The sequence below is a fragment of the Neolamprologus multifasciatus genome, chromosome 17 (genome assembly GCF_963576455.1).
Source record: "Neolamprologus multifasciatus chromosome 17, fNeoMul1.2, whole genome shotgun sequence".
NCBI classification, from domain to species: Eukaryota; Metazoa; Chordata; class Actinopteri; order Cichliformes; family Cichlidae; genus Neolamprologus; species Neolamprologus multifasciatus.
Window position 1 is genome coordinate 27,170,361 of NC_140455.1, and position 503,389 is coordinate 27,673,749.

The window sequence follows — 503,389 nt, forward strand, 5'->3', positions numbered from 1 at the left end:
AGGGAAAAAACAGGCAGCAGTAGTTAAATCTAATATAGCCTAAAGCATACTGTAAAAGACTGCTCCATACTGGTTTCTGGGTAACAACGGTTTATTTTGTCTTCATTTGCAAAGATACGCACACCAGTGTATCAATGTACAGCACCAATAAAGCAGGATCACAAAACTCTGTTGGGTTTTTTCCATCTTTTTTTTTTTTAAATCTGCCATGTGCGTCATGTCCTTCAGCATATCCACTTATGAATTTCCATGCAGATGACAGACACTTTGTGAAAAACCTCCCCAAGGGAGAGATGTTTGCTGAAACTCGACGTTGTGAGCTGACTAAATGCCCTTGAAACAGAAAGAAGTCAACACTGGTTTGTATTCACATATGGGATATTCACCTGGATTAACCCAGGTGGATTATTAAAAAAAAACAAAAAAAACATGAACGCACAATTGCTGCATTCCCTTTAAAGGAGACTGAATGTGTTGCATTAAGGCTAAAGCTTTACAAAGACCTCTGTTGAAAAGGCAGTGCATAATTGAGTGACGGCAGCAGAGCCTAAAAAAGAAGCTCGCTTTATTATCTGCCAAGGTAGCATCTTTTCATCGTGGAAGAGAAGCAGTATGCCCTCCAGAGGGTCAGGACTAATATGCTGCTCAATCTTTATTAGGAAAATAGCTTTCACTCATTCTCTGAATACCAGGGTCATGATAAAGCGTGGTTTGAATAAATGCAAGAAGCCTGATTTACTGTCCTAAATTCAGGCATATGGCACTTTCAAAAGGCATACAATGCCTTATGCTGCAGGAAGTCTTTGGCCTCCCTAAGGAATGTAATTATAAACCCTTCCAACTCTCCTGAATGTGCCTCACAAAAACAGCATCACTTTCAAAGTGTCCCTTTCTTTCTTTGTGATATGTTGTAACTTTTAAATCAAAAGGCAAAATCAATGGACATTTTTCCTTGATTGGCATAAAAGCCAGTGCTGATATAACAAAACCAGCTTTCTGCTCATCATTCAGCTCCCAAATCAATTTAACGCTGTCTTACATGTGATTCAGTGCTGGCTTCACTGAATATCGTGTGCTATCCGTGGGAAACAAAGCGCCCCTCTGAGGAAGCATCCCCCTTTGTCTCTAAAGGCATTATCTCAAGTGCAGTTACAAATACATTTGGGTATGTATACTAGACACACACACTTGCACAACTGCAATTAATCTTTTCAAGATTGCAAGTGTAGTCTGGAGGCTTGCCTCCCAAGAGAGCTCCACACTTATTAGAGAACAGAAAAGAGAATAGTTTTTTGTCATCTCAGAGGGAGATGACAAAATCTCACTACAGACATGAACGTTCACACAGCAACAAGCACTTACCCCCAATTTCACTTTTTAATCATCTTCCTCATTACCATATGCAAATAAGCAGCATGTATTAACATCTGCGGTGGCTAATGACTGGGCTGTTTAGAAAGATTGGTTTGGATTGAACTCACAGCGCTTTGCTTGCTCGGGGTTCTGTGGGACAGTCAGCTGAGTCCATGGGGAGTAGGGATGGGTACCGGTATCCGGTGCCATGATGGCACCGGTTCTGACATAAACGGTAGTAACCAGACCGAAAAGCAGCGCACATTTCGGTGCTTTATTTCGGTGCTTTTTTTTCCTGAGATGTGATACACTTTGAATTCTAGCCAATCATTTTACGTTTCCGGGGATAGTAGGCGGGTCCAGGTACGTACGTTCTTTTAGAGCAGAGCTACAGATTAAAAATGCCCAAGGCGAAGCGGTCAAAAGTCTTGCTGTACTTCACAGCAAAAGATGCAAACTCAGCAGCCTGCAACAAGTGCTTTAAGGTGATACTGTGGAAAGGAGGTAACACCTGAAATCCGATGAAACACCTGGCGACGCATAGCGTTTTTTTTTTAAAAGCCGAAAAATGCGCCGTATTTGATAGCTTGCTGCGAGACCTCACACCGAGCGCATCTACTGCAGGTGTGGTGCCTGTTATCGGACGAAGAGTTAGCAACATCCCCCAAAAAGCTGAAGAGTAGAGTCCTGGCCCCTAGCCCTGCCAGTGTAGCAGAAATGATGAGGATGATGATGGCAGCAGCAGCCGTTCTTCTCTGCGTGAGTAGCTTAATGTTGTTTCGTGTATAATTTACGTTGAGTAGGCTAACCACGTTATTACATTAATGTATGTAAGGTGAACTAGCAAACACCATCATAGCTACATGCGGCTGTCTTCTTGTTTGATGGCAGATACTCCCTTCACCCTGGCCAAAAAGGCAAAAATGACCAAATAAAAAGTGGGAAACAGTTAAACATGAAGTTTATGTTTGTTTTTTCCATTGTTAAAGCACTGCTTCCAGCCAAGAGTGATACCATATATGCCCTATAGCTGCAGAAAAGGCTACATTGTTATCTTTTTACTAAAAAAACAGCTGAACATGAGAGGTTTTTGGACCAATTTTGTGTTCTCCATTCTTTAAGCACCGGTTCGAGCACCGTTTAAGCACCGGCACCGTTTCAAAAGTACCGGTTTGGCACCGGTATCAGATAAAACCTAAACGATACCCATCCCTAATGGGGAGTATTGTTGGAAAAGATGGATTACAGTTTTTTTATAAGCATGATTATTTTCTCATACTGCTTAGAGAGATATCGCAGTGAATTACTGTGAAGTGATGGATAGAATCATATCATGCACTGTTCCTCAATAAAAGCCAGTAAGGAGTGGATCATCTTAAACAGATTTGGATAAATAAATCAATATATCCTTGGTTTTAAGCCCCATTTTCTTCTTTTTTTTCCCTTCCCCTAAAAAATGATTGATGAGTGTTGTCATATAGAGTTGTCCTTTAGTTTCTAGGTAGTGACAGTTTTGGGGGGTTCTGTTGGGTTTAGATCAGGTGACAGAACCAGTGACGAATGTCCCAGTTAGTTTTTTTTATTTTTGCTTTGAGAAACTCCTGGGTTTCTTTTGCACTATGCTTTAGGTCCACTTGCACTGTGAAGTACCCTCGATTGAGTTTCGCAGATCTGACTGACAATGAGTATACTGCTTATGACTAAGATGCCAAATTACAGTCATTTACTTGCATTCCTAAACAGATAAAATTAGTTTTAGTGGTTGAATGTCATGCTTGGTCGATGCTTCAAGTCCAGTGTGGCCCAACTTTGTGGATAAAAAGGTGAATTCAGTTCAGTGAGTTTAGAATTTTTTTGATTTACATAAGACTTATTTATAAGATATATTTGTGCTTTCCTTACACAAACACAACTAACAAATATATGAGTCATTTAAATGAGAGAAAAAGAAAAGCGAAACAACATGCCTTTTATATACTTTGTAAGCGTTGAAATGTTTATGTGTAAAATCTAATGGGCAGGGTTAAACACTGCCCATACAGATAATGCACGTGTATTTAACACATCCCGGCTTAATGCAACATAAAGTAACCTGCAGGTACTCTACTCTTTCACTGCTCTGGGAGACAGTGCTGGTTTGTTGGTGCTGTTGATCCAGACTGAAATGCATTAACTATAGCCTTTTTTCCAGGCATTTATGTGCTCCATGTGATGTGACAATTCCCAAAATGTTCACATTTTTTTTATCTTCATATTACAGAAAAATGTATGTCAGCCACTATTCAGTGCATATCTGTTTCCTAAAGTTAGCCTTCTATATGTTAAGTATCACTTTGATGTTAATTTATCAACAAGTGCCCAACTCAATTCTAAGAAACAATGTAGAGTGATTAGAGAAAAATGCTTAACATAAGTTAGCTGTTTCAACCTCAATCTAGCAGATGCCTTTTAGTCAACAGAACTTCAGTAAAAGTTCTGCAATTTTATTTAAATATGAGAGATTCATATAATAATTATTTTTTTTCACACAAAAACTATTCTTCAGATTTTCTATATGATGCATTTTAGATATGAAGTAGGGGTTTAGTGCCATTAAGCTGTAACTGCACAACAATTTACTGATCAATAAATTGACTAAACATTTTAGCATCAGTGCATTGTTGTTCATTTTGCTGCTGAGAGCATTTGATACACTTTATTTTAAATTTCTCTCCATTCATTTGGGCTGGGGTGTTTGGATGGGGTATCCGTGTATTGTGTAGCATTAAAATCCTTAAATAAAATTCAGCGCTTGAGCACCATTCAAAACATCTATTGTTGATCTACTTTGCATTTCTGCCAGATATATAAAAGCTGCTTAAGGGCTCTAAAGGTGTAGCTGCTCTTTTTGGTGAATCCACAAACTAAAATTTGCATGTCTGAGTGCAGGCAGTATAGATGAGTCTATTCAAACCAATGAAGCTTGTGTTAAGTGTCTCCCCATGCTGATCTAATCTCCAAAGTCTTCTGTGATTTATGCATTAAGACAGATTAACCTGTAACCAGAAGTTTCTGCCCACTCTGCTGTAGCCTGGTAGTTCAGGGTAAACCCTTTCTATTGGTAGCAAAACCTAATATTAAAAAAAATTCTCAGACTTAAGTGTCAGTGAGAGAGGAGTGTCTAAAGACTGGTGAGCAGTGGAGATCATAACCCTGTCGTAGTTGCACTCTGTTGAATGTCAGTGTCTGCGTTCGTTTGCTCTATTTTCCACTATTCATCAAGGGAGGTGCTCCATATTTTATTCTTAGTATTTATTCTCTGCAGGCCCCACCAATGATGTTCTTGATGTGAGAATACCAAAGGTTCATGGTTCATCCACCACACACACACACATCGATCGCAGACCACCCACCATCTATACCCCACCTGTCCTTTAATGTCTTTAGACTCGAAATTCCCCATTACATAGAAATCTGTAGTAGTTTCCCATGTACGTCATAGCCATGCATGCCTAGATCCTATGCTGCATATGGCTAAACTCCACCTACATCTTTCTTACATAAAGAAATACACTCATACTTGATTCACCCCCTGATGTGTGCTGCAGGCCTGTGAAGTGAGTCCATGCCAAGAAATCTCCTGCATCCATTGATTTCAGCGATCTATTTCTCTTTCTAGCTCATCCCCACCACAGAGTGCACCACTATTTCCCCCACAGCGTCGTGGTGACATGTAAAGACACATGTGGCGTGGCTGACGTTGTTCTAGACAGATTACCAGTCCTGAAATAGATCAACCTTTTTGTCTTTCTCTCCTCTGTTACCCCTCCATTCCAATTTCTCAATCGTATCCATCTCTATATCTGACTGCCACACTGTGTTTTCCCTATCAAATAAGATGGATTACATCAATGCTGGATGAGATTGTGTGGAATTATGGATTTGTATCAAAGGTCAGCTGTTTTATGTCTTCAAGGATTAAATGGAGTATCAAAGGTCTGTGGGGCAACACTGTGTCCGTTAAAAGCAACAGCACTGTAAATTTGACCCAGACTGTCCTGTTACATTAGATCCACAGAGACCCCACGCTTGTAGAAGCCTCTTTAACTATTTTCACACATCAGCTGAAAATGTCGAGAGAATCCAGTTGGGACATTATCTAAATTTGTTCTTTCTTACATGTAGCACACAGCAACAGATCGCTAACCGTTGGCTGTTTTGTTTTACTTCCTTTATCATTTGGTTTAGGGAAAGCATGCAGGAGGCAGGAAACAGGATAACTAATTACTATCTGTAAATTCAAAAGTACTGCTACCTGGTCTGTTGTTATATCTGTACATCACTGACTTTGTACTAGGGTACAGATCATTTAACACCCAATCAAACTGAGTAGTGCCTAAAAAAAATGTAAAAATGGCTTTATATATCTGTAACACAAAGTCTTATTTGAGATAGATTTCTATTTCTTTCTGGACTTTACTCATTATCACTGTAGCAATTTAGTGTTGCTTTTAGACAAAATTCCCAAAAATTGTGCAACAGCCTTGTCATGTGGTAGAGCAGAGGAGTATACTAGAGTATACAATGCCGGTTATATGTTAAACAAGGTTTTCTGATTCAGGCTCTCTGTGCCGTCACATAAAAAGAGATGTTTCAGACATCGTTCATGTTAATTTTCTGCAGCACAAAATGATCCCTGTGAGTGCCGCCTACTCAAATCACAAACATTATCAGATGTGTCAAATAAGACGCAAAATTAATCGTGCAGAAAACTGCTAATCTTGGAATTTGGCGTACAGAGCTTTAAAATATATATTTTAAATTGAGTTAATTATTTTAATGCTGAGCTTTCTCTCAGTGCTGCTCTTTTATTCTAATATGACATTAAAGGTTACTGTCCCATAGCTAATAAAGGAAACCTGGAAATCACTTTCGTTTGTCAGTGGATCAAAGTTAAATTAATTTCAATGATTGAACAGAAATTCTTGGTGTGTTTTTGTATTCTAGTGGCTGCACTTCTAGCAGCGAAAACAAAACTTATTATGGATTAGAGAAAAGTATTTAAAAAGCATTTAGACATTTTATGCATCAACACTGAAATGCAGGTAAATTCCAGTGAGAATGCAGTAGGTAATTTGTGCTGCTAATTTTACAGCTAAGCATCATTTGTGATTTTAGCCAGCTGCACATATAAAGAGTATTCCCTCAACAGAGAGTCTGTCTTGCTTTTAAAACAAACTCTAAATAAAGGAATTTGCAAAAACAACCAATTTTAAACCAAAACTCTGAATATAACCTGCTCCTGACTAGGTTATGTGTTCAGTATAAGTTACCATAGCAATTTATCAAGGTAAAAAAGAGAGCCACCTTTGTGGCACAAAAAATGCAAACTTCTTGTACATCGTTATGCATCAGCAGGAGAGATAAGGTTTCATGGAGGTAGCGAACAGCAAACAGTCAGCATTTTGGAGGCATTTTATGCCTGATATGACAGCGTTTCATTGTTTGACAAAGTTTTTTGGCAAAGTGTAAAGTGTCATCAAGTACGATGACGCGACTGAAAAGCTCTGTCGATGCTTTCCTTGTCAGCTTCTCCTCTCGCTAGCACACTCTTCCTCTCATTATTTTCAGTAGCACTCATTGAGAAGTTTTTATTGCCCTTATGGGAACTTAAGCAACTTAATGTATCACTTCACCTGTCAACTCCACGCTACAAGTGCTGTGTGTGTGTGTGTGTGTGTGTGTGTGTGTGTGTGTGTGTGTGTGTGTGTGTGTGTGTGTGTGTGTGTGTGTGTGTGTGTGCGTGCGTGCGTGCGTGCGTGCGTGCGTGTGTGTCTGTACTCACAATGAAAGCAGGAAAAGGAGAAAGTATTGCAACTTTAAGTGAAAGCATTACTCAGTAGTCTCTGAGCTATAATGAGACTATTGTAGATAAATTAGCTGAAAGATTCATTCTCTCTTATTCAGAGTGAGGAATGTGGCTCATTAACTTAGTAATGGTTTAGGACTACTACTCTATATGGCATATATTGACGTTTACCCAAAGCCAAGATATCGGTTTCTTGCGGGAACAGTAAAAACTTGGATGGGTGCCTTAGTAACTGTAAGTTAATTGTAAACTGAGTCTCTTGCTTGGGCTTGTTAATCAAGCTGCACAGCAGTACAAACTGCAATTAAAAGCAAAATTAATTATTTAATTTTGTGAATCATTGTTTCATGTATTCAGCAAAAACATTTTCTTTACATTTTCCATAAATTTGAAGCTGCTATACAATAATAATAATAATACATAATAAAGGAGCAAAGAGGATTTCAGGAAACAGCTATGTTGATAACAACTACTCTGTCCTTTTGAGTTTATCAAAATGTAGATATGATAGATTTACAAATATGTGTGATTGGACAAACATCTATAAAACCTTTTGGTAGCACTTTATAATATGGTCATAACTAAGGGTGTAATTGCCCTAGAATTAAAGATCATTTCAACTACTTTCTAACTATATTTATCTACAAGTGCTTCCTGGTAGATAACCTTGAATAAGGGCATAATAATACAAGCTTTCACAAAAATGGCACTGCTTAAATAATTACAGTATAATTATTTCTTTATAACTATTACTTCTTTCTTTCCTATAAAATTATTAATTGAATTATTACTCCATTATTTAGTGCAGCTACCATAGCATTCTACCAATTCAACGTGATTTTCAATTGTGGGCCACATACGTGCACTTTAATTTTACGTCAACTGAACTGGTGAAGCTCTGTCCTATCGTAAGAAGTAAATGTGTAAAATTACAGAAATCTATAATTTAATTACTTTCTTGTCTTCTTAATGGCCATTGGGGAGCTCTTTATTAGCAGGAAAAGCTGTAAATTGGCTGGATTGGAGTCTTTGCCAGGACTGATTCTGTTCCCTGGATCTTATATTTGATTTAATTCAACCCATCTCATGATGTGAAATGGGTATCCCCTTATAGCCAGCTCAAGAAGAGTAGAGAGAACATGAAAGAATATGACAGCGGATGAAAGAAGAAAGTGTTTCAATAGAGAGGCATAAAATCCTAAAAGATGGAGACCGAGCTGAAGCTGAAGTGCTCGAAGCTCTGGAACTGGGTATTGCCAGCTCTTAAACACCGCTTCCATACACCCCCACTTCGCCCAGGAAAAGTAATTACCAACACGTCAGATCTCCAGCTAGCTGCAGCTCCTGCCTTAGCTAATGTAACACCCTGTCTGTATTGCAGAACAATGTAAGAAGACGTGTCACTTCCTGACATCATACACGTGTGAAAGGAAAGCATTGCCTGTCACGCTCATTCCACCGCAGTTTTGAGAGAAATTCGTTTATTGCGTGACATTTAATTGAGTCAAAACATGTGCGCTCACCCTTTTGTTCACTGCAATTCCTGACTGACATCCAGAAAGTAGAGAGTGGAGAGATTGTCTTATGTAATGCTGAAATGGATTCGTGCAAAGCAAGTATCAGTCGCTCTGTCTCTTTCTCTCTTTTTTTCTGGCAGATGAAATGCCAAGGTAAAAGGGGTCTCTGACTCACGTTGCTGCTTTGAGGTTAAATTTACTATGTCATCAACCACGATAATGAAATGCAATTTAATCAAATAAAACTGGAGATACTCATAATGCTGCTTTGATTCACTAAATTATTTAATCTACTGCGAAGGCCACTGCGTAAATACTCTTCACAGGAAAAATGATATATCTGGAGTAAAAAAAAAAAGGCTAAACTAAAAAAAGACATGACTCTGTTTGGCTTTGCCTAAGTTATTCATACTTAATATTCTACCTTTAGCTGATGCATTAGGACAAAACAAATTTACAGCTCGGACTAATGGGAATTTTGTCATTAAACTGTCAAAAGACAAGCCTTCCCAACAAATTTAATGGTCCACAAACCACAATTTTAAAAAAGTTGCAATCTAAAAGGTTTCCAAGCAGAATCAAAACAAAATGTCGTGAAAACATCATCAAAATCTTTTTTTTTTTATATCCATTTAACCTAGAAAAATCATATTCCATTTTTCTCCTTTTATCACTCACATCACACCTGCAGTGGTTTTATGCCCCACAGTTTAGGCTTATAAGAAAAGCATCTAATGGAACTAATACGAAGTGACGTTTTGCTTTTTAACCATCTCAACATCCATCCATCCATTAGGCCATGTTTTTTTTCTTGTTTTACAATCTGTTACTCTTTTCCTCTTGTTTGGTTCCTTAGTTACTCCGACTGATAAAAGCATCCACCGTTTCAACTACTGAGCGTTATCTTTTTGCTATAAAGGAAAAGAAAAGCACCTCATGAGTTGTGGTTGTGGCTTTAATTTCCTGGGTGATTTCTTACCAGGAGGCAATCTTGGGACAGCTACTCTAAACAATGATGGCTAGAACCATCAACATTTATATTAAAATGATAGGGTAAAGTAAAAGGTTAAAAAAAAATCCTATTTATTGTTGTTTATACACTCATTGGACACTTTAGAAGGCACACCTGCTGTGGCAGATGGGCTGAGTATTTCAGAAGCTGCTGATCAACTGGGATTCTCTGGAGTTTACAGAGAATGGTTCAACAAAGAGAAAATATCCAGTGAGCGCCAGTTCTCTGGGAGGCTACAGTTCACATGGCTTACCCAATTTTGGCAATAGAAGATTAAACCATTGCCTTGCCTGATGATTTATTCTACAGCATTCAGATAGTAGGCTCAGTGTTTGGGGTAGACAGCATGAAAGCATGGATCCACCCTCCGTTGTATCAAATGTTCAGGCTAGTGTTGATGTAATAGTGTATACTTTGGGCCACTTATTACCAACTGAGCATTGCTTAAACACTACTGCCTACCTGAGTATTGCTGCTGATCCTGTCCATCTCTTTATGACCACAGTGTAAGCATCTTCTGATGGGTATTTCTGGCAGGATGACACAAGCCCAAATTGTCTCAAACGGGTTTCTTGAACATGACAGTGAGTTCACTGTACTTAAAAGGTTTCCGCAGTTTCCAGATCTCAATCCAGCAGAGCACCTTTGGGATGTGGTAGAATGGGAGATTGGGATCATAGATGTACAGCTGACAGATCTGCAACAAATGTGTGATGCCATTAATATTTGATGACATATAATCATTTTTCATATAAAAATACAGTTTGAAAATAATATTTTCCATAATTTATTCATATGCCAAGAATTTTTTTTAACTAGTTCGTAAATAGTTTTGAGAACAACAGGGAAATCCGATAGTACTTTCACCTTTACCTCTTTCATATTTTAAATTTACACAGACCAGCTTGGAAACTTTTTTTTCCCTTTCCAAATGTCATTAAAATTTCATATACAAATCTCAAAACTTCCTGCATAACATAATGTAAACATAATTGTACAGTTGATAAATTGTGAATGACATGGAAAAGGTAATTTTCCACTACAGATGCTTCATGTGTGAAAAGGTGACCATGACAAACTGTTTTGTTCCTAACCTACTGTGTACCATCTAAGTTCACAAAGGTCTGGGCCTTGTGATGAAACCTGCTGTCACTGGGAGAGTGTGGGTGGTGTCAGCTTTAAGCATATCATCTGTCAACATGCTGCAAACACACACGCATACACACACACACACACACACACACACACACGTGTACCGCTTCTCTGTACTCATTTTGGCATTCAAGGCCAGGGGATAATAGTGTCACTGTGTGTAAGGTTTGCATGCATGGGTTCGTGCGCACTCTTACCCTGCCTCCAGGCTGTATGAGTGTGTGCTTTTGTGCTCCTCTTTGTGTGAGTTGTATGCTGTTGGCAGGGAGACAGCCAGACGCATGGCACATGGCAAGTGTGTAAGCAAGTCCCAGAAACACCTGAGCCCCAGTATTTGTGTATGTGTGTTTGTGTGTTTGTGTGTATGTGTGCGTGTAGGTGGGTTCCCATGTTGAGAGGTGATCGCCTCACCACAGCACCTGTCACTGAGTGTTGATGGCGAATGCTGCTATTCTTACTAGCATCACTCTAATTGGTCATTAGTGCCCAGTCAGTATTGGAAATCCTTTTGGAAGTAGGAACTCTTTAGAAATCTGCCTGTTTGCAGGTTTTGCTGGCACATTGTCCATTTATTTCTTTAAGCTTCAGATCTGCATTTCTCACAATTCTTTGCAGCATCAACTAACTTTCTCAGCTATTGCTTATCCTGTTGGAAATAGTTTCCAACACACTGTACCTGTATTGTTTTGAATGAGCTATGAACGGATCCATTTGTGGCGTAAAAGTCAGCGCTTAACAAAGATGGAGATGATAGATAGCATTCTCTCACACAGTCAGGTTTTGCCTACAGTGACAGGCTGTTGTCATTCTTAATAGCATTCCTCACATGCCAGTGAATCATGAATGTCTATAGAATGCAAATAGCATCTAGAAACCAGACAAATCTTGAAAAGTATTGTGTGTCAGGAAGGTATGTCATCTGGAAAGACTATAGGACAGCGATATAGAGTGGTAAGACTCACTCCATTCCCTTTCTTAGAAGGCAGACACTCAATACTCGGGCATTAGATTACACTTGGCCTTTATCTTGATCTCAACAACAAACTTGTATTTTTTCTGGTTCTTAAAAGACTACGGTTTGTTTAAATTCTTATGCAGTACATTTAACATTGAGCAAATCGAAAAAAGGGACAAAAAAAACCCATTTTCTCACCTGGCTAATTATTCTGCCCTGAAGCACTAGAACTTTTTCCCAAAAATTTTATAACAGAATTTATCCAAAAGCTATTCATACCCTTAACCCATAGTCACCTGTGATCCCCTGTAATCACCCATGCTAATTCCATGACTGTATGTGCACAGTAATAGTTCATCGTACGTTTGTGGTGCTGATGACTTCTTGGTTTAAAGGAGTTCTCTGTTGTAGTGACGTCACAATACCAGAAATTTAGTAGTTGGTACCAATGTCAGTAGAATTACACAGTTCTCAATTCCCAAGTAAATATCAAAAGAAGACGAGTTCCCTGTGTACTTAAATATAAAACCTCTTTTAAAAAAAAAAAAAAAAAACCCTGATGCGGTAGCTGATCTTTTATTTACAGTCTTGACAGACTGAAATTTTGGGAAGGTTGCCAAATTGCATGTAAATGTTACATTGTTACATTGGCAAAAGTATTTAATGTTAGCAATTGCAAACATTTTAACTTATTGAACTGTGTTGATCTCACAATGGCGATGGCAGCTATCTCAAACAAAATATATACAAAATATATTTTCTACATGTAGTTTTTGGTGTGACATTTGTAGTTTTTCTTCCCCTGCACTACCTACAATACCTACAAAATAAAGAAAAAAAGTAAAATCAATCATTTTCAGAATTTTGGTATCAGGAGGTATTTTGGTTCTAGTGGCATCCTTACTTCCTTTTCACCAAGTACTTGTACACAAGAGATGGTCTGATTATTAGGAAGTGCTCTTTAATACAAAGTTAAAGACCTTACAATATACAGTGGCTTGCAAAAGTATTCGGCCCCCTTGAACTTTCCCACATTTTGTCACATTACAGCCACAAACATGAATCCATTTTATTGGAATTCCACGTGAAAGACCAATACAAAGTGGTGTACACATGAGAAGTGGAACGAAAATCATACATGATTCCAAACATTTTTTACAAATAAATAACTGCAAAGTGGAGTGTGCGTAATTATTCAGCCCCCTTTGGTCTGAGTGCAGTCAGTTGCCCATAGACATTGCCTGATGAGTGTTAAAGACTAAATACAGTGCACCTGTGTGTAATCTAATGTCAGTACAAATACAGCTGCTCTGTGACGGCCTCAGAGGTTGTCTAAGAGAACATTGGGAGCAACAACACCATGAAGTCCAAAGGATACAGCAGACAGGTCAGGGATAAAGCTATTGAGAAATTTAAAGCAGGCTCTGGCTACAAAAAGATTTCCCAAGCCTTGAACATCCCACGGAGCACTGTTCAAGCAATCATTCAGAAATGAAAGGAGTATGGCACAACTGTAAACCTACCAAGACAAGGCAGTCCACCTAAACAATTACTTTTTTGTTTACTTTGTGTACTGGTGTTTTGCCCCTAGTGTGTCAATGCCTTGTTTTATATCTGCATAATATACATTCTGTATACTCCCTAGAGCAATTTTCTGTAAGCAAAGTATAGTAAGATAACAAACAGTAACAAAAGCTAATAAATATTTATACTGACTCTAAGTCTGTGATAGAAAATATGAAATCTGATATTTTTCTGAGGTGCCTTATTTAATGCCAAACCTCATGGATATTCACATCACATTTGATGTTATCATAGTAATTCTAGCTCCTTCCTATGCATGACTGACATGATCACTTTACACATTTATGAATAATTAGAGCACTGATGTTAAAATGATTGTCTTTAAAGACTATTAAAGCTTAACAGTTATTTCTGGGCATTAAAACTAAGAAAAGTCAGATCAGTTATATATAACATTGAAACATGCTGAAGTGTCATCTTTGCTGTGGTATAACGGGCAGCTTGCTGCATGTGGCTGTGCATAAACCAATTCTGAAATCTAAGAATAGCCCTTAAAACCCTCCTCTGCTAAACCGGAAGCTTCTATATTTAACTCATCTAAGTCTGGTTACCATGACAAATGAGGGACATGCATTTCATATTGCATTACAAGGGCACTGTTATAGATTCCTATCTGCCCTGAAATTGGTTGAAGATCAGATAAATAGATCGCAGACAGGGAAAGGTCATCAATATCTTCAAGCAATAATGATGCTATAAAAGATGGGTCATTAGTCATTTTCAGATATTTGCTGTAGATCCAGTATCCGATGGGATTTAACTGCATCACGACTGCTGATGTATTTTTGCTCTTCTTGTTGTCCACTGTAACTCTGTTTCTGTTCTTTATTTATATATATATATGAGAGAGAGAGGGAGAAAGTGAGACTGCTTTAAAACAATATTTAAAACATATTTAGGTCAGCTTATTCACAGCTAAAGATCTGCCTCAGGCAACAAGACACATTGCAGTCACGATTTGCGTGAGTTTCTGTGTTAATGTGAGCGTGTCATATTATTTCTAGTGTTTTGAAGGCTATAAATAATCTCCTAATATCCCCCCATCCCTCCTACCTTCAGGCTAGAGAATCAATGCACATCCAGCCAAATGTTGTTGTTTTTTTTATTATTGTTATTTTGGCAGCTGCGTTCTTAATGTCTGTTCTGAATCTTAGGGGACTTGTGCAAGACAATCTCTCTCTGTATCTATTCATCAGCACAGTGTGTTTTAAGTGTACAACAGAGGTGGAGAATGCATTTAAATTTAACTATGACGTGAGGTGCAGAAATATGTCTGTGAAGGTTCTCAGATGCAGAAATAGTTTTTCATTCTTCCACTGACTAGTTTTTGGTGAACCCATGCTCGCTGTACCATTTGCTTCTGCTTTTCTGACACATAGTGGTACCTGGTCTTGCCTTCTGTTGCTGTACCTCTTTCGCTTCAAAGTTCATTATAAGTGCATTTAGAGATGCTTTTCTGCATACGTTGGAAGATACAGCTACAAAGGAAAGGGTGCTTTGGAAGTGCTATGTTTTAACTGCTCTCTGTTTGGCTCTTTTTCTACAAGATTAAGTCAAAGCTGAAAGAAAATAAGTGGCTTAACTTAACTTATAATAGTGGAATTTAATATAATTCATTTTTGTTGCAGATTTGGATCGCTCTCTTTCATTGTTCTTTGAGCAATTACAGATAACGCTCTCGAAATTCTGGAGGTTGTATGAGCTGTGCATTTAAATTCCAGTAGATTGGCAATTTTTGTAATCCTTAAACCAGCTGATCTAATACTAACAACTATAACATGTTCAAGGCCACTTATATCACATTTTTTCACTCTCCTGTTACGAAATTCATCAATTTTCTACATGACTGGCTCATTAAACATTTTCTTTAATGAGCAATTAAACAGGTATTCATAATGAAGTGGCTGATGAATGTTTTATGATGATGAACTAACAATAGTATTAATAATGTAATATTAATAAATATTATGATGTTTTTTATTTTTGTTTTCATTTTTCATTTTAGGACAATAAAGTTCAATAGATGTAATCTAATAAGATACTGCAAAATTATATTTAAGTATGTTATTTGAGTGACTACATTTTCCTAAGGGTACTTAGGCTTTTACTCTTTTTTGTTACAACTGATTAGATGTGGATAAAAGAAATGATTATTTATTATTTTCCAAGATATTTTTAAAGGTAAGACATGTGACATACAGTGCTTGAAAAATGTATTAGACCACAAAGCAATATAAAGTCTCCACAGATTCTCTAAATTAACAGTATTTGTATTTTTTTTACATTTACATGATGGTTAATCCACCAGTATGTGCAAAGGTTTTAATCAAAATTATATTTTGATTCCAAATTACAGATATTTATTTGCTTTCCTGAACGGAAACATTTGCGGTTTGAAATAAATAACAACAGATTTATTTATTTTTAATTTTAAACAAATATTTGCTTTCTTGTTTTTATGATAGGTGATCTAATAAATGTTGTAAAGCACTGTAGTCTTACATAAGAATTTAAGGAGATCGTTAGGTCATTAGGTTTAAGGTAGCCAGAGAAGAAATTTAATTAGCAGCCATACTGCAAACCCTAAACAATACTAGCACTAAGGCCTGACAACAACTCACACTGGGTTGACAGTGACAAATAGCCAAGAGGTCCTTTAGTACAGATCTTTATTTCAGATATATGTCACTGGATATCACTTATTGGCAGCGCAAACCCGAGCTGTCAGCCAGTTACCAAGAGAAGAGTGAGCACTAGGAATCAATCGATTCAAAGAGCAAACTAACAGCACGGCGCATTACAATAACTTAAAATTATAACTACTATTAAGTGGATTTAGAAATATCAATGATCCGTTTTAATTTTTCACTTTTGTTTTTGTATTTATTTTTGGTGGAGAGGCTTATGCATACAGCATGCAGAAACAACCACAAAGTCAGAGGAATATCTGAACAGTTTTCCAAAGCAGTTTGGATCCGAATCAGGATTTAATAGGTTCCTCATTTGCCCATGCTGCACGGTCTTCTCCAAGTTTCATAAAAAACTGGCTTGGTAAACGATTAGCCAGCCAAGGCACCACTTCCTGTGCAACACACATTTGTTAAGGCTTTAAAAATAGAAAACTATTAGCCGTCTGTCAGCCTCTGTCAGCATCTCTTTGTCAATCTGAAACTGTCAGTGTGGCTTGACCGTTATGTGTGTGTCACTATCACAGCTGCATCTGCACCGCATCCTGAATTCTAAACTTAAGTTCCATAAGAGCCTCTAATTCAGTTTTTAAGCTATTATGTAAACAGAAAGTTCACGATTTGTCAAATATTTCTACCTAATAGTCAGGAGTGGTTTTTGTGGTGGTTGCACAGCTGTCATTTTCCTGTGTGACAGTATCAGTGAAAACACGGGCTGTGTTCCCCGCAGGCATATGATAATATAAAACTGGCTTGATGTTTTACCACACTAACATCTGCATGCATCTGCTGACGTGGAGTGACTTTAGAACAAACTTGTAGCCGTGTTGGATGCAAAAATTTGTATTTTAATAGTGTATTGCATCTGATGTCATTTATACCATGATTTTCTCAGATAAGACCAGATGACATTTACTCGCTTGAATCTCTCTCTGGAAAAATCTTTAACGTCCTTGAGTTTTGTGCAAGTCTCCAAAACGATCCCGATAAGATTAGAAGTGCTCCATCTTTCTCTGATTCAGCTCCAACCAAGGGAGATAAAGAGCAGCGCTTCAGATCATCAGGCTGTCAGATAGACGCTATAGTGAAGAACGAATTCAAGACAACTCCTGGTGTGCAGGAGGGATGATAAAAACATCACTGCAGGGGAGAAACAGTGGGTGGTACTGGTGTGTGTGTGTGTGTGTGTGTGTGTGTGTGTGTGTGTGTGTGTGTGTGCAGGTGAGGTGAATAACTAGGATGACAGTAATGTGAGTATATTAAATTGGTCACTTTGATATGTTAGTGTAAAAATGCAAAAATAATATTGGATCAAAGAGACACATTTGACTGTGAGATTACGTCTTATCTTTTTGCTTTGTTGTGCACAGTTTGCGGTAATTTTGAATACCAGTGTTATGTAAATGAGTGTATAAGATGAGTACATTGTTCATTTAGTATTATATTTCATGTATTTTGGAGACAAAGTAATTGAGAGAAATCAAATTATGTTAGCTCAACACAAAGGATTATATTGCTGGGTCATATCTCAAGCGGGTGCCCAGTAATCCGTAACAGATTACATTTTAAAAGGAGCCTGCACCACGCGTGGATGGACGTGTGGTGGAGATTGGAAACAGTTTTGGAAATGAGAGGGCTGTCAGTAGAGCTGCAGGAGAAGATGATAAAAATTGGTTCTGACCGTGCTCAGTTCTCACATCTACCTCCCACCCAGCGTCTGCATCTACTTGACCATTATGAGTGTACAGGTAGGACGCAGCGGGAACAGCACAGAGTGAGCAATGGGGGAGCAACCGGAGTGTTAGAAAGAAAAATCATGAGTCAGAAGAAGATAGGGAAGGATATATGCAATGCACAGACCTGTTTGCAGACATTTAGTGATGGTTTTCATATTAATTTAATCTTCGTTTACATTTGTTGAATCATATTTTGTCCTTTCCCTTACGAGGCTGAGCAGCTGTCAAACGATTAATTTGATTTGTGATGAAAATCAGTTATTAACATTACCAGTTATTTTTTTCAATTAGCCGCAATTAAGGTGGCTAAATATTGCCTAAATGTGGCTAAAACATCACAATTATCCAAATTACTTGTTGTTTTAGGTTTTATATTATGTATTGTAAATATCAGTTAACTGGCTGCCAAAATTTGAGCTTAAAGGGGACCCATTATGCTCATTTCCCACTCGATATTTGTATTCCTGATCTCTGCAAGAGTGGCTTTGCATGATTCATAGTTCTCTGAATCACACAATGCTTATTTATTGTATTCTCAGCCTTTGTGTAGTCCCTCAGGTAATCCACAATATGTTTAACTCCTGTATTTGTAAGAATGCCCATCCTTGATCCCAAATGTCTTCTGATAGGTTGCCCCTCCCAAACAGAATGTTTGAACATAGCTAGAGTTATGTGATTACCATATTAGGACATGAACTCTCAGTGACATCATACAAAGCCAAGAGTAGAAAAAGCTCTCCGTCATCTAAGCCTTTGACTCACGGGGATTACTTGTAACTATGGAGACCATATTTTCTGAAAGTTAGGCCGTATTTATTGGCAAAGTTAAACTGAATATATGCAGTGCTGTGCAAAGTCTTGAGCCACCCCTCATTTCTCTATATCTTGATAGGAAAGTGGGATATTGGTGTAGTAATCTATGGAAATCACTTCAATTAACCTATCGTGTCCAAATAGACACCTTTATTGTTTACATTGTTCATGTGATTTCTTTAGGACATCTTCAGAAATAGTTCTCCAGGTTTCCTGAAGGACCTTTAGAGCTCTTCTTTGAATACTGGCTGCATTTTGTTTCTTCTTCTCTGTCGATATGATCCCACACTGCTTCAGTAATGTTAAAGTCCAGGATCTGGGAAGGCCAGTCCATTACTGATGTTCCATTGTGTTTTTTTCTATCCAGGTATGCTTTTATCTCTTTAGCAGTATGGTACTGCATGGTGGAGCAAAATATACCTAAGCCTTTTCTCACTGTTTCCCCTTCTGAAGAATGGCTTCTCGACAGCCATCCTTCCACTGAATATTTCTGATAAGGCTTCAGTGAACAGTAGATGGATCAACTGAAGGGATCAGCTGCGTCTCTCATGTCCTGTGTCAGGTCTTTGCTCATTTCTTTTGTATTTCTTAAGGACTTGACTTTCACATACTATTTATCTGCTGTAGATAGTTTTTTTTAGGCCTGTCAATTCTTCTGTTGTTCCCTAGTTTTCCAGTTTTTTCAATTTCTTTTTAAATGGCAGTTGTCATCTTTTATAGTTTTCACACATTCAACAAAAAAGTGGGATCAATATTTGTTTGTTTTTTTGTTGCAAAAGTCTGCTAGTAACAAAGTGCCTAAAGATACAATTTAAAATTGGTTCTCTACTAAGTTGTCTGTTATGTATAGACACAACACTGGTTCCTCCCTTGAGCTAGGGCCCTTTTTTATGCTTAAATGGTTAATAGGTCAGTGTTAAATACTTTAACAAACAAAAAAAACATTAAAATGACAAGAAAGTGTGGCTCCTTGGGATCAAAATATAATTAATTAATTAATTAATTAGACTTTTGCACAGTACTGCAGTAAAAGCCTCATACATCTATTTACAAGTTAATGCAAAGAAATACAATATATAAATATTTTCTACCACCCTTGCAGTAAGCAGAAACAGACACATTTGTCTGAAACTCTCCAATTCTTTCTGCAGATTTTAGTAACTTCCCCAATCCAGCATTGCACCAAGCGGAGGAGAACAAAAGCAGACCCTACTGAATTACTTATTATTTACCACTGTGATTATTTCTCATGCTTACAGTTGAATTGTATACAATCGGGGCTTTCGGGGAAGTTGCAGTGTTTTGTCCATCAGCTTTCTTTGAGCGAGGTATAAGGACTTTTACGTCAACCATGTTTTTTTTCAAGGGCACCATGGCATTAAACATAATGGAACTAACACAAACAGTGTTGTATCAACTTATTACAGTCTGTAACAATGAAAAGACTCTGTGGAGATCATGAAAATGAGGCCACACTACCTCCCAGCTTGACACTACACACAACAATAGAAGCAAATTAAGCGTATACATGTGTTTATGCATATCCTCCAGCTATAAGCAGTGCGTGAGACAGCACACAGAAGAAACTGTAATGTTGTTTTTCAGACTTTTGTTACAGCAAGACATTTTGTTAGCAACATTTCACCATTAATTTCAGCGGGCACGCACAGTTCTCAAATGCTGCTATGTGTAAAGTAAAGCTTGTCTGAATGGATCTGTGGGTTTGCTCATGCATATATGCCCTTGTGTTGTGTTTGTGTGGTTCACTCTCATGATGTTAATGCAAGTTTGCAAAGATAGTGGGCTGTGTGTGACTTAATATGGTTTTCACATTTGATTACAGTCACATCACACTGCGTCTTTGGGGATAATACTTTGCACTCTCTGTGACACGCACACACGCTCACACATGTGCAAACATGCAGATGTAGTGTAAGTTCATTAAGCGATATAGTTCAATATAGTGTACTCATGCAGTAAGACAAAGTATAATGAAACATGGGAACTCTTATTAGTAAAAAGCAGGTACATAAGAAAATAAAGTTAGAAACAAAATGGGAAACAAATGAGCAAAAAGGGTATGAATCTCTCTTGATTGCAAACATCTGGTAACTGTCTGAAGTCTTTTTTTGACCTTTTATCTTCAGCTTCTCGGTTGATAGTGGAGGGATTCTGGGCATGTAGGCAGTGTGGTTTCTGACAGATAGAAGCATCTAATCTTTCTGTGTTTTAGACAACAGAGAGAGTTGTAACTGACAGGTGCTGCAAGAGTTTCAAAGGCTCCTGATGCTGCTGTTTGTCTGTGCATCTTTGCTATGATGATTTATGCATCAATGAAATATTTTACAGTTTGAATTCTTGTGACATGCTCGTCTTTGTTGATTTTAGATTGTTTCAAAAGCATGTGAAACAAGTGATCGATGGTGTCTCGTTTTATTTTGGCACCACTATTTTGTGGTGGAGGATTCTTCATTCTTACTTAACAAAATGTTTTTTTTATGAGATATAATATTAAAGACTCCCATTGTTATAATTAACATTTAATATAACAGATACACATATTTTCTGTCAATATTAAGTAATATATTGTATGTGTGTGATACCAATAAATACAAATGGTATAAATGGTGTGAATATAACAAATAAATAAATACTGTGACCAGCTTCTTCATTAAAGACAGCCTACTAAGGTTCAAACTCAGCATCAGCATAAGGAACAAATGTGTTTCAAGTGAAGAACAGAAAACTGAGGCACCAAAATTCAAAATTAGTTTAGATTTTTGATGCATTCAGATCACACAGTCAGAATTTGACAGGAAAGCATGGAACCCTTCTGTCTTGTCTGCTGATACAAGACAGAATGGTATAATGGGTGAAGGATGCTTTCTTGGCCGGTCACCCAAACGTTCCCTCCTGAGTATTATTGCTGACCATGTCAATTTCCTTTATGACCAGCAGGATATCACACCGTGTGACAAAGCTCAGATCATCTAAAATTGGTTTCTTGAACATGACAATGAGTTATGTTCATACTGTACAGTCAGCTTAATACAACAATCATTCCTCATTTGAATGCAAACTCCAAATGCAAACAGATTTACCTCTGTTACTCCTACTCACATTTAGAAAACATTTTTTGTGTATACTAAGTGCTTTTTCTTAAGAGCACAGCCTTTGGAAACAATAAACAAGAAAAGTTACATCAGCTCCAACATGGAATTAATACTGACTGGTGAATAATGCTTTTTTAAGATACTTATGGCTGTTGAAGTTGCCATCTATGGCATGCATTTTTTTGGGATAAATTAATTTTTAACTCTTCGCTCATTCTGTCTTACTTTGCAGTTGGTTATATGGGGTATTAGCTGAAGAAGATGAGCAAAAGCTAGACAAAAGATGTTACTCTAAAATTTCTCTAAGATGGGGTTCGTTCATACAACCATGCATGTGTTTGAGTGTGAGACTGTGTGTGGTTGACAGCTGTATTGGCCTGATTGAGCTCACACTTGACAGAACATCAATCAGATAAACCTCGTTCGAGGGTTGATGAGAAAAAGAAATGTAGGTTTTTGGGGGTTTTTTGCTTGTGGAGGTTATACAAACAGAGATGTACGAGCATATTCACATGCCCCGGTGGTGGTGTATAATAATAATAATAATAATCATATGTGCAAACATTTTGTGCACATGTAGATAGGGATGGGTATCGTTTAGGTTTTATCCGATACCGGTGCCAAACCGGTACTTTTGAAACTGTGCCGGTGTTTAAACGGTGCTCAAACTGGTGCTTAAAGAATGGAGAACACAAAATTGGTCCAAAAACCTCTCATGTTCAGCTGTTTGTTTGTTTTTTTAAAAAGATAACAATGTTAGCCTTTTCTGCAGCTATGGGGCATATATGGTATCACTCTTGGCTGGAAGCAGTGCTTAAACAATGGAAAAAACACAAACTTTGTCCAAAAACCTCTCATGTTCAGCTGTTTTCCACTTTTTCTTTGATCATTTTAGCCTTTTTAGCCAGGGTGAAGGGAGCATCTGCAATCAAACAAGAAAACAGCCGCATGTAACTACGACAGTGTTTGCTAGTTCACCTTACATGCATTAATGTTATAACGTGGTTAGCCTACTCAATGTAAATTATACACGAACAACATTAAGCTACTCACACAGAGAAGAACGGCTGCTGCTGCCATCATCATCCGTCATCATTTCTGCTACACTGGCAGGGCCAGGACTCTCCTCTTCGGGTTTTTGGGGGATGTTGCTAACTCCGGGTCCGATAACAGGCACCACACCCGTAGTCGATGCGCTCGGTGTGAGGTCTCGCAGCAAGCTATCAATTACGGCGCATTTTTCGGCTTTTAAAAAAAACGCTATGCGTCGCCAGGTGTTTCATCGGATTTGAGGTGTTACTTCCTTTGACAGTATCACAGTATCACCTTAAAGCACTTGTTGCAGGCTGCTGAGTTTGCATATTTTGCTGTGAAGTACAGCCAGACTTTGACCGCTTCGCCTTGGGCATTTTTAATCTGTAGCTCTGCTCTAAAAGAATGTACGTACCTGGACCCGCCTACTATCCTCGGAAACGTAAAATGATTGGCTAGAATTCAAAGTGTATCACATCTCAGGAAAAAAAAAGCACCAAAATAAAGCACCGAAATGTGCGCTGCTTTTCGGTCTGGTTACTACCGTTTATGTCAGAACCGGTGTCACAATGGCACCGGATACCGGTACCCATCCCTACATGTAGATTATTTTGCATATTGCACATCTCTCTGGCTCCATGCATATCAGATGTGCCGCATTCTTCGTGTTGCATCGCGTGCATGGTCAGTTGAGCAAGAAGAATCCCATTTTGCGTCATCCTTCGAGCCATCAAGGACACCTGTCACAGCATTTTAGAGCATCTTTATGCTGTCCTCAGTCAAGAAAATGGAAATGCTGCACAGCTGTAATTGAATTTTCATGATAATGTATTGTCACCCCTGATAGATCACGAAGAACCTGAACATTACTGACAGTGAGTTAAGTGAAATTCATTACAATGCTGATCAGTAAGTTGCACAGCAAGAGTTGAGATAGCACTTGAAGTCAAGAGGTCATTTGTTTCCCTGATTTGCATGTTGGGTTCTAATTTTAAACACAGTGGTTTCCAAAACCTGATATTGAATCAAATCTAGATGATTAATAGTGAGAGTTTAAGAGAATAATGAAGGAGTAGAGATAGTAGAGTGTCCGTAAATAATAAACAGGCTGCAGTTCATTACAAAAGTGCTCATTAGGATTTAGAGGGCACTTAAGCATACTCATAATCAGGGGTGAGTGTAACGAACCAGTTCCAGTTGAGAGCAGGTCCCAAATTGTCCAATCAGTTGGAATCATCACCCTCCAATTGTGAATGAATTCCTTTTAATGTTGGCATTGTAAAACGCTGATGTCAGACTCACGTCAGCGTGGCGTCTGAACACCAAACACAAGCCTTTTTCTACTCTCTTTGTACACTGTGTTCAGACACGGGGATTATAAAACACTTTCACTGACAGAATCTGTGCAGCCCTACTTTTCTGCCACATAAAAAATAGTTAATCACAATTTTGTAAGTGAACTCATAGAGGACTAAGCTTTATAAGCAGAGTTGGTAATGGCATTTATATTAATGTAATCTTGTGAAAAATCCATCCCTAATCGTTATACAAGATGATTTTTAATGCAACTAAGTATGTATGAATGATCGTTTAACATTTTCTTTTGACTTCTAATGCATAATAATCAAATATTCAAAGTAACCTCGGGTCACTGATACACAATTGTCATGGAATAATATATTGGAAATGTTTCAGCTAATCTTTAAATGGCAGCCAGTTAATCAGTCCAAAAGTAACTCAAATTCAGAGTTTTAGGGAAAAATGTTATACATCTTTGATTATTAGTTTTATTGCTGATTGATTGCAAAGCCTTAGGAGAATTTTGATTGCATACAGTTAGAGTTGGGTCAGTGTGATGGTGTGTGGTTGTCTGTCATGTGATGTCCATGGCAGATATCACAACTCATCGTATTCAGCTAACCATCTCAGGTCTACGTCATAATTACTGACAACCTCACCTCTAACCCAAGTTCTCCCAAGTCTTGGAATTCAGGGTACAAAGAAAAGGCAATTTTGTATATATTCATTCTGTTTTGTTGTTCTATTTAAATGTAAATGGTCTGTATTTGTATAGCTCTTTACTTGGTCCTAAGGACCCCAAAGCGCTTTACACTATACACAATCATCCATCCATTCACACACTGGTGATGCCAAGCTACAGTGTAGCCACAGCCGCCCTGGGGCGCACTGACAGAGGCGAGGCTGCCGGACACTGGCGCCACCCTCTGACCACCACCAGTAGGCAACGGGTGAAGTATACAACAACCGAAACTGTCGGAGCTGGGGCTCGAACCGGCAACCTTCCGATTACAAGACGAACGCCCAACTCTTGAGCCACGATCGCCCACTGTGTACTTTAAGAAGTTTGCATCACGGTAAAAACTTACATAATTTGAGTGTAATTATTATTTATTATTCTATGTATGTGGCTTTAGTACACGTGAAACATTCTTCTTCATAATTCAGTAAATTTGTTTCAATGTTTTGGAATAAATACAAGTGAAAGAAGTTTTTGATCACAAATTTATTTTCTTTTCCAAAAAGAAAATGCTTCAAATTGTTATGTATTCAAACAATTATAACTTGATATTGAAATATAAATAAGACAGTCATAATAAAATTAATCAACTATATTCAAAAAGTATACCATGCTAACATGTTTTTGTCAGTCTGAAAGTGGCACTATGTGGCATTATTATCACTTTGACCTTCAGATCAATCTGTTGACCTTAAAGGAGAGGTCAGAGGTCAAATATGTCTACACACTGACAATACCACCACACTTATTGGAATCACAGTTTCCAAGATGTAAAGGTTTTTGTTCATTTTCAACCAATTTCAGACAAATTTTAATGGATTCTCAGCATGACCCCACTCTACACCTCAGCAAGGTTTTAGCAGAATTCATTCAAAACTTAATAATAAACTTTCTGACACACAACAAAAAATTCCATTACAGTTTTTTCCAGCTAAGTTACTTTTCAATTTTCAAATTACAGGTTTGAGTAGGATTATCATCTATGTTGACTTGGACTTTGGAGGGTTATGAAAATGGATGGACTATAGCCATGACTGCTATTAAAAAGCTCCGTCACATTTGGTGGATAAAAAAGTCATAGATCATCATAGAAATATTTTTAAATTGCAGTCTTGCTCATAACTATTTGAAAGCACTTGGTAGCCGGAGAAAGTTCAAACACATTCAGAATGTACTACTTGGAACGTCTATAAAATTAGGTCTTTTTTTTCTCTGCCTTATTGTTCGTGCTCTCCTATAATAAGTCCATGTGAGATGACGCCAGTGTTAACACTAGGACCTAACTCACTCACCCTGGCTTCTCGTCCTCTGTAACATAAAGTAATTACATCTCTTTCCACTACACTGCCGGTCCCTTGAACACACCACACCCTCATCTCCAGGCTCCAAATGTCAGCCTCATCAGCTCAATTATCCACCGTCTTAAACAACATCCTTACATAACCTATTCTGTTCTCTGTCTGAGAGCCTCGAGATGGCAAACTACCACTGCTGTTGCAGCACTCAAATTGTTGTTTGTATGTTTTCTCACCTGCAAGCTGAGCCATTTTAATTGACTGTATTATATTAATTACCTACATTTTACTCATATATAATACTTCTAGTGCATCTTGAAGAATCTTTAGATTCTTGCTATAAAGCAAATCTGTAGCCTGTTTGCTTTATGTTTGCTTAAGTTGCTGTCTCCCTGTCAGTCCAAAGGTCGTAACTGAGTTGAGTAACTGAGTCATTGCTGTGAATACATAATTGGCTTATTTGTGAACTTCCTTATATAGATCCATCATGGTCCTGTCACTCATCCATTTTCATTCACATTTCCACCCCACTCAACTTATTTCCATTTCTCCAGTGAGCATAGGATTTTATTTATGGATCAGCATTTATGGAGAAAAAATTCACTTTGATAAGGCAACGCTTCACCGCAGAAGACTTATGATCTATTTTTGTGCAATAGCACATGGGACTCACGTGCATGGTAATATTACGCCCTTGATGTGTGCCCTTTGTCTCGCAGAGGGAGAAAAAGCCGCACATGCATACATAATGGTGGGGGGACTATTTTGAGATTACTTTTTTTTTTTTCGTTTGACTGTGCGAGTCATTTGCCTGCTGGTGCAAAATAGATGTGAATCATTCACTATGGCGGCTCTCCAGCATCCATTCACTCCCTTTGTGTGCCATTCTTCTGTCATGATTTACTGTCACTCTGACGTTTTGCCTCATTTGCTTTCTGTTCTCATGTCCTAATTTTACCCTTTCATCTCTGTCAAATGTTGCCCTTTTTCTCCGTACTCCGGCATCAAAAACACAAACATATCTGTGCCATAGACTGGTCCAATAATTCCCAGGGAAATGTTCTGTTGTAGTGGAGATTAAAAACAAAACTTATTGGTAGCACTTTAAATTGTTCTCAGTTGAAATAGCTGACAAAGTATGTTTATACAAAAACTAAACAGAATGGATTACAGTTTGAAAGTGGTCAAATAAACATGAGAGTCGGTAAAGAGAGTTAAAACCAAGAAAATTTGATAAATATTAAAATAGTTATCCTATAGTTAAGAATACAGGTTTGAGACCATGGCTGTTGAATGGTAAGCAATAAGACTAACTAATAAGCTAGTAATCAAAGTGTAGTTTCAAATGAGTTTAAGTGAACATACTTGTTCATGACCAGTGATGAGGGGGGCTTTGAGCCTCTGACATGCCTTTGTGGTTTTGTCCCATTTAGTCTATAAGATGTTCTTGGGGTATATAGCTTTGTGCATAGTTTGCTAAGCTAACCTCCTGACCATGCTGAGTTTCTCCTTGTTGTGATGGTATTGTCAGTCACAGTCATATCACTGAGACTTAGCAAGAGATTAGAGACAGGAATTTAGGGTAGTCATGTCACAGGAAAGGGTCTGGGTAATGGTTTGTCACTGCAGTGTTTTTAGAACTTCTTGTCATCCCCTTTCTGTAATCTTTCAAAATTATTTATATTTATTTAGACTTTATTGCTGGACTCCCATAAAAGACCTCAGAGCAGCTGGGAACCACTGGCAACCTCCAGTCGCTGTTGAAAAATATGTATTCCCCAAACGATTGGAGAGTGGTTGCTGGCTGGTGCCACTTGCTAACATAGTTTCACTACTCCATGGCCAATAGCAAGTGTTTGAAGACTTCCATGCAGACTGTGGGCAACCTCGGAAACATGCTAGTGCGTTACAAGGACATTTTCAGTGTAGCACTGTATACTGCTTTGTGACAAATTTCACCTAGTGACTCCCAGCAGTCTATATAAAACAATAGCCAGTACACATTTTCACATTTTTTCCTAGCAATAAGAGGTTGCTAGGGATTCATCAGCTATCTTTGTGCCTGTGTTTTCATGTCTGTGTTGTTAAAGTTTTGTAAGGCAACTGGTGGGTAAGTGGCTTCTAGAGGTTGTTGGCAGTCACTGGGCAAGAGTGAGAGTGCCGCTCCAAAAACCTTCTTGTGATTGCTTTGTTCAGTACTAGATTGTTGCACTTAAAGATTGTATGGAAGACACCAACATCTTTAAAAGTTTGCTAACAAACCACCAGGCACTGTATACATATCTGCAACCAATTTCACCTTGCAACTGACGGCAACCTCCAATAACCACTCCCCAACCAGTCAGAGAACACATATGCATGGTCGCCAACTGGTCTCCATGTCTGTTAGGATCAATAGCAGACTTTTGGTTGCATTCTAAATAGAAAGCCACAGCTAGAAACTATTTTCGTTTGTACAAAGTCACATATGTACTTAATGACTGGATCAAAACATACTGGGTATAATGCACAGAGGACAAAGGTTGAGCAATAAATAGCTCACAGAATGTTTTCACAAATCTGTACCTTTGACATATTATTAAAGCTGATAATAAAAGGTCTCATGTCATATGGCAGTAACCATGTGGGAGTTTCAGCATAAAAAGACAGAAAATATAAATTGAGACTGTCTTGCTTGTGTCTGCTATCCTGTTTTTCTCTTACTCGTGGCTTCCAGTTATTCCTAAACTGTTGCATCTTGTCTGCCGGCTACTGTAGTATGACTTTTACCCTGAGCATCTTCGGCTATGACACTTCACATCCTCTGTAGTATATTGTTAATGAAATCGGTTAGGTTAAGGAGCTTTAGCTAATCACTGCATTTTTCTAGGCTTTATTCCCCTCTCTGACTTCCTGAATCCCTCTCTCCTTCACTTTCACTCTGATTCTCTTTACTCAGTTTATTGCCCATTTCGACTAAATCCATACAGCGCTCTGTGCTATTGTAGATAACACAGCCTTGGCTTGGAGTTTTGGGGATCTGTCATTGCGGCATTACCGACTACAGAACGTGCAACCATGACATGAGCCTTGACACCTACTGTAGGCCTATTTAATGTGGAGTGTGAGGTACAGTCATTTCTTGTGGGGCAAATATATTATACGGGTTGTTAGCTGAATTTGGCTAAAGGCACATAATAGCTTGGGTTCATTACCGTAGTCAGGCTTTGAGTAGACTCATATCAACACTGTCCACTCTCATCACCACTATTTACTCTGCAGAATTGGTGTGTGTTTAAGCCTTTTGAACATAGTAAATAAAAGAAGCGGCAGACATCATCAAGTTTTTCTGCATTTCCATGACTTAACACCCATGGGGAGTTTGTTTTCATCATAGTTTTGTTTTATTTATGAGCAGCTGGCATACGCTTTTGAGGTTTTAATTTCTCTTATAATTCTCAAATGGTGCATCATACTGCATCAATCCCCTGAATTTGTAGAACTTCCATATTAAGAACTATTTGTTTTCTTTTTATTTCTTAGCTTCTAGGTGAGGGACTAAAATCTGGGGAGGCTGAGGTTCTGAGCAAGCTGTAAGGTGCTGCCAGCTAGAATCTTTTACCTTTATCAGACTCCAGATAGCATCTGAGATAATCTTAAAAGACAGAAGGAGGGAAGGAGAGTGAGTGAGTGAGTGGGAGGGATGAAGTGAGGACTTTGAGAGAAGAATAAGGAAAGAAAAGAAGTAGTATACAGTTAGTTGTTTCCTCCAAAGGTGATGAAAAGTTTATTTATAAAGCGACTTCCTAGATAAGAGGTCATGAAGTGCTTGACAATAAAGCATAAAGGGTTAAATAGGTAGTTGGTACAAAGTCAGTGAATAGCCTATAGTGTGTGGTGAAAGCCTCTTTATACAGCCTGTCCATGACGTTGAAATGTTGTGTTTCCTGTTTCAAACCCTCACACCACTATCTTTATTTTCGTCCACTCTTGGCCTTTCAGCCTGGCTGTCTGTCTGTCTGTGTCTCGTGTGTCTCTCCCTTACTGCCTCATCTGTCTCTGTGCTGGACTGATAAGAAGGTGCCCGCCCTGTCTCGGAGGAGAAACCATGGAAACGTACCAGCCGCATGTTGACATCAACGCATGTTAAATATAACCGCCTCCCATGCCACACACAACTAGTTGTTCTGCCGTTGATCCTCGCCTGGCTATAAATACATGGTTTCCTTCCCATAATTGCAGCTCCAACAGGCTTGTTTGGATGGAGGGAGGAATAGGAAATGCCATAGAGAGAAAGAAAGAGTGTGCCGTCTTCTCTCTGTGGTTGTGTGTCTGTCCAATTTGTGTGTGTCTGAGTGTATGTTTATATCCTCATTTGACTCTTTCTCATTACAACACAATCAAGGAGATCGGTAGAGATTGCTGAAGTCTGACAGAATCCCATTTACGACAAACAGTCTCCAAAATTACATTCAATAAAACAGTCAAGAATATGCACACTGACTAATATACATTTTTTTGTGTGTTATAAGCTAAGTTTAAAAAAATGTATTTAGTGAAAACTCGGGTTGCTGCATTGGTTTTGTCCTACTTACTTTAAACAACTTGTATACATGCAGATTTCCTGCTTTGGAAAATGTCAGGGCTCTGTGTGCAGGCAGATGGAGAGGAAGATCCAAATGCGAGACTCGGACACTGAATACAACTCAAAACCTTTATTGCTGGTATGAAGACAAAACATGAAGTGAACACTGAATACTGAGAACAGAAACACACAGGCATAATCTGATGGTACGACGCGACACTGAGCACAGGAAAACACAGGGCTAATATACACAGGGTGGTAATCAGGGAATGGGCAACAAACAAAAAACAAGGAGCACAAGAGTCCACAGGAAAACAGATCAAAACCAAACTAGAGCGCAACCGGAGTCCATGAAAAGTTCAGGGGGTCCATCCGGAGGTCAACAGCACAAGGGCCAAAACAGTTCAGGGGACCGACCGTGCGGACAGCAGCGGCGGCGACACAGATGAAGCAAATCTGGGGGCCGGCCACACGGAATGCAGTGGCGGTGACAAAGTAGGTCTGGAGGCCGACCACGAAGCCAGTGGTGGTGACGAACTCTCTCCGGGGGCCGGCCTCGACGGCCATAACGCCCAACTAGAGGCCTGGAAAGCGGCCGGCAGAGGCGTGGTGGAACAGGCCGAGCTGGATCCGATGACGGTGTGGCAACCGCAGGACCAGACGAGGCAGGACCAGACGTGAATGTAGCCGACGTGGATGAAGCCACAGAGGCTGGACCAGGCGTGGATGAAGACACAAAGGCTGGACTTGACGGCAGCGTGGCAGCTGTGGAACCTGACGGCAGCATGGCGGCTGCGGAACCTGACGGCGACAATGCAGATCCTGCAGGCGGCGATGCTGCAGGCGGCGATGCTGCAGGCGGCGATGTGGATGCTGTAGGCGGTGATGCTGTAGGCGGTGATGCTGCAGGCGGCGATGTGGATGCTGCAGGTGGTAATGCTGCAGGCGACGATGTGTGAAGATGGTGTTAAACCTGTGGTTTCTCTTGATTTATTTTACAAAACTGAATTTTTATTTAACAATGCAATAATAAAACAATATTAGTTTTTTCACAGATATTGCAAACTGCCTATGGTACTGTGTGATATTTTTAACTCTTACAGAATTTTGAAAATTCTAAAACTAATTAATTGTCCGTTTAGTTTAAATTTGATTTGTTTTTCTACTAAAATACTTGAAAGTTATGCAAAACTTAAAATTACATACAATGAAATTATTTCTTCTTTCCTGTAATAACCTAAATTATTGCTGTATTTTTTTATGAGTGTGTGTTTTGGTATTGGCTCCATGTTATGGATGGGTGGTACCAGTGGATGTTAACCCCATAACAATTTTTTATGGAGTTTTTAGACTTCTACAAGCAATAAATTGCAAAAAAAAAAAATTATTTTTTGTGTTATCCAAAAAATCTCATAGATGCAAATTAATATTTAAAGGTTCAATAAATGCTTCATTTTCAAAGAATTACAATTTTCTGGTAATTATTTCATGATTTAGCTTCGTTAAATCTATGGCATAGATATGTTGTAACTGCAAACCTTTCTGAAAACGTATGATGTGCCTTCCGCTGTAACCTAGAGTACATCTCCAGAAATGTAAGTACTCATCATGTTGTTGCAGCTCACAAAAAAAAGTTGGGTCTTTCAGTACTGTTTCTTCTGCAATCATTTATTTTAATCAAGATACACAGTCGACTAGTGTTTTGCCTGCAAAATTCCAGAGCAACAGAAGTAAACCCTGCAGAGGTATAAATTCTGGCAATAGTGTCAGGCACTTGCATACGTCACATTGAAGGCTCTACACAGATTGAGCAGAAAAGTATAAATTAACTTTGACCTGTAAGTCAGACTGTTGTAGGTTTTTATGTCAAATGAGACCACGTTGTCAACTATTTTCCTACTGTTGATCATAAATGTGTTCTTTGTCACACAGTCCAGTTACACTGTGTAAGTGCATATTTTAAAAAGACTGTAATAATTGACATGAAGTACATTTTCCTAAAGCATGAAACAGTAAACCAAAAAGCAACTTTAAAGTGTAGCTCTGAGTGCAGCATTTGTCTTGAGTCTGTCTTCCTGTCTTTATGTAACTGTCACTGGTGTGCATGGGAGATGTTTTCAAGCACACAGCATTGCATGTTGTGACTCAGTCTCTTAGCAGCCACCTCATCTTCACAACCCCGCAGGTCCCCAGAGGCTGGTGCAGGACCGACCAATCAGCGAGAGATGCCACAATGACCAAAAGGCCGGTGCTGTGCTGTCGCCAGCAGAGAAATGGTTTCAGTCTAGGAAATGGACGTGTGTGTGTGTGTGTGTGTGTGTGTGTGTGTGTGTGTGTGTGTGTGTGTGTGTGTGTGTGTGTCTGTGTGTGTGTGTGTGCACTGTATGTGAATTTAATAGTCTCTGAGTATGAAGTGAGAGAGGAGCTACCTCACTAGGCTCTCTGTGTGTGACAGTAAATGTGCCTGTGCATGTGTCCTTTTCTATCCTATTGTCTCCTAATGCAGTTTAATCTCCCTTAAACCCAGATGATTTATTCTCCCTACCTTGACACTCACGTGCATAAAGCACTGGCAAACATTAATAACAGTAAGTTTTGTAAAATCTGAGATCACAATTATTTAATATGATTACAAATTAAGTTTGGAGATGTCATGCATTTTGTGAACTTTAAAAAAGGAGAGCCTTCTCTTTGCACCAGTGGAATTCCTTGAACTTGAAATAACAACAGCTTGCCCATATGTTTCTCTGCCTCTTTGCCAGCTGGAGTTAATTTCTACCAACTTTAAACTTATTTTATAGTTTCAGTCACCCACATGGTTACATGTCTTGAAGTTCACATTACCATAAAACTATATATTTAAAACCACTAAACCTAAAATGAAGCTAAGGGCCTAAAGCACAGAAACCAAAGAAAATGCTCTTTTCAGGCAAGTCCAAAGTTCAACAAAAGACAGAGGGTGTTTCCAGGGTTTCAAAAATACCAGCCCAAATAATACAGTTTAGTTAATTTCATTGGAGTTGCAAAAATGGCACAGTGTAACCCCAGAATAAGTGCAATGCAGCAAGGAATAAGCAACTCCCACTGTGTTTTTGCTGTGCCAAGAACTAGCTAAAGAACAAAGTTTGACACTGAGATACTGTGAGACAGGCTCTGCTTCTGCTGAGTCTGACTTTTTGCCTCTTGTCACCACCATTTTTAAAAGAAGTGGGAACATGTAGATTTGGAGGGAACCAGAGTCCACAGTAAGGTATGAAATGAATGTGGGCTAAACATTCATGTAAAGAAAAAAAGAGAAAATTAAAGGCAGATTATCATTAAATATTGTGGAAATTAAAAGCAGCAGCAATAAAGCAAATGTTCACTGAAGGAAGCAGGCCACACGCTGGCAAAACTAAATATGTGGCTTATGGCTAAAATGGAACCAAGAGAGCAAAATGTTGGATGGCAGCCACATTAAATTAAGGATTGGGCAATGTTCCACATCTGCTCCATCTCATGAGCTGTCCCTTCCTTTGAGCGCAAGCACTTGGCGACAGTGGAAAGCAAAAACTCAATTTTAACAGGAAGAAATCGTTGGTCGGAACCCCAAGTAAGTAGTATGAGCGTGAAGGGCTCTATTGGGAAAACATGATACTATGAGGTCTTTAAGATGTGGTTATTTAAGATCTTGTGATTGAATTTGACAGGCAGTCACTGAAGAGAGGCTACTGTGGAAGAAACACGATCTGTCTTTCTAGTCCCTGTCAGTTCTCTGCAGCATTGTAACATAAATAAAACAGGTGATAGATGTTCTTCAGATGCAAGAATCATCTTGCACAATCATAAAAGCATACCCAACATCAGACCAGGGGACTGAACTTCATCTTTGCTCAAAGACAGCTATTAACTTTTGCTTTCATTTCCTGTTTTCTTTCACTTTCATTTTCTACTTGATTTAGTTAACGCCCAAAACTGCTTAGTTAGGTTATGTTTGGGAAATGATCATGATTTGGTTTAAAACTAGGTTTTTACAACCTACTTTTTCCATGGTGAGATACCGGTGTCAAATTCACCTCCTAATGGCTCGGTCACACTAACTTAAAAATAGGACAGAAACCTCTTTGTGAAATAATAAGTGCTTGGCTGGGGATTTTATTGATTGTATTGATGATGTTGATTGTATTTTCATTCAGCAACTGTTGCTGCTGCCAGCAGTTGTGGCAACCAACTAATTGCCCTTTGCTGGATGATTAGGCTGGATGTTAAGACCTTTTACCGTTTCTCAGATCTAATAAGAGATGAGCCACGGTTGGGGCTCGTCTTCAGTCTCTTTCCATCCTACCTCTCTCCACAACTCTGAATGGAAGTTGTTAATGTGATTTTCTTTTTATTTAGACAGCAACAGATTTGCAATGTTTTTCGTATTTATCACAGTTAATCTCAGTATTATCACAAACACATTGCGTGCAACTGCCAACTTGACCTCATTCAATTGCAAACTGATAGCAGACCAACACTGTCTTTCTGTCTTGATGTACCAAATTCAATTTGAATAGCAACTGACTGTCTTTAAAGCAGCAATTTCAGAGGCAACAAGTTTGGAGGTTCATCGCACACAGTCACAGCTATTTTGTCTATTTCATGGTTACCAACCACTGTTTTCCCACAGACTCAACTTAAGGTGAGACACACAAATTTTACTTTTCACTTCAAAATACACCCATGGGTCTCAATAATAGCTTGCACCATTTTAGTCACCAGGCTTCAATCAGTATGTTCATTGCAAGTCATTCAGTTATTGAAATACTATGGCAAAGTTGTTAGTGATATGGCAGACATCCTTTGGCAATACTAAGAAGAGCTCTAAAAATTGCTACACTCCCATGTCATTATCATTTACCAGCTACCAAACATTGTAATACCTCCTTTTGATATACTGACATGAACCTTTTCATATAAAGCTTGTGGACATGGCATCCAGCCATCCTAAAATGTCACCGTGCCAATTCCAGAAAACAGTGATTTACCAAGTCCATGTGAGCAGACATTGATGACACTTGGTCTTTTGTCCGCGTGTGCTTCTTTGTCTTTCTTTTATCGACAACGTCATTTAAAAAAACATAGCAATTATGCATCTGGCATCCAGGTATTGGATTGTACTTTACAGAAAAATCCTGCCCCACAACAGAATCTAGGAGGCTGCCACCTACAATTGCACTTTGTACTTCATGGAATCATTAACAGGTCTATCATGCTTTCGATTGATTTCTGCTGACTGTGTTTTTCACTTTCTAAACACAGAAATGTGAAGGTCTGCACATCCTCAAGTCTAACTATTGTGACACTGAGAGATAAGGAACTTCAGATCCTTAATGTAGGTCAGAAAAGGAGTGTAAGGGGCAATGCTTTATCTCCTGTTAAACCTTTAGCTCCTGGAATCCCTGTTTATTATATATATACCCCCATCACTTAAGTCTGTTTGGTTTTAGGTGACTTGGGTGGTGCTTTTTTTTAGCAATCTTGATCTGCTTGCGTGAGGTATTAAGCATAAGGAGACGGATGTTAGCGTCTCTGCTGTAGGAATGCACACAATTACTTTTTCTGAACATGACACATCATTAGATTTCAGGTCTCATTAAGGAAACACAACACATCCTTGTGGTCGTTAGTAATTTTTTAATTTGATTCAGAATTTATTGTTAAGTCTCTAAAGGATTCTCAATTCAATTAAAGGTCGAAAAAGAATCTATGTTTAGCTCCTACGTCATTGACCTGGACTAAGTAGTTCAAAAAGGTTGTTTTTAAAGTATTTCCTAAAACAAAGTTACCTGCAGTAAACATGACAATTATGATCTGTGGAGAAAGACCTTTTTGTCCAACAGCACTGCAACCAGGGATGGACATCTTTAGACTGACAGTACTGAGTGATTTCTTTATCACACCCAAGTTTGCTCAAGTTTTGTAATGCCTCAGTCACAAATACTGGTGGGAGACTAGTTGGCAACAAGGAGTGGGCAATACAGCCTCCAAATTATGTTATATTGATGATACAAAAACTATAATGTAATAACATTTCAGTGATTGCAGCTTGCAGGCAGCAACGTTTAGTAATGCAAACAAAATGAAGTGCATTTTTCATCCTTTTTTTTCCAATGAGCAGCTGTCATTGACAACTTTCTACAGAATTCGAACTGTGAATCTGCTTTTTACAAGGTGCCAGCAGCATTATTATGCAATAATAGCGTCACAGCAACCCTAATGTAAGCAAATCTAAATAACTCTTTAACATTATTATAAATAAAATGACTTGTAAGTCTTTCGTACCCTGTTGTCACCAATACTGTCACCTGATAAAGCTGAAACCGAAAAATATTTTAGCTAGTTGCTTCAGTTCTTCCACCATGCCCTTTACTACCACGTACCTGTCATATAGAGTGAAACTAACAAGTGCTCCAGCGATATTCAGTTGTTTACTTTTGGGTCGCACATCATGAACTCCTCGTATCTCCTCCTCGTCTGCCTTCATAGCTTGGCTGAACTTGACAGTGTGTTTTTGCTTCACTTGGTTGTTGTTTCCACCTTTAGCAAAAACTATTTTCTTGTTTATTTTGCAAGTATTGTGCCTGCTAGTGTTGAATTAGCTTCATTATTCAGTACTAAATCACCATAGTGGGCTGACATGTTGCTCTCTGACATGTCTCATTGTTGTGCACACAAGGGAATGTCACTATTTCATAATTATGACATGACAGGTGAAAATTCATAAATTCAGGTATTATCATGGACAAAATCTGGAATATCAAAAGTTGTGCCTTAACCTGAAGCCAAGACATTTTAAAAGGAGGTCTCCCTTTTAAAAGTTTCTTTACCACTTAGCAAGTACTTGGCAAGCCTTTGCAGAGAAGTTGGAATATGAGAAAGAAACTACAAGCAAGTGGTGCCAGTCTGATAATGACCGAATCACAAGGAGGTTTTAAGTGCAGCAACGTATAACTTATTTGTCATGAACTTCACCTAGCAACTCTCCAGCAATGGCTTGTCAACCCTTCTGGGAATAAACATTTTTCTTAGCAACCACTGTTTGCTAAGTAGTCACCAACAGTGTTGGGACTAACGCGTTATTAAGTAACGCGTTACAGTAACTACGTTATTATTGTGGTAACGAGCACGGTAACTAGTTATTATGCCAAAATCAGGAACGCGTTAGTCGTTACTGGGATTTAGATAGGGTCGTTACTCGTTACTTCGTGTGGTGGCTATCGCGGAGCTTCCACCACAGATTCTGTAACATTGGCAAGTGGTGGAGGCCAGCAGGTGGATGAGGGAAAGGGGATGCAGAAGGAAAAGAGACCCGAGGCGGCCGCCAGTCCAAGTGTGAACTGAACTTCAGGTAAGAAGTTGTGACCTGCAGTCTATCTGGGTCAGATATAAACCAAGTTTAGGTGGAGTTTATTTTCGTTATTCTGACTTTTTCCATACTGCGTACTAGCTAGCATGACGGAGTTTCTATACAGCTGGGTGGGTGCTATGAAGTTAATGATGTTGAACTTTATTTTGTTTGTTGCCAACCGTCCCGTCTGGTATTCAGAGAAAATATTACGCGTTTCTTATTGAGGCGAAAAGGAACAGTTTGTCCCGTAATTCAGCTACAATGAAAAAGGCACAAAGCTGGAGTTATTCTGTCTTTACGCTGCACAGCTGCCTCTTCTTCTTTCATTCTCCCCCCTCCCTCTCCCGTTTCTACTTCAATCATGAAAACTGATCAATGATCAGCTGATCGGCTCTCTTGTTTGTTTATCGCCCACTTTGCGCCAGAAAGAGGAAACCAGCCGATGTCACGCTAAACAACAGCAGCACTTTTAAGCTTGATCAGCTGTTGTTAGAATTGATTTAATATTAATTTCTAGTATCAGCTGATGTTTGTTGGAGCCACAGCTGCAAAAAAGCTGCTGGTCATGATATCGGTTTGGTTATCTGGTGAGAGGGAAACATGAAGATGAAACCAGGAGATGTCCTTACTGAATCATCAGAGCTGAACAGGTGATGGAGAAACAGGTTTACCTTTTAGGTGACATAAATGAGTTGAAGGGAAGTTATGAACTGTTTCTGAGAGACAGATAACCCCAGGATCCTTTTTAGGTAGTTGACAGCTGGTAACTGTGCAGGTGCGGATCTAGCAAAGTTTTGCCAGGGGGGCCAGGTAGGGCATTAACAGGGAGAGGTGGGCACAAAGAAATACTTTTCTTTCTTATTCTCATTTAAAATGTCTAGCTTTTAAAAAATAATTATCTCAATCTTACAACAAACGATTGATGGATATATACCATCAAAACAGTGAACATCACTGTCACAACAGCGTTTGTTTTCATTCAAAGGCTTTATGATTTTTCCTATAATGGTGGGCCAGTCTCTAGTCAAAATGCCCGGGCCGATTTTTTGTCCCCGTCCAGCCCTGTATGCAGCTCATCTGCAGTCTGGTGTTACCTACATCTTCCTATTCAGAAGGCAGAATTTCCGAGTTACAGTACAGTAAGTTGAGTACAATCAAAGCATCACGACTGCAGTTTTTGTGTTGGATGTAAAAGGCGCACATGACGCTGTGACGTAGGCTAGAATCATGGCAGCAGTCAATGACGGTCCAGGCGTGGGATTTCTCTCGTGGAAACATGCACATTATCTTTTCCTTTCTATTGGTAGGTGGCACAGTGCACTTGTGGCAAGTAAGCAAGCTAGAAGACTGGCAAAGTTATGGAAGCAACACATTAACAAGAGAATTCTGAGTAAAACCAAAGTTACTTTCCCTAGTAACTAGTTACTTTGAAAGTAACGAGTAACTTGAAGTAACTGAGTTACTTTTGATAGAAGTAACTAGTAATGTAGCTAAGTTACTATTTTAAAGTAACTTACCCAACACTGGTCACCAATAATCTCTAGACCTATGTAACTGGTCCTAAAGTGTATAATGTGCAATATTCACTCTCATTTTATTGTGCTCATCTCTATAAATTGTCACATTTGTCTTTCAGAGTCAATAAATCAGCAGTTTGGTCAAATAAATTCAGAGAATCTATTTACGTCTTTGAACTAAAAACTCTTTTTTTTTTTTTTTAATTATTCTGAAACTATCTTCAGGTGACTCTAAATTTCATCAAGCTGGCTCTAGATACAGGAGTCTGTGCGCATTACATTCTGTAGGCCTATGCAATCTTATCCTATAGCCTGGGAGATAATTGCCTGTGGCACTGACAACAGCAAGAAATTACCTACCCAGCTTTCACTTGAGCTGTTATGGGCTGTGAATTGGATAGGGGAAATTGCCTTCTGGGGGACTCTCCTATACTATCTAAATCATTCTTTTTAGATTATATGTTGGTTCCTAATGATCGCATGAATAAATATAAGGCACGCTTACCTTTGTGTGCATTGTGTATATTAATTCTCTGTGCTGTTTCTGTGATCCTGTGTGTAGATATTTATAGTGACTCGAATTTGCATATTTATGCATTTTGGCAAGCTTCCATTTAGCAAGCACCACACAGAAATGTATTTGCACAATAGTGGAAAAGCTAAAGCGTGTCTGCATCTGTGGGCACCGAGCTGTGTTAAAGGACCCGTGACCTCCACAGCCATTCGCACCTCTGGCCACTTGCACCCCAAAGATTCCTTCTTTCTATTTACTGCCATCTTCTTTGAAGTATTAACATGAGTCCTGCTGAAGTACTGCAACCTGGCTGTTATTTTTTTTACTGAGGAATAACATTGCTCACAGCGTGACCCAGTTTGAGCTTCTGTCCTCCTCTTGCATGACTTCAAAAATGCAGGCCGGTGGTTATTAAGAGTTTAGGAGTACTGATGAGGACAGGGGGGTGGGAGGGTTGAGCTTGTGCTGGATTTGTGAGATGAAGCGGATGAAGAGGCATTTATTTTAACCCATATAGCATATCTTAGAAGAATGTGTTTCATTTTAACCACTAGTGGCAGTATCATACTGTTTCTTACTATATTTCCCAAGGGTCCATCATTTTTTAATGTTTTTTTAGTTTTCATAATTTTCACATAACACAAACTGTGCTCTGGCAAGGTGGCAGTTTTATTAGAAAAAAACACAAGGCTGTTAAATTCATATCATATCAAAATAGATGCAACCTTTTGGGTAGACCAATAGGTAATGAGTGAAACTTTTTTTCCTCATATTTATGTACATATGTGTGCATGTGCATAAAAGCTGTATAGTTTCAATGTGACCAACAAAGTCATTCGAATGGGGTGTTAATACAAGCTTATTATATGCTTTCTCTTTCTCCCTCTGTCTTTGCCCTCTTCCCTTCGCTAACTCTTAGAATATACATAGAAAAAAATCCCACCATAAATACCTACAAATATTTCCTTCTTTTTAGTAGCCAGAAAGTAAAATAGTGAGAAATATTGATGTAGTGCACTGCAAAGCCAACTAAGTGCTACAATTGATAGTTTAACAGCTATCACATCCATTTATCAACATACTTGTAACAAAGAATGGAATCAGTCTGTATGCATACGTGGCTAAAACTGTGGAAGTAACAAGTTGGAGATTTTGGCTGCACCCACAAGGTTGAAAGTGTTACACAACTTGGCCATGTGATGCCTTTTTCTTTTTACAGCAGTGTTGGGGTCACCCACACAAGTTCAAAATATCCACCGGCTGGTGAATGACGGCATGAGAGGAATGAGATATGAGAGGCTGGTGGAGTTACAACTAAAAGACATTTATTGCTAGGGCTTCCCCTTGGGTCACGCTTGCAGCAAGCCTTACATGCAGTGTAATTTCTCCTTCTTACCTTCTTCTCTTCTCCTTTTAGTTTTTTTCCCATCACATGGTCATTAGATGGTCTTCACCTCTTCTGCATGGGGTTTTTCCCCAGCTTCTGATCACGAAAAGTAAGACGGGGGATTTCCCAGGATGTGCCTCACAAGTAGGGAGACTCAGAGTGACGCTGACATTTATGAAGTCCAGTAGCATAAGCCAGCTCATTATGTGTTTGTTCTTATTTTCTTAAATCCCATGTGATGTTCTATTTATTGTTTAAAGGATGTTTTTAGCCTCTTAAAATAAAAACGGACCACTTAAGTGAACCAGACCAGTAAAATTCCCCTTTATGTTAGTGTAAAGAAGTTTATTTGCACATTTAATGCTTGAGATATGTTAATATAATAAAAAGAAGTGCAGTTATATCAGCATGTTGTTTTTGTACATGATAGAAACCCGTCAGCTTAACTGTGAGAAATAAATGTGTAACATTACACAAAAAGTTCTGGTAGCTTGTTGCCCAGACTGGCCTGTAATTATAAAACTCAAAGCTTTTTATTTATTTATTTTATTTATTGCCTATTTTAAAACATCACCCAGGAATTTCTATAATAGATTTAAAAAAAACAAAAAAACAGAAACCTTTCTGTTAAGCATCAGCAGCGCAGACCTGTGGAGAATAGTCCTAAAATTAAAAGTTAAAATTGAGCAATGATAGCGTCCAACAGCAAGGGAGTGAAATCTCTAGCACTCTGTTGCTGTAATGATTTTGCATAGTTATTTTCTGGTTAATTTTCCACAAGAAAAATCTCTTGCATTTTTTCCCTGGGAAAAATCATAAATGGCCTTCGTTTTGTATTGTAGACAATTGAAAATGTGCTGCTGAAAACTGTTGTTGGCTAAATTACATAATGACTTTTGCTCAGTTGCAAAGGGCATGTTTATATTTTCCACTGAGCGACAGTGGAGGGCAGAAATGCTATGCGCTCTTCCTCTCACTGAAGGGATTTTCTTTGTGGTTGCTGCAGCTGCTACTTTTCTGACTGACTGACCACTCTCGTCTTTACACCCCTCCATGTCCCCAAGGTCACATGATTCTCTTAAGATCCGACCTTTGACCTCCATTAACCTGTCATCTCAGGTTGCTATGGCGACACTTGTCCTCAGGACCAACGTGGCATCTTGGCGGTTTATTTTTAACCGCACGGCTGCAGCCAGCTTACTGGGCTGAAATGGGGGCTAAAGTCAAGCTGCTGGGGGAGGTTCTGGGAACATTTAGGGGCTTCCAGAGTGGGGCTTCCCAGCTGTAGTGATATTACGCTAAGGGTGTCCTAGCAGGAATTTGAGTCATCCATCCACATGAGCTGTTAATACAACATTATGTCAGCCAACATTAAATACTACTGGAACCTGGAAAGTCCTTCAGCAAGTAGGCCGAACAACTGGAGATGGGGGATTTCAGATAGCTAAAAATGCTCCCGGTGTCCAGTTGGTTTAGCTTGTGGATGTGGTTCCATTTCTTTTTTTAAAGCAGGTGTTAATATTAAGGCTACAGTGTTACCGGATCCGTCTGCTGCAGGACTGCAGGGGCAAAACCTGAATTTGGATTGTGGAGAGTGTGTATATGTTTGTGAGTGCCTGTTTGCAGAAGTTTATGCGTTGTTTTCATTGAGTGCTCTTAGTTCAGAGTAAGTAAATAGTTTCTGTGCGTCATGGGTTTCCAGAATACACGCTTTTTGGGAACCAATGTGACATCATTAGCTCAGATATTATTCTCCAGCGTGTTAGTCTGATATTTATTATATCCTTAGTGTGAGAAAGTGCCTTTTCCAGTGGAAACTTTGAGTTTTTTTGTTTATCGGTTCCTATCTCTTGTGGCCAAGACTGAAAAAGGAAGTGAAACATTGCTATCTTGTCTTGTTTGTGTCCTTGACAGCTGTTGTGTACATGATTCATCAACACCTGCATTCGTGACATTTATTTCAAGTAATATTTGTACTGTTATACCACTAGACCCCAACCTTTCCTTTGATTTTATGGGACCCCTAACTTCCAAATGTACTTCCTCCATTAAGAGCCTCGGTGTTACTTTTGACAGTGCTTTTAAATTTGATAAACAAATCAGCTCCATAGTCAAGGGATATTTTTATCATCTACGGATTTTAGCTAAAGTCAAGTCCTACCTGTGCAGGAACGATCTAGAAAGGGTGGTCCATGCTTTTATTACATCACGGCTGGACTACTGTAACTCCCTTTATGCTGGTTTAGATCGTTCCTGTCTGCATCGCCTCCAACTGGTGCAGAACGCTGCTGCTCGCATGCTGACCGGTTCCAAAAAGAGAGACCACATCACTCCGGTCCTCTGCTCTCTCCACTGGCTCCCAGTTGCTTTTAGGATTGATTTTAAAATTTTACTGCTGGTTTTTAAGGTTCTTAACGGTACTGCACCTCCCTACCTGGCAGAGCTTCTTAGCATTTACCGCCCCAGGAGATCTTTGAGGTCAGCAGACCTGATGCTTTTAGATGTTCCCAGGTACAGATTAAAGACTAGGGGAGAGAGGGCTTTTGCTGTGGCTGCACCCAGACTGTGGAACAGTTTACCTCCTCACATCAGATTCTCCACAAGCCTAGGAACTTTTAAAACTGCTCTTAAAACTCACCTCTTCTCATTGGCCTTTAGCAAGGTTTAACTTACTGTATTAACTTATTGTTTTATCAGTGAGGTGTTTTATGTACTTGTGTTTTATTGTATTTTATATTTGTATTTTATTGTACAGCACTTTGGTCAGCCTTGGTTGTTTTTAAATGTGCTTTATAAATAAACTTGACTTGACTTGAAACTTGACTAGATGGTAAAGTAGGATTTGGAAATATTTTGGTCAACCATAGGTTGTGTCTTGATAAGATGTCAGATGAGTTTGGCTTTCCATGCAGCAGCTAGAAAACATAAGGCATCTGAGGGTAAAAAACAGTCCAAGTTCATGTCCAAGTAAATCATTTTCCATTGCCTTATATATGCTTGTCATTTTCTCATCATTTTCTCATCAGTTTAACCTTTGCCTTTGAGGTTTCACTTCAGCTGTTAAAGTTGAACTTCTTTCCATTTTTCACTTCTGGATTTTACATTTTCCTGTTGCCCTTTCAGTGCTCTAAGTTGACAATTCAGAACTGACTGTCATGTAATCCAAAACAGTGGCAAGGTGGGATAAAATCTGCATGTAATAAACAAAAATAACACTTGATTTTAGTTGAACTGTCCCCTTTGAGGCCTTCTGCTTAAAATCTCTGCTTTTGCTATGAATAGCTCACTCCACAGTAGTAACTTTGTGACCACTTGCACTGGAGCATTCGTGATCTTCCACAAATAGTACAATCTTGTAAAGACAGCAAACATATCGTCTGTCAAACTGACCAATCTTCACCAACATTGGAGATGACATGCCATGAATCCTGGTTGCCCACAAAAACAGCCAAGCAATGACACATTCAAGAACATCTGGACTTTCTTATATTTCCTGTTTGTCATCTGAACTTTACTGTCTGCAAATATCTCTAAAAGCTGTGCCAGAAAAATGTAGCTTTTTAAAAGTTTCTGAAATAAGCAACACAAACCTCTTAATTATGAGGGGGGGGGGGGGGGAATATATGTGCAATCTGGCCAGGCGGCTAGCGAAATTTGCCCCCTTATTGAGCCTGGCAACTTTACTGTGATTAGACTGTGGCCATAAACTACTATTCTGCTCACATGTTGCTTTCAGAACTTGTACATTAGGCAGATTTAATAAAGAATTCCCCAAATTTAATATAAAACAAATGCAGATCACAGAATACCTCAGTTTATTGTGCAGTTTGTTCTTAAAATAACATCTCATTAGCCTGGCGGATCCACTAATGGAGTCAAGAGATGCCTGTGTTACATCACATCAGTGAACTTGAAACAGACGTCCAGGAGGTCACTGTGACACCTTAATCATGCTAGCAGCCTTACAGAGGATTGGCTTGTAGAGCTCATGGAAACTTCTGGTGTCTGACTTTTCCCCACATTGTCATGGAGCACGGACTAGGACTGCCTAAGACCTGCCGGACTGACACGTCACTGCACTCTCCTAAAGGCAAACAGTTTAACTTGCAGACATCGTCTCTCGTTTGTTCTTGACTCATCTTTAATCTCTTATTCAGCACATATCCATAAGTCATGACCTGTCACTAGTAATGTTTAAAACAACAATGTGAAGAGTGAATCGGAGAGAGACTGGTAGTTTTATTCTGCTGATGCAGAGATATTTGGAGCATTCCTTCTGTGCCGAAGGGATGCTATAGCATACTTTTTTGTTTGTTAGAGGATCAGACTTATGTTGTAATCAAAGATGCTCTAACCAAAAAAACAACAAAAAAAAAAAAAAAAAAAAAGAAAGCCAAGAATTTCTCATTGTTACATCCCGAGGTGGATTTTCAGACTCTCTGTTTAGTGCCAAAGCTAAAGTGTTCTGATTCGCGAGTAATCTCCCCCTGCTTTCTCACCTAATGGTCTGTTCCATGCCTACTGATGATGACTACCGTGATGTCAGAGCAAAGAGCTCAAAGCGGCTTTGGTGGGGGGCAGAGGGGGCGGTGGGGGGTGGGCATGGGGAAGCTAGAGGTTAAAGAGGTAAAACAGAAAACAATCCGCTACATGAAGAAAGATGAAGACAGTCATATGTAGACGGCCACATTAACATACGTGAGCACAGGCAGTGAAGCATGTGCACTTATCCATCACACTCTGTAGTCACTTCTTCAAAATAGCCTACTGCACAGAGGGATTAAGACACACTCACGCTAGATGCCAGCAGGAAATCGTCAGACATTTGTCCTTGTGCACTGGGGCTACTGCCCTCGCATTGGCTGAATAAATATTCACGGAGGGATTGCAGAGATTTGGGTAAACAACTGAGGTGCTTGACTATTGGATGGAATGGTGTTTTACTCCCATCATATTAACTATTTTCCTATTGGTCAAAAAATTCATGTTTGGAGGGATTTAAAGAAGCTTTAGCTACTGGATGAAATGATTTGAGTGCTCCACTCCCCCATGCAGTATTAGCACAAGTCTTCTTCAGGAACATGTTGACCATTGACATTAAATGAGGTCTTTACTTTCATGGAAAGAGCTGAAACAATTTCCTGTTACAGATGCCCAAATAAGTGGTTCATCTGAACTTTGCGTGTCTTTGCGGCCTGATCTGCAGCACGAAGAAGTTTTCTGAAAGGCAGAAAAATCTGTCGACACAAACTCAACAATGGGGATCACTGAATTCAAAAGAGGCGTCAGTGTCTGATTATTGCTGGCATGTGAGCATCCAGAGAAATTGTTCAGCGCACAACAATGTGAGGCACCAACATTGTTCTCGTGTATATTCATATCCCAGATGATTTCTTGCTTTGGAGTGGCATCAATAGGCAAATGCACGCTTTACAATTGGCTGGAGTGGAGTTAGAGTTGTGTTTATTAGCGTAAACAAGCTGTGCTCCAGAGATAACACTGAGGCCATTCACCCCACCCTGGCATTTAGCTGATAATAATACCAGCCTGCACTCACACACCAACACACACAGGCATCATTCAACTCCTCTGTTCCTTGTTTTCCTCGATGCATCGCTGCACAAACCAGCGAGGTATACACGACTCAAAACAGAAACAATACAAATGCCCTGCAGCCTCCCCACAACAGGATTGTCACAGCTCTAGGGTCGCCCTTGGCTGTCATTCTCATTCACACACAGTGGGTTTTCACAATGGTGTCCAGCCTTATGCCCAGACTGTGCTTGTGACCCGCCCCAAGTAATGACCTCATCTGACAGCACAGCTGCCAATAGGCAGCAGACTGCTTATGAAACAAGGCCATTCTATCCCTAAAATTCAGGGGTTGTGCAACTGGAGTGGGAGCACAGTGTGCCCGTGCGTGAGTGTAAGTTTGTATGTGGTAGAAATTTTGTGATTATGCAACAAGGTTGATATTATAGCTGCAAAAAAAAATTCTGGCGAATTTTGAGCCACATTGTGCTTCAGAAGGACGGCGTGTTGTGCCCACACATGCACGCACATGCATCTGCGCACACAGACACACAGTCTAATACCACAGTTATGAATAATAGATACAGAAGTGATGTGTCAAAGTCCTTGGAGTGGCCTGGAACCAGAGAGCAGATTAAATGTGCACCAACCCTGACCTCAGCCAGACCGTGTTACACACCCACACACGATCAGGCACACACAATCCCACGCACGCAGTCTGCTATCATGACAGCACTCTCCCTCTGACCAATGAGATATGCAGCAGTTACCACAGCTCAGGCGGGCGGCGTCATGACAGAATATGAATTTGAGTCACTTTTACGCTTCACTCAAGTTACGTTCATTCACGCAGGAGCTGAGCTGGTGCAGGTGGTTCATTAGTGAGGGGTCGTCTGTTTGCTAGCTGCTGTACGAACTAGTATAAGCTTTATTTATTTATCACAAATCTGTAGCGGTTCTTTTATTTATGATTGCACTGCCTTCATTCCATTTTTTCACCTTTACTAAATTAAATTAGAAGCAAATCCTAAAACATCTATGCTGTAGTGTACTGGATGATTAATAGAGACCAAAATAAATCTGCAACGCTTGATGTACTTGTTAAGCCAGCTGGTTCAGGTTTCTTGTACAGACAAGTGCTATTATAGAGGGAAAGATGAAGAGGGCATAAAGACAAGCAAAGTTTCTTATGTTTGATTTGTAGAGTAAAAAAAAAAGCTGTCCCTTGTCACAGCAGTTAGCTTCACATGTTTGCTTTGGCTGGGTTTTATGTTGGATGCCCTTCCTGACCCAACTCAAAGGGGGGTTTGTGTCCCCTGTGTCCCCCTTGAACCACCAACCTTCTAGCTTACCAATCCAATGGATAACCCACTAAACTAATTAGTCACCTATTTGTGGAGTAAATATTGCATTTTTTTTTTCCAGATCATTCTTGTAATTGTTTCAAGAGGTAGACAGGTAAATGTAGTCAGTAGAAGAATGTTGTGCATATGTATTTTTGACATTGAGAAACTGCAGGTTTGCTCTTTATTTTTGTGGCTTCCTAATATTCCCATATTAGCTGAGAATAAAATGATACAAATCCTCTTTAGGTACACCTGAAGATCAGGCTTCTCTTATGAGCCGGTTGCACCAGGAGGAGCTCGTGTTCTTCAGGTTTCTTTTGCTTCTCACCTTGTCACCTGAGAACAAACATGACCTCCTTGTTGATAATAGCACTCTTGAACACGTTCTGTTTTCCAGTGCCTCCAAACTTCTCCTCCTCCTTCAAAGAGACCATGAAAAATTAAGTAAGCTTTGCGTCATCATTTGTACAGGTAACAATGTTGGCATGTCAAGCCAAGGTATCTGATCCTTTCTTCCAATGACACGATGGAATATGTTGGGCAGTGTTAGCTTTCACCAGGTAAAGCTGCAATATTGATGAACAGGGTGAGGCGTTCTTTCCACTGCCTCAACTCCAAGTGGCTCCTCCTCTCGTTGCCACGTCGCGTTCATTTGATACATTAAAGTGCTGGCGCCGTTGGGTGGATGGATGGTCGGGCGAACTGGGCGAAGTGGAGTGGAGAAGGGAAGGGAGGAGAAGAGCGCGGCATGCTGCACATTTTCCATCTGTCATGAAAGTGGAGCAGCTCATTACCACAGAGTGCTCTCTACTGAGCTGACCTGAAAAGACAAGAAGTGTGTGCGTAGGTGCGGGTTCGAGAAAATTCACATATAGTATTAATGTGGTACCTTTTCGAACCCAGTGTGCTCATACTCCTGGCAACTCCACGTGGAAGTGTGTAGAACAAACGCTAATGTGTGTGGCACTGTAAATTTAATCATATGTCCTCATTTGCAAGAATAAGAGCAATCATTCTACTGAAGCAGCGCAATCCCAGTACATTCCTGCAAGCATCATCCACTAACAAATGAAAGCATCAAAGTGATACAATTTTTTATGATTGAGGAGACATTTTCTTCTATTCCATCTGTCCATTACTCCACTTAGATAAATCATCACCCTTAAAAGGATGTACGTGGATCATCCACAGCGTTAAAATACACCTTGCAAATAATGCGTTGGTAGCTTTCTTGCCACCAAAACAGCTCTGACCTGGCAGGACATGAGCATGGGAGCTCTGGAGGTGTCCTGTGATTACTGGCACAAGGACATTGGCAACAGAGCGCTTTGGGTCCTGTGGGTGGTGTGTCGTGGTATAGGCCTAGCTGGCTTGTTCCAACATGTTCCACCTATGCTCCATTTGATTGTGATCTGAGGAGTTTGAGCTGTTTTGCAGTGTGCTGAACTGCCATCAGGAAGTGTTACCATGGGATGGTGGTGTGTACTTGGCCTGCAGCACTGTTTAAGTGTGTTATGTGTCAAACCAATATTAACCTTAATGCAAGAATTCCTAGCAGGACATTGCATCAGTTCAGCCTGTGGTTTTAATGTTGTGTGATTGGTTTTAACTTATAAAAAGATTATTTGCAGCTTTTTTTCTCACTCAAAGCCTAGCTGCAGATTAGAGATGAGGGACTGTGGTCCTTTCACAAGGAAATCCAGCTAGTACACCTTGTGACGAACATAAACAATCTCCCTTGAGCTTTCTCTGTATGCTTGATCCCCAGGGTTTAATGTCCCAGCTGAGAATTCAGCATGTCAATTTGTGAATGTGCTTGAGGGCACTGCAGAAGCAGTGGGTCTGATATAGGATGGCAGGCAGAAAGAGAGAATGGGAAGAGAGGGAGAATGAAGGCACAGCAGGGAGAGAACAGAAAGATAAATCTGGAGGGACCTTGCAGATTGGTAATAAAGCTTCTGCGACCAGATGTCTATCTGAATAAAAAAGCTATTTGCAGTTGTTGTTTGTTTTTGTTTGTTTTTTTCTCTTTTCACTTAATTCAACCAACAACCACACTGAAAGGCAAAAAGAGCTTTCTCAGACAGAAATGCTCCTGAGCTTTTGGGACTGACTCTAAAAACATGTCCTTACAGTAGTAGAATCCAAGGTTCTGACAAACCTCGGTGAACAATTTGCAGCTCACTGTGAATCCTTCAGCAGGCTTTACCACTTGTGCCTCAACTGGAATTAACCTCCCTTCCTCGCTCGACCATGATGATTGATTTCAAGGTCTGGCTGCAAACCTGTCCAAACTGTAGCTGGCGAAAGATTCTGCTCTCAATAGCCATTTCATAATTTGTGTTCCCTTCAGTCTGACAGAAAGGATACCATAGAGGGCATAATTGATTACCTGCTCTGTCCTTGTCATGTCTACAGCCTTGGAGCTTCACGGTGCTGGATGTTGTGTTGCGTTTCCAGCTGTAGTGTATGGCTGCCAGGGTTAATCACAAAACAGGGCATAACTTGTTTGACGTGCCAAGCTTGATCCTAAAATGGAAACAGTTCAGGGCAGCAGTTTAAACATTAATGTGAAGATCATTAGCAAAGATGCTGATGTGATGAATATTAACTCAGGATTGGACATTGCTATGTACTGTTTGTTGGCAAATGTCCTAAAAAAGCAAGCACATCTATCATTTAAGCAGCATAATAAGGCCTCTTGCACCTCGGGGCAAAGGTAGTTGATGTGACATTGTTATACAAGAGCAATACAAATGGATGAATGGATAACAAATTAATTAATTTACAGTTAGCAGTTTAATATGAATTTGTTTAATAAATTTAATCATTACCACAATAGCTTTACTAAACAGTATTTTGAAGTGTGGGGTGGATTAAAGAGAAATGATGTATGGGAATACAGATTAAAACCATCCAACAAGAAGCAATGAACTCGAACTCCAACTTGTGAACATATTAAATATATTATATTAATCGCAAAAAAATGCTGCTCCTAATGTTTCCTTGCAGTTGCTTTGATTGCCAGCAGAGTCCCACGGCTGTTTGCTCGGCAGTTGTCAGTTTGTCTGCAAACACTGCCAACTATTCAACAAGCTGCAGTAAAACTTGAAAATATGAAATGCAAAATGGAAACTGAAGGCATTTCGGAAGGCAAAGCCTTTAATTTGAAGGCAAGTATTCCCTGCTTTTCTGGTTTTCACACACTTTTCACAGTTTCACTCATGCTCAGCAAGTGTTTGTTAAAACATTGGCATTTAACATTCAAACTATGGTCAACTACAGCAAGATGCTAATAGCCAAAGCAATTGTAAAGAGGTTTTTTTTCCAACCAGTCAGGGAATACATATCTTTCCCCTCATGACCACTGGTTGCCAGATGGTTGTAGGCCAGTTTGTAGGCTGCGTGACTGGGACCTTATTCAGTTGACCCTACAATGTCACTGTGTCAAACATCCCAACAGCTTTACATGATGAGGTTGGAAGTCACGTGTCTGCAAAAACTCAATAAGAAGAATCACTTGTTTCTAGTGTGACGTTCAAATAATCGTTGGAGGAAACCAATTATGACGTTTTTTAGGCCATAGCAGGATTTTTCCATAATGCCAATGAAAAACTTTGTGCTGTCAATAGTGGTGTGAGGTCAAAAAACACTAGAACAATATATATATTGTTCTGAAAACCATTAATTTGAAATTGTTAATTTGAACAGCCTTCCGTGTTGATTTAGTTTTCAGTAGGTGACAACTTCTGTGTTACACTTCAGGCAAATCTTTTAGCAGAAAGAGAACTCGGAAAGAGACGCATCCATATTTTAGTTCCTCATGCCCAAAAGACAGGAGCCCTCAACGAGCAGACTCACTACAGCATTTCCTGGTTTCTCAGTTGGTTTCCTAAACAATACAGCTTCTTTTTATTGCTCAACAATGCCAAAGTAAAGAATTCCTGGGCCTCAGCCAAAAGAGAAATAGGGCTCCACTATCTCTAATCCTCTTTACCCATTTTCCACTTATTCAATTAGTTCCTTTCTTTGTAATAAACAGGTCATTATGTTTCCAAATTGCACCATCAGGTTTTAATCAAAGGACTGCTAAATTGCCAACTAAGCATGATGCTGTTCCAACTTGTCTGTGGATATACAGCTTGAAAGACCAAAGGTTGCAGTGCAGTGACTGTGGCTTTGATCAAAGTTTCTTTAGCTTTAGGTAGAGCAAGGCTGGCCTTTGCTAACATGTTTTTCTTGTCTGTGCTGAAGATTTCTATATATAATATATATGTGTGTATGTATATGTATTTTTTATTATTATTATTTTATTTTTTTTACTTTTAGTTAAATATATATTAAATGCAGCTTCTGTAAACCTCACAATCTCATTTCAAATAGTAGTCTGTTTGAGCATGTCTGCTTCTGAAAGTTAACTGCACCTCTCAAATCTTTAGTTATGGGTGAAAAATCTATCTGGAGGTGGTTTATTGAAGATAGCCGGTATGAGTCTTTTGAACTTTGAGCATACTGGGGGGGATGGGATGCAAGTCCAGCTCTAAGCCTAAGAGAGCTAAATAACCTTGTTGTGCTAATACAGTGTGCCGATAAGCCTTTAAAAGCTCAAACATTAATCTTCATAACTTACGAAGCATTAAAAATCTACAATAAGCAAAAGATTTGTCTGCTGCAGCAAGTAAGTGTTAGTTAAGTTTTAATCACTGAGTGGATGTGCTGGAGTCTGCAAAAGGTTAAACCCAATCAGTATGGAAATAATTCTATGTTGAATTGACTAGACAGCCACAGTATGTCCTAGGCTGACCTAGTTAACCATGTGCATAATATCCCTCTGCTCCAATTGCTGTTGACTCATAGCAGGATGACGGTGTCTCCTGTATGTGAGGCCAGCGAGAAGCTGTGACTGAACACCATGAAGCTATTTAACATCTTAAACCTCATTTAACTTTGGAGGAGAGACAAGTTTCATGAAAGTGAAAAGCTATTTTTTGGGATGCTTTACTTTGAAACTTACCTAAGAACTTTGATGTTAAACATAGGAATGTAACATTTTTGCTTTGGATTAAAAATGCAGTGCTGGCTGTTAAGGTTTCTCATGTGACATTATTTGCACATGGTTCACGAGTTGTCCGCCACATTGGAGACCAGTCCACAACCATCTGGAAACCACCAGTTGCTAGGGAAACGTGTGTATTACCTGACTGATTCTTTGACATTGCTAGCTGTCGATGGGTGAAATCGGTTGCAAAGAAGGTGCTGCACCAAAGGCCTCCCAGTGACTGCTTTGGTTGCTAGCAGATTTTCACAATTGCCTGTAGTTTTTTACGTTAGCTTACAAATAGTTGTTAATTACTAGCCAAGTGGTAATGCAACTTGAAAAAGTGTAATGCAAACCAGAAATGAAGAATCTTCACCTTCATCTTAAAAGCTGTGACTCAATCCTGCAGCCAACATGTTTCAGAATTCAAATTCTTGCTTTCCATTTCTGTTGCATTTTTCACAGTTTCATTATAATTAGGTGTTTGCAGACAGGTCTGTAACTTCAAACGCTGACCCAACAATATGATAGCAATCAATCAGTCACAAAGAGGCATTTCCCAACTATATTTTTCCTTGGCAACATTTTTCCTTAGCGACATGTGGTTGCAAGTGGGTTTCTGACTGGTCTGTAGGTCTGTGTGACTGGGACTTCATCATTTCCCAGTCAGTGCCATCAACCTCCAGCAACCACTCACAACCAGTTGGGGAATACTATTTTTTTCCTTATGACCGGTGGTTGCCAGATGGTCATGGACTAGTTTCTAGAACTGTATGACTGGGGCCTTGCCTTGCAGCACCAAACACAAAGCGGCCAATGGTAGTTAGTTTACATTTACTAACGCACTGATAAAATTCTCCCTAATCATGGCTTTAAACTGAAAGTTGAAAATCACCTAAATTAGTACATATAGGTTCATGTCCTCAGAGTAACAGGAAAAAGATGTTTCAGGGCATTCTGTTGAAATGTTTTCAAGCCACAGATGTCTTGAGGCACTGAAGGAAAAGCCAGTGTGGATTCATCTGTGTAGTAGTCTGTGTTGCAGGTGTTAAGCTATTTCACTGGATAACTGTTTGACACTAAAAGGATCCAAAATGTCATATGCATCAGAGCAATAATTTTTGGTGAAATCTTTCATAGTGACTAAGTGACTAAGAATGCACAGACTTTTGTACCAGTTCTTTCCTCAATTCAGACATTTCAGTCTGGATGAAATTTTTAAAGTCACTGACCATCAGACAACTTAAACAGATAAAGAGATTTAAAAAGCTGCTTTCTGTTTGGGTGATTCAGATCTGGTATGTCCAGCATTGTCCCTGAGGATAGGGTTAGGCACGCATGTGTGTTGGTTGGTGCAGTAACTGAGTGTGTGTGGATGTAGTGGTGATATTATAAGAGGAAGGCAGATTAAACTTTGCTGTCTTACCCTTCTCGTTCTCTTGACTGCACATGAACTCCTTTGCTCACTGGTTACTTCTCTGGCTGAAAATGAGCTCATGAACTCCAACTGAGTCTCTCAACTCTATCTCTGTCTCTCTCTCTCACACACACACACGCATGAAAACACACACTTGTTCCCCAGTCGAATCTCCTCTTCCCTTCCTAATTGCCCCGAGGGGCTTACTGGACCTTGGCATTCCTCTCACTCTACACTTTAAGTTTAGCTGCTCGCCTGTGTCAGGGCATGACAGGCTCACCACCCCGTATGTCCAGACAGCGACACCGCTTCATGGCAACACATTAACACTTTTGCTGCTCCTACAAGCACAGCACAATGAGCCATGGCACTGAGACAGGTAATGATGCAAGCCTTCTTGCGGTCGTTCCAGCCACAGCTTGTTTTGATATAATTTTCCATGTTAGTATTTTTCGTTAGGTATTTAACTCAAAATAAAATTTGGTTCTAATTTTAAGGAAAAGTGTATGAGGCAGTATTGCTCTAGCAACAGTTCACTGAGTTTAATATATTTACAGTTTCTCTGACTCTACCCAAATATCACAGCTCTAAAGTCTCATTATAAAAAATAATGTGCTGTTTTCTTGTGCAGCATGCATCATTAAAATTATTAAAATGTTTTACTCCAATTTAAAATAGCTAATCCTGACAGGTCACAACTGCCACTTGAAAGGCTTCTCTCAATCACTCCTAGGTACAAACATCCTTCTTCATTGTTAGATTATAAATAACTGGCTTCTCAATTACAGCGATGATCGTTTCTTTGTCACAGGGGTTGAAAGTAGTTGTCATATGTCCTGCCTCTCTTTGTGGGATTAGTTGGTAAGAAATGGCATTAATGAGCATAGCAATGTTAAAAACTAGTTTGAACTGTTTTCAACTAAAAGTAAGTGCAGAATTTGTGGAGGAAATAGAAGCTGCTGGTGGAAAAATTGCTGTGGACACGCAGCCTTGCTCAGGGTGCTTCAGTTTCTTGGCAGTACTTAGGCGTGGATAACGGACTTTAGACAAATGATCGACTGAGACTACACCCACTGGTTTGTGGACTACTGTTTTGAAACCAAGTGTTTGACATTTTGCCCATCTTGATTTTATTCTTTAAATAGGACAAGAACATGTTTACACACTAGTGTAGTGTGTCAAGTTCATCCATGCTGCGCTATGAGATTAAATGGCATCCAAATTTCTTTACTTCCAGGAGAAATTGAACTCTCTCACTCTTGGTACAACTGAAATCTGAGCTAAAGTGTTCAAAACTTTATGTCCCCATTAGAGTACAGAGGATGTAGGAAACTAAAAGTGTCGAGGTCGAAAAAAGAGGCAATACTGGCAATAAAGTATAGATTTCTATCTGCTGTCTCCATCTAAAAGAAACAACGACAAAACCTAGATGTTGGTCACTAATCATAAAGAGTACGTTAGAAATGCTAAATAATCAAAACACCTTCCTCTCCACAGAGCAGAGGAAAGCGCACAAACTGTAAAGCAAAAGCTTTCAGTCCCTGGAGCTCTTCTGCACTTAAGTACTCCTGGCCTACTCAAGGCAGGACAGAGAGAGACACACCCACTGGGGCAAAAATCACAGCATGGCTTGCAAAGTCCAACTTTAAGTCCCTTATACAATTTGAAAAGCATAGTTTTACAAAATCATCCACAAAAAGTCAAAATTAGCTATAGCAACCATGTATTAGACTGTAAACATATTTATTTTTCCTCGAAAATTAAACATTTTAACACTATTATGGGGATTGACTTAATTATGGAGACAGCCTCAAGTGGCCATTGGAGGAACAACAATTTTTGGTGCCTGTGAACGTGACAAACAGCAGTGGATGAAAACTGAGGTTGCAGATCTATGCCTGTCAGTATCTTACATGGACTTTTGCACATAAACTGTTAAGTGGTCTGTATACCAAATGCAAGACCACCCTTCCAATAAAAAATCCAGTGTACAGGATATAGCATAAAAGTGGAGTTAAATTAAAACAGGAGCTCACTGTTAACAACACAGAATCACATGAAGGTGCCCTGTGTTAGACTGCAAAACATATTTTTGATCATGAGCAATGTAATTCCCAAGAAATGTTTTAAAGCCTTAGTTTGGCTCAAAAGGTAGACTGGTTGTCCATCATTTAGGGGGTGACACACAGTCAGACAGTTTAACAAAGTGTCGCTTGGCAAGACGCTGAACTCAAAATTGACCCCAATGGCACCATGTGTGTGTGTGAAAGATAGAAAGTGTTTAAAAGCATAGACTAAAGCATAGCATGTGAATGGATGAATAAGGATTTGAGTGCTAGAGTAGAAAAGTTAAATAAGTACCGGTCCAAAGGTAGAAAACTTCAACAACGAACATCTTTCATGATTTCATTTTACCATTTTCTAATGGATTATGTGGAAAATTCCCCAGAATGCCTTTTTGCAGCAGAGTAATGAGCATATGTCTAATGTCATTTGCTTTCGGCTCCTTTATTTACTTTGACATTTTTTCCACAATATAAATTTGGAGTAATAAGGTTCATTATGTGGAGTGTGAATGATGTGGTGCCAATTGAGCGGTGATATTCGTGATAGTTTGAGATATAGTTGAAAGAAAAGGTTTCAAATTAGTTAATTTAAAAAAAATAGTTTGGCTTTGGTGTTAAAATATGGAGGTGTTATAAGATTAAAAATGTTGATTGGCTTGCCTTTGATCACAAATGTGAAGAATTATTTAGTTTTGATTACTGCCTCACTTGTTTAAATCAAGTCCAGATTAAACGCGGTGCGTTATTAATAGTCTTAGTCTGTGTGTATGCGTGTCTTCTTGCTTTATGTACTGTGGTATTAAAAAAAGATGACATCATGCTCTGATGCTCATGAATCTCATGATGCATTGAAAACTGTTAGAAGCTTGTAGAGCATTGCACTGAGTCTGTGTGTGTTTGTGAAAGAGAGAGAGGGGAGGGTCTAATCTTGCTGTGTCTGATGGTGTAGGATCTTTCTGTGTGTGTGTGTGAGTGAGTGTGTTTGTGTGTGTGTGTGTGTGTGGGGGGGGGGGTTGCACTTTTTCTGCCAGTCTGGAGCATTCCATACCATGACTGAGTGTAATACTCACAGATGCATGTCCGCATCTGTGTGCGACTCCCACAAATGCCTCTATCAAACCCTCTGCAGTCCACTATTATCCCATTCCCTGGCTTGCTGCACAGCTTAGCCAACAAGTCCGCTTGTGTTTGTGTTTGTGGGTATGTTCCTGTCAGTGTCTCTTTTTTTTTTTTTATATGAGTGCTTCTCACATGTTGCTCACCCCACCTTTTCTTTCATCACCTTCCTTTTTGTTTTGTTCCACTTTTCTCACCTCCCTGCGTCTTCTCCCCTTTTCCTCCTCTTCCTCTCCTACAGTGTCTGCTTTCTTTAATAACAAGGCACATGAAGTAGAAAGTGACCTTGCAGGCAAAGTGATGGTTTGTCAAGCTAAGAGAAGAGAGACAGCATGATAGCAGTGTTAAATTGATTCACTCCTCAATGAAAATTGGTCTAATCTCACAGGATTTAGTTGAGGGAAAGAAAGTGTGAAAGAAATAACATAATTGTGATTAAATGCTGTTATTTATGTTGCAGTGCAAAAGAAAAGCAGTTTGGGCCATTTGAAGGCCAGTAAATGTGTTTTTTGTGGTCCTGTTTTTTATATTTGGCAACATGATTGTTGCTCTCAGGTGATGATTCATGTGAAAATGAAAAGCAAACTCAAAAAAACATGAACCATCTGAGAAGCAGAACCCTTCAGCCACATCATCATTTCTAAAAGCTCCTTGGTTGAGTGGATGATTGTGTGCACGTCAGTGGGGTGATAAGGCTAGTTACTGTAACACTTGCAAGTACACATTTGTTAAATAAATGTGTCAAAAATTTTCCCTTGAGGCTGCGGTTGTAAATATATCACAGTGCATTTGAGTTGGTGTAGCTAGCATAGGGCCAAATAGTGTGTGATCAAGGTGTGTAGACAGTAAAGTGAAATCAGTAAACCTTCAATCTTCATCACAAAGATGGGTTTTTGTTTCTAAATCAATCAAACTTTAAATCTGATTCCAACTCTAACGTGGACCAAACGGGAGAAAGAAAAAGAACATGAAGCAATTGAACTTGTTTTTCTGCATTTTGAGCCTCAACTCATTCATTTAAGTCCTTTTCTTGGTGGTACCAGAGTAACAGGTTGGGTTCATAATGGGAGGAGGTTCAGGTTTTATTTTTTATTTTTGTAGTTTTTTGTTTTTTTACAAAGCTACTAAAAAATCTAGGTTTAATAGCTAATTATGCCTTGTAACACAACTCTGAAAGGTGGATGCATGTAATAGGAGAGGATCCAGGTGAAAATGAACTTAGCCCAAAGTGTCAATGAAAGTAAAGTTAGTTGGTGTCATGGGGGCAATAAAAAAAACTCTGCTAGGCATGTGGAATTTCCAGCTTCGGGCCCGTTCTTACATGAAACTGAAAAGTATAAGGTTTCTAACAGAAAGAAGGGCATTCTTAAAGTGACAGGGAAAACAATGCAGGAAGGCAGTGATGGCAGGGCAGGGCTCGACAGTGCAGGCATTTCACTTATTTAACTGATTGAAGAGTTAAAATCAATTAGCAGCTTGTGTGAATAAAATCAGTTGTAAGTTTCAATCCAGTCATCCTCGATTTTTCTGGACAAAAATGCTGATAACACACATGACAGTAAACTTAGACGCAGTGAAAGATTTTCCCAGACATGACCAACGCTCTGTGCTTAAGGCCCCAGTTACACAGGCCTGGAGACCAGAAAGCAACTCTCTTAAGATGTTAGATTGTTAGGAAAAGACAGTATTCCCTAACTGGTTAGTGAGTGGTTGCTGACAGTTACTAAGCAAAGCTAAGAGGGTCCTCCATTTGCTGACAAATTGCCACAAAGTTTGCGTTCAAGATGCTGACTTATCTGCAAATGTTTGCTAACTAACCACTGAGCAGGATTAGTTGAAACTTGGAAATAGTGTAACACAAACCAGAGATAGAGAACGCTTCCTTTCAAAGTAAATGCTGTGCTAACACGTTTTGAAAGTGGTGCAGCTATTCGCAACTGGTGAACAGTCTCTCTTTTTGGTTTATGTCACACTTTTCTCAGTTTCACTATGGTTTAGAAAGTAGTTTATGAGTGTGTATGTGGACAACCATAACTAGCATGGCTAGCATGGCTAGATTGTTTGCTAGCAACCAAACAATTGCAAGGATGTATTAGAGTGCAGCACCCTATACCTTTTTGTGGCCAGTTTCACCCAGCAAGAGCAGGCAACCTCCAGCAACCACTCACCAGCTGGCCAGGGAATACACATTTTTCACTAGCAAATGGTGGTTTTACTGGTGTCTATCCCTGTTTATCTGGGGCCTCCTCAAACCATCTGTTCAAAAAGCTTACACAAGAAGAAAACTGATCTGTTCACCTGCACCCCATTCTAGTTTGTTTCACAGAGCAACAGCGCACTATAATTAAGAACAAACCAAAGCTTTCTGTGTGCACATTTACTGCTGACATAGTTTGCTCTTCAAATTTGGCAACTTGTTGTAAACTTTTCTGCAGGCTGATGGCAGCTACACCTGCAGAATACAGGGTGCACATAATACACACTGTATCTCAATGCTTTTGTTACTAATTGTTGCAAATGCAATTTAATCCTATGAAAAATATATGTCTGCAAATATTATGCTTTATAGATTAAAAACGAGTATATAATGTATTTCAAATTTGACTTTTTTGCCAATTAAAAATTAAAATGGGCTAATAAAACCAGCACAGTTAGCCACCATACATGTTAGACACAGAGCTCTAAACTTGCCAATTTCCCATTGACTGAAGTTGATATTGACATTGATGTTGATGTTGAGATAACCACTCACTTTCTGAAGAAATCATAGCAATTACTGCACTGGCAAAAACTGAAAACAATAAATACTGAGCAACTACAGAGCAATATCTTTATGAGTGTAGGTCATGCACACAGTGCGTAATTATCTCTAAAATTCTTCAAGACCTTGCAATTCTTATGATCTCTAGTCTCATGCATTTAGAGAATGATAGGGGGTATTTTGGGCTTCATGCTCATCAGTATGTCTCATACTGAATGTAAATACAGTCTTCGATGTTGATGGAAAAATCAAGGTTGCTCACTGATTTATTTTGGAAAATTCCTGAGAGGAAAATGTGTGGGGATTTTTTTTTTTATTTCTTTTTCCTAAACTAAAGAATTTAGTTGGATTTTAAGTATTTTTCCTTCCCAAGATGTGCTTTGTTGTAAATAACTTACACATCTGGTCAGTGGTTTTGCTGCCTCGTGGCAAGCCTTGATGCAGTCTGTGTGGGTGAGTGAAAAAGAGACAGAGGGCCTGTTTAAAAAAAAATATTTAAAAAAGATCTGAGATTAAATAAAAAGGGAAAGGGGAAATTGGGTAAATATGCAGAGCCTAACTAACAAGAATAAGTGTAAACAAATTTGTATGCATGATAGGGAGGCTGAGATGGGGAGGCAGATGGAGGAAGAGAGAGAGTGAGAGGCAAAAAGAGGAGCGAATTCACTGACATCATTGGAGTTGGTTTGTGTCAGCATGCATGTGTTGAAAGTAGATGTGAGTGTACTGGAGCGTGCGCTGGGCAGGAGGGGAGGGCTCAGAGCAAAGTAGTGACGTATTGTAATCTGGAATACCGAGAAGCCCAGCTGTGCAGAATCTGGGCATAGCGAGGGCTTATGTTACGTCATACAAACCCACGCACACACATGCAGAAAAGCACACAAATGCACACGTAGCCTGTCGTGAGTCCTGAAGGAACACAACTGTTACTTGGGAGAAAGGTCAGGAGGGTTAATGCACGTGTGTGTGTACATGCTGTGTGAGCAGTTTCTTGTCCCTGCATTAATGTTTTTACTACCTGATATTAGTAAATATTGAGGTTTTGCTTCTGAACCATCCCCTACCTTCAGTGAGCCCTTCTTCTTCTCCTACTACTTTTTCTTCTTCTTCGTCTTCTCCTTTTTCTTCTCTGCTGATATGCACCCAGGGGAAGGACTCAGTGATGCCAGGTGAAGATGCACAGCCTTGTCCTAGCAGCAATTTGCCCAGGGTTGAAATGACTCTCTCCTGGACTGGAATACAGTATGTTTCTAATGCACCTCAACCCAAATGACTGATGCTACAGTCTCTCCAAAGAGCTGGAAGATGCCTATTTCTAGCTCTATGACCATATTTGGCACTGACCTCAGGAAAAGGAAATAATGCTACCCATGTCACCCTCCCTTCTTTGCTGGTTATTTTTGACCATCCCCCTTACAGCTCCCTTAACCCTCAAGCTCTTTTGTACTCCTTTTGATAAACATCAAATGGCCTTTTTAAAAGAAAAAAAAACTCCTTACAAAATGACTTTTATGGTCCGAAGAGTCCAAGCAGGAGAGACTTCTGAGATGAGTGCAGTCATGTACATTAATGTATCCCCAGTGGTTAACCCTTTAGGCTGGTTCGTGCCTCGATAGTTTATTTTTACTCACATGTTACATCAGGGGCATGTTTCTCCTTGGGGTTCTAAGAAAATAAAGTCTTGCATAATTATTTGCATGCACTGCATATTGAGCACAAGTCTATTTATAGAACACATTTATATTTCCTGACGCGCATTATGTGTCACCCTGATTTATTTGTACTGTCTCAATACTCCTGGTGTCATTTATAAGGACTGACAATAGGAGAATAGTTTGATCATTTACAAAGAGGCCTTGTGATAGATGTTTTTGAAAATATTCAGGGTCATTTTTCTTTCTTGCATTAAATGATGGGCACATGGCTGTCGTTTCTCACATATCATTAACAAGTTTCAGATAAAAGCAATCCTGATTCTGGTCACGGTATCAGCGACTCTGGTGATGGCCCCAGCTTTGGGATACTTTGCAATTTAAATTAGTACAACAGAGGACCTGTTGACCTGTTGAGGTGTACTTACTGCAAATTGATTTTCAGTTTGAAACTACGGTAATGGTTGCCAAAGATGGGTCTGCAGTGGTAGCTGAACTCCCAGCTGACTTTTTAGCAGAGGACACAGGGCACTCTCAGACTCGGTAGTGAGCTGCATGTCATACAATAGTCCCCAGAGACCACAAAATATTACTATAGTTATGTGCAAGAGGCATAAAAAGATGTTTTGCATTGTATTCATAGACAGATAGATAGAATGGATATGCCAAATTACACACGAACTGGACTGAAAGACAGTGGCAAACAAAATTTTTAATTTTTGTTGCAAATTGTTGTCAAAGAGGAGGTCAACAACATAATTTTTTAACATGGCACTGAAGAAAAATTAAAAGCACACAATCAGTCATGGATTGGCCTCCTCTGAGCTTGGACCTCAACATTACTGAAGCCAGTGGAGGATCATCTTGGCAGAGAATAGAGCAAAAGGCAGCCAGCATCCACAACTGAGTATCGAATGTCCAAGAAGCCTGGAGAACTAATCCTGAAGTCTTCTTAAAGAAATTACAACAAAGCTTGCCTAAGAGAGTTCAGGCTGTGTTGAAGAACAAAGTTGGTCATGCTTTCAAGCATGTTAGAATTGCAAGAACTGTTTCCCCTTGTATACTCTATTTTCCTGTTTGCATATCTTTTAACAGATAACTGCACCTATTTCCTATTTTCCTTGAAAAATATAAGGAAACAAGGAGTGGCTCAAGACTTTTGTATAGTACTGTATCAAAACAGATACTTGCTGGCAAAGAAATTTTTATAAAGGCTTTTTTTTTAGTAAAATGTTAACCATAATCACCAGCTTATAATCATAAACTGTTATATCATGCATTTATCAGGATTCTTCCACTTGGCACTACAAATGTTTGTACAAGTAATATAGCAGTTTCAGTTTGAATCAAAGTAGTGGGTCAGCAGACAGGCAATAATGTCACAGTATCAGTGTGTTAACTGAGCAGTTAAGTCATCTAGTGGCTGAGTCTCCACTTTAATGTAATCTTTTCTACATTCTCAGTGAATCCATTTGTGTTTCACGGCCAAATGCAAAGCTATAACCTAATGAGACCATTAAACTACACAGCACACTGTCTGCCTGATTCCGCCCCGAGATCCTGAAATTGTACCAGTTTTGGAACTTTGCAAGTTTGTAAGTGAACAGAAACAGGCAGGATGAATAGTGGAGAGTAGGTGAACTCATTACTCTGTTGAAGAACACTAGTGCATTAGTGGTTGCACGTTATAATAGAGGGTCTTCAAACATTCAATTTCTCCCCAAGAAGAACAACTTTGCCCCCAGGAGCTAGCTGTACTAAAAGGTTGTGCTTGTGTGTTTGCATGTGCTGCCCTTTGATTTGATCTCCTCAGCCTTATCCGCCTATCGCCATGGTTGTTGGTCCCAGCGTGTTTTTGTCCTGGGTCTCTCCTCAGGTTTTCAGTGGAAAATAGCATCCGAAGTTGATAGTCTTTTCTCAATTGACGCCCTTAATACCACAGTGACTGGTTCATTCCTGTGCAGTATCAACACTTCCTGTCATTCGCGGGAAGTCTGTATGTGACTGAAACAGATGGACGCTGGAGAACTATTGACATAGACAGAGACAGTAGGATCGTTAATGCTTTGCCCAGGGGAACGAGACCTCTCTCCGGGTCTCTTAAGCGCCTGTTCTATTTTACCCTCATCAAAATTGTCTTGTCAGTGCTAGCTGTCTGAGAGACAGGCTCCATCAAAATAAGAGTTGTATTGAGATATGTCAAAGTCACAGCAGGAGATGTCTGTCAGAGCTACAGAGTTCTCATAGGCCAACGTCACAGGTAATCACACTCACTGTCCTTGTCAAGCATAGGGGGATCTTAATAATAATAATGGATTGCGTTTATATAGCGCTTTTCAAGGCACCCAAAGCGCTTTACAATGCCATTATTCATTCACTCTCACATTCACACACTGGTGGAGGCAAGCTACGGTTGTAGCCACAGCTGCCCTGGGGCAGACTGACAGAAGTGAGGCTGCCATATCGCGCCACCGGCCCCTCTGGCCAACACCAGTAAGCGGGAGGGTAAAGTGTCTTGCCCAAGGACACAACGACCAGGACAGAGAGCCCAGGGATCGAACCGGCGACCTTCAGGTTACAGATATGCTTCCCAACCTCCTGAGCCACGGTCGCCCAGCGCCCACGGTCTTAGTGGTTTATCTTTAGAAAATACAATCGACCAGGATTCACTCATATGGGATCATAAGGAAGACAAAAAAGTTTCCATGCAAATCCTCCTCCATCTCAGTACGAGAGCAGCAGCGGCTGCCGACGGAGGTTTATAACTTGCCATAAGGACACCATGTTTGAACCCACAGTGCTCACGCTTGACTATGTTTGTGCTCGCGGGCTAGCTGTGTGCTCACATACCATAATTAGCGTAATGAGTTATTTATAGCCAGCTGTGGAATTAGCTGTGGAATTGCCAGGCAGCCGCAGGGCTGATTAAGCCACTTGCCAATCAATTATTTATGGCTTCCTGGAGAAGAGTAGCTTGTCCTCTTTTGTGTGCAGCACCATGGCAACACAACAGGAAGCAGAAATCCTGTGGAGAGGAAGTAGACCCTATGACAGAATCAGCTGTGGCACCCCTGTCTGCACCATGGTTCTCTCTCTTTCTCTCTTATATTCACACTCACTCCTCTAATATAAACCATACTTTTATGAGGAGCCGTCTATGAACTCCCTCGACTCAATAAAAGGTGTTTATGCTCTCCATTTGAGGGAAAATAAATAAACTGGACGGATGAAAGTAGATTATTCCCAACTGTTGAAATGAAGGACCAGACTGAATGTGCCATAGGAACTGTGCCTTTCATCCAGTCATTGCATGAGCAGGTACACAGTACATGAGGTCCTCAGGGTCATTTTCTCTTTTTTAAACTTCCTAATTGTAGGGGGAAAAGCTCCAGAAGTTTTGTTTTTTAAGTCATAAAAGGTTTTCTGCTTTGCTCCAACGTACAGCAATATGACCACCATAACATAACTTTTTGCAAAAATACAATAGCATCTGTCACTATTTCCTACAACAAAACTGTTGCAAAATCCTTTCTGTGAGTAAGCATGAATCACTGTCTTGACAATCAGCAGCTAAAGATGGACTGTTTTAAATTTCAAAATGTGAAGTCAAGCCCAGCTGCAAAATTTACCAGCAAAATTTTTTTTTAGGATTGGTAAATATGCACTTTAATATCCTTTTTTCCTGTGTGTTCCTGCATGTTTCTCACCTTCCTACCACACAAACTTGCACTGCATCCCACATATAAAGGCAGATGCATTAAGTAAAAAAACAAAACAAAGATAAACAGTCCAATTAAAGTCTGCGCAGCCTGTTCTCTTTCACCTAATAAAGTAACCGGACGAATCTACCCTCAGCATGTCAGACAGAGGGCAGAGTGACGCTTTGAGGCGAATTTCAATCAGTCTGTCTCACTCCTACACAGCAAGTTGGCTTCTGGCTGTGTGGGAGGCCCACAGGACATAGCCATGGGCTGCATCTACACAGATCTGCCACCCAAATTGAATCTAAAATCCTCTGCAGTTTTTCCTTATCCACTTTTTTTTCTCCTCTGTTTGTGTAAATCGGGTCCCTGCAGAGACTGCTATGCTTGAACTTTTCAAACTAAATCAGTAAAAGTTCCAATAAGCAAACAACAAAAACTGCATAACTGAAATCCAACTTGTGAGGCCTTTTTTAGAATCAACAAGAGAGAAAATTGACCTACCAAATGAAATGGTGAAAGTACAATAGGTGACAATTAAAGCAGTAAATGCATTACTGCTCTTAAAGGAGAACAGAAAATTAGTAGACAGTTTTTTTTTCATTTAAAAGTTAAATGAAAAAACTTTTAAATGAAATTGGGTTTTCAATTGAAAATTGAGCAAACAAGCATCTGAACATTTTTGCAATGTCTTGCAGCTTTCTCACATTTATATATTTCAAAGGTACACTTGGGCACCGCTTACATGTTTGCATTTCAGGCTTAAAAGCTATTACCTCTCACAAAATGTGGGTATTACTTGAAGTTAAAGGTGGAGTAAAGTTAGCTGTTCCAAGCACCAATCAAATCCCATTATGCAGATATGCAGGAAGATGCAGATGTAGCCTAACGCTGAAATGAAAAGTGGTCATTGCAGTAGGTAATCAACCAAATTTTCCTTGAAAAACTTCACACTACCTGCTAGTAACCAAAGCAATCATAAATAGATTTTTGGTGCAGCTCATTCTGTGTGATCAATTTCACCTAGCAACAGCCAACAACCTCCAGCAATCACTCACTATCCAGTCAGGGAATACACAATTTTCCCTAGCAACTGGAAGTTGTGATGGGACCACTGACTGGTCTCTAGGTATGTGTGGCTAAGGCTTTAGTCATGGCTAGCTAATTTCATGCTAACTGCTTACTGAGGCTCCTTTAGCTTGCCTTGTGTGTTTGGAAAAATATGGTTGGCTGTTGTCAATATGACAATATCTTTGGCAAAAATGCCCCTCAATCATCAAGCAACCATTTTTGGATTCTGTTAGAGCTGCAGTTTAAAATAATACAGAGCCCTGGTACAGGCTCTTAGTTCATACACTGTCTGAAAGCCATCTTACCCCCCTGCTCACACTCAGAGCTGGGCACCAAAGATGACCATATTAAGTGCATCCCTTCTCAGTGATATCATACAGATCAAACGAGTGTCTGAAATACTGCAGTGAGTGCAGTCTGAAGCCTGAATGTTTCCCTGACAGGGATTACTTCCATATACACTGACCTCATTATTTAAACTTTGACCATATTTAAAATGAGTATCTACCACTGTGGAAGAGTAAGTATGACAGAAAATATGAGGCACATAATCATCTTTATATATGCGTACAAATGATAGCTGGTCATTTTACTGGGGGTTATATGTTGGTCTATGTGTAAAACATAATACCAAAACACATAACAAAGATGACCCGAATGCCTCCTCCCTCCCTCATTCCACAGAAACAAATTTTCAGTGTTAAACACATTGCTATCGCAAACTCCCGTGTGTATTTTTTATCACTTCCTCCCTCCTTTTCTCACTTTCTTTCACACATTTCTCTTCTCTAAGCACTATATTCCTCACCTCAGTTCTTCTGGAAGGACATCTGTTTGCCCACGGAGTCATCAATCCCAGCATGCCTGGCTGTTGCCCAACCTTGGCTATGTGTGTTTGGTTTTTTTTGTTTTGTTTTCTACCTGCTGTCTGCTCTTTTGCCGAACAGTCATCACTTTCTCATTTTACAGCATTTATCGAGAGGATGTGCAAGTAGATGGAGTTGATGCAAAGACAAACATGCATTTCGAGCGCGATGACACACAACCGCATTCAAATACAGATATAGCATATTGTTCGCATCGACTCACTAAGCTTTCAGTCTTTTCCTGAGGACTCCACATATATGCACACAAATCAAGGATTTCATGAATAGGAAATGCATATTCAACAATACTTTGAAAGCTTTGAAAGACCTCTGTGTGTGTATGCAGACATATACCTAAACAGAGGAGTGTTATCTACAAGGACAAATGAATGAGTAATGTTTGCTGTTGCAGGAAGCTGAGGTGATAGTTTGTTTTTGCCTCACGTGGTGTGAACATGCAGGCAGTGTACTGGCACAGACATTGAGTGCAGAACAAACGAAATGCCTTTTTTTGAGTTATTTTTATGGAATATAGTTTACAGTTACATTTTTTTTCATTGCTGTTAACCACTTTTCAGTGTCAACTTTCTGGAAAAATCTCAGAGAATGCAGGATATTATTATTATTATAGTTTTGGTATGTGCTCTCTCGAGAAACAGCTGCACCCAAGAGGCTATTCCAATTAGCTTACAAACCCATAGCAGGCCTGCACCTGTTAGTGTGGTCGATCGCTTTGCAGGCACTCTGCCTAGTTCTTTTTAAACACAGCAGCTTTTATTTTCACGTTTTTGTGTTGAGAAAATTTTGAGGACAAGTTTATCATCCCACCATGAAGCATGGAGCCACGAAGTCAAAGATTTGCTCAGGTCTACGCCATGACCTAAATGATTACTGTTTTCCCTTTGGATGTCCAGCTCATATTTTGATTCATTTTTTTCTCCCTCTCTTTTTATTGTTATTTAGTTGCATTATGTCCCGTCACCCTTCCTGTGTGCACATTTTTGGAAAATTTCCCTCTGCAGTATGCATACACACACACGGACACACTCATGCACTGCTTGGCCTTCACCCCTTACATCATGTTTCCATTGCTCAATGAAAGATGACCTGTGCCATATGCAGCCATTGGGTTTATTTGTCATTCAAAGACAAACCTTCGCTCCAATCCCTTATTTCCATCTGTTCCTTCCTGCTTCTCTTTTCATTGTGATAGGTCATATTTAACAGTGAGATTTAGAGGGGGGGGGGGGGGCATAAATTGGCTTGTCGTCCAGGTTGACATCTTAAAAGGTCTGAACCCCTAAGATGTTTGGTTTACTCTTACATACGTTAAAGAAATGCGTCAGGCTCACACAATTGAGAAACAGCAACCAGTAAATGTTTAGCATTCCTCTTCATATTTCCACATCTCATTTCTGTGAATCAGCAATTTTAAAACCATGTTAATTTCATTTTTATGCAATGTTTATTATATTAACAAGGACTTTATTCAAATCGTATTTGCTTCTTTTCCCCTCCCATCTGAGCAGAAATGTGCCTTGCGGGGCTCCACAGGCTGTTTCTGTCAATTTACTCTCAGTTAATTAGTAATCAATAGCCACCCAAACAGCTGTAAAAAGAAGCGCACACTCTTATATGCACACATTCACATAAACACATGTTCCCCCTGCTCATTCTGTCCAATTAAATCCATCATAAAGATTCCAAGGCAAGTGTATAATAGGAGCACAATATTTCAGCAGTCATTACCCAAACCGAGTTGGCCTGGTTCTCATTACCTGGAGTCCTCGCAGGAACTGCCAGCTCCGCACGTGTGCATACACACAGACATAAGCACACAAATGCGAATAAATATGCTCCTGACTGGCTTCTCGCTAATTTGAGACCTGGCTAAAATGTTTTTGAGTGGAAAATGCTCTGTGTCAGCATGGCAGCTTGTAAAATGTCCTCTAGATTACTGTATCAGCAGCTCGCAGACGTGCACAGAGGGCAGTTGCAGAAATGTATTACATGCTATCTGTTCTGTTTATTCCAGCAATCATACTGTGATTGCATTTGTTTGTGTGTTTACGTATGTTTGTGGGGGTTTTCTTTTACCCTGAGGCTCTGTAAACCTGTTGGCTGTCACACTGATGCACACAAATATGTATTTACCTATGCTACATTACAGAGAAGATACGAAATATTGACTTATTCACCGCTGGAGCTCATGGACAGCACAAACTGATGTGGACACTGTTCATATATACACACACTACCACTCACATGTACTATATATAGGTATATGCAACAGCAGCAAACCCTCACACATCTTGTAATGCATTTGAGGTGGAATGTGAATGGGCCTGTTCATTGCCTTGGAAACGGCAGGCTAGCCGGTGGGGGTGGCAGCTCCACAGAGTAATGATGTTATCTCCCAAATGGGTTCATTTCAGGACAGACCCCCACACACCTACTGTACATACACATTGAAACGCACATGTCCGCCTGTCTCCTGCATTTTACTTTAACAGATGGCTGAATTCTTCCTGCGCTACAAGCAGCATGTTGTAAGTGACAGGGTGTAGATGCAGTGAATAAGGTTAGGGAATCTCACTAATCTGATCCAAAGGCATACGGTACTTATAGTACTTTTTCGTAATTCAGGTGGCAGCAGCAGCTCTCCTGCAAAGTCTTGTTCTGTACAGAAGAAAAATGAACGTGTTTTAATTTCTTTAAACAAGGTGTGAAATAAATGCCTCCAAAACACACAATATATGTGGGTTTTGTGTTTTGATATTTGGTCATGGGCTGCAAATTTACTTTAAGTTTAGGTCACTCTGAAAATTAACTAACACTCAGAAAATCTATGTTACTTTGTGGAGATACAATACATGCCATTTAGGTCAGAAGGTTTGTGTGTAAATTGCATTTAGTGAAAATGGATACTTTAGTAAGTATACTTTGCAAGTACCAGGTTGGATCTCCTTTTGCCTTCAGAACTGTTTTGGCACAGATTCAACTTATTCCCCAGATGTTTTGGTCCATATCGACATGACAGACACTCACACAGTAGATTTATTAGCCACACATACGTGGTGAAAACTACCATTCCACCATATCCCAAAGGAGCTCCACTGGACTGAGATCTGTTAACTGTGGAGACTGTGGGGAACAGTGAACTCATTGTCATGTTAGAGAAACCGTTTTGAGATGATTTGAGCTTTGTGACGTGGTGCATTATCCCACTGGAAGCAGCCAGAGCAGAACATTGTGGTCATAAAGGGGTCAGGGATCAACATGGCCAACAACGAAATTCACATCCAAGGTGTACCAAGAAAATATCAGAGAACATTACACTACTAACAGCTCGAACCACTCACACAAGGCAGGTTGCGTTCATGCGTTCATGTTGTTTACACAACATTCTCACCCAAACATCCAATGTCCCAGCAGAAATTGAGATCAACTTTGCTGCTGATTTGGTGAGCCTGCTTAAATTGTAGCCTTAGTTTCTTGTTCTTAGCTGACAGGAGTGGCGCCAAGTTTGGTCTCCTGCTGCTGTTTCAAGGTTCGGTGTGTTGTGCGTTCAGAAATGCTCTTCTTCATACCTTGGTTATAACAAGTTGTCATTTGCTCAGAGACAATCTGAGCATTCTCTGACCTCTAGCATCAAAAAGGCATTTTATCTCAGAGAGCTGCCGCTCACTGGGGATTTTCTCTTTTTTGGACCATGTAATCCCCAGAGATGGTTGTGTGAGTAAACCCCAGTAGATCAGCAGTTTCTGAAATACCCAGACCAGCCCATCTGGTACTAACCACCATGCCACATTCAAAGTGACTTAAATCACCTTTCTAATGCTTGGTTTGAACTTGTGACTGTACATGTTTAAAATACATTGAGTTTTGAAAAAATAAAACTAAAATCTATGGATTAATACATGTAAACACTAACGATGGCTGTTATCCTGCCCCTGCTACCAAACACCAGAAACTGTGACTGAAATCAACAGCAGAAGCAGGAACAGTGTTTGATTGGCTGATTTCTTGCCCATATAACTTAATCATCTGATTGGTAATTCTACACATTGGAGCCTTTGCAAAGATTACGTCTAGAAAGATTTTAATATGCTTGATGTAGAGATCTATTGATCAATTAGGCAGCTGAAAGACTCTTTTACAAAGTATTGAATCAAGCAGGGTAAATCATTTAATTTGCAACTCTTCTTTTCGATTATTTGCTTATTTGTACTTCAGTTTACAATCACTGATGTCACTGGATGCCTCTATACATATATCTGCATACATCTGCAATACGCTGAATTTGCACTGTCAGACAATATCTTAAAAATGTGTTGTAAAATCTCTCAACTCGGGTCAAAAAAATCTTTTTGTTTCTCTGGACATCTTTTCTTGTCCAGACAGCCTGTGTAAGTGGAACCTTGTTTACGCTCTACAACCCATGTTATTATCCATGGTGCTCCTCTACCTCCACTGTCTGCCAGTGGGCTCTCCATTCTTCTCCCCCCCCCCCCCCTCCCCATCCTGCAGCTGCCTCTCTGTTCCATTCTCCACTACACTCCCCCCACCCATTCTGCAGCTGCACCCCACTTCTCATATCTCATTTCAAGACAGCAGAGGCTCACATATGTGCTTGTTGTGCTTATATGCACATCATATTTGATCCACTTAATTTGGAATGTAAACTGGTGTTTATTTGCTTCTCTTAGGGGTATTCATTTTGGATTACACTGCAGCAAAATTATCCCCACACCAGCCCTTATTTCTTTTATTTCACATTGCTACAATCCCTTTTTCTCTAAGTGGCCATTCTTCCAGTCACAGTGGTCGAGTTACACTAAATGGTCCCTGCTTCAGCAAGATTGCTCTAAGACCATTTTGTATTCATGTTCCTTCTCTTCCTTTATTTGTCCTTCCCTTTCTCATAGTAGTATTAAACTATTTGTTTTTGAAGACAGCAAGTTAGTGTATGTTAAGTTTCAGAGAATTGCCTCAACAGTATGTATTTTTACAGTGCTATATTGCAAATTTCACCGTGTTCAGAGTATGAATTCTATTGACTTTCCCATAAAAGCTTGATATTCGTGGTATGAGGAAGAAGTTAAGATGAACAGTCCCTCTGAAATTTGTTACATACCTTTGTGTGGACCTGAGGAGGAACTGTAAAAACTGTGGTGTCACTGTGATGTTTCATAAGCCTCACTACTTTGGTGTATGCAAAGTTTGCATTGTCGTTGTTACTTTTAATTTAAAACTATAAACTGTATATAAAAATGGAGGCAGCTTCCAGGTCTGAAAAATGAAGCCAATGCAGAAATGCTTTAATCCAGCATTCTTCCAAATGGCAAGCAGGGGCAATCTCTAAGACTACAAAAAGAAGCCCGATTGTATAGCTCCATGACATTAAATAACACTTTCTGATGCTTTCAGTGTCTTGTCTCAGATTTTGTTGAATTTAGCACGGTATGCATTTTATAAATTATGGTCTCTTGAAGCAGGGTCTGTTTTAAAGTTGGCATACAACTTTAAGACATAACCCGTGTTGTGTAATTTACGTGTGACCATGTAGTTCCTCATATCTGTTATCTGATTTAAAAACTCTAAGATGGCAACGGCAATGAAACTCAGCTACGTCCATCTTTTATATACAAGCTATGGTCAAAACCTGCAGACTGTAATTGAAGCTTATTAAGATTGCCTATGGCTGAATTTCTGCAGGTTTCAGAAGGCTATAATTTACAGACCTTTTCAAGACTGTTATGAATGCAGTTTGTTTCATACCTGTGTATGCAAAAGAGGTAGAAGTAGAATTAGATTGCCAGTATGTCTTTATTACTTATAAAGTTACTTATAAATCAACTTTTATTTGGCAGTTCTTTAATTTTATCTTACCCATATAAGATTATAGTAACATCAACAGAAACAACTTGAAATAAATAATCACTGGACAGCAGTTAGAATTTTAATTTAATTTAATTAATTCCTTTTGTTGTTTTATTGCAGTGTGAGCAAAAAAGATATGGTAAATGGCCTGTATTTGTATAGCGCTTTACTAGTCCATAAGGACCCCAAAGCGCTTTACACAACCAGTCATCCACCCATTCACACACTGGTGATGACAAGCTACATTGTAGCCACAGTCACCCTGGGGCGCACTGACAGAGGCGAGGCTGCCAGACACTGGTGCCACCGGGCCCTCTGACCACCACCAGTAGGCAACGGTGTCTTGCCCAAGGACACAACGACCGAGACTGTCCAAGCCGGGACTCGAACTGGCAACCTTCTGATTACAAGGCGAACTCCCAGCTCTTGAGCCACGATCACCCTGTTTCTCAAAAACATTTGTTACGTGAAACTGAGTTTAATGCGAGTGCCGAAGTTGCACGTAACATATTTTAGGATGCTTTTTTAAAATTCACATACTAATCGAAATGTGTCTTTTTAAGGTAGCAAAAGTGAATGTGTTCAGACAGAAATGGCGCACACTGGGGCACCCTGGGGTGCACCCTGGGTCAGTGCGCCCTAGGGTGGCTGTGGTTACAATGTAGCTTGCCATCACCAGTGTGTGAATGTGTGTGAATGGGTGAATGACTGGACGTGTAAAGCGCTTTGGGGTCCTTAGGGACTAGTAAAGCGCTATACAAATACAGGCCATTTACCATTTACCATGAGTGCATTTTACTTTTAGCATTTATTTAGGCCATTTGTCAAATTAGTGTCAAAATGACATATAAAGCAAAACTTTTTCTTGATGCTTGCAGGCAGCAGCATTTATAAGTGCAAATAAATTAAGAGAAGTGAGCTACTGTTCTTGATGGCACATTTCCTGATTTCAAGTGTGAATCTATTGCCACAAGGTGCCAGTAGCAGCAGCAACAGCATTATAATGGAATAATAATGACACATTCAAATATCCAATGACACAATGGTGATGGCAACCTTATTTATTTAGTACAATACATGTAAACTCAACATGCTTAGCACAAAAGATAAAATAACTGCTTCAGACTTTATTTTAACAATAACTAAATTAAACTAATATTTTAACTCTACAGGAGCTGCACAGTTTTTTATTGGGTTGAGCTTTATAACCAGCCTACTTATGGCCGGCTTATCTGCTGTCTAACCGCATCAACAATTTGGTGTTCTTGTCATATGGAGTGCAGCTAATGAATAAAACCAGCAAGTGCTCCTTCAATGCTTGTTGTTGTTGTTGTTGTTTGTTTGTTTGTTTGTTTGTTTGTTTACTTCTGGTTCACACAACATATAGGTCACACACCTCCTTCGTAGCTTGGTTGGGCTCAGCGGTATGTTTACCTGATGTGGTGAAACAACTTTGCTGCTTTCACCTTTAGTGGGGGGTTTTGCCTATTTTGCAAACATTGTTGGAGATTGGTGAAATATTTGATGATGAATTATTATTATCATTATTATTATTGTTGTTGTTATTGTTGTTGTTTTTAGGTACTGAATGATTATCTGAAGCTGTGACACATGGCTCTTGCTCTCAGATATACCTGGGCTTGAACATAAACACTTGGCATTGCTATAGCAATGATATTACACTTTCATATTATGTAAAAATTTGTACTGACATTACCACAGACAACGTGACTGGGCGATGGCCCAGCCTGTATGTGCGTTTGTGTTCATCTCATTCTTTGATCTTGGGACTCAGGACTCCTTTTTTCTTCTTACCACTCTTTGTTTTATAAGTAGAGGGAAAGCTCTGATTTTCAAGTCACCTAAAACAAACTATAAGTCCATTTCAGGTCTTGATCCAACTAACTTACCGCATAAGCTTCCCTACATTTACTTCATATTATCGATTCCATTTAGTGCTTAAAAGTGTGCACTGTAAGTCTTCATGTGTATGGATGGACATTTACCCCCACGCACAGCTCAAATGTATGTGGAGTATTCCAAGTCCACCAGCTTTTGCTTGTGGTAACTGCTTCTGCTAATTATACATGTTGACAGTTATTAATATCTTCAATGTCCTCTGTGTGTGTGTGTGTTTGTGTGTGCATGTCTGTGTTTGTGTGTGTGTGTGTGTGTGTGTGTGTGTGTGTGTGTGTGTGTGTGTGTGTGTGTGTGTGTGTGTTGGAATGATAATGTTAATGAGCCTCGAGCATGTGTCTCTTAGTTATTTATAAAGTGTTTTGTGCTCAAGGGTACGCACAGCTCCCTCGCTCTCCTGTTACATTCATGCCGCAGTGAGGACGCATCATACACTCCTGTTGCTTTCCAGGGCTGTCCTGCAGCTGTCAGAAGACCTGTTTCTTAATGTACAGTATAAACAATGCATCTGTTGTTTTCTCAAAAAGAGCTTTTTTTTTTATTATTTTAAATTTCTTTTAAGTGTCTGTGTAAGAGTCAGAGTTGCTGAGTTGCGGTGCTGTGAGTGAGTGAGTGAGTGAGTGATGCTACCTTTGATTTTATCACAAGGGTCACATCCTCTCTACATGTGCGCTTCTTCCTGTTGTGTTGCCATAGCGACACTGCATACAATAAAAGGCTACTTTCCTCCTTGAAGCCATACGCTCTGTTTGTCTTCTTCCTTCTCACCACACAAAAACAAACAAACAGAGACACACATGCACACCCAGCTCCACATAAACACGCTCACACACACACACACACTTGGAAGGACTAAATGGCATAAACACACACATTTGCTTCTTCTCAGTTATAAATGCTCATGTACACCAAAACAGCAATGCAAATGACATTATTACAACACAAGAGAGCATCCAGTTACCATTTTATATGATGAGTTAAGCCAGACTGGCATGCCAGTTAACTTACTAGAAAATAGGTCACTATATTGAGATATTCACCAATCACATCACTGTGGATTACCAGATGCAGCCAGGGCCCATCAGGACATTAGATATTGAAAATTAACCGGAGGATTTGGTAACAATAAAACATTTCTCCTGATGCGTCTGTCCAGGCCTGACACTGCTGCAATGCTTCATGCAGGATGGTACGACTGCATGAACGCCGCTGTAGTTTTTTGGGGATTTTTTCGGTCGGTTTGAAGACAGAAAACGTGAGACTTTTGGGAGCTAGAATTCACAGGCAATCTGTTTCGCTCGTTTGTCGAAACTTTCAGTCTTGTGGTGAACGTGAGAGATGGCACAAACGAGATCAAGCGTTTCACACAGAAAAAATTAATTCATTGCCGTGCTTCAAATTGTCACTCATCCCGCCACGTTAACACGGAGAGACAACCACTTAAAATCCCAGATTTTCTCTCAATGTGAGGGGGCCTTAATACCTCCAAATATTTGCCCAAGCAGAGGCTTTAAAAGTGTCCAGGGGAGCAAAGATGAGCTATACCCACACATACCTCTTTTATTTGAAATATTTATACTGTACTCCACTGCTACTCTGTCAAATCCATGTACATGGGGGAGGGTGAGTCTTTAAACTGGCTGCACTGAGGTGGCTGTGCAGGGAGCAGTTAAGCTCAGGGATGTTAAGCTGTCCCTTACTACCGAAATGAAATGATCTGTAGAGGAAAGCAGCAGCATGTCCATGGATTTGAGTGCATGTGTTCAGCAGAGTGGGGCTGCATGCTCATTCACAGCAATGAATGCTGTAGTATTTTTTTTTTTTTTCGAGAGATTTAGATTTAAACAAAATAGGTTCATTAGTTCCCAAACATAATGTCTCATCCATGTCTGCTCACGAGTGAGCTGGTATTAATCCAAGGGTGCCACCGCCAGCGGGTGTCTTGGCCTATGGTGACACATCAGTCACTGTCAGCAGTTAAACTTCTAATCAGAGGGACCTTGCCTGTGTCACGTTCAGCCGAATTGATGGGAGGATATTTCAACCAGCAGCATAATCAGAATGAAGATATCAAAAATCTCTCCTAGTAAAGCATTTATTTTTCAGGGTCAAACTCCACCAGAATAGTTTGAAATATGTGATGATATTTTCAACCAAGCTGATTAGGATGCAGTATTAATGATACTAATAGAGGGGGTAAACAGAATTGTTTTCACACAGTAACAAAAGGAATAAAGATTTTAGCTTTTCAAATAAGACTTAGCTGATTGTTCTTTGTTTTGTTTTGCTTTTTTGTTTTTTTCATGTATAATGAGAAACTCAATTATATCTAGAAATACTAGAAAATCAAAGACATCATCAGTAGTAATACCAAAAATTTTATGTAAATGTTATTTTCTCAGTGCTTACCCTGATATGGGGCATAATTTGTAATGTAAGGAGATATTTTTGGATCTTTGCATGTGTGTTTTGTTATGATGCTATGTTTTGCAGTGTACTGTCAAAGTGTAAAGATTTATGACGGCAGGAAGAATAGGTGATGCAGCTGCTGTAGCTAATTGGAATCCCAATAAACTAAACTAAACCAAACCCATGTGCTCATAAGCAAAGCAGTCAGAAAATAAAAAGATCAGTTATATTTGCTGTAGCTCTCGAGTGCAGTCATAGTGACGATGCAAGACATAAAAGAGTGCAGCACCTGATCCTCGTACTGCTTTCACTTTTACTTGTTTGTGCCACTCTTTCTGGAAAGCATTTAGCATGCCATGCAATAACCGCACATCTCAGTAACTGAATGCAACCACAATATTGTCACACGAACTACAAACAAAAGATGCCTTAGTCAAGTCAGGGATTGAGTCAGAAGGTGTCTCAGTAGGAGAAATTTACATAAGTTGCAAACTGTATGATGCATTCAGGTACCTGCACACTTTGAAGTAATAAACATTTTGTTATGATTCAGTGGAAAACACTAATGAAATGCTCCACAAGGGATATCTGTTGGAGCGTGGACAATCAATGTCATTCCAGACATGGAAAATGGATTCACAGCAATCATTTTACCAACATGATCTTCCATGTTTTTGCACAGTCGTTGCTTCCAGTTATTTTTTTCATATTACAGTTTATGGTTTGTTGACCTTCCTTTAACTTTCTGTGCATCCCATGTGTACAAGAACCACATACAGCAAATAAGCAGTCATGCACGTTTAAATGCAGAAAGCAAGCAGCACTTTATAATAGTCATACCATAGCACACTGGTTTATGGGGTACCAGCTGAATTCTATGAAATGGTTACTTTATATGATTTCTGTTTTGATTGCAATTATATGAAAAAGTAAAGCAGTGGGAGACGGAAATCAGGGTCAATCATGTGTCTTGGTTTGTTGCATATTAATGCCAACTCTACCAAATGCCCTTTATTTTGCACTTAATGATACATGCTGATAATTGAGGTGCCTGCAGTGTATATTTGTCAATGAAGTAATCAGCCCTCTATTGTTACATTTGTGCATATATCTGACTTGATTTGAGAAGCGTGGCGACGCCTAGGCTACACACAAATCATGTGCACTTAGAAAAGCATGTCTACCCACATTTGCAAAACATGTGGAGCATTGTACATTCGCTTGTATGCTTTGTTTATGTTGCCGAGCAAATGAAGCGGCAGTGAAGCTTTTAGTTTGGATAAGTGTCAGTTACATGCTGAGATGTCGCAGTCCTCCTCCAGCTTCCTCAGCTGAACATCACAGGCTTCTGTGAATGACTGTCCCATTGTTGTGGATTGTTTTTTTTATCTACCGAGCCATGAATGTATCTGCTTGTTCACATCTCACTCTCATTTTTACTGATACTCGTGCTCACGCTGTAATGACACCTACCCCCACCCCCCCTCCCGTCCTGACTCATGATTCATATGCTCTCACGGTACTGTGCTGCTAGTGACTGATTGATTTTCTGGCAGATTTGTGCCCACACACCCACAGCCTAAAGCTTTGCTATGTAATCACACAAAGTATGTTGGAAATCCTTTTTACTTTCACACCTAAAGGTTCATCAGCTCTTGGCCCACTCACCAATGACATTACCTCCGCTTTTGTGCTCCTGGAGAAATCAATCGTCCGCCACTTAGAAGTGAGGGGACTTTAATTAAATAAATGGAGCACCTCATTGCTGGAGTTTGGGGAGGGGGGGCTGACAAGAGGAGAATGGTGACAGGGGGTAGAGCATGGAGGTCCAAACAATCTGTCGTTTTAACAGCCCACCCTCAGTGAAGCCACAACTTAGTCACCCTCTGAAACACGCTGACTCCTGCCTGCATGCATACGCACACTCTCTTTCTCACAGTCCATCAGATGTGTGACTAAGCATGCCATTGTCAGTGTGACTGAGGATGAGCTTCACTAGTTCACCAGTCCTTCCACCACCCACCCTCCTACATACACACACGCACATACACACATAAAGGCACACACACAGACAGAGCCATCCCTGTTTCCCATCTGTCACCCTCCACTCAGCAGACAACAGTGTCGCCTGTCAAAAGTGCTGGTCATTGATTGCTACTGTAAGGTGGGATGGGCTTTGTAGTATTGAATTTCGAATGACTCCGGTAAGCTATGATGCTGGTGTGGGCAGTGGCAGCTGTTTGGGTACAGTGCTCCTTTTGAAGGGCCCAGCTACCTGAAAGATCCCATCATAGATAGTAAATAGTTAGCCGTGCTGGATCAAAGGCTCATTTATCCCACCTAATTCAAAGTTTGCACCAGCTTAAATGTAAACGATAGCACATCGATGTTAGCACTTTAATATCTGGGGGTTTAAGTGATGTGTTAATATAATAAAACAATAGCAGTTAATATATTCATACTTGTTGTGCAATAATGTATATCACAAGTTTTAAAATGCTAAAGTGCCTACTTGTTTCAAAGCCCACACCTCCTACAATATATTCTCTCTGTTAAAAGTTTTAAATTCGTTAGGGCTAAACTAAAAGTTGAATCTGAAACTGAGGAAACTTGTCTTATGTCATAGAATAATAATAAAGTAAATAATTTTATTGAGCAAGTAATAAAAAGTAATAAAAAACAGAGCCTTATATCATGGATCTCTGAACCACTAATATAGATTTATTTAAGTGTCTCATGTTTGTTTTCAATGGGTCCGTGTCTGGGTGAGCATCGTGTTCCATGTTTTCTGAGAAAGGCTTGCTGGCTGACAACGGGAGATGGAGGAGGCGGAGGAGGAAAACGAGGCTAAGGCCGAATCAAGTCTCCATGTCCCACTGCTTCCTCAGGTTACTCACCAGCCTCATCCATTATTTCTGGCCCTGATCCATTATGGATGAGCAGGTACAATGCCACATGGCTCCGGAACCGATGCTCCCATTGCCCTCCCCTTCCACCACTAACACCACCGCCGCTGCCGTCCTGCCAGAAACCTCCACCGCCAGCGAGCTTTTCTGTCATCTCTCTGGGCTATGACCTACATAAATGGGGAGCAGGGACAACGTCTTGGGGAGGCAGAGAAATAACAGAAAGGAAGTGTGGAGGATTAAAGTGAATCAGAGCAGTGATTCAATAGGAAGTAGATAAGAAAAGAAGGGGGAAAGTATGGGGGAATGAAAATGATGATGATGATCATTTAAAACCCTCAAAACAAGACTTTGCATTTATTTTATCTTACTTGGTGTTCCTGTCACTTGACTCCATTTATCATCAGCTCACAACAGTTTATAGCTTAAGCACACAGTCTATCTATAATGATAGCAATTAGCATCTGCTAAAACTGGCACTGTGCCTGGTTGCAGCACATCCAAGCACAGAGTTCCAGATAATAGCGCTAATGATGACTTGCAGCCTCTAACCCAAGTCGCCACCACGACTCCTCGCTGTCCTTCTTTCCCTTTTATAGCAAGAACTTCCTCGATTCTGCTGCTCTGGGGAATGTATTTAAGTCACTGCTCCCCTGCATTTGACAGTCAAGAGACACTTGTTTGACACTGGGAGGTAAACTGGAAAGAACCCATGTTTTGTTACAGCCTGGAGCACATCACTGTCTTGGCTAATGTTTGCCAACTGGACCTTGAAAACAGCTAGATGTGTTTATTAAAGGAGAGTGTACAGGTCTATAATACATTTAACAGAATGTATTTCACCAACGGTGGCAAAAATTTGCTAAAAGTTAAGAGGTTCATTGTTATTCAATTAAGTTTGTAAACTTGCAAATGAGTCTGACAAACACACGGGGCTTTGAGAAAGTGTTTTATGATTATATTTTAGCTTGAGGTTAACCAAGCTGTTTTAGTTTATGGGAAAAGTATCTGGAGCCAGCCTCAATATTGTTATGCAACGGCAACCAGTAACTTCTTATTCGCAGTTTTTATCCCTGCAAGTGCATGTAGTGCTCATTAACAACCATGTGTCCTGCCAAAGTGTCCTTGAGCAAGATCATGTAAGTCACTGAGGACAACCTTGTCAGAGAGATGCCTGAAATATGAATGTAATATATCCCATCCCAGTTCTGGCTCCCGCTGACAACTCTTCCCAATCTTCCCTCTTTATTTTAGGGCGAGGATAGCTCCAGTATAAGCTCAGAGTTGCCATTACTTATTTGGACCCTGTTCTCATGGAGAATCTGACTCTTCTGGGTGTTTTTGTAACTGGGCTATTGGAGCTAAAAGTAGGGTAGCCCTTAACTAGGTTATATAGTACTCCAACTAGGCTTCGTGTTGTCTGGCTACTCTAATGAGGCTATAAAGTACATTTCTGTAAAGTTATTTAAACTACCAACATGTCACACTTGGGTTTTAAAGACTTAAAAGTATAATATTATGGGAAATATTTCATTTCTACCAGAAAAGGTTTAAGAACTTGATAAGACTGCATGAACATGAGACTGTTTTCTTAACCCTTTGTGTCTCGTGAAGCTGTTTTTGTAAACCTCTGCACTTTTATTGAGGATGATTTTATAAAAACATAATATAAAATTAAAAAGATATGTCAAATAAGTTAGTGAAATAATACTCTCGAGTGCTTAAGTGCAGTTTAGTTGTGGCATGTAAGGTTATCACAACAGAAGAGGAGTAGGGCAACTGAAAAAAGAGTTGCAAAAAGAGTTGCTAAGTCAAACTCTTTTCCTCCTGTAGATACACCGAAGTGTAGGACATTCATGGAAAGAGTACCAACCTCTTATCTAATATCCAGCAAGAAAGCAAATAAACAGATTTCCAGAGATGTTAAACTAGCTCGCTAAGCTTAGGAAGTGTTTGCACATTTTTGTGAAAGAAGATAATGGAGTGCACCAACATGAAGTGGTTAGCACATATCATACTGATTCTAGCATGATTTAGACTGATATGAGTCTGTGCCTGAAAAGAGAGTTTATCCCAAAAAAAAAAGAAGAGTCGATGGAAAATCATCTTCAGCCTTTCCAAATATCACACCTTTTATTAATTGTAGTTTTTCACCCATTTTTTTTCCTTCAACACTGAATGTGTGTGAGTGGGCCAGTCATCTGCCACAGCAGTATTACTCAGTTCAGCTCACAGGACACTTTCCCGAGTACAAGAAACAAAGGCCAGTCTGTTTCTATGGTTTCTCACATACTGGAGATCTGAGTGGAATTTTACATAGTCAAGGCTATAATAGATAGACTGCACCCACTGACATTGAACAAATACCAATAAGCAGTATGATGATAGAGAGTTCAACTTCAATGCTCCGAGACTAAATGTCAGCCATTCCGCAGATAACAATTTTAGTTATGGCTTGTGTCATTGTGCTGCTCATTAGTGAAATGAAGTGTAACCGTTTTATCACCAGTAGGATGGAAAAAAGAGCCTTCCGAGAACATGCTTTGATGCTGGAATACCTCCTCCCCAAACAATGTGTACATGCGCACGTACACTCTCTCATCCTCCTGTAGGTCAAAACAGGAAGCCTGCCAAAAGAGCTTTGACAAACATATGCTCCTTTCTCCAAGCTTTTGATACATCATGCTAGGGATGGGTGTTTTTCTATAGAGAGAGCACTGGAAAACTCCAACAATGCCCTTCACATGACAAACTAACACAGAGGAAAGTTTCCATTAACCACTGTACAGCTGTTTAAAGTTAAGAGAGGAGAGTGGGCTTAAGACTGAGTGAGTAACTCTGAGTGAGTTACTGAATATGTGTTAACGGTAATTATGGAATTGAAAAGTATGCATGAAAGAACCCTTTACACCAAACAGATCACCATTTAAAGGTGACAGTCATCTGAGCCTAAATAAAGCAAAAAAAAAAAAAAAAGAATTGCTAAGTCTTAAAGAAATAAAACCACAGCCTTGCTGAACTTGTCACTGTGTTCAGTAACTTCATTTTAGGGCACATTGCATTATTTTAAAACCTAAATAGACTCCTCAAATTGAAGTGATGCATGTCACACCATCATCATGCACCATTTCTGTGGGACTGTTTGATGAGTAATCCTTTCCTAAACCACAAAGCTGAAGCCTTAAAATCTTATACATACTGTTTTATTAGTCATGCTACTGATGATGCTCCAGGAGACGGGCAGAGCTGCTTGTAACTCTAAACATTATTTAAAAAACAGTGTAAAGCAATTTCTCCGCCCGATCATGTTGCCTTGCCATTGCAGTTGGTAATTTGTCATTTTAACCATAAAAGTAAACACAGTTCTTATTTGTTTATTTCTGCCTCAGACTTCCTGAAGTTCCAACTCCCTGGTCTCAGTCCGAAATGGAGAATTTAAGTTATAAATGGCTCTGATCTGTCTTTCAGTCACAGCAAAGTGACTGAGTTTTCCCCAGACAGATCGAGGGCAATTGGAACAGTGGATGGAGGGGGTAGGCACACACACACACACTTACACAGACACAGGTCATTACATTTACCACTAAGCATCTCCATAAGCCCAAGCAGGCATATCTGACATATCCATCTGCTATGGTAGGATCATGCTGGATCTGCCTTTCCCTCTCTCTGTCTCTCTAAATCAGGGGTAAGGGGTTTGCCAGTTGTAACGATGATGGGGATATGACATGTAATCATGGGGTTGGTCACAGTTTGGTAACGAAGCAGGGTTGTGATTTTACCCCCATTTGCATCTCTTCTGGAGCAACAGGTCATATTTGCTCCGGTTTTGTGCAACAAAATGAAAAAAGTGGACACTCCTAAAACTCCTGTAACAATGACTGGTTCTTTATGGATTGTGTATGTTGTTGTCTTTATATTTCTGATGTTGCCTGTTTTTCTGGCCATCTCTATTTATTTAAATCACAATTTTTTTAAAGCAATGATTCCCTTTTGCGTTGCTTTGCGTGTTCTCAATTGGGCAAAATGTAACTTTAACTCAAGATAAAGTAAATGCCAATTTTGTGTTCTTAACAGTTGTTGATACTCAATCTCACAGACACATTTCAAACGATATAAAAAAATATTTCGCCACAGTGAAACCACAAAGTCTGGGGTAGGAAAATGTCATTTAAATTCCACTCACATTCACAAATGCAGCTTTGATGATATTCTGTTGTTTGACTCACTTCATGTGCTTATTTGTTATTTAAGGTTCATAGTTTTATTTTGTGTGCCCATTAGAATTGGTTTTCTTCCTGTCTTGTTTAAATAAGTTGATGCTGTAGGAACTCTTTTCACTTTTCATACTCCATTTTAGCTTGCGTCTCTTGAAGTGCCCTGATCAGTGTAATCATGAAAAGAACTTTGGTTATGTACTATAAACTCACAAAAACACATCAAATACGATACGCTTGGCTTTAAAGGGCTATGCAGTGCATAAGAGCTTCATGCAGTGGCGCTACCACTTCTGAAATTACTTTAATTCATTGCACTACAGCTTAATGTATTTGTAGTGTAAAGTGCTTCTTTTTTACGTAGGGATCTATTCATTATTTGTTTTAGGGTGTGCCAAGCTGACTGCTTTACATAAACACCACAGCTCATAAGCTATAGATGTTTGCAGACTTATGCGTCACAGTTTGATAAAAAGCCAGGGTCCATGTGCAGGTCCTTGGGGAATCATAGATAGGGCAGGCTTGTCCATAAAAACAGCAGGATAGTTTTAGACAGAATCTATGCAAGCAAAAGAATAGTTGTATTTGAATAGCTGTTAAAATATATATATAAAGAGAGATATATAGATATATATCTATATATATATCACGCATGCATGTCGCAAAAGTTGCTAGTTTGAGAAAACTAACCCAGGAGCGGGCTTTGATTTTTCTAATAGAGACCAATGTAAGAGCTGCTAAATATGACACTGCACCGTTCTAGAAACTAGCGCCATGTATTGATTTTTATAGTTTTCTTCACAATCTCTAAAAATAGAGTCACTTCACTGGCCTGACTTTTTTTTAAATTAATGAAACTAGATGAAAAATGATCATTAGTGATCTCAAGGACTGGCACCAATCGTTTCATTTTATGTCACATCCTGCCAGGTTACCTGTTTGCCCCTGCCTTTAATGATTTTGCTAAGCCAATGAGCTGCTAACCTCCTTCACAAAAGTGAGTCGTATCGAAGTTGTCCAATTCTTTTTGGCAAAAGGTTTTGTAAGCCTATTAACAATAAGTCAAACTGTTGCTTAAAAATTATGAAAAATTCACTCGAGTCCTTGGAAAGTGTTTTATATTATATAATAAACAATTATTCTGCATTATTGAACAGATGTGACCTGTTTCATTGTCAATAAAGCCACCTGTAGTCTGTCTCACTTTGCCTACTGCTTCCCTTTGAAACCATTTAACTCCCTCTGTCTCAGACACACATACTGTATGTGTACTGTTTCTCTTTCCTTTGAAAGTCAAAGCTATAGCCTAACCTAGGACAAGGTGTGCATTTGTGTGTCCATCTTGAGTTTGTGTGCACAAATGCCGTAGGATTCCTTTGCACCAAGAAATTTAGGACTTAGTCTATAACCCTCCCTGTCCTGGTCCTTGTGCCTTTCCCAGAGGAAAAGCCCCCATGTGAAAGGGAAGAAATAGGGTGTAAAGGGCACCAAGTTCCCATTGGATCTCCTCCTCTGTGCACCATCTGTGCCCAGTCAGTGCCACTCTGATTTGGACATTGCAAAAATCTGTGTGTCATCTTAAGGAAACAAGCTCTTTCAACGTGCCCCTCTCTTGCTCTCTGCACATTCTGTGGGTTAAACAAAAAATCTGATGTGGCCCTGTAATTAAGTTGCCATTAATTGTTTTGCTGGGTCCCTGGTGGCACTGCTCAGACTTTAGGGGAAGAGAAAAGCAGATTTGCTGATGAGCTCCACGCCTAGCTGAACAACTGAGCGCAGTAAAAACAATTCTTAATTACCGCCTGTTGCCACTAATTTACCCAAAGTCACCTCTGCCAGCATGTTAACTAGCCCTTGCTCTCTAGCTGTGCTTAAATACTCAAGTTTGTTCCCTTTTTTGTTTAATTTGTTTCTTATTTTGAGACTGAAACGCACGCAGCCAGTGTTTAATTCTGCAATATTTTTGTCCTGTATGTTTTGTTTTCCACTTTTGTTCCAGTGTTTTCCATGAGCACTGGAAAAGTCTAAATGTGGGCTCTCAGGTAGTTTGTGTGCCTTGGCGGTAATTGAATAAACACTATTTATATGCCCTGCATTTTATGACATGTAAAATGTTCACTAGCCTGAATGAAACACGCTTTCTAGCTTGACCACTAGCTGGGCCAAATGTAAATACAGAAGATATCAACAGAAATCAGAGCATGGAAAGCATACTCCCCCTCCCGCCCCCTCCCGCAACCACACCAACACACCCTTCTATGGCTCGCCATCACACGTTCAAGTTTATATGGTGATGGCATACTATAACCATACACAGACTCTTCCACTCACACAACCTAATTTTGCACTGGGTGGGTCGCTGTCCTTACAAAGTCTGGCCTCAATGGGCACTTGAGGTGAATTATTGTTTGCGAGTGGAAACTTGGCCAGATAATCTCAGTGCTGCTGGCTCAGGGCTGAGTAAGACCACTGTCTCCTTCCCTACGCACACACGGGGCACACACAGCTTTTGTTTTACCATCTCTATTTCCAGTTCACACTTATTTGCTGACTCTTCGCCTTTTACAATAACTCCTTGTCTATGTACTTTTGCTCCATCTTTCTCTTCCTTTTCTATGACCTCTGCTTCTCCTCCTGCTCTCTCTCTCTCTCCACTACCCTTTTTCCCAGAAAACTCTGGCCTTTATCCCACAGGCCATTCACCTCGCTGTGGCCGTCCTTGCCAGTGCCGTGCAGTAAATTCCTGGGGTAGCTGGAAACACAAACATGCACAAACCTAAGGCAAGCAGCTCAATCAAGACAGACCCCTTCATAGCACCACTTCACCACCACCACCTCTCCTTTCTCAGTTTTCCTTCGCACAAGGGGTCTTTGTCAGTAAGACTGCTCCACAAAGTCTCTCTTGAGATCTTCTCTTCAGCATTTGTCTGCAGCATAGGTATAATTCATGTGTCTGTGTCTCGGCTGTTTTGCCAGTCAGCAGAGTTTGATGTTAATCTTATAATTGGGGTCCCTTTAGCAGACATTAACCAATGTTTGGACTCAGGATTTCAGGAAAAATGTGATTACAGTGATTATGGCAGACTAATGATGTGTTAGATAAGAAAGGTTTGTTATTACCCGGTGCAACAGCCATCCCTAATATCAACTTTGTCTGATTAATATAGCTCTTGTCCTTTTTTAATAATGGGTCTAAGCAGTCAGTTACAGTCCAACCTTATAACACTAAAACCAACTTTATTTGACATATTAACATCACATAAAGTGAGATTTATGTATAAATGCTTAGAAAGTGGACTTCTGATTAATTTGCAATTGGAAAATTCTTACACGTCAACATCCATGATCAACAGTCTTTCTCTCAAGTATGGAACACTGTTTTTCCTCTTCCTCTTCAAAAGGAGGAAGTCACTCCCCACACCTCTATGTCTAACGCTTTGCCAATGTGCTGAGCCAGTGGAAAATGAGATGTCCGCTGAAGAAACAAAGTGGTGTAGATAGATCGGCTGACCAAAGGAAGCAATATTCATACAGCATGTCCTGACTGATGGGGACCCGGCTATGTAAGTCTGCTAATGAGACATCTTCATGTTCACATTTTCCACTTGCCTCGCCTCAAGAGGCACATGATCTGCTGGTGCAACACAGGCATTTCCACCGCAGTCATGTGTTTATTTAGAAAAGTGTTTAGGAATTAACTGATAATCTTTCTGTGGCTTCTGTTTTCCATTCCCTTTGGCTTTTTTCTTTGTGCAAATGTCTTAATCAGTTCTGAGCCGCGTGTTGTCTGAAAATGTGATAAGCTGCAGAGTCGGCAACAACGTTCCTCGCACAACAGCAGACACATTCATACAGTGCCGGTTGCTAGACGCTTTTCAAACCGAACCTGCAATTATTTGTCAAGCTATGTTGTCTCATGGTGTGTAGAACAGTACCCCAGTAATTAAAGCTCTATGTTGGGATGAACGAATAATCACGCTTACCAAAGCTGTGTTGCTTAACTTTTTTGCCTCCCCTGACTATCCGCCTCAATGCGACCATGTGTTTACCTTTAACCTAAATTATTAAATGAGGTTCTGTTTTGAGGATTTTTGCAATACATGCAAAAGTTACCCTGAAGGCAACGTCCCCTTTTTGAGTGCATTTTGGCATGCTTCATCATTAATGCTTACTCAGACAGCATGAACAAGGCATTAGCATGCACAAAGGCTAATGACACTTGACATTTACTGTAGTTCACAAGATGCTCCAGAGCATATGGCAAATTTCCATCAAGAAACTGAGTCAACAGAGAGATTCAGACAACAGCTGTGGGGGAAATGATTGGTCTCCTCAATTTGAAAACTCAACATGGCTCTCAGAGAGTCCCGCTATTTGCATAGATGCAATTTCCTCGAGAATTAAAAACCAGGAGGATTTCTGCAATGGTTTGGTTTCTGGCGTTCGTAGACACACACGTGGTCATTTCCACTCGATTTTCAGGGATAAACAATTCACTTTTGCCATTAACAACCTGCATCTAGATTGTTTCCCATACAACTAAAAGGCCCTTGGTGCGAGTCTTCATCATATTGCTCACTTCTGCGGTCCATAAGTGTTTAAATGGATTGAAAGATTAAGTGGTTTCAAGTGAACAAGCACGGAGTGATGGTACGAGGCAGAATTCCAATTTATTTTCTGTCAGTTTTAGAAAAGACATTGCAAACATGATTCACAGCCTAGAAAGAAAATGTTATCATGGAAAAAGCTTTGTTTTTTACTGACATTTTGTAATAAATTCTAATGGTTTACAGTTAAAATATGCATGCATGCTTTATGTTCCATTATTCCCAAAGGGTTGCCGCAGCATGTAAGCTCCGTGTGTTTTATTTGGCTTTTTTTTTTATGCCGGATGCCCTTCCAAAAGGATTTGTGTTTCCTCCCAGCATCAAACCTGAGATCTTTCTTGTGAAGTGAATATGTAAACCACTACACTCTATGTGCTCTGCTTATACACATTAAGGTTAACAGTGAAATGAAAGGTTCACAGTTGATTAGCACAAAAACAGGAAGCAGGAAGTAAAGAGCTGTCCCCTCTAAAGATTCTTTCATGCATTTTTGTACAAACTGAACAATATCTTAATTTATGACCTTTCAGATTCATTTGCTACCCCTGAAATGAGCCAGACTGAACAACATGAATAAAGATATCCCGCTAAATCTTCAACTTTCCTCCAGAGCAGGCCAGCTGATCTACAGTCCTCATTTATTTTTGATATAGATTGTAAAGATCCATTATGAATTAATATTTGCATTCCTACCATTACCTAAAGTGTGTCCTCTGGTTCAGATAAAGAAGAAGGTGCTGATGCACAGACTGATGGACTGAAAAAGAGAGAAAGAGATGCCCTTGGGGGTCAGTGAATGACCTAACATCTGCTCTGGGTTGGCCAACACAAAGCACTGCAGGCTGCCACTTAGGAAGCCACCAAAACCACTGACAGTGAACTGCAAAAATGGCAGATGTAAAAATAGATCTTGTCACTTCTTTGGCACTATAAGGTTTAAAGGCCTGTGGAGCAAAGTCTGTGTGCCAAAGCTTGTTCACATGAGGCCTGTGTTACTACTGGGCGTACAGGGGAAAAAACATCAGCATCTAAACACTGCTGCAGCTGCAGCTACAGCTCTAAAGTTTTAGAGCAGAAACCTGACAGCTCACAATGTGCGAAGGGAGTGTGGGAGCACATGTGAAGCACAGCCATCATTTAACAGCTTCTACGAACAACATTTTTTGGGTTTTTTTTTTTTTTTTGCCTATCTATGCATTTTGACTGATTGTTCCTCATTCTGCTTTAGACTGAGCCATTAAAGTCAAATCACAAAGACATAAGGCCAAATGATTGCACAAGTCATCTTACATAAATCAAGTTAGGTTTTTTTTTCCCCGGCTTCTTCTCTTCCTCTTTCTTTCCAAATCTCTTTTCTCCGCTTGACGTCTGTCTGACTCGGAAATTCTGAAATGATATTTTCCAACTTTTAATTTGCACACAAGCCTAAACACGTTGGACCTTTCTGAAGAGGCAGCTGCTACCGTGCACTCAAGGCACTCATGTTAATGATAAATCCCATTATGTCCAGACAGCAAGTGTATTACACTGAGTTTTGACCCTGGCCATGGTTATTTTCTGTTTATGATCTACCACAACTAGTCTTTCTTTTTTTTTTTTCTATTTTTTTAAGTATGGTATGCTTGTCAAATTGCAGTTTCTCTACCTGACTTGGTTTGTGCAAAGTTCAGATGGATTTTTGCAATAACCACCTTGTCTGAATTCTGGATCACAGACTTTGTAATTCCAATTAACACCTTGCACTCTATGTTACATTAAAAAAAACATATTAGGCAATTACAGGGGACTTGTGCTGCAATATATTGCAGTACCAAAACGCTGTTAAATTTCTGTCACATCGGTTTAATGGCTCACATTGCTGTTTGCATTTCATTGACAGCTGCCCCAAGTAATAAGGAGGCTGATTGTGCAGAGTGTGTGACTCCCCGAGAGTACTGAAGGAATCGCAAAGAATACACGCATTGAATCTGGTGAAGAGAGAAAAAACGCACTACGTCATGGAAAGAATAACGTCAGGTTTGATTAGGCGTCGAGGGGAAGAACCTCGTGCAGCCTAGGTGGGGTTGAGTCGCCCGGACAGCAAAACCGATGCATTTTCGTTGCCTACTGTCTGCAGGCTGCATCATATGATGGGGGGGACTGTTGAATAATCCTGTTATTATAAAGCTACACGGGAGCAAAGAAGGAGTACTAGGGGATCATGACGTAACCGTTTCCATAGGCGACTGATATGCTGGCTAAGCCAATGGGAATCCACACCAGCGGTCCATACCCATCCTCCTTTTGACGTGCATCACATGTCCCTGGCGGTGTTGTGACAGAAATGAAAAAGGCGAGGCGAAATGGTTCACCGTGGTGTACTTCCGCCATCGTCGAGTTCCACTTTTACAACGTTATCTTTTGGCCGGTTGTCTCTCACGATATCCCCGATATCGCGTCAGCTTGATTTTAGCATTTTTAAATCATAGAGATGCAACAATACCGCTGTGAGACACGCACCTTTCATCGTGTTGCATTAAAAAACAAATAGGTGGTCTTGGTCTGCATCTGTTCTGTAATTAAACAGAGAGAGATTATTGTCTCAGCAGTCAGCCACGTGAGTTGCGGCAACATCATCCCGCTTTTCCACCGCACGCATGTGTCATATGATTTCCGGTCAAAGTGACATGGGTTTTCATGAGCTCGCGGGAGATAGGAACTATCTTGGCAGTGTGAGGTTTGCAGGCTTTGGTTGTGGTTGTGACAGCGCAGTGGGCGGGATTATACCTCAGATCAGGGGAGAGAGTCTAGTCTTTGGTGAGACTGAGGGGGAGTTAAAGAGAGAAAGGGAGCTGGGGTGCTCTTCAGAGGACGGAGTAAGTATTATTTTACTTATATTTTTCTCTATTAGCGCGGCAAAATGCCACACAATAGTTGATCTTTATAAGTGATTTTGGATGTTGCATGTAACCCCATAACCGGTTAAAGTCTTCTTTTTTTGCACTGATCAACGAGGGCCAACCACTGTGGGTAGCTTGCCTTGGGTAGTTAGCGGTATACCAAGCTAATGTTAGCTATCTTGGAGGGATACTGACATGGGGCGGTTCGTTTTCCAACACAGGTAGCTAATCAGCCCGGGATGCTGCCAGATTTCATTCGCTTGTGCTTAGTTTGCTTGGGACTTCTGCATGGCTCATGGCTAAGTTTTTAGACTTGTCAGTCTGTTGGAAGTATCTTTTGTGAATTTCCCCTCTTTGCAGTCAGCATAAGCTAACGCATTAGTGCTAGTTGGCTAACCGTGTACGCTAGTCAGGACCGCTGTTATTTTTTTTAATAACATATCTGTTGGGCTGCACATTGACGTTTCGACTTGGGTGCTCCTCGCGGGGTCCCGCTGTTAAATAACACTTCAACTATGGACCTTCATATCTTTAACAGAAAGTTGCCTGCATTGCATGTTACGTGGTGATATGTCATTCAGCTTGTCTAACGCCTCGCAGTTCCCGTTTTATGTGCAGATACATAACGTTAGTGGAGTAATACTACTAAATGGCCTGGAACTATATTCCGCGAGCGCTGGGAGTCCACGCGCTGCGGTTGCTCAACACACTCAACACGGGCAACTCGGGGAACCCATAAAACCGCGTTAGTCATTTCTGCTCTCTGTCACCACAGTAAGCGTGTTTTGAATCTTCGTTTATTGACTAACATCATTTTCAGGGGCTGTCATTTGCTGGTGTCGCATTCTGTTGTCCAACACTTTAATTTGTACCGTATTCTGAAGACAATAATTTGACCGCAACTAGTAGGTTTTAATCTCAAGTCCCAATCTCCTAACCTCCTCGAAACAATTACTTGCTCAAATGGGTTTCTCGTATGGCTGTTTACCACTCTTAAATGTCCTGGTATGGCAAAACTGTCAGGTTATTTCCGAACTAAGGGGGGAAAACTGCCACTTGTCGTCCGTAACGCTACTGAAAGAACAACGGTTATTTCATACTTACACGGCAATAGAAACTCACACACTGACTGCAGCTCGTCTCTTTAAATTACCTTCCACTTGCCCGTAATGTATCTCGTATTTCTTAGGGCTTCCAGGTACTGCAAGATGATTACGTACGTTAACGTTACACTCTTAATCTTGATTGACGACGTAATATAGATTGGTGCACTCAGACATTACCTGCAGTATCTAGGTCGATGTGGAGTGCAGCCACAGAGCACCTTTTGGTGTCTAGTTGAAGGGATCACTCCTTATCCAATTAAATAGCACCCAGCATGCTGCAGCGCCAGCAGTGTCTTTCAGTGTTTGTATAATGACTTGTGATTCTACATTCTATTATTGTAGTTGTATGAAAAGACGCTGAACATAAAACTCGGTGACACAGAGCGTGCTAGTCATCTGTAGTAGTCATCTGTACTCTGGTCTTGTTAAATAATATAATGACAGATAAGCAATTACACGGATTTTATAATCACAATATCTTGGTGCACAATATTGTATTAGCTGCAATGACAGTTGCTGTGATTCAGTTTGGAGATATTTTTGAATTTTCTAGCTAATACTGCGTTAGAAGTCTATTTTTTCCAGGTTTAGCAGTGAGTAATGCTTCATTGTAGCTGCTTAGCGCAGCATATAGAAATTGAGTTTGTTTAATGATTCACTTAGATCATCAGTAACACAATCTGTTGCCTTGTCTGAGCCCTTTGAACTCAGACTGTTGCTGTCACTCAAGAATGACAAAAATATCTTTTCTTATTCTTTGCTGTGCCACCCTTTTTTTTTTTCTAATGGCTGATTATAGACATTACCCCTCTCCTTGAGTGACTAATATGAGTCAGTAGTTATTTGAATACTTTTTTAAATTCTTTCGAAAAATTGTTATATTTCAGAGGGAAGATCACCTGACCTTTGTGGCTCATTAGTTCCTTTGTAGAAAATCAACCTTTCAAGACTACACCTCTACGTCCTTTTCAGCGGTGCATGTTTTTTCTTTCTTTCTGTGCTGAAGAATGTTGTTCGCACCAATCTTACATGCTCCTTGCTGCCGAGATAACTGCTTATTTTCGAGTACTCACAAAGCTATAGCCACTGTGAAGTAATGCCGCATATCTGGTATACTTTCTTCCAGGCAGTTGTCGCCTGCCAAATCTGTTCCTAACTCATCATGGATGAGTTCCTCTTACAGCTGCTGGTTCACATGTTCACTTATTTCATTGTCATGCTCTGCACTGCAGACAACTATAAGCCCAACATTAAGACAAATTACTAACATTTGTCCTTAGTGTACTCTGTAATTCTTCTAGTTTAATGTTTATAATTGCTAGTTTAAAGCATTATTTCACTGAGGTGACCACTGCAGGTCATTAATCTAAGGTGGCGTTAAGCCTCATGTAAACCAGCATGGAACGCTAAATATAGTGTGGTTTTGAACTACGAAGTGTCATGTATTCATGGTAACATTTACCAATGATGGCATTTTACTTATCTTTCTTACTGTGTGTGGATTGTAAGGTCAAGATTATTTCAAGCAGGGGTTTTAGGTTACAGGGTCTTTTAGTCATTCATTACTACTTGTTCATTTAAATCTTGTTTAACTTGGCACGAGAAACAAATTACACGGGTGTGATTACCAGTTATATGCTTCAGTTTTTAGTTTCAGGAGATCAAATGTACTATAATTGAAGATTGGCAAAAGTTATTATATACTGGGATTGTGCCTAATTAAAATAATTGCAAAGCACATGCTACAAAATAGCCCTTAAGACTGTCAGAAGGTCTAAATATGCTACCAGTCAGTCTGACGGACATTTATGTTAGTTTTGGCATCTCTGCAACATGGTGGGCTCCATGGTTTGATGTGGCAATGATTAAAGGGACATTTTTAAAGTGGGCTAGATGATTTAACTGTATTATTATTATTTGTTCATTTTAACTTCAGCATCATTGAGCTTATATAATAGAAGCATACTTCCAGACCTCAACTTCTCTCATCGTAAAGCATTGCTGGTTGTCTTGGATGTTATCACTTGTGGCATACAGTATACAGTCCTGCTCTGGTGTAATCTTCTCTACACATTCAAACTGCCATTGTAGCGTGCTCTGAAAATCTTGCAACAATAGTACAGTGGAGGAGGGCAAATAATATCATACGATGGAGCCAATGAGAGAGCAATTCCTGCCTAATCAAGTCAGAGCAGTGTATTTGTGGGAAACAATCTCTCCCTGAAATACTACTCTAATTTTTATTTGAATCAAATGCAGTCATGTGGATCATGAAATCATTTGTCTGTTCCTTAAAGCTTCAAAACTTTCTTTCTAGTATACAAGCATGACATGTGTTAAACCATAGCAATGCATTCTGTACCACAGTTTTGTTTTTTTTGTGAAATATATAATGCACAAGTCAACAATTGTGCATCCTAAAGCTGAAATGATGGCAACAGCAATTTCAGACTGCAGCAGATAATGATGGGGCAGCAGGACCCCAGGCCACCGATCTGGTCTGTGGTATTGCACATAAGCAAGAACACAGAAAGCCTCTGATCTTCAAAGTGCCTCAATGAAAGACGCCTCATTTTGGAACATTTTCAATCCTATGCACACAAAATGCTATGCAAAAGCTCAATAAAACCATACCTCCTGGTGTGCATTTACATCTTTGACAGGAGGAAATTAGTAGAAAGGAGTAAAATTTTTATATTCATGTATAGTATTTCTTTGGCCAGTACTATGAAAGAAAAGGGGCATGTTTGATTTGATGATAACAAATTCTGTAGGTAAATGTTGAAATTTTAATTCTGAATTTGTCCAAAAAAAAACTATTTATTTATTTTTAACAGTGGGGGGTGGAGGGTAAGAATACAACTTTAACAACAGGACAGTCTTCCAGCACTCAAAAATACCCATGTGCTCAGTTTCTCAGTTTTACTTATTTAAATGCCCAGCTTTCCTCTCATTTCTGTATGTAGCAACAATTATTTTTGACATGCTCTATAAATGTTAATATAAACAGTTTTGAGAAACCGGTCAGTCTTCATGTGCCTAGATGGCCACTATGTACTAAATTTTATAACTTGTCTGTTCTGTTGTTATGTAAGAGGTTAAAAACCGGTCTATAAGAATGTGTTTCACCTGCATTGCTTTTGTAAGACAGCGTCAAACTATTTGTTGGTAAATTTAAGATATTACTGCTTATGCTTTTCAAATTCGTACTGCTTGTTGTATAGCAAATTCTTTTTGTTGGCACAAAGGTTCAAAAAGAAAAGTACAACCTGTTCCTTAAAAGGTTTGAAAAGTAAATGCTAAATTTTTAATTGCTTAAAAAGTGGTCGAAAGTCTCAACACTAATCAGATCTGTTGCAAACAGGTTGGTAAAATGATTGGGTATAAGAACAGAGAGGCTTTTAGAAGTAACACAGACAGGCGTTAGCATCCTTGTAAAATTGCATTGGCAAATAGTTATAATGATAACTTAAATTTAATTAATTAATTAATTTAAAATTAATATGTTTCAACATTCACTTGCAAAAAAGAAATAAGATTTCATCATTTATGAAGCATAATACTATAAAACACTGAATGGTGGTCAAATTTGTGCCCTCAGGCAGTAGTGCCTTATAATTGTACACAGGTCAGGGAAATTCACAACTAGGAATGAATCCACAAATGTTTAATTGAAACTTTACCAGTTGGGGGTTAAAAAAAATGTGTATAGCCAACGTGTAATGGACTAAGACAAAACAGAAATGTATGCTGTGGTATGATAAATGAAAATGTAAAATTATTTTTGGAAGTATTGGCATTTTTACCCTTCAGAATAAAGAAGAGGGGACAGACTGGCTTGTTATCAGTACAAAGTTTTACATACTGCACCAGAATTTTGTTTTGTTTTTTTTGGAAACCATGTTGTTCCAAAAAACAATTTACATCTGTTTACCTACAAGACAGAACACACAAAGAAAAAAAATGTACGAAGACTATATTTAATAATATTAGAGCACAGATAAACGTTTTTAAAATAACGCGGTAGTCTTAAAGTGTCCATAAATTGATCTATACATATAATATGATAGACAGTGAAATACATATATAAAATTTTATTCCTATTTATCCAGCAGCCTTAGTTCTTGGAGGGAAAGATGATGGTTTACTTTCATTTCAAATGCTGTTACGTGTCCTTCCATACATGCAGTAAAAGGAGCTGGAGAGGAAAAGCGTGTTGACGGTGACACCACTGACTGTGCATTCTCATGAACTGGCAGCCTGACAGTGTTTGAGAGCTACGTAGAGGTTCCAGTTGGTGGGATGAAGTAGCACTCTCAGCTGCAAGCCACGCAGCACAAGGATGGCTGGGTGTCTCTGCTTTGTACCCTCCACATTTACATGGCCTGACCCAGTTCGGCAATGGCTAGCAGTGGGGGGAGGGGACAGTCCTAGGGGAAGCTAAAAATATCACCTCTCGCATTAGGCAGCTCCATTGCAGAGGGATCCCTAGAATTGCTATCCTTGACTTGCATCAAGTTGTTGGCACATAAAGGTATTCAAATTGCCAGAGGGTTTCCTTAACATGGAAACAAAGACATAAGTATATTTATGACACATCCATCACTATTGTCCTGTCTACTTGTTCCCAATTGCTGCAATCTTCTTTGTAGAGGATTCATTGTGTTGTAGTTTTGAATAGCCTTGTGATGTGCATGTCTGTAATTCTTGGGTTAAACCAGCACACATCCACCCTGAGTTATCGGTCTGCTACTGAGGTTTGGAAAGGGTTAACTCTGGCCTCTGTCATTCAGCCATACCATGCCAGCTGTTGGCTTGGAGATCCAATCACAATCATTTTCCACTGTTGTAACATGTGAGCTGCACTGCAACCCGAAACTGACCCAGGGCAGCAAATGTTGGGACTTCTTTCATCTTGGCATTGTTGCTGCATGTTGGGTTAGGGGGTGTGAATGTTATAGTAAGACATGGGGTGGGAGGTGCAGTGAATTACACTGAAAATTATAGGCTTGTCTTGAATAGCCCATATGGTGCTCGAAGTAAGTTAACGTCCTGCCACTTGATGCAAGTACTTTTGAGGCCATTAACAAATTTAGAAAGTCACATGCTTTCTTTAGGGTACAAGATGGTCTACTCTGAAATTCACCTGTGTCAGGTTGGTGGGATTTGTGGACTTGCTCTGGTACGAAGAATTCCAAAACTATCCTGTATCCAGCTGCATTTACTACATAGGAAATAATTTCATCCCTGCAATAAAACAACAACAAATGACTTGCTTCTTGCTCTTGGCTAGTATTGTTCAGAGGTGAAGGAAACTAACAGGTGGAAATGCTGCTTTTCTAACATTTCTACTGATCTCCATTAGTACCACATACAGAAAGGGAGTGAATCAGTTTGTTGTGAAGTTTTATTTTATTAATGGTCTGTAAAAAGAGCCATCAGTGTTTAGACGACAGTGGAAACAGACAGCCAGCAGCCATAAGGAACCCAGTTTCTTGACAGAAATTCCTGGGATTAAAATATGTGCGTCATTTGCTTGGAATGGCTATTGCTGAAATACAATGTCACCTTTTTTAATATATAAATTGATATATTGTTTGACAACACTATAAAGTCTTGCACTTTGAGTTTGAGGTGTGTGTTCATGTCTGTGTATTTTGCCAGAGTACATTGTGATTATAAAATCAGGATACTCAAGAATAAAAATGAAATGAAAATGAAAATGCCACATCAGGAACGAAGAACCTAAATCTCTGGACAGCACAAATCATGCAAAGGTGCATTTCCTTCTCACAATAGGGATTTCCACAATGTCTCCCACCTCGGCAGCACACCCGGCCTGGCAATTATACCGTGTAATAAATAATAAATTTGGTCCCGTTTTCCATGGCAGATGGCTTCAAATAGAGTCGACATGTGACAGAATAGTTTCCAAGAATCTCAATGGGATAAGCTTCAAGTATCCATTTGTGCACTGAGCAATAATAAAGGCTACATTTAGCCAGTTTAGAGTTCAAACACTTTCTTGAGTTTGACATTCATTTGGAGTTCCTGTTTGCTGTAAAGACAAATGAAAAGTTTCCTTTCAAATGTGATTTGTGTTACTGTTTGAAATGTAGAAAGTGAGAAAAAGCAAGTAAAGTATCCCCAGTGTTATTTCCAGACATGGCTTAATGTTCCCGTGTACCCCCACTGGTACCTTTCCTAATGGATCAGATGGCTGGGTCCAGATTCCTTGTGCAATGCAAGATTAGTTTGACATGGCTTTTAGTATAGTAGTGATTTCATATAGAAACTGGGCCCATCTTGTTAAATCTCAGCCATAAATCCAGTTTTGTTCCTTCTGAAATGAAGAAATCAATGAAATCAAACCTTTCCTAAAACAGATGTACACTTGCTATGCTTCAGCCTCTGTAGTTTTATTAGGAGGTTGCTTTCTCATCCAAGCTTCTCCAAGACATATTCGTATCAACCTGGTCGACGTGAATGAGCCACATTGTGTTAGTCTGATTAACACTGAATGGACAGCAGCCTCTCATTAGAATGGACTCTCCCATGTAGAGCACCATGGAGGTCCCTCATGCGACAGATAGTCTTAATTAGATTAAACAAAAGGCTTTTCCTAGGGCAATCAGTCAGTTGGCCCTTGTACACTACGGCACCCCAGGAGTCACACAGCAGGGAAGCCAGGGGCTGTAATTTGTTTTTTGTTTGTTTTTTAATTTAATTGTGAGAGACTTTATGTTGAAATGGCAAGGGGACCGATGTAGTCTAGAATAAATGGGGGTGTTTAGTCGAAAAGATTTGACTGTAATGTTGTATTAGAAGCTCTTCGTCAGGCAGACTGAACTTGAAGTCTAAAGTAATTTAAATTATACTTCTTTTAGTGTAGTAGTCATATTCAAGGGTAGCAGGTTCAGGTTCAAGTTACTTTATTTATACCCGTAGGTTGATTTGGTCTGCAGTAGTGAGTCATCCATCCTTGCACGCACATATTCAATACAAACAGAGACAACAGATAAGCGTGATACAAAACACTAAAGAAATTAATAAAAACATATTAATAATGAATTCACCTGGCATAGGATTGTAAAGCCATGGATTTGTTCATCTAAGTGAAAGCTGCTGCAGTGAAGCAGTTTTTAAACTGTGTTGTTCAACAGTTTGGGGCTAGAAACCTTTCTCTCAAACAGTGGCTCATAAGTTAGTTTGTCAGGTGGTCTGGCAATTTGTTTGAAAGAGTTTCTGTTCTTTACAGATAAATGTCTTAGACCTGACACCAAGGACAAGAAGAAAATGAATTCAGTGAGAATATGATTAAATGAAATCATTATGGTTGTATCATTGTGGAGTTTAGGTTTTTGCACACTGCTTCAGTTTGCTTCAAAGTTTCGCTTTGAATCAATAATTGTTCTGAGATATTTCTATGATTAAGCACATTCCCTCACTCATAATGGACGTGATCTCTTGTGTATGAGTGCACTTTCTAAAATCGGTAATCATATATTTTGTTTTAGTTACATTTAATTGAATACTCATTATACCTTTTAACAAAATCATCATGTACTGGGCCGTAGCTGATCCCATTATCCTGGAGCTGACTAACAATAACAGAGTTATTCACATAGTTTAAAATGGTCCTGTTTTCATACCTGCTCTAACAAACATTTGTGTGCAGGGTAAATAATGAGCGCAAGAGTGTGCATCCCTGTGGGTAGCCAGTTGAGGAGCAGACTTGATTGGATTTGATCCCATTTCTCCAGACTTTTTGAATCGTGTTAGTTAAAAAGTCAAGAATCCAGCCCAGAAGACTTGTTATTCAGGTCAAATTGTTCTCTTCTGATTAAAATATGAGGATTGGGCTGAAAGCTGAAAACTAGCACAAGGAAGTGTTTAACATGCAGGTTGAACAAGGTTATTGTGGCATATACTGCTCCTATCTGTGGCCTGTAAGCAAACTGCATGGGGTCAAGGACATGCCCATTTTAACTTAAAATATCTATTTTCATGTGGGTTTGTTTGTTTTAAGATTTTCATTATTAATTAAATGTCTGGGAAAAGTAGATTTAGAAAACAGGACTAAAACATCATACATTAGGTCCATGCTGTGCCTGTAAAAACCTATTTTTAAAAAAAGATTTATCAGGTCCATGAGACTTCTTACTCATATGGATCAGAAGGCCTGTTTCACATCCCTCTCATCATGTTAAAGTGCTGTTTATGTTCAGGCTTACAACACAGTAGCAGGATTTCTGGTATTGCAAGCAAGATCTTATTATGTATTCACTTTGTCCTCATGTGTGATTCTATGAGCCCAGGAATTCTTCCTTAAATGTTCACTTGGACTCAAGTATAGACGGATTAGAATGTGATGATCAAAGGCTGTGTTGATTTTGATAAAATATTGAAGTAATCCCATTTTGTTTACAACAGGTCTCTGTTAAATCTTAATTTTACAAATTTGGCTGGAATGACTTTAAAGACAAGGGGCTTTATGCTCCTATCCCAAGAAGTGAAAAGTGTTACCTGATTTTTGTGCACCTATTTATTACAGCAGGGTGTAAGAGTTTGTACTGTTTTGCTATCCTTTAGGGTCAGGTTATTTTCTCTCATCTGTCCCTGGTTTTAGAGTCTGTGTGTATGTGTTCACTGTGTCCTCTGCTCTCTGTAAAGAAGTTAAGATAACATTACTGAAGTCAAACGTAACCCGATAATTTACTGTAAGTGCAGTAAAAGCTTGCCAACAAGCGTTTCTGTATAAAATGACAGAGGAGAATGGGCTGACTACGCAGAGCATACCTTCAAGTGCAAAGCAATAAACTTAAGGTAAACACCTGGTTTAATTGCACTAATCTTTTTTTGCTCCACCTTGAAGCTATGGTCATTATAGAGAGATCTTCTGACGTGCTGGCTTCAAGATTTGATATGCACTTTGTAGTGTCTTTTCAACAACATTTGTATTTGACACAGTGACTTTATGTCGTATCAGGGTCTGCTCTTTATTTATTAATACAGATAAGGTAGAAGACCAACAACAAAGCCTATTATTATTTATTATAATTTAAAAAATTGCCTTTCACAATCTGTACAGCAGGCAACATCCTTATTTATCAGATGAGGAACAGTTTATATTAATAGGAAAAACAGAAACATGAATTTGAATTGTAAAAAGCAGGTAGAAAATGGTCTTGTGGTTTATTGTGCTTGTCCATGAGGTCTGTTAGTTGGTTGAACTGTCATGCTCTGGCTTTAACATTGTTTAACATGGTTATTATTTTGTTATTGTTTGAATATGTTCTGTTTTTAAACACTTTATGCATCATTCAAGTCCAACTCATGCAAGAGGCAAGAAAAATGTGTAAAAGTGTTGTTGAAGCTCTGTTAACAGTAGATAACAATACATAATGCTCAAGAAGCTTGAACCAAGAAAAAGAGTGTTCATTACTAGTCAAGAGTTTTATCTTGATGGCAAAATTATTTTATTGCAACTTAAGTACAACTAATTAGAATTCCTTGCCAATTGATTAGAGGCAGTTCTGCTAATAATGCAGCTACTTGTCTCAGCTGCCTCCAGCTTGGTAGGTTATATACTGAAAATGAAATGTTTTCCTGGCCAGATATTAATTAGCATAAGCGCTATGTCAGTAAATGAATTTTAACCCCCCTCTTCATGTAATGGCCCATTTTGGTGTGAATATTGACAAATTTCTTTTTGTGTGTTTGCTCTTCTCTTCCAGATCTGGATGCATGGTGATCTCTGGCTCTGTGGGTGATCCTCAGTCACCATGAAAGAATAGGAACTCAGCTCTCCCAGGGAAATGGCTTGTTTCATAATATCCCTTCTACCTGGCATATGACTCCAGCTGCCTGTGAAGGGCCTGTTGGCTGTTTATGGGAACTGTCACTGTGTTCACACTCTTGAGGATTTAAGAATTTCCAGGACAGCCCTTTTTTTTGGGTCTTTTTTAAACCCCTGCTGTCAAGTCAAAGCAGCAACACTTTGCAATAGACTGGGGAGGCAGTAAGAAGATGGCGAACAACTCGTACAGTGGGGTGAAGAACTCCATAGTGGAGGCCAACCATGATGGAGAGTTTGGCTGCACACTAAAAGAACTACGTGGGTTAATGGAACTGAGGAGCGCTGAGGCAGTAACCAAAATTGCGGAATATTATGGGGATATTCAAGGACTCTGCAACCGGTTAAAAACATCACCAATAGATGGTATAGTAACACTTTTACTCAACATGATTTGAGTTTGATCATTTACAGCATGACAGTTTTAGTTTTGGGAATGACAATGTGGTGCACACATAGTTTAGGAGGTGTGTCATCCACATTATTGATTGCCTTGACATGACTTCCTTGGAAGCTTTCACAAACCAGACAGGTGGCCAGGCAGACTGGCTCTGACCTGGGCCAGTCCTGCTCTATTTCAAGGCCTGTGGATATGTCCCACACACCCTCCTTTTCTCCCTTTTCACTTCTCTGACTATGTGTGTAGGTTTCAGACAGACCAGCTGTTTGCTTGGGCACAGTACCAGTCTGCAGGCAGGTAAATGTCCCACATGTGGAGGACAAAACAGGACTCTGTAAGGCTCGGTAGTAAAGCAGTGAATTTCTCTTTTGTGACTGTCTTCTTCAATATTAAATTCATAAGATATTAATTAGAAGAATTGGGGAAAAAATTCCATTTAGGGTATAGTGAAACCCAAGTAGGTTGCTTTTGATGGCGCCTATCTTTTCTTTCTTTTTTTCCCCCTGCTACTTCTGTCTGTTTCCCTTTATAGACAGTCTGCCTAATCACCAGTATGACCTTGACTGAACTCTTTATTTGTGGGGATTTTCAGTTTGATCCCAGATTAAAATGGCACCACATATTCACTGTAACAGTCCTTTGTATGCAGTCACTCGGTGCAAGGTAAAAGTCTCCTGAGCTTCAGTAAACCAAAAGAATGGTAAATACAAGCGTTTACAAAACTGCAAAGCAACTGTTATTTGAGCAAGTACCATTAACTTACTTTAATCCTTAAACTTTCTTTTTTTTTTTCTTTTGGATAATACTGCGCATGCCATTTGTGCATGGTGCAGTTTGTCTAACTTCCTTTAGATTTACTAAAAGCAATGGGCCATTGTCTAAACTATAATGAAAAATTGCTGAATAGGAATTTAGCTGCTGAGGGAGCACAAGTTGTCTAAACATGCATGTGGCTGTGTAATGTTGGTGAATATGGAGTCCTGTCATATTTTCAGCATGAGTGACATTGGTTGTTGTGTAAATTGTCCTCCCCCTCTGCTCAGCTGAGTGTATGCTGTAAAAAAGAGAGAATGTGGTTAGTTGAGGCCCCTTAGCTTTGCATTTTTCCTTATAAATCACAAAGAAGTCCTATCACTATATTGATTTGTATATTAATAAATGAACAGATAAGTTAGCTGAATATTAGGGACATGTTTACATTATTAAGCCTTCATTTCAGATCCTTTTTTTTTTCTTTTGTTTTGCCTTCATTGGTGTCTAGCATATCAACGGTCTTGTTTTTAAAATGCTTTTAAGATTTTCAGACTGAAAGCAAGTTACTTGTTTTCAGTCTGAAAACGATTGGGCTAAAGTGGCAGGGTTTTTTTTGGTTTTTAGTTATTTATTTTTTTAAACAAGACTGTACTGATGAGCTTGACTACATCCACATTCCACTTGGTATACACCCACTGTTTCAATCAGCACATTTGTCCCTGGCTTGGGAAATTGAGCCATCATTTAAGATTACAGGATCCTGACAATTGAAAAGGGATTTCTAATTAGTTGGGTGGGCATTATTTGAACCTCTGAAGCCAATCCTCTGCTAATCCTCCACTTCCCAAGCTCTTTTCATCCAAAGAAGTTTGAGTAAATGTAGCTGTTAGGAATGTGCACTAATGTCTTGCTCTGCTTTAACTAGTTTGCATAATCTAAGACTTTAAAGCCAGCTCCATTTGCATGAGGATAAATGTAATTTATCGTGGCAGTACGACTGCTATTTTTCATGTCTGTACATAAGTCTTAATAGACCACCAGAGAGCTCCCTATTCAGTTGGATTTCAATTCACAGATTCAGATTGATTTTGATAATTAACATGCCAGTGCTGTGAGTTTAAAAAGATGTAATTATGCTTTCTCAATTGTGACAGTGAGAACTGCCAAAAGCTTATTCAGACAATGCACGAAAAATGTTTTTTGACAAATTTTAACCCTTAACCCATTTGTCACCGTACTGTAGTGTACCGTACCGTACCGTACCGTACTGAAAAAAGAGGTGGAGGCATTTAAGCTAGAAAGGGTTGATGTCTTTTTAGATGGCAAGTGTTTTAGTGTGTGTGCTAAAATATTTTCTTACTGAGAGAGTTGAAGGGAGCGATCTCACTAATACACGTAGCTGTCTGACCTGGTTTCACTTGTACATCATGCTTTACTTCCTCCCGTTTCATTTTTGCTTCTGTTTCTTTTCCCCCCACACTGATAGCATAATTAGATATCATAGTCAGCAATAACGTTTCAAAGGAAACTCTGTCTTGTATATGCTTTAAAATATACTAAATGCTCACAGCAGCCCTTCAGCTTGTGAAAATGGTGCTATTGTTCTCTTTGGTATTTGTGGGGACTTAGTCAAGCCTAAAAAAACCATATAGTGATGTCATCTTCGCTTAGAGATGGAAGTTATTACAGTTGGGGCAAGAAGGTGTTGAGCTGCAGTAATGGGTGTAGGTGATATCATGCCACAGTATATAACAGTTGCTAAAACCACAGCATTTTTTTTCTTCTCCAAACCAAGTAGCTTATTTTCTTTGCATATTGAGACTCATCAAATTGTCATGGCCACTTTAAATCAGTATTATTGGCAGTAATCCTCACAGTTATCCCTTGTTCATTGCTATTTTCACATTGTCTGATACTTGGGTCCCAGGGTATGCATGCAGTTGATCTAATTTATAAAATCTGACAGCCTATTTGTATCTGTCATTTTGAACAGGAAACCCCCTTATTCAGTGTCAAGGTTCGGACTGTTAAGTCGTAGTCTTTCTCTTTGTAATTCAGGAAGCCTGCATATCTTGTCTTCCTGTCTAAATTCAAAGTGATATGCTGAAGCGTTTTGCCTGGGAGTGGTTATAACAGCTCTCAGGCTTGGTTTGGTTCAGTTCAGCGAGAAATTAGGAAGTGTGCTGATACACATGTAGTCATTTCTGGCTTGAAAACTGATACATGAGCACAATTATTTTCCTGTTTTGCTTTAGTTTGCTTTAGTTACTAAAGGTGTGCAGAGGAGTTCTGTTTCATTTCAACCCAATTCTGTAAAACTATGGAGATATTGATTTTCTAGTTAGACACTGTGCCTTTTGTTATTTGTAGTCTCAAAATTTCCTGAGTGATGTGATGATGGTACTTTGATCAACATGTAATACCACAGATTTCTATTTTTTTAGGACAGAAATTGGTTGATGATATCCCTTGATAGTCTCAATGCTCAGTTTATTAATCAAGGCTGTCTTAGAGCAGATAAATTCTTACATGCAGCAACACCTAAAATCCTCTCATGATTTTCTCTGAAAAGGCTTTTGGAAGAAATTGTTAAAATGATAGTTATGAGGGCGTTTATAAACAACCTTATTTTAGTGTTTTTTATAAGAGAAAGAGGCGTGTAAAATTACAAGAAGTGGAAATAGGTTTTTGTCTGTTGAAGAGTGTGAAGTGGACTTTAGATTCACACAAAAGATTATCTCTGCAAATTTACACTGTACCTGGAATTGGTGTTACTTGCTGTCACAGAGAACTGCGGTCCTGGAGACACCTGCTGTTGCAAGAGCTGCCATAAAGATGGTAGTTTAACAGATGTTTAGCTCTTTCTGTTACTAGATTGCATCCGTGTAATGGTAGAGGGCATGCAGTCAAGAATTTGAGATTAAAGTTTGAAGATTGATGAGGTTTAGTCTGTCAGCATATAGTATAGCTGAAATGCACTCCTTTTCTTTATTGCCCCCGTAAGCCCCATGGCTAAAAGTAGGCCTTCGGTCAACAAGCTCTATCTACAGGAAGTAAAACTCACAAGGTTTCCTGAGATTAATCTAATTTGGAGAAAAAGGCAGGACCTTTATGTCCAGATCACTCTGGTTCTCTCACCCGCTCATCTTTCCACGGCGTGCGACAGCTGGCTGTCAGCTCTGGCTGCTTGTTGCTGTCCCTATGGCTCCTGAGGCACACAAACTTGCTGCCGCCTGGGGCTCCCTTGCACCCGTAGACATCCCAAAGTAGAATCTCAACTATCTTGATTAGTCCTCTTGTTTCATTTGCAAACTACCTGTCACCGTCAACTAAACTCTAAAGTGATCTTACCATAGTAGGTTATATTAACTATTATACAGTACTCTCGATTACTTTTCTCATCCTTGAGAATGCATAAAACTGCTAATTAATTTGACAAGGTGGTTACCTGCTCAACTAGTCAGGAATGTCAACCACCAACTAATCATCATGATGAAGCACGTTAAATGTGGACGGGGCTTAACTTAAGCAGAGGTGATGGAAATCCCATAATCCAGTTATCCTAATTGGACTCAGATGTGCTTCATATTATATTAACGTAAATAGGTTGATGGTTAACCTTTTAGCAACATAAAGAATCTTTTTATACATTTTACTCACAGTAAAACAGTTCACCAGGTTTGATTCACCTCCTTAGCAAATTAATCTACAAAAGGTTGTACAGGAAACAATCACAAGTCCTCTTTTCTTGATTGTGTGCATAAAAACCTTTCTCAGGCTTAGTTTGTTGAGTCAATGATGCTTAGTTGTGGTTCCCATCTCATTTAATTGTGACAGATCCAGGGTAAATGTTTACCTTGACCTCTTACTGATGACTGAAAATGACAGTAGTCAGATGGGTCAGCTTGCACAAGCATCCAAATTAAATGGTTAATGATTAGCTGCTTGACACACTGGGGCTAAAATGATGCAAGAGGCCAAGGCCAACCTATTTTCTGTTTGTGAATCAAATGGAGAGATGACACCTTGATCGGCTTCTGTCACTTGTATTTATTGCTATAATACAAAGGGAAAATTTGGTGTAAAGTTGAGTGGGGTATTAGCTGTCAGCGTGTTTTAATTAGAGGCACAGAGAATTAAAGGAGATGGTGAGAGACAGCCACGGAGCAGCAACATTCAGCTTTGCTGGATAAACCCAGTCACTATTTTTTTAATGTGTTGTCTTGCTGGTGAGTCATTCTTCTCACCTCTTTTAGAAAAGTATGTGTTAGGTTGTAATGTCAATGAACCGTTTAACTAGTAATACAGGATTATTTTCTTCTTTACACAAGTTTTTATTGACCTGCTTGGTGAGTAGGAATAAGAAAGGAAAAAAAATGGCAAGACCCTCTTTTAATTAACTCCCATCTGAAGTCAATGGAAACAATTTTGAATTTTATGAAGCAGTTCACTGAAGTCATCATTTTTTATTGTAGTTATTTATTTAAGTAATTTATTCAGAAGTAAAGTTTAGCCCAACCATTATCCTACTATATTCACTGATTATAATGAATTGGCAAGGATAAAACACAAGTCAACTGTAAATGTATTTAATTGAAGCCTTTTTTTTAGAAATGTTTTTAGAGCCCAATTATATCATCAGTTAGCAAACTGACACACACAAAACAAATATCAAGGTTTATATTTTAACAGGAAAAAGCATTTACTTTGGGATTTGGTGTTAACGTTAACTCCGTTTTCTGATATTTTATATGCTACTTTATTGACATTAGATCTATTCTAGATTATTGGTGAAATCTAGAATTGGTGGGACTAAAATAACTTAATGGAAAATGAAATCAACATGATGTATCACTTTTATATCATGATACATATCTGTTATTTAAAACGTCTTCATTTAAATAAGGTGTTTATTCCCTGATTAGAGTACATTTCCTAGAAGCAGAATTTAAGGTCTTTCAGTCAGGTCTTTGTACCTGCATGATGGATGTGAGTAAAACACTCACAACATCACTTGCAATGAATCCAAAGTATTTCCAAACTCTTCCAGAGAAGAGTCTACAGAGATTAAATTCTAATTTAACAGACATTTGGTTATGAAATGACCACAAATGACACGTCCATTGATTGTTCTTTCACCCAGGGCCCAACAAGGGCCTGGAGTTTGCACTGCTCTCCAGGTATTCAGGTTCCTTTCGTGGTCCAAAGACATGTATGGAGTTAGGTTAATTGGTAGGTGTGAATGTAAGTGTAAAAAGTTGTCTTTCTGTCTGTGTTCGCCCTGCAACAGACTGCCACTTGCCCAGTGTGTACTCTGCCCCTCACCTTATGAGAGCTGGGTTAGGCTCCAGCTGCCTTACACCCCCGAATTGGATAAGCAAAACAAAATAGGGAGGGGGTAAAATCTAAATGGAGAATTCCAGAAACACATGAGTGTATAGAACATTATTGTTGAAACAGTAGTTAGTCTCGGTGTTCACACACAAAAAAGTGTTGGCCTGACAATGACGTTCTAAACACAATAAGTGTTGCTGGAGTTTTGACCTCTCCAATATTAATAAAAAAGAAAGCCTCATCAGAATCAGCAGTTTGAACTGTCTGTGCCTACAGCATGAGATGGATTGTCTAGCTATCAGAAGAACAATGCATCTTATTGTCTGTGCTCTTGTCACTGTGCTCAGTTTCCAAGGCGGTGTCGTGGTTTTTATTATGCCTCTGGTCTGCTTGTCTGTTTTTCCGTCGTTTCCTCTTTCTCTCCATGCACTGGCCCTGCTGATCCTTTTCCCTGTTAATACGCTGATACTGCCAGCACAGCTTCCGTTTAGCCATCAGAATCTCCACTCTTTAATAGTCTCGGTCCTTTACACCCTCACCCCCGACCACCCCCATCTGCCTGTCAGTAGCAGTTTCACACAGTCACTCCTCCCCAGCCCTCAGTCCTGCTCCATCTCTTTCCCGTAAACACACACACACTCTCTCTCCATCCAGTCTGCACCCTCACCCACACACAGCTAGCATGAATAGAACTGAAAAACTGTCATGCATCATCAAATGTGCGAAGGCCCTTTTGAATATTTGACTCTGCCTTGAATGTTGAGGCATTTGAATGGGTTGCTACAGAAAGCTCCTTCTCTGTACACATGGATGACTGGGTCTCAGGCCAGCCAGACGTGTAATGTATCAGAGAGATGACTCCATAACGTGACAGTAGTGTGTGAGTATAGGCACCTGTGAGTCCATAACTGATTCAACCCCTAGTCAGTTGGTCATTGTGTTGAAAACAGCAGTTTTGGGGGATTAGATTTGACCATAGTTTTCACATTCCCTGGCGTGTCTGAAAGAGGTGAAAATGTTTGACATACCCACAGAATGTGTGTCATTGTTTGCAGGCATTGTGTCCTCCACAGTGTCCTGTCAGAAATGCTGAATCCTTTTGGAAATTATGCTTTTGGAGGCCTGCTGATGAGAGCACAGCTCGCTGACTCTTACTTCAGTGAGACACGCTCCCCCCCTGTGAACTGCAGCAACTCACCCATCTGTGCTCCAATTTTGTGACACATAATTAAGGCCTTCTCTTTCTTTTCTTTTTTTCTGATGTGAATAAATATTTCTTGTTTTGTGTGAAATTCCCTGATGGGTTTAAAACTAACATTTTATGAATTAACTGCAGTTTTTTCTTTTTGTATCTGTCTTTGCCTACCTAGGTCTAAGCGGACAGCCTGCAGATATTGAGAAGCGGAAAACAGTGTTTGGGGAAAATCTTATACCTCCCAAAAAGCCCAAAACGTTCTTACAGTTAGTGTGGGAGGCACTACAGGATGTCACGCTGATTATCCTTGAAGTGGCAGCCATAGTTTCACTAGGCCTTTCTTTTTATAAACCTCCAGATGCAGAGAGGGAAAGTAAGAAACCATTCATTACATTTGTTTTATCTTCTTTTTCTAGATATTACTTATGTTTGAAGTCTTAATTATGTCTCTTGTTAAATATATTTAGTGATACTTGCAGTGACATGTAATGATGTGATGGCATTTATTTTTCTCAGAGCCATGCTTTGTATGTTAATGTTTTTTCCCCATCCTCCTTCAGACTGTGGAAAAGCTGCTGGTGGTGGTGGGGATGAAAATGAGGCAGAGGCCGGGTGGATCGAGGGTGCCGCCATTCTTCTGTCAGTTATCTGTGTGGTGCTGGTAACAGCATTCAATGACTGGAGTAAAGAAAAGCAATTTAGAGGCCTCCAGAGCCGCATTGAGCAGGAACAGAAATTTACTGTTGTCCGTGGAGGACAAGTTATTCAAATTCCTGTGGCGGAGATTGTGGTTGGGGACATTGCACAAGTAAAATATGGTAAGAGCTCAGTTAAACATAAGCCTTTATTTGATGGTTAAAAAAGTCAATCTGTTAAGAATGTCGAGATATTGTGGAACCTATGTTTTATTAAGATGTTTATTATATGGGCCATTAAGAAAACAGTACTGCACATTAGGTCATCCTTGGTTCAAGGTTTTAGTTTTAGTGCATCACAGATTAAGACGAAGATTTCTCTTCAAGTTTAACTTTCCTGGTCGTGGGAGGAACGCAACAGCCAGCTCACTAATGATTTAAATCCATAAACCAGTAAAAAGAACATTACTGACATAACCACTAACCTCTGAAGAGACGAGCACTAAAGTGTTTCACATGACTCACTTAGTCATAGAATCTTTGAGAGCCTGTGATTAAGGCATAAATTTAAACTGTTACTAAGATGTTGTTTCTCCAAATTAAAGGCTTGTTTGGCTTTGTAATGTTTCAGGTGACCTCTTGCCTGCTGACGGAGTCTTCATCCAAGGCAATGATCTGAAGATCGATGAAAGCTCACTCACAGGGGAGTCTGACCACGTCAAGAAAACACTAGAAAAAGATCCAATGCTGTTATCAGGTAACATGAACCTAAAACCTTCTCCTTTTACTGGTTCATACTGGGAAGGACCGAATTTTCAGAGGTTTTATAGATTATGTTGTCCAATATATTGAACTGCTTTTAAAAGAAATTTTCTGGAATACTCATTGCACTGAATAAATGATCCAAAATTTTATTGAAATCATTAAGAACAGGTGATCATCTGGATCTTCATAAATAAACTGTTATAATCCACAAATTGAAAATAATTGACCATCAGATATTTGTTAGTATTCAGCTCAGCATGAAACTTGTGTTCTGTTAAAAACATGTTTGAAACTGAATTGGCTCCTGATCTTGCCTCTCAGTGCAGGAAGTTATCAGCCATTTAACATTTCCAGCAATTTTTTTTTTCTCTGTCCATCCTATGTCCCCAACGCCCTTTTTAAATACAGTTCATGGCTTTGTCACGAAAAACGTGTGTAGGGAGAAACACTTTTGTTTAGTTCATCTGGCTCTCTCCTGGCACACCTCCAAGGCACAGGAGTCATGTGTGTTTGTGTTTTTATGCGCTGCCTCGCTACTGCTCTTTGATTTCCCTTAGCACGGCCCGTATCCCTTCTCACGAATGAAAGAAAAGCATCTTCTAATTAACACAGGAACCTTTAAATGCTTTCCACTCCTCTGCTGTCAAAGCCTCGTGGGTCTCGCTCCTTTACTCCGGCTTTAGCTTGTCGTGTTTTTTTTTTTTTAATATATATATTTGATGTTTCTGTGAGGTTTTTTTTTTTTTTTTTAATTTAAATCGTGTCTTGAGAGGAATGAAGAGCCAGAGATGCAACACTGTTACAGCCTCTCAGAATTCCATTATTTCACACAGACTAACAATTGGTTTTTGATTAAAGGCTGTTGATTAAAGGTTTGCAGTGTATCTGCAGTAGTGACTTATTCTTTCTGTACTTTCAAGTGCACTATTCATTTGTATTTATTGCCTGCAATTGAAAACCTGCATTTAGTTTCTTGTGTGTATATCATCATACTGCTTGAAAGCCTGGCTAAGCCACCTTCTCAACAAAGGAATCTAGCACAAAATTTTCACTGAACCAAAATGAAACATTCAAAGGAACAAATAAGGATCGGCAGGGACAAAGCTGCCACCAGTGTCTAAACAGAAACCTGAAAGAAGTCATAGGGAAACAGTGAAAGAAAGAGCAGGGCATTTATCCTAGGTACTGTTTCCTGATGTCCTTTACTGACACTTTGTTTTCCTTCTTCTGTTCAAAGGCACCCATGTAATGGAAGGCTCAGGGAAAATGTTGGTCACTGCTGTGGGTGTCAACTCTCAAACTGGAATTATCTTCACTTTACTCGGAGGCGGGGAAGAGGATGATGACGAGGAAGAGGAAAAGAAAAAGGAGAAGGAAGAGAAGAAGAAACAGAAAAAAAGTTAGTATGCTCCTCTGCTTGTTGCCCTAATAAACTCAGCACAAGCACATGCACACAGACACACAAAGAGCATTGTCTTTACCATTAGTTTTATAATCTGCAGAAAAATGTAGTTATAGCAGGGTTTGTATGAATGCAAAAAGCACTGATTTGACCTTTGTTTATATAAAACAACTTTTAGAAGTTGTCAGAGGGTCACAGTAGATGACTTATTTTCTGCCAACCAAATCGGCTATTTGTAGCTCATCTTATGTATGATGGTAGAGTTCTCCTCATTTAAATCAGTAATTTGAAGAATGATTGGTCTAATTACTGTATAAAGAGACATTTATCAGTATTTTCTTATACGATTAATTAGTTTATTTAATCCTTAAAAAAAAGTCTGGATTTTCACTGTGCCTATTATGTCCCTAACTCTGTGTTGCATTCTTCCACAGATAAGAAGCAGGATGGTTCTGTAGAAAATCGAAAGAAAGGTGAGTAACTTGCCCACACACAGACTGACGTGCTTAACCACATGTAATTGCCTTACAACTTAGTGCCTACATTTAGGTATTAGCCTTTAGCTTCATCAGTGGGTCCCTCCCCATTTAACAGTCCCGAGGGTAGGTTACAGCCCAGTCTGTTAATAATTGGCCACCATAATTTCATGCAAGTAATGAGGAATTACATATTTTTGCATGGCCCTATGTCACCATATACTTAGTACGGGCTGTTCTTGGCTCTCCATTGTACTGTCTGGTCCTCCTGTCTGTCTCTCTCTCTTCTTTTCTCGTCCTTCCCTGGCACATTGCGCTTCGAGCAGCAGGTGCTACTGAATCCAGTTATAGCGATTAGTGATGAGGAGATTAAAGCCATGCAACAATTCTGGGGCCAGAACATCTGCTTTCCCACCCATCTCTCTCTGACTCTCCCTCAGGCCCCCCTCAATTTGATTTCTATTGATGTCCCAGACTGAACTATTCAGAGTCAAGCTCTGAGACTTGCACTGGTGCAATTTCAGACCGATAACAATGATAATGAGACTCTTTAGTGGTAACTCAGCCAGCGAGCCAGCCTTGTTCTGCTGGGACACTATGATCAGTAGTGCTTGGGTCTGTGACCACAACCCTGGCGCTGGTCCCTTGTGCACAGATTCCCTCTGCCTGCCAGGAATCAGCAGTAATCCTTTAGACTGAGATTACACCGACCATGTAAGTGCAGAGCAAGCCACAGTCCACAGCAGCTGCAGTAGCCCAGTGCTCTTGCTTCCTGCTGCATGCATTCGCACACAATACCGTGCTATTGTCCATACCATTGTACCATAAATGGAGCCTTTAGTATCCCCAAATTGGACAAGGGCTCCCCATGCTTTAAAAGAATTGTGTACTTTGTTTAAGACTTCAAAATGTTAAGAGAATATTTCAGTTATCCTGCAGGAACTGCCATAGCGTCAGTGCCCAGGAAAGCTAATGATTTTATCATGGTGTGTGACATGACAGAGACCAGCCCCTGCTGGCCTGCCAGCTGCCTCTTCTCCTCCTTTTGGCATTAGAGGCTTTGTGTGTCCAAGGTTACCTAGTTAGATGTGGGTTTGGTATTCCCATTAGTTCTGCAGGAACAGAAAGTGGTCCTGAGGGAGATTGGGAAGAGAGGTTTATGGGAATTTACCTGCAGAAGGAGGAAGAGTAGGAGATGCCTCAAATAGATCTGTCACTAGCTAGGTAACCTGTTCTTTAAACCTCTTGGCGGTAGTATGGTAATTAATTCAAAATCTTTCAACTAACTTCTGTGCCGTCAGCTCACAAACATAATTACAGTGACATTTCCACAGTTCCTGGGATAACAGGGAAGCAACAAAGCATGCTATAATTTTGAGTGATTTTATTTAATCAGAAAACTTGTGATACAGTGCTCTACATATTCTAAATATTCTCATCATACAGCAATTTTTGTGATCCCGTTTCAGTCGACTTGCTCTGACTTGTTACCTGTAAAGTCAGATAAACAGATATTTTTAGGGGCGGAGGAAATCTAGTCCAGGCCTGTTGTTGAGCTAGATTATATGCTATAGACACGAAATATAAAAACTGTTCTCGAGTTTTCTAATATTACCAGAGGGATGAATACGTTTATTTGACCTGTATCAACCTTATTCACCCACAGCTGTAGAATACAGTTTTTATTTCTGGTCTTGCAAATTGGAAGCAAATATTCAAATGTAGGCTTGACGTGGCACCTGATCGTGAATGAATACTCTGTGTTCATAACTGACAAATCATAACTGACAAATCAGCATACTTTCATTTCAGTCGTTGCTTTTTCCATAAATCCTAGAGTCTTTCTTAAATGAATTTAACACAGTATTCCTTTATATAATTGTTTAAAACACTCGGCACCTGTAATGGCCAGTGCAGATTTGGAATAGCCAGGCCTTTTTTAACAACCTTGTCTTGTTTTCTCTGCTGCAGCTAAAGCCCAGGATGGTGCTGCAATGGAAATGCAGCCTCTGAACAGTGACGAAGGAGCAGATGCAGAGGAGAAGAAGAAAGCCAACCTGCCAAAGAAAGAGAAGTCTGTTCTCCAGGGAAAACTGACCAAACTAGCAGTACAGATTGGAAAAGCAGGTGAGTCAGTCAAAATCACTCGTTTCTGGCACAGCTGAGTGCTGTAGATTGTAAAACATTTTATGTGCTTGTACTCTCGTGCCCTTGTGTTCACTCCAACTTTTTTTTGGTTGTATGTCTCCAACTATATTGTATAATCACAATTACACCCACTATAAGCAATATACCGCTAAATGTGTCCTGATAGTAATATAACTTAACATCTTTCTTTTCTCTCATGTTTTGCCTCTAGGTCTGGTTATGTCAGCCATCACTGTTATTATCCTGGTGGTGCTGTTTGTAGTGGATACCTTCTGGATCCAGAATCTATCCTGGGTTAAGCAGTGCACACCTGTTTACATTCAATTTTTTGTGAAGTTCTTCATCATTGGTGTCACTGTTCTTGTGGTCGCTGTTCCCGAAGGCCTGCCACTTGCTGTAACAATCTCCTTAGCGTATTCTGTTAAGGTGAGACTCCTAGCCAAGTGACCTGTGCACGAACTAACCACCTTACACTTTAGCCTATTAAAACTAGAAGATCAAGCCGCTAAGATCTGGTTAACAACTTGAGGAAAGGGGATCATTACTTGGCTTTAGGGTATTATTTAGCCAACATAGGGCTTTAGTTAATCAAGGAGTTAGTCATTCAGTTGTAAAATCTCACCACATTTATTTCATGAAACAAAAATAAAATGTTTTCATTATAGAAAATATAGCTTTCAGTGTTGTCAGACTTTCTTCTTTTTTTTTATCTTCCTACAGAAAATGATGAAGGATAACAATCTGGTGCGTCACTTGGATGCCTGTGAGACTATGGGAAATGCTACTGCCATCTGTTCTGACAAGACTGGTACACTCACCATGAACCGCATGACTGTGGTGCAGGCCTACATCGCTGAAAAGCACTACAAGAAGGTCCCTGAACCAGAGAACGTCCCCTCCTCCACTTTAGACATCCTGATTCTGGGCATTGCAGTCAACTGCGCCTACACTACTAAAATCATGGTATGCTTGTAAAAAGCAGCGTACCTCTAAAATTGACTGTGTAGCACATTAACTTTGTCTTCACATTTTTCTTTTTTTTTTTTTCTTTTAGCCTCCAGAGAAAGAAGGGGGTCTGCCACGACAGGTGGGTAACAAGACCGAATGTGCCTTGCTCGGCTTTTCTACTGAGTTAAAACGCGACTACCAGGCTATCCGCAACGAGATTCCTGAAGAGAAACTCTACAAGGTCTACACCTTCAACTCAGTTCGCAAGTCTATGAGCACTGTGTTAAAGATGGCTGACGGCAGCTACCGTATGTTCAGCAAAGGAGCCTCAGAAATTCTCCTAAAAAAGTAAGAGACATTTTTCATTTTTCATGTTCGTTCACATGTTCTGCTTTTGTATGATTTGTTTTGTTGTTTTTTTGGCTGGGGAATTGTATGGTTTAATATTATCCTCTTAGATAATAATTCCTCTATGATTTCTTTACCGAAGAAGCATGAAATCATGGATGTCTGATCAGCTAAATGAAAGGTTGTTCCATAGCTCTTTTTTTTGTACTCATTCGGCTGGCCAGACTTTGCTGTAAATGATATGTGTAATGGCTTAAGCAGCTAAGAAGTTCAAGTGCATCCCACCCAAGCCCCTTACGTTGTGACTTAAAAACAGGCACTGAGAAAATGAGCCGGTAACAGCTCTGTAAGCCTCTTAACCAAGCAGGCTTCTTTTTAACCCACAGAGGGCTTAGTGTGACTTCTTTCTGCTGCAGCTCACCATTCAAATGCTTTGTCTTCTTCTCTTCTCTTACCCCTTTATCAAATCTAAATGACATTTTTTTACATTTATGCGTCTGTACCTATCTCCGTCTTTATCCATGTTTCTTAACTCCAAGCCATTAATGGATTTCGTCTTTGGATGTTTCGCCCTCCTACGCGTTCTTTTTCTTTCTTTTCCTTTACATTTATGATTTAATGTGTTGTCTTTACACATTTCAGGTGCTATAAAATCTTGACAGCTAATGGTGAGCCAAAGGTGTTCCGCCCACGGGACAGAGATGACTTGGTTAAGAAAGTGATCGAGCCCATGGCCTCGGAGGGCTTGAGAACAATCTGCCTTGGATACAGAGATTTTCCTGCTTCTGATGGGGAGCCTGACTGGGACAATGAAAATGATATCCTCACTGGACTAACCTGCGTCTGTGTGGTTGGCATTGAAGATCCTGTTAGACCAGAGGTTAGTGGCTACACTAATGTCAGCTTTCTTACTAGCAATCAAACAAGTGAAACTGTTTGTACATGAACTCACTGTCTACAAAGGTAGAGTATTTATCTGCACTTCATTTGAAGGTCCGTCTTTTGGCTTTGAGTCAGAACCCATTGCTTGATGCGGCACATTGAACAACTTCACTAGTTGCAAGGTTGCGCTCAAAAAGAAGTATTTAGAATGATTGTTGTCCAAACATGTATGAAGGAGAAACTGCCACACTGCTGGTACTGGCAGATTGCTGGAATTGGTGACACTATGATGTGTCTATCATTAAGAAACCATAATTAGATCAAACATTAGAATACGTCAATTCTAGTTGGCTGACAGTTTTATGGAAACTGCTGTTTGCAGAGTGCACTCAATTTGTGGACCAACCATTTTAACTAAACTCAGCCACATCAATGACTCCATTTCAGGTGGTTTGGAAGCAACACAAAATAAATGATGGGTGAATGTAAACAGTAAAAACAATAGACCTAATTTAGCGGTCTATACTAGCTGAGGTCAATCTAGTTTCCAAAAATAAAGTGATTAAAGCTGTTGGTTTAAGTTTTTTGAGCATTTAACAAGCACATGTAGAAGAGCTTTATTTGTCAGTTGTCAGCTTTATTCATCTACTGGACTGTTGGGCACACTCACTTTTTAAGCAAAGCAAAAAAATATATTTCTATATAGGGAGCGCTTACTCCAGGAGGACCTATTTGTTATATCAATTTTATAATTTCCGTATCTGTATGTACACAAGGGTTTTCTAGGATCTGAGTGAAATAAATGTTTGTCATCAGGGTGTACCTGAGACTCGGTGCAGATGTCAGAGTACTCTCTAGTTTGCATGCAAACGTATCCAGGCAACTTCTACACCTCAAAGGCGCCATCTGTACATTGCATCCTACAAGTAGACAAGAAAGCACAACTATGCTTCTGTGGTGTTTGCAGCTGTTTGTGGGCGTTGGTGAGGGAGTATAATCCTTGCCTGAAAAAGTTAGGTCATTTGCTTGCTAGATGCTTCACTGTCGCTCATTTAGTTGGCTTTCTGCCATTTTATGTACTGGACAGGTGTGCTGGGATGAGCTTTGGAAATAATGGGCCCCTTTGTAAAAAAAAAAAATGAACCAGTGTTTGTTTGTTTTGTTTTTTTTAGTGCTTAAAATCCCAGATATATATAAAATTTAGTTGAACACTTAGATTGATAATCCCTAATGATATTTCTTTTTCCTGTGCTTTTTGTGCTTCCCTTCAGGTTCCAGATGCTATCAGGAAATGCCAGCGTGCTGGCATCACCGTGCGGATGGTGACTGGGGACAATATCAACACAGCTCGAGCCATCGCCACCAAGTGTGGCATCCTACAGCCTGGAGATGACTTCCTCTGCCTGGAGGGAAAAGAGTTCAATCGCAGGATACGCAATGAAAAGGGAGAGGTGGGCCACAGCAAAATAGTGTACCTCAGAGACTGTTGCAGATGTGCTGTTTGGATTCTATTAGGGTTTTGTCTCATGTTTCTAGATTGAACAAGAACGCATTGACAAGATCTGGCCCAAACTTCGAGTATTGGCTCGCTCTTCCCCCACAGACAAACACACCTTAGTCAAAGGTAGTTATGTTTCTCTGGTATGGGTAAAAATGGAAAAAGTGAACTAATATGTTTGTTTGTTTTCTTCTTTTGCTGCTAGCCTTTTCTTTTCTTTTTAGGCTGTAACGGTTTTATTTTAAATTTTGACATTTTTCTGTTCTAGGTATTATTGATAGCACAGTGGCAGAACAGAGACAAGTAGTAGCAGTGACAGGAGATGGTACGAATGATGGTCCTGCCTTGAAAAAAGCAGATGTTGGTTTCGCCATGGTAAGTTACTTGTGTATAATTTCTTAAATAAGGTTTAATCATAAATATAAATTGGGTCATTCTTAACATCAACATCTTGCTCAGTATCCCATGGTAACTCTGGCAGTCAACTAGAAAGAAGTCAGAATTTAGGCCACTTAATCATCTTGTTAAATATCTGATGGATAGATGGAACAGATTCTTAATGATCATCTTGTTGTCTCCAGGGCATTGCTGGGACAGATGTTGCTAAGGAGGCATCTGACATCATTCTGACTGATGACAACTTTTCCAGCATCGTTAAAGCTGTCATGTGGGGTCGAAACGTCTATGACAGCATCTCCAAGTTCCTTCAGTTTCAGCTAACGGTCAATGTGGTGGCTGTCATTGTAGCATTTACAGGAGCGTGCATCACACAGGTTAGCACCTAGATATTGTAGGGTTATTTTGTTTTTGATTTTTTTTCTTTATTGTGTGTCTGAAGAGTTATTTTACTGTTATGCTCTGAATACAAATTAACTTGGTACCACGGGCAACACATTGAAAGAGCTGAAGCAGAGGGAATGAAGATCCAGCAATAAACTGAGGAGAAATAAAGGCTTTTATGTATAACGTTTGGAAATTTGGAAATTTGTCCTTGTGAAAATGTATCCAAGAGCAGCTTACCTGGCTCTCATGTCTTTGTTCATTACAAAAAAGATTTGTTTGTTTCCTACCTGCCATCAATCTTACACCTCATAACAAAATATGTACTCCTCAGTGCAGTCACTGCTCCAGCTCATAAACGTGTAATTTGGTTCGTGGGGATCGAAATGTGTTTAATAGATGATCTGAATTTCCATAACCTAATTTGGCGACTCGCTCTCTTGCACTAGGACTCTCCATTGAAAGCTGTACAGATGTTGTGGGTCAACTTGATCATGGACACTTTTGCTTCACTAGCTCTGGCCACAGAGCCCCCTACAGAAGCCCTGCTGCTAAGGAAGCCATACGGCCGCAACAAACCTCTAATCTCCCGCACCATGATGAAGAACATCCTGGGTCATGGAGTTTATCAGCTAGTTATCATTTTTACATTGCTCTTTGCTGGTAAGGGTTTTGTGTCTGAAGATGTTCTCTGTACCCTGGACTGTTATCCAAGATTTTCTTTTTCTTGACTGGGATATATTTTTTCCCCCCTCTGTAGGAGAGAAATTGTTGGACATTGACAGTGGCAGGAATGCACCCCTCCATGCCCCACCCTCAGAACACTACACCATTGTCTTCAATACCTTTGTAATGATGCAGCTTTTCAATGAGATCAATGCCCGTAAGATCCACGGTGAAAGGAATGTCTTTGAAGGCATCTTCAACAACCCAATCTTCTGTAGTATTGTCTTGGGTACCTTTATTATTCAGGTACAGTAGACTAAGACTTATCTGAAGCATCAGTCTGCACAGGTGAAATCTGAGGTTTTACGCTTTAAGTCTCCCTCTCTTGCTCCTTTTTATTTTATGTTTTTTCATAGATTGTTATTGTGCAGTTTGGAGGGAAGCCATTCAGCTGCGTGGCTCTGACGATTGACCAGTGGCTGTGGTGTACTTTCTTAGGCTTCGGCTCTCTTCTGTGGGGACAGGTATGAAAGTACAGCTGAGCTTTACCTTTTGTTGGCGAGGTACAGAAATGCGGTGTTACACTGCCCCCATGTGTCAGCTCTAATCTAGTGGGTACAGGGTGTTGTCAGAGACGTGTAAGAGTACATTATGTCCCGCTGCTGTGAAGAGATTAGTAATTAGTAGTTGATTGATTGATTGGGGGGGGGGGGGGGTAGCTACCACAAACACATGTGGTCATCAAAGTTATTCAATTTTATTATTTTAATTTGACCTTTTATACTTGAGTTGAAAAATATAGTTGTTGTTTTTTTTTTGTTTTTTTTCTAAGGATTGAAGGGTGAGATCGCTCACTGCAGTTTATAGTAATGACTGAAGGTTCATAATGAATGTTTAATGTTGTCCTGTTTCACATCTATCCTGATCAGCACTTATATTAATATCACTTTTGCCAGCTGGCGTCACCAGCTTTACATAAATGGAACTACACCAAGTCCTATAAAAGCACATAGCTGAGAGTTGAGGAACTGAATTGAACAAGTACCAAGATTGTTGGTTCCAAAGCAGCGATTGCTCTGTTCTTTTCCTTAAAGGCCGGTCGGTCCCCTAAATAGACGCTGACAACACGTGTTCACACACCTGTTGGTGCATAGAGTTCAGCAGTCTTCAATTCTAGGCTGTGTGACACAGTCGACTGGGATCTTTTGGCAAATCGGTAGATTCTTAATGCACCCTCAGTATCTTAAAAGCTGAAGACTCAGAGAATTACATATTTTTGAAAATACACATTTAGGAGAAACCCTTAGTGTTACCAGGCTTTACAGTTAATATGGGAAACATTACCGTAAGCTTGTTTTGGCTGCTGTCTTTTTAATAAGGAGTTGCCATACTGGATGGATCCATTTTTACACCAGATGGGTTTGTGTCTCCTCCCAGTGTTTTGTATATTAGCCAAACAGTGTGGAACCCTCATACCGGATTGTATTCCCACAGACCAGAGCAATGGTTAATGTCCAGAGCAATGTCGGGGGTTTTGTTTTTTGTTTTGTTTTGTTGTTGTTGTTTGGTTTGGTTTTTTGGTTTTTTGGGGGGGGGGTTGTCTGATAACTTCTAATTATGACATTGTGTGATTTAAAATCACCAGACTTGTGTCTGACTCATCTGCATTCCACTTAGTGACTCTAAGTGGAACTCTGTCTTCTTGTTAAATTGACTGAACAGCATCTGCATGTGATCACGTGCAAGGATCCTCCTGTTCATCAGCAGTGGGAGGGGCTTGGAGCCCAAGAGCAAACCGCATGTTATTGAACTGGCCATCAAATTTCCATGGTCACTGTCTGCTTAATGTCGGTGATGAACTTAATCATGGCTTGTTCTGCCGTGATAAACTGCACGGGGGACTAAAACTTCATCAGGAGTCACGGTTGCTCACTTGTATCCTCATTGTCTTCCAGGTTATCTCTTCAATACCCACCAGCCGCTTAAAATTCTTGAAAACAGCAGGCCATGGCACCCAAAAAGAGGAGATCCCAGATGAAGAGTTGGAGGAGCTGGAGGACATGGATGAGATTGACCATGCTGAACGGGAGCTTCGTCGAGGCCAGATCCTGTGGTTCCGAGGCCTCAATCGCATCCAAACTCAGGTGACAAGTCTCCGCAGTTTCACGTGCAGCACTCACCACCACACCCCAACACCAAGGGAATCAAAAGCCATAAACCCTTTAACTCTCTACTGCTCTTCCAGCTTAAAATCTATTTTGTTCTTTCTTTTGGCATTCCTAAAGAATGGCTTGTGCCCTAAAAAAAAAAGCCTTTCTCTAATTTTTCTGTTCTGCTTCTGAGCTAAAGCAGGGTCCTATGCCTATGTTTTTGTTTTTTATTTGACTCAGTCTGACTCTATCTGCTAAAACTAGTTTGAAGGTACTGATGAGAAGCAAGTGAATTGGATTGGATGGGCAGCACGATAGAACAGCTGAATGTTCAAAGAGTATTGGCATGGCTATAGCTGGAAGTATGGAAGGAATCTGCAGAGAAAAGAGTGAAAGTGAGGTCAGATTTTTGGAGTAAGAGCTCCCTCCGATCAGTGCCTTTAAACCCTTTTTCCTCTCTTTTAATTATAATGTCTAAATCCAATTTCAAAGTGCCATTTTTTTTCTTATGGTTACTGGTGCCTTTTCTTTATTTCTCTCTCTTTTCTCTCTCTCCTCTGGCTGTGTTGTGTTTTTATTTCCTCTGGGCTTTTTCTCCTGTCACGCTGTCTGATTCTTTGCAGATGGATGTAGTGAGTGCGTTCCAGAGTGGAACTTCCTTTCAGGGGGCTCTAAGGCGGCAGGCCTCCAACTCCAGCCAACAACAGCACGATGTAACCAATGTTTCTAGCCCTACACATGTAGCCTTTTCTACTACTACCACTTCTGCCACTGCCGCCAACACCGCTTCTGCCACTGTGGGGTGTGAGTGCGTGTTCTCCTCTAGTGCATGAGACTTTTATTTCTTCTTCTAACATCTTCCTTCTCCACTCTTCTTCTCACCTAACGTTGACACTTTTACTCTCTCATGCTTCTCCTAATGTTCTCCCCTGTATTCTTTAAAAAAGACCTCAAAACCACATCTTCCATATTGCTTTGATAACACTGCTCTATATATATGTACCTTGTAACCAGGTCGCTTCTACTGTCAAGGTGTTATCTCTGTGTCATCATGTTTTCTGTTCTGCTTCTGCTTTGGTCTCAGAAATGAACAAGGTTTACTGTTATTTCGGGGGGGTGATGTGTATTTACTATGATTTAAAAAAAAAAAAACAAGTTATATTCTGGGTTGACAGTCTCCAGGTTTGTCTGCAGCTGCCTCAGTCTGCCTTGTGCCTCTGTAGCACTCATGGGTCTTTGTCGCAGCTCTCTAGTCCCTAGCTAGGTAAATGTTTTGAGTATATGCCCATGATCACGGTCTAAAAGAGTAGACACGAACTGAATGTCAGTGGTGAAAATAAGACCTTGGCTTTTCCAGAACAAGAAATGGTTTGCCGCAATAGCATCAAGTGGTAATAAGCTGTAATTTACTGGTGTCTTTGGATGCACTACCTTTTAACATCACGCTATTCATCCGCTCACATAGGAAGGTCACTGTGCCGAGACTGGATTTGGTCATTTGATGGTGGTGTTTCCAAACTCCTTCCTTTCGACCCTGTGCCTGCTGACAGTGACACTTTGTTTTTCTCTTTCAGAGTTTAAAGACAGACCACCTGATGAGCAGTGAATTTTAAATGTTTTACAGATGTCACAAAAAGAGTAAAATGAAATAAATGACTGTGCTCTTGAATGTAAACTTGTGGGATTTTTCTCAGGCACATCAACAGCAGAGCCGATGTTGTTTTTGCCTCTGCAATATTGACAAATCATACAGTGCTGCAGCAACATTTAGTTCTATTTTAGGTGCGACTTCTTCAGATCTCTGGACCTGACACTTATGGGTGCTTGTGGGCATGGATTCTTCATTATTAACCTAATATTTTCCTTTCAGGTTTCCTTAAAATATTTGGACAATTTTCTGTGTGTGAAAGCTTGTTTGTTGGCAAAATGTGTCCAAAGGGCAGGTTGCTGCCAAAATGACCTAAAAACAATGAATACCACTGACTCCCCACGTATTCTTCTTTAGATTCTGTGAAATGTGTCATGGGCTATACTCAAAGGTTTACTACCATTGAACACAAGGTAGCACCGCGCTCTGCATGGGTTCAAAGTCTCTGGTCTCGTTTGTGAGTTTTCTCTCTTTGTGCTGTTTTTGACATGTATACCAGCTTGTAGACATGCTTGGCTGCTGCAGCTTTCTTTCTTTTCGTTTTTTTTTTAAACTCCACAAGCATAAGCTATAACTGACCACCCCTCTTTTTGTCTTTCTGTCTCTCTCCTCTTTCTGCCTCTCATTCTCAGCCTTTACTTTGTCTCACTCTCTCTTTTTGTCTCTCTTCCACTCCTTTCTTTTCTCACTCTCTTTGTCTCCATCCGTCCTTTTCTCCAGCTGTCCTTACTTTTTGATCAGCATGTCCAACAACAGTAATTTCTTGTGTCCAGCTTCTATCCCTTATTTTCTCTTTTGGTGTGTTCTTGTAGAAAGAACACCATTCCCCTCATTTCATTTATTTATTTATTTTGGTTCCCTTTTGCATTTTAATTAATCAGACACAGGCCTCTACCAAGTGTTTTGTGAAATACTAATACAAAAAAACACATTGCATCAAGTTTGACACTGGTTTGTACTCTCCCTGAGATATTGACCGATTTCCTGAAGTTGCTTTTTAATTCCTCTTAAGACTAGCTTCAGGTTTTGTCTCCAACAGATTTAGGTTTTCTGTCTCTCAGAAAGTCTTTAATATTCAACCAGCATTCGATTTGCACACTTCGCACATTTGATCAGTCCAGTCCATCAGATTGCAATTGAAAGCTTTTTATGGAACAGTGATGGCTTGAAGCGTTATATTTTCATTCTCTCTTTCTGTACCAAATAGGGCATAAAGATTAAATCACTGTGCAATTGCGAAATAAAATGCAGTACTTCATATGGCAGCTTGGAGGCTGGCTCAAAAAGCAAGTGAATGCACATAGTTTATGAACAATCCCCAATTTTAGGGAAGAAATAAACATGATAATAAGCTGGTACAAAGACCAGATTAGATTTGAACTGTTCTCCCTGTCACAGTAACTGTACGAGGCTGTTTACCATTGTAAGGCTGGTTTGAGTGGGCTTTATGCATTACCCAGACAAGTTATTGGCTTGGCTGACACCAAAATCTGCATTTGTGCAGTTAGCTCAAAGTCTTTCTGTGAGTGGAATTTATTAGCACCAATTAACAGGCATCTGATCTGTGCAATGCATCCACACAGTCTGTAGATGGTGCTGATGTAGCTGGGTTGTTTAGCTTATACCGTGCCACTTCACCCACTCCTCCTTTCCTTACTTCTGACTTCAGAAAACAAGATTTGATCCCAAACAAAGCTCCAAAATGCAGCTCCCATCAAGTGCATACAACTGTCCAAATTCATTAGCTTAATTCCATTGTACCTGTTACTATGGTACAGCTACTATGGTCAATAAGTGTGTGTGTATAAAGTGCATACAGAAGTACATGCAGTATTTACACAATACTTGTTGCTGGAAGTGGGAAATGTATTCCCTGGGTTCCCTTATCTTTCCTCCTTTGTGCAGAGCTGCACATATGGGACTCAAGGGTTCTGAGTCACCAGGCAATTAGCATTGTAGCAGGAGGATAGTAGAGTGCAACATTAAACACAGGCACCCACACAGGCCACAGCAGCCACCGGATATAACAACTTTCCTGATGGAAACTCTGAAACAGTACTCCTTATGTACAGTCTGTGCAAACATCTGTCTTTGGGATTTAAAGCAATATCTCTGGAACGCTTCAAATTAAAATGCCTGCAGTACCAATAATAACAGGTGTAAGTTCTGGAGCGGTGAGTTGTATAGCTTACAGCATTGCTGTTTACATGTCACTGTCCCTCCTGGGCTTCTAGAGGATGAACAGCAATCCAAATGACGCTTGGATACACTACACCACCTGGAAGGTTTTCCTATAAACTGTCATTAATCTGCACTTTTGCAGCAATTCACAGCTGCTTACATTAAAAACCCCACTTTTCTTGCAGCGTAGAAAGTTGAGACCATTATTTACATTTTCTCGTGTACTGAATTGGCGATATTAATCTTTAGTGTTCACTTAGTAAGAGTTTTATTTATTATACATTTTCATTTTTAGTCTTTGGGTATTTTTATATTCACTGAGAGACAGAAATGAAAGAATATTGGCTGCTCCTGTTTATACATTAAAATACAACTAGAACCGTAGATGATGGTTGGAGACAACTATTCATTACCAGATTAGTATAAAACTTTACTACTAGAAATAACAGCACACCTGCACGTTTCTCTGGGAGTCCCCCCCCCCTCCTCCCCTCACAGATTTCTGGTTTTGAAGCACCTAAAAACTCACCTATTCTGGCCCAGTAAAACCTAAATCCGTGGTTTTTATCTGTGGTGTTTTCCAGGTTTTAAAATAGAACGGCGCACTCTTATCACTACCGAATGTGACTAAATACACCTTTCCTGCTCCCTGTCCCTTCTCCTTCCCTCCAGATCCGAGTGGTGAAGGCATTCCGCAGCTCCATCTCCCTCTATGAGGGGTTGGAGAAGCCAGAGTCGCGATCATCCATCCACAACTTTATGACCCACCCCGAATTTCGGATAGAGGACTCTGAGCCCCATATCCCCCTCATAGATGACACAGACGCGGAGGACGATGCTCCCACCAAGCGCAATTCGGCCAGCCCGCGCAACGCTACCCCCACACCGCCCTCACCCACACCTTCGCCTGCCACCACCATTGCCCCCACCACGCCAGTCTCTCCCTCCCCGAACCAGAACAATAACGCTGTGGAGAGCAGTAACCACCTCCTCCCCGAGGGCCCCAAGTCAGGAACCCCCTCAGCCCCAGGGAGCCCACTACACAGCCTGGAGACCTCGCTTTGATCTGACCCAGCTCCACACGTCACCACCTCTTTTCTACCCGCCACCAAGGAGCTCAACTCAGACAAATCAAACGGACACTAGGAGCGTCGAGACGAAGGGCTAGACAGAGAGCGGCGTCTTGTGTGAGCTTGGCTTGGGTTGGACTTAAAGAACAGCAAACATTCAGAGGAATGTACGGCTTGGTGTGGATTCTTTGGTCTTCTTTTATTTTTGGTTATTATTATCCCACTGCAACACAAGGACTCTGTCTTCACCCCTCCCTCCTTGGTAACACTTGTTTTTCTCGGTAACAAGGGGTGACTATAAACTAAGATTGAAAGTGACCTGTTTTTATTATTATATTATATTTTAATTGAGAAAGGGAGGTGCTCCTCCTGGCTTGAAGATCGTCTGTAAGAATTATGAACGAACCTTTAGCTTCTCTTTTATCTGAATGGTGTTGTATATTTATCTCTTTGGCCCTTGCTCATTTTGAAACTTATTTCTGCTCCATCGGCTGTTAATATTTTGAGTTATTTATGTTTTTGGAGGGAAAAAAAGCAGGTCTGTTTACAAAGTTTGTAGATACTTTTTTTCTGTTTGTAGGCAAAGAGCTTCCTGATGTATGATGCAGAAAACTGGGACAGATTAAGAAACGAATGAGAGGATTATTTCAGATACTGCTGTATTTTCAGGAAAAAAAGGGGTGTTTCTATTGAAACTTAACTATTTTTGCCTGCAAGTTTTATTTGTTATATATTTGTAGATAAATATAGAACCTTCTAGCCAAACCGATAAACACTAAGGCTTGTATAGAAAAAAGAGGTCCATCTGACGAGGTGTTTTCACAGGAGACGGGACGGGAAAGATAATTAAGGCCTCTAGTCCACTAACATCGCTATAAATATTTAACTTCTTCCATTTCTTCGCTAGTTTTCATGTGCACAAAACCTTCTGGAGTTCTGGATTCTCTTTTTCAGTCATTATGTTGTGTTCAGGAATTTCCACATGTTGAAAGGTTCAGTTATTTAAAGGGAGTTTGAAAATAATCCCAGGCCCTTATTTATCTTGCCGAAAGCTGGGAGGAGGAAACAAAGTCTTACCTCAGAGTCAGAAACAAGGTCCTTTATGAAGCCGCTTAAGCGTAAAGTAGGAGTTCTTCTTTTCGATTTGGAACCATAAAATGAAAATCTCTTCTTTTAGCTGGTATGTTGCACTCAAAAGCATAGATTAATTTGACGAAGGGCTTGTGGGTGCGTTAACGCTGAAACATGTTCTGCCAAAAGCACTAAAATGACTTTAATCAACTTTTTTTTTTCTCATTTTCTTTTATGACCGCTGCAGTTCAAACTAGCGCTGTATTATCTACTGAACGAGTGTGTCTATTTCTCAGTAAGACCTTCACATAGGCTAAACGTGTGCCTTGGCTTCAGTAATAATTTAGACAATCTTGGTCCCATCATTTATCGCCTTCAGGAGACTCCTTATGGGGGGAGAGGAAAAAAAAGACCTCCACAGCTAAAAGCAGGACCAAAGTCATCCTCCATCTAACATGTGGGGACAGCAGAGACTGATTTCCTCCCTCTGGATGCTTGATAAATACGGACACTGGTCTTTTTCTTTCTTTTTTTTTTTTTTTTTTTTTTTTTTCCCTAAATGGTGCATTTTATTTATATTTTTGAATTTTCTCAGCCCCCCTCCCCGCCAATGTAGAATACTGACATTTGTTTACTCAGGCATAGAAAAAGTATTTAATTTAAATGAGAGGGGAAAACCCCTTTTTGCTTCAGAGCTTGTGTATTTAGCAAAAACATCTTCATCTTTGGTCAAAAACAAAGTGAACCATTTTTCATATTTTATTCTCTTTACACTTTAGATAAATATTAATTTTATTCCTCTGACTATTTCTGGTTTGTTGGCATTTTAAAAAATTTTAATCCACCAACAACCACCACCCTATTCAGAAGACTCCTTTAAACCATTATTAATAACAAACGTTGCTGCATTTGGTTTGTTTGTAAAACTATTTTTGACACCTGATGTACTGGAAGCGCTAAAGAATTCGACATTTGTGCATTTTTCAAGAATAAAAGCCGAGGCATACACTGGTATCTATCTGCACAGGGTACTTATTTCATAACGTTCCTTTGGGGGAAAAGAATTTTGATACAAATCGTAATAAAATTGTACCTTTGTATTTTTATGGCAATGCTGATGATACCTTTCATCGTACCTAACAAATTTTGGATGATTTGACACCAATCGTGTTCTATGGGGAACGGGGGTTTTGGCCACTTAAAATGTTTTGGGATTTTTTTTATTTATTTACTTTTTTTGTTCTGGAAGATTCATCTCAGGGTGCAAATGATGTGAAAGAGAACAGGCCTCTCTTTAGTTTGCATTTTAGAACACGCTTAAATGTTTGGGATGGTGCTTGCCAACCACACACACGGGATAAACTCGGGCAGCGGGCTGCAGATTTTTCCTGCAGCCGTCTGGCCGGCTTCACCTGAAGGGCCGCGGACAGGGAAGTGGAAGGTGGAAATGTAAAGTCATAAATGGTTTGTTTTCCTTGTTTTACAGACGACAAAATAGCAGCTAGGATCGAGAGTGAGAAATTGGAAAAAAGCGAGAGGAATCCATGTGAGGAGTTTGTTCTGTAGCTTCTTCCTGTAATGGGAATGAATGTTTTTTTCCATCTGTTTTATGGATTATTATTTTTTTATCTTTTAACATTTGGAAATAAAAGTACTTCATGTCTGTTTTATCTTGAGCATTTTAAATGGATATCGTGATTGGATTTACATTTGAAACTTGTCGAGTAATGTGTATGGTTTTTAAAAATAAAAAATGTATTTAGCCTAACTGCAGGGCCATGTTTGTCATTTATCATGCAGTGTTTCGCCGTTTTGCAGTTCTCAAATGTGGACTGCGCTGTATTGAAAATAATCATCCCTACAGGAATTGAAGGAAAACACTTTGTAGAAGGTCTGTTTTTCATCTAGTTGATTTTTCTCATAATAAGACTGTATTTTTTTTATTCCTGCACCATTGCCAAATGTCAGAGTGGCCAATGCATTAAACACACTCAGCGCCTCACCAGTTATGTCTTCCTAGTACTGACTGGGACCACCTTTTTTCCTATAGAGCTGCCTACTTCATGGCAGGAAATTTCCTCAGAGATTTCCTCCATATTGACGTGACAGCATCTCAAAGTTGCTGCACATCAATGACTCCAATCTCTTCTTCCAGCACATCCCAAAGGTGCTCTGCTACACTGAGATGTGGTGATTGTTGAGGCCATGTCAGTACAGTGTACTCATTTTCATGTTCAAGAAACCAGGTTGAGATTATTTTAAGCTTTGTGACACGGTGTGTTATCCTGTTCCAATCAGCCATCAGAAGATGGGAACATTGTGGTCATAAAGGGATAGACATGCCCGGCAACACTACTCAGGTAAGGTGTTTAAGGTGCCCTTAAATGATGCTCAGTTGATACTAAAGAGGCGAGGAGTTTGCCAATAAAACGTCCACGGCAGCATTACATCACAACCACCACAAGCCTGAACTGGCAAGGCAGGGTGGATCCATGCTTTCATGTTTATGCCAAGATCATTCAAAGCTTTTCCGGTGTGATCATCTGCTGCTGTAGCCCATCTACTTCAAGGTTCAACATGTTGGGCATTCAGAGATGCTCTTCTGCATACTTTGGTTTAACAAGTAATTATTTGACTTGCTGTTGCCTTCCTATCAGCTAGTGAATTGCCACTCACTGGATATTTTCTCTTTTTCACATCAATCTGTAAATCCTACAAGGTTGTTTTAATGAGCAACTGAACAGCTGTACCTAACAAAGTGACCATTGAATGTTTTGCCTTGGCCACCATTGTCTTAATAAACATATTTTGTTGCTTTGTTTTGTTTTTGGACAGATTTTCAGACTACAAGTGTTCATAATTGAAAAGTCACTCTGGCTTAACTTGGTAAGAGCTGTGTCTCTTATTTTGAGTGTTTTCTTCAAATAACTGTGTTTGTGGACAATGACAATAACGGGCTGTGATGAGTGGAATTTTTCGCAACAGTTGGAGACTATATTATTTAAATTAATTGCGGTAATCGAGTCCTGTTTGACAGTTGGTTTGTTTATCTGGCAAATTCAGAGATGAAGGGAGTACTGTGAGCAGTGTACAATGGCAGCTTTGTGAAAAAATGTTTGGAGACAGCTCTCTCTGCTCCAACAATGCCAGGCATGACCTTTCTTTGCTGAAGTAAAGAACTAAAGAGTATGGTTTAGTTATATATATATATATATATATACATATATATATATATATACATATATATATACATACATATACATACACACACATACATACACACACACACATACACTGGGGCAAAAAAGTATTTAGTCAGCCACCGATTGTGCAAGTTCCCCCACTTAAAATGATGACAGAGGTCAGTAATTTGCACCAGAGGTACACTTCAACTGTGAGAGACAGAATGTGAAAAAAAAAAATCCATGAATTCACATGGTAGGATTTGTAAAGAATTTATTCGTAAATCAGGGTGGAAAATAAGTATTTGGTCAATAACAAAAATACAACCAATACTTTGTAACATAACCTTTGTTGGCAATAACAGAGGTCAAACGTTTACTATAGGTCTTTACCAGGTTTGCACACACAGTAGCTGGTATTTTGGCCCATTCCTCCATGCAGATCTTCTCAAGAGCAGTGATGTTTTGGGGCTGTCGCCGAGCAACACGGACTTTCAACTCCCGCCACAGATTTTCTATGGGGTTGAGGTCTGGAGACTGGCTAGGCCACTCCAGGACTTTCAAATGCTTCTTACGGAGCCACTCCTTTGTTGCCCGGGCGGTGTGTTTTGGATCATTGTCATGTTGGAAGACCCAGCCTCGTTTCATCTTCAAAGTTCTCACTGATGGAAGGAGGTTTTGGCTCAAAATCTCACGATACTTGGCCCCATTCATTCTGTCCTTAACACGGATCAGTCGTCCTGTCCCCTTGGCAGAAAAACAGCCCCATAGCATGATGTTTCCACCCCCATGCTTCACAGTAGGTATGGTGTTCTTGGGATGCAACTCAGTATTCTTCTTCCTCCAAACACGACGAGTTGAGTTTATACCAAAAAGTTCTACTTTGGTTTCATCTGACCACATGACATTCTCCCAATCCTCTGCTGTATCATCCATGTGCTCTCTGGCAAACTTCAGACGGGCCTGGACATGCACTGGCTTCAGCAGCGGAACACGTCTGGCACTGCGGGATTTGATTCCCTGCCGTTGCAGTGTGTTACTGATGGTGACCTTTGTTACTTTGGTCCCAGCTCTCTGCAGGTCATTCACCAGGTCCCCCCGTGTGGTTCTGGGATCTTTGCTCACCGTTCTCATGATCATTTTGACCCCACGGGATGAGATCTTGCGTGGAGCCCCAGATCGAGGGAGATTATCAGTGGTCTTGTATGTCTTCCATTTTCTGATGATTGCTCCCACTGTTGATTTTTTCACACCAAGCTGCTTGCCTATTGTAGATTCACTCTTCCCAGTCTGGTGCAGGTCTACAATTCTTTTCCTGGTGTCCTTCGAAAGCGCTTTGGTCTTGGCCATGGCGGAGTTTGGAGTCTGACTGGTTGAGGCTGTGGACAGGTGTCTTTTATACAGATGATGAGGTCAAACAGGTGCCATTCATACAGGTAACGAGTGGGGGACAGAAAAGCTTCTTACAGAAGACGTTACAGGTCTGTGAGAGCCAGGGATTTTCCTTGTTTGAGGTGACCAAATACTTATTTTCCACCCTGATTTACGAATAAATTCTTTACAAATCCTACCATGTGAATTCATGGATTTTTTTTTCACATTCTGTCTCTCACAGTTGAAGTGTACCTCTGGTGCAAATTACTGACCTCTGTCATCATTTTAAGTGGGGGAACTTGCACAATCGGTGGCTGACTAAATACTTTTTTGCCCCACTGTATATATATCCATATATATATATATATATATCCATATATATATATATATATATATATATATCCATATATTATTATATTATATCTATATATATATATATATATATATATATATATATATATATATATATATATATATATATATATATATATATATATATATCCATATATATATATACATATATATATATATATATATATCCATATCTCCATATCTCCAGGGACTGCAAATAGAGATGAGCTAATAGTTAAATCTGGTACAGTGCATCTTGCTGTTAGGAAAGAAAACACGGTCCTCTGAAATGGAAAATATAAAAACTATGGGTGCCCGAAGAGGTTTTTGTCTTCCCCTCTCCTTTTAAACAACTACTTTTACTTTTGCCAATGAATGACTGACTGATAGAATGATTGTAAATCAATACTGATTTTTAGGAGATGCGTTTCTCTTAAAAAAGGTTTAACAGATGTACCAAAGGGACCCTTTCATGCATATATCCACATCCAGAACGCAGAACATTACATGCACTTAAAAAATGTTTGACATACATACATTTTATATGTAAAATATTATATTAAAATACAATATGCCGAAGCAAATATTTCAATATGATAAAAACACATAAAGAAGGAGAAGTGAAAAATAAAATTATTAATAGATTAAAATACCTAAATATGTCAAAAGAAAACGTTTTTTATTTAAAAATTAAATAAAAACAACAATGATAATAATAACAACAAGATTATTATTTTATTATTATTATCATTATTATTATGGGATTAACTAAATCCTCAATGTAATAATAAAATAATTTCACTTTCTTTTATATATAAAATCAATGTAAAAGACAAAAAGAAAACAGTCTTGCCGGATCAAATGTCACATTTTTAAGATGTTTTTCAGTCAATGAATGTAGTCAGAAACGATAAACTGCTGTTGCACATCCAGACCAGCAGGTGGCACTGTGCTTCTCTCCCGCAGTCTATTGTCAGCCCATCAAAGATCGTGTATAATAACGCCTAAGATGATGATGGCTTACTTAAGTGTTGACTGACAACAACCACAACCAACTAAGCTACTCGCTTCAGTCTCTTTCCTCGTGTACGTAGCGGCAAAGTAAGACCTCAGTATATTTATTTTAATCTTTGAAAAGTGTCGCCTTATTCCGCTCGGCAGGAATTTCCTCCGCAGTAATGGATCCCAAACACGGGGCGAAGGTCTGCTGAAGACGGGTCACAGTGTTTATGTGAGTACAGCAACCTGCAGCAGCGTCGGTCTCGTAGAAGTAAACAGAGCACAGGATCAGTCTGGTGGAAGGTTGGAGTTGTAATGACTTATCGATCATTTGTAGATAACTCACAGCGGGTTTGTCTCCTTTAATGAGTTGCACAGTGATAGATTACTGTTGCAGTGCAGGCAGAAGGACGACATGGCCTTTCCTCCCCCCCTTGCATCTGCGATATGACCTGTGTGAACTTGTGCATCGATGCGAATCTTGCAGGTTTCTTATCTAACGTGTCCATCTCTCACAGGCAGGAATGCGACTCCCCCCAGGGCTGAGTTCAAGATGAGAGAGTGGTGGATTCATGTGGGTTTGATCTGCATCCCTCTGGTGGCCGTGTACCTGCACATCCCGCCCCCTCAGCTGTCCCCTGCGCTGCAGAAGTGGCACGGTGCTGGGAAGGTCTTCCACTTCAGAGGCTGGAAAATCTTCTACAGAGGTAACACGTCAGTCTTAGTGCTACCAGAACATGCCAGTCAAGCACAAATATGTCTTTGATCTGTGGTCTCTTCTCAGACTCTCTCGGTGCTTTGGGAAGCTCAGATGTCATCATCCTACTCCATGGCTTCCCCACTTCCAGCTATGACTGGAGCAAGGTGCCCATCTCTCCGCACATGCCCAGTGGATAAACAAATGGAGAACTGTAAGGGTGTGTTTGGGACCCCCACCTATCCTTTCTTTTTCCCCCTCCTCTCATACAGATCTGGGATCCGCTCACACAACGATTCCATCGTGTGATTGCGCTGGACTTCCTCGGTTTTGGCTTCAGTGATAAACCGGTGGGTGAAAGCTAGACACAGGAAATCCATCATTATACATCGACTGATTAAAACGTGTCTAACATGTGTTTTTACTGTGCTGTAATGTACCAGCGGCCCCATAAGTACTCCATCTTCGAGCAGGCCAGTGTGGTTGAAGCCCTGGTGGCCCACTTGGGTCTGAGCAACCAGCGAGTGAACCTGCTGTCCCACGACTATGGAGACACCGTGGCCCTGGAGCTGCTGTACAGGTTGGTGGTGTTTTCACGCAGGCTGCCAAAACAGTGTAAACTGATAAACTGGTAACCTGCTGTGGTTTTTCCTCTGTCCTTCTTCCAAACTAGGAGTGACCAAAATCGCACAGGTCGTCTGACTTTAAACAGCCTGTGTCTTTCCAATGGAGGTACAGTGCACTCTGTTATCCTCAGCTTTAGTATAAACAGAAGCTGCAGCTCAGATTTTCTGTTTGTTTTACATAACATTTAAACTGAATATGTTAAGCTTTTTACAAAATCTATCCATTCAATGCTCTTTGTTTATCTGAAGTCGGGTCACGGTGGCAGCAGACTCCTGAACCATACTTTCCGGTTACTTCTGGAGGATTTCGAGGTGTTCCAAGACCAGATGACATATATATATATATATATATATATATATATATAATCTTCTAGGTTTCCCCCGGTGTCCTCACAGTCTGTGTGAGTGTCTGTGCCTGGAAAACCTCCAAAGGGAGGTTGCCAGGAGGCATCCATACCAGATGCCCAAACTCACCTCACCTCAAACTGTCTGCAGAGGAAACTAAGCTATTTGTATTCGCGACCTTACTCTTTTGGTCATTGCTCAGATCAGAAGCCTTGGATGATCTAAGATAGACGGTCCAACACCCACTGAAAACTTGATTTTGTGCCAAGGATGTGGACACAGCCCTCACTTTGGTTATACAAGGACCTGATGGCCCGTAGCAGTGGTGCAGTACACCACACAGCTGCCCACAGAGAACCTGGTCCTTACATAATTGACACTGGTGTCTTGTCTTGGTCCCTTTTTCATTGGTGACAGGAGCCTGGTTGTTGCAGTGGCCACAAATCCTCTGCAGGGAGCTTTTAGGTAGACCAGCCAAGTTGTTCTCCCTTGGTCTTCCAGTCCTGAGCAGCATTTATGAGGGGAGCTTCCACCCTTACAGATTGTTTTGCTAGACACTGTCTTGGGTGGTTACGAGGGCAGACGAAAGCGAGAGCATTGCTGCCAGAATGATCGCCAGTTGATGTAGCTCCTGATATTTGAGCGTTAATAACGCACGTCATTCCAGATGTTGTTCTGATGTGAAAGTCACAAGCGCTGCTGACACTTTTCTTCCTGACAGGATTGTTCCCAGAAACGCACCACCCACGGCTGCTGCAGATGGTGAGTCACGATTGTTTGCTTCATCCTGCTTTTTCCAGCCCATGTTACTAAATAAGCTGAGGAGGATGGAGTGAAATTTAAGGGGAGCTGTCCGAGTGGTAAACTTATCCTAGAGACATTTCTGTCCTTGTTTCTGTCCTCCAAAAGCTTCTGAAGGACTCGAGTTTTCTGGCTCCGATTCTGACGCGCCTCACTAACTTTGTGATCTTTCAAAAAGGGTAAGAGAGCCTGAGCCCTTTAGCACCAGAGTTACAGCAGGAGCCCTGCATTAGGACATTACATAATTGGATAATGGACTTTGATTTGTTTCCTCACTGGCAGGATAGGAGAGGTGTTCGGCCCATACACACAGCCCACGGACGCTGAGTTTTGGGACATGTGGACGGGGTTACGCTACAATGATGGCAACTTAGTTTTGGACAGGTGCGTGTGCCTGTTTGGTCTTTTGGCCTTTGTAACCTGCTCGCTCACTTCTAACTTTGCCACTCTGTCTCCGCAGTATTCTGCAATACATCAACCAGAGACTGAAACACAGAGAGCGCTGGGTGGGAGTGCTCACTTCCACGTATGTCCCACGTAAGTTCACTGTTGCGTCACACATCCCAATGTGTTCGTGTGTTAATAAATCAGAGGGCAGCTTTTGCATGGGCCAAACAATTTCTTAAGGTGTCAGCAGCCTCAGGCAGAGAGCTGCTGATGCTAAGCTGCTTAGTCCATCTGTGATTGGAAGCTCAGTGCGTGTGTGTGGCATAGAGCTCATGAGAAATGCAACATCTTGGGAGAAATGACTCCAGCATATGCCTTTTAATTTAATCTCACTTGTCCTGTACCGCTCCTCCATTTCTCAGTGTTCCTCTTTCCATTTTTTCCCCCTCGCTCACCGTCTTCCTTGTGTGTTTCAGTGCACATGATCTACGGACCTCTGGACCCCGTCAACCCCCACCCCCAGTTCATCCGTCTTTACCAGTGAGTGCCCCTTCATCTGTTTCTTTAACCCCCACACCAGACAATCCAGATTATCCATAATGCCCCTAAACTGGGGTAGCATTAAATGTGCTGAGTTTCCAAACTGCTTTGACAGATAAAAAGCAGAGCACCTAACAGGTGATCCATCCGGGAATCTAGACTTCTTTAAGTTACTTGAAGACGTTTCACCTCTCATCCGAGAGGCTTCTTCAGTTCTACGATTGTTGACTACGATGACCTGGATGACTGAGAACCTTCACAGACAACCGGGAATCTCATTTACCTCAGTGCACCTTTGCAGTTTGGACTGCGAAAATTTGCAGGACATTATGTTAAAGAAGGAAGAAAACCATGCGCTGGTGACAGCTTCGGTTGCCTTGAAGGCTGAGGACTCTATGATGGCTCTATTAATGTTTTAGTTTCTCCCCCAAAGGTTAGAAAAATGTGCTAGATTTATTCCCTCATCAGAGCTGAGGCTCAGTCACAAATGACTAGCTTTAAAGCTCTGTCTTTGTGTCCTTTGTGGCATGTTTTATTGAAACAGTCCATGTTTTTTCATTTTCTCAGGAAGCTGGTCCAGAGGTCAACAGTCACAATTTTGGACGAGCACATCAGTCACTACCCTCAGCTGGAAGATCCCACTGGCTTCTTAAATGCATATTTCAATTTTATTCACTCTTTCTGAAAGGAACCCAAATGCAACTGATTGTAGAACTATCGGATTATGTGTCGTACCAAATTGAAAGACGCACACGTGGTGCAAAGAGCGATCGTGATGATTGTACCCAGATGAAATGCTGCATCGGCCTTGCGATTTAAGCAAAGCTAATTTACCAGCACCAATCCCTGAAATGTTCATTACTACCATGGAAAATGGGAAATGCAGGCTAAAAATGATTGTATTTAAATAGGTGGAGGTGACTGAGGGAGCACGGTAATGTCAAGTAATTTGAACTGGTGTTGGGGTGTGTCATCATTGAGTTTATTTGCAGGACACTCTTGATTCCTTCCAGTTTGTGTTGTCTGTCCTGCTATCAGCTGTGATGAATTTTTATATAATTTTCTATTTCTCTCGATGTCAGCAAGTAAATGTCAATTTTTCTTCAAATAAAACTAGTTTTCTAAAAAAAAATATCTTGATTACCAACTGGAATAAATTAAGCAGCCAGAACTTGGACAGTCATGATTTATTGTAGATTTGACAGATAACAAAACGTGAGGACCAGCAGAATATATAAAGAAACAGCGAGAGAACACTTTTTAGTTTATACACTAGAAGTAATAAAACATTCATGAAATAGAATTTCAGATCCGTGAAGAACTAAGTGACGTTTCAGGTGGTTGAACAGGGATGAAAGGTCTTCTTGTCGCGTTGGCACAAAGCTGTATGACGACCATTTTAACCCACCGAAGCCAAGATGACATCGACGACGTTCTCGTCTCCGCTACGAACCGTCACCTGCATGGTGACGCCGTCAGCCAGCGCAAGCCGAGCTCGAACCAGCACGTCGTGACCGCCGCGAAACACACCTTAGAGTGAGAGTGGGAAAGTTTTTACTCACAACATATACACATATTTACAGTATTTCTGTGAAGGTTCTCAGTCATCGTAGTGTAAGGAGCTTGGAAAGAAAAGCGTCTGGACTTCTTTGAGTTGCTTGAAGATGTTTCACTTCTCATCCAAGAAGCTTCTTCAGTTCTAAGGGTCAAATAGTGGAGAGTCCCAGATTTAAACCCAGTGGGAGTTTCCCCCCAAAGAGGGACAAAGGACCCCCTGATGATCCTCGACCTAATCACATGAGCCAAGGTGTGAAAGCGGGTGTGGGTCACATTCAGCCAGGGTTTCGGTTGAGCTCATTGTGAAACCAGGCCCCACCCTATCATGTGATTTCCTGAGGTCAGATGGCCCAGGATGCGAGTGGACGTTAAGGCATCTGGGAGGGAACTCAAAACTGGATTATAGATGGTGAAGAAGCTTCTCGGATGAGAGGTGAAACGTCTTCAAGCAACTCAAAGAAATTTACAGTATTAATATTTTATAGATCAAGTTGAAGTTAAACTTGCATACAGTTATCAATATCCTGATATCAGACACTCACCAGCAAGGAAGAGGACGTGTGAGTTCTTATTTTCAGGAACTTTGTCGGAGCGCTCACATGGCTGCATTCCCAGGAAGTTGATAATGTTACCCACCGCCTCTGCACACAAAAACACAAAGAAAAGTTTCACGACAGTGGTTTAGGTCAGTTTATCCTATACATGTTAACTAAATAAAGGTTATATTACAAAATTAACTTCTAATTGTCCGTACCATCTAGAGTTCGTACAGATGCCAGGGCAAAAGTTTCTTCCTTCTCAAATTCGTCTCCTACTTCTTCCCACGCTGCTCCGAAATTTGGTTTCAGAACCTTCTGGATGTGGTCTGCAACCGTTACCTCTAGATCCTCCAACTAAAGAAAGTCGCCCAAAACAAAGGAAGAGGTTTAGTTTGATGCTAAAACATGTTAACCGCCAACACTACCCGTCCGCCTTCTCGCACACACCTATGGTATCAATTTCAAAACCCTCGTTCACGATTTTCAGAAAACCTGACCCCTTGACCTTGAGATCGAGGTCACTGAGATTTAAACTTGTCCAAGATTTTTAGTAGATACACCTGTGGTATCGATTTGAAGCTGCCTCATTTTTGCGTTCATGCATTCACAAACTTAGATGTCCACGTCAGGCAGCAGGATAATAAAAATACTCCTGCCTTTTTACAGCTGAAGGACAAATATAAATAAAGTCACACATTTTCTATTACGTACCACATATTCATCATCATAACCGTCATCGTCAGGCTCTCCTGTGTTGGGGTCGCAGTCCCTCACCAGGTACTTCATAGTGCAGCTGAACGTACAAGACACTGCGAACAGACAGGAAGCATAAATCACCCAAACTTGGCATTTAAGCAGCTTAAACACTTCTGGTGATGTCTGAATGTTCGTACCAGCTGTGGGGTCATCATCGGGAAGCCGGATCAAAGTGTAACAAGAACCAGGCTGACTGTATGGGAGGCTTGGGGCAGGGACACAGTGTACGACCTCATAGGCCTCCGAGGGCTCCATCTGCACCACCACCTAGAAGACAGAATCAAACATATTCACACGTTTTATATGCTGATGTGTTTAAAAATATTATTAAACTTCAGGTAATTGTGAAACAAAACTGCGGTACCTTCTGCAGCAGCTGGTCGTTTAGAGTGTTCGTGCAGTCGAACTGGAACACCATGTGTCCGGCGAACGTGTGTTTGATGCAGCGCACCACGTATTCAGTCTCAGCCTCCGTCAGCTGCACCGGCTCCGAAGACTTGAACAGCGGGCCGAGACCCTGGAATTCTGGGATGGCCGCAAGTTGTTCTGGCAACGATGTAAACAAAAACTGATGTAAGACGAAGCAGGGATTTTATCAGCTACATCGAAATGACCACAAAGGTGAACGCACATCTCCGATCATCGCAAAACAACAGATGCTGTTCATTTACCCTGATAAATGTCCTGGCGTGATGGGGCCAACTTTTCTGGAAGCTTGCTTGTAGCGACTGGGGCGATTTCTGAGCGGACAAATAAAATTGTTCTTAAAGATCTGATTCCTGAACATGACAGTTTCTCGGTTACTACAAAAAAAAAAAAATCCCTGTGGTCGTACCTGTTTTCTGCTCTGTGATTGGAGCAGTGGCCAGAGGGACTGTCTTCATATCAAAAGGTTTCTCTGAGGGCTCCAAGGTGTACTGGTGGAGGGACTTCTCCAAACCAGGAATGGAAACAGAAAGTCCTGAAACACACATACAAGGAGACTCAGCACATCACCTGCTGAGTGCTTGACAAACAAACTGGCTTGACGGCTCTTTTATTTTGAAAACCAACTGCAATTTACCATTGAAGATGTAGGCAGCATTCAGAGCCTTCTGCTTCTGCTGGAGCACGTTCATGTAGAAAGTAGCTCTGTCGCGCACCTCATCATCACTGTCCATCATACACCTGTGCAAACAGAGCTGTGTTAAAAATTATACCGCACTGACACACAAAGAGTTTATCCACTGTGTACTTTCAAAAGTGCACACACATACACTCAACAAACAAAACCAATGAATACCTCTGCAAAAGAACCAGGACACTTGGCAGCAGATCATCATTCTGAGCTCCAAATTTAGCCAAAGCGCTGACAGCAGCTAAAAGTGGAGCATGACACAAACAAATGTTTTATCTCGTTAGTAAATAGCCTAAAAAAATTGGAAGAAAATTAACTAAAGCTGCCAAAATAAAAAGTATCAGCCTCTGCCTATGGATGTTACAGATCTAAGGTCAAACTTCTGGGGTGCATGCTCTCCTACTCGTCTCACCTGCACGGACAGCCTCGCTCTCCAGCACCACTCGGTTGAAAATAAAGCGAATGTACTTGGAGGGCTGCGGGGTGCGTGGACCCTCTTTGCCCAGCAGGTGCAGGATCTTTGTGGCAAGCACAGTGTGCTCGCAGTCCTCGATAAACTCGCACAGATGGGCCAAGCCCGTCTCTTTGCTCTCAGGGTTCTCCTCGATGATGCTGATGATGCAGTCCACGATGGCCCGCTTGTACTCAAATCCACCCTGCAGAGAGAGAAGAGGTTTACAAAAAAATATTATTACAGTGATTCATTGTGGTGTGCAGATTCTGTATCTGTTATAAAAAAAAAAAAACATTTTCTATACAGCATGTCACAAGAAAACTCAAAAAGTCAAATGCCAAATGTAGACAATACTCGGTTATACAACTTACATCATCTCTGAGCATGTTGGACAAGAAGTTCATCATGACGCTGTGCTTCCTGGGATACTTCTGACAGAGAGCACTGATGGCCTGCACCACAACCACCTGAAATAAAAACACACATTTAGGACATCAGAAAATAGAACAAAGGTAATGGGATTTGTTTTTAAGTAGGAGCAAAGCACACAAACTCATTTTAAAAATTGATCTTTTTTCCCTCAAAAGAAGCTAATATCCGATTGTAATACAACAAAGACACTTTTCATCTACAACCTGCATGTTTTCATGGCTGGTTTCCATAATATTGCGATTTTTTGTGTGGCAATATTATATCGATACAGGGACACCAAATATCGATGTGTTATTTTAGAAAACGCAAATACAAATTCAGTACTATGATAAAATCAACTGCTTATTTACTCCACCAGATGGTGCTGTTCAGGTTTTTTCTAGTGACCTTCAGCGTGGAGGAAGAAGTTGATAAAGATGGCGATATTGGAAAAAGAAATCAACAAAGCACAGTGAAAATTTAACCCAAAGGTATGAGCTTATTTCGGATTTTCTAACCAGGACAAGACAAAGGGCACTGATGGCATTTAAAAGCACCGGACAGCAATAAAGTTTTCTGGAACTGCTACAAACACGAGGGGTCGTCTCATCTGCCACCATCCTGCGACAACGTTAGCAAGGAATGGCAAAGCTAGCAGAAACAATATATCCCAATATAACTTATATATACTCAGCATATTGCAGTTGTTTAAAATTGCAATAATATTGTATAGTGATTAAGCCATTGAGAAAATATTGTAGAAGTTTATGTTCACAGTTCTATGAGCACAGTGGCTCCTTCCACCAGCTAACTGTAAGAAAGTTGTCTTTAAGGATGTGGCGCTAAAGAAGAAAAAACAACAACTATGGAGTCAGAAATATGCAAAACAACTAGCTTTAAGGATAATCTCCCCACTGTCCACCATGCTACATGTATGGACTAGTACTTATATAGTACCTCCCTACTCAGTTCTTACTACTGCAAGTCTCATTTACTCCAACACACACTGATACAGCACTTTCATCTATCCCTAAGGGGGTTCAGTGTCTTTCCCAAGGACATTTCTATATGCAGACTGGAGGAGTCAGGAATTGCTCCGCAGACATTCTGATTGGTAGACAACCTGCTCTACCTCATGCACCACAGCTGCTCTGACCCACATGCATTAAGACTTACTGCTTAATCAAATTAAAGTACTTAAAACAAAAGCGCCTGACCTTGAACTCATCTGAGATCTCTGAGACAAAAGAGGAGATCTGCTTCATGAGCCGATCCACGCTGCTCTCACTGCCAGTCTTCAGAAGAGTGGTGATGGCTAGCGTGGCAATGCTGCGGTTAGAATCGGTGATCAGGTTCTCAAGGTCCAGGTTGCACGCAGTCACTGCTGATGGATGCTTCATGGCCACCTAGTGGACACAAAGGAAATATTAATGTTGTTATACTACATCCAGAGTTATGTTTTCACTTGTAATAGGTCATTTTTATGTTGCTATGATTAAACGACTCATGGCTGTTTATGCATCAGTGTTTGGTACTTAAACCTTAAAAAACAAGCCATATTTTGGAGGAAGGGAGTGTGCAGCTGTACCTTATTGAGGGTCCTGACAGCAGCGTATCTTAGTGCAGCTTTAGGAGAGCTGCAGAAGAGCTGCAACACTGCAGGAAGACATACATTTAAAATGAGATTGATGCAGTAAGACAAAAATTGCTCATTTATGAATAATATGTGAGTAAACTAGTAACCTGACACAGCAGGGGCCAGCTCCCTGGCAGTGCAGTTGGGCATATGGACAATAGCAGAAGCAGCCTCATACACCACCATCTCATTCTTGTTCCTCAGGCAGCTCTCGATGAAGTCAAACAAGGGGCTGTCATGACTGTAAACACGAGGATAAAACCCATGTCAACATGACATCAAGACTGAAATTTAGTATGCCCACATATCTTTTGTGTATCAAGCTACTGCTGGTCTACTCACCCTCCCTCTGTCTCGTCCAGCAGTTTACTTGCAATCCGGATGAGCATGCAGTAGGCAAAGGGAGACTTGAGACCAGACTTGGTGAACTTGTTGAGCATCTTGGTCACAGCGAGGCGGTCATTCTTCCTGAGGTGATACAACAGGCCCAGGGCGTGGTACTAGAGAACAGGACACAAATAAGCAGCCACTTTAAACTAATTTCTATTCAGGAATAATATTCATTATTCTCAATATTAACCAAATGAAGCAAACTGCACTAGAAAGCATTAATTCTGTAGTTTTTCTTCTGTTCCTACCCACCTGGACCATGATGTTGTCACTGGAAGCAGCCTCCTGGGCTTCATTCACCCAGCGCTTCACCACATCATAGCTCATCTTCACCATGTGCTGAAGAATTGAAGTGGAAAGAACATTATAGTCCACCATGAAGGAAGTGAATAACAAACCTTTAATTGTGTAGAAATGTCAGAAAAATCTCAAAAGAGATTTTTTCTGAGAATAACACTGAAAGAAAAAAAAATGAGCCCAATTCATACCAGCGAGGAGACCAAAGCTGAACTGGACACACTGGGAACCTTGTCAACAATAGCCTGCTTCATGTATCTCTCAATAGCCTGCAGCATGGTCGTCTGTGGGGAAGACAGCATTAAAAGATGCTTCAGTTTCTTACCTTAAAAACATGACATTGATAAGAAAAGACAAAAGCAATTTCCTCTTCTGAACAGAAATTAAGCAGCACTCACATCTGTAATCCTGCAGAGAGCTCTAATGGCAGGTCCTCTGTATACATCCTCCTTCCCAGTCATGTCTTTGGTCAAGCTATAAAATACCAGACAAGAAATAAATAAAGACACTAGAATGCCAAAAGAAAAAGTACACTATTGCAAAAATCATAATTTTCTTTGCAAACAACTTTAAGATATTGTTCTCATCAGACTTTATACCATCAAATATTCCATTTTGCTAGTAAAATTGTTAAGAGGTGCACTGCTCGTACAACTATAAAACTGGTGTGCAAATACTTTTTGCTTATTTTTACTCTTCTGTTTTATTTGAGAAATAAGAAATCAGTATGTACATAAATGTATACATAAAAGTCATTTAATGAACAAACCTGCTAGTGACAATGATGACATCCTCAGAAATGTTGGCCATCTCTTTGATAGTTAGATAGCACATCCTCCTCAAAGTTTGCTAGAAGAGAAATAGCATAAACCTGAATTAATTAAAAAAGAAATGCTTAGCCAGTTAATTAGAGATCAAATGAATAGGGGGACCTCTTACATCATTGGACTGAAAGAGCCTGGTCATTGCAAAGAAAGCCTCAGTGGCCTCTGTGGTCCCAAAATGCTCTCCCTGTGTGAACAAAGATATGAGAATGAGAGAAGATGATGTCATGAACTCAAAGCCATACAGACAGCATAGTTTGTTTACCTTTTTTTTTTTTTTTTTTTTTTTTACCTGGTTGAGGAGATAGATAATCTTGGTGAGAATGTGGAGGCATCGTCTTGGATTAATGGGAGTCTCATTGAAGATGCGAGCCTGTAAACAAAAAACACACTTTTTATTTCAGTACACCGAATATTCTTTTCTTTGGTCCGTTTTTTTCTTTGTTTATTGTGAGCAAAGAACACGTTTTCAACAGCACTGATCTTAGGCTTTACCTCCTGCAAGACCGCACTCTTCTCCAGGTGCTGGAAAGGGTTTGAGCCACTTCCTAATGAGTTGAAATAGTTGTGTTAGAAAAATAATCCATTAAAACTTTACTGAACCTTATTCAAAGCAAACACATATATGAAGCGGGTAGAGAAGAAATGGGCAATGAGAAACCAATAAGAGAATCAATCCTGCTTTATATTAATTTGATCTTCTTATTAGCGTATGTTAGCTTCTGGATATCTGCAAATATCCAAACAGTCTTCCTTAACGTCAACAGAAACTGGTACAACTTCCACTCATATAAGTTGGACTTGGGAGAGAAATGACAACATCCAGCTGACGATGCTAATACGGTCGGCTAACGCTGAACTAAAGAAAACCGATGTTTTAGTAGCTGTGGATTTAAATGCAACGTCAACTCAGTTTTTGACACTCTCTTTAAACCATTATCTTAATCATACGTTTGTTTGCAAACCACATTTATCGCTCAATCACCCTGACAGATAGCGTAGGTTTACCCAGCTAGTGAGCTAACAGGCTAGCACCGCTTTAGCTTCCACAACATAAAGTCCAATCAAGACTATTCAAAGTTAACAACCGTTTACAATTATAATTCTGCAGTCTTACCAGACTCCTCGTCTTTCTTATCAAATTTTTTAATCATTTTGAAAGCGCGAAGCTGACGGATGAGGCCAAAAGCAGCTCTCAATCTCGCAACAGATGAGAAGCTACTTCCACGTAGCCGAAGTGAAAACTGATGTCCGGTGGCAACGTCCACGTCGACGGAAACTACGTCGGAATATTTCCGCGTAATGAGCGGCAGGGGGCGCTTCTGACACATCTTGACGGTTACTCGAATTAAAAAGTCCCACGAAAACAATAATCCATGCATAATAATCCTTGTCCCAACCAAATTGCATTTAATGTATAATAATAATAAAAAAAAAGGTTTAAACAACTTGACACAACTTGTAGACCAAAGGTCCTTTTTCAGTCCTTTTTCACATTTTGTGTTTTCACAGTCTTTTCTAAGTAGATTGAGTGAATTACTCTAACCAATGCAACCCTATAGCTATATTACCTAAAGAAAAGAAATTAATTTCAAAATTGCAGTCCCCTATTTACACAACTACATCTACCATGAACTTTCACAAGGGTTTGATCTCCTGCCTTCGTAATACTTTGATTATTATATAAATAGTGTATTTGGGCAAAGATTTGAAAAATAAATATAGTACTAATATTACAAAAAAAAACAAACAACAAAAATAAATACATTTATTAAAAAATGTGACTATTGAAACGTCAGGCAAGGTAGTTTTCAAAAGTTGCTTGAATTGATATATATTAAGTATGAAGGTGACTAATTTATTCAACAGTATCTTTAGCTACTAGAGTATTGGTAACAGGGCTGAACCAGCTACAGTACAGAACAACTAAAATATGTCATGAAAAGTTTACCTTTGTTGCCTGAGGTTCTTGGGTGGTATCTTACGTTTCCTATGCACGGTCAGTTATATTTTGTGCTGTTTATTGGCATCTGGACAGCCGTTATAACTGCTGCAGAGCATCATGCATACCACACTGTTCCACAGTACACCAGGATGCTTCTATAGTGGAGCAATAGAAGGTCACCACCACTTTCTAATCTACACAGTTCTTCTTCAACGAGCTCGAGAAATGAAAGCGCCACTGACTCTCCTTAACTGTAGTGTTGACAGACCAATAGGGGTCGCCACGGAAGATCATGTACCTTTCCTTCTCCATGTTCACCTTTACTACATCTTCTTCTCTGCGGTTTCCGTGGCATCACTACTTGTACACTTTGCATCTTCACTGTCACACCTGTCTCCTTCTCCTTCATGCACGTAGCCTGTTTTTTTGTTTTTTTCTTTCTTTAGGCTACCGACCGTCACAAACTAGAATGTAGCTTTCATAAATGACCACAAGAGGGCGACATTATTCTTTGTAAAGAATGCTTTTCTGAGGCAGGTGAATTCAAAATCCAGATATGCCGATTTCTTGTTTGTTTTCTGACACACGTATTGCCCAGCCACATTATTATTATCCATCACTGCTTATTGCAATCTCCCAACTTCAAAATCCTGTCTATTTATAAATAGAAGACATAAAAGAATAGAAAGGTAGGGTGCCCTCTTGTGGTAAAGGCAAGCAATAGCAACACTAATTAAAGTTTATACCTTGAAAGTCTGTCCCTTAAGCATATGTTTGCACTGTAATGTATTACTTGCTGACAATATGAAGTGAGACATGAATATATCTATGATGAGACAAATTTGGGTGATACAGTGTTTTCATGAAGGTGTGTGAGTCGGGCTTTAACTTTGTGAACAATGAAGTAATGAAAAGATATATAATATAAATATATAAATATATAATGAATCTCAGTGATATAGTTATATCATATAAAGAGGCAAATGTATGTCGTTACACCTGCTTTATTTGAGGAAAAATAATCCTTTATTTTGAGTATAAAAATAAGAGACATCTGATGAACACATACATTCCCATGCAATTGCATTTTACTGTATTTCATGACCTTGCAGATGATTTGTACAGTATTTTTTTTTCTCAGTGTTGTTTTTCGGCCACATTCAAAGTTCAAAACTTGAATCTGAATTCATACTTTTTTTTTTTAAACACAAAGCTTCTTAAATAAATAAATAAATGAAGAATGAAAAAGAAAAAGAAACACATATCCTGGAATAAAAAAAACATTTCTCAGGACATCAAATTATTATTAGATTATGCAACAGTGCTGCATTTTTTTTATATTTATTTATTTATTGCTGTAAGCAAAACCAGCTGCTTTGCTCATCGCGTCCAGTTATTTGAATTTATTGAGTCTGGGCAAAACAATCACATTAAACATTAATTTAACCGAAAAACCGAGGACGTGTTTTAGTCATTTTGTTTGTCTGCTATAACAAAGTACTTGAGAAAGTTTGTAATTTAATATAGGTGGATTATTCGCACGTACAATAAATGCATAAATAAACACATTTAATGAACTAAAAGAAATCAATCAATTACTTTTAAAAGAAGGCAGCAACAGCTAATTTATCCGCTCATATCTTCTGTAACATCTAACCTTGGTTTTAAAACATTTTTCAGTAGTTATCTACTTTTTCATAAGTTCCCTTTCCTACGAATATATATATATATATATATATATATATATATATATATATATATATATATATATATATATATATATATATATATATAGTAAACGTGATTTGCTGTTGGAAATGGTCTCAGTGATTTGATGTGGAGAAAAGAAGGCGTGAGATTATTTCCTTTTACAGGCGAACAGCTGAATTTAAAGCCTGTGTATTATTAAACACGGCATCGTTCCCCCGGAGAAACAAATGGATGTTTACTTGGATGATAAGAGATGCTAATTTATTAGACTTTGAGAGGCCAACACTGGTCATGGCTGTCTGTTAAATGAAAGTTGTCCATGTTTCATTTCCTCCGTCCAATTTGCGCCAGCAGACGCGCGTTCTCCGCCGCCTTGGCTCGCAGGTTTTTGGCCTTGGCCACATCAAAGAGCACGTTCATGATGTTGGTCGGGACGTCCAGGGACAGGGTCAGTCTGCTCCTCCGGTCCCCTTTGTTGCTGTTGCGGAGCATCTGGCCCCTGAGCTTGGTCCGACTCAAGAAGCGGTAGTTTGCGGGACTTGAAGTCCTTTTTTCCCGACTGGATTCAGCAGAGGAGAAAGAGGACGACGAGGAGGATGAGGAGGAGAGATACTCCGCGGACTGCATGAGGGACCCCCAGCCGTCCACAGTGGAGTAACCAGGCTCAGTTTGGTCATTCCGGACCCCGAGCGCCAGCTGGTCGTCGCATAGGAGGTCGGGGCGCGTCTGGTAGAGACGGAGGCACAGGCTGGAGGTCGGTGTGCACAGGACCGAGAACAGCAGCAGGGTCTTTAGGGACGACAGCATGCTGTGTCCTCTGGGACCAAAACAGGTGAAGAAAGCCAGAGAACATGAAGTTTTTCTCGCATCTAATCTTCAGCAACACATCTCAGTGAATTTCATTTTCACTGAGATGCAAAAATAAACCTTACTAATATGCCCATTCTGCATATTAATAGTAAATATTAACAAGTACCCTAACAAATCTTGTTAAAATCTACTCTAAGAGTACTGGATTTAGTTTAAAGTTCGATGGTTTTAATGTGAAGTTTAGCGGATAAAACTAAAAACAATATTTAATAAAGGTCACAAACGTGTGAGCAATAATGTTCGCGCAACTTACCACTCGTATCCTTTAGTTATAATAATATTTGTATTAAATATAGTTGGAGAGGTTAAGCAGCACTTATCCCCTCAAAGAAAGCGCAAAGAAGGCGAAATCCTCAAGTGAAGTTATTATGAGAAATCCCGATGAACCAACACTGTGTGCGGAGGTCAACAGTGCGCACAGTCTGACCAGCAGCGTCTCCTGCTCGTCCATTCCCACTGTATTCTTTTAGTAGAGCCATCAAAACGCAGCCCTACGCCAGCAACAACGTCATCCCGTTGACATTTTGGTTCGCAGTGAGCCATCCCATTGGCTGTGAAGCAATGAGGTAGATGAATGAAGAAAAAAAAAAGAAGAAAGTTGTGGCCTCCTGTTGGTGGACCGAAGGCGTCACGACTATTGAAACTTTTTTTTCTGCCTCGCATCAGACTTTTAAAAAAGTGTTTCATGTGCAGCTGCTCCACGATAGCCTGTAAGAGTCCCAACATCTTTAAGCCATTCAGTGGTATTTGCGTGAAACTGACAGGTTTCCGGTTGATCAGCACCACGGACAGCTCCCATTGACACGTTTGTTCTCAGCTGAGCGGATTTGACGCTTATCTCAGGCGCACGTAGCAGGATATGTTTGGGTTTTGGATCAATAGTTAAATGAAATTGTCTCACACTATAATATTAGGCATGTCTTCAGAGGTTTCCCACTTACCGCTGTTAAAGCTGCACAAAGAGCGGATCCATTTATGATTTAAAGTAATTAAAAAGTAATGGTTGTAGTGATGAAAGGATGTTAAGGTAAAACAGAGAGGATAACAAAATAAATCAGACCAAATTGGGTAGAGGATGGCGATAGAAAGAACGAGGAGCCAGCACAGGTACAGAAAATCAGACATCTAAACCTGCAGGCGTAAAAACCATAGGTGGGGCTGTCACACCGTGAGCTGAAAGAGGACTGGAAAAGTTGGATTTTCTTTGAGATGCTCTGCAGCCCGGGTCCAGAGAGAAAGTGACATAGAAGGTGATTGATCTGGTTATATTCAACTACTAATGCCATTAGTTAAAGCGTATTAAGCCTTATTATATAAAGGTAGAAAGTGCGCACATTACATGCGCTGTTTTAGACAATATCTTTCTATAATGAATATATCATTGTATGTTCATTATAGCGAAATGTAAACCTGTAGATTATAGAACAGGTCATAAATATAAATCTTCACTTTATCAAAGCAAATTCAAAGTCCTTCAAATACAATATTGTCTCTTTAGCTCATTTTATATATTCATTTCAACAAGACTAAGAACTGAATGAAGAATAAAGGTGCAGAGTTTAAAAGTTTCCCTGCTCTTTCAGATGTCTCCATCGACATCAGTTTCACATCTATTAATAAAGAGATGAGCATTTGTTCCATTTGAAGTTTTAATAAGTTGAGTGACACCACATATAAAAACTTCTGTGCATGATTCACAAATGTTTCTTCAAAAGAGACGAGAGATATCTGAGATTTTCTAGAGAGCACTGTGTTTTAATTACCGTTGAGTGTACACATGACACGCAGCAGAGTTGATGTTTATTACAATGTCAGAATGAAAAAGAGCATACAGGGGGAGACAGCATCAAAGGGTGCTGGGTCAGGGTCTAATGAGCAACTTCATTCACCTTCATTAATATGAATGTAAGTCTTCACAGCTGGAGTAATTGCGTTTCGTGACACACGAGGCAAAGAGATGTCCTCCCACTCCAGCTTCCTCCGCAAGTGATCTCTGAAATGGAATTACATGCCCCCTTCAACATCAAGGGGGACAAAAATCCTACATTTATTACATTGACGCTGGTTTGTGTTGCTCTGCTTAGGAGTGAAGGCCTATTGACCACAAAGCACTTTCTTGCTACTGTTTATACTTATAGGTTAAAGATTGAAAAGATTAAAAAACAGCTAAGTTGTCACTGAGCTCACAAGGCCTAAGAAAACCTTAAGTAGTGAGGCTGTCCTGCATCTGCATGTGTCTTTGCAAAGCAAGTTGTTTATTTTTCTCATCTCTATTTGTCCCTTTATAACTGGATTGGTTCTAAAAGTGTAAATGTCGACATAAGAGTTTAGCAAAATCTACAAGAAAAAAATTAAATATGAAATTAAGCTTATGCTTAAGTTTTAATATTGCAAAAGAACCAAAACGGGACAGGCACAAAAAAAAGAAAAAAAAGAAAGTTTTAATATTTCTTTTGCCTTGTGCTTAAATTAAACACTTTTAATTTTATAATGAGATTTCTTTATGTCTAAAAATGTCATGTAGACATATCAAGCATCTTTGCGTGTGGGTGTACATCAGAGTACAAAATCGTGACTAATATGAAGGAAGCCTCTTGGGGCTTGTCTCCTCTGTCAACTTGAAAAACACTATTTTTACAAACCAACCTGAAAAACAGATTAGAGATATGAAAGAACCGAGGAGCAACAACCTGGCAACTTGAGAGCCTAAAATGTGTCGTGCATTTTCATCTGTCACACTGCCAGAAGAGAAAAAAACAACAACCAAAAAACTTCAATGCGTGCTGCCCCCTCATCAACACCCACACAGGAATCCCCAGCTACTGCTGAGTCGGTCTGATGGAGAGTCCTCTAAAACAGCCCCTGCGTGAGCTCCCACACTGGGCCCCTGTTGGACCCTCATCTGGCTCCCAGCCTGACCCATAACACCCCCTGCCAAAGAAACATATGTAGTGGTGGAGGAGTCAGCAGGCAGTCAGCTATCAGCTTCTCATTTCTGCACCACACAGGATGTAGGACGATTGACAAAACATAAGAAAGGTGACAGTTATATAAAGAGATACGCTACAGTGAGCTGGAAAATGAAAGAAGCTGGCATGAAAAAGACAAATCGTGAGGTGGATTTAAGATTTTTTTTTTTCAGTAATGTTTATTTTTGGCACGTTTACATTCAAAATCTTTGTCAATGTCAGTCTATTTTAGTAACACAGCTGCAAGAAAACATACTTACATGTGCAGATGTTATGTGAAATTAAGAAAAAAATCATTCACATTTAGACTACATCACATCCCATTATCCATATATAACAAATTGAAAAACATCTGTTAAAATATATAAATAAGAGCAATGCAAAATGCAAAAACAATAACATTTTACACAGTTATGTACAAAATTACTTGTTTGGGGGTTGCTGGCTCAGTCTCCAAGGTTCTGCGGGTGTGGAGGTGTACATTTTTTTATAGCATCTATAGTATCCGCACATTCATATTGTATAACCAAAAATCTCTTCAAAGCAGGATTTCTTTTCAGTCACTGGATTAACTGTTTAAAGGATTATTCCCTGCACGATCTGATTGGTCCCCCCACAACTCGACTCTCCGTCTCACACCATTCCTCGCACTCATGTCTGGAGGAGAATCTGTTTTGGTTGCCACCACAGCCCCCGTAAACAAACGGTCTGCATTCCCCCGATCGGGCGTGGAAGTACCAGACCAGAGAATAGTCTGAACAGGCTCCTTCTGACATCGGCTCCAAGCAGCGGTCTGTTAATGAAAGAACAGGTAGATAAGGAAAAGCGTAAAGCTGTCCTTCAAACTGACAGGCTGTGGAGTCACTCTACTTCAGGGGTGGGGGAACTCCAGGCCTCATTGGCCGGTGTCCTGCAGGTTTTAGATATCACCCAGGGTCAGCGGATCTGAATCAAGTGTCTAGTTCATTACCAGACCTCTGGAGAACTTCAAGACATGTTGAGAAGATACTTTAACTTTTACTTGGATCGAAGACACATCTAAAACCTGCAAGACACCAGCAATCGAGGCCTGGAGTTTCCTCACCCCTGCTCTATTTTCATAAGTGTTAGATTCTCAACAAAGTGCAGAGAATATGATTTGTTGAGTGTATACTCACTTTAACTACAGTTATGGTCAGAAGTTCACACACACATTTGAATTTAGTTTGGATTTTTCTGTCATCCAGGAAGGGATCAAAGTATACATGCAGGATCAAATATATACATATACTCGCTTAAATCTTTAAATAAGTGATAAGTTCTACAATGTCTTAACTTGACAAAGCCAAGGCCAGTTAAATTCTCTGTTGTCATCACGATTGACTACAACTGGTAGTTTTCCCTGCTTAAAAAAGGATTTGTTTGACACTACTGATTGGACTGATCAATACTAACAATGGGCAAGTCCAAGGAACTCAATGAAGATCTAATAAGGAGAATCTCTTGGAGCCATTTGTAAACAACTGCAGATTCCAAGATTGCCTCAAACATCCATCTTTTATATCCGGTCTTTAAGTCTGACGTCATTAGCCGTGTCTGTGCCCAAACTCTGCTGCAGGTCCATAAGTCAAACAATCACTGCGGCCTCGCTGAGAGCTGAAAAACTGTCTAAATTCTTTCATCTGTAATAAAATTATCAGCGTTCTGCTCTACCAGGTGTAACAATTAAGTTTAACATCCATGCATCCATGAAAACAGAATTTATGACATTTAACGGAGTTAGACGTTAGCAGGGAGTTAGCTCGCTAGTTTCCATCTAAATATAATATAGCCTGTACTGACTGAGGGATTTCTGAAACAAATTAAGATGTGCAGCTCTGCTATCACTTCCAACATAAATGAAGACAGAAAACTAAACAGCAGTGATGTTTTTAGGGTTACTGAAGTTTGGCTAGCCGGTATATAATGATGTGCTACATGATCGCTAGCGACACAGCTATGTTAGCATAATATAAACAGTGAAGATGGAGGAGGAACTCTAACTTTTTTCCACTCAATAAAAGTTAACATGAGGATTCTCGATGGTCAGAGACAAATGCAATCAGATGGCAGGATGCTGTAAACGGACCAAACTTCAGTCAGGAGAACAACTGAGATCATCCATCCACAATACGAGGTTAGTCATTAATATACTGCTGCATGGGCTGGGCTGTAGTTAAATGTAAGGTTTTAAAAACTGAGCTTTAAAATGAATAGCGGTAATAAAAACCGAGAGAGGCCGATAGTGATCACTGACTGTTTTTAGGGGCTTTTTGAGATTAAATAGAACAAGATACAAAGTATTAAAACATGTTAAATACACAACAGCCTTGTTAAAGGCAGGGTAGTTTGGGCCCAGAAGCAAGATTCATCATGTCATCACTTAAAGACCGGACACAGTTTATTTAGCTACTAGTGCTGACAATAAAGGACAGTGTAACTGATAATGATTACTATTTCTTTTTAAATTTATTGTTATAACTGATTATTAGTGCAAATTGTAGCCATATTAATCATACAGTGTCTGTTGCGACAACCCTAGCTGTAACTTAAACTTTATTTTCCTTTTGTAAGTGGAAGAAAAACCAATCCAACCCCTGGGAAATAAAACAGATAAAAAGGTATTCTGAAATGACTGAAAACTTGTTGTGGAAGCTAATATTTCTCCCAGGTTCTCCCAGGTCTATGTGATAAGCTAGACTACCTATCTATCATATTAAAAACCTTAACTGACTCTAACTCTCAGGAGGTGAAAACATTCGAAAAGCTCGAGTGTCTTTACTATGAAAAGGGTGTTGAGTGACATCAAATTTATAATTTTGTTTTGATACACAAAGCAAATAAAGGGAACAAGAGAGGAGGGAAATAGACACAAACAACATCAGTTTTCTTGGTAACTCACTTGCTGTGTCTCTTCCATATACCCTTCTCTTCTTCCTTTGTCCCCACTCCACAGTCCCTCCATCATGAGTATCTGAAGCCAGAAACAAAAGCAATTACTGATACACAATAAAGAACCACCTTCACTGGACATTACGAGTGCCAGTGACATTTTAGCTCATCCAGCAAATTAGTGAGAAACAGTTCTGGACCTTCCAATCATCAACTTTCTGTTTTTCGTGCCAACTATAAAGTACAAACTTTTGAGGGAATTCATATCCTGCTATCATAAAAGCTAAGCGATAAAAGGGGAAATCCAAAAGTATCATTAAAAAATTATTGATAGAGATGGAACGAACTTTGAAGCGCTTCAGCTGTTTGTTCTACAAGGCCTGCTGTATTGCTTTCCCTTCATCTGGATTTATCAAACAACATCGGTAATGTAGGGTTTTACTATATTCAGAAAGTGAACAATAAACACTCAGTTCTGAGAGAGATGCTTACATAAAGAAATTCTTCATCACAACAAATGATTTTTGCACGTGGATTTCATAAAAAGGAGGCTTTTAAAGAAATCAAGCACAAGCTAAACCCCCTGATTATAAATACACATGAAATTTAAATCACAAGTAAACTCAATAATACCAAAAGCTTAACATGTTAGGAGGAGGAGGTTACAGAGGAAGCTGCAGAAGGTGGCAAACAGTTTGAGCACAAGTATTATGTCAACTATAAAGTCTACTCACCCATTTCACCTGCTGCCTCTGACCTTGAGGTCAAGGTCACTGAGATTCGAGCTCATATAAGAATTTTAGTAGATACACCTATGGTATCAATTAGAAGCTCCTACGTTGCCCCATTCTACAATTATCGCATTCACAAACTTAGGTGTCCATGCTGCCTGCCCACAGGGTGACGACAATATCCCATCAGTCTTTAGCGACTGAGAGGTAAAAACAGTCGACCACTAGACTAATATGTGATGTCACAGTGACTAAGTAAAATAAATCTTCTACATACAGTTAACACTTACAACATATATTTGCAGGTGGCTAAAACACTGATTTTGTACAAATTACCCACATTTTTCTTTGTTGCCACAGTGAAGCATCTGCCTCCATTTCACCCTATCCCGAACAACTTTTTGTGTGACACCAATCTTCTGCATGTTCTCCTTCACTACACTCCATGAACCTCCTCTATGGACTTCCTCTGTTCCTCTTTCTTCAGTATCCTTTGTCTGGTATGTGCTCTATCCCTCCTCTGCGCATGTCCAAAACCATCTCAGCCTTGCCTCTCTAACTTTGTCTTCGAACTGCTCAGCCTGAGCTGTCCCTCTGATGTACCCATCTCTAATCTTGTCCATCCTGGTCCCTCCCTAAAAAATCTTAACATCTTCAACTCTGTCACCTCCAGCTTACAGCAGGTCTCACTACCGTCTTGTAAACCTTCCCTTTCAGTCTTGCTGCCACAAATCACCCCTGCCACTCGTCTCCACCCACTCCACTTTGTCTGCACTTTCTTCTTCACCTCTCTTGTGCACTTCTACTGAGTTTGGATGGCTGACCCCAGTTATTTTAAACTCACCAATCTTCACTATCACTTCACTGTTATATCTGTCTTCCTCTCATTCACACACATGTATTCTGTCTCGCTTCAAGTGACGTTCATCACTCTTCTCTTAAGAGCATACCTCCACCTCTCCAGGCTCTCTTCCACCTGCTCCCCACTCTCATTACAGATCACAATGTCGTCATTGAACATCATAGTCCACGGAGACTCCTGCCTGACCTCATCTGTTAAGCTTTCCATCACCGCTGCAAACAAGAAGTGGCTCAGAGCCGATCCCTGATGTAATCCCATCCCCACCTTGAACCCATCTGTCATTCCAACTGCACACCTCGCCACTGTCTTGCTGTCCTTACACGTTTTCACTCCTTGCGCATCCTCTCATGAAAACAATCTGGTTTTAACACAAAAAAATCCACTACCCACTCTCCTAGACATCTGCATACATCCACAGGTATGAAGTCGAAAGTTTTAAATGTTTGTACTACAAAAGGAATAAAATATTTAACCCACATGTGAAGAAAATCCTTCATTCTTGGGTTTTTGTTTTTTTTTTTTACAAAAAGATGCTTCATTCCTTGTGAAGAATTTTATCCATTGAGTGCTCACAATCTAGCATTTCACGACAGCTAAGAAGAGCTATTCACGTGAGGTTTATAAGTTTATGTAAGTATCCGCTAGAGGAATATTGTCCATCTTAATTATTTGTTGTAAAACATCAGATTTCGTGCAACAAAACAAGTGAAGATAAACACCATATTTATTTAGGTGTGAATGCTGAGCCGTACTTGTACAATCATTATTTGGGGAACAAATGAGTACTATATTTAATGATTTAAATGAATAAATAAACCAGTTGACATTGACGCAGGGCAATGACAGCTTTGTGCTTTGATCAGCTGTCTGGTTTATGTACCTGAAGCAAGAATAACAATAATTTGGGATGCAGAAAGCTATTTCTGCCCGTGGCTGTATTAGCTAATAAGCATCACGGCATGTAAGATTGCTGGTACAAGCTGACCTTTGGTTTAACTTTGTGGCTTCCCTGTAATAGCACTCTATTTAATAATTACTACATTTTGGTTTCCTTTTCTGTCCATTGCTTAGCCTTTTTTGGGAGAGCACTCACAGTGGTGAGACTGACAAGAAAAAATGGAAAAAGTAAGCTGGTATGACATCACAACACAGATTTCTAGATGTGTCTGAACTGAGTATGCTGCAGTTCTGGGATATCTGCATCACTTGTAGATGTCCTAAAAGTTAAAAAAAAAAAAGAAAAAAAAAGGCACAGACCTGGCACATAAAGAAATATTACCTAATCACATCACCTTTAATCAGACATGTTCAGCATATTCAGTGGTGCTTTTACCTTAATGTTTAACTAAAGAATGGATACAGTATCAGAGACATGTAGGCAGGCTTGTTTTCTTTGTCCTTGTCAGGACACAGCACATTTTAATTGCCTGCATCACAGCTGCTACACATAAGGTTGATATATGCAGCTATTTAGCCAGACACTTGGTCACACGCTATCTAAGGCATCTGTGTGTTTGGCCAGAGGCGCTGACCCTGCAAACAGCTACTTGTGTTTCTTACCAGTCTGGTTTTGTGGGTGCCCTTCTCCCATGTTGTCTGCCATGTTTTCTTCCATACTTTGTTCATGCAGGTCATGGGTGATAGATTTCACAACGTCTTTTTGGTCATTTTCATTCTTAGTCACTGCAGTTGTTGCATCTGGGTCAACAGATTTTACCATGAACTTGTATTCCAATCCTGCAGTGATAAAAACAGCATGACTTTTTTTTTTTGCTAGGAATATGGAAATGGCTAATACCTCTTTGGGAATCATCTTGTTGGGGCAGAAATGCTTTTATCTTTTTTATGTTTGGATAATTCACAGTTCACTGTGAAGTAGCTGACTTACAAAAATAATTTCTTTCAAAATGGTCCTGTACAAGGACTGAACTGAAAATGAGTGATGAAGCAGCAAATGGACAGCCTGGAGAACTATCGCTCACAAGGACTTTGAAACAATTACAAGCAAGTCTGGCTCCTTGGAAGCAAAGTATAAAGACATGAGGGCTGGCACAAGGTTTTTGCACAGTACTGTATATATTTGTCATGCATCAAATTTAAGTAATTAAATTAGCCATAATACCATAGTTTAACTAGAATTCTAGGTATTTAAAATATTTTCTTTCATTCTTTTATTTCCTTCAGCTCACTTTATTTATTAGTTTATACTTTATTTCCCTGTAAAGTGTTCCTATGAATATGTGGGAGTGCTATTGTTTAATAAAGACAAACAGCAGGAAACAAGAAAACAAACACATAAAAAACCCACACTATCTATTCACAGATTATACTCGGAACACTTCATAAATCAATAGACTGTTCCTTTTCTGTTATCGCATACAAAAATTAAATAATATTTAAGCAAATGAGACTATATTTTTACATCAACCACTTGTGGGTAATTAGCATGTCTGAGAGGCAAACCTGTGTTACCGTTACTAGTAGGCAGCAGGAAAATCCAATCCTTGTCAAGGATGCAAAATGTAGTCTAGACATTATACAATAAATTCAGTTAAATTGAGTTTAATTTAAGATCATCTCAAATTGTGGTTTGAGTCACAGAGCTTTCATTCTATCTTTCCATATACACGTGTGGCATGCCAAAATGTCTTCAGTGAAAAAGGTGTGTTGCAGACAATCAGCCTCCAAATATCGTGAATGTGCCGTGGAATCTGGGTGAGGCGTTCTACTTAATGGCTGTCTTGTGTTTGTGAATGGCTCTGCTGTTGCTGGCACCATGATGCGTGTTCCTCTGAGAGAACATAACAGATGGCTGAACACACACGGGTGCCATGCTGCTGCCACAGGAGCTCTACAACAAACAATCACGCGTTCGCAATATGCAGGCCTATCTAGAGGCACACGTTTATTCACTCATGGATGAAGTACAAGTGCACGTACTGTAGGAGGTTGAAAATGTACAAACGAATAACACGTGCGCACAAGCACACTCTTACCGCACTTTTCTACCACCTCCTGGTTGACTAGCTCCTTCACTTCTTCAGCCTTGAAACAAAGAAATGCAAGAATGTGAATAATTTAAATGACAAGTCAGTTTTTAGCCTCTTGTCACGTGTGAGTGTGCAAGCGTGCTAAGACGTACTGAGAGTCCAGGCTCTCCTTTCTCCCCTTTTGCTCCTTCAATACCAACTTTACCCTAAAAGGAAAAGATATTTACATATTATATTTATATTGGATGACAGATTCAGACAGTTTACTGACATTTGCACTGAAAAGTGATGAGACACAACAACATATTTGGACCCGCACTTCTCTCAAGATAACATGTACACAATATTCAGTTAAGGAGAAGGCAGCCATGCAGGTAATTTCACTTATTTTGGCTTATTACACCTTTTAGATCTAACAAGGACTAAAAGTCATGTGAAAAGGAAAGTTTTCACAGCAAGTGTGACCACTATTAAAAGGTTTTTAGTGGTGTGCCAGACTGAAAGCATTCAGGTGTGTGTTAACACAATGTCCACTTACAGAAGTGAACATCGCAGCAATCATGTGTTTTATTTTGGTGAACACATGAAATACAAAAATACAGATCTGGAGACTACAAGGCTGAGAACTGAAAACATCTGTGAGAGAGAATATAGTGCCCTTAAATATGAGGTCACAAGCCAATTTTTAAAATCAAATCAAAATACTTAAATCTCTTGATTGTTCTATTGCTGTGTATTTTGCATGTGTTAAAAAACCCAGTTTGCACAGGGCTCTAGTTCTTTAAATGGAAAGAAAAAGTGACATTTACTGTCAATGCTAAACCATTTATTTGAGCTTGTGCACAGAATACATGAGAGTTCAAACACCGGAACAAGAGTGTTTTAACTGTGACCATTTTAAAAAAAAAGTAGAGGTATGATTAGGCAAAAAGGTCTGTTACTACTGGTGATTTTTGAAGTCTGAAATCTGCATGTTGCAGTTTGCTAACACAGCTAATGTTATTCAGCTAATTTGGTGTGTCATTAATTGCTCTATGTAATGGTATCATGGTATTTGCAAAGGACTACATAGACACAATGACCTCAAAATGAAGGTTAGTAAGATAGCCCAGATATTAGTGCCTTTGGGACAGAGATTTTAAAAGAACACTGTTGGGCAGGATGTGTTTATTTAGCTACTGAGTATGACTATCAAAAGTCTCTTGCAGACAGACCTGCAATACTTTTAATGCTGTGCAAAATAAAGGCGCAACAGATCTAAACTAAAACTAAATAATTAGCCACACTTTTACATGATCAATGTATCAAAAAACAATGTGCAACATCAAAGGGATTACTCATTAGTGACAAACAGACAACTCTTCAATCCACCACATCTAAACAGAGCCTTGAGCATCTTTTAATCTCTAATGTGGGCTGGATCTGTTTTGGAGACCAAACAAGAAAATATCTTAAAGAAGAGATAATATTTTCTTGGTGACCAGAAAAATATCTTCAGGCAGCCAATAATGTGTGTAATGCATTTTAAATAATTTCATTTAAATTAAACATTTCTAATGACTCTTTCACACTAGAGTAAAAATACAAAGACAAACTGTAACCAACTACAAGTAGTTGCAGCAACCAATCACAAGGTGATTGCACACGTTGAGGGAGGTAACCTGTCTCCAAACAATCCCAGTCTGACTTGCATTAACTCAATCATTCTCAAACAGATTGTTGAAGGGTTGCAAATACAGTCCTGATCAGAAGTTTAAGACCACTTGAAAAATGACAAAAAAACAAATCACATTTTGCATGGTTGGATCTTAACAAGGTTCCAAGTAGAGCTTCAACATGCAACAAGAAGAAACGGGAGTGAGATAAAACATTTTTTTGAGCATGCAATTCATCAAAAACAATGCTTAAACTGAAACAGGCTGTTTTACAGCTGGTCAAAAGTTTAGGACCACACCTCCAAAAACAACCTGTAAACCCCCCCCAAAAAAACAGAAATCAAAACATGAACTCAGTAATGAGTAGTTCCACCATTATTGTTGATCACTTCAAAAATTTGTTGTGGCATGCTTGATGCAAGTGTTTCCATGAGGTGAGTGGAAACTGCAAGCAGTGAAGACGGCCGCACGAGGGGCATCTACTCGATGGAGCTGGTGTCCATTCATCTTGTCATCCATCCCCAAAGGTTCTTATTTGGGTTTAGATCAGGGGAACACGCAGGATGGTCCAAAAGAGTGATGTTATTCTCCTGGAAGAAGTCCCTTGTCCTGCAGGCATTGTGTACTGTAGTGTTGTCCTGTTGAAAAACCCAGTCGTTACCACGCAGATGAGGGCCCTCAGTCATGACGGATGCTCTCTGCAACATCTGGACATAGCCAGCAACTATAGTGTTTGATGCCCCTGCACCTCCTGACACCCCATTGTTCCACTGAAGGAAAAAGCACCTCAGACCATTATGGCGCCCCCCTCCACTGTGGCGTGTAGACAATATCTCAGGTGGGATCTGCTTGTCACGCCAGTATCATCAATGTTAAATTCTTTCTCATTAGAGAATAAAACTTTCTTCCCCCTTTCAGTGTCCCATGTTTGGTGCTCTCTTGCAAAGTCCAAAGGATCATTTCTGTTGCGTTCAAGGAGACGAGGCCTTTCAAGACATTTTTTTGTTTTTGAAGCCCTTTAGTTTCAGATGCCGTCTGATGGTTATGGGGCTGTAGTCAGCACCAGTAATGGCCTTAATTTGGTTCGAGGATTGTCCAGTGTCTTGACGGACAGCCAGTTAGATTCTCCAGCTCATTGCTGGTGAAATTATTTTCAGGTTTTCCACTTTACTTTTTTGTTCCATAACCCCCAGGATCATTTAAGAAATTTCAAATGACTGTCTTACTGCGTCCCACCTCAGCAGTGATGGTGCGCTGTGAGAGACCCTGCTTATGCAGTTCAACAACCCGACCACATTCAAAAAGGAAATGCCATCAGAACGTCATGACTGTGTGACTATCTGACAAAAAATGACAATGAATCCACATTTTTGCACAGATTTGGCCTTTTAAAGGCATGTGGTCCTAAACTTTTGATCAGCTGTAAAACAGCCGGTTTCAGTTTAAGCGTTGCTTGCAATAAATTGCATGCCCAAAAAATATTTTGTCTCACTCCCATTTCTTCTTGTTAAGATCCAACCATGCAAAATATGATTTTTTTTTGCCATTTTTCAAGTGGTCTTAAACTCCTGATCGGGACTGTATCTATCATGTAATTTAAAAACATAAGCAGATTGACAGTCTGCATCGGTGAATGCAACTTTTCAGCGATTTTGCTGAGTGCCTATGTCATTTTGCTGTTAAATTACCGTACTGCAACAGCTATGTCACTATTTGCGGAGGAATTTCTGTTTCAGATCTGAGGTTTTTATTCGACTCTGAATGGAAGAAGTAAATGTGAATTTCTGTTTAATGTGAATTTCTGTGGATGTAGACAGCAACAGATTTGCAACAGATGGCAACAGATTTGCCATTTTCCCCAATTTATCACACTTAATCGGCATATTATCAGAAACAGATGCTTGACGCATTCAACTGCAAACTGATAGCAGACCGACTCTGTCTTATTGCTGTTTAATTGCCATCTTTATGCACCGAAATCTCTTTGAGGACAACAACCATCGCAGACCTCGTCCCCGTCTTCTAAGCAACCTGTTTTCCTTAATAGTACTTCAGCATTGTGTTTTATTTTTGCCTCCCAAGTTTAGCCAAAAGTACTAAACACAGATTCTGGCAGGAGAAACACACGGACCCTGTACCACCAGTCCGCACAAGCAGCAATGTGGATGGTGTACTTTTAAATGAATATTTATGTTGTTTATTATAAATATAAAGCAAATTATATACTTTAGCTCTGTGAAAGTTACAGGAAATAGTATAGATGAAAGGATGTTTCTGAATTACAAGTGTGCTCGAAGAAAGCTGTGTAGAGATGTGAGTGCTGTGTGTCTCACATTTTCTCCTCTGTGTCCTGGTGTCCCTGGTGCTCCACTCTGACACTTCTTTGATCTGCCTCTTTTACCGCTCTCCCCCTGTTTGACCAAAAAATGCAAGTGCACACATGGAAAATATATATTTTTAAATACAACACCTCTAAATCATCAACAACAAGAAAATATGTCCATAGCAGCACACCTCATCACTCACTTCTAAACAATATGAAAGATGGACCAATTAGGCACATCCTTGGAATATCCTCATTAGAGGTTTCCAGCCACTCTCTGTCAACACTGAGAGTCCAGTAATTGTAGCTGAAAGGAGCTAATTGAGTAAGATATTACTTGAAAGCTGCAGACAGAAATAGACCTCTCAGTGTGTGTGTGTGTGTGTGTGTGTGTTTTAATTGAGGACATGTCTCTGCTGTATCCACTGCTGGTGCCACTCTCTTACAAAGACACGGTGATGACTGTAATCAATTCAGCTCCTGCTCATTGTGTTCTGTCACATATTTAGTCTTCTCTTGTTGGGCTTTAAAGTCCAAAAATGTATTTGTGAGTAAGTGATATAAGCTATGTACCCACAGGTGCCCGTTCTTTCCCATAAATGGACTACCAATTTAGCGAACCTGCTAAATTAAAAAAAAACGTATACATTATAAGACTCTGATAGGGCATATACTTATAGAAATATGTTTCCCTCAACTGCATACTTCATTGCGTATTTGTGTCTTTATGTCTGGAGCCTCTAATTTAGCCCCATGGCTTTTTAGTGCTGCCAAGACAAGTTTTTGTTACGTGACTATATTGTGACTGCATCATTTAGTTAAAGACTGTAGCATTCATGTTCAGTTTTTACAAATGGGGTATGTAAAAACATACCATACCATTTAAGTAGTGATCAACTACTCCACTAATGCGTGCCAGTCTTTAAATAAAAAGTTAATATCTGTTGATAAGTTCTAACGTTTGGCCCCAATATTGTGTGATGACAGCTTGTAGAGGGCATCTCATGAATATCACATTTCTTAAAGACAAAAGTGACGATTCTGTATGACGGTACTGATGACACACGTAACTTGTGAATAGGTGCTTGGAAAAATAAAGACAGCGCTAGACTGCTTTTAATTTGTTATCATGAGATAATGAAGTCGTGATCAGGGGAACAGCAGGTATCTTGGAGATAATTAGACTGTGTTATTAATAATGAGCCTGTGTTTCATCAGCAAGTAGAAGTACCTAAAGAGCTGGGCATACTGTACCTTAGGCCCTTTGTCTCCTTGAGGCCCTGGCGGTCCCGGTGGTCCCATATCACCGTCCCTTCCTGGACTTCCTGCTGACCCCTTGAAACCTGGGAAACCCGGGAAACCTGCTGCACCCTGAATTCATTAAAAGAAAAAAATTTGATCACAGTGGCTAAACCACTGTAAAGCTACATCATTATATAAATATAAACAGATTTCACAATCTTTTAATAGGATATAAAAATAAACTCTAGGATAAAAAAATCACAGGTCATATGGCTTTGAATTGACAAACCTTTTCCCCTTTTACTCCAGGATCACCATCAACACCATTGATCCCCCCTTCTCCCTTGTCTCCCTAAAATTTCACAAAATGAGAAACAGTAACTGATTTGTGTGTGTGTGTGTGTGTGTGTGTGCTTGGGAAATTAGTAGGGAAAATAAAGGCACACTTAAACGCTTACCTTGCGTCCCATGACCCCATTCAGTCCAGGTATGCCCGGGGTGCCAGGTAACCCCATATCTCCCTGTTTTGCAGGGACATATATGGAGTATGCATAGAAAGTTTTTCACATAGCACCGCTACATAACCTAACACAGCTCGCTAATCTAATGAGAATCAAATTAAGGGATAACCTTTTCTCCATTCAGGCCAAGGTTCCCAGTGCGCCCAGGAAAACCTCTGAAACCCTGTAAAAGCATGAAACACATCACTTAATTCATTAAAACACAGATACACAAGCAGGTGACAAATTAGGAAAAAGTAATCAATGTGAAAATGGAAATTCTTCACCTTGTCCCCTTTCTCCCCTTTTTCTCCTGGTAAGCCACGTTCTCCTGGATCACCCTATGGAAAAAATAAAAGAATGACAAACTAAATTACCTGTATTTGAATGTTTAGAAATCAAAGGTGCTGTCAGTAGTTATAAACTGCTCATTAGAGTACCTGATTACCCTGTTGTCCTTGGAGTCCATTGTCTCCTTTATCCCCTTTGGCTCCATCCAGCCCATCAGCCCCATTGCGACCCTTGAATCAAATTAAATTGTTATTATCTCACTTGATCACATCTTAAATTAATACTGAATTTTAGCTTTAAATGCCGTAGACGTCAGTACCATCACTCCATTGACTCCAGGATCTCCTGAATCTCCCTGCAGACAATCATGACAATTTCACACACAGAGCTGCCAGAAATGAGTGTTTGAACTAATGTTGATGCCTAACTTACTTACTTTTTGTCCTACCGGGCCCCGTGCTCCAAATCTTCCCATTGCACCTTTTATACCCGCATTACCTTTTACACCCTTTTAAAAACAGTTAATTAGTTAGATTTTAGATGTTTTTAAGCAAGACATGATTGGTACTACACTGTGTAACCTGCAAACTTTTCCAAACTCTAAACAACTTTGTATCTGAATTCATTACCTTGACCCCAGGAGGACCGTCCTCGCCTTTTTCTCCTTTATCCCCGTCAAAACCAGGTGAACCTCGCTCACCCTGAAACAAAATGCCCGCACATTTCTTCATTGCTAATTTATTAAGCTTTTTTGTGTAATTTCACACACATTTTTTAAGCTTACAGCTTATATTTTCAGCTCTTTTTATTGTGTATGTGTTAGATGGCTTGAGTTGTTTCAATATATTTTGTACTGAAACTCATTTTAGTGGAATGAGAAATAGAAAAAAAGTCAGTGGGATCTCACTGGCTGTCCTTTGGAACCCTTATAGCCACGAGGTCCTTGGATTTGAAGCACACTGCCCTGTAGAAAGGAATTCAGTTGTACACTCAGTATGAAACTAATGTAAATACAGCTCATTCAAAAATAAAGAACACCCTATTTCAGTTTCAGCCTTCAGCACAAAAACATCATATTCATGTCAAGCACGGTGGTGGTGGGGTAAGGATTTGGGATTGTTTTGCAGTTACAGGACCTAGGTACCTTGCAGTCATTGAGTCAACCATGAACTCTGTTGTATACCAAATAGAGATAGACTAGAAATAGGCTAGATTCAACTGATAGGCCATCTGTCCAACAGCTACCCAGTTGGCCAAAACTGGGTCATACACCAGGCCAATGATCCCAAGCACAGCAGCAAATCTACAACAGAAGTGCTGAAAAAGAAAAGAATCAAGGTGTTGCAATGGCTCAGTAAAAGTCCAGACCTCAACATGACTCAAATGCTTTGCCAGCACATTAATAGAGCTGTTCTTCAAGAAATATAGTTGGTTTTTCACATACTATTTTTGCAGTCTGGCTTAGTATGTGTTAATATATGTTAAATAAATAATGGTACAGTGTAACATTTCAAGTGTTGCTGTTCATCTGAAATTGTATTTACATAATATTAATTAATTATTTTTATAATGTCCTTTCTAAGTTTCTTTGGCTGCTCTTTTATTCACAGGGAATGCTGCAGGAGATGGCTCTGTGTATTATGATTTGGCACATTTTTACACCCAATGGGCTTCCCGATGCAGCCCCCATGGGATTTATGTTTCCTCCTGGTCCTGTACTGGGGATCTTTTGCATTGTTTAACAAATGTGTAAACCACTACAGTATGGAGCCACACACATAAAGCCTATCTATGTATACATAAAACCTTGGAACTGAAAGACGGTGTACTTTAATTTTAATATGACAGTATATCCACAGATACAGTAAATACAAAGCTGTAAAGTCAGAAGAGGTTACTCTCACAAGGATTAAGGATTAAGTTCCAACAACAGCTGTATTTTAAAGAACAACTTTATTCTTTGATTATTTGTTTGTGGAATTTGATTTTTAAAAAAATCTATATTATTACTGGAACTTTAACCTTTGTATAAAGCTGTAAATCTTACATATGTCTTGTTTGATACACATTTTTTCAATGTGTTTAACCACAGAGCAAGACAAACTCATTATACCCTTTCTCCTTTGACTCCAGGTGATCCACGATCTCCCTAAAAGAAAACAAAACGTGATTTTTAAATCCACTTTCAAACAGGATGATTTCAATTTCAATTTCAATACAAGAAAAATGCACACACATTGTAGTAGTTCTAGTATAAAATATGTTGAACGCTAGTTCTGCACAACATGATGAGATTTTAATGGTTTTTGACATGACCGTCATAGATAATAAAATCATCCAGCAAAACCTTAGTTACGACACTGTCTGAGAAGACAAACAAATATGAATGCAGGCTGACCAACAAGTGACACCACTTTTAACACAGCCTGTACCCACTGATACTTAAAAACAAACGGGAAATTACAATTGCAACATAAATGTGCCTGTAATAGAGCAGAATATTTACATCTTAATGTCAGTGAGTCATGTCCAAGTAAAAATAAATCGCAAGCAGCTGTTTATTGATGTTCGGGCACCTGAGAATTATAGCAGCTTCATGCTTCATGCACTCGTTTAACAGAAATCCTCAAGGTAAAGAGAAAAACATCCAGTCACTCATTTCACTGCTTTGGTTGCACAGATAAAAGCAGCAAGTACTTATGCAAATATATATGCTCGCTATCTTGTTCCATTACAACATGCTTATGTCGCAGATAAACTGAGTCCATCTATCCTCTCTGCAGTCAACAGTGATGGATGCATGAATGGAAACATTGTCCTAATATGCACACTGTGTGTCTCTTGCTGTAATTATACATTGTTAACAGTGTTAGTGCCGATAAGAAACAAAGATGCACATCAACTTAAATCATACTTTTTGACTCTACTGTGTCACATAGTTTTGAGGCGCTTCAAGCAACATGACAGCAATTTCAGTTCACTGAGTTTCAGAGCCTGGTAAGCTGGGCGCAGCATAGCCTGAGTGCCGTTTGCATGAAGTGCAACAGAGTTTTCAGTTTGCACTTGGTGCTATAGTCCTTTAAATATAAAATATATGTAATTTTCTATATTAAAGTCTCATTAGCTTTAATCTAAGACGTCTAATAAAAAAAAAAATCAGAAAATTGATTTAAAAAAGACGAAGACAAGAAACGTCATTGATTCATCAGTCATGGCAACAGCTCACCTTTTCACCTTTGCTCCCACCCAGTCCTTTAGGACCCTGTTTTTATAAGAAGAGTGAAAGATAGTGTATTTTTTCTCCTATGTCACTAAGGGTTTTATATAAAACTTCATGCTCAATTGTGTCGTTTTGAAAAGTCGCTTACTATGGGCCCAGGAGCTCCTTTAACACCTGGAGAGCCCTTGTCACCCTGAAAAGAAACATTTTCCTGTATAAGCAAACATGACAAAGCTGATTTTTTGTGTGATATTATAAAAAGATTAAAAACTACAGTTCCTATCTGGTCTAAACATCACCAACAACATAGTCACCAAATGTCAAATATGTAAAAAGGAACTTACCCTTTTACCTGGGAGGCCAACTACGCCTCTCTCACCAGGTTCACCTGGTATACTGTCACCCTGGTAAAATGAAGAAGGGAAAATGATCATTTCCGAAGTGGCAAAAACTCCATAATTGTAGTATGAGGCAAAATAGATTTATGTTAAAATAACAATAACACCATCCTTTAAGATTGACTTACACATTGTGCATAATATTAGTACTTACCTTTTCTCCTTTTTCTCCAGGTATGCCAGGAATACCCTATGAGGGGGTACCAAAAGAAATTGGACTCATTTTCAGCCAGCAATAAAACAGAGAGAAACAAAAGTATAAAATGGAAAACAAAATTGTAACAAGCAGTGATTTTTAGTGTGATTTCGTAGAAGGTTGGCATAGAAATAAACAACCTAAAAGACAGAAATGATATGTTAAGTTTTCTATACATGAGGTCCTGGTGGTCCTCGAGGTCCAGGAGATCCTGGGGAGCCATTCTTCCCTCTTTTACCTCGGCTGCCCTAATATCAACACAAACATCATACCTCATCATTATTATTTAAGCAGTGAGGTAATACTTATAACCTCCTCTGTCTATGCCTCTTCTTATTAATTCATTCTCACAAAGATTCTCTCGAATCTTTGTGAGAATGAATCTTCTCTCGAAGATTATTTCATTTGTTAGATCATTTCATTTAGTATATTGTATTGGCATTCAAAAGAGTTTAAGGGTCATTGTAAGATAATGTATGGTGACATACCTCTCTACCTGCCTCTCCTTGGTCCCCTGGAAGACCCCTAAGACCTGTGGGGCCCTGGATGCTTGGATTGCCAGGGATTCCCTGAATGCCCTGAGCACCTGGAGGACCTGGCTCGCCGGGCTCACCCTGAGGCAACACCATGGCAGAAAATAAGGATACAGGAAAAAAAGAAAAAAAAAATTCAATGTTTGAAGATGAGCACATCATCAGAGGTCACTTGTCTCTTGTAATGTTGTTATTCAGCTTTTCTATTACTTTTGAATAATTGCTTTGAAGTAAGGTCCTTATTGCCTTTATCAAATTAAAAGGTCAAACATAATTTTGAATGAGTCACTGAGTCAATTAAATAATCCAAATTAAAAGTGTGACGTGAATCAAAGTCATTTAAAGTGAATGCTATGGAAGTTTGTGGGGGCTATTTAATTTACTAGGACATGTGTGTGTGTGTGTGTGTGTGTGTGTGTATATATATATATATATATATATATATATATATATATATATATATATATATGGAGAGAGAGAGCTCTTAAATGTATTTTACAGCCCACCATTATAATGTCTATGCTAACCTAAATTAAAACTATTGGGGCAATTGCTAAATCCACTTGTTATGTTTTTGTAATGCTTAAGCCACCATTATGCACAAGCTCTTTAATCAAAATGATATTTTGAATGCCAAAATATAATTATTGTTGTTGTCCAATTTTCAAATGTACTGTTTTACAAAGAAAACCATGAAAAATAGTAAAGAACATCATTATTTTTCTGATTAAGATGACAAATTGCAGTTCATTAGTTGCATTTCTAAACAGAAAAATCATTTAGTGCTTGAATGTCCAGCATGCCAGCTCAAATTTGGATATTAAAACATTTCATTTCATTCATTAAAACAATTCATTTTGAAATTCTTTACTTCAGTTTAAACTGGTAAAATGCTCACTGAAAGGGAATGAGTTCACATTAAAGTATTTCATGATGCTAGATGTGGTCTCTTAGACACATAAGACACGATATAATCTAGCGGATTCAAAGACAGATCGCACAAGAGTTTCATCCAAAGCAAGTCCGTATTAAAACCTGGAAACTATTTGGAACTCAACGAAAAAAGGGACAAGTACATAAAAACAATGGCATCAAGAATGCAAGCTGTTATCAAGACCAATGGAGGCCATACAAAATATTCGTTTTTTAAGTTATGTTTAAAAAGAACTTTGTTTTTTGTCTAATAAATAACGATATAATAATCTAATAATGTAATAACATTTTTTTAAATAAATTTCTAAAATATTAGTATTTTTATGTTTTTATGACAGGTGGTCAAATGTATTAAGACTTTTAGCGGCGTACAGACCAGTAACCATCAGTAACCACCCCCCCACCCCCCTCCCTGTATCTGCATTACAGCTATCAGCTAATGCAGTTTATGATATTAAAAGGTTAAAAGGCTAGTTGATTAAACACTTATATTATTTATTATGTTAGCACACTTGAAACAGTTCTGACAGTCAGTCTAATAAAATTAAAATCAGTCTTTAAAGTCCCCATAAGGGATGAGCGGAGAAATAGAAATTTCACCTTTTGTCCAGGAGGACCAGCCTGACCCTCTGGCCCTCTGTGACCGATGCCCGGCTCCCCCTAAAAATAACAAAACAGATGAACACATCTGCGCAGTCACCATCATTAAAATTTAAAAAGCACAGTTAAATCTTTATATATTTACCTTCTGTCCCTTTTCACCAATTTCGCCCTGAAGAGTGCATAGAAATGAGTTAGAATAATGCAGTGCACCGTGACACATCCTTTTCATGTGCCAAAATAAACTAACTCGGAGGAATTTGAGATTAAAAAAAAAAAAAAAAACAGGACTTGTCAGCATGTTTAACAAGGGGAATTATTAATGTCTGCTTTAATCTACTGTCTCAAAGTCATACAGAAATAGAGCAGGAGGGACATCAAAGCCCTGGACTCAAGGAGGACAGGAGAGAAGCTCTCCCTGAGCTCTGATGTCATTTACAGATGCAGTGTTGGGAGGAGGGGGAGCATCCATGATATTTTTATGAACTGGTGGAACATTTCATGTGGGGACATGTGTCATTCTTGCTTTGTGATCTTAAGATGATAATAAAAATAATGCTTGAAATCAGTGGGAAAGTAATAGAGACTCGGTCATTTCAGCATAGATATCTTTTATTTTAAAGGGTTGGTTCAAGGTTGATGTTGCTTTTTTGGGCAATATTTATCACTAGGATGGAAGAATATCAGTCACACACAGCTAACAAAGGCATAAACTAGCTAGCAACTGTGGCAACAGTGATGGATCAATGACTCTTAACAGCTAAATAATACTAATTTTTTCTTGCAAGGTTTGAGCCACCTGTTGCAAATTTTGATGGCTTTCCCCCCTTTTTAATCAATAAAGTTTTATCATAACATTCAAAATCTTGTCACCTTTTGTCCTGGTTTTCCATTTTCACCTGGCTGTCCCTGTTGCACAAAAAAGATAGTCAGTTATCATCATCATGTCTATAAACAGCTAATTTGTAAAACAGTCATTGAGCATTTCAAGAAAAGTGTAACATGTTTACATTTTACTCTTTTGCCCTTACCTTCAGTAAATAATACCCCGGGGGATATGGGTACGGCAGTCCAGCTTCTTCATCGTAATTTCCCTCTCTCCTCCTCTCCATCTCCTCCCTCATCCTCTCCCATTCCTCCCTCTGCCGCTCCAGTTCTCTTTCGCTTTCTATTTTTTCCCTCTCCTGCTCGGCCTCCCTCTCTTTCTCCAGTTCCTGTCTTTCTCTCTCCATCTCCAGCCGATCCCTCTCTCTCTCCATCTCCAAGTCCTCCTTTTCTTCTTCCTTCTCTTGATCTACACCTTCCTCTGTCTCCCAGTCATTGTCTCCACTTCTCTCCTCCTCCTCATAGACTGGATCAGGGACTGGTTTTAAATCAGGAATTAACTCTTTCTCTTTTTCCATTCCCCAATCTTCCACTTCTGCTTTTGTCTCTTCCTCTCCTCCACCTATTGTTTCTGTGGGAACCTCTGTCTCTGTATCGATATATCTCCATCTCTCTCGTGCTTCTTGTCTCTCACTCCGGCTGTGTGTCTGAAGGCCTGGATTTTCTTTTTCATCCTTCTAAAAACACAAATCAGTGTATTTGTAAGTCATCTATCCATCTGGATTTGGATAAACACTTGACCTCTACTGTTGAAAACAGACTTACGCTCCAGATTTTGTAACCCTGAGCTCCAGAGGAGATGTGCTGTAATTTAAATGAGTACAAAGCAAAACTTTTTTTAGATGCAAATTGATTTTAATTTTTTAAAACATGGCACTATCAGATGAAAATTAGTACTTGCTGTGTCTTCTTAAACCGATTTCGTCCTCCTGGGGCACCTGGCATGAACGCCTAAAACATACAGATTTTACCTCACGATTTAAAAAAATATATATCATTCATTAGTCTTCTACAAAAACAGGTGATGCTTACCATGGAGTCAGGCCAAAATGTTCCTCTTTTCACCCTGATTTCAGGTTGAGGCACTTCCATCTCCCACAGAGCCTTCATAAGCAAATTTAGCAAATCATTTATGATGATTGATGTTTATATACTTTGTAAGTGCTGAGCCACCTCTAATTTCTTTATATTGTTTGAGGAAAATGGGAAACAAACATGTGCAGGCATACACAAAAACACAGCATCTGACATTGTGTTTTCAGTTTGTACAATTCTTAAAAAGGTGAAAGTCCATTTGCTATTACCATCTTTATTTTTTAACACAGCCAGAAATTGTCCAGGCTTCTGGAAGAGCATTCAAAGGTCTTTGAATATTTACTGTCTTCAACAGGTCTGGGCTCTGGGAAGGACAATCGTGACTGTTTGCCAATCAGAAACTTTCCTTCTGATGTTATTGCATAGTGGATCAAAATCGGACAAGGTCACCAGTGGCTGAAATGCAACCCTCAATCCACCATGTTTTACAGATGGCTGTAGATATTCACTGCTGTACTGCTTTCCTGACCTCCTCCACAGATAATGATGATTACTTACCAAAAATTCTAAAGTTTGTTTCATCTCTTAATCAGACCTGTTGTCACTGGTTTTCAGTCCAGTTCTTTGCCATCCTCTCTTAAGAATGGCTTCTTGCTGATGAGGTTTCAGGTGTCAGTGGGGGTATAGCTCAGTGGTAGAGCATTTGACTGCAAATCAAGAGGTCCCCAGTTCAAATCTGGGTGCCCCCTTCAGATATACTCACTGCTTTCTTTGTTATTCTGAACTACTTATTTACTTCCACAAAACCAATTCTTTAATTATACTAGTATTCTGTTGCTGCTTTTCTGTATTTATTATGTTGATGTCTCTTTTTTTCCCTTTGTGCAATATTTTGGCAGATCTGTAATTTCCATAGCCCTTCCACCCTTACTTATTATTTATTGCATTCTAGTGTACATAGTAGGACAGCACGGTGGTTAGCACCGTGGCCTCACAGCAAGAAGGTCCTGAATTCAATTTCTCCATCGGTCTGGGGTCTTTCTGTGTAGAGTTTGCAAGTTCTCCCCCGATCCTCTGACTTCCTCCCACAATCCAAAGACATGCATTTAGTGGGATTAGGTTAATTAAAAACTCTAAATTCCCATAGGTGTGAATGTGAGGGCAAATGGTTGTCTGTTTCTATGCGTTAGCTCTGCGACAGTGTGGCAACCTGTCCAGGGTGCCCTAAGACAGCTGGGATAGGCTCTCGCGACCCTGAAAAAAGGATAAGCAGATGGATGGATAGTGTTCCTGTATATTATCTTATATATCTGTATATTGTCTTTTACTTTCACACCTTGTGGTCTTGTTACATAATTTCATTGTGCAAGCAACTGTACAATGACAATGAAAAGTTTAACAGATGGATCAACTGAACGACCAGGTGTCTTTGCTGGATTTTTCCTGATTCTTAAGGACACGACTTTCAGATACAGACATCTACTGCATGTGTGTGTGTGTGTGTGTGTGTGCGTGTGTGTGTTTGTGTGTTTCTTGTCCGGTTTCTCAGATTCTTTCAGAACACCCTGCACTGCAAAGATATGCAGGTTTTTAACTAATACCTCTTCAGGAATTATCATTTTATGTATATTCAAATTTTGTCAAATTCAAGATACAACACTGGTTCACCTCTTGAGTTAGGTGCTATTTTATGCTTGAATAATTAACAGTTCAGCGTGAAGTAGCTTAACAAACAAATTTTAAAAAATGCATATTAAGGTATAAGACTACACTAAAAATGAGTGAAAAAGCAGTCAATGTCCAAAGAAAACCTTTACAAGAAACTTCAGAAAGCCATGAGAACTATTGCTCAAGAGGACTTTTAAAAATGAGAAGAAAGTCTGGCTCCTTGGAAGCAAAATATAAAGAAATCAGGGTGGCTCAAGACTTTTGTGGAGTACTGTACGATGAGAAAAAAGGAGGAAGACACAGAGTTGTTTAGAAAGTCACTTTTACTTAAGCACACATGCACAGAGAGGTTAAACACAGACAATATAATTATAAAGATAAATTTCACCAGCGTAACAAGTGTTTGATCTGGCTACATATGTGTTTATAATAAAACTAGATTCTAAATATTATCTATGGTATTCACAGGGTATGGTAAAGTAAGAAACCATTAGTATTTCCATGTTTTAATAAATAAAATGTCTGTATTTCCTGAAGTATGTATGCAAATTGTTGTCATGTTTAAGAAAACTTACTTCTATTTTATTTACTGAAAATTACTTGTCATAAATAAATTAGGAGTTTCTAGCAGGGTAAGTAAAGCTACACTAGTTTTTACACTGACCAAGCTTAAAAAAACACAACCTATATATGAGGACAGTTTTCAGGTGCCTAATTTTCTATAAGCCACAACAAGAGAAAAACACTCTGGTATGGTATACGGTATTTTTTGGTGAATGACATTGTCTCTGTGTGGAAAGAAGTCCCCCCTCATGAAACGACGTTGTTCAGGGTTCATCACCAGAGAAAACGGTTCACAGTTTATTCGCACTCTCCGTGTAGTGCTTTCTTATGAATGATTAAGACTCTATAGTCTCAGTCTCTCGGGAATTAAGAGATTTCCTGTTTAAAAAAACGAGAGAGAGAAAGTATTAAAAGTAACTCTCTGGATTTTTTTTCTCAGTAAATCATTCATGAACAGCTGGACTAGACTGCATTTTCTGCTCATTTACATTCAGACAAGCTTTAGAGAAATCATGCTAAAAGCATGCCGCTCATGCTTTGGTCATGTTTGGTCATGTATTCACATCAGCCTTAAACAAACACTTGCATTATTTTGCACTGGTGAAATTTTCATTAAAAGCAGAAGAAAGAAAGGGGTCTTGAAAATGATGAAAGTGCTGCTTAAGTGCTGTTTATTTATTGACAACTGCAGTTAAGCCCATTCGCTGTTTTATTCAAGCACTTGCAGATCAATTTCAGGACCCTTGTGCATAAGTGCAAATAAAGTTTTCCAAGGCATGCAAAGATCTTTAAGACGGAAGCCTGTAGAACTTAAAATGAAAACTCCACCTGATCTGGTTCTTCTGTTGCCGAAGGAAGTGTAGACTGAAAAGACACATCAGAATTTTAAAGTTAAAATGTCACTTGGAAAGTCAAGCAAAATACAAAGAAAGAAAAAGTAAACAATGTCCTATTTCTCATGAGCACCGAGCTGCCCAGGAATACCTTCTCTATATCATCAGAGGGCCGAGAGGGTGACTCTGTGGTTGGCAAGATAACCTAGGAGGGACAAATAAGTACACAAGTCTGAATGTAAAAAAAACCCAAACAGCATATTGGTAACTTTTACAACATTTTTTAAAAAAGTGACTTTTTTTGTCATTACTCTGAATGTTTGCACTAATCTGCCATTAAAATATGAAGCTAGCAGGTTTCAATGTTTTGTATTATTATAGGTAAAAGTATTGAAAGTTGCTCTGTGATGTCAGTTTCTGTTTATTGAAAGAAGATTGGATAGCTACTGTTAAACTTAATGCTAAAAATTGGGACTTTTTTCACACTATCACACATCCAGAGTACACTCAGAATATATTAACACTTTAATATGCAAACTGCAGAGGAGCTGAACACAAGCCCTTTTATCAGAAGAGCCTCAGTCATCCCTAAAATGTCCATGCAACATGCGGCTCAGGCTCTTTTGCCTATAATGACTGAACTACCTGGGTTTATTGTTTGTCCAGGGCATTCTTATATCATGTGAGCACCAGTTATCTGGACTTTAGGCTTTTTTCACTATCATACGACATCAGTGGATAATGATAGTGTGGAGGGTTTGGTATGTTGGATCAGTTGTAGGAGGGAGAGGTGGGGCAGGATGGTTGAGGATAGCAACACCAACTAGGTGGAGAAGAACACCTGGTCTGCTGATCCTTCTTTCTCCCATATAGTAGGTGCAAAGGTGGAGAAATGTTGAAGAATGTGCAAGGTGAAGCACAGCAGGTAGCTGTGCACTGACTGTATGCTGGCAGTCAGTGGGTGATTTCTTCTCTTTCTGCTTTATAATAAAGAACTGCGTGTCCGTACAATTAAAAAGCTTCCCTTTGTAATTTCATTCTTAGTGGAACCTGGCAGAGGTCCCTGGCTTGTTTTTCTTAGTTTTGTGAATGAATAAAAATGATCAAAAGATAAATACCGAAGATAGCACAACATTTGTTTCACCTGTGCATCCGTTTCTCTGTCTGAGAAGACTGTTATAGGTTGAGTTAAGGTCTCGACCTGGGCAGGACTGGGTGTGAGCAATTGTTCCTTACAAATCAAAAGCAACACAAATGTATTATTGTTCAGGTAAAACAGAAATGTTTATTACTTATAGTTAGCTATTGGGCTACAAATGATCACCTTATCATCCACTGGATGAGGAAATTCATCTGTTTGGACTTCAAGCTGCGCATGTTAAAGAAATTGAACACATGTCACATTAAAAATGAATCATAACATTTGTACCCAGTCCAGCTGAAACAGATGAGAGAATATTTACCTGTCTGTTTTCCCCGAAGTCCCGAGGGATTAAGGGGTCAATTGTGGTAAGTTCTTCCTATTTGAAAAAAATAAATTAAAAAAATCTCGTCATAACTTTTAAACACTCAAGCCCACGGTAGATGATGTGGAGAGCGGATGAAGTGGGCTGTAATGACAAACTAATTTATTCTTAATAATTAAGATTAGGTAGTGGGTATGTCATTAATCAGATCTCTGCAGCATTTGTGTGGGCGCAGATATAATTCAGTCTCCAGAGATACTGCTACGAAGAAAAAAAAGAAAAAAGAAACGCAGGTGACTGGATGATGAGTTTGGCAGGGCTGTTAACAAGAAGGCGCTCACAATTCTCTAAATGAGGAACAACACCACGTCATCAACATCACATTAAAATTAAGCTTCCAACGGTGCATCAATTACTGATTTATTATTGCAGCTGCCTACCTCGTATTCATAACTGTAATCCTCGCTGTTATAAAACTCGTCTTCTTCGTCTTGCCTGGCCTCTTCACTTGTCTTAGGATAAAAAGGAAATAGCAATTATTACAGGAAGGAATTGTTGCACAGCAGTACTTGTCACGTGTGAATAACTGGGATAACTGGAAGACATCAACGAGCAAGCAAATGTAATCTGTTAATATTACAGTGAGAAGCAGATGGACATTAGGATCAATGCATGCTTTTAGTTAAATGAGGCATATTGTGGGTGCAAAACGTGGTTCGTTCAGTGTGTTTATATTTCACAATGTTTTAATTTAGGATTATGTTTCATTAAATCTTTTTTTTATAAAGTTATGTTTGTATTTTGCAAGGTCAGACAGCCATGTTAGTTGGTGCATTTTAATTTAGTTGGGGCTGAACTGAAGTAACGTTTCCGGGTTCATTCTGATCTGTTGTTCAAGGACATTTACCAAGCGTTGTCTCTGCCTCCTATGTCGTCCTTTATTTCCTTTGCCCTGGTTAAGAAGTTCACAATCAGAGAGAGAAAAGATGAAGGTTCCCATACTTCAGGAAATGAGTAATTAATGTTTATCAAAAATGAATAAAAATCCCATTAAATTAGGATGATTAAAAACCATTAAGTCTAGTTTTACCAAACAGTTTAGAGCTGTTTATTGTATTTATAGGACCATACCTGATGTTTTACATGTTTCAGCCCATCTGATTTATGTGTATATCCCTTTAAACACTGAACCATGAGATAATTACTAGAAAACTCAAAATTTGTGTTTTTTAACCTTGTGACAATTTTTTATAAAATTTAATGAAATAGTAATTTGCAAATATGAGTTTTAATTTGAATCATATTTGCTAGATCTGGCATTTTAAAATATGATACACTACGCATGTGATTTAAATATATATAGACACATATACACTGCCTCCCCTCCAAAACATGGATTAAACTAAGGCTCATATGATGAATGGCAAGAGTTTATTTAACCCTAACTGATGCTGTGAGTAGCTTGTCAAAGCAGAAGACATGAGGATTTCCCATAGTCGGGGAAAAGACCTGGGTTGAGAAAGAAAACAACTAAGGAGACTGGTGAAACTTTTAAAAATAACTTAACTAACACATTATTAAAGGATAGTGGTGTGCCATCATCTTCGAGGACGTAATGCGATCAGTGAGAGAATTGGAGATCGATTGGTGAAATCAAATCATAGTCAAAGTAAGAACATTTCCTTTTGACCTTGGGTTGCTTCACTTGGTCAGATCATGGTTGACCACCATTATGTGCCGAAAGAATGAACTTATCCCAGGGATATTCTAAAACTGAGGTCCAGATCACCAGGCCGAGGACTATTTTGCACTGGGCTCCAAAGAAAGAATAAATTTGTTTAAAAATGTATTTCTGTTTGGAGTTTGCATGTTCTCCCTGTGTTTGCGTGGGTTCTCTCCGGTACTCTGGCTTCCTCCCCCCCTTCGTGACCCTGAAAGTTATAAGCGGCAGAGAATGAATGGATGGATGGATGGATGGATGGATGGATAGAGTTTCGGGTATTTTATTTTTCCAAAAAATGACACTTTCAGCCAAACCTTACTCTTGCACTTAACTCTTTTTCCATGCATCACAAAGTCTGAAAACCCAGTAACCCAAAAACAAATATCACTGGAGAACCTCTTTGAACAGGAAGAAAGAGCCAAAGATGAGTCACCAGAGGGATCTCAGAATGCCAAACAAAAGAAAGAAAGACTATTAAGAATCATACTTAAATTAATTCATTGCGAGATTCACACCCTCCACATTCGCTTGGTATAATATACAGTGACTGGCTAGCTAATGAAGTCTCACAGTCCACAGAAAAATTGTCCAGCGTTAAACTGGTCGATGGTACAAAAACGATTGGGAACCGCTGTTCTAAGATATCAGTGTCAGGAATCATCGGGCTCAGATTGTTAAAGAGCGGCTCAGCGCACATGAGACATTATTTTACACATGAACTGACCACCACAGAGTCAAGAACTTAACCCCACTGAGAATTTCTGGGATGTGCTGGGGAAGACTGAATCCAAGATCTTAGAGAAAAATAAATGCAACGCTGAACGACAACACATAACGCTGCATAAGCTTATCGAAACAATATCTTGGCAATGCTGTCATCAAAGATAAACGTGGATCCAACAAAATATTAGACTTTGCAACTTTATTTTGGCTGGGCAGTATATACTAACCACTAGTGACAAATATATTTTAAGGGATTCTTCAAACTATAATCAATGCATATTCAAAGAACACATTATCAGTTGATAACAGAGACACAAATATCAGCTTTCAGGTATTTTTGTGGCACCCTAGACGTGACTCACATTAACTTCTTTCATGCCTTTAACTTTGTTACCATAACTTAGTGCAGCCCTTAAAATTAAAGAATAAAACTCACATCATTCTCACTAAAATGTAAATGTTAAAGTATTTTCCATATTTAGATTTCCTGTTTCACTGGTGCTACAAGTGCACTTCCCCAAATCTACATTACTGTGCAGTAATATCACAACTGAGAATCCAAATCACTTAAAATTAGCATAAACATCAAAACAGAAGCATCCATTTAGAAAAAGCTGATGTGTATGCTAAGTAGAAGAGATAAGCTAAAACATCAAACACCTGTATGGTCCTTTGGTAATATGCATTCATTGTAAACTGATGGAGAAGTATCCCATTTTCCATCCTCTATCTAAAACCCAACCCTCAATAAGACAGTTATGGTAGCTTTACTTTCCCACGTTCCCTGTTCTTCTTCTTTTGTCCTGAATTCTTCTTCAGTAAGTCCTCCTGAGTGAGGAGAACAGTCTCCATTACAGATTGAGGTAACCCTGAAAACATCTGACAGACAAATCTTAACTTTAAATGCAATCTGAATATAAATAACACCAATATTTCGTAATGTAGGATTGTTTAGATTTTTAAAGTATGACATGTACATCATTAGAGTTTACAAAGCATTTTATGAAATATTATGTGAATGTTAGATATATATTAATTACTTTTATGACTTTTTTAGGAATTATTATGAAGCTTATTTGCATTTTATTTCTTTAAATAAAGGGTCTTTCTTCCATCTAAAAGTGCCTAAATATGAAATGTGACAGCCTTACCTCATTGGTCATTGTATAATTGGAAGTAGAATTGACTACAGTCAGATTAACTTTGAAGGAAGTTTCAGTACTGTCTACTGTCTCCTTTAAATTGGTCTCAATCGTGTCATGCTCCGGTTCTCCATTCAGCGTGTTGACGGTCCATAAAGTTGGATCCTCTGCAGTTTCATTTAAAGGGTCCTTCAGTGAGAGAAGTAAAAAAAAAATACATACTAGTGACAACTGGTGATAAACTATATTAAACACAGTTTCATTTCTCCAGGATCATGGTGAAAACATTTAAAGCCACACAAGCTCAAATAAAATGCAAATGCACAAAGTATGAGATGGCTGAAAAACTCAAGATTACACAGAACCTTAAACAATAAATATCAAGGACTGTTAGTAGAACAATAAATATTCAGAACATGAGCTGTACATTGTTTGATGAAGCATGGACTCGCCACACTGACATGATAACAACACATATTGTAGGCTACAGTGAGATGATTTGAGCTTTTGTTGCATGATGTGCTATCTTTCTTGAATCAGCCATCAGAAGATGGGTACATTTTAGTCATAAAGGGTCAGTAGCAATGTTGAGGTAGGCTGTGCATTTAAACAATGCTAAGTTGGTACTAAGGGCCTTAAAGTGTCCCTACAAGATATTCCCCCACACCATAACCCCTCCACCAACCTGAAGACACAGGATGGATCCATGCTTTTACGCAGTTTACATCAAATTTTGACCCTATCATCCGAATGTCAAAGTAGAAACATCACAGGAAAGACTCAGGCAGTGTTTTTCAAACCTCCACTTCTCCAATTGTGGTGAGTCCATGAGAATTGTAGCCTACAGTTTCCGATACTTAGCTGACAGGAGTAGTACCTGTTTCGATGTGCATTCAGAGATGCTAGTCTGCATACTTTGGTTGAAACAAGTGGTTATTTGAGTTACTGTTGCCTTCCTATCAACTCAAAGCGTGACCATTCTCCTTGGATCTCTGGCATCGACAAGCCATTTTTCATTCACAGACGTGCTGCTCGCTAGATATTTTCCTCTTTTTTTTTTGACCCTTCTCTGTAAGTCGATGGTTGTGTGGGAAATTCCCAGCAGATTATCAGTTTCTGAAATACTCAGACCAGCCCGTCTGGCATCAACAGCCATAACGCATTCAAAATCAAGCTCATGTTGAATTCAGTAGATCATCTTGAACATGCAGTGTTTCGTTGCCATACGATTGGCTGATTAGATATTTGCGTTAACGAGAAGTCGAACAGGTGTACCCACTAAAATATGTGGTAGGTTAATAGGTTCATTATTGTTCCTAAGCATTCTCTTAAGACTAGGCTGAGGTTACGTACAACCAAGAAAGATTCAGGAGGCTGGCCGTCTACATCAGTGTCCTTCATAGTGTCTGCTTTTGACAGAGGTCTGCTGGTGACGTCAAATTTCTCCAAACTCTATCGAGAAAATATAAAATGCATAGCAGTAGTAGTCGTTTTGAAAAGTTTGAGGTATTGGAAACAAGAAATGTAAACATACAGTATACAGTCTAAAAATAACATCAGACACTTCTTTGAGTCTACGTACTGTGTAGTCAGTGATGACGTTGGGGTTGTGCCTTTCTGTGTTTTCTTTTGTTTTCTTAGAGTTGCTGAGCACATGAAGCAGCTCCTCTATGCCATCCTGCAGCAACCTGTCAATCAAAGCCTTCAGCAAAGGAAGCTGAAAAAAGCTTTTATTTAGACAGCTGAACTCTACTTTTATTACACTATTGCATATTTATACAATGTGATGCAAAGAGCTCACCTTTATACCGTAGGCTTCAAACATTGTCTCAATGTCCTAAAGTCGAGTGAAAATACGTTGTTCAGATACTTAATAATGTAAAATGAGAACATGAATGCCACAGAAGAAATTATTATATCCTTTATTCAACCTTCATCTCAAGAGATTGTCCTGGAGCTCCAGCGTCACCCTGCAGAAACATGAAAATAAATGCAGTCGGCATAATGTAATTTCCATTCCCATGTTTCTGATGTATAACTCAAATGAGCATTACCTTTTCTCCTTTCAGGCCTCTTTCTCCTTTATCGCCCTGCAAAACAAGACAAATCAGCAACCAAGGCTATATTTCAGGGTTTTTTTTTAAGAACTCAGCCTCAATATAAGCACCATTACCACCTTACCTTCAATCCTGGAGAACCCTAAACACACAGAAACAGAGGAGCAGGACATTTGAACATGCATCTGCAATGCATGACATCAAGCTCACCATATCTGTTCTCATTGTAGCCCACAATAAAAATAAGCACTGTAGTCATCACTGCATGATGACTTAGATTTCATGCAGGCGACAAGTGAATTATGCCATGCAACAGCAGAGATGATGTGCCATTTTTTAGAAAGCTATACATATGCAGAAACATGTGCACAAGCATCAAACTCACAGTAGGTCCTGGAGGACCCATTGGCATTGGGAATGCTTGTCGGATTTCATCAATGGTAGCACCCTGAGAATGGATAAATGGATAGTAAGTCAAACTGTGTGATGTTTTTCTGAATCAACACCCAGCATAAATGAGGAATTAGTTAAATCAATGGTGATTACAGGTGTAGTCATAAACAAGTCACCAAAAATGAAGTCATTTTGCATCATGTTTACCTCAGGAGTGACAAGCACCTGCCTCCCAGGCAAACCTGGAAGCCCTGGTTCACCCTTACTACCATCTTTACCCTGCAAGAAACAGACAGCATCATCCAGTTACAGCCTCAACTTCATCACTAAATTGTGTTTTCCTTCATAAATGTGAATACACTTACATCAGCACCCGCATCTCCCTTGTCCCCCTGAAATGAAGAGTGAAGTTAACACAAGTAAATGGAGAATAAAAGCTTCATAAATGTTTTGATTGCTGCAGCAAATCTAAGAACCTTCTTCCCGTCATCTCCTTTGAGTCCTCTTTCTCCCTGTGAAAAAAAAAGTAATTTAATCTAAAAAGAGCTAGAAAACAGCAAACAAATGTGCAAATTGGATAAAACAGTAATCCAGGTGATATCTAATAGCAAAGTGGTATAATTGTCAAATGTTTCTCACATCTTTTCCTGGCAGGCCCCTCTTCCCATCAATGCCAGGTCTCCCCTGTAGAGAAGAGGAAATGAAAAAGGAGATTGATCATTATCGTGGATAAACATGTAGCTCCTGCTAATTACACACCTGACGCAAGGATATATTTTGTTATATTGCCTTGAATGACTAAAGACTGTCACCATTAAAAGTGTATAAAAAATGGATGATAATGGTTTTGCTGGAGTGAAACTCACAGGGGTCCCCGGTAAGCCAGGCATCCCAGCAATCCCAACCCGGCCTTGATCTCCTTTTTCTCCTTTCTGTTTACAAGCATAGAAAAAAAAAGTCTCCTTTTGCAAATATCAGCAAATTAAAATGACAAATGTTATTACAAACTGGACAAATTATCACTGAGGCAGTAAAACACACCACAGCAATGCAAAATAGCTGCTGACATGCTAAAAGCTTAGGTGTCTATAAGCACACATAAAGTTGATATACGGAACATAAAGACTGAAAATCATGACTGCATCTTAGCTTTTCTTTTCATTATTCTTTTTTGTTAAGTGAGATAATACACTGTAACTCAGTGATAACTTTTTTTTATGCTAATATTAATAGGGCAGTAAACCATATACGGTAATGACAAGAATTTAAGTTCCATAAAAATTCATCCACTCACCGGACCAGGCTCTCCTTTCTGTCCCTGGTCACCCTACGGTTACCATAAGACACCTTGTGAGCAAACTCTTACATGCATACCCTATATGTACAAATATACTGGGCCACTTACACCTTACGCCTACGCCTGCTGCATCGCCATGGAAACTCATGCCATGAAGCTCCTGGCGCACAGTTTTTGTGCTGTTCATGCCACAGGAGGTTTGCAGTTTAGTAGTTATTGAATCAGCTAAGTATTGGTGACCTTTAGGCACTATGCGCCTTGGCACTCCATGACCCCTGCTCTGTAACTTTACATGGTCTACGTGATGTTTGCAATGATACTATTTAAAGAAATTTCCAAAACTGCCCTGCAGCAATAATGAGACCCTGCTACAGGAAAACACCAAGTTTTGTAAAGGCATATGGCATGGCTTGGTGGCAGTGGGAATGAAAAGATCTCATTTCAGAGATGAAGATCTGTGGCCCAATACTTTTTGTCAATATAGTGCACGCAATGCCATTTACATGGAAATTTTCAAAATATTTGAATGAGCAATTTCAATAAAACAATTTAATACTGTGCATTTTTATAACCTTCATTCCTGGTTTTCCTGGTAAGCCATCTAATCCATCTCTTCCAGAATCACCCTGCAAGGCAAACAGTTACATTAAACACATCTTTGTAATTAAAAAAAAAACAAAAAACAGACCACAGTAAGTGCAATTTCGAATTATGCACATGCATACCAGAGACTGTCCTGGTAATCCAGGTTTCCCCTCTGGACCCTGGACAGACACATTATGATGTTTCAAGACATTCAAGAACAATATATTACTTTTGATTTAAAAAAAAGAAATAGATAAGAATAGCGTAAATGAATTTAGGATCACTTCCTGTGTGGATGCCCCTTTAAACAGATTAACCAAGTTAGATTAATGATCAGTTTTGTGTCCTGAAAGGTAAAAGTTAATGGACTTAATTTGTGGCTGTCCATAAATTAATGGCTGCTTAGTACTTTTAAAAAATAATAATAAACAAACAGAATTAACGGTCATTAGCATGAATACTGCCCTCTTCCTGGTTTCTTCTTTTTTGCATATCTGCCACACTTTCATGTTTCAGATCATCAAACAATATTAGACAAAAATAAGTAAATAGTAAAGAGTAAATACATAATGCAGTTATTAAACGATGATTAAAAACAGATCCAAAAAGTTATCCAAACTAACCTGGCCCTATGTCAAAAAGTTGTTTCCTCTAAAACCAATGAAGAAATGTTGGTTATGCCAACATTAGAAGCAAGAACTGTGATCAAGAGTTTGACGTAACTGGCAATGAATGTTTCACATCGCTGTGAAGGAAAGTTTGGTCCACTCTTCTTTCCACAGTTGTTTTAATTCAGTTAGATTTTAGGATTTTCAAACAGGAAAGGCACAATGCATTTCAAGGATAATGGCAAAGTGTTCTGATTATTCCCAGATTTTGACTTGGCCACTGCAAAACCTCGTGTTTGAGCTTCAGGGTGTGAACTGATGGTTGGACATTCTCCTTTAGGGTTTTCTGGTCTCAGAATTCACGGCTCCATCAGTTACAGCAAGGCGTCCAGGTCCTTAAGTAGCAAAACAGCTGTTAACCATCACTACCACCATCATTTTTGTTGTTGGTGTGTTTGTCGGTTGGTTGTTTTTAACGAACGGCTGTGTTGCTTTAAGGTGAGATTTTACAACAGATGTAAAAGTACTCAAACCTTCCAAAAGGTTCTGCTTTAGTCTCATCGGGTAATATTTACAATTATATTTAAATTTTACAAAAATGTAATATCTCACATTTTTGGCAAACGTGAGACGAGACTTTGTCCTCTTTTTGGTACTGAATTGTGAACTTTAACTGAGACAAGCAAAGGATGAGTTGTTGTTGATGGGCTCTTGGCTTCATTTTGAGTTTCCAGCCACTCATGTGAAGGTTCACCACTGTTACAAGTTTTCTCCATTTGTGGATAATGGTTCTCGTTGTGGTTCACTTGAGTACCAAACACTTAGAAATGGCTTTCCCGACCGATAGATGTCAGTGATCCTGTTTCTCTTCGTTTGTTGTCATGGCGTGATTTTTGAGCTCCTGGGTGTGGCTAGTGAAACTGAACTTAATGTTCAAAAAATGTGGGGGCAGTTAACCTTTTCATATAGGTTCAGATAGCTTTTTTTCCCCTTGATAAAAAGAAATCGTCTTTTAAACACAGAATTATTTTTACTCAGGTTATCTTATATTAAAATTAGTTTGATGATTTGTAACATGTTAATGTGACAAATATGCAAACATTAAGAAAACAGGAAGTTGAAAAGACTTTCTCACTGCACTGCGTATCACATCCTGTTGGTTACTTCATATGGTGAAAATACTCACTTGTGGCCCAGGCGGGCCCATTTCTCCTCGCAAACCTGGCTGACCTGGCTCTCCAGGATCGCCCTGATAAGAAGGAAAGGGCAAAAACCTTTAATTCTTCCTTAACTGAATGAATTTAAAGTTGTAATGTGCTATTCTTCAAATTACCTTAATTACTCTGGTCAGTATGTTGTCTGAACCAGTCTGATTGAATAAAATGACAGTTAAATTGTTAACAAACACAGTTTCAGTTGATTGGAAACAGACATAAGGTCTTATGGAGGAATGAGGCTTTTTACAAGCTGTGCTTTAACAAGCGCCTCTGTCAAACATGGTTGAACTGATCAAGTAATTATAGAGATTTGTTTACTTGTGTTCCCGGAGGTCCAGGCTTTCCCTTTATAACGATGACAGCACAATGAAAAGAAGACAGACAAAACACAGTTAAAATCTACAACGTCATAGTTCTAAACAAATCCAATATTTGCAAGACAAAGGAAAAATAGTTTGGTGCAATGAAGGATGGCAAACACACAAAAAACAAAGTTAATTACTCAACTTATCAAAAGGGAATGACACAGGAGGATAGCAGATTGAGAAGATATGAAACAGTGACTGACACAGAAGAATAATCAGAAGGCAGGCAGCCAGGAGAAAAAAAACAAACATGTTCACTGATGGGAGAGAGGGAGGGAGAGATGGTGGATACAAACTTACCGCCTCTCCTTTGTCACCTTTTTTGCCATCGGCACCCTTCAAAACAGAAAAGAAATCTCAGGTAACGTTAAAGTTTTGCAATTTCAGTTGAATTATTACAGTTAGTTATAGTATAGAATAAAGCTACTGATCTGTACACACATACTAAGCAGAAAGATGAGGATCCTATAAGTGGATCTACATTTAATAAAGCATAGCATTAACTCAGGAAGGCCACAAAGTCAAGCCCAGATCAGCTGGTTCAGTTCACCACCTTCTACACAGTGAAGTGTTTCAGCTGCTTCAGCAGGAGCACAGCTGCTGCATACCCCCAAGCCCCTTTGCAACCCACCTTTACCGCAGCTCTTCCTTTTAATGCTGTTTCTCACTTAATGAGTAATGTAAGACAGCTTCAAACAACAATCTTCTTTTGACCACAGTTGTGCTGACTGAAGTTTAATTATCATTGCAAAGAACTTACAGGTGGGCCAGGCTTGCCAGGGTCACCTTTTTCTCCAGTGTCACCTGGTTTTCCTGGTAATCCCAATGGACCCTGATCAACAAGTAGAAAGAAATGGAAAAATTTAGCCCTTGACTCATGTTTCACAAATAAAAGTGTCAGATTTAAAGCCCGGCCAGCATTGTAACTACACATTCGGTATACTACATACTGGTTTGTCGCATTTTCAGATTTTGTCAAAATACATTTTGAAGTTACTTTCTAAATTTTGTGGTAAGTATTGTTTTTCCTTTTTTCTTATTTGAACTATACAACTGTTGAACAAATACCCTGATTCCTCTTTCACCAGGCTCTCCAGCTGGTCCTTGTTCACCCTGCGAAAACAAATTAAATGACTCCGTGGAGGTAATATGTGACGCTGGGGATGATTATAGGGATGTTAAATCCTTTTAAAAATAACAATCTTCAAAAGCAACATGTTTAAAAGTCCAAGCGCTGGTCAACAAAACAGTCACGTAACAAACAAATAGACTTTACCTTCATTCCCGGTTCTACTTTAGCTCCAGGTGCACCCTACACACAAAGTAAACAATAAATCTAAGCAGTAGGAAATATTTAGCCAAATGTGCTAACATTCATAATATACGTGTGAACAAAAGGGAGATAAAATAATTACATTTTTTCTAGTCCATTAGTTAAATTTTTCACACTGTGAGCATTTTTCTGTCACCATTGTTTCTGAATAGACCTGTTTATCAAACTAAATCTGAACTCCACTGTACCTACCATACAAACAAAACGGCCACTCAGGATTTACTTACATCTTTACCTCTTAATCCCGGTTCTCCAGGATTGCCAGGTAATCCAATGCTCCCTTTTTCACCTTTAGAGCCATCTTTCCCCTGAGCAAAGACATGACCTCTGATTTACAATGTCAGCAAAAAAAATGTATGCTTTAAAAATAAATAATTGTTGTTGTTTTTTTAATTGCTTAATACAAATCTGTTGTAGAATTGTACAGCATATTAACGGCCAGCTCAAATTGGGTTTTGGTGTAAAAAAAAAAAAGTATTGTCTGTATTTACAAAGAGTGCAGTGGCAAGATTGCATCTAACAGGTGGGCTGACTTTTGGAAGTGATCCTGCTCCATTTCTGGGAGTTCCTTTCTCAAGTCGTAAATTATAAGTAGAAGCATATTTAAATCAGTACACAAATTGATTTGCAACACACAATTTGCTGAGAATTGCACCGATATTGAGACCATATTTAGCCCATTTTTTGTATTTGATAATGAAATTAACTGACTGTGTTTAGAAAAGGAGCACAATGTTTTTAAATCACCTGTAAAGTCACCCTATGAGTACTATTTGGGGCTTGTGCTCACACGCTGTTTTGCCCTGCTTAGTAATAAGGCGTAATTCAAATGTTATTCAAGTGGTTCAATTAAGTGTTTTAAACTTTAACTGAAGTTAACATTTAGTAAACTTCTAAAACCAAAAAGAATTTTTGGCCATAAAAAAATATTTTTTATCATGCCTTGTCTGTGTTTATGTCTACCCTTAGCTCCTATGAAGTTTTGCCTAGGCATGGATTTATCTGGCAAGATTTGCCAAACACTTGTGTTAAGCATGTGGAAAAGCCAGATGTTGCGAAGTGCTCACAAAAAAAAGATCATGGATAAACGCAACAAATCATCCATAATTTCAGGTAGACCCCTACATGACACTGAATAGCCCACCAACAAAACCTCTGTTTTCACTTGTAGCTACGTACTGTGCAAATTTCCCAAATGCAGCAGACTGCATAGAATGATTGTGTAGATTTCTTTTTCTCATCTGCCTCCTATTACTGGAAATTAGTGAAAAAGTATAGAAGAAAAACTAAAATTAAGCAAAGGTGTCAATCCAAAAATACAAAATTAATGTATGTGTTTATAGTCTATGTGTTCTTGAATACTACTGCTTGTTTTCACCTTGCATGTATTATTTTGACCCATTGTTTACAGAAAAAATAATTCATGAAAAGAACTTAATGTAACCAGTGATGACTCACCTTTTGTCCTGGTTTTCCTGATAAACCAACATTTCCCTGTAAGCAATGAAACTAATAAAACATCTAACAACAACAACACACAGCAATTTCCTGCTTTATGATTCCAGGATGGCAACAGAGTTAAAGAATCAAATGACTCACCCTTTCTCCATTTTCTCCCTTTTGCCCCTGCTGTCCTGGAATCCCAAAACCAGGACTACCCTGCACATATCAAAACAAACCATAACCGTACCATAAAATGATATTCAGTTATTCTATTTGCTCTAATCCTGCAATAATAAAATTGAAATGACCATGATGGACAATGTCTCTCCATAACAACCTTTTCTCCCTCGTCTCCTTGTTCTCCCTTTATTCCCTGAGGGCCTGTGGAACCAACTGGACCGATGTCCCCCTGAGAGAACACATGCACATACATGAGCACATGTACAACAATTTATAAGAGAAGGCGAAACCTCTCTCCACTCTAAATGGACCCTGTGGACTGTCATTAATTATGTGCCATCTAACAGAGCATTCAGTCTCCCTGAAAAAGCTAATGAGAGAAAAATTTTAATTGTGTTTGATAAGCGGGTCCAGGAGATTGAGTCTGCAAAAATACACCAATTAATTAACAATGTTTTCAATTACTCACCTCTGGCTGATTTATTTTAACCCACTTAAGATAAATACGTGCACACAGCTTAGTCTGGTTGAGAAGAAATTAAAAAAGGTGTTACAGCACCCATAGTTTCAGTAGTTTAAATCATTTTACTCAATGATAAAACCTTTACCTGGAACTAATAGTAATTTCCTTATTTTAATCTTAAATGCCTTAACTGCAGACGAGCAGCTCGTACCAACAGAAAAATTTGTTATAATTGCACTTTACACAGAGTTTGCAAAGTCTCTTTGTACGCAGCTGAAAAAGAACAAAATTAAATCATCCAGGTTTCACAGCTGACTGCAACTACCACAGCATGACTTCTATATTAGGTTCTTATCTGTTATTATCTCACAGGTTTGAAACACGTGGTTAGCAACTAGTACAGGGGTGGGCAATCTCAGTCCACGAGGGCCGGTGTCCTGCAGGTTTTAGATGTGTCCTCGAACCAACACAGCTGATTTAAATTGCTAAATTAGCTCCTCAACATGTCCTGAAGTTCTCCAGAGGCCTGGTAACGAACTAATCATGTGATTCTGGTGTGTTCACCCAAGGTGAGATCTAAAACCTGCAGGGACACTGGCCCTCGTGGACTGAGATTGCCCACCCCTGAACTAGTATGATTACTTCATTGTTTCCCATAAAAGAAAAACAACCCTGGAATAGGTGACGGGTACATCAAAAACCACAACTATTACTAACTAGTAAGCATAGATCTAATTAAAAGAAAGTTAATCTATATCACAGCCTCCCTATTGCTGATCTGTATCTGTTAAACTGACAGAGGGACAAATGAAAGTTTATAGAGGTTATGCTCACAAAAAGGGATCCTGTACCACTGTCCAGAATTTATTAGCTCAAACTCAGAATTCTAAATCTATAAAGGATTGTTAAAATCCTGCTAGCCAGCTAACCCCTGGACTGTCCAAAAATGTCTCAGGAAGGAACGAGTATTTCAAATCAAACAGACAAAAACTGTCTGATTTTACTAAAAGTAAGATGCTGAGTGTAGGTAATGAATGAACCCTCAAAATGTTGGCGTCTGCTCCTTGATGACTGTAGTTCCACCAACATGTAACTTTTTCTTTAAGTGCAATGAGACACAGGGCTCATCCAATTACCAGGCCAATGCAGGCTGAGATGGAATTATACAGGTAGCTAGCTGCACCGACTGCTGGTGACAGGCTTTTTCTCTTTTGTGTGCTCTATATCCCACAGCTTTTGATCAGGTAGGCTGAAGTTAGCATATGGTAGATGGTGAGAAAGACACCAGTTTCCCTTTTCAGATGTCAGCCAGTCAAACTGTAAAAGGAATCGCCTGGAAAGGCAGGTTAGTAACACTATGGGGGGATCTCATATGATAAAGGTATAGATTATGGATGCTGTGACTTTAAAAGCACCTTTCTTAACTTTTCCTTATTTAATTAAGAATATATAGTGCCTGATGATTGACTTGAGAACTATCCAGACCATACACTTGATGTCCTATGACAGCTGGAATATCCACTACCTATTACATTTGACATATTTGAAGTCTGTAATTAAGCTGAAAACAATGTTTTGGAAGAATGTTGATGTAGTATACACTGATTGGAAAAATCAGTGGTGAAAATAGAAACAGATCAGCAAAAGTTCTGGAAAAAGCTCACACACTGGTAACTTACCCTGGCCCCCTTTTTCCCAGCTGGACCAATTACCTGTTGTGACAGGGAAAAGACAGTTTAATAGCAAAGCCTCTATATACTAGGTTGAAATATATGAAATGGTTTTCTTACACCCTTCGCCGGGTCTCCAGCAGGTCCTCTTGGACCTTCATCTCCCTTTAATCCCATCGGTCCTGCCGGCCCCTAGAAATGTGAAGGTGAACTGTCAGTGCCACTTCCGTTGTGACCGTTAACTCCAAGCCTCTCTGATAAAAGCTGTTTATTTTTGTTCCCAACAAATCAAAACCAATTTCTTCTTTTTATCATAAAAACTAATCTTGTTGAATGACTACAAAGCGTATTACAAAACACAGGAAGATGGCCCTCATGATGACAGTTTTTCCGGTAGCAATCTCGTCCAAAAGATTATGCTGCTTCAAATTAAAAATCACTGAAGCAGAAAAAAATGACCCATTTGCAAAACATACCCACTGAGGTTTGACAATTTGGCTCGTGGATGTATGCAATCATAACCATCTCTGATAGAGTGTAATCTTCCAAACCCAGAACAAAATGACTTCCTCATTTGTTCATTCATCAATCTAAATGTCTGCTTGGAGACATTAGAAAAAGTTATTAATAGGTTTAAAGCTAAAGCTTTCAGAGCTGGTGCAAATTAAAAACACTGCATTTGTCGCTCCCTTGTTTTTTATATTTCTTTATAGCTTTTGATAAATTCTTTTAACATCTGTTCCAATTTATTTTGATCTTCTCTAATATATGCATATTCTAATATACCGATATTTGGTTAAATGTGTCTCAGCAAGTTGCAGTTTGACGGGATGCTTTAGGTAGCCATCGACAACTGATCACAAATCCCGCCAGGATAATTCTGGCTGGGGTCCTCTTGGCAGAATTTGTAGGATTCATTTCAACTGGTTGGTTTTCTGGCATTTCCTGACTAAGCATAGTCTACAAATTTTCAAAAGGGTTGAGGTCAGGACTTTGGAAAGGCTACTACAGTGTTTGTGTTTGGAGATAGTCCTTCTTTATTATTCCATTACTTGTGCAATATACCAGCACCACTGGCAACAAAACAACCCCAGAGCATGATGCTGCTACCACCATGCTTGAAAGTTGGTGCAGTGTTCTTATGTTTGAAAGTCTCATCCACACTCCTCCAAAAGTAGTAGCAGGATACTTCAGTCTTTGTCTGACAATAAAGATTTTCTCTTTTCTTTTAAACCTCTTAAAACCTTTAAACTTTTAGATCTCTGACATAAACTATATATGTGTCTGCCCAACTTAACACTTCATAGATCTTATCGAGCTCTCTTAATTGTTCCATGCTCTTACCTTAAAACAAGAGCCAATCACGCTAATGAGGTTTCAGAAAAGCCTTTCTTAGCTTTCTATAAGTTAGATTTCCGCAATTATTATGGGCCACAGTTTATATTTTTTTGTGTGTATGAAAGTGTGTCTGTTGAAATGAATGTGTCACTATGTGTCTGTATGTTGAACTGTATTTATTTATCTTTAAACTGTGACTGTGTTTTGAAAAGCATTGTATAATTAAACTTTTATTATTATTATTATTATTATCATTATTACTAATAAATCTTATGCCACATTGTATAAGATACAATCCTCACTCACTGGGGGTCCTTGTGGTCCTATTGGTCCCACCTCTCCTTGGTCTCCCTAAAGAAGAAAGAAAATGTTAACGCACACTTTTTTTTGTAAGCAGCCTTATTCTTGTCAATCTAAAATGAATCTTCACATTCACATGCACGATAATTGTAAAGCAGAAAGAATTTATATGTGAATGAACTCACCTTGTCTCCTGGCTCCCCTTTCATTCCCTTTTTCCCCTGCAGGTATAAATAAATCACTTGCTTTAAATTAATTCATCAATGATTGTTATGCAGTCTTCACTTTTATCTGTGATAAATTTGCTTCATTTTATTAGAAGGAAGTGCAATTCATTTATATGCATTTAAGTATAAAACATGCAGGGTAGTCATATGTGACTATTCAGTTGGTGATAAAGTGCACACCCGAGGTCCAATGATTCCCTGGATGCCCTGCTCTCCACGCTCACCCTTAAAAGACAAAGTGAAGAAACATGTGAACCCACAATAAAGTTTTAACAATAAGGGGGGGTTTAGATTACTTTAGGATATTAGCAAAAATCTGAGTTTAAAAATGTATATTTTGGTACCTTTGGGCCAACTGGTCCTGCTAATCCAATATCTCCCTGCATGACAAAAGTAAAACAAACACACAAATAACCCAGTCTTTAATGCAGTGCAGACTATTCTCCAAAGTCAAGCTGATGACTCAACTCTGTGTCCTTCATTTCTGCTGTAAGGTACCTTCTCTCCTTTCTCTCCATGAGGACCTTGAGCACCTTGTATGCCAACTCCCTCCTCACCCTGCAAGAAAAATTAAATATTACAAACAATAAAGTATTTTTAGTAATTATGCACTTAGGGTCTTTATAAGCACAAAAGCTGTAATTCAAAATTACCTTTTCTCCTTTCTGGCCTGGCAGTCCTGGACCCCCATCAACACCAATGGGACCAGGCAAACCTGCAATGCCCTGCAGCAGTTTGCACATGTGTCAGTTTGCGATGTGAGAGACAAAGCGGGCACAGAAACGTCTCAAATTCTGTTTTATTTTTTTCTTAACTAAGCTGCCCGAACACTATAATTTTATCAGCTATGTGCTTACATCTTTCGCCGGCTCTCCTTTGTCTCCTTTCACGCCCTGCTTCCCACGTAAGCCCTTTCAAAAATAAATGAAATATTATAAGATATGCAAACACAACAAGACATATTATATAACAAAATAACCGAGCGGTTTGAAAATAGGCTGATATACAACATTTATGAAAGTAAATTAAAAGTAGGGATTCTTTTTTTTTTTTGAGCAAATGTATAAAACGACAAGAAGACAGCCTTCATACTTACTTTTGTACCCAGCTCTCCGGGATCTCCCTGCGAAGTGCAAACAGTAGAAGTAGCTTTGTTGGACTGTGCTGTCAAAACATCTTTGTGACTCTTCATACTAAATACTCCAAGCTGTCTTGACATTATATGATGTGCAGTGACAGGCATTATAAAGCATCATGAATTAACAAAGGTGGGGTGTAATTACAATGCCCTTTTTTTTCTTTGCTTCCCTTGAATTTACGTTACCTTGACAGCTATTCCTGGTGGCCCCGGTGATCCTGGCTGACCAGGCAGACCTGGAGCTCCATTGACCCCTGGAAGACCGGGAGGTCCTGGGGGACCCTGTAACATGCAGTTAAAAGTATCTTAAAATGCCTTAAAGATTACCTTTCAAAAACGACTTGTTTAATTGGGGTTTTTTTGGGGTAATTTTTTTTTTTTTTTGCCTTCTCGAAAACTCACTGAAGAGCCTGGCTCTCCTTTTCGTCCGGGCACAAAATTTGCATCCGTACCAGCTATGACGTATCCCGGCTCTCCCTGAGAGGAAGGCAAAAAAAAGACTCTGTTCATTGTTGTTGCAGCATGCAAATCTTAAAAGTACATAAACAGCTGTCTCATAAATAGAAAGCAAAATTAAATGCATTGATTAGACTTACTCTTTCTCCTCTCTGTCCCTTTGGACCAGGGAGCCCAGGTGGACCCTACCATGAAAAGACTGTTTCAAAAATCCTTTACAGTCTCCACAGAATATAGATGGCACAATTCATCAATCTATTTTTTTTTTTTACAGATATTTTGTTCTCACCATGTCACCTGGAACACCTGTAGGGCCCTGGAAATTTAAAAAGTAATCATATTTTCAGGTTCTGATCAGATCAGTGTGACATTCTGTTCTTTATGGATATACAAGCGTGAGAAAAGGAACGTTGTTGTAGCACTATATGCAGACCTAGGATGCACTGGACCACAAATTAAACACAGCATATCAACACAAACACCTCATGCCAACTGTCAAGCACATTGGTGGAGGGGGGATAACTTTGCTCCTTAAGTAGATCAAATGTGAGGCCATCTCTCCAACAGACAAAGCTTGGCCCAAACTGTGTCATGCAAAACGACAATAATCTCAAGGAAACACGTAAATGTACAGCCGCATGGCTGAACAAGGAAATAATCAAGGTGATGCAATGGTCCTTTCGAAGTTCAGACCACAACTTGACTGAAATGCTTGGACCTCAAGAGAGCTGTGCATACACTCTATGCACAGGACTGCTTATACTGCTGTAAAATCATTCTCATATGACTTTAGGTACCCGTTGGCCAGCAGAACCCGGTGGTCCAGTTCTTCCTGGGCGACCTGGCAAACCAGGAACACCGTCAGTTCCAGGAAGTCCCTGTCAAATTAAGACATTACGGTCAGTCCTGAAAGTTAAATAACAAATTGCAGAGGCACACAGATACTACTGCACTGTTAGTGGTTTCGATACAGCATTTAAACATAACACTAATTGTATATACTGAATTCAGAGAGGACAGTACACGGGAACTAATTTAATGCAAATGGTTTAAAAGATGAGGTCTTGAACTCTTACTTTCACATACTTTTGAAGCTGAAATGCTCTACAAACATCTTAAATCATGTTTTTGTTTACATGCAACTCCTGTTGCTATAACTATTTTTGCTTTTTGTCACTAATACTGCATGTGCTAGTATAAGGTAATAAAGGGCAGATGTTGAAGACAACAAATAATAACTAAGGCATTTATGTGTAATGTGCAAAAACAACCTTATTATTATTTATGTACATATATTTATGCACATACAATTAACATATGCTGTATGTGCTGATGCTTACCCTTTCTCCTTTTTCTCCTTTTGAAGATGTGAAAGGATCAAACTCTCCAGGGCTTTGTCTGAATCTCTACAACAACATTAATGATTGTTATTTTTTAAAGGTGATGATAAGTAAAAAAGTGTATCTGAATATACAAGCCAGAAGCGGGGGCAGTGAAAAACTGAATAGAAGGGAGAATAAAGTTTAAGCGTATTATTTAAAAGGCGCTATAAAGTAAGGACAAACATACCAGACCAAGACCCAAACTTTCTCCCTGAAAGAATAAAAGATTATCAAAAAATAAAGAAATAAGTCTATGAAATGTTACAGGAAAAAATGCATCAGTTTCGTCTGAGTCAAATAACTCACCTTTTCCCCTTTTTGGCCCTGAGAAAACAGAAAATTCACATGATTAATCACTGCAGAATAACAAGGTTTAACAAGTCACGATTATAACTTTGCGGGAGAAAGAATCAAACAAACCTTCATGCACTGAGTTAGGCATGGACCCTCGGGCTTAAGCATGTCCTCTGGGTCATCAGTGGGTGTGTCTAGCTGAGCACCCTGAAAATGAAAAAAATAAAATAAAATGAATGCATTACAAACTATTCAACTGACTTTTAAGTAGACTACAGAAGCAGAGAAGGCTCACTACAAAGCTTCTTTGAATTTGCTCTTCAAGATTAATTTGAATTCTTATTATGCAACACAAGGTTGTATAACAAATTTGAGATGTAGTCTGTTTGTGCTACCAAAAATTCTGAATGAATTATTCACTATTTGAGTCATAAAAGTAAAGCTACTGTTTGCAGTGAAGGGGGGGGGGGGATCTCAGAGCTTCACACGTGTAGTCTTGTGGCCTGAAGAAAGAAACTTCAAAGTTAATTGGTTAAGCAGCAGAGGCACCACATGTAGTACCAGTTGCAGAATTTTCCAGTTAGGACACTTTTTTATGCTCGTCGCTATAAGTGACTTGGAAAGTTCTATCTGTGATATTGATTCAGAGAAATCTGAAACTGTTTATCTGCTGCACCTAAAAAACCAAAAAAAACCAAAAAAAAAACAGGTGTGTCTGTCTTTGCCTCCTTTCTTCTAAAATCAAAAATCACCTGCTTATTTTTTTCCTTACAATGTGCAGTTGATTGTTCTCTGGCTACCACACTGCAAGATTGCTAATGTCCTCCGGATATGAACAAGAAAAATACATGTACATCCACACCAAAAGAGGGGCAGGTGCTGGCCCGACAACAAGCAAACAACAAAAGGAAAAAATCAATTGCTTGAACACTGCAGAGCTCCGTTTTTTCCTACTGATTACACCAGGAAATCTATGACGTTTCTACCACACCTGCTCATTTTTAGACAAAAAGTTTCATTATTGAATGTGAAGCTCAAATCAGCAGCATTCATAGAGGCTTTATTTATTATCAAGGTGTGTGAAGACGGGGGACAGTGGAGCCAGCTGCTGAGGATCTATGTGGACAGGTCTATTGTCTTTTATGAAAAAACAGCCTCTCAAAACACATCATCAGAAATGAGTCTGCAGTCACGTCTGACATTAAGTAAAGAATGGTGACGTTTTCTCGCCTGCAGAGCCTTCGTGTGCAAATTTAAAATTAACTGGATGCACCTCTGTGTAATACATGGTCATTAGACACAAATAATCAGCTCCACAGGTGTTTTAGAAGATCCACCTACACATGCAAGTATGTTCACTTTACAGGCACAGTATAAAAGCTGTCCCAATACAACAAAATCTTCTACAACGCATACGTGTATGTATCGCTTATGAACAAAGATTTCCTTCATTTACAGTCATTTATTTGTTTTAGTTCCTTACAGACAGACAAGCAATACCTTTGCCTTATTTTTTTTACCTCACCTCATCTTGTAGTTTGAACTCTGTGACGAGTTCGTCACTACAGAGGCTTCTGATAAATTCTCTCTCCACGGAGGGAAAATCATCAAAAGTTGGTGAATAGAAGATGTTTTTGTAGCTGGTGGGAGCTGCAATTTTATTCAGTTCTTCACGATCTGCATTCGAAACTCCAACTGCCAGGACGCTGACCCCTATAGAGACACAATCATAAGATGATAACTGAATATTTTAGTTTAAACATTTAATGAGTGAAAAATCCGTTCACGTGTTTTGAACAGTTTATATTATAACTCACCCAAGGCACGGGCAATTCTGGAGGGCGGCACCACATTGTCTTGGGCCTTGCCATCTGTAAACAAAACCAGAACATGGGGTACATCCTGCCTCATCCCATGAGCCTCCTGGAACAGTTCTTGCAGAACATAGCTGATGCCTTTTCCTGAAGAACAAAAGCAACAAAAACAACAAAAAAAAAAGTTTTAAGAGGAAGTAATATGACTTTTGGTTAAATTCTGGTAGATTATTTTTGCTAGTTTTCCAGCACTGTAATGAGATTCTTCAGCCATGTTATTATTTGTGGTCTTGGACCATATGAATTCTTGTATCATCTCACTGATTCAACAACTTTTCTTTCTTTCTTTTTTTTTACACAAAATTCAATTTGCCCATGCACAATAAAAGATCATCTCATATGACACTAACTATGTCAGCAGTCAGTGTGCAGGCTTTTGGTAACAGAACTGTGTGACACCTGTTAAAAAGGCTACGGTTTTCAATACAGGAAATAGTAAAAGAGGCTCCTGGCCTACTGAAGACAGCTGGCAAACTGAGACAAAGCATGGTGCACATCTGTGTGAGTATCACCAACCGGTTTTGGTGTTGCCCCCTCCATAACGCAGCGCTCTGAGAGCCCTGAGCACAGAGTTTCTGTCTTTGAAGTCATTAAGGCGGAATTCAATGCGAGGCTCATCGCTGTAATGAACCACAGCTATCTGAAAGAAGATTGAGAGAGTGAGAAAATGCACATCATCATAACAGCAATATAAAGGATTTTTAGATCACAGCTGACGGTGATGAAACTTCATTCTTCAAAACGAAGATCATAAGAACTATATATTTGCTTGTGCTTGCCTCCTTGGCTGACAACAATAATGGCATTATGCCATGCGTCTCCTTTCTGCCAATGTTTGAGTCTGATTCAGCCCATTTGTTGGAGAAGAGCACATTATGTTACTGCTAATGGTCTAAGCCTGCACATGAGACTCACCTTCCGGGCAGCTATTATGACTCAAAAACTGCAATCGAGTCCAATTTGTAATTGTCTAAACAGACTCACAGCCAAAGTGATAAAATTAAACACCTGAAAGTTATATCTTCAGCACAGTACAAAGAAAAGTTTTTACTGAGCAACTAACCTGCGTGCCCTGTGAACCAATTACGGGGAAGTATGTAGCCACTCGAAATATGAAGTCTTTCATCTTCCTAAAGTTGTCAGTGCCAATGCTCGATGACTCATCCACCAAGAACACTATATCCGCTTTGGTCTTACCGCACACTGGACAGAAACAGGACAGAAAACAGTTCTAACTAAAAAAATACGCTACATATTATTTAGCACGAGGGAAAAAATATAAGAGAATCTCTAAAATACCTGGTTGTGGTGGTGTTTTTTTCTCTGTCACTCTACTCAGTGTGGTTAATCGAAAGGACGTGACTGCTCCTGCCTTGCCCTCAGTGACACTTGGCTGAACGTGGGGCTTCTTGGTTGTTAAGGACTCAGATGGAAGCACAACATCAGGGTGCCAGGTGGTCCTCATGGGTGATTGAGCAGTGGTTGTGTTGATGATAGAGGCAGTCTGGGAGTCCCCAGTGATAGGTGGGGAATGGGGGGGCACTGTAGGTGGCACAGGCTGGACTGTTAACGCTGGGCGAGCTGGTCCCACTGTGATACACAGAACCATAACAAATAAATCAAACGCTTGAAGTCTCTGGAGTCAAACAGAGTCTTTGCTGGAACAACAAATGGGATTGCAAAGGAAGCAATAAAACACTGCTGCAGCATTCTTCAGTTTGGGTTTTCAGCTTGTACCAATCTTAGGAAAAAGCTACTGTAGGTGTTCAGTGAATATCAACAAACAGAACAGCTGACAATAGAAAGCTAAGAAAGATGTATTTATTCATGGGTAGTCAGACAAATAGGTTCACCATTTTAAAGCATTCATGAAGTTTAGAATAAGATGGCCATATGAGAGATGTAGTGCTAAAAAGCTTAACACTTAGCTAAGATAGAATTTCTTTTCTTCAGGAAGCTAATTTGAGCTTTGTCAATTTTATGCTTACAAAAATAAAAATACACACACAGTATAGTGTGATGTGACTGTAGGTATTATAGCCTGATCAGTGGATGTATTAAAGTAAACAGAAGGATCTGAAGTGTACGTCTGTCATTCAGTCAAACAACTTGGAGAGAGTCTTACATATTCTCTGATACATGGTGCTTATAGGCCCCTCCACCTCTCCATACAAAGGTCTGATGGTGAAAAGATATGTTCTGCCATACAAGAGATCACTGATCTTATAGTAGGTGAATCCAGGGCCAAGGAATTCTGTTTTTGTGTCGAACACTGAAAAAAACATACAAAGAAAACATGGTGTTGCAAAGTGATCACTTGTGACAGTACGGTTTCAAGAAATAAGAAATAGGAAAATAAATCTTTATACTAAAATGGATTTGAGTGTATAAAAAGGAAAGCAAACAGTATTTTTTAATAACCTGTAAAATAATGTGTCAAATCTACAAGTAACAATGATATATCTGAACATCTGGTGACAAATTACATGTACGGAGACTCTGTAAATTATGACAATATTACTTTAGGAATTTTGTTAATAAGATTTTTCACCTTATTAACAAAAGGGTGCTTATGTTGCCACTTTATTCACAAAAGACATATCATGGTTAAAACACTTTGAAATTATACCTGGCATGCTGGGATACTTGTGTTTTATTCATGCAAATATTGCCTTTTCAGACCAAGACCTGCTAAATAAAAGACTGTTTATGGCAAGTCTCTGTATGCAGTGTAATATAATTTACATAATATGTAATTCATCTCTGGAGCCTAAAAGAAAGTTGCATGAATTATAAGAAGGTGCTTTATCAAGTTGTGGTTGCTTACTGACCTGAGATGTGCCTCCAGGAGAGGCGATATCCTGAGGCACCAGCTACGCGTGTCCAGTTCAGAACAGTACTGTTGTCTGTTGTATTCAAAGCAACAAATCCTTCTACTTTGGGAAGATCCACTGAAACACACAAAATAGCTCTGATGAATAATGACATAAAGAAACAAGTGACATTAGGTGGATTTATTAAATCATACGTCCTAATGAATATAAACTTTAACATTCCCAGTATTAGGCGCATATATGTACATAAAAGGGTTTTTTTGCATCCACCACCTTAGATTTTAAATTAGGCCATCAATATGTGATTGAAGTGCAAACTTTCAGCTTTGACTCAAGAGGTTTGACAAAAGTTTTGAATGAATTGTTCCTGAAATACAACCATTTTTAAACATAGTGATTTTAAGAGGCTCAAAGTAATTGGAGAAGTGTTTCATAGCCTCTGATAAAAGATTTTGAGTTGACTCAAAGTGTTTAACTTGCATTTTGGTAGCTGCTCATTGGAACTTTCAATACGAGGTCCATAGAAGTGGTGATGCAAGTGAAGGACGATGTGTCTACTTGAGAGATAGCAAAAGGTTTAGTGGCCAAATCAGTAATCTGCACTGACGGACTCAGTAACACCATAAGGCCACACAGAACACAACTAATATGGATGAACGCAAGCTTCTTCTTTTGTTTTTGCTCAAACTGCAATCTTTTCAGTTATGAAATACAAAACTGAATTTGGGAAGGGCCATAAATAATGAGCAACTGAAGGTGTCTGTAGTAAAGGCAAGAGGAAGCAAAGCATTTGGTGATATCTATGGAGCATAGGCTTCAGGCATTGACTGCAAAGAATTTTTAGAAGTACTGAAAAACAAACCTTACATTTAAGTTGATGTTGTCCAATTACTTTTAAATCTACTAAATTCTAAGCCACCGTAGTGGCATTTACACATAATCTGTTTAAGGAAACTGGTGAAACATATATTACTGTACATTTCCCTGAAACTCAGACTGTTCCCTACTACCAGGGCCAGGCAGGACTCACAGGTACGTGCTGTGACCAGGACAGCGCTTCCTTCCCTGCTGCCCACCATGGAGGACACCTGGATCTTGTAAGCTGAGCTCTCTCGCAGGTTGCGGATGGTGTAGGAAGCAAAATCAGCCGATACCACGTGGGACTTCTCATCACCCCCTGGTGCACAGAATAATTAAATCCAGCATGAAAGTGTCAAACAACCATGTTTGCAGTCATTTACGGATGAAACTGTTATACAATGAGCCACAAGAGTCTAAACTGAGGAGTGGTAACTCATTATGCTGCTATATGCTGTAATTGGAAAATACTGCAAAAATCCAAGACATGCTTAATATTTTCATCGACCTAAGTGAAAATGTTTTTTCTCAGCTTCTCTGATCCAGAGATGTAAATGCAGTTGTAATTCTACTGTATATTATGTCTACTTGTTCATAGCCTGAGGCGTTAGAATACACATTTGGGTGGTTTATTTATGTGGTTTCTTACCAAGAAATGGGATCCAAGAGATTTTGTATCCAGAAGCCCCTGGTGCTTTTTTCCAAGATAGTGTGAAGGAATTTACTCCAATGTCCTCAACCTTCACCTCCCTTACTGGCTGGATTGGATCTGACTCTGACACTGCAGCTAAGCATAACATAACATGACCACAGGAGATGTTAATCCAGGTTTTATACCATAAAGCTGTGACAATTTTTTTTTCACATCACAATGCATCAAGGACCCAGAAATCATAAAATATGCGATTAAAATATCTGAAAAAATTGCTGATGTGACTTTACTTACCCCTCCCTATCATTTTACACTGTAATAAACTTAGCACTTGAAGCTCAGAGTAACACTCTGACAGTGACAGTGATAGAATGATAGCAGCCCTGCTGACTTGGACTCAGTGACACATACTACAAGTGACAGCAGCAGGAACTGTGGTTAAAACGGGAAGACCAAAGTACATGACATGTCAGTCAAACACCGACACTTACAAGGGTTTATGTAGCACAGATTGGGGAACTTTGCCGTACCCTTCCCATTTAATTACGATGGGGGCACAGCTGCACAGAGCCATTTTAGATCTAAAGATGGCTCATGATAAATTCAAAGTCACTGAGACGTCACATATGTTTTGTACCTGTGAGCTGAGATAAGGAGATTTCTGGTCCCTCTGAGTTGCCATACACTGCACAGATGGTGACTGTGTAGGTAGACTGTGGATTCAGGTCTTTGAGACGATGGAAGAGGATGCTACGATCCAGGTACTGGACTTGGGGTTTGCTATTATCTGCAAGCATCAGACAAAAAACAAAAAAACAACACAAATTATCTATCTATCTATCTGTTGTAAAGATAATGTATGGTAAATAGAGAGTCTTTAATTGGGCTGGCATGCTGGCATGCTTTAAGATGGTGTAATGGGAAGGAATAGGTATAAATATATTACCTGTTTTCCAAGAGAGTTTGTACTCGGTGGCTCCAACGATGGGACTCCACGCCACATCTATAGTGGTGCTTGTGTAGGATGTCACCTTGAAGTTCGACACATAACCCAAAGGAGCTGAAAAAATGAAAGAAAAAACATCAAGGGCTGATCTTATAAATACCCTGTTTCATGTAAAAAAGATGAATCACAAATCTTTGGCGTTTTTGATTTCCTCATCGTGACTTTTTTTCTTAAAGCCCATTTTGAAAGTTGCAGAAAGTCTGCTGATCACTAAACGCACTGCTCATTTCAGTGTCAGGACACCAATTCATTGGGTGTGGTTACACATGTAACAGAGATCAGTGACGATGTGTGTGGTCATAGTTAATACAAACAAAAAGGTCTGTTTAGTATGTAGTGTTACCCCCAAAATTAGTTGTGCATTGCACACTGAATTCAATTCTCTCCTCATGAACCATTTACATATCAAAATTTCTTATCAAGGTTTCAAGGTTTGTTTGCATTCATGTTTATAAGGTTTAATGTTTAGTTTTTAATATTTTTCATCCCCGGCGTTGTTGGCTTGATAGTGAAAGCTTGATATAAGTGCTCCTGGATATCAGTGGAATGATGTGACATCATTATTCGGACTGAGTGTTACATCACCTGTGTGCATGCACCCACAACAGACAAAACAGAGAACAAATAATGGGAACAGCTCCACAGCTCTACTGCTTAGAGACTGTGCAAGCTGGCATATCTGAGTACTTTCAGTAATACAGAGAAGTTTGAAAAACTATTTAGCTTTCTAGTTTCAGTCATGAAAAAAAACCCTTTTAGACTTTAAGAGAAGTGACAGAAGTAGGAACTGTGGTTGAAATGGAGTCATTCCTATGCCCCAGGGGTCCTATGTTCCTGAGCTCTAAAAAGCACATAATAGGAAGCTGGAAAAATGCATATTTTCCAGCTAACTAAGCACCTAATGTGACTTATGACTTATGGGCTATTGTGGGTACGCGTCAAAAAGGTCTATAGAGTGTTACCCAGTGTTTTTGTATGTGTGTGTCTGCAATAGAATAGTAAAGCAATATTGAACTGAGGGAACATAGCACCATAAGAACATAGATATACTCCTGTTACCATGGCCACATGCCAATTAAACAAAACCAGATCTCTTTCTCTCGCCATTATACTTACTGAATGACTGAGATGACACTGCACAGAGGAACAAGACAACTAGAGGTCAGATTTCATTGATAACAGCCAGTAAGTACCCAGGGAAGCTGCTCCAGTAAGTGTGGAACACAATTTTTAAAAAATAATATTTATTACATCTTTACTTCCTTCTAATAAACACTAAAGCTACACCCAAAGGTTTTCTGGAAAAAAAAGTCTACTGAAAAAGATGAAAAAATGGCTTATTCTTACATTTGAATATGATGTCTGGTGAACAAAGTTACTTACAAGTTCTGAAGGTGGCAGCGATGCCAGGTCCAACCGCAGCGCCAAACAGCACGTAAAGCGTCAGGACATACTCCGTATCATGGGCTACATTTTTCAGCTGGTACTGTGTAGTGCTGGTGTTCAGAGCCAATTGCCTGGGACGATCCCGACCAACAAACTCTAGAAATAATATTAACATTACAGTTAGTCTGTTATTCCTCAGTGACTTCAAACTTTCACTTCGTATCAGAGGCAAATATCCTCCTTGTTTCCCTGTATTTCATCGCAAGCTACTGTCATGTTGCTATGGTTAAAGTGTCCATTGAGAAAATAACCGAGTTGAAAATATCTGCAAAAAACAAGGGTAAACAGCGACAGACAATAGTGACTGAATAAATCACCTGGGGTGGGTCTCCATGCCAATCTGTATCCTGTAGCCCCCGGGACACTGTTCCATGAGACGACTGCAGTACTTGTGCTCACAGCAGATACTTTCAGAGTCTGTACTGAACTACTTTCCACTGACAGAAAGAGAGATAGTGAAAGACAAAGAGGACTGTTATGCATCTTATCTACTGCTTTGGTGCAATTTTATTTTGCAAATGTTTAATTACATGTCTTGATTTTCGCAGTGGTGATAGGCCCCTCAATGTCTCCAAAGATGGGGTTGATGGTGATGGTGTACTCAGAGCCTGTGTGGAGGCCCTGTATCATGTAGAAGTTAAAATTGTCCCCGAGGTTTATGTTTTCTATGTGGCCTTCTACAAGATATAGAGTGACATTTAAGCAAAGAGATGTATTAAATTAAATATTTAGCATTTTAGCTGTTTCGCTAGAAAGGTACTTAACCACGATACCTGTAGATGCCCATGTCAAACGGTATCCTGTAGCACCTTTAACTGATGCCCATCTTGCTTGAACGGTGTCTGTGGTGGCATTTTGGACCAGAAACTGATGAACTGGCACCAACTTCACTATTAAGCACATCCCACACACACATGCAAAGGTAAATTTAGGTAAATTATACACAATGACATGACAGAGTAGAGAATGGTCTGCTTGCTAATATTTTTTACTAAAACAATACCACCCTGCTGTGGAAATATTGTGGTACTGCACTTTAATATTTGCTCTTAGGTGTTGTTTGAAGACGCATTTAAAGCAGTTAATAAACTGCTTCCAGTGTGCCAGAGCGTGCTCTCTGGCTTTCCTGTTTATGTAAATGAACATAATGATGGGGTTTTGAGCCAAGCTAATAAACTTACATGTCTTCCCCACTACTGAAACCGGTTTACTTGGTCCTTCGGGGTACACAGCATAAATACTGACAGTGTACTTCTTATCCTCCTCCAGACTGTCAATCACATGAGAGGAAATGTCTCTGGGAAGCAGCTGCTCATAAATGAATCCTGGTCTGTTGGCTGGAGAACAATCATAAATGCACAAGAAATAATCCTTTAGAAAAAAAACTCTTTATTAGAACCCATTACAGCTTTCTTTCAACAAACCCCTCTGGAAACAAAGTTAACATCTAGCGTGCTTAAATTAATTGACTACATGTTTTTCCACTGGTGTGCCGTAAAATAAATAAAAACAAATGGACTTATGTCAGCATACATCTCGGGATGAAGATCTTGAATCCATTTAGCTTCCCTTGAGGGGGTGTCCAGCCGAGGCGCAGGGAGAACAGGCCCTCCTCAATAACACGGAAGTTTGAAACTTCGGGCAAAGGCACTGAAAGACAGACACCTGTTGCTCAGGGAAAGATGACAGCATACAATTAAAAATAGAGACACTAGGTGCACGAGCAGACACTCACTTGTCTTTACTTTGATTGTCGCTGAGTCTCCTATGAGGCCTGGGTACATGGCATAGACAGTGAGGGAATAGTCGGTTTTAGGACTCAGCTCTGTCACCATGGCTGTGCTCACATCTGCCTTCAGATCCATCTGTTACATACACAGACAGCAGAGCAAAAGGATCTGAGTGTGTGTATGTTTGAGTGTGTATGTTGTGTTTCCCAGAGACATAAAGTGGAAGACAGAATGATGTTTAGAAGAAGATGACTGATTAAGAGGAAGAATGATCAAGTCAGAGCATAAGATAAACATACCTGGAGGCTCTGCAATGGAACAGAGACATTTTTGGAAAGTACGCTTACATAAATATCCTGCTGTTTTGCCTTTATTGCTTCAATTTCATTTATATATCTAACTCTAAAAACCACTGACATCTTTACAGTTTGTTTAGACTTTTGTCCACGATAATTAAATTAGGTTTTATGTTGCGCTTTATAACATAATGCAGAATCTAGGCAGAAACAAAGAAGCACTGATATCATTGAGATGACTGCTCATGTTGATTGCATTTGTAAATGTTTCACCAAGTTTGGAGTGCTACACAATGACTGCAGGAGAGATAAATCTCACTGAAATGAGTCCACTACTTAGACTGATCACAGGGGTGAGTTGCTGTTGTCAGCTGTTTTAACTTTTAATATGAGAAGTTCATGTAATCGATGTGTTTTAAAGAGGAATTCCATGGAGAGTAAGGTGATTAATCAGCAGTAAAAAAAACCCTGAGATGTCCAACTAATTCATGAATTAAATGCTTTACTGTCTATGAAAGTCAGTATGATGACATATTGCATGCTCTAGCTCAACAATAATACAACAGTGACCTTATCTATGGACAATTCCTCACCTGTCTCTGAGGCACAGGAAGGAGTTGTCCCTCCATGCTCAGGGGAGTGACCAGGAGGCGATATCCGGTGACATCACCCGTAGCCTGGCTCCACGTCAGTCTAAGAGAACTGTGGGCCAGTTCGCTAACCTGAAGGTCTCTGGGACCCACCACACGTTCCTCGCCTACGATTAAAAGTAAGTGTAGAAAGAGTGATGAGACAGACGGGATGAGGAGCGGAACATGGAGCAGAAAATATGCAAGTTGATGTAAAATATGTCTACAAGATAGATTATGTTAGCAAAGAAGCTGCAGAGTACAGTGAAATAAAAGAATGTTATTATTCATTTTTATTACACCTTTCAAGTGCGAGAGTGTAATACAATTCGTCAATATGAAAATGCAAACAGCTGTCAGTGAGAAGGCAGCTTTTTCAGCATATTACGAAGAACTTACTAGGCTGGGAAGTTTTCACAGGGCGTGGGGGTTCAGAGGCAGTGAGGCACACTCTGCGGGACAGTTTGGGGAGGATGGCGTCCATGGTAGAGAAATCAGTGACCGGCAATAGATGCTCGGCATGTGGCTCCGACACAACCCTCCTAAGCTCTGCCTCATCAACCCCCGTGAGGCCTGGTTTTCAGTATAAACAAGAAGATAATGAAATAAAGTGTGGGACACATTATAAACAGCAATAGTACTCGTTATATTCTTATGTTTGCCACAATATATGTTTCATAACCAATTCAAGATGATCAACAAAAAAAATGTGCACATATGACAAATTTTTTTAAAGGTATTTATTTGCAAATTTTTGATTATGTGGAAGTTTACTCGATTGATGCACACTGTGTGGATATTAAATGGTTTTGTTCATATTTTTTCTTATCTCCACCAGGGGGAGGTGTTGCATTTTGACTGATTCAATATGAAAAGCTCCGATATGTGCCCATATACACATATATTTTACATATAAATAACCACAGTCATTTAATTTCTGGAACAAATCTCAGTTTGCGCAAGTGGGCCCTAAATGCCAAGGCATGAAATATTTAAGCTTTCCTAATGCACAAAATAAAACCACTGGGAGATTTTTGCATTTTGCAACTCTGAATAAGTTGTCTACAGTATGAAATTTGCACATAAACAACATGAATATGCATGTTGATTTCTTACGAGGTCTAAGGCTGCATAGAGCAGGGAGGCGCTGACATAATTAAATTTATGCTTTCCAGGCTGCTCTAGCTCTACAGGTAATATTGGCTTTGCATTAGTGGTCAAGATTCATGTCGAGCTGCCACGCGGTGGTGATGAACGAGAGGAGCAGGTTTCGGTGTCAGTGGTGCAGCCGGGGGTGGGTGGGTTGGGAAGGCACAGAATTGCCTAATGAAAAATGACTGCGATTAGCACACCATTGGCTAATGAGCAGTAATTATTGCATCGCTGCAGGCTGTGAGGAGTAAGTTGTGGGCTTGTGTGCTTATGCCTGTGAGTAGGGGGAAAAGGGCAAGGTACTGTATGTGCAAGTAAACTTGGTGGTAAGCGGTAGTGTGCATTCATAAGGAGGGAGAAAGATGATGCAACACTATCAGAAAGTGTGCCTTTACATACAAAGCACAGAAGCTGGATCGATCAGTTATCCTTACACACACACACCTGTGTATACATACAGAAGCATGAGCGTGCTCAGATACTCAGAAACAAGACTCCTACACACAAATACCCACACCGAATCCAATGAATTCAAATGTACAGGACATGAATTTCTAACTGCAAACACTGCAGATAAGCGGGCAGAGCTTGGATAAAATCTGAAGGGCTGCTGCAGTGGGGATGTTGAAAGAATTCACAATAGCAACTTCCACACTCACCTACTGCAAAGACAGTAATTCCATTGTCTGCTACTGCTCTGACTGCAGCATTGACCTGGTCGTCCGACTGTCCATTTGTGATCAAAACAGCAATCTGCACAGGACAGAAAATGGCATATGTAAAGAAAAGACAATAATGTGAAGATCTGCTAATTCTTGATAAATGAATGCATAATATAAAGCTAGTAAAATGTATTCTATTTAAACACATACGGGTCATTTTCAGCTGCTCTCTTTCAACCTCTGTTTTCAACTATTGTTGGCATCACTGGAGGCTTAAATCAAGCCTACAAACAACATTTGTTTGTGTTAAAAGAGCATCCATGCAAACAGTACCATTCTCATGAAAGCCTCCAAAGCCTTTTGATGCAGTTTAGCACATAATTGAAAACATAATTAAATAAATCAGACCCAAACTCAAAGTGGAATTCAAGGATGCTGGCTTGCAGCTGAGTCTAATAATTTCCCCATTAAGGAAAATTCTCTCAGTTCACTCAAAGTTCACCCCTCAGTCAGTGAGGAAGGGAGGTGGAGAGCATCCACAGGAGAATGTAGTTGCTGCTTTGCATGCTGTACAATTCAATATATCAGCCTAATCCTCAATTCTCCACCTTCCCATATCCAGTGTGCTGTAGCAAGATGATTCACACATGCACACAGAGATAGAGAAATGATTAGAATGCTAACCAGCTGTGTTATACTGTGACTACACTACAGTATTAGACTGTCAGGGAAATGTGTCTGATAGAAAAGGAGAGTTGTGGGAAAGAAAGTGTATCTGGATATTTGACAAGGAATTTCTGAGACAAGTTGGTGAATGTGGCATTTTTGTTAGGATCCAAGAAATGCACCAAGCCCAATTTAACACTTGTTTTTTTAAGGTCATTGGCATAAACCAAGTTGAGTCACTGTGGATGACCATCTGTTGGATGTTTAGCAGTCACGCCTTATCTCCATCTGATAATCGATGAAAATCTGTGGTGGAAAATGTATTTTCTTTATCTTTTATTTTTCCTCCAAAGCACCAGAGAAAGCAAAATAAATCCTGTTCCCTGTTGCACCTTTCAAATATTATCAATTTGTATTCTCAGCATATAACACAATGGTTTAATCAGATTCACAGCAGTATGAGAATGGTAAACCTGTTTATTTGTTTTTTCCACATGTCCTGTGGAGTGGAAATATAGATTCCTGACTAGTCATTTCCTTTCACACAGGGCCGAAACAGACAGTACATGCATGTTTTTGCAGCATGGGTAGTAATCTCAAATCAATAATTTCCCCCAAAGCTTGTGAAACAGCATGTTGTCAAAAATTACCAAGATTTAAATTTTTCTTTTTCAGTGTATAACAATCCACCTTGCTGTGTAAAGCAGCGTACCTTCGGGGCAGAATCCCGCCTGATGACGGGGCTGAAAACAGAGTCGACCAGAAACTGGAGTGCCATGCCAGTCCTCCTGGATCCACCCTCATAGGGAAGGTCTTTGATGGCTCTGAGTACCTCCTCAAGGGAACTGTAGTCTGTCAAAGCAATCCGCATCCTGCATGGACATAGAAGCACAAAACTGGATCAGATAGAAACATTTTTCCACATTAGACCACAGAACTTTGACATAAATGCAAAGGACCAAGACTCCTGTAATTGAGTTGATTGTTTTAAAATCCACCTTCCAACTTCCACAGATGCTCAATAGAATTGAGATTTGGGGAATTTGGAGGCCAAGTCAATACCTCAAACTCATTGTTGTGCTCCCCAAACCATTCCTGAGCTACTTTTTTCTGCTGAAAGAGGCCACAGTCACTAGGGAAAACCGTTTCCATAAAAGGGTGTTCACAATCTGCAACAAACCACGTGATGTAAAAGGAAATGTGATTTGTTAGACCGGGACACCTATGGCTCAGTTTCTAATTCTCATGAGCCCATTGATGGTGCTTTCGCCACTGGAGAGGTTTCAAGCATGGACATGCAGCCACCACGAAGGATTGTGTATTCTGTCACCTTTCCATCAGAACCAGCAATAACTCCTTCAGCTAGTAGCTCATCTGTTGGATCAGACAACACAGGCTAGCCTTCGCTCCCCTGGTGCATCAGTGATCCTGTTGCTGGTTCACTAGTGTTCCTTCCCCAGACCACCTTTGATAGATACCAACCACTACAGACTAAAAATAGCCCAGAAAAGCTGCAGACAATCCAGTTGACTAGCCACCAACATCTGTTTCTTGACAAACTTGCTCAAATCCTTACCCTTGCCCATTTCTCCTGCTTGTAACAAATCAAATACATCAACTTTCGAGGACAAAAGGTTCATGTGCTCCCTAGTATATCCCACTAGATACTGGAGCCATAATGTAGAGATGATCAGTGTTATTTACGTCTCCTGTCAGTGGTCATAGAAAGTGATCATGCAGAAAAGACAGCTGAATCTAATTTATGCCAAGCTGCCACAAAGGTTCATGCGATGTACCAAGCTCAGGACTGACTTCTACCTTGGAACATCCCCAAAGACAGTGACTCCAAAACGGACCCCATCAGCTCCGACCACATTGTCCTGAAAGGTGGAGATGATGGCTGAGATGAAGTCTTTGACTCTGGAAAAGTCTTTATGACCCACGCTCCAGGACTCATCCACCAGAAACACTATGTCGGCCTGAACCACTGTCCTGCATGCTGAGGAAAGAAGAAAAGATTAATTAATATGTGTAAATGGTAGCATATACATGAAGCATGGAAAGACACAATAAGATATATTTTAAGAAGATTCGAGAATTAAAAAGAAATGCACTAATACTAATATCTAGCTATTATTCCATTACCTCGTCAGTAACTTCAAAAAAGGTGAAACTTCTATATATCTATATACTCTCTATATCCTTTTTTGTATTTTTATGGCTCGTGGATTGTGATGGTGAATTGCTAGAGTTAGAGAGATAAGATAAGATAAAACTTTATTAATCCCTCGGGTGGGTTCCTCTGGGAAATTCTGTTCTCCAAATTCTGTTGGAGTTCTCCAAATTCTAATTCTACATAAATACCCAACAGTTCCTGAAAGCTATGCTGCCTACAGATTGGTAGAAACTGTCATCAACCACTTAAATGGCAATTTACACCGCGGTTTACTGACACATATCGTTTGGTTACCAGGGTAACATCGGTTCTCTGAAAACCGACTGAGAAAACCAAGTGAGGTTTTAAAGAGAACTCACTTTTTTTAATTTACTTAACTAATATTGCCCTCATTTGAGCTCATTAACTAAATGTTTTAATCTATTATCTATCACTATCAGTGCTACTTTAATAACTTTTAGTATTATAAATTGCCCAAGACATATTTGAATATTTTATCCTTTACTTAAAAATGCAATCTATCATTTTCAGCTAATGAATTTGTAGTGTTTGCTGTATTTTTTAATTTGTTTTTTATTTATTTATTTATTTATTTTTTGCTGGTTTCAAGACTTGAATAAGACATTTTATCAAATTGTAATTTCTAGTGTTTTTTTTCTCCATTACATTTATCTTTAAGGGTTTCCCTCTGAAACCTCAAAAACACTAATTTAGCCTCCTGCTACTTTAGACATCTTTAATTCCTACACTGACCACCAGATAGCAGTCTTGTTCCACCTTGCTGAGGGGATTCCTTTCATTTGCTTCTGTCATGCAGCCAGAGCCTCACACAAATCCTTATGAATTTTTAATGAGACACAAGTGAGCCAAAGAGACTATCAATATTCTGAGCACTCCAGCAATAAAACTTTAGTACAGCGATGAGAAACGCTTAGAATAATAAGGTAAACACACCCAAAATCAGGGTCAGTACCCTTGCCCAAGCAAACAAACGCATTTAAAATAAGAATCTGCTGGGTTTGATGGGATTTAGATGCTTTTTTGAGTGAACCGGTGCACTGAATACGCAAGTGCACCAACACATATTCACATGCACAATCTGCTGTGTCTGCAAACACCTTGTAAGTCAATATTCTGGTATTGCATATGCAATAAACCAAAGTGACAACAGCATTGATTAGGCTAGTGAATAGAAGATAGGCGCAACTGATTGTTCTGTAAGTGATAAGCGATTCTCTGCTGTCTTCTATTTCATTATCAAGCTTTCTCTCCTCTATTATCTCACCCTTCGTCCTTTGGCTGCAATCCCAGGATTCACTGGGAGTGACATATGTCTTCAGCCCATAGCGGCCTAACATTATGTTCCTCCTCACACACCTATACATTTCTGGCTATACACCAAGGAAACAAAATATCACCGGGAATAGCATTTTGGAGGCCTCTCAAGCGCTATTATCTTTGGAAGCTGTAGTATCATATATTCAGCAACAGCAGATCTATTAGCGATGACTTATACTCATTGATGCACTTTCAAGAGATAAACAATGTTCATACTTTCCGAGTTGTGCCTCAAAAAACAACTACCTACCCTATAATAAACATGTGGCTTTTCCATTTACTGGATGCATTTCACACTTGAAGGATTTTAGTAAACGCACATAAAATGTTGTGAAGACTGAGCGAAGAAGCAGCTGGAGGTTGGTGTCTGTCAGACAGACACAGACTGGGATGGAAAACAAGATCAATTATCCAGAAGTTCGTCTGTCTAGGCTGGCAGGTGAGATCGACATGCCCAGGATGAGGACACAAAACACGCTGAGGGATTAGGAATGGTTTTCTTGAAGGTTATCTATGTTGATATCTCAAAGGTTGCATACACCTTGGTGTTGGACCACCACTGATTTCCACATTAGATGTAGCCCAGTGGCTTGAGCATATGCTGCAGAAAATTCTGCCAAGAAAGAAAAAGCCTCAGAAATATTGATGCATTACTCCAATCACCTCTGACAAGATTAAGACATGAGATCATAAAATGTAACCCATCAGAGAGCACACATCAATAAAAATGCAATTAACAATAACATGTATTGTGCTACAAAATAATCGTTAAGAACATAGGTGAGAACAGGAAGTAGTTGCTCAATAAAGCCTATTATAAGCCTAAGGGCCCTTTGCTTTCTAGGGCTATCAGTCATTGTGGCAGCACGGCAGTATTTTTGTCTTGGTCTCCACCAACTACTGAGATTAAAATAGGATTTTTTATATTACATTTTCCCAATGAGCCAGTTGCAAATTTTTTAGTGCATGCTGTTTGGTGTTGGGCAGGTATGCACAGTGAGTTTGTCATAGCTTATTTAATGAGAACAGCTGCTTACTGCTGCAGAAAAGACAGCTGGCAAAAGTGGCTGAAACTGCTTCTCTCAGTAAGTTTGTGGGATGTAAATCACTGAGTTAAAAGAGGCTACAAAGCTCTAATGATGCTGAAAAGTTGGGTTAAAGTTATCTGATTGTTTCTCACAATGAGCAGCTTCCATACATTATTGCTTATTTGTTGCTTGTATGAGATGAGATTATTTAATGACAATTATACAAACCTATTTCTGTAAACCTATTTCCTGTGTTTTATGAAACACAGGACCTTAAGAACAATGTTGGGTTAACAATTAAAACTATAATTAATCAACAGTTGGAGCACCTGCATAGGAAGCACAGCTTTTAATGTATTCTTGGGCTATTTATAACCTTCCATAATTCTGCCCAACAACTTTACCAATCACCTTCTGCCAATCACAATCCAAGTGGAGGAAATCTAACTTTTGATTGGCTCGTTGACCTTTTGGTGACATCCAATAGCACCTGAGACTGGAGTACTGTATCTAGGGGGATGGGTTTGACAGCGTAGCTGACAGAGTGCTGTACTGTACATGAGGGCAGCAGATGTTTAAATTCCCTGACTAGACACAGTCTGGAGAGAAACTGTAGCTGGGCTAGTGTCTGCCCCATGTACCAATCCAGGTGTGGAGATTTAATGATGGAGCACTCGCACAGACTCTATTCATTGAGCACCTGCCCTTTCCTTGGCCTGATCATCCAACCTGTCTAATTTATAGATTTGTGCACCAAGCTAACAATCGGACACGTGGCTGTGACTCAGAATAATATGTACCTAACTCTTTTTTAACAAACAGAAAGGAGAAAAATGACTGCAAACATGAGTCACTGAGTTAAATAAATCAATCAAGTAACTGAGGGGGTGGAAAAAGTAAGGAGGAAAGTTGATGTGCTATAGGAGAAGGGATATTTCACGCAAATTAATAAATTCTGTAAGCATGCGGTACACAGGTTTATAAATATCACGACTTACCTTCAGCTTGCGCTGCAACACTTTGATGAGTCAGATAAAGGGACAGTAGAAAGATGCACACAGAAGAGTGACCCATACTCTTCCTCGTCTTCCTCCTTCAGTCACCTTCTCCTCCTCCCCAGTTCCTCTCTTCACAAATGCAGTTCCTAAATTGCACTTCACAGTCATCAATTCCACCTTTTCTTTTCTCCTATCTGAAAAATATGCAAAAGAACAACAAGAAGAAAAAAGTAATTACAGGCCCTCAAAGATAAAAACATAATCAGCTTTTTTTTTTCATTTGTGAAGGAGTTGGAACTCTTCTGCAGAAGTCAAGCTTTTGGTGTTTGCTAAGAGTATTTTTTTTTAATTACAGTAATACACAAAGAAGAGTTTAACAGCGTAGTTCTGCTGTACTCAAGAGACTTGTAGACATGTAACAATGACTGACTGGCATACTAATCAAATAAATAGGTCCAGGTTAGAAACTTTCATGACATATTATACATGAACTCGGATGTCTTCTTATACACTTCCATGTCCTTAACAAGTGCATAATGTGTTTGATAATTATTATATGTCCAGGTGCAGGCATGAGCCTCCCTGTAAACACTTTTATAACAAACACCAAGGAAATTAAAGCATCAAAGGGCTTTTATACTGTCCAATAAGGACCCTTTGATTTAAAGCACTTAGCATTTAATGTTATTATGTTGATAATCTACTGTAGCTGTCTTACAAAGCAGATCCTCCTTTGAACTCAACATACAGGTTGGCGTGAATGTGTAAAACTGTTTATGACATACTGTTTAGTGATGAAAAAAAGTCCTCTATTCAAAGGTATAAAAGTTACAAGAACCTTGAGGATACAACTCAGCAATAAATCATTTGATCACAGCCACAACAGAGACAGGATAAGTCATAAATGGAGTGCACTGTACATTTCTAATCATAACTACCTCTTTAAGGTGTTTGATGGCTTTATGGCTTAAGCTAACATGCCATTACAGTGGCTTTGACATAGTGTGCTGGATAAGTCATATTTGCAGTTAAAATGCAAACATTAGAGTCCTGTTTTTATGGCATATATTCTTAATAATTTCATCAGCAAGTGTGGGCATCTTTATGAAATAAGATGTTTTGGCAGTTTGCTGCTCTGGAGGACTCAGATCTGTATTATTGCAATGCCACAAACTTCCCAGGAGTGGAAGTCGTAGCACATTTACCCCAAGGCCAACGGAAAATAACATTCTCAGAAAAAATGCAAAAAACAAAGAGGCTTTGTTAGCATGTTAAATGTTAAAGTTCACAATCCACAGGACCATGTTGACCACAAACACCTTATATTAACTGTGAAGCACGGTGGTGGAGGAGCGATGATTTGGGCTTGTCACGGAGTTGACCATGACCTCCTCTCTATACCAAAGTATTCTAGAGTCAAATCCAACAGCTAAAAATTGACGACAGTGATCTCAATCACAGCAGAAATCTATAACAGAATGGCTGAAAAACAAAGATAATCAAGGTGTTGCAATACCCCTGAAAAAGTCCAAACCTCAACATGGCTGAAATACTGTGGCAAGAGAGCTGTGCATAAACGAATGCCCACAAACCTCGATTAACTGAAGCAACATTGTAAATAATAGTGGACGAAAATTCCTCCACAACAATATGATAGATTTAAAACGTTGTATAGACAACAATTACATTTGTACAAAAGCTGGTTCTACAAGCTACTGAATCATAGTTTTTCACAGGAGCCTATGCAGTCCTGTGAAAACGGGTTTTTTTCACGTGACAGCAGATAGTGAGAAGAAAGATAAATAAATATGGACTGTAGCTACGATGTTAAGATAGAAAATTACCAGAGTTTGGTTTTGGGTGTGTGAAAGGCAAAGTGGGTGGAGATGGCCAGTATTTCTAACAGGCACATTTAGATGGATAAGTCTCACCAGTGAAAACACAAGCATTCTTCACAAGAATCTAGATAGAGGGAGAATAATAGTTTTTGCTATGAGAGTAAACAGAGGCCCAGTAATGATCTGGAATAGAGAAAATCCTTCTCTTATCTTTTTGAGTGCAAAAACCACAAGTCTGATTTCCATTTGTATGCTAGCTGATTTATAGGAATATTATCTCTCACAGTGGTGTACACCTGGTTATTTCAGAAATGCTCCTTTCTGTCTCAGTTAGCTGGAGGGATGTGCCTGTGTCTGTATTATAGGCTGTTTAAGGCAAGTAGGAGAGTACTCTGAAAATATTACTGGAGCTTCTTTACTCTGCCCTTGGTTTTCACTACTTGTGATCGTGGCTCAAAGAGTTGGCAGTTCGTCTTGTAACCGGAAGGTTGCCGGTTCGAGCCCCGGATCGGACAGTCTTGGTCGTTGTGTCTTTGGGGAAGACACTTCACCTACCACCTACTGGTGTTGGCCGATGGCGTGATATGGCAGCCTCGCTTCTGTCAGTCTGCCCCAGGGCAGCTGTGGCTGCAACTGTAGCTTGCCTCCACCATTGTGTGAATGAATAGTGGAATTGTAAAGCACTTTGAGGGCCCCGAAAAGCGCTATATAAATGCAATCCATTATTATTATTACATAGAAATTGATTATGCTTTGGGTCAGAATAAATGACTAATGCATTTAAAAACTTCCAGGTACTCCCAATGTTATGAGAATAAGGCAACCTTTTGTAAATATCCCCTCATATTTAATATAAAATTAACAATATATGGATGAGTTTATTCATTAACAACTAACTATTGTACTTGGTTCACCTCTCTAATCTCAACACGATGCATGTATAATTCTGCCAGGAGTGGAACAACCCCAGAAAACATGTTTCATATAGGCCAATTTCATTATTGGACACAGGATGCAATTATTCTGTTTATTTAGCACATAAATAGGAACATATCCTGCCCCAAATAAAAGCTTTATTAAGAATAGCGTCTCCTTTATTAATGTCTGCCATCTTTGCATCATGCATCAAACTCATGTATTCTTAGTTTGATAAGATTAACATAAACATATCAAAAATTCAAAAGCTACTTTTTCCTAGCATTTTGCCTAAAGCTGTCGAACTACTTATAACGCATCTTTTGTTACACTAATGCTTGTTGAGTAAATAGACTCTAAAAGATAAATACACTAGGAAAATCTACACATTTCTTTCAGTGTGCAACCCCCAAATATTCTTATCATTATGTCCTCATAGATATAGTAAGAACAGAAAGCCTCGAATGACAAAGATCCTGGAGAGAAATGGGGAGTTAAAGGGCTTGGTAATATTTGCCACTGTTAATGGGCGGCCAACATGATTTTGTCTTGCCTTTTATTACCACCATTAGCTCCAGCACGGCAGTCCACAACGGTCATTCTTTGGTCATTCTCAGACTTAATCAATAGACAGCTTGCTTGTGTGCCCCGCTCTGAGAACATGGGTTAAGTTCAAGAAGACCTTTGACTGCAAAGATTTCTTTCTCCTGAGTCCCGATGCTTCCACAGACCTCTTCATCTCTCCCCAACAAGCTCAGCTTTTCAAGACGGACAAGGAAAACAGATCAGATGTTCAACTAATAATTGCTTTATGTTTTTCAATTAGCTAACAAAGAAAAAAAACATATTTCTTTCAGCAACAGGCCAAACACTATGTGCAGACATGCCCAAATTAAAACAGTCTGAAAACATAACTCAGGGCATGCATTATCTACCATCCATCCCCAACTCTCACGCCTACTGCAGTTTCAAATAATTGAAAAAGTTTACAGGAACAAAGTCAAATTGGTCAGCATCTACACAGATACCACCTCAACTTGTGACAAAAGAATATGGACAACCTACTTTATTAAAGGGTTAAATGTAAGACCAGCATCAGAATGTAAGAAGACTAAATCTAGCATTTAATTCTATGCTGGATAAAAGCTTTAAAATGCATGGACTAACACAGAGAACATTGTTTGTGTTATATGTTACATTAGGTTTGTATCCATACACTCTTTATAGTGGATTGTGCACGTACGTCCGTGTCCGTGAGTATTGCATGGGCATGTGCAAGTTCATAAGCATAACATCAAAGAGAGACCTGCCTTCACTCAACTTCTACACATGAAATGGAAACAGAACACATTTCTTTTACCTTTAAACGTTTACAATCCATCCATCAAGCTAATTCATAAACTTTAATGCTTACCCCATGAGAGCATATTTCACTAATAAAATGTATATAATGATAACATAAAAAATAAACCAATCAATATGAAACAATCTGAATTCCAGAAAATTCCTCAGTGTGATTTGACCATCTGGTCTGACTAAGCCAGAATGGCTGAAGGCTGAATAGTTTACAACCTCTGCAGATGGAAGTGAGAGCTGGCAGGCTTGAATTGTAATATAACACAGCCAAAAAACTACACTCTCCCGCTGGCTGCCCCCTCACATACCAATGCAGATCTGAGATCTGTCTCTGCACGTATCTTCTTATTACTGAAGTGAAGGGAGGACAAACTCACACTGTGTTGTGATGAATGGCAGCCGGTGCAGTGCACCATTATTGAGTGTTCATCATTCATCATCATCATCAACCTCCGGACTTCTAAATAGGTTTGCATCTCTATTTGGAAAAGGTGTGAAAAAGCAGAATGTGAAAGTCTTGTGACAGCTTCGCAATGGTGAAATTCTTTTGTAAGCCTTTTCTTTTCAGTGTATACAGAAGTTTCTAGAAGAAAATATGGAAATATATTCAGAAATGTGCCAACATCTACTTAAACATTCAATCAAATTTTATGAGAATGAAATTAAAGTATTATGTGCTCCTCCAAATATTGTAAGGGCCACCCTAGCAGCTCTGAAATGATTTGAGATAAACATCCTCACACTGATCATGCTAACCGGTGTTGATCAGGTGTGCAGTTTTAAACATTTAGTAAGACTTATTTTTTGAAGACATTAGGTTTTAAGTCAAATTTAATTAGTTGTTGAGATATTTCAACCTAAACCAGTATTGGACCAAAAAATGATTAATGACTACCATAATTTTTCATGCCCAATATCACAGCTTTCAATAACAGTACTACAGGATACAGTGCAGAGCAAAAGTCTTAGGCCATGTTTCATTTCTTTATATTTTGCTATGAAAATGGGAAATGGGTTCAGGGATTAAAACATTTGCACATATACATACACAGCCTGAACTCTCTTCAGGAATATTTCAAAGCTCCTCTTTGGATGCTGGCTGACTTTGACTCCATTCTCTGTTAAGATGATCCCAAACTGTTTACATGACTCAGTCATGGATCGGCCTCCCCATTAGATGTTTTTCTGTGCAGTTATGCTTTTACTGCACTGGCAGTGTGTTTGAGATCTTTGTCGTGCTGTAAATGAATAGCTGAATAGAGATGGTACTGCATGGTGGATCAAAATCTGATGGCACTTTTCTGCATTCATAATTCCACACATTTTGACAAGATCCTAGCACCACTGGCTATAATGCAACCCAAACCATGACAGAGCCTCCACCGTGTTTTCACTGTTGTACCTCTCTTCCTCCTGACATAGTGACACCAAATTGAACCATGAATTTCAAATTTGGATTGATCACTCTATAAGATCTGCTGCCACAGATTTAAAGTCAAGTTATTGTGGCTTTTCTCTCTGTTTCCCTTCTTAAAGCCACTGTTCCACAAAGAACATTTCTGATGAGGCTCCAGCAAACATTCGAAGGATCAACTGTGAAGTTTTTGCTGGATTTTTTTCCTTTTTCTTAAAGACATTAATTTCAGACTCTCTTCATCTCCTGTGGATTTTTAGACCTTCCACTTCTTCTTTTGTGCCCCACTAACCAGTTTTCTCAAACTTTTTAAGGAGAGACTGCACACCTTGCAACGACACAACAAGTTTTCAACTAATAGCAATTTGGGAATCACCTTGTTGGTGCAAAAATACTAATTTGTGCTCGTCAAACTGTGTTATGACTGGAATTTTTCATAGATCCAAATGAAAGTATTTCTCGTATTTCTCCAATCAAAAGCTCAGCTTAGCTATCAAAAACAGTTGCAGTGGATGCATGGGTATGCACGCTGGGATTACAAACACCTTGCTACCTTCAAGAAGAAAAAAAATGTGCTTTTTCTGTCAGAGGCCTTTAGTTTATCACTGCAGCGAGAGGATTAAATAATGTTTCCAAATGAAGTTTACTGTCCCTGGCCCTTCTACCCCCTCTGTGTTCCCTATCTCTATTTCTCACCCACATCCACTCACACATCACATGCCTGCAAGTCTAACTGCATGTCAGCTATTTCTACATAATGGCATTTTCCACCTCACCACTTCACAGGATGGATTATCCTTGTAGGTGGGAAACTGGTGACAGTGAAATGGCACACACACACACACACATACATACGCGTAAGGAAGCACACACAGACACACAGAGACACAGCTCAGAACTACATTGTATGATAACAGATGTCTTTGGTGCAACACATCATTTCTATAGCTAATACACACACTCACAAAACCGCAGACTCTCATGCACAGCTCAAAAGCTGCAGTATGGCTACTGTCTTAATATCTCTTTGCATTTGCACTCAGCCAACACAGACATGTCTACGCATGGAGGGAAATCAACAAGCATTCATTTGACATAGTTTCATCTCCTGACAATGTTCTTGCAAACAACCTGGTATGCTCTTATTATTCATGGCACACAAGAGTTTACATGACTGTAAAATGCATTACATCTTCTTTTGTGCTCCTTTTCAACCCGAATGTGTAAAATCTGCAGAAAAACACAGCAGTCATCCAAAAACAGACAACAGAGCATGCAGGACTTTGGCACTGCATGGGGATGTCTGTACATATAGGTGAATGCTCTTTGACAGAGCTTGATGTCCATTCACAGCAAATAATGTATCTGATGAGCACTGATATCAGACAAGTTAAGCTATTAAAGAAAACTTTTACTGTAAAAAGCAGCAATAATGGCTCAGTATAAAAAGTCCAGACACTTACGGTGCAACAAGGGTATCTGGGCAGTTAAGAATTCAAAAGCACCCTGTAAAGCACCATATTAAAAGGCAGTTAAGCTAATAGCTTTTCAATGGGCCCATGCATTTTCACTTACCAATGCACACAAGTTATTATCTTCCAAATCCAGGTGATTTTCTTTTGAGGGTAAAAAGAGGAAAAACACCCCCTAAAAATACATTTAAAAAGCTGCATCCGAGTCAGGCAAAAACAATTCTGGATTTTATGTTGTATCCTTGTAGAGGCAGTTATTAGAGACTAAATCGGCATGGTGTGTATCTATATGTGTGTATCTGAGTGACAGAGGGGGTAGACGTGTAAGAGTGAATGAATGAAGCAGGTTTTCTTTCCTGGGCTTTGCTCAGGCACAGAAAAGTTTGGGAAGAGGGGTGGGGCTGACGGTGCAGCAACCTGTTGGCTCAGAGGGAGAGAGCGACACGGAGGTAAAGGCATAGATGCATACTGAGAGAGAGGTGGTGGTTTCTGTGGAGCTTTGGCCCTGTTGCATTGTTACTTTTCTAACAGTGCGTGTGTGTAGTAAAGAGGCCTCAAGGTGACAGAATAACTGGCAAAGAAAAACGGTGTTAAGTACTTTGAGGTTAACTCTGCAATAACCCACAATCATACTGCAAGTTGAATCTTCCCTCAGTCAGGACTGTAAAAATCAATCAAAAACTGTCTTTATGCCAACAGAACAACTTCTGCATGTCAGTAAAAATAATATTCAGGATTTGACACCAAGTGCTGTGTCTCACATCTATTACTGTGTGTTTCATTTGGCAGCATTTCAGTTTCCCAGAATAAAATATTGATTTGCAAACCATCCAAAGTGTCAACAAAAATCTACCCTGACTTTGCACAATGTTCTATTCATCCTATTATTCATTATGAAACATCAAATAAACAAAACACAACATGATAAAAGTACAGAAAACAGCTAGGGTTAGGTTGTCGAACCATGAGTTCTTGCTCCAAGCTACGTATACTCACACACAGACCCATCATCAGAGGCTATCGAGGTTATTGCTTGTAGAGCATGCAACTCCTCGAAACAGAAGGGGGGTGAAAAGAGAATAAATCTATCATGTTTTACTTCCCCCCCATCTGGTGTGCGAGTCGATGTGTGTGTGTTTCTGTGTATGCTAAGGGGCAACGGGTCATCTTTATGGACCCCAGGAATGGGGTTACCAATTTCACAGGTTTTAGCCAGCTGGCAGTCTTGACATGCTGTAACTCAACACAAATACTGTACTCTTAAGGCGGAGCTCATTCAGATAACAGTCATGAGAGGTGGTACAATGCATCCATGTAATTTTACTATTAGAAACCGTTCATTACCGCCTGACACAAAGATGCAAAATTATAGTGGCGGCTGAAGTAATTTCTATCTTTTTACATCTATAAAGAGTATATTCATCACCACCCCAAGATTTCCAAATAAATACTTTCGGAATTTGTGTAGAAATAGTGCAAACATGCAAACAATGACTCATCCCATGCAGCTGCAAGATCAGAAAAGTCTCGGGCTGAAACTTTAAGAAAACACAGAAGAACCAAATAACTGCAGTTCCTTATTTAGCCACTTGAGGCTCCATACTGTGAGTGAGTCTATCTCACTAAACTCCAGTGTTAAAATGGCCAACGTTAGGGCAACAATATACATGTTTACTGAAGACCACTTCCATTTCTCCACAGTAAAAACTGTGAGTTAAATATCACCTTTTAAAACATATTAAGGCTTAAATGCTTATTTGGATTCTTTGTTTTGGATGACATTTGGATGCTGTTGTCTTGGTTGGTGTTCAGCTGTAATAAGCAACTCTAAAGAGTCAACTGCTCGTGTTTCTATAGAAAGTGTATTTTCTTTTTCAGTTTGTTTTTTGCTAGCCGATATCACAGTTACTATGTAGATGCCCCTTGCTTTACAGCTAAGCTTACGGCTAGCAGAAGTATTAGCTATGGTGTCATGGTCTCTTCTTTTTATGACAATCTGTAAACATCTGGGAACTGAGAAGACAAGTTGAGGAGACGAGGAGTTCTATATCAGACAAGACAAGTCCCATTCTTACCGACGCTCAACACTCCTCTGGGTTCTTTGTTATGATTTTTATTTCATGATGCACAGAATATTTTCAGTTGGTTTAAGGTCATCACCGCAGAGAGGCTAGTTCAGAACTTAGACTCTTTTATTACAAAGCGACACAGTACAACTTAGCACTAACTTGCTGAAATACGCAAACCTTCCCTGAAATCAAGGGAAGCGTTTATTCCTCTAAAGCCCGGATATAACTTTCAGCAATGATGGTATTTTTCCAGCTCCACCAGCACTAATGCACCCCCATACCATCAGAGACGCAGGCTTTTTGAACTGAGTGCTGATAACACACCAGATGGTGTATGTTCTCTTTAGTATGGAGGATACCGTGATGTTTTCCAAATTAAATAACAAAATTTTGATTCATCTGACCATGGTTTTGCTCAATCCATTTTAATTTAGCTTTGGCAGAAAGGAGATCGTGGTATTTCTGGATGATGTTCACATATAACTTCTTCTTTGTATGATAGAGCTTTAATCTGCATTTGTGGATGGTTGGTGAACTGAGTTCACAGGCAATGATTTCTGGAAGTGTTCTTAAACCCATGCAGTGATTTCCATGACGGAGCTACGCCTGTTTTAATGCAGTGCCGCCTGAGGGCCCAAAGATCACAGCACAGGCTTCCAATATTAATTTTGACCATGTTCATTGAGATTTTTTCCTGATTCTCAGAAACATTTGATGAAATAATGTACTGTAAATGGCGAGATATTCAAAGTCTTTGCAATTTTAGGTTGAGGAAATTGTTCCACGATTTGTAGACGCAGCTTTTTGCACATTAGTAAACCTCTGCCCATCTGTACCTCTAACAAACTCTGCTTCTTTAAGATGCTCTTTTTATACCCAATAATGTTACCGACATATTGCTAATTAACCAAATTAGTTGCAAAATGTTCCACCAGCTGTTTCTCTTTAATGCAACTTACCCATGCAGCTTTTTCTTGGCTCATCGCAATTTCTGTGGCGTGTTGCTGCCATTAAATTCAAAATTAACTAATATTTCTCATGGAAGAGTAATAGTGCCTCAGTTGAAACATTTTATATGTTTTCCGTAATCTATCATAGATAAAATATGGGCTTATCAAATCATCGTATTCTGTTTTTATTTACATTTAACGCATCATCCCATTTATTTTTTTGGAATGGGGGTTGTACATTTAACAATTTAAACCAGTAGCTGCAAAGTTATACATGAGCAGAATTTCATTCTCTTCTGTAAGAAATATCTACAAAAACAAATGATAAAACCAAGAGCTAAGTGAAATTTTCCTCTCCATATATACTGGTTTCTAAATATCCGTGCATCTTTCTGACAAGTCATCATACAAATCCTTCTTTCTTGCATCTGCTTGGCATTAAACACTACTTTTCTGTATTCTTGAAGAATGCGGCACCAATATGCACCTACCATGCACAGAACAGGATTTAAACAGGGAATCAATCTTCATGAGAAATGATATTCTAGCATAGAGTAAAGGGAGTTATATTCTAGTTTTGCCTGAGGGGTGTCTGAGCTACACGTGCCCTAATGTTGACCCTGAGCACATGGCAAGGAAGTTCAGGAGAGTGCATCAATCAGGACAACTCTTGGTATGTCTCACTGGATATATCCTTGTACATCATGGATTCTGACACTGTAAAATGGGCACCAGCATAAAAACAGGCTTCTACTACTAATGTTAATATTAATTTAACTTTAGTGTTCTAGGAGAACAAATCCTAAAAGCTCGCTACATCAACAACTTACACTGTAAGCTTGCGCAAACATTAAAGACTTTACAGCCTTGATACCTTCCTTAGCACTATTGCATCATGGTTGAATGAGCCCCACTGTCTTTCATCAGCAGGTGCGATTAGAAATAAAAAGCTGTTTTCGACCTGTCGGGGGTATTCAGATAGGGAGCATTAACCAACCTTGTCTCAGCTAATCGCACTCCGTCTGCAAGTGGGCCTAAAAATCCCCCAAGTCACAAGAGGTGCTGGCATGAAAGTAAGCTTTGATTAAATTTACGCTTCAGGCTAACCGGAAAACAATCATGTACAGTGGGAGCGAAAGAATAAAAGAGAGTCAGAGGAAAGCAAAGTAAAGGAACAAAGCCATCAGGAGTTCAGAAGAAAGGCACGTAGAGTTGGGTGAGTTACAATAAGGTGTGTAGGGGAACTGCGAGGACATATGGAAATAAAAAGTGCGCACACGGGAAGTTAATTAACTTAATGTTAATATGTATGCACATGTCTCTGTAGCTCATTCCTTGGGAGCCACACTACTGACAGCCCACTACAAATATCAATCATGGGTAATCAAAACCGGGGATTTACGGCGGCCTCTTTAAAAACGGGATTAAACTCATGCTTCAATCCTTTCTTCTTTTCTCCAAATGGGAAAAAGGTGAAATTAAAAACCACGCAGACATCTTTTGTAACAGTTGTCTTTTCTACAGGCCCTATGAGCTCTGTAACTACTGCGTTAGTACCGAGGCCACTCCCAATATGTGAAATAGAAGTGAACATAATTACCTTTTAATATTCTTTTTGAAAGCGCCTTGGTCATTCACCATTCATGCCTCGTGGCAACTTTTCAAGGAGCTTCTACTTCTAATTTGATAAAATACACATTTAATGCATTTCTGAAATCTTCATTTCTCCACCTCCTTTTCTCGCTCCACCGGCTCCATCACTGAAGTTATGAGAATCAAACATCATTTTAGCCGCTGGTTGTAAGGCACCCCTTTAATTGTGCAATTTCTCACATAGCGCTTTAATTATGTTCCGCTGAGGGTTTGAGTTGAAATTCAGAACTATTGCTTTATGCAGTGTTCTGTTTAATTGGTGGGTATTTTACAGCAGCGCCATTAGCTTGAGCTCAAAATGAAGGCAAGGTGGGGTTTTTTAAATATATATATCAGAAACTGTGACCAAAACTTTGACCACCTACATTGTACTATATTTTACAATTAAACTTTCAAAATCAGGACATATCGCCTGCTGCTGCAGTGTGAAATGGGCCTCTGAGGCTTGTTTTCCCCATGCTGCTATTTCATTTGGTTCCCTGCCTCCTTTTGTGTGGCATTAATGTAATTATTGATAGGCTGACAGCATGAGACGTGTCAGACAGATTTGATGCTGGTATCAGTTTCTGTTTAATGCTGTCAGCGTTGGCACATTTGTTGGAGGTTCACACCAGGAAGATGGGCAGTCTTTCTTTGGCTGGAGGCTAATGCAATTTTGACTCACATCCATAAGCCATACAAGCTGGGCAGAGTGCCCACTGCTGCCAACTACAAAAGGTCTGCTCTGTGCCAAGCCTTTTAGCAGTACAAACATACGTACAAACACATGAATGCATGTACACACAAGCCTGAGATGCTTATACACAGAAAAGCCACAGTGTGACAAAACACAGATAAAAGCTGGCACACACACACATACATCCGTACCCTTTGTTCCTCCACATGCAGCGTTCGGCTCTTACAGATAGTTTTTGTCATGATAAACTCATTTCATAAACCGTGCGACTTCCTGCCACTGACTGAGATATGGGCTGTCATGGCAACAGAAGGAAACAGCGGTCGGAGCACGATAGCTGGTTTGTTGGGACAAGCCACAGCAGAGCAGAGAATTGAGATGCAGCAGAAGTCTGGGCTCATAGAATTAGTGGTGAGTGTGTCTCTGAAACTGGCAAAGTCTGTCAGCATGAACAGAACAAGTCGCCACACTCAGGAACGCATGCTGTCAGAGAAACGTCAATAAAGAAAGCGTGAAATGTGAGTCATACCAGAAAGATATAGTACAAGATGAGGATTTTGGACTAAAACTGCAGCTTTCCCACACTGGCCAGTGTCAAAACACTGATAAGAGAATCAACAATGGTTATGTTATCATCATATGTGTGGCCTTAATTTGTTTGTTTCTCTGTTTGCTCTGCAGTCATAGCTGACTGGGCAGAGTATGCAGTATGCAAAAGGCATTTGCACGTAAAAGGGAGCACACCAGCCACTTTATGATATGACATGCATATTTGATTGTTTTAAGCAGATGTGTTACAGATGTTTTTACTGCAGGTCTAATGCAGATGGGATTTGTCAAAATAAAAATGCCTTGATCTCAAATCAAGTAATACTGACTTGTAGTTATTAAATGGGCTGGTGCTTAAATAGCAGTTTTCTACTCTCCTTGAGCACTCAAAGCACTTTATACAACATTTTTCAGTCACCCATTTACACAAATTCATATAAGCGCATTTTTCTATTTCTAAATGCTTTTCATGGGACATTCACACACATCAAGAACATCTCAGGCTGGGGTTCAATGTCTTGCCCAAAAGTAGTTTGGCATGCACACTGGAGCAACCAGGGAGGAAACTACCAACCTTCCAACAAGTAGATGACTCCTAAACCACAGCCCTCTGAATAACCTTATAACACTTTGTATTCCTAGGCTGTTTCCCTTCCAAGTCCTAACCTGCCCCAATACCGCTTACTTTTTGAGATCAAGTGTGCTCAAGGTGGTATGACCGCAAGCCTAGAGACAAACTTTGGTCGACAAATATTGGTTTGAAGCACTTTAATGAATGTTACTTAGCAGCAGACATGCGCCAATCAACCAACCCTAGCTGCAGCCACATGCTAATATGTCATTAGCATGGAGGCACTTCACTATTAGTGAAGACACAAAGTTTAGCAAAAGATCAAAGCATTAACAAGGACAATTAGGGAGCTGATAAAAGTGTCAATGTTCTGTTATCTGGTATAAACATATTGAAAAATTATGTAAATAACTGATATTTGTTTTGTTCCATAAATCTTGTGTAGATGGTTTTGTTTGGTAAAAATTTTGTGTACTCCATCCCTATTTCAGTTAATTAGCTGTACCTCTTTCTGGTAGCAGAGCAGTTTATTTTTGTTAATGCGGGAGAAGATCCTGCAACTTACTGCAGTTTTTATGAAATTGTAAAATTCATTAATTTCCTTTCATTTTGAAAATACTTTGAGGAAAACCTGATTTTTTTGCTTTATATATGCTGTCAGTTACCATTCTTAGAAAGAAAACTAGAATATTGGCAGGTCATGCTTACTTCTGTTTTATCCGTTACTTCTAGTTTTTACTTTAATAGGTTACTGGCTCCTGCGTTTTGTCTCTAGTTTTGCTTTGTGTCTGTGGCCTTCCTTCATTATGTTCAGCTGTTCCTTGCTGACCTCTGTTTTCAATTTCCCTCATTACCTCCACGAGTATTTAAAGTCATCTCTTTCCTTTGTTCAGTTATCAGAGCGTCTGTTTAGTTTCACCTATGTTCCTTCCCTTGTGGTTTTCTCCTTTCATTCCCTGCATTCAGTCTGCATTTTGATTCTTTATATGGACTTTCCACTTACCTAATAAAAGGTGCATTTTCTTCTCAAGCAAGTCTGCCCCCAGAGTCTCCATTTTTTCCTTTAATCTGCAATCCAAACAGATCAAAATTAAATTATGTTATGACAAATGTTATTCAGCTACAGTATGCAATGCCATGACTTTATAGATAACAGAAAAGTCATGATCGCACTGTACAGTAGCAGAAGATCATGAAAACCTATGATGTCGTGGTGAATGCTTTGTATCCCAGGAAAGGGGAATGCTTTTCTGATGTTGAGAGATAGTTCATATGATTATGTGAGTTTTAGAATTGAGACAAATCCAAAAGGTCAAAGGGCAGCAGCTCTCCACACTTAACTTTTGAACCTTTTACAGACTTTTTTTGTAGTGATCGAAAGCAGAAAATGAGTGTCATTTTACACCAATAGAGAAGGCAAGACACTGAGCAACTTTTCTGAATTCATCAGGTACAGACAGAGGATATTTCTGTCTGCATGACTGAGCCTGTCACTCAGAAAAAAAAGATTTCTGCTGATTGAAATGCTGTAATCATCTCCAGTATCACAGCTTGAGAGAATTATTACAGAATCAAGCCGCCTGATGTCATGCTTTCAAACATCTCTCTTTGTTCACTTTATACTTGAGCACACACACAACATTGGACTGAACTTGTCTGAATAACATTTTAACTGTGAATATATAATAATGATGCTTTGCTTGAGGGGAAAAAATCAGTCCAAAATATGAAGATGAGAAACGATAATCACTCTGATGTCTATATGCACCTTTATTCATATTCGTGCTGAGTTATTTTTGCCTGATTTATCTGCCAGGGTGCCTGCATGTTGCACACCTTCCTCCTCATACATCCTGCTCTCACTTGGCAGGCCAAATATTTGGCTGCAAAGCACAAAAACAGAGGTTAAGCTCCAGGTGTTTCAGTGAAATGATGATGCTTGTGGGGGGAAAATGGGGGGATTTTAGCTAAATTCTCCTATTTAAACTTGATCAGCCTGATGACTAGTGAGACAGAACTGTCAGGGTCTAAGGTAGGGCAACTTTTGAAGAACACATATAACAGAAAATGACAGGACTCTTTTTTTCATTGAATATTCCACATGTGAAAAGATTGAACTGTTAAAAATGGTTGCTGTTAATACAGAAACATTGTAAAAACATACAATATTACAAGAAATTGATAAAACTAAACATGTATGATTCCATGCAACACCACTGTTTTACATACATAATATACAAAATGTCTTTTTAAACACCTAACAACCATTTACTTTCATCTTGTTTATCTTGTGGACTTTCAACAGTGAGCAAATACACATTTGGTACCCAAGCACCATATGCAACACAGTGTATGCTCATAATTAGAGCCCATACTATATTTTAACTGAACATTTTTACTTGGTATAGAATTAAAAAAAGATACCATTTGCATTATCTGCAGTCAAACTGTTTTTAAAAGATGGATGTACTTTCTAGCTCTAAAAAGTGAACTCAGTACAGAAGTACTTTAAATCTGCACTCTTGAAGCTGAAAATGCTCAGTTTCAAACTTCACAACAGGACCAACTATTAAGATATGGTGGGTGTGTCCATCTTTTATATACAGTCTTTGATTAAAGTGTGTTACTAGATTGACAAACTTAGTACTTTTTAAAAATCTGATAAGACCCCTTCATTTTTAGCTTTTCAACATAACTAACATACTTTGCGTTTAGAGAATATTTACTGATATACTGATATCAGATATATTGATATTTACTGATATACTGGTATCTGCAGTACCAATATCAGTAAATAAGATAAGATAACCTTTATTATTCCCATACGTGGGAAATTTGTTTTGCCCTAATAGCTATTAGGGCAAATCATTTGCTTGTTTTGTTTATTCCAGAGAATCGTTAGGTAAATTAGAACAGCACACCACATCACCAAACTTATCTCTATTTTTGCAGGGTACCTAAACTGCTCATCTTGATTTGAACTATCAGTTTTGGTTATGTTAATACTGTGAAGGCTGAATGCTTACCATGTACTTCCCCTGGTTATTAGCTCACAACTGAGGATCCTGTGTGTAATGTATGAATGCCCTACCTTGATCAGTCAGGCTGTGAACTCAGTGGAATGTGTCTTGTCTTGTGTTGTACAATACTGAATGTTAGCCCCGGTTACGAGATGAGACACACACACACACACACACACACCTGCAGAGACAAGTCTGCTGTATGTCTGCAGTGAGCAGGTCACTGGAGCTCTGCAGCAGTATTCAATGGAATGGAAAATGGCTGGGGGGCGGACTGCCACTATGAAAGCTACTGCTTTATGTGCATTACACAAAGTAAGTATGCACATAAAAATTCAGCAAAGTATCTTTTGCATGAAAACATGTCAGCCAACAGATATATGGTAATACGATGTGCATGTTTGGATGCCTGCAAAAACAAAATGAGGTAAAACTCATAAACTGACCGCATTTCTCTGCATCGAGCTTGATCATTAACTTATATAAACACTGACTAGCCAGAAGTAAATACATCACACATTCATTAAAACTTGAGCATATGGTAAGGTGAAGGCCTTCAAAGCAGGGACACCTGGGGCATTTCACAACAGTCACATTACCTTTGTCCTCTTAATCCACCTCTGTCTGTCCTCCCTCTGCTGTAATCGTCTTATTTGACTCCTCTCCCCCAGTGGGCCTGCCCTTTGAAATGCACCTCCTTGGTCTAATTTAATATGCATGGCACAGTTGGGGGCACGAGGACAGCAATTTGTTGGAAAGTCTATTCCTCCTCAGGATGCTATGAAGAGGAAACATTCAGCAGATCACTCGATTTCATGGGCCGTGGAAGAACAAGACAACAATGTCTGGGAAAGGAGAGGGTGGGGGAAACGAGGTATTAAAAGAAGGAGATATTGTGAACGGTAATGCAAATACCAAAGCGAGTCTAGAGAAACACTGACATGGAAAAGTAACTACTGATGAAACACAGAGAAAAGGGCTATAACAGAGGTATAAAAAGAGAATGACCAATTGAGTAAGGTAATTTCTAACATATGGCGTGTCAGGTAATACTCCCGCTATGGCAGAATGCTTCCACATTTTCCTCTCAATGGGAGACAGAAATGAAGTGATGGAGAAAACATGAACCCGTACAGTAAAAGGAGAAACAGACAGGGAATAGCATCTGGAGAACGAGAGAAAGAGATGAGACGGAGAGAAAGGACAAAAAAACAAAACAAAAACTAAGATACAGGGATGAGTCACTATGTGGGAGAGGAGATAAAGGGTTTATAAAAAGAAAACTGCTGTCATCACCCTTTGATGAGTTGACATCAAAGCAAAGGTCAAAGCATGATCAAAAGTCAAAACCCTTAAAAACCAGGGAAAGATCTGATAAGGCACACATTCACACGTTCTCCCTTTTTTTCTCTCCCCCTCACATACACAATCATAGAAAAAGACAATCAGATTATCTTATTTTACCTTTCCTGGTCAGCACAGCTGGAGCTCTGCTACCCTCAAGGCACTCATTTCCCAGTTCTCAGGTGAGGTCAGCCTACCCTGGAGGGGGCAGTATTGTTTCAGAGAGGGTGTTTGCCTAGGCATGTCCACCTTTACCTGTTGAGAGCTCCCTTCATCTCAACTAACGCCTGAGGGTGGGTGCAGCCAGATAAGCATTAGAAGGAGAAAGAGAAATATCTGCGTGTGCCCATGCAAGTTATTTTAATCCCTCTGTTAGTCTTTTTTTCATACTTTTTGCTGTGGTGGCCCGTCATACCAAATATTTGTAGAGATATCTAACAGTTGAAAGATTTAAGCAAAAAAAAAAAAAATACTGTTATCTCATTTTGCTTACTTGGTGCCTTTCACAACACTCAGAAAGTTTCCACTATGAGCGGCTGCATTTGATGGAGGAAAAATTTCAGAATTCTGAAATTTCACAATTTCAGAATTTATACACTACACAAATAGTGCACATCTAAAAATGAATGTGTCCCACACATAAAAATAGCTCTTTGCATTTAGCTTTTCATTGAACCTAGGAGTAATGGTTTAAATAAAAAGTACCACAGATATATAATGAATTCACAATGAATTGTGAAGTAAAAAAATGTCATATAGGTTTTTACAAGTCAACAAGTGCAAAAAAATAACTTAAAAGCCTCTGGAATTAAATAATGGCACCAGTACTGAAAAGATGCACTTGCCCTTTGGGATTTTTTAGGGATTTTTCATCAGGGGCTGTCTCTCCCGTCTCTAAGTGTAACCACTCACAAAACAGCAGTCCGGGGATGACGCCACACATATGGCTCCTCATTTTCATCAATGTCGAAAATCCCCCTGGACAGAACGTGAAAAGTGGACATGTCCGGGGAAAAGAGGACGGTTGGTCACCCTATTGTCTGTATCTGTAAAATGGTTTATATGTCGCTTAATGGTAACAGCAGAACTCAAGCTCCAAAAGTGTAGCACAAAATACCGAATTAATTCAGAATATTAGGTTTTTGTTTTAGTCTAGCTGTTCCCCCTCAGTTTGTATTTAATTAGCAAGGTTAAGCTAAGCTAGGCCAGACCTTCCCAAAGTGTGTGGCCCGCCCACGGGGGGGGGGGGGGGGGGGGGGGGGGGGGGGGGGCGTGGTATGAAAAGGGAAAAAACCAAAAAAAAACAAGGCTTGTTGGATGCTGCTAGCACGGGCGCCTACACACAAACGCAAAGCAGGAGATGAAGTATAGCTGAATATGTTTCCAAACCAAAGCCAAATACTACAAAATATGGTGAAGCATAATTTCCCCTTTCGTTTCACATGCACAAGTGCCAAGGTAGGTCTCCCCTGCAGAATTGGCATTTTTTGAAAAATGTATTGATAGCAATGTCGAATATACACAGGAAAAAAAACAACTACACGTAAAATAATCACACGGCGACACCTCTGCCTTTGTAAATAGAGGGACAGTAACTAGGTGTGTATATGTAAGCGTGTAAAACCTCCAGATAGAGACAAACAGACGAACATTTTTCTTGGAAAACAAAGGGAGGCCTAGCAAAAATAGTTTGGGAACCACTGAGCTAGGCTAAGTTTAGCTAACTGGCTTCTGGCTGTAGGCTTATATTTACAGCCTTGGCATTGTCAGTCTTGGCATTGTCAGTCTTTTCAGTCTTTCTTATTGGCTAGAATATGGCATAAATAAATATATTTGGCTAAGTATGTTGAATAATGTTGAATGTTGATCTACTGACAATATCTCAAAGATTAGAGAAAGAACCATTTTGAATTACAGTCAGTGGCTGCTTTGTTTGGTGCACCTTGTTGGGACCGGGCTGGACTGCTTTATTTCTGCATGGCAGAGATTCAACAAGTTGCTGGAAACATTCCTCTGAGATTTTGGTCCATACTGGCATAACAGCATCACACTTTGTGACATGGTGCATTATCCTGCAGAAAGCAGCCATCAGAAGATGGGTACACTGTACTCATTAAGGGATGGACATGGTCAGGAACAATACTCAGGTAGACTGTGGCATTTAATGATGCTCAGATAGCACTAAGGGGCCCAAAGTGTGCCAAGAAATTATTCCCCACACCATTACACCACCACAAGCAGCCTGAATCGTTGATTCAAGACAGGATGGATCCATGCTTTCATGTTGTTTTACTGGTGCTACCATCCAAATTTTGCAGCAGAAATCACAGGAAATCACCAAGCCAGGATGTCTTTTCAGATCATTCTCTGTAAAATTGTAGATAATCAAATTTCTGAAACACTCAAAGTCACTTAAATTACCTTTTGTCCCCATTAGATATATGCTTTAACAAGGTGTTGAACTAGTGTACCTAAGAAAGTCCAATGAATGTAATGCCTTGTAAATGCTTTTCTTTGTTTTTTCTAATCAAATGCATTATAAGCCATCAGTTAATGAGTTTCAAGTGGGCGTTTGCTGCGAGACACATCCTCCCACCTCTCTGTATATCTCTATACTGAAGAATAGTGAGTTCCTTACTTTGCACTCTGTATTGATTATTGCAATTACACACTATTACGGTTCTATTATCTGCCCCAACTGTCTTTAATTACACTAGAGACCAACAAGAAGAGTGAAGGCGGGAAGAGAGAGCGAGACCGTGAATGTGAGGGAGACACTTTCCAGATAGACGGATGAAGCGAGACACTGCAGCGAACTAATTAAAACAGAAACTTTTTGTTTCAGCAAGTTGACAGGGAATGAATCTGGCAGGGAATTAATCTGTCTGCAGGGAACACAGTGACGAGTTACACACACACACGCGTGAACTGATGCACGTAAGGAGGAGGAGTGCAGAGTGCCGTTGCCATAGTTACAGACTATAGCGCCACATCATGCGGCAGAGTTAATGCAGAGGTGTGTGCTTCATTTAAGCTTTCATTATATCACCACCCTGACCTATTCAAACATCCTCTACACAAGTACACACAGAGAAAGGTTGCACAGATAAATCCAAAGCCTTCCTGCTGAAACACTGCGTCTCTGCCAAATTCTTACAGTTGCCAATCTGCAGCTCTTACCCTTGAGGTGAAGCATCATTCATGCTTATGAAGTGGCAGATTACATACTAAAAGAAAATATTTGGCAAGCAAAGATAGGCACTTCAAGTCAAAGCCCACGAAAAGAAAAAGGGCTTCTTCGATTGGTTATGAATGGAGATTCCTTAAATAATTTATAGGTAAGAAAAGGTGGTTTCAATCATATGTACTCTCTCACAGTCTGTTTCTAAAACCTAAAGAGAATTATGGATTTGATCAACTGGTCTCTGAATGCTATTGACACCCTTTTCTCAACGAGAAGTCTGAGCTCGGGAGAGCCCGAGTGCCCTGGAGGGACTTTCCCTGCCGTATACACGATGGACGGGTGGAAGAAATGGCGGGTCATGTGCCTGGCGAGACTGTCGATCGAGGACGATGAAGATATCTACCTATTCGGAACCATGATAACAAGGTTCTTGCTGATCGGAGCTGGCTTGGCCCTGGCTTATCGGAGAATTAAGACAGCGGAACCGGCTGTTCAAACTAGAGATGGCACGATACCACTTTTTTATGTCCGATACCGATACCGATATCATAAATTTGGATATCTGCCGATACCGATATGAATCCGATATAGTGTGTTTTTTAATCAACAAAACGTTTTTTTAATATCTTGCTGCTTTTTGTATAAGTTTATACTCAAGTTTAAATAAATAACAACACTAAAGCTATTCTGTTATACCTGTATGTAAAAAATACACTGCGTCCAAAATATGTCATAGTTCAGCAACACTGATCAATCTAATAAAGTTAAACCTGCTCCATCCTCCCTATTCTGGTATAAAGAGTACTTAGAAGAAATTTTAAGCAACCTAAATAATAGGGTTGCAAACTCCCAGCAAAAAAAAAAAAAAATAGGGAACCACCCTCCACCTCATGATGCTTAATCGATGTAATCAAATTTAATTTGATGCAGGGGGAAAATGCACAAAAATAAATTATTTTTCAAGAATAATTAAATAGATTCAACATCTTTCTTCAACAGAATTGCAGACTGCACAGATGGTATCTTCCCAAAGGAAAAAGTACTATAGCTTACTAGGGTATATTAGACTTAACAGTTACTATATACAGTAATGGACTTCTATATATTTTACACAAGATTAAAACTTTGGGTGTAAGAGTCAGATAATTATTTATTAAAAACTAGACATTTTAAATGAGAATAAGAAAGAAAAGTATGTCTTTGTGCCCCCTTTTCCCTGTTCATGCCCTATCGGCCCCCCTGGCTAAACTTTGCTAGATCCGCCCCTGCACAATTACCAGCTGGTGTAGAAAGTAATATTAAATAAATTCTAACAACAGCTTATCAAGCTTAAACGTGCTGCTGTTGTTCAGCCGCTGGTTTCCTCTTTCTGGTGAGAAGTGGGCCAAAAACTAAGAAGAGAGACGGACTCGCGACAGAAAAGCCGATCAGCTGATCATTAAGCAGTTTCACGCTTGAAGCAGCAGGAGAGAGAGAGAGAGAAAGAGAGAGGCAGTCGCTCCAGGTATGGTTGTTAAGCTTAACGTGGGAATGCTTTACAGACATTCAGAGATGAACTTACACACTTGCTTTACTTCTCTCTGGGAAAACGTCCTCATAGATGAAATGCTGGTTTGCTAGCAAGGCTACAAATACACACAGCCGCTCTATCACGTGATGCACACTGCTGCTACGTGCTACGGTTATGAGCCGAGTTATGCCGCGTAGCAAGTTTTGTGAGGTGCTTTTTGGATATTTAATGGATCGGATTACATTTTTTATTTCTCGCCGATATCCGATCCAGTAATTTGGGTCAGTATCGGACCGATACCGATACGTAATATCGGATCGGTCCATCTCTAGTTCAAACCCCCCAAGGCTGCCCGCTGGGATTGAAACGATGGGACGAGGCGTGACTTCTCAGAAAGGGCTTATTGAAAGCAGAATGGTTAAGACCTTGGAGACGCTTACAGCTGCCGTGAATACTCGGAATAACACCTCTGAACGTATATTGGGATACATCAAGGAGAGGCCTGCTCAAAATAACACCTTTGAGCGAAAGTTGGATTACATCGTAGAACAGCTCACTGCAGCCGTGAGGTCTCAGAATCGCCTATCTGAGCAAAAGAATGACAACACCAGCAAGTTTGATACCATCATGGGGAAGCTCGCGGTTCTCCAATGGGAGATTGAGAGACCAGTGTCGGAGTGTTAAAGAAGAGCTTTGAAATTCTCATGAGTTGTTGCAAAAGAAAAATTACCATCATAATCTGGCTACTCCTTTGGCGCCAGCTGTGGGCTCAAGGCTGGAGCTGAACAAAAACTCCCTGATAACGACTGTGTTGAGTCTGTTCCTTCCCATTCCATGCAAGGCCACCTGGGTTGGCTGGAAGACTGTTTACTTAGCCTGGCAGGGCGAAAGACACTGTCTCAGCTGAACTATGGACACGCACACACATACATATGCTGATACTGATAAGCACTCACTGACGCATCACCCTCCCTACCCCGGATCCAACGCCACCTCCAACGCTTACCTCCCCTCTGATGTGGACATCGGGTCAGCTGGAGGCGCAGTCGAAAGATTGCAGCAGTCCCAGATCAGATGTACACACTGGAACACTTTCCCATGTTGCTTGTCTGTGTTTATTATGCTATGGTGTGTTGATATCTGTGCATTCCTGTATGATCCTTTTGTGTTACACATTTCGATGTTTCTTTTTCCTCGCTACCTAGCCTGACCTGTCTCCCCAATGTGATGTTTGTGTATTGTATGTACGGTCGGCAAGGTCTGTCATCTTGGTTGTGGGCAAAAGACCTGCAACTGGCAAATAAAGGCTATCTCATCTCATCATCTCATGTTCGAGGATCAGCAAGTCCATTTATAAGGTACTTCCAGGAAACACAGTCAAAACAGCAAATTCAGCACTAATCCAAAACTACAGGGACCTGTCCATCCTCACAGACCTTCCCCGAAGCAATCACTCTTTTCCTTTTTAAGGAACTGTCAACAAGGATCTACACAAAAATAATGGCTAATGTAAACATACAATTGGCAGCACCTCTATATCAGGTGTAACACAATTAGTACTTATGTTGGGAGAAAGTCCAGTAGAAAAAAAAAGAAACAAAGAAAACCAACAGCTGGTTTTGTGCTGAAAACCAAGAAAGATAGAGAATAATATTTTATTGTTGTATACACTGAATATACACCCCCTCATTTAAAAGAGATGAATTCAGTGAAAGGAGTAGGTGTGTTCCTGCTCCTTCATCACTGAACAGTGAACACTGCGAAGGTGCGTTAGTAACGGCTGCACTTGTTGTGTTTTCAGAGTATTTTTCAAGTCCATTCTAAGCCTCATAATCTGCCCTATATTTGTTTCACAAGACATTTCACAAGGAAAACCCTCAGTAAGCTGTAGCTACTGCCCTGTATCTTGTAGCAAATCTCTGTCACTATAAAGCTGGGGTATTAGCTTTGGAAATACTGTAGCAGCTCATAAGCCTCAGTGTTTGTTGTGTCCACTTGATCAGAAGGCCTGGTGTCTGTATATGACTGCAGGGCCCAGACAAGAAGTCAAAACTGGTGTACTATGGGACTATGGAAGAGTTAAGCTCTAAATCTGTATTTGACTTAGAACAACAGCAATATATTTGAACAGAATACCACCGACTGGGCCCACCGATGCAATTTTGATTGCCTTTTTAAAAATTCAAAAAAACCTCCCTTCAATTCCGAGGCGAGAATGACAGGAAAGTTCAGCCGGAGCTTTAGCCTGTGTTGGCACAGTGAAATGGAGTGTGGAAATAGCTCCGGCAACGTGAGTGGATCATTATATTTAACTGAAGCTGACTGCTGAACCTGACTGAATACATGAGCTGTCAAAAGACCATCACTTTACAGCACAAACATTTCTGAGATTTTTTTTTTTTTAATCTTCCCAAGAGTAAAAAATTAGTAGTAAAAACATAACTTTGGATTTGGATACTTAGATTTTTCTTATTTACATGTAAATCAGCTTTTACATTTTTAATAGAAATATTCAAAGTCTTTATGCAATTAAGCAATCCGCTTACTGTACCCATAATAAAGTAAACATATCATTTAATGTTTTTTCTTTGCTTTACTGGGTACAGAATTTCCATCCTGAATAGACTTACACATAAAATGAATCTAAAGATACTGCAGATTATCATCATTTATAGTACATTTATACACTGTATATAGAATTTATATTTGTAACAGCACTCATATAGTATATCAAAGCCCAGCATGGCAGCTTCAAAGGTCTTGAGCCAACCCTGATGTTTTAGGGTTTCTTGAACAATAGTTCTCCAGGCTTTCTGAAGGTCTTTCAAAGTTTTTCCTTGGGCATTGCCTGCCTTTTCATTCATTTTCTGTCCCATCCACACATCTGACCATTTTCAGAAACTTTTTTTGTTTGTTAAGCTACTTAATACTGATCCAGAAATCAAGTCAACCATAAAAAGAGGCATCTAACTGAACAGATGAACCAGTGTTACTAGCAGCCTATTGCAAAAACCTGTATATAGATAAATCTATGAGTAAAGCAAAAGATAACAGACTCTGACAGACACAAGATAGTATTTTTGGAACAAGGTGATACTCAAAGAGCTACTGGCCAAAGACTTGGCATATCTCAGCATAGTGTGCTGTGTGTCCTTAAAAACAGCATATGTACAGATTCAGAAAGTTGAGGGAAAATGAAAATTGATGGAATAATAAACAAAGAAAAGTATCATCAGAGTTTGATACATTAAGCAAAAGCTTCATTTTTCAGCATGACACTGATCTCAAGAACATTGACAATGCAATAAAAGCATACCTGGATAGAAAAAACACACAGTGGAACACTATCAGTGATGAATTGACCTCCCGAGAGCCAGGACCACAACTTCATTGAAGCAGTGTGGGATCATCTTGACAGGAAATGGAACAAAAGGCAGCCAACATCCGAAGAGCAAGAAGCCTGGAGAACGATTCCTGAAGACTACTGAAAGAAAATACAAAAAAACTGAAGACTGTGAGAAAGTGCAGGTTGTGTTGAAGAATAAAGGCGCTCATATGAAATATCATTAGAATTAAAAACTTTGTTTTTGACTTATATCATTTACTTGCACGTATGTTTTCCTACCGAAATATAAAGAAATGACAGTGGTCGAGGCTTTTGCATAGAACCATATTTCTTTTTATTAAACCTCCATAAAGTGTTATTTCTATCAAACTTGTTCAGGCAAAACACAACTTTCCAAGACTATAATGCAGTTTTAGTATGTCAGTCCCTCTGATGCCATGCTGCTTCCAATTTCCATTATTTCTCACAACATTCTTTCTGGAATTAAAATATAGATTAACTCTCTCTCCATTCATCGCTCGAGTCTTACAAATATCATAAAAAATTAATTCATAACATTGCCTATTTCAGCTTTGTGAAAATTGATAACGTGCTTCTGCATATCTATCGCCATAACCGCTCTCTCTTTCCTCCAGGCATAAATCTCAGATGCAGGTCTTTGTGTCTACCACAAAACGCGGTCACTTTTTCTGTGTACCAAGAAGTGTTTGTGTCTTGAGGAGTTCTAAAAGCATCAAAATGAAAGCGTGTGACATGTTTATCTTCCAGCAGCTGGTGAAGTGAAAGAAGACAAGTGCTTGAGGCAAGCAGTACCAGGCACATGCTACCCAATGAACCACCTCTAAAAGGAGACAGTGCATCCTTTTTAAGCTTTCTCTGGTAATACAATGTTATTTAAGGATTGCTTTGTATAGAATCATCACAGCTAAATAAACTGTATAGCACATTAAAAGGCATGTTTGGAGTAGATTTACCTTGCTGTCAGAAAAAAAGGGAAAAAAATATGTAAGGCATTCTGTCTAATGCTGTGAACAGGTAGGCACCAAACAAAGGCATACATCAAGACTGGAAGTAGCTTCCCACTCGCTCATTCTCACCTCATTTCAAACTTCACTTTAATGAGCTGCACGAGGTTCTGCATACCTTACATATCATGCACAAAGTCGAGTCTAATGTAATGTTAATGCACAGGAAGACAACATGTTAGGCCACGATTAGCTATAGTGAGGTGTCGACTGCAGAGTAAGTAGGTTAGACCTCCTGGGGCCCTAAAGACACAGTCTGGCTTCAAACTTCCAAAAGAATTATGACAGAGTTGCAACATCTGCTGCCTGAGAGGAAGACAGACAGTGATGGATAGCCAGGTGTTCTGTGTGTATGTGTGTGTGAGCGAACACACACTGCCCACACGCTGCACACATATGTATAACCCAGGAGACCAAACCTGCCTACAGTGTGTGCAAATCCACATTTACCTACAAGAAGACTGGCTGAGGGACCAGTTAAATAAGCAATGCACACATCTGTGACGAATGGCAATTTCTATTTAATACGACTCACTAATAGACACTGTGCCAAACCCACAAACATGTTGCCGCATGCAAGGCTGCGTGCAACACACAGACACTGTGAAAATATAGTAGCATGTTTATGATGGTGGACTGCTTAATATCTATCAACAACTTCCATATGAATGCATTTTCAGCCGGATAAATAATCCCATCAGAAGAGATAAAGATTAATGATATATTTATCATCCAATGACAAGAGCTCCACGCTACACAAAGATCAGTATCGAGATGCCAAATTGTACTTGATGAGATTACAGAACACTAGGAAATAAAATGTTACTATTACACTGTCAAAAATATTAATATCATATCAAGAAATGGCATTTATAGCATAGTTTGTGTATATATAAACTTTCAAAGATGAGCAAATATCTCTGTTGTGGATATATAAATGTTCACACGAGAAGACAAAAAGAACTGCTTCTTATCCAGACATCATATTTATCATGCATGAAAAACACGCTTTCCAATCCGTGAGTCTGAAGAATAATGTGTCATCAACAGTAGTAATAATAATGTCACCATGTTTATAGTAATCTGTGTCATCGCTCATGATAAACAACATATTGAGTATAAATCAATGAAGTATATCTAAATATCTAAACAGGCAGCAGCATGATTGACAGGCTAATCTAACTCAAAGTGTTTGGCTTCGACATATCCCGTCTGTGTACTGAAAAAAGCAACAAGCGTGGTTTTTACAGTGTCAGAATACAAGCTTGTATTTTAAGTTATGTACTTTCACATATTCTTCAACCTTTTCTTCTCATTTTTTAATCTAATGCTTACAAAATCTTACTCTTACAAAGATGGATTACTTCATTTAGGTGCCAGAAATCAAAATCCATTTAAAGCTATCCCTCCATGTTTGCATTTCCTTCCTCTTCCACTCCTGGTTTGGGGCTGGGTGAAGGAGATAGGCTGGGTGCTGCAGGTGTCCTGCGCCCAGTGGGGATTGGGGGCAGGATGGGCTTAACGTTGGACCCTGGGCGTCGATCAGAACATGGGGACACAGCTGCAGCTAGTTGAGCTGCTCCTGGATGAGGGTCATTAGGTGTTTGGCTGGATGGAACGTGGTCTGAAATCAATAATCAATCAACAAGTTCAGCAAGCCAACTTTATTATTTTATCATTAGATTTTCTGTTTTTCCCACAGACAGTAAACAAACCTGTTATAACTTGTCACAATTATTTCCAGCTCTATTTTTGTCTCTTTAAGCTTGCTTTCTTTTGATTGGCTTCCCCTCACCTAGCTTTCAAAACTCTTTATTCAAAACGTTAGCTACATTTAATATGAACATCTAATGAAAAAGCACATTTATGACAAAAAGCACATAAGGAAGCTTTTAATCTCTATAATGAATGATTTTACCCAAAACCATTCATTATAGAGATTAATACAGCAAAATACTAAAAGATTATATTTTATTTAAAATGTTCCTTCAGAATAATTTTCATATTAAACCACCACTTCCTTGACTTCTATAAATATAAAAAATAATTTCTTTCCATATAGAACATAAATAGATACAGACATATAAACACATCAGATAAAAAAATTACTTAGTAACCTTGAAGTGTTTCCGAAGCATGTCCCATGACTGAGACATGTAGCGGTTCTGCTAAGCCAGAGAAGGCGCCGGCTGAACTGGGCACTGACAAAGCTGAGCTGGCACGAGAATCATCCGAGCTGTTTGTCAAATGCAAAAAGGGGCAAGAAGGGAAGACAAAAACACAGAGACAGACAAGCAGTGGAAAGGAAGTTCACATAGTGGCAGGTGTAATGGGGGCAACAACACAAACATATGGTTGTTACACAGATAATAAAACAAAAAGTGAAATGACACAAATGAAACGGGTAGAAGAGCTTCAAAAGGAAAGCCAGGCAGAATGTGATGCAAACCACTGCTGCAGAGACTGACAGTATTCATCAGTAATATCAATAATGCAAAAATAAGTACTCGGGTACAGATTTTCCATTTACCTAGAAGCTATACAATGTGTATGTATACAAATGCATACGCAAGACTACACAGTCACTACAAAATAACAACATGGGAAATAAGCACACACAGGTAAAGACACATCCCTATTAAGAGCAGTGCCAACAAGGAGACAGATGTCTGGAATCCTGCATAGAATTACTGAGCGAGTGAGTAATGCCTACTGTACACTCTGGAGGCATGTATTACTCACACCGTGATGACAGAACTTGCAGATTTTCAACAAGTCTGATGAAACCTGCCTTCTGAAGACGAGGGCCCGAAGGGAACAAATTAATTTTGACAGCACAGGTTTCTATGCATGTATCTTAAATGACATCTTTTTTTTTGGACGAACTAAATTGATAGCTCCCATTTGCGTGCACATCACACATATTATGGGGTACCTGATTAAATACTTATTTGCGCAGTACACAGGTTTATTGAGTGTAAGTGTACACACAGGGGAGTTAAATAGCAGCAGAGGCAATAAAATCTGAATTTATGAGTGGGTGTATTTGTGTGTGTGTGTCTATGCGTGTGTGGGATGTGTGTTCAGATTTTTACCAGCATGGCTTAAACCTGTAAACTGAGCTGGATAAAAAAACAAAAACACAAGTAATGTCGTAAAAACAGGCTTTGGGAGTCAAGACTACCGCCGCTAAGGCCGTTTCCTGCTCCTTAATCTTTAGCTCACGGTTGTTTTTAATAAAACTGTAAGACTTCCTCTGGCTTCTCTCACGTCAAAATAAATCAATAAGCCATTTTTATGAATTTACCGATCATGCGCCGAGTGAAATCATATCTAACTTTGATCACTGTATCTGTTATTTTCATACAGTAACATCTGGCCTCACTTGTACTTACCCACTGTCCTCATGAAAAAGGTTACCAGAATCATCATTATGCACAGATGACGCCGCTGGTTGAGCAGAACTGAGGAAAACAAAAAGTAAGTAATGATTCAGTGTTTTTCTTCGCCACCATAAGTTCACACACATTACCTTGCTAAATAGTCCGCATGAATAAAATATGCAGCCAATCATTCATATCTGGCAACAGGTGTACTTTAGGACAAGTGAAGTGAGTGGAGTGCACCTCTAACAAGAACCCATCACGTTAACAAACGGTTAGATTCAAATTATTTGGGCACCTGCCACTTCACCCTCAATGTCAAACAATGACTCAAAACAAACCATCAAAGCACAGTTGGGACAAGTGGTCCAATTAAACCAATTTGGCCCAGCTCAAAGTGCCCACTTGATATTAAGTAATGGAGTGCAGTGGAGTGCATGCTGCTTGTTTGTACCTTTTGAAGAGCTGGCTGTAAACCCCTGGACTCTTCCCCACTATAGCCTCCCTCACCAGCTGCTCACGCCTCCTGATGGAAACTAGCTCCTGGAGAACGGAGATGCAAAGAGGGCACAGAAAAGTTGGTGGGTGGAGCGATTAAAAAGAAGAGCAGGAGGGGAGAAAAAAACATGTAAGAAACAAATATAATATTCACAAATTAGAATAATTTACTTCTAGACTTCATTATCAATACATTTATCATTAGACATCCTGTAACTCACAGTGGAGCTCTTCTGAGGGTGGAGCTCTTCTTGGATCTTGGTAAAATATGATCTGTAGGAGATATCAGAGGGGTCCAAAGCTTTGGCTGAGTGTGATGTGAGTGTCGATCCTGACATTGACACAGGCGACAGTGGCTTCTCTTCTGGATTATGACCTACAAGGAACAGATACTGTCTATATCTGAAGTTTTAAACAGCATGAAACAGAGCTTCCAGACATTATCTAAACCATCTCAGCCCTGCCTCTCTAAATTTGTCTCCAAACTACTCAACCTGAGCTGTCTCTCTGATATACTCATTTCCTGTCCATGTTGTAATTTATAACCCCATTTGTATTTTAGGGGACACTCCATGATTTAGCAATTATACTTTATAAACCTGAGGGAAAGTATGACAATAACAACTGAAATTAATAGCGCTGTGTGAGACCCCTCACATCTTTTAAATTCCTTATTCCTCTGATTTCTAACACAGGTTAATTTCTGGTTAATTGCTTCAGGATTATTATTTTCAGACTTTAAAAAAACTTCTTCTCAACCAATGATATTATTATCCTGCAGTTTTTCAGTAATACTTCCTGTCCAATGAAAATGAACTTAATTAACACATGCCAAACTGGTTGAGTGCTCCTTTAAATAATAAAAAAAACAAGCAAACAAACCAAAACCAAGACACAAATTAATTAACTGAACTTTACCTTTGTGTTGCTTTACAAAACTGGTGTTGTGACACTTTGGACCTGCTAATGATGATGTTAATAAACAAACACATAGACACCTGTGGAGGTGTTGTCAGGGGATGCTCTGTTGTTGTTCTCTCCCTCCTCCTGCTCTTCTAGCAACAGGTACTCCTTCACTGCCTGCCTCAGTGTCTTGTAGGCATCCTCCCAGTCATCTACTCACACACACACACAGGCACACAGATACACACACACACAAAGAAATCTGGTGCTCAACAGAGCCAACGTATCTCCCCATCAAACAGTAATAGATCAAAAGATAAGGGGACGACGACCTTAGTGTAATGAGGCGCAGGCTGGCAGTGAATAAAAGTGATGAGTGCCCGCACTCTCTGTATGTTCATCTCATTAAGAACACCCCTAACATGTCTGAATGCTTTCATGAGGGAATGATAAACACAGCTATTCTGTGGCTACGTGCCTTTAATACATGTGGTAATTGGATTGAAAGTGTAGTTTATGGATTTTAGTGGAGTGTGCTAATCCATCTAATGCTATATCAATGATAGCTGGACTGCAGTAAGCCTGGGCATTTTCAATCTTTGTGAGACACTATAATGATGAACAGAGCAATCACACCAAAGGCTATTGGTGGTGCATTGTCACAGTGTAAAGTTTTTTGTGGTATCAGAGAAGAATGATTGCTGCTTTGCTGTAACTAATGGGGATCATAACAAACTAAACTCAACTTCAAATTTTCTGTATTGAAAGGGGCTGAAAATGTAGAAACATCTAAATATTTCCTCTGGGAATCAGTTAACTGGAATCATAGCTTCAAATTGATACCCATTGAAAATTAATTGTGAATATTTGGAACACTTTGTACTGTAACAGCTAATTATTATAATACATCTGATTAACCACTGGATAATATTAAAACCCCCATAAAGCAATAAAAAAACATAGTACCACAGGGAATAACATTATCGAAGAATCCTGGACGTTGCCTGTTGGTGTTGGCGTAGAGCTCTATACGTGACACGGCTGCATCCATTTGTGCCTGGGTGTAGAGTCCACGGGCTTTAAGGTGGCCTATGTACTTTTCAGCCTGGGTGGGGATGAGCAGGATGTATTGAGGCTCAAAGTAGGTCTTTTTTAGACTGAAAACACCCTGAAAGAAAAGACAAAATGCCTGCAGATATCCTGCTTTTAACACTCTTATACATGAGCTTTCCTTTCACATACCTCCAGCTCCATATGCACGCAACAGGCCAATCCTTCTCTAGCCACATCCTCTACAGCGTCTCTGGTAAGTCCGTAACTATGCCCCCCATACTGGATGGTCTGGATAAACTTACCCTGAAAGAACATTTCCCAGTGCAAGAGAAGAGAATGAGAGAACATTTTATTGCCTCTCTATTCATCACGTTATTGCAACAGTTATGAGCTCCTAAAATGGGACACATTTGACATACATGCACAATCCCAGCATGTTCTGTCAGGGTTAACAACCTGTAGCCATTATTCCACCTGTGAACTGAACCTGACCTGACCTGGCAGGGAAAAATAAATAAATCTTTTTGTTACTTTTCACACATGAAACTGATAAACAAATTGTTCCGGCTCTAATATAAATTATATATGAGGTTACTTATTTCTATGTTTTAACTCATTTTATGACGCTTATGTTGACTAATTAAATGCATGACATTTAAAGTCACATTCACTGACTTTTTAAAATCTGCAATAAAAGCAGCAAACTGTCAAATAAACAACCACATGTGCAGCTATTAGCAGTAAACAGAATGGACTCAAAAGTTAATGTCCTCTTTACCTTTCAGCGCTGCATAGAGTATGAAATACATATATTATACCTACATTAAGCAACAACACTGTTATATAACTTATATAAGATGTACAGCACTTCTTCCAAATCAAGTCTCACTTGTCCCCTTTCCTAAATAAAGCATCTCAATACAGTAATTAAAAATATGATTACCCAAATGTGATAAATGTAAACTTGTGGACGGTACTCTTGGCCATCTTTTTTGGTCCTGTTCTACGCTTGCAGCCTTTTGGACTAGTATTTTTAGTTTCTATAGCATTGTTTATGATAGGCAACTGTATCCTGACTGTCTTATGGTGATCCTGGGCTGCTCCAGCGACTCCTTGGCACTTCCCTTTGCTGTTCAACAGGCCCTCATGTTTGGTATGGTGATTGCCAAACGTCTGATTCTGGGGGAGTGGAAATCTGCCTCCCCTCCCTGCTTCAAGAGGTGGCTCGAGGAGATGGTCTCCTGTTTATACCTGGAAGAAATTCGGTTCTCTACATCTGATTCCATGGAGAAGTTCAGGAAGATATGGGGGCCCTTTATAGACCACATTAAGAAGGACAGTTCACGCCCTGGGTCCTGACCACGTTGTTTTAACTGCTTTCATTCTGAGCTGTTGCCCATAACTGTTATTGCATAATTGTTATCGGCTCCTCCTAGCGATCTTGTGAATTTGATTTTGTGGATTGGACTCACTGGATTGTGAGTTGTTTGACATGTATACCAGTTGCTTTTTTTCCCTCTCTCTGCTGTCTTAATAAGTGCTGGCCGTGTAAAATTTTGAAACTTGCATAAATAAATACATTAAAAAAAAAAAAAGATTACTGGGGTCAATTTTGTAAGAAGGTATGACAGTAAAGCTGCAAGAAAGCACATTTGAGGACTGAAGAGAGAACTAACACAAGAGAAGTAAGAGTAAAAAAATTAAAAGAAGACAAAAACAAGCAAGAAAAGGAGGGCCAGACTTCAATAAACCACATAGCTGGCAAAAGAAGACTGGTGGGAGGAGAAGAATGGACAAATCATATAGAGGGAGGAACAGACTGAAAAGTTAACCTCTGTTCAAGAAGACAAAAGGCATCAATATCAGCATCAAAGCGCTTCCTGTGTAAATCACTACCTCACCCAGACCTCTATAAATAATCCCCCACCTCTCTTGCATAACAGGCAGCTTGACAAGAAAGACAGATGGAAAAGAAATGTGTCCCAAAACCCCAAGGACTCCACTTTTCTCTGGCTAAGAGAACTATAACTTGTGTATTTAATGAGAGCCATTTGTGGATCCCTCCTGAGGGTGTTTTAAAGTTTTGACCAGTGTCTACTCATTGATAGCTTTCCTTTGATTAGCTTTCACATTTTTGTGAGCCTAAGTTGAGTTATAGGAGATGCTGTAATAGTACATTCTGAAATAAAATTTAATTAACATGTCTATTATACGTTTTCAAAAATGTTCCATTCAACCAACATTTCCACTAAATTATTTTACACAAAAATGTCAGCCAGTTAAACTAAAATCATTCAGCCAAATCAAACTAATTAACACAACTTACTCAACTCATTAAAGCCAATGAAAGAAGTCAATTTGAATGTGACTTCAGCACTAAAGTCCAAGAAGATTTAATTATGCTGTGGGTATGATTTAAAACACTAACCACATAAAACTATTCCGAGTACACTCGAAATAGCTCAAAATAACTTCAAGTTAACTCACCGTGTGAATCATACTCTGAAACGCCTCCTCACTGACAAAATGGTAATCAAGTCCATTCTCTTCTCCGAAGTACGGCCCCCTTGTGGTGTGAGAGATTCTGCAGTGACAGATACAATTAGAGAAACAGTTGCATAGTTAAGTCAGCTAGTAAGAGGAAAATGAGCTGCGACAAAACCTCTGGCTTTTCAGTCTGTCTCAGACTGTCAAAGTGACTAAAAGTGAGAGCCAGAAATATGTCTTCTGCATGTGTGCTGTATGTTGAAACTTCAGTCACTTCAATATATCAGTGTAAAAAATGTTCTGAAGTTCAGCCAAAGCTACCCATAGCAGTCTGTATTTGACAGTTGACTCTCGATAATATACGAATAAAATATTTTGGTAGATCATATAAAGTTAAAGGACCCACTGTGTCGTCAGATGTTTAATTCGTAGTATTTTTGCAATTTCAAATGCATTACAAAACAAGCACTACTAATGGGCACTAGCTCTGAGAGCTCAGCATATGAATTATTACTATGTGTGCAGACGTTTTAAGACTGACCCATAAGCAAAGTATTCGTTGAACTCTTGACACAGTCTGTGAGTCAGCTCTCTCTTCCCACAGCCTCGAGGACCTGTGAGCACCAGCATGGGGTAGGGAGAGTCTGCACTGGGAAGTGTACTGCTTGGAGACAGACATACACACACGAAGCATTCAGGGTTTTTACTTTAATTTTACACGCCCGCTCTTAGCTTCAAAACCAGTTATCTCCCCGTTCCAAAAATGAGCACTGCTTAAGTATAAAAAGCCACAAAGCAAGAGTCACTCCTACAGTCAATATAAACGCGAGCCTCGTGGGCAGTATGGATGTGCTCCTTCTGGTAAGCACAGAGGAGAATGGCAAATTGACTGTAGCTGCAGCTTTTATTTGCTGATGATCGATTTTTTTTTTAAAGTGCTGATACTTGAATTTTTTTTTCTTTTAGAGTGTAGATAAACAGGAGCACTGCGGATAAATTGCTGCTCAAGCAAACAACTTTCTTGATATTTTATTTTACAAGATATGTATTGATTGTGGCTAATCATAATCTCTGGATTGTTCTGAAACCTTTGCTGGTAGTGCACTTCCTAAATGCTACAGGCTCTTGCTTGTATGCCAGTATTAATTGTTAATTAATAAACTTATTAATGTTACACGAACTGGTGACCATGTAGTGCTGAGGATATTAAATAAATGTCAATGTGAACCTTTCATAAAGGACCTGGGGCTGCATCAGCTGATACACTAGGTGGGTTATGTGATCCCTGGCTGCCACCACATCCATAGGAGGGTCATACATGTTTACTGACGACACCTGGGAATTAGAATTAACAATCACAGAAGCAGTTCACACAGACTTTAAAACATTAGGTGAATACATTAGGTTTGTATTATTCATTGCGGCAAAAAAAAGCTTCTGATAGATTAAACATGTATTTACAGTTTAGTGAACCAAACAGTATTATCTGTTTTGTCTGTTCACACCTTTTGTTCAACAGTGACTGCCTCTCGGTCCAGAACAGTCAGATGCTGAAGGAGGAAGATGACTGCCAGCTTGTAATCAGGTTGCTCCTACCAATTACATTCACACAAGCACATACAGTCAGCAAAATTGCCTGGCAAAACAGCTTTAGAAAAACAGGAAAGAAGACCTCTGTCATTAACAGCACATTTAAACACATTTAATAGATTATCTCATAGTTAAAATCCTGTTGTAAGTAAAGGGCATAGTTACCTGCACAGGGTTTTCCACCAAACTGAGGTCCCTCAACAGTAAAAGGTCGTGAATATGCTTGCACTCTTGAATTTCACTAACCTGTGAAAAGTTTACTCAGACAGTTCATACAGTCTATTAGTTTCCTTTTGAAATGCCTTTTTAGCCATGAAGTTAAATTCTTGATCCTATCTATGATTAAGGTATTTTCCAATTTTGTTATATCTTATTAAAATCTGTAATGATGGCTTAAAGTACTGAAATGTATTCTGGAAACAGCATTAAACAGCCTACCAATCACACATCTTATCAGACAATGAGTCTGTGACACTTCATCTTAGAATTGAATCTAAAAAGTCTATTTGATTTTGAATATGAAGCTCAAGAATTAGTAACTGCCTATGAGCATGTGGTACTAATGCTGATATATGCACATCACACGTTTAATTCTGAAGACTCTCTCAGATCAATACCAGGTTTTTCTCCAGGTTGAGGGAGCCTAGCAGATGGAGGTTCTCGAGGCCTGAAAGACTGGTGATGCGATTCTGAGATAAATCGAGAACCTGCAGGCTCTTCAGGTGCTCTAACCCTTCAATTTTCTCCAGATGGTTCCCCCTCTGCTCATAGAAAGGAAAAGAAAAAAAACATGATAGCATGAAGTTCATTCATATGCCTCTGTCCAAGTGTTCTTATTCAAATAAACTCAGTGACTGTCTCCAATAAATATTAAGGAGAGGTCATGGTTGTTCTGAAGGGTGCGTGAACTTTCTTTCCCATCAGCGCAGAGCTGAGTGGCAGGCCTGCCTCTTCTGACAGGTGAGGACTGACAGCCAAACAGCTGGCCTGGCGATAGCCCAGCACACCAGCTAACTGAAGAACAAGACCTGGGCACACCTCCCTTGTCTGGGTCCCCAGTCTGATTCTCACTCCATTCCACTGACAAAAGTTGTTATCTAGCCGTCTGGCCACACCTCTGCCTACTCTTGCCAAGCATGTTGCCTGGCAGAGGGCTGCTGTCAGCAGGGGTGGGTGACTGTGCTGCTCCCTTGAAGCTCTGGGTCACTGCTGTGATGGGCTGCGTAACAGGCTGGCTGACAATGCCATGCTGTTTTGGGAGGCAGCATGTGAGGAAGAGGGGTCAGTAAAGGGATGAGATGGATGCTGGATGGGCAGGGTCTGCTTGAGTGTGTGTGTCTGCTGAAACTGGTCCAGCCTCACTCTAAACACCAGCAGCTGGTCCCAAAGCAAATCTACAGAGAGGGGCAGGCGCAGCCAGGCCGATGGGCTGCTGACAATGAGGAAACACTGATAAAGGACACGTGGGCACACATGCAAGCAGAAAAAGAGGCAGAGAGTGAGAGAGGGAGAAAGGGCCTGCTGTTGGACCATATGGTGATTCTCGAACAAGAGGCCAAGGTTTTACTGAATATAAAAGCGAGGCCAAAAACAGAGACATAAAGAGAACACATAGGGAGAGCGAAAAGAGGAAAAAAGAAACAGGTGAAACGGAGCATACATGTGTAAAATATACACTAGCAACAATGTGTGCACGACAGCAGGTAATCTCATGCATGTAAACAGTACATGTAAGTACTGCCAAAAGAGCAAAGGAAAACACAAGAGTTCAGTTTAAAATGCATATTTATAAAATATCTACATATGAAGTTCCACCTTTTATATATAGAGAAGAACCTACAAGGCAGAGGTGTGTGAGAGGCAAACCACCCAGGCCACTGATCCTCGAGATCTTGTTATGTGCCAGGCTGAGATGGGTGAGCCTGCAACATTGCTCAAGACCACTGATCTCACTAAAGCTGTTGTCTGAGTAGAGGCATGTTAAGAATAATACACAACAGGAAAAATATGTAGTTCACAAATCTTTTTTTTATATACATCACAGAGCATGTGTCTGAGAGAGAATGTTTTGCAGTGAGGATACAGTCTAGAACCAGTTTAGTTAGCGATGCATAGGCTGACAAATCCCTCATTTTAGTCATACGGTTGTGGGAGAAGTTCACCTCCTAAAAATAGCAGCATACTGTTAATAAAAGTCAAAAAAGTTTCAGGACATCTTAGTGGAGAAATCCTTCCACTAAATCCACAGAGTATGGAAAATAATTTACTAAAGTTCACTGTCATTCAAGGGCAGTAAATGCCTTGTAAGCATATTCTAACCGACTACAGATGGGCTATGGAAATCCAGCCCTATCTTGAGGGAATAGTGCTTGAGAGTGAAGCCCAAGCCACCACTCAAATGTTGTCTTATCCTGTCAGCTCAAGGACCACCCGTGTTACCTTTAGGTTCTTGGGTGGCTGGAATTCAAAGAAGTTTGAGATTTCATTATAAGAAGCGTCCAGCACGACAAGGTAGGGCATGTGGCTCACGCAGGATAAATCTAGGAGTTGGTGAAAGTTATGAAAATTGATAAAAAACAACAAAGACAGCAAATATTTACATGCAGATAAATGTGCTTTAATCACATCATGGTATGGCATTTTATGAATGATGTCACTGTGTAACAGGAAGATAATATTGGCATAAGAAAAAAAGTCACCTTGAATTTTGTTGTGTGGCAGTTCCAGCTTTTGAAGATGGACATAACTGCACAGCACAGATATGTCGCTGAGACTGTGACTCTAGAGCAAAGAATACAAAATTAATTTAACCTAATTTTGGCTTGAAATTAAACTATGCTGCTTAATTTAAGGGAAAATTAAGGGGATGCTTGATCATTAAAGTATGCAAAGTATCACAAAGTCAGTTAAAGTTCAGTGTTTACAGTTAGGAAGCACAAACCATTGTAAATCTATTTCAGCTGCTTTGGTGCAAATGAAATTGACCACAGGTGCACTGGAGAGGCAACAACAAGGCAATCCCCAAAAAGGGAATGATTTTGCAGATGGTGGCCACAGACCATTGCTCCATCTTTATTCTTCCTGAATGATTTGTCTCTAGTTTTGCTGTTTGCCAGTGTCCTTGTCATGAGTGTTAGGATAAGACATCTGCAGTGCATTCATATTTCAAAGCTCCTCCAGGATGGAGGAAAAGATTTGCTGTGTCTCCCAGCACTTAAAGGTGTAGAAGAGAAACCCGGAGACTGGCCACTACCCAAGGAGAGCTGGACAGGGCAAAAGGAGGGCATAAACATAATATGGAGCACTGTAACAAAAAAAATAATTTCCCCCTGGGATCAATAAAGTATTCTGATTCTGATTAAACACAGCAAGAGGACCAGTTTTTGCTTCTTTGTGCAAGAAAGAAAAGAAGGTTCACTGCCAGATCCTTACAAAATTACTTCCAGCGGGCTACTCATGTGCATGTTTCTGACCAACCTGTTAGACATCACATGAGGTTCCGGCATCCTTTAGAGGGACCCATGCTTTCAGTCCACCGCCATGCAGCTCAACTGGACTTTGCCAGACAACACTGGCAGGTCCGCCACTGGCGCCTTGTTCTCCTCACAGATGAGAGCAGGTTCACACTGGGCATGTAACAGTCTAGTTGTCGCCTCTCCAGTGCACTTGTTGTCCCATTCATTTGCACCAACAGAGATGAAACTGATTCACAATGGTTTATAATTCCTAGCTGGACAGATTCATATCCCTTAAGTTTAACTAACTTGTGCTATATTGTCATGATCAAGTGTGCACTTATTTTTTAACTGTCAGCAAAAGATCATGACTCAGTGTCAAACCATTACTAAAGCCTCGGTCTTCATTAAACAGCCAGTAACATGGATGAATGAATTAAGATGTGTATCTCACGGGCAGAGAAAGGATGTAGAATGAGTGCTGGAGCCCAGTGCCAAAGCGTCCGAGTTGAAATATACTATTTGAAATCATCTCAGCTGTTAAAACACCATCCTTCTGTAAATAAGATAAATAAGTAAGTAAGGTTTAATTAAAATAGTGAACCCAGCAGGTACAGAATTACAAAGTGCCATAAAAGTAAAGATAACATCATGCATTTGACAAGAGGCTACCGAAAACAGGACCAAGTCCTGAGAGCTTAAAAGCAAAAGCGCACATATTCATGCAGCACACACACACACACACACACACACACACAAATAGACTCTGCTTAGCTCCGTTGTTGATGCAGCTACCACAAATTCAAGCATTCAACTATTTGACCTTGCTGTGCTGTTTTATTTTCCCAGACCTCTTGTACAAGGACATCTGCTTTACCTGTTGCACAGTGACAGAAACACGAGGATTTATTCAACCTGCGCAATGAACTTACCGTTTCTGCTTCGGCGCAATGACACACGCTCAGCCACATTTTTGTTATGAAAACCATAAAATTGCAATAATTGAATATAATAAGTTTCACACTATATGTTGCTTTAAAAAAAAGTTTTTACTAGTTGACCTAGCCTCCTAGCCTTACCTCCATCCCTCCGTTTTCCTTCAGCTCAGTGCAGGTGGGGGTCTCTGCTGAAGCAGCGTCATTGAGGGACCCTGGGGGGCAGGAGCTTAGCGACGCGGAAGGAAACTGTTCGCCGGTTTTTCCATTCATTATTTCATTAAAAGAAAAAACTCGACGACAGACTAACTTGTTAGCAGTCCAAGGGAAGACGTTTACAGTTTAAAAAAACTCTAGCTAGCTAGCTTTTCACATGAAAGGTCCACTGGCGTTGCTAGGCAACGCTGACAAGTTTGAAGTGAATGGCATTATGGGTCCTGTAGTTTCAACCGAGCGTTAACGTCTGCTCGTTGATACTTTTTGCGTACAAGAGAAAAAAAACAGCCTAATTTAAAGATCAAACAACCCTCCCCCCCTCAAAAAATATGAAGCTTAACAATAAAAAAAACCAAACAAACACATGTAGCAAAAAATGTGCCTCTTTGACTATTATGGTGTGTCAAGTGTGCAGCATGGATGTTAAATATAAGGCCAGAGTGCCCGCCAAAGACTGAATTCAGAGAAAATGGCCTGGGTTTTTTTTTTTTTTTTCAATGGCTTTTTTTTTTGGTAAAGTTAAAATCTTTTTTTACTGTTTAAACCCAAAGAGTCATGCTGATAGATTTCTGTCATCTGCTACTACTTATCACAAATATGACAAATAAAGAATCTTGAATCATATAGAAAAACTCAAGACAAGCTGTGCTTAAAGCCATGTCACACAACACATCACACCTGTCAGCTTAAGTAAATCCTCGTGTGTGTGTTGGATCCGTCTAGCTTGTGTGATACATGGCAGAAACATCCTCACTGCTTCAAAACAGTGACAGGCTGTCACGTGCAGAAGGTCAATGTGTGTATGAACTCCTAGCAGCTGAACATCTAAGAGTGGAAAATGCGACCTTTACAACCATGTAAAGAAAGAAACGTACACAGACAAAGACTGGAATTTGAAGAATTTATTTTTTAGTGTATGCACTGTCAAATTGTGAGTGCTTCATTTAGAATGGATACATTTCAGAGCATTTATGACACTTCAGAACCAGATCAAGAAATAGGCCTGGTAACCACTAAAGCCAGAATTCAATGCATTTCTATGCCAAACATAAAATCAGTTCTTTAAACAGAAATTTAGATCAATTGCAAAGAAAAGCAGGTGAGATATGGGTAACATTAAAGAACCTTTTTGCAAGTGTAATTCAGGGATAAAAAGAATGGACAGGAGTGGTTTTCACATATATATAAGAGCATTATTCCAGAATTCTATGGGCTATGTTTGTGCAGCATAATAGTAGTCTAACAGCATCTGTGAATGGCACGGCCCTGACATAGTGATTTAGCATTGAAATAAAGTTTTCCATGTATAACATTATAAAAGTAACTCTGAAGTGAACAGATGAATGAGCAGATTTTAGATTTTACACCAAGTGTACGTTTCAGAGTGGTAGGCGAACCACTCAGCAGCTCCGCAGTTGTTTTCCCATCGATCCCAGCCTATGTGTCATTATGATGGATTGCTCTGTGGGCTTCAGGGAGACCAGCGCTGGGCCCAGTGTATTGACAAGGCTCCCATTTCCCTCTCCCCCTCTTGTTAAGTACTTCTCCCCCAAGTTAATGAACTAAAAACAAGGAGGATTGTGGGGAAGGGAATGATTTGTGATCGTCTCTCGAGTTTATATGTTTAGCTCACTTTATAGGATTGAGCACATGCAGTTTGAATGGCAAAATAAAGATTCAGCATTGCATAGTTTTGGTTTGTACAGCCACATATGTGCCTTAGCACAAAAAATCAGAGTCATTCCACTGTGGTCTCTTTGTCCAATTTGCAAAATAATATGTTAATTGACTCACAACTTTCCACAATAGTCGCACAACTTTACTGCACGAACTATGAGGAAAAAAAAGATAACAGATTTTTAACAACCATAGCTATGATACAATCGTCAGCTAGGGAAATCATAGGGGACCAACCCAAATTGGCAGCAGGCGGAAGATGTGGCCTCATTCAGACAGTCTAATCTGGCATCTGTTATTGCAGACAGAATCAGTGGGCCCATGGGGCTGCCAGGAGAGGAGAGAAAGAGGTGTAATTGAGAGCAGCAGTTTAGATCTAATAGGAAAATGAGATGAGATGGGTACTAAGTTCGGGTGAGTGTCCAAGACAATCGCCCTTTATCTGAAGATGTAGTCATGGTGAGCAAAGCACTGTTAAGAGTCCGGGCATGTGCGCTGCATTTATTATGTGATTTAAATAGCGGAAATTGACATTATAGGCTGCTTTGTGACATAGATACATGGACCAATGGACTTGCAAGGCTTGCAGTTATGTAGGTTGTCACCTCCCTTCCCATGTAGAGTCAGTCAGTTCACATAAGCTCATATAAGTAAAAAAAATCCATATCTATTTGTCAAAACTTGACTAGAGTGTGTTTCATCATCATTAGGAAGTATGAAATGTAGATGACACACTTTCCATCAACAAATTTCCCAATCTTGTGTCTAGAGCAAACATCTTTTTGTGTTTTTTTAACCAAAATCTCAAATCTAAAACACATCACATGTATTTGTGCAACAAAAATTTGAAAGAAACAAAAACAAAAACACGCCAGAGTTCATCGCACTGAAAAATGCATTGCTGTTCCCTTTCAATGGTCATCTCCCTCTGAATGCCACGTCCTTGCTTTATCATTACACTGTGGTGATCTTCTTATCCTTGGTGGCCTGTTTAATGGCGGCTTGCTCACAGATGATTTCCTTCAGCCTCTGTAGCCGGGTGTTTTGAGTGCTCAAATCACCTACTCCTGTCTGACTGCGATGGAGTAAGGAAAGGGCATTGATGTACTCCAGCTCTGTGTAGCGGACACCCTGGTCCACCACCAGGTTCAGCAGCTCATCCGCAGTGTTGTACAGCATCTCATAGTACTGCCTGAAAGAAGAAGGGAAGGTTGTAAATCTTCAAATTAACTGGAAAGACAAAATGAGCAAAGAAAAGGATGCAAGAGAGGAAATCAGAGTGTGTAGATGTCTTCTAAGGTAACTGTTAACTCTTCTATCAGAGGTCAGTTTGCAAATGAAATGTCAATGTTTTTCCAGATCTATTTTAAATGATAAACAGTTTGGGAACTTTAACACTGAATTGAAATCCATTGTGGAAAAAAAAATTCTGGGGTTGGTGTGGAGATAATCTGTGCCAACTTTGGTGAAGATTATAAAAATGTGTCAGTCCAAAAGCATCCAGTTAGTAAAAATTGGAAAAAGGTTTAAACATTAAATTGATAAATACAGAGACACCCAGTAATGGTACAGCTGCTCTGTCTGAACTGTAGACACCTAAATTTAATGGGTATTTTCTTTACCCACGCTCCGCTTCACCACCAACTTTCATAAATATCAACCTTGCAGTTTTTTCTAATCCTGCTAGCAGACAAACAAACACTATTGAATACATAACGTCCTTGAGGACGTAATCAAGGGAAAGCAAGGGGAGAGGGAAAAAGAAAAAGCTACATGCAACAGTAACACTTTATAATCCTCTGTTATTCATTTTTCCAGGGCTAAATCAAAAAGAACAACAAGAACAAAGGGAAAACACAGAAGCCACACGTACTGCTGTTGCTGTCAGCAGCAATTTTCTTAAAAAGGGCTTCAAGGACCTCAACCTCCTGCCACTGGGAGTTGAAGGTAGAGGGAAACCATTCAACAGCTACAAACTACTGAAACTATTCTAATGAAATGCTGTTGACAGAGCCAAAAGCAGAAAGAGGCGTGCGCAGAATTAATAGCTCTTTAACCAGAACTGAATACCTCAATGGGCCATTTGAAAAGGACCATGAAGTACACAATAATAATGCAGGAGCACAAAAAGAGAGCAAGTATTGTTGAATAGAACACACATTCCCTGCTGACAAGAACAATACACATACAGATCAAAAAATACCAAACACAAACGTTTTGAGCACAGCATTTTTAAGATTTGTTTTAGGCGTTGACCTCTTGTGGGTGTGTGACCATAGACTGTATAACTCATTAGCATCAACTTACAGTACTTGGCCATTAATATGGATTTCAGTAGGAGTCTAGCTTGTCATGAACACAAAATACAGATACCTGTACAAAGAGGGCCTGGAGGTAAGCAAATGCACAGGAATCTGTGGAAGCAGGACACACAATTTTTCTTTGGTCAGGGGTAAAATGAGTCTAAGACCAAGATGCAGGAATCCTAAAGAGACAACAAATGTTACACTTTCATACGATGGTTGTAGACACAACCAGAGCAAGAGGGCACAGGTGAGCTACAGTCCTACTATTGCATGTTTACAGTAACTATAGTTACTGTAGTCTTTAGTAATGGCCAATAGTGTGCACATGGACAACTAAGATCAGGTTAGCAACTTTTATGGAGCTCTGTATGGACTGCAGAAAAAAAGCACAGGGATTTTAGTAGCAGAACATTTAGCCATGATTTATTACAGAAATAAATGAGATCAAACAAGTGAAAAATATGCTTTGTCTCTCTTTCAATTATATTAGTTTCAACACCAAGTTTTTCTTGGAGCTCCCAGTGTCACAACACAAGCAGCAACATCCTGGGTTTGTGTTGTACATTAATACACTGAATAAAAACTGACTGTTTACTACACAACATATCTCGGTCAAGGACAGGTGATGGTCAGTCAACAGCAGTGGCTTCTGCTGCTCTAAGTAAAGAGAGATAATTACAAGGCTGACATTGTAATGTCTTGCTGAAGAAAAGCATGTGAAAGGCATTGGGGGTGTTGCGACTAGGCAAACAATGTCAGAGCCACCGATGTTTGAACGTTCTTTGTGTGGCCTTGATGAAAATTAAATTAAATGTGGATGTGGTTTAAAAGGGTTAAGCTCTGTTGTGCCAGAAGAAGTTGGAAGTAAATGGATTCAGATATTTCTGATATGGCTCAGTAGAAAGACGAAAAAGATCCTTTGACTCATTTGTTTAGCTTCAGCACCCATCCCAGAACCACTCCTTTCTTGAGATGTTCATTTGCTATGCTAACGAGGCGTTAATGAGCACTTAGGGAGCTTCTGTTCCAAGGTGTTTTATGTGCTGTCATTTTAGATATTCAACAAAAGAAAAAGACCTGAAAAGAGTAATGGAAAGGTTAGAACGAAAGAGGGAGTGCTTGAAAGACGGAGGGAAAAGGAAGACGACTAAAGAAATGAATGCAGAGCAGGGGTGCATAATGTCTGTTTTTGGCCTTCCACAGCAGGCGTTGGCTTTGATCGTCAAAGCATTTGCATACTGTCTCACCCTCTATCCTGCTTAAAGTCTTTTTCATGCTTTCATCCCTAAGTTCATTTAGTAAAGAAGCTTGTCAACACTGATGAGTAACACCAGTTCACTCCTTAAATGGAGGTAAGACAGATGAAAAAAAGAAAAAGAAAAGAAAAACAGGTCTCATTTTCTTATCTATACAATATCTGAAACAAAACATTAGCTCAAGAGCAATCCCATTTCATTCTCTAGAGCCAGTGTTTAACGACGCACTTGAAGCAAATCGCCTCATTATTTGATCTAATAAGATAAACAAATATAATCATAAATATGCACATTTTTATTTGTTGAAGGGAGGCGCTTTGAACAGAAGGCTTTTCTCTTTCAAACCGCCATCCTTAAGTCCAAATGGAAAGCAGATTGGATTAACCGGACTGTTCTGAACAGAGCAGAGAAAAACAAAAATAGCAGAAATTGCACCTGACTGCTTGAAATTGTCTCTGTGTAATTTCCTAAAGAGGCAGAGACATAACCACTGCAAACGTCTGTGTAGTAAACATTTATGTTGTTAGTTTTACACACAGTTATTTGCTATGGTACATGATTCCAAAGTCACAGAGGTAAAGCTGAGTGGAGGGTGTAATTTACTCGGTAATGTGAATGTGTGTGTCTATCAGAACAGTATGTGGTGATTCTGTATAGTTTAATTAAGAGAATGTTCCAGGTAGACGTCAGTAACAAGTTCCACATGCAGTGAGAGATGAACAGCACCCCTGCTAAGTCTTTGTTGGACATTTTTCTTCAGTCTAAAAGACCATCTGTCTGATAGAACAGCAAAAGTAGCTGTGCAAATATGGAGTCTCTCCATTTAAGTAGCAGCTGACAAGAGATAATTGAAAACAATCTGATCGACGCTGTGAATACGGACTTAATTACAGCGTAATAGCAACTGCTATTCCTTTTGCAGTGATTACTCGAAAAGAGGTCCCAAAATGTGTTGACTAGTAGATGAATGCAGAATAATTAAAACATTTAGTACTAAAGACAAGGCATGCTCCCAGGCAAGGCAGGCAACTGCTTCGGGAGGCGATGGTGAGTGAGTGCTGGGGCCTCTTAGGGCTGACAAAATGTACACTCATTGCCATTACATGCATGCATGTTTAAACAAGCCTAATGATAACAAAGCAATTGAATCAATAAAATGAAGAGGGGTTGTCCTTCTGGTTGGTTAAAAAAAAAAACAAGAAAAGGGGTTTTCCGGTACGGAGGCAATGTGGGTGGACGTGTAAGGTGAGAGCTCCCAGGCTCACTAACCAAAACTCCCCAAATTTACTCGAATTATTACTCTGACAGCATTTCACACTAATGGAGGAGAAAACTGGTCATAAACATAGAGGCAAGACACCAATGAAAATGGGAAAAGTTGACGATAGCGACGAGGGTATGGATGGCCTGCAAGCTAGCATCCGCGCCATCCATGAAGAGCTAAAAGCTACCAGGTTGCACATGAAAACAGACCTGAAAATTTTCAAAGACACCTTCTCCACGGAACTTACGTGTTTCAGATTAAATTAACAAATTAAACGAAATTGCCAGAGACTTAAAGGACACGATAAGTAGAGTGGGTGGGGCAGAAGGGAGGGTGGCGGAGGTGGAGGAGTGGGCTACCGTGGCGAACGAGGTTCTGCTTCAAGCTATTCTAGCACAAGAAAATATACAAGCTAAACTGACAGACCTGGAAGCCCGATCACTAAGAAACAACATTTGTGTTTATGGAATCCCAGAAGACACAGAAGGGGATAATCTACGGGAGTCCTTGGAAACGTTTATGAAAATCGCAGTTGTCCCTAAGTGATACTGAGCTGGGAATGCAAAGATGTCATAGGGTTCTCGGCCCGAAGCCACCGCCGAATGCCAGCCCCCAGTCAATAGTGATTCACTTTCTGGAGTACAGAATTAAAGAACTAGTGCTCCGCTCTGCTTGGAAAAAGAAAGAGGTCGTTCTGAACGGAGTGAGAATCTACTTTGACCAGGACTATCCGACTGAAATTCAACGGAAAAGAAAGGCTTACGCCCCCATCAGGAAAGTCCTTAAAGAAAAAGGAATTCTCTTCCAGACCCCCGCACCAGCTAAACTCCGTGTCTTCCTCAGTGACGGCACCGTAACTTATGATAGCGCAGCGGAGGCCACGGAGGATTTGAAGAAAAGGAAGGTTCTGAGCTTCGCGACCAGACCCGATCCACGGACGCAACACAGGAAAAGCTGAAGAACCTTTCCTGGGAGACAGCGGGACGCCGGAACCGTGATGCATATCAAGATGATACTCCAGGCATTTCGACATGAACCAAGGGACACAGTTTGATCATGTCCTGAACTGAATACTTGAGAAATTCAGTTTCTTTACCGATTTGACTTTTCCTGGGTAAGGGTTGACACTTCAGCTTTACTTTGAATATAATTTAGGGTAAACGTTTAGATTTCATTTTACATCTAAATATATACTGAAAGTTATATGTCAGCCTTAGAGTACTTAGAGATTAAGACATTGTTCTGGGAGCGTACTTTCCTGGTTAGTTTGATTACTTCTTATTTTGTGGTATTTAGTTTATGCATAACCTCAGGAGACGTCACTTTACACAGGAGAGTACTTTACTGTTTTTGAGTAGAAACCACAGTTCTCTCATTTGTTCTGTTTTAGTTAAAGTTCAAGTTTCAAATTTTGACAAATGTATGTTGTGTGTGGGTGTTTTTGTTTGTTTGTTGTTGTTTTCTTGTTTTGTTTTGCTAAAATGAAAAAAGAAGGCCATCATATAATTTTTTTGGCAGGAGGCCCACCTAACGGGGCATGAAAAACTTAAGTACCCTGGATTTAAAAACATATTTTATTCATCAAATACAAAGGGACCCAATAGGGGAGTTGCAATTCTGATTTCAAATAAAATCTCTTTCCAGTTCTCTTCACAAATTGCAGATAAGGAAGGACGATATATTTTGGTAAAAGGAATCCTAGACTCTAAAGTAGTGACGCTACTTAATATTTACAGACCTCCTGGACAGAACAAATCGTTAATAAGGACCATATTTGATTTAATTGAGAAAAGAGACATCAGGTGTCCTGATATGTGGTGGAGACTGGAATGTACAATTACACCCTACCTTGGACTCCTCAAACTTATTAAAAAAGCAGAATTCGGAAAGATGCTTAATGAGGTTGGGCTGATTGATGTGTGGAGAGAACGTCATCCTTCTTCAAAGGCATATACATTTTTCTCCCACCCGCATGGTGTCTACTCAAGAATTGACTGTTTTTTTATGTGCAAATCAGAAAGACCGAGGATAATAGAATGTAACATTGGACCCAGAGACGTTTCTGATCATTCGGCAGTACACCTAAAGATACATTTGGATATTAAGCCTAGAAACGTTGTATGGAGACTGAACACTAGCCTTTTGAATGACCGAAAATGTGAAGAATTTATTAAGAAAGAAGTTAATGAATTTTTGGAGGTTAATGACAATGGTGAAGTGTCACCAAGTACCTTGTGGGATACCGCGAAAGCAGTGCTCAGAGGAAAACGAATAATGTGGTCAGCGAGGAAGAAAAGGGAAGAAGAGAGGCAACAGACTATCATGTCAAATAAGTTGAAAGAATTGGAACAAGCACATATATTTCCAAAATGGAAAGATTTGGAACTTGCTCAATTGGATATACCTCTACAGTCTTTAATGGGTGATATAAGTCTACAGAAAAAACATATGTGTAATTTGCATGAGTGCACCAAAGTAGCCTTAAATACATGGACTAAACAAAGTAAAGAATTCAATTTAGAAAGGAAAATGCGAATCCTAAGGTGGGTAGGATATGATACCGGTTTTACACCAGCACATTTGGATAGGGTGTTTAGAGAATGGACTTGGAAGGGTATTACAGCATACTGTAAAACCTCAACCAAAACAGACATGGACAGCTTCCTACAACTCAGTGAAACTTACGGGTTAAATGAAACAGACTTTTACAGATACTTACAATTGAGAGACCATTTTAATAAAAATATTAAAGTTGCAAGGGATTATTCTGAGGGGGGGCTCATTGATATGTTTGTCGACACATATAAAGGTAAAGTACATAAAAAGCTGATCTCGAAACTGTACTCATGTTTACAATCATACAGGACCCACTCCACCCAGTATGTTAAGAACAGATGGGAGAAAGAATCAGATATTACACTTACGTGTGAAGATTGGTTGAATATTTGTAAAATAAACATAACTACCTCTAGCTTCCCTCTTTGGAGGGAATTTTCCTGGAAGAACAGTATGAGTATAAAGTAGAAATCACTTCAGAATAGCAAACCTGAATCCAGTAACTGCTCGAGGCAATGTGGCAAGACTATGGCTGACCACTACCATATATTCTGGGATTGTCCAGCTATTAAATCCTATTGGGCCGAAATACTAATGAGGATTAAAATGTAATGGGTTTTGAGATTGAGTTTTGCTTTGCTACAATATATTTGGGAGATGTACCAGTTGAGATGAATACAAAAGATAAATACCTTTTTAAAATATTCCTGACAGCAAGTAAAAAAGTAATAACTAGAACTGGCTGGACCCACCAACGGTTGGAGACTGGTCAGCCATAGCAAAAGACATTTGTGAAATGGAAAAGATGACCTTTTCTCTAAAACTCTGTCAAGACAAATTTCAAAGATATTGGTCAAAATGGTTTTTGAGTATGCAAAAGGGTTGTGAATAATGTAGGGAAAGCATCTTATCCATTCCCTTCCCATCCTGTTTTCATTTAACCTGATTTTCCGGTGCTCGACTGGTCTTAATACCTTATGATGCTGAATGGACACTTGTATAGACATGCACAAAAATATGTCAAAGGGTATACGTGCATGAGTGTGCATGCGTGCACATGTAGATATGTATTATGTATGTATATGTAGATGGGTAGATGCTTGAAGGTGTGTGTGAGTATGTACATAGACGTGGGTATGGGGGTATATACAAACAAGCAAGATGCACAGTGTCTCTCCAAGTGGACTTTTTAGTAACTTCCCATAGCCCTGGGTGAACCCCTCCCTCCCTCCATTATTTTATTTTATTTTATTTTATTTTTTAAATTTTATTTGCTTATTTATCTTACTTATTTTTATTATTATTATTTTTACTTCTCTTTTGTTGTTTACCTTTTTCCCTTGCTGTGTCTGTGTAAATGTTAATGTTCCTGTTCCTAAAACTAAATAAAAATAAAGTATAAAAAATAAAATAAAAAATAAAAAAAATAAAAAACAAGAAAAAAAAGTGTGGGGGGGGGGTGGCAAGACAGTGGTGGGCAGGCCAGATAATATAATCGCAAATAACTAAGCACTGCTAGTGTAGCCTTATCTGTGGGAGTGATACACCTAATGTGCCTTCCAGTAGAACATTATTTATTTTTGATTGATGTTTAACATTAGTTAACCTGACTGAGTCAAGCCTGCACAGCCAGGAGTGACCATCAGGACACCGGCGGTTGACTTATCAGTGTAACTAGCAGGCTGAAAGAACATATAAGCTAGGCATTACAGTATTAACACTTCATAACAAGTCAGCATGGTCTTAGGCATTGGCAAGCAGTATCTATGATTTCCTACCAACAGACCACAGAACCATTTTCCAAGTTAACTTTAAAAGAGCTCAAGCCCAGACAATGTGGTCATTAATTTCTTGTCTGACATCCATGAAGATCACTGGCATTTCAAGCTGGTTTCAGCCTCATCCCCTCTGTAGAACATTTTTGGACTTTCTGAATCTGTTAACTTAATTAGCTTATCCACTCCTCAAACACTCAGCCTTTCCAGGGTGCTCTTCTTTCACTAAATCATATTACTAACTTGTTGCAAATTAATCTAATTAGCTGTTACATGTTCCTCCAGACATTTTTGTTTGTTCATTTTAGCATTTTTAAAAAGAAGAAGAAGCAAAATTCATTCCCCTGTCTTATCATTTGACATGTTGCCTTATACGATTTTCAGATAAACCTGCTTAAATACTGTGCAAGTCAATAGCTTCCCAACTTTTTGGTGAACAGTGTTTTGATGTCTGTTTTGTACCATCTAATTATCAAAACAATCCCAGTGCTAAACTGTCTGCTGGCTGTTCAGAGTGTGTGTAAAGCTTCTGGTCTCTATTCAGTGCAGATGGAAGCGGGCTGGGCTAAGCAAGAGAAAGCTTAAGGTGTGTATGTGTTTGTGTGTGTGTGTGTATCTGCACGTGTGTCTATCTACCCATGTGTCTGAGTGATGTATGTTAGTGTGTGCTGAAAACACTTTCAAACAGTTCATTACCCAAGCAGTTGGAAGGCCATTTGCCAAACAGAGTAAGGGCTGTTAATAAGATTAAAATCTCTCAGTGCCCCACCATCAAGAAAGAACCCCTAGTGAAACACACACATCATAACACTCACGCACACAAACACATTTTTTGCCTTCTCCTCTCGTCTGAAACCAGTTAATGAAACCAGCATTCTTGTTTTTTCACACAAAACCAAAGTAAATTCTCATGTTGACTGCCATTATCGTTAAAGATTTTATGGGCTCCATCCTCGACACACACATTTACTTTCACCAATTTCCACCTGCTTCCTCCAGAACTTCCATCTATAAGGGCTATAATCAGCTTTTAGTAGCTTTTGTGTGTCTGTGTGCAAGCATCAACGTCCCTCTGTAGTGTGCTCTATTAAATTTTAATTAACTTCCCCTTCCCCCTCCTCAACAACGAATATTCTTTCAATTTACGATGTGGAGATGCAGAACAGGGCAGAGAGATATGTATGTCAATGGCACAGGAGTTGTGGCGGGGGTGGGGGTGTATAGAACAAAAAGACAAAAGAGAAGGAAAAGTGAGAAAAAGAAAGGATTTGGCGCAATTAGTTTCCCCTAATTTCTAGCATGCACAATATTAAGGCCATTACAGACTGCCTCTGTCAGCACATTTGGAACAACACATTAGTTAGAAGGGGAATGATGATGAGGAGGAGGAGGAGAAATAATGGGAGAGTCTGTGGATCAACCTTTGAATAAGCTGGAATCCAAAGCTTGTTGCTGCAGTAACAAATACCTCTGACAGCAACAACGGGGCTTCTTGACTTTCTTATCCTCTTTATTGTCTTTAACAGTACTTTCACACTTAAATAGATAATGCATGTTTTGGCATTCAGGTATGGATCAGCAACTTTCTGCTCCCACCGATCCATCTGTTTAATATGCCATTAGCACCACACATGTGTTAAAGATCAGTTTTTTCCCCAACACATAAATATAATAGTGACTCAAGATCAAAGCAGCAGATCAGTGACATCAGTCATTATTTTTGTGCTTCTTCAGCTATCTTTCCCAATTCTTACGAGATGTTGGTTTAGTTCTGCAGTTTTCTAGACAAAAAAAGAATTCTTCAGGTGGTATACACTGGTGGATCCCAAACTTTTTGAAACCTCAGGAACCCGTCACAGTGATTTTGTTTTTCCTCGGTAAACTTTCAAGATGAGGCATTCAGGTGTAGGACAGCACCCTTCCCTTCTACAGGAAAAGCTGTAAGCCAAGTCGGTTTTACTTCTTTTATGTTGTTCTTTTGTAAATCTTCCCCTCACTGCTCTGACAGCAGTAATTTCTGACTGCAGTGCTTCTGGCAGACTTGTGAGCCGGAAACCATGTCATGTAAGTATCACAGCTGGCAACCATGAAGCGTCTTGCCCAGTCTTAGCTACACTAGAACTATACAGTATCTAAGTTTGCCAAGCCAAAGGGTGAAAGAAAATGGATCCTAACAAAAACAACCTGTGAATGCTTGCACTGATGCGTGTCATTTTCACATATAAATAGTGTTTTCAAAAGTGAGATGGCTTAGTGTGGATTTAATCTTAATACACTCTTCTGCCTCTTTCAGGCTCCCTCCCTTCCTGCGGTCTCCCTCCCTCCAGAGCAGTGCATTTGTCTTTCCTCTGGTAATGAGGAAAGGTCTGCAGAGACTTGAGACTGAAGCTTCATCAGCAAAGGCCGGCCTCATCATGCTGCACCGTGCACAACAAACACATACAAATAAGAGCACGCACACAGACGCGCTCTCACTGGCTTCATCAGCAAAGACGAGTGTCATCATGCTGTGAGGTGCACATATATAAACACACGCACAGGCTTCATCAGCAAAGACCAGTCTCATCAAACAGCGTCTTGCACATGCTCGTAGAAAACGGGAGAAGAAGGGTGGGGCTGGGGGAAGAGGGAAGGAAAGAGAAATACAGTCCAGCAGAGGCAGTGCAGGTGATTGGACGATAGCATATTGAAGGGAAAAAAAATATTGGGAGAACAGGAAGAGAGAGCTATAGAAAGAGACGCAAGGTGACAGGGGAAGAAAAGAAGACAGAAGCGACAGTGTGCTGAAAACAGGCCTAAGTACAAACAGTTTTATCTGTTGACACCCACTACCTCCTGACATGGCCGTCAACTGTACTTATTACCACATTCTTTGTAGATACACCAGCCTGTCACCCTGACACAAACACACCAGGGTTTAGAAACACACAAAAAACCAACAACAGTTTATTCACCAGCACACCGGTTCTAAGAGGTGCACAGTAATCGTGGTGGTACACTGCAGGAGAGGACATAGCTTCTTGTACAATACACCCTCGCACTCTAGTAATTTCCAGTAGCAGACAGGTGGGTGCGATGGTCTGAACTCGGGGGCATCTCTGCACCGAGTCTGTCATACTGGTGTTTAGCCTTGCTATGGGCTCAGAAGCTTGCAAGTTTGCTAGGGATGTTATGACAGAGCTGCCTACATGGGTCAGCGGGCAAGAGATGTTTACTTTTGCTCTGTAATAGCAGTATATTAAGACAGAATGGTAATTTTGTCCTGAATCAATCTGTGTGTTAATTTGAATGAAGTCACAGGAGTTTTCTAATGATCCTATAATAGAGAAGCTTCAAGTCCTAAACTACTGTATATGACACTGAATTCATGGTCTGTCTGATATGAAAGAGCTGAAGCCAGAACAATTCATTTCTAGTTGATTAGCTAAATGACTAATCAGCAATTTTAAAGCAAGATAGAAGAAAATTAAAGCAGGTTACAACATTAAACCTTTAATTATATTAAGCTTTAAAGGTTCTTCCAAAAAAAACCAGAGAGTAATGCCTATGTATGTTTTGCTGTCTGATTTTTAGCGCAACATGAACAGCAGAACAAGCAAATACCATGTTTCTGTCAAAATTATTCAGAAAAAAAGGTTTAAATTCTTCTTCTTTGGTTCCAACACATGCGTTTGGATATTTTTCTTTTCAATATTTTGCTGAAAGAAACATAGAAATTGTTTTTCACTGACAGCAAGAGAAATGCTAAAATACTTTTTTTTTTTGTTGATTGGTTTCGTTTCCTCTCCTAAGAAATACAGATATAAATACAATTTAAATCAGTTCCTCGTTAGGTAGGTAACAAAAATAAAGGGCTAATATTACCTTTAAGACAGATCAAATAAAACAAATTTTTAAAAAAACCCTATCAAACAAACCACATGTCATTCTTCCTGCTGTTAGTGGAGGACAGAGTGCTGCTGATCCCATCAGTGTGTAAAATTTAATAATGAAACTGCATTTTAGCTTCGTAAACGTGATTTAAATGTGATTCACAAGAAGAAGATTTGAGGTTTCTTGTTCCTGATAGTAAAACGATCATTTTCCTCTGCTATCATTCTAGTGTTGAAATCACCAGGTTAAACAACCTAGCAACCATTATTTACTTTGATATTAAATCCCAGTGAAAGGCTAATTATATTAGATCTCTATTTAAGGTTTGTAAAAATGTTGCCAGGCAAAGAGCAAAAATGTCTTCGTAGGCTGGAATGGATTGTTGCCAAGCAACACTTAAGTGTTTTTGAAAGTTTTCTAGTTGTACAACTATTGTAGCTTCTGGTCTTTTCAAAATAAAATATGCAGCAACAGCTCCGCATATTTATCTAATTTCTGTCCCTGTCAAGAGACCACAGTATAAAGACAGCAAGAGAGAAAGACAGGTAGACACACAGGACAATGAGAGGTGATCATTGGACTGGCAGGGTTGACCATGCAGTGAATACACCCACACCCATACACACCTACACACACACACACACACACACAGATGTGACATTGCAGTGACACACAGGTCTGCAGCATGTTCCCCAGAACTGTTTCCTGAGCAGATGGTCTGTGTGTGTCCACTTCTGTGCCGGTGTTTCGATATGTGTATGTGCGTGTGTTTGACCTTGACAGTCAAGTTGATATTGCTGCCAAATTCTGACTGAGAGACAAGAGGCCACTATAGGACCATACAAATACACATGGTCACACAAACACATACACACACATACATACACACGCACACATTTGACTTTTTTCACCCTGCGCAACATGAGCGATCGACATACTGTAGGCTTTCTCACTTTTTTTTATACTGTATACAAACATGGACTGAACCACAAGGTGGCACTGTTCCCCCATCCTTTTGCACAGTGAAAGAGAGAGAGCAAAAAGGCAAGTGTGCATTCTTGTGTGTGTGCATGCATGCATGTGTGTGTGTGTGTGTGTGTGTGTGTCTTCACGCCTTCTGCAGTGCTGCTCTACTGGCCTCACCTTACTTTTTAACTGACACTGGTGCCTGTTATGGCGCATTAGTCCAGGTATACCTGGTTCCTATATATAAGTACACACATGTAGATAAAATAATCAAAGCTCACACATGCATTAACAAGCATTCACACACCTAAGACCCCCCCCCCGCCCCCCCCCCAAAAAAAAAAAAAAAAAATTACATGGAAATAAGGAGAAGCATCTGCAGTTTCTCTGAAAAGCAGGCTTCCTGCTGAGATTACTTCCTTTTTAAGTTTTGCTCTTAATTCTCAGGAGGTGGTAATAAAATACTCATGAATATCCTACTTTTAACCCTCTTTATCAAACTGCTTCTTCACTGCTGACTCAGGTCAGACCATGTTTTTTCAAAATCTTTACAACAAAACTGTTAGACTTTACTAAATGCCATGTGTACATAAATGAATTAAAGACAAAGAAAAAGAAGAAAGGATTTTTCAATATAGGCCCCAGCTACTAAACGATTCACTCTGTCAATCACTAAGGTGTTTGTATTCATAAAATGTTTGTAGTACACTAAAAGTTTAAATTGACATGTTTTCACCTTATTATTTTAGAGTTGGGTGGAATTTCACTCTTAAGATATTGTCAACTCAAGCAAATGCTGTTGATTTAAAAGAAACTGAAGGCATACGATCAGCAAAAAGTGCACCTACACATCTGTAACTATGCACAGTTTTGTTATAGGAATACGTATTGCATATTTATTGCATACTCGTCTTTAAAAAAGGAAGATCTGGGTAGTTGAGAAGCATTAAAACTAGGGTTGGGTTTTAATAATCGATTTATCGATTAAAATCGATTCTGGCTTGGATAGCGTGATATCGATTTATTAAAATCCTGAATCGATTTTTTAATATTAATTTATTTTGCCCGAAACGCCAGAATCGCAGGTTAAACCTCACAAAATTTCAAGAACCACCAAACAGCTAAAACAGTAAATGAGAGCAGGTACACGGATTCTGCACAAATACGTAAACACAAAGCTCGGACCCGCCGACGGATCAGAATCAGTGAGGTGTCGCCTTTCTCACCCGACGGGACAGACACGGTCGGGGCTGAAAGACGACAGCTCGTTGATTCCGATGTTTCGGCGGGTCCACGCTCTGTGCTTACGCCCTTTATGCGGTGATTCTAAAGCTGTTAGTTTGATGTCTCTCCAAACATTATTGACCGAACCAGCAGCAAAAGAAGATCCAAACTACGCTTCACAAAAACATCGTCATGAATTCACTCTGACTTTTGCCGTTTTGCTTCCACCACACTTCATGCACAGCTCTCTCTCTCTCTGTATACTTCAAGAACAGTTTCCCGTCTAAAAATCTGTTTTCTTCATTATTCGCTTGCTTGTTACGCACAAGTCTACCGTTGTTTACAGTGCTGTCGGCCTCTGTTTTTTTCCCTTTTACTTACTTCCGAAAAGAAAGCCTCATTTCTGCTGTTCAATAGGATTCTGAACAAATGTAAACTTTTGAAAATTATGCAAAATGCAAAACGCTTAGCCGTGTCTCTAATAAAACCTCTGTAACTTCAGAGGTAGTGTTCATATGTTGATTAATGGTTTTCTTTCGTTTTTGATGTACTGCAGAATATTTTTATAAAATCCCAGGCCAGGAAAATCACCTTCAGGTTTTTCTGTGTCTTATCCTCAGCTACTTTGACACAAAGGCATCTGCTGTAATGCTTACACCTTTGATAAAGTCTTGCGAGTGTCAGCTTCCTTTTTATAGATACAAAAATATGTAAATGTACTGATCTGAATTATAATATTTCTGACTGTCTGAGGCAAAATTTCCCAGATTTAAATTGAATCGAATCGAATCGATTCGGGACCTTGTGAATCGGAATCGAATCGATTCTAGAAATCAGTGACGATACCCAGCCCTAATTAAAACATCAGTTGTGGCTTTCTGTATGCCATATATACATTACTGTAAGTTATTTCCTTCCACTCAAGATGGTCACTTCCACTAGGAGGCACAAGTTTACTTAATGCCCAGTCCATGTAAATGAGGTTATTTCAAAAAGCTGATAGGCTTAGGTATCTGTGCATAACTGATACATAACAGATGTGTGTAAGCGACTCTGTATGTGTGTGAGTCTGTGTGTCTGAATGTGTTTGCAAGACTTGGTGTGTCTTGGAGCTGGAGGCCGGCCAATTCAAAAAGCCATGAATGCGTAAACAATGCGCTCTGCAATTCCCAATCAACACCTCCACACCACCCACGCCTTGTAATCAGACAGAGTGGGAGAAAGAGAGAAAAGACAGAAAAGCCATCACTGGCATGTCTCCATAATCAAAGTTGACAGAGGGGAGAAATAACATACTAATCAATGGTCCTCCACATCCAGTACAGTTCAGGTAATTTCAGTTTACTTATTTGTTTGGTTATTTTTTGTCTTCTTCAGGGGAAACTTGGCTTGCCACTCTGGCACATTACAAACAATAGAAAAGCCCAAACTGCCAGTGCATAAACACCCAAGCACTCAAACACATGACACAAGAGAAGCTCATTAAACTTATAACATACTGTAGGATGCCCAGATGGCAGACACGGGAAAACACATTTTACTGTACAATGAGAATCAAATGCAGACAAACAGGGTTCCGAAAGTCACCTTAAAAGGAATAGTTGGTGCTGCTAAATGTACTGAAACTCAAGTTGTTTAAGCATAATCTGTTATTCATTTTATAATACACTCATTTTCTCCTTCTTCCTTTCTTCCCATCTCTCTCTTGTGTTCATCTCCACTGTAAGATATTGTCTAACCATGCTGCCCTCTTCAAGTCAGTTCCATGCTTTTCCTTTCAAAGATGCCTTTTCGACAACTTCCCTTTACTTAGTTTTTCAATTTTCTTCCCTTCAAGCCATCTTTCTTTCTCCATCTTTTCCATCACCCTTCCTCTCACATACTCTCTGCTGTCAAGGACACAGGCTTCTCAAAGAAGGGGGGAAAAATCATATGAATACAATGAATCACTCTTCTTCTTTCCTACCTCCTCCTCCCTCACTCCCTCCATCTTGTTCGCAAAGATGTCTGAGGTGCTGATTTCCCTTATGCCTGTCAGGGCAGAGCAGCGCTGGGCAACAGCAGTTAAGAGTCACAAAATTTAAATGTATGAATAAGAAAATAAAGCGCAACAACAGCGTGAACACAGATACACAGTGTGGTTGACAATCTGTTTGACCATCTGTCAGCCTCACGCACTGACATAGTTGCTTTCTGAACTTGAAAACACTGTGCGAGTCTGTGTGCGTCTGTGCAGGTGTGCTGTTAAAGCTGGACCAGTACACCGATTAATTTTAAGCAGAACTGGTTATTATGCTGACACCACTATCCATTTCTGATTTGATGGATTCATAATACAGTTCACTTAATCTTTACCATTTATTTATCTTGCAAATAGTGGTTCTTCAAACTTGAGTAGCCATGGTATAAATGCAATGTGTGTTTACTGTCCTATTATCTTTAGTCGTGTGGCATGATATCTTTTTTTACCACTAAAACAGCAAAACCTATGGGGCAAAAAGCAACTATTGGCAAGAAAATGGCATTACAGTTTACACAAACTCAATATCTGCACAAAATATCCATTTCCTCTTTGCCCTGTTAAAGGCTATCAATCTTTAAAACAGAAATGGAAATTCATAAGCTTTTATTGATACTAGACCCATTATCAAGTGTTCTTATTGGCCTGATTCTTTACTGATTTTCTCCATTGACCTGTGATCAGATTTCTTCTTTAAAAAAGCAGACTTACACAGTTTTTCACAACTGTCAATAACACAATATTACCCCAGGCTACACAGAACAGCCCAAGCCTGAAAGCCTGAACAGAAAACTGCCTACAGGTCAGTGCCTTCACCCTGATAAGAGACAGAATTCATTGCACTTTCCTCAAACTACAGTATACGATAGAGTAGAAATAAAATGTGCATTGAAAAGATTTACAGCCAGCAGTGAGAATAACTGGACTGTAGCAGGTGGCTGAGGGGTGCACTTGTTTGTAAATGCAGTAGCTGATATTTATTTTTTATTATACCTGTAAATATTAGCTATTAGCTATCTAATTAGCCTGCTGTTCTCTCTGTTACACTTGTATAGGAAACGCTCATGAGCTCTGGTAGAACTGGAAAAGATGCTAAAAACGTGCAAAAGAAGCAGGCAAACGTAACCCTTAATATTGTTTCACCTGTTGTTCAGCTGATTTTCACTTATGTGAAGAAGATTTTGTGTGAGTCATTGTTCTCCCACTGACACAGACAACGTTGCTTTCTCTGCATGCTGGAAGTGGGAAATAAACATCACGGTGTGTCTAGATTAAGAGGTAGCATGAGCAGCACCCATGCAGCTCTGCTGTTCTGTTTATGCCACACACTATGTGTTATGGTGGGTGGATTTTGATAGCTTTGCAAACAAGTGAACCAATTAAAACTGTTTTGCGATGCCCAGCTAGCAGAAATGCATGCTATCAATATAGTGCTGTATTGATAAGCTCGAAAGCATAGATTCAGATGGATTGGACAACATAAAGCTGGGATCCCTACAGTTGCTAGTTATGTCCAAGGCACTGAGTGGAAGGCTTGTTTCAGCTACTGAACTACAGAAACTGCTCCAGGGAAGCTTTCTTAGCTTAGCTTTCCTCTTCATGCCCAAAATGTGGAAAAGGACTCTAACCTGGCAAAGTCGAGGTCTGCCTCCCTGGACATGGTGATGTTGGTGAGGTTTTGCTGGAGGACAAAAATGTTCCTGCACATTTTCTTGATGCCAGACTCGCTGATCCTCTTGAAGTATTGAGCCCCATTGATCAGAATACAGGAGATCAGATGACCAAGACCTGGTAAGAGATGAGAAAAAAAGAGGCATGAAGGATATGTGATTATATCAGGAAAGAGATATACAATTCTTTTTATTTTTAAGGAAATTTAGGAATAAGAAAGAACATTTTAACAATGTTTTCAGACACTTAGGTTCTTTGAAAGTAGTTGAAGAGAGCTGTATTTTAGAGACAGTTACTTAAACGTCACCCTAGGGGGGCTGCTGACCTTCAAAAATATACTGGAACTTGTGTTGCTGCAAGGCGGCCCCCATGGCTTCCTCTATGGCTGAGATGTCCTTGTTCAGTTTGACCACCAGAGGGTCATAGTCCATGCTCTCAACATTAGCCACAATGGCATAATTGCCTTGTTTGGTCAGGGGGATCAGGTAATGGAAACAGTGCACCCTGGATTAAAACAGGGAAAGAAAAGAGAAAACAGAAAATTAAATGCTGTAGATAATTCATAGTTTTTTTTTCCTCCAATTTTTTTACCTTTTGCTGTCTGGAAATTAAAAGTTACATATTCTGCTTTGTCAAGACCATTGTGCCATCTTTGACAACTACATATTGATATGCCGAAATAAACTATGAACTATGCTGAGTGTCCAACATGAGAACGACAAGGAAAAGTGGTGAGTCAGGAAATATGTATGAACTGTATTATTCTCTGTGCTTTGGAGGTTAACATAATTAGAAGGCACTTTAGCGGCCACAGAGTGTTCTCATTCCTCAAGACCCACTAAACCTACTCTAATACTTATAATTTCTACAGAAATCATTCTGTTTATAGAGTACTCATAATATATCCACTTGTACAACTACCACTACATCACTGTTGGATACCAGTCACCTGAGCAAAGTGTTGTACAGCAGATTGTTGAATATGCTGTGCACTTCTGAGGAGTTTTAAACCTTAAATGGAGCTGCTTATATACTTAATGCCATGTCTAATAAATCTACTAAGGTAAATTGTCCTTTCAAACTACTTCATTTGTAGAAAGCACACTTATGTCTATAACACAGTTTTGTGTATATTTCCTCGCATATTTTATCTTGAGTGTTTTAGAGGCAGTAGTTAAAGGAAGACTGTTGTACCAGAATGGCAATAAAGCTCCCAGCTATAGCAGAATAACTGGGTTGAGGACCTTGCCAAAGAGTTTTTGTATTCACCTTTTCCTAGTCAGATTTTTGAGCCGTTTTTTTTAATGCATTCATAGCTAAATGCCACAAATAAACTAAAATACCAGAAATGCTCTCAAAGTTTTGATTATTGTTATGTAAAAATGTCATTTTAGAGGGATTATTAAGTGGAAATACCGATAATAAGTAAACCCACCCTTTAATCTCAACCTTATCCAAATATTTCCTGCCCATAGTATAAACATCTAATAATACTTTTAGGATTTTAATAGTTAGAGCAGGTGGATCTTGACCTATCCTTTAACAATACATTCTGTTTTTTTCAGGTTCCCTAAAGACCTATAAATTAGTATGAGATCTTTGAGGTCCACAGAAAGATAATTTCGGTCTAGACTTAAAAAGTCAATAGTTTTATAATTCCATAATCACACAGCCCAGAGCTGAAGGGTATAAAATTATATGGGTGAATTTCTCTTCCTCCCTAAGGCAAAGCCAACAACTACACAGCATTTTCAAAGCCTCCATCCGACCACCTCCTCTCTCTATTCAATCATTTCTCCCACTTAGCCCACTCTAGCTTTCTTCTTTAACCCCCACTCCTACTTTAACTTCACTCATCTCTCTTCCATCTTTTCATCCACCCCCCCACCCACCCCTTCTTCTTTCTTGCTCATGGCTTCATTTAGCTGGTACCACTATCAAGGGAAATTTGCTAGATGGGGAGAGTCAATGGAGTGTAGCATATAGCTAGACATCAGCCTCAGGGAGGGTTTTCTACTGGAATCATCAACAATATTGCATAAGCTACACAATGGTCTAGAGGGAAATAGTAGTACATGGATGGATGGAAGAAATGGGGAGGGATGATGGAGGACTATTAGAGGATGTGGGTGTGAGAAAGTATATGGTGTGGTAAATTAACTTAGATATTGACATTCAAAACACACGCTGAAGATACATTTCTGAACTCGTGCATTCAGGGCATGCGTGTGATGCCACTGGTTCTTTTAACTCATCTGATTTAATGACACGTGCTCTGAGCAATGTTGTGTGTAGGAACCAAATACACATGGCTTGAAAGTTTGGGGTAACTCATAACTCGCACTTGTATTCGTTGAATGACCTTGTACAGTAAAAGGAAATATAGCCAAGACATTGACATTTTTAGTAAAATAAACATTTTGTCCTTTAAACTTCACCTTCCTCAAAGAATTGCCCATCTGCAGCAGTCATAGCCTTGCAGACCTTTGGCATTTTGCTGAGGCATTCCAGAGAAATTTGACCCTATGTTTCCCAAAGCGTTTCTCACAAGTTGTATTAGTTTGACAGCTGCTTCTTACATACCATATAATCAAGTTGTCAACAACAATCGGGTTGTGTTCCAGTGACTGTGCAGGCCACACCATAACAGAGACCACAGCATTTGACTGTTTCCTCTTTAAGCAGTTTGGACCTGTGCTTTGGTTCAGTGTTCATTTCCTTGACCAGTAATTTTCGTCACCGAACTTTTATTTTTTGCCGAAAACAAGACGATAACTAAATAAAATGTAACTGAAAATCACGTGTACTGACAAGTTTGTCAACAAATAAAAATTTGATGAAAATTATCCTTGAGAGACGAGAGCCAATCAGAACTGAGTAAGTTCTAAATAATTTAGAAAGGTGGGACGAGTTTGGATGCATGCACATTATGCAATAAGGTTAGATGCACCTATTTGATCAGCCCTTGAGAAACGATACAACTTAGAAACAAACGAAATCGAAAACTTGCTGTCAAAGTGACTGCTTTGGTCACTGTCCTCCTGTTTGGAAACTAGCACCCCCCACCCCAAGTCTATGTTTGTTTGACAATCACAATCTTCATCTCCTTCTGGCCAGTCTCACATGGATTTGTCTTTGCAAGTTCGTCTTAAATTCGCGTCCCAAAGCCGGCATCAAGGAGCCACTTCTTTACTGTTCATGGTGAAACATGTGTCTTCTGGATACCACTTTACAAAGCTGCTTGTTGAGTAAGACCGGTAACTCTTTGTTTTCTCAAACAATACACTCTGATGTACTTTTCTTACTTGCTCAGTTGGTTCTCGCTGTGTCTGTTTTTTAACTGGTCTGTTACGAGAGTAGTATACTTCTTCTAAAATCTGGCAATTTACTACTTTGATCTTATTTTAAATGGGGGGGAAAAGCTTTTGTTTCAAAAACAAAGACATTTAAGTGACCCCAGCCTTTTCAGCGGCAGTATGATTCTGCTTCTTTGTTCAGTGACGCAAATGAATATTATGAACGTAGTGATTACAGACTTCCTGGGAAGGTGAAGGGGAAGTGCAACACGCACAGGCAGAGTGGCATTATTTGATGTGCTTCAAATAATATTCACATAAAAATATCAGGCAGATAATATGTGCAGGAGGACCTTGATGAGTTGAGGCTCATCATTGCCACATGACTCATTATGGTGGCAGCGTGCAGACTTGGAAAACAATGACTGCAGTTGTTTTGTTGCATGTCACACCGTGCCAGTGAATGATGATAGCTGAAGCAATAGAATTTCCCAGTGATATTATTTGTTTTCAAAACATTTTGTCTTCCAAAACCTATTTATGCTAAAAACTCATTACCTTAAGGTGAATACATCACCATGCTCGTATAATTCAATTTGACACAACCTGCTTTTAACTCTGCATTTAGAGTCTAATGCTTTCTGTGTATGCATTGTTTATACTTTTATGACTTGCCTAATAAAATGATCAACTATTATGGCCAATTTCTTTATATTAAATATGTATTGTAAAAATATTTGTATAAATAAAATAATTAAATATGTTTAAATATGTTATATTACTGCATAAAGGAGAGCCATAAGATCTGGACAACATAAAACATCCTTGAACGTTTATATCCCTCCAGTGAGTTGGGCAGTTTCTCCTGCATACCTGACCTCCAGATGCAGCACTAGGAGGCAACGGTCTGCAATATCTTGGAAGCCCCTGGACAGGTCGTTGAGGGTCTGGAGAATCTGCTCCCTGCTGCGTTCACTCTCTCCAACCACCTGGCTGTCTGTTGAGATCATAGAGATGTAGGAAGATGAGAATAGGCATAGAAAAACTCAATTATTGCAAACAGGAGCAGTTGAAGTGAGTAAAAGGACCATTGTAAATGGTTTCTGCATCCTGTGTTACAGCTATTTGAAAGGCTGTGTGCGTACACTCATTTAACAGGTGCATTTTAAAACATAACAAAGGCTCAATTGGGGATGAGTCAAGTATTCAGTTAATGTGATTTAATGTCAAAATTTAAAATATGTGCAAAAAAAAATTAATGTATACATTAACAAAGACACTTGTCTTGCCTTTGTTACTTCATACTTATTATATTTTGTGGAGATTACTTATAATTTATTATTTTTCAATAAGAACTATTTCTATAACTTTGAACATCACACACTAAACGTCTGCATGCTGGTCGACACACTGCACAGACAAAGGTTAAAACAGGGTTAATCAGTCAGAGATAAACAGTTTTTGAGGCTTTCAATTGTAAAATATGTTTTATTTTGCTCTTAACCAGGTATTATTGATTCACTATTATTGATTCACCCACTAATAGGGAAAACATCAAGTATGATAACCTGTTTAAAGAAGGATGATGTTAAAATAAGAACAAGAGCAAATGAGTTTACTGCACATATTGTATTGGTACTGCAATATATTGTTTTTATTTCACTTTATTGTACTGTGTTGATATTGTATTTGTATTGTTGTTGCAGTAAATTGTATTGTATTTTTACTGTGCTGTCCGTTCCCAGCACTCAAAACAAATCTGAATAAGTACTGTAAGTACTTACAGTGGGTAAATGGGTAACATATATGAGGAGAAATCATGCCATTTTAGCTTATATAGACTAGAAAATAACAACAAACTAATCTGCTCAAAAAATGAAGGGACCACTCAATCAACACATATTACAAGTCAGTTAAACTTCAGGGACATCGATCTGTCCAGTTAGGAAGCATGAACCATTGTGAATCCATCTCAGCTGCTTTGGTGCAAATCAAAGTGACAACAGGTGCACTGGAATAAGCAACAACAAGACAATCCCCAAAAAGGGAATGAATTTGCAGGTGGTGGCCACAGACCATTGCTTTCTTCGTATCCCTCCTGACCAGTTTTTCTCTAATTTTGGTTTTTGTCAGTGCCCTGTCACTGCTGGCAGCATTAGAGAGTAATTACAGCCCAGTCAGGTTGCTCATATAGTTTGTTTATTCCAGTCATGGCCCATCCATACCTAGATCTACTTTGTCTCCCAGCACAGTCTCAAGAATGTGGGTGAGATAGCAGGAGATGGGCTACATGGGTTACATAAGGACAGGTCCATATTTGGCATCAACCCCACAGCAGGACTGGTATTTGCTCCTTTGTACAAGAAGCAACCGGAGGAGCACTGCTAGAACCTTACAAAATGACCTCCAGCAGGCTACTTGTGCATTGTATAGCTAGATTAGTATTAAACTAGAGTGTAACTCTTTTTACAAAGTTTTAAGGTTTGGAATTTGCTGAAAAGTTCTTAAAAGCTAGGGAAAGGCCTGCCAGCCCGTGGTGTTTTTCTTAAACTGCCCTTGAGCTCCCAAAAATTGTCCTAAGATTGTTATTAATGTGTTGTTTTGTTATACTCTGCAGTAATAAGCATGTATTCCATTCCATATTGACATTATCAAGTTCTGTAAATAACATTAGCTCATATGGTACACACATTCGCAAACTCATTAGTTCAGCTTCACACACTTCCTGAGTCCTTCAGCATGTTCCTGTACTTTCTTCCCATTACTTGTGCTGAGGCAGCAAGAGCATGTGTCACTGCACTGCATTGTAAGCCACACAAAAGACCTGAGTGTGTGTGTGTGTGAAAGAGAGAGAACCAGAGAGCATGATGAGTGTATATAAATTCAGCTCAGCATAGATCAATGGCCATAAATTAACAAGGGGAGGAAAAGGAGAGAAATTGGCCCCGTCACTCATATGTAAGTCTATTTGGTCAATGAGGCGAGTGTGTGTGTGTGTGTGTGTGTGTGTGTGTGTCCATGAGAGGGTGTTGGTGTGTGTACAAAGAGTGACTGTTGAGCAGGAGAATGCAGGGGTCCACGATCGATGTGCCGCAGTCAAAACCAGCTCCCTAGTTATTCTTCCTGCCCTTCCGAAGGTCACACATGCATGCAAGCTGGTACACATGCATGCATACACACCGCTAAGAACAAAGAAGTAACAAGTCAAAACTATGCCTGCAATTAAGTGATGATTATTCTTTCTTCTCCTTGACCCATTTGAATTATACCACCAAAAAAGCCATGTCTACCTTAACTGTGTTCTCACTAGCCTACATATAGAACATGTAAAAACAATCCCCAACTGCAATTTCTTCCTTTCAGAAGACTGCTTAGAAATGTATGTTTCAACACAGCCTGAGCTTTCTTAGACAAGCTTTCTTGTAGTTTCTGTAAGTGTTCTTCAGGAATAATTCTCCAGGCTTGAAGTTATTGTTTGGACTTTGTTCCAGTTTTGCTCTGTTCTTTGTTTTTGCTCTGGGGAGGCCAATCCATGACCGACAGTGTTCCACTGTGTTTTGTTGCACTGGAAGTGTATTTGGCATCACCGTCATGCTGAAAATTGAAGCCACTACCAGTCAGATACTATTACATGATGGATCAAAATATGACAGTACTGTTCTGTGTTTATAATTCCATAAATTTTGACAAGATCGTCAACATCACTGGCTGAAATGCATCCCAAAAACACGACTCCACTGTGTTTTACAGATGGCTGTAGACACTCATTGTTGTACCTCTCCTGACTTCTAACGCACATACCGAAGACAATTTGAAACCAAAATCTACCATTTGGATTCATTACTCTATAAGAACTCCTGGCACTGACTTTCAGTCCAGCCCTTACCTTAGCTTTCTCTCCCTCCTTCCTTTGTTAAGAATGGCTTCTTGACAGCCACCCTTCCACTGAGACCATGGCTGATGAGGCTTCAGTGAACAGTAGATAGATCAACTGAAGGGCCAGATGCATCTCTCAGGTCCTATGTCAACTCTTTGCTGGAAATTTGCCTATTTCTTAAGAATCTTACATCACTTTAACATATTGCTAATCTGCTGTACTTTTCAAGCCTAAAACGTTTTTTGTTGTCATCCTCTCATCTTCCTAAAATTTATTAAGGACACAAGACCCATCTTGCTGGAATATATAAGTTTTTGGTTGTGCTTTTGTCTCCTCCTAGTCCTCAGTGCACATTTTGTATGCATTGTAGTTACTTTAAATATATCTCTGAGAAAATGAGAAAGCATTGCTCCAAGCAAACAGCAGTCAGGTATACGCCATGACCGTCCAATCAGAAAAGCAAACACGGTCAGGGCTCTGATGTGACATTGGTGACAGTTGCTCTTATGGCCTGTGTACCTGACATACAGAGATAACAGCTTGGAATTATGTTTCTTATTAAAGGTCTGCAAGTGATGAACGTTCTGGAAGTATGAACTAACAGTATGGTTAGTTCAGCTAAAATAATTCTGGTGTACAGCCCCTACAGGCAGTTAATAGCAATACCCTATTGGGGAAATAACGCTAGAAATGAATTATGTAGCATGGTAGACTTCTACTAAAAATGTATTTTTGTTACTTTGTTACTTTTACTTTAAACTGGCCTAAGAAACCAAAACCTGATTTCAGTAAGTGGACTACACTACACATTAATTATGCTCAACTTTGTTTGTTTAAATGGCAATCAGCATCAGTGTTACTATATGTAATGACAATAATTTAATATTTAATAATCTATAATATCGAATTGCCCCTCACCCCGCAGGGGGTGGTTGTGGGGGGGTCTTGTGGCTTAGATCTTCAGCTGAGAGATACCAATATTAATCTAGCTAAGAGTCAACAGAACAACAAACGAGATTGCTTTCAATGAAAGAAAAACAATGATTTCTCAAGAGAGTAGAGGATATTACATTAATTAATTTCACCTGATTGTGTGAAGCTGATGCTGTTCACACTCCCTGGTCAACTTTGAGATCATTAACAGATACAGAACCCACCATTAAAACACAATACTGTCTTATAAAATAAAAAAGCACAATTTTAAGACAAAAATGTTTTAAAGCTTCTGCCAAAAGACTTAAATATAGACTAATTTTCTCTGAGTGCGTCTATCTCTTTCTCTCTCTGTAGTTACAGGTGCGAGAGAGCCAAAGCCTTGCACATGCTCTGCCTGTGGGAGTATTTCCCACTAACTGTCTGTATATGTGCAGGAATTGACTCGGAGGCTTGTTTCCTCTCATGTGCATTACGCTCACTCACTCGCTCACTTTTCTGACAGCAGAAAAAAAGGCCTTACTGTGGCACACACTGCTGGAGGTCTCTCTGGGGGGTGTCTGTGAAAAACACACGACCAGAGACACACAAGCGTACGGACACGTACACAAAAATACACTCGGATTCTTGCCACCCCGAGCCTTGCGCTGCTTTGATGATGCGAGGGAGGCGTCGCAGCATGGGGGGCACCATTAGAGTCAGGAACAGACGGGCAAAGGGAGACGACTCATTTGTCCTGACTGACAACTTTCTTGCTCTATTTTTTTCTTTTTCTGGTTGCCTTTTCCTCCAACTAAATTCCTCCTATCTCTTATTTATGAGTTCTTGTGTGTGCATTATTAAATGTGAAGATATTTATTTGCATGTCATGCATCTACTTATGCGTTCATGTATAGGCATGCGTGCATGTGCTTTGTGCTTATCCAATTATTTTCAAATCTCATCTAAGGAAAACGTCTGTTGCTTGCCATCTGCAAAGGATGAGGGTGGCAGACATTAAGGGAGAAGATCAGTGATGGAATTCACACACAGACACAGAATGCATGCGCCTACATAAACGGACAGTTCATCTTAACACAACCACTTAGACTCACTGCACCCACTGCCAATAAGAGCATAATCAACACATTAAGAAGAGGAATAACAGGACATGATATTTCCTATCATATTTTTTTGTAAATCCACAGCATAGCATGGAAGAGAAAATCGAGTGAGATAAGCAAAGGACAGTATCCTGCAGGATTGGAGTGATGAATGATTCATAAATGACTCCGTAAGAAAGGAGTTATTAATTATTTTGCTGCCTCTGGTATAGGACGAACATCTGCACACTGAGATCTAAACTTCGGTCCAGAGACAGAGATAGAGAAAAGGAGGGGCAGGAGAGATATAAAATAATGATGGTATTAAAAGATTTTGATGTCTGATGACATCTAATTGTGTCAAATGCTTTTAAAATGAGAAGGAATCAAAAGTTCATGCTTTAAAGTTTTGACAGTAATAGTGAGGAGTGCTGTAATATTGACCAGAATACAATATTAAACTACTTAGCAGTTGGTTGGACTGGGAGAACAGTGGGTTTCCACTAATCAGATGGTGATTCGATCCCTGGCTCCTTCAATCCATCAAATTGTCCTTGGTCAAGATATTGAACACCAAGCAGTGAAGGGTGTGAGTATGTGTGAAATACAGGAAGCACTGTAAATGTAGCATGTGAGTGAACGGATGAATGTGGCTTATAGTTCAAAGCACTTTGAGTGGTCAATAAGAGTAGAAAGGAGTTATATAAAAATGTAGCCAATTACTGAAAAACATCACCACCATCTCCCACTTAAACTACCCCCCCAGGTCTCTGCAGTGAATAAGAATGTTTTCTCAGTCAAGTTCCCTTGTTTAATGAAGTCAAGAAAAATACTGCTAAAGGGGAAAGACCTGCACTCACCATAGTTAAGGTGAGCCACTGAGATGAGAAGGAGCCGCCTCCTATAGGGAGGCCACATGATTACTGCCTAGAAACCCTGCAGGCTAGATTAGAAAGGTCTGTATCTACACCTACCTAATGATGTCCAGACTTCCAACATTAAGACACACTTTTGTGCACAACCATATACCGCATTGCTCGAGAAGACTGACCAACATAAGATTTAACAAGGCTGTCAAATACAGTGGCTCCTTTAAGGTATTTTACTTGGGCCTAAGATACAGTGCTCAAACCAATCAGAAGACAGAGAACATCATTTAAAGAGGCTTGTCTTAAACGGAGGACGAACTGAGGGGACAAATAAGAACTATTTTTTAAAAGTCAGTCATGCTAAGCTACTCAAATTGAGTCCAAGAGCAAAAACGTGGAGCTGGAAATTAGCATAACAGGTCTACTTAATAAACCAAGTCAAGAAGAAAAAGTGGTTGGCATTGCTTCTCAGCCGTGTGTACATGTGTGTGTTGTCAGGTAAATATTGTCAGAATGGATTAGATGGCCAGTGCTGCAACCAGATGGGCGATAAGACCGTTTCTGTGGACACCTCCGCAGACAGTCTGTCAACACACATACACACATAGCCCTTATTACCGACACACACATGCCAGCTTACTTCAGACATCTTCTGACACACAGAGATATTCAAAGATGCTTAAATCTGCAAGTATGCGCACTAAATCTAATCTACATCAGGATAAATATGTTACAGGAAAGCATCATTGCCGTAGCTAACTGCAGGGACACTACTGATGTGTTAGCCAAGCTTTGTAGTAAAAGGTACAGTTTAACTCTGCATATTTTTAACCATTTTTTCATAGAGCATGCTGTCCATTTGTGTAAACAGCCTCTATTAATAAATATAGGTTGAACAGGGGCTGAGAAGTAGCTTCAGCAGTTCACTATGTAATAATATGCAAATTAGCCATGTGCCTATGTTACTGATGCTAGTTGGTCATGGGGAGGTGACTGAAGTGAGCTAGTCTCATGAGATTTCTGGTGGTAATATTCAGGTGAAGAGTGAAATATATGAACATAAATGAGTTTATTTTCATTTTATTTTTAACGAAACAAGCTCTGGACTAATACAGTCGCCCAAAATTGAGGTAATATTGTATATGGGAAGAATTGTTCCGACCTTAATGGCTATGTATGTAATCACACATCCAGTCGAATTAAGCCTCAGGAAAAGCGATGCAAGCAAACCACTGCAGAGATTACTGAGTCGTGGACAAACTCTACCAGATCCTTAGCACTTGGACAAAAAAGAAAAGGAAGAACCTTCACTCTTGCTGGGTAAGGAAGAAAGAAGGAAAGACAGAAAGAAAGAAAAGCCAAGAAGGAATGAAGCAGGAATGCAAGAAAGAGAAATGAAATAAAGAAAAAGCAAAAACAGGGAGAGGAAAATGAGTTGTTCATACCTGACTGCTTCTGTAATATAAAATCCAATTTGGAGAGGCATAGACGTGAGGCGGGGTGGGGTGGGGGATGAGATAAGGTGGGGTCTTTTTTCCCCCGCTGTACCCTTGTCCCATCTCATACAGTGCACGGCTATGTACACACACGCGTACGCGCGCACACTCACACACAATGCACCCTTACCATTGCACACGTAGTCCGTCATCGGCTCACCAAACACTAAATAATGAACAATACGGAGGCTGTCCCAGCATGATAAGTGACTGCCCTATCCTTCCCATTAGTGCCACCCGCCAGAATTAATGATAATTATGTCACGTCCCTTCCCGTACTTTTATTGAATTCTTATCTATGAATAGACGAAGGAAGCTAGCGTCAGACTGAGAGGGAAGGGAAGATACTGCACTGACAAAGTTGAGTCTAAATAAGAATATTTCTCATTTAATTACTTTATTTCTAAAAGAAAAAGATGCGATATGGAAGGGCAAAATAAGTACAAGTTCAATGAGCAATCAGAGGACTGAAGCCAGAGAGTTGTGACAATGGCTGATAAAGGTTGAAGCCCTCTCTATGCCTACAAGTAAGGTGAATAATTTACCTCAGCTCTGCCGGAAGCCCCAAGATACCACAGTGAACACAGCTTAGTTTCTCAGAAGTACTGCAACACAATAACTGGAAATGTGAAGGCTGTAAAAGGTGACAAAAGATCTAGATACTTTTAATCTTAAAATGTGGTTATTATGTTGTATAATCTCAGTCAGCATAACAGATAAATAAATCCTTAGTAACAATAAAAACAATAAAATGGATATCAAATATGCAGTTGTCTTATTTTTTTCTGGAAATTAAACAGCTTTTATACAAAGGGAATTTTTCATCTCCTCGAGACTGATAATAATATTACACCAATCAAACTCAACAAGTGCAGCTTGATGACATCTTTAATAATGTTACTACTGCTTGAGGCTGACAATGTAAAGTCTGGAGTCTGTTTATGATTTAGGGAAAAGCTTTTATGCACATTTAATGCACATTTATTGTATAAACACGTCATAGGAAACACCAGATCAATGCTGTTCAGGGCCCCTGTTTGTTGTCAAACAGCCTAACATCTTTTTTGGTGTGGATTCCACTGGATGCTAAAAACATTCCTTTGAGATATTAATCCATGCTGACATTCTTGTACTGCAAGATTTTTTGCTGCACATCAATACATCAATATGGAAGGGAATTTTGCTGGATTCTGTAATGTAATGGGGAGGCCACTGAAGTCCACTGCACTCACTGTAATGTTTCTAAAACCAGTTAGACATGGCAGACATTTGAAAGTAGTCATTAAAAGATAGTAAACTGCAGCCATCAAGACCCTGAAGCGCCACGGGAAAAAAAATCCACATATTTTTATAATGCTGCACTCAGCATGGCCTGTTGACACATGGCAAGCTGGGTCCACGGATTCAAGCTGTTGATGCCAAACTGTGAGCATCAGCACAAATCAAGATACAGACCAAGCTATGCTTTTGTGTGCGCCCTGAGCAGACTTGTTCTTGACTAACAGAACTGGAAGCCACTGTAATCGCTTTAAAGTGAGATCTGCTGTGCATTGTGAGAAGATGGCCTACCCTTTCTGTATATTTGCCTCTGACCTCTCTCTTCAACAGTACATTTCTATGTGCTAATTTCTGTCTGTTTTTTTGCACTAAGCAGCCCATTTGTCACTGTTAGTTCTTTTTCAATGTTTAAAATGTTTAATAACTAAAACTCCTGACTGGAATATGCAGGATTTCTATGATTTAGACTTCTGTTCCACTACTGCCTAAGTGGGTAATTGCATGAACAAGCAGGTGTTCAGGTATTTCTAAAGTGGGAGTACTAATGGGAGCACTAACTCGCTGACTACCATTAAATGTTGCTAACAAAAAAAGATTTGGACTTGAAGAGGAATATTATAAGATGCTAGAATTTAATGTTGGCGATTAAACATTGACATGTGACAACAGGGATTAGAAAAAAACACAACTAATGAATAGTGATTAATAAGATCTACATAAAGTCTTTGCTGGATGGAAACACACACACACACACACACACACACACACACACACACACACTCTTCATTCTTTTATCAGTGATTAATGATACAAAAGTGATGACTGAGCAGGGAATGTAGGAAATGCTTTCATGAGTCCTGATTAGGCGCCCACACTTGCAGAAGCACAACCAAAGATAATGAGTGTGTGTGTAAAGTGCTCTTTGACAACTCCAGTAGGGAAGGTAATGAGTGTGTGATAATACACTCAAACAAGAATTTAATGAGGCACAGGTATGAAGTGTTGCTACAAAAGCACAGAACGCAAAGATGAGGAAAATTCATCTATCTCTGATTGTGATCCTACTGTACATAAACCATCCAGACAATGTGTTCAATCTCTATGCATTCTGATCAATAAATACCTAATAACCCAAGGCACTGGAGGCAGCATCTTTAGGAATACAAACCAGTGTTTTAATTTAGCACCGTACTGCAATATATCAAACATCAGAGGGTGTGTAATGACAAAGATGCATGTTTAGAGTGCTTGTATAGTTATTTCTATACTAAGCCTTTACATAATCATATTTCAATTTTAGGAAAAAACTAAAGATAAATACAGAGACACTCCATGTCCTTTCATATAATATGGCTTCTTTAATTTTTTTTCAAGGTCAACATTGATCTCGAGTGCTAACAATGAAGATAAAGCTCAAATGTTTTGCCAACCTTGGAACTCATATCTTACAAGGCCCAGTATATTTGTTGTGAAGTAAATATTGTGCAGGACATCCACTTAATATATGCTCGCCCCACCCTAAAAGCCCAGATTCACTCCCTGTGGTATGTTTGGTTCCGTTCAAATTCATTTATTTATTTTATTTATATTAATTTCTTGACATATAATTACAGTTTTAGTGACTTTTTGTCAGTTCAACAAATCCACTTGTTTCTATTTTAATTATGTTAAATCTTTATCTATATCATTATCTTAGCACTGACCAAAAATCATTTGGATTCTGATATTTGCCATATATTGAACAGCCTTGGGGAGAAGGGTTCAGCATAAACGACCCAAACTGTGGTCGCCCGCCATTATGTGCTGACACACAGTGCATCGAAAAGTCAAAGCGACAATCTCTGCCAGATGTGGCGCATTGTGACTTTAACAAAATGAAAATCAAGTTAGAAGGGGGCAGGCCCGACACATCAGAGAACATCCAGTAGACACTGGATCCACACACACATGGGCCAAACAGCTGCAGGTAAGGCAAATACAAATCTGGTCCAGTTTCCAAAACTGTTTAATTACACCTCAAATATTCAGGTTTTTCTAAAAAAAGTGCTATAGTTAAAATTTGGAGCAATGAGAGCCTTTTTATCAGTTTCAAGTAAAATAAATGAAAAAAACAAAAAAACAAACTGTAGAAAGGAAACTGACAGAAAAGATCATCTTACTTTTCGTCAAATGCAACCGTTCCACAAGCAAAACTCATGTATTAAAAAAAAAAACCTGAGTTTTGCAGAAAGAGCAGCAAACAGCAACAGATGTCTGCGTTGGCGTCATCGTACTAGATGTAGGTGGAAATTTAACTGCATATGTCTCTGTTTGTGTCAAAAATATCATTGTGCTAGCTTCGTTTTATTTCATCAAAAAAAATAACACCTTCACAGATATCGACTGTCATTATGATGTGCAGGTTTTACTTTGTTTGGAAGAAATACACTTATTCGAGGAAGTTCACAACTAAGTCTGTTGTTTACTTCACATTTACACAACTTACTGGATGCGTGAGGCAGTGTGACGAAGAACGTCTTGAGGCGACAGGCAAGCCATTCCATGCTCTCGTGAAGATTGGCCAGCGCCTTGAGGTCACTGACATCACGCAGGATCTCGTTCTGTGGGATTAACTTGTCTCCGAGGTTCCCAGTCAGCACCTCTGACTCCTTAGCAAAAGCAGCCCTGAATGATGGACGGGGTGAGGGATGTAAGAGTGTATGGTTAGAATGACAGGCACATTATATTTTTGGCAAAAGAAAAACACAATTTAACCATCAATCAAGTGGCAAATACCCATTTAAAATAAAAAAAATAGCTGGTATTAAAAAAAGTCGTGAAAGCATTGATGTAGCCCAGAGGCAACTTTGTGAAAGACACTTTAATCGGTGTGCAGTGTTACATTCTTTGGAGGAATTTATCAGTGATTGGGTTCCTGGTTGGACTCAAAATGCCTGGTTTGCAGACACTGAGTGGATTTTATAAAAAGCAATAATAGAAGTAAATTTTTTAAAGTAATAAAATAATGGATTGTCGAACAGAATGGATGTGCACACGTCTCCTCTGTGTGTTAATGCGTTCAACTGAAAATAGCTCAAATTTTATAATAATCTTATGCTTATGTGCTCAGTATCTCGGGGTTCAATTATTGCTTTGACCTTTACAGTGACTCACACACAAGGGAAATAAGAAGGGCTGAAAGCTGGATGGATACAGAGATAAACACAGAAGGAGTGGAGGGGAAAACTGTGAGCAATTTTATGAGTGCGGATACTTAAAAAAAGAAGAAGTTTCCACTAGCTCAACAGTTGGTGGGAGAGAAAAACAGGTGACGGAAAACATTTAGAAAAAGATGCCAAACACAAGGCAGAGATTTACAAAGTGGCCAAAACAAACACACAGAGATGCATTTGGTGTTCAAGCACTTGTGGTTGCAGAAGCATAGGGTGAGACCTGGGAAGCTGGATAACTTAAAATCAAAACTGTACTGCTGCAAACACACGACATGTCAGCTAGCCTCCAGAGTCACCAGGATACCCGCAAGATCAAGATTCTTTGAACAACAGATGGGTAAAATAAACAAAACCCACAAGCTCATGCGTTCTCACTCGGGCACAGGCATGTGTGGCTTATTAATGAGGCTTTATTAAAGCACTGGGCTGAGAGTCGTGCAGAAGCTAATCCCCTTTCATAGTGATGAAAACATCTACGGCTCTCAAATCAAACAGCCTTATGGTCTCCCTCTTGCTATCTCAGTGCTCTCTGCGCGCGCGTGTGTGACTAAGAAAAGGGAGTGTGTGAGAGAGGAAGAGAGTGCACACAACAGATTGACTTTCTCTGGCCGCATAACCAATTTATTTATTTACTTTACTCTTCCGCTCCGATGAGCTCCAGTGTTCCCTGAAGAGGGTGCACATTCAAAGGCAATTTCGATAAGACTGACCCCCCCCCCTTCCCTGCCTCTGTCTGCTCTCCTTATATTTTCCTATTTTGTTCTTCCCTCGTTTCCTTACTTCCTCCAGATAAAGGGCGTTTAAAAGAGCAATCATGACTTCTTTTACAGGCGCATCTTAGTCAACAAGAGGGGGGTTCAAAACATATGTGAACAAAGACGCAAAAATGGGAGGGAGGGATTAAGTGCGTGATTGCTCAAGTGTGGTTGTGTACATCCACGTCTGATTCTGTCTGTGTATCTACTGTGAATGTGAGTATGTGCTATTCCACGTGTGCTTACATTATTTAATTCTGCACATACATAACGCATATGAATGAGCATGTGCACATGTGCATACTGTTACTGTGCATAATTTGTACCTGGTGAAGTCTTCTTCATCCTCTCTCTTCTGTCGGGTCTGTCTGGGCTGGGCCATATTTGCCCAGTTAGGGAGGGACTGGAGCAAACGACTGATGTCTTCATCTTTAGCCCAGGAAGCACTGATGGTCAGCTTTTCCTCACACTGGACGATGCCCCTGAGGGAAAACAGACATAATAATGCAAACTTGGGCAAAAAATAACTTGTAAAAAGGTGTTTTTAAGTTCTTGCTCCTAAGATGGAAACACATTGTTAATAATATTGGAAGAATATCAAGAAACTAGTTTCATTTTTTTTTCATCTTACCAACAGATAAAGAACTTTGCAGTTGAAAGGCATATGATGTCATACTATATTATTATTAGTTTTCAATTATAACGACAGTATAACAATACAGTGATTTGGATTTACTGCACTGAACTGTCACTGTGTGTGTATTAGCATTATTAAATAGCCGATAATGTGGACATTCAACTTTTTTAACTTTCTGAGTTAATGGTTTTTAATTTTTGGGCATATCCCTCTGCAAGCGTCTTCTTCACTAATAGTTTGTTAACTTTACCCTTATTCATCTTATAATGGCCAACATGAAGAATCATAAAATTGTGACTCATTAGTCACACAGGCTGAGGTATCAATTCAAGCGCCTGCATATTTTAATTAAAATATAGATTTTTTGGACTATAAACCGCTAAATCAATATTTTGATCCTACCTCTAGCTTTAAAAAAACTCCAGTATAATTTTTTTTTTGCTGTGCATGAGCCATACAGCAAGTACAGCTAAATAATATCTGTTTAGTGCTAACAAACAGAACACCAGCTAATCAGAGAGTTGTGAATGTGATTTACGACCATCTTTACTGACATATAAAATAAAATTACAGCAGCCGTGAATTGGCTTGAGGACAATCTGTGGCAGAGTGCCAGTATCTATTTGCTTTGTTTGCCTGTGCCTATGTTGGAGAAACTGCTTAGTTCTGCAGTTATTACTAATACCCCAAGCACTCCGGGGTATCACATTCACATCTGCAACCACACACATAAGTGGGGCTGTGGGAGACAGAGACCTGTTCAGCAACACAAACACACACACTTTATCACACGGAGGCCCCAGTGAGACTGAGGCTGACCTGTGACAGGGTCCAGATGGACTCGCAGCAGTCTGTCAGTCCTTTCTTGTGTCTCATGCCCTGCTTATCACCCCCCCCATATCCTCTAGTCCTCTCTTTTCCTAGCCAGGTGTTACATGGTACCAGAGGCCACAGATGAACAGCTTTTCACAGCACTGTGTCTGTGTGTGTGATTGTAAGAAAACGCAATAACCGAATTTCTAAAACAATGTATAAATCAAACCATAATAATTAACCTTATATTTTAGCTTCCTGCCAGCCTTCTCTGTGTTTTTTACCTGTAGGCTGTGTTGCAGATTTCTTTGTACTCTTTGAGCTTGTCGCAGACCATCTCAAGGAACTGGTTGGAGTAGGCACTCAGGTCCTGCATCAGGCTCATCAGATCCTGGATGGCCTTTTCCACCACCACTGTGCTCTAAATGGAAAGAAAAATAGTTTTAGTGTTTGTTTTTTTTAATTCTAAACATAAAATCTCTGACTTCAGCTTTAAGAAAAACCTAACGAAATTCAATAATAAACAAAAAGGGTAAAGGTAGACTAACATTTATGTAGATGTCACTTCACATCAGGTCTGTTGGAGTAGCAATGTAATTGGAGTAATCCAAATTCCCTTGCTTTGCCCTCACCTGAGGCTGGACTGACGACTAAAGCAGGGAACCTTGTCAGAAGTCTTAAGACTATTAGTGAAATGTTTGATTCTTTGTATGTAAGTGCATCAGCGTGAGTGCACATATTTTTGTGCGTGTGTGTTTTGAACTTCTGTGTTGTGTGTGCTCTCAGGCTTAAAGTGAGTGTGTGCGCATTTGTCACAGTGCACCCATCACCAGGAGCCACGGCGGGGCTGTGACAGCAGCCATTACAGATTAGCCACTCCTGCGTGACTAATAGCTGGCCCGGGAACAGCAGAGCAGCTTCATATCCCCAGACACACTCACACTTACACACATCAAGCAAACTTTTTCAAAACACACACCTTTGAGCAATTTGAGAGCTGTTAAATAAGATTACAACTCTGTATGTTCCAGTTTGCTGCTCCCAGCACTTAACCAATCCTAGCCTACATCTGTAATAATAGTGATAACTCACTATTAGTCTGGTGATAGCCTTGCTGCAGCTACTCTGAAACTACAAGAGTAGCACAGTGAAGTGCAGAATAATCCCCTATGACCATTTACAGAAAGACAATCTTAAACAAATGATTTCTATTTCCCTTCGTATCCCTTCTCTGACTATGTGAATTTCATATGAAGTTTCAAGTGAAGGTGCGAAATAGAAAACCTACATTTTTTTGCAAAAAACTAATAAAATGAAAAATGACTTGCGTTACTCAAGGTACAAACAGCTGCAAGAGTAGCATAGCACCTTGTTTTTTAGTGCTGTCTACCAAAATGTCACATACAAGCAGACAGCATATTCCAAAGTCAACACTTATTTACGATGGCCTTAAATGTAGCACTGTGTGAAAGTCTCAAGCCATCCATCTGTTCTTCATATTTTACTAGGAAAATGGAAAATAGGTGGAAGGATGCATTAAAACATTCAAACACACATGGAAATACAGAAAATAAGGCAAAAATAAATAAATCAAAATTTGATCTGACCACCTTTATTCTTCAATACTGCTCGAAATCTTTTAGGCAACCTTTGTTGTAGTTTCTTTAAGTAGTATTCAGGAATAGTTCTCCAGGCTTCTTGAAGGATATTTTAAAGCTCTTTGGATGTTTGCTGCCTTTTGTTGCATTTGTTGCAATCCCACACTGCTTGAACTGATGCCCAGGATCTGGGGAGGCCAATCCATGACTGATAGTCTTGCATTGTATGTCTTTACTTTTATATTTGGCACCATTCTCATGCTAAAACAAGTAGCCACTGCCAGTCAGAAGCCTTCCAGATGGTACTGCATGGTTAGTTTTAAGTGGCTGTCTTAAAAACAACAAACAAGAAAAACATTCCTTTGAAAATGATCGGGTAAAAAGACTTGACTGATAATGAGTGAAAAAACAGCCACTGTCCAAAGAAAACATTTACAAAGCCTCCAGAAAGCCGGGAGAACTACTGCTCAACTATTACTTGGAAGTAAGATATAAAGAAATGAGTGGTGGCTCAAGACGTTTACACAGTACTGTATGCAAATAAGCTATGGTATCAATGAGCGTCTTGGACCTCAAAGATGTAATTACCATGTACAAGTATTATATCTACTATTCTACCATTTGTAATACATTTTTTTTTTTAAAAAGGTTCCATTACATTCGAGGTCACTAACTATCTGGTATAACTAAGTGGCTGCTAGACTAAAGGGGGCAGTAGTGACTATAATTGATCATCAAAAAAAAAAAGAAGAAAGAACCCCTGATGTGATAAAATGATATTAATATTAATAGCTCTTTCTCTGTTCAGTTTCCCCTTCGCTCATTCTGTCACATGCAGACGAGCATGCACATGCACACACACAAACAGCAGCTACTCCAATGAGGGAGGTAATGATCCATAGCACTGCCCATACCCATGGAGTGCTAACCAAGGCCTCATCTCTGCCAAGGGAGCACCCTTTACTGTCCATGCCTGATTCCCTGTCAGCCTGCCAGGGTAGAAGGAATTACACAGACCCTGCAGGAGAGGAGGCTGTTAGTGTAGTTCAGGCAGCCGCTACCTTCCTTCCATTGTGTAGGCTGCTAGTACTGTAAACTGGATTATATAAGAAGATGAAAAAAGTAATTTCATCATTGCTACTTTCTCTTACAGTGACTATGTCGATAATGTTGTCCTAATAAGAATTTTTTGCCTTCTCCAGGGGTCTGGTTGTAAGGTCAGCTGTATGGTAAGGTCAGGTAAACTTAAACAAGTCAGTACTTTCATAATAATTAGTCATTTGGATTTAATTAGTTCATAAAAACAAATATTTTTTTCTGTAAAAATAGTCTGCTGCTGTAGCAAGACCTATTAATTGTTAAAAGACAAGTGCCAGTATGACTATGATAAAAATTAGACATGGATGCATGCTCATCATAAGGTTCTATATTCTCAAGTGATGATCATTTGATATAAAAGTGCAGTATTCCGGCAAATGCAACATAACAGAAAACCCCCCACAGATTAATATTAACGTCTTTGAGCATTTACAAAAAAATTGCATTAATGTAAACTCAAGGGAAAAAGTTAAACTAAGTGAGGAAAAGGTACAATTTTGGTTTAGAAATCTGATATTCTCAACAAGTTCTTATGCAGCCATAATCATAACGATATCCTGTTGCTGTTTTAAGGACAAAGAGCTGAAGAGCAGGCCAAGTCGGTGAATGGAGAAGAGCAAACAATGGATACCCGATCCATTACTCCTGCTCTAACAAATGCTCTTGCACTCAGCTCCCTTGTCTAATTTGCTCATTTAACACAGCCATTTGTCTTAGGCAGCAGCAATCATTAAAAAGTAATCAAGGGACAGATTGAGAAAGGGAGGGCTTAGACGGAGAGAGCAAGAGTGGTAGGGGAAAGCCAGTTCTGCTACATATCCTCCATCTTACTTGACTGTTACACAGGAGTAGACATGCTTCTCAATCTATGTCTATCTTACGCTCTCCCTCTGTGTAATGATTCAAGCTTAAAGGTCAACATGATGTGGTATCGAGAAAAAAAACAAACAAAAAAAACAACCCACCCATATTTCTTGTGCAATTCTACTTCCTAGTATTTTATTACCCTAAAGCTGCACATGGTTGCACTGTGTCGCTACTCGTTTTACATCATTACTAGATAAACACAGTCATCACAGAAAATTAGACTTGGGTTGTGCAAATGGATCTTGAATTTGCTGGGGTAAACTGCTGTTTGGAAATGAAGGCCACAGCTATAGTGGTTTAATGAAGGCAGAGCTAGCACTCAGATTGGCGCCTCAGCGGTAAAATCTCTCAATGCATGGTCATCACAACAGAAACCACCCTCAAAGTAGTCGTTTCCTTTAGTGGAGAGAGTAAAAAGAGCACGGCACAGGGAATGTCATTACTACAGTAAGAAAACAGGGATGCAATCACTAAACTCCCTACGCTAGCCGAATTTGTTTTACTAAACGTGTCATCAGGTTTTAAAAAAAATTTAAGGTAGAAGGAATAAGAAGATTTTATTTACTGAAGCTCACTAGGAAAATCCAATAACAGGCTGTGGCTAAATAACAGCTTCATGAGATTGCTCTACTGTGTTTTCGGAGATGACTGTGAGAAGAGAAAGCGAGAGATGAGGGCCTCAGGTTTGAATCGGAAACGGATCATGGATTTACCCCATTAAAATAGGGGGTACCCCTTGAGGTTGTGCAGAGGTCAGAGTGTTTAACCTTATGTTCTCTGACATTTCACTCATGCTCTAACCTAAAACCACTCACTCGTGTAATGCCTCTCCCATCCCATTCATGTCTGACCACGGATTGATAAAATAACACACTCTCAGCAGCGCGTGCATCCATCCAACCATACACACACCCACACACCAAATGGGACACATAGAAAGATAACCCCTGGCTGCCCCCCTTTCCCCCCAACAAAGGCTGTTCTCCTCTCCTGGGTAAAGAAGAACTGGGCATGAGTGGGACATTGTCTTGACAGATCATTCATCAACGTCACAGGAGAGTCCGTCTCTGAAGACTCCCCTGACACACACCGGATGTGTCTCATGGTTGTGCCTGCTTAACTGCAACACATGCTGCTTCTAATGTGTATGCATGTAAATGAGTGTGTAGTTTGTAATTGAGTTTGTTTAAGCTTAAAAAGTCAAGCTTAAACAGGGGCACAATGCCAGGTGTGTGAATAACGTCTTTTTTTAAATTAGTTTGTGCCACAAGCCAGTGTACCTCTAGTGCCAGTCCTAAGCCTGGATAAATGGCCAGGAAGGGCATTTGCCACAAATTTGTGGCCAAACCAAACAAGCGAATAATATAAAACAAGATTTCCATAACGAAAAGGTCAGGGCCCAGATTAACAATGGCCCCTACTGGTGTTGTTAGCCAACAGAGTGACGGTGGAAACTGTGCTGCTTTTGGCCAGAGACAAAGGAAGAGGTTTATGTATATGAGAGGACAGCATGAGAAAAGGAGAAGATATGTACAGGGGTGCTAGAGGGTTATGACAGAAGATTATGCTAGGGATAGGCTTTGATGGAGGCAAAGGATCTGCCATGGCGACCACTAAAGGGAGCAGCTTAAATCATACCAAGAACACCACCTTTGTGATTTACTGTTGCTTGTTATATATAAAAAAAATACTTTACAATGCCAACACTCAAGGACTTCAGTCATTTTGTATATACTTCCCACTTATCATATACACATAAAAACATGTGAAAAACAAAGCTGTCCCTAGACTCTGTGAAAAATTACTATACTCTGGCTGCTTTCATAGGAGGGATAAGTAGCATCCAGGTGTTGCTAATCAATTGCACTAAAGCAGCGGTCCCCAACCTTTTTTGCGCCACGGACCGGTTTATGCCCAATAATATTTTCATGGACCGGCCTTTAAGGTGTTGCGGATAAATACAACAAAATAAAACTAGTACCGGTACCGAAAAAAAGAAAATTTATTCAAAACACACGTGAAAAGACCAAGGAAAACCGAGTAAACGATAAAAACGATAACAAAATAACGCTGAAAACTGATAAAAACCCTGAAAACTATACATTTCACACCTGAACCTCAACTCTCGTGGCCCGGTACCAAACGACTCATGGACCGGTACCGGTCCGAGGCCCGGGGTTGGGGACCGCTGCACTAAAGAACAGCCAAGTGTGAGCAACCTCTATAAAAGCCAAAGTTTGGAGCATTCAGGTGTGTTGTAACACAGTCTTCCAAGTGGATGTTCCAGCAAAGTCAGGCTGTGCAATGCACAGAGAAATTGCAAAACAGAGCTACATCACAAACACTATAGGCCTCAGTTAATATGATAAATGTTTATGTTAGAAAAAGACTGAACAGGTATGACTTGTTTATTGCAGGAGAAAACTTCTTCTCTCTAAAACAGACAATGAAATGTCCTTTGGAAAGATGACACCAAAGTGTTGATGTCTGACGATGCACAGCACCACCTTTGGCGAAAACCAAACAAAGCATATGGGCTCAAATGCTTCATACAAACTGTCAAGGATGGTGGTGGGATGTTGATGATTTGGGTTTATTTTGCAGCCGGAGGACCTGGGCACCTTGCAGCCACTGAGTCGACCGTGAACTCCTCTTTGTACCAAAATATTCCAGGAGTCAAATATGAAGCCATATGTTCAACAGCTAAACCTTGGCATAAATTGGGTCATGCAACAATGATCCCAAGCACAGCAGCAAATCTTCAATAGAATGGCTGAAAAAGAAAAGAATCAAGGTGTTGCAAAGGGCCAGTCAAAGTCCAGACCGCAAACTGAAATGTTGTGGTGCGAGTTGTGCATAAATGAATGTCTGCAAACCTCAATAAAGACAGTATTTCAAAGATGAGTGGACTAAAATTCTTCCACAACAGTATGCAAGACTGATACAGTTGTACAGAAAACAATTACTTCAACTTATTGCAACTAAAGGTGGTTCTGAAAGCTGCTGAATCATGGCGTCTTTTTATGTTTTTCACACGACTGCCAAAAACTGTGAAAACTGTCTTTTTCTGACGATTATACAAACATACATGAACTCCCTCCATCAATTATAATTAAGTACAAGCAATCAGTACTCTTATGGACTGTATATACACAAAACAGAGAAACTAACTGGACTGGAAGATTTTGAGAGAACTGTAGATGTACTTGGGAGATTTTAAAAAAGGTGTAAAATGCCTTGTTTTTTATTGATGTCACAGCTTTTTCAAAAGCAAATATTCTGCAAATTCTTTATGAAGTTTTGAAAGCAGCTTTGAGATTGATTGATCTATTTCCACAACTGATTTCGCTTATTCGGCCTGAATCTTTTCATAACCTTTGAGTAAACATAATTGTGTTTACTTTTCATCTAAAACGGTGACATAACGAACACTCAGTTACTCCAGATGAAATCTTTGAAAATGGCAAAACAGATGTAGTTTTGAGTGCCATCGAATGAAATGCCAACATTGTAGAACCGTTGGTAAAATCAGCTCATCATCAAAATTATGAAAATCTAATCACATATTTATGTGAGGCTGGATATTTTTAAAATGAGAAATGGAAAATAACGGATTTAACTATGATGGCCACAGTAAGGCGTAATAAGCTACTATAAAATAAATGCTTGTACACAACCTGCGGGTGGACAAATTGAGTTATTAAAAGAATGCATCTTTTCCTCCACCACCACCACAATCATGACTTTTAATACAAACATGCATTAAGCTTCGCAAGTGTTTTAATTGAGAGATGAGGCGCAATATCACACTTGAATGATTACAGATGGGCTTCTACACTACACACACCCTATTTACGCCCACACACAAACACAAATGCGGGGTAAAATATGGAGCTTCTGCACATACTAATCCTGGGAATCACTCTGGAGTTCAAATGTGCCATTTGAATCTCCACTGTGACCCTAAACTCCATTCTAGTAATCACCCCATAATCCCCCAGTTTTTTGGTGTGTGTGTCTTGGTTCCCCCAACCACTTTCTCACATATTGGCAAATTCCATGAATTATTTATCACAACAACTTGATTTACATGTCGGTGAATGAAAGTTATATTTTATAATGCAGTTGAATGTTTTATGTTGGGGGAATGCATGTGTTTTCTGTGTAGCATTAGGTCTACATATAAAAATATAAACAATACTCACAAAACACAAAGATTTTCATTTGCAGATTCAGAGGACCTAACTTGCTTTTAAAATTTCAAGCAAAACCTTCAGGAGCCTTCAGCCTGTTTTCTTTAAAACCAGAGGGCATGTCTGTGGTTGAGCTGACATTTTAACTTCTCCTTCTGTAACTGACTCAGTCCAAAGGCAAAGATTATGTCTTGTTACACACAGAAACTCTGTGGAAGCAGTGCGTGGTGTGAACATGCACTACCTAGGGCTGTTCAAGGTGTTTTCTTGGCTTATTAGGCTCTCTCTAATACACCACACAATTCTTTTTAATAATATATAACTATTATAGTTGTGCGAAAATATATTTTAAAAAATACTACCAAAAAAAGTACAGCTATGTCACATATCGATGGCAGTGGCAGGTTGTTGGCCCAGGGCAGCTGGGTGTGAGCCTCAGGAGTACATGTGTTTGGTGTGAGATAACCAGACAAAGGTGGGTGGCAGGTATTGTTAGACCTTCAGCAGTGAGGAAGGAGGAAGAAGAGAAATAAGCCTTTGAGGTGAACAAACTCACCAGGAAGTCATAGTGTTCATTTTGTGGAAAAATAAAAAGAAACTTCTGCACTAGTTAAATATTAAAGACGGACTGAAGGTGCTACTACCAAGATGAGAACATAAGATCACACAATCTCTAGAGAGCACCATGTAGACTTAGTGATTACAACTTTGTGTCTCTTGGTCGAGGAGGACAAAAAAAAGATTGAAGGGACTAATTTTAAGCAAAGACAAAAGTGCTGCGGGTAAGAATGGTAAGGTGCTTTATTTCTCAATAATTCTTAATAGCTGTAAAACTGTCAACCGGACGCTTGGCCACAATCGCTTTCATGACAGATAATGTAGCAGAGGGTTCCAAGCAACAGTCAGGAGAAAATGTTGGGAAATGGGAAAGCATTATTTATTTCTCTGTGAAAATGCCTATTTTGGTCAAATAAAAATGGTTGTTGAGCATTTTCCCCTGACAAACTTTTTACTAATAAATGTGGGACTGTCTGATGGTTTTGCTTCTGGTGAAGATGGTTGTGTTTGTTCATCTCCCAGTGTGCTGAGGCAGTAAATGAGTGTGTGTGTGTGTACTGTCTGTTCATGTGTGTATACCAACTACCCTAATACCCCCCTTCCTGTTACCTCCCACCCCCACTTGTGCCACAATCACAGGGCACGGCTGATGCAGCTAACAGGTGTATTGTGTTGTGATTGCTGTGTCTGTTGATGGGAATGGGGAGCTGAGAGTCTCCTTGATAAAGAGAATCCCACCACCACCAGCACCACCATCTCCACTGTCTATGTGTGTGCGCAAGGGTGCGATTGGGGTTGGGGGTGAGGTGGAAAGCAGGGATCCAATCAACAAGAAGCGATCAACCCTCCACAAATAAACATTGCCTACACACATAATCGCAAATAAAAAGGTCAGTGTCATTACAGTTACTGGAGGTGGAAGCGTGTGTGCATGCACAATTAACACGTGTATGTGTCTGCATGCGTGCCTGCTTCCAACCTTCTCTCTCTCACAAAGCTACATGTAAATATGAAATCTAAAAGGTCAACATCATTAGCAGTCCATTGGCTGCTGAACACATCCGCAATACCATGAGCGCTCTGGCAGCTGATGGCGAGTGAATGAAATCAGTCTTCATCTGGCTCAAGAACAATTTATGTTTGTAGACAAACACCCAAAAAATGCAAATAGGTGCACATATGAATAACAAATGCACAGACAATTACTCCATTAACATGCAGATACAAAAGGACTAGTTAGCGGCTATTGTGCACAGACACTGGGGACCAAGCTGAATGATACTTAGCTGGAAAGAGAGGGCTGATGTGTACTGTAATTATGGCTCTGATGTGGTCTTGACTAATGAAGTAAACAAACTCAATACAAACAATTCATCTGCACTCACAGACCCACTAAGAAACACAAGCGCACCAAGTGGCCAGCCAGGTGGCTCGACATCACGGTCTTCAGGGCCAGGGAAATGTGGTCTGGTGGGTTGGTCTCATTGCAGTTGTGTGTCCCCGCATGTGCGCACTGTGTATTCTTGTATGTTAGGACGTCACAAAGTGAGTGTGTAAAGGGGACACTAGGGGGGTCTACCAAGATTAATGGAGCCAATCTCCACAGCTATCCAGCAGAGGGACCATACCCTCCCTATCCTGTTTTGTTCTTCTATTCTCTTCCCCATCTCTCCCTCCGTCTATACTCCTTTCCCTCGATCTAACTCTAATTAAATGAATCAATCAGTGGCAACACTCTGGACAGATAGCATCACATTGCTGCGGCTACCGGCGTGTATGTTTGTGTGTTGCTTTACAGTTGCTGTTTAGACCCTGCAAAAAGGAAAGAAAAACAAGAATGAAATGGGAATAACTATGGTGACAATAAATGAGTGGCTGAGAGCAACAAAGACAAGGCAAGAAAGAAAGAAACCAGAAAAACTGAAAGAATTTTTAAACAGGCAGACTCTGCTCTTGTTTTTGTTTTTGTTTTTTAAACATTAACTCTCTTCTGGAGACTTATCAGCCCAGGCTATGCTATCAAACAGACGCATGAATGGACATTAGCCTTTCCCACTGAGCTATATAAAGCCCTAGAAAGCCCTTATCTCATGCTCCTAGTGGACAATATACAGCCAGTGTCACCTCTTAATCATATCAATATGATGAATACATATACATGATATATAAAAACAGTATTTGACACCGCTGGTACCTAGTGATAGGAAAACCATTGCCCCTATCATTACAACTTATTAACCTATGCCTAGACTGAATGTCTATTGCTTATTAAAGGCTGCTTAAGCAAACATAAGCTGTGATATTCACCTTGACTCTTGTGCAGCCTTTCCACAAAGTCACTCTGTCTGTTTCTCCTGCAGAGATATCACTAACAAAAGGTCAAATAATTCATAAAACATAAATATATGTAATAACTATGAACCACTCCAAAAGTTAATGTCATGGAAATGCATTCATAAATATTCTACCCATGATATGTGAGGGAGCAATGAAAAAAAAAAGACCATGGGTAACCCCACCACATATTGTATCACAGAGGGTCAGAAGGATAGGATAGCATACATATTGTCTTGCTGTATATGTGTATATATATGAAACACAAAGATAGATCAATTATGCCTTATTGTGTATACACAGGTTTTTAAAAGTGACCAATGGCCTATGCACGCGTGCCGCTATGCTCTTACCTCCGTAACAAAATTCTGCACCATACAAAACCCCAAATGCTAATATCTTCTTCCGATTCAAACTATTGCACACATAAATGTTTGCTTCAGTGGTTGCAGAGAGCAGATGCATCTATAAAATGTGCTCCCCTATGGTTTGCTGTATGCGGCTGCAGCCAAGGTGTATAAGAGAGGGTGTTTAATGTTGTGTAGCGATGCTGGGCTATTCCCCCTCCTCTAACCATGCTGGTTGTGATGCCAGTGTGTGTCTTTCTTTCTTTCTGATAGCATCTGGCACAGAAAATACCAGGGGACTTAAAGGGGGCACATAAAGTACATATGTGTCCACCAACACCGTGGATATGTAGACACAAAGACACGTCTGATTAATCTTTAATTAACTAGTGCAAGCACAGAGACTCACAATATGATTAGATAGAAGTTCCTGACAAAGTACTTTATGCAGAACCAGTTCAAAAACTATTTTAGTATATATTCTCTGGATGAACTCTGTCAAACCCCATTATCAAAAGCTCTCATGACAACTAAGTGAATAGAAAAACTCCACACTGTGAAAGAGAGAGCGCAGTCTGTCATAACAGTGGCCATGTGGATGAAGGCCATCAAAGAAAACAGTAGGATGGCTCTCAAATTGGAGGCCAAAAACAAAATCACACACAGGTAGCAAAACATACACAACTGCTACCAAAACACACACGAAAAACTTACCGTAAACACACAAATGCCATCCTGACCCTAGAATGTGAATCACAGGAGAAGAAGAAGGGAAGGGTCTTTTATTCAGCCCAATTAAAAAAGGCAAAAAGCCCAAACAAAAGGAGTGTTTTATTGCACTCCCCACTATCAGCAGAAAGGCTCATTAGCCACAGCAGCATAATTAGCAAGATGCTGAACTCCTCGTTAAGGAGGGGCCCGAGCCGTAAACAAACCCCGCTGAACTCCAAACGCCCACGGTCTCTCTCTCTGTAATGAACTGCCACCGCTGTTCCCTCCCAGTGAGAAAACCAAGCGCGCAGACAGTAAGGCTCTGACAGAAACAAACATACACAGCAAAACACGCACTCATACGCGTACACACGAGCTGACAACTCATATCCAAGGTCTGCCGCACAAACACCCACAGCAAAAACAAACTACCTCTCTGGGACACTGTCTTCCTTGACAACTGCGTGGACAAACACACACTTACATACAAACATACATATTATAGACCGATATGCAAAAAATAAAGCGTGCATGCAAAACATACATTTTTACAATACTGGAGACACAGACAGCCATACCCACTAAACATTGAGAATCTGACAGCTGAGACAAATCTTGCCAACTGTCTGAATCTTGACTTTGGCATTGTTATAATCCTCAACCTGCCACGAGCCTGTTTTGAATTAAAAAGACTGCCAAAAATCAGCCACGTGAGCCAGTGTTTTAGCAAGTCACAATGAGTTGATTCGATAGTTTGTAAAATCGAATCAACAAAATAAAGCAAGGTAGATATCACAAGATCAGGACAATAACAAAACAACTATGTGCATATATGTGCACGGGCCCTCACTGGTGAACAGGAAATAATTACTAGGACACCTAAAGAGAAAGCTGCACTTGCACACATAGGCACAACACAAAGAAACATCTAAAAAGTGAAGCCATTTTTCTTGTCTGCTACAGCGGCCATGAAGTGTCACAGTCATGTGGTGTGTGTGTGTGTCATGGACACAGAGTGAAGACCACAAAACCCTCAGAAGGTCAGCCATTATTATCAAAAATTTGTTTTTTGCAGAAAAATGCCCATGAAAGACACATATAAGTGCTACGACATATATGTGCACGTGTGTCACACACTGTAACCACCACTTAGAAACAGCTCCAAAAAGATCAAGCACGATTTCAGCGTTAATTATGATCCTGTGAGATAGTTGGCAGGCTGATCATAATGATCTGAGAGAGAAAGTGAGGGAGAAGGGATTCTGAATCTGTCTGTCTAAAAACCTAAACCAAGAAACAGTTCACAGAAAACAGTGAGGTGAATGTACGTAAACAGCTGCATGCATCCAGACATGTGCTATTCGCATATTGTGGGTGCACACAGGTTTGTGAGGTTTTTAACACCAAAAAAGTCCAATGCACTTCAAATGCAAAACTCATAGTATCCAGATAAAGCAAAAATGCTGACAAACCTGATCAAAGCTGGTAGATAATTGCAGTAAAAAGTTTGGAAACCCTATGGAATTACCAGGCTTTTCCTCATTGAAGTGATCGTTATAAACAATCTGTTTGAACTAATAACACACAAATACTTTTCTTCTTTTAGGTATTCATGAAACATATCAAATGATTTCTTTGCAACTGTAGGTAGTCACCCTTTGCACAATCATTGTCCAGTCCATGAGTGTTCAGGTGTCCACTTTACACTGAGAAGATTGTTGATTTAACCTGATGATAATTTTTAAGGACACAATTTGTGACCTTGAGTTGTGTGAGTTGTGTTGGCAATACTCTCCACGTTCGTTTCCATTACATACATAGCATCAGTACATTTACAAGTGTTAAATGCTATTACCAAGCATTTAATTGTTGATTGGAATATGGTGAGTGTCTCTTACCTGCAGTAGGGGTCTCTGGACACCGAGAACCTTCATGGTATCAGCATTGGCAAGAATCTTCAGAGGATCAGCTGCCTTGCTAACTGCCTCGATTTCCTTATTAATCTCTGTCCGTACCTAATGGTTGATTGACAAAAGTTTGCGTCAAATAGTATGTTTACAGGCGAAATGAATGAAGATCTGTTTTCCATGCCATTCCATGGAGTGAGGTAATCAGTAATCAAGTAAATGATCAACTTCCCCCAAAACCTTGCTTCCAGAGAAGGACTTCTTCACAATCCATTTTTAAGCAATTTCGTAAAACCTACCTCTTTTCATTAGCCACAGTATGAGAGTTGATTTTTACTTGTTTTGAATTGTTTTTGGTATTAATGGTTTTGCATTTTTATTCTGTTCTTAATGTTAAGCACTTTGGTCAGTACTTGCTGTTTTAAAGTGCTTTATAAATAAAGCTGGCTTGGCTTGACTTGACAAAAGATGCAATAAATGAAAATAGCTGGGGAAAATAGATCGCAGCTTGAAAACAACATATCACGTAGGTAACTCAAAAGTGAAAAGAAAATCTAAGAGACTGAGAGACAAATGTTTTCATGAGGCAGAATTACAATTCCATTTGTGCTAAAGCAGTTTTAAACCAAACAAATAAAACACAGATTGATGCAGAATAGATTTAATTTGTGCAGGAAACTCTTCTGTTTAAAATACATGCACCTGCAAACAGGAAGAGATCTATGTTCTATCTATGGCCACATATATTTGGAAAATAACGTGTAGTTGCATTAGCACACCTTATTCTACTGAGCTAAGACCTTGCAATTCAAACGCAACAGTGGTCTCTAGTACTATGCCATTTCGTTTTGAACATGACTAGGCCCTGAAAGTCCATGCTTCAAAACATCGGGTTTGGCTCAGATTCTTCCCGTTGAGCTTCCTTTCATTCACACGAACACTGCTTGTGGTTTCCTGATGTAAGAAGCTAAAATTGCAGGTGAAGTGAGCTTTTATTCTTAAGAAATAAGGCCTTGTGGGTAACCTGTGCGTGATGCAGTTCTAGTGTTGTGAAAAGACTGCAACTTTAGCATCTGAGGAAACCACTGTGAAACAGGAATGAAAAAAAGTATAGAAATATGCCTACATTTCAATATCTAAATGGGAGAGAAATAAAGGCCCGGTGCAAACAATATTGTGAGCGTCTTGCTCCCTCCCCCTCTTCACTGCAGAGTTTTAAAGGTTATCAGCTAATGAGGAGCGAAGACACAGCAGCATTTTGAACTTTTGAATAGCCTTAAAAAAGTTAAACACACACTCTGTAAGCAAGAATTAGTCATTTAACAACAATGAACAATCCAAACTACTAGAAATGTGTAAGTTTCAAAAATATGAGCAGCTTCAGTTACATTATATTAAAAATTTCTGGGAATGTATGTTTATGTATTTACAAACTGTTAAAGTGAAACTAAAAATTAGGGCAGGAAATCAACATGTGATGTAAGATGTCAAGATATATGTGTATTGTTTACTCTATTATACATATACGATGTTATAAAAAGTTTATTACCACAGACTATCTAGCAACATCTAAGCAACTGTAAATATAAAAAATATAAAAAATTATACTTAAATATGCCTGAAATAATTACATAAAATAATAAATCTTTCTATAAATATTGTCGCTTTCCCCCCAAACCCAAAAACCTTGATTTCTCTTCAAGGTATCTTAAGAACCTTTGCAGTGATGTGTGTTTTCTTATTCCTTTTTTTTTTTTTTTTTTTTTTTTTTTTTTTTTTTTTTGCCTGTCCCATTTGGTTCTTTAGCCGTCAGAATTGTTGTCTGAAGACCAACAAGGATACCCAATGGATTTATTTTGCCAAATGGATCATCATGGCATTGCCGTATTGGTCCATTTGATCGACCTTTGTTTTTATTATTTATTTTATTTTCAGTTGTTACAGACGGGACAGACATGAGTGAGGGATAGGAAAGGGAGAAAGAAAGAGGAAGGAAAAGAAAAACAGAAGGGGAGAGGGACAGTGAGAAAGGGGGGAAGAAAAAATATCTCCGGGATCACCTGTTGAGAGAAAAAGAATAGAAAACAAGCAAAAAAAACAAAACAAAGCAATATACTATACACAACACCATCGCATTAATCTAGCTAAGTGTAAACAGCAGTAAATACTAAATATTGAATGTTGTTGTGCAGCACGCAGGACAGACAGCGCACAATGTGCTTTGAAGTAGCAGCCAAAAAAGGTGTGATTTAAGTCTACGAACAGTGAACACCCGTGTGCACACCTGTGTGGATCGGCGCGCTTGCATTCAAATGGTTTCCCCATGTAATGGTCTGCTAGAGGATGTAGAGAGCCATAGCCCTGTCCCCCAGGGCATGAAGCAGGCATGGAGGAGATCCAGGCCCCAGACATCCAGAGGCCCCAGAGTGCAAGAGCCCAAGGAGGACCACCGGAGGGGCATCCGTGCCACCTTCATGGGAAGGGCTGAGGATCCCCAGACGAGGGGTCAACCTGTAGCCACCGGGCAGAAGCTAGAGGGGGCTGCACCGGCGTGCCCGCTGGCTCCGCCGGCAGCCAGCTGTGCCCGAGTGAACCGAGCCGCAGGCACAGAGGCCGGAGGCCCGAGGGCCCCCCGCGCCCCGGAAGAGGCCTGACCGAGCAGCAGGCGCCAGGCCCCGCCAAGTAGCCACCGGGAGTGAGCTGGCACATGACCTGAGCGCCCAGCCCCGGACACCAAGAACCAACAATGCACCGACCCCTGAGGGCATCAGTCACCGGCAGGGAGTGTGGTGAGGGGAGATAGGCCTCCACACTTTGGAGGGCCTGGGAGTTCCCAGAGAGGTGGAGTCTAAGACCCGACCTGACATATAGACACAGACAAACAGGCACACACAGACACAGACATGCATTCCCACCCTCATGCACACATATACAAACACTCAGCACTCACCCAACGTAGGAATAAACGTAAATGGACATGTACACACAATCACACTCCCCAAACATACTCTATACCCCGGGTCCAGGTATCCTCGCCCCCAGAGGTGGAAACAGCACCCAGACCCAAGAGATTCTTGCCTCCATCCCTCCGGGGTGGAGGCAAGCAGACCGCCCCAGGCTCCGCAGCAGCAGGGAGGCCAATCAGACAGCCAGCATCTCTTCCCAGCCCGCCCGCCCGCCCCGATGGCTAGCAGAGAACGCGGGTGTGTTAAGACCCCATACCTCCCTCCTCCCGCTCAAGTGTAGTGTTGCTGCGTGTTGCTCTAAAGTGTATTTAAAACAAGGGAGAGCATGGTGCTGCTGCCAGAGAGCAGCAGGTGTTAGCACGGCCCCTCCCGAGAACCCTCAATGTCTACATGGATTTAAAATTGAGAGGTGGGCACCGGCGCCAGAGGTAGGTTTGAATACACAGACCGTCTACTGGACGCCGTTAACGTGCCCACCCTCAAGGCCCTATATATATATATATATATATATATATATATATATATATATATATATATATATATGTGTGTGTGTGTGTGTGTTATGAGAGTGTAAGTAATGTGGATGTCTAAGTTGTGAGATAAAATTGAGGCACAGGTGGCCAGAAGAGGACAGAGGGGGGGGGAATGTCTCCCCTGCACCCTGGTGACACACCCGCACCCCAAAGCCCTACCTGTGTGGGTGGGTGTGGTGGAGCGGGAAGAGGGAGGCAGCCGGGGATGGGGAGGAAAAGAAGGGAGGGGAGGGTGTCCCTCCCTAGGGCCAGCTCCCCCGCTGACCCCAATAGGCACCCCCGTCCTCTGGTATCCACCAAGGCAAGGGAGCCCAGGCCCATCCAGACCGGGGCCGTGTTTTCTTATTCCAACAAATCCAATTGGTCTATTGGTATTTTATGTCACTCCAAATAAAACAAAAAAGTAGTTTACTTTTTTCTTTTAAAAACAGGCAATACTGCTAAATCCACCCAATTTTAAGAACTAATGGGCAGTACGAAAAATAAATCAATTAAACTACACTAAGTCAAATTTATTTGTGTTTATTTGTATTCACAAGTTTACACTAAGTGAATGCAGTATAAAAAAATCAGTGTTCAGTGAGAGGAGATATATAAATACAGTAGCATCTATAATACATTTTTTAAAAGTCCAGCATTTACAAGACTTTGAGATTGTGTCTGTAAAAAGCAAAAAAAAAAAAAATGTTAAAGATGTAAATTTGGCTGCTAATTATCTCAAAGGCCTCCTTGTACCTAAACTACCATGCCATTGTGCTTCTTCTCACAGAGAAAACTGAGAATATGTGTTTTGTTTTGCTTTGGTCTTTCTGTCCAGAATGGTGTTGTAACCAAAGGACATGGAAATGCTGACACAGCAGATTAAGTGCATAATTGTACAAGTAGACAATACCGAAAGGAATAACAGCTAAATTTAAATTAGGTCGAGTTTTGTTTTGTTTTTTTTAAACACTACCTGGATTTTTTTTTTAGTTCATTAGTAACCACAGCAGATGTTAACTGCAGTGGAAGAAGTTACAATGAATGTGTAGCTGCGGTTTCTTAATGTGAGGGATTGATTTCTGGGGAAGCTGGTGTTTCACTAAAGCAGTGCACTGACTGCTGATATCGCACTCTGTGAGAATTCATAAAATCCATCAATTTGTCATTATACTAACCTGGTTAAGGAACAGATCATTAATGTAGTAAGTGAGGAAAGCTCGAAGCTGGCACTGCTTGGCTTGACCTGGCCCCATGTTCATCTCTATTTCCTTAATGAATCTGAAAAGAAAAGGAAAAACATACAGATTTTAAGACATCAGAAAAACACCTGTGAGTAGTGGCTCATGTTGAAGTATACAGACTTGACACCAGCAACACAATAACACTGTATCACTGGATCCAACATCAATTCAAGGAGTAAGGTCTGCCATAGAAGCAAATTTTGGAAAGCTTTAAATGCCCCCTCAAGATGCCTTTCAGTAGGGCAATAAAGCTTAAAGGCTCCAGTGGAGCTCCTTAGAGCCATTAGGGCAAACTTCAGTTAGACTAGCTAACTCTCAGCTGTGTGTTTGCAATAGTGGATGTGTACAGAGAAACACAATGGAAAGTATAAAATAAAACACCAGAGCTTTACAGAGTTATTGATATGAACCAATCACAGCTGCAGAGTGTATGCTCTCAGAATTCTTCCCAAACGCTGGTGTCTGCTTGGTCAGATAGGGTCAGACAGTTATATATGGGTTTGTAGAGGCACATACACACCTCGTTTGTCAAAGAATCACTGGTCACTGGCCTTGTCTCACGCACACACCACAGGGCAAACCATGCAAGAGTAAGTGCCTTCTCAACCGCTCAGCACATATAAATGCACAAATAAATCAAACTCCTCACAACAGAATTCTTTGACCTATAAGACAGTTAATGTATGACCTCAACTTCCAGAACAGAGAAACAGAGAGTGTGTAAAGACAAGGAAAAACGAAATGCTTTATGTGGGAAGATCTTGAAAAAGTGAAGACAGGAGATGAACATAATACAGGTCTGAGGCTGTGAAGATAACTCCAATTGGAGATTCAGCTGGACATAACCATTTGTAAAAAAAGAAGGCTACTCCATTGACTGGTAACCTGTCTCTGTGCTTTAGTAATGCGAAGTGGAAGTTAGGGCCCACAGGCTGTAGCACTGCAGACAACTAGTGACACTTAGTCTATGCTGGAATATAGATCAGCGAAGGTGGATGATTGATTACCTAAAGCTTGCATAAACACACACACACACACACACACACACACACATGCACGCACACAAAAATGCCCACAAATAAAAACAAATCCCAAAAAGCACACAATGAGCACAAGCCGTGGGATCACACTACTCAGCAACTGTACCCAATTAGTCAGCAAAAGCTGAGCCAGTGTGTTTCTGTATATGTGTGCATCCTTGTGTGTCAGAGTAGGCAAGAGAGACAGGGTGAGCAAGGAACCTAAACCTATTCTAAATCCTCCATTGATTCCCACTGAAACTCACCACAACAGAAAGTTAAGTAGGAAAAACTCTTCTGTGGCCTCATTAAAACCGTCAAGCTTGCAAAACAATGGAGCCCAGATATATATAAATATACACACACACATATACATACATACATACATACGTGTGTGTGTTTTTTTCCTGTTGTTGACAACTTCATTTTCAGAAATCGATCACAGGATAAAAGTTGCCAGGTTGAACGTGCATCGTGTTGTTCTGCGATCCATCGCACGCTGTCATTATTGTCATTGTTTCAATACAAGTGCCAAGATGATGAATCTATAAGTTGGTGTGTGAGCACAGATGGATTTTTGTAGGCAGGGGTGATAACGTTTGAGTAATGTAGCAGGGACGAGGCAGTAAAACGGCTTTGTGTATCCAGACAGCCATCTGGCACCGAGCCGCGGGCCCATTCCCCGGGATACAGAGCCCATGGGTGACGCGAGGAAGTTTAGCAAAGGTAGCTTGGCTAAAAGCACTGTTGGGGCCCACAGTGCTTATACAGCCCAAAGAGCACATGTTCAGTGAGCAAGACAACAAACATTAAACAAAATGTTTTTGAGTGGCTTCAGAGAGATCATTTGGAATATAGAGTAGTGAGCCTGGTTAAAATGTAAATGGATAAATAACACAGGGAAAAGCACAGACGAGCTGTGACTTCCAAATGGATCCTAAAAGAAAATCTCTCCCAGCTTATTATCATTACAACCACATCTTCCAAACGTCTGCCTTGCTGGTGGCATGGCATACCGTAGAGAGAATAACAACTTCTAATGATGCTGATGATGGTGATAACAAATGACAGCATAGAAGTTAAAACACACATGCAAGCCCTCACAAACATACCCATCTAAAAGCCATTAACTTGCCTAAAAACTCAGAAAGTACTCTTCTCTGCAGCGTGTAGAAGGCCATTTGTAGACACTGCGAGCAAAATCTCAAACAGAAACATGGGGAGACAGACTGTCCTCTCACTGAAGAATGACAGCTAGCTTAATGTGATCTCTCAAGGCTACATCTGAGCTTGCTTTTACACTTGTCTAACCTACCATTTTCACCTGTTATCATGAGCTTCAGCACTACACAACAGAAAATGACTTGGTCTGATAGATTCTCAACTTGTCTGGTTTGAATTCTCTCTGCATTAATGGTGGAAAAAAAGTTTTCTATTCCCCTGAACAAGTCTTGTCTCGCTATATTAAGTAGCCAAAGCATATTTCAGACACGCTTTAAAGGGCAAAGTAGTACTGTTTCATAAAAGCAGCCAACATCCTTAAGGCTCTCTTTTTTCTACAGAAATAAATGTGCATTTAGACCTGCATAGCAGTCTAACTTACCTCATGAAAAAATCATACTAGTAAAGTTACCAGTGGGCAAATACATAAAATGCTTTCTTAACTGGCTTCCAATTAACAGAAATGTTTTTTAAAAAAATTACCCATTAATAAGATGCGTTTAATGCCACCAGACTTCAGTAACACTGCCCATTTAGCTGATGATGCTGTTATAATTGGGCCCAATGTGATGTTAACAATGTCAGTTTCATTGAGAGGTGACAACAAAACACACCAGTCAACCATATGGCAGGTGTACACAGCAGAGGTGTCAGCCAAGTCGCTAAGGAGCCGCTGTGGAAGCAGTGGAGAGACACAGCAGCAATAATGCCGTGTAGATTCACCCCTGTGTGTGAAATCTTAATAACCTTAAATAATCTGCTTATCTACTTTCACTCGCACAGACACACACGCACACACACACACACACACCTTTTTTCCAGCTGCCCTAAAAATAATATGACAGTCACTGACACACCGACTGGCAAAAAACAGCCACACAGCCCAACAAAGGAAATGAATCACTGAAGGGACAACAGGATTTCAGAGTGAGTCCCTGTAACCCACAAACAACACATATAGTGCTTAATGTCACTACTCAAACGGTTTAAAGACACCATGATAACACAGTCGGATCTTCCAAAAGGATAATATCATAAAGCAATACATGTAAGGAGTTGCTGTTAACTTTATTTGCGTTCATTTTTCTCCAAGCTCTTTTACTAATGACCGGAGAGTCGGGCCACTGTCTCCAAAGTCTCCTTTAGCACATCTTGAAAATTATCAGTGGGGTTAAGGTCTGGACTCTGCAGTGGCCAATCCATGTGTGAAAATGATGTCTCATGCTCCCTGAAGCATTCTTTCACTATTGTAGCCCAATGAATCCTGACACTGTCATCTCGGACTATGCCCGGAAAGAAAAGCAATCCACTGACAGAAAAACCTGGTCATTCAGTACATTCAGTCAGCTGACTTCCTTCTTTGGCAACATAACGTTGCTGAACCTTGACTGACCAACTGAAGCCACCTCAGGTCATAACACCGCTCCCACAGGGTTGTTCAGTAGGCACCAGGCATGATAGGGCCATCACTTCATCTGCCTCTCGTTTTACCCTGATCCACACATCACTCTGGAACACGGGAAACAATTGCCCCAGAGTCCAATCATTATATACTCCCTCGCAAATTGAAGCCTTTTTTCTGATTAGTCGCACTGATAAGTGTCTTTTTTTAAAAAAAGACTATACAGTTGTTTGTTTAGTCCCATTCCCTTGAGTTCTCTTCACATTGTGTGGGTGGAAATGCTCTTTCACTATTGAATTCTACTGTTGACACATTTTGATGGGATTTCACCAAATACTTAAATAATCTCTGATCACGATCATAAAAAAGTATACCCCTGTTAAATCATTTAAGATGATGGTTCACAGCAATCCTTCTGACTGTCAATCAAATGATTTAGTATTTATCACTAGTAAAATGTACAACCAAAGTAATGTATTTTTTTTTAAAAAGGTTAAGTATTACTTGACTCCATATTGCTACATTTAGGTTGAAGCAATCTCTCCAAAACAACTATTCCTTCACCACAGGTGCAATAGGAGCAGTGACCAGGCAGACACAAAACATAAAATGAATCCAGTTTCTCTTCTAAAAGACAGAGTAGGTTCAGAGGAAGCAGATCCCACACACACATATCTTCACACAGATGCCAAGACTCCATCACTCATACCCTTCCGAAACACGGCATGCGGACAATACAAGCCCCAAACCATAAAAACATACCCAGACTTTCATTCAAAATCAGAGTGTTTGTTAAACTCTGTATTTCACTCTGGATCCAACATGGCTGCACACTTGCACATTAAGTACAGTTTCTTAGCAGCCACTGTAGATGATTGTACTTGACATCATGTAATTATCTGTCATTAGAAAACAGATGTCAGAGCCTAGGGTCTAGAGCTGGATAATTCTAGGTGCCATGCCCCATGTGTAATCATGTTAAGAAATAACATTCCTGACAGGCATAATACTGTCTAATGAGTGAATTTACTGTATCCCAATGGCTTTGTGATTATTCGGAGAAAGCTAAGGTTGGAATATTTTTTTAGATAGGTAAAACAAATGAGAAGAGACAAGGACAAAAAATGTTTTTAAAGCAGTTTTGAATTCATCTCCCACTAGAAACTAAACCTAAGGTAACAAATGCATCTTTAAATGGAAAGGGCTAGGATCCCATCATCTATCTCTATCTGCAGCAGCAGAGTAATGATGCTGAAAGAGAAATGGGATAAAGACAGAGATTTAAGAAAGACAGCAGAATAAGAGTGTGCTGAGATCGATTAGGGACTCAGCATTTTTAAATCTCCCTGAATTCCCCTCAGGCACGAACCTATCGGCTATGGTGAATTCTGATTTCACTGCCCGGAGAGGAAGGCTGGTTCTGTAAAGACCTGTCACACATCAAGGACAGGACAAACAGCACCTCTGCCAAATAAGAGAGCAGCAGGATAAGTGAGAGCAGGAGTTTGTGTCTGTGCATAACTGCAACCATGACATACTTATAAAGTGTGTCGCACTTACACACACACACGCACAGACATCTCTGGGACACTTGAAATCACTATTTTAATCTTTCTTACGACGGTACGAGCCACTTAAGGGGGATTTCAAACTCATAAAAGGATTTCAATAGATAGGAAACACTTTATTGGCTTTATCTCACAAGTAATATTAGTGTCCGTTCCAACTAATTTCCATCTTTTAATTGTTATCCAACTGCATGTTCTATATTGATTCTCTTGGATATTACACACTCCAGTACACACTACTTAATTATTTCTACAATGGTTTTACATTGATGAGGCTGCACCTGAGGATATAAAGATCTACTCAAGAGCTTTCAAAGCACATAACAGCAGCACTGAGTCAAAGAATACTTGATATTATAGACAACTCTGGATGAACAATGTTCCAAGCAAGCAAATGCCACATTCACCACAGGATGGCACTGTGTCAGCTTTATCTAGGAGCTCAGGCTTAAAGACTAAAACTAAAAGGTAGATGCTTTCTTTATAATAAACAGATTTAGAATGAGAATTAAGTTGCCAGTTGGTATGTACCGATTTTAACCCACACAAGATTTTCTGCATGGCTGGGTATGTGAGACTGGAATACAGAGGAAAGCAAAAGAAAGTGACTAATAAATAGTTTCTGTTTATTTTGTTTATTTTTTTAATTTATCTTTTTCTTAATGTGACAATACTGTGTGTGATTAAGTGTGTGAGCATGTGTTTTCATCAGTCCCTGGTGAAATGCATATGGTCTTCCCACACACCGCCCACGCCTCTTCCAGACTCCCTGCTGTTTACACCCTGTTCTTGCCCCCGTTGCTGCATCGCATACGCTGAAGGCTTTCGGTGTGTTTTTGATGTATGTGTTCGCAGTGTGTGCAGTGGCGTGTGTGTGTGTGTGCGTGCAAGAGCAGGTGTTTTTGTAAGAGAAGAAAAGAGATTTAAAAAATAAAACAACAACGGGGGGGATGCAAATGTATTATGGAAATTAGGTGAGCAAGTGTGACCACATGCTCAGAGAAGCAGGTATAAATGGGCTTCATTATCAGAACCTTAACTAGGAAGAGTGAGATTTGTAAAAATTGAAAGAGAAGTCAATCCTTTTGTAGCCCTATGCTACACAAGCTGCATGTACACCACAATGGATGAGAGAAAAAGGACTGCCACTCTGATGCATCTATTATAGTTGCTTCCCATTATTTGGTGCTTGACCCCAATAAAAAAAGAAGACCAAAAAAAGAGATTAGCGTCCTAATTTGAATGAAAAAAAACAAAACAAGTTTTCACACCAAACCTCCTTAATTAGTAACCTTGGCAACAAACTTCCACTAGGTAAAACGTTCTGTCAGGTAATCACAGTTCTTGTAGATTAACAGGATAGTTTCCTCTTTTTTTGTTTTAACTGAAGGTAGGTATACATAAAGAGAATAATAAAGCTTGTGACATAGATTCAAGAGGAATAAGTTAATGATTTGGCTCAGAATCAAATATAACCAATCAGCTGCTCTTTGACACCTTAGGGAAACATTTGCCTTCTTTGCCTCCACTTATGCGGTATAATTTGAATAAAAGACTAAATATATATTTAAATGTTTGATTGGTTTCAAAATGTGGGGTTAAAAACTACCAACAAACATACTCCAACTGTGGCTTAGTGATTAAGCCAGTGCCAGTCTTCGCATGTACAGTATATGTTTAAACTCCAATTTTGGCTTCCACCAATTATGAAAGAACGTGCAAAGCTAACTAGTTATAGTGCTTAATAATCACATTTAGTAAAAAAAATGCATTTAGGCATGTAGACATGGTCAACACAACCTAATGAAGGTTATTTAAGTGGATTTGAACCTTGCACGGTAAAATCGCCATGGTAGCGTCCACTGTTTCTATGAGTGTTTTCATGCAGTCTACAAAGCAGCCAATGAGATGAAGAAGGGGAAAAAACCTCAAAATAGAAAGGAAGACCAACAACACTAATTTTAAAGAGACTATTCCTGTATTCTGCACACTCACCTGTACTACACGGATACAGTTATATAAGGTAAACTTGGAGGGCTATAAAGGACATAAATAATGGCAAATGTAGGAGAAACACAGTGATGTTGATTTTGTGGTTATCTGTGTTTGACAGAACAGCAAGCAGGTGTGTGTCCATATATTTGCAACAGATGTTCATTCTGTCTATACACGGTTGTGCACTCTCACATACTACCTCCATTCACCTTTATGTCTCTGCATGTACTTTGTAAATGTATGCAGACACTTGTGTGTATGTGTGTGTGTGTGTTGTCACAGTGTGGTGCAGACCAATTAAAACAAGGAGATTGATGACCAGGGGCTCTGAGTAGCAGCAGCGGCTGTAGCAGTAGCAGACAGCTGCTTCCTGCAGACAACAGGAAATGAGATGGCCCTGTTTAGCTGACGGTGCCAAACAGCAAACACCACAGAGCCTCAAAGACAAATCACCACCTTACTGCTACTACAGGCCTCTTCTACCTTTTTGCTACAGCATGCTCTCTAAATATAGATGTATACCACAAGACGCTTCTTCGTGTAGGGCATGAGTGAATTTGGGTTTATGAGTAACGTGAGGTAATTAGAGTTAATTGTGCAGTCCCCTCTATAATAAGAGAAAAAGGTACTACTGTTATGGTAAATTACCATTTAGCTGATGGTAATAGCATTTTAATGTAATTAAGGTCTACTTAACAGCCACATCAATTTTTCTTTAATTTTTACATTTAGAATTAAGTAAGTGCCTTTCTAGCAAGGGCTCAAACCTGTCCACTGGTGTTTTGTTACTATTCACTACAGGGTTTTGACAAGTTTGACAAGTTTGGGTTTTGTTTTTTGTTTGGGTTTTTTTTTTTTTTTTTTTGGTAAAGGTTGTCATGTACATGCTTTTAATAGAAATGGCTGTCTCTGCTGTCTGTTTAGTGATTGACAGATTTAGAGTCTTTGGAGTCTTTAGTGCAAGTTTAACAATATAAATGTCCCCAACCACTAGTAATCATAAAAGACCTGAAACACCATCCATGCATAAAGGCTTTGTATTGCAGTCTGATTTTCCAAAGCTACCAGTGGAACACAAAACACATCTACCATTTACATTTAATGGAAGCTAACTGTTGCTTTTTTTCCCTTTGTCTGCAATCCCGTGAATGGAGGAGGGCTGTGGGAAGCAAGGGGAAGTTCAGCTGTCTCGCATGCTTCATTGAGCAATTAAGACCACTGAGAGGTAAATATCTCTGAATGTCACAATAGGAGGCTCCTAGGCCCAAATTATGCCTTTTTAACCCCCAGTGTGCAATGCCGATGAATAGGGACAGCAAGGCAGGTGATGGCACAGAGGCGTGTTCGTGTATGGCCCCATCAAATGGCTATTTTCTTAAGAACAAATACCAATTGCAATTTCAGACACACATAAACACACACTATTCTCTAGACAGATAGGCAGGTGCAGATAAACACTGTATCTGCTTTGATTGTACCCTGCTCAGTGCTTAAGTATTTTAAGAGTTCACCTCCCTCTTATAAAAACAAGACTGATTAACAAGCAGAGCTCTAAATGGACTCCCACAGGGGGAAGGGGACTGTTTTATTAAAGTAAGCTAGGAAGTAAAAAACAAAGCTGACAGAGTATAATACAGACACCGATAATTGAGTATAACAAAAAGTATAGACAGGCATTCACTTTATGGCTATCGTTATATTGGTTTTTGGAGAAATCACCATATTTAGACAAGAGGGTGGAGTGCTAAATTATGAGCTACCAGACTATTTTGTCAAATAATTCTACCAATTAAAAACCACCTGTGACTTTAACCTGTCATTTAAAGTGGGCAATAATTATGCAAGCTGAGAATATTTTTTTTTAATTATAAAATAAATAAATAAAAAATGTAAAAAAAAATAACGTGCAGCTCGTGTAAAGGCAGAAATTACCTATTGAGACCAAACTGGTTTTTACACAGGGATGTAAACTTTGTTTAGTTCTGTTGTGAAGCTGGGCGATATGCCACAGCAGTTTGTGGGGATTGACTCGCTTTAGCAGCCAGCCTTAGGTGACTATTCAAGGAACCACAGCTCTTGGCACTTACAAGCTGGTTTCATTTTCCAGCCCTGGAGTCTGCTGCTTGGCAAAAACTGAAAGACTTCAGGTTAAACTGTAAAGAGTGTTGGAACCAATCAAAGGTGGTATTCACACTGTTTGAACAGTCTTAGCAGAAAACTATCAAACAGGAAAATGCATACTATATGTTAGTACTGAGTACATGTGAAGACAGATGGAGGGAGGCTTATCTGAGCCAGTCATATCCTAATTCATACGTTCTGCCTTTGGTGAAAGTCATAGCATACCAAGCTTTAGCTCTTGCTTTTTAAGTTGTTAAGTGGTCAGAAAGCATAGAATAAAGTGGACTGAATGAGTATTATGCCCATCTTCTCTCACCTTTGCAAACGCTGGCACGCCTATACACTCGCACATCATAATCTTTTCTAATCAGAAGTGATGGCGAGGTATATACATCTGAGCCAATGAAAGACACTCATGGTTCAGTGAATGACTCAGCAAGACTGAAATGGCAACTATCCCTGCGAGAGCAAAGTGCGAAGGCACTTTTCAATTCGCCTGAAAAAGTACTAAGAAAAACACTTAACCTCCACACAACACACAAAGGGCTAGCAAGCAAGGATTGACATGAGGATTCTATTTTGGCCCAAAGAGGAGAGTGAATGAAAGCTGCCCTGAAGTGAGTAGGCAAGTTGAGGTCAAAAGGATTGCTTTGAGGAGATGGCAATGGCTTCAATATTTTTTTCAAAGATACAATTGCCACGGGTTAAGAAAGACCATTTAGTTGACTTACAAATAAAAAACTGTCTTCATCTTACATTCCCATTTCAGTACGTCACTTTATCATGTATTTCCTTCTACTGCCCAGCCAACACAGTACACTAGCACTTCGCAGTATCACAAATGCTTAGAGAGTGATGCAGTCCTTCAAAAAAATGTTGCTTGGTGAGCCACTTCACATCACATTTTCTTATGATAAAAAAACACTCAATATTTATCACCTCTTCTCCTTACTGTATGCCCTTATCTTATCTCCCACCTTTCATTTCACTCCTTTTTCTCCCCCCTACTGTCATTTCTGGCCTCGTATCCCCTGTAACACTTCAGACTCTTCCCATTCACTCATCTCTCTCTTACCCTCTCTAGCCTAATTCCCCCACCTCTCTCTATTTTTACCACTCTATTGCGGTTATCTCTCTGTGGCACTGTTTCAATACTTCCCCCTTGCCACACCTTTCCTCCATCTCTCGTCTCCCTCTCTCTCTTTTAGCCTTCAATTCCATTTAGACCTTTATGTTAGCGTAGGACTTTCCATCCTGTTGCGTCCACGTAGTAAATTGAAATGGTTCTGGCGGCTCTATAGAAGCCTGATTGAATTCAAAAAGAGAAAGTACCATAAAGAGAACTAGTGGTGAGAGGTCTGTAATACACTCAGGGCTTCCCAAGCTATGACAGTGTTGACAGGGGGAAGGGAGAGGGAAGAAGGAGGCACCAGAGGTGAAGATCAGTGGGATGGTGAGAGGTAAGAAAAAAGAAAAGAAAGGGCAAGAGGGCGGAATGACTGAAAATGTTGAGAAAAAAAAAGTCTTCAAACCAGCCTATTACCCATCATATGCAAGCCGATACACAGAAACACAAAAACCTTCATAAGCCCTTGATAGTGACACCTCACAGAAATGCCTCAATCACAGTTTGCATGGCCTGGAGGGAGTGAGGTGACAGGTCTCATATTGGAGAAGGCCAACAAAATGCAATTCCAGGAAGTCAGCTCTAGGGCTGTGTGTCTGTCATACGTACAGCTCTGATAATACTCCCACACATCACATTACACCGCCAAAATAGCCACCTCTCAGCGTACAGGGCATTCACATTCACCACACTGAAAGCAAAGTGACAGACACACACATCACACACACATGCAGCTGGTTTGTGTATATATTACTGCTAGGGAAAATATGATGTTACAGGTTAAATTATTCATTGATCCTTTCATAGCCTTTTCAAGCCTTCTTTTTGTAATGTCATGTCTTGGCCTGTGTGTTAGTGTGTGTCTACTTGAAAGGGCTCTCATGGGATAGACACAACCTCAACCTTGAGCTAGAACTGACCTTTAGCTTTGTGTGTTTCACTCTGAAAAAATGACAGGTGTGTGGGTAATATGTATGAGTTGTGAGTATTTATGCACATGGCCATATTGGTAATAGAGAATCATTCTATAAAATATCAGGATGACCCCCCAAAAGAAGAGGTGAACAAAAGAGCAGAGGTGGAAAAAAAGAAAGAAACAGTGACTTCTTGGTGGGTACATTTCACAGCAGATCAGAGTTATAAATGAACTAGGATGGCAACTAACTACAGCTGATCTAACTTATTAAATATAATGCATCCATGAAGCATATGCATTAACAAATAGAAGTAAAAAAAATGTAGGACAAACCTAAAATATTAGGATGCAGTGGGAAAAGGTGGGTTTTTAGCCTGAGGCAGAGGTTGACCAGAGACTCTGCTTCTGACTTCAGGGAGACCTCATTCCACCACTTTATGACAGAAAAAAGAAGATCCTTGATTAAGATGTACAACTGTACGTTCCTTAGAGCCCTACAGTCAAAGACTAATACGGTAGGAATACAGTTTATGAGCTGTGGAGTTACTTTAAAGTTAACTTGAATGGTCACATTGAGCTAATGAATTCAAAAATTCAAGCAACCCTAGCTAAAGAATAGCTGTAGGGCCATTTAAGCAGCTCCACATTGCTGATATCAAAAATATTGCATGGAGTTAGTTTGGGTTTAGGTCGATATAGATGCCAATACAAGATTATTTATGCACTACATCCCATACATTGGTCAATACCAAATATCTTAAAAGGTTGGCTTAAACAAGAAGGGAAACAACCACAGAAAAATTAGCTACAAAGAGAAAGGAGCATTAAAAATGATGAAATATAAATAAAAATGATCCAGATGGGAAGCACAAACACTGGCCTCAGTTTTCTTTTCTATACTTGGTTTCACTCCAGTCCTTTGTCCACTTATAGTTCTGTTTTCCACAAGAGTAGAAATTAGACATTTGTAGTTACATCATTTATTTATGGCACTGCCAAGAAGATGGAGCAGAAAGAAACAACATTCAAAGATGCCAACGTGGTTATAACCAATGCAGTGATCACACTAAACTAGAGCCTTAACTGAACTAAGCTTGTTGTGCTTATTTTGGAAAGTGGACAACGTGATCCTTAAAGGCTGACACACTAGAAACAGCATGTTACTACTGTACTTAATTGCTATGCAATTTATCTTTGGTTATAAAAAGCATGAGAAAATCGCAGCTGCACAAAGCTACTGAGGATCCTAAACTGTGTTACATCTAAGTGGTCCCTGTTTTCACCAGTTATAAGCACTTTAACAAAATGCAGACACTGACTAATCCCAATTATTTGCTGTTATGAAACACTGACAACAGCAATCTGCTAAAAAATCATATGCATTTGCTGCTTCCATGCACACCACGGAGGTATGTAAGCATCCAGTGTAGTGCCTGTAATGTAACTCCTCAACAAGACTGTCAGTGTCACTTCACATGTATGTTGTCATCTCATTTCCATCAAATGAACTGGATTCTACAGTAAAGCTGTTGGGAAAGATGTTGCAGTTTGTAGGAAATAAAAGTCAGGTTTATTCAAGGTCAGCTGCAAACTGCTTTGGGCCAAAAACCTGCAGTTACTATCTATATTTTAGATAGCACACTAAATACTGTATATCGGTATAACAAATATTTCTCTGACATGGTTGTGAAGGCCGACTCTATTTTTTCACAACATTGCTTCAGTTCACTGAGACTTCCAGATACAGCCTTCTTAAGGCCCTGCCACAGCATTTTAATCAAGTTGCAGTCTGGACCTTCACTGGACTGCACTTCCAGCACCTTGACTCTTTTCTTTTTCAGCCATTCCATCGTAGGTTTGTTGCTGTGCTTGGGATCATTGTCCTGCTTCATGACCCAATTTGGGCCCAACTTAAGCTGTCAGACAGACGGCCTCACATTTGACTTAATGACCTCAAGGCGCAAAACAAGCCGCTCAACTCACAAACAAGGTTTGTGTCATGTGACAACAGTTTCTCACTATGCTGAGCAAAGCGCAGCATTTGTCCCTTCTCGGGAGCACTTGCATGTGTCACAGCAAGGTGTGATGTACATTTGCATGACGAATAGAAATGCAGACTGACAAGCACATATAGTAGAAGTGAATACCATGAGTATAGCAGGCAGCTCATGTTGGCCCATTTGCTGCACCTAGCAGTCAGGTCAGCACATGCCGCTTCCCATGTGAAAAGCCGTTAACCTCTCCACCACCATGGTACGAGGTGCCTGCACTGATATGCTGTGTTTGGGTTTCATCAAAGATGACGCACATTATGGCTGAAGAGCTCCACTTCGATCTTGTCTATCACAAGGACCTCGTTCCAGATGTCTTTTGTTTATTCAGATGTCAACATGTTATTTTTATATGCTTACAAAGTATCAAGACTTCAGGTTTTGTAAGGAGAGCATTCTTTGACATCCAGCCTTTTGAGCCAACACTTCTCCCTTGTTGTCCAGGTGAACTCCTTTTAGTCATTTCCATATAAACCACAAGTTTCAAGACTGAAATGAGGTTTGAATGTTCATCCACAAATTGCAGCAGTTTGCTTTTCTTGGTAACCACAGGTCTCTTTCTGTTATCTTCACAAGCAATAAAGGGAATTTCAATAACTATAGAAAAAAAAAACATGAGCCCCATCTTGCTTATTTGCATTTCATGAGTGTATATGTACATTGTAGAATGTCTATTAATAGTATGAATCAGACAGGTGGTAGTGTTATCAATGTTTTCTTAGACCAACTAAACCCAATGGACTTGATTCGTCTTTTTTGCTGTGCTATCTTTCAGCTTAACGAAGGCTTTTGCCAGCATACATCCTGGAATGCTCTTATTACCTTGGTGTAGTTGCCAAGGGAGCCAGTGTGATATTCAATACTTCTGTTACCTATCCCTCCAATCTCATTTACACTTGACACCTGACATTTGCATAATGGCCTCGCTCCATCTCCTATCTAGTGAAATAAAGGGTTGAGGCAAGGTGGTTATAGTGTGTGTATGTGCTTCTATGCTCATGTTTGTTTGGTTGTGATGAGCAGATATGCCTATCAAAACTGTGCATGTGCGAATACGCGCGTGAGTGTGTGTCATAGATAGGGGTTAAATGACTTCCTTCTAAATGTAGCTCATTAAGCCTGTGGAGACCTTGGCGTGCACCATATTCGCTGATTTGGGACAACTTGCGGAAATGCTGGCAGGAACATGTACACGTGCATGCTAATCAGAAATACTGTGACCTTAATCAGTCAGAAACAGATATTTGGGTGTCAGAAAAATTTAGGATGAACGGTTCGCTTCCATCTCCAGATATCTGTTGGTGTGCTCCAGACATTTTCACTCCAGTAAGTTCTATATATGTTCATATCACTCTTTATAGCTTAATAATATTATCGTTGGGGCTCTCGGAGGTTATAGAAATTGCGAACAAACATAGAATTGAGTGAGTGTGCAGACATACGTGCTATGTAACAATTCGCTAATTCTTTCGCACAACTGTAGGGAAGCCTACCTATGAAATGGATCAAACAACTCCAGACTGGGTACCAACGTTATACATGGGGCACTCCGAAATCCGAACGTTAGGGTAAGGGTTAACAAGATACGTGAAGATATCGGGGTAGGACAGTGGCGGTAAGTCGTCTGTGTCTTTATTTCCACATTTGCGATGCACTCCATTTTTTTCAAGTACCGCTGCTTCGCCTCTGGACGCAATGGGTCTCTATACCGTCTGTTTTCTTTTGAGCTGCTTTTAAGCATGTTTGTTGTCACAGTGTGTTTGTTTTGATTTGTGGACCCGGAAAATGGCGCTGCGCTCCCACAATACATTGCAGCGTGACGTCAACTCCAAAGCCCTATAGGGGGTTCATGACCAGCCAGGGGGACACTCCCCTAGGACTTATATCTGGGACTCTCCTCCATTTGACCTTAGAACTGAAGAAGCTTCCCAGATGAGAGGTGAAACGTTTTCAAGCAACTTAAAGAAGTCCAGATGCTTTTCTTTCCAAGCTCTTTAGAATAAGATAGGAAAGCAGCTCCAAACCCAACTGCTTCTTCCACTCTGCTTCACAGTTGGGATGTAGTAATTTATTTCTTGGTGTGCATTGCCTTGTTCTGTCTGAAAAAAATAATAATAACAATTTTGAACATTCCCCAAAATGTTCAATTTTTGTCACTTGTTCACAGAATATTGCCCCAAGACAACATTCAGGTGGCCTTTTGCAAACTTTTTTGTGTGATATTTCCAGGACGCTCACTCCTTAAGAGAGTAGCAAAATTTCGTACTATTTCTCTTATTGTGGAATGAAGAACACCCAAGTCTTTAGAACTGCTGTTGTAGTTTCTTTCAGCTTTTTGTAAAATGCTTGTTTTTAAGGTCTTATAAAAGTTGTTGTGATCTGACATGGTGAGAAAGACAACTAAGTGTGTTCAGAAGACATGTTAAGTACAACTATTGAATGTTATGAATATAGCAGGACTGTGTTTGCCTGTAACTGTGACTTAGATGAATTTGCATTTTAAAGTAGTCAGTGCATCCATTTTTCTTATACAGTGGGGCAAAAAAGTATTTAGTCAGCCACCGATTGTGCTAGTTCCCCCACTTAAAATGATGACAGAGGTCAGTAATTTGCACCAGAGGTACACTTCAACTGTGAGAGACAGAATGTGAAAAAAAAATCCATGAATTCACATGGTAGGATTTGTAAAGAGTTTATTCGTAAATCAGGGTGGAAAATAAGTATTTGGTCACCTCAAACAAGGAAAATCCCTGGCTCTCACAGACCTGTAACGTCTTCTGTAAGAAGCTTTTCTGTCCCCCACTCGTTACCTGTATGAATGGCACCTGTTTGACCTCATCATCTGTATAAAAGACACCTGTCCACAGCCTCAACCAGTCAGACTCCAAACTCCGCCATGGCCAAGACCAAAGAGCTTTCGAAGGACACCAGGAAAAGAATTGTAGACCTGCACCAGACTGGGAAGAGTGAATCTACAATAGGCAAGCAGCTTGGTGTGAAAAAATCAACTGTGGGAGCAATCATCAGAAAATGGAAGACATACAAGACCACTGATAATCTCCCTCGATCTGGGGCTCCACGCAAGATCTCATCCCGTGGGGTCAAAATGATCATGAGAATGGTGAGCAAAGATCCCAGAACCACACGGGGGGACCTGGTGAATGACCTGCAGAGAGCTGGGACCAAAGTAACAAAGGTCACCATCAGTAACACACTACAACGGCAGGGAATCAAATCCCGCAGTGCCAGACGTGTTCCGCTGCTGAAGCCAGTGCATGTCCAGGCCCGTCTGAAGTTTGCCAGAGAGCACATGGATGATACAGCAGAGGATTGGGAGAATGTCATGTGGTCAGATGAAACCAAAGTAGAACTTTTTGGTATAAACTCAACTCGTCGTGTTTGGAGGAAGAAGAATACTGAGTTGCATCCCAAGAACACCATACCTACTGTGAAGCATGGGGGTGGAAACATCATGCTATGGGGCTGTTTTTCTGCCAAGGGGACAGGACGAGTGATCCGTGTTAAGGACAGAATGAATGGGGCCAAGTATCGTGAGATTTTGAGCCAAAACCTCCTTCCATCAGTGAGAACTTTGAAGATGAAACGAGGCTGGGTCTTCCAACATGACAATGATCCAAAACACACCGCCCGGGCAACAAAGGAGTGGCTCCGTAAGAAGCATTTGAAAGTCCTGGAGTGGCCCAGCCAGTCTCCAGACCTCAACCCCATAGAAAATCTGTGGCGGGAGTTGAAAGTCCGTGTTGCTCGGCGACAGCCCCAAAACATCACTGCTCTTGAGAAGATCTGCATGGAGGAATGGGCCAAAATACCAGCTACTGTGTGTGCAAACCTGGTAAAGACCTATAGTAAACGTTTGACCTCTGTTATTGCCAACAAAGGTTATGTTACAAAGTATTGAGTTGTATTTTTGTTATTGACCAAATACTTATTTTCCACCCTGATTTACGAATAAATTCTTTACAAATCCTACCATGTGAATTCATGGATTTTTTTTTCACATTTTGTCTCTCACAGTTGAAGTGTACCTCTGGTGCAAATTACTGACCTCTGTCATCATTTTAAGTGGGGGAACTAGCACAATCGGTGGCTGACTAAATACTTTTTTGCCCCACTGTAACTATTCACCACCCGCCTCCAAAAACCCATATCATGTACGAGAATTATAGATGAAGAAATTAAAATATGCAAACACAGAATATTCCTCATGATGAGACAATTCGTCTTTGCATACTTTTGCACATATTAAATAAGGAAACTGACTTTCTCATAATTTACCAATTTGTCACAAAAGCAATGCTTTATGGAGCCCTCGCCACAAAAAAAAAGATCAATATAACCCCTCCATCCCCCCAACCCTTCTACCCAGAAAGCTGGTGAGCCTGAGAAGAGTGAAATGTCTTACTTAGTAAATTGCATTTTAAACCAGAGGGGAATAAATACTACAGATAAAGACTACTCTAATGTGCTCAGATCCATTAGAAATCTCATATTCACACATAGCTGAAATCACATTACAAGACACCCTTAATGTCATTTCACAGGGTTTTTCCACCAGCATTTGCTGCCAGGGTGAGACACCAACATCAAACATAATGGATTTTTGCCTTTTTCCCTTTCCACCCCACCTCCCTTGTGTTATTCATTCCCATCTTCTCTGCTCTGTGCTATTCTGGTTCAAAAAAAGGGCTCAAACTTTTATTGTTATTGATGTAGGTTCTATTTTGGGTGGATGAATGAATGTACCCAAAATGACCACACACAGACAGAGAGGGTACTTTTACTGCTCATCAACCCTGGAGGAAAGCTTGTTCAGTGTTGTTACATCTCACCAATAAAGTGTTCCTATTCTTTGACTTTGTATGTTCCACTCACTGACAAGAAGAAGAGCTGACGGAGAGAAGTGTGTACTAAAGACAGTTTGCACAACTTTTAAAAGCATTAACATGTAAAATAATTTTCCTAGGGAAATATTTAAAGTCATCAGAGGAAATAGCACCAGTGTCTATTAAGTTCATAACCCTGGTGTCCTAATAACCTTGTGCAAGCAGAGAGGAGAAGAGAAGCAGGAAGAGGCGAGAGGAGGAGATACAAACTCAATCATTCTGCCAGTTTGACTTTTCCACTGGTTGAACACTCAATGAGCACACCATGACTCCAGTATGACTGTTTGGGAATCAAACCATCACTGAAGGGGTTTATGGACAAAAGGGGAGCGATATTCACCCTCTTTTAAAAAAATGTCTGTCTCTTACAGCTTAGGAAATGCATAATTTCATATTTCACAATTTGAAATATATTAATATTAGGATTATGATACTGAGAAGCAAAATTAGATTTATACAGTTTGCAAATCAAATACAATGAGGAGCTAATAAACTGTGTCCAACAACTGGCTAATTTTGGCCATTATGTGGATTGTCCAACTAATAAATTAAACCAAGCAAATATCTACAAGGACGACGAAAACACAAAGCCATGCAAAAACACAAACCACAGCTTTTGTTAGGCTGCAGAACTTGATTTTACTCACACAAGTACAAACATTGTCCAACACTGATTATTAGCTGTGAAAGATTGTCTCTTTGAAATGCCTGCAGTGTGTTTAGCTACTGTTGGATTAGATGCAGTACTGAGTTGAGACCATCTATCTTTGAGAATAATTAACTATCCAGAAAGATGGACCAACTTATGTAACCACCAATTAGGAAATCACAAACAATCCTTTCAGAGGGAGTTGGAGAATTTTAATGAGGTTTAATGACTTGTTGATTGGTTGCTGGGGTTTGTGTAGACTGGCACATGGGGCAGATGTGTTGGGAAGAGTTAAAAAACAAACTCCCTCCACAATCCTCCTCATTTTCATACCTTTGGTCCTCGGTGCATGCTATATCTACAGTAACAGTTGGTTTTTCTCAGTAAATGTATCTGTGTGTGATCTGTGTAGTGAGTCTAGGTATGTGTGCACATGTATGCTTATCTATAGCTCCGTTCAACAATCAACCTACCCCCCACTTCAGTACACACACACACACACACACACACACACACACACACACACACACACACACGGCTACTTCAGAAGCCTAGCCCCAGACAGGGTGAGCAGATCAATCAATTACATCTCTGCTCCAGCAATCAAACAAGGTTATTATCAGGCAGCAGCTCACCGACCTGGAAAGGCCTAGCCAATCAAAGGCTGCTGTGATGTGGGGGCTGGCACTCGCTCATGTGACAGTAACACAGAATGGCAGCTCATGTTGTCAAGGGATAGAACGATGGAAAGAGGAAAGACAGACAACTGAGGCTGAATTCAAAGAGGGGAAAAAAACTGAAGAAATAGCACAGAGAACAGGAACAAAAGTATATCTGTAAATCACCCACCTCCAGCAATCTGTCTTCACCTTGACACTACTCAGAGGACAAGAGAAGATAACAACGACTGAATACAGTTCTTTATAAACACGCTTCAATTTTTAAATCGTAGTACAGAGCTATTTTTCTCCCTTTATTTGGCTAGATTATATCCTCGAAGAAAGCAAAAAATGACAAAAAAGGAGAAAAAAGAAGACAGGAGAAAAGGCGAAAAAGAGAAGAGAGGAGGATGTGGCAGAAAGCAGCACATGTCATTGTGGCTCAGTAATTCTCCTTTTGGCAGCAGTTCCCTCTGGCATTCATTCGATGAGCATTAAGGGCATTCTGTCCTCCCACTTCTGTCCTTTCAAAGCAACAGGTCTGAAGAAGCATATTAGGCTTAATTAAATTACTGTACACTCAAAAAAAATGGAGACTTTCATTTCATTGAATTACTGTTTGCTAACACAATACACCAAAATACACACGCTGACAAACACACAAATCTCCCAAGAATACAATCTAATCTCTTTCAAAAGCAGCCAATCAGAGACAATCAGCCACTATGGGGGGAGAGAACATAGAAGGGGATGGCATGACTGTGTGAACATCTGTGTGATTATGGCCTGGTCATCTGGACAAGCTTCAAAGGCCTATCTAGGTGTGTGTCTGTGTATCCGAGTGTGTCTAAAATAAATATATAAATGTCTGGCAGAATTTCGACGTCTAATCTGACCAGGCAACAATTCCCAGATTCCGCTATTTTTCCCCACACAGGCCTAAAACCTCGGGGGCCTTCAAAGCAGACGTCTTAAGAAGTCTACTGCTGAGTGTTCAGACAAACGAGACTCCTTTAAGCTCCGGCTGACGACTGTCTGCTTCACATGAGTCTGTTGGACAGGTTGCCCTGGGAACAAAGACTGATTTCATTATGGGATGGATAAACACAATCAAAGAGTTTATCCACCTTCTATAGCCGGAGAAAAGACCCCCGCAATGATGGATCTAATCTCCTGCACAATATCTGGTGTCTGTGTGTGTTTGGTTGTACGTCTCATCCACAGTGTGAGCCTCTCCATGCATGCATGAGCTTGTAAGACACAAGGAGATTGAAAACTCTGCACCTGACTAGAAAGTGGCTGAAGTTGCACTTTCAGTAAGCGATAAAAACCAGCAGTATTATTTACAACACAGACTTTATCTGTGTGTGTGTGTGAGTGTGTGTGTGTGTGTGTGTGTGTGTGTGTGTGTGTGTGTGTGTGTGTGTGTGTGTGTGTGTGTGTGTGTGTGTTGCTCCAAGGAGGGGAGGAATCAAAGAGATAATAAAGACACAGCAGTGCTGCGGACAGTGGCAGGTAGGAGCACCTGACAAATTCATAGCAAACTGACTTGGTGATCTGGAGAAATCTTCCAGCTTTTATTTGTTTAATTTTCCCACCTATTCCCCTCCTTATATGTATATACATAATTGAGTTGTCATTTTATTTGGTTAACTGTAGTTTCATGTTTACATCATTTTTTACTATATAGGAGAACTCCATGGGGAGATTAGCTATAATGTATACAGTCTGAAATCAAGAGCAGATAAACTCATTAAGACACATTTTGACTGAGTGCTAATTAATGCAATTCAATTCTGGGATTGAGACACAGCGTCTTGATTTCAAAACTGGAACTGTCAAATTTAAAAAAACATAAACATTGAGTTAAAGTAGTACTCCTACTAGAAAAAGAAAGAAAATGTACCAATGCATAAGCAATACTTTTGTTTTAAAATAAAAAAAGCTGCTTTTTTATTGTGTATCTCTGTGCTATGGGCATGCAACCTTACTAACAGCTTGTTGCGACAGTCGAGTTAAGAGTGCCAGCTGTCTTAGCAATCTATTAAATAATGGCAAGATATAATAAGAACAATCAGAAAAACAAGACCCACAAAAGGGCATACTAATAAATTGCACCCTTACTTATATGCTTCAATGGCTATTATAAAGAAATAACTTAAAAGTCCTAATTATGCCAACAACAACCCAAACAAAGCCATGGGAATACAGAAACTCAATCCCAGATGCTGATTTTGACTCTATAAGTTAACTTGTGTTTCCTGATTCCAAACTATAAGTAACATATATTTATTTATTTATGTTCATTTGAGTGGTATAGTGCTTAGCACTGGAGCCTCACAGCAAGGTTCTCTGTTCAAATCCACCACTAGGATGGGCCCTTTCTGCGTAGAGTTCTCCCTGTGCCCATGTGGGTTCTCTCCAGGAGCTCTGGCTCAATTCCACAGTCCAAAGACATGCTTGTTAGGTTCACTGGTAAGTCTAAATTGGACATTGGTGTAAATGTGAGCCTGAATGGAAGTCTATCTCCCTGTGTTAGCCTGTGTTAAGCGACTGACTGGTGCTCTGTCCTTGATGCTTTCAACCTCCCACCCAATGACAGCTGGGATAGGGTCTAAACTCCCCCTACATTCCGTGAACTGGATAAGCAGAAGAAAACAATCACAATGCATCTGAGTGTACTCAATAGAACTTGATCATGTGTCACCTTCACAGTGAAAAAGAAAAAGTCATAAACGAATACATGTAGTGGCATGAAAAAGCCGCCTTCCTGATTTCCTAGTGTTTTGCATATTTGTCACACATAGATGTTTCAGATCATCAAACATATTTTAATATTAGACAAAGATAAACCAAATAAATACAAAATTCTTTTTTTTTTAAAAAAAAAAAAAAATTCACTGATTAAGGGAGAAAGGTTATCCAAATCTACTTGGTTCTGTGTGAAAAACTAACTGGCCCTCTTGATAAATGATGGATTAACTGTGATTAACCACATTTTTTGGAAAGCTGAGTTCAGCTTCACTAAACACTCCAAGGCCTGATTACTGGCAAACCTGCTGAATCAAGAAATATTTAAGTATAACCTGTCTGACAAGGTGAAGCAGGCTAAAAAAAAAAAAAACTAAAATTGCACAAAGAAACAAATGCCATGATCTAAAGAAACACCTGAGGAACCAAGTCACTGACAACTATCCGTCTAGAAAGGGTTAAAAAGCCATATCTAAGGCTTTGGCACTCCAGTTAACCATGGTGAGAGCCTTTATCCACAAATGCAGAAAACTTGGAACAGTGATGAAGCTTCCCAGGAGTCGACATCACATCCAGGAGATCCCAAAAGACCCCAAAACAACATCCAAAGAACTGCAAGCCTCACTTGCTTCAGGTAAGGTCAGGGTTCATGACTCCACCATAAGAAAGAGACTGGGCAAAAACGGCTGCATGGCAGAGGTCCAAGACAAAAAGCACTGACCAAAAAGAACATAAAGGCTCATCTCAGTTCTGCCAGACAACATCTTGTTGATCCTCAAGACTCTTGGGAAAATACTTTCTGGGCTGACAAGACAAAATTTCAGCTTTTTGGAAGGTTTGAGGCCCATTACATCTGGCATAAAAGTAACAAAACATTTCAGAAAAGAAACATCATAACAACAGTAAAATATGGTTGTGGTAGTGTGATGGTCTGGGGCTGTTTTGCTCCCTCAAGACCTGGAAGACCTGCTGTGGTAAATGGAACCATGAATTCTGCTGTCTACCAAAACATCCTAAAGGAAAATGTCCGGCCATCTGTTTGTGACCTCCAGCTGAAACACATTTGGGTTCTGCAGCAGAACAATGATCCAAAACACCCGAGCAAGTCCACCTCTAAATAGCTTAAGAAAAACAAATTGAAGACTTTGGACTGGCCCAGACAAAATCCCGGCCTGAATCCAAATGAGATGCATTTAGAAACTGCATTTGTGTTTTCTTGTGTTATCTTTGTCTAATACTTAAATTTCTTTGATGACCTGAAATATTTAAGTGTAACAAACATACAAAAATAGGAAATCAGAAATGGGGCAAACACTTTTTCACATCACTGACTGTATTTGTTTATGTTTTGAAGACAAGGTATGTGGCTTATTCTTTTCCGCTGTGATGATGACGACACATGAACAAGTGCTTCTGTTTTGTACACTCAGATGCATTGTGGTCCACTTGGTTAACATATCAACATAGACCTTTTGCAGGAAAACCAGCAGATGACCAACTTAGCCTTTCAGAGATAACAATGAATATTTTCTTAGATTGGGCACTCCTGAAAGCAACATGGATAACAGTGGTCTGTGCTTTTGTGACATCCAGATATCACTCTAGATGACTTCATAAGGCTGACAGAGTGAAAAAGGTGCATTTTGACAACATGCAAACACACAGACACACACCCCACAAACCATACTAAGACAGAGTTACCACAAGTTTGGTAAACATCAGCTGCGTTGACTTGACTTAATGAATTCAAGCATCAAGCAAATGTAACCAAATCTCCTTCTTAAACACTGTTTCAGTTTTGAGATATGCTCTCATAATACCCTGCCTGTCAATACCCTTGTTTCGTGCCATCTTCTCTTTTGATTTTCTCCCCATGTATCGCATATTGCCGAAGCATGACTAGTGGGTACGTGCACATACACAGCTTGAATTCAAAGCAAGCTAACATGGCACCCAGCATACATGCAGTCTGAGAGCCTTTTCAATTACTCTGCATCTCATTTATTCTTCTTCTGTCCTAAATCGTTTTATTCTCACCACTGTTTCTTTCCATTTTTCTCTTTTTGCCTCACATCTGCTTGTTTCTCTCTGTTGCTAGTTTATTTCCTCTGCTTTCTTTATCTCCATCTGTCTCTGACCTTTCCAGTATAAAATCCTCACTCCCCCTGATTCCCAGCTATGCTCTCAGTTTTTAATGGGTGTGGGTTAGAAAGCGAGCTATTTACTGAAGAAAATCCTCCTGAACGAGTGAGAAAAGATTAGAAAAGAGAGCAAGAGCTGGTAAAGCAGAGCAGCATGCGTATGTGTGAGTTAGACTTAAGACAAGACATTCATGCTGCATTTTAATAGCCTATGTACAGACACCCCTTTGAGGTTGACTACAGACAGCATTGTTGAAGGAAAATGTATTCTTCACCAGTAATTATGAAGCCACTGTTCGACTAAACGAAGGTTAGGGTCAAACTGCAAATTATTTTTGCCATTTTCAGGTCTGCTGCAGCGGGAATTGGCATGTTTGAAATAGGTCACGCAAGGGCAGCAACAAACAATCGCAAAATTATCTCAACAATGACTTTTTGATCAAACAACTCTTGCTGCTCAAATATGTTTTTATAAAGCTGTTCAATGCACTGTGTTTCATTGTCTTTAGTGGCAATGCTCTCTTTTATGGTTCCCATTAAAATGCTTAGTCAATCAACATCATCAAATCTGTCTAGATTATAAATGCCACAGTAATGGTTGTGAGTTTGAAGAGTGCCTACTGTAGCACTATACTGACAGGCTAAGCAATAATCAAGCTTGAAATAGAGATGACTAAACATTCATAACAACCTTCTACTTTTGTGGCTTCACCCATGATATCCTCTTGAAGCCTTGGTATTTAATTTGGCTTATGACCGTAGAGTCTTCTAAAGGATGATAAAGTATCTACTGGGCCATGCTGTAGAGGATTAATTCTCCAATAAACAAAATAAAAATACAAACAAATTATAAAATTATGATGATGTTTTAAGACTGGTGTGGGCTACTCATGCTTTCTTCAGTTGTTACAACCCGAACAATATATCAGTTGATATTACCCATTTGACAGTATTATTGGCCAATATGGGAAAATCTAAAGGGTAAAGATGAAATGGGGGAAACACCCTTCAACCACCTTATGAGCACTGACCTCCAGGGGGGACTCTGCAACCTCCCTGCCACAAACAGAGCAACAAGTTGATCCAAGCATAGTCGATAAGTGTGTAAACAATTAAGCCAAATCTTCTTGTAAATTAAGTCTTTAAGTCTTTAAAAAAAGACTTAATGAGGACTCTTAAATAACCACATATAACAAATGTTAGGGAAATACGTTTTGTTTATCTGTCTGAAATAAAAACAATAAATCAGTAATCATTTCTGATTTTTAAACCACTAGATATCGCTATCCCAAAAATCCAATATCTGCTGGGTTCTATTAGTGGTATTAATAATATTGAAATAATATTACACTTTCTTCAGATAATTAAAAAAAAAGCCACAGCAAAGTCTAATTTTGAGCTGCTTTCTTTCAGATTGCCAGTAAGAATGCAGAAAATCGAACTGTTAAATTTTTTTTTTCTTGAACTTAATGTTTGAATCTCACCTAAGTCACTTGAGAAAGCCCCCAAAACTTCTTCAGACATACTCCATTTCACCTCTAAATCTTGCTCTTTCTATTTGCCTTGGTCCATGTGTGCTGCTCAGGAGGGTAGTTAATGAGAGACTGAAATTAGTGCAGAATCATGGTGTGTATCGTTTTCACCACAGGCTACAGCGGTGGGAGGCAAGGCCCTTCTGTCCTTTTCCTGTCATCTCGCTCTCTATCCGCTCTACATTCCTTTCATCGCTTCTTCCATTGTCCTTTCCTTTCTGCTCCCCCCAAGCACTCTCTGTCAATCTCCAACCTTTTGACTCTTTTCTCTAGCTCGCACTTTCTCACCCAACTGAGGACACTTACAGTAGAACTCTGAACAGACATCAACAATTAAAAGTACTTTTAATGAGCTGATGTAGTGTGCTCACACAGTGAACTCTGTGTTCAACAGCAGTGGTCAATCTTGTACGCCTACCAGTATGACATTATTAGAAGAGCAGGGAGGATGATTTTAGGTTTCTTTATGTTTTGGTTCTGGAACCACAAAATAGCAAATAGCACACCAAGTAAAGGCCCATGCAGTCAAACACAAAGGCTGTAAGTCAAATTCTTAATGAGACAAACCATTTTGGAAGATAACTTAATCGTTCAGTTGAAACCCCCAAAGGTAATTCTATAGCCCCGGCTAAAAATCTATTTCGAGCTTGAGCTAGTAATGACAAAGCAGCAAAATTTAATGAAAAACTCACTTATAAAGGAAATTAGCAATGCATACGTCCATTACATTAAGCCCTTCAGCAATCAAGCTGATGTTATTGTTTCTTCAGTTCTGTCTGCTTTTCATGCTTTTGGTTATCATCATGTAAATTATGAAAAGGTTTTCTACCACAAACATGAAGGAATTGTTAAACTGTCCAGAGGACTTTGTGGAAATGTTTCTCGATTTAACTTTGATCAACTGATTTCAGAACCCATCAGCAATCGTCTGATCATTAAGCCACTAGAGACCCCAGCCACTTTTTCAGTGCTTCCAGTAGCCTAAAAGCTAGTCACTGTGTGAAAACATTTAAAAAGCTAATAAAAATTGTCATCTGACAATGTGTTTGGGCAAATGCTTTTCCTCTTTTGCTCTCCAAATGGACCATTTATCTTCACGTAACCATAGCCTGCTTAAGGCGATGGGTCAGTACAAATGGATTGCATGACAAATCATGAAAGTCTCTGCCTTTATCAGGTTTTTCAGGCACAAGTTTTAACAGTTATTTCATAATAAAATGTGTAGAATACAATATCAGGTAGATGCTCCAGAAATAACATGAATGCTCAAGTCAAATAGTCACCTCTCAGTGAAAACTTGTTTAAACAACCTTGTACATATTGAACACATTACAGGTAGTCATGCAGACTGAAACATAGCACACCATGTCGAGGCTTGTCCAAGCGTGGTCATCGTGTGCATGTTTAACAGGGAGAGATTAAGGGGTTGCTGAGGCTTTTCAAAATGCCAGCCTAGTCCGGACCAAGGGGTGTAAATACCACCCAAATGTCAGCAAGAGACCCCAGAAGTCAAACTAAATTGGCTGCTACATGTACAAACACTCCCTTATGCCCCATATTTGTGTGTGCATCTTTAATGACTTGCACTCTCCGCTCTGACATCGGGGTACATTGCCAGAGTTCCAAGGGCAGAACCAATCTTATTCATTCACTGACTATAAGCCCTTGTCCTGTTGAACTGTACAACAGACAGAGGAATATTCAAAAGAGGAGTGATGCTTTGACAGACTTAAGGTCAAACAGACCTCTTTAGCAAAAAATGCATTCAAATACTAAACCACACAAAACGTGCATACACTGTTTTGTCAGTCTTTTGCCTTGTCAAAACTAAAAATATTTTATTCAAAAAAATCTACACTTACTGGTCACCTTGTTTGGTATACCTAGTTAGTATTGAGTTGGACCCCTTATTACAGTCAGACCTGCATTCTTTGTGGCATAGATTCAACAAAGACCTGGAAATATTTATTTTGGTTCATATAGACAGGACAGCAACACAGAGCTATTAACATTTCACCACATCTCAAAGGTTCTTTAATATACTAAGATATGCTGATTGTGGAGGCCATCTAAGTACAGTCAATTCATTGTCATCTTCAAGAAACCAGTTAGGGATGAGCTGAGTTTTGTGATGTGGTGAGTTATCCAGCTGGAAGCAGCTATCAGAAGATGGCTACACCGTGGAGGACAATATTCAGGTAGACTGGTGCGCTTAAATGATGCTGAGTTGGTACTAAGGGGACCAGAGTGAGCCAAAAAAAAAATCCCCCACATCATTACACCAGCAGGAGCCTGAACTGTTGATACAAACAAGGTGGATCCATGCTTTCAAGTCGTTTCCACCAAATTCTCTCTCTACCATTATAAGTGGCAGCAGAAATGGTTCCAGTCTTTTATGATCCAATTTTGGCAAGCCCATGTGAACTGTAATCTCAGTTTCCAGTTCTCAGCTGACAGGCGTGGCACCTTGTGTGGTCTTCTTCCTGCTGTAACATACGTCCCTTCAAGCTTCTGCGCATACCTAGGTTGTAATAAGTGGTTATTTGAGTTGTTGTTACCTTCCTATCATCGTCAAGCAGTGTGGCCATTGTCCTCTCACCTCTGGCACTAACAAGGCATTTTCCCCAGAGAACAGAATATTTTCACTCTTTTATTTTTGACCCTTAAGGGGTCAAACAGTGTAAAAAAATACCCAGACCAGCTAGCCTGGCGCCAACAACGACACCATATTTAAGTAAATCAAACTTCCTACCCATTCTGATGCTCAGTTTGAACTTCAATGGGTCATCTTGAACATGCCTACATATGCAAATACATGTCGCTGCCATATATTTGTTTTTTTAGATATTTGTTTTAATTAGCAGTTGAACGGGTGTGCCCAAAAAAAGAGTTCAGCAAGTATACCTACTTGCTGGTAGAGAAAAATTGAATAAATGCAAAGCACTCAGACAGACCCAAGCATAAAACTATATCTACACATGAGGTACTACCAACCTGAGATTTTATCTATCCATCTATGGAAATAACATTAATTGAATCTTTGTCACAATAAGAGAAGAAGAACCTCACATTCTGTATATTTATATTAAAATGCTTTAGAAAGGCATACTGTACACTTTGGGGCATTATAGATAGTATATTTCTCACCAACCACATGCACACCTGGATGAGAAGTCAACCCAGACAAGTACTGTGTTATTTTGCTTTTTTTTAAAAAAACAACAACAACAGCAACAACTAATATATACCAAACTTCCCTTAAACAGGCCATGTCAACTCTGAGTTTACTCATCTTAATTTCTAATTACAAAACTCATCTTATGAAAACTTTCAAACTGTAAAATTTGTAAATTTGATGGTTCTTGGAAACTAAGATTTAAGATTTGAAAAACAAACACACAGAAACATTATAAAGTAGAGTGCTTAACTTGATTTAAGGGGTGAAAACAAAATATATCCCAACACAGAAAAACCATTTGCAATCAAACATTAAGACCCTGATGTCTCATCTCCCACGCACTGCCACTGATTTCCTGTGCTCCAAACCCCCAACTGCTTTTACCATTAAAGCTGCCACGAGTTGCATGGCTGGCTGCAGGAGGTGTAGTGATCCATCAGCGGAGTGCCAGAGCTTTGCCATTAGAAAACCATCTGCAAGCAAAAGCGCTCCATTGGCACTAGAAGTCTAGAGAGGCCAGGTTGAGGGGAGGGAGGGAGAGAAGAGAGAGCCCTGTGTTCAAGGCAGTTTGGTTTGATTGATATGAACCATTACAGACAACATGGGAGAGGTAGGCAGAGAGCTAGTCACCGTTTTATTTTTGGTCATTTGTTCAGACAAAAGCTTGGCCAGACCTAAAGTGAACAGGGACTGAAAGTCGGTGTGGGTGTGTGTATGTGTCAGAGAAAGATAAGTGTGGAAGTAAGGGACAGAGAGAGAAAATTTCAAGGCCAAAACAACAGTAAAGGGACAAAAACATACAGGAAACAACCTGGAAAGAAAAGCATTAAGGCATACATACAAACACGCACGGCCACATCTTTTTGCTCTCTCGAGTGAAAGGAGCATCAATAGCATCAATCAGTCAAGCAAGAAGTATGATAACAATGAATGAACTGCAATCTAGCTTGACCAGCTTAATGGGCTCATGTAATGTGACTGAAACTGTTAATTAGTACCACATTTTGTGGTTATAGTATAGAGCAGGAATAGGAATAGTATATAGTAATTTGGCTTCCAGCATATTTGACTAAAATATCAACATAAACATCTTGGGCTTTTTTAATAGATTCAGAAAAAAATGTTTGCTTTTTTGTATCCACTTCTTAACATGTGTCAGAAATGTGTGACGCTTTAGAAATGTACATGAAACTAAATGTAAGAACAGGAAACATCTCTGTTTAATGGATCCTAGAAGGTTATGTGTCACTGCCTGAAGGCCAATTCAATTAAACTGTTTCACTATTAGATTTACTCTACTCCAATGGGATCACAGCACAGTATAGGAAACTACCAGACATATGAAACATTACCAAAAACACAGCCCCTCAGAATAGTCAAATTTAATGGCAAATAAAAGCCAGGGTGGCAGACAATCCCAATTCCTGGATGGTATCAACAAACTGAAGGTACAAAATATTACATCATTTTTGATTTACGATATCCCACTAAACATTAACAAGGTTGAAATCAATAGATAGTCACTAAGAGGCTGTATAATCTAATTAGTTTTACATTTTACTGGTATTGAGTCATATCCAAGGGTTCATATGTCTTGAGTAGCCAGGCTATCAGTTTCTGACAGACCAGTATGACACAAGAGGGCTTTTAAACACATACATGTTGTAAAATTAATGGAATCTTGCCCAAAATATTCCAGTAAAGACAGCAGATTTTGGTGTTGGTTACCTTTATTTTTTTCTGATCCAATTAAGTTATATAGTGCTGGAAGTCACAATTTTAGTGTATGAGGATGTCTGCCACAAGCAGAGCTGTGTTGCTTTTAGCCATACTAGGAATGCACTTTTATATAATAATAAAAATTTTGCCATGCCATAAGTGCATTAGTGCCACTGCAGTACAGACACTGTAACATCAGTACACCAAAGAATCATTACCCATACACCGTGACCTGGTGTGTGTCATCAAAACCTATTTTTACTCTTTAAAGTCTCAGAGCAGATCATATGCATTATACACCCTGCTGTTTTGCATTTCTGAGTCAGTGCATTCCAGATGAACCAAAAACACATGCTGAAACCACATTCACGTGTATTTTTAGGTGGTTGTTCAATATATAGTATAGTATATAGTATATAATAGTATATAATAACCCGCTTTACCTGAGAAGAGGCTGGAAGATTACAGTGATGTTCCTCGCACCTGGCTTACACACAAACTTCATTTCTCCTCCTTCAATCAGGTTGTCATCAGCGCCACCTACAATACAAGAAACACAGCCTGTTATAGAAATAACAAAACAGGCATATGTGCGTAGTGGTTGCCAGTTTTACATATACACACACATAAAAGAGGTAGAGAATTCAAAGAGTATTTTTGCATCAAGGCAACTCACAAATCCATTTTGCTTTCCTGGAGTTCACTTAGCATTACCTAGCACTATAGAGGAGAGAGCTTCAAGATTAGAAAGGAGGTATTATATGTGCACCTTTATGAAGTCATGCGCAAAAGACACCAGACTGCTACAAAAGAAAATCACACTCTATTAACTGCACATCAGATTTCTCTGGTATGTTTGTCTGTACGTTTCAGTTTTTCTGACATTCTCTATAATTTTGTCTGTAAACTTTCATGTTTTACCCTTGAAATGTTACATGGTGCAAAAGCTGTTGGCATTTTCCAGTTTGATGTGATCACTTTTAGCACAAGGTAAAAATTGACAAAATAACTATCTTTGACTGACACAATCTTATAAACAACTTAGATATTTACTATATTCCTATAAATATTTAAGTTGGACTTAAAATATGTGAGTACAACTTATATTTGTCTCTGGTGGAACTTGAAGGTGTTTTGAGCTTAGGTTGAGCTCCTCTTCAACATTTGTTAACAGTTACTTGCAGAAAAGACTTTTTTTTTTTTTAATCTGTTGAGTAGCCATAATGCAGCCGTGATCCAAGACTGGCACACATCACCACACCTTCTACTTTACATTGCAATATTTATATTGTGCTGTATTGTATTGTATTAAATTGTATTGTATTGCTACACCTACAAAAGTGCCTGGAGATGACCACAGAGTCACTTATCATTGGGATAGTCTATTTGCAGTTAGAATAGTGCCCATAATCTACCAACTCAGGAATTCCTGCTCTAAAACTAACAGTGAACTGTAACTCTGTTATTTCAATGAAATTAGTATGTTGTTCTACCTTTTTCTATTTGTTTTTTTAAATTTAGAAATGCTTAATCACCCATTTACCTCCACTAAGGTGGTCATGTTTTTGGTTGCATTTGTGTTCGTGCATCATTCTGTCTGTAAACATGAGCACAAAAAGTTTTGAATGAATTCCAGTAAAACTTTGTCAGGGTGTAGAGTGCAGTCAAGTTGACTACACATTAAAATTTGGCTTACATCCACAAAGGTCTTCAAGGTCAACCTAAAAACCTCTTGGTCAAAAAAACTTATAACTTATATTCTTACAAGTGTGGTGTGTATTGTCAACATACAGAATTACTTAAAATATATTGTCACTTTTGACCTCTGACTTCTACTTCAAAGTCAATAGATTGATCTGAAAGTCAAAGTGATAATAATTCTATATAGAGCGGTTTCTTACTGCTATTTGTATTGACAGCATATAGGCATACAGGGGATGATATATGGGGATTCTACATTTTATGTTATTTTGGACCTCTGACCCCTTCTCCAAGGTTAAATACGGCCAAACATTCAGAAAATGTCTTATATCTATAAATCTGTGCTTACAATTCTATTGGCTTTATTTGTATTAGCAATATTTAGGACATGGCACTGTATTCTAAATATTGCATCAGCATGCAAATATTGTGTCACATTTGATCTTTAATCTCACTTTTATATTTCACATCAGCCTTTCTTAACAGGTGACCCAAAAAATAAGTCACACTTGTAAAGAAAATACAATCAAGAGAAAACAAATGGGCTGCCTTGTTTGAAGTATTTAATATAATATTATACAATAAGCTGAAGTTATTCATGTTCAGTTATTTAAAAATACCTATTATCCATTACCTACTCCTACATAATGTTTGTGTAATCAAAGTAAACATATGTTACCTTTATTTGATTTTTACTGCACTCCAAACGTACATTTAAAAAGAACAAAGAAAACAAAGTAAATATATATAAAGAAATTACTATTTCCTTATAAGTAATTAATGCCTAAAGAGTGAGCTGCCTTCGTGGAGGTGTGCACTCTCAAAGTGCTTCTTGTTCTTTCTGTAAACGGATTTACACATAGTTATATAATAGCAGAAAATTAGTGGCCAAGAAATACCAATGAGCAACTAAGATGAGAATAAACAGTCAGCAGTACAAAGAGGACAGATGTTTAAACACTCAACTCTCAAACGGAAGCGAAGGAATCTTCACAAACAAATGTCTCTTTACTCTCATTTGAAGCGTAAATGAAATAAAGCACTAATTTTACAATTTATTAAAAAGTCACCTCCACTAACCTTGTGTTTGGAATAATGACACTGAATATCTCTGTTAGCCACATGTTAGCAATATGTGAGTATGTGAGCAAACAAAGAAAATGTTTAAAACCTATGTTAACCAAAAACTGTATCTTGAGAACATCTAACCGAAAAAAAAAAACCTGCTCAAAAAGTACCACTGACTTACTGACTTCAAGGAGGGAACTGGAAGTTCAAAAATCCGAGCTAACATGCTAATTTCCCCGTGTGAGGACTCATTCATGTGGCACTCCATACACACATCAATATATCAACATGACAAGACAAATATAAATGCATCCCACATGCTCACACCCCTTCATGCCCTGTGTCACTGCGTGGGTGAGCCCCACAGCTAACAGGGTTAATCAGAAAATCATTGCCATGTAAAATCTTGGTGGAGGGGACAGGGGACTCCAGCAGATGGGGGGAAAGGGGAGATCACAGGGGAGAAGCAGAACTGAAGCTCATTACCTCCACTCATCCTGAAGTAATCAATATAATTGATAGATGAAATTGCAACTAGTTGTCAATATGGCAAACTGCAGTGCAAATGGATTGTATGTGCAAGTGTGTTTGTACAAATGTTTGCATAGGCTGATATGCTGCTTGCATTTAAATTGTGATTGGATAATTATAACAGAGGACAGCAACATGGTAGCTGTCTTCATAAAGTAATATTACAGAGATTTTTTTTAATCCAGTATATGGGGAAAATTCGCGTAGGCAATAGAACAAATAATTTTTTTCTGCGCTTCTGTGCCATGGCTGCTGCGTGGCCCCTGTTTATGTGGCCCCTCATGGTCATCTTTGGGCTCTCGTGCTCTGGGAGCCTCTGGATGTCTGGGGCCTGAATCTCCTCCATGCCTGCTTCATGCCCTGGGGGACGGGGCTATGGCTCCCCAAACCCTCTAGCAGATCATTACATGGAGAAACCTTTTGAACACAAGCGTGCTCACACACGGGTGCTCACAGACATAAACGATATCTTTCTTGGGTGCTGCCTCAAAGCACATTGTGCAGTGTTGGTCTTCCGTACTACAGAATAACATTCAATATTTAGTATTTACTGTTAGTTACAGTTATCTAGGTTATTGCTGTGGTGTCGTGTTTATTGTGTTGCTCTGTTTTTGCTTGTTTTCCTTTTTATGCTCTCTCTCAACAGGTGATCCAGCGGATTTTTTATTTTTTTTATTTATTTTTTGTGTCTTCTCTCAGTGTCCCCCTTCCTCTCTGTTTTTCTTTTCCTCCCTTTCTTTCTCTCTCCCTTTCCTATCCCCCAGTCATGTCTGTACCGTCTGTAATAACTTAAAATAAATAAATAATAATAACAAAGGTCAATGAAATGGACCAATGCGGTAAGGCCGTGATAATCCATCTGGGCATCCTTCTTGGCCTTCAGACAATAATTCTGATGGCTAAAGAACCAAACGGGACAGGCAAAAAAAACCAACAACAACAACAACAAAAAAATAATAAAGAACTTTTTTATATTCAAACCATGAAGGTGTGATGCATTAATAACTCGTGTGGGTAAACTAATACTTGGGAAACACTTACAGCACCTGTCATATTCTGGTCAGATGAAATTAGGTGTGATTTGGTGTCAAGTGCACAGAGTAAGAAAAGTTAGAACACTGGACACAAATCAAAGAAGATGGTGATCCAAGCTACTTTGATAGGATTTTGAATTAGGTGTGTGTGTGCATGAGTGTGTCCTGAAATGATTTTCAGTTCAGCACAAAGCTTCACTTTGCTGTTTTCTTCTGTTTCATTTCCATGTCGAATATGGCCTCACAAAGCTTGTGCTATAACACAAAGACACCTTCGCATAGTGTTAAAGCCTGTTCCGCATTACCTGTGCAGCCTGCCTAGCCTTGCATTCAAATGCATATCAACCCATTGTTAACCGTACGGGCCTCTATTATACATTTCTAATAGAACAAGTTTCATTTGAAAAGTATGGGAGACAACACTCTCCGCAGTTTCATTAAAATGACAAGAGAAGCTTTCATTCCATCCAAAAGTTTTAACTCAAGGGTTTCTGATCCTGATCTGTTGCCATGAAATTTGCCTGCACGGTAAGCCCACATTCGTGTTGCTAAGTGGAGACAAAGATGAGGTCCAATTCACTCAAACTCTGTCTGTCTCCATCTCTCTATCCATTCATCCGTCCTTTGGTGCCAATTCAATTAAGACTCAATTACAGGCTCCTAAACAAAGCTGCCGCCAACGCACTCTCTTGCTCATCCTCCTTGCTCCATCATATTCTCTATCTTTCTTTCTCTCCTCTCTCTTACTCACTGATCACCAATGTGGAAAAAGCTGGCTAAACTTTTGTTTCTTCGTCATCAACTTGCAAACAGTTAAGTTCCCATGAATAACATCGACATGTTGCAGACTCCTGTCTAACTGGCAGCTACACACAAACAAGCGCACAGACGCACAAATTCAGACACACACCAAATAGACTACCACGTATGTATTCCCAATGACGGTGACCAATTTAATTTCATGCTCTAAACATCTGCATCCGTGTCAGACAAAGGAGCGAGGAAGAGACCTCATTGATCCATGGGGTCTGGGACCAGCTGCCAACAGGGCATAGCACTGATGAATATTAAATAGGGGGGCATTAATATGCATGGGATTTTTCAGAGTTGTCTAGACGTGACAGGGTGGCTCCGGGTTCAGGTCAGGATGCCACCGAACTGGTGCCAGCTCTCTCCCCACATAATGTGTAAAAGTATGATTTTGTTTGTCAAGCCCTGTGTGATTGTATATGCACGCATATCTATGAGCATTTGTGTCCCTTGGTGTGCGGTCTGATCCGAGATTAGTGAGAGGAGTGCGTGTGGAGGAGGCACGGTGCTCAGTCGGATGGCAAGTGAAAACTGGAAAGGAAGAAGTGACACATTCTAATGTGGCCAAATCTGCCTGAAATCCCCCTAGAGGGTCACTGCTCCGTCTGCAACACAAACACCTAAGCAGACATGACACAAAGCTATCAATAAGGAAACCCATAAATTATAGACAGTACAAAGAGACAAATACTAATATACTGTTATGCATATACATATGGCGCAAATGTTTTAAACACACAAACACAATTGTAAGGCGTGTAGTGTCACATAGCCTCTAACAAATGGCTCAGCTGAAATTACATAGACACAATATGCTCAAATACACTCGCACAGTGACAACAATCCAGACCCCTGTGGTGTCTTACCATGCACTCTCCAGCCCACATCTAATCAAGTCAGGCAGTGACTTAGTGAAATTGCATTAGCTACACTTTCCTGGGTTTGATGAGAAACGGGTTAGATCCTGTGATGAATTCCAGCCTTGCCCAGATTTAGGCACGGAAAGAATGAACATGTGATGCCTTCCTTAACACACTTCTGTGTCCCCTGAGACCAGCACGTTTCTGTATGCATCCGCAAGTTTTCAGGAGAGGGTGAGATGAGGAAAGCTAAGACAGACAGGCCAAGGAACGGCAATAATCCCTAATTTACAAGTGGTTTCAAGCAGTTTTGTGTCCACAAGTGTAAATTTGTGTGCCTACACGGAAAAAAGGGACAGCAGCAAACAAGGTCGTTAGTCCAGGTGCTTAAAACTCTGTTGGTGGGTATCTGTATCTGCAAATTAAAACACTGGCTCCATATTTTTGGGACACATAATCCACACTTGCAAAATACAATAACAGCAAAGTTATCAACAATTCAAGTAAACATATTTTACTTTACATATTTTGATTGCCTTCTGTCACAATAATGTTCCCAATTACAAAAGGTGGATGTCCTCCTGAAGTTCAAACCAAGAATCGGTGTGAACTTCAAACTGGTCTGAGCATTTCAGACACTGCTGATCTACTGGGATTTTCCCAGACCACCATTTGTCTGAGAAGAAAATAATCAGATTTGCATCTTGGATGTGCAGCTGACAGTTCTGCTGATACCCTGTGATGCTATCATTTCAATATGGACCAAAATCTCAGATTAATCCTTCCAGCACCAAAAACTAATGCAGTACTGAAGACAAAAAGCAGGAACAGCCATTAAAAGAAAGATGTGGCTTCCAGGTTGGAAAAATTTAAGCCAATGCAGAAGTACCTTAAACCAGCATTTTGTGTGAAAGGCACCAGATGGTGATAGCTGTGGTTGCTAAGACCTTTAGTCTTAAAGAAGTCTATAAGAAAACAGCTGTCAGTCACTTTAGCACTTTCCAAACTCAGGACCTGTCAGTCAGGTGCTTTTAGGCAATGAGCATGTAGTTTGACAGTCAACCCCCCCTTCCTTTTTGGGGGGACTCTAGGTTTCCCCCCCCCCCCCCCCCCTTGTTTTGTAATGTACCTTCGACTGGCTTTCTTGTCATGTTCTGACTATTAGTTTTTTAAATTCTTATTTTGAGATGCCAGAGGAATCAGTGAGGCTAAAGTGAAATTTAAGGATTTTTTTAAGTCAGAAGGCATTACCACATATTTTGATAATTAAGATAATGGTAAATTTACCCATGTTGGTAACTTTTGCATGAAATAGATGCACAGCTTAACAGTATAAATTTAAAATGAAATCTACAAAGACTGTGCTTCTGTGCCAAACAGCCATTTACAATGCAATCCACAAATTTCAATTTGAAATACAAAATACATAAAACATACTGCCTGATGTTTTTACCTCAAAACAAAGAATCAGCTGTGGTCACAGTCAAACACATTTCAGTTTGTGTGTCTCTCACCAAATGTTCGGCTCAAGACAATCAAAGATATCTACAATTGCTCTTGATAGATTCTGATTTAAACTGGCAAAAGGGAAGCAAGATGCTGACATAATCAACTCAAACGGTCCTTTAACACACAAAATGTGGACTCACAAAACTAAAAATAATTAGCTGAATTTATTAAACTAACACTTCTGTTTAAATGTTGTTAATGCATAGAAGGTGTAACTCGACCAGTAGGATTCTTCAATATCTGCACTTTAGCACAGTGTTTATAGTAATCGCTGTTCTATAAATAAATAAAGTGAGGCAGTGCTCTTCCTTTGATTGAGGTCCCTAATCTGAACTGTTAGCCAGCACTGCATATTGCAGTCTAAATTGTGCAAATAGGAAGGAATGTACAGAATAATCCAATTTTCCCCCTTAATGGCCTCATATGTCTGTCGCTGTTATACTATGAAAATTATTTTTTGAGTGATCAATTCAGGTAATATACCCCATGTACAAATCATATATATTTAAATTTTTGTACATGCTTGCAAAGGAATCACTCTGGCAGGCATCTGCATATTCACTAAACTGAATCCTGCTATTTGAATAAGATTGGTTCTTGCTTCAATAATGTATGACTCTCTGGTCAATTCCGGGCATCCCATTCCACTCAGACTGTCTTCATGTCTGATTGCGTCTTAATGAGAGTTTTCTATTATTAAAATTAATTTGATGGGATGGTATCTCCTGCTTCACCAACCAGGCATCCAAATCCACCCTACAGCTGAGAATCAATAAATTATAGTATAAATAAATTCAGGTGTAAATTGAGCAGGATTAATTATTAAAAGTGTCACTGTGGCATACAGTGTCTCTCCTTGGTCTTGATTGTAATTAATTCACATCTGTCAGCTGAAGTAAAACAAAAATTCACTCTAGAAGGAGATGTTTACAATGTATGTTGTCTGTCTTTCAAACTTTACCAATGTCACTGATCTGCCAATTCATGGTAGTAGTGTTACAAAAACCTGGCTATGCATAGATTAAGTGAAACACTGGTTACATATTTTAGGTTTTCGTTTTCTATTCTTTTGTTAAAATGCACATCATGCATCATTCTTTGCAAAACACCATGAAACCTCCATAGGCTTTTTGAGTCTGATACTAAACCCGCATAAGTTTTTGTGGTTCAAGCACCATATTCACAACAGATACAACTATGCATGCATTCAAAATGGTTTCAAACCTACAACTACGACTTTAAGTTGGGCACAATATTTTATGGAATTGGACACTGAAATAGACTATATATATATAGAGAGAGAGTGTATAAACAAAATATACACTCTATATTTTTTTAATGAAGAAGCTGGATATTAGAATTCCACATTGGGGATAAATAAAATGTGCAGGTACATAGGTAAGTAAATGTGTAAGTAAGTGTGTACGTAAGTAGATACATACGTATGTACTGTGTTTATCTACCTGTAATATGTATCTTTTATATCTGTTCGTCTGTGCCTACAAAGCTGCCTGATATCTTCGAAGCATAGCTTTAACTAGGTGCTGGAAAATCCTCAGAGATTTTGCTCCATATTTACAGTTGCTGCAGATTTATCAGCACTATATACATGATGAGCATCATCTGTTCTACCACATCCCAAAGGCGCTCTACTGGATTGAGAGCTGGTGATTGTGGAGGCCATTCGAGTACTGTAAACTAATCGTCACGTCAAAAATCAAGTTTGGGAATATCAGAGATTTGTGACATGGCACGCTATCCTGCTGGAAGCAGTCATCAGAAGATATAGTGGTCAAAATTGTCAGGTAGGCTGTTATGTTTATGTATATTTTCAGTGACCAAGAAAATATCCTTTTCACCAATACACCACTAACAACTGTTGATATAAGGCAGAATGGGTCCATGCTTTCAGTTTTCAAATTCTGACTCTACCATCTGAATGTCGCAGTAGAAATAGAAACTCATCAGACCAGGCAACATTATTCCAATTTTCCATTGTCCAATGAGCCCATCTGAGTTTAACTTTGGTGATACAGTTTTGTGCCACTGATCACTTACAAAACAGCAGTCCTCATCTCTTGCATGACCAGATCCCATTTGGAAAAGAAAAAACTTCAGTACAACAGCAAATGTTTAGGATATACAAAAAAGGATCATTCTTTCAATTTCTTTTCCATATAGAACTAGACATGTCACATGCCCTAGTCATTAGACTGCCAAACCCAAATGGAGATGGTAAATGGAGTGCATTTATATCATGCTTTTACCCAAAGTGCTTTAGTCTATAACAGTCAATTTTATATATAACCCCAATATAACAGTTGTCTCAGAGGGTTTATACAATCTGTACACCAACAATACAAAACCATCTGCCCCAGCAAACCCTTTCAAGAAAAAATAAATGGTTGAAACAACTGAGGAGAGATTCTTCTTAGGGGTAGAAATTCATGCAATGGATGCTCTGTGAAGGATAGCAAGATACACATACATCTATGTACACATGTTTAAAGACCTAAGAGAACCAACTGTCCAGAAAAGCAAATGTCATTACATCTTTCATTCCACCCAGCAGGGAATTAGGCAGCACACTGTGTATCCTGTTCTTTACTTGAAGAATTTGTTGCACGCTGTGACAGCAAGAGCTGTGTACGTATTTACCTGTCTGTCTACAAGTGCAGCTAAGGTCCAACAAGCCCTTCTTCCATCCTTTCTTTCCATCCCTTCCTCTGTCCCTTTTTCATTTGTTCTTCTCTCCACCTTCTCCAATCAGCGAGTGTAAGATTAAAAGTAAACACAAAGGCGACAGTCAAAGCCCCAAATAACGGTAAGACCAATGCTGATTAAAATTAGCCCTAGGATAGGAAAATACACCAAGCACTTTCTCTCTGATTAAATGTCTGAACTGTGTAAACTATTACAACCTTGCTCTAGTCTCTCTGTTGTCCTCTACACCCCCTGTCATTACATTTCCTCCAGATTCCATTTTCTCACCAGATTAAATTTTTTAATTATGCATGTGCTATCCAGGCACTTTATTGGTCAAAGCAGCTCTAGTTTTAGGAGCGTTTTATCGTACCAGTTATTTAGCTTAGATGAATTTAAGACAAACACCCCCCCCCCCCCCCAAACAAAACCAAACAAAACACACATATATTTGTCTTTGCCACACAGTTTGTTTTATGCCTCCAACATGGCTCTGAGCGATAGGAGTGTGGGCACGGGACCTCTGAGGGTGTCCTGTGTTGTATAATGATAGGATGTTGGTTATTAGTTACAGTAGGTTTGTTCCTGTTTTGTACACTAAATGTAGGTACACTGAACTTGAACTGCCATCATCAAAAACTAGTTTGAGATGAGCTTAGTGACATGGCACGTTATTCTCCCGAAAGCTTGCATGTTCAGCAAAAGTACTCAGGTAGGTGAGTATATGAAGCGCAAGAGGGGCTACTGGGTATTTGGTCTAAAGTGTGCCGAGAAAATATCCACAAACCATTAAACCATCACCAAATTTCTATTTAGTTATACTGATCTTTTGTCATTTGTAGCCTCCGTTTCCTATTTTTAAATGACAAGAGCAGCACCCAGTGTTTTGTGTTGCTGGAACCCATCTGCTTTGTGTTCTTCTGCATACTTTGGCTTAAACTCAGTGGTTTTTAAAATACTCAGACGAGAGAGTTTGGCAACAAGAACCATGTCGAGGAAAAGGTCGCTTAAATCACCTTTCGTCTCCATTCTGATGCTTGGTTTGAATTCCAGCAGGTCTTCATGACCATGTCTACACGCCTAAATGCTGCTGCCATGTGATCATTATTTTAGTTTAATGGCAGTCATCACTCTCATGAAACAACTGAATGAGACATCAAAGCAGTTTTTCTGGTCCAAGCTCCCTGAATACAGGATTCAATTTGGCTGTCATTTAGTTTTTCTGTTGTGCTTTTACTGAGATTTATTCCAGCAGGTGCTGTTGGCTAGGGTTTAAATAATCTGTGATTCATATTTTGTCTAGAAGTGGAAAGCCAGAACTAAATGAACTGACACAGAGTGCAATATGCAAGATACTTGGATCAATTCTGTTTCAGCAGATACGATAAATAACTGCATGAAATGTGTTTTCCATTATCGTGCTTCTGTCCATCACTATCATAATAAGAGGCTTGGTGAGGTACACTATAGTAAAGACCCAGTATTATTGTTATAAGCCGCATTCATTTTCCACACTGGTTCTGTGCGCCACTCTAATTTCAGCAACAGAACTGTTGTAATTCAATTACTGGTCCCGCAGCAGATGAAAATCCAGCGCATATTTATGTGTGTATGTGTGTATGTTTGGGATCCAGACCAGATAAGCAGTAGAAAATGGATGTAGGGATGCGTGTATCATCAACTTCACTGATATCTATGTGCAGCCAAATTGAACATGATGAGTCCAAACACATTTAAAATAACAACTGTGAGCCGAAACATCTGCAGTAATACGTGTGCTGCAACATGCAGATCTGCTCTGTATTGTGATAAAGAACATAAATAACTTTCCACTGACATCTCTTGTTAAAAAAAGGTAGAATACATTTTAACTTGAGGAAATCCCATAATTTTACTACTAAAATAAAGTGATTAATAAAGGTCTGGCCTTGAAGAAAAAGGGTGCATATAAATTCAATCTGGTTACATGACACTGAAGCTGAATTTTTATATTAAAAGTAGCAAACAAGTAGAGTAATTAAATACCAGAAAAAGAAGGATTACTATGAATCCTAAATTGTGAGAGAGCATCAATGTGAAGAAGTAGAGGAAATTTAAAAAAAATTTTTTTAAAAAAAGTAGTAGTAGTTGGGGTATCAACAGTACCTAAGCCAATATGTTTGACATTCCAGAGTCATAATCCTGTAACATTTATTGAGTTTTTCCCAGACAAAGTTCAATTCTATCTAAGATTCCATTAATGAATATGATAAATTAGAATTGCAAGGTCAGTGGAAGTCAAGTATTGATCACTTTCCAAGATAAGTGAACAACCATTATCCTTGAATTCGGCCAACAAATGAGGACAGCAAATGACTGGAAAAAAGATTAATTGAGAAGACAAGTCAGTGATTCTACAATAAAAATTGATTTAAGGAGATTTGAAGTATGACCTGTGAAAAACCAATGAAAGCATAGTGTCATGTTCACTGGGCTCAGTGTTAGGTTACACCTTAAAAACGGATTAGTTTTCCTGAGGATCTAAACAGAAAAGAGCAATATTAGTGTACGAGTACTGTTTTGGAGAGTTAGTAACAGCCTGCTGTAAATGCCCCATCACTCTTTTGAGTGGTCCAAGTGAGACTGAAAAATAACCTTGTCCTAACCATAATATATTCCACAGAGAAAGAGTGTAACATCACACATCACTTGGCAGGACCATGCCAGTCTTACACATATATTATCTGAACACGTGGCTTACAACACCTGCCAGTCCCGCCCCTAATATCCCACCCAGCATCACCTCCACACCCATGTCTCCCGCTAGACGTTTTTCCATTTGCACCTCTTCTCTCTCTCCCCTTTGGGGTGTACAAATCAGTTTGACAAGGAACACCACTTCTATCATCCCACTCTCTTCCACCTCTATCTTTCCCCGTTTCCTTCCCGTTGTGGGAATATGATGCTATTATGCATGAACAAGAAGCCCCTAATACAACATAGGCTTTTTTATGTACTTCAGACTGAGCATTGGGTATTAAGGTTGGGCAAGAAGGAAAGCTGTTTGTAACTACAATGCTTGTGCAGGGAGACTCAAACAGACTGTTTTCTGTGCCAGACACATTGTGAACAAGTCTATTTGAATATCAAAAGGGAAATAGGGAATGTGTGAAATAGATTTGGAACTGAGTTGATTGTGAACACTTCCAAAGAGAGAGGGGGAGGTCAGAGGTTGGAGTGTTGGCAGAAGGAGTATGTGCGCACACCTACAAGGAAATTGATAAGTTTAAAGTGTGTATGTTTGGTTATGTGCACATATGGGGCAAGTATGTGGCGACAGGCTGGCTTTGTGTACGGGGGGGCTGTCACTTCAAACATGCCCCGGGGCAAGGCAATATAGTACAAAATACAATGAGCGACCACGGCACAAAGAGAAATAAAATTTGAAAAAAAAATAAGGCGTTAAATGCGTTATGGTGTGTCGCAAGACTGTAGGAGTTATTAGGATTTATTCACACTTCACCTCCCAGATGACCACTGGCATACTCTGATGCCTTCACACAACAAAGACACAATAAAAAACTAAAGGAGGAGGGTGTAAACGTGTAGAGGCTGTGAGATAAGCAGAGGAATATGAGGGAGTGGTGACACATCTATGGCTAGAAAATTGCTATTTTCATCATTTATTCATAGGAAATGTGATTGAATCTGGATGAGGTTCTTTGATTCTGAAGCAGTGGTTTGCAAAGGCTAGCAGCATACCCACACACAGTATATGCACATTTAGACAGACAACTGAGGATTTGGTGTATAAAGGTTACACAACATATAAACTCTAACTTGCAGTCTCATATACATACATGCGTTCCAATCACATACTCCAGATGTGGCTACATATGGAGATGTAATAGAGTCTTTAGATGAAGCATTGGATTAATTGAACCGTTCAAGATGAGAAAGCAAGCAATTAAGTCCTCCAGTGTGTTTGAATGTGTATGTTGGGCATGTGACCATGTGCCTGTGTAGCTGTGTGCACATGTGTAACGATAGATGCGTGTGTATACAAAACTTGGGAGACATACATTACAGAGCATATTAATTTCAAACCCATTACAGATTTCTGATTGTGGAAAAGTTACAAAACCATAACACATTAATACTGCTACTCGCAATAATGTTTACTTACATTAGAGGCTGGAACTCGTACAACAGTACAACAAACACTGTAACCTTTCAGAACAAGTGTGTGTGTGTGTGTGTGTGTTTGGCATTATTTTTACTATTTGCAATTTTTGGCCTTAATTGATAGTGACAAACAAACGAGAGAGAGAAAATGTGTGACGAAATTAAGTGAATGGCATTCGCCAAAAGATCTGACCAGTCTGTCTCGCCGTTCAAAGCAAGCTTGTCGTCTACACGCCAGCTATTCATCTATCACATCACCCCAGAGTAGTGCTGCCAACGAATACTCTAAATTTGATTATAATAAGTATATTTTTTTAAAAGCAGCACTACCAGCAGGCATCTGTGTTCTGAGCTACATAGAATGCAAAGTTGCTGCTGGGGGCAGCATGCACTCTGTGGCAAAGTCAGAACAGCTGTGTGGTGTAGGGGCAGCTCTCACTCCTTCAAGCTTAAGTTACATTGCTGCAGGTGCAGAGATAAGGGAGAGAGAGGTATTTAGGGAGAATTTTTTAGACTACTGTTATTAGGGTAAGTAAGAGGAGGAATGTTACTTCAACACCTGACGGTGAGCTACAACGAGTCATTCTATTTTCCATTTTAAAGTTTTTAGCTTTTTTATTTCTGTAAAAAGTAAAAACATTAAAACAGATAAAAGGGGGGGAAAAGGAAAGTAGCTTAAAAATATACAGTGGGGAAATAAATTATTTGATTACCTGCTGAACTGGTAATCTTTCCCACTTACAAAATAATGAACAGACTTTATTTTTTATGGTAGTTTCATTTGAATAAAGAGAGAAAGAATATCAAACAAAAATCCAGTAAAAATGCTTTACATAGCTACAAGTTAGAGATTGATTTGTACGTCACTGAGCGAAATAATCATGTTAATCTTTACAGAAACTCTCTAAATCCTTTATCTTTCTTGGTTGCACTTTGATAACTTAAATTTTCTATAGGATGAGGTCTGGACACCTGCTTTTTTCTTAGCCACTCTTTTGTTGTCTAAGCAGTTTTTTTTGCGTCATTGCCATGCTGGAAGACCCATCGACAAACTATCTTCAGTGTTCTGACTTTACTGACTCTGAGAATGGTGTTTTTTGGGCCATACTCAGCATTTCTCTTCCTCCAAACACAGTGAGTCGAGTTGATGCCAAAGAGCTCAATTTTGGTTTCATCTTACCACAGGACTTGCTCCCAGACTCGGAATCATTTAGATATAAACTGGGAAACTTCAGAGGGGCCTGTACATGTGCCTTCTTAAGCAGCAGGACAATGCAAGATTCATTCTTCTTAATCCAGTGGTTTAAGAAGATTCAATGTCCATTATGCCGTTGTGTGTTACCAATGGTATTCTTACTGACTGTGGCCCCAGAACATAAACGAGCTCCTCCTCTGTGGTTGTGGGCTGATCCACCACCTCTCTCCTGATCAGCCGATGAGACAAGATCTGGCATGGTGCTCCAAGACTGTGCATTAGCTTAACAGTTAATAAGTAATTAACTTAACAGTTGTAAATCATGGCTTCAAAAAAACCAAATCTTCACAATTCAAAAGTCTCAAGTGATAAGACCCAATGGGGGTCAATTTAAACCTGCGACACTTCAAATAACAACTAACCTAACCTGGGTAAAGAGACTGCACTTAATGCACCTGATTTTGATCAGTAGATAACAAAACTGTGGAACCTTAACTGTGCTATATCAAAATATACTCAATAAGCCATATTAAATGGCTAACTTAGAAAAAGATTGATGCAATACAGGAGCCAGATGGCTTGATAAAGAAATATATTTCACAATTAATTGCCCTGTATAATTAATGCAAGCAAGCCCAATTATTTTATGTGTAAGTATGTAAAAGGCATGTCGGTGTTAAAATGAACGAACCTACAGAAGCAGTTGTGCCTCTTATTTTGGTTTGTGGAGGCAATGCAATATTAAAATGGTTAATTTTTTAATGAATGATGGCATTTGACTCTTTGGTCACTGTTTGACAAACCTACCCAAAAGCAAGTGTCTTTTATATTAATGTGATCACATATAAAATGTCAAGGATGCCCAATAGCTCAGGGGCTTTAAGATAATGATAACAGAAACTCAAAGTATTGTTAACTTTGTTCCAGAAATTTTGTTGAGAGCTGAAATAATTTTTCAGGATACACAAGAGAAAAGTGTAAAATATAACTCCCCTCAGTAGTCGTAGTTTATTCTTCCTCTGTGTTATTTTCTTATGCCCTAAGGGAACACAATGAGCTTTCACATTATCAAAAAGCAGCTAGGATGTCCTTGAGGCCTTTCGTAAAGGCAGAACAAATGGGGCCACACAGAAGACAGTCAGGTCATCGTGCTCCAAATGGCTCCACTGAGCCAGTCCTCTTTCATATTGCACCAGAATAGTAAGACCTCACTAAATAGAGGGTTCAGTTTCAAAAGAAAAGAAAAGAAAAGAAAAATCCTACACAAACTTAAAAACCCAGCCATGAATGCTGATTTTTCTATGTCACTCCTCTGTGCTTTTAATTGTGACACTAATTGCTGGTAACAGTTCAGCCTAATTACCTATGTGTCAGAAGATTAGCTAAACTCTAAAGCTTTGAGGATAGAAGAAGACCTAATCTAACTTGATTTGTATTTTATTTTTTTTAAAAAGCTTGGTATCTTTCAGTACTGTAGGTTAACAATAATCTGCATCTAAAATTATTCTTTGGCTTTTGTATTCCACACATGCTTATAAAAATAAATACAGAAAAGTCTGAAAGTAATTAGTCTGTTGAAACAGTTAAATAAGTCTACAAAGATAAAAAAATATTTCTTTGTTTTTGCTTTGGCCCTGAAATTCTGTAGTGGTGCATCTCCAGAAAGTATCACCAGAAAGTGCAAAATTCAAAAGTATCTGAAGTTGAGAAGTTTGTGCATTACCATTTTTATGCATTTGTTAACGGTGCATAGCTGGATTTAAAATGAACAATCAAACTCTTATTTCCAAGACTCTGTTGGTGAGCGTTTCAGTTAATAACTATATTGACTTGAAGCAGACCGTTGAGGGAAAAAAAAGGAGTTTAGGAAACTCCAAGTAAAAAGACAGAAGGACACACATGACTAAGCTTTAAGTGTTGAGTAATCCCAGAGCTAGAAGAATTAATCAACTCAATCTCTCATTGCTAACTCTTTTCCTCACCTTCCTTCCCTATGGTAAGTTTAATTTGAAGAGAGAGAGAGAAAAACTCCCTTTCCACACTGTCTCAATACATATTTTTCTAATTTCTTCCTTCAGAAAGCTCTTAATGGCTTCTTCGCTAGACCCTGATGAAAACAATGACTTTTAACCTCCCTCCTCCTTCATCCATCTTTCCCCTCCCTCCATCACAGCTGACTTATTTCACTTTCTAAATGATTTCTTACTCCTTCATTCTCTTTTCAGCCATTCAGGCCTTGGCCTGGGCTTGTGGTCGGCGCTACGCATTGTGACAGGTGAAATGAAAGCCCAGAGAAATCTCATCTTCTTATAAACCCTTGAGGCATTCAGCCAGTCAAAAAAAATATTTTTCCACCTTCTTTCTGAGGCACCGACAGATGGAAGAAGAAAAAAAAAGCGCCATTATATGAAGACCATTTGGGGGTTTTCCTTCATCGACAGTTAATCAGCGCTGCTCGTTTTGTAGCAGTGGGGAGCTGGGGTAGTAGATTTTGCATATATTTACAGACAGTGCAGTATGAGGGGCATTTCTTGTCAAGAAAAGAAGTACAGCCGGCATTGTAATTTCAGCCTTAAGCTAAATATCTAGACTAGCCTAATCAATGCCGCATTATTTATACAGTTTACCCCTGATAGTTATAAGAAGTTGTGCAGACAGTGTAGAGGATCTCTTTTGCACTTTTTTTTTTAAATCAACTAGTCTTTTCAAATTACCTTTTTATTTTATCTATACTATGTCAACAAGGTATTTGGTGTGGGGAAAAAAAGGCATAGCAACAGACAGCAGCAAACAGTGCTGTCAGGCATTGCTGATTGAAACCTCAAGGTCACAGGCAGAGGAGCAGAGCCAGGCAAAGAGAGGAGGAGGAGGAGAGGAAAGACATAGAGAAGAGAGAAGTCGGGGCAGCACAACAGTTTAGACTCTCCAGGGTCTGGCTGTGTAGCTCACTCACTGTGCTATTTTGTGCGTGTGTGAAAGTGTGAGTGAGAGGTTTTCAAGGCCTCTCCCTGTAGGCGGATTCTGCAAAGTCACCCCGCTCTGTGCATCTCGTCAATCTATCGCCATTTCCCTCTTCACACTCCTGTTGTCTGCCTTTCCTTTTTCTTAAGTGCGACTTCTCGAACTGCAGCATGTCCTCCCCATCTTCACAGCACTGTAGTCACATCTCTCTGACGCTATCATTCCTCCTCTTTACCAAACTTTTTCCATCACCATCCTTCCACCGCAGACACCTCTATCTTAGCCAAACATGACCTAATACCCCTCACCCTCCTCAACCTTCTTCTATTGTGTTCCTATTCAAAGCAAGGTCCACGTCTTTATGTCTTTTTTACAGTTTTTCTTCCATAACCGCTGTCCTTCTTTTCATCCATTTAGATGACCTCTCTATGTTCATGCTGCTCTTTTATTATCACACAAGTTGAAAAAATTCTTATCCAATTCATTCCATTGCTATTCCGTCAGTACTTTTCACACCATCTGGCCATGTCATACCTTTTTATCTCTTCCTCCTGCCATCAATCCACACTTATCATATACCAAGAAATGGTTGGAAACTTAAAGGAAAATAAGAAGATTAAGTGTATTAAGGTGTGAACTTCTGACCATCACGGTGAAAAGGATTGTCTTACATGTCAGGTGTTCAATTAAGCTGAGAACTAGGACTGCTGAAGCCATAGCATATGAGTCATAGTTTTCAATTATCGTTGTTCCCTTCTATCAGTATAGAAATGGTTCATCACAGAACAAGGGTGACCAGTCAGAACAAATTTGTACCGATTCCAAGCAATCGTTTTCTCTGAGGGGACAAGTGGACCAAACCACCCCGTAAAAATGTCTACCACAGCATAACAGAGACACCCGATGTCCTCACTATAGGTTCAAGGGTTCAGGTTTTGCTTTCAGTCTGTCCCTTGTCTGTATTAGAGAATCAGCTCTCTCCCTCTCTACTTTAAACTGCTCAGTTCATCCATCCATCCCTCTCCTCACCTTGTAATTCTCCACTCTTGCTGTAGAGCTCTCGCCTCTGTTCTCTCAGGTAGGCACTCATGCTGATGGCATGGGATGATGATTCAAACCTACAAAAGGCAAAAGGTTCAACAAGGGGGAACAACATATCAGCATAATACTCAAAGGTGTGAAAATGAGACATACATGGAATTTAAATCCAGAATTTCATACATAAACACATTTTGTAAAGTTAGTAGTAACTGTTGCTGTACAGATGTACGAAAGGTAAAACTATTCTGATTTTCCTTAATAACTGGCATATAGTGTTGCAACTGTGGGTTAAGTACCCGTGAGCTAAGCTTCAATGTGCTGTAAGTGGGCAGCATCAGACCATTTTTTCTAATCTTGGCTTTGTATGATATTATTGAGAAGGGATATCCTTTAACGCTGCAATAGGGAGCCAATCAGAGGAAATACTTTTTTTAAAGGGACTTTGACCTTAAGTGAGTTAAAACAGCTTATTTCATAATAGATGAGTGCAGCAAGACCCAGTAAAAGACAAATAATAATTCTTTTGAAGAATAATAATTCTTTAGTTATAATCCAACTAGAAAAATATGAAGCTGGAAATGGGCATTGTAGATCCCCTTTAATTAGTTGAGAAATACATGACTGATTAATGGTTAGCTAAGGACCCTTCACATAAAAACATGCTAAGAGCTCGATACCGCTCCTCTGTTATCCTCAGTGCACCGCTAATAGGAAGAAACACACCGCTCTACAAGTACAGTTAAGAATAGCTGGTCTCAAAGTATAATTCAACAGATTTTAAGCTACATAGATCATTAGACTCTGGTGTTTTATTTTTTGTGTTTCACATGCTTTTCTTTCTTGCCTTTTTTTTCAAACTTGGATTAACACAAACATTAGAGAAAGTAATGTGATCCTTACTTGAAGAGCGACTGCTTGGCACGCTGTGGTTTTTTCTTTGCAAAAAAGGCAGCAAACTCACTGCCAGTGCTCGCATAGGAGTGCTGAGCTGAGGGCTCCGTAGCACTGCGGCTGTTCTTCACATCCAAGTACTCCATAAGCAGAACCTAAGCAATACAAAAAACAATGAGTGAAAACATAAAAATCTGAAGAAACAGTTTTTAAGAACTAAAAATTGTTTCTAATGCAGGGGAAATATATTTAAGTCAATCTAATCACAAGGTAAATGTAGCCAAAATGCATGGTACACAAAAACAAAGAACTGGAGGAACATTTTGCAAATAATTAGCGACAGGTCAGTAACATGATTGGGTATATAAAGAACATCTTAGAGAGGCAGAGATTCTCAGAAGTAATGAGGGCTAGAGGTTCACCAATATGCAAAAATTACAAATAGTGGTGAAGACGCTGAATATCTCATCATTTACGTTACATAACCTCATCAAAAGGTTCTGAGAATATGGAAGAAATATATGTATGCAAAGCCTAAAATCAATACTGGATCTTCAGGCCCTCAGGCGGCGCTGCACTAAAGACAGGCATGTTATGGAAATCATTGCATGGGCCATCCACAAGGTTAAAATGTTATCATGCAAAGAAGATGCCAGTAAGTTAACGCTAAACGACGTACTGCATCTATTACAGAGGCATGGCAGTATAGAGGAGTCCAGCTGCTGAATTTGCCTGTTTCTAAACTAAAAACTTTTGGTTTATCATTAATAATAAAACAAAGAAGAATCAGGAATGTTGAGCAACTTTGTCAGATAACAATAAAACACACTCCTCTCTAAAAAGTCCAGCAACTGGTCTCTGGAGTAAATATTTTAGTGTTTTCTTTTAGTTGGTCTGCAGAAATAATGCAGTAAGAATCACAACCAATTATTAACTTTTAAATATTTTCATTATTTACATTTTTTAACATTTTTTCTGCTGTACAAAAATAGCACAAGCAGTGCACAAGTTAAACATCTATTTCAAGGGGCTGTTTCTTAGTAACAGTAAAAATGAGATTTGTGATAATAAAATGTACATTTATATAACAATTATGCAAACTCATCTTAAGGAGTCTTTCTGAATAAAACTTTTTTTTTTAAATGTCACAAAGTCACCTGTATCATGTTTTAATGTAAAATGATGAAACTCCTTTTTTTGTTGTTCTTATATGTATACCATTTATATGCTTTATCTTAATACTACCTAAACTCTGATATGGTAACATGAAGTGCTTAGGCTTACTAATGACTCACAATCGTATCCTTGGAGCTTGACCCTCCTGCTCAGTTCTGTTGTCAGATTATTCATGTAGAGCTTTTTTTATATCCTAAGGTCTTTGTACAGCAGGTGTCTTTATTGATAACAGGAAAAAGAAAATAGCCTCATTGTCATGTCTAGTTTGGTTATAAAAAAATGACTTCAAAAACTTATGAGTTAGATATTAACTTTTTGGATAATTTGGGTTTTCATAGCCAGACTTACAGAAAGATCACATGCTGCTACATGCTGTCCACGTGACTTTGCTTTTGTCTTTTTTTTTTGTTTTGATTTCTTATTTAATTTTTATATAGCTTTATATGACTGTTGATCTATACACTGTTGAGATTGCACTAAATTTCACTGTACATGTTACAGTGACAATAAATATGTTTCCATTTTATATCCTATTCTAGTACTGCTGCTCAATGAAGAGCTTTAAAGCAAAGCTTTATTGCAAAAAAAATAACCAATGTAGATTTGTTTGTTGTTGTTTTTTTCCCTTTGATTTCTTGACAGTTCTTGTGGCAGCTGTGGAGAAACATCTATTTTCTAGAATACTATTATTTTTGGTTGAATAAACCCACAAACCTTTTGGTGACTCATGCGTTCATATCACATCTGATGGGAAATTGAAACTTTAGATGACTTTTTTTTGCAGATAGAGTCTGCTAAAAAAAAAAAAAAAGACTAAACAAAACAAAACAAAAAAGGGCTGGTATAAACTTTATATTTTTTTATATTTTTTGTGGCCTTCAGCATAAACATGCATCACAAATAATTATGAAGAACAGACCTCTGGACAGAAGGCAGCCAACGACATGACTGGGCACTATTGATGACTGCCGAAAAAAATTCTTGTCATCTATTTCTCTGATCTGTCTGCGTGATCCATGGTGAGATCTATCAACGTCTTATCATGCTTCATAAAAATCTTATCAATTTCTAACAATAGTCCAGAACAAGCACACTGAAACACTGGCCAGACTCAGAAAGTTCACTTCCTCTCCTTTATCATTCTATCTGCACATTCCGTCTGTTTCTTTCATTGTCTCATTTTTCAAAATCTCTTAGGGCGTCATCTCTCATTTCTCACATTTCTATTTTTTCTCTGTTGCTCTCTCTACCTCATCTTTTCCTTTCTCTCTCACCCTTCTTCATTTCTCTCTCTCTCTGTGAATACATATGTTCTAAAATAGCTTCCCATATCTAATAGCTTCATAATTTAGAAGGGCCATTTAGCCTGTGTGTGTCTAATTCTGAGACGCAGTGTGGGTCAGCCCAGAATGGGACAGGAGTAATGGCTGAGCAGATGGAGATCCATCCCAACCATAATGATGTAATTAACACTGCGGAGAGCACCCCTCCCATCAAGTACGGGAAAGCCTTCAGTCACTAAAATTCATATTAATCCAAGTGCACATCCATGGAAATATGATGTGGATCGCATCATCTCAGGTAAAATCTTGTGTTAGATTTAGTTAAATGCAGATGTTTTACTGGAAATTTTTTAAAATGCCTTTTAAGCCAAAATGGACCCAAAATGAAAAGGACCCAAAAATCTTTTATAACTTACAACATATAAATTAAACAAGACTGAAAATATGGGTTTTGGTCACAGACACTCGTGTAAATACACAAGCTAACTGTTCTCGCCAACACACTTCCCCTGATCACATACAGAGCTGGAAAACATATTACACACGCCCTCTCCAACTGGCAACAACAGAGCGACCACTTGCCACTAGCCTCATGCTGCAGCTAATCCTATCAGTGTATTAATTACTAATGATGAGCTGATGGAGCGAAACCCCGACTTGCTTGCAAGCTAACACCCAAGCAGACTTAATGAAATGCCAGCGCTGGGCTGATGAAGGGGCTCCGACCCTACTTAAATTGCATTAGCCCAGAGACAGAGTGAACTTTGGAGGCAATTAACTGGACTGTTAGGACAGAGAGAAAGATAGAGGCAGAGAGGGATGGGAGGTGGAAAGCAACACCGAACGGGAGAAGAAAAGAAGGGGAGATAACGGTGCAAAAGAGCTGTGGAAAATAGAAAGAGCAAAGGATTATAGGTGGAAGTGAAAACTGAACAGAATGCTAATCGGAAAAAGGAGATAAAGAAAATGAGGAGAAAGACCCAGAGAGAATACAAGTACTTAAGTAACTAGTTAGTATTTGCTGATTTAACACCTTTGAGTGAAGTTTACAAAGAGAGTTTGTTTTGTCATCTCTGCTTAAGAAGTCTCTGACGAAGGCACAGTCCTCTGCAAAGTATGCTACAGAGTTGTTAACTTACGAAAGTTCTTCACATCAAATGTTCAAATTATTTATTTATCCATTAGGGAGATGGCTCATTGATGAAGATTTCATTGCTCCTAACAAAGTTACTTTGTTGTAAAGCCAAACCAATGAAAATGCGTTTTAATTTGTAGCGGTGGTGACTAAATACATCTTACTCTTACTCTACAGTGTGAAAACTAATTATAAAGAAAAACAGAACCATTTAAGAGGCCGATGAATTCATCCTTGTCACTTGTCAAGAGCGTTTTAGTTTGGTTTCGAGTTATAAAATGACAAGCAAGTTATTTCTTAATGCCACGGATCTCAACTTTAGCAATCTACATATCATATAAGCAAACTACAATCAGTCATGCCATGCTGTCCAGAGTCTGTTGAACACAAACAAGGCACAACCTAGTTGCTTAGCACTGACTGTTCCAAATATAGCATTCATGCATGCAAACTTAGAGCCCAATCTCAGTGTGTGAGGATGGTACCAACATTAATCACAGGCAGCTAATAATCAATCAAATGTTGGTTGATTTGAAATGTTGCAGGTGGCAGGTAGTTTTGGCCTGTTACCTGTCTCCCACTAATACTGTAAATGCTGTAGAGGCATTTATATGGATCAACACTGTACTGAAGCATTTCATCTTATTCCAAGATAACGACCCTGCAATCTAAATTCCTCTCTGATATTTGGTGTAATACCAAAAAGTAATCCCTCCTATCAATGCAAGCAAGCACACTCAGCAAACTTGCAAAACTACTCCTAAGACCTGGATATATTGTACTTGTCTCAATCCTACGACCATGGCAATCTTATCGTCAGCTTTTCTTTCTCCCTCTTACCCTTCAGGTCAAGAACCTGAAATCCTATTAAAGCTACTATTACTGCAGGCACAGATTCTCTTACTGTCACATGCTTTTTACCAAACAGCTCATCTGTGAAGCACACAACAACGGAATACTGAAAATAAGGAACTATATTACAACCGACATTGGTGAAAGTATATTTAAAAGAGGAACAGCAATAAATAGGGATTTGGAAAAGCACAGGATGATTATACGGAGATAGAGGGACATGGAATCATAAAAAAAACAGGGAAACAAAAATGAAGGCAAATGCAGTTGCACGTGATATAAAATACAGGTCCTTCAGAGTCAGCTCAGGAATGATCAGCACTGTGACTGCAGTTGCTAAATCAAAGAGAAGGCTCAGTATTTCCATAGCAATGCAAAAACTCGTGAGACATTCATTCACTATTATTCAGAATAGCCACAAAGTCCATTTCATTTGGCAACCTACATTCCTCTATTTTCCTGATCTCTTATTAAACCAAGGTCACGCACACACACACACACACACACACACACACACACACACCAAAAACAGCATGTCTACAAATGGTCTGCTGAATTGGTAGTACTAATAGAGAAACAAGAATTCCTGGGAATATACAAAAAAATAATGTTACAAAGCTCTCTTAGCACTTTAAATACTGGCAATAGCTGGTACCACATGGAAGAAACTCGCATCTTTCAACATCTCCTTTTGTTTAAACAGCTCAGGTGAAGAATCAGCCACATAAATATTACAGCAACATCTTGCTATGAGTTTAGCTGGATCCCAATTATATTAGTCCAGTGGACTTTCACTTTGACTTCCAATTAAAGAGATGAGAGTGAGAGAGATGATGGAACACACACTTTGAATTCCATTAAAAAAAAAACTTAGATTCATGGGAAAATCCATAAAACAGAAACAGGGAGGCTTTGACTAATGGGTCTTCACAGCAAATAAGACTAAGCCTACAACTTCCTGTGACTGGAGTGTATGTTTGTGTGTGAGAGTGGGTAAACATGCCAAACACTTCTAAAGAGATGACAAAAAATAATAATAATAATAATAATAATAATAATAATGATAACAATAATTTTGCCAGCGCTTTTTAACCAAGATGTTTGGTACTTGAGTAGATTGGGTCTCATCCCAAACGAAATCAGTCCAATGTGCTGAGTGCTAAGTTAAATTAAAAAGAAGGCAACCTTAATGGAAGTCAGCCTTTGTTATTCATTTCCAGCACTCCCGTGTATTTCTTCCTAACTGAAGTGTCCTGATGTCACCTTTTATGCTTGGAGGAAGTGTATATTCATCTTCTGTTCTGTCCATTAGGGCCCTAACAGCTCAGCAATCAGTTCAATTATGGAAGCATAATTCACATTTTTGCAGGTGAGCACTAGTCATTGTGTAAACTAAGCAGTCAATTGGCTAAAATTAAAGGAATAAATATCAATTCATTCTCTCTCCTTGTTTCCACCTTCCTCCTCTTATTAAGTAATCTTAAAGCAGCTGAGAGAACAATCTCAGCACGTTGTTTCTCTTTTCAAGTCTTTATTGAAATCTCCTGTCTCCCACTAAATCCCTTGGCTAGTGTCTTGTCACAAAACATTGACTGATATCCCTTGCTGCCAGTTTGAAGTTAAAGCCCAAAGTGTCCTTGGCCGTCAAAGAAAAGGGTTCTGTATACACCCGGTATTGATTGTGTTCCAGAAACTTCAATAACCTTCACAAGTTCTGACAGAGCTTCAGCCACAACTACTCTCTCAGAGCTGAACTCTTGCTAAGCAGCAGGAGTTCCCACCTGGAGGGGCTGCATCTAGTCAATCTTTTGAAGGCTATCTTGTTGACAGAGGAAAGGGAGGTGTGTCTGAATGTTCACTGAAACCCTTTTTACTCGTCTGTGTCCTTGCTGTGTCCTCAACATTTTTTTTGAAATGTAACAAACACTTTAAGTGTATTTATGCTATAAACAATAAATGTGTTTTTTATTCTCTTTTAAGAGATATTCAGAACAGCAGTGAATACATCAAAAGGATGAAGATTAATGGACATTTTAGCTGAGCATATGCATCAGCAATGACATCGGCTGGTCTGACTGCTATCTTGAACAGGGAGCTAGATATTTTTGAATAATGGATCAAAACAAACTGATACTTAGCACATCCACAGTAAAAAGTATGGTACTCAGTTAAAGCTATGACATGAGACAGTAATACCATATAAACATACCAGCCATCCAGCAAGTAAAGGAAACCAGGCTCTTGGGCATTATCCTATACAACAAACCGCCTTGGTCTACACTCTACAATATGGCAGATATTGTATTTTATTGCATAATTTTCAAATGTCACTTATTTCTTCTTAGGATATCTCAGACTTTTCATCATCTGTTGAAAATGGATGGTTAATTGAAACTGTTCTGAATGTACTTGTGGTTCTTTACACCATGAGAATGGTAAAAACTGTAGTTTTTTATACATTAATATGAAATGGCCTTGGTGGCCCAGTGTAATTGAGATTTATGTGGCTCATGAATTAAAATGAGCCTGACTAGATTAACTGAAGAATTCCTTTCATTTTAAATATAGAGTTAAAACATACTGCTTATATGTGACTTATTGGTTATATTTTACTAAACTAACAGCAACTCTGCTACATATATTAGTATGCTATGTACGTGTACTGTACACATAAAATCTCTTGATCTTGAAGAGGTGGACAACTGTAATAACTCCATATGAGACACCCTTTATTCAAAAGATTATTCACACATGCCGGGAACATATCGTATAACCATCAACAACTAAAGACAATTATTGCTAAAACATGTCATACGTCAATGTTCAGTGATTTTTTACGTATCTGATGTGTGTGTGTGTGCGTGTGTCTATTGGGAGGGGGGTCCACAGACATGGTAGACTTCCCTCCACTCCGCAATATGTAAATATTACAGTCTTTGGAGGCCAGAACAAATGTGACACACTGATTAAAATGTTGGGTGAGAACAACATAGCGATGTCTCTGCTTCATATTTAATTAAAGGAGCTTATTGTCTTCTGGCTCCTCTCTGGCAATTCAGTTCTACTCATTTTCACTCTGTTGATGAGCTGATTTCGTACAATGCATATTTAAGCCACTTGTGTGTTCATATTTTTTTGATACAAACAAAACAAACCCCTTTTATTATTCAATAGCACAAAAAAAGATTAATTCATGAAGCAGATATGGATCAAGCTATAGGCTCTCTTCCTAACCAAAAAACCCTAAATGACCAGACAAATAATCAGAAACACAAGAGCAAAACAAAATAGTAGAAAACTCTGTAGGTAATTCATGGAAGCAAGATATCCTAAGCACTCTGAGAAGTAGGAGTATTACAGGGAGGGAGGATTTAAGAAAATATAGCATGAGGCAGGAAAAAGCAGTCGTATTAAAGTTTCCTTTTTTAATATTTCAATCTTTATTTAGAGCAACATAAAAAAAACTTCAGTCCACCCTTGTAGTAAATTCACCTTTTGTTTTAGTAGAAAATATTAATAGCTTGTGTTCCCTTGTGAAGTTTCAATAGTCTAGGAATCAGTTCTTTGGGAAGACTGATGGTGAACATCCATATTTTCAAATACAGTCTCAAACATTCTTCTGTGCAGAGAGGAAACCACTCATTAAAAGTATTATTTGCACTCTGGTCACACACCAGAAGAGACAACAGTTTCAGCAAGCAGTCACACAACCAAAAATCCTTGTAGTATGTGTAAATGGCAAGCTAATTAACAAACTTTTAGGCCTCAAACCCAACAGAAGACGAGGTCAAAGGGTGATGATGGACGCCACTAGCCAGACTGCTAAAGTATAGATTTAATAACATTCTCACTGGACAGTCTTGATTAAGAATGTACGTAAAGGTTTATGAACTGTGAGATTTTATGAACTATGCTATCCAATTACCTGGTAACATATTGCTGCTTCCATCTAGGTCACAATTCTAATGAAAATGATGGATTTTCTCCTTTGGTATATATAAAATGTTGTTTTGACTAAAGTTTTTATTCAGACATCATCATATTAAACAGTCCAGGCCTGCTTAACTATCTGATGTCGTAGTATATTTTCGATGTCAAAAGAGAAACGTAATAAATATTTATGGATATACCAAAATTCCAGTGCGTTATTTCTTTGACAAAACAGAGTGCTTTGAAGAAAAGGATAGTTTCTGGTGAAAAAAGACCGAAAAAAATTGTCATGGATAGATAGCAAGTAGGAAGGGCATTTGGTGACATGTGCTTAGAAATGTAACTTCAGTGGCGGCGTAAATAATCAATAGATATACTTGCACACATTCTACAGAGAGCCACTAGAAAAACTGCAAAGTGGCATTTAAAACACTCGTTCCAGCCTCAAAACTACCGATTACCATACAGTCTTTCATGCTTTGAATCAATACTTCCACACTGAAATAAACAACCAACAGAAGCATCTCAGGCTTTTTTGAACATGGATTAGGACCATTACATGGATCCTGACTTTAGAAATCTTGTTTACCCGCTCCCCATTCTAAGCCTACCGGGCCCCAGTCACACACTGATGAACGGAGTCTCTCTGCCAAGGCCTTGTAACTAGGTGCACCGTGCATTTCTGTCAGCTCTTGCATCTGTCTACTGGTATGTCATGTGGAAAGGTCAACCTGGTTGCTCTCAAAGAGGGGGAAAAAATAACACCCACCAAGAGGTTTCTGTGCCCATCAAACATGTGAACTGCAATAAGAGGCACAAGACAGGGTGGGATTCAAATAATTTAAGGGCAAAAGGATAAAGCATATTAGTAAAGCTAGTGGTAAAAGGTTTGGGTTTTAACAAGTCTCTCCTACTTCACTGATACCTTTGCAAATACTAAACTAACAAGATGCCTGAGTATTTCCTCACCTTTTAGTGGGGATTCTTCCTATTTGGACCCTTTAGCCTTCTGTCTTAATTTGTGTTATACAACCACTTTTCACAGTTGTGGATACTCATTAAAATGGCCAGAATCTTAAAATAATAAGGCCGGTGTATATACTAGTACTGTAATGTGTGATGTCAGTGAGAGAGGATATCCTTAATATGGGCATCTCAGGCACACAGCTGTGACTGAGAGCACATAGACCCCTCCCATCTCCTGTTTTGTTTAGGAGGGGCAGTCAATCACATCAAAGTTCTGCAGTAGTACTTTTTAGGATGACCAACTTTAAAACCTGATAAAGATTCACATTGCACAATTGTTATCAATCGATCAACAAACTACCATTCATTTACATCTAAAAATAGTTAACTATATTAATTCAAGTTGGTATCATGTCTGTGTCCCACCTACAGGGGCTCATGCCAGCAGTTTGGACCAACTCTATGGTGCGAGAACCACTAGCTTCAAGAAAGCAGGTGTGAAATAAACCAGCTTGTTTCAGCCCAGTATGTGATAAATAAGAATTATTTTGAGCTGTGAATCATTCAAAACAGTTCTAGTTGAGTTAGAGAATAAAAAATATGGAGCTAGTCAGCACACAAAATTTGAAAGTATTACTTTTAGGTGGCCTATTCTGCAGCGGAACATTAAATGGAACATTAAATAAGAGTTAGAGTATTTATGCAAAACTAAAGAGAAACAAACTCGAGTGAAATGCATAATGAGTGACTAACATAAAGCTCACAACTAAAGTCTGGCTGGTGCTGAGAAGGCTCCTGCCCCTTTGTGGGTCTTAAGGCGTGAGATAAGAACTGGCTCAGTATCTAATAAAATTTAACAGAGCCACTATGGGAGCAGTAGGAATTTAATTTCTCTCATTGCTGATATGTGACTCTCTAAGACAGAGTGAGCTAAACGAAGGGGGTGAAAGTGAGTGTGGGAGTTGCGAGAGAGAAAAAGAAAGCCTGATAATGAGATTAAGGAGGAAATTACAAAGAGCAAGAGGGGTATGCACAAGGTATTCGGAAATTGAGAGACTGTAATACAGAGGCAACAGGAATGAAGCTGAAGGAAAGAGGAAGGGAAATGGAAATGCAGGATCATAGAGAAAGACGAATGAACATGCAGGGAAATGGCAAGGGGAAGGAGGGATGGACTACAGGCCTTTTTATTGATATAATCCGTCAGGAAATAATAACACGAGTGACTGAATAAGAAAACCTCATCTCACATAATGAGTATTCTAATCAAGAGATTACATTATCTCCCATCGCAGAGCCAGGGGACAGTGGAGGCCCTGGCAACTGGGTGTTGGCAGTGGTCGAATGCAAGTGAATGGTTTAATGTCTTATATAATGATGCTGGTACAGCAGAGCAATTATAGTGCATGCCTATGCTGTTTCACACCCTAGAAACCCATACACACACCTAAACATGCCTTCATTTGTGCATCTATGCATGCCAGCTGGAAAAAGAACTAAAGTAATTGGAAGCAGAAGAGCCCTAGTGTGTGAGTTAGAAATAGATGGGTTTCCAATTTAGCATTCTGTCATTTTATTTATTTTTACACTTGTATGATCAGTAATGAAAGTAGCAGTAATATGTCCAATCAATTACCATGGCAACATTAAAGGCATCCAGGTAGACCCTTGGAGAAAGTTTCTTCCCTGTTTTTATAGATTCCACTCAAAAAAAATAATAAAAATCTGCTGTGTTCATATTTTTATATATGTATTCACACTGCATCTAAATAGATGCATGAGAACAGCCTATTAATATTAAAGAAGAAGCATCTCATCCACTCTAACAATATCAGATGCAGATAAGTACATGTGTAGTTATCTTTTGCAAAATCGGTCGGAAAAAATGTCATAAATAACAATCACCCAATCAAGGATGAAAGACAATCAAGGTGTATCGGTGTGGGTTTTTTTACCCATTGTTAGGTATAAACACAAACTGGGACACAGACGGATGCCAACTGTCACAGATTTTCCTCTGAGAGTCACTATCGGGTCAACTGAACAGCTGCTCACCCCCCCTCATCCAATCAGACAGGAGCAAGGATCAAGAACCGAGCATAACTACACGCCAATTAAAGAACCTTAAATTAATCCAAGCAATCAAGCCTCCTCTGTATTTTTCTCTAGCTACTCCTTGCTGACAGACTGAATGCCATCCATCACATTGCTGCCTGTTTCTCTACTGATTAATTTACTATAAGTGAAAGTGCTACAAGATTGCTATAAGAAGGGGGTTGGGGGGGGATAAATCTAGAGTGAACAAATCACTGTGGCACTGAATGAAAAATAAAAGCCTGAGGGTATGTTAGTGTGGGAAAAGAAAACAAACAGGTCCCATTTCTAAACAGATAAATAGCCCAATAATGGTTGTATACTTTAACTTGTAATGGTACATGTAAGCGCCACTGTAAGAGGATAATATATCTCAGAATAAATTACAACTCCATTTTAATCTACTGGCCATAAAGACATGGTAAAGTTAAACTGTTTCATATTATTCAAGTTCCTCAGACAGATGACTAAAATATTCCTAATTATTCTGTATAGCTTCATTTTATTTACATCTGTTTTTGTACACTTGACTGTCAGATATCGACTGCATTTCTTTTATCATTGCTGTTGCCAACTAACCTGCAGTACAGTCTGGATCTTAGCAGAGACATCTGCTTGCTCGTACAGCTTGATGCCCTCTTCTTGGGCCTGCACCCCGATGTGATTCAGGTGGGTAAGCACCACACTGTGAGCCTGGGCCACTGCCTTGAACTTGTCGAACAAGAGCTCAAGCAGTTCCAGCAGAAGCCTGCAGAGGGAGCCAGAGAGAGCAGAAAGGAAGAGAGAAAGAGAAGGGAAGGGGTCAAGAGAGTCGGGAGTAAATAGAGACATGGGGAGAGGATAGAAAGGAGAAAGTGAAGTACAATTACAAAAATTTCAAACGGCAGTTAAAATGGTATATTTAATTTTTTTATTAAAAAATAAATCTGCAGTATAATGTTTATTTAATAAGCATTTTACAGAGATCTTTATTGTCTATACAGGCACTAAAATAGACAACCAGCATTACTTCAACAGGGCACTTTATTTGTTAGGAAAATATATGTCTTCTGCAGTAAATCACATGACTTGAGATTTCCATGTAAGTAAAATAGAGAGCTACAGGTGTTCTAAGGCAGCTTGTCAAGGTTATAGAATTATTTCCTACCTTTGACAAACAATCCCCAAAAGTCAAAATACACAGATTGCCACCTGTGAAGACCACTCTGTCATGTTTGCTTAAACTTCACAATTAAGAAAATCCATTAAAACTACTGCGGAACAGTGAAAGGTTTGATAATCGTATGATCCAGGTTTCAAATGATCTTTCTCTAGTATGACATTAAACAATACAAGTACAAGTACAACAAGCTACTGTCAGGAATGTATGCAAACGCTTTATAACATCAAGGGTGAAAAAAAGCTCATCTAAACTGTCCAAAACAGCAGAAAAATAACATACAGCTAATAACAGATAATCTAACCATGAAAAAGGCCATTGAGACCATTTCAAATGACCAATATTCCAGGAAGCCGTTTTCATTTACAGTTTTCCATTTAACCGGGACCAAAAAAAACAAAAAAAAAACAAGTGAGCTTCCCAGCCTGGACTCAAATGAACAAGCACTCTCATTACTTCTAAATGGCTCTGGCTGAAGAAGAGAGCACAGCCAAAACCAAACTGACCTTCCACTTGATCTGAGTGCTACAGCCTGGATGGTCTCATCTACACTAATGCTTTCATCCAGACTTTGCTACATCTAGTTTCTACACAAGGGCAAAGCTTTCAAGGTAAAGAGGGAACACAGGTTACATTAGTTGAGCGTGAATGGCTTCCTAGTGCAAACAAGCTAGGAAGTAGCAGTGTTAAAGTTAAATTGAATCACTATTTGTCTAACGTTGGTCTTTCGGTACTCTCCTCTGCCATTTAATTAAGTTTTATTCAATTGAAAGCAACAGAGAGCTTTTGTTGTATTGCAATTTATTTCAGTATTTTGTAGCTTGTCCGTTTTTTGTAATGTTACCATCCTCAAGATTTTCGGTGAAGGTATAAAGGAAATAGAGAGGCAAGATGCATGTTTCAATGGGGACCATTTTGGTTGGTTGCCTGTCACTACACCCACAGTAACACAAGTAAATGTTATTAATGGAGAGAAACAGAGGAACAAATCACTATGAGCTATAACTCAGAGAGTGTAAGATGTTCGTGGCACAAAGACAGGGACCTTGAAATTCCAATGACTCTCATGTATAAACATGAAAGACTGACAACAAAACAAAAATGTAAGATAAATGATATATGATCACCAATCTCCAAAAATATAAGCATAAAAAACTACATAATCATGCATACATGCATAAAGTTGGGCACCCAAAAGTTACAGCTCTGACTTTGACACTGCTTTTTTTGTTTAATCCCCAAGCACACTCTAACCACCCCGGCCCTTACACCCACAAACACACCTAGCTACGTGTAGATGGACAAGCAAAGTGTAAACAGTCCTCCTCATTATCTCCCAGTGGAGTCCAACCTAATCCATATTGTCTGTTCTTTGAGACCACACTTCTCATTTCCTCTCCCGATCGAAGTTGACACACACGGCTGATGAAGAACCAGGAGAAATGGCAGGGAGCACACAAAGACGTAAAGTCTCCAGGACTGCATGTGTTTCATATTGGAAGGACAACAATAGTATCTAAATTAGATTACCATCAGGTTGGTGCTAAGTCACAGATAATTAAATTATCGTTAGAGGTCTAAAGAGTGTCAAAAGGCTCCTCTTGAGATATTAAATGTACCAGGTTATCTCAGTCATCCTGCTGTCATAGACAAATGGACACACAGAGCAAAAGTTGATTCACGTGGAATCAGTCTTCCTCTGGATGATGCCAAGGACCACTAAATGGGAAAAATGAGTCCAAAAAAAAGTCCATCCTATGTTCACTGTGGTTTTCCTGTTTTGCTTTGTTATATTTGTTTTCTTAGTTTGAATTAAAAATACTGTTATTAATATTCTGTGTTTTATTGGAAAAAACATCCTCACTTTAAATCAGTTTTCTTAATTGTTTATTCAGATTTCATTTAGAATCTACTATGTAATATCAGTATCAGTATTCACCTTGTTTACCACTATCATCCCATCAGCAAATAATGATGGAAGAAGCTGATGTTTATTTGTTATGCCCAGTAAATCCTGCAGTCTTTATATCTCTCATCCAGTAAGAGAAATTTGTATTATTACTTTATTTGAGACACACTGAAACGAAGACTTGAAAAATAGAAGTTTTTTGATTGTTTTTGTTGTTTTGTTTTGCTTTGTTTGTTTGGTTGGTTGGTTGGGGTTATAACAGCAAACACAATACACCAGCAGCCAGAGATAATACGTCCTCCAATCCACGAACACATGCACTGGCTATTAACTAGCAGTAATTTTAAACATAGGTAAGTATTGCAGTTAGCCCAGAAGCTCAAGAATCACTAAAACCTTAAGAAATATCATTGGATTAGGGTCATGACTTTGGTGCATGAAGACAGAAGCTATATGAAGTAGATCTAGATGCAGGAGTTGTAAAGGAAAATAAACTTTCAGTGAGGTGGTCAGTGAGGATGTGAATGAGAACATAAACCTCCAAGAGCAAGCCACACACTGCTGTTTATGCTATTAAGCTCTTAAGTGTTGCCTGCTAGTCTGCAGTACTATAAAATATAGTGTGCAATATTCAAGACCATTGTTCTCTACAAGTGGTACATTGGTTGGAGTTTCCATAGCAACAAGCATTGACTTTAAATTGAAGTGAGCATAGGGAAAACTAGGTGTGTACGCATACAAATACAAACACACACACACACACACACACACAACCTCAAAGTGTTAAATGCTCACACACGTATACTCATGAAGGCAACTTAAAACAATCAGCAAGCAGCAGAACTGGAAACAAGCTACATGGTAGCCTATTACACTGAGGTCAGACAAGATTCAGTAGGCAACAGAAGAAGTAAGGCAGACAAGGCTGGAGAGAACATCCCTGACAGAAAACAAGACGTTCCTCTTAAATGGTTCAGGATCATTGGACTGAGACCTGTGCTTCTCAAGTCTGCTCACTGTATGTGTATGTCTGCAGGAGCTGACGTGACTGCTTTTAAAATGTAGCAGCCCTCTACGGCAGGTGTGAAATTGTTTGTGTGTGTATGGGTGTGTTTAGCCATGACTTGTCTACGTTTAAAGCAGCAGAGTATCTGTTTTCATGGTCTAAAGCAGGTGTGTCTGCAGTCCTAGCCGCTACTATGTTTCACACCTGGTTGACTGTCTGACTATGAACACTATGGGACTGTATTCTAAACAAACTGACTGTTGCCTTTACTGTCAGCTCTAAGTATAACTTAAGGATCCACTCTATGCAATAACAAAAGTGAATGCTGACTATAATACAGTGAATATTAGTATAATTAATATAATGTTGGGTGCTTCCCAAAACTCTGAGAATGGTAACATTACACAAAACAGACAAGCTACAAAACCCTGAAGCTACCGCATTAACAGGAATAGCTTTTACCAATCATTAGGGAGGGTGGCCACATTTTATTCAACACCTTAAAAATTGAGGCTAGAAAAATATTATGACTACAGAAGAATAAACAATGGGATAAATGATGGGAATGCAAGTGGGAGCTTTGTTAGTCTTTTTAAGGTAAACAACAGTAGCTGCACATTGTTATTTACACTGACCATTTTGGCATATAGTTCTAATGCTACTTACCATCCCTATCAGGCAAACATTATCATTTCAAAAGGACTGCTTTCATCTTTCCACATAACAGCTTATAGTTCCCCTTTTATGCCCATCTACTGTGTGAAACTCCCTTCCCCTCTACATTTGCTATTTAACCCTTTAAAGCCTGAAATATGATCCAACTGCCAGAAAATTTGAATTTTCTGAAAATGGAGTTTATTAAATCATCTGAAATCATTACATTTTAATTTCCATATATGACTTTTAATTTCTATTGTATGTGCTAAATATGGCTTTTTTTAATTGCTTGAAAATGTATTGTGCAATTTTTGTGGGGTTTAAGGGATTAATATTAACCTTCAGCTTCATATTTTCTGATCTGTAGCAAATCTCTTTCGTCAGTTATTCTTCAGCAGTGCATTACGCCATTACTTTACCTTGGCTGGCTCTCCTGGGCCAGGTTTTCTCCCCTTTGGTAAGCATGGTCTGCTATTTGAGTGGTAGACCTCTTGACAATCTGTTTCAGCTCAGGTTCCAGCCGCTCCATTATGGCTTTAATGGTCTCTGGAAGCTTCTTCAACTTGGCCAGAGCCTAAAGAAAATGAACAATATGCCAATATTTTTACTTCAACCAAAGGACAGAACAAAACAAAACATTAAGTTTACAATTAATAGCATGCGTCATGTGTGTGCACATGAATGTACCCTGATAAGGATGCCCATGAACTCAGCACTGTTCTCCTCTGGGTCCCCCTCAGTAAGGTCTGACTGGTTTAAGTCCCGAATATCTTGCTGCAGTTCATGCACTAAAAGAGGTATACGCATACAGACACACTTGTTACCATATAGTGTACATTATTATATTTGTACAAGCACACAGATCCAATTATTTCAGTGATAGATAAATGTACAAAAATAATCAAGAACAACAAATAAATTCAGTTTTACACCACTTTGTTATCTTTTAAGAACACACAACTGCACCTAACCCCACCCTAATCCCCTTTTCATCTGACTTAGTAGCCAAATTGAGAAAGGCAGTATCGAGTGATGCTCTAATTTCCATTAGATGGGGCCTCCCAATTCCCCATCAAAGCACGTTAAGAGAGTTAATGTTTATGGTAAGTTAATGGACTTTGGGTGTATTTCCTCTTTTCAGCCATTGCAACTGTAGTTTGTGTAATAATTATGACAATTATCATCTACAAATGAGGTGCTCTAATGCTATTAGACAAAATGGCAAGCTAGGGCATTGATGGAAGCCCGTTGCTGTGTCGTGACCACAGTTGTTAACATGACGGTATATAGGCACTTACTGCCTGCTGGCAGCTAATTGCCAGTGTTCTCTTTGCATAATATTGAGAAAATTGTGGTTTAGCTATTACTTAGAGGCCTACAGCGTGGGAGACTTGAGCAGATATTTAATATGTATTAGTGTTAATTTGTACATTTGCGTATTTATGTTTTTTGAGGTCATGACATAGACATGCATGCTGATAAGCTGGGCAGAGTAAATAACAGTAGGTGGAGTAAATGACATGATTTAAATGGTAGATGGCTACCTAGGAAATGCTAAACACGCAAAAGAAGAGGAAGAGACAAAGACTGAGAATGACTGAAAGAACCGCTTTATAAAACAACTGCTGAATGGCACAGAGATGTTGACTGTACCCTACCTTTCAGGGAAACCTTGCCCACAGATGGTAATTATATGCTAATGTTGTTGTTAATCTGTCAGTTGATGCAGCAACGAGATAAAAATGCCTTTGGTATGTACAGTATGGTGCATTGTTGCCTGGTATCCACAGAGCTAAAAACAACACAATGAGTTGCTAACTCAGAATGCCAAGAGTGGGTGTTGGAGAGAAAAAAAAGTGCCAGGCTTAATATAAAAACTCAGAAACACCAAGGGAACACCAAGTTATTGCTGGATTAACTTTTTTCATTATCTTCTTGTTTGCGTTCCTCTGTGCTCTGCCTGGAAGGAATGTGGCTCTGACTGTACGCCCCTACAACCAAGAGAGGATTCATACATTTCTGAATACAGTCTACATTATCAGTCTCTGTTACGGCGCTGGTTAGCAGTTTGAGGGTAATAAATGCTGCTCCCTGCTGTGAAGGCATACACACTGGGTGACTAATGGTACAGGTAGGGGGGCAAGATGATTATAATGTTAGCGAGAGAGATATATGTTGTGATCATAGCTGAAGAAATGTGGGTGTGAGCCGTGTATCTCTGCAACAAGACATTTGTGACATATTTAGTCCTTTGTATCAAAGTATGGATCAGTGGTTTCTGTGTGCATTCAGTGTGTACGTGTCCATAATGACATGCAAATGGATGTAATTCAAAGCAACACTAATGACTTCATTATCACTAAGAATATCAGCATAGTGAAAATAGCATAGCAGGATAAAATTCACACGCAGTGTTTTTTGATGAAACCAATAAAACTGCCAGTTGATGTCTTCCTTTCTCTGCTTTTTCTAATGCGTTCAGTTTTAATCGAGGCAAAGCATATGATTTATGGTTTTTCATGAAACTGGGTTCTACCTACGACTTTGTTTTCAATACATCTTTTCAGCCACCACCCTTTATTTTTTTTCCATTAGTGCCTCTTCTTCCCTTCCTTATTATGATCTTAAGATCATACCACTGCTGGATCCAGGTGTGCTAAACTGAGATGAATCCAAAAGCTTGCGTGGGGTAGACAGGCTGCCGACATCTAACACAGGTATTGGAGATGCATCTTTGGCCATGGAGCTGTGAAGAGGAAATAAAACACCAAAAACCAAATCCAGGCATTAAATGGGTCTCACATAAATATGTGACAAAGACACAAAAAGTTTAGTACGTGCAAAGAGAAATACAAATGCTAAACCTCCTCTTCCCTAATGAAAACAATCTACTGCTAAAACCAAAAGCCTTGCATCTCTGGGTGGGATTGGTGCTGCTTCCCAATGAGTCATTTATCAAGCCTTAAACCGGAGGTGGAAGCAATCCAGGTCCTTTAAGTCGAACAGTATAAACACAGGCTGCCTGCTAAGTGGGTGGGGTGTATGGAGGCTGGCTTGTTGTTAGAGGCGACCTAATACAGGAAGGCCAGGACCTGTCACTTGCTGACCCTCAGTAATAAATCACTGTACCACACCAACCCACTGCCACCATAATTATTGCACCTCACACACACACACACACAGAATCCCTACCATTGAACGCCACAGCATCAACCGTGTGTTCAAAGCCATTGTTTTGCATTATACCTAATAAGCTGTCACAAAGGAAGAACTTAAATTATTCTCCTTGCTGCTGCAAAACCTACCATCTCATTCATGTGATCAGTGGTGTTCAAAGAGAAACTGTATATGTTGTCATACTTTCAGTAATTGGCAATGGACATTGTTTCCCAGGTTTAAAACTTGGTTTGTTCCCTGGAAACCAAACAGTACAACATATATATCTCTGATGTCCTTACAGAGGTACCCATAATGACTGCAGAACACCTAATTAGTTACGAGTAAATTACTGCTGTTTGGCTCCAACAATAAACATTTGCAATGCTTCTCATTCTTTTCCCAGCACACTGTACAAACAATGAAGCAGAGCAACAAGTTATATGAGGTCTAATTGTTTTTTGTCTGTAATGGTCTTGGTTTGCAGTAAATAATTGGCAAGTTGTTCTTGGTTGTAGCAGCAGTAGGATAACTTATAATGAAGGCACATCAGTATGATTTCAACTTTGAAAAGTTTAGAAAAACACACTGTAAAGGCTACGTTTCTGTTGACTACTTAACAGGCGAGTAATAAAGGCTTTCGGTGCCTTGGAAATTTTCCAGCGTTTCATTCTAACACTGTAATGATATGTGTAACATTCTTCTGCATATTGGAGCAAGTATATGAACACCAATGTTTATCATGCAAATGAAATGAAAAGCTGTTACATTTTTGACCACAAATCAAGCAACTGTACTAAATGTAAGGCCTTGCACTCATGAATTAACAAAAATAAAACAGTCCAATTTCTGTTCAAACAGAACATGGCCCTTACCCTGGAAGCCTAGCAGCATTTTTGTCCCTGTTTTTGTGCCCCAGGCGACTTGTGGACTTGATGTACAGATGGCGGTGCAGCTCATCAATGAGCACCAAGTGTATGTTGAGCTTCTTGGTGTGGAGCTCCAGGCGCAGGTCTCCAAGGCCCTCTACTTGCAACAAGGGGCCTTCTAAGGACTCCACAGCTGTTACCTACATATAACAGATTACAGCCAAGAACCAGTCAGACAACCTCTACCAAAACATAGCTGAGTCTGGTATCAATGTTTTGTACTTGAAAGAAGGTGGCAGAAAAGACAAGTCAAAAGTGGGGGCAGAAAAGAAATGACAGAAGCATCTAAACTATATTAAGTATCCCCTCATGTTTCTACAAAACTACACACTCAAATTATAGGCAAATTGCCAACAGAAATTTTTACTGGGAAATTGAATCAACCCACTAGCTTGTGGCCATCGCTCCTTGGTAAGAAGCATCTGCCCAGACTTGTTGAGAGGGCAACATCATTGTAATAGCAGTCCAATTGTCCTGTCAGGTTAGGAAGTCTTTAAAATAAATGACACTTAATCTCAGAGAAACTTCCTCGGGAGGAGGAAGCAATAGTGAAGCTGGTGAATAAGTGTAATCATTTCTTTTCATTTATATATTTAATTGAGGATGATTTTTTTGTATCCTCCAAAAAATAAATAAACAAGTAAATAAAGTATCACCATGTGCTCCTGATTCATGACCTATTTTTAGCAAATGTCATGCTTTTTCCAACCTGCTCTCATAGTTCATGAACAACAGTTATGTTTTCATGATTAAATATGCTGGTTTACATGTGTGTTAACCCAATTTATGTGCACATCTGAGTGCATTTCAGGGGCAGCAACAGCCAAATTCACTGCCGATAATATTTGATTGGCCAGGGCAGGACAGAAGGGAATGGAATGGGGAGAGCTGAGCAGACTACAGGGCAGGGAGCATGGGTCAAGTATGTGTTGATGCAAATGAGAGTCACATTAGTGAGAAGATGAGCTAATGCACTGCGTGATCAGCCTGCTTTGGCTAATGTCTGATTATCTGTGTGTGTAATTGTATGACTGTAAATCATTTAACATTTATGTGTTTGTGTGAGAGTGAGAGTCAGGGGTGGGGATAGGGGTAGCGGTGGTGGGGATCTCATTATCATTGGGCTGGGATGACAGAGGAAGCCTGGTTAACATCATTACATTAGGGGGCTAGGCCTGTCACCATAATGAAGAATATGAAGCCTCTTGTGAATTTGCTAAGAAGCCAAAGGAATGGCAAAGACGGAGAGGAGAGGAGAGGAGAGGAGAGGAGAGGAGAGGAGAGGAGAGGAGAGGAGAGGAGAGGTTTTCTACAACCAAAGTCAGTCTGGTTTTTAACCAACCCCATGGGATCTAAGGCTGCCATTCAATAGTACACACAGAGCATAGTCTGAATTCTAATTGTCAACCCTTAGAGATAAGCCTCAAACAAAACCCAGGCACACACAATGTTGAAGAGAATAAGCTATGGTAGAATAGTGAGAGAGACAGAGAAATTATCCCCTAAAAATCATCTCCCCTCCACCATCACACAGGATCTTCCAAGTACCACAACAAGAAAAGACGTGAGGAGGCATCTGGAGAAGTAACAACAAAACACAGATGTATACAGATGTATAGATCCTGTGAAGGCACTTTGACAACCACAAACTGTAATATTTGTGGGGGGGAGTCTCATTTAAATACCATAATTCTGCTTTTTTTATGCACAAGTAATTACTTTAACAAAAACAAATATAATCCCACTAATGTAGGCTACAAAAGGGGTGATATCAAGATGAGGAGAAGATGGTAGAAATCTAAAGGACCGTGACTTCATATCCACTTATCTCTTAAACAGCAAATATATAGCCTCAAAAAGGCTGATATTCAAGGCAAAGCATCTACACCCTACATTTCAATGCATTTGAGTCAACTGACAATTCCCCTATTTTTTTTATATATATATTGTGCATAATTCATCAAAATAATTTTTATATCAAATACATTAGATAGGCTCCAATACTTTCCTTGCATCTCCTCTGCACATCCTGGCAGGGGCTCGGACATGTGGAAGAGACTTGAGCGAAAGATGGAGTCACATTAGTATAATTATGAGCACCCTTTTAAAGAGGGTAAAAATAAGGTAAGATTAAGTTAATTCCTACAGACTCTACTCCTGGTGCAGTACAAGGTGTGATCAATACACAAATTTTTATCTCAAGAGTACGTAGTTTCCAAGTACAAAAGCGATCAGATCAGAGATCAGATCTATGACCAGGGTCATGCTTACTTATGTTTTCAACACTCAAGTGGTTGTGGACCTCAGGCATCTGAGGTAGAACATCTGGGGTTAAAGACATGACTTGCGGTGCATGCTACAGTTTGTGAGTATGGCTAAAAGAATTGCACACAATCTTCACTTAACAGCTTCCCTAGTTGACAGAATTGCTTTTCTTTGAGTTTCTCTTCTTCTAAAAAAATAAAAATTAAGTTGAAGGAACACTATATCAAAACACTGGACGGGATCCATTGTGCATCAGCAGAGCCATGTTTGCGAGCCTTCCACTGAGAAGTTGTGCAAATCTATATAACTCCACACCAAAAATCCACAAAGTTGACCTTGATGCCCAAATCTATCTCAGGTATGAGTTTTCAATCACTACTCCATGAACTTTTTGACCAATATTTTTTAACAGTTGAGCACTGATACACATTATATTCACAGACAACAAGAGTTAGATGATTGTCAGATGGTTAGAAATACCAGGATAGTTCTTATGTAAGACTTGCTCATTGTCTATTGATCTTAAAAATAAGCTGTCTGCTGGCCTATCACCTTGTGCTGAGATTGCTGTTTGACATCTAGGTGTCCAGTATCTAAAAACATAATTTCATTTTAGCTTACACGGTGCATTTATTTCATCATGTCAATAATAAATCATGTAAAATTAATTTAAAGTTCGGTGGAATCATTCAAATAGGTTATTTCAAGGTAATTCCATCATTTTTATAAACATTAGTAATGTCCTTGGCCAGAGTCTTGTTTACTTAAAGTGGACTGTTCATACATAATTCATCCCTGAACTGTATAAATATGTCAACCGAGCCAATGGTAAGAGTACATCCAACACCATTTTGATATGTAAAAGCAAATAAAATGCCATCATCCTGATCAAGTAGATCACATTTGACAAGAGACGAGACAGACGCAAAGCATCCAACTGACTGTGAACTTTCCACAACCTTTTTAAAACATGCTGTACTGACTGAGCACAGGCTGAATGAAGTTCCACTTCTTTCCACCCCCACAAAGAGGATTTTTCATGGTCCTATGGGTGCACCATCATTCTTCTTTTTTCCTCCTCCTCAGATAACCCCATTCTAGCAAACTAATTATTACCAAAGTCTGGAGGCAGACATGCGGGGGTGACAGAGGAAGGCAGAGAGAAAAAGGAAAGAAAGGTAAGAAACAGAGAGATCACAGAGCTTGGTCGTTTAGTCCTCAATGCCATCTTTCAGCTCCCCTGCCGTGCATACTGCAAAACATACATCAAAAGACATGCGTACACGCAAACATACACACCTGCAGCGCCCTAACTGATGTGGGCTACACCCACTGGACTGTTCAAGGCTAGAAAGAGGTTCTTTTAAGGGATGAGAGGTGCCAGGAAATCAATCTTCAGCAGCAGCACTTCATAAATACTGGTGTTTATGTGTGCATACTGTGCACACCATGGGTCCCTGCTTGACATGTCGATAGAAACAAGACAAAAATCTCTTCCCTTTTCCATTTCTCCCTTTTTCCATCCATAAAAAAACAAGCAAGATCAAACATGTTTTTAAAAAAGGACATATTTCCCACCAATCTTTCTGGGTTTTCCATTTTTAAACACTGTATATCTCACACATATTAAGGCACAAGATTACACTCCTACGAATCCCATCTTCAGCCATCACTCTACTCACCAGCATGTCTGTGGCATGAAGGTAGTGCTTGCTTGCCATGTAAGTTTCCAGACGTTGAGGGACCTGCTTGATGCTTTCGATCTCATCCAGCAACTGAAGAACATGCTTGTGCTCGATGCCTTCTATCCACAGCTTCCTCAACTCGTCTCTTTTACAGTGAAGCAGCATCTTACAAGACAGGAGGTTCTCCTTGACCTGTAGGACAGATTGAGATGTCCAGTGACACAGAGCCATATTCTAAAACCCCATATAAGTAGGCATTTGATGACAGTGGGGATGGAAAAAAACAACAACTTTCTTTTAACAAGAAGAAATCTCTGGCATAAACAGGTTAAGGGAGGGTTGCTAACTGCTTCAAAAAGCTGGCGTAAGGGGAAAGAAAGCACAGAGAGACAATGCATTTTTTTTACAGTGTTTAAATTAAATACTGCCTTAGACACTCATCAACAGACATACATTTTTATTAGGTGTAGGCGTCTTTGAAGAAGAGAAATGAGCGAGACACTTGCTTAACACAGTCATTATTTCTATGTAGTTATTTTGTAATTTGTTACATAAGTGATCTGAATGTATTTACAATTAAGTTAAACACCTTTTACACCAACACAATTGTTTTCAACTGTGGCTAATCAACTCAGTGAATTTTAGGTTGAAATTAGGCAGCTAACCTGGGACCATACAGCAATTAGAATACATGAAAATTTTCATTAAATACACTTTTAATGGCAAAGCACAGGTATAATAACGTGCAATAATAAACTAAAATAATTACAATTGAACTCAATTTATTTATTATACAGAGTCCTCTTGGTGTGCATGTCAATTTTTACAAATCTACAGGTGATTTTTCTCTGCATTATACTCTTGGTGAATCTCCACTAGCTGATCACACTGGCAGCTACTGCCCATAGGAGGTTCGGGGAAACTGAGTTTCTGTGCTGTTGGTACAGTGATTTCCCCAATCACAATACCTACACTAATTCCCTAGAGTGATTCCCCACAATGACTGCTACAGCAATGATAGTGGGGAATGACATGGACCAGCAATAATATGGACCAGCTCATTAAGCTGTTACAGAGGGTTGCCACACTCATACTTCCAGGACCACACCTTGACTGCACTGAAACCTCAGGACTTTTCAAGTGGACAAGGGAATTAATCTAAGCATTACAAAAAAATGTAGCAGAAATGCACTAGTTGTGAAAAGTAGGGCTATCCTGGACATTTTACTGTAACATTTCTGTCGCCTGAATATTGAACTGCTAGCTGTTGAAATGCATCTGTATCATTCGGGAAATTTGTCATCACACTGTACCATCACAGCTAGAGTTTTGAATGGCCAACAATATACGGTTAGACTTATATGGGAACGTGTTGCTTTGACATGCTCTTGAAAGTGCTTGACATCAATTTTTGATGTTTTAATACAGATGGCGATTTTTTTTTCCAAACTTAAGCAGAAAAATCATACCACAGAGAAAAAGACAAGTAATGCTCATATTCACATCTTTGGGCATTTTAGAATCATAAATTAAATGAATATGTGTGTCTTTGGACTGTAGGAGCAAACTACAGCACCTGGAGAGAACTTAAACAGGTACATGAAGACCATGAAAGTTCAGTAGTTTAAAGACAGGACTATATCCACACATCTTGGTTGCATTAGATTACTCCTGAGAAAAAGCAGCACTGAGGCATTTAACACCATTCTGCTGATTGTAAGAATACTGACTTGAGCTAGATGCTGTTAAGTGGGCAATATTAGTCTTGGAAACTGCAAAAAAGGTTAAAAAAAAAAAAAGATAACACTGACATAAGAAGTAGTTTTAATGAATAAAGAGATAAAGGAAAATGTATGAAAACAATATTTTGTTGTTAATAACAAAACTTGGTGCCACCATTCTGAAGTCAATTTAAAAAACATGAGTCTATGTCTGTGTACATCCCTCTCCAATTTACCTGTTTGATCTTGTTGCGGGAGCTGGTGATGCGCTCTGTGATGCTCTGGTAGGTCCTGATGGCAGTGGTGAGTTCGGCATAATGCTGAACAATCAGCTCGTCTAAATCCCGATCACACGTCTCGAAAGCCTCCTCCAGACGACTCTTCTCCGTCTCCCTGTCCTGCACATCATCGCTACTGGATAGAGTCCTGCATCAAATAAAAAGGCAAGGAAGAAATATTTTAACCCACAAAGGGAATCTGGGGGAAGCATTGTTGTTTAAGAGAAGACAAAAGCATCCCTGAATTCAAAAATGGAAATTGTATTTGATATCCATTACAGTTGAAAAAAGGAAAATTAATGATATATCAGTAAGAGTATGGATTTTGTTATATGCAATTACGTTTGTGCTTTTCATACATTTTTTTAGGCAAGACTAAAACTATATATAAAACAAAGAACACAGAGTCCTGTATTACAAAACTGTGGCGCTATTGGATAAAAATGAATAGATAAAATAGTGTGTTGCATGTGTAACAACGGTGGTTGCAACGACGATTGCGATGTGTGCCTCGTTTATCATGTTTATGTTTTTTCCTTCGTTATGACCTGCAGAGAAAGTGTTGTGAAGTCAATTCACAACAATTAGCAACTTATGGTAAGAGACATATAGAAAAGCCAGCCTACTAATAAACAGCACCTTGCTTTGCCACGATTGTTTCTCAATTTCTCGTCAATATTTATTAAGAAAACAGCCGCTTTCCAAATAATGGTGAATAAACTTTAGTCGTAAGTAACATTTAAAAAGAATCTTGGATTAAGCAAAAAACAAAATAACTGCTATTAAGATTTGCCCATATACTAACTCAAATAAAATAGGTGAGGTTTAACTCTCTCCATTTATTTAGCAAAACAGGAAGGATGTAGCTAGCTACAATGTAGCCTTAGCATTAAAGGTAGCTGTCAAGCCATATCTGAGAGCAAATGCAAGCACAGTTCAAGGGTCTCTGACGTCTTACGCGCACATATAAAAAAACTTAACATGTCTTACCTAATGACAGAGATGAGAAGACCAGAAGGGTCTTTGTTTTTGCTAACTGCACTCCTGTATCTCCCTGTATCAGCTGCCATTTTTCCAGCTGCGGCACTCAAACAGGAAGACAGAACCGCGAGGCTACACCGAGCGATTCTGGGAGTTGTAGTTTGAACCTAAAAAGTGTTTCTCAGTTCCTCTGTCTTCTCTTATCGCACGCGAAACCTTTTTTATTCGGAACTATATTAATACCTGTTATAAAAATAAGCCTTGATTATTTTTGAGAAAAGAAGTGGGTTTACTTCAGTACTCCAACTGAAGACCAGCTATTCAATAATGACCTTTGTAATAATCCTTTCTCAAATCTAATCTTCATCAAATCTCGAGACACTGTTTATGTTACTGTGTGGTGTGGTGATGATGAGGACTATATGATAGTATGCTTAATTTTTTTTCTCCTCATTTTTTAGCACAAAAAAAAAAGAAAACAATCTCACTGCAACATTTTCAGCTCAATTCTCCTGAGACCTATAAAGAAAGGTTGGGAAAGGAAATAATGTGCGAGAGAGCGAGTGTCAGTGAGTTAATAGCTGACCCCTTTTAGAACATACAGTAGTGGATTTTGCAGGACTCTCCTGCCCTGTATCTTTGACAATCTCTGCTTTACCAAAGAGACCGGGAAAGTGTATTGATCCTGAAGCAAAAGGAGGTCGATCCCCAGAAGCTTGGACCCTGATTGATGTGCTGGTGGACTGAAAAGATAACATTGTGTGTGATCTTTGTGTTTCTTCACAAAAGAAAAATGCAATTGCTGTGTCATGCAGGAAGCATTGTTTTTCTTTTGAAGGTGACTAGTTTCCCAGGTCCAAGTTAAAAATTGAAATTTCCAATCTTCTTCCCCTACCCCATCAGGCCTATCAAGTAATCTACTGGGTTTTATTTAGCCAGTAATGCAGAAGCAAGGCTGTTTTCTTTCAATAAAAGCTAAGTAGTTGCTCTGGTTTCCTGACCAAATAAAAGTGCAACAAGGTCATTCTAAATGCTGCATTAATGCACTAATGTGTAATAAATATGACTTGGATATCACTTAAAAAAATTATACCACAGCATTTCCAAAACAAATTTTGGATTTTTAACACGCAATCCATGTATGTGGTTCTTAAAGCAACACCAAATGATGCAAGCTAGACAAGCTATTTAGCAGAAACATACTGTTTTTGTGAGTAAATAATAATGTCCTTGACTCAGTATCTATTTAAATTGCATTTTTGGATTCTAATTACCAGATGAGTCACTGATAATGAATGATAATAGCTGTACTAATTATCCTGAGAAAAATTCAACGCAAAGATTAGAAGGCTGGTTGAACAGAGTAAGCTTATTTTCACATCTCAATTACACAACTTGGAATTTTCTAACAAAATGTCATCTCTTATTATGTGATTAAGAAGAAGATGGTTCTTTAGCTACCTGTTTCCATGGGAATGCGGAGGTGTAGGAGGGTGGGACAGGAAAACACTGAATCTATATTTCACCTCATGATTAATTTCAAGATTTCTCATCTTCAAACAAAACACGAGCTTTGCATCATCAAATCATCTGGTCTTTTCTGAGCAGACCACTCACCTCTGCAGAAATTAAACAAAGAGAAATTGAATAAAGATGAAACCCCAACTCCACTCAAACATCATAAGGTCAAGGTAAAGTATTAATACTGTGGGGGGAAAGGCAGCAATAATATAAAGGTTAGAAGAATAAAGAAACACGAACTTTTCTATTTGTGTTCACCTTTATATGTTGCTGGGATTGCCCTTGTGTTTTGGAGCTCATCTTGTAAGGGGAAAATTTGCTCTTTGATGCAGCATGTTTTTCAGTCAATAACAGCAACATTGCCCATTATCTTGGTGCACCGCTGCGAATTTTAAAGCAACAAATGTTAACTAGCTCACATAATTGCATAAACCAATGCAATGGTGCAAAAAACAAGGTGGGTAATTATGGAGATTCTGTTTACATCTAGCTGGTATTAACATATGAGACAACTAAAAGGATGATAGACATTGCATTTTCATTCTGCTGCATATGGTGAATGACTGAGCTATTAACAATAAATTAACCAGATAAGCAAGGATCATTATTGCTCTGCATTAAAGTCAATTGAAATGGTACTATTCCTTGCTACAATAATGCTGTGGCAGGAAAAGAAAATGTTGTATTCAGCTAAATCTGTTTCTATAAGCACTTCTTTCCACATAACCTGAGGCACTCCACAGCACGCCTTAAGGGTGCTGCTATACATTGTAAGTCTTTATTAATAATGTGCTTGTAGTAGGCTTGTTGTAGTGGTGAGAAATGCCTCCATGGGCATGGACAAGACTAAATACATTCTAATACTGAGTCAAATCAAAGATGATCGAAAAGGTAGCTGTTATTTCGCTATGTGATATATTTTAAACCCATAGGAGCTACTAAAGTAGGTACAATAAGTCAAATCCACTGGGTTGATTTATGCCAAATGCCTCACAGCTCCAGATACCAATCATATCCCAATCTTGACCAAATAACCTTTATTTTCAGTGTTGGAAAACCACTTCATAGAGTCCGATGTGAAGTGATTCTGTCTTAAGATATTCCTCATAATATGAAGCGACTGATACCCTTTGATGTAATTCATTAAAAAAAATCTTCCTACCGCTATATATATATGTTCTTTCTTTTCCAGGGTGTGATCTTTGTAATACTGTCTGTCATTATGGTAAATTGTTTTATATTAAGAAAAAATGTATTTGATCAAGGTTTATTTGTGTAAAAGGGCTGAATGAACCCTCTGTGTATATCAAATTTCACAGTAATATCAGAGTATACACAGCCACGTTTGAATTCCCAAACAGATTTTCATTGATTTATGTTTGTACATCTGCGGCATACGCATTCCAGAAGACACAAAAACACCAAAATCGTCAGGAAACAGATTTATAAAGACTGTATTGCGTTATTGTGTGTATATAATATATCAGGTTTAGAGGATTCCTATGAGCTGTCATTCCTCATAATATCCTCTCTTCTGGAGGCATATCAGATTTCCAGCTATAATGTAATGTTCTCCAAGGCTGTATGAGTTGTTGAAATTGATATGATATGTAGTATTTGTCAAAAAGGAGCTATACAACATGTGAATGAATAATAATAATAAAAAACTTTTTTATTAACCCTAGCTGTTGATTTCATTATGCATCAAATGCTCACCTAGAACCCAAAATTTGACATTTCAGCATTTCCAGCATTTTTAATTCTAGCTGATTAAAACACACACACACGCGCGCGCACACACACACACACACACACACACACACACACACACACACACACACACACACACACACACACACACACACACACACACCTTTTGTTTGTTTCTAAAGTCTGAAATGACCCCCAGAATACAATTAGATTTCTAATACCTAATTAGAAATGATTGTGTGTTTTCTTTTTAATCTTTATTTGATAGGACAGTGGAGGGAAAACAGGAAAACTGTGAGAAAACCTATGGAAACACATCCTTCGGATGGATTTCAAAATTAACCTTATAGCATATGCTCAACCTAGCGAGATGAACCGGTGCCCCCGTTGTACTCTTTTTTCAACTGTGGGATGACAGTCTTCAAGAGAAAATGTTGACTGCTTTTATTACATTAATGGAAACTAATTAGCCTACTTTGAGGTTTTCCCTGTCTATTCGGGGATGTTCAGAAAACAAATAGTCGTAAGGAAAATGAAAATTAACTACATTTATAAAAATACTACGATTGTTTACAAGATGTCCAAAACAAATCAAGGAAAGACAATAATATTTATGAGATTATGTTAAAGAAACACATGTTAGGTTAATTTGTAATTCTAAGCTTTGAGTGAGAGGTAAATAAAGTACTTAAAGTGTATAGAATTAAAGGCTGTATGAATGTATGTTTAAATGGGGCTTGTAGAAGAGGTGGGCGGATCAATCCAACTATCGAAAGTATCAATACCAACCCTGGCACTTGTATTGGATCGATACCATTGCAATAGGATTATGCTTGTTTCTATCCTCTAAGTTCAATATGTAGCCAATTGTACTGTGTTAAATACATGTGTTTTTTTAGAAATGAAAAAAAAAACACCCCTTAAAATATGCACCATGAAAAACATCTGTATATTATGTGTTGACAGTCACATCTATTTTATTTATAGCCTACAGCACATTTAACCAACAGAAACCGACCCAAAAGGCACATTTACACTCAGGGCTCCAAAAAAACCCCCATGTTTCAAAAAACATTACAAGTTGAAAGGTATGTTTTGTTGTATTAACTGTGGAACATAATCATGCACAGTAAATCACAATAATTCAGTAGTTCAAAATTTGAGAATTAATGATGATTCATCTTATAGATAATGACACACTGCTCTTTGCTATAGAAGCTGCCTCTATGGGTTAAAAGTACTGTTATGGTTATTTGCATATGCTGGCCTTGTCTTTACAGAATTTGCAGTACTAGCTTGAAGTGTTTTGAGTGGTTAGTACGATTAGAAAGGGTCCATATGACGCTAATTTTGTGCTGTCAACTACTGACAGTATGTTGTCCCAGATATATAAACACTACTACAGTTACAATATTAACAGCGACACAACTGACAGGGAATTATGACAGGCAGTGTTGCGCGTCACTATCCCGCGCTACCACGTGAAATCAATAACCAATGAAAGTCGCTGTTGCATGGCCGGATGACGCTTCTGTCCAATCAACTCGCGTGTTCTTCAAATACGTCGAGTTCAGGAAGCGCTAAGAATCCCAAGCAGTGGAGAAAGTGAAGCCATCTATACCTGGCTTGAAGTAAACTGTCCAAAAATAAAAGCAAATTGCACTTTTGTGTTATTACATGTGACACAGATAACTGACATTTGTTAACGAGCTGCCGTTTGACTATGGGAGCAAACAACAGCACCCGCCGCGTGTCATTTGAATCAGACGAGAACGACAATGTAACGGTGGTGAAGGGCATACGGGTAAGTGATATGATGGACCTTAGTTGAGCCTGTGTTACATGGCTGCCTTAATCCAATGCTGTGTAATCCGAAAGCGTTCTGAAGTGGAAGTGCAGTCTTATGCTATCAACAGTGCTACGTGACTCAAATGACGCAGAGTCCTGGCAGCCTGGAAACTTTTTATTTTCATTCATTCATGAAGCATAGAAGAAGCAAATGTGTGGTTAGTAACCCCTGCAGTTGCTTTGAGATTTAGTCTGAATAAACTTTTTATGGCTTTTTCGGGATGTTGATGTCACTTGCTTCGTGCTCTCATGTCGGCTGCAAACTTATGGCTGTGTTGTGGATAATAATACCACTGATCAGCCGGTGATAAATATAGAGCAGAGCGGATCAGACTGTGGCTCTGTCTATTATTACTCAGTTGTTAAGCCAACGTGCCGAGACTAGTGCTATTTTGGTGCTTATCTAAAAATAATAAACACAATGTGTAGCTTTCTATACGAGCAGCAACAACATAGTTAAGCATTTAAGGAATGTACTTATTTCTTATCTTACCAAGGGCTGCATGAGAAGATTGATACCATTTATACTTCAGTACTGAAAACTGAATCGCTGAGTATGAAAACTGAAAATCAGGAAAACCCATGCCAGTCTATCCACCCCAACAGTATAAAATATCCCTAAAATTCCCACTAAATACTCTATTAACTTTATATTGTGTTTGAGTGAAATATATAAATAAAGTGTGGTATTAATGTATACTTTATTGATCCCCGTGGGGAAATTCCTCTCTGCATTTAACCCATTCACCCAGTGAAGCAGTGGGCAGCCACTGGGCCCCCGGGGAGCAGTGTGTAGGGACGGTACCTTGCTCAGGGTAGCCCTTCAGTGCACTCAAACCCCTGACTTTCCGATCATGGGGCGCCCACTCTACCTACTGAGCTATCCCCCACTAGCTTTATGCCTTTATTGTGATATCATCTTAATTTTTCATCTAAGTGTTCAATTTTTCTTCCACTCTCATTTGCAGCTTTCTGAAAATGTCATTAAGCGCATGAAGGAACCTGAAGCTCCTCCAACACAACAACAACCTGCTACCACTCCAACACCCCCAGCAGCTCCAGCTTCTCCTCTTCAGCGGCCAGTGCCTCCCCTCTTTGAGCCCATCACCTCCTTTCCTCCTCCCCCTCCTCCTCTTGTTGAATCTGTTGCACCTCCAGCTCCTCCTCAGTCTGCCACAGAGTCTGTGGCTGCACCGCCACCTCCACCTCCTGTAGAAAAGGTAACAGCACCCATCATTGCTGACATAGTTCCCCCATCTTCATTTCCCCCAGCTGCTGCTGTTGCTGCCGCTGACGTTGTTGCTCCTGCTGTTGAGCCTGTAGCAACACATTCTCCTGTTCCTGCCTCTGTTTCTGCTCCTGCTGATCCCCTGCTTCCTTCCCCCTGCCCTGCTCCAGCTGTAGTGGAAGTAGTCGCCCCGCTTGCTCCTCCTCCTCCTCTCGTAGGTGAACAATCACCTCTTAAAAATGAATCCACTGCTTCCTCCCTTCCACTTGCTCAACCTCTTGCTCCTCCACATGTGGCTGAACCCTTTACTCCTTCATCTGTAGCTGAGCCTTTATCACCCCCTTTTCCTGCCAAGACTGAGCTGATCACCTCTCCTCCCCCTCTTACTGACTCCGAACCCCTCTCCTCCCCTTCTGTTTTCGAGTCCGTCAACTTCATGCCACCACAGCCTGGCAAGCCATTTGTTGCACCTCCCTTGCCTGAATTTAATGCTCCTTGTGAACCAGTTGCCCCTCCTCCTCCTCCTCAGCCCAAAGTTGAACCAGTGCCCAAGTCCAAACCAGTCCCACCACATCCTGCCGCATCAGTTGGTGAGTTTTTATTCCAATTTTCTTTAAAAAAATCACTGCTGGTAATACAAAAATAAATATAAAAAGCATGCTATTATTCTCAATGTCAAGAGTGACCAAAGAATGTGAGGAAGAAGGAAGCTGATGTGGTTTGATTAATAACTTAAACAGCTAGTTAATCCAAAGATCAGACACGTGTTCCAGTCTTTATAGATTTATGCAGTTGTAATCTTTTGACCTATGAAGCAGCAACGCAAACTTCATTCTTCTCCCTCTTACAACCGATGCAAGTGTAGTTATAACAAAACAAAAAAATCAATTGTTTTTGGGAGTGACTCATTTTATTATGAAATGTACGGGACGCTCTTTACCTGTATGCTTAACTGCAAAGCCAAGGCTGTGTGAGACTCAGCTGTCCAGCTACAGTGAATTTTAATGATGTTTATTGTGTGGGTGTTTACTTTAAGCCACCTTAAGCTTTTTGCCTCCCAACTTTTCACGCAGATTGTAATCAGTCTTAATTTAAAAAATGGGCCCCACAGTAGCCTCGGTCATATTGTGATTCATTGCCATCCCCTAACTGTTAATGAAATGATTAATTCTAACTTGTACTAATGCTAATAAATTGATGCTGTAATTAGTGGGCAATGATTCTGCCTCGTCACTGTGAAGCTCAGGCTGTCATAATACCTCTTTTACCTTCGTGCAGTTTGGAAGTAAAATAGTGAGGCTAAACTCGTGCTTTTTACTCATGTGGCTGTTATTAATATTTCTATATTAATAATGGATCAATTGACACTTTATTTGAAAGAGGGACCGCCTAGTCAACTTTTAAGAAGCCACAGAGAATAATCATGCAGTTTCCCTTTGCTCTACCATTTTTCACGTCTATGTTTTGGTATTCTGGTTCATTCTCACCACTATCATCTGTGACTTTTTTTTAGCAGAGAAAACTTTCAAGGCCCTCCGTGTTCAGCAACAAGAGACTGCTGAAAATTGTCACATGTTAGTGAACATATTGTAACATAGCTTCTTAAAGCTCACAGTATGAAAAATGTGTGTGTACTGTCTCACACACGGAGCTAAAAGCTGACACTCTTTCCACTTTTCTTTTACTCAAAGTAAAGTTTTACCCTTATTGTCTTGCTAGTGTGGGCGCACGGCCCTTATCCCTTGACATTTGTGGCGGAGGACATTTGAATGTTACTTGTTCATTACGCAGAGCAGAACGAGCCGTAGGTGCAGATTCTTTCGAGGTTGGCATCCAGGGTGTGGGCAGGCTTCCCCATCCTTGACTGTGCTCAATCAGTAAGGTAATTAAAAAAGGCCAACTTATGCCACGCCACACTGACTCCAGTGATTAAAACGACACCTCCGCAGTTTCACACAACAAACCTCCAGGCCTCATTAAGGGAAGAAGGTGGTTGGAGAGTGTGTATGTGTGTTACATTTCTTTACTTTGCAACTGGGCTTCCATGGTATGACACAGAATTTTGTTTAACTACATAAGTAACATGAATGGACAAGGTGTAATTGCCACTGTCAGTCTTTTGGGTTTATTGTGGTTTAGTGGCATTTACAGTACCGCGCAAAAGTCTTGAGTCACCCCTCGTTTCTTTACATTTTGCTGTTTGGACTTTTTGGAGCCATACATTTTCCAGGATATTTTTTAAGCAACTGACCTATAAATCCTTCAAGCATAAGAAATGCACCTTTTCCCCATTTCTTTAGATGATTCGTCAAATGATACCAAATATAACACTGGATTTTGCGTGCATGGTATGGTTTAACCCCACCACCACCAAACAAAATAATAAAAAAACCCAAAGAAACTTGTCAATGGAGGATAAAAGAGGCTGGCCTAAAAAAAAGTAGCAGATGAACAGTATCTGTAACTCTTGTCCTCAAGAAATAGAAAAAGAAACAGCAAAGACCTGGAACAGAATCTGAGAAATGCACCTGGCACTTCAACTGATCTACTGTTCACTGAACCCTCATCAGAAATTTCAATTCAATTCAATTCAATTCAATTTTATTTATATAGCGCCAAATCACAACAAATGTCGCCTCAAGGCGCTTCATAGATACAGAGAAAAGCCCAACAATCATATGACCCCCTATGAGCAAGCACTTTGGCGACAGTGGGAAGGAAAAACTCCCTTTTAACAGGAAGAAACCTCCGGCAGAACCAGGCTCAGGGAGGGGCGGCCATCTGCTGCGACCGGTTGGGGTGAGAGAAGGAAGACAGGATAAAGACATGCTGTGGAAGAGAGACAGAGATTAATAACAGATACGATTCAATACAGAGAGGTCTGCTAATACATAGTGAGTGAGAAAGGTGACTGGAAAGGAAAAACTCAATGCATCATGGGAATCCCCCGGCAGCCTACATCTATTGCAGCATAACTAAGGGAGGATTCAGGGTCACCTGGTCCAGCCCTAACTATATGCTTTAGCAAAAAGGAAGGTTTTAAGCCTAATCTTAAAAGTAGAGATAGTGTCTGTCTCCTGAATCCAAACTGGAAGCTGGTTCCACAGAAGAGGGGCCTGAAAACTGAAGGCTCTCCCTCCCATTCTACTTTTAAATACTCTAGGAACAACAAGTAGGCCTGCAGAGCGAGAGCGAAGTGCTCTAATAGGGTGATATGGTACTACAAGGTCATTAAGATAAGATGGGGCCTGATTATTTAAGACCTTGTATGTGAGGAGCAGGATTTTGAATTCAATTCTGGATTTAACAGGAAGCCAATGAAGGGAAGCCAAAACAGGAGAAATATGCTCTCTCTTTCTAGTCCCTGTCAGTACTCTTGCTGCAGCATTTTGGATTAACTGAAGGCTTTTCAGTGAGTTTTTTGGACATCCTGATAATAATGAATTGCAGTAGTCTAGCCTGGAAGTAATAAATGCATGAACTAGTTTTTCAGCGTCACTCTGAGACAGGATATTTCTAATTTTAGAGATGTTGCGCAAATGGAAGAACGCAGTCTTACATATTTGTTTAATATGTGCGTTGAAGGACATATCCTGGTCAAAAATGACTCCAAGGTTCCTCACAGTGTTACTGGAGGCCAAGGTAATGCCATCCAGAGTAAGAATCTGGTTAGATACCATATTTCTAAGCTTTTCAGCGCCGAGTACAATGACCTCAGTTTTATCTGAGTTAAGAAGCAGAAAGTTAGTGGCCATCCAAGTCTTTATGTCTTTAAGACATTCCTGCAGTTTAACTAATTGGTGCGTGTTATCTGGCTTCATGGACAGATAGAGCTGGGTGTCATCTGCATAGCAGTGAAAATGTATGCTATGTCTTCTAATGATGCTGCCTAGGGGAAGCATGTATAATGTAAACAGAATTGGTCCTAGCACCGAACCCTGTGGAACTCCATAATTAACCTCAGTGTGTGAAGAGGGCTCTCCATTTACATGCACAAATTGGAGTCTATTAGATAGATATGATACAAACCACTGCAGTGCAATACCTGTAATACCTACAGCATGTTCTAATCGCTCTAATAGAATATTATGGTCAACAGTATCGAATGCTGCACTAAGGTCAAGAAGGACAAGCACAGAGATGAGTCCACTGTCAGAGGCCATAAGAAGATCATTTGTAACCTTCACTAAAGCTGTTTCTGTGCTGTGATGAACTCTGAAACCTGACGAAACTCGAAATGGCCACAGTGGCATGTATTCAAGCGGTCAGGGGAGAGATAAAAAAGTGAGTGTCTATAGCCATCTGTAAAACATGGTGGAGGATCTGTCATGGTTTGGAGCTGGGGATTTTGTAACAATTTATGATCACAGAACAGAATCGTACGATTTAGATCCACCATGCGATAGCACCTGGAAAACGTCTGACATTAGTTACACTAAATTAACTGCCCCTCTCCTGGAATCTTCTCCATGCTCTTAAGAATGTGCTGGGATACACAGCAAACCTTCTAGCAATGGCACGTAATGATGTGCCGTCCTGGCGGAGTTGGACTGAATGTGCAACTTCTGTAGGGTCCATGTGTCTTCTCATGATACCAGTAGTGAAACAGACTCTTACCAAATGCAAAACTAGCGATAAAATAGCCAGAAAAGATGAGGAGGAAAAAAATGTCAGTGACTCCATCTGTAAAAGCATTCCTGTTTTGGGGGTTGGCTCAGTGTTGCCCCTCTGGTGGACCTGTTGCTAATTCCACTGATTCCACAGCTGATTAATAACCCCTTCTGCTACTTAACAGACCAGATCAGAAGTGTAACTGACTTCATGCAATACACTGACGAAAGATTGTACCTTTAATAATTTGAGCATTGTATATTATCTGTAGTCTCGATCAAAGATCACAGTTGAAAGAATGGTTTCACATCCCTGATTAACTAGTATTAGTCTAGATGTTGTTTTCATCTATAACTGTGAGCTGTAGATGGCTTTGAAGTAAATAATTGTTAATAATCTTAAACTGCGGTTCAGTGGAGAAAGGTTTTCATCAATAAACTACTTGATCTGCAAACCTGAAACTTTAAAGTTGCCCCTCTAAAGTCGTTGTAGTAATTAAATGATCAATGTAATTTAAAGAAAAAGGCAGTTAGCAAGTCCTGCAGTCCTGAAGTTATTGTCTTCTAATTTTAGAGCCAGTCATGCCCAGACTAACAATTTCCTGCATGTGGATTTTGCCTTTAAAACATACAACACTGATGTGCTTTCTACTGTTCTTTTGTAGAGTTGTGCTGCTTTTGTACCATCTCACTCTGTTTCTTCTAGGCTCAGCCTATGATGTTGAAATCGGGGCTCTGTAGGTACAAAACCATCTGTTGCAGAAGATAGGCTGCAGATAGTGTCGTTATTTATGATGCTAGCAGGATGTTTTCGTTCTTTATCGTGGTGCAGAAAGAATTTGGAATTGATCAGATGCTTCTCTGATGTTGCTACATAACAAGGACAAAGTTAAAATTCTTTAGTACACTCGAGAGTTCCAGCACAATCCGAAAGTTTCCCGCAGTGCTGCATGTTCCAAGCAGCTTCCACATTGTTAGTCCAGGCTTTGATTCCCGTCAGCCTGAAGTCACAGAAAATGGCTTGGAAAAGAGCGGTTTAGTGCATTTTCTTTTATTTTTATTATCAAGATGAATAAAGTTATAACTCCATTGTTTGCTCTAATTAGTTTTTAGATTGAAAGATACATAAAACAATAACTTAACTTGTATGAAGCGTTGCTGTCTACTGTTTTCACAGTGGTCACCTGTCTGTTCTGGGACATTAATTTCTCATTTCTGATGTCTTTCCATTTCCTTTCATTGCTCATTAAGTCTATAAATACTAATGTGAAGTCTGATAAGAAGCACAGATCTCTTGGGACCGATAGAATATAGTCCTTATGCACACAGTGCAAAATAGTGTTTGTTTTGGCTGTATTAACATTTTTTTAATCAATGTATGTGGCTGCCTCCTGCAGGGCGTATTAGTCATACAACAGCAATGTGCGTCGACCTCTTTGCAAGGTCACCACGAGGTACCGAGTTTACGGAAGTATTAAAAGAGTCGAGAGGGGGAAAAAAAAGCTAACTTGGGATGATTGATCAGGCACGCTCTTTTTAAGGAATGAGAAAAAAAAGCAGTATGATGAATGTGAATCTTGTTAAAAATGTTGCAAAGTTCAGCTCAATCCTCAAAGGGTGTGACCTTAATGAGGCGGACATTGATTATGCGCGTCCACGAGAGTTGGGTATCGAGTGAAGCGCTCAGCAGGTCGGCTGTCTCTAAATCATGGCCTGAGTCAGTATGTGTGCGCTGATTACACTGTAGTCAAGGTTGAACCTCCTACACCTTCTCCATTGTGCTATAAATATTCATGTGCCAGAGCCCACACACTGCTCTGGACTAATAGCCTGCTTAAAGATATCTCCCAGGTGAGGCAAGGAGAATTTGGGTTGGGGGGATTACCATATACGTTTGTGCATAAATGTTATGTTTTTCTTGTTGTCTCTTAAAAACGATCACTTAGATTGTGTCTCATTGCAGAAGAGTTTGTTAACAGGAGTAAAAGAGAAAATGAGATGATCCGACTTTCACCCGATTGCCAGGGCTGCTAGCTTCCTCTCCGCGTTTTCTTTTCTCCTCCTCCTTTTTCCCTGTTTGTATATAGTGAAAGGTGCACAGTGATTCGACTAAGCGCGAGGTAGAAACGTGAGGAAGTGGTAATGTTACAGATTATGCCCTCCACGCGGGTCCTGGGGTTAATGAAACTTCTGATGAGAAACGCAATTTGCCTTCGTCTATTATCTCCACTGCCAATAGCCCCGTGCTCCACCGCCTCGCCTCGTCCTCTTTCGGTTTTTCCACAGGGTTTAGTGATTGGTGGAAATGGGAAGGAGGGGGACACGTCTAAAAAGATGATGAGTTTTTAATCTTTTTAACATTTACATGTCCTACTCAGGATTGACACGGGCTCTGTCGATCTGGAATTGTCTCTGACCCCAGCCAGCCTCCCTCAAGGACCCCAGACAGTGTTTATCATATCAGAACCTGTTCTCCTGCCGACCCCGCTAGCAATCTGAAGCTTCTTTCTGTAGGGCTGGAGAGTTGCTTAAGAATGCCTGAACTTGGAGGACTTAGATAAGATATTCTAAAGGGCAGCTGATGCTGAAACGGAAGCCTTACCTTTAAAGTTCATAAAGACAGAGCGTGACCTGCGACTTTAGCTGCCAGTTTTGATATCCAGTCAAATCCAGCACAAGGATAAACATGTTTTAAATTAAGTATTAAAGTAAAGTATTTTGCATTGTTGACTCGCTGTTTTAATACAAGAGGAATTCCCATAGGTGATTTAAGAAGATGATAAAACGCTTGCATTTTAGGTATGATGGTGTCCTGTATCAAATCAATATACAGGGAGTGTTTCTTATTTATTTTTATTTGTTTAGATGCTCGGATATTTACAGTACTGTGCAAAAGTCTTCAGCCTGTACTATGGCTGTCAAGCTGTGTTATCGTTGGCATTTTCTGTAGTTCAGCTAAAGGAATGGGAACAGATGATGTGTTTTTTGTGACAGGCTGCTAAGTGCCTAAAGATACAATTTAAAATGTGTTCTTTGCAAAGTTGTCTGTTACGTGCGTCACAGCACTGGTTCATTCCTTGAGTTAGATACCTTTCCTATGCTCGAATGATTCATAGGTCAGATTTAAATGGTTTAACAAACCAAAAAAAAATCATTCCTGTGAAAACGGTCACTTTACCGTGTAGAGTATATTTGTTTTTTCTTTTGTTCTGTTTCATTAAAATAAAGCAGCTCCTGAAAACATTGTCATGTGAAGATTCTCTGTGGGTTCATCATATTTAATCAGTTATTTGGTTTGTTGTTGACAGAAAAATATTGAGCAGGTCATCGAACTTTAAGGTATAAACTGTTGATTTCTATTAGGATTCAGAGTCACAGAGTAATTGTCTACAGTCTGCAAAGTCAAAGATGACAAACTGTGCGGTTGTCTTTGTTGACCACATCACAGCATTAAGGTAAACAGAATGAATGGCTAGCCTGACATTACAGTAAATATGATATTGATGAGAAATATTAATATTGATCGCTGAGTTGCTGGTCTCTCGTGGTCAGTAATTTCCCATGTAACTCGAGTGTACATTTGCATTTTCACAGGATTTTTTGTGGGTAATCTGAGTCTATTTCATAATAAATCACAACATCACAGCATATTTTGCACCGTATTTCAATACCTGTCGTAAAACATAATTAATACGGGTTACTTGGAAAGCCTATGGCAGAGCCTCTGTGAGGATTTCAGACCTACAGGTTTGTCTCTCCTCTGCTGGTCTTAACAGAGTTGTAATTAGACTCTCCTCCGCAGTGAGATCAATGGTGCTTCTGAGTGCAGTCAAACATGATGGATATTACTTTCTCACACTGTGGACAGTAGGTGACAGAAGCCTCTGCCTTTAAAGATATGCTATGCAGCACAAAAGTTGTCAACTGTCAGTCACCGCCTCTGTTTGTTCTCGTGCTTCTTCTGAAGCCCTGTCAAACTGAACCTCGCTCTATGGGACTCTTATTCATTCGCTTTACTGTAAGTAAAGAGGAATCGTTTGAAAGTAAAGAGATGGCCCATGTAGTCACAGTTTGAGCTCATGTTATATGTTGTTTTCTGCAGAGAAGACAAGATCGTTCAACTTCTGGTTTGTGTGTTTTCTAAGTGGGTAAATTAGTACGAAGCTGCCGAAGTACCGAAATTAGATTTCAGTATTCATGGCACGAGTTGCACAAACTACAGTAATATCTTTGTACAGTATCAGTATCATGACCTTCTTTTTGTTTTTACATCGACGCACGGATAACAACATTGTTTCACACGCACAAGTTTTAACTGGGAAGCAGAGGTTTGGCTGAGCGGCATTTAAAACATTTAATTACTCTGTTGTATTTTAATCAGGAATTGTGTCTTTGGCTTTTAAACAGAACAATGTAAGTCGTGACGGGCTTAAATTTAAATCCTAAGCATATGTTATTTAAAAAAAAATTAATTAAAATTCACATTGAAGTGAATAAGGCAATTTGAAGAATTGTTGGCATTCTAATGCTTAAGGAAATGATTAAGGAATCCAGTTGCTGCTAAATCCATATGTTGGACAGATGTGAAATAATGATTATAATAATGACCTCAAAACATGGCAGCTTTTTAAAATGTATGATTTGGTTTAAGACTTTTTTTTTTTTTCTGTTTGTTTCACTATCCCGAGATGGCAAATGCAGAACGGCTGGGTATATTCCTGCTCTTATTGGTTTCTCCTAGTGTTAATCTGATTAATCTGGAATCAAGTTTGCGTTTCCTGTTGTTACCGCATGTTTTCAGGTAATAATAGACTCTGACAATAGGGATTATGCTATCTAACTAATGCGTTACGAGAGTAATCTTGACAGACTCAGACACCCCCCCGCCCTTCTATCACTGCAGTGGTGCAGCACACTGCATGGTGCTTCTGTCTTCAGAGCACGTTTCGGCCTGGTCGCTGGCTGGCATCTTTACTTTCATGCTTAATTACCTGCCAAGATAAACCGCCGAGGACATGGAGTCATACACGTATGATGTCCATGACATGAATATATGCAGACGGGATGGCATGGCGCGAGTGTATACACTGCTTTGTATGTGTTTAAGCCATATGTGTGCTTTCATTTTGTTGGCTTAAGTTTGTTTTGTGACTGTTTTTGACACCAACTCCACATACAGACTGTAGGGACCAAGCTTTCTGTGCCAAGTCGCTGCACTCGGTAAACACTCTGTAATAGAGCTGAAATTCTGACAAAAATAAAAGTGGCGAGAACTACTTTATTTAAAAATAATAGTTTTAGCCACTTTATCACAGGGTTTCAATGTATTTTTTCATTTCTTTTTTGGTCCGTATCCTATCATTTTGGACTTTTTGTTTGCAACCACAAGACATTTGTAGACTTAATCTTTACGGTGAGAAATTATAGTCTTTAATTTTTCATTAGCATAACATCTGTCTTCATTTCTAACATTTTGAAACCAGATGATTAATTCATTCATCAAGCAGATTAGTCAGTAATGAAAATAATCATTAGTTGCAGCCCTGCCCGACAACAGTTTTTTGTCTTTAAGCAATTTAGCAACAAACTACTCTGCTTAGACAAAACACAGCGTACATGCACTGAATCATTACTGGTTAAATGTTGAATCTGAACGCCACATTTACTGATTGGTGCAGCTTTTCATGTCCATAAACAGCAGCTGTTTACTTGGATCTCTTATCTTTAACTCACTTTCTTTGTCTCCTTTTTCTCTTTTTCCGTCAAGCCGATGAGGAGGCCCTGAGGAAGAAGATCGCTGATGAGCTGTATAAAGACTTGAAGCAAGAGAGGGCCAAGGTAGAGCAAGAGCTGCAAGCCTGGTGAGATTAACGCACAGAAATATGGGAAATTAGTCTTTTTTGTTGCCTTATTTTTGATTGATTGCTGAAATTAAGATTCTTGTTTTTCCTTAAAGTCAGAATTTTGGATGTTCCGTGTGTGTTGGGTATTTTGTCTATTCCCCCCACCCACCACCACCACCTTCTTCTCCTTGTGGGCCATGACAGCTGGAGTTAAGCTACTGCAGTAGTGTCAATTTCTCTTCCAGGTTTTTATAAGAAAGCTCAGACATTTTCAGATGTAACCATTTTTCACTTTCATTAATAGTCAAAAAGGTCAGCACCAGTCTTTCCATTCCCCGCTGTTTCCAATTTACCTCTCTTCCGAAGTGCATCAGCACTTTTTCCCCCTCCCTGTGTTTCGCCCCTTCTCTCATTCTCTTCTGATCAATTAATCATGTCTGAGAAAGGGGGGCGCTATCCTGAGATAATTTCCTGGGTGTTGAGTGGGTGATTCATTAGCCCTTCCTGATGAAGAAACGCACTCTTCATGTGAGGGGCACATTCCAGTCTCCATCTCTTGCACTCCTCTTCTCCACCCTCCTTTTATTCCTTCCCTTCTCATCTATCCTTTTCTTTTTCCCCCCTAAAGTAGCAGGTGTACATACCATAATGTTGGATAATCGAGTTGCTCCCTTTCTTTAATGGGCCTGGATGATGTTGAATGAACAACTGTGATGAGGCTCTAAACACGCTCTTGTACGGTATTGGGGGGGGGGGGGGGGGGGGGGGGTTGGGCAAATCTTTCTGAACACGAGGAGGTAGGTAGTGTTAGCCTGGCAATTAGCCTCGTTTTTTTGAGGCTTATTCGAGATGAGAGTGAAATTAACAAGTGGTTTTGAGAAATCATTTGTCTATTGATTTTCTTTTTCTGGTCATTTTTATGTAACTGCTTCCTGAAGCTCACTTATTGATGTCTGTTCACAGGAGTAAGTGCCTAAAAATGACGCCCTCCTAGCAATTAACTGAAATCATAGTTGGCTTTCAAGTCCTCAATTCTTGTTTGTGCTTGGCATGGGCTGCATTTTCTTTAGAAGTCTTAACTGAACTGGAATGGTAAACAAACAGTTACCCTAGTGTTAGTTGCATGTGTGCGTGTGTAGATGCATATTCAGATCAGTATTTAATGTGGCCTTTTTTGCTATTTGCTTTTTCTTGGGTCCGTTCTTTGCTCATTATTTCTGTCCATTTGTATTACTGTCTATTCATGTTCCTAGTTAGCAGCTGGCAGGCAATAATACATGGAACAGCTTTTAAGGGTATTCTGGGCTTTGAAGAGAGCTTTTAAAGGGAGAACTGGCTAAGCAGTTAGTTCAGATTTCATAGGGATTATGTAGCATCTGATTCAAGCCTAGTAAAATCACATCCTGTTACATATTTACTCTACTTATGTGTGGCACTGGTGTCTGACCGTGCCTTTTTGACTCATCAGACAAGGGGACAGGTAGAAGAATAATCAACATACTAAGCACATTTTTAACTGGGTGCTGTAATAAATTGCCTTTAGGTTGTGACAGTTCAGAGACTGAATCTGCAGGGGAAACGGTCTTGAGTCATGGGCTTGGCCCCTCTGTTAAACTGTAACACAGGCAGCAGAGGACAGAAGCGGTGCACCTGCGAAAGACAAAAGTAAAATACAGTAGAGGCTCTTGCTTTTTATTAAAAGACTGTTCTGCATTTTTTAACTGCAGTGTGTTGGGTAACCTTTAGCAGCCTTCAGAGCTGTACTCACCAAATGGAAAATCTACCTTCATTTGGTGCACGGTGGGTGTTAATTTTAGAGCCTTTCTGACACCAAATGTTTCCTAGTGTAATCGGATTATAAAAGCAGTGTTTAAAAGGCAAGACTAACTGCAGCCAGTGGGGTTTGCAATGGAAAACAAATTTTCTAATTAAAAGGAGCCAGTTAAGGTGGTTCAAACAGCTGGCTAGGTTTACCTCTTGGGCATATCCTAGGTAAGATGTTTTGGGCATGTTTTACCAGGAGGAGGCCCAAGGGCAGATTTGGGATACACAGGAGAGATTACATCTCTTGGGTGGCTTGGGAACGCTTTGGTGTCCTCCTGGAACAGCTGGAAAAAGTTGCTGGGGAGAGGGAGCTCTCCGTCATTGTAGATTGTGATGAACTTTCTTTCTTTCCTTTGTTTTGAATTAACAGTCATAAGTCATAAGTCATAATAACAGCACCTTCTCTACTCTAAAATACATATACATGTTTATCGTTGCTGTTATATCTCCTCAGGGCATTTGTTCTTTATCAGTTCAATGAAATAAGCTACATGAACAGTGGAAGTTAAAAGCATATTTCAGGCTGGCTTATGGGGCAAATGACTGGGTGTGCATCCAAAGTTAGTGAGGGTGGTCTCGACCTGTGCAGATCCCAGTGGAAAAACCTGGAAACTATTATAATAAATGTCAAACCACATCTTTGATACATACTGAGGTGTCAAAACGACTCATTGAAGGTAGAGGGGAAATCATCAGATGTCATCTTTATGGGCAGAATAGTTAAAATATTACATTAAAAGAAACAGACAGTATTTTCTTCTCTGTGCTTAACGCCATATTTACAGATTAAAAATGGCTTCCTCTCCTTTTTGTTAACATAAATTAACTTTGCTGGACATAAATAGATGAGCGGAACACATAGTCTTTTTCCCCCTCATCTGGGTTGTCAAATCATGACTAATTTTCTGTAATATTTCACCCTCTTACAGTGCAGATGTGCAGATAGTAACTACTTTACAGGTAATATTATATTGTTAAAAGCAAACAAGGCATAGTGAAGATGGTCATTGCTGGATTGAAAGACACAGCGAGGACTCTGTAATTGTTTTCTTTTTTCCTCCTCTGGAAAATTAGACTAACAGGTAAAGTTTTTTTTTTTTTTTTGGTGTGAAAGTGTATCAAAGCGAGGCCAGCAGGACTGCTCGTTATCTCACTGCTCACTAGTTAAAGAATCCTGCAGTGAAACTGCGGCACCGCATGAATACAGAAAAATGTAACAATATTTGAGGAGAACGGATTTACACAAGATGCGTGATCCCAAAACGTCAAGGTCATATTCAATGCAAATAGTCGGTCAGGATGCCAGCAGAGTCGGATTTTATTCATATGATCTAATTAATTACAGTCTTACAGATTCATTCATGATTGAAAAAAACAAACAGAAACAGTCAAAAGCCTTGATGAATTGGCCTTTTTCCTGTGATAGCTACTTTTTGGTTACTCTCCTATTTCTCTCTTTTAATATTGTTTCTTGTTTCCATTCTGCGCGGTATTCTGTTCAGGCAGATAGTTCCTGGGATATTCGAGGATCGGCGGTGTTTAGATTAGGCAGTATTTCGTGTGCTTGGCTCCGGGGCCGTAAATGAACTCCGGAGAGCTGGCTTTGCATGTTTTGCTCTGGTAGGAGTGAAGGAAGAGCTCTGAGTTCTCAGTTCATTTAGGTGCGGCCTAAACTGATTTGTTGCAAGGAGCGGGTGCAGGGAGAAGATTTGCCTCTGCCGTTTCTCTGTGAGGCATCAGAGCAGAACGACTCAGAGAAAAGGATGTGAGAAGGAGGGATGAGGGTAAGAGAACTCTTACACCAACCTGACTCTGCTCTGTAACGCTCTGCATCACTGTTTCATCCAGTTCTTCTTCTCTCTGTTATTTTTTTTCAAGTTTTCCTCCCCGTTGCCATTCTTATACTTGCACTTTAGTCTTCCTCTGTCTTTCTTTCTTTTTTTCATTATCTCCTGTATCCTTTTTATTTATATCAAACTCCCAATACTTTTCCCCCACCCTCTCACGTCCACCCTCAACCCTCTCGCTGCCACCCTCCCCATGCATCAAATGCATGTGTTTGAATCTCCAACTCTAACACTCAGAGGTTAGTTGTTATAAAACTTCTTCGCATTATTTCAACATGCAGCCTGTGTTGGCTTCTGCAATATAATTGCATGTCAGACTTTTGAGTGAGAACACTGACCTTCTCTCCGAGCTTCCGTCTTCCCACCCTGTTAACCATGCTGTCTATTAAATTCTTTATTGCTCCCAGATCAGACGCAGACGGTCTATCCTACAGATTCTAACATTTTGTTTATTTTTATCTTTTATCTTCACATCACAGACATATGCTGAAACACACACACACACACACACACACACACACACACACACACACACACACACACACACACACACACACACAAAGCTGGCACAACTTTCAAAAGACTTGTGTTGTGAGGTTATTTCGAAACAAACAAATAAAGGTCCTGAATTTGACGTGATTTAGCCCGCGTTGTTTCTGCACAGGAATTATACCCCAAATTGCATCTGAATCGACGACATTACTAGTCTAAATGCATTATGTACTGTTTCATCTTTATCACATTCTGTGAATACTGTGATGTAGCAACTTTGTAGTACTGTCACACCCACAGTAGTAATAATAACGATAGAGATGATGAGAATAAAAGTGGTTTTCCTAATATTAGTAATCATGTATTTTGTTTAGCTCTTTTAAACAGAGCTCACAAAGACCTGTAGAAGCATACAAACAGAACAAAAACTGTACCGATAATGAACGAATGTACGCCCACGCCACATGCATCCAAATAATCAAACAGCTGCTAAGTTGATACTTTGAATCTAGCCATCCCTGACACTATAACTATCACCAGGAACTACCTGTATTATGACAAAAATAATATGGCTGGAATACCAATAATAATACCCTAAATTGACCTTTTAGGCTCTGTTCCAACTCCATGTTTTAGTTTGTGTGCTCTGCTAAAGTAACTGTTTTACAGTCATGTGGATAAAACTTTAGTTGTGGAAAACTATGTACACCTATTAGTTCAGTTGCTTGTACACTAGAATGACATTTAGTAAGAATAACTTGAAGTAATAGTTTGTCTGTATGATTTTTATCAGGCTCCAACATCACTGTGGAAGTATGATTGGCACATCATTTCAGTTTTCAGTGCTGAACTTCAGTTCATTGTAACACCTTGATTTTTTTTTTTCTTTTTCAGCCATTCTGTTGTGGATTTTCTGCTGTCATTGTGCTATTGCATGACCTAGTTTGGCCCAAGCTTTAGTTGTCATACAAATGGCCTCACATTTGACTCTTGAATACTTTGGTATACAGAGGAATTCATGCTTGAGTTAATAACTTAAAAGGTGCCCAGGTACTGAGGTTGCAAAACCTTTTTTTTCGCAGCTTTTCTGCGCATTGAAAGAGAAATTGCACACTTGATGCTCCAGACAAGTAAAATGATAAAAGGTCTGCCTTTATAGAAGTGGTCAAACTTGCTTTATCACTCACTTTAGCAAGTGCATTTGCTTAGCAGTACCTGAATGGTACTTGCACTCTTAATCAGAAAGGGTGATTAGTTTTTTCCAGAAAAGCATCCAGTCCTTCTGCAGTCCTTGGGTCTTCTTTGCTCACATCCAAAGCCCTGTGTCTGAGATGACTGCAAAACTGGCATCATGCGGAGCCATTAGTTGAAAGAAACTGTTTGAAACTGAGTATTTAGAGCAAACCTGAAGTAGCACTTATTGGGAAACGTGCAGGTTAACAAGTGTCTTTAAATCAACCAATCTCGTAAGGTACTGATGCTGATTTATTTTTGATGAACTTTGATATTATATGTATTTCTTGCATTTTAAAAAGCTGAGAGTATGTATGGCTGCCACTTTGATTAGTGTGGCAGCTCTCATAAATTGTAAAGAATTAAGTGTCTGTGGTACTTCTCGGTGAAATAAACTTCCCGGAAAAGAAGAACTCAAAAATAGTACTGCCAATGTAACATGTGTGAAACCTGGAAACACCTTGCAACAGTCCTTCCCTGCCCTGCCAAACAACCACACCAAATCAGCAGTTAGGTGGCAACTCCACCTGAGCACTGAACCCTATACTGGAAATTCCTCAATAATTGCAGGGAGCATCTTAGAAACAATCTGTTCGCATCCCTGATAACTACTCTGACACCAAGAGCTTATAGGGCAGCACCAGCTGTAAGTAAGCACCCTTACAGTTCTTTTGTTAAATAAATTCAACATGTCTTTCTCAGCATATCTGTATGTGTGTGTGATGCAGTCATTTCACTCTTTGGTTTTCTGCATGATGAGATCTTTTCTATAGAGCTCTTTCTTTCAAATGATGCCTCTTGTAAAATTAATCATATTATTGCGAAACTACTCCTATCGCCAGTTTATTAGGCCAGCACCAATGCCATTGAACTGTAAAACAACAACAACAAAAATCAGACATCTGGATTTCTTAGTATGGAAGCATACTGCTGATGTATTTGGTTATTTTTATTGAGTCTGTCCACTCTAGCAGCAAATCTAATATCTGTAGAATCGGTTTTAGGGAGTTCGGTTGTTAAAATGTCATTTCTAATATCATCCCAGTCTTTTAGCTTCATAAGACACTCCTGCACAGAATGATAAGCATCAGACCTCTGAACTTATTCTGCTCAGTTGGGAGTTGGAGCTCCGTGTACTTTGTCTGATAGAAGAAGAAATCAGGTGAAAATGAAAGTGTTAGCTACTGATGAGGCTTGATTGTAGCTCCTGAGACTTTTGCGATTGTGTCTTTATAGTTTTGGGTAAAGTAAGAGTGGGATAAGGCTTTTATGTTCTTTCTGCTGTTTTCTGCATTAAACCTCCCACGAAACTGATTGTCAGGGTAAGCATTTATACGTAACTCTGCTACAGTGTTTGATAGCACCCACTGTCAGGTGCGTTGTATGTGCACGTTTGTGTGTGTCAGAGCGAGTGCATAGCTCTATAAAATATTCATAGCCAGCGTTCTGCGACATTATTCCTTACATCAATATTGCATCGGGCCTTTAAATGCTTTTGTTTCAAGGCACTTGGGTTGAGCTTGCACTGCTATGCAGGCCTGTCAGAATCCAATACTGTATTGAGGCACATCTTGTGCAGATGACAGGTAGACAACAGGAAGGATTAATGGGTGAAGAGCTGAGGAAAGAGAAGGATGATGACTAATGTGGAGTTAACAGGAGGCATGGATTTAAACTTTCCTTTGTTTTGATATTTGCATAAAGGTAATGATATTTAGCTGCAAAGTGCTGGATATAAATGAAATCGGCATTTTTTGAAATCTTCTTTCTACTCATTGTTTTTGACTTTTTGTTTTTGGAAAGTGTGATGACTACAGATGACTATGCACACAGCTTGCCTTTAATTCATTTCCAAAATCAACGTATAATTTTTCCCGTATGAACTGCCACAGATCTGATGTCTGCCAGATTTAAAAATAGTGCCCTAAAGAAGCGAAGTATTCCTTAGTCCATCTGTTCAAGGTCACCTCACGAATGTGGCGAGTTCTTTTCTTGAAAGGTCGACACAGTTCGACCCACTTGTGCTCTGTTCCTCTTCAAAATAATGATTCCTCAGTGGTTCTGACTTTCCATCTTTCTGTTTTTAAGGCTTGAGCCAGGGAACAATCAAAGCTCTGGTTACTCGGCCAAATGATTCCCTCTTTCTGTCCTGAACCCGGCCAAACATCATCCACTTATCCTCCAAAGACATGATATTCTTCCCTTCTCCTGCACTCTGTACGTGTTGTTTTTTTTCTCTCTCTCCCTCTCCGTCTCTGGTTCAACCATTCTCTACCTCAAAGCCCCCTCTCTTCCTCCTAGTGTCAATCTTCTACAGTCGAATGAAAAATGCGTCCAATATCCCAGAGACAGGGCAATAATGACTGGAAAGCAATAGAGGTGAAGCAGACAGATAGCATCCTGCTAGTGATAGCAGTCTTTGCTTGGGTTAGCAATTGTGAGGAAGTCGGTAAAAAAAAAAGATTTTTTTGCTGGGCTGTCTATTTTCTTGGCCCTCTTTCTTTCTTTTGTTCATATGGTAGCTTTTGATACTTTGTCAGGATCTCTTGTAGGTGATATGAATCGCTTATATTTTTTAGTTCACCTACACCCATGGAAAAAACAATATTTCATAGAACAACACAAACCACGCTATTTTAAAGTTTCCTTATCATCTATTGAAGAACTTATGAACCTTTTTTACATGGCAAATGGCAAACGTCTCATTGGGTACATTTTTACTGAATTCTATTCTCCTAAAAGTGTCGGACTTGTCATGTCCTAAATGTGAAATTTGTAGCTTTTAGTGGCCCACGTGACTGAAACCAAACCCCTTTTTCTTGAGAAAAGTGATATACAGTCAGTCATGTGTCATAGTTTTAGCAATAGCTTGTTGGATAAAGGTAGGTTAGGTGCATTAGCAGTGCAAGCAGGGAAGCGTGGATCGGAGGGGAAATGGTGAATGTAAAAGGCCATTAGGAGGCACCCTGTGTGTCTGTGTGTGCGTGAGTCGGAGCCTGATGATGGATGGAGTCTGCTGACGTGTGCAGCCCAGTGGACTGTGAGACTGGACATGGCTGGTCTCTCTCCATCTCTTTCTCTCACTCTGTGCTTCACTTCTTCTTTGCTTCACTTCCTCAGGGCCAAACATGTCATGTCGCCACTGCTCACACACTCTCCTTACTTTTGTCTCTCTTGCAGGCTTTTCTTCTGGGTCCCCATGTAACCTGACTTTATTCAACATTTAATGGTATTGCAGCTTTTAGACATCATACATACTTTAATTAGCTCGACCTACCCATCATTTCCTCAAAGCCGAGGTCTTGGAAGGGTCAGTCAAATCTGTCCATCGTGGTTGTTGAAATGTTTGGTGTATTCACAAGTGAATGAAGAGATAATGTGATTCTTTTGAAATGGAATAAAAGATTAAATCCTATCGGGTGTTTGTAATGTCAAGAAAGTATAGCCATGAGTTGAGGACTCTCACTATACACTTGCTTTGTAGGATGATCCATTTAAATTATCATAATGAGCCACAATGCACGAACCTGATGAGGCTGTAAATGAGTCATTTAACTTTTCTGTACTTGAATTCTTGTGAAAAGATGAAATAAAATGGGAAGAACTACTTATTCTGATGAATCCCAATTTAGATACACCTGCTGTGATTTTAACAATGTCTCCTCGTTGCTTATCATACAATAAGAGATGAGTGAGACCTCTGCTGAGGTTTGTAGATGGCTGATTCATATGTGAAGGAATTTGTTTTGACTCATTTTCATTCATGTCAAGAGTGTTTTTCAGGGCTTTCTTTGGATTTTTGTGATGCAGATGTTTGTTAACATCCTCACCATCTTCTTTCAGTCTGTCATAATTCAGATTGCCTCTCACTCTGTCTGTTCTGTTTATTTTACCTTGCTGTGACTGTTTGATTCCGAGCAGAGGAAGACTTTCAGGGTTTCAGGGATGTTCCTCCTTATTCAATCAAGCACACTGTCACTGAATAGGGAGTGCGTTGCTAGGCAACTATGAGAACCCAGTGACAGGGTTCAAATGGTGGTCCTGTGTCTGCGGAGTGCGTACTGCCTCAGTCTATACTACTGCTTCATAAGGTTGATGTTCCTTTTTTGTGGTTAAATGCTAGCTTTTTGTATTTATTTACTGTAAAGTCACTCTTTAGCTTCACTATAAAGAATTGATAAACTCTGATAGACATCTGATAAATGGTTTCAGTTTCACTTGACTGTGAATTTTATAACTTTTTATTTTTGATTTACCCTTACTTTTCAAAGCTGTCCTTTTTGAGGAAGCAAAAACACGAGTGTGGATCAACCTTCAAAGCTGAAAAAAATGAGCCCACATGAAATTGGCAAAAAATGCAGTTCCTTGATTTGCCATGTGAGGCTGGCTCCAAAAGCAATTAGTTTATAGGCCGTGTTAAAATGTAAATACACTGTTTATAGCCTCTCACAAAAAATAATTTTGGTCTGTGTAGGAAATTCTTTCTTCCTAGTGTGGAAAATGTAATTATTCAGAGTTATAATTAATCATTATTGTTAGAAATGTACTGGCTAGGAGGTAACCAGTCTGCTAGGCTTCCACTTATTTAATTCTGGTCACTGGATTGGACGTCTCTATTATGGTTTTTGGTGTTCGTGTCTTTTGAGCATGTAATGTTATCATTATGGCCAAAATGCTAAAATCAAGTTTTCAAAATCTGACTTTGCAAACCGGTGGGTGACGTTGTGGTGGCTACTTCTGTCTTTTACATACAGTCTATGGATTTACGGATGTATGTTTGATTAAAATAAAATTCATATACAGAAATATTTGCAAATATCTACTGTTTGCTTCACTAGCACCGTATTTACATTTGAGACCTTTTAATTGTTTTCAGAACTCCATGTCATGTGAATATAAGTAGTCTTGTAAACACTGAAGAAGCTCATTTGTTGTTGCTTGATCTTAATAAACATAGAAAACTGGATTTTGAAGCGTCACATATACAGACATGTTGTACCAATGTAACAGATTTTTTCTCTCTAATGTGGAAGCATGTATGAATGTACAGTAAGTTAAATTATGCTAATCATGCTAATTTACACATGATATTATGGAATTTAAGTGGTTTTAAAGGTGTAGGAATGTTTGACTTTTTTTCTTTTTTGATGATACACAGGGTAGAGGCAGAAAAGGCCCGGGCATCAGCACAGGCACATGCTGAGGCTAAGTCCCAAGTGCATGGTGAAGTGTCCAGGCTCCTGTCTGAACAGCGAGCTGCGGTCCAAGAGAGCCTTCAGCAGGCTTTCATACGGGAGAGGATTGCTGCTGAGGACGAGAAGCTCCGTGCTCACTTATTAGTAAGTCCTTGAAAAAAAGTAGTTAATATGTTGCTGTGAATGTGGCAATGTCATTGTATCTTGCTAACAGTTTCATGCATCTTAAAATGCACATGAATCTAAATCTGCACCATGACCAACACTGCCGTTAAAACATGGTGGCTAGAGCTTTTCTTTGTTTGAGTTTGCATGTGCTCTCTCTGAGTGCTTAAGGTTCATTCTGACTGTGAAAACACACATAGGTTAGATTAATTTGCTGTTAGGCAAGTGTGAATGTGACCACTAATGGCTGTGTTAGCTTTATGTCTGATTGCTTAGCTGTACAGGACATGCCCTGCCTTTTGAACAGTGTCAGCTGAAACTGGCTCAGGAGTGTTGTGCAGTGTCAAACAAACTGCTGTTTTGTTAAAGACGCCTTGTGCATTCCAGAGATATGCACAAAGTGTCACTTTGGTGTGTTTCCCATGGCAGATTGGGTTATAGCTGTTGTTAGAGGAAGTTTATTCTTGTCCAAAATAATATTCATGTTTGATGGATGGATGGGGATGTGTGTGCATGTATCTCATCACTACAGTTCAAAAAGAAGAAATTGTATAGACTTGTATAGGGCTGTGCGATATGACCAAAATCTCATATCCCGATATAAGAATTCTATCGTCCTGATAACAATATAAATCACAAAAATGTAACATTTTCTGTAAATTCTGTGAATCTCAGGCAGCTCGACTTGCGGGAAGTGTTTCCAGCTGCGCGTCATCTAGCTGGAGTTGAGTGTTTTAACGGATGCATGGAACTATACATTTTTAGACATAAGTTGTAACGGCCGCCGTTTTCTTTGTGAGTATTTATTACACGGCGTGCTGCGGGGAAAAGCCTGTTTTAACGTTTGAGTCTAGGGTTTATTTTTTAGCACCTGACGGCTCTTTTTTTTACTTCTCATCCGTAAATAATCTGGTCTTTCACGTGATTCAGTTTATTTTGAAAAGTCTCAACAGGATCTTGAGCTTTATTGTGAAAGGTTTGTGGAACATAAACAAGCGGACACGCGATGGTGTTACCGTCGTTGTTGCTAACCACAACGCATAAAAACAGGCGCTTGTCCGTCCGTAGTGTGGTTATATTAAATATAAGAGAAAGAAAGAACTTTAAGAAATTAATATAGCCACTACAGTGACCATCAAAACGATGAAAAAATATTACCGTAAACAGTTTATTTTGCGACACCACGAAACAAACGATAGCTAAAATGAAACATAGACGTTTTTATATTGTCATCCCATATATATCGTTATATCGAACAGCCCTAGACTTGTATTTTCAGAGGAGAGGATTTTTTTAAATCACAGTTCCAAAGATACATACTTAATCTATTACAGCATGGCTTTATAGTAGAAGAATTTAGATGTTGAACTGTCTGCAGTCCAGACCTTTCACCAACCCTCATGAAAAGAATAACAGCTGGAACCCTCTGTTAGACAAGAATGGGACAACAGCCCTCTCCCAAAAGTCCAGCAGCTGGTCTCCTGAGTTCCCAGTTTACTAAGTGTTATTAAAAGAAGAGGGAACGCTTCAGATTGGTAAACTTTGCCTTGTCCCACCTTTTTTGAAATGTGTTGCAAATTCAAAATTACCTTCTGTTTTTTTTTTCTCGGGTTAAACATTTGTTACGTTTGCTGCGTTCTACTGCGAATAAAATCTGGGTTCATTTTCACAAATCATTACATCTTCTTTTTATTTACATTTCACACAGCGTCCCAACTATTTTGGAATTGCGGTTGTACATAAAAAAGGGTCCCATTTTATTTTCACACATTGCTGCTCTGTCACACACATTTGCACTCTGAAGTGAACCTTTTGGCGGTTACGCAGAGCATAAGTGGTACAGCGACAAATGTTAGGCTGTGAGCATCACCGTGAGCAGCAATTCATAGAATATATTCCTTTTCTACCCATTCTCAACACTGTGTATATCAAAGCTTTTTCTGCATTATAAAAACTCATAGCACGGTGTCACAGCACGGCTTACACTTTAAACATAGTACAGTAAGTAAACAGCTCTTTGCTGTAGATATTGTTGTCCTCTTTTTAAATCTCGGCCTGTTCATCCTGCTGCCGTTATGAAATATACCTTCATTTTGAGCTGCCTGTGTCTTTATTTCCTGCAAATTGCCCTTGTAAACATTGTCAGATGAGCATCCTTTACCACACACACACACAGGCATTGTATTATTTTCAAAAAGAAAACACATTTTCCCTGGAGTGTGTCTGCTGTTTACAAACCTATGCTATTGATTATATAGCTCATTTCACACGTTCATCGGCGTAATAGAAAAATGAATCATTTTGTTGAGAAAGAGAGAGAGAGAGGACGAGAGAAGCGTTGACGTGATTCCTAGCCGCGGGACAAGTGTATGAGGGATCCTTCATTTGGAACTGCTGAGATCGAAAGTTAAAAAATAAATAAAGGTGATGAGCGAGAGAGATGGTGAAGATGGGAGACGTTTTCTGTAATTTAATTTCTGTTGTTTTCATGGGGAGGAAGGCAGGACAAATGAGAGGCAGGATGCAGTTAAAGGAAAGGAAGGACAAGAAGTTAACACCTTTTACTGTACATATGGAGCAGCAGCGTAGGGGCTGGTGCGTCTTACTGAACTGTCACAGAGGAAAGTCCTTGTGCGTATCTTTGCCCGTATCTTCCTGAAGTAATAACTCCCTACATTTAAGAGAACTTTTCCTTAAAGCTGTGAAGTTATTGCTTGTAGCCCCAAGGCTAACCTAAGGCCGTTAGGAGCCTTTGAAACTACAGATAGATAACTCTGCAATAGCTTAGCATTCAGCAGCAGCCAGAGCGTACACACAGTCGTTTTCACTCTTTGTTCCGTTCTTTGTAAGCTATATTTTCTGCATAAATTCACTTGATAGTTGCTATTCCCCTTCCAGTTTGTCTCTCCTTCCTTTAAAGCAGACATAATGCAGCTAAAGAATCTTCGTCAGAAGGTTTTACTGTTTTAAAATTGTGTATGTGTGTGCGCCTGTGATAATTTTCTTCCGTTCGAGCATTCTTTTGGAGTGCTGGAGTTTTAATAGAATGTGACGGGTTATCAGTGGAGGCACAGCGCCGTTCGCACCACTCGTGTAATTGTCAAGTCAGACGCTTGCACGCAGCCAATGTTCTTTTCAACTGGAAATGGACTTTTGCATTTTAAAAGACAGCCTCTCGCCCAAGACGTCTCCCACCCATTGTCATTTTACTCCGTGTTTGTCAAACTCCGGGATTGTCTACTACCCACAGCGAGCTCACCTTTGATGAAACGTTAAACAAGTTGTGTTGCGTTGGGTCCATCCCCTGTCTGTCTGTCTTTAAGCTCATCGATGTCTTTGTGTGACATATTTTTTTGTTAACAAAAGAAAAATCAAATGCTAAGATTAGAGATGGACTGATCCGATATTACGTATCGGTATCGGTCCGATACTGACCTAAATTACTGGATCGGATATCGGCGAGAAATAAAAAATGTAATCCGAGCTATTAAATATAAAAAGAAAACACCTCACAAAACTTGAGACACGGCGGAACTCGGCTCATAACCGTAGCACGTTGGAGCAGTATGCATCACGTGATAGAGTGGCTGTGTGTATTTGGAGCCTCATTACCAAACCGGCATTTCATCTCCAAGAAAGTTATCCCAGAGAGAAGTAAAGCAAGTGTGTAAGTTCATCTCTGAAAGTTTGTAAAGCATTCCCACGTTAAGCTTAACAACCGATATATGGAGCGACTGCCTCTTCTCTCTGTCCCTCACCTTCCTGCTGCTACTTCAATCGTGAAACTGCTTAATGATCAGCTGATCGGCTTTTCTGTTGTGAGTCCATCTCTCTTCTTTGTTTTTGGCCCACTTTGTACCAGGAAAAGGAAACCAGCAGCACGTTTAAGCTTGATAAGCTGTTGTTAGAATTTATTTAATATTACTTTGTACACCAGGATCCTTTTCTACGTAGCTGACGGCTGGTAACTGTGCAGGGGCGGATCTAGCAAAGTTTAGCGGGGTGGGGGTGGGGGTGGGGGGTATAAACATGAAACCTACTTAACATCCACATTACTATTTAACGCGAATTAAAAAGAAAGAAATATATATATATATATATATATAGGGCATGAACAGGGAAAAGGGGGCACAAAGACATACTTTTCTTTCTTATTCTCATTTAAAATATCTAGCTATTAATAAATAATTGTCTGAATCTTACACCCAAAGTTTTAATCTGATGTAAAATGTATAGAAGTCCATTACTGTATATAGTAACTGTTAAGTCTAATATACCCTAGTAAGCTATAGTACTTTTTCCTTTGGGAAGGTACCATCTGTGCAGTCTGCAATTCTGTAGAAGAAAGATGTTGAATCTATTTAGTTATTCTTGAAAAATAATTGATTTTTGTGCATTTTCTTTCACCCTGCATCAAATTAAAGTTGATTACATTGATTAAGCATCTTGAGGTGGAGGGTTTTTTTGCTGAGAGTTTGTAACCCTATTAGTCAGGTTGCTTAATATTTCTGCTAAGTACTCTTTAAAATACCAGAATAGGGAGGATGAAGTAGGTTTAAGTTTATTAGATTGATCAGTATTGCTGAACTATGAAATATTTTGGGCGCAGTATATTTTTTACATACAGGTATAACAGAATAGCTTTAGTGTTGTTATTTATTTAAACTTGAGTATGAACTTATACAAAATGCAGCAAGATATTTAAAAAAAAAAACAGTTTTATTGATTACAAAACACATTATATCGGATTCACATCGCTATCGGCAGATATCCAAATTTATGATATCGGTATTGGTATCGGACATAAAAAAGTGGTATCGTGCCATCTCTAGCTAAGATGGTCAATTTAAAATGTCAGCAAATAAGTGTATTGAATCGTTTAATTTTTTTCTCAAATATATTGTTTTTAACTACTCTTCAGATCATCCATTTGAGCAACTCTGCACAGATTACCCATCGAATTAAATTTACATTTATTGCCTTGTAGGGTTCTAAAAAAGTTGACACTTTGACTTGATTTTCAGGAGATCAGTAAAGCTCGTTTAGCTATTTGCAATTATCCAGTTGTCACATTTTCAGAATTTTGCCATCGAAGATACTGGAAGTATCAGTTTTGTTGACATCCTTAGTGACAACCCTATTAACTTTTAGGCTTTATTCATTTGTTTTAGTGGTTCCTGAGTTTTGAATCCCCCTCATATTGGCTTTTATACACTATTTATCTTCTTGATTTATCCTCATTCCACAAAAAGTGCTTTGTTACTGAATTGACTGTTAATTTTGATTTTGTAAGTCGTTTGCACAGCCATTTGACATGTACAGTATATATGATTCGTGTATTGGCTTTAAGTCTAGTGTTGACTGAATATGTTCAGAGTGAGTTATAGATACCATTCTGCTGTGTTCCCAGAAAAAAAATTGACTTGTTGTTGAAAGTTATCAGTACAAGTAAGAATGTTTTGAAAACTGCTGGATTTATTTTAGCCCACTGGCACATCTGGTGTCAAGAGAAATGAGGGTGTACTTTTTTTCAGCATTGTAGAAAGTGAAATAGTTGAGAGCGTCGACTACATGAGTAAACATTGCATCTGTCATCAATCAATCTAGCTGTCCGACGGCAGAAGTCTTTTTATTCTTTGTTGATTTAATATGGGAGGAAGAAAGAAGAAGAAAACATGACGATAGAAGAGAAGAACTTGAGCAAAGAAAGTCACAACAGCATGCGATCGTAAACTTAAAGAATAATCTGACTTTAATATTAAGCCAGAAAAAGATGTGTTTATGCTTAAAATGAATTTCAAAATGTTTCATTTAGATGTAAGCTGACCTGAACCCTGCTCCCATGTTTGCTGCCACTGAAAAACCCTTTGTCTATGGCAGCAGTAGCTCTTTGTCCAGCATAGTATTGATTTGTCCCCCTCATTAAGATACAGGTCACGGTGAGCAGCAGAACACCATACATTCCCTCTTCTACTTCACACACAATGAGAGCGGTGTTGTGAGCAGTTATGCCTCCCCATGCTCACTTATAATAGCCATAACCTTCACAACCATTGCTGCACCAATTACAGAGACACCTCTTCTGGAGATTTGCCCCAAGACATTGGGTTAGACTAAGGTTTGGTTTCATTTTAGGTTTTATTGATTTAGATTTAGCTTTATTTGGTCTGGATCCTGACTTCCAGTAATTGATTTATAATTCACTGTTGTTATTTATATACCAAGGGAAACAAGATTAAGAAAAATAAATCCCAATTTATTTTGGGAATCTTTTAAGGAAAGCATGAACAATTACCATTGTTTTTAGCATTTAATTATTCTTTTCATTTCCATCTGCTGTTTTTGTTCTTCTTTTACTGCTTTTACTTTATTTGAACGTTGCATTTTCAATCCAGCGGGGAAAAAAAATGTTGTTGTATGACCGCTTGTCTGCAAAAAACTATTATGTGTGTCTAAACATGACATTGGATGCAACCAGCTGTATTTTATGATAAATAACGAAGGTAACCAGGATACTCTGCAGCACCCTGGTGGGATTGCTTGTCTTTCCCGTCCCCGTCAGGGTGACTGGCAGCAGTCAGGCAGCAAGTCTACCGGTAATTGAAACTTCACAGTAGTGTAGGCAGGGGTGTGCGTTGTCATCGACACTGCTGGGTTTCTGGGGTTCTGTTGTCGGAGGGGAACATGTTCACTGTCAGCGATCACACGTGTTCTGCCACTCTGGGGGAGACACGACACAGGAAGGGGGAACACTGGAAATGTGTTGATAAAATCTGTTCCTGTGTGGACTTGGTGTTTTCTTTAATAAACAGTAAACGATCAGACGTAATTACTGTTGAGATAATTCAGTATTATGCTTAGTTATACTCATAATGCTCTTATTCACTTAATTTACGGTTGCTTGTCCAAAGGAGAACAAATATTTAAGATTGGAGATAAAACTGGCTGTAGGTAATTGACAAAGCCTCATGATTCACACTGAAAAGCTAAATCACAACACTTATTGTTTTAACTCGCACTTGCTGGGTAACCTAATGAATGCAGTTTCTTCTCATCATGCGTTCACTTGACATATTAATGTGGAAGAACTGTGATTATGAGCTTAATGTAGTAGAGATAGCTTAACCATAAACCTGAATTGGATAACAGTTCAATTAGTGCTTAATTGAAAAGGCATTAACAATGAGTAATATGTCCTCCTTTTTAGTGGGTACCAGCTGAAGAGAAAACAGAAAAGACCAGTATATAAATCAATATAAATATAATTGTGTCCTTAGTTACTGACAGATCTGTGCTTTTGGCAGAGATCTACACAGACATGGCCTGAATGAGTCATAGAAGTCTTATTCACAGTGTGCGTCCATCTGTCACTCCACGCATCTGTGTTTTAATACAATCATAGACCTTCGCTGTCCCCTCTTTTGATTTTCAACGACTTTGCTCCCTGCAGAGCTAAACCGGTCTTGTGGTCTATCAATCACTTGGTCATAGCGTCTCACTAAGGCACAGACTCTAACCCTAAGGCAGGCTTTTCAATCAAAGCAAGAGTCATCAATCTTTTCAAGCTTTAAACAGTTGTTTGGGTGGGGTAATGTTTTGTCTGCTGTAATCAAACTGGTCCAAAACACTCAAATTTTTCATTTGTTTTACTTTTTATTCCACCCCGATGACCTGTAGCACAAAGCTGGAAACCCTAACCTTAAATCTCCTGCAGGATTGCATTAGCTTTAGCTGAAGGATAACAAATGAACAAACAAGCAAAAATGAAGACTCTTATTGAGTTGCATGCTTATCAACTATATCACTGATGATTTTACTGGCTCTTACCAAAAAAGAAACATATCAGTCAATATTTCATAATATTGTATTTTTGGATTCCCAATATAGGTTCTAAAAATCCTATATCGGTAATAGTATTTAAAAATGGGTATATCATGTGTATAATTGAAGAGACTCTCATGCAATTCACATTTTTAAAGTTCTCAAATCACAAATGATTATATACATTGTTAACAAACATTCAGTATTGTCAGTAAGATTTAATAAATGAACTGTAGTATTAATGATGGCTCAGTAGATAGTTTCTAGACATGCCTAATCCCATATAGCCATTTAAAGCTGCTTTACTTTGCCCATAGTAGTTGTAATTGTAGTCAAAGGAGCTTGCAAAGAAAAGCGTCTGGACTTCTTTAAGTTGCTTGACGCTTTTCTTTGCAAGCTCCTTTGACTACAATGACCTGGATGACTGAGAACCTTCACAGACTCATCTGCAAGAAGCTTTACAACACACCTGATTCTGTTACTGCCTTAATAAATGCTGTTTTCTGCTGTTCTGGGGTCTTGCTGGGGCTCTCTCCCTCTGCCTCTGCCTCTGTGTGTATACAGGCCAGGAGGTGTGCTCACAATGCCTTGATATTTCCTTGTACTGTGTGAACGTGGAAGGGTGGGAGACAAAATGGAGCGATGCTGGCAGATATAAATTTACCACAGATGAAAATAACAATCTGGTGTTAACTAGTGTTCCTGACTGAACTTAGACGTAGGTACAGCCTGGTCGTATGTCATGCAAGTTATTGTCACCTTTGCTTACAGCTGCATGTGCAGTAAAAGAAAACACCAGATATGTAGATGAGAGAGAATTTGCAACATGTGCAGATATTCTGTTCAGAGCCTCATCCCACCCATCAGCCCTGTAGCTGTTTATCAGTCTTTTGTCACTCCTTCTGTTTCCATCTTTATCTCTGTCTTTCGTACACACACACAAACACTCAGATATACACATTCCAGCCGGTAATGCGATGTTCCATGATTTCTTTCCACTACCTCTGCTTTCACAGCAAGGGATAATGCAGCATACTAAGAATATTTGTTTGCTCACTACACACATACAGACACACACCATGTCCAAGCTGTCAGACCTCAGAGAAAATCAGTACCTACTCTTTCCTTAAACTGTGTTCCATTTGATGCTTGGCTGGCTTGAAAATGACTTTGGGTAAAGCTTAACATTTTTAATGCAACTAGCCCCCACCACCAATCTGTGTTTGCTCTGGTAGTCCTCTCTTTTCCACCCCTCGCAAAACTGCAGTCTCCGGTAAATGTCCTGCTCTTTTTAGAGACTCTTGTGTACTTCAGTTGCGTGCTGCTGCATTTTAGATACAGACGACTGGACCTGGCTGATAATGGGCTGACAATTTAATTTCCCAGGTATTAAAGGAGACTTGCTGGGTTTTGAATTGGTGCCTGTTGGTGGTATTTAAAGAAATAGTTTTAAAAAAAACCATTTATTTTCTCTAAACTTCCACATCACAGAGTATGAAGAATATTGGGTGGGGGCGGGGGGTGGGGGGTTTCTTGTGTCTTTTTCTTTTGAATGAGATAAACAGGTAGTGGCACACTGTTTTGAATTTGCTCAGAACACCAAGGACAAATTCCACCCAATCTTTGATTATACTCCTGAGATTTTATAAAGAATAACACCTGTCAGCCTTGACATAGCTGGATTTAAGAGAATTAACAGTTGAATTATTCTAAAGTTTGGAAATTTGAAGTTGTCAATTTAAGGAAGTAGTTAGCTTGTTGTGCCAAGTGATCATAGGTTAAAGGTATACCCAAGCCTAGTACATTAAACACACCTGACCACCAGAAGATTGAAGTCCAAACAAGACTGCTTACAAAAGGTTACATTATTATTGGCATCATAATGACATTAAACCACCTCTATTCAATTAATTGTTTTTGGATATTTAAGTTTGTCGATATTTATGCAGCAATCTAATGTGGTATTATTTTTACTTTACTGCAGAGTATTTTGTCAGAACACAGTGTACTTTTCTCAGTGGAGTTTGACAGAAGGAATAAGATGGTTGGGTAGAGACACAAGTTTGATATTTACATTACATTTTCTCTAATTCTTAAAAAGTAAATCTTGAAAATGGCAGATAATGTTTAGCACAGTGGTCATAATGGTTATGTACCTATTGCACTACTGTGTTAATTTGTACAAACCTCATGTTAAAGAAGTGAATTATTTCTCTTATTGGCCCAGAGGGGGGAGCTACCATTACAGCTTCATTAACCAAACACAAAGATTCAAGAGCCTAGTGGAGACATCTATCAGTCACTGTGGATACAAAGAAGCAAGTACACCCCTGTGCTTGTACATAATATCACTTTAATGTCAATGATTCCAAATTGTATCACCTCTGAATATCTCCTTATATTTTTAAGTCGACAAGAAAAATATTTCCTGTTATGTACAATCGACAAAAAAGAGACTTATTTGAAAATACGCTCCTCACCATAAAAGGAAAATTGCCACCTTTATATCAAATTTACGAACATTTCAGTGTCTGAGGTTGAGAATATTTTATGTTTGCATCAGTGTTAGTTGTTTTTCTCAGCCTTTGTGTACTGTAATAATTGTGTTAACACTGTTAGTGTATTTTTAATACTTTTTTATTGACATTGCACTGCACATTGCCCTTTCTTCTTTTCTTTTTCTGTCTCAACGTTTTACATTCCCATCTTTGTTATGCTTTCTCCATATCATCTTTAGAGGATGTCCACGTAGCTGTCCTTTACATATTAGCTGCAGTACTTCACCCTTGCCCAGGGTGGGGTGCCCACACACTGTGCTAGTATTAGGGTTAGACGGGAGGTTAGACTTTAATTGGCAGGGCTTCTGGCTGGCACTCTGCACCAGGCACTCACCCTGTCGGCTAATTGGCACCGCAAGTGTCCAGCACTTCGATTGATGGATGGGTACTAGTGTCAGGAAAGTCTATTTCTGACTTCAGAGCTTGTAGAGTCAATCTAGTGTCTCAGATTCACTATTCAGTGTATATATTTAAGCATGCATCCTCATTTGTTTTAAGCAGTTTTTCATAGTGGTGGGTCTTCTCATACCACAAGCTTTCCTCATATCTCATCATTAAATAACAGCACTGCCCTAAACATTTCAAACCAAGGGGTTAATCATATCATTGTTAGGCGCAAGGCACATGTGTTTTTTCACGCTTCTGTGCTTAGAGAGGATATGAAAGGTGGCAGGTTAGCCTTCTTAGACTGTGAGATTTCCATCAGTAATGGGGGACATCTAAAAGCTGACGTGTACCGTAAACCTACACATACGGATCAGTATTTAAGGTTTGACTCTGATCATCCACTGGAGCACAAACTGGGTGTCATTAGGACGCTACAACACAGAGCGAACATCAGCCCCACAGACACAGCGGCCAGGGAGGCAGAAGAACAGCACATCAAGAAGGCCCTGAGTAAATGTGGTTATCCCAACTGGACTTTTGTCAAAGCTGAAAAAAAGGCACCTAAAGAAAGCTCCAGCTGATCCAGGAGAGAAGGACAACCGCTGCCCAAGCGAAAACCTGTAGTGATCCCATACGTGTCAGGAGTATCGGAGCAGTTGAGACACATTTTTTCTAAACACCGGGTCTCTGTGGCTTTCAAACCCCAAAACACGCTGCGCCAAAAATTGGTCCACCCCAAGGATCGGGTCCCCCGACACAAACAGAGTAACATAGTGTACGCTGTTAAGTGCCAGGAGGATTGCCAGGATTTATACATCAGGGAAACCAAACAACCTCTGGCGAAGCAGATGGCACAACACAGAAGAGCTACTTCGTCAGGCCAGGACTCTGCGGTCTATTTACACCTACATGCCAGTGGACACTCTTTCAGTGATGAGGATGTACACATCGTGGACAGGGAGGAACGCTGGTTTGAGCGCGGAGTCAAGGAGGCCATTTACGTGAAAAGGGAAAGACCATCTCTGAATCGAGGAGGGGGCCTAAGGGTACATCTTTCGCCATCTTACAATGCTGTGATTGCAGCCATTCCCCAACTCTCTGTGAATGGTACTCATGACCATTGATCAGTGGGTTTTGGTCAGTGGTTGTTGATCAATGGTCATGAGAATTTGCATAATTAAGATTAAGGAACTGACCTCCCAGCCCATTGTTCCTTCAGTGGGCTGGTTTCAGTCATTATGGAAATGTCCTGTTTATAAAATTTGGGGAAACCTGCAGTCAGCTGAGACTGAAGAAGTCACTTGGATGAGTGACGAAACTTTTCTCCCACAAAACGCTACGTCCAGATGAACAGAATCAACTTTTGGAGATTTACTTACCTGGATGATTGAGAATGCATCAAGACGCTTCTGTGCTTAATTTTATCTACGGCATTATGATCTCATAATAGCAGTTAAGCTGTAGTCTCTTTACATTACACACACATAGTGGATAGGAAAGAGGCAGCGGAGACCATGAACCCAGGTGAAGTGAATGAAAACAGTTTTCTAGAGTTGTTACTGTGCAGCTGACAGAGTAAGTGTAGTCATTGCTTTAGCAAAAAACGATATATTAAGAGTAATTTATCAAACCACCTGTTCAGCGCATGTAAATCTGTTTAAGTAGATATTTTCAGCTTTACACACAGTATGTTTTACATAAACACAGCGCCTGTCAAGGTGATATTGTTTTAATTATACTGAAATAGCTGAAACTAAATTGTGCATATGCAAAAAACTTGCTTAAGTCTTGTAAACAGAGCTTTTACCTAAAACAGAAACCATTCCCTGTATAACTGTTATTTGCAAGGAGTTAATTCACATCGGCAGCAGAGGGATGAAAACTGAGACCATGTGTGGTGTGAAGATACTTTATTTTATTAACATTTTACAATTGTATCCTTATTGTGCTTTGTACAGAAACTACTACTAATCAAACTAAAATCACAGGCTCCGTATATAGGCCATCATATATACATATTACTGATGGGAGTGTCAGTAGCCTAAAATCATACTTGCTCTTGAACCACTTGACTGGTCACAGAATAAAAAAATCCTTACAACCTGTATGTCTCTGCATTAACTGAATTGGCCTGTGTGCATGCTTGCTCAGCCCTTATTTGCTCAAAGTAATTATGAATATTGTATTTATAAACAAACACTGACAAGCACTATGCATCTTGTAATATTATTGATTTTTGCAATAGTTTCTTTATGTTTCTTGTTTTGTTTCACAAGGCCTAGCTGTTAATTAACAGGCCAGATATCGATGCAAGTTCAATTGGATAAAGTGTTCGTGTGTATGTCTGAGACCACTAGATATATTGGATGTGTAATATGACAGGTATTGTCTTTGCAGCCTGTCCCTTTCATTTTCTGTCTTTCTTTGTGTTTTCCCTCTTGACTCTGACAGGAGAGTGGTATTAATAAGGTTCTATGGAAGTGAACAGTCAGCTCAGCTAATGGTGCTAGAGGGAGTGATTTTGAGTGAACGAGGAAAAGAACCTAAACAGATGGATGAAACTAAAATCAGAGGGGAGTCACGGAGGCAGCGCACAGCAAAAAAATCTGGATGAGATGTAGAAGCAGGGAGAGAATGGTGGATGAGTGGAATAAACAGAAGTGCATGAAAAGAGCAGACAATAGAGCAACAGATATTGATTTATAAAGCGGCTTTTGAAGCAGCTTTTGAAATAAGGTTACAAAAGCCAATTAGGATACAAACCAATCCAAAGCAGCACTTAAAACTATATAAAGTTTAAACTTTGCACCGAAGTCTAGTAGAAACAGCGTAGAAATATATATCAGGAAGCATGGATTACTTTGCCAGTCTTGGTAGCCGGGGATCAGTCCGCCAGGGCCTCCGTCCTGGCTGCCGCCCGACACGCAATACACCCGACCCCTACGGCGCCTCCTGCGGGTGGTGGACCTGCGGGAGGATGGGCCCATGTCCCCTTTTCGGGCTCCAGGCCCCATGGACTTCGGTAATAATAATAATAATAATAATAATACATTTTATTTAAAAATAGCGCCTTTCAAAGCACCCAAGGACACTGTACAACAGATAAAAACACAAAAACTGAAAATATACACAATGGCCTCGGTGGCCTCAGAATCTCATCTCTGCTTTTCGTGGATGATGTGGTTCTCAGCTGAAAAAGGGTGGAGTGCCCACTCCGGGTCGGGGATGAGTTCCTGCCCAAGTGGAGGAGTTCAAGTATCTCGGGGTCTTGTTCGCAAGTGATAGGAGAAGGGAGCTGGAGATCGACAGACGGATTGGTGATGCGGACGCTGCACTGGTCCGTCGTGGTGAAGAGGGAGCTGAGTGTAAAAGCGAAGCTCTCAATTTACTGGTCGATCTACATCCCTACCCTCACCTATGGCCACAAGCTGTGGGTAGTGACCGAAAGAATGAGATCGCGGATACAAGCAGCGGAAATGAGCTTCCTCCGAAGGGTGGCTGGCCTCTCCCTTAGAGATAGGGTGAGAAGTTCAGCCATCTGGGAGGGGCTCAGAGTAGAGCCGCTGCTCCTCAACATCGAAAGGAGCCAGCGGAGGTGGTTCGGGCATCTGACAAGAATGACTCCTGGGCGCCTCCTGGGTGAGGTGTTCCGGGCATGTCCCACCGGGAGGAGGCCCCGGATAAAGCGGAAGAAGATGGATGGATGGATGGATTACTTTGGGAGAATAGGATAAAAGAGTGTTGATGAAGGACCCGGCTAACCTGCCATTTAAGTAACATCATTGTCAAAATTTAATTTCCATGTCAGTCACTTTTATTTTTTGCAACACCTAACTGTTATTAAGCAGGGCATCAAAGAAAGTGGAAAAGACATGTGTAAAGAGGTTATTGGTTTCGAGGTGACCCTGAATCTGCTGACAAGGCTTTGATAGGCTTAAGCTCAAGGTGGACTGTGGCCCCCTCCCAGCTTCGTTGGGCCTGGAAAGACCACCTGCGGCTGCGTGAAATAAATATGCATTAATGCAAAGCCTCAGCACACACTCCACTATACACAGTATGCCCACTGTCATGCAAGTCTTCAGGCACTTCACACTGCGATGCTGTCAAATATGAACACTGATCCAGGTGAGGATTCACATGCTGCAGGCGTATGCACACAGACACACTAGATGCATGCTGCTCGAGTTGTCCATAAGGTCTAATGTCAGCAACACACCCTGAGGCTGTCTTTTTTTCTCTCTCCCCTGCATGCCTTCCCCTATCGTCTTCTCTTCTACATTCCTCTCACCTCCTTTTGCTAGGTTGTTCTGCCTCTTGTCTCTCCACCACCACCTCTCTCTCTCTCTCATTAACTTTGGTTCCCTCGGGACATCTGTTGTCCAAAGGCAATGTGGCTCTTTCCACTTTCAGGTCATTCAGTGTGTCCTCTGTCGACAAGTAAAGACATTTTCTGGTGAATATGTCTGACACATACTAGCATTCTGACAAACAGTTAGCAGATTCAGGTTCACACCAATTATAGAACTATAATCTAATTTCAGTGTCTTTTTTCTTCGTATAGGACTTAAATGATCATTCATTGATTAGCTGGGTTATCTTTTATGTCCATGTTGTAATGTTTTTGTTCTTATCCCGCCCACACTCCTTTCCCTTTTGCCTTTGTGTATCTTTATTTATCATCTTTGTGAAAGCAACAGAGCTTTTTCTCCCTCCCTTTCATCCTCGCTCTGTCCCCATGTCTGATTGTTCTCTAGGCATGCCCCCTTTTCCCATGTAGGCCGAGACTTACTCCATACATGCCCCCCATGTCTTGGTAATGAACTCACAACTCTTCATCTTTTCCTCATCTTCCCCTCTGTGTTGGACATGACAGATGACTGGGGACCTCCAGAGGTTCTATCCCCAGGGCTGTAGATAAAGGCAACTCCAACCCCAAGATGATCAATCAATCACTTTACACCCCAGGTGCCTGATCAGCCAATTAATCAATCTTGGGCTAGCAGATGTTGTTGCTGTCCCTTAGTGGAGGTGCTGGCAGTGAAGTGGAGGAGGTGGTGTCTCCAACAAAGGCTGAGGGGCTTAAAGTGTCTGGAAGTGTAGTTTCACAGTTGTACCAGAATTTCAATCTTTGGAGGCCTAAAACTCCAATTTTTTTCTAAGCTGTTTACCTTAAACCCCTTTTTAAACATATAAATGTGCAAGGATTGTAAAAAGGGATGTAAATGTTTAACTGGGTTACTATTAAAGCCAGCTGCATAAGATCAAACCCTTTGGTGACCCTTGCCAGTAAACATCAGACTCTGAGGACAGTTCATTGTAATGTGTCCTTAGTCAACAGTTTAGACACATGCACAAACATTGAGACACCCACGCTCACCACCTACACATCTTGGCCTTTGGTTCCTGTCCGAGCCCCTCAGTCCCTGTCCTGAGCAGGTCAGTCCTTTGACCCTTGGTGTCATTACTCACTGTGCTAAGAGATCCCCAGGGAGAGGAATTCTTTCTGTAGCCTGTGGCACTTGTCTTCCATGAAGATGGTATCCATGAAGACAAATTGAATTACCAAGTTTCTAAAGCTGGACAATAGTATCAGCACAATGAAGTACCCGAATACAACTCATTGCCAGTAGTTTCGTTTATTGTTGTGTAGTTTAGTCTACTCGAGTGATTTAATTTATTTATTTTTACTCTGTTAGAAAACATTGCCATCTGAATGGTAGTCCTTCTCTCAATTTGAACTGTTGCTTATTGTTGTTTATTTGATGGCCGGGTTGCTTTCGCTGTGCTCCTTCCTGAGCTGACTTGTCTCATAGTCAGATGTGCTCCGGTGGCATCATCTTGGACTGCAGCTGGTGGTGATAGTCCCTGTCTTGCTCTGGAGATCTGCTGTGAACTGATCGGCCACTTTAGCTTAAACTTGTAGGATGTAGAGAACTGCTTGCAAAGCAGATCTTCTGTCCGCAACTGTTTGCAGTCCAAGATGAGGCACTTGATTTATTGTTCATTTAAAGTACCCAGAAAATAAAATCTTTGCAAGGGAAAAACCTTAGCAGTTGTCTTATTGTTGTTATTTTACTATTGAAATCTAAACATTCAATTTAATAACTCTTAATAATTTAGGAAAACGTGCCTCCTTTCATGGTGCATTCCCACAAGAATCTAAATCTACCACTGCTCATGTTGTGTACAATACCATACTAGACTTTCTTAGACTTTCATTTGATTCTAATAACTGACCATTATGCAGTACCATGGAATAGAGATCTACAGTATTGGTGATTCTCTTACTATGTTACTAATACTTTCAAACAAGGGATTATGTAGCATTGCTGCTAAAACACAACAGAACACAGACAAAGCAAGCAAAAGGTACATTTTTTTTAAATGTTGAGGAGATTGGAGAGGTGCCTTCCTATGAAATTATAATGAATAATTTTAACGATATTTTAATTGCAGTTATCCAGATAATTTACAAAACAATGATCTGTCACAAACAGGTTGCATCACATACATTTGCACATTTTCATGTGGTTTTGTAGAACTTTTTTAGTTGGATTACAGTATAGAACACATCTGCTTCTCATATTAACTACACCATTGGTTATACGTAGTCACAAAAGCATAGCGCAAACAACTAATACCCCAAAACACAGTGTCACGGCCTACTAGTAATTATTTATTGTTGAGTCTGCCATGCTGCCACAGTGACATTCTAGAGAGCAGGATGTGCTGTCACTGTTGGCATGCTGAGTACTTTTTAGAATTTCCACAATATTAAGCATTCCTCACTCGTCATATCTAGGAAAAAGGGAAAAACTATGTGAAAAGTAAATAATACTGCCACTACTTTTGACCCTAGCTTCGTGAAAACAAATTCCCAAGAATAGGTGACTGGAGTGGGACCTTATTGGCGTGACAGGACAGCCATGCTGTCAAGTTTATTTTTGGGTGTCCTTGTGTCCCAGCATGTAAGTGAATCAAAATCAGTAGGCCCACTTTGTTGCAGACCATACTGCAGCTCTTTCTCTACATATGGTCTAAGTCTTGTTATTGAGCTTACAGGTTGTATTTATTTTCTTTGGTGACGTTGCCATTAGAGACCCAATAACACAGATAATTTGGCAGTGGATGTCATTGCCAAAGTATTTTATTATCATTATTATTACCGATGCTTTTCTTGCTACAATCACATTTAAGTGTTAATATCCTTCAGAGTCTTTTTTTGGCTTGTCCAACAGGACCTAATGTGTTTGTTCTTTGGTGTGACCAGGGAGTGTTATGCCCATTAATTGACCACACTGTATCTGACGCACTTATATCGCCATAACCCTACTATTTCCCCCTGGAGACTAATAGCTAGCCGTGAATGTAACTGTTAGTGGTGCACAGTAAATCCCCATGATGCTAATTAAACAGCAAAGGTGAATGGTTTCCAATGGAGTTTTTACAGCTTCTTCTACCAGGACTTGTGTTTTATTAGTGATGCTAAGGGTGAATGGAATACTGCCAGTAGGGTTGGTGTTAGGTGATATCATTTTGCACTCCATCTCATAGATTTGATCTGCCAGTGATAGCTTTTAAAGCTAGAGTTGCAAAGGTTTTAGAGGCACTTAAAAGAACGACCAAGATTTGTGGGATGGTATGTGTGTCTAAAAAAGTGTGTGTGTGTGAGCTGTAGCTGAAAAAAGTATGAAAAACTGATTTTCTTGAAATCCTTTTCTCTTTCATCTTTCATGATTTCTTCTTTGAGCAGCTGTCAACAAGAATGGCAACAGCAAAATTCACCTTCCAGCTATGTTGTCATCAATATTCCATTCACACATTGACCCATCTCTCTCTCGGTGTAGCCTTCATTTCATCATCTCTACACCATGAACTTACCCTTCCCTTGCTGCATCCATCTCAAACCTTCCACATGCCACCTGCACCTCCACCGTGCTAATTAACACCGGCGCACGGTCACATTGTGCTACCCTTTGACCCACTCCCTGCCTGTCAGAGCAAACAGGACTTGAGGCTTGCGGCTTCAGTATTAGTTTGTCACAGAGCCCTGTCGCACAAGTCTTTGATAGATGGGCCCTGGTGAGCGGCTCTGACCCACTGTGCTGCAGCGCTCACTTGGATAGTGTGAGGGAGCATTGATTATGATGCTACTCGTGACAGGGGTGAATCAGGGCTGAGCTAATGGTGGCAGGGGTAAGACAAAAGAGACCAAGGTTATGGATGAGGTGCTGTTAGTTAATATGATGAGATTTGATTTGTGCTCCATCGATCATGGCATCTCGCAAGATTATTTTTATCTTGCATGATTTATAAGCATGTAGCGAGACTACAGTGAAACAGTCACCTTATTATATTACAATACAGAAGTCTCCATCATTGAGGTGTGAAATGAAAAATGTAATATGTGCTTTTTCTTAAGCACTGAGAACTTTTAGTTGTTTGTCTGAATTATAGTTTTTGCTAGTGGCAACTATTATTATTGTGGTATCCTGTCTTTAGAGTATAGATCCTGAGGATCAAGATAATAGTTCTCAAACTTTCTACCTAAAGGGTTTGTACTATATCAAGTGGTGTATATTTTAGTAGATAAAAGATGGATTTACCCCTTTTAGGCTAAAATAAAGCATTTTATTCAAGCGAAAGTTTTTGTTTCTCATAATTTATATTCGGTGTCCCGTTAGAAAACAAAAACTTTACCTACATGTGACTGTAAACCACTTTAAGTTGGTCTTTTTGTCTTCTCAGTTCTGGAATGAACACAGAATAATTAAAAGGTGACTGTTTAACTAAGGTTTTGGGGACGAAATGAGCGCTAAGCAAGAGTGTGTTGCTCTCCCTGTCAATAGGCTGTGACATGAACTTGCAGCATTTACATTAAATCATTCATTTCACTTTATAAAATTCTTCTAACTACTCAAACTGCTTTACACTGCATACCACGGTTATATCCTTTACACAATTTTGCAGTATATTTTCAAAACACTAGTGGGACATGTTACAAATATAAGCATGCAAGCATATGATTATGATATTCCCTATACCTGTCTTGTGCAGTAAGCCTGCTCAGTGCTGCAGATAATAGTTTTATTTCAGCATCTTGGAATCTTTTAAAAGAAAAAGGAAGTGACAAAGAATACTTTAAATAAAAAGGCAGGTGTGAAAGAAAATAGTGTATATGGGAGCAATTTAGTGAGGGAACAGGCGGCGGGTGGGTGGGGAGAAGGGGGGCTGACGCAGCAAAACCCACCTGTTCTCATCCCTCTTCCATCCTCCTCTCTTCTGCTCCTCCTCCTCCTCCCCTCTCATGCGCCCGGCTCAAACTGCGGCAGTCAGCTAATTAAAAAACATGGTTGTCCTTAATTATTCAGCGGTTGGCTAATTGATATTCACAGAGGCGATCACCTCCCCTAAACGATTCGTTTAATCTGACCACCGCAGTCTCACTTTCAACCGCCTGTCACCATCAGCCACTGTGCTACTGTATTTAATAAGGGGAGATGGATGCAAGAAGGCTGATATAAAAGTTTGCCGCTAATGTTAATGTTACTTCCTGGGCTACAAATTGTAGTGTGTGGTCTCGATGGCTAGTGGGAGGGTCCTGTTGTGAGCCTTCATATTTTAACTAGGTTTTTTTAGTTTTTTAAATCTATGTTAAGGTCTGTTGCACAGTAAAAATGTGGAATTCAATAACGTTGGTTGAATCATCCGCTGGAGTGTTACAGAATATGACAGTGAGTTACTGTCAGGGGGAAATCTAGATATCACATGTGGAAACTTTCCCCGCCATTGCCATTGTTTTTTTATTTACCTGGTTATTAAAATATAAAGACACACTTGGCTGAGGCTCCATGTCCCATCAAACAGCCTCATCTCCCTTCTTGACGCCTCCATAGATAAATCACCTTTTATTGTCCTCTTTCTCTTTGTCTCTTATCTCGCTCTTTTCTTTTCACTTTCAAGTTTACTTTCTTTCTTTTTTTTGCCCTTCTCATTCTCTTCCTCCCCCAACTCTTACCCATGCTCTCCTCCTCTAGCCGTGACCGCCTCTTCATTAGGGGAACAAAAGGTGTATGGGCAGTGGTGAAGTCTGTCCTATTGTTTGGCCTTTAGTATGATTAGATTATCTTTAAAGTCTGCTGAATGGGATTAATCAGTCAGAAGTAATCCTGACAGAGTGTGTGTGTGTCTGGGCCAGTGTGTGTATAATAAAAAATGAGAGGCAACCAGCTCGCATGAAAATTGAACACATGCACTAGCCAATGTGCGCAAAAGACATTCACAAACACATACACATTAAAAAAAGAAAGAAAGAAAGAAAATCCCTGGGTACACATTTCTGTCACAACCTCTCCTCTTTTAATGACCCCTTTAGTCTCGCCCTTAGCACACATTTATCTCTCTGTGGGTACAGCTGCTCGGGCTGGTGTGGGTGTCTGTGTGTGATGATTTGTGCGTTACAGATCAGCGTCTGAGCCATTGTTTGTGTCTTGGCGTCTGCATGTTTTGTCTTTTCTCTGCAAAGCTAAAGTCTTTAGTCACCACCTACCAGCGTAACATTGAGTTTGGACACACTCGTGACAGTACACAGCCCCCCTGCCAATCCTCTCTTCTCTCTTTCCCTCTATCCCACCATCCCTTGTTTCTTCTTCATTCTAAATTGAGCTGTTGGCAGTAGACAGTTTTTTGGCACCTCAATGAACCTAATCTGGTCTCTCAATATCTTTGACAATCAATCCTAGAGGCCACGATTGCAGGCTCGGAATCAATAACACGTTTAAAGGTCATTATAGTTATACTAGTAGTGTGCTTATGGCACGCTTTAAACTGTCTACTTCAGGGTACATTCACCCAGCGATATGATTTAGGTTCAAGTTCAACTCGATTCCATCATGAAGTGCAGGCAGCTTTACAATAGCCCTTCAGACTTCTAAGGGGCACACAATAGAGACAATTGCCCGACCACAGCACTAAGGCTAGCTAATGTTAGGTTGTGCTTTGGACAGAAGAGACAGTGGCAGCTAGGGCATGATGTTGCTTTGCTGAGTATTGCCAGGAATGTGATTATGTGGTGCTGTGGCTTTTGTTTTTTTCCCTGTATATGTCTGTAGAGATATCTTAATGGTTATGTGTATGCAGGTGTTTGGCTGTGTGGGAAGGTTTCTATCTTGTGTGTAGCAGGGAAGCTCGGAGCATCCACTTGACTTTGAAACTTCCCCCCACTCGTCTCATTTGAGGACAGCCCCACTCTGAGACTCCTCGCTGCTCCTCATCACAATGCATAGAGCATGCAGCTTCGCCTGCAGTGTGTTGAGCAGAACACAGATGGTTATCAGCGTAGCAGAGACTCGATGGGGAAAGGCAATTTTTTTTCTCCATACGTTATATTTTCTTCCTACTTGTTTCCTTCAACTTTCTATATTGTTTAAAGGAAATGCTTGAAGGCTCCATCTGTGCTGTGGCTTTTTCAATAGTCCTCAGCAGTGAATGTATGCAGCCATGCATATGTTCATACTTGAATGGCTTATTCTTATATGCTACAGTCATGTGAAAAAGAAGGTTTCACAGAACACCATACAGGCTTTTGAAAAACTAAGTACACCTTATTACTAACGAGGTTGAAGTAATACATTTTCTGCATGAATTTTTCTGTCTCTCACATCATTGTGACTTCTCTTTTCAACATTGCTTTAGTTCATTGAGGTTTCCATGCTTCCGTCGATGCATAGGGCTCTTAAGGTCCTGCCAGGTCTGGACTTTGTCTGGACCATTGCAATATCTGGATTATTTTCTTTTTCAGCCATTCTGTTATAGGTTTACTGCTGTGTTTGGAGTCATTGTCCGGTTGCATGACCCTATTTTGGCCAAGCTTAGCTATCATTAAGTCATGATTGTTTTGCAGCTACCAATCACGTAACTGTTAGCATTAACACAATTGCTTCCCTCAGGTCATTGCTGAAGTCTTTTCTTCTTGGCATTATGTTAAAACACACCTGAATGGTCGAGGCCAACAAACTGGAAAACAACCTCAAAACGTGTGCGTTTATACAGGTGCTTACACTTACTGATGATCAATTAATCATCAGTGCATTTGATTAGCAGCACCTGGCTGCTACTTACCTTCATAATTTCTATGGAAGCTGCATAAAGTCCTGTGAAATCTTTCTTTTTCACATGACTCTATGTATGCACAAGTCTGTGTATGCTAGTGAGAAAGAAGATTGAGAGGACAGAGTGTGAGTATTCAGGCAGAACAGTGTGGCAGCCAGTCACTCCTAGTCTCTGAATACTAAAACTCCCCAAATGTCACTTTGAAGAAGTTCATGAATGAATCAGTATGTTTTTTTTGCTCAGTCTTTCACCTTTTCTTTCTCTTGTTTCTTTTCAATGCTTCTTTTATTCAGGAGATTGGAAGGAAGGTAAGTCTAGAAGTCTTTACCCTCACCCTAAAGTGACACTTCTCTCTCACATGATCATGTGGAGAATTTCTTTTCCTGTGTAGCTTATACGACATGTTTGATTTGTCTTTCCACCAACAATTATTGATGCAGATCTCTTACTCCCAAAAAACCCCTCTAGATGACTACTTCCTAGCGAAGTTATTTGTTCTAAAAGCATGTTATACATCTTAAAAATGGTATCTTATTTACTAGATATAAAATCCACTTGGAACTGGTCTATTAATTTTAATTCATCACAGTTTATAGCCTTGGCTGTTAACATATCTATCAGTTTTGGCAAGTTAATGATGATAAGTAATTCCATTAATCAAAATAGGTGGTCCAGATAGTTGTGTTGTACTTTCTTTTATGGTTAATAAAAATGCCATCAGTATTTATCATTTTGCTTGAGTCACCGGTTCACATTCTTTTTTTCCTCTCTCAAAAAACGGATATATCAGGTCTTATCTTTTTCTATATATAACATAGAACTTGAGCCAACTGTTTAATGAAGGTCACAGTAGAAAGGAGGACAGTGAAGATAGGTCGGCTTTGTAAATATATATGCCAGATCGTGATGCCTGTTTGCAGTGAAAACTGATTTTATCTTCTTGGTGTGATAGTATTTTAGCCAGAGACTTAACACAAGAGGACAAAGAAACACCTGCAGTACTTGGCAAGGCATTATAAGTCGTATTCATATGTGCACACAGGTGTGTTTCTTTTAGACATTAAGCATATATGCACAAATCACCATTACCTCTATTGGTGCACACGTAACGAAATCAGATGAATCCATATTCAACACTGATAATAACAAAGGGAAAATATGTTTTTAGATGTTCTTTGCAAATCTATGCAAAACATGAAATCTCTCACAAAAGTATCGAGGCATTAGTTTAGTGCATTTTATTAAGCCCTTTGTAAAAATGACTGAGATTATTTTTGGTTCAGTGTCTGCAGGCTTTGCACGCCTGAATTTGGCCAACAAATTTAGTTGTGTAATTCATTAACACTTCTTGGGAGTTCCTCTTAATTCTGCCAGGTTGTGTATTACATGTCTGTGAATTGCTATCTTCTGGTTTCTCTGAAAATATTCACTAGGATTTAAATTAGGTATTTTGCCAATCCGGTTGTTAAGTCTGACGTCACTAGCTGTGTCTGGGCCTAAACTCCGCTGGAGGTCCATATATCAAACGATCACTATGGCATTACTGAGAGTTGAAAAACTGTCTAAAGTCTTTCATCTTTAATAAAATGATCAGTGTTTTGCTCTACCAGGTGTAGCAATTGAGTTTAACATCCAGGCATCCATGAAAACGGAATTTATGACATTTAATGGAGTTAGAAGTTAGCAGGAAGTTAGCTCGCTAGCTTCTATCTAAATACAATATAGCATGTCATGACTGCGGGGTTTTGGAAACAAATTAAAACGTACAGCTCTGTTATCACTTCCAACATAAATGAAGACAGAAAACTAAACAGCAGTGACGTTTGTAGGGTTACTGAAGTTTGGCTAGCTGGTATATAATGATGTGCTACGTGACTGCTAGTGACACAGCTATGTTAGCATAATATAAACAAGCTAACTTTTTTTTAATGACCGGATAGCGAGGTGCTTCCACCTCCATGCTTCACTGAAAAGGTGGTAGTAAGTTGGCAGGCTCATGTTGTTTCCCGTTTCTGACCAAAGAGACCTTTTGTCTCATCAAACCACAGAATCCTTTTCCTTATGCTCTAAGAGTTTTTTTTTCAGTTAACACTTTTTCCAAACTCAAAGTAGGGAGTATTTTACTCAAAAATGGCTTTCATGTAGCCACTCAACCATAATATAGTAGATGAAATGGTTGTCCTTCTGACAGGTTACATGTCTTTGAAGTTCTACTGGAATAATGAAACACTATTCTTCCAAAAAACAGTGTCAGATTTGGTATTTTGAATAAGGTGGTGAAATGTACTGTCAAACAAACCAATCAAGCCAGTCAAAATCTCCCATGGGTATTCAGTTGTGTTGAGATCTGATGACTGTGAAGCCAATGCATTTGACTCACCAGGAAGTGACTGCTCCTATCAGGGTAGAAGTATTTTATCATAGGATGAAGTTGATCTGTTGGAACAATTTTGAAAGTAATGTCACTGCAGGGATTTTAGTTTTTGTTTTGTTTTTTACTTTAAATTTCCACATATTTCTGTGTCCAGTTTGCAGTAATTATTATGGTAAGTAGGATGCACTCAACTGTAATTGGTCTTGAATCCATTTTCAATTTTTTAATCATCTATGTTTGTGAGTACAGTGCACAAAATGTGTAGAGCAGGGGTGTCAAACATAAGGCCCGAGGGCTAGAATCAGCCTGGCGGTGACTCCATTCTGACTCACTAAATGGCTTTGGAAGTATGAAGGCAGGCATAAAGTTTTGGACTTCTAATTGCATTTCTTTTTAAGGTTTTACAGCTTTTCCTCCTAAAGACCTCCTCAACAGTCATTCATACTACACCAAACTAGTTAAGTAATAGATAAACAATTAAATGGCAGAAAAGTCCCCCTTTCCCCTTTTTCTGCTATAGAAATTTAGGTTTTTAGAAAAAGGAAAGTTTTCATCAATTAACAAAAACTATGTTTTATAAATCCAGGACAGTCTAGGCCAGGGGTCGGCAACCTGCGGCTCTTTAGTCCTTATAGTGCGGCTCCGCGTGGTTTGGGAAAAGTATTTAGCTGAAGTGTATTTTATTTATGTTAGTTCTTTTTTAACTTGTAGTTCGAAATTGGAAGATTATTGTGATATTGAAATATAAAAATAAAATTATATTCTATTATTTTTGTCATCGCTCAAAATAAGCGTCACACTCGCGGAAGCCGGTGTACCCGCCGAAATGCCGTGCATTTATCGAGACTTTCAACCCCAGGTAGGCCAATTATGGATCTTCGGATCCACATTATGTCAGCAGCTATTCTCCACCGTGAACTATGTTATAAATAAGCACCGCTCACACCTCACAGATTACGGTCCTGCGTAAAGATGAAAGTGACTTCGTACAGCCCCAATTTGCAGACGCTGTGCGCAGAGGTTCGGGAGCAGAAGTCCCATTGTAAACATACCATGGCAGACCCGACGATGTTTGCATGAACACGCTTTTCACACATGGTTGCTGTACACATACAGCCGGCTGTAGCTTTGCAGCTCACAGCCCGACACACACCAACACAACAGCATAGATAGCACAGACATTAAGGCGGCGAGGCGTGATTGCGGGTGCCGCTCAGGTGCGTCTGCCTCCCCTGCAGCGGCGCTGCAGACCACGCCTCGCCATACACATTAACCAGGTAAAATACATATTTAGGCAGTATCTTTTAGCAGCATATTGCTTTTTTTCCAATTATTTTTTAAAAGTCAGGTCAAGGCTCCAAAAGCCCAAAGGCGATATAAGGGTGGCGGCTCACAACAGTTTTTGTTTGCTACATGGATCATTTTAGTTCAGCTGGGTGTCTTTCCTTTTGTTATATTTCTTTAAGAGTTCAAAATGTGTTTTTACATAAATAAAATGTTATTTTATCTGTAGCACTTCATGGATTTCATAAGCAACACACCTTAGTTGTTCACACAAAGCATAAAGGTAAAAAACAATAAACCGGGTCCAAATGGCTCTTTGGGTCTTAAAGGTTGCTGACCCCTGGTCTAGGCGGTGATCTATCAGAATAGTTTCTGTTATTTTACACATTTATCATGTAGAAATGCATCTCTTAATCTTATAACGAGATATCTCTTGGATTATATGTACAACAAAAACAAGAGTTTGTGTTCTCTTTATATTCACACTATAAACACTAAACTCTCATTATGGGTGCCTTTAATGTGTATTTATGCTTGTCTCATGTGTGTTATGCTCTTTTTGAACTGGCCATGCTCAGCACCTAATTTTTGTCCTTCTCCTTAGGCCAAGCAGGTGGAGGCCAAGGAAGCAGATCTAAAGAAGCAGGATGCTTTTTACAGAGAGCAAGTGGCCCGGCTGGAGGAGAGGGTAAGAAGTAATTTGCAGTTTACACCAACTCGAAAAATGGGCGTAGCTGGCATGTACGATCGCTCACAAAACTAGATGTACGATTGATCTTATGGTAATTATTTATTTTTAAAGTATCACTTTTAATGAGTTTGACTTTTACAACCTTTCCCTGAGCTAAATTTTCAGTTGAAATTGGAGAAACGTACTTATTTATCCAGCTTGTTTTTCTGTCAAGGTTTCCTAAGTTTAAATTTAAAAAAGTTTACAATATGACGGGGCAATTTTTCTTTTGAAAATGGTAATTAAATCCAAAACTCAAGAACATTCACATAACTCTAAGAATAATTTAAGAGAAAGTAAAGTAAAAAATAAGGAGGTGGATAGTAGAGTAATAGATAGTAATGGATAGTAGAGTAATAGATAGTAATGGATAATAGATTAGCATGAAAGCTAACAGAAAATACAACTTTCTATTTCACAACACAAAGCAAAGTCTTAATGAAATATTGCACTGCATGCTCACCAGGTGAGCTGGTGTCATTGCTGTTTTCAAGAACCTGCACCATAATGTGCTGCAATAGTTTCTCCTGGGTAAAAGTTTACATACATCATTGAGCAAACCAGTCAGTCACTAGCACACTGCAGTGCATACAGAAGCACACATACCCAGTGTACGCACAAATAAGGGCACACATGTTCGAACTCTCAATTCGACCATTATGCACAGTAGGCCTGGTCCCTACTGGGCTCAGCCAAAGCGGTCACATTTATTTTTCCTCTTCATCCCACTGCCCCACTGTTTTTGTCATCATCCTTGAACTTAAACTCTGCATGCGTTCCCCAGTGTGGTGTGTATTGCTGTCCTTCGCTCTCTAGTTGGCTGCCTTGCTGTAATTGTCTTGCTGCCCCTTTTTGGCTGTCACTTTAAATTTCAACCTCCGTGCCTGGGCCAAACAGATAAAGGGTTAAATCTAATTCATCCCGGCATGTGTCCTTCTGTTTCTCGAAAATGACACTACCCTGATGTTCCTTGTAAACTAGTGTCCTATGGATTGGGACATGGGTCTGCTGCCGTGCTTGGCGCACTTCAAATGACAGCTCCATGCTGGTCCCAGTGAGAGATGCCTGCAAGGCGGGGGACCAGGGTCAAATGCCCTGTTAAAGTGTGCTAAAAAGAATACCTTCATGTGGCTCTCAAATCATAAGTATATCTCAAGAAGGGTATAATGCCCTATTTAGTGTGCTTAAATTGACACCTTCATGCTGGGAAGGAGTTTTCTCCCCTTTGAAGGGTTAAAAAGTCAAATGGCCTCTACGGTGGAAGCCAAATGGAAATTTTACCCAACTGTGAAGGCACTAAGGTGATGCTGTTCTTAAAGCCAGACATGAATTCAAGAAATATAACATGAGATAGTTTTTTTTCTTGGTTAAAGGGCACAAATGTCTTTGCAGACAGCAGAGCAGTTGTTATAATTCATTGCTATGATGCATTATGATTGAAGAAAGGTTGCTAATGTTTATGCAGTTTGTAAATTTATTGATCAGTTGTCAAGAAACCAGTAAGATTACAATGTTAGTTATATAATTCTGAATGCTATTTAGCTCCTTGTGCATTATTGTATCAATGCACAGGGAGACAGTAGTGCATCATATAGAAAGGGGGCAAATGTGAGTTCAGGTGTAAGAAGTGATGCGTCCCAACTAACACAGCTGTTATCAACTCTCGACACTGGTCATCCATCAACCATGTTGGCCTCTGGTCAATATTTCTTAGATCAACGTGTCAACAAATGACTTTTGCAGCCCCAAGAGAAACAGAGGAATCAAAAGGAGGCAGAAGACAGAGTGGAAAGACACCAAGGGAAACACATAATGCATGGAAGCCAGAAAGAGAAAAACTGAAATGAAAGTGAATCTTAGTTTTCTTAATAATCTTAATTAGTGTATAATAATGAGTATTTCCTCTAAATGTTAAAGGACAAGTATGATAAAGGTAAAACGACCACTACAAGCTGTGATTGGAGCATAAAAATGGAAGTGGGAGAAATTGGAAACCTGGATAGCAGGAACGGTCAATGAAAACTAAGAAAGTGATATATTTACAAAATTTAAAAAATGATTTTCCCTTATTGCATATGGAGGCAATTTACAACATAAGTAGATATTATGTGTGTATTTTGTGTCTGGTTGTGTGATCTTGTACTCCTTTGTGTAACTGGTTGGCATATCACATGTTGTCTTACTGTGTATCAAGCGGCTTGGAGCTCCATAGGGGTTGTAGTTTGTTTGGACTGTGTTAACAATGCTCTTTTTTTTTTTTCTTGTTCTGGCCTCAGTGCCCCATTTGGCACTGAATCTAGCCGCCCTTCATTCCCTGTGCTCTTCAACCAGTGTGAGCCAAAATCACTTTTGGCATGTTCTTTTCCTGTGCACTCATTGTATTTTGTGCTTGCTTAATAGTGTCCACTCCAGATGAAGGCTTATAATATGTATGCACAGTACAAAGAGTAAATTTGAGGAAAGAAACAGAACAGTGTCACAAAGAAATAGCAACCAGGAATATTTAGCTTAGAAACAAGCAAAGAGATATTTAATTCAATTAAGTGTAAAACTGCTAAACAAGCAAAGCATTGTATTCATAAATAGTTCATATTGTTGCCGTTTATTATATATAATTGGTTTGAGTTTTTCTTGTGCCATACACAGAGCAACAAGGATGTATTGTAGGCAGGGAACACTAGAGTCAGTATTGCTAGACAAAGGCTGCATTTACCCTGTGATATGTCTGCTTAGATTTGCAGTTAAATTCCCAAGTTTCAACTGGTTACATTTGGGAATTTTCTGCTTTTATCATTATAAATTATTAAAAATCGATCTTTGAATTGGAGGTTGTTGGTAGGATAAAATAGGATATTTAAAATTGCTACCATGGGCTTTAAGTTCATTGCCATTTTTCTATATTTACTTAAAACAACAGAACATGCACTATAGAAGATGGACCTGAAGGGGTTGACTATGGAAAACAGCAATGATTGGCCCCATTTACAATCTAAATTGAAAAATATGTTTAAAGAAAACAGTTTACTGTTGCGTTAGGAGATAGAATTATCACTCTTTTTCATTTCTAACAATTTTAATGGTTTTTGACCAAGTTTTGTATAGATTTATAGAGAAAGTTCAAGAAGTTGAACTATTCATGGTGAAAAATATTGTTAATCAACATTTTATGTGAAAGAAGAAACACTATTTAAAAATATGTAACTATGTAGATAATATATTTTTCTTGATTATTATTTATTACACCTCATCCGTAAAAGGCTGAAGGGGTATTGACGTCACCCCACCTGGTGGCGTAGACAAGCAAGTCTGCGCATGTGATTGATACCGAAGGTGTGTCTACTAAAAATCTCGGATGAGTTTGAATCCCAGTGACCTTGACTTCAAGGTTAGAGGTCAAGTTTTCTGAAAACCCTGTGAATGCGATAACTGCAAGATGAGAAAAATTGTGTAATTTGTGTATAAAAAGGTAAATGTCCGTTGTGCTTTGAATCTTCTACCACAAGTATGGACATTCAGAAAGGCTGTGTATGCAAAGTTTGGAGTTTTCAATCTGCAAACACCGTAGCTGTGAAAGCCCAATGCTTTTTTTTTTTTAACCTCTTTTCTACCGAGAGTGCATAAAAATTAGTTTTCACTTGGAATATATTGCTTGCTCACCATTATCTTCCATCACATTTTTCACGCCCCCTTCTGTCTCCTCTCAATTCCTTGCTTACCTCTGGATTCCCCCAGAATCTCAAACACCAGGAGAAAGAGGCAGAGGAACCGAGAGAGAGAATATAAGTCTGATATATATTACATGTCTGTTCCAATCTAACATAGCCATTCATCAGAGAGGCTTCCAGTGACAGGCCATCACCAGGCTCCCAGACAGCTCAGCCTTCTGCCTCCGATGCTGCCGCTCATTGGGGCCAGAGCTACCAAATAGCCCCTGAAAACAATATCTATATATTTATTACATTTTCACTCAATACCTGCCTCGCTGTAAAACAATCTCATATTTAACAATCAACTTGCCAATGTTTCTTTTTCTCTTTTATCCCTACCATATCTTGTTGCCCCCCCCCTCCCCCCCCGATCACATCTGTCTCTATATCTCTCATTTTTAAGTCTTTTTTTCCCTTTCGAGTGGTGCTTTTTTCCCCTCCATGCTTCAATTTCATCTTTTTCCGAAAAGATTTTTTTTTTGTTCTCTTCTTTTTTCTTTTTTTTTTCGCCTTGTATATCAATGAAATTGGATTTTTCTACTCTCCCATGGAGGACAATCACAGCAGCAATTGCCATCTCATAGCAAAGTTCTACCGCACTGTGAAAGGAAGAAATACAGGAGAAAGAGCATTAAAAAAATGTAATGGCTTCTATCTCAATATCTGTGTCTCTGCCTCTGACTTGCTAGCTTCATCTCTCCCTCTGCCTGTCATTTCCTGCTCTTTCTTTGTACTCTTTCTGCAGGCTGCAGCAAAAACTACTTTTTTCCTGCTGATTGTCAGCAATAGAAATATTAAAATAAAGGTAGTGTTTTTGTTATTATTATAGTTTTGTAGTAAAAAAATGTTTTAAATTTTGGGTGTTTCCGCCCTCCCTCTTCTTCACTATGAAGCCATCTGTGGCTCTGTTATAAAACTGAAAATGGAGTGACCTGGAGGCATGACGGTGCATTTCAGTGTTGTTTATCACCATTTGCTCCTTCAGCTGCGTGACAGGAGTCTTAGGAATTTTACCAGAAGTTTCTTCAAAGAATGAATGAATAGATAAGAATTTACAATAACAAAGTGGTGCATCCTTTTTATGTAGAAAAACAAAACAAAAAACAAAAATAGAGCCACCCATCTGTTGCTTTTCACAGGATGAAATAATTTATGGGTACAGGCTTCGAATTTTTAGCTTCTATTTTGCAGTTTTATTTATTTGCTTTGTTTTATTCATTTATTTTAACTTTTTAATTGGAGACTTTTCTATTTTTCTCTCCTAATCGGGTGTTAAAATGAAAAGTTAACTCTCTAGATGCATTTTGTTTAGTCATAAGAGACGCTAGCTTGGAGCTAGCCTGTAGTCTTTTGCAGCATAACCTTTTAAATAGCTGACAGGAACTTAATAAATAGTTTGAGTATTTTTTCCCAAAATGAAAGTATTTTGAAAGTTGAGTTTTAAAGTTAAAACACTTTTATGTGAACTTTCGTAAAGGGTTAGCTTAGGACAAAGGCTAACATTTAGCTGAAACAGGAAAGCTAACTCTTTGAGTTTTCAACCTGTAACCAGCAGATTCAAGAAATATGGAACTCAGTCAAAAACAAATGTTCTTGTTACAAAAAAAGTCAGATTATTTTTCAGACAAAAGTGCATTACAACTTCATGGTGCGTTTAGAAAGGAGTAAAACTAAATATTTCTATCAAATTTCACCAATTTTGTTTGTTTGTGAGAAAACAGGAATAGCTCTTGTTGTAATTGTCTCCTTGAGTATTACCAACCGGTATTGCTGTTGAGCCCCATCCAAAAGTTAATGTAGGCCACCCAGATGTAGTCAGATGTTAAAAAAAATCCCTACAGGGAAAGTTGTGACACTGGGAGCTAGTGATGTGAGATACCACTGATTTTCTTTCCGATCTGATACCAAGTAATATTCAGGGTGGTATCGACGATACTGATCCGACACCGATACAGAATTCATAGCGCGGCCCAGCCAATTCCAGTTTCCAACAATGGCGGCAGTTTTAATATTACTCTTATTTCTCTTTCTGGGTCGCAAATCTTTTTTTAACATATTTTCAGGTGAGAATGTAGCTGTGCAAACTTCAAATATCTGAGATGATCGACTGATCGTTTTCAAACCCCCGCGGTCTTTCACTACTCGGGTTAAACATGATATATAAGTCACTTTGATAACTTAAAAATGTTATTGTTTGGATTTTTTTGTGTTTTATTTGTTCGTGAGTAAATCGGTTTGGCTGAGATTAAAGTTATTAGATTAGATTAAATTAAATTTAACTTTATTAATTCCTCGGGAGGGTTCCTCAGGGGTTTTCACACAGCTGAATAAACGTCAAACAGAAAATGATTAAACAGAAGTGTGAGACGGTCGAGTGTTTACGTCAGTGTCCGGTTATATTTTAGATAGCAAGGAGCAGACGGCAGAGTTTCACTCCACCGAGGGAGCTCATGACGTACTACCCGACTTTCTTTAGACCGTGGAGGCCGGGTCCTCAGGTGGAAGCAGCCTCTGAATTTGGACACCCCCGCTGTTTCTGGGCCGGCCAATAATAACGGTGACATTTAACGTATTTTATCCGATAAATAAACCCTGTAAAATGTATTACCCCCAACAGCCCTTTTGAATGCCTCACTCTTGGAGCACTTTTTTGCCACATGTATCGCAAACCACGTCTCAGCTGTTTGTGGAGGTGAAATACGTCCGCACAATTACGCTCAGCCATTGTTGTGAGTGCGTGCGCCAGCGGCTGCGAGACATTTATACAGCCGTATTTCGCACATGAAAGGCGGAAGAGGAAGTAGTTCCTTTGAATGTAGACCATCCGAATGTTATAGTTTCTTTCCACTGTGTTCCTGTTAATGATAAACTACAAATTTACTCTAAATTACTAAAACATCGATATTGTAATGTGAGAATCGATTCTAGAACATAAATGATTGGTATCGGAGGAATGATATTTCAGGATCAATCCGCACATCACTACTGGGAGCACAAACAAATATGCAGGCCTCCCAAAAACAGATTGATTCTGCTGTGGCAAAGGCCTCTGACAAAAAACCAAAATTGTACTTTATGTGCTGTTTTCCTCCAGTCCCTCTCTTACCTCTGGGTTTTGCATGTTGATGAAGTAGATGGAAAAAAAAAACACTGGATATGCACACATTCCTGCTGTTTTAATTGCGCTGCCCAGTTTAGTGGATATGTTGTGTAGATTTTGTTACCTCTTACCAAACATAGAAGTTAAGAGTTTATTGTGTTTATAACAAAGATGAACATTTGTGTTTATCTGTGCATCCATATCCTATTATATTGCTGTAGCCCTTGAAAGATAATAGTAAAATGCTTAGTCATTTCTGTGTAAAAAAAAAAAAAAATCATTTACCAGCCCGCTTGCTCTACTTATGAGTCACACAGCAGAAGTCTAAATTTCTTTAGCTCTGCAGAATCATAATGTTAGCCATGGTGGGGTTTCTTGCCATTTTGTCCCTCCTGCTCAGCAACAGATAAGAGAAAGAAGCCATCAGTACAAGGAGTTATTTGTTTTATTCATTAAGAACTGGAAGCCTTTTCTCTAAATTGACCTAGAGCCTGTGTTGGGGGTGCCGCTTCTATCTTCTCCATATTGTTGCAGTGCATTAGCAGTAATGACTTAATTTGTCTTCGACATCCCCCCCACCAGCATTTTGTTTTGCTCCAGATGAGCTAAAAACCTTTTGGAACGCAAATAGAGTAAATGGGATGAAAACAAACAGAAACACTATTTTATTCAAGAGGTTTTAGATATTTGATTTCATGGCGAGGCGATGCACTGCGTCAGGCCTGTGTAGCTATTCTGTTGAGTCAGTGACGAAGCATGCTAAACAGCAGACAGCAATTTAAAAAAGAAAGATTGTGCTTTGCAGCTCCTAAAATGTTGATCAAGGGAGGAATGTTTTCATCCAAACTGAGCAGGGCCTCACTTTTGTGGGCTAATGAAAGGTCAGGGCTATTCTCTGAATCAGTTGGGACAACAGCAGGACATCATAATTTGAGACCACTCAGTAATCACACAAATTACACTCCTCTCTACCTGGTTGTGAGCGAGTGACTGAGGTTCTTTTTTCTTTTCTTTTTTTGATATGTCTGTCAGTGTTTACTAGCTGCCAGGGTACATTTAGACACTTAAGGCAGTGCGTCCACATGTTCCCATGGTGTGTGTTAGTATTTTGTTTGTGTAGGTGTGCGCAAGAGAGCGCTCACATTGTTTGTGTGTGTACATGTTTTGAAAGTGTTCCTGCAATCATTGACACACATGGCCTTTTGTACTCTCAGGTGGATTAGTGTGCTGATTAGAGCCAGCTCTGCCATTTAGGCAGGTATTATTACCTTATACTTAGTATGCTAGACAGAACCCCAAATCTGGCTCGTTCTGTCTCTCTCTTTTCTCTTCCAGTGGCTCAGTCTCAGCACCCAGGAGAAGTCTTATTTCTGCCTCTTTAGCAGCCCCCAAAATCTCTTTTTAGGCTTTTTATCTGTGAATAAGCTTCTGTTTTAAATCCTTTTTCCGTAGCTCTTGACAGTTCCTTTGTCTAAACCGAAAACCACTTGATTCAAGGCCAAGAGGGCGCCGATACAGCATGAGCTTACAAGTTAACTCTTGGCAATTTGGCCATACTCTTTACTGTGCTTTACATACAAAGTAATGTCTGCCTGAGGGACAGCTAGTGTGGATCGTTTATGTTGTTTTGCATTTTGATCTCAATCAGAAGTATGAGAAAGCATGCATGCACAGAGCAGTTTGCAGTGTAAAAGAAAATAAATGCGATGTGCCTTTAATTGATGTGTGTAACTGTACTGAATGTGAAAAGGGAAGTGCTCTAAATCTACTGCAGTTCATCTAAATGAAGAGAACTTAAATTGGTATCAGACCTTTTGTCAGTGTTGTCATGTCTCATCTTCTTTTAGCTCTACAACACATGACTATTGATCTTTTCAGCACCACAGTTCATTCCTATTGATCTCTTCTGAAATATGATGAATGTCTTCCCTGCTTGGGGATGAAGTTAGAGCAGATGGCACCAAGAGGCTTAAATTTGTCACATTTATGTTTATGCAAGATGATTGAAGGGTTTGGTAAATGTAATGGTGATTGGTTAGCTGTTCACTTACGCGCTTTTTGCACAAATCTGCGGCACGCATACGATTTTTTTTCTTCTGAAGGATTATTTTTGCACGCCATTTGCTAGGGATGATAGGTTATTACAGTTTGAGAGACCTTTATGGCAGTGCTGCATCTTAGAGCATGTGTGTAGATTGTTCAGCTAAACATGAACCCAATAGTTAATGGCAAAAAATGCCAAATCTGTGGAAGGTAATCATTTTGTGAATGACAGTTTTATAATGAAAGTATTCGTGCAAGTATTACTATTTTTGTTCACATGGGGTCCTTCACAGAAAGACATTTATATCGGTTGACATTACCCTCAATCAAGCCTCGCACAACACAAGCTATCTGTCACACTTTACAACCTCTCACAATTTGATTATAAATGTGCATAGCAGCCACTGAGGGCTGACAAGACAGATCTTCCTGGGTTGTATAAATGGTCTAGTAGCTAGGTTATATGGCTGTGTTTGAGGAGGTAATTTAGGTTGAGTGGTCCTGCTATGGGTTCATTTGCTATGGGTCACCGGGGGATTACGGCCACTGGTCTGTACATTGTTGACAAGCAACCCCGTGGCCTTACAGGATTGCTTTCTGTTATTACAGCACTCTTAACTGTCAGGATAAGCACAAACACACATACACTGAAGCACCCATATTTTGCGTGTGCAGGAAAAGCGCACCTCAAAATAAAAATGTTTGTCTTTGCAGTCTTCAATACTGCAAATGTGTACTGGTTACTAAATGTTACTGATTGCAAAGTTAGCATTTATGTTGTGGACACTAAACCAAACTGTGATCTTAAAATGAATCTCCATTAGGTTTTAATGAAGTCTGAGACATGACGCCAGAGCTGTGCGGACCAGATCTGTAAAGAAAAATTACTCGATTCATATGTTTCCTTTTGCCTAATTACCCTTATCCCATTATTTTAATAAAGTGCTAAGAATCACATTTTAATGCATTCCTCCTGCTCACTGACTTTCTCCTCTGTCTCTGCAGAGTTCTCAGTTCTACAAGGTCACCACGGAGAATTTCCACAAAGCTGCAGACCAAGTGAATGCCAAATTCAGGTAAGTGCAGACATGGACAGTCTAAGGTATATAAATAATTTAAAATAAAACACAACTAATAATTGTGAAAAGATTCTCTATAAAAAATTTGATATGATAACACTACAAGCAGAGCCTTCTTTTTGCAGTTGTCTAAGGGAATAAAAAGCTAACAGCAAAACAAGGTGTCAGAGAAGTCATTAAGTCTTTGTCATGTCTTCCTCCCCTAACCCCAACCAATCACGGCAGATGGCACCCCTCCCTAAGCCTAGTTCTGCTGGAGGTTTCTTCCTGTTAAAAGGGAGTTTTTTCTTTCCACTGTTGCCAAAGTGCTTGCTCATAGTGGGTCATATGTTTATTGGGGTTTTCTCTCTATTATTGTAGGGTTTTTACCTTACAATATAAAGTACCTAGAGGCAACTGCTGTTGTGATTTGGGTCTATAAAAGTAAAATAAAATTGAATTGAACTAAATTGAACTGCAAGTTATGGGGAACTGTGAAAGTGAAGACAGGAAGGGAAGGAGTGAGAAAATCTTCTGATAAAGCTGCTGAGTAGAAAGGCAAAGGAAAACTCTCCTGTAACTGCAGAGGGAGCTTTAACTACACGAGTGGTGCTGAGCGTTTTCACTTTTCCCCAAACGAGTCTATATGAGGAACAGTCTGGAAAAATGATCAACATCCACATCAGAAAACTGTCTGAAATATGCAAAGCAACACCTGGATAAGTCAGATTCAGTTGGATAGATGATAGTTCAGTTTAAGTCACTAGTCTGTTTGAAAATAAAGGAAATGTATTTGTTTCTAAGAAGCTTGAAGTATTTGCACAGGTAAAAGTAAAATAACAGAAAGAAGCAGCGCAGTGCATTCAATTTTAAGGAAAGGCTGTTTTTTTTATTATCTCTTTGCTGAAGGTGTTGTGTTTATTTATTTCCATGCAAAATATGTTATTTGCCTAAAATTGCCCAAACTCTTGCACGTAACTATAAATCTCATACCAGCTGAGGGTTTTTTCCCACATTTTAATGATGCCTTTTAATAAATTCTATTGCTGTATGTGATGGGTATTTATTTGATGGTCTTTGTAGACTTTGTGCTATCAAAACTGATGTATTCAGTGACGATTAGAGGTTCACGTGGACCAGTGAATATGCAATTGAATTATTCTACCCATTTCCTAACCCACATCTTTCAATCAGAACAATATTAGCTTGCCCTATTAGCTGAGGCCGATGTAGTTCACTGATACGCCTGATCATGTGCTGGTGATAGTCAGTAGGATTTGCTCTCTCGACATTCCAGTGTCCCCATTTATTTCATGTCTTCTTTTAAAAAATACTTTGGACTAGCTTAGAGTTTTTGCACGTCTTTTTTATCCTAAATACAATGCAGAGTGCAAACAATACAGAGTGCAAACAATACAGAGTGCAAACAATACAGAGTGCAAACAAGGAGCATGTGTGTGATCCTTATGCTTAACCTTAATAAGCGATAGAACAGCCACACCTAAAGTGACTGAGGAGGCAATATTAAACACCCAAGCTGTCATGGATGAACAAATTCAGCACGTATATGTAACTCAAGAAGATGCAGAATCCTTCCCGTCCGTGATCCATCTGTCTTCTTAATAACAGGCTATTATCCTCCATAGTAATGTTGTGAAAGTGGATGAGGAGCCTGTAGGAGGTGGGGCAAGAATGGGCCCTGGCTCTAGGCTCACCTCTAGGGAGGCTTGGCTGATTGTGTTAGCTTGTCATTAGCCTGCGCTAACACTGGGATCATTGTCTCCCTCTGAAATGCTGGAAACTGATTAGCCTAGCCCACCAGGGGTTTAGCGCTAGACTCGTGGAAGCTGGAGCTGAGACTTCCCAAATCACATTAAAGAAAAAAAATACAGTGGAATAACATTAGTGCAAAATGGCAGTGCAAAATGGCAGTGCTAACTGCAAGCGAATGCTGGGCTAATGTGCGGGTAGTCATGTGGCACGGGTCTTTGCACGGAAGACACTGACTGGTGGATTTGATTATAGGAGGTGCATTAGCAGGGTTGTGACTGGATTTCAATAGTGGATAGTCAGAGTGTGTGTGTGTGTGTGTTAATGAAATGGCGGGAAGGTCTGGTGTTACAAGACAGGAGCAGGGATGCATTGAGGAGATCAGAGCAGAGGTTTAATTGGATTTAACAGGGAGTGTTTGGCCCATCCTTGTTTATGTGTGTAAGTTCATGCATCACTGTGTATGTTTGTATGGTCTCATATGATGAACAGCTTCTGTGAGCACAATGTGTGTCTTTCCTCAAAGCTTATGACAGACCCCGCAGAGATAAGATGCTATCTGTAGCCTCTATTGAGTAATAAAAGAAAATATTTTTTGTCTCACTGAGGCTTTTGATTTCCTCAGAGCTGAAAATGCCCCTTTGAGATAAAGAAAAAAAAATAGAGCCAGCGCCTTATCCATACTTGGTAGAATTATCATTTGATATGTTAATATGGGATCGTATGAAGTGTGGGGGATGACATCTTTCTTAGAATGTCTTTATTTCCCCACTTTAGCTCATGTCAGTGCCACTGAGTATTAGGTCTTTTATTAGACTGCAATTTATATTAATAGAAGAGACTTGTGAAACCAGATGTTGATGACTGCCAAGGGTTATAACAGCTTAATGCATGTCTTTGGAAGAATTAATTATGACCTTGTCTGGTTGGAGTTTACTTATTGCTTTGTGACACTGGGATTGGAACACGACAGCTAAATCAGGTTTCAATTGTGGATGTTATTTGAGGGAGGGTGGGTGTTTCAGGCCACAGCTAGCAGCATCTGTCCATATGCAGATTATTTGGGTTTACTTTAATAGGTGGGAAATAATTACTTTGGTTTGAGGCTAGATTGGAAGTACAGGTGATTTCCATTTGTCCATGATCAGATATTCTTGGCAGCAACAAAAAAAGAAAAAAAGATTGAATTCAATTACACTGAGATGAAAATTTCATTCCCGTGTTTCCTTTTTAAATGTGCGCCAGAGTACAGATGTTCCATTCATTGCAGTGGTACACCGTGGTCATTTTCCTTGGCGAGGTTGAAAGAAATAAATTAAAGTGTGAGAGGTAGGCATTCGGGGTAGGGAATGGTGTGTGTGCGTGCAAATATGAAGCTGTGTTTATGTGTGCTTGTTTTTGTGTATGTGTACGGTACAGCTGTTCCCCGCCGTTCTCCCGCAGAATTCCCGCCAGAGAATTCTCTGAATGATGGAGCTCTCCCAACCGGAACGCTACTGCATCACTCTGACCTCATTACATCCACACACATACAATCACACACGCACATATCTGTATATAGAACGATATGGGTATATCTGCAGTTGGCAAAAAAGGGCTTTGGAATTAAACTAAAGTTTTTACTCGTAACTCATAACAAATATTCTTACACAAAAAGGAAGTTTACTGCCAACTTGGAGTCAGAAGCTCCAGTCAAGGAGCACACTAAAGAGGTGCCACTCCCTATAAATAAAGACAATTAAGACGAGGAGCCTTATTACTGACAAACTCACCTCTTCTTAAAAATGATTGGTTTTAGAATCTGCACAGGATCCTAGAGGAAACCTTATGAAGATGCACACAGCTAGAAAGGCTGCAGAAGCATCTGTGAGTGTTCACCAATCCACAATAGACCAATTTGGAGCGGATGTCACGGTTATGTCACTGCAGTCTCGTAGGCAGCTACAGGAAACATCTGATTGATGATATTGCTGCTAGAGATTCTACGCGTTATTAATTTTGAGAATTAAATTGGTTTCCCCAAAGAAACAGTAACTTGAGTTTTATGTTTTTTTGTTTTTTTCGTCAGATTGCGTTTGTTAAGAATATTTGTGTCTTATAAAAGGATCAGACCGTATTTCCTTTTAATAAATCAGATCAGACATCCTGGTAATTCCAAAGGGTATGCCAGCTTTTCTTTTCTTTTTTCCTTTTTTTTTTTTTACAGTTGTATTTTCTGTCAGACTTTGTCACATTATTTTGCACATAAAAGCAGAGCAATACTCATGCACTTCTACATCACTTAAGATTTTTTTTTCCCCCCCCCAAACATGAAAAATATTGTCTGAGGCGAGTATGATCAAATACAGCTAAAACAGCAAATTGGCCCCTGCAGTGTCTGAAATCATACATGAATCATAAGCTGCAGGGGATCAACACCTCTTCTGAATTAATGCAAAAGTGCATAACGCACAACAAGACAAATAATGTAATCACACAGAATTTTAGAGACAAACATGTACGCGTAGGATCGAAGCTTTTATTCGCTTTCTCCTTGACACTGACTCCAGATAAGAGTTCCCGGTTGCCTGTAAAAAATGAGGCTATCTTTCTGTGCTTCTGATTTATATGCTGCCACATTCGCCACCAGTTGTTTATCAAAGTCCGATGCATTATCTGACTGTCCAGCTCTGAATGTGTGACCTTTACTGTGCTACATGTATGTAAGGGTTTTCTGTATGTGAGGATTAATGCGTCTGAAACTGCGCACATTACATACGCGTGCATGGGGGGGACATCTGACCGGTAGTGGGTGAGCATGTGCGTGCTCTGTGTTTGTTGGCTAAAGCAATCCAGTGGAGGCTTTAGTTTGAAATGTAAGATGACAGGCATTGAGAAAAATGTTAGATGTGTGATGAAAGAACGATGGCGTGGCCCTAAGCCTCCTGTCAGAGCTAACCTTTGGCGGGGCTTTGAACTGCTTTGTTGAAGCTGGTCACTCTGTGTTTGTCCAGGGTCCCTGCGGAATTGAGATGGGGCTGGGGTATCTCCGAATGGTGAATAGTTGATCTGACATGGCTGTGTGTACTATAAGGAACTGAGACCGCTGTTACTAATCTTCTCCGTCCCCTGCCTGAAATCTCTAAATCTTGGACTCCAAGTTTTGGGTCTTGGTGGTGGCATCTGTCAAAGATCAGAGAATGAAATATATTTCCACACATTTTTTATTTTTTGGTTCATAACTGAACGTACGCGTGTCTATGCCTGGGATGTTTGTTTTTCCCATATAATTGTATTCTTCCACTTCACTGTCACTCCTCTCTTCCCTAAGGCTACACGCTCGCTCCCTTCGTCTTTTGTTTATTTTTGTAGTTCTTTTGAATAAACCTTCTTTTTCTTTTTCTTTTTAAATTTAATCCAGTTGACAATAACAGCAGCTGCTGTCCTCACTTCGTCTTTCCACACACACACAAAAAGGTGGAATGAGGAGGAGTGAAGTAAAACTTGTTGAATACAAATGACTCGCTGTTTTCCTGCACAACACCGGTGTACTGTACTGCCTCGGTCAAGAAGACCAGATATGACAGCCCATCTTCTCCTCCGGGTAATGAGTGGGAACGTCGAACCCACTTATCCCTCTTTCAGCAACGTATTACAAATGAGGACTGTTTCTCATCAGTGAAAAACGGTCCTCATTTTATTTGTGTTTTGCCTAGATTTAAAAATTATATGATTTTCTCTTGTAACAGTAGTTGTGGACACAAAACTGAGAAGTTCCATGCAACCTAATGCAATCTAATAAAACAGTCCTGCAACAAGCCATTGCAGGACTATTGCGTTGTGCCTTTTCTTTATCTAACCGAAGAGAAGAAATCCAGGGGGTTCCCTAAAAATTCACCCTGCTGCTTCAAAATGTAAATAAGGTGCAGAGCCAGGTAGAGGCTTTCCATTTTCTCTGCAGTGCTTTTTTTGTTTGTTTAAGGAAATAATACTGATGTCCCAGAATTAATTAAGCAATAATTTATGGATATTTAATTGTGCCAAGCAGCACATTTAATTACTGAAAATGACAGGAATTAATTTACCTGACAAATAATTTCAAAGTGCTTTGGCTGTAGTCATAGATGTGTTTTTTTTCTTTCTGTAAAGTAGTCTGTGAGGTAAGGGAGTTTTGACCCCTCTGTCAGGTAAGGGTGAACCACCATTCTGTAGCTAGGCAACCCGGGCGCAAGGACAAGATGGTGGTCAGCTGAGGAGACAGAAGTCAATAACTGCTTTAAAAGCTCTTCTTTGGGCCTTAAGAGCTTCGCTTTGCTAGCTGTAAAAAGCACACACAATTTAAAAGACCTGTGTGGGCGCAGGAATGGACAGACGATGCACATACACACTTTTTAGTAGCTTATTTAGTGACTGTGCTGTACTGAAAGTGGTTGGCAAACCCACTCAATACTTCCATTGCCTTTCAGTGTATTTTCATGTATTTTAAGACATATAGACTTTAATGAAGGAAAAGAAATGAACTGATGTACAGCATTTATATTATTATGTAATTTATTTTATTTAATCTTGTTTCTTTTTAACATTTTAATATATGTATGTGTGTGTAACACTCATTTTTCTGCTAGTCTCCTTCTAAAAGTGTGTCTTAAGAAGGTCAGAAGGGTTACACATGCCCTGTCTTCTTTCTCTGACCCACTCATCCTTCTCTGCCTCCCACTTAATGTAGGAACAGTGTTTTCTGTCTTCATTTAAATCTGTTTTACTTTCACCCTCTTCGTTATTGTCTGCCTCCCTCACTCTCCAGTCTGTTATCCCTCACAGTTTTCTTGAATGCGCCTCAGTCTGTGTCCTTTCCTCTCTCTACTCATTCAATCTCTCATCCATGCTGATGGATTTCACTGCAGGGGGTCACTCAGGTCCGCTTTTAAAAAGCAGCAAGAGTGAAATGCGTGTCATTTTTCTCCTTAACTGGATCATTTGTATTTATTTACTCCTCTTATTACTGACGCCTGCCTTAACTAGAGAGAACATGAGGGCTTTTTAAGGGGGAACCGGCGTCCACCCTTTAACCCTATTAACCCCTGAGCGGATCCAAATGATGATAAATAGACAATGTAGTGATTGGGATTTCAGTCTGGTGGCAGCGGAGAGTAATCCATACTGTCGATGTTTATAACAAAAAAAATGGGTTAGACACGACGTAAGATGATTTCTGGCAACATGTAAAACTTAACGAAATTAGGCCATCAAAGACTTCTTCCTATTTATGGTCAAGGACTTTTTAATAATAACAGATTGTGTTTCAGGAGTTAAATGGAGGAAAAAAATCTTTACACTTGAAGGATATGGATTCGTCAGAATCAACAGTAGCAACTTGTTTGCAAAAGTGTTTTTTAGTCATTATTATCATTATTATTATTATTATTTTTGAAACTAGGCTAAATGTCATCAGTCCCAAAGCGTCAGAACTGTAATTTGTAGAAAATAGGAGACTCAACAAAGGTCTCCAGTCACACTTGAACTGTGGCTGTTACAGTTCACAGTATTTTAACCCCCAAATCAGTGGAGTGCGCTGAGTTGTTATCTTTTTCTAAAAATACACATTTATTGTTCATAAACTAACCGATTTTAAACAGATATTGCCAGTTTCTCAGTGTTTTTTATTCAGGCAAAGATGTTGGAAGCTACTGTTTGATTATAAAGAGCAGTGATTCAAAGCCAGAGGTACAAATATCCTCAGGGGTGAGTGAAAAGATTATCACAACGAATCTAAAAATTGACAGTTTAATTAGAAAATAAAGTTGGCACGAACAGGTTGGGGCTGAAAAGTTAATGAAAAGCAGTAGTTGATAAGTAAGGCATGAATGATTAAAAAAGTAGAGCCTGACAGATATAGGATTTTTAAGGCTGATAATGATGGTGATTTAAAAAATCGGATATATCAACCGATAGGTTGACACACATGAAATGTAAACGGATTTCCCTAACATTTGTTATATGTAGTTGCTTATTTATTCATTTATGCTGTCAAGCGGTGGGTAAATGTTGCGTTCCAACCATGTGTTTTGAACGGGGAATAGTGCCCCCTGGTGGAAAATACTGCAACATCAACACTCATAACATGATTGAAGGGTGTTTTTCCCCATTTCTTCTTTGCCTTTAAAAAAAATAAAAAAATAAAAAAAAAAATGTAACAGCTGCTGTAAATGCTGATACCAAATTATCGGCAAATAGCTAATATTGGCCAACATGTCAGTCAGGCTCCATAAAAAACAAATAAATACAACATAACAACAAAACAAAACGTATTGCTTACAGTGGTGGATTCTTAGCTCATTCCAAGCTGACCAAGCAGTTTAGTTTGATGAAGTATTATAAGAGTATCCGTGTTTGTATAATTGAGTATTGAATAATTTGAACACCAGAGGTTATGCTGATGACTTGAGTCCATCTGACATCTGGGGGGGGGGGGGGTGCCACTTGACAAACCTCTTCTGTACTCTGAGAAAGACATTCTGCAATTACTTTTTTCTGCCACTGACTGATTAGTACAAGTGTGCTTCACTACTTTCTGTTCCTTTCTGCCCGGTTTCAGCTATTATCATTACTCAGCTAGTGGTGCATTGCCTTTTATCCACTGTCAGTCTAAATTTAGCATGTTATAGGGAGAAAGTAGTGCTCTTATTGCTGTTAAAGAGAAAACTTCCACAGCAGTCTTCTCTTGTGATTTCGTGCAAGCAGTATTTTCTATTAGCAAACGATCACTGCTATCAACAGGAGTTAAAAGGGATCTCTTTCAGGCCTGCCTTCACCGTCCATCTGCATCCACGCATATCCCTTTGAGCTACTTTTCTAGTTTTTCTTGAAACTTGTAATGTTTCTGAAATTGTGACAGATGACTGTACCTGTTTGCACATGTATCACACACCTTGTTCGGCTATTGAAGCATGCTGCGTTGGTAACTGAGATCTATGAATGTCATTTTGTTGCATGGCTCTGCGACGTTACAACAGATGGTAGTCATGGTCAATATATGTTAGTTTGAAAAATGGACCGTTTCTGTTCCTCGTACTCTCTATTGGCTTTACACATGCATATTGTATGAAAATCCAGACATCGATCTCCATACATCCCCAGCTTCCAGTCAATATGTTCTTTGCAGAATGTAGACTCAGCCATAAATCCATCAGAATATGCCCCCTCCATGCAAATGTGCTGACTTGGGTAGTGCGAGGCGTGAAAGAGGGGATTATAATAAAATGATACACACCTTAAAGAGGGAGATGGACAGTGAGAGTGGGCATGTGATATGATCTGCTTTGTTACATGTTAAGTGGAACACATCGAGACTCTCATATTATTTCAGTATTTTTTCTTCTCTCCTAAGGTGTTACTTTACATATGTGTATGAGGAGATGGCTCTTCTTTCCTTGAACTACCATTATTTCTCTGTAAATGCTATTTGCATTTTGTTTCTGTCCAGTGTCACACAGCTAGGAAATTCTAATATAACAACCCAAGCTGGCTTCATTCTTCGTTTCACTCTTGCTTCTATCAGTGGATCAAGGCAATAGGGACTTGGATTATATGTGTGTGTGTGTGTGTGTGTGTGTGTGTGTGTGTGTGTGTGTGTGTATGTTGGGGGCAGGGCTGAATAAGGAGTTGTTATAGAGACCTTTAGTGCTACTGATGCCTTGAGTCAAGACCCATATATGACTGTTTAGATTTACTGTCTCTGGAGCACAGGAGTGCAGACTTACAATCACAAACAGAGTGCAAATAATAGCCATCTGCATTTGGCTAGATATCCCGTAGAGACCTGGAGACTGAGGAGGAGAATAAAGGAGAGAGGCATAAAAGGAAGATATAGATGAAGATATAGTGAAAACGGAAGAACGAGGGAGAGTAAAAGACTTTGGGACATTTATTGGCAGTCTAGTTTTGTATCTGTTGATATTTAAGCATGCATTAAACGTAGTTATTCATGGTGAGAGATGACCAAATGGTAGTACACTAGGTTAACTATGAAGGCTAATAAACCTAGATTAGTGGATACCAAATGGTACATGTCCCTGTATACCCTGAGAGTTTATGTTACTATAGGGTATTTTTGCTAAACACGTGCTAAAAATTATGAGTTAATTTACGGTGTCATTTCTTCTCCATACAAATTATATTAGCTAAAAAAAAACCTTTAAAAAACAAATGAAATTGCTGTCTGTTTGGCCAGTTGCCTGATTGATAGCAAAGGTATTAATAAAATTTATGAAAAATAAATCACCACAACTAAACATAAGCGCAGACAATCCCCCATCTAAAGAGAAAAAACTGCCAGTACACAACATTGCAAGTTACCGGTCTTTTTGTTTCAGATGGACTGGGAGGCATCAACAGCTCTCAAACTGAGTGAGTCAGTATGAAGAAGCTGGCTTATGCTAACACTGTGCTGAGCTAAAGAGGCACTAAGGATGAAACTGAACATCCAATCTGAGGGAAACTTGGTTGACCTTAAAAAGGCACTGGATCTTAAGTAGCAGCAGGTATTTTGGTTTGAAAAGTTTGAAAACCAGATAGGCTCACAAGATTAATCTAGAGGGTACGTGTGCCTGAACATTACTGTTGGCTGCCCCTCCCCAGGATCTAGACACACATAGAAATCAAACATTCAGATGCTTGCTTTCTGTCTCTTTGCTCCAATTGCTTTTCGTTGGCTGCTTTTCATCTGATGTGTATCTGGCTGCAGCTACATGTGGCACTGAAATAGAAAAATTGCTATCAGCACTATGCACTTGTCGCTGAAAATTTGTTCCAGCTATATGAAAGAAACAATAAATATATGTGATAAAATGTCTCACGTAGGGTAAAGTTAATACAGATGGTTCTTTTCTAAAGGATAATAACCAAAGCAGAAATTGCTTTTTTAATATACCTTAAACAAGAAAGGAAAGTTTTGAAACTAGATGCAGACAGTGAGCTTTAACATTTTTTGCCCATTAGGTTTGAAACTTTAGCACCAACATTTTCTCTAAGTTTTGCTTTTCTTCTGTGAAATTCTTTTCATCTTTCACAAATATAAGGGGTCAGAGGTAGAAATAAGAAAAGTTTTGAAATTACTGGCCAAAACAACCAATACGAGTCCTCTGAAATGATCAAAATGATTCACAGCATGCTAACCAAAACAGAAATTATACATTCAGAGCAAACCAGCAATGGAAAAAATACCCACATGCCTCTGGCCTTCAGCCCTTTTTTCATTTCCATTCTACCATTTTAAAACAATTAAAAAATGGTTTGCTTTGGGTATTTGATACAGTGTCCTTGTTTACAAATGCCTTGCTCCTCAGGTTACACAGGAACTGGATGATTCATAGTTGTTTTTCGCTATTTTTTTTTTAATGATACCCTGAGATTTCCACAGTGGAGGAATTTACTTTACAGCATTTGACTCCTGATACTTTGAACTATCTGCTCGTGACTTCAACATGCCGAACCTAATGTTTTGCTTGATTTGTAGGGTATTTGATGTGGTTATTTAGTGAGGAATTTTGTTGCCAGCTGTATTTAAATACAAGCTGCAAATCAAGCTCGCCTGTGACTGTGTATGAAAACTTGTGTACTTCCATAACAAGGCAGAAAATAATTTGATAATGTGAGGACATTAACTGAGAAATAGAAGGCTTCTCTTTTCTGTTAGGTTCTCAAAATCGTATAGTGAGGAGAGAGAGTAGTTCTACACGACTACTGTGAAAAATACAGGAATTACTTGGGGTCTTGATTTTATACAATTTTGAAACCTATATTCATTTTTTTCCTCATAAACACAAACCAAAAAATTATAAAGCCCCTTTTCTTCAAATTCATTAGAATAAATCCCCCCCCTCCCCCACAAAATATAGGCATTCACACACTTTACTCAGTATTTAAGCACCTTTGATAGTGATCACAGTTTTGAGTCTACCTGGGAATGATACAAAAAGCATTGCATGCCTGGATTTGGAGATAATCTGCCATTCGTCTCTGCACATCCTCTCAAGCTTTGCGATGCTGGATGTAGACTGTGGATGGACAGCCAAGTTCGGTGCTCTCCGGGGATATTGAATGGGTTCAAGTCAGGGATCTAATTGGGCCAAGTGGATTTGTGCACAGGGTCATTGTCCTGTTAGAAGGTGAACCTTTGACCCAGTCTGAGGTCCTAGGCACTCCTAAGCTGATTCTCATTAGGTTTATTTTTATACTTTCCCTTCTTCAGCTTTTCTTCAAGCCTGATCAGTCTCTAATTCTGAAAAACACCCCCACACCATGACACAAGTGCATTTATGGTTTGATTTGGGATTGTATCATTCAGGTGATTAGCAGTGCCGCTTTTCCACCAGATTTGACATTTTGATTTGAGGCTACCAGTTCTCTCGCTGTTTAATCAAATCATGACTCTGAGATTTTTTTAGGCGCTTTTCCTACAATCCAGCAGGCCCACATCTGTCTTTCATTGAGCAGAGGCTTCTGACTTGCTACTCTGCCATAAAGCCCAGCTTGGCGAAGTTCTCCAGTGATGGTTATGCTCATGAAAGTTCCTTGTAGAGTCCCATCTTCCCAGTTAATCACTTGAGTTCCGCCAGAGTGACACTTCTTGATAGGTTCTTAATGATCTCTCTTAAGAAGGACCTAACTCAAGGCATTCCTTTGAGGAATTAAGGAGTAGCAGGGCTCGCAAAATCGCTAGCCCGACGTCCCGGGGCTAGCGATTTTTCCAATCGGGCTACCAAAATCTATCTCAGCCCTGCCCGTCGGGCTATCATAGGAAAATATATGTCAGTGCTTTTGTATTCTTTCAAAAATGTAGCTGGGTAATTATGTCATTGGCATCGATGAGCCACTGTCAATATTTGACATATTGAAATCGCGTTTGAATTTGCGCTTGTTTTTTGCTTTCACTTTGCGATCGCGCGGACGGTGTGTAGAGAGCGGCAGTACTGATTGGTGAGTGACGATTAATTGCGCACCAATTCCTCTGACATCGTCTTATCAGTCGTTAGCTTACTATTCAAACGCGACAAGTGAAATCTCCCACAGCAAGCTTAAACATGTGAGAGGTTGATTGCACAGAGAATCGCTGATCGTTATGTAAGTACGTGTGTAAAAGCAGCAGGATTTAAGCTGGTATTTTAGTTCTGCTCAGCCAAATAAGACGGGTCAGGGTGAAGAAGGGACAGCCAAAGAAAAGCCTACCACAAGACGGAAAAGTTATAACAAATCAGACTATGAGGCAAAAAAAAGCGCAGCTTTTTTATACAGTTGTTGTGATTTGTATTTTAACAATTTTTTGATAAATTTTTGTTTCCGTTACAATATTATAATTTAATTTATAATATTGTAACGGAAACAAAACGCAAAAAAAAATTGCTCTCTTTTTTATTCGGGCTACTTAAATTTATTTTGGGCTACCAAAAACTGAAGAGTACCGGCCCAAAGGGCTACCAGGGATTTAGAAATTTTGCAAGCCTTGAGTAGGACTGCTCTTGGAAACCTTTTCTAGAATCTGTTTTTTTAGGCAAATCTGTCTTTGAGATCTGCAGGCATTTCCTTCAATCCTGTAGCTTAGATCACGCCTTTCAATTATAACCACTTTCTACAAGATATAGAAATATCTTGAAGATGATCGCGGAAAATGGGAGGAACCTAAGCTATAGTTCAAGTCTCATAATAAATAGTCTGAGTGCTTTCAAAGTGATATTTTATCTTATCAGTTTTGGTTAAATTTCCTCATTAAGAATACTGAATGCATATTTATGAGGGGAAAAATGAATTTAATGGTTATTAGTGTAAGACTGACTCCGTATGAAAAATACAAAGTGGTCTGAATATTTTCGTGTTGCACTGTTTCATACAGGTCTCACACATACAAAGAAAGAGTGGCCTTATAATGGTTCTGGCAGTTTTTGCATCTGCTCACCTTGCTGCATAGCACTACAGCAGTTATATATTACCAAATGATATGAGGGCATTTAATGTAAAATTGAAGAGGAGGGAGGAACGGCTTTAGTGTCCCCTTATAGGCTCTGTGTGGTTAGCAGCAGGAACTTAATGTTAATCTTAATGATAGATGATAGAGGATGCAGCGTGCCGCCACAGAGTGTGTGTGACAGTGTTATTGTCTCTATGATTAACTCAACCACTGTCTCAGTCCCTTCCTCTCAGAGAGAATCAGAGAGCAAGCAAAATAGACGTACCACTATTTAGTTTCTCATCAAGCTCTTCTGCTATATTCTCCCTCCTTTCCTCTGCTGTCCTTTCTCGCTCTCTCTCAGAGGCCATTACTGGTGATAAACACTGTGGTTTGTATCAGCAGGATGCACCTGGCATTAAAGCGAATGCTTAAGAAAGTAATTAGTGGGTGTATGTGGCTGCTCTAGTCCCTGTAGATGCCCATAGGCGGTGTAATAAATGAGCACCAGGATCCATAGGAATAGGATGGCAGCGATTTCTGCTAGCACTGCTGTCATCGTTCAATACCCTGACGCAGAGCAATGGCCTTGTCATGCCTGCTAGCAAATGACTGAATTTCTCCCTGATGGATCCACAAATGCAGAAGCTTCTCTACACCCGACGGTTTAATGTTCCAGTCTGCACTGAAAGTGGTAAATGTCATGTATCTTTGAGTGTATGGACCTATAGTATGCTTGTATAAAGCAAAATGTAAAAAGTTCTTCCACCTTTTGGGAAAGATCAGTGCCACCTATGTGACTACATTCTTGATATATTAAGTATAACTAGCAGAAAGTGATGTTGGCTCTCAAAGGCTGAAAATGGGTTGAGCCACACCATGAAAAGCCACGGTCAGTCAAGATGCTCTGTCTCTCAGTGAGTTATTTCCAATTACTTCTTTAAAACTGTTTATCTTAGCAAGTAGGCACAGTACTGGACAATAAATAAAGTGTATTGATTATTCACACTCACGTTGACATTGTTGAATGTGTGGAGACCACTTCTCATCTCGTCACAAATTGTCATTGACCTGAACCGACAAGGACTAAAGATTTTCCTGGCACTCCTAACGAATATGACCATGCGGAGATGCACATATGTAGACATCGGTACTTCAACAGCATTCCTGCTGCATTGAACGCTGGGTAATGACCCATGCGTCCAATCCTCTGCTCTGTATCCAACAGTAGATTTCTCTCTCTAGGGGGCAAATCGTACATCTGATTCTGACTACAGGGGCTCGGATTCACCCCTCCCAATATTCCTCTGAGATCTCCAGAGTTGCTGACGGGCAAAATCTCTTTGTATTTCACACCCATGCAAGGCATGTTTAGTGAGGCAGATGGAGTGTCCTGGGCACTGATGTGAGCAAAACGATGACACCACCATTAGCATAATAGCCCTAGCTTGTGCTTGTGTCGTCATTATGGATTTTTACGAGGTGTGCGAAGAGACAGACAAAAGCAGTTAACACTGGGCAAGGCACCAGCACTGATAGGATGTCCCACTGCTTAGATTGGCTGAATGCTCCGACTCTTGCATGCATCTGTCGAAAAAAGTCCCATTTAAATGCACTGAAGTTAGGTGTAGCATCAATCACAACAAGGTAAGAGGGCAACACTAAAACTCTCATAGACCTCAAGGACAAATTTGTACTTGCTAATTTGAAATGATGTGTAGCTTACAAGTGACAACAAACTCTTTGTGGATGCGAAAAGATATAATTTTCCATTGGAAGCAGTTAGCTTTCTGATTTTTTTTAAGGATTAACTCATTATGAATCCATAGATAGATCCAGCAGATCCCTAAAATATGGCAGAGTGCTCAATAGATTCCTCTGTGGACCTTTTATTTTGTCTTATTATTAAAAAACACTTGAAAAGTAAAGGCAATAAATACACACGGTAATGAGGCTAGAGGAAAATAGGTAGGAAACACAGCAGGAACAAATCAGAGATAATGAGACAGGGGAAGATGAGGCACATGAAACAAGCAATTATCAAAATAAAACAGGAAGTAACTAACAAGGAAACAACTACCAGAGACTAAAACTAAAACTCCAGGACTCAAAATATACAAAAGTACAAAAGCTGAGTGTAAGAACTAAAATTAGGCTTACTGACATACTAAGAAAAGAAGAGACTCAAAACTGAGATTATAAACAAAGCAGAGAATAATTAATTAATAATAAACCAAAATTTGAGTCCAATGACAAACTCTGAGTCAGAGACCCACACCACAACCAATATACCACATGTAATTGCTCATGAATGTTTAAATTAACCTGAAGCTCACTGACTTGTGGAGTCTCTCCAGACAGTAACAGATCCCCCCATTCAGGGGATTAAACTGTCACTGGATTGCCCGATTTAAAAAAACAAGCAAAAAAAAAACCCTCTGGCCTCTCTGTTGGTACTTATGTTGTACAAATTGTTGTACACATTGGCATGGTCTTCACACCATGCTCTGAGGGCTGAACTGCACTTTGACCTTTTCTCCCAGCAGATACAGTAATTTTGATTCTTGCTTCAGGTGTTTTGGACTGGAACAATGGTAATAATAGAAAAGGCAAGGGTTTATTCAGCACTGCAGATTGTAGTATAGCTCAGTGTGCTCTAATAACAGTATGAACTCTCTGGAGGTAAAAACGCTCAGTTTCCTCACTCGTAATATATATTTAATACTCTTCTTTTGTTCTGAAGTTTTCTATGTCGCGTCACACATTTCGTGAACTCCTCTGGATTGCCCGTGTTAATGCTTTATATATTTATTCATTTTTTTCTTTTCACCTTTATCTTTTTCAACTTCTCTTGCGAGTTGATCCTTTCCTGTAACTCTCATCACTTGGACTGTTCCTTCCTCCCATCCTGTCTAACACCGTATTTTCCCCTATTTACACACTATTCTGTTCCCCTTTTCACCCCTGCAGGAGGTATGAGGCGTATCCGGTGTGTGCAGACCTGCAGGAACAAATCCTCACATGCTACAAAGAGAATGTGGGGAAAACCCTTCACTGCTCCAACATAGCAGCCCGTTATCTGCAGTGTGTCAACGATGCCAAACAGGTGGGTATTTGTCCGAGCTGTTTTCATTCAAACAGGACTTGTTATACTTGTTAATTCTCAATTTACTCATGAAATTAATTAGGCCACTCATGTTATACAATTGTAATTAGGGGAAAAAAGCTGTACGCTTCAACCTTTATGTACTCAGTAGGGTTGAATACTAATTATTGTTATTGTAAGTATTTTAATTGCAACTGTGTTTATTTCATGCTTGATAAAAAAAAAAAAAAGACATTTCTTGGTTTGCAGTTGGATTGTTATATAAAACATCCACAATAACTTTTCTTTCTCTTTGAAAAGAATGACAAGTTTGTGCGTGCACCCTCACAAGCAGATAATAAGTAAGTTGTTGAGCTTCCTAGCCTGATAGCGTAGAGGAAGTGGAAGCTTTGTGTGGATTACAAATGAGCCTACAGCTTACGTCATTTAGCTCGTAGATGTGTATAGTAGCTACACCCCAGTGGTCATTCCCCTTTTCTAAATTAAATCATATGATGAAACACACTGGCATCCATTTACATATGCTGGCTCCTTGCTTTTAGACAGTAGAATATGATTTCCACCAGGCTACTGGCGCCTGAATAAAGCTCAGTCCAGATAGCCAGTTTAAACCTCACGGCCTATTTCCATAATACCTGCTGACACAGGCATTCCCCCCAACTGTGTATGTGTGCGTTTTAATGCAATAAGACCAAGGGAGTAGCTTCTGCTTAGTTGAATACCTTTGTCCTCTCCGTGCTCTCTTTTCTTTCATTGAGAAGTGTGAATGTTTTTTTGCCCTCTGTCTTGTGCAGTCAAAGTCTGTATGCTAATAGTAATGTCACTCAGGTTGATATTAACTTGATTCCCCGCTCTCACTTTGCAATATGTAACATCCATTGCCCCCCCAAAAAGACTAAATTTGCATTCATAGAGCTTTTCTATTAGATTTTTTTGCAATTGCATTGTTTTCCCGGAAATGGGGAAAAGTGAGTTTTGTGTCTCTCGCTCACTCTCGTGGGTATTAATATTAGATCTAAAAGTCAGATGCAGGCAGATTTTTAAGCTATATGTCATGTAAATTGCCGAATGTTTTATTCATCGCACAAACATGGATGCGTACGTGTGTTTAAGTCGAGGCTACATGTAGCCTCGTCAAGATTCAGCGAGGGTATGTTCACATTGCGAATGCTGTTATGATCTTGTAAATTGTTTGCAAGCGAACACGATATGGTAATCCGCTTGTGTTTATCACCTTGCAGCAATCACAGCGCACTCCTGTTCGTCTTTGCTTATCTTATTGCTAAGACTTACTTTTAAAGTCATTAGGTGCAAAAGAAACAGTTCTGTGATAAGGCTTTAAAGGAAATAATATGCAGAATTACACAGCCGACAAAATCGAGGGGAGGGAGGAACGAAGTGGGATTGATATGAGCTGATGCAGCTTCATGATTAGGATGTTTACACAGCTTTATCAGAACCGAGCAGGAAGCTCTTCTACAAACAAATGTCAAAGGACATGACTTTGACCTCTGGAGGTCACAAGATCCAAGCGTGCCCTCTAACAGACGTCTCTCATCCTTTTGCCCTCTCTCCGTCAAAGACACTCGATAGCATAGCTCAGACGGTTTTCACATGACAAAATCCCTCTCCCCTTCCTCGTCCTTTCCCTTCAGATCCGCAATTCCACCTTTAACTGCAGCGCCATGGGTGTAGATAGTGATGTAGCAGATGCCATCTTAGCAAGGATAAAAACAAAATCTGTCAAATTTTAGTTTTTGCAATATTGACCCCTCGTCTGGAGCCAGCCGAGACGGAGGCATTGTCAGCTGCCCAGCCTTTGTCACTGATAATTAGCGTTTTTATCGCCACAGTCAGTGATAACATTTAGACCCACGTTCGTTGTCTTTTGTGCCCTCTGCGCCCCGCCACCATCTCTCCTCCACTTCCTCCATCCACTATCCCTTCATCCCTAGTCACATTTCTAATGCATTCAGCACTTAACAGGTCTGATAGCAACCAGTGAGAAAGAGGCAGTCGAAGGACAGATAAAGTCTCCTTCCTTCTCCCTCTCTCTATGAACAGGAGTTTATCATCGAGTCCGATCTCTCCATCCGCTGCCTTCCTTCTCATTCCATATTCTCGCTGCATCACTGCCTTTTGCTCCCTATCTTTTCGTTCGGCACTTCATTTTTTAGACTGACCCTTCCATCTCCTTTTTGCTCTCAATGGGTAAGCTCAGCTGCTGTTTGTGGTTTCCAACTGTGCTGTGTTTTCTTATCCTTATATTAAAGGGAATGGAATGAAAAGTGGCTTCCTTATTATACAAAACATTTCAGTCAAATGCTCTTAAGTACTCTTATAATTTAATTTGTCAACTCTTCGCTGTTACCTCTTGACATAGCACATGTTTTTGCTCTTAATTTAAAAGATTCTTAAGAATAAAGGCTAATGCCTGCCCCGCTGTCTCATTGTTTTGTAATTCCAGTGCTAAAATGTAGTGAACGAGCAGGGATCTGTGGCAGAATTCACATTTTGACTTCCCTCACATGCACACTTTAATTTCACCATATACCTCAAATGTGTGCAGAAAGCATGCATCAATTGATGTGTGATGAAAGGGAAAGGTATCTCCACCTACACTTTAGAGTCCAAACAGCCTGCCGTGTCTAAGCGTGACCGTCAGGTTGTGACCAACATTCACAGCGTTGTGTTGAATTTGAATTCATCCCCCAGGGTGAGACTATCGACACTGAGTTTTACTGTAACACTCTGGGGCATCTGAGGGAGGAACATTTGGTGCAAATAACTGAACTGTGACCATGTCATTATGCACTGAAAATGCAGGAGCTTTTTGGCAACACCAACACAGTCATCACACCCTATTCGCCAAACTTGCCAGATTTGGCTCCTGCGAGTTTGTCCCCTCTTTCTCAAAATCAAGCTGAAGTGTCTTCCAGTGGATGAGGGCCAGCACGCATAACAAATGTGCATGTGCAGCTCATCAGAATCGGACTTCCTAAAGAGTGATCTAAAAATGAGAGCGGCATAGAGTTGCAAAAGGAATGATGTTGATGGGGCTGGCGACAGATTTAAATCAGATGATTGGGATTTCTGTGACTGTTAACACAGCAGGAAGCACTTGTTGTGAGTCATTGTAACTGAGGCTGAATAAATAGTACAGAATAAATAGCACTGAATGTATCTGATTTTAATTTATGTAGATCTATTCTTTCATGGTTGATAAATAATCAATTGAAAGCTACACTGTATAGTGTTCCTGTATAAAAGTATCCTTTTCACTCTCTGTTTAAACATCACTTACACCTAGAAACAAAGTAATGTAAGGCCTTACTGTACTAAATGTATTAATTACATCTCTCTTCACTTATCCCAAAACGGTAATGGCAGATAGCTTCCTCCCTGAGTTTGGTTCTGCCAGAGGTTTCTTCTTGTCAAAAGGGAGTTTTTCCTTTCCACTGTCCCCAAGTACTTGCTCATAGGGGGATCGTCTGATTGTTTGGGTCTTGTCTTTATTATTGTAGGGTCTTTACCGTACAATATAAAGCACCTTGGGGTGACCGTTGTTGTGATTTTGTGCTATATTTATAGAACAGAATTGAATTGAAAAGTACTGGGTCCCTACATCTCACACTACAGGAGCTGCTCAGCCATAGAAACCAATGGCCTGAAGCTCCCAGCACACAGTTTTCGTGCTGATGTTAATACATGGTCTGGCTGTGGCTCTAAACACTTCCACTTTTCACTTACAGTTGACCGTGAAATATCTAGAAGGGGAAGAAATTTCACGCACCAACATGTTGCAACAGTGGCAAACTATTACAATAATAGACTTCAGTGAGCTCTTTAGGACGTACTGCAAAGCACTGCAAAGATTAAGGCCATGTCCACGCTAATAGGTTTTTGTTTGTTTTTTCTCTCCGTCTTGGCCTTCCGTCCACACTGAGACTGCGTTTCCGGTCAAGGAAAACAGAGCGTTTTGAAAACGCTCTCCAAAGTGGATACATTTAAAAACGCAGTTTTGGCATCGCAGTATGGCCAGCGAACCCTTTTCAAAAACAATGACACATTTTAGTCATGTGATGCAGTCATGTGACCAATTAACCTAAGATAGCGGAGGGCATTACACAGCAGTTGTTTTGTTTGCTCTCAATTTTGACAGCCCTATTAAAGATCATTTGCTTGTTGTAATAAACTGGAACCATCGTGTGGTTGTTTTCTGCTTTTTGTCGTAACATGGATGATGCAGGCGTGCTAGAAGCAGCTTCATTTATCGGTAATCATTTTATGGTTAGATCGATAGTGTGGAAAATAAACTGGGATTCTTTTGGGACACACAACCATGGATCCACAACAGTTATTAAGTTAGTCGGTGAGGAAGAAAATATATTTTCTTTATTTTGTTCTGTCTACTTGATTCCCCTCTTAAGTCCCTTGTTTCTTCTTCCTCCCCCCTCCTTACTCGTCTTCTCTTGGGCAGATTTCATCCAGTGGCATCTGCAGCAATAGGCCGGTTCAAATGGTTATTGACAGGGAGTACTGGGGATTTGTGGTTGCACTTATCACTAACATGGAATCCAGTGCCCTTGGGTCCTTTCTCTGCTTCTCAACCTCACTTCATCCTCTTGTCCTTTATTGTACTCTCAGGCTCTCCTCCTGTTGTCTCATCTCTCGTGTGCGAAATAATATTCTGTTGTTTTTTTTCTCTTTTTGCTACTTCGACTTTTCCATCTCTCTAATGCTCTTTTCTTTTCTGTTTTCGTCTCCAGAACAAGTTGAAGACTGGGGGATAAAGAACAGAGGGCGAGAGAGAAGGAGCAATGAAGAGTTTATTGTGGGGGATTTCTGATTATTGAGCGACTGACAGACTAAACCAGAGTGGAGGAAGAGGGGGATGAGTCAGCACCGAGAAACACACCCTCAAAAACCCAATAGAGAACCAACCCAGAAAGGAACCAGATTAGAGGCACCGAGCACAGCACCTTCAGAGAAAAACACCTTTTCCCTTCAATACTTACGTCTTCAGCACCTGTTTTACCCTGTGTCTTTCTCTCCTGTGAGCGTGTAACAGAGGAGCAGTGACACTGTCCTACATTTTGGAGAAACATCAGGTACCAGCAGGGATCAGACGGCCTGAGCTTGGCCCTCTAAAAAGGGATAATGATTAACCAGCACTGCCTCAAGAAACCAGTCACCTCTGTCCCTTGGACCCTTCTCCACGCTCTCCTGCTTGGAAAAATAATAAAATCTATTTTATTGATAAGTCAAATCTATTTTGTTGTTGTTGTTTTCTTGCTCCTAATGCATCGTTGTGTACACAAATGCATGTCTGTTTGCATCCGTTCACTTTGTGTGATTATTAATAATGAAACCATCTGTGTGTTGAGTATTCATCTAGACCAACACTTGTGACAATGTCTGAGCAGGAAATAAAAAGACAAAATAAAGCAGAAGCTGTCGCTGAACTTTTCTCCATAAATATTCAGTTTCCACCATCTCGTGTGTGTGTGTGTGTGTTTTATGATAATTACTGTAAGCATTACCCATTTTTGATGGATCCGTGGCCCTTGTGTTGCCACAGCATTTTTTGCCAAATGGAGTGAATGAGCCCAGGAGAGACAGACTGAAGCACAGGGGAAGAATTTGTCCCAGATGTTGCGCTTCATCATCTATATTTCTCTTTATTCTTCTTTTTCTTTTTCTTTTTTAAATATAGCTTGTTGTATGAATCCACTGTGCTCTAGCTATTTGGGGAAAAAAACAAACAAAAAAAGGGCATTCTTTCTTGTCTGCTTATTGTCACTCTTTTATTAATCTGCTTCTGTCTTTCTTTCTTTCTTTCTGGAGTGTCTCTTTTCCGCTCAGTCTCCCAGGTTACTGCTGCCTTGAAGGAGACTTCTCGTCCACGCTGTCTGCATCCTGGCAGACTCTCTGAGTTAGATTTACCTGCAGACAGACACCTTATGTATATGTATGAGTACGGATGGGGCTGTGCATCTTTTTATTGGCCCGTTTATTGCTGCGGTAACATTATTTTAGTGTGTGGATGTCAAAGGGACATTTTCTGGACTTGATGTGGACGCAGGGGATCGCAAAAGAGACATTATCTTAATTCTCCATCAGAAGAAGGAACTGTGTGTCAGGCAGGGTGAGACAGGCGTGGTGGGTTTGTGTGTGCGGTGTGTATGTGTGTCCGTGCAAGCATGTGATTCGTTGTGACTAATCCCCCTCTGTCAGTCAGCTGTCCTTTTGCTTTTTGACTTTTCGAGTCTCAAAGGGGTTAGGGGTTGACTTCTATTATACAGCGGCTATGTGTGTTGGAGGGGTTTTCTAAAGGTTGGGGATAATGGGTATTGGAGTTTGTGGCAGATGTTCTTTCACAGAAAAGGACTAAGCCCATTCCCCCACCCTCCATCACCCCCAACCCACTTGTTTTTCACTGACACAAGCTGCATGACTCCCTGTTGGACCAAGTACCTTAGAGCCAAGGGTAAGTGATTTAAGAGTGAATTCCATCTATAATAAGATTATACGCACTCTACGATAATTGGAAGATGATTAGAATCATTAGGGCTAAACACAGGGCTTTTCTTTTTCTATTTCAACAACCTGTTTAAGGTGTAAAGTGACTAAAATTGCCCCGTATAGTTTGTTGCTGTTCTTTATAGTACCAAATGGTGTATATTAAGAACATTTAGCTTCTTTAGTGTGATGCATTAGAACCGCAAGCCATTCAAAATTAATGTCCTGATATGTTAGATGGGATTTATATACATCCCTTCTGATTATCTATTACCAGAGGAATGCTTAGATGTTAGCAAGTATTTTCAAAGGTTAAATATAGAAATGAATAATAGGGGAGTGAGCTGAAAAGGTTTTACTGCAATTTCAACAAGTGTGACTGAGATGTCCTTGAGAACCAAGCTGCTCTTTAATAGTGAAGGGAGGCTGTGTGGTGGCAGGAGACGGTGTTGAATCTCGGGTCAGAGTTCAGGATGAGTGCTGGAGGTAGCGATAAAGGCATTATAGCAAAAGGTACATTTAAACTGCCAATCATTCTATTCTCTTTTTGCACCAAAAAAACATCATGTTACAAAATAAACCGACACACAGCACACGTCTCTTTTCAGGAGGTCTGTTAAATGTGTGGCGCCGGAGCTGTCACCTTGATGTTTTCATTTGATCTGCTCTTGGTTGATTTTGGCAGCGGGGGATTGATTCTTTAAGACAAATTTCTCTCTGATCAAGATGGAAAAACAAGTTACAAATCATATTCACAAAAAGAAGGAAGTCTGCTACTAGTTTGGTAGTTTGCCGCAAACAATTTATAGTTGAATCGTGGATCATTAAACAAATCGAAAATATTTCCAAACTTGATTCCAAAACTTGCAGTTTCATATCACTCGTTAAAGAAACCGAATTGAATCCATTTCCATTTTAGTCGTGTTATATCTCTTTGGTGTCACCGGTACTTCGGTGGGGGGGGGGGCAACCCAGCTGCCATATGGCGACAGGCAGGGTGCGGTCTGGACAGGTCGCCAGTTTGGCATTGATTCATAATTAAGTCCTCTGCCAGCCTCTGATAACATCATCAGTGTTTACAGATGAGTGTTTTTTTCTGTTGTTTTAATTTTGTAGATAAAACATTTGTTGGGAGACCTCTTGAGGGTCACCATGCATGCTGCCACACACGCACACACACACGCACCCAGGGCTTGTCTGTTTTGTTATTAGCCGCTGATTTGACACAAAGGGAAGATGGTAGGAGAGTGTCCTTTGCTCGTAAGTGCTGTAATGGTTCTCAAGCTGAGACTGAGCCTGCATACAAACATCCAAAGGCATGTTTTAGCCATCCTGTGTAACATAGCATTTCAAAAAGGAGTGAACTGACGTTTATTTTTAACTAATGATCCACGTCAGGTCACTTTTATAGGTAGCACATCAAAATTTATCTTTGCAGTGAAATTATTATTATCAGCAGCTAACCTAACAAGTATGGGTGCCTCGGGATAACTCACAGGCACAGGAACAACAGAAAGACCCCAGCCAGCTGGTGGATTCAAACCCAGGACAGTGCTAGCGATGGTACCACTGCGCCGCCCATTAGGAAAGCATGCCCCCCTGCTACCACCACCACCAATTTCAAGAGAAAATCCATTTGTGATGAAGCAATTTTTGCTTGACAGAAGGTGGTACATAGTTTAAAATCCAGCTATTTATTCTCAATCTTAGGGTGGGACCAGTGTCAGTCACCGGCTACCAAGAACTCAAAAAATGTTGGCCTTACCTTTAATAACCGTGAACTGTATGTCTGTAGCCATCATAATGGAAGCTATGGCCGAAAGAAATGGATTCCTACTTATAAAAATACCACATACCAATACTAATATACAAAAAATGAATGTTTTCATGATTTGAAACATAGAAAAAATACAGCTTTTTCAGCCAAATATGAGATTCAGGCTAGTAGCTCCATTTAGAGATCTTCACTGTTTGTTTGGATGCCTTTGATTTATTTTTTCTTTATCACCAAGATATTTAATCTACATCAAAAATGCTATGATACTTCGGGCATAGTTTGTCATCGGTCTAGTTTCCTCTACATGGCTCTCCATTCCATATTCCTAAAAGATTTAGCCCAAGTGTACAACCAGGTCCTTCACTTCTTGTTCCTCTGGATAACAGAGTTTGGTGATGTCGCGGCCGACCAGTGCTGACAGTTTCTGTGTAGTTTTCCAGCACTTCTGTCACAATTTTGTGCAGGAAGACGTTGAAAAGTGTCAGGGATAGAAGGCAACCCTGATGCACTCCAAATGAGGTCCAGAATCATTATGCGGAGGAGATGTTGACAAGTACTGTCCTATTAGTGTTGCTGTGCTGCTGCTTGATGTTTCTAAAGCTTTTTGACTCTTGTTATACTTCTGCGTGGTGGACCAAAGAGCTACACAACACACCCTGTCAAATGCCTAAAAAAAACTACACAGAAAAACATGATCAAGGTGTTCTTCATGTTCCCGCTACTTTTTCTTCTCTCAGGCCCACTTATTCTTCAGTAAAGCCAAATAAGTGACACATCCTTTTCTTCTTCTTCTTTCAGACGCTTCCTTTAGGGGTGTCCACAGTGTATCAAATGCCGCCATCTCACCCTATCCTTTAGATCCTCTTCTGTAACACCATCATTATCACTCACTAATGATCCTATTTTTTAAAAAAGTCTCTTAAAATGTATTACAGGTATTTCACTCTTTACATGCTGTTTTTATTATACCAGCTGCTATCAGTATAGCTTTTAGCGTGTCTTTAGTGAAATCCATCTCGGTTTGAACACAGAATGTTTGTCACTGCCACCAGCACCACTTCCTGCATTGGTTGGCATGAAGTGATTAGGATAAAGCTAAAATTGAATTTCAGTGCTTTTATGATATTTCAGTCCTAGATTGCCTCTGTCCTCTAAAGAAACAGTCTTGGGGGGCAAAAAAGCACCAGAAAGTATTCAGCTCTGCAATACAAAAACATCCTCTACCATGTTGACTAATCGCATTTGATTTAATGACCTTCACTGAAGAAAAATGCATCTCACTTTAAAGTTTCCCCCACACTTGCTCTCCAGCTCTTATCCTCTTGTGCAACTCCCCCATCCCAGTGTTTGTATTCACTCCACTTTTTTTTGTTCTTTTCCTCATCTCACTCTTCTCTTTTCCTTACTTTTCTCTCCCTCTCTTCTTTCTCTCTCTCTCTTCTAACTCATCAAGGATATTGAAGAATAGGCTGGCAGCCTGAGGGGCGGATCTGTTGGCGGTGATTGGCTCTCCTCGCTTGCCAATGAGGTGTGAAGCGTCTGCCATACTGCTGTAACTCTTCTCTGAGGGCCGCCCTCGCCTTCTTTTGCGTTCCAGACACACAGTTGAACACAATATGCTTTAAATAGATACAAGCGCTTGACAAATTCATTCATCCAGACAAATTAAAAACCCAACAGAAGACACCGCGGAAATGTGTTTATGGTTACATCTAGACGGGGTACCTCATTCTGTTTGGACTTCAGGAAAAGTAAAGACACACATACACACACACAAACAAAGAAATGTTCTTGGTTGCCAGCAATGCCAGTGGGGCCTGCAGATGAGAGCAGACCATCATATACTCCATTCTAGTAATGGGCAGGCAGATGGCAGGCTGCTCTGTAGCCTCTGCTTAGGCTGATGGCTCTATTCATCAGGCAGCTACGCCCTCCCTGCAGCCCTGCGCTGGGCTACAATTTATGGAGCATTCCCTCCCTCAAACTCCTCTCTGCTATTTTCTCTTGCTCTTATTTATTTGTTCTTTTTTGTTTTAGTCCGTACCTCTGCTGTTTCCCACAAGTCTGTGCTGTCTGTCTGCTTGGCGCCATAAAAGACTTTTTCATTCCAGCTAGAACTTCTACTGCTTGGGGAATGAGTTATTGGCTCATTGTTGGAAAATGATGCTACCTTCTAGTCTTTTTTTTTTTTGTCAGTCTAAAGTTTTGGTCATGTAAACACTTTTTGGAGACAGAGCTGCTTGATGGCAGATAGTCTCTTTGGAGTTAGTCAAACTTTTTGAGCCAAAGCCCGTTTACTGCAGGGCAAATAATCCAACTTGGGGGGGGGGTAAACAGGAAATCCCAAAGCAGTGCACTTGCACTTTAGCTAACTTACTGAAACTTGAATTCATACCAGTAAATCCATCTTTTAATGTGATCAACATGTATCAAGAGACGCTCCTCTTGTCTTGCCAGAGGTCAGTTTGGCTCTGCCAATTTATTTTCTAAATTGGTTACCAACAAGTGCATAATGTTAGTTAAAGTAACTTTAAGTATAAATCTCAGGCTTGTTGTTCTGGTGTGGACATAAAAAATTATCTGTTGAATAAGTGATAGTGATGGCGTGATGGATAGCTGTGAATGTATGAAGGGTAGCCTAGCTACGTCCACACTAATGGACGTTTTCTCTCCGTTTTGACCTCCTGTCCACACGGCGCTTTCCTCAAGGAAAAACGCAGCGTTTTGAAAACGCTCTCGAAAACGAATACATTTCAAAACGGAGCTATCCCGTCGCAGTGTGGACACTCGGAAACGCAGACTTTCTAAAACGATGACGCAGTTTAGTAATGTGATGCAGTCATGTGACCAATTAAACAAAGATAGCGGAGGGCATTATACAGCAGTTGGTTTGATTGCTCTTAATTTTGACAGCCCTAAAAAAGATTAATATCAGTTTATACATGCTCCAGATAGCCTTTCTTCAAATTCTTTAATTCTCACTCGCTTTTGCGCATGCGCAGGACTGGAACGCACAACTCTGAAAACGACTGAAAACGCTAGTGTAGACGCGGAGCGTTTTCAGACGAAAACACCGTTTTCAAATATACCCAGGCTAGTGTGGGAGAGTCAAGGCTAGTGACTCTCAGTCCCCTGCACAAGAGACAAAGAAAGTGCTAATGAGACACTGAGTAGGACAGTAGGAGCACCTAGGGATGAGGATGACCTTAAAGGCACACACTGGAATGTACACTGTAACAGAATAATAAATCAATCAAACTACTTGAAAATATATAAATTGCATTGGAAATTGAATTCTTTCCTACATGCATATTGTGGAGCCCTCTGTCACTCTCTCTCTCTATGAGAGGCTATGAATCAGGTTTTATGTTCGAAGCTTTCTGTAGCAGAAGTGTGAAATATTATGCTTTTATAGTGCTACGCAAAAGTCTTGAACCACCCTTCATTTCTTTGTATTTGGCTTTGAAAAGGGAAATAGATGCAGCGATCTATTGAAACCTGTGCAAACATGAATAGAAATGTATATATTTAAGGCAAAAACAGTTTATACAATTCCTCAAAATTTTTAAGGATACACTGCACACAATGGCAAGATATGCCAAGTTTTTTTTGCTAATAGCTCTTTGGGAATCACCTTGTTAGTTCAAAAATACTGTTTTTCAAACTGTAAACTTTGACTTTTTGGGGTTTTCTTTCTAGATTGAGCTAAAGAACACAGTATAATAATCCAATTTGAAATTTGTAGAACAACACTTGAGTTAAGTGCCTTTTTATGCTTAAACGATTCATAGGGTAAACAACAAACAAACAAAATATGAAAATTATCAGGTACAAGGACTGGTCTGAAAATGAATCCAAAAGTGGCCAATGACCAAAGCAGAACTTATGCCTTTGATAGAACTTTGATAGACTATTGCTTGACCACTTTGGACAAAGTCTGGCTCATTCTAAACAAATATAAAGAAATTAGAAGTGATTTCAACAACCTGTTATTTGACAGGTAAGTAAAGCTCCAAAAGTTGATTCTGTTCATCTGGACTGAAAACGCCACGTCCAGATGAACAGAATCTACTTTTGGAGTTTGACAAGTATTATTTAATGACTGTTCATCCTAGTATAACTGCATATAATTGTTGTATTACATTCAAAAAGTCATCAAACTTTATGGAGATGCTGTTTCAGTGACTGAAATTGGCTAACAGTGATCAGTTACACCTGCCTTTGTGGGCCCACCCGGTCCGTCATTTTAAGCCTTAGCTTTAAAGCCTTAAAGCCTCGGGTAGCCATTTGAGGAACTGCAGGAACTGAAGCACAGGAAGTTGGTCACTTTTGTTTGGCAGCATTACAATAGCAGGTCCTACACAGTTATTTGCAGCACTGCCGATGGTAAAGCTTCTACACCTGGGAAGATTAAAAGACTATAACTGGGGAAAAAATTAAGACCTTAGCAAAAAAAATGAAAAATACTAGCTGACTTGCTGAAATCTATTGCTACATTGTGTGCATTATGATAATATACCACAACATCATATGTTAATGACCAAATTGTAATGCCATAAAAAAAGTATATAAGAGCTGCAGGATAAGTAATTGCCATGAATTCATTAATTAATACAAACTGAACAGAGAAAAGGCCTAAAAAACATTTAGTCTCATGTGAATGGTAGAGAGTCACTACATGTTAGAGAATGCCATAAGCCAGTGGCCACTAAACCTGTTACATGGCCCCGCATAAGCCTATCCATCCGTGACCTGCAAGAAGCCAGTTTAGACTAATCCCCACAACTGTAAAAAATGTTTTCTCACCCTTCAGAAGAGGATTTAAATTACTTTACACTTACAACTTGTGCTGCGCCTTGGCTGCAATGTGGTGTGCAGCTGGTGCCTGGAGCGTTAATTTTGTCCTCAGGCCCAAGTCACTGGGGTTACTGGGGCCCGTTTATATACAGTGTGCCCACATTGTCCCTCCTGATGAGAACTACACATGCACAGACGGAAATGTACTCTGCAGTTGTCCTCCTTTTGCCATGTGAAGTGCTTCAACACATGAACGCATGCAGTTAAGGTTAAATACAAATACAAATACAGGTGCGCACACACAAACATGCCGAGCACACACACAGTCATTTATTATTGACAATGACCATAGCTCTTGCACATGCACACTCTCATATTGTGAGCAGAGGGCTGGAGGGCAAACAGAGATATTGCACATTTATACACATCCATACACTCAGATACACTAAAGCATGCTTTGTGTTTTATACCTCATTGTCCCAGCTGTGGAAAGTGCCTCGAGGCATTCACAACGCAGACGCACGCTCAGACATGATTATCTCCTTTTAACGTTGGTGATTGGGTCATACTGGGATTGGTGGCACTGTGGAGTCATTATCACAAACACACAACATGTGTACAATCCAGAGGACACTATTGCATAATCAGCACTATGCATGAATCCATCTGGGTGTAGTTGCAGTTTGCCACTAAAGCGAGATGCTGTATTGGCTGATGTGTGTGCTGATATATATACATGCATGTCTGTCGATAAGTACTGATGGCATACAACTTCTTACCAGACAATTTACTCAGCAAATTGAGCAAGTTTAAGGCAAAATAAATGCTCAGATTTTGAAATATAAATTTAAAATGTTTTACTTTTATTAGAAAATTCAGCATTACCTGACAAGTAGTGGAAGAAATGTTATATTCCTTTAGTAAAGTAGCAAAACAACAGAACAACATCATGTAAATACTTAACTACACATAACATTGAATTATTGGCAAACTGAACATAAGGTAATCAAAAGCAAAAGCATTTATTCTGCAGAAAATTGTTCCCTACCTGTGCTGTACGGATCAATATCGCTGCGGTGTTGGCAACACAGCTGTTTAAATTTCATTCAACAAAGTGATTTCTCAGAGATGCTAATCTGCAAGTGCTGGTACGATCTGCACCTGTTCAACTTTCCTGTTTTGAGTGAACATGACAGGAGTAATCTCCTCTCTGTTATCAAGGTTTTCACTGCTAACATGCTAAAGGTGTTTAAAAAACACATCTCCACACTGCACTTTAACTTCACATATGTTGAACACATATGGTGCTTACTAAGAGAAAATGCATTGGTTACAGAGATAATGCACAATGTGCTTTTTTAAAAAAAAATTGCTAATACCTATTCTGTACTCACAATGCACAGATACTACCTGATCTCAGAGCAGTCAAAGCAGAGCCCATGGCAGAATGTTAATCTCTCATCAAGCTCCCGTTAAAGACAAGAGGTTCATCCACAATGTGCATGTGCAAACAATCACAGAAATCTGCTTGCCTCTCACCCAACTCACGCTTTTACTAAAGGGGTACAACCACACCCATCAAAACTTTGCTCCCTATGGATTCCAGTGGAAATGAACTCAAGCAGAGTCAAACCTGTTTCCACAGACAATTTCAGAATCCATCCACAAGATAGACAAATGTTAAAAAAGCATTTGTCTCCTTCCTGATTTCTTATAAAAAGTTATCCAAACCTACTTAGCCCTACTTATCTGGTGGTGGTGTGATGGTCTGGGGCTGCTCTGCTGCTTCAGGATCTGAATGACTTTCTGTGTTTGGTGGAAACATAAATTCTGCTCTCTAACCGAAAACCCTAAAAGAAAATATTTAGCCATTAGTCCATGCTCTGAACTTCAAGTACACTTGGGTTATGCAGCAGGACAATCATCCGAATCAAGCCCACCTCTGATTGACTATAAAAAAACAGAAGGAGAAGAAAAAGAAGGTTTTATAGAGGGCTAGTCAATCTGAATCTGATTAAGGTGCTTTGGAATTACCTTAAACAGGCAATTGATCCTCAAAAACCCTCCAGTATGGCTGAATTAAGACAATTTTGCAAAGAAAAGTGGGCCAAAATTCTTTTACAGCAATGTGAAAGTCAGCTCATTGCTCTTTGTCAGTTCTTGGAAACGCTTGACAGCAGTTCTTCCTGTTAAGTGTGGCACAACAAGCTATTGGATCTAGTAGGCAATTATTTTTTTCATATAGATCTGATAGCTTTTCCCCCTTAATAAATTAAAGAATTCAATTAAAAACTGCATTTTGTAATTAATCACGTTATTTGTTATTGGAAAATACTTTGTATGGGTGCAAACAGGCAAAAAACTTTATGCCAGAACATGTTTGAAATAGAAGGAGAGAAATCCATTTCACTTTGGTATGTTTTAGTTAAGATTTTTAGATTTCAGTGGGCAATCACTGTTTGCCTTGCTTGCCCTGAGAAAGTTGTCAAATGTGTTGTTTAATCATTTTTAGTACTCATGCTGGTCTGCAACCTCCTGTGCATTTACATAATTAAACATTAGATTACCACTTTTGAGGTAAATTCCTATTTTTTTGGTCATGTTTAGGGAAATGAAAATATTTTAAAATTGCTTTAGTGCATTCAGTACAACAGGGTTTTTTATGTTTGATTTTCTGGTTATATTGCATTAAAACCACTTAAAGCAATTCCATAATATTGGTTAAATTTATAATCTACATTTTGGTTGAAAGTCTTTACAACATATAAAACAAATAAAAGGACAAAAATGCCCCACAGTCACACCCTTTTCTCAGCAGCTCCCGCATCACACCTTGCAGAGTCAATGGAGTGAGGCGTCCTGTTTGTCAACTAATCAAAGGCCCTTTCATGGCAAAGACTGATGGCTTAATTAGGTCTGCTAATGTTAATCACACTTAAATATTTATAAGGCGGAATTCTTTTGTTAAGCCTTGACCTTTCTGTGGAGTTCATTGACATGGTTATTACTGCTGGTGGTGCTACCATGTTTCTCTTAAATAGAACCATAGCACTTGCCCTTGGGCCATTATTGATTTTGATGGAGCAGACGTGGTGCTGTGTTAACGCTTTGTCTGAATGACTTTGGTTTATCAAGCTGAGTTTTACCCTGGAGGTGTGTGTGTTTGTATGTGTATGTGTGTTTGTGTGAGTGTGTGTGCATGCGCGCATGTGTGTTGGAGCAGCCCGAGGGGGCCATGGACAATATCTTATCAACGAAGGGTGCTCATTGTGTTTAAGTGGAAGTGAAGATAACAGAAATGGGTTCATAAACACTAAAGGATGTTTCTCAGCTTGCCTTAGCTCAGCACTTTGACTGAACATAACGATTAAAACGAAACTGTTATTTGTAACACAGTCACACAAAGTGCTGACCATCATTTTATGACCTCAGGGCCGAATTTATTCAGATTAGTTTGAGGCCACCACAACTGCGGAGAAAAGGCTGATGGGAATTGAAAATTCTGTGGGTCATCTATTAACAATGAGTAAAATTTATAAACACAGAGGTACCATTTGTATTTTGTGCTATGTCTGTTTGGTGTGTGTCTGTGTGTTGGTGTGCAATGATGTAAAGCCTTATGACACTTATATGAATTATTCTTAAAATATAAAAAAAAATCTCCTTTGTACTACACTCTCACTGTTCTTAGTAGCACCTCCATCTTGCAGAACTTATGCAGCTATTAGTTAAGAAACACTTTTTTATGTTAAATAACAGTGTAATTAACAGTAAAGCAAAGCTTATAAAATCACATTTTATGATTCAATGAAATACTCTTGCCCAATTTTGTGGTTCTGAAAGTAAATGCAAGCCAAAATAATTTCTACACCTATCAATTGTTAATTACGACATGACAACAGTCAGGTGTCAAAAGAGGGTTTGTGCTGGCCTTAAATATGTCCCCAAACTTTTTTCCCCCATCATTTGCAAATAGCCAGAGCCATAAGGTTCCATTAACTCTGAACAACACAGATGATAATAACCTTCTTTCCCGATGCACACCTAAACTATCTGTAGCATCAGTTGCAATACAGATGCATCTCTTTATTATTTGTATTCTGCATCACCCAGTTAATTTGGTTCTTCAAGATACCCACAATTAGATGTATACTAATAATATGGGGTTATAAACATCTTCAGCTCCAAGGGAATTTATTGTGGTTTGGAATATTTAATGAAAACCATTAATCATTCATTGTTATTTTCTCAATTGAATATGTTCACAGAGTGAGTGCGTCCATGAACTTTTTGTATTCTGCTTAAGTACCTCTTAGCCTCCTCGAGTTCAGTTTTTACCAGCGATGGTACACTGCCCAAGGTGCTCAGCTCATTTCATCAGGTCTATTGTTTTGTTTGTGGACAAAACAGCCTGTTCTGCACCATAGATATGGATGAAGTCTAAAATATTGTCCTGAAAAATACAGCAAGATTTTTTTTTGCCTGATGACAAAATTCTGAATGCTTGGAGTATATTATAAGTTCCATGTTATCCATACACCTTTCCTCATTGTTCTTGAAATAACACACATATCAAAGTTGTGTTATTTACAAAAAAGAATGGCCTTGGATAGCAAGACTGGCTTAGTAATGACTTAAAACTTAGATTTCATCATAAACCTGTTATTATTCATCATTTTCTTTAGACTGGGCAACTCCATCTGTTTCTTTTTTGTATCATTTTAATTCACTGACATTTAGATAAGCTATCTGTCATATCTATCTTCCCCTGAATTTAAATATGGCATGCAAATTAGGTTTTGACTTTTTCTAGATTACCTTACATGAAAACATTAGTAACTTCAGCTTAAATTTTGTTTGCATTTGAAGTATCTGAAGACTGGTGACTGGTTTAACTTTTAAACTACTTTCTGCCAAATCAGCTCCAGTCCTCCTCAGCACTGATTCAACAAGTCGAACTCTACTGGAGGGATAAACACCCATTCTAGTGATGGTGATGGAAAGCTGTCTAACTCTTGCGGCCCTAAAGGCCATAGCACATGACTGGCATCATGTTCATACTTAAACCCTTGGAAGAGACTACCATCAGGGATAGAAATAATGAACCAAAACAATTTAGTATCAATTAGCAGTGACCTTCCCTTTTAAGGCAGTTATTATCAAACTTTTTTCAGGCCTTCCACATCAGAGGGCAAAAAAAAATATGGCATACATTTTTCTTGATTTTTTTCATTCTATAAATCATTAACATGTCTGTGAAGGTTCTCAGTCATCCAGGTCATCACAGTCTAAGGAGCTTGGAAAGAAAAGCGTCTGGACTTCATTAAGTTGCCTGAAGACGTTTCACCTCATATCTAAGAAGCTTCTTCAGTTCTAAAGTCAAATGGTGGAGAGTCCCAGATTTAAGCCCTATGGGACTGTCCCCCCAAGAGGGACGTGGACCCCCCAATGATCCTTTACCTAATCACATGAGCCAAGGTGTGAAAACGGGTGTAGGTCGCAATCAGCCAAGGTTTCGGGTGAGCTCATTGTGAAAACTAACCCCACCCCATCATGTGATTTCCTGAGGCCAAAAGGCCCAAGATGTGAGTGGGCGTTAAGGCATCTGGGAAGAGATCTCAAAACTGGTATATATGGCAGACAGTTGGAGTCGTAAGCCACCGCCGCTGTTCAAAGATAGTTGTTCACAGTGGACATAGATGACTTCTCTGTCCAAAATGTGAACATTGGTGTCCTCAAAAGACTGACCTTTGTCCTTTAGATGCAGATGGACAGCCTAGTCTTGTCCCATCGAGGTGGCTCTTCTATGTTGTGCCATGCATTTATGAAGTGGCTGTTTGGTCTCCGTCTTGAGAGGACACTCCCATAGGGCTTAAATCTGGGACTCTCCACCATTTGACCTTAGAACTGATGAAGCTTCTCGGATGAGAGGTGAAAAGTCTTCAAGCAACTTAAAGAAGTTCAGACACTTTTCTTTCCAAGCTCCTTAGATCAGTCATTAACATTAACAGTTTTATCTGATCAACCAATTAAATGGCAGCAACTTGGTGCATTTGGACATGTAGACATGGTCAAGATAACTTGCTAAATTTCAGACTGAGCATCAAAATAGAGAGGAAAGAGGTCGGAAAAGAATGGCTAGATAGGAAGAAATCGTTAACTCACACAACCACTTGGTACAATCTAAATATGCAGAAGAAGCAACTCTGAATGCGAAATGCATCCAGCCTTGAAACACACAGGCTGCAGTAGCAGAAGACCACACCAGGTGCCACTCCTGTCTAAATTAAGAATGGTAAACCTTGCAACTGTAAACCAAAATTGGACAACAGAATATTGATGTAAACGAGAAAGCGTGGATCTACACTGCCCAGAATTAATGGGCTGCTGCTGCTGCTGCTGGTATAATGGTGTGGTGGAGATTTTCTTGGCACACTTTGGGCCCCTTATTACCAACTGAGCATTATTTAAATGCCCTGGCTAACCTGAATATTTTTTTGTTCACCATATCCATCCCTTTACGACCACAGTGTACCCATCTTCTGATTGCTGCTTCCAGTAGGCTAAAATGCCATGTCATAAAACTCAGATGATCTCAATCTGGTTTCCTGAACATGATAATGAGTTGACTTTACTCAAATGGCCTCCACAGTCACGAGATCTCAATCCAACAGAGCGCCTTTGGGATGTGGTGGAACGGGAGATTCACGGATCATGGATGTGCAGCCAACAAATTTGCACCAACTGTGTGTGGCTATTATCTTGATGTAATCCAAGTAACCAGAGAGTGTCCCCCCCCCCCCCCCCCCCCCCATACACACCATAGCAACAAAATGTCATAATACTGTGGATCTCCACTATTTGGTGGTTAAGGTTACATTTCCTGGTTAGGAGGATGCATTAGCAGCCTTTTAAGTATGTGTGCATTTTAGAATTAGGATGATGAGGTCTGTTGAGTTATGAGAATTAATTTGCTGGCAATTAGTATATCCTTGAGGTGCACCTTTTTTTGCCTGCATGTGAGAGTTTGTGATAAGAAAATGAAAATTAGAAAGTCTGAATTAACCTTGACTGTATTTTCATGCATGCATGTGTTAAAAACACACACAGAGACATTATTGTGCATTACTGTGCTCATGAAGGTCAAAATTGTTCCATATACTGTACACGCTACTCGCTCCGTGTCCGTGTCAGTCAATGAGAACGGATGAAATGAAAAATAAGAGTTAGAATTATTGAATAACCATGCAGGCAGATTGAAAGCAGCCATTCTGCCTGGCACGTCTGTAATCATTAAATGCTGTTTGGGAAGTGACCGTAAGCACTTCAAACCACCTACGTGTTTCACAATCAGAATAAAAATGAATAAAAGATTAGAATTTTAAGTGCCTAGATTTGGAATTTAAAATAAGTTGGGCTGTAGAACAAAGCCCCAAAAAAGGGACCAAATAGAGTTTGTGGTGGCTCCTGCTGCCCCTCCTCATACTTCAGGCCACTTGTGGAGGTGGAATTGAAAATCTGCTGTCAGTTTGCTCAGTGTGTCTGTCTTTAAGAGTGAGGCAGAGGAGCAGGTGCGAACATATTTTCAATCTCAAGTTGTCTCTTTAATATTTTAGTCATTGTTTCAGATGTATGTGAGGGACTGATTTTTTTTTTTTTCCACACTCCCGCAACCACCCACTTCTGCATGATTTCCATCCATTACGGCCTGATCCCGCAGAGACTCTGATCACAACAGGCCACAACACTGTTTTGTGTTTCACACTAAGCAAAACACACAAGCAGTTCTTTCATAATCAAAAGCTATCCAAATATAGTTTGTCAGCTGTTTATTGCAGCATGATATGAAGATGTGAGTATTTGATATATAACACTTAAAAAGCAATATAAAATAAAATACATTAAAAATAGATATATAACATAATTTAAAAAGACAATCAGTATCAGCTTGAGGCAGTGAAAGTTAAAAGCAGATAAAAATAGTATAGATCTTGGTCTGTTTCTTCTGATATACATAGTTACCATGTTTCATAGCAGCAGTTATAAAAAACAGATGCAGTTTATGTTGGCCACAGCCATCTTTCATCTCGCTGACAATTGAATAACACTAGAGCAAAGCATCCTTGTGTTGCAACTTGTTTCCTTGACTTTGTCCTGACCCCTGAAGCATTTGCTATGCACTACTTTTACTCTCAGCCCTACTTTGACCCTCCCCAACTACGTGCTCACCTTAAAGCAGCGGTCCCCAACCTTTTTTTGCACCACGGACCGGTTTATGTCCGGTACCAAAAAAAGAAAAAGATTTATTCATAACACACGGGAAAAGACCCAGGGAAACCGAGCTAATGATAAAATTGATTAAAAAAATAACAATAAAAACCCCGAAAACCATAAATTTTACACCCGAGCCTCAACTCTCGCGGCCTGGTACCAAACAACTCACGGACCGGTACCGGTGGTACGGAGGTTGGGGACCGCTACCTTAAAGGACCACCCTGGTGAGATGATGCTTCCAAGACCCGAGCCTTCATTTGAATAATTTTGCAAAGCACATTTTTTGCATTTGTTGTGTTGTTTATTTATTTCTTAATGTATTTTTTTTCATATTGCTCTTTTTGCTTTTACTTTTCACTTGTTTATTAATATGCTGACATTTTTCAATATTGCATTCTTTTATCCTGTTGCTTTAACCCTATCTCTACTTTGAATTCATTTTGTCTTTTTTTAGTTTGGCTTCAATATTTTGTGCTGTAATTTACGATGTGAGCGTTCTCCTTTTACTTTCCACTCAAAACACTTTGTAGACTGCTTTTAAAGGTTCTATCTAAATCAAAGTATTTTTAGTTTATCGTAATTATTATTGTTTAGCAATTTGTTTGCTGCTCTGCAAAACTTGTCAGAATTGCTGAGAGTTTCTCGTAAAATGAGACCTTGGTGTAGAAAAAGTGTCTCTGAATGGCTTGAGCTGGATTCTGCAGTCACAGCAGGCACTGAAGGATTTAAAATCATCATGAACTTTGGAAGTCTCCCAAGGAAACATGACAGCGCTGCAGGAAATGCAGACTAAATCCATCTTGGGAATATGAAATTGGGCTGCATTTGTGATTTCATGTGGAGCTGTCCAGGCTTTTCTTAGATTTCTACCTTTCTCTCCTACCTGATCTTTCCCACTGTTTATTTGACCTTTACATTCATTTAAAAATGTTTTTGGTGGGTTTTAGACTTTATCCTTTTAAATTTGCCCAAAAGCAGTATACTGGAAACGTTTGCAGAACAAGTGGAATTAAAAACAAATGTTAAAAGAATTTTTATCTGGTCAATGAGTGTATTTCATGTTTGGCACACGGATAGTTTATATAAAGGACAAACAGCAGGTTTCCCAGACATGGATTAAGTTGAGTCCCACACCAAAAAGAAAGTATTGAATAAAGTTTATGTCTGGTACTGGGCTTAATCCATGTCTGGGAACCTGAGTAGTCTGGTTTTAAAAAAATGGCTGTAAATTTGTCACAGACAGCAAGTAGACAGGTGTTAAGTGGGACAACTCTTTATACCATATAACCTCAGCAGGGGATACACACGCATGACAGAGTAGCAGAAAGCTTTCCCTAATTCAGTGTTCAGTGTCAACATAGTAATCCAGCTGGTTTCATTTCTTCATGTCTGTCTTAGAACTGTAGCTTTTTTTAAATCCTTTGATTCTGAGGAAAAAAAAATCTACAAATGATGCACGGGAGAGTAAGGTAGCAGGTATACAAGAGATCGTATGTTTAATTGGAGGCCAGCAGGTGTCCTTATGCTTGCAAAAGCATATGGACTAATTGCTGTTCAGTATCTGGCAACCTGAGTCCCTCTTCTCTCGTCTCTCATTTTGTTCTGCCTTTCCCCCATTTTTCTTAAACTGTTAATCTCTCACATTTTTCTTCTTTTATCGTGTCCATATGGGCAGGATTAACATTTCCTAAGGCAATAGGCACCTGTGAAGGTAGATGAAGGTAAAGGAGAAGTAGATTTATTGCGGACCTTGAAGACTCTTACATGGCTGTGTCTATAAGGAGATACACTCAAAATACGATTTCAGAATAAAACGTTTCTAGCAAAACTACAGCCACACACACACACACACACACATGCATGGAAACATAGGCATATGTCTCTGCGTGTGACTGTTATTGTTATTATATTGTATTTCTGGCTCACAATGAATATGAATATAAAGTATATTTCCTTCAAGAATAAACATCAAGAGACACCAAATAACTCTGTACTAGCAACTGTTTGATTCACTTTGAATTATTTATTGTGACAGTGTTGGTCATCATGAGACTTTTTCTGTATGGTCATGTCAACTTGACATGACGATTGGGTACACAAATATCTTGTGAGCCAATCACATGGCAGAAACCCAGTGCATTTAGGCTTGTAGAAATGATGAAGATGACCTGTGGAAGTCCAAACTGAGCACGGCCGCTGCGGTCAAATGGGCTAGTTTGTATATTTCAGAAACTGCTGGCCTACTGGGATATTCTGTAGTAATTCAAACAACTACTCATTGGAAACAAGGTATGCAGAAGAGCCTCTTGAAAGGCACATCGCATTAGGCTTGAAGCAGAAGGGCTACAGCAGCAGAAGACCACAACAGATACCAATCCTGTCAGTTAAGAAAAGGAAACTGAGGCTACTAATTCACACAGACTGACCAAAATTGGACAAGGGAAGACTGGAAAGACATTGCTACTGATGAGTCCCAACTTCTGCTGTGACAGCTGGTTGGCAGGGTCAGAATTTGTTGTAAACAATGATGGTGGTGGAGTAATAGTGTGGAGGAGATTTTCTTGGCACACTTTGTGCCCCTTAGTACCAAATAAGCCCCTATTTATATGCTGCAGTCTACCTGACTGTTGTTGCTGACCATGTCCATCTCTTTTTGACTGAAGTGTAGTCATCAGAGGATAACTTGCGAGTTTCTTGAATATGACAGTAAGTTCACTGTATTCAAATGGCCTCCTGTGACATAAGGCACATCTGAAGCTGAAAGAGGATCCAACTGGAAACTAATAACGCTTAACTAATGAAATGGTCAAAAGACAAAGGTAGCATGAGGTTTTTATGGAGATATGTGCAGGATACTGTAATGGTGGAAGATA

At 39.5% G+C, this 503,389-nt stretch overlaps 8 protein-coding genes, 2 long non-coding RNA genes and 1 other non-coding gene across 28 annotated transcripts; 6 read left to right on the forward strand and 5 right to left on the reverse strand.

The window, feature by feature from the left end:
• The first annotated feature begins 21,214 nt into the window (after positions 1 to 21,214).
• On the forward strand, positions 21,215 to 29,930 carry LOC146499536 (uncharacterized). Its single transcript, XR_014870109.1, has 2 exons — positions 21,215 to 22,420; positions 22,582 to 29,930. It is a non-coding gene; the product is annotated as an uncharacterized LOC146499536 (long non-coding RNA).
• Positions 29,931 to 88,839: 58,909 nt separating this feature from the next.
• On the forward strand, positions 88,840 to 131,953 carry atp2b1a (ATPase plasma membrane Ca2+ transporting 1a). 6 transcript variants are annotated; one of them, XM_085137338.1, is made up of 22 exons: positions 88,840 to 88,950; positions 103,717 to 104,201; positions 111,693 to 111,890; positions 112,078 to 112,335; positions 112,784 to 112,909; positions 114,155 to 114,316; positions 114,754 to 114,792; positions 116,767 to 116,922; positions 117,155 to 117,369; positions 117,664 to 117,906; positions 117,998 to 118,239; positions 118,882 to 119,119; positions 120,393 to 120,572; positions 120,658 to 120,745; positions 120,888 to 120,994; positions 121,201 to 121,392; positions 121,849 to 122,062; positions 122,160 to 122,371; positions 122,482 to 122,589; positions 124,021 to 124,209; positions 124,839 to 124,928; positions 128,717 to 131,953. In XM_085137338.1, exons 2-22 carry the CDS (start codon positions 104,009 to 104,011, stop codon positions 129,107 to 129,109), a joined length of 3,843 nt encoding a protein of 1,280 aa, XP_084993464.1. In that variant the 5' UTR covers positions 88,840 to 88,950; positions 103,717 to 104,008; the 3' UTR covers positions 129,110 to 131,953. The 6 variants fall into 6 exon arrangements, with proteins under 6 accessions (XP_084993464.1, XP_084993462.1, XP_084993466.1 ...); XM_085137336.1 differs by lacking the exon at positions 88,840 to 88,950 and adding an exon at positions 92,644 to 92,849; XM_085137342.1 differs by lacking the exon at positions 88,840 to 88,950 and adding an exon at positions 92,648 to 92,849 and having other exon boundaries at positions 124,839 to 125,019; positions 128,717 to 128,891.
• A 4,121-nt stretch (positions 131,954 to 136,074) lies between these two features.
• On the forward strand, positions 136,075 to 140,621 carry mest (mesoderm specific transcript). 4 transcript variants are annotated; one of them, XM_085138418.1, is made up of 12 exons: positions 136,079 to 136,323; positions 136,610 to 136,798; positions 136,876 to 136,955; positions 137,061 to 137,138; positions 137,232 to 137,368; positions 137,462 to 137,520; positions 138,481 to 138,521; positions 138,669 to 138,739; positions 138,843 to 138,944; positions 139,021 to 139,097; positions 139,424 to 139,487; positions 139,603 to 139,654. In XM_085138418.1, exons 2-12 carry the CDS (start codon positions 136,645 to 136,647, stop codon positions 139,604 to 139,606), a joined length of 867 nt encoding a protein of 288 aa, XP_084994544.1. In that variant the 5' UTR covers positions 136,079 to 136,323; positions 136,610 to 136,644; the 3' UTR covers positions 139,607 to 139,654. The 4 variants fall into 4 exon arrangements, with proteins under 4 accessions (XP_084994543.1, XP_084994544.1, XP_084994541.1 ...); XM_085138415.1 differs by lacking the exon at positions 139,603 to 139,654 and adding an exon at positions 140,055 to 140,621 and having other exon boundaries at positions 136,086 to 136,323; XM_085138416.1 differs by lacking the exon at positions 139,603 to 139,654 and adding an exon at positions 140,055 to 140,621 and having other exon boundaries at positions 136,322 to 136,394.
• A 35-nt stretch (positions 140,622 to 140,656) lies between these two features.
• Positions 140,657 to 148,740, reverse strand: copg2 (COPI coat complex subunit gamma 2). The gene is made up of 24 exons (XM_085138405.1): positions 148,586 to 148,740; positions 147,964 to 148,016; positions 147,761 to 147,841; positions 147,584 to 147,655; positions 147,414 to 147,493; positions 147,043 to 147,118; positions 146,836 to 146,928; positions 146,600 to 146,686; positions 146,300 to 146,457; positions 146,065 to 146,198; positions 145,910 to 145,977; positions 145,539 to 145,727; positions 144,282 to 144,377; positions 143,869 to 144,112; positions 143,622 to 143,697; positions 143,403 to 143,506; positions 143,175 to 143,300; positions 143,011 to 143,079; positions 142,704 to 142,885; positions 142,477 to 142,606; positions 142,295 to 142,392; positions 141,799 to 141,937; positions 141,587 to 141,685; positions 140,657 to 141,017 (listed from the first exon to the last, which is right to left on the reverse strand). Exons 1-24 carry the CDS (start codon positions 148,620 to 148,622, stop codon positions 140,887 to 140,889), a joined length of 2,622 nt encoding a protein of 873 aa, XP_084994531.1. The 5' UTR covers positions 148,623 to 148,740; the 3' UTR covers positions 140,657 to 140,886.
• A 2,433-nt stretch (positions 148,741 to 151,173) lies between these two features.
• Positions 151,174 to 152,468, reverse strand: ucn3l (urocortin 3, like). The gene is made up of 2 exons (XM_085138420.1): positions 152,247 to 152,468; positions 151,174 to 151,940 (listed from the first exon to the last, which is right to left on the reverse strand). The coding sequence occupies exon 2, from the start codon at positions 151,928 to 151,930 to the stop codon at positions 151,448 to 151,450; it is 483 nt and encodes a 160-aa protein (XP_084994546.1). The 5' UTR covers positions 151,931 to 151,940; positions 152,247 to 152,468; the 3' UTR covers positions 151,174 to 151,447.
• Positions 152,469 to 154,494: 2,026 nt separating this feature from the next.
• On the reverse strand, positions 154,495 to 238,823 carry col7a1l (collagen type VII alpha 1-like). Of its 2 annotated transcripts, XM_085138398.1 has the most exons (110): positions 235,708 to 238,823; positions 234,943 to 235,007; positions 220,477 to 220,670; positions 216,755 to 216,935; positions 215,649 to 215,808; positions 214,268 to 214,361; positions 212,856 to 213,029; positions 212,421 to 212,584; positions 211,537 to 211,666; positions 211,335 to 211,451; positions 210,983 to 211,138; positions 210,575 to 210,691; positions 210,332 to 210,478; positions 210,119 to 210,238; positions 209,739 to 209,897; positions 208,296 to 208,409; positions 207,987 to 208,136; positions 207,347 to 207,484; positions 206,870 to 207,016; positions 205,837 to 205,956; positions 205,131 to 205,277; positions 204,305 to 204,595; positions 204,069 to 204,208; positions 203,522 to 203,645; positions 202,949 to 203,092; positions 202,657 to 202,844; positions 201,258 to 201,338; positions 201,144 to 201,161; positions 201,025 to 201,048; positions 200,796 to 200,861; positions 200,253 to 200,333; positions 199,745 to 199,771; positions 199,596 to 199,640; positions 199,402 to 199,476; positions 199,186 to 199,281; positions 198,958 to 198,984; positions 198,719 to 198,772; positions 198,515 to 198,586; positions 198,360 to 198,419; positions 198,206 to 198,241; positions 198,042 to 198,086; positions 197,820 to 197,855; positions 197,641 to 197,685; positions 196,117 to 196,188; positions 196,006 to 196,038; positions 194,021 to 194,092; positions 193,840 to 193,899; positions 193,699 to 193,734; positions 192,468 to 192,548; positions 192,184 to 192,219; positions 191,976 to 192,020; positions 191,668 to 191,739; positions 191,208 to 191,243; positions 190,861 to 190,887; positions 190,659 to 190,694; positions 190,512 to 190,574; positions 188,858 to 188,896; positions 188,705 to 188,758; positions 188,130 to 188,162; positions 187,702 to 187,767; positions 187,475 to 187,519; positions 187,312 to 187,347; positions 187,201 to 187,227; positions 187,043 to 187,114; positions 186,828 to 186,890; positions 186,567 to 186,584; positions 186,440 to 186,475; positions 186,317 to 186,355; positions 186,187 to 186,222; positions 185,968 to 186,102; positions 185,739 to 185,837; positions 184,395 to 184,574; positions 184,015 to 184,122; positions 181,705 to 181,749; positions 181,238 to 181,309; positions 180,795 to 180,851; positions 180,656 to 180,700; positions 180,476 to 180,562; positions 179,483 to 179,536; positions 179,327 to 179,362; positions 176,264 to 176,335; positions 176,129 to 176,182; positions 175,997 to 176,035; positions 175,378 to 175,908; positions 175,220 to 175,255; positions 174,492 to 174,518; positions 174,347 to 174,406; positions 172,769 to 172,894; positions 172,457 to 172,528; positions 172,239 to 172,274; positions 172,031 to 172,090; positions 171,835 to 171,879; positions 171,693 to 171,728; positions 170,580 to 170,615; positions 169,374 to 169,430; positions 169,096 to 169,167; positions 168,903 to 168,974; positions 168,786 to 168,821; positions 168,616 to 168,696; positions 168,463 to 168,516; positions 168,306 to 168,359; positions 168,134 to 168,196; positions 167,965 to 168,027; positions 167,688 to 167,804; positions 166,444 to 166,521; positions 162,608 to 162,661; positions 162,462 to 162,510; positions 161,026 to 161,202; positions 157,883 to 157,954; positions 154,495 to 155,755 (listed from the first exon to the last, which is right to left on the reverse strand). In XM_085138398.1, exons 3-110 carry the CDS (start codon positions 220,550 to 220,552, stop codon positions 155,547 to 155,549), a joined length of 9,075 nt encoding a protein of 3,024 aa, XP_084994524.1. In that variant the 5' UTR covers positions 220,553 to 220,670; positions 234,943 to 235,007; positions 235,708 to 238,823; the 3' UTR covers positions 154,495 to 155,546. The 2 variants fall into 2 exon arrangements, with proteins under 2 accessions (XP_084994524.1, XP_084994525.1); XM_085138399.1 differs by lacking the exons at positions 234,943 to 235,007; positions 235,708 to 238,823 and adding an exon at positions 227,575 to 229,900 and having other exon boundaries at positions 187,702 to 187,763; positions 188,135 to 188,162.
• trnac-gca (transfer RNA cysteine (anticodon GCA)) lies at positions 176,944 to 177,015 on the forward strand. The gene has a single exon. It is a non-coding gene; the product is annotated as a tRNA-Cys (tRNA).
• A 4,252-nt stretch (positions 238,824 to 243,075) lies between the features above and the next one.
• On the reverse strand, positions 243,076 to 262,238 carry lrguk (leucine-rich repeats and guanylate kinase domain containing). 4 transcript variants are annotated; one of them, XM_085138406.1, is made up of 21 exons: positions 261,817 to 262,236; positions 261,561 to 261,614; positions 261,192 to 261,293; positions 259,982 to 260,063; positions 259,722 to 259,822; positions 259,366 to 259,447; positions 259,123 to 259,247; positions 257,900 to 258,043; positions 257,448 to 257,528; positions 257,198 to 257,284; positions 256,921 to 257,027; positions 256,234 to 256,356; positions 255,693 to 255,789; positions 253,395 to 253,508; positions 253,119 to 253,320; positions 252,248 to 252,364; positions 251,471 to 251,625; positions 251,206 to 251,294; positions 250,764 to 250,832; positions 249,486 to 249,604; positions 243,076 to 248,992 (listed from the first exon to the last, which is right to left on the reverse strand). In XM_085138406.1, exons 1-21 carry the CDS (start codon positions 261,943 to 261,945, stop codon positions 248,769 to 248,771), a joined length of 2,403 nt encoding a protein of 800 aa, XP_084994532.1. In that variant the 5' UTR covers positions 261,946 to 262,236; the 3' UTR covers positions 243,076 to 248,768. The 4 variants fall into 4 exon arrangements, with proteins under 4 accessions (XP_084994532.1, XP_084994533.1, XP_084994534.1 ...); XM_085138407.1 differs by having other exon boundaries at positions 256,234 to 256,353; positions 261,817 to 262,227; XM_085138408.1 differs by lacking the exon at positions 261,561 to 261,614 and having other exon boundaries at positions 261,817 to 262,233.
• A 537-nt stretch (positions 262,239 to 262,775) lies between these two features.
• exoc4 (exocyst complex component 4) lies at positions 262,776 to 397,804 on the reverse strand. Its single transcript, XM_085138404.1, has 20 exons — positions 397,671 to 397,804; positions 396,639 to 396,828; positions 394,679 to 394,873; positions 390,678 to 390,871; positions 389,283 to 389,392; positions 387,334 to 387,434; positions 387,066 to 387,220; positions 382,495 to 382,663; positions 370,489 to 370,634; positions 369,577 to 369,665; positions 350,455 to 350,551; positions 318,994 to 319,096; positions 314,329 to 314,445; positions 301,009 to 301,145; positions 299,601 to 299,756; positions 297,793 to 297,971; positions 286,646 to 286,769; positions 282,802 to 282,980; positions 282,434 to 282,593; positions 262,776 to 264,757 (listed from the first exon to the last, which is right to left on the reverse strand). Exons 1-20 carry the CDS (start codon positions 397,748 to 397,750, stop codon positions 264,520 to 264,522), a joined length of 2,919 nt encoding a protein of 972 aa, XP_084994530.1. The 5' UTR covers positions 397,751 to 397,804; the 3' UTR covers positions 262,776 to 264,519.
• A 4,638-nt stretch (positions 397,805 to 402,442) lies between these two features.
• chchd3a (coiled-coil-helix-coiled-coil-helix domain containing 3a) lies at positions 402,443 to 484,593 on the forward strand. Of its 6 annotated transcripts, XM_085137511.1 has the most exons (11): positions 402,445 to 402,696; positions 403,709 to 403,960; positions 404,498 to 404,558; positions 414,346 to 414,439; positions 424,976 to 425,156; positions 448,348 to 448,362; positions 452,317 to 452,400; positions 462,298 to 462,368; positions 479,011 to 479,146; positions 479,447 to 479,487; positions 483,916 to 484,593. In XM_085137511.1, the coding sequence occupies exons 1-11, from the start codon at positions 402,616 to 402,618 to the stop codon at positions 483,923 to 483,925; spliced, it is 1,026 nt and encodes a 341-aa protein (XP_084993637.1). In that variant the 5' UTR covers positions 402,445 to 402,615; the 3' UTR covers positions 483,926 to 484,593. The 6 variants fall into 6 exon arrangements, with proteins under 6 accessions (XP_084993632.1, XP_084993636.1, XP_084993634.1 ...); XM_085137506.1 differs by having other exon boundaries at positions 402,443 to 402,696; positions 403,709 to 404,558; XM_085137508.1 differs by lacking the exon at positions 479,447 to 479,487 and having other exon boundaries at positions 402,444 to 402,696; positions 403,709 to 404,558.
• LOC146499546 (uncharacterized) lies at positions 425,184 to 438,525 on the forward strand. The gene is made up of 2 exons (XR_014870136.1): positions 425,184 to 433,320; positions 433,439 to 438,525. It is a non-coding gene; the product is annotated as an uncharacterized LOC146499546 (long non-coding RNA).
• Positions 484,594 to 503,389: the final 18,796 nt, after the last annotated feature.

Coding starts and splice junctions, on each gene's coding strand:
- atp2b1a (XM_085137338.1), top strand. CDS start 104,009: ATGGCGAACAACTCGTACAGTGGGGTGAAGAACTCCATAGTGGAGGCC. Junction 114,793..116,766: donor TGTAGAAAATCGAAAGAAAG/GTGAGTAACTTG, acceptor TCTCTGCTGCAG/CTAAAGCCCAGGATGGTGCT. Junction 122,590..124,020: donor GCTCTCTTCTGTGGGGACAG/GTATGAAAGTAC, acceptor ATTGTCTTCCAG/GTTATCTCTTCAATACCCAC.
- mest (XM_085138415.1), top strand. CDS start 136,645: ATGAGAGAGTGGTGGATTCATGTGGGTTTGATCTGCATCCCTCTGGTG. Junction 137,521..138,480: donor CCTGTGTCTTTCCAATGGAG/GTACAGTGCACT, acceptor TCTTCCTGACAG/GATTGTTCCCAGAAACGCAC. Junction 138,522..138,668: donor ACCCACGGCTGCTGCAGATG/GTGAGTCACGAT, acceptor GTCCTCCAAAAG/CTTCTGAAGGACTCGAGTTT.
- copg2 (XM_085138405.1), bottom strand. CDS start 148,622: ATGATTAAAAAATTTGATAAGAAAGACGAGGAGTCTG. Junction 144,113..144,281: donor CCAACATGCTCAGAGATGAT/GTAAGTTGTATA, acceptor CTCTCTCTGCAG/GGTGGATTTGAGTACAAGCG. Junction 142,886..143,010: donor ACGCCAGGACATTTATCAGG/GTAAATGAACAG, acceptor CATCGTTGCCAG/AACAACTTGCGGCCATCCCA.
- ucn3l (XM_085138420.1), bottom strand. CDS start 151,930: ATGCTGTCGTCCCTAAAGACCCTGCTGCTGTTCTCGGTCCTGTGCACA.
- col7a1l (XM_085138398.1), bottom strand. CDS start 220,552: ATGGGTCACTCTTCTGTGTGCATCTTTCTACTGTCCCTTTATCTGACT. Junction 186,356..186,439: donor GAGGCCTGAAAGGAGAAAAG/GTAATGCTCATT, acceptor ATGTTTCTGCAG/GGTGACGCTGGAGCTCCAGG. Junction 176,183..176,263: donor CATTTTGGCCTGACTCCATG/GTAAGCATCACC, acceptor TGTATGTTTTAG/GCGTTCATGCCAGGTGCCCC.
- lrguk (XM_085138406.1), bottom strand. CDS start 261,945: ATGAATGGAAAAACCGGCGAACAGTTTCCTTCCGCGTCGCTAAGCTCC. Junction 258,044..259,122: donor CTCTCACACACCTCTGCCTT/GTAGGTTCTTCT, acceptor TTCTATGAGCAG/AGGGGGAACCATCTGGAGAA. Junction 257,028..257,197: donor CAGTCACTGTTGAACAAAAG/GTGTGAACAGAC, acceptor TCTAATTCCCAG/GTGTCGTCAGTAAACATGTA.
- exoc4 (XM_085138404.1), bottom strand. CDS start 397,750: ATGGCAGCTGATACAGGGAGATACAGGAGTGCAGTTAGCAAAAACAAA. Junction 319,097..350,454: donor ATCTTCCAGCCTCTTCTCAG/GTAAAGCGGGTT, acceptor TTTTCTTTTCAG/ATTCATTAAGGAAATAGAGA. Junction 286,770..297,792: donor CACACTGCCTCACGCATCCA/GTAAGTTGTGTA, acceptor TGATCTCAACAG/ACAGCCAGGTGGTTGGAGAG.
- chchd3a (XM_085137506.1), top strand. CDS start 402,616: ATGGGAGCAAACAACAGCACCCGCCGCGTGTCATTTGAATCAGACGAG. Junction 404,559..414,345: donor ACATCCTGCCGCATCAGTTG/GTGAGTTTTTAT, acceptor TTTTCCGTCAAG/CCGATGAGGAGGCCCTGAGG. Junction 414,440..424,975: donor GAGCAAGAGCTGCAAGCCTG/GTGAGATTAACG, acceptor GATGATACACAG/GGTAGAGGCAGAAAAGGCCC.